At 43.9% G+C, this 546,461-nt stretch overlaps 8 protein-coding genes, 3 long non-coding RNA genes and 3 other non-coding genes across 35 annotated transcripts; 10 read left to right on the top strand and 4 right to left on the bottom strand.

Moving 5' to 3' along the window:
* Nucleotides 1-72,615: 72,615 nt before the first annotated feature.
* On the top strand, nt 72,616-171,536 carry MAP4 (microtubule associated protein 4). 8 transcript variants are annotated; one of them, XM_043443300.1, is made up of 20 exons: nt 72,616-72,768; nt 78,211-78,452; nt 94,614-94,682; nt 123,573-123,695; nt 126,190-126,303; nt 128,720-128,854; nt 129,458-130,480; nt 131,211-131,330; nt 133,266-136,580; nt 153,228-153,334; nt 154,111-154,326; nt 157,351-157,534; nt 158,066-158,125; nt 158,245-158,534; nt 159,909-160,022; nt 161,870-161,962; nt 165,325-165,406; nt 166,923-167,035; nt 168,887-169,076; nt 169,201-171,536. In XM_043443300.1, the coding sequence occupies exons 2-20, from the start codon at nt 78,230-78,232 to the stop codon at nt 169,206-169,208; spliced, it is 6,579 nt and encodes a 2,192-aa protein (XP_043299235.1). In that variant the 5' UTR covers nt 72,616-72,768; nt 78,211-78,229; the 3' UTR covers nt 169,209-171,536. The 8 variants fall into 8 exon arrangements, with proteins under 8 accessions (XP_043299235.1, XP_043299236.1, XP_043299238.1 ...); XM_043443301.1 differs by having other exon boundaries at nt 169,300-169,499; XM_043443303.1 differs by lacking the exon at nt 159,909-160,022.
* On the bottom strand, nt 95,649-96,116 carry LOC122425021 (60S ribosomal protein L30). The gene has a single exon (XM_043443316.1). It carries the CDS (start codon nt 96,044-96,046, stop codon nt 95,699-95,701), a length of 348 nt encoding a protein of 115 aa, XP_043299251.1. The 5' UTR covers nt 96,047-96,116; the 3' UTR covers nt 95,649-95,698.
* Nucleotides 171,537-171,979: 443 nt separating the features above from the next.
* Nucleotides 171,980-200,530, bottom strand: DHX30 (DExH-box helicase 30). Of its 6 annotated transcripts, none has more exons than XM_043443308.1 (24): nt 200,380-200,530; nt 198,449-198,543; nt 197,671-197,777; nt 196,615-196,669; nt 191,918-192,013; nt 190,811-190,839; nt 184,852-184,982; nt 184,109-184,219; nt 179,577-179,878; nt 178,996-179,116; nt 178,126-178,275; nt 176,222-176,374; nt 175,110-175,946; nt 174,812-174,887; nt 174,621-174,725; nt 174,183-174,358; nt 173,777-173,983; nt 173,613-173,694; nt 173,349-173,542; nt 173,069-173,228; nt 172,809-172,966; nt 172,613-172,716; nt 172,396-172,535; nt 171,980-172,306 (listed from the first exon to the last, which is right to left on the bottom strand). In XM_043443308.1, exons 3-24 carry the CDS (start codon nt 197,693-197,695, stop codon nt 172,053-172,055), a joined length of 3,666 nt encoding a protein of 1,221 aa, XP_043299243.1. In that variant the 5' UTR covers nt 197,696-197,777; nt 198,449-198,543; nt 200,380-200,530; the 3' UTR covers nt 171,980-172,052. The 6 variants fall into 6 exon arrangements, with proteins under 6 accessions (XP_043299243.1, XP_043299244.1, XP_043299248.1 ...); XM_043443309.1 differs by having other exon boundaries at nt 198,449-198,630; nt 200,380-200,527; XM_043443313.1 differs by lacking the exon at nt 190,811-190,839.
* Nucleotides 200,531-200,575: 45 nt separating this feature from the next.
* LOC122425022 lies at nt 200,576-220,200 on the top strand. 2 transcript variants are annotated; one of them, XR_006264656.1, is made up of 3 exons: nt 200,576-201,504; nt 202,536-202,633; nt 220,046-220,200. It is a non-coding gene; the product is annotated as an uncharacterized LOC122425022 (long non-coding RNA). The 2 variants fall into 2 exon arrangements; XR_006264655.1 differs by lacking the exon at nt 220,046-220,200 and adding an exon at nt 218,038-218,088.
* Nucleotides 220,201-222,086: 1,886 nt separating this feature from the next.
* SMARCC1 (SWI/SNF related, matrix associated, actin dependent regulator of chromatin subfamily c member 1) lies at nt 222,087-345,287 on the top strand. Of its 2 annotated transcripts, none has more exons than XM_043443315.1 (28): nt 222,087-222,390; nt 230,317-230,436; nt 237,534-237,619; nt 241,786-241,867; nt 242,954-243,046; nt 246,631-246,700; nt 251,192-251,261; nt 254,508-254,583; nt 259,709-259,834; nt 262,753-262,874; nt 265,632-265,756; nt 266,886-266,945; nt 271,347-271,384; nt 274,072-274,193; nt 277,800-277,871; nt 278,545-278,658; nt 279,202-279,355; nt 280,247-280,360; nt 282,159-282,218; nt 288,517-288,775; nt 289,509-289,670; nt 306,972-307,027; nt 309,061-309,175; nt 309,845-309,996; nt 315,051-315,185; nt 325,557-325,818; nt 339,001-339,177; nt 341,538-345,287. In XM_043443315.1, the coding sequence occupies exons 1-28, from the start codon at nt 222,196-222,198 to the stop codon at nt 341,633-341,635; spliced, it is 3,315 nt and encodes a 1,104-aa protein (XP_043299250.1). In that variant the 5' UTR covers nt 222,087-222,195; the 3' UTR covers nt 341,636-345,287. The 2 variants fall into 2 exon arrangements, with proteins under 2 accessions (XP_043299250.1, XP_043299249.1); XM_043443314.1 differs by having other exon boundaries at nt 309,842-309,996.
* A 4,413-nt stretch (nt 345,288-349,700) lies between these two features.
* On the top strand, nt 349,701-362,260 carry CSPG5 (chondroitin sulfate proteoglycan 5). Of its 3 annotated transcripts, none has more exons than XM_043443297.1 (5): nt 349,701-349,962; nt 350,641-351,751; nt 354,559-354,747; nt 356,569-356,644; nt 361,733-362,260. In XM_043443297.1, the coding sequence occupies exons 1-5, from the start codon at nt 349,866-349,868 to the stop codon at nt 361,892-361,894; spliced, it is 1,635 nt and encodes a 544-aa protein (XP_043299232.1). In that variant the 5' UTR covers nt 349,701-349,865; the 3' UTR covers nt 361,895-362,260. The 3 variants fall into 3 exon arrangements, with proteins under 3 accessions (XP_043299232.1, XP_043299234.1, XP_043299233.1); XM_043443298.1 differs by lacking the exon at nt 361,733-362,260 and adding an exon at nt 358,529-358,910 and having other exon boundaries at nt 349,719-349,962; XM_043443299.1 differs by lacking the exon at nt 356,569-356,644.
* Nucleotides 362,261-393,575: 31,315 nt separating this feature from the next.
* On the top strand, nt 393,576-406,706 carry ELP6 (elongator acetyltransferase complex subunit 6). 4 transcript variants are annotated; one of them, XR_006264569.1, is made up of 8 exons: nt 393,850-394,017; nt 395,828-395,906; nt 396,947-397,017; nt 399,409-399,527; nt 400,534-400,735; nt 402,603-402,749; nt 403,898-404,487; nt 404,643-406,706. XR_006264569.1 is itself a non-coding variant. In XM_043443048.1 (7 exons), the coding sequence occupies exons 1-7, from the start codon at nt 393,778-393,780 to the stop codon at nt 404,024-404,026; spliced, it is 987 nt and encodes a 328-aa protein (XP_043298983.1). In that variant the 5' UTR covers nt 393,576-393,777; the 3' UTR covers nt 404,027-406,706. The 4 variants fall into 4 exon arrangements, 3 of the variants coding, with proteins under 3 accessions (XP_043298983.1, XP_043298985.1, XP_043298984.1); XM_043443048.1 differs by having other exon boundaries at nt 393,576-394,017; nt 403,898-406,706; XM_043443050.1 differs by lacking the exon at nt 395,828-395,906 and adding an exon at nt 397,713-397,845 and having other exon boundaries at nt 393,906-394,017; nt 403,898-406,706.
* Nucleotides 406,707-414,966: 8,260 nt separating this feature from the next.
* Nucleotides 414,967-514,064, top strand: LOC122424269 (SREBF chaperone). The gene is made up of 23 exons (XM_043441863.1): nt 414,967-415,133; nt 467,989-468,208; nt 487,481-487,610; nt 501,009-501,166; nt 501,912-502,132; nt 502,311-502,416; nt 502,939-503,111; nt 503,490-503,616; nt 505,136-505,248; nt 506,170-506,264; nt 507,185-507,283; nt 507,423-507,641; nt 508,351-508,727; nt 509,218-509,406; nt 509,512-509,713; nt 509,794-509,909; nt 510,001-510,520; nt 510,601-510,686; nt 512,187-512,269; nt 512,370-512,536; nt 513,120-513,200; nt 513,386-513,592; nt 513,670-514,064. The coding sequence occupies exons 2-23, from the start codon at nt 468,087-468,089 to the stop codon at nt 513,913-513,915; spliced, it is 3,837 nt and encodes a 1,278-aa protein (XP_043297798.1). The 5' UTR covers nt 414,967-415,133; nt 467,989-468,086; the 3' UTR covers nt 513,916-514,064.
* On the top strand, nt 457,435-457,541 carry LOC122425197. The gene has a single exon (XR_006264747.1). It is a non-coding gene; the product is annotated as a U6 spliceosomal RNA (small nuclear RNA).
* On the top strand, nt 461,101-461,173 carry TRNAG-CCC. Its single transcript has one exon. It is a non-coding gene; the product is annotated as a tRNA-Gly (tRNA).
* Nucleotides 488,840-488,946, bottom strand: LOC122425249. The gene has a single exon (XR_006264785.1). It is a non-coding gene; the product is annotated as a U6 spliceosomal RNA (small nuclear RNA).
* A 275-nt stretch (nt 514,065-514,339) lies between the features above and the next one.
* PTPN23 (protein tyrosine phosphatase non-receptor type 23) lies at nt 514,340-537,015 on the bottom strand. Of its 2 annotated transcripts, XM_043441861.1 has the most exons (25): nt 536,830-537,014; nt 529,836-529,910; nt 522,039-522,166; nt 521,775-521,851; nt 521,244-521,293; nt 521,021-521,152; nt 520,754-520,834; nt 520,535-520,666; nt 520,410-520,457; nt 520,092-520,148; nt 519,950-520,008; nt 519,713-519,792; nt 519,486-519,600; nt 519,337-519,402; nt 518,945-519,090; nt 518,480-518,791; nt 518,247-518,401; nt 518,004-518,155; nt 517,739-517,918; nt 515,945-517,652; nt 515,685-515,869; nt 515,498-515,602; nt 515,289-515,427; nt 515,100-515,213; nt 514,340-515,030 (listed from the first exon to the last, which is right to left on the bottom strand). In XM_043441861.1, the coding sequence occupies exons 1-25, from the start codon at nt 536,911-536,913 to the stop codon at nt 514,551-514,553; spliced, it is 4,860 nt and encodes a 1,619-aa protein (XP_043297796.1). In that variant the 5' UTR covers nt 536,914-537,014; the 3' UTR covers nt 514,340-514,550. The 2 variants fall into 2 exon arrangements, with proteins under 2 accessions (XP_043297796.1, XP_043297795.1); XM_043441860.1 differs by having other exon boundaries at nt 520,754-521,152; nt 536,830-537,015.
* On the top strand, nt 518,675-520,767 carry LOC122424271. Of its 2 annotated transcripts, XR_006264371.1 has the most exons (4): nt 518,675-518,815; nt 518,906-519,110; nt 520,234-520,294; nt 520,458-520,760. It is a non-coding gene; the product is annotated as an uncharacterized LOC122424271 (long non-coding RNA). The 2 variants fall into 2 exon arrangements; XR_006264370.1 differs by having other exon boundaries at nt 520,234-520,767.
* LOC122424270 lies at nt 536,511-540,738 on the top strand. Its single transcript, XR_006264369.1, has 2 exons — nt 536,511-536,647; nt 539,010-540,738. It is a non-coding gene; the product is annotated as an uncharacterized LOC122424270 (long non-coding RNA).
* Nucleotides 540,739-546,461: the final 5,723 nt, after the last annotated feature.

Here is a 546,461-nt window from a genome sequence, read left to right as displayed (position 1 = left end):
AGGATCTTGCATGCTGACATTAAGACCCAGATGCAGCCAAATAAATATTAAAAAAAAAAATGTTGTCTAAGTTTCTCAGAGTTCTATGAGCTGCTCTAGCAAGTTAATCAAGCCCAAAGAGGGAATCCTTGGAGCCTCTGCTCTGTAGCTGGTGGGTCAGAAGCACAGGTGACAAGCTGGACTTGGGGTCAGTGTCTGGAGAGGCTGGGGGCAGTCTTGTAGGACTGAGCCCTTAACCTGTGTGATCTGATGTTATCTTGCTCTCTCCGGTCGGTTCGTGTCAGAAATGAGTTGGACTATAAGACACCCAGCTAGTGTCAGAGAATTGGTTGATGATGTGTAGGGGGAAAATACATCAGATTTGATGTCAGAATCAAAGCACTAAAGCAGGTCGAGGTGTGTCGGTTGATGTGACTTGATTATTACTCAGCATGTGTGTGCTATAGGTCTCCTTATGACAGGACGGCGCTGAGCACAGGGTTATTACTAAGACTTTGTTTTGTTTAATTAAGGTATAATTTACATACAGTAAAATACAATGTGGTTACAGCCCAATTAATTTTACCTACATATACACCCATTTAACTACTACCCAGATCAAGAGAGTTTAGCAGCCCAGAAAATTCCCTCACACTCCTCTACCCTTGGCAATACCCTCCCCCAGAGGGAATCATTAATTCTGCCTGTTTTGAATGCTGTATAAGTGGGATCACTTATTATTACATTTATGAACTCGTTTGTGTCCAGCCTTTCATTCCACACAGTATTTTTGAGACTTTATGTTGTTGGATGTGGTAGTTCTTCTTTTGTTGTTGTTTTTTTAAATTTTTTATTGCTGTGTAGGATTCCACCTGTGAGAGTGTGCCGCAATTCATTTACCCATTCCTTTCTGGATTTTTAGGTTAGTTCTAGCTTTTGCTTGTATTTTACAAATAAAGATGCTCTGAACATTTTTGTGTAAGTGTACTTTTGCGCACAAGCATCCATTTCTCTTAAGGACCTATCTGGAGAAGAACTGCTGGATTGTAGAGGTGTTGTATGATTAATATTATTAGAATTATTCGATTATTAGTACAAGGAAGATGTTAAGTGGGCAAACTAAGGTTGAGATAAAGCTTTACAGGAATTCAGAGTTGAGAAAGCTCATTTCCAGTGGGGCAATCAGAAAAGTCTTCATGGAAGAGGCATTTGAGTTCAGGGCTGGAAGAGAAAGGTCAATGTAAAAATGTTCAGGATAAAGTTATAAGGGGTGGGTTGGGCAAGCTTTCTAGATGAGGGCAAAATGTGGGCCAAAGCAGGATCTATATATGTTTGGGGTGCATGACCTCTTAAGCTCCTGAGGACAGTGGCCACGCTGGTCTTGCCAGCTCACTGCCCTGTCTGCAGCGTCTGGGCTGGCACACAGGATACTCAGCAGAAATGTGCTGTTTTGAACACTGAGTGGTTCAGTATGGCTGGAGCAGAGGGAGCTTGTTGAGAAGCAGTGGGGAGAAGGATAATGTCTTAGTTATCCTCTGCTATGCAACAAATTATCCAAAATTCAGTGACTTAATTTGATAAGAAACATTCATCATCTCTAGCAGTTTCTGTGGATCAGGAATTTGAGGATGACTTGGCTGGCCAGGCCTGGCTTGAAGTCTCAAGTGTTGTGGTCACACATGGGCTGGAGCCTCAGTCATCTGAAGGCTTCACTAAGGCTGGGGCATCCCCTTCCACAGGGCTCACTCACTTACCTAGCAAGCTGGTGCTGGCTTTGGTGGTGAGAGATGTCCCTTCCTCCCCTTGAGGGTTCCTCTATGGGACTGCTTAAGTGTCCTAAAAACATGGTACCCAACATCCCCCAGAGTGAGCGGTCCAAGAAGGAGCCAGGAGGAAGCTATAATCTCTTTATATGTTGGCCTCCAAAATCCGAGCATCATTTCTGCCATATTCTAAACAGTAGAAGTCATTAAATCTGCCTCACATTCAGTGGGATGGGAATGAGGCTCCACCTTTGAAAGGGAAATAACCAAGAATTCTTGGAAATATATTTTTTAATATATTAAAATTAAAAAAAAAAAACTCTGAATCTTTTCTTTCTTTCTTTATTGTTCTACTGAGTCTTCATTGCTTTGTATGGGCTTTCTCTAGTTACGGCGAGCAGGGACTACTCTTCATTGCAGTGAACCGGCTCCTTATTGTGGTGGCTTCCTGAGATAGGGAGCATAGGCTTTAGGAGCAAGGGTTTCAGTAGTTGCGGTACATGGGCTCAGTTGCTCCACGGCATGTGGGGTCTTCCTGGGCCAGGAATTGAACCCATGTCCCCTGCATTGCCAGGCAAATACTTCTCCACTGAGCCACCAGGAAAGTCCTGGATGTATTTTGTGCAGGCATGCTAAGTCGTTTCAGTGGTGTCCCAATTCTTTGCAACCCCATGGACTGTAGCCCACCAGGCTCCTCCACCCATGGGATTTTCCAGGCGAGAATACTGGAGAAGATTGCCATGCCATCCTCCAGGAGATCTTCCTGACCCAGGGATTGAACCCTCTTATGTCTCCTGCATTGGCAGGTGGGTTCTTAACCACTAGTGCCAACTGGGGAGCCCAGACATATTTTACATAACCACAGGTAATGAGGGTGGGAAGGCTTGTCTGCTCAGAATTCACAGACTCTCAGAGGTGAGCAGGCTTCCAAGTGACCCAGCCTCCCTTGGGGATCCAGCCGTCCTGCCCCCGTGTCATCTATCCAGGGGACCACGAGCCCTGGCAGTGGTCAAGGCAGTGAAGTGTGCAACTCAGTGAAGACACAGCGCCACATGCTGTGGATGGAGGAATCAGAAGTGGCTTGGACCAGGGCAGGAGGTGCTCACCTGGTGAACGTGTAGCCCGAGGACATGAGCCTCCTCCCCGCGGGAGAGTCAGGGAGGGTTTGTCGGGGGTGGCGTCTGGGCTGCATTCTTCCAACACTTTTTTTTTTTTTTTGCCAGACCATTTTATTAAGTTAAGAAGGCTCATGGAGCAGGAGAGAAATACCTGCACGGTGCGGCTCCCACAGATCCATGCCCAGCACCCCCTCAGTGGAGGGGGCGGGGCTGTGGGGACAGCTACCGGCTCCCTCTGTCCATCTGCCCCTTCTTCCAACACTTTTATTGAGCCCACAAGTGCGGTGCTGGCGATATCCATGGAAGGTTGACCGCACACGGTTTGCCTGCACAGAGAACATGGAAGCTGTTCCTGGGAGCCGAGGCCTGGAGGGACCCCCCCCACCCCCCCCACCCACGGGAGTCTACTCTCCTCTCTGCCGCCCCTTCTCTGAACATGCCATGTGCCAGGCCACTTCTCAGCTTCCTAACTCTGCATCTTTGAGAGACCCTGGAAGGTCTCTTTCCCACCAATTGATTCTCAGGTGAACTTTCAGGATTTGGTCACTGAACGGATGAGTTTGAGGAACTCCTACTGCCTCTCAGGAAGCAGCAAATGCCACCTCTAGGCCTTTTCCTTTCTCCACCCAAGACTGGTGAGCAGCCCTTCCCACCCCCATCTTCCCAGTGTGCAGGCTTCCCTGGGGCAGGCTCCTCAGGGCCTGCATGGACTCTAGCTGTGGGGATTATAGTACATATTTTTAGAAGTCAGTGCTGGGCATATAGAACACTGAGTAACTGCTCCTTTTGATACTTTGTGAGTTTCTGGCATTTGGCTGTGTGACCTTGGGTAAGCCTCTCTGAGCTTCAGTTCCTTAACTGTTACAAGAGAAACATTCAAGCCTCATTGTGAGAGTTAAAGATGACCTGGGTGAAACTTTGAGCTGTTCCTTGAACTCAGGGTTGGGGGAAATGGGGCATTTCTGTCCTGCCCTCCTTGCAAGGCTGGCGTGCGGATTGAAAACAGGTGTTGTGGGTGCTGAACCAAGGAGGGCTGTGACTGTGCTGCATCCTTTTCCCTAAGTCACTGCCTGTCCTCTGTGAACTTGGGGAATGGAGGGCAGTTGTGGAGGAGAGCCAGAGGATTAGTGCCTGTGGCCCCAGGTTGTGCTTTTACATACCACTTTCTCGTTATTCACACAACCAGGGCTGTGGGGATCCTAACCCCTTTTCACACTATCAGCCCCGCCGAAGCTCAGAGCCTCCTGACCTGCCTGCAAGGGTTCTTTGAAGCCTCAGCCCAGATCAGCCAGGAGCTGGAGCTGGACAGCACAGTGACAACCCTGACTGGGGAAGAAAGAGGTAGGATGGGAAAAAGTGAGGGCTGCAATCAGGGAGATACTGCACGTCAAGGGGAAAATGAACATTTGAGACGGAGCCTAGGATACTGGTTGCAAGAAGACCAGAGTTGGGCGTTCCCTGGTGCTTCAGTGATTAAGACTCCACGCTTCCACTGCAGGGGACATGGGTTCAATCCCTGACTGGGGACCTGAGATTCTCCAAGCCACAGTCAGTCAAAAAAAAAAAAAAAAAAATCACAGTAGAGAAGTTTTGAAACTGGAAGGAACCGTGAAGGATAATGGGAGCCAACACAACTGATTTACAAGTGAGAGATCTGGGCTGCACAGAGGGTTGGCGGCAACAGCAGGGCTGGAAAGCAGGCTTCTTGGCTCCCAGTGGGTTCATTCTGGAGGGTGCCGAGGGTGAGCTGCAGCTTCTGGGCTCTGACTGAGGGCCAGAGGGGAGGTCAGTGGGCAGCTTAGGCCTTCAAAGGGAACAGGAAGTCTTTAGGGAGGTTAAAGTTGCTGAAGAGCTGGGAATTAGAACAAACTGAATAATCTCCCAGATTCACTTGCAGACTTCTCATCTCCCGGAAGGTCATGACTTGACCAATTTTTCTGTCACAAAAGTTGCCCTCCTTGTCAGCTCCCGAATCACAACAATAGAAAACTTTGACCACCACACACAGGGTCTTGCTGTTCTCCCCATTGCTGGCTCTCTCTCCTGCTGTCAGATGTCAAAGCCTTACACACACACACTCTCTCTCTCTCTCTCTCACAGTGGTTCCCCATTGTTTACTGAGTCAAAACCACATGCTCTTGTCTATCTTTTAATTCCCATACCAGTCTGAGCACAGTTCAGCTCATTGGCCTCCTCTCTTTCCACTCTGCCCCCAAAGCCTGTCTGCTCCCTTGCATCTTCCCAGAAGGACCTAGCCTTTTCACACTGCCCTATTTTATCTGCTGGGTTGCCCTTTTCCCCCTTTCCCTACTCTGCCTTTAAAATCTAATCTTCCAGGCCCCTTTCCTAGTACTCCTCCTCTCTGAGACTCTCCTTGACCCCTGCCACCCTCCTTCCCCAGCAGAAGTCATCACTTTCTCCTCTCTGCTCCCACAGCAGAAAAAGCTGGTTATTTCTCTACCACATCATTTATCAAAGTCTGACTTGCACTCCACAACACTGGCTTTCCGCCCCAACGTTTTCTTATGAAACATTTCACATGTACAGCAAAGTTGAGCAAATTTTCCAGTTAACTCCCATTTCTCTGACGTCTTGTTTCTACCATTAACAGTTTATCATCCTTGTTTGATTACATATCTGTCCATCTTTCCATGCTGCTATCCATCTAATAATCCGTATTATTTTTGATACATTTCAAAAGGAATTCTAGACATCAGTACGCGCATGTGTGCTAAGTTGCTTCAGTCATGTCCGACTCTGCGACCCCATAGACTGTAGCCGCCAGGCTGCTCTGTCCATGGGATTTTCCAGGCGAGAATACAGCAGTGAGTTGCCACAGCCTCCTCCAGGGTATCTTCCCAACCCAGGGATCAAACCCTCATCTCTTACATCTCCCGCATTGACAGGCAGTTTCTTTCCTACTAGTGCCACTTGGGAAGCCCAGAGGTAAGTAAACTTCTTGCTAAATACCTCTAGAAGTATACCATTAATCGAGTTCAATTGTTTGGTACAATTTTTTTTTTTCCTATTTTGATGTGAAATTTATATGCAATGAAACACACAAATCTTAAGTGAACAATTGCTGGATGTGAACACATGCATGCAGCTGTGCAGTCCAGCCCCTCTCATCATATAGCTCAGGGTCATCACTCAGCATATTCCCTCCTGCCCCTTCCCAGCACCCCCTGCCCTGCCTTCCTCCTAGGCAAGCACTCTCTTGATGGTTTTTCCTGCCTTTCCTGTCCTGGAACTTCATATAAATGACTTCACATAATACGTACTCTTGTGTAAAGCGTCTTCCACTCAGCATGTTTTTGAGATTCAGACAGGTTACGTAAAATCAGTTGTTTGTTCCTCTTTATTGCTGAGTAGTATTCTATCGTGTGGATGTACTATAATTTTTGTTTGTCTGCTCACCTGTTGATGGATGCCTGGGCTGTTTCCAGTTTGAGTCTATTAAGAATATATTTGCTGTAAACATTCTTGAAGAAATCTTTGTGTGAGGATGTTTGTTTTAATTTGGGGAGTGCTATGCTGTGTGCTCCGCTTTTTCATTCACTCGTGTCTGACTCTTTGTGACCCCACAGGCTGTAGCCCACCAGGCTCCTCTGTTCATGGAGATTCTCCAGACAAGAATACTGGAGTGGGTTGCCATGCCCTTCTCCAGGGGATCTTCCCAACCTAGGGATTGAACCCAGGTCTCCTGCATTGCAGGTGGATTCTTTACCGTCTGAGCCACCAGGGAAGCCCAAGAATACTGGAGTGGGTAGCCTATCCCTTCTCCAGGGAATCTTCCCGACCCAGGAATTGAACCAGGGTCTCCTGCATTGCAGGCAGATTCTTTACCAGGGAAGCCCCAATTTGGGGAGGGGAAAAGGTAAATACTAGGACTGGAATTAAGTTTGTCTTTTTCTTCCTCTGGATTGTGAGCTTTTAGAAGGCTGAAGTATTTTGTCTCTAGCTGCCAGCATAGTGCCTTTGTATACGGTATATTCTCAGCATATGTTTGTGGAAATGAAACATAATTCAAGCACAACCTAATTTTCCCATATACTATATAACATGTACCTCTAATTTAGCATACCATGGGCCCAGTGAGATGAGTATTGTTTTCTGTAATCTTCCCAGTGAGCCTCTAAGGTAAGAGTTAGGAACCAGAGGGGGAAAGAAGTTAGGTGAGCTGTTGAAGGTCACAGAGCAGATGAGAGGAAGAGACAGAATTTGAAACAGACACTGTTTGTGTGAAGCCCCTGCATAGAGGAATCTCTGTGCCACTTTACTTCTCTTAGCTCCTTCAGCTGAAGCCCTCGGAGTGGTTGTTCCAGTTCACCTTTATCTGCCCTTAGTGGTTGGGCGAGATTGGCCGTCTCCTTTCCCCCTGTTACACATGAATGACTGTTTTCTAGTGGAACTCCAGATCTCACTTACCTTGATAGAGATCAAAACAGGAGGGAGGGATCTAGTCAACCACAAAACGCTGGGTGTCAACAGGTAACTGTGGAGAGAGATATGGGATGAAAATGCATCACTGTGCAGTCATCACAGGGAAGGTTGGTTAGGCAAAAATCAACAGCGGATGACACATCTGGGGAGTAACTTTGACGAGAAGCAGCATCTGAGCATGTTGTGAAGCGTCTCTCCACAGACTGCATGTTAGTTGCAAGGGAGAAATTAGAGTACTCTGGGGAAGTCAGAATGCTCTTTGTCTCCATGATCAAAATTTACATCACTAGTGAATGGCAGATGGCCATGGGCCTCCTAGAATGATACCCTGAGGACATGCCATAGCTCATGTAGTATTCTTTTTTTTTTTTTTTTCATGTAGTATTCTTATGGGGATGTATTGATACAGGCTGATCTAACCACGAGAAAACATTGGACTCCCCAAATGAGATACATTCTAATAAAAGAAAGGAATTTTGAAGAGTTTGTATTCTTCAAAAACGTTACTATCGTAAAGAAGATCCCCATGTACACACACACAAAGGCTGTGAAAATATTCCACGTTAAAAGAAACAAAGGAGACATGACAAAGAAATGTGACATTTGATCCTGGACTGGATCCTGCTCTGGAGGAAGAAAAAACATACTTTAAGAGACATTACTGGGTCAATTGACAACATTGGAATATTCGTGGTAGATTACATAGAACTGAGTCAATTTAAATTTACTGAAGTTGAAGTCTGTATTATGGTTATAAGAAATACCTTCATTAGGAGCACACACTGAACTATTTGGGGATAAAAAAACTATGATGCATGTGATCTACACTCAGCTCCCAAAATATTTTTTATGTGGGGTGTATGTGTGTGTGTGTGTAGCACATAATCTAGCAAATGAGAAAAATATGGAAAAGAGGTGAATTTTGGTAAAGTGTACATGAGAGTGCTATGCACTGTTTTTATCCTTGCAACTTAGTATGTTTTAAATTATTGCCAAAGAAAAGTTTTAGAAAATGCTCCCTTGCAAAGTGCCCAGAATCCTAATTCAGTCAGTGTGGACTGTGCCCACAGAAATTCCATGAACATGGGCAGCTCCTTGCTAAATATAAGTCAGTTTGTCAAGCCAAATGGTTGATCCCAAGCTAAATGAAGTGCCATGGAGCTAAGATAAGCATCTTCTAAAAGAATCCCTTCTTCTTTGTCTCCTCTCATCTAGAGCATCTTTCTAGAGCACATTCTCACCAGAGGCTTGTTGAGTTGGCCAGATCTGCTTTCTGGCTTCAGAGTGATGCCTAGTGAGCTCTAAATACAGGGTCTGAAGTCTGAGTCCTGCTTCCTCTCCTGCTGATCTGGTGCATGATGCTGGCCTCTTATCTGTGGGGTGAAGGGTTTGGACCAGAGCAGAGCTTGCCAACTGGAAAGCCAGGAGGCACTGGTTCATAGAGGTGTTTGGCCTACACAGTATTCTTTTTGAAAAAAAAAACAACAAAAAACAAAATTCACATTTAGGTTGGGATAAACTATACAAAACTGATTTTAAAAAATTGATTTTCTTCACCAAAAATAACAGCAATATTTTCTGTATTATTCTTAGATAAACCACAAAACACTTATTTTTTGTAGGTTTTCTAGGTTTTGCTTGTAAATCAAGATGAGGCAGTAGATACAGTCATGGAAAAAGGCAGAAGAAAACAGACAAATCAGTTTTCAGTAACCATGGGCTCTGATCTTTTCTTGACCATGAAAGTGAAGTGTTCAACATATACTTGCCAAAAAACTTATAAAGATATGGGCTTATAAAGGAATGTAAGCAGCAACAACCAGATGTGGAGCAACAACGACATGGGCTACACAGTGTTCTGGGAAAGACTGAAGGCAGGAGGTGAAGGGGATGACAGAGGATGAGATGGTTGGATGGCACCACTGACTCCATGGACATGAATTTGAGCAAGCTCTGGGAGTTGGTGATGGACAGGGAGGCCTGGTGTGCTAGAGTCCATGGGGTTGCAAAGAGTCAGACATGACTGAGCAACTGAACACCGTATTCTTAAAAGCTTGATCAGTTGTTGACACTCAACAACCAGGGTACTGTACATAAATGGCTCCAGTGTGACCACACTGGGTCCACATTTCCAGTAACTGGCAGCAGTTAGCAATTAGCCAATTGCTGGAGGTGGGGTCTGTGCCCTCCTGCTCCTCACAGCCCCCACCCTACTCTTTTATATTGTGACTAACTAGCTTCCCCATTTACAATTTCTGCTGGCTGTTTGGACTGGAAGATCTTTAAGAGCCTTTCAGTTCACATCTTCTCTGACTGTGGCTTATCTCTTTAGGGGCTTCGGATGCTGAACAAGAGGTTGGATGAAGTGAAGAGTATGGTGAAGAAGCAATAATAGAACCAGGATGAGAGTTATCTGAAGTGTTTTGAGACAAAGGGCCAGAGTCTAGTTCAACCTGCTGATATACCCAGTGGAGCTCTAGATGGGATGTGATACTTGGTCAAAGCTGGGGAGAAACTAGGAGGTTTTATTGAGACCAAGTGTTCAGAATGGAAGATAGAAGAACTGGGGAAAAGCCACGTGTCGGCTGAGCTGGTCAAGTGCCTGGAACTGAAGCTGTGACTGTGATCAATCACAGTGATGGGGTCACAGTGGAGGGCAGTTTTGACTTGTAGCCAGGAAGTGGATCCTGGAGAGAAAAAGGAAAGAGGAAACAAAGTAATGAAGGTATAGTGGAAAGAGCACTGAGCAAGGAATCAAAGGATGGGATTTCTGGTTCCAGATCTACCACTTACTCATCGTGTGATTGTGGGCATATTACTCCACATCCCTGAACCTGTTTCCTCAACTTCGAAACAGAGATGATAATACTAGCCCTGCCTATCTCAGAGTTATAGAAAGTTTAACTGTCATACCAGAGAGCAAAGCACTTAGCAGCTGGGGAAGCACTATCCCAATGTGAGATGGAATTCAGAAGGTATAATGTAGTCTTAGAATGTCAGGGCTGAAGGGCCATGTGAATGTCTGCAACCCTCTCATTTCACATATGACGAATTTGAGGCCCCGAGGAGAAATTTCACAGCAAGTGTAGGGCAGAGGTAGGCTCAGTGCTCCATTAGTTTCAGAGTAGAACTCCCTTTGTGCTCCCTCTAGGTGTAGGTAAATGAAACTCACCAAAGGAAGAGAGAGCTAGCTAGGGGACTTTGGGTTCAAGGGATACCCACCCCAAAAGGATGTGTTTCATCCTATGTACTCAAAAGTAACAGGCCTGGACTTCCCTGGTGGTGCAGTGGGTAAGGATCCACCTGCTAATGCAGGGGCCACGGGTTCAATCCCTGGTCTGGGAAGATTCCACATGCTACAGAGCGACTAAGCCCGTGCGTCACCATTACTGAAATCCAGGTGGCTAAAGTCTGTGCTCCATAGCAAGAGAAGCCGCTGCAATTAAGAAGCCTTCACTCCACAGCTAAAAGTAGTCCCAGCTCCCAGCAACTAGAGAAAGCTCACACAAAGCAACAAAAGACCCAGTGCAGCCAAAAAAAAAAAAAAAGGACAGGCCCTTGTAATTTCTCTGGAGGTCACAGGAACAAGGAAATACTTAGTGAACCTTGAAAGAAGCAGTCTTCTTTTAAGGGAGAGGAAGTCCCACCCAGTGCATTACGCAGCACCTAAGTGAGGGAGATCACAGAGGGAGAGGTGAGACCATCTTGTTCTAGTTCCCCTGATAGAGATGAGGAACCTGAGGCCTAGGGATGGGAAATGGCTTGCCCAAGGCCATACGACTTGTTCCTGGCAGAGCTGGGACTGTAATGGGGTTTCTCAATCTGGAGCCCAGTTCTTTTACTCCATGTACTATTTGGGGTTGCATTTCACTGCAAATGGCAGAGACCGATGGTGCCTTACACCAGTGGATATTTGTTGCTAATGATGGCTTTAGGAGATAGGAGTTACTTTTCTCATTTTCTAAGAAGTCTGGAGGTGGGCAGTCAAAGATTAACATAGCTGCTGGAAGATGTTAAGGCCTTAGTCTCCTCTTATCTTCTCTTTTTGGTTTCTCTTTTTCTTTTTTTTTTCTTTTCCTCTTATCTTCTTATTTTCACCCTCAGCCCATGGCTTTTGTCCTTATTTTCTTGAGATGGCTGCTTTTCCTCTAGGCATTGTGTCCATATTCTGGACAGGTGGAAGAAATGAGGCTGAATTTGTGTTTTCATAAAGCCTTACCTGAAGGCTCCATATCATATATATATATATATATATATATATAATATTTATATAAAATACTCTATGTTATATATTAACATGTTGTATTATATTTACATGTAATACAGTAAGTCCCTTACATACAAACCTTCAAGTTGTGAACTTTCAAAGATGCGAATGTTCATTCACACACATAAGTTAGTTCACATGTCGGGAGTACATTGCCCCATGTGTTCATCCCCTACAAGTGATTTTGCTTTTGTGTACTTTACTGTTCAGTGCTGGATAGAGTACAGTAGTACAGTAATTTTATTTCAAGCCCAGGATGTCTTGAAGCAAGCATAAAAGCAGTGGTGATATAGCGGTTACTACTGTATCTTTCAAGGTACTGTACTGTGAGGTTAAAAATGTTTTCTTTATTTTTTGTGTTTTTTTAATGTATTATTTGTGTAAAAAGTATTATAAACTGATTATAGTACAGTTTGGCTATATATATGGCTGATTGTGTGAGTTGAGTACTTAGACTAATTTTGTTGGACTTATGAACAAATTGGACTTAGGAACTCATTTTCAGAACAGAACTCATTCTTATGTAGGGGACTTACTGTATAAATTAATAAGTATATGTGTATGTACAGGTATATTATATATGCATATATGTATGCATATGTGTAATATATATATCAATTCAGTTCAGTTGCTCAGTTGTGTCGGACTCTTTGAGACCCCATGGACTGCAGCTTGCCAGGCTTCCCTGTCCATCACCAGCTAGCTCCCAGAGCTTGCTCAAAATCATGTCCATCGAGTTGGTGATTCCATCCAACCATCTTATCCTCTGTTGTCCCCTTCTCCTCCCGCCTTCAATCTTTCCCAGCATCAGGGTCTTTTCTAATGAGTCAGTTCTTCACATCAGGTGGCCAAAGTATTGGAGCTTCAGTTTTAGCATCAGTCCTTCCAATGAATATTCAGGACTGATTTCCTGAATGTGGGTTGTAGGATCTTAGTTCCTTGACCAGGGATCGAACCTATACCCCCCACACTGGAAGCTCAGAGTCTTAACTACTGGACCATCAGGGAAGTCCTTCTTTCATCTCTAAAATGTGGGGTGTGCTGGTTCAATCCCTGGTCAAGGAGCTAATATCCTACAACCCACATGCTGTGTGTAGTGGCAAAATTTTTTTTTTTACCATTTCTAAAAAGGGTTTGGGCTAAATGACCCCAAAAGACCCTTCTAGGTCCTAAATTCTATGACTCTACGCTATCTGAATTTGAATCCAAGTAATTATACTTCCCTCTCCTCATGGAATTCTAATGTAAACATCATAAATTATGATAAAACCTGGTATGTAAAAATTATGTATTTATTTGACAAGTGTTCATAGCAAGAAATTTCAGCCAGGGATTCCTACCTTGAGAGCATCAAGATATCTCCTTATATTTTCTTCTAAAAGGTGTAAAGTTTTATAGCATTTTTCTACAGGGGGTCTTACAACTCTGTTATCAGGTTTATTCCTAGGTTCCATATCAATTTTGTTGTTTCATTGTGATGAATGAGATTTTTTTTTTCTATCTCATTTTGTAATCCATGACTATTGGTATTTAGGACTGCTGTTCCTTTTTGTATGTTAACTTTGTATCCAGTAACGTTGCTGAATTCTCTTATTAATTCTAATAGTTTGTAGATCTTCCCAAATTTTCTGTGCAGAAAATATATTACCTATAATTCAGGATAGGCAGAGAAAACAGCTTGAGAAAAGTCTGGACGGGGAAAGTTCAGAAAACAAAGAAGGCAGATGCTGGGTATATTGAGAAACAAAACAAACGACATGGGGAAACAGACAGCATCACTGCACAGGGTCTTGGAGGCCATTTCCAGGATTGTCATGCAAAGGAAAGCTACTGAAGTAGTTTAGGTTAAAACTGGAGGGAAGGCTCTATGGTATGCCATTGAGTTCTACCCATGTTTGTGTCTTAGTCAACGGTTTGATCAAAATTTGGATGGATTAAAACTGGATGGACAAATATAAAGTATGCTTTTCATGGATAATAAATGTATTGGACAACTTTAAAATGTCTTACTGTGAACTTCTAGAGCCTCAAGAATATATCCTTAGACACTGGACTTTAGGTACAGGATGTTTGCTAAGATCCCCTCCAGCTCTGAGATGCTGGGGATCTATGTGTTTTTTTGTGTGTTGCACTGTGTGACTTGAGTGTTCTTAGTTCCCTGACCAGGGATACATCCCGAGCACCCAGCAGTGGAACCGCAGCATCCTAATCACTGGATTGTCAGGGATTCCTGGTGATCTGTGTTTCCATACTTCGTACCCTGAAACTGAAGGGAATGTTCTTTCCCATTGAAGGTGGGCAAACAAAAAGTACCTGTATCTCAAGAAAGAATCAGGGCAGATCCATGTTTATACAAATAATTTACCACATATGTGGTTCAGTTCAGTTCACTCAGTTGTGTCCAACTCTTTGCAACCCCATGGACTGCAGCACGCCAGGCCTCCCTGTCCATCACCAACTCCCGGAGTTTACTCAAACTCACGTCCATTGAGTTGGTGATGCCATCCAACCATCTCATCCTCTGTCATCCCCATCTCCTCCCACCTGCAATATTTCCCAGCATCAGAGTCTTTTCAAATGAGTCAGTTCTTCGCATCAGGTGGCCAAAGTATTGGAGTTTCAGCTTCAGCATCAGTGCTTCCAATGAACATTCACGTCTGAGTTCCTTTAGGATAGACTGGTTGCATCTCCTTGCAGTCCAAGGAATCTCAAGGGTCTTCTCCAACACCACAGTTCAATAGTGTCAATTCTTCGGGCCTCAGCTTTCTTTATAGTCCAACTCTCACACCCATACATGACTACTGGAAAAATCATAGCTTTGACTAGACGGACCTTTGTTGGCAAAATAATATTTCTCCTTTTTCATATGCTGTCTAGGTTGGTCATAACTTTTCTTCCAAGAAGCAAGCGTCTTTTAATTTCATGGTTTCAATCACCATCTGCAGTGATTTTGGGAGCCCAAAAAGATGAAGTCTGTCACTGTTTCCACTGTTTCCCTGTCTATTTGCCATGAAGTGATGGGACCAGATGCCATAATCTTAGTTTTCTGAATGTTGGATTTTAAGCCAACTTTTTTCACTCTCCTCCTTCACTTTCATCAAGAGGCTCTTTAGTTTATATCTGGTAAGTCCTGTTAATAGGTATATAAGAGGTGCAGGAGCGGGTATATGAATTGGAGGGGGCATGCAGAAGGTCATCAAGCTTGGCAGAGGACTTGGAAGTAGCTATGGCAGTATATAGAGAAGAGAACAGGGAACAGCATCCATGTTGATAGAGATGTTTCTGAGACAGGAGTATCTGGTAGGCCTGAGAAGGGAGAAGGAAGGAGATAACTGAGATGGGTGTCTAGCTTGGGATACACAGAACGTGATGACTCTATTATCTTATGCAGTGGAGGATTCTAACACTTCTGAATCTTCCTAGCCATTTTATGTCTAAGGAGCTCAAAGCCCAAAGCCAATTCTCTTTGTGAAGCCTGGGATACATCTCAGTTCAGTTTAGATGCTCAGTTGTGTCCGACTCTTTGCGACCCCATGAATCACAGCACGCCAGGCCTCCCTGTCCATCACCAACTCCTGGAGTTTACTCAAACCCATGTCCATCGAGTCGGTGATGCCATCCAGCTATCTCATCCTCTGTTGTCCCCTTCTCCTCCTGCCCCCAATCCCTCCCAGCATCAGGGTCTTTTCCAATGAGTCAACACTTCGCATGAGGTGGCCAAAGTATTGGAGTTTCAGCTTCAGCATCAGTCCTTCCAATGAACACTCAGGACTGATCTCCTTTAGGATGGGCTGGTTGGATCTCCTTGAAGTCCAAGGGACTCTCAAGAGTCTTCTCCAACACTACAGTTCAAAAGCATCAATTTTTCGGCGCTCAGCTTTCTTCACAGTCCAACTCTCACATTCATACATGACCACTGGAAAAACCATAGCCTTGACTAGATGGACCTTTGTTGGCAAAGTAATGTTTCTGCTTTTTAATATGCTATCTATGTTGGTCATAACTTTCCTTCCAAGGAGTAAGTGTGTTTTAATTTCATGGCTGCAATCACCATCTGCAGTGATTTTGGAGCCCAAATAAAGGGACACATCTAGGGGCTGATTATTCCAGGCAGCAGGAAGAAGGAACAAAGTAACTTTTATAGCTCCCACCTGTGTGGTTTCCTACAACAGTTAAGTTCTTGCTTAGACCCACAGTGGGCTTTGGTGTGAAGTAATGCTAATTTCACCAGACAGGAAATCTATCTTATTCATCTTTGTACAGGTGCTCTTCACTGTGTGGCCCTTCCTGATATGCCAGTACTCCATCAACATCTGTTGGATGAGTGAATTCAGGCTTGGCAATGGTAGTTCTCCTACTTTGGAGTCTGGGTAAGGTGAGAGAGGGGGAAAGCCCTGGGTTTGGGCCAAGACACCTGGTTTATTAACTGATGTGTGATCTAGGCCAGTTATTTCAGTTAGCTGTGATTGTCCTAAAGTCCCTTCCAGTGCTCCAAATTCATAGTGCTATACCTTTCTCACTTATCTTTTAATTTATTTAATTTTATTAAGTATAGTTGATATGCAATATTTTAATTTTCAAGTATATAACAGTGAGTTAACATTTAAGTATATTACAAAATGATTACCATAATAAGTCTAATAACCATCAAAATTATTACAGTGTTTAGTAATTATTAACTATATCCCTTATGCTGTATACTACATTCCTGAGACTTAGCTGTAACTGGAAGTTCATACCCCTTAATCCCTTTCACCTATTTTGCCCAACTCCCCACCCTCCTCCTTCTCTAGCAGTCATCAGTTCTGTGTATCTATGAACTCGTTTGTTTTTGCTTTGTTTCATTTTTTAAAATCCTATAGATAAGTTAAATCATATGGTATTCATCTTTTTCTGTCTTAATTCATTTAACATAATGCCCTCTGGGTCTGTTCATGTTGCTGCAAATGACAAAATTTCATTTTTTCCTATGGCTGAGTAATATTCTATTGTATGTATCCCACACCTTCTTCATCCATTCATCTACTGATATGCACTTGCAATGAACGTAGGGGTGCCTGTATCTTTTCAACTTAGTGTTTTTATTTTCTTTGGGTAAATAGCCCCACCCCCTTATCCTTCTACTCCCCCCACTTTTTTTTTTTGGCAGCCTAGAAGGCATATGGGATCTTAGTTCCCCAACCAGGGATCAAACCTGCAACCCCTTGCATTGAAAGCGTGGAATCTTAACCACTGGACTGCCAGGGAAGTCCCCATCCTTCTACTCTTAATCCTTTCCTGTATGTCTAGGCTCTTAACACTCCTTTACAGTCATTATGATATTAATTGTAAACTCTGTAAGTGCTTATTGTTAGGCACCAACATAAGCACTTTGCTTATTAACACATTTGATCCACATAACACTAATAAGGTAGGCACCATTATTATGTATTTTATAGTTGAGGAAACTGAGGTACAGAGAAATTATATATCTTCCACAGGCTCCCAAACTTGTAAGTAGCAGTGCTCAGGGAGTCCAGGTCAGAGTCCAGTTTAAACTACCTAAGTATGCTATCTCCAGGTCATCTTCCCAGTAATTATGAGAGGCTGGTGATGTATTCTCTCATTTTTTATAAATAAGGCAACTGAAGCTTAACTGCTTTACTGTTACACAGCTAGAATGTATCAGGGCTGGACCTCTGGCTTTCAACCAAGTCCATGTTCTTTCTGGTAATCAGCCTGCTCTAGAGGTTGAGTATAAGGCCCCTAGTGCCTGGTTGACAGAGTCAAACCCCACTCTGTCAATTACTGGCTCGCTGACATTAGGTTAGTTCTGTGTTTGTTTTCTCATCTGTAAAATGAGAATGAGAACATGAATACCAACCGTACAGAATTGTCGTGATGATTAAATGAGTTATTAGGTGTCGAGTGCCTGGAGCATAGTGAGCATTCAGTAGGGTGTCAGCTATCACTTTTAAGTTCTGAACCAGCATTGCCCAACAGAAATACAATGTGAACCAAACAGTAATTCTAATTTTTTTCTAGTAGCCGCATTTTAAAAAGTAGTAAAAAAAATAAGATTATTTTAAACATATTTTACTTAACCAAAGATATTCCAAACTGCAATCAATTTTGTAACGACCCACATTGTAATCAATTTAAGCTTAAGAATGAGCTAAGCCTCGAAATTTCGGTGTGTATTCTATACTTTATAGCATATCTCAGCTTGGACTAGCCACGTCACTTGGGACTGGAGGCAGAGCAGCCCATGAGAGGCCCCCCCGCAGTCGCGTCCTCATCCCGCTACAGTTCTTTACCGCGACCAGCTGGCCGGCGCCCCGGGCCCCGCCCCGCGCCCCTCCCAGGTTACGTCATAGAGCCCACAGGCCCTGCCGGCGGGGAGACCCGGGCCCGGCCGCGTGTGCCGGGCCTCTCGCATCTTCCCCTCTCCCTGCACTCAGGTTCTAAAAGGAAGCGACGACCAGCACACAGAGCAGCGGGGGAGGTCGGCCGGTCCTCCCGCCGCCCAGGCAGCAGCAGCAAGCAGTAGCGGGCGGGCGGGAGACGCGCATCTGAAGCCCCCTCACGTATTTCGCCCGCCACTGCCCTCCTCCGCTTGGCCGCTACCCCGCCTAGGTCGAGGCGGCGGGGCCGGCCCCTATTGGTCCGCCGCGGCCCTCCGCCCGCCCTCTCGCCCCACTTATTGGCCGAAGCCGCCGCGCCCGCGGGATAGGCGGCGGCGGCGCCCCTCCCTCGCGCCGGCCCTCAAGAGGGCGACGAGGAAGCGGCCGCCTCCCTGCGTCCCGCCCCTCGGGCTCGCTCGCTGGCTCCCGGCTCCTCCCGGCCCTCTCCCGGCTCCCTCCGGCTCCGGCTCCGGCGCGGCGGCGGCGGCGGCGGGTAGGTGCAGCGGCAGGCGGGGCCCGATCGGAGGGGCGGCTTCCTCACTGTCCCCGGGACTGCCCGAGCCTCGCCCCGCGGTCGCCCGGGACCCCACCAGGCCCGCCCGAAGCGGGGAAGGGCGGTGGCCGCCGGCCTGCGGGACGCGGGGGCGGTCGGGCGAGGGGGGCCTGCGGGCGCGATCTTCCAAGTCTTGGAGGCACGATAAGGGGGCCCGCCGGGCGGGGCGGACCGAACCGAGAGGGTCTGGAGCGACGGGGCTAAGCCGCACTTCTCAGGCGCGGGAGTGGGGCTGAGCCGGGTGAGCGAGGGTCGGCTGCAGCCTGGGGCCCTGGGTGGGGCTCGGGGACACTGGAGAACTCAAAGGTCGTGCTGTGAGGCTTTTGAGGGTCAAGTGAAGTGGGGCGGAGGTGAGCCTCAGAGAGGGTGCTGGGTCTGGGGGTTACGGGAGGAGGTAGGGGGTAGTCAAGAGAACGTGGCCCCAGGCTGGGCTCTCCCGGCGCGCGCTGCCCTAGCACTGTTTGGGGAGTAAGCATGTGTCTGGCTGCGGGAGTGCGCATGGGTCGCTGCCCGCGGATGCGAGGACAGGACCTGGAGGGGCAGTTAGAAATGTTACCCAGAACGGAGATCGTGATTTAGCACATGGGCCAGGTTCTCCACTAGTGTGTTGCCTTAGCTGTTCTTTGGAGAAATTACTCCTTGGGTGTGGGGGGAAGTGTTAGGGTTTTGCTTTCATACAGGAATGGGTAAAGTGAATGCATTTGGTGCTTTGGGGAGGAGACAGGATTACGTTTAGCTTTGTGTTTTAGGGACCCAGACCCAGAGTGAAACGTGCTTCTCAAGATAGTGTTACCCAGCTTTCTCCCGGGAACCCCCTCTTCTCCCCTCCCTCTTCGGGTCAGTTACAGTATTGCTCCCCAGGGCCTCTCGATTCCCTTTCCGTGGCTCCCTAAGATTGCTGTGTTTCTTGCTCTGTGTGTATCCCGCCCATTTCCCTGCTGCTGCACTTTTGGCAACTGCCTGTGCTCTTTCCCAGGGATGGTTGTGGCATTGCATCAGGGGATATTTGTGCTTGTAATTTGCTCACTCAGCCCAGGAAGAGGGAGAATAGTATGCTGCAGAGATGGGGGCTGGGGGAGGGGGGAGGTCGTGCCGTTCGCTGGGCTGGGCAGACAGAGAAATGGGTGTGGTGAGGGAATACAGCTGCTCTAGGCCTATAGGGTAACACTGCCCAGTCATCAGCTCAAAGAGATTCAAAGAGCGGCAGCAGCAGCTATTTTTATAAATCAGTCCTGAATCCAAGCTGAGCACATGGATTTAGAGTGAACAGTTGTCATGCTCTAACTATTACGGTCTGGGTGTTTGGTCGACAACACTAGAGTTGCTAAGCAAGAGACTCCCTCTGTACAGTGCAGGGGGTACTTTACTTGCAACGTTTTAACTTTGCCTTTTTCAACTCTCTTGTACAGGACGTGTCTCTGCTGGGGGTGTCTTTTAAATTGTTGTGGTTTGACGGTCCATACAGCTGCTTTTTAAATGAAATGTTTTTACCTCATTTATACACTTGCTGTCAGATATGGCTTAAATAGAATAAAGCTATCACTTCTTGAGTACTTGCTGTCTTCCAGGCACTAGTTATAGGTGTTTATTTCTAGGTGAGGAAATTGAGACTGATGGAAATCAGAGGTCACACAGATTAAGTGGCATCAACACCAGGGTCCTTCTGACTCCCACACAGTAGTTCAGAAACTGTAGGTTCACACAGGGGTGAGTCAAGCTCTTGAGAATTTATTCGTGCAAAGTAATCTCACTGGAGAATGATAAGCCAGGTATCAGTTTATTTATGTCCAAAGTTTTAAGTGCCATGTGAACAACTGGCATTAATTACCTGCAGGCGCAGGACACCTCCTTTGTTTCTGGACAGGCAAATCAGTAATAAGAGTGCAGTTGATTATAGAATTGAAACTAGGAGCACTGGATGTTTTTTTTTTTTTTAATTTTTTTATTAGTTGGAGGCTAATTACTTCACAACATTTCAGTGGGTTTTGTCATACATTGATATGAATCAGCCATAGATTTACACTTATTCCCCATCCCGATCCCCCCTCCCACCGCACTGGATGTTCTTAGGGAATGTTTTAATCAAGTTGCAGAAGCCTAGTGGGTCCGCCTTCTTTCTCCATTGTGCAGACTCACATATTTACTCACATATTTATATTGGACAGTGCTGGGGAGATTCTAACACATTTCCTCACTGTCTCAGTTTTTTTTTTTTTAATAGATAATTTTATTTATTGTTGGGCAGGGACTTTTTCTAGTTGTGGCGAGAGGGGGCTACTCTGTAGTTGCAGTGCGTGAACCTCTCATTGAGTTGGCTTCTCTTGTTGCCTAACACGGTCTCTAGGTACTGGGGGTTTCGGTAGTTGTGATACTCAGGCTCTAGAGCACAGGCTTAATAGATGTGGTGCACAAGCTTAGTTGCTCCGTGGCATGTGGGATATTCCTGGATCAGGGATCAGGGATCTAACCTGTGTATCCTGCATTGACAGGTAGATTCTTGACCACTGAGCCACCAAGGAAGCCTTTTCAGTTTTTTAAGCTGTCTCTGCATATATTTGTCATCCCAGCATACATACTTGAGTTAAAATTCCCAAATTTATAAATAAGTTTATATTACATATTTAAAAAGTCATTTTCCATTGTTTGGTGACAGTAAAGGAAACACCTGGATTTTCTTAGGATTACGTGGCTTGGCTTTATTTTTTTAGAGAGTATAAAAATGTTTGTGTACTAATTGGCTTTCAAGGGAGAGAGTGACAAGTTTGTCAAACGTTTTCAGAGTGGCTTGAGAACAGGGAAAGATGCTTGCAGTTTTAATTTTGGTTGTCGAGTGGGGGTGGGTGGGGATGAGCTTTCCCTTGTGTGGCTTGAACCTCCCACCTACATCAAGATAGGTGGCTTAGTTTTAGAGATGTGGTTCCTAATCATCTTAGGGTCTTCTTCTTTTCACCGATCTTGTCTCTGAATTTGGTGATCCATCCTTTGGCTGTGTAAACTTTTGCTGTTGACACTTCAAATTTTTGGCATCACTATTCTCCTTTTCCTCTTTAAAGTATTAATCATCACTTGTTGATATGTAGGTTTTATTTTTCCTTAAAAAGCAAGGACATCTGAAAAGAACATTTTGAAGTTGTCTGGATATAGTTCGTATGATTTGCTTAATTTGAAAAGGAAACTGAGTAGATATCTCTGATTTCTTTGTCCTTCTAAATGGCATTCTTAGAACCAGCTTGTGTGTACGTGTGCTCAGTCAGTCTTGTCCAGCTTTTTCTGACTTCATGGTCTATCACCAGGCTTCTGCATTGGCAGGCAGTTTCTTTACCACTGTGCTACCTAGGAAGCCCCCAGAACCAGCTTACTGTGATAGCCTTATTGCTTGGAGTGAGTGTGTTGAGGACAATTAGGGTCAGGAAAGGGGATCAAACAAACATATTGTACCCACTACCTTCTTAGAGCATTCTACGCTAATTTCTGAGTGCAGAACTTAGGGGAACTGTTTTGTATGTCATTAAAATTTTAAGCTGGAAAGTCAACCGAGTTGACTTTTGTGATTCTTCACAGGTTAGACAGTTCATCTTGTCACCGTAAAACCTGTTTTATTAGTTTGCATTTATTTATCTTTTGACATTTATTTATAACCTTTCCTCATCCCCTTCCTAATTTTACAAGGAATATGCAGTTAAAAAAAAACTTTTACTTTGAAATAATTTTAGATTACAGAAGAGTTGTAAGGGTAGTACACAATTACGCTATGCTCTTCATCCAGCTTCCCTTAATGTTAGGGTTTTATATAACCATGATAAATGTATCAAAATTAAGAGATCAACATTAGTTTGACATTAGCAACTGACTTACAACAGATTTTCCTGTGACTTCCCCAGTTTTTCCACACTGATAACCTTTTTGTGTTACAGGATTCAGTCCATGATACCACATTGCACTTAGATGTCGTGGTCCCTGAGTTTCTTCCAGTCAGTGACAGTTTCTTGGTTTCTCCTTGCCTTTGACACTTGACACTTTTGAAGAGTAGTGATCATTTGTAGAGTGTCCCTGAATTTGAGTTTTCTGTTTTCTCTTTTTTTTGTTATTTTGTTTTGTTTTTTCTCTTGATTAGTCTGAGATGAAGCATTTTAGGGAAGAATATCAAAGAGATAGTATGCCGCTCCTGTCACACATTTTGTATCAGATGATATCTGATATCAACATGGCTTATTGCTGATGTTAACTTTAGTAACTTGGTTTTAGTAACTTGACTGCCTAGTTTTTTATAAAGTGACTCTTTTTCCGTTTCCTTGCTTCATTTGTTAGAAGCTAGAAATGAGTCACTGAGTCAGGCCCACACTCCAGGGCAAGGGAATTTAAGCTCCACCTCCTGAGTATCAAAGACTTTGTGAGCATATGTTAAAACCACCCAGAGTAATTAGTAAATATCTCAGAAGAGGCTATACAAGGATCTGATTTTTTTCTTAAAGTTTCATCCTCTAATGTCAGTGAAACTTGCCCACAGCAGCAATTACTGTGCTATTCTAGTGGTGGTTTTCTATTTCTCTCATTCCTCCTACGTTTATTATTTGGAATTCTTCTGTAAGAAAGATTTGTACTTTTCCTCCCATTTACTTACTTTAATCATTTAGTATGGATTCATGAATATTTTTCCCCCTTTGGGTTGTATTTCATTGTATAAATTCTTCTAGTTCTGACCATTTGGCACCTATGTTCTTTTGACACGTCCCCCTCCTACCCTGTCCCTTTTTTCTTTTTTGGAGCACATTTTTACTTTCTGATATCACAGATGCTCCAGTCTGATCTTGTATTTTCTCTGCCTCAGTCCTAGAATCAACCATTTCTCCTGGTTTCTTTTATTGGAGAAAAATACTTAGAAACCAAGATCTGTTTTCTAAATGAACTGAGTGTACTCATTGCTACTGGGATATTACTGCTTCTTGACACTCTTAGGGAACAGAGTTAGGAAATATATTTATGTATACTGACCCAGGTATACATCTGATTTTTGTTTTTTTGGCCACCCCTCACGGAGTATTAGTTCCCTGACCAGAGATTGAACCTGTGCCTTCAGCAGTGAAAGGACAGAGTCCTAAGCACTGGACCGCCTGGGAATTCCCTACACATACCTGTTTCTGTATCTATTTGTGTATAAATATAAACATGGGTTCATACTGGTCTCTCTGACTCTAATCCAGCATCACAGAGTTCATTGTAGTATTCCCCTCCTTGCTTATTTGTAATTTCTTTCTCTGACAGTGAGATACTTGGTTCTTTTTTTTTTTTCCTAAGTTCTGTGAGTCCTTCTAGTGAATTTTCTTTTTTTTTTTTTTCCCATTTATTTTTATTAGTTGGAGGCTAATTACTTTACAATATTGTAGTGATTTTTGCCATACATTGACATGAATCAGCCATGGATTTACATGTGTTCCCCTTCCCGATCCCCCCTCCTGGAGATATTTGGTTCTTATTATTTAGAATAGATTTACTTAATAGTTCAACCCTAATCTGTGTGTAAAGTAGCAAAGTACAGGGTTTTCTTTTAGTATTTCTTTTTTTTTTAATTTAATTTTTAACTGGAATATAGTTGATTTACAATATTGTGTTAGTTTCAGGTGGAAAGTACAGTTTTTGTTTTTTTTTTTTTTAAAGTACAGTTTTAATTGTCACCTAAGGTAAATTCCAAAGCATCTTGCTGTTAACCGATTTAAATTATATTCCTATAATATTGGTATTTTAAATTACTATTTTTCAGTTCCAGTGGAGAGATGAAATCATTTGCCCTGGCTAAACAGGGAATGAGTGACTTTAGCTGAAATTGGTGACCTATTCTCACTCCCAATGATAGGTTTAATCTTAGTCAAAGCAACCTCTTCATAGCAAGTATCTTGACTATCTTTGTCCCTTCTTGGTGGGATTGTTCCTTTAATTAACGAAGTTCCTGGATCTTAGTGTTTGGTTTTTTTTTAATTTTAAACTTGGGGAGTGTTGAGAGCAAGAACAGTTACTTTACTGGACTTCTTTCTACTTGCAGAATCATAGACTTGAAAGAGATCTTAGAGATAATCTAATGCAGCTTTCCACATGGTACAAGTGAATCCTCCAGCCCTTTCTTTTCATAAGTACTCCCCTAGATAGGGATTTCATAGCTGGTGGCTATCAATTCCAGGTTTGCAAGTTTGTCCTTTTCGGAAGACTTCCTTGATAAAGATCTCAGAGGTGCATCCCTGTAGTTTTTATTTACTGGTTCTACTTTTGCTCTCTACAGTTATTCCCTGTAGATCCAGTGTCCACTTTATAACTATTCAGTGACAGTTATTTTGTCCTACTTAAATTTTTTCTTTTCCAGACTAAACAGTTTTTTCCTTCTAGCCGTGTCTTCTGAAATTGGCTTTCTAAACTTTTTTTACCACGTTGGGCCTTATCCTGTGGACATGCTACAGTCTGTCACATGTGTTCTGTCCCCTAGAGCTTCTGAGGACAGCTCAGATGGTTCAGTTTTGGGAGACCCAGTTTCGATCCCTGGGTGGGGAAGATCCCCTGGAGAAGGGAATGGCAACTCATTCCCCATTCTTCCCTGGAGAATTCTATGGACAGAGGAGCCTTGTGTGCTAGAGTTCCTGGGGTTGCAGAGAGTCCGGACACAACTGAGCCACTAACACACACACAGATAATACTGTATTAGGCCTTGGAAGTAAAGTGGTTAAGGAATTAGAAATGATCCCTGCCCTTAGTGAGCTAAGTTTCCATCAGTGCTGCTTCAGAATAAATTAGCTTCTTTTTTCTTCCAATATCCACTTTTTTTCAGTGTTAGTTTATACTTGTCTGATAGTAAGCGCATCTCTAGGTCTTTTTTTCTCTAGAGCTGCTGTTAACCAAAGTCTTTGTCCTTGGTTGGTTTCTTGAGACTATGTATAGGACTTCTTTACACTCCTATAAGTGAAGTCGCTCAGTCATGTCCAACTCTTTGCGACCTCATGGACTGTAGGTTACCACATTCCTCTGTCCATGGGATTTTCCAGGCAAGAGTACTGGAGTGGGTTGCCATTTCCTTCTCCAGAGGATCTTCCTGACCCAGGGATCAAATCCAGGTCTCCCACATTGTAGGCAGACACTTGACCATCTGACCTACTAGTACACTCCTATATCCTTTCTATAATTCCTGATTTCTCTCCATTGTTTCAAAGGGGACCTTTTGAATCCTGATTCCATTCTCTTTGCTTTATTTATCCTTTCTATGTCTATAACTTTGATATGTTCTTTCTTTATTTTTATTTGTATAGATTAATATTCAGCTAGAGAATTCCAAGATCAGATCCTGAAGTGAAGTGAAAGTCACTCAGTTGTGTCCGACTCTTTGTGACCCCATGGACTATACAGTCCATGGAATTCTCCAGGCCAGAATACTGGAGTGGGTAGCTGCTCCCTTCTCCAGGGGATCTTCCCAACCCAGGGATTGAACCGAGGTCTCCCTCATTGCAGGTGGATTCTTTACCAACTGAGCCACAAGGGAAGCCCTCAGTTCAGTTCAGTAGCTCAGTCATGTCCAACTCTTTGCGATCCAATGAATCGCAGCACGCCAGGCCTCCCTGTCCATCACCAACTCCCGGAGTTTACTCAATCTCATGTCCATTGAGTCGGTGATGCCATCCAGCCATCTCATTCTCTGTCGTCCCCTTCTCCTCCTGCCTCCAATCCCTCCCAGCATCAGGCTCTTTTCCAGTGAGTCAACTGTTCGCATGAGGTAGCCAAAGTATTGGAGCCTCAGCTTCAGCATCAGTCCTTCCAATGAATACCCAGGACTGATCTCCTTTAGGATGGACTAGTTGGATCTCCTTGCAGTCCAAGGGACTCTCAAGAGTCTTCTCCAACACCACAGTTCAAAAGCATCAATTCTTTGGTGCTCAGCTTTCTTCACAGTCCAACTCTCACATCCATACATGACCACTGAAAAACCATAAGCTTGACTAGACAGACAGACCTTTGTTGGCAAAGGTCTGCTTTTTAATATGCTATCTAGGTTGGTCATAACTTTCCTTCCAAGGAGTAAGCATCTTTTAATTTCATGGCTGCAGTCACCAACCCCTGCTACTGCTGCTAAGTCACCTCAGTCGTGTCCGACTCTGTGCGACCCCATCCCTGGGATTCTCCAGGCAAGAACACTGGAGGGGGTTGCCATTTCCTTCTCCAATGCATAAAAGTGAAACGTGAAAGTGAAGTCGCTCAGTCGTGTCCGACTCTTCACGACCCCATGGACTGCAGCCTACCAGGCTCCTCCGTCCGTGGGATTTTCCAGGCAAGAGTACTGGAGTGGGGGCCATTGCCTTCTCCCACCAACCCCTAGTAGTGTGTAATTAGAAACAAAACTTAATGTTTATTTTCTCCTTACTTCTGACTTTATTACTTAAGTATTAAAGTATTTCCGAAAGAGATCTTGATTCTTATTTTCTGCTGTAGTTTGTGTGCAAAATTGTAATTAAAATATTTTACATCTTACGACCCTAAAGGCACAGCTAGTTTCCTTCAAACAGTAGTTATTGATTACTGATTGAAGTTAGTTTATAAGATTTTTTCATTATGCCAAAGTATAGATTCTGACTTATAAGTGATTCACATATAAAATAGTTACAGCCTCTCTCTCATCCCTCACCCCACCCCCACCCCACATATGTTGAGACTGTCATGAAAAAAATTTAAAAAGCTTTGAGAAGATTATGCTATATTCTAAAAAAGGAAAAAAAATGGAAAAATTTAGGGGAGATTGGGGATAGGTGGTGAGTAGACACCCTTAAGAAAAAGTTTGCTTCATTAGCGTTGTTGTTGTTATTAAACTGTCTGAAATTCTCAGATATCGTTCTGCTGTTGTTGAACTGTCTGAAATAATACGATATCTTTTTTTTTTTTTGCGCTGTTGTTAAACACTGTCTGAAGTTCTCAGATATCATTTAGATTATAACCCATTTTCTCTTTTAGGAATAGAAATACACAGGAAGATTCTAGAGGGCTCTCAATTGTTTTCTTATAGGTAGAACATATTGGAGAAATGTGTATTCAGATCCTTCATCCATTTTATTTTTTTTTATTTTTTATTTTTTCCTTCATCCATTTTAAATTAGGTTATTTGTTTTTAATCCATGAACTTTAAGAGTTCTTTATATAAATGACATATATATATTGTTCTTTATATTACATATATATATATGACAAATCCTTTGTCAGATATATGTGTTATAGTATGGCAGTATTAGCACTGAAGCAGATGTCAAAAAACAAGAGTTTAGGTCCAAACTATCACAAAAGAGTTCTGAAGTCTGGGGCAACTCAGTGAACCTTTTTATTTACAGAATCAGGGTGCTGATCATACCTATCTCACAGAGTTGTTGTGAGAATTAAAGAGATATGTAAATGGGTAAGGCACCCTTTAAAATGCTAGTGAGATATTGCCTAGTGGTCCAAGTAAAATTATAATCTTGGTGGATGTGGAATTGGTGGTGAATTTTGGTGTTTTCAGTGGGAATTGCATTGCCTCTAAGTTTCATTTTACCATATATATGGTAAATTGGCTATAAAATGATGAAATTCATAGACTCATGAAACTACTGTGAGGCCCAGAATAATTGTCTTCTTTGAGGTCACATACCACAAAGCTGAGTCAGGACTTGAACTGTAATTTCTAGCGTTCTTTTTACTATGTTCAGTTTAATAGCACAGATCCTTCTGAATCTTCTTTACACATAGCATTGTGATAAGTGCTGTGGGTGATTTTGGGTGTGTGTGGTGTGTTTGTGTGTAGATACATACTTTTATTTTTTGAGTGGGTAACACTGAAAGTGGATTGGCTGGTTTGGAAGGTAGGTGTATATTTAACCTTTTAAGAAATTGCCCTGCAAGTAGCTTCCTCATTGCCTTCTTTCTAGATTCCATATATATGTGTTCAGTTCAGTACAGTTCAGTTGCCCAGTCATGTCCGACTCTTTGCAACCCTATGGACCACAGTACACCAGGCATCCCTGTCCATCACCAATTCCTAGAGTTTACCCAAACTCATGTCCATTGAGTCAGTGATGCCATTCGACCATCTTATCCTCTGTTGTCCCTTTCTCCTCCCACCTTCAATCTTTCCCAGCATCAGGGTCTTTTCAAATGAGTCAGCTCTTCGCATGAGGTGGCCAAAGTATTGGAGTTTCAGCTTCAGCGTCAGTCCTTCCAATGAACACTCAGGACTGATCTCCTTTAGGATGGATTGGTTGGATCTCCTTGCAGTCCAAGGGACTCTCAAGAGTCTTCTCCAACACCACGGTTCAAAAGCATCAATTCTTCAGTGCTCAGCTTTCTTTATAGTCCAACGCTTACATCTGTACATGACTACTGGAAAAACCGTAGCCTTGACTAGATGGACCTTTGTTGGCAAAGTAATGTCTCTGCTTTTTAATATGCTGTCTAGGTTGGTCATAACTTTCCTTCCAAGGAGTAAGCGTCTTTTAATTTTATGGCTACAGTCACCATCTGGAGTGATTTTGGAGCCCAAAGTAAAGTCTCTTCTTTTTAATATGCTGTCTAGGTTGGTCGTAACTTTCCTTCCAAGGAGTAAGTGTCTTTTATTTTTATGGCTGCAGTCACCATCTGCAGTGATTTTGGAGCCCCAAAAAATAAAGTCAGCCACTGTTTCTCCATTTATTTGCCATGAAGTGATGGGACCGGATGCCATGATCTTAGTTTTCTGAATGTTGAGCTTTAAGCCAACTTTTTCACTCTCGTCTTTCACTTTCATCAAGAGATTCTTTAATTCTTCTTCACTTTCTGCCATAAGGGTGATGTCATCTTCATATCTGAGGTTATTGATATTCTCCCAGCTGTCTTGATTCCAGCTTGTGCTTCATCCAGTCCAGCATTTCTCATGATGTACTCTGCATATAAGTTAAATAAGCAGGGTGACAATATACAGCCTTGACGTACTCCTTTCCTGTTTGGAACCAATCTGTTGCTCCATGTCCAGTTCTAACTGTTGCTTCCTGACCTGCATACAGATTTCTCAAGAGGGAGGTCAGGTGATCTGGTATTCCCCTCTCTTGAAGAATTTTCCACAGTTTGTTGTGGTCCACACAGTCAAAGGCTTTGGTATAGTCAGTAAAGCAGAAATAGATGTTTTTCTGGAACTCTCTTGCTTTTTTGACGATCCAATGGATGTTGCCAATTTGATCTCTGGTTCCTCTGCCTTTTCTAAAACCAGCTTGAACATCTGGAAGTTCATATATTGCTTGGAGAATTTTGAGCATTACTTTGCTAGTGTGTGAGATGAGTGCAATTGTGCAGTAGTTTGAGCATTCTTTGGCATTGCCTTTCTTTGGGACTAGAATGAAAACTGACCTTTTTTCAGTCCTGTGGCCACTGCTGAGTTTTCCAAATTTGCTGGCATATTGAATGTAGCACTTTCACAGCATCATCTTTTAGGATTTGAAATAGCCAAACTGGAATTCCATCACCTCCACTAGCTTTGTTGGTAGCGACGCTTCCTAAGGCCCACTTGACTTCACATTCCAGGATGTCTGGCTCTAGGTGAGTGACCACACCACTGTGATATTATCTGGGTCGTGAAGATCTTTTTTGTACAGTTTTCTGTGTATTCTTGCCACCTCTTCTTGATATCTTCTGCTTCTGTTAGGTCCATACCATTTCTGTCCTTTATTGAGCCCCTCTTTACATGAAATGTTCCCTTGGTATCTCTAATTTTCTTGAGGAGATCTCTAGTCTTTCCCATTCTATTGTTTTCCTCTGTTTCTTTGCTTTGATCACCAAGGAAGGCTTTCTTATCTCTCCTTGCTACTCTTTTGAACTCTGCATTCAAATGGTTATCTTTCCTTTTCTCCTTTGCCTTTAGTGTCTCTTCTTTTGTCAGCTATTTGTAAGGCCTCCTCAGACAACCATTTTGCTTTTTTGCATTTCTTTTTCTTGGGGATGGTCTTGATCCCTGTATCCTGTACAATGTCACAAACCTCTGTCCATAGTTCATCAGGTACTCTGTCTATCAGATCTAGTCCCTTAAACTTATTTGTCACTTCCATTGTATAATCATAAGGGATTTTATTTAGGTCATACCTGAATGGTCTAGTGGTTTTCCCTACTTTCTTTAATTTAAGTCTGAATTTGGCAATAAGGAGTTCATGATCTGAGCCACAGTCAGCTCCCAGCCTTGCTTTTGCTGACTGTATAGAGCTTCTCCATCTTTGGCTACAAAGAATATAATCAATCTGATTTCAGTGTTGACCATCTGATAATGTCCACGTATAAAGTCTTCTCTTGTGTTGTTGGAAGAGGGTGTTTGCGTTCTCTTGGCAACACTCTATTAGCCTTTGTTCTGCTTCATTCTGTACGCCAAGGCCTAATTTGCCTGTTACTCCAGGTGTTTCTTGACTTCCTACTTTTGCATTCCAGTCCCCTATAATGAAAAGGACATCTTTTTCGGGTGTTAGTTCTGAAAGGTCTTGTAGGTCTTCATAGAACCATTCAACTTTAGCTTCTTCAGCATTGCTGGTCGGGGCATAGACTTAGAGTACCATGATATTGAATGGTTTGCCTTGGAAACAAACAGGGATCATTCTGTCGTTTTTGAGATTGCATCCAAGTACTGCATTTTGGACTCTTTTGTTGACTATGAGGGCTACTCCATTTTTTCTAAGGGATTCTTGCCCACAGTAGTAGATACAATGGTTATCTGAGTTAAATTCTCCCATTCCAGTCCATTTTAGTTCGCTGATTCCTAAAATGTTGATGTTCACTCTTCTCTTCTCCTGTTTGAGCACTTCCAATTTGCCTTGATTCATGGACCTAACATTCCAGGTTCCTATGCAATATTGCTCTTTACAGCATTGGAGTTTGCTTCTGTCACTGGTCACATCCACACTGGGTGTTTTGCTTTGGCTCCATCTCTTCATTCTGTCTGGAGTGTGTGTATATATATATATGTATATATATGTGTGTTAGTATATAATTTTTTTTTTCCTCTCTAACTTACTTCACTCTGTATGACATCCACATCACTATAAATGATGCACTTTCATTCCTTTTTATGGCTGAGTAATATTCCATTGTATAAATGTACAGCATAAACGAACAACATTGTAAAGCAGTTATACTCCAATAATAAAATAAAGAAATTGCCCAACTTTTTTCCATGGTGATTTTACTATTTCTGTGTCCTCACCCACAGTATAGGAGAGTCTTAGGGTGCATGGGTATTTAAAAGCTCCCTGCTGCTGCTACTGTTTTGTCATTAAGTTGTGTCTGACTCTTTCAAACCCCATGGACCGTAGCCTGCCAGGCTTCTCTGTCCATGGGATTTCGCAGGCAAGAATACTGGAGTGGGTTGCCATTTCCTTTTCTAGCCGCGGGTGATTTTTAACTTTTTAAACTTGGTTTTTTATTTTATTTCTCCATGTTTTTTTTTGGCCATGCCAGGTGGCTTGTGGTCTTTTTAGTTCCCCAGCCAGGGATTGAACCCTGGGGCCGCACCAGTGAAAGCTCTGAGTCCTAACCACTGGACTGCTGGGGAATTCCCTAATCTTCCTTAGTTTTGATGGGTTCTCTAGGACTTTGTTCTGTTGTTAAGACTTTTTAGTAGGTAAGAAATGTCAGCTTAAAGACTTGCCTTGTGTTATGTTCCAAAGGAAATGTATTAGTGATATATGAATGCCTCAGTTTATATGATTTGGGATGTTGGGTCCCTTTTGGTGATGGAACTGCTGCACAATTCTGCTGCAAACTGATGATTCCTGAACCTGTGTATATTAAAAGCTGTATGATTGGGGAGAAAAAAAAGCTATATGATTAATATTTTAAAGGCCAGAGGTATGAGAGAGATGTTCAAGAGTAGTTTAATTCTGAAATAATTAAGACTTCATGTGTCCATAGATTCAATGGATCATAAAGAATCAAAGTAAGCATAGTTGCTATTACTCTAAAGTTGATATCTTAGGTAGTTTTTTATCATTATCAACTTAGTTTATAAATAAGTTGGGCTGTAACTATGTTCTTTTACTTGAATTATTCCATCATAGAGCCTGTTAACTGACTGTTAACTCTACTTTCAGTTTCATTACTAATCATAAAGTCGGCTGATACTGCACCTAGATTTTCATATCAGGTGTTCATGCAGGGGAACTTAGTCAGAAAAGACAGTTGTTTTATTGTTTTTAAATGAAGTGACAACACAGGTCCTTGTATACATTTTTTTCCTTTAATTAATGAATGGCTTGGATATTTTTAGTAAAATTAGAGACTTTCTTGTTATTGAATGACAGTTTTGTCAGGTAAAGGGTCTTCAGTTCAGTTCAGTTCAGTTCAGTCGCGTCCAACTCTTTGCGACCCCATGAGCTGCAGCACGCCAGGCCTCCTTGTCCAACACCAACTCCCGGAGCCCACCCAAAGGGTCTTCCCTGTAGCTCAAATAGTAAAGAATCTTCCTGCAGTACAGGAGACCTGGGTTTGATCCCTGGGTCGGGAAGATCCTCTGGAGAAGGGAATGGCAATCCCCAGTATTCTTGCCAGGAGAATCCCATGGACAGAGTAGCCTCATGAGCTACAATCCATGGGATCACAGAGTCAGACATGACTGAGTGACTAACGCTACGCTTTGTCAGGTAAAAAGGGCTGTGCTCATACGTAATAGAGATGGTCACCAATTGTGACAGTTAATCTTAAAGACAGACCAATAAATTGATTGAGAGGTGAGTTGTTAGAATAAGAAATAACGACTTTAATCAGAAAGCTAGCAGACCAAAAAGATGGCAGAATAACATCTCAAAAAACTATCTTCTGGGCTTCCCTGGTGGCTCTGTCGTAAAGAATTTGCTGGCCAATGCATGAGACATGGGTTTGATCCCTGATCCGGCAAGACCCCATGTGCCCTGGAGCAACTAAGCCTGTGCGCCACAACTACTGAAGCCCAGGCTCCTTAAAGCCCGCACTCTGCAAGGAGAGAAGCCACCACAAGGAGAAGCCTGGGCACTGCAAATGGAGATTAGCCCCCACTGGCCTCAACTAGAGAAAAGCCTGCACAGCAACAAAGACCCAACACAGCCAATGATAAATAAAATTATATGTTGAAAAACCCATCTTCCCTCAGTCTGAATTTGGACTCCTTTTGTATACAGGAGAGGGAGGGGCCGTCTGGGCACTGACCAATGGCTGAGGAGAACCACTAACGGTCGCTGGTTGACAGTTGCTCACTAACGGTTGCTTGCTTGGGGGAGGTGCTCATTGTGGCACCAACCAATGGCTGAGCAGAACCACTAACGGTTGCTGGTTGACAGTTGCTCACTAACGGCAGCTCCAGCAGCTGTCAATGTGTGTGCTGGCCTTGATGCCTCTATACTCGGAGCAGAAAGATGGGACACCAGAAAGTGACCAGGACCTCCAGCCCTCAGTGGAGCTAGGCTTGCAGATGGTGGAGACCTTGGTGGCCTTGCAGAGGCCGTTGACATGCCCATTAGTGGGATCACTGAGGTGGCTGGTTCCGCCTGCGACTGGCCTCACTCATCAGCTGGTGACTGATGAGATAGCCTGGGGGCTGTTGTCCCCAGAGTGGGCAGGCCTGGTGAGCTAGTTGTGGCCACATGCGGGAGAGGTGCTTCAGAGCTGCCCGTGCCCTGCCTTAATGGAGCGGGGTCTGGCCTCAAAGATGGAGGAAGGGCCCCTCACACCTCAGGTTCCGGCTGGGGAGGCCGCTATTACTGGATACATGGTATTTATGTGCGCTGCTTGGTTTGTAAAGAATCTCTGCTATATGGTAATTTCAGATTTCATGCATAGTACTTTTTTTTTCAATTGAGGTTTATATTTTATTTTTTTATTATAGCTGATTTATAATGTGTTTGCTTTCAGTGTACAGCAAAGTAATTTAGTTATACATACATATTTTCATTTTCTTTTCCATCATGGTTTAGACAAGATATTGAATATAGTTCCCTGTGCTGTACAGCAGAATCTTGCTGTTTATCTGTTTTATATGTAGTAGTTTGTATCTGTTAATCTCAAACTCCTAATTGAATCCTCCCTCACCCTCGTTCCCTTTGGTAGCCACAAGTTTGTTTTCAATATGAGTCTGTTTCTGTTTTGTAAATAACTTCATTTGTGTCATATTTTAGATTCCACATATAAGTGATATCAGTTACTGTTCTTTTTGTGGAGAAATACCAGTATACTTTATTTTCTTGAAATCAGCTTTTTTGTTGTTGTTCTAAGATTGTTTTGTTTAAAACCAGTGAAATGGAACTGTTAGATTTTTAAGGGTCTTATTTTTGAAATGTTGATTATATTATTCAATCTAATTCAGTAAGTGATTTTTTTTTTTTTTTTGACTGCCATGCAGCTTGCAGAATCTGTCTCCTGACCTGACCTGACCTGGTGGTATAAGCCCAGAATTCTAACCACAAGGCCAAGAGGGAACTCTTGGCCTTTTGAGTCTCTTACACATTCTAGGTTCAGTTTAGGTTCTTTGGGTATAAGACTGTGTGGCTTAGATGATAAAGAATCTTCCTGCATTGTGGGACACCTGGGTTTGATCCCTGGATTGGGAAGATCCCCTAGTGAAGGGAATGGCAACCCACTCCAGTATTGTTTCTTGGGAAATCCCACGGACAGAGGAGCCTGGCAGGCAGAGTTGAACCCAACTGTGTGACTAAAACTTTGACCTTCAAGTGCTGCCTTAAGAAGTCCAAATATTTAGTGTATTTGTCAGTTTTTTGTGTGGTTTTTGAATTCTGTTTTTTAATTAAACCTGTAACTTGGAGATAATTGTTGATTCATATGAGGTTGTAAGAAAACAATACAGAGAGATCTTTTGTACCCTTTGCCCTAGTAGTACTTTGCAAAACCATATAACAAGGATATTGACATAGAAACAGTTAACAGTAAATGGTACATCCCCTCTGGAAAACAGTTTGGCAGTTTGCCTGAGTACAACTGCTGGGTCATATGGTAGTTGCCTGTTTAGTTTTTAGAGAAATGACATTTATGTTGATATAATGTGGCAGTCTGGGCTCTGCAAGTGGTCTTCACTGATACTGCACTGATGCTTGCCTACTTCAGGGATGAAGTTTGGGATCCACTCCTTGGTCCCTGACTCCATCCTAGAGAGGGTTCCACCTTTGCCATACGGTAGTGTTGGGACTACTGTGTTTTCTCTGGTGTTTGGCTGAAGTAAAGTGGTTATTGTCTAAAAGTTTTCTGTCTTGCTTAGCTGCCTCTTTCCTGGTCCTTGGGCTAAAGTGAGCAGAGTTTTGTTGGAGTTTTCCTTGTCTGCACTCTTAGGTGTTTCTGGATTGCCAGGCTCGTCATTTCCAATATTGAGATATATTAGACAAAAAGAAAACGCAGGGAACTCATAACTTTTTTGTTCCTTAGTTTTCCAAGGTCCCTTGACATTTTACCTTCTCTCCACCTTTCAAAGTCTTATGTTTGTTTTATATATGTATAATATCCAGGATTTTTAGTTGTAACTAATGGGAGGAAGAGGAAAAAGTAGATCTGTATTTTCCAAGAAACATAAGAGTTTTTGTATTGTTTTAAAAATGACATTTATTTTTCTATTTATGAGAATGTATATTTAACGTAGAAAATTTAGAACATAAAAAAATGAAAGAATAACAACACTTTGATATATAATCTTTTAGCTGTTTTCTGTGAATATACATACTTATTTTTCTTCATACATAAAGTATGAACTGTTTATACTATTCAAGGACTTTCCACTTAACTATTATAAGTATCATTCCTTGTCAGTAAATGTTTATGTATAATGACATTTTTTGGTGGTATCAGTTAAGTTGTAATGTATATACTCAGGAGGTGATCCATATGTGTTACTCTGCTAGGTTAAGTGCCTAAGAGAGAGTCCCCATACATAAAAAGGATGTACTGTTTCCCATGAATCTCAGTGTTTAGACATGGCTTTTTTACAAGAGGGAGTCTGAAGTAAACCAGATTTAGCTATTAGTTTCAGAAACTCTGGGTGTATGGGTAGATACTTAGGTTTTATAAGTATCCACATGTCTTTATGAATGCTATTTTGATTGAAATTCTTGTTCATATTTTCCATTATGTCATAAGAGGGGTCATTATAATTTTTAGGAGAAAATCAGAGATAATAATGGCTTTTTGTTTTTTCTTGGAGGAAATAGGAGATACCAGCAGTGTTTGTTTCAGTAAACCCTAGCATTAGTTTTCTGCTGGAGTTTGCAAAACATAAGCCAGAATGATTTTAATATTTTTCCATAGTGCAACTTTTTCTAATTGCTGTGCAATATATTTCCAGATGTTCAGATTTATTGGGAAGTTTAGATTATTTCATAGATTGGGATTTTTAATATTTGATGTCCAGATTCATGTAGCAGATCTAATTAAAAATTATTGTATTTCATTTTTCCACTTTGTATCTTTTTCTTCGTATCATGAATAGTTGCACTGTATGTCAAACTGAAACTAATAATGATAAAATCACTTTACAGATAAGCATACATGTAGAGGTATATAATATTTGGAGTTGTTTTAGTTTCTATTTCTTAAATATGAAGGTGTGTATGTCATAGTTTAGAAAGCTATTCTTTCAACCTAACATGGAGTCATTAATTAGACATAAAACTGTAATGTTACTGCTTAATATTTTTGAAACTTCAAAATCGTATCACTTTACTTTTGCTTTTCCAAAAGTGATAAGTAATGCTATGAAAAATTTTTTTAATTTAGAAAAAGGAAAATATTTACCAAGTTACCAGTCTTCATATTCTTTTTACAAGCAGTTAATCATTGAGGAGTGCTCAGCAAGCTGTTTCCTCTTTGCCAGTCTCTATAGCTTATGGTTTGGAATAGTCATCACTATCTGATAGTAAACCCCAAATGTCCCACACCAACCTCATTGGTCTCCTCCACGTCTGTTGTGGCAGATTGTGTTCACTCTCTTTAATCCCTCTACTGTACCAAAATCAGTGATTGAATAAAAGATTGTACATGGAGTCTGATTTTATAGTTTGTTTCTAAGAAAATACTTTAATGGAAATTCATTTAAAATGTCTCAATAGCCCTATAAATGAAATTGGAGACTGACTGTAATATGACTTACTGGCAAAGGATGTATGTGTATGTTTTAAAATCTTAGGCTTTTCAGAGGTGGTGCTGTTTAATAAGACTAAATGTGAATCAAGATCTGTTTATCATCTCTTCCCTTATCTCTTCATTTTTTTCTTCATGTTTGTCCTGTATTATGTTTGGTAATATGGAGCACTAAAGAAAGGTAAAAGTCATCATCAGTTCAGTTCAGTTCAGTAGCTCAGTCATGTCCAACTCTGTGACCCCATGAATCCCAGTACACCAGGCCTCTCTGTCCATCACCAACTCCTGGAGTTTACTCAAACCCATGTCCATCGAGTTGGTGATGCCATCCAACCATCTCATCCTCTGTCGTCCCCTTCTCCTCCTGCCCCCAATCCCTCCCAGCATCAGGGCTTTTTCCAATGAGTCAACTCTTCTCATGAGGTGGCCAAAATACTGGAGTTTCAGCTTCAGCATCAGTCATTCCAATGAACACCCAGGACTGATCTCCTTTAGGATGGACTGGTTGGATCTCCTTGCAGTCCAAGGGAGCTTGTGCAGTCCAAGAAGCTTGTGTTTCTTCCAGCCCGGTGTTTACCATAATGTACTCTGCATATAAGTTAAATAAGCAGGGTGACAATATACAGCCTTGATATACTCCTTTCCCGATTTGGAACCAGTCTGTTGTTCCATGTCCAGTTCTCACTGTTGCTTCCTGACCTGTAACAGGTTTCTCAAGAGGCAGGTCAAGTGGTCTGGTATTCCCCTCTCTTTCAGAATTTTCCAGTTTATTGTGATCCACACAGTCGAAGGCTTTGGCGTAGTCAATAAAGCAGAAATAGATGTTTTTCTGGAACTCTCTTGCTTTTTTGACGATCCAGTGGATGTTGGCAATTTGATCTCTGGTTCCTCTGCCTTTTCTAAAACCAGCTTGAACATCTGGAAGTTCACGGTTCACATATTGCTGAACCCTAGCTTGGAGAATTTTGAGCATTACTTTACTAGCGTGTGAGATGAGTGCAATTGTGTGGTAGTTTGAGCATTCTTTGGGATTGCCTTTCTTAGGGATTGGAATGAAAACTGACCTTTTCCAGTCCTGTGGCCACTGCTGAGTTTTCCAAATTTGCTGGCATATTGAATGTAGCACTTTCACAGCATCATCTTTCAGGATTTGAAATAGCTCAACTGGAATTTCATCACCTCCACTAGCTTTGTTGGTAGCGACGCTTCCTAAGGCCCACTTGACTTCACATTCCAGGATGTCTGGCTCTAGGTGAGTGATCACACCACTGTGATATTATCTGGGTCGTGAAGATCTTTTTTGTACAGTTCTGTGTATTCTTGCCACCTCTTCTTGATATCTTCTGCTTCTGTTAGGTCCATTAGCATTTCTGTCCTTTATCGAACCCATCTTTGCGTGAAATATTCCCTTGATACCTCTAATTTTCTTGAAGAGATCTCTAGTCTTTCCTGTTCTGTTGTTTTCCTCTGTTTACACTGATCGCTGAGGAGGTCTTTCTTATCTCGCCTTGCTATTCTTTGGCACTCTGCATTCAAATGGGAATTATCTTTCCTTTTCTCCTTTGCTTCTCTTCTTTTCACAGCTATTTGTAAGGCCTCCTCATCATACCTTTTCTTAAATGTATAATAGTATTGAGAAAAATCAGACATGTAATCTATGGGTGTTAAAATAACTTTTTTCTTGTAGGGAAAATGTAGTGATTAATTGAAGTAAATTTTTCAGTTAAACTCACTTTTAAAGTCTTCACAAATGGGAAGTTTTCTAAATGAAACAAAATTTTTCCAGAATGTGACACATGCTGAGTAATTAAAAAAAAAAAAAGTTTATGATGGGACTTCCCTGGTGACACAGTGGTAAAGAATCTACCTGCCAGTGTGGGAGGCAAGCATTCAATTCCTGATCCAGAGTGATCCCACATGTTGAGAGCCTGTGGCCCACAACAATTGAGCCTGTGCTCTAGGGCGAAGGAATGCAAGTACTGAGCACATGTGCCGTAACTACTGAAGCCTGTGTGCCCTGGAGTCTGTGCAACAAGAGAAGTCACCACAGTGAGAAGCCCGCATACTGGAGCAGAGTAGTCCCTGGTCATCACAACTAGAGAAGAGCCCATGCAGCAACAAAGGCCCAGCACAGCCAAAAATGAATAAATAAATATTTTACAAAATGTTTATAAGTTAAGGCAAATAATCGTAAGAAAATAAAACAGTATAGGAATATTAAATGAAAACTGAAACTTTCTTCCTGGCAAATGAAAATTGGTTTCTCATTGATTAATTTGTATTTTTTTAACATGAGATAGGCTCTTATGAGTTTATTAATCATCTAAATTTCTATGAATAGTTTTGTATCCTGGGCTTGTTTTTCTGTTGGGTTGTTGACATTTTCTTATTGTGAGAGCTATTAGTACATTATAAAAGTTAAAAAGAAAGTTAGTCCTTTATTATTTGTAATACAGCTATTTTCCTCCTTGTTTGTTAAACTTTTGCCTTTTAACTTATGTTATTTTTAAAATAAGATTTAAAAATTTTTGCATAGTCACAATTTTCAATATTTTGATTTCTGGGCTTTTGAACTTTAGTAATAAAGTATTTCTTCCATATACACAAGGATAAAAAAAATTCTGGAGAGCCTTCTTGATAGGGAAGTTTGCATTTGAGAAATTTAGTAAGATTTTAACAATTATCTTCTTTATATGGACGTGGAATTGAGGTATCAAGAGATCACCACATAGTAAATGGTCGTCATACTTTTCACCACTGCGTAATGCTTTTCAGTGGAACTTGAAAGTGAATCCATGAAAAAGTGAATCCATAAAAGCCCTTATTTTATTGTTTAACTTTTTATTTGAAATTATTTTGGACTCACAGGAAGTTAAAAATAATAGTCTTGTGTACTCATTACCTAGCTACTCCCAATAGTGACTGACGTCTTAAACAGCTATAGTATAATATCAAAACCAGGAAATTTACATTGGTACATTACTGTTAACTGCATTACAGACCTTATTCAGTTTACCCTAATGTTTTATTTATTTATTTATTTTTAACTCTAACATTTTAAACCTGCATTTGTGTATGTGTGTATAGTTCTTGTAAACCTCTTCTTTCAACCTGTCTCAATCATTTGATAACCACTAATTTGTTCTCTATCTTTATAGTTTTGTCATTTTGAGAATGACATAAAATTAGAATCATAGTATGTGATCTGTTGAGATTAGCCTTTTTTCACTAAGCATAATGCCCTTGTGCCCCATTGTATCAATAGTTTGTTCCTTTTTATAGCTAAGTAATATTACATGGTACTCCAAGGCCAAACTTCCCTGTTACTCCAGGTAGCTCTTGACTTCCTACTTTTGCATTTCAATCTCCCATGATGATAAGGACATCTTTTTTTGGTGTTAGTTCCAGAAGGTCTTGTAGGTCTTCATAGAGCTGGCCAACTTCCGCTTTGGCATTAGTATTTGGGAATTGAGTTGGATTACTGTGATGTTGAATGGTTTGCCTTGGAAACCAACAAAGATTATTCTGTCATTTTTGGAGATTTCTCTCAAGTATTGTATTTTGAATTCTTTTGCTGACTATGAAGGTTATTCCATTTCTTTTAAGAGATTCTTAGCCACAGTAGTAGATACGTTGATCATCTGAATTAAAGTCACCCATTCCTGTTCATTTTAGTTCACTGATTCCTAAGATATCAATGTTCACTCTTGCAATATAGTGCTGGACCACATCCAATTTACCATGATTCCTGGACCTAACATTCCAGGTTCCTATGCAATATTGTTCTTTACAGCATTGGACTTCACTTTCACCACCAGATACATCCACAACTGAGCGTCGTTTCTGCTTTGAGTCAGCCTCTTCTTACTTTCTGGAGCTGTCTCTGCTCTTCTCCAGTAGCATGATGGACATTTTCTGACCTGGGGGTGCTCATCTTCTGGTGTCATATCTTTTTGCCTTTTCATACTGTTCATGACGTTCTTGAGGTAAGAATACTGGAATGGTTTGCCATTCCCTCCTCCAATGATCTGTCCTTCTTGGGTGGTCCTGTGTGACAAGGCTCATAGCTTCACTGAATTAAGTAAGCCCCTTTGCCACAACAAGGCTCGTGACGGTGAAATGCCGGACTGGATGGATCACAACCTGGAATCAAGATTGCTGGGAGAAATACCAACAACCTCAAATATGCAGATGATACCACTTAAATGGCAGAAAGTGAAGATGAACTAAAGAGCCTCTTGAGGGTGAAAGAGGAGAATGACAGTTGATGTGAAACTTAATATTCAAAAAGCTAAGATCATGGTATCCGGTCCCATTATTCATGGCAAATAGAAAGGGAAAACATGGAAACAGTGACAGAAATTTTATTTTTGGGGGCTCCAAAATCACTACAGATGGTGACTGCAGCTATGAAATTAAAAGACGCTTGCTCCTTGGAAGGAAAGCTATGAGAAACCTAGACAGAGTATTTAAAAGCAGAGACGTCATTTTGCTGACAAAGGTCCATATAGTCAAAGCTGTGGTTTTTCCAGTAGTCAGATGCAAATATGCGAGTTGGACTATAAAGAAGGCTGAGTGCTGAAGAATTGATGCTTTCAGATTGCTGTGCTGGAGAAGACTCAAGAATCCCTTGGACTGCAAGGAGATCAAACCAATTAATCCTAAAGGAAATCAACCCTGAATATTCATTCATTGGAAGGACTGATGCTGAAGCTTTGGCCACCTGATGCGAAGAGCTGACTCATTGGAAAAGACTCTGATGCTGGGAAAGATGGGGGCAAGAGAAGAGGGTGACAGAGGATGAGATGGTTGGCTGGCATCACCAACTCAGTGGACATGAGTTTGAGCAAACTCTTGAGAGATAGTGAAGGACAGGGAAGGCTGGCATGCTGCAGTTCACAGGGTCGCAAAGAGTCGGACATGACTTAACAACTAAAAACCAACAAATGTTACATGGTATGGATGTCATGTGTTTAGCTTTATACTGTTGAAAGTTATTTGGGTTGATTCATATTTTGTTGTTGTGAATAAAGCTGCTATGAGCATTTGTGTATGCTCAGTTGTTGTTGAGCATTGTGGAGGTTGTTGAGTGAACATAATGTTTTCTTTGGAATAAATACCCAAGAGTTTGATTGCTGACTTGTATGGGAAGGGTGTGTTTGATTTTTGAAGAAGCTGTCCAACTATTTTTCTGGATTGGCTGTAGCATTACATTCCCACCAGCAGTGTAGGAGAGATCCAGTTTTTTTGCATCCTCACTAGCATTTGGTATAGTCACTCTTTTTATTTTAGCTGCTTTAATCTGTGTGTGTATTTTTACAGTTCCTTAAATAGCAGACAGCTCATAATAAAACAGCTTCAAATACCTTAAATTCATAGATTTTCTCTTTCAGTTAAGTTTTTTACTTTCTGTACTTGCATTTCAAGTTTCAGTGTTTCATTGCATGTTGCACACGAGCACCTTTTCGTATATGATCTTACATTTGATTATATTTAATAGCTTTAAAATTTGTTGTTTCATAACCACTATGTCCATCTCTGGATCAGATTGGTAGGGAGATGCAAAGTGACTTGGTTTCTTGAGGTGGGTAAAGCCTAAGTTAACCCCATTACCAAGTCCACATGTATTCTGGGATAATTTATCAACTTTCCCCACTTCATATGTTAGTAAAAGTTATGACCCATACTACTTTCTTTTTCACAAGAAGGTAATAATACTGACCTGTCATTGTTTACTCTATTTATTCATCTCTTCTTCCTGTATAAGTGCAGTTCCACAGCTAGCTGTCTCGACCTAAGATTGCATTACAAAAGTGACTTTTGTTGTATTATCCATTTATGTTCATTTTCGTTCCCCAGTTGCCCAGTTCCCTATTTTTACCTATCCCAGTAGGCATGACTTGGGAATTTCTTACACTTAAATTGAATCTATTTTATAACTAAAATAGAATCTATATATATTTGAACTTGACAAAAAATAAGTTCATATATAGGAAGTGATTATTATAACCTGAATATAATATTTTCCATTAACTTGTCATTATTTTGTACAGCAAATATGATGGAACATAATATAGAATCATATCCTTCACATTCACTAAATCATGTAGGTTTTACCCCTAAGCTCCTCACATGGCTATGATTTTGAGTGCTTGCTTTGTAGTACTTCTGCCTTTACACTTTGTTCTGTTGGTTGGAGGGGGAAATCTTTATTTTTCTTTTCTAGTTTTTTTCTTCTGAACTGCTGTGGTTTATATTCAAATTGAGTTTGAGGGCTTTTATGACATACTTTTGCCTGGTCTGAGGCAGGCTTGTGCTGGGTGTTTCATGTATTACTTCATTCAGTCTTTATAATATTTCTGTGTAGACATTTTCCTTATCTGTAAAGTTGGGAATAATAGATATTAGAGAAGATAAGGCCCAAGGTTGTACAGCCAATAAAAGGACAGATTCAGGTGTCAGTCTTTTTGATGATAAAGTGTATGTTCTTGCACAGTACCATGCAGCCTTGCCTGGTTAATTCCTTTCAGGCTTTTACTTGGTTCTAGATGTTCCCAGATACATGGCGCTATTTGAACTAGGTGTGGATGGAGGAACAGCATCCAAAGCAAGGGTATGAGATTGTAATACGAGGAGGGTGCTTGCTCCGATACTTGTGGCTTTCATGTGTTGGTGTAATGGGAGAGGATCAGCCCATCAAGATCAGCTTACAGCTCAGGAGCAGCTCTACAACCTATTTTAGTTTCCAAGTTGTTATTATCTACCTTGTTCTTTGTCTTGTTTTTTTTCTCCATCATCCTTTTCGCTTTTCCCTTTTTGCTTTTAAGAGGTGGAAAACTAGGAACGTGTTGTTTAAGACCTAGCATTTTTTTCAAATGCTTAATATTTATGTACCTGATGAGTAGCCTTCATCAGTTTCCTTCGTTTAACAAATTCAAGACAGACCACCATTCCAAGTGAAATTTTATTTTGAAAGAGAATGCACTGAAAATCGGAACTGAGAATAATGAGATGAATAAACATTGAAATGCCAACTTATTTCTAAGGAATTAGGGTTACTAGTTGTGTATTGTAATTGTGTCTTCTTTTGACAAGTTGTTTTCTTTTAAAATTAAGTTTAATTACGCTTCCTTGGACTATTATTTGTTTCCTCAGTTTTGAAATTCATTTGATCTTTTAAAATTGTAGCTATCTTTTGACTCCTTGTAAGTTAAATAAGTTGTGTCAGGCCACCTCACTGAGCGAATTCCTGCCGTACCTTACTAGGTTTTTGATGCCCTACTCTGGGCCACCAGGGCTCCCTCCCCACCCCAAAACAAGGACTCTAACTTTGCTGTCCCCTACCTAGTGCTTTAGGCTGAATTGTTTGGCAAGAAGAGGATCAGATTTGATTTTTCGGGGGATAATTCTGATGACTGTATACAGTCGGGTGAGGAACTATGTCGGAGAGCTCTGATAAGAGGCTGGTATAGAATCCAGGTAAGGGAGAAGATTTGAACCATGGCACATGGGGATCAATGAGGAAGCTCAAGCACTGTACAATTCATGATGGTGATATGATTAATTATAATGGCTATCATTTATTGAACACTTAATGTGTTAGAATTAGTGAGGTTAACTCTCATACAACTGTTGTAACAGCTCCATGATTGCAGGTCATAACATTTGTGTTGTACAGATAAGGAAACTGAGTCATGGAGAGATTACATAACTTGGGGCCCAAGTTTACCTAGCTCTGCACTATGCCAAAGCCTTTGACTATGTGGATCACAACAGACTGTGGAAAATTCTGAAAGAGATGGGAATACCAGACTACCTGACCTGCCTCTTGAGAAATCTGTGTGCAGGTCAGGAAGCAACAGTTAGAACTGGACATGGAACAACAACAGACTGGTTCCAAATAGGAAAAGGAGTACATCAAGATTGTATGTTGTCACCCTGCTTATTTAACTTATATGCTGCCTACTTCATGCGAAATGCTGGGCTGGATGAAGCACAAGCTGGAATCAAGATTGCCAGGAGAAATATCAATAACTTCAGATATGCAGATGACACCACCCTTAATGGCAGAAAGAACTAAAGAGCCTCTTGATGGACATGAAAGAGGAAAGTGAAAAAGTTGGCTTAAAGCTCAACATTCAGAAAACTAAGATCATGGCATCTGGTCCCATCACTTCATGGCAAATAGATGGGGAAACAGTGACAGACTTTATTTTTGGGGGCTCCAAAATCACTGCAGATGGTGACTGCAGCCATGAAATTAAAAGACACTTGCTCCTTGGAAGAAAAGTGATGATCAACCTATACAGCACATTAAAAAACAGAGACATTGCTTTGCCAACAGAGGTCCATCTAGTCAAGGCTATGATTTTTCCAGTAGTCATGTATGGATGTGAGAGTTGGACTATAAAGAAAGCTGAGCACCAAAGAATTGATGCTTTTAAACTGTGGTGTTGGAGGACTCTTGAGAGTCCCTTAGACTGCAAGGAGATCCAACCAATCCATCCTAAAGGAAATCAGTCCTGAATATGCATTGGAAGGACTGATGTTGAAGCTGAAATGCCAATAATTTGGCCACCTGCTGCGAAGAACTGACTCATTTGAAAAGACCCTGATGCTGGGAAAGACTGAAGGCAGGAGGAGAAGGGGACGACAGAGGATGAGATGGTTGTATGGTATCACTGACTCGATGGACATGAGTTTGAGTAAACTCTGGGAGTTGGTGATGGACAGGGAGGCCTGGCGTGCTGCAGTCCATGGGGTCACAAAGAGTTGGACACGACTGAGTGACTGAACTGAACTGAACTGAACAAAAGGAAAAGCAGGATGGGAAGTCAGGCCTTCTGATCTTAGAACCAGTGCTATGACTGCTGGGGGTTTGATCATTAGAGCTGTGCAGCAGTGCAGGAGTTTTGCTGTGAAGTAATGTGTGCATGATGGTCACCAGTGTCGGCATCACTGACCCAGATATACTCTGTGGTTAGGTTAGATTACCCCGAGGGGACTGCCCAGAAGTCCCGAGATTCTGTGATTTAAGTAATACCCATTACCTAATAACACAATTCAGATTTTATATTATATACTACCTGTTATTGGACAAACTACAAAATCGCTGCTAGCTCTTCTGTCTACAAATTACTATGTAAAAAACAGGTGTATATCAGTATCAGTGATTTGTTGTCTTACTCCTTTCAAAGGCTGTTGGTGACTGACTGATCACTGCACATCTGTTATTCAGTTCATGCACAGATAACAAAGCATGCAGTTCTCTTGCCTCCTTGTATGTGACATTTTACAAAAATGAACAGTTGAAAGAAGAAACTGGCCAATAAAGAAGAAAGTGCAGCAGAGAACCAGAGAGTTCACTTCCAGTGTTGGATATGAAATGCAAATTGTATGTGAATGGAATTAAAGAAGAAATAATACACTGTGGGAATGTTGACACTACTGTCATTAAAAAGACTCTGGATATGCAGCTATCGAAACTCAGTGAAGGTGAGCTCATCTCTGTAAATGAGGAAAAAAAGCTTAGTGAAAAAGATGAAGATGAAAAAAAAAAAGATGAAGGTGTCCCAGAGAAGGAAGTGACTCGGGCAGGAAATTTCACATTAAAAGCATGCTCGAAGGTACTTTTTGACATTGAAAACACAAAGGAAGCTAATGTAGACTTAGACAGGAGTGTAACAACTTGCCAAAGCATGGAAAAGATGCCCATTCCACATCACAGGTTAACTACTCTTGATAAGTTTTTTCGAATAACTTACACGTGATTTTCAATGTTTCTAATCTTTTACAGCATACTAAATAAATGTTAATTTGCCTGTTTTTTTTATTCTTATACAATTATAAATGACAGAATTTTTAATATTTCAACAAAATTTTTAAAGACAACAGTTGTAATTTTCCTCATTGATCATTACTGGCATTTTGCATGGTTTCAACTTGTATTGTTACTTTGGTCTCACGCTGCTATGGAAAATGAAGACTGCCTACACTTCACTGTTGAAAGTTTAGTTTTTCTTGTCATCAGTGGCTCCCTGTAGCCTTTTCTTGCAGAAATTTTTATATGCATCTAACATTGTGTGTAATTTTATGTGCATCTAACATTGAATATAATTTCCTCAAACAACAAAGTGTGTTTCTTTTACCAAGCTTTGCTATTAAAAAAAAAAAAATTGTGCTTATGGAAAAAGAAATAAAATGTCTTCTGATAATAAAAAGAAAATATCCAAAAAAAAAAGAAAATATCCCTGAAGCTGATATTTGGGGTAATCTCATAGGAAAGATGTTAGTTTCACATGTCTGGTGCTGTTTGTCTTTCTCTCTTTTGGGGGGATGGGTAACAGTTTGAGATATTATTCACTTACATACAATTCAGCCATTTAAAGTGTAGAAATCCCTGGTTTTTAGTATAGTCACAGGTGTGTGTGACTAATACTACAGTTTTAGAACATTTTCATCACTCCCAAAAGAAACCACATACTCTACAGGCATCTCTCTGATCTTTTTATTATCTACCTCCCACAAGCCCTTGAGAACCACTAATCTTTCTGTCCCTCTAGATTTGCTTGTTCTGGACATTTCATATAAATGAAGTGATACAGCATGTAGTCTTTTGTGACTGGCATCTTTCATTTAGCATGTTTTCAAGGTTCATCTGTCTTGTAGCTTGTATTAGTATCCTTCCTGTTTACAGACACACGAAATTCTACAGTTTGAATATATCACATTTTGTTTATTCATTCATCTGTAGATGGACATTTTTGTTTCCACTTTTTAGCTATTATGAATAATGCTGCTGTGAATGTTTGTGTTCAAGTTTTTGTGTGGACATATTTTAATTTCTCTTGGGTTTACACCTAGGAGTGGAATTACTGGATCATATGTTTAACCTGTTGAGGAGCTGCCATACTGCTTTCTAAAATACCCATACCATTTTACAATCCTCTTAGCAGTATATGCCCACTCCAGTGTTCTTGGGCTTCACTTATGGCTCAGCTGGTAAAGAATCTGCCTGCTATACGGGAGACCTGGGTACGATCCCTGGGTTGGGAAGATCCCCTGGAGAAGGGAAAGGCTACCCACTCCAGTATTCTGGCCTGGAGAATTCCATGGACTGTATAGTCCATGGGGTCACAAAGAGTTGGACACAACTGAGTTACTTTCACTAGCAGTGTATGATGGTTCCAGTTTCTGTCCTTGTAATTTTAAACATTTGTTATCTGTCCTTTCTTGGCTTATCATCATCCTAGTGTATCTGAAGTGATATCTCACTGTGGTATTGAGTTTAATTTTCCTAATGACTAATGTGCTTATTGGCTATTTATGTATCATCTTTGGAGAAATGTCTGCCTACATTATTTGCTCATTTTATTAATAAAATTAGGTAATTTTGTCTTTATTACTGCTTTGGAAGAGTATTTTTAGATATGTATTCTAGATAGAAGTTTCTTATTGTAGATATGTGATTTGTAAATATTTTCTCCTGTGTTGGATTGTGTGTGTCTTTTGTTTTTTGTATAATTTAAAAAATTTATTTTTTTCTATTTTTGGCTTTGCTAGATCTTCTCTTGCTGCCAGGGCTTTTCACTAATTGTTATGAGTGGGGCCTACTCTTTGTTGCTATATGCTGGCTTCTGATTGCAGGGGCTGGGGGGCGGTGGGAGGATATCTCTTGTTGCAGAGCATGGGCTCTAGGCACATGGGCTTCTGTAGTTGTAGTTGTGGCTCCTGGACTCTAGAGCACAGGCTCAATAGTTGTGGCCCATGAGCTCAGTTGCTCTGTGGCATGTGGATCCTCCCAGGTCAGGGAAGACTTCCTTTGTTGCTTGCACTTGGTGCTAAATTTAAGAAACTGTTGCCGAATAGAACCATGAAGATTTATCCCATGTTTTCCTGTAAGAGATTTATATTTATAGTGGTTGGATTTGGTCTTTGTTTCAGCTTGAGTTAATTTTTGTATATGGTGTGAGTAGGGGGTCCAACTTCACTTTTTGCTTGTGGATATCCAGTTGTTTCAGCACCATTTGTCAAAAAGACTGTTCTTTCCCTGTTAAATTGTATTTGCACCTTTCTTGCAAATTGACTATAAATGTGAAGATTTATTTTCAAACTTTCTATTCTGTTCCATTGATCTTTATATCTGTACTTGTACTAATGCTACATTGTCTTGATGGCTGTGACTTTGTAGTATGTTTTGAAATAAGGAAGTGTGAGTCCTCCAACTGTGCTGTTATTATTTCAAGATTGTTTTGGCTGTTTAGCTTGTCAGTTTCCGCAAAGAAGCCAACTGGGATTTTGATAGGGATTGCGTTGAGTCTGTAGATGAGTTGGGAGGCGTATTGCCTTCGTAACAATATTAAGTCTTCCCACCTATGAATTTGGGGCATGTTCTTTCTCTGTTTTTTTGTAGTCTTCATAGTACTATAAGTTGTTTTTTTTTTTTTTAATAAATTTTGTACTTTGTTAAATTTATTGTGTTCTTTTTGGTGATGTCAGTGGAATTAATCTCATTTTTGGATTGTTCATTGCAAGTGTTTGATGCTCTTTTAATATTGACTTTGTTGAATTTAAAACTTTCAGGAATCAAGGGTCTTCTTATTGGCTTGTAATTACAAGTGGAGGAGGCTTGTATTGTAGCTTTCAAGCAGTTTGTGGTCAGACGTTGAGTTATTCAGTGAGCACTTTTGAGCTATAGACCACTTGTACTTAGGAGTTCCAAACTGATGACTACATATGCCACTTGTATGGCCAGTGTGACTGGTTTTGAAAAGCCCTTTCAGTTCTAAAGCAAATGACTTGGCAACAAAAATGCCTTTCATTCATATCATTCTTTTGTTTTTCTTGGTGCAAATAGCTGTAGTTAAGAGGAACAGTTAGATTTTAGTGGTTTACCAAGATGCATTAGAGGAAGTCTATAAAAGGATTGTTGAGCCAGACAGCTTTCAGATTGAAGACCAGTCTATTAGCAAGGCAGGAACATCTTGCAGATAGTTTGGTTAACTTGTATGTTAGTGTAAGGAGAGTTGAAACTGTGTCTTTTGAGATTAAATCTGAAATTGTATGGGCATGTTTCTCATAAGTATAGTTTTATCATCTACATCAGAATGATTTGGGGTACTTCAAAAGGCAGAACATGGGCTTCTACCCAGACCTACTAAATCAGATTCTGGAGATAGGACTCTGTAATCTATTTTGAATCATCTTCTCAAGGAATGTCCACATTAAAGTTTGAAAACTGCTTTTGTGTACCTTTTTCTCTTAAGAGATTATTTTTACCAGAATAGAAAATTTTACAGGAAGACCTTAAAAAAACAGAACAGAAGATATCAGTACATTTTACATACTTCATTTATATGTTTCATTTATATGTATATGTGTGTGTAATATATAACTATATGGGTGCTAATATGGGTCATTATATGAAATGATTTTTTTCCCTGTGGGTTGTGATCAAAAGAGAAAAAAATTGAAGGTGTCAGAATTAGAAAAATATTCAAGATATTTTATATTATTTTGTATCTTTCATTTTCATGGAACTGCAATAAGTGTTAGTGCGCATCACTGAACATTGTTGTTCTTGAGCTCACAGTTTATAGCAGGTAATTGTTGTTGTCTGACTGCTAAGTCGTGTCTGACTCTTTGCAACACCATGGACTGTAGCTTGTCAGGCTCCTTTGTCTATGGGATTTCTCAGGCAAGAATATTGCAGTGGGTTGCCATTCCCTCCTCCAGGGGATCTTCCTAATCCAGGGATTGAACCTGTGTCTCTTGCATTGGCAGGCGGATTCTTTACCACTGAGCCACCAGGGAACCCCATAACAGGTAATAGACATATAAATAATAAAGTTGGTTAGTGGTGTGCTGGCAACACACATCGTATAGCTAGAGTGCTCTGAAAGCCATGGAGGCTTTCCTAGAGACTGAGTGAGTAAAGGTAGGCCTTGAAAAAAGTGGAAAAGAACAATGTCATTTTAGTTATTGAGAGAGAATTATTTTAGAATTGTAGAGGAAGAATTGATATCTATCCATATTTAAGTTATTTCTGATTCAGTGTAGTGATGTACTTATCCACTCTTACTGCCTGCATGGATTCTGGTGTGGCGCCAGAGTGCATGGGGATCACTTAGGGTGTGAGGAGGTGAAGGGAGGTTCTCGAGCTCTTGTCACAGCTGTCCTCCTCCTGGAGACACTCTTTCTTTCCTTTTCTGGGAACTTTGTTTACTGGAGTTTGCTTGTTTCTTTTTCCGATTTTATTTCATGTTAGCGCTTGTGTTACTGACCTCCTTAGGTGTGTTTTTACCCTTTAAGAGTTCAGGACGTGGTGGGAGGGGGTGGTCTGGTTGAGATGTGGAGGAAGCGTCATGCATTTCAGAAGGGTCAGCTCTGTCTACTTCTGTCTTCAGAATCCTTTTCAGGCTCTTGGCCAGTAATTTAACTTTAGCCTTTATCTCTCAGTTGACTTTATAACCATCTTTTTGTTTCATCTTAAGGTAGGCCGGCATTCACCTTTAGAATGTCCAACAGCCTGTCCACAAACCATCAGAGGTTATGCTAGCTTTTGTTCCTTATGGTTGTCTGCTGTAGAATCCTTTGTTTACATCAGCCACCTTTAGTCACCTGATTTTCACATACATACTAACACAGAGATTTAGGACGATTCACTCTAAATAGTGCTCTTGATCTGTTTTGTTTTGCCTGAGTGTTTTAGAGCAGAGGCTGATCACTGGCCACCTAAGCAGAAGAAACAGCCTGGGTACGGCCCTGTGTGGGAGCATTTGTCCATAGCTCCATCGGTGACAGTATACCGCTTGGAGCCAAGCAGAGAAAAGGCACATCCATGTACTTTGAATGCCTCCAGTCTCTCAGTCGTGACTGACTCTTTGTGACCCAAATGAACTGCAGCATTCCAGGCTTCCCTGTCCTTCACTATCTCCCGGAGGTTGTTCAAACTCATGTCCATTGAGTAGATGATGCCATCCAACCATCTCATCCTCTGTCACCCACTTCTCCTCCTGCCCTTAGTCTTTCCCAGCACTGGAGTCTTTTCCACTGAGTCGGCTGTTTGCATCAAGTGGTCAAAGTATTGGAGCTTCTGCTTCAGCATCAGTCCTTCCAATGAATATTCAGGATTGATTTAGGATTGACAGGTTTGATCTTCTTGCTGTCCAAGGGACCCTCAAGAGTCTTCTCTAGCACCACAAATCAGGCAAGTTACTTAACCTCCAAGTGCCGTGGTGTCCTCATTTTAAATGGAAATAATAATATACCTCCATACTAGAATTGTTCAACATATTCCTTGAATTGATACATGTAAAGTGATTGGAATAATACCTGGAACACAAGCATGCAGTAAATGTTGAGGTGATGCTGGAGAGGAATCCTTATTTATTCATACAAATTGACCCAAAGTAGATTCAATATTTGGACTGGAATATGAAGTTTGCTTTTTTTTTTTTTTGGCCACACTCTATGGCATGTGGGATCTTAGTTCCCCGACTACGGCTAAAACCTGTGTTGCCTGCAGTGGAAGTGCAAAGTCTTAATCACTGGACCAGCAGAGAAGTCCCTGAGGTTTGCTTTTCACTTGTCACAATAATTATTTCTGGAGCATTGAACAGTTCTAAAAGTATTTCTTTTCGTTCAGTTGTTGTCAGTTATCAAAGAAAGGGAGAAATTCTGTAGAAAAAGTGATTTTTAAAAATGGTCAGTATGTGAGCTATATTTTTTCCTTTTGATTTCTTATTTTCATTTTCCATGCCTGGACAGTAAAAATAGATCTGGTTTCCTAGGTTATCACAGCTTGTAACAAAAAGCTTTTTGATAAAGTTGGCTGTTGGGTCAGTGGGATGAGATCATTCCTTCCTAAGTAGTTTGCAATGGTTGAAGTATTTACTGAAACAAAAGCCTGCTGGGTCAGCTAACCACACAATAAGCCTGATTTTGTGGTTATGTTCAGGGCAGGAGAGTGTGATAGAATACCCTTGATATGTGGAAGAAGGTGAAAGGTACTTGGCACAGTACCTCTGGACCGTGGCTGGGCACGCGTGGAAAGAGATTAGAATGATATAGGGTCTCAGGCCACACTTAAGGGTGGAACCTGGATTGAGGCCTTCCTTGAGATGTGATGAATTAATTGAAAACAGAGTAGTCCTTCTGCATTTGGATTAGTGCATCTCTAATTAAAAATGTTTGGCATTTTCAAACTAGAGAAAAGTTGATGCTTCAGTATTGAATACTTTAAAATGCTTAAGTGTATGTTCTGTAAATTTCAATAACAAAAGAAAAAGACCTATTAAGGATAATTGGAAGGAAAATTATACACTCATTTTTCTGATTGTACCAAATTAAACTGAACACTTAGAAGCTTTAACCAGGGCTTCAACGTTCACATGATGGGTATTGAATCCAAGAATAGATAATTAAATAGGAGACAAGAATCTATGTCAGGAGGGCCATTTCAAAAAGAATAGCTGTTTGGTGCTATTTCCAGTAGGTAGCCTGGCTTATTTTGTTGACCTCTGAGAAAACTAAAGCTTCCTAACCTAGCATAGGAAGTGTTCAGAATTTTAATACCCCTTATCTTTCCCTTGTTTCCTGCTTTGGAATAGTATGGAACTGAGAGGAAATCTTGGTTCTAGTTGAGATTTAGGAATGACCTTGAACAAGTGTCTTTGTTAATTCCCTTAGCCCTTTTCTCATAAAACGAGGAATTTGGATTCAGATGCCTTTTTGTGTGTGTGTTTGTGATTTGGTTGGAAATATTAGACATACATTGCTAAGTTATTTTGTTTCTCTGAATGTGGGATTCTACATTTCAGAGCATAGGTCCTTATTAGAGTTGGTCATTCTCTGTGAATCTACAAAGTTACAGAGTTAAGAGTATCAGTGAAAAAAAAAAAAAAAAAGTATCAGTGGTAGAACTTCAGATTTGAAACTTTAATGGAGAGCCAGCTAGTTTTCAGTGATTAGAGTCTTGGATGTTAATGTATAGACTTTCTTCCATGGTAAGTTTCTCATGGAATTGTAGATTTTGTGAGAGTGCAGTTTTAGGTCATGGATCAGATTTATCCCCTTCATGGATCACAGGCTTTTCAGGTTTTTCCAGTAGTCATGTGCAGTTGTGAGAGTTGGACCATAAGGCTGAGCAGTGAATAATTGATGCTTTTGAATTGTGATGCTGGAGAAGACTCTTGAGAGTCCCTTGGACTGTAAGGAGATCAAGCCAATCAATCAATCCTAGAGGAAATCAACCCTGAATATTCATTGGAAGGACTGATACTGAAGCTCCAATACTTTGGCCACCTGATGCGAAGAGCTGATTCATTGGAAAAGACTCTGATGCTGGGAAAGATTGAAGGCAGGAGGAGTTGGGGATGACAGAGGATGAGATGGTTGGATGGCATCCCTGCCTCAATGGACATGATTTTGAGCAGGCTCCAGAAGATGGTGAAGGACAGGGAAGCCTGGCGTGCTGCAGTCGATGGGGTCACAAAGAGTTGGACACAACTTAGTGACTGAACAACAACAACAATCAAATTTAAGTTGAAAGTGAATACTGTTTGTTATTGGAATGTTGGAGTTGGATGTCACATACAGTTGTCCCTCAGTATTCACAAGGGACTGGTTCAAGGACCCACCTCAGATACCAAAATCCCCTGGAGGGCCGAGTTCCATAGCCAGCCCTCCATATCCGCATCCGTGGATTCAGCCACTGTGAATCATGTAGGGCTATACTGCTCTTTTCTTTAGATCTGTTTCTGAATACCTGTTATGGGAACAATAGGGGATATATTGTGGGCAATTTATGTTTTTCTGTATTTCAGAATTTCTGTAAATATGGCCCAAGTTCATGACTTGGATGCTTAAACAATGTAAAATACTGAAATGGCATCAGCCATTCAAGTGCTCGATTGCTTAGAGCCATAGCGCAATCTCCCTGATTACTTTGGAAGTGTACGTTTTGCCCATGTTCAGAAATAAAGACAGCTTATAATTATTACATCAATATTTTTATGTAAATAAGCCCATCTAAGTATTTTTAAACTTAATTTTGTAAACTATAGAAAATAGATTTAGATTTACAGAAAAGTTGTTAGGATCTTCCCTATTGTTAACATCTTAGATTAGTATGGTATATTTGTTATAATAATTAATTAATTTTAATACATTATTATTAATTATTGTTTGTTTGGATTTCCTAGTTTTTATCTAACAACCTTTTCTCTTCTGGGTCTCATCCAGGATACCATATTACATTTAGTTGTTAGGCTTCTCTTGGCTGGGACAGTTTCTCAGGCTTAATTTTTTATGACCTTTTTCATGACCTTGACATTTTTGCAGTGTATTGGTCTGTTATTTTGTAGATGCCTTCAGCTGGGATTTATCTGATTTTTTTCTTATGTTTTGACTGCTTATATTTTCAAGAGGAAGGTTATAGAGGTAAAATGCCCTTCTTATCATGTATCAAGGGTACATACCATCAGCATGACTCATCCCTGTTAGGTATCAGGTGATCAAGAGTAGGCTTCTCTTTTGTCTCCATTTTCATGCTGTACTTTTTTGGAAGGAGGTCACTGTGTGACCCACCACACTTAAGCAATCAGGGTTAAGTTCTACCACCTACAGGCTGAAAAGTCTAGACTAATGCTTTGGAATTCTTCGTGGTAGCTTTATTTGTTCTTCACTAATTTATTCAATAATTTATTTATATCAGTGTGGATTCATAAATGCTTGGGTTTTGAGTTACAATCATTTCAACTTTTAGTTAACCCGTGTGTTCCTTTCACATTGCCTCATTAATTAATTAATTATTTTAATAGCATTTCCTACCTTTCTGGCATTACAAGATGTCCCAGACTTTGCTTGTACAATTTCTGTCCTGATCCTAGAATCAGTCATATCTCCAAGGAGCCCGTTTTCCTGTGTAAGAGAAAATAATAGAAACCAAGGCCTGGATACTACGTGTGCTTGTTGCTTATTGGAATGCCCCTGAAGATTTTAATTAAACTTTATCTGTGTTTGAATGGAATGGAAATGTCCTATTTATGGGGGAAAGTTTAGGCTTGTTTCTTATTTATAGACCTCTTTCTCCCATTCTACTCTCTTTTCTGTCACCTCCTTTTTCAATACAGTGCTAAATTTTAAAATATGTATCATATAAAATGCCATTAAACTAGTGGTTTGTAGCTATAATATATAGAATTTAAAACTATTACTGCCTTAGGAAATATGAGTAACCATTATTGCTCTTTCCTTAAAGCAGCGGTATCTGGACACAGCTTTTCATGTCATTGACTAAAGCTCTTGAAAGAGGAGTTAGTAATTCTTACTTCCAGGAAAGTAAGACACTTAGGGCTGTGCCCTAAAGAAATTGCCACCGTTTTCATGCTATGTGTTTTTTTCGTCTCCCTCTTCCATCTTGCCTGTGTAGTAAGTAATTTAGTTAAACCCAGCTGCTAAAACACAGCAGAAATTCTATTACTATTAGGAACTGTTCAGAATTGATGATGCTTTAAATAACTCTAGAGTAGGAGTCAGACTCTTAGAGCAACCTGGCAGTTAAAGTGAGTAGAAGAGGATTCTGCTGCAACACTGTTTGAGTGGATGTCTGCTAAAGGCAGTCGCTTCTCAGCCCCTGTGTATTGTTGCTGAGTGGGAACGTTTACTAGTCTGATCTGACTTTTGAAAGAAGCTATAGATCTGTGTCTTCATTCACAGATTTCTGATTTTTGAGATGTTGGCACAGATTTTTCCAAAACACTCTGTAGGCCGCTGCACAAGGGGTCCTGTTAGACCTAGGATCACTGCTTTATGACCCCTGAACTAGGGCATCTCTTACAAATTCATTGAGTATGCACTCTGGGGAGAGAATTTCAGGCTGGGTGGCAGTTGTAAGACCTTGGTTCTGATTGTCGCTTTCCCATTAATTAGCTGGATGCCTTTGGGCAGAGGGAATCCTCTTTGGATCTCACTAGTTGTACAATATGAGAGTAAGCTGGATAATTTAAGAATGCCCCTTTATTCTTTATTATTCTATGTTTTTACGCATGTGTTTCACTTGAACTCTACAATGACCATACAGGTTTATCAGTATAAGCAGTTTAGGAATAGAGGGGTCATTAACGTTTTCTCCAAATGTAGATTCTTATAGACTACAGGTGCTTCCCAGATGGTGCCTGGAAAATCCCATGGACAGAGGAACCTGATGGGCTATAGTCCATTGGATCGAAAAGAGCTGAACAGGACTGAAGCAACTTGGCGTGCACACGGATAGACTCTAGAGGATTCTTGCCTGCTTTCCTGGCGGATCCGTCTGCCTACTTGCTGCCTCCATTCAGTATCTGGCAGTTGTGCACATGTAATGATACATGTTAATGTTTCTCTTTCTTCAGATAAATTGATTCTGACGAGAAAACCTGTATTGATAGCTGTATTGATGCGTGGGCCTTTTGGGGGCTACGATAAAACCGGCAGTGGACAGTTTTCTTAGTTATGAAGAACATAGTATCATTTCTGTAGTATGATTTGTTTCATTAGTTAAAGCTAATCAGATGGTGGCAGTTTGCAGTAATAATGTATTTGGTGTTCGCTGCTTAAAATCAACACATAAAATTGCATAATGACATCCTCATTAACAGCAAAATTGAAATCTGAAAAACTACATTCTGGAATTTAGTCTACAGAGATAAGAAAAGACTATTGTTACCTTCTCTTTTGACCTCAGACTGCTTTTTATCAAGAAGGTTTTATAGGAAGATTTAGATTCTTTTAGAAAAATATTAAAGACAGGAAATATAAATTTTTCAGGTACTTTGAGAATAATAATATTCACTTGATATACTTAGATCAGCTGTAGCATTTTTGGAACAATTTGTTCATTTGGCTCTGGAGATTGTCTTTGGAATGAAGTATCTTATTGTTAGGTAATTTGGTAACAAACATACTTCTATTCTGATGGCCAGTCTAAATTCCTATTTTGTATAGATTGCCAAAGTTTTTCGAGACACCTTTGATTTGATTGGGTGTAACATGAGCATTCATGATTTAGTCTTTCATGGGAATGGTTATTTACAGGTAATTTAATCCTCTGTGAACTTCACCAGGCAAACTTAACCCTAAATTTTAAGTAAAAGTCTAAACTAGTGGAGTAACAGACAGGTGGGATTTATGTTTATACAGGTACTGAAGCAATTTTGGCCAAAACATTTGAGTTAGTATTCGAATGCAGTATACTAATTAATGAAAATTATGTAGCTTCTTTGTAAATAGCACAAGCTATAAGAATTCAGAAGAGAATATGTAAGAGGTTTTTCTTTTCACATGTGTAGACTTTGCTCTTTAGCTCTTAATGACAGCAGTCAGGAGCCTCTAAATCAGCATAATAGTGGTTTTTTTTGCCCCTAAGCAAGTGCATTGGTGTACATGCCTAAAACAATTAGTATATTTTAAACACAGTGCATAGCACGTAGTATTAGGTCAAGCCTCACAAAAATGAAGGTTTTCTAGGTTAAAAACAAATATCAGTAATTTTATGTGGTTCCACTTAATAAATACTCAATACATTTTGTTGACTTGAATAGAATGAGATCATGGTAGGCTAAAAAAGGACTTCTGGATAATTCTTTTTATAAATAAAGTAAGGTGATTGGCCCAAGATCTTATATCCAGTTTATGGCAGAGGTAAAAAGATTGCAGATGATCTGCCAGTGGTGAATTGTTTTAAATTTGACTTGATGGAGAAGGAAATGGCAAGCCACTCCAGCATTCTTGCCTGGTAACACCCATGGACAAAGGAGCCTGGTGGGCTACAGTCCATGTGGTCACAAGAGTTAGACATGATTTAGCAGCTAAACGAACACCACTGTCTATCGGGAATTAACTCTTGACTTTAACGAAGTTGTTGGACATTTTCCCAGAATTTTCATATGAGAAATGAGCAATCTGGGAAGCTTAAAATTAAATTTGATAATGAAAATCATAAACATGGTCTACATTTAGTGCTTTTGAAAATGTCAGTAACATGTATATAATTTTATAAAACTAAAGGAGTACAATATTTAAACTTAATATCCTGTAAAGTTCTACAAACTTAAGTCATCTAGTTTTTACTCATTGTATTAAATTTTGGCATTTTGTTTTTTTAAAGAAAATTTGACTTGAGATACTGTTAAAAGCTTCAGTTATTTTGTTTTCTTGTAGAAATAAACGCATAACCTGAAACTATGTATTTGACTATGGACCTAGTGCCCATGTTAGTTACTCTTCATAGAAAAGACTATTTTCACATAGTATAATACATTAAAATTACTTCATAGACGATAAGGAGATAATAGAGTAACAAATTACGTAGTTTTATGTAATTTATTTTTCTGTTGTGGTATACAAAATTTTAGATAATTTCTGCAATATTTTTAAAGATACAGGTCAGATGTGAGAGCTAGTGTCAGTCATAGTATTTGGGATGGATACCTCTGAGATTTTTTATATCTATTAATAAAATCCCTGTATTAGGGTAATTAATGCTGTCTAGTATATCTAGCATTTCAGTACTTTCAGTTCAGTTGCTCAGTCGTGTCCAACTCTTTGCAGTCCCATGGACTGCAGCATGCCAGGCTTCCCTGTCCGTCACCAACTCCTGGAGCTTGCTCAAACTTGAGTTCATTGAGTTGATGATGCCATCCAACCATCTCATCCTCTGTCGTCCCCTTCTCCTCCTGCCTTCAGTCTTTCCCAGCATCAGGGTCTTTTCCAGTGAGTCATTTCTTTGCATCAGGTGGCCAAAGTATTGGAGTTTCACCTTCAGTATCAGTCCTTCCAATGAATATTCAGGACTGATTTCCTTTAGGATGGACTGGTTTGATCTCCTTTCAGTCCAAGGGACTCTCAAGAGTCTTCTCCCACACCACAGTTCAAAAGCATCAGTTCTTTGGTGCTCAGCTTTCTTTATGGTCCAACTCTCACATCCATGCATGACTACTGGAAAAACCATAGCTTTGACTAGACAGACCTCTGTTGGCAGAGTGATGTCTCTGCTTTTTAATATGCTCTCTATGTTGGTCATAGCTTTTCTTCCAAGGAGCAAACGGCTTTTAATTTCATGGTTACAGCCACCATCTGCAGTGATTTTGGAGCCCCCAAAATAAAATGTGTCAGTGTTTCCCCATCTATATGCCATGATGTGATGGGACCAGAGGCCATGATGTTTGTTTTTTGAATGTTGAGCTTTAAACGAGCTTTTTCACTCTCCTCTTTTCACTTTCATCAAGAGGCTCTTTAGTTCTTTGCTTTTTGCCATAAGGGTGGTGTCATCTGTGCATCTGAGGTTGTTGATATTTCTCCCGGCAATCTTTATTCCAGCTTCTGCTTCATCCAGCCTAGCATTTCGCATGAAGTACTCTGCATATTAGTTAAATAAATAGGGTGACAATATACAGCCTTGACATACTGCAACAAATAGTTTCAAGGGATTAGATCTGGTAGACAGACTGCCTGAAGAACTATGGATGGAAGTTCATGGCATTATACAGGAGGCAGTGATCAAGACCATCCCTAAGAAAAAGAAATGCAAAAAGGCAAAATGGTTGTCTGAGGAGGCCTTACAAATAGCTGAGAAGAGAAGCTAAAGGCAAAGGAGAAAAGGAAAGATACATCCATTTGAATGCAGAGTTCCAAAGAATAGCAAGGAGAGATAAGAAAGCCTTCCTTAGTGGTCAATGCAAAGAAATAAAGGAAAACATCAAGAAAATTAGAGATAGCAAGGGAACATTTCATGCAAAGAGGGGCTCAATAAAAGACAGAAATGGTATGGACCTAACAGAAGCAGAAGATATTAAGAAGAGGTGGCAAGAATACACAGAAGAACTATACAAAAAGATCTTCATGACCCAGATAACCATTATGGTGTGGTCACTGACCCAGAGCCAGACATTCTGGAATGTGAAGTCAAGTGGGCCTTAGGAAGCATCTCTACGAACAAAGCTAGTGGAGGTGATAGAATTCCAGTTGAGCTATTTCAAATCCTACAAGATGATGATGTGAAAGTGCTGCACTCAACGTTCTAGCAGATTTGGAAAACTCAGCAGTGGCCACAGGACTGGAAAAGGTCAGTTTTCATTCCAATCCCAAAGAAAGGAAATGCCAAAGAATGCTCAAACTACTGCACAATTGCACTCATCTCACACTCTAGTAAGGTAATGCTCAAAATTCTCTAAGCCAGGCTTCAACAGTACGTGAACCATGAACTTCCAGATGTTCAAGCTGGATTTAGAAAAGGCAGAGGGACCAGAGATCAAATTGCCAACATCCGTTGGATCATCAAGAAAGCAAGAGAATACCAGAAAAACATCTACTTCTGCTTTGTTGATTATGCCAGTGCCTTTGACTGTGGATCACAACAAACTGTGGATCACAACAAACTGTGGAAAATTCTTCAAGAGATGGGAATACCAGGCCACCTGACCTGCCTTCTGAGAAATCTCTATGCAGGTCAAGAATCAACAGTTAGAAGCAGACATTGAACAACTGACTTCTTCAAAATTGGGAAAGAAGTACATCAAGGCTGTATATTGTCACCTGCTTATTTAACTTACATGCAGAATACATCATGTGCAATGCTGGGCTGGATGAATCACAAACTGGAATCAAGAATTCTGGGAGAAATATCAACAACTTCAGATATGCAGATGATACCATCCTAATGGCAGAATTCGGAAAGGAACTAAAGAGCCTCTTGATGAGGGTGAAGAGGATAGTGAAAAAGCTGGCTTAAAACTCAACATTCAAAAAAACAAAGATCATGGCATCCGATCCCATCACTTCATGGCAAGTAGAAGGGAAAAAAGTGGAGACTTCATTTTCTTGGACTCCAAAATCACTGCAGACAGTGACTGCATCCATGAAATTAAAAGACACTTGCTCCTTGGAAACAGAACTATGGCAAACTTAGTGTTTTCAGAAGCAAAGACGTCACTTTGCTGACAAAGGCTCATATAATCAAAGCTATAGTTTTTCCAGTTGTATGTACGGATGTGAGAGTTGGACCATAAGGAAGACTGAGTGCCAAAGAATTGATGCTTTCAAATTGTGGTGCTGGAGATGACTCTTAAGAGTCTGTTGGACAGCAAGGAGATCAAACCGGTCAGTCCTAAAGGAAATCAACTGTGAATATTCCTTGGAAGGACTGATGCTGAAGCTGAAATTCCAAATACTTTGGCCACCAGATGCGTAGAGCAGAGTCATTGGAAAAAACCCTGATACTGGAAAAGATCCGAGGCAAAAGGAGAAGAGGATGGCAGAGGATGAGATGGTTGAATAGTATCACTGATTCAGTGGACATTAACTTGGGCAAACTCTGGGAGATAGTGAGGGACAGGGAGACCTGGCTTGTTGCAGTGTATGCGGTTACAAAGAGTCAGACAGGACTTAGCAACTGAACAACCACAAATATTACTTTAGCTGGAATCCTGTTAACTAGAACCCAGTCACGTCGTCTGTCTTGTCACTGCAGTGGAGGTGGGAGATGTTAGTTCTGAGTGCCCAGGAAGAAGAAAGCAGATTGGTTGAGCATTGAGCATCTCATACTCCCATTCAGTTTGTGCATTCTTAGATTCTGTATTTACCACAGAAATGTTTCTCTTATTGCTTGTTATTTTTTGTACCTTTGGTCATTCAGAATTTACTTCCAAATTTCTTAGAAGAAATTTAGTTTGAAAGTCTTTGTTATTTTAGTTTATAAACTCTTTGGTACTTGATATATTTAAGACATTTGTTGTTTGTTTGGTTTGTCTTTTTGGTCTTTTACCCCAGGATGGTTATATCATGTTATTTTCTTTTATAGTTTCATTATTGGTTTAAACTTTTTGAAAACTTCATTATGCCTTGTTTATTTTTGAAGGATTAAAAAATGCATCTATGGCAAACATCTCCCATTGCTTATTCAAGAAATACACTAGAATATTGAACATAGCCAGCACCAGAGCCACCAAGTCATTGTCCACTCATGTTCAGTCTGTCAGCCCACTAGCAGAAGGGAAAACAGAGAAACCTTATCCTGTTTTTTTAAAGGTCAGCACATGCAGGCTTGTAGACCAATAGAGAAGCACATTCCAGTGAGGAGGCAAAGTTCTCTTTGCCTTCTGCCCACTTGAGATTAAACTTAGAGAGTCAGCAGAAGCCTTTCAGCTTTCATTTCAGTTGCTGTTATAGTTATCCCACCCCCTTCTTTCTGTGATCCATTACATATACACTTCTGTACATTCTCGGTCACTCAGTCCTGTCCACCTCTTTGCGACCTCATGGACTATAGCTCGCCAAGCTCCTCTGTCTGTGGAATTTTCCAGGCAGTAATACTAGAGTGGGTTGCCCTTTCCAGCCCAGGGATTGAACTCTAATCTCCCGAGTCTCCTGCATTGGCACGCGGATTCTTTACTACTGAGCCACCTTGGGAAACCCCCATTCACTTTTGTACTCAAGACCAAAATGTATCGTTCCTCATAGATATGTCCTCTGTTAGTAAATCTTATGAGAATGTTTTAAGCCTAAGCATTAAATGTAATTTTCCCTTAAAACGTATAATTAGCTCAAAATAATGCCATAGTTCAGTTTGAAACAATTTGAATCAATACTTCTCTTGTATAGTTCTCCCTCTGATAAATCACACCTCTACCCCCACTGCAATTGGCCTTTTTTTCCCTTGTAGGCAGAAAAATATATGCTATCTGTACCACATAGCTAAGTCTTTTAGCTTTTAAAAATTATACTGTTTTTGGAAAGATTGATTTTAGACAGAGTTGTTTCCATATCCTAGTGCATAACCATCATCCTGGGGTTTCTTTTCATATCTCTTACAGGATAATCGTACTATTATTTGGATACTGTGGCTTTCCTTGGATGCTGTGTTCATTCGTTCGTCACTTTTCTTAGACTCTGTGCTGAAAGTTCATTTTTAGGAAGGATGTCTGGAAAATAAACTTTTAAAAAATTTATTGCATGTTTGAATTTCCTGCTCCGGTCCTGATTCCATAGATGGCTTGAGTATAAAACTCTAGGTTCAAAATAACTTCTCTCACTTTTAAAAGCATCTCCCCGTTGCTTTCTTGCACCCTAGCATTTCTAGCATTCTAGTTGCTGTTGTTTCTCATAACTTGGTAGATATTGTTTGGGGGAATTTTCTTTCTTTCTCCTTTTCCCCTCTGTCCTTGTTTCTCTAACTCTGTCCATCATCTCTGTCTTCTGCTTCCCCCTTTTATGCTGTGATACATTATATATACCTTTTGGTATATAAAATGTGCAACATTTAAAGATAATAAAAAGGTAAACATTTATGACTCTACCAGCCAGCTTACAAAATTGTACTTTACTAAACCACTTGTTGTCTCTTCCGTTTTAATTTTTTTCCCCACCAGAGTATCACTGTTCTGAATTTGTGCCTTTCTTTGTGTTTAATATTTGTGTACAGATGTAGGACTCTGTTAACACTGTGTTGAAATTCATCCATGTTGATGTGTTTTTCTCTAATTGATTCATTTTCAGTGCTGTATTGATTTTATTCTCTGTATCTGTTGATGTACCTTAGGGTTCTTATGAGGTTATTGTTATTGTGAATAATATTGCTTTGACATTCTTGAACATGGATGCAAGAGCTTATCCAGGATATATGTCTAGAATTGGAAAGCCTGGGTCTAAGGATGTATACAAATTCTTGTAAACAATGACATGCTGTTGTTTAAAATGATTGTATCAATTTATAGCAGTGCAGGGGAGGTCCAGTTGCTGCTCATTCTTCCTAATGCTTGATATTGTCTGACGTTTTCATTTTAGCAACTCTGTCAGGTATTTACTGAATCTCAGAATAGTTTTTAAGTTACCTATCCCTGTTGATTAGTGAAAGTAAGCACTTTTTTTTTTTATTGAATTTTTGGATAGGCTCCTATAATTGTTAGCTGTTCTATTTTGTTGTGCTTTTCATTTGTAGAATTTCTTTATATATCTCATATATAGGTTTTTTTCTTTTTACATACTGTGGATATCGTCAGCTCTGGTTTGCTTTCACTCTCTTAATGGTATATTTGGGTGGTTATAGATTCTTACCTTTGATGTTGTCCAGTTTATCATTTTTAGCCTTTTATGGTTAGTGATTTGTGCGACCTTCCTCACTGCCTCGCCCTCTCTTTTCTGCCTTTTGACTTTAGTTCCTCATTGCTTCTCTCTCTGGTTCAAAAAGAACCTGGCATCTAGACCCCAACAAGATGATTGTTTTGAGACATTAGTCTGCCATCTTCTTAATCAGTCGGCTTTGTGAATAAAGTCATATTCCTTGCCTTAACACCTTGTCTGTCAGATTCATTGGCCTGTTGTGCGGTAAGCAGAGTGAGCTTGGACTGGGCAACAGGCTTAGTTGCTCTGAGACATGTGAAATCTTTCCAATCCAGGGGTCGAGCCTGTGTCCTCTGCATTGGCAGGCGAATCTGAACCATTGGACCACCAGGAAGTTTGCTCTGCCTATTTTAATATAATCCCTGAGCTAGAGGCTTCTACATTTAAAAATGATTGACAGAAAGTTAAAAGGGGAAAAATATTTCATGACAAGCGAATACGTGAAATTTGAGTTTGTGTCCATAAATAAAATTTTACTTTAACAGGGACACTTTCATTTCTTTATTGTCTTCTGAAGCTTTCGTACTGTAATGGCAGTGTTGAGTACAGGCAGCTCTTGCTGTGCACAGTTAGTTGTGGAGGACCTCACTTTAGCACAGTAGTTCAAGACTGTAAAAATGGCCATGCAGGGTGAAACTGTGCAAAGTATTAATAATCAATGGGAGGGACTTCCCTGGTGGTCCAGTGGTTAGGATTCTGCACTTCCGCTAGATGGGGCATCTGGTTAGGAAACCAAGATCCCTGTGTGCCATGCGACAAGGCAAAAAAAAAAATCAGTGTGAAAAATTATTGTGAACTTCAGAAACTTCTCTTGTTTCTTGTTATAAATGCATAGGGAAATTAAAAAAAAAGGAAAATGAATATATAGTACAGTGTAATTTAAAACATTAGAATCATTGAGAATTAAAATGTTTTCTTTCTTAGTAAAATCTTACCAAGAGTTGCTCTCTTTTTGTGATACGAGGTGGAATGGGCCTCTTCTCTCTGCCTTGGCAAGTTGTCATCCCGGTTTCTAAGTTTGGATCAGCTCCCCACATTGTTTGCCTTGTGTTTTCAATGTCACAGTGTGCCTTTGAGAATTGTTTTAATGTCAAATATCTTGCCTGTGTCACTTCCTCTTGAACATCCTCATCTTTTTCACCAAAATACATAGATGAACTCACCTTTACTACGTTCCTCTGACTGCATGTACAGACTCTTTGGAGTGACTGTAGAGTCTGCATTCCCACAGTGAAGCTGTTGCTTCTGTTACTCCATTCACATTCAATTTGAATTTCACTTCCAGTGTTACTCTTCTTTAGTTCTTTGCTACACTTTCATTTTGACCAGTTCCCTCTTTTTTTTTTTTTTTTTTGACCAGTTCCCTCTTAAAGCTCCCTTTTTCTAAAATGTCACATGGGTTTATCACTGGTAGACGAGGCAACACAGGTTTGTACTTGAACTGAATAACAGATGCTCAGTCACAAGTCACTAACAGGCTTTGTGATGTGATAGGTCACTAATCTTGACGCACAAACTGTTATTCATGTAGTAATTTGTAGACTGAAGAGCTAGCAGCAAATTTGTGCTTTATGCAGTTATTCACAGTTAATATACTGGAACTTGAACCAGGTTGTTGAACTAGCTTATAATTTTTCACTACCATATTCTTGTCTGGTTTTGATATCAGGGTATATTACCAGTAATTATATAGTAATCACTAGCAAATACCTAAGGCACAGTGTTCCAGGCACTGTTCTAACATTTTATGTATCAGCAGATCCATAAGTAGTTAATTCTGTTATTCCCAACTTACATGTGAGGAAACTGAAGTAAAACAATTAAGAAACTTGCCCATGGTCACATAGATATTAAGTGATTTAGATATTAAGATTGAATGTGGGAGACTCAGGTTCGATCCCTGGGTTGGGAAGATCCCCTGGAGAAGGAGATGGCAGCCCACTCCAGTACTCTTGCCTGGAAAATCCCGTGGATGGAGGATTCTGGTAGGCTACAGTCCACGGGGTTGCAAAGACTCACGACTGAGCGACTTCACTTTCACTTTCTGGTAGTCCAGTGTGGATCCCAGCCTCTCACGTACTACAGACAGCCTCTAACCTACTACATTACACTTACATACATTATACTTTTATTAGTCTTATAAAATGAGTTGAAGAGCATTATTTTTCTAATTTCTAGAGTTTGTGTTAGATCAGTACCTTAAATATTTGGTAGAATACTATAGAACCCTTTGTGGTGTGTGTCTGTATGTGTGTATGTATTTGGAATATTTAAAAATAACTTTCAGTTTCTTTAACTGATTTCATACTGTTGAGGTTTTCTATTTATCATATTTTGTACCAGTTTTTGTTATATATACTCTTTTAAGAATTGATCTTTTTCATCTCCTCTTAAAATTTGTTGTCATAGTCTTATAATCTTTTTTTTCTCTCTTCTGCATTTATGATATTTTTCTTTTTCCTTCCTAAAATTGTTCATTTATTCCTTCTCTTCTTTTTTGAACAATCTTCCCAGAGGTTTGTTAACTTTGTTGGTTAGTTGCTATATTGTGTCTGACTCTTTGGTGACCCCATGGACTGTAGCCCATCAGGTTCCTCTGTCCATGGGACTTTTTAGGCAGGAATACTGGAGTGAGTTCCCATTTCCTTCTCCAGGGATCTTCCCATCCCAGGGATCGAACCTGTGTCTCCCACATTGGCAGGCGGGTTCTTTAGCACTGAGCCACCAGAGAAGCCCCTGTTAACTTTATTAGTCCTCAAAGAGGACTTTTACTGATTTATTCGTGTTTCCTTGTACTTTATTTTTGTTTATGAGTTTATTTTCCTTCCTTTGATTTTACTCAGATTTATTTATTTATTTATTTATTTTATTTTATTTTATTTTTTTTTAAATGGAGGCCTCCCGGTCGGTGCTGAGTAGAGACTGGGCTCTCTGGAACTCCACCACCGCCGCCGCCGCCATCTTACCGCTCTCACACCGTCAGATTTATTTTTATCTAAGATATATGTTAACCAATTAATTTTATTCTTCTTTACCTAATATAAGCACTTAAGACTAGGGACATTGCTTAAATTCTCTTTTTAGGTATATTCCACAAACCTTGCTATGTAATATTTTTGGTATTATTCAGTTCTAAGTATTTTTTTTCGTTATTATTATGGTTTAATCTATGGGTTATTTGTAGTGTTTTCAAATTTCCTAGTACAGGTTTTTATTTCTAATTTGTTCATATGTTTCATAAATGTGGAATGCATAATAATTTTTAAAATATGAGACATTTCCTAGTATACATTTATTTTAAAAAGAAAGTTTCATGAATGCTGGAAGAGAAAATGTCTTCTCCAATGTACCACGCCACTTTCCAGTGTAGTCTAGTAGTTGAAACTTGTATATTAAATTGCTCAAAGCTTGTATGTACTTACTGATTTTTTATATTCTTTTTTTTTTTAATATTCTTGATGTGTCAGTTACTAGGAGAAGGTTTACAATGACATGCCCCTGTGAAGTTGGATTCATCTATTGCTCCTCATTACTATCACTTTTATGTGTTTTTGAATATCTGTGTTGTTAGATGGGGACAAGTTTAATATTGATAAATCTTAGTGAATTAAAATTTCTGTCATTTTATTTCTACTTACGGTGTTTTTGCTTCGAGTCAGTTTTGTTGCGGAGAACGCAATGGCACTCACTCCAGGACTCTTGCCTGGAAATCCCATGGACGGAGGAGCCTGGTGGGCTGCAGTCCACGGGGTCGCGAAGAGTCTGGCACGACTGAGTGACTTCACTTTCACTTTTCCCTTTCATGCATTGGAGAAGGAAATGGCAACCCACTCCAGTGTTCTTGCCTGGAGAATCCCAGGGACAGGGGAGCCTGGTGGGCTGCCGTCTGTGGGGTCGCACAGAGTCGGACACGACTGCAGCGACTTAGCAGCAGCAGCAGCAGTCTTGTTGACAACTATATGCCTACACCAGTCTGGTACGCATTTTCTTACACGGTTGAACCTTCTGTAGTAGATGCTGCTGGTGCCCTGTCTGGATTCGGTTAACCAGCCAGCGTGTCACTCAGCTAACGACTGCTTTGCAAGGGTTACAGTAACCTGGCCCCTTACCTCTTGGCCCTGACTCGGGGCTGCAGGTGGGCTCCACAGCTTCCCCAGGGAGGAGGCAGAGGCTGGACTCAGCTAAACCCAGTTTTACCTCCCTTCCCTCTGCTGCCGCTTTCTCCTGAGGGTACTCTCTCGGTTTATAAAAAATCCATGTTTCAGGCTTTGCTTCTATTAAACTGAATCTAAAGCATCTACCATCTCAACAAGGGAGAACTTGATCTCTCTTTCTAGTGTTAAGTTGTACGAATCCTGTTTTATGTTTCATTTTGGTGAATTTCATCTTTAATGTATTGGGTAGATTTTGTTTTAATTCAGTAGCTCTCAACTGTGGGAGTCCTTCAGAATTAACTCATTTTGAAATTGCTGGACTGTCTGATCGATCCTGTGCCAGTGGCTTTTCACTTTATATCGGATGTTTTCCTCTATTTCACGTAAAATGTTAAAGGGTTTTGTTAAATAATAATTAGAAGAGTTCCTTTGACTTTTCATTTTGCTTGTTTGGTTTTCACTTTATGTTAAAGGTAAGACTTTTACCACCACTAAGGCTACTCTTCAAAATGCCTACTAAGTACTCCCATAGAGTTTATGCCGTCTTCTTTCCTGCTCAGGAGAGGGGAGCGCTGTGCTCCGGCGCTGATTCCGTGCCTAGGACCAACAGTAGAAGAGCCAGCAGGCTCCTTCAGCTGGGTAAATGTCATCCCCACCAAGAAAAGGCTGGTGTCATGACACGGAACAAGGCACAATCAGCAGAATGCCCGTGTGTTTAATGAGTGCCAAGAGGTGTCCCTTTTTTATACTAAATGCCTAGGATAAAAGGTGCTTTCTCTTCCATCTTGAAACTCGGAGTTCAGGGTGGGCTCGGGAAGAGAGACACACTGACAATGAATAATTACAGAACTATGAGCACAAATTCCTATTTCCTCTTAGTTCTGTCTTCTTTTTCCCTTCACTTTCACGGACGTTTTATACGGTAAACTATGAAATACCATGGCTCTGAACTTCAGAGAGAAACTTCACTTAATGGAAAGGTTTTTCTTAAATAAAGTAGTTCTCTAAAGCTAAGAACTGAACAGTTACGATTATTCCATTCAATTTCCCTAACCTAAGTAGCTTAAAATTCCGTAATATATTTATTACTCCCTGACAGAGACAGGTGAGCTGTTGCTATAGAGATTTGACATTTTACCGATTATAGAAGTTTTAATATTTATATATAGTGATGTTAACATGATGGTGGTAGCTGGTCTCTTGAACAGAAAACAATTTGTTTTTGCCACATTGCATCACGTTGTTGGGCTTTTCTAAAAGCAGAGCGCTATTTTTATTGCCCTGCCTAATAATGATAAGATGACCAGCCTGGAGAGCTGGCTTGTCTGGTTACTCCCTGTTCACTTTCTTTTCATGATGGCTGTGTCACAGGCCATGTTTGGAAATAGAAGAAATGAGGTGAATATTCTTCATTAGTGATGACCTTTCCACCTTGAATCTGTTCATTCCTCTTCCAGTTCTGAATTTTGTAGCTTCAGCACCTCTAATTAATTTTAAAATAGGCATGTTTTTCATTATCTTCTGTTTACCATTTTAGAGCTGTATGTTTAGTTCCCTGTGTTTTGTTGTCTTTTGTTGTTTCGGCCCATCTTCTGTGTAAAGTAAACCACTAAGAGAAGATATGCACATTACTTAGACAGGGTCTTTCCCCTTTGGGACCTAGTAGTTTACAGGAGCTCCTGGTATATACAGCTCACTCTAGTATAGATCAGACTGTACTGTTTGTTACAAGTATAGATGATGTATTAGTTCTGAATAGTACTGGAGAACAGATTCTAAAATGGAATCAGAGAAAAGGTGATAGATAGGATGTGGACCTCAATTATAAGACTAACAAAGAGGAAGTAGACAATTTGAAGTGTGGAGAGCAATATGAGCCAAGGTATGCAGGGATAACATCAGTGGTCTGCTTGTAAAATGGCAGGTGGTCTTTTGTGACTGAAATATATGTAGAGCCCCAAGTGGAAAACTGCTGATGGTTGTAGTAGGTGGTAGAACTGGGTCCCCTCAAATTGTGTGGCCTTGATATCACACTAAGAAGTTTGGTTTTATTTTTAAATAAGTGTTGGAATCCTCTTCAATCAACCAGCATATTTTCCTGACATTCAGATCTTTTCCCAACTGCTTTCATCCTTTAAGAAGGAGAGGTAGAGCAAAAAAATTGATTTTGAAGTGTAGTGATATCACTGTAAAATTTCAAGATTTCGCCAGTTTTGTCACATGCTGCGTCTGTGTCTGGTATTCTCTGGATCGCCTCTTAGCCTGATCCTCAACCCCAGTTTCATTTACAAGTGATTTGTTTTCTCTGTCTTTGTCATCTGTTAAAGTGAGAGACTTGAATCCTAGGTTATTTGAACTATTTTTCTTTTAACTAGTTTTTTTTTTTTAAAGCCTTTAGAGATCTTAAATGTTTAGAGATAATTTTTGGATAAGTGTAAGCAAACTCTGGATGTTTTTTTGCCTGCTAGACTGAGGTTAAATTAATTGGGACAAATAGTAAAGGTTTAAAAAATGCTTTCTCTTTTTCAAAATTTGGGGGCATTAGGTATTGAGAATCAGCTTAAGGTTCACTCTTCTCCTAAAACAACTGAGATAAACCTTTGCTCTTGGGGATGGTCACAGCAGATGTCAAGTGCTGCGTCACTGTCGTCTCTTGGCGCGCACAGCCAGACTTCAGCAGACAGCATGCTCTGTATCACATGGCTGACAGTGGGAGGTATCCAGTGTAGATTCTTCTTGGGGAAATAGATTCAAATTTACTTGGATAGAAATGTGGCAGGTGCTTGTTTAGAGACCCAAAATGCATTCAGTCGGGATGGACTATAAGCTGCCTGGATAGCTGCTGTGTAAGTAAGCAAGCAAGGCTTTCCGCCTCATGCTGCAGGGTCTTAGTTACGTGAATATGCGTGTGCATGTGTGTGCAGTGTTTTCATATTACAGGACAAGGCTCCCTAAAATAGCAGTGCAAAAAGGAATTCTTTGCTCTGGGGACTGCATGGGAGTAATGTGAATCAGTGTGTTCTTTCATACAGGAATGTCACTGGGTAATGGCCTCAGCTATTCTAGTAATCAAGGACTCTCTCCTGTTGCTAATCCTATGATGAACAGGACAAATGGTGGTGGTGAACAGAACCTCGCCAAGCCTGGAAATTCCATCAGTTCGTCATAGTACAGCTGTTGTCCTTAGTGCTCAGGGAGGCACCTGGGGGTGGAAAATTAATATATTCCACGGGGTGTTGAGTTTATTGCTCAGGACAGTTAAGATGTTGCTGAGCTGTCTGTTGCCATTTCCAGCCTGGTTCTGGGGAGGAGCAGGAGAAAATTCACTTTAGCCTCAGGGGTCATACGTGCCTGCAAGCTGTATAAAGACCTCTTTTGTCATTGTTGTTCAGTCACTCAGTCGTGTCTGACTGTTTGTGACCCCATGGACTGCAGCACGCCAGGCTTCCCTGTCGTCCACTGTCTCCTGGAGTCTGCACAAACCCATGTCCATAAAGATTTGGTTTTACTTCAAAAGAAATACTATCTTGATTGAAAGTATAAACGAGTTTTCAAGTTGAATAAATTAAAAGCAGAGCACAGCCACCAGACGAGGTTCGGCTTGATGTGTAATAGACCTCTGAGAGGAGTTCATCAAACAGACCTAAGGGATAGAGTCCCCGTCTAGTGACTGAAAGCGTGCTGGGCAGACCAAAATGATTTCATGTTGAATATGAAATCTTAATGATGCAGACTATACCTTTCACCTTGTCAGATTATAAGTGATCCCTGGGACTGTCTGGGATGCTGGGTTTCTTCCAAGCCTGAGGAACAAGCTCTGCATTTTGGCCACAGCACTCTCTTGGGATGGCAGCTTAGTGCTGGCTTCAGAATTCTCTGTCATCCAAGAAAAAAAAGGAAGAAGAAAATATTAGCCCACATATCTTTACAGTTCCATGTCTTGTCCATAACTCTCCCCTCCACTCCCACCCCCTACTAAACAGGACAGAATATCAATCATGGAGACAATTTAAGTGAGTATTATGAACAGTTTCCTACCTGGAAGAATTATTATTAAATGTTTCTTTATTAAATTGATTATTTGAAACTCAATGCATTTCCCTTAGTTAAACAGTATTATAAATGATGATTAATTTTGATTCTAAGTTAATCCGATTACTGAGAAGCAAGCTTCTTCCTTTTTTCTAAAACTGACAGGAGTATTTCAAAAGGTTTCTGAGCTTGCCTTTGTCGTTCCTCTCTTCCTTTTACCTCCTAGGGCCTCTGGGCCCATATACCTTCTCCCTAGTTGGTTACCTTATCCAATCTGCTTTATTCCCTGAAGTATTCCATGTTGCTACATTATATTTCTTCCTTTTTACCCTAAAACCAGAAACTCAGACACTTTCAATGGAATTTACCTCAGGGGTTGAGAGGAAAGCTAACTTGATCACTAAATTCACACAAAGCAGAATGAAGGCCCTTCAAGGGGTGTATGTCTCCTTATGCCCCTTTAAATTGTGAAATAGGGTTCTGTACTTCTTATAAGAGAATGCTAGCTGCTGCAAGTGAATCTTAGTAGAAGTTTGGCTAATGTGACCAAGTGAAATGAAAATACCGTGGTTATGAGAAGTGTTTGAGTATGTTGGTGGGCATTAGGCTTCTGTTCTTCCTTTTCATGAGTTTTCTTCCTCCAGTTTAGTTTCAGAGTTTAGCAGTTTTGGTCAGGGGCTGGGATGGGGAGAAAAGTAGGGGAGGACAGAGGCAACAACAGGCCATTTACAAACGAGAATGCTAATTTCTCAGCAGACAACCAGACAGAAAGTGCACAGGTCCTAACTGAGTGACTATAGGTAAGACTGACCTAAATCTCTGGGAGCTTGAAAAGTTACCCATACTTCTGTGCATTTAAATTATATATGAACACTATTTAATCTGTATAGACCTAGAAAATATTTTTAGTCCAGTAATTAATTCCAGAGTTTGTGATCTGAAGTAAACCATACAAAAGAGAAGGTGCTTGTGACTTCATCATATATTCTTATTTACTCTTTATGAGCACATAGCTATTAATAGTAAGGCTAGTCAAGAGACAAAAATTGTCTTCTGTGCTTCATCATCATGTCCTGTCATTTCCTCTTGCTTTTGGTTTACCTAGGTATTTTCAAAATCCTCAGTAGATAATTTCACGTCAGGCATGTAATCAGAATGAAGATCAGGTGTCAGGAGTGCTGTGTTTGTGTGTGTGTGCTCTGGTGCCTGGTTAAATAATGTGGGGCTTATTTTCTGGCAGAGTGGTGTCATATCTCCTTTGATGTTAGCCAGAACTGGGTGGGGTTTCTTAAGCTGCAGCGGGATTTGTCAGGCTAGGGCTCTGTGCACTGGGGAGTTGGTTTTTCGTCTTTCTCTTTGCCAAAAGGCTTTTGCCTTTTTTAATAAACCTGAACCCAGTTATAATTGAGAGTACTTGATGTATAAAATAATAGTCACACGGAGGGTCCAAGTGATGAAACTGAATTATAAGTAGTTTATCGAATAGTCAACCTCAGGAATTGTTTCACATACCATTCTCATTTTACAGCCTAGGGAACTCAACCCCAGGAGGTGACCCACTCAAAGCCAAACTGAGAATCAGACTGAACTAGTGAAGCACGGAAATGTCTTTAACCAGCTTTTTTTCTTATCTTCTGTCAGCAAATTCATTCAAAGTTAACAGTATAAGCAACTATATTCAGTATTTTGCAATAACCTATAAAAGAAAATAATCTGAAAAAGAATATATATATACATATATATATTTATATATAAAACTGAATCACTTTGCCGTACACCTGAAACATTGTAATCTACTATACTTCAATTAAAAAAGTCCAAACTCAGATAAGTTTCTCTTTTATCTATGCAAATAGAAGAAGAAAAGCATAAATAGTCAATGTGAGATAATTTTTTAAGTTAGATCCTTCTCATTCCCAAGAATATGTTTTTGGATTTTCTTGAGTATCCAGATTAGAGAAGGACACTGTGTGAATAAATATTGTTAAGTGACCTTAAATGTTTCTGTATGTGTTGGATGACATTCATTCATGAGCTTATTAAGATCAATTTTGGAGCATTTGCAGAACTAGCTTAACCTATTTGTAGAGCACCTAAGGAATTTATTATACATGTTTTAGAGTAGAATAATTATAATTGAATAATTTTCTCTTTATTGAAAACTAGGCCTTTTGGGCTAAAAGCCAGTATTTTCACTTCTACTGGCTAGTATTGCCTTTACAGAGTCATTTTCCATAAGTATATTGTGTGTGTTTAAATCATACTTCTATTTATATGTGATGACATGAAAAGAATAACTAAACTGTGTTGAAAAGCAGATGCTGGGTGGTTGGGTGCACAACCCTCCCACTTTCCAGCTGTCAGATTTTCTATCAATTTTACCCTGTTAAGCCGAATGTAAGCTGCTGTTCATATTCCGTAAACCACATATCAGCCGAGAAAATGGTTTGGGAGGTTGCAAGGCAGGGAGGAGAGTAAGATTACAGTGAATAAAAAGCTGCCCTTTGAGAATCTGCACTCAGATAAATGAGGTTTAAAAGGTTTTGCTGGTTTTGCTTGTGTTTTCACCAGTGTCCTAAATTAGGGAAAGTTTTGAATAGATTGCATGAAGTATTATAGAAGAATAGATCTGTTGGGCTCTTACTGTATATTTTTAAAGATGGTACAGGTGTTCTTACAAGCTCTCTTTGACTGTGAAACTGTTTATTTATAGACATCCTTTATTGTTTTTTGCTCATAACAGCTTTCAAAGGCTAACTGTAATAATAGTTACCATAAATAAAAAAGAGAAAAGCAGTTCCTTTTTATGGAACCCTTTGACATTCATCAGGCCTTTACAGAATTCTTTTTTTCGCCTGGCTGTGCTGTGCGGCATGTAGAATCTTAGTTCCCGCACCAGGGATTTAACCCACCCCTGGCAGTGAAAGTGAGAGTCCTAAACACTGGACTGCCAGGGACTTCCCGTATACATTTTTTTTTTAAACCAGTGTGTTTGTACATTATGTATATAAGATTTTTAACTTTTTAAAAAGTGCTTTTATTTATCTGTCTGTCTATGGCTATGCTGAGTCTTTGTTGCTGCGAGTGTTTTTCTGTAGTTGCAGCAAGCAGGAGAAGGGGCTACTCCCTGTCGTTGCTTCTTGCGTTGCTGCGCCCGGGCCCTAGGCTGGGCGGGTTTCAGTAGTTACGGCACGTGGGCTCAGTGGTTGTGACTCCTGGGCTCTATCAACAGTTGTGGCCCACAGCCTGCGGGATCTTCCCAGATCAGGGATTGAACCCATGTCTCCTGCACTGACACGCAGATTCTTCACTACTGAGCCACCAGGGAAACCCTCCCATATACTTTTTAGTTTCAGGTTATGTTTAAAAATTGAAAGCTTGGTTGGTGTTCTGTAAAGATAGTAATGGACATGACCACAGAGACTGCCTTCTCTAGCTAATTCAGGGAAGATGCCTGCATTTTTCATGCCAGCAGGGCCAAGTGTAGCTTGGTTGACCAAGTCCTTTGCAAGTGATTCATGAAGCAGTATTTACCCTTACAAGATAAGGCCCAGATTCCTAGTCTCTGGTAAGGAAAAGTGATTTCACTTGCCTGATAGTATTTAACCTTTTTTAAAAATAAAATGGGAATGTAACCTAACCTGACCTCCTTTTGTATGTATTTTTACCCTGGTGGCTGAGTTGGTAAAGAATCCGCCTGCAATGCCAGAGACCTGGTTTCGATCCCTGGGTTAGAAAGACCCCCTGGAGATGGAAACAGCTACCCACTCCAGTATTCTGGCCTGGAGAATTCCATGGACTACAGTCCGTGGGGTTGCAGAGAGTTGGACACGACTGAGACACTTTCACTTTCATTTTAAGAATTACTCTGCAACATGATTTGGAAATTAAGATAAATGGAATAGTTTAAAGGATTTTGAAGACTTGAAATCAAAACACCTGATTTGAATTCTTATAGCTAATAAACTTGGGTAAATATAGGGGTCTTTTTTACCCTTCACTTTTCTTATTGTTGAAAAGGACAGAATGACACTTGCTCTGTTTACCTCCTAGGATGTGAGGAAGAGAGTTTACTTTGGGTAAGACAGTCTGTTACTGAGCTTTTATTTTCCATTCTATAAAATGGTAGAGTCTCTTTTAGCATGAAAATTTTGCATTTTAATTCCTTGTTTGTTTAAAACAATGACAAGAGTTTCTAGGAATGTTTTCTCTTTGGCACTGCTCGTCACATGAACCCTTGTTTCCCTATTAACCAGGCAGTTGCAGTGGTGCAGAATGGCTGACCTCAGTCTTGCAGATGCGTTAACGGAGCCGTCTCCAGAAATTGAGGAAGAGATAAAACGGGACTTTATTGCCACGCTGGAGGCAGAGGCCTTTGATGATGTTGTGGGAGAAACTGTTGGAAAAACAGACTATATTCCTCTCCTGGATGTTGATGAAAAAACCGGGAATTCGGAGTCAAAGAAGAAACCATGCTCAGACACCAGCCAGGTTGAAGGTAAGTAATTAAATTAAACTGGATATAGGTTCAGAAAGTAGATTAGTGACTACACTTTGGGTTATAATCTTATAAACTTTTGAGGAAACTAAAGTGAGTTTTTAAGTATAAGTTAGTAACTTTCTCTTTATGTACATTTCTTAGAAACCAAGGAGGTAGGTTCATTACCTTTTAGTTGAATATGTATTCTTCAGGCTGTAGATTACTCTTAACCTTCTCTTAACCCTAAAGTTTCTTCTGTAATGTCTCAACTACTGTATAATCTGCTTATTAATTTCCTAAATTAAACTGCCTGCTATGCCTCTTTTTTGAAAGTAGCTTTGTAAAGTTAGATACTTTATATTTATAACAAGACTTAATTTGGATTGGAGTCAGATGCCACCTGTCTTTGAGAGTAATCCTAGGTCAGGATTAAAAAATGGATTAAACCCCTTTAAAAGAGATTTGCTGCCTTTATATATTGCTGGATCAAATTTGCTAACATTTGAGGATTTTTGTATTTATGTGCATGTGGGATATTGGTCTGTTTTCTTGTGAGGCCTTTGTCTGGTTTTAAAATTGAGGTCATGTTGACATCATAAAATGAGTTGGGAAGTGTTCCCTCCTATTCTGTTTTCTAGAACGGTTTGTGTTGAATTGATTTTTTCTTTAATGTTTGACAGACTTTGTCAGTGAAGCCATCTGGACCGGGAGTTTTCTTTGTCAACTTTTTGACTAAGAATTCAGTTCCTTTCAGAGGCAGAGAACTGTACATGTTTTTTCTTCTCAAGTGAGCTTTGGTGGTTTGTATCTTTCAAGAGATTGGTCTGTTTCCTCTAAGTCATTGAATTAATGGAGATGAAATTATAATACTACCTTATCCCTCTAATGTCGAGGATCTCTTGTCATGTCCTCTCTTTCATTATGAAAATTTGTTTCCTCTTTTCACTTGAGGAGTCTAGATACTAGTTTATTATTTTTTTTTTAAAGATCCAGCTTTTGGCTTCATAGGTTTTTTTTTCCCCCCAGGTATACAACAGACCCTGTCAATATTTGTATGTATAAATAGAAATGATCACCATAAGTCTAGTTAACATCCATTACCACATATAGTTATACCTTCTCTTCCCCGTGTGATGAGAATTTCTAAGGTCTGTTCTCTCAGCAACTTTCAAATATAGTACAGTGTTATTATTAACTATAAAACTATGCTGTACATTGTATCTTCAGGATTTACTTCTTTTATAACTAGAAGTTTATACCTTTTGAACTCCTTTCACCCATTTTTCTACCCACCCCCCCCACCTCTGGCAACCACATAAAATAGGCTTTTAATGTTATAAATTTCTCCCTAATCCTAGTTGTAGATGTGTCCCATAGATTTTGATGTGTTATGTTTTTTATTTTCATTCAGTTCAAACATTTTCTGTTTTGTCTTATGAATTCCTCTTCAATGTATCAGTTATTAGTATTATGTTAATTTCTCAGTATTTAGGGATTTTTTTTTTAGATGGTCAGGAGACCCTTTAAAATTTCAGTTTATTAAAATTTTTGGGGGGTTTCATCATATGGCCTGTCAAGGTCGGTGTTCTGTGAGCACTTGCAGTAAAGTGTACAATGCTGTTATTTATTGTGTGAAGTAGTCTTATTAATGTCAGTTAAGTCCAGTTGGTTGATAGTGTTATTCATGTTTTTCATATCCTTGCCTACTTTATGTTTACTTGTTCTCATGACTTGAGAAAGATATTGAAGTTTTGATGTAATTTTGTGGATTTGTTTCTCCCTTCAATTCTGTCAGTTTTTGTTGCATGTTTTTTGAAGATCTCTCATCATGTGCATATATATATATTTACATTGTTATGTCTCATCATGTGCATATATATTTACATTGTTATGTCTTCTTGATGAATTGACCTCTGATTGTCTCTTTATTCCTGGTAATTTTCTTTTTTCTGAATTCTCATTTTCATCTTGCATTAATGTAGCTACTCTAGTTTCCTTAGTTAGGGTTTGCTTGGTATGTCTATCTTCTTCCTTTCACTTTGAACGGGTTTCTTTTTTAATATTTATTAATAATGGGTTTCTTAGAATATAGATGGTTCTTGCTTTTTAAATCTAACCTGAAGACTGTCGTACATATACACCATGGAATTTTACTCAGCAGTCAAAAAGAATTCATTTGAACCAGTCCTAATGAGATGGATGAAACTGGAGCCCCTTATACAGAGTGAAGTAAGCCAGAAAGATAAAGAACATTACAGCATACTAACACATATATATGGAATTTAGAAAGATGGTAACGATAACCCTATATGCAAAACAGAAAAAGAGACACAGAAATACAGAACAGACTTTTGAACTCTGTGGGAGAAGGTGAGGGTGGGATGTTTCAAAAGAACAGCATGTATACTATCTATGGTGAAACAGATCACCAGCCCAGGTGGGATGCATGAGACAAGTGCTCCGGCCTGGTACACTGGGAAGACCCAGAGGAATCGGGTGGAGAGGGAGGTGGGAGGGGGGATCGGGATGGGGAATAAGTGTAAATCTATGGCTGATTCATATCAATGTATGACAAAACCCACTGAAATGTTGTGAAGTAATTAGCCTCCAACTAATAAAAAAATTAAAAAAAAAAAAAAAAATCTAACCTGAAGAACTCTTGTCTTTTAGTTGATGTGTTTAGACTATTTATTGAAATACTTGACGTGATTATTGATATGGTTGGATTTAATCTGTCAGTTTGTTGTTACTTTCCTGTTTCTTCCATCTGTTCTTTAGTCTAGTTTTTTCTATCTGCTTTTGGATTAAGTGAATATTTTTATGATACTGTTTTAACTCTAGTATTGTCTTGTTATGTATATTTCTTTTAAAAGTTGTTTTATATTTGACCTAGATTTTACAGTGTACATTTTAAATTTCTTCCAGTTTGCCTTCCAGTAATATTCTACCATTTCACCTAGAGTGTAAAATTCCATGCAAAACAGTAAATGTCCAAATTGTCTTTCATATTTTGTGTTAGTCATGCACATAATTTGACGTTTTTTTGTGTTAGTCATATACATAGTTTGACATGTGTTAGTTACCTACATTGTTATTATTTTTGCTTTAGATTGTCAGCTATCTTTTAGAATGAAATAAAAATATGGAGGAGAACGCTTTACTCTCATTTTTACTATTTTGGGCATTCTTCATTTTGTGTGTGTGTATGTAGACCCAAATTTCTGTCTAGCACCATAGTCTTCCTGCCTAAAAACTTCTAATACTTCTTCTCTTACAGTACAGATCTAGTTAACAGTAAATTATCTCACCTTTTTTAATTTGAAAAACAAACCTTAAGTTTTGGAAGGTATTTTTTGCTAGGTGTCATACTCTGTGTTACTCTTTTCTTTCAGTAACTTAAAGGAAAATTAGTCTTCCTACTTGCAGTTTCCGATAAGAAGTCTGTTAACAATCTTGATAGTTATTCCTTTTATTCCCTTCCTCTGCCTGCCTTCAAGGTTTTATCTTGATCTTTTAGCAGCTTGAATATGTTGTGTTTAGATGATAAATACCTTTAATAAATACCTTTAAAAAAAGGTATTTCTTTGTCTGCACCAGGTCTTAATTGTGGCATGCAGGATCTTTCAGTTGTAGCATGCGAACTCCTGGTTGTGGCATGTGAGATCTAGTTCCCTGACTGGGGATTGGACCCAAGAGCATTGGAACCTCGAAGTTTTAGCCACTGGACCACCAGGGAAGCCCTAGCTGATATTTTGCCTTCCTAGCATTCTCTGAGCTTGTTCTCTGCTTTGCCTCTTTCTTTTTCTCTCCTCCTTCTGGGATTCCAGTTACTTTTTTGTTGAATTGTTGAGTATTGTCTCACCGATCTTGGATGCTTTGGTTTTTTTCCTTCCCTCTTTTTTCCTCTTTATGTTTCATTTTGGGTATTTTCTTTTAACCTGTATTCAAGTTCCCTGATGTTTTTTGCTGGCTGCATTGAGTCTAATAATGAATTCTCAGTGACATTCTTTATCTTTAATATTTTTACTGTTTTTAACTTACAGCATTTCTATTTGACCTTTAGAGCTTCCATCTCTCTGCTGAAATTAGCTATCTATTAATGCATATGTCTGTCTTTTTCACTATAGACTTTAACACATTAATCATAATTTTTAAATATCTTTCTAGTAATTTAAATATCTGGGTCATTCCTCAGTCTGATTCTTTTGTCTCTTCACTGTTTTTTTCTGGTACTTTTTATGTGTGTGTTAATTTCTGAGTGACTTCTAGACCTCACATGTAAAACAGAGACCGAGATAAACAGATTCTTGCCTGGCAATGAGTGTATGGTTAGGCTGCTCAAGATGGCTGCTCTCTCGCTCTCTGTATGTACGTCCCCTGTCGGACCAGTGCCTGCTTCACGTATGCCCTGCTCACATGACTGACCTTCCTACACCCTTGCCCTTTCCTAGCTGGTGATTGTTTTTTATCAAAGGGGCCATGAGGGCTGTGCCCCTCCACTGGTTTTCCTGGTGCCTAATGAGCCCTCCTGACATCAAATCCTGTATAACTGATAATCACCCCTGCCATCTGGGAGCAAAGACTACCTCCATGTCCTAAGCCTGTCTTCCGCTGCATGTGGCGGGGTATCACTCCAGGACCTTGCTTCAGCTGTGTGAGGCCCCCCATCCATTTCACCGTTGATGTCTCTGTTGCTGACTGTGGGCTCTTTCTTCAGTCTTGGAACTGGGCAAGACCTTGTCGACCTGGGGGTTACAGCCCAACAGTGGCATATCTCTTCTTTTACCAGGTAGTTTGTTCAAAGTGTTGAGGCCAGGGCTGAGCTAGGGTTGGGCTTTGCTGGTACTGTGATGGTCTTCATTGCACTACTGGCTTTAAATGTGTCCATTCCTGGTTCTTAGAGTAGGGGCTGAGGGGCTGAACGGCCTGTTGTCAGTCCTTGTTCCACTCGCAGCTTTTGGCCTCTGCTGTGCACCTGTGCCTCCGGAGGTCCTCTTTCCCCTCCCTTTTCAGAAGGGGCGGGGGGTAGCCTGGGAGGGGCAGGAGTTTTGTTTATCTCTGTTTTTCGGTCTTGGTTTAGGCTCAGTCCTGTGTGCATGTATCTCATGGTTGAGTGTTTTTCTCAGTAATATTATCCCTCTTACATGGATAGGGTTTTCTAAGTATTGGTGTAGGATCCTGGGCTCAGACTTTTTCTGGCTCCTCCCTAAAGTAAGAGGGGATTTTTCTCCTTACTCCTTCCCCAGCTGCATTAGGCCTTCACCTGGCCCTGGGGTTGACAGGGTTTGATACTTCTCCCCCAGCAGCTGAAAGCTTTTGTTTGCAGAGGGGAGAAGGGCCCTAGGGGACGGGGCTTCTTGCCTTTGCTTTAGTGGCACCTTTTTCTAGTCTGCACCATGGAGGGCAGCACCCTGGTGCCCCCCCTCCCCGCCGCCAGTCTTTGTAACCTGCGAGTGGATTTTAAGTCCTTTCGTGTCTGTGGAGCCCAAGGACCCCTTACTCTCATGCTAGCCTTCACTTAGCCTTTAGCAGGGCTTCCCTGGTGGCTCAGATGATAAAGAATTCTCCTGCAATGTGGGAGACCGGGGTTCGATCCCTGGGTTGGGAAGATCCCCTGGAGGAGGGCATGGCAACTCAATCCAGTATTCTTGTCTGGAGAATCCCATGGACAGAGAAGTCTGGCGGGCATAGTCCATGGGGTCTCAAAGAGTCTGACTTGACTGAGTGACTAAGTATAGCACAACCGTTAGCATATTTTTGGTATTTTTTCCCCCATACCACCTTGTTTATAGAAGGCTTAACATAGGATAAATGGGAGGAAGAGGAGAGGTGGCTAGTTGGAGACATCAAGAGAGAAAGGAAAAGAGCTTCCTTATTTCAGTTCAGTCGCTCAGTTGTGTCCGACTCTTTGCGACCTATGGATTGCAGCATGCCAGGCCTCCCTGTCCATCACCAACTCCCGGAGTTTACTCAAACTCATGTCCTTTGAGTCACTGATGCTATCCAACCATCTCATCCTCTGTCGTCCCCTTCTCCTCCTGCCCCCAATCCCTCCCAGCATCAGGGTCTTTTCCAATGAGTCACCTCTTCGCATGAGGTGGCCAAAGTATTGGCGCCTCAGCTTCAGCATCAGTCCTTCCAATGAATACACAGGACTGATCTCCTTTAGGATGGACTGGTTGGATCTCCTTGCAGTCCAAGGGACTCTCAAGAGTCTTCTCCAACACCACAGTTCAGAAGCATCAATTCTTCGGTGCTCAGCTTTCTTTATAGTTTCTTTGTTCAAAATGCAGTTCTTAGGCAAACCTTAGATACGACTCGACAATCTGTTTTGCTTGGTCTTCCTCTAGTTTTGGTGAGCAGCAGCTACTCTCTAGTTGCGGTGTTTGGGCTTCTCATTTCGGTGCCTTCCCTTGTTGCAGAGCTGGGCTCTGGGGTGTGTGGGCTTCCTTCAGTATTTGTGACCTGTGGGCTCTAGATCTCAGGCTCAGTAGTTATGGCACCCCAGCTTAGTTGCTCTGAGGCATGTGGGATCTCTCCAGATCAGGAATCGAACCCATGTCTCCTGAGTTGGCAGGTAGATTCTTTACCACTCAGCCATCAGGGAAGCCCAGCAGTCTGTTTTTTAACAGGCTCTTGCAAGTGATTTGGATGCCCGTCCCTGACTGAGAAACACTGATCTTAGGGAAAGGGCCTAAGTCAGTCCTGGGAAGGATAACTAGATCCTCAGACATGGTCCTTCAGCTTACTGGGGCTTTCTGTTGAGGAGCTTCGCAACTAACTTCATTGGCCACCAGAGGGCGATGTTGGCACACGTCTGACTTTTGCGCGAGGAGGAGGCCTTGCATTGAGACCATGCTGAATCCCCGCCATTTTGCCCAAAGCGGACTTACTGTGGCTCTCTTCTTCACAGCACACATGCCCTCTTGACTTCTTGCTGTTTCCCTTTTCTGCCAATTGATATGCCAGCTGTGGGACTCTGAAATCTTTTGCAGGAGACAAAAAATGTAACAGTTATCTCAGAGCATGGGATTAGTTTTAAGAAAAAAACTTGGGTTGTTTTCAGTGCTATGTGTCTTTAGCTGAGAATGTTTTCATTTCCTGAAGCCGGAGTCTTGTCTCTCTGTGAAATCAGAAAGAAGACAGTATAGAGTCTTTTGAATGAAGACTTACCCAGTAGTGCACAGCTTTCCCATGATTAGAACCCATGTCTTATCTACACAGCAGTATGCAGACCTTTTTCCTGCTGTAAAACCTCATTGTTTTTCTGCAGTAATGTTTTTATTCTTCTCTCTTGAGCTTACATTTTTGAGATCATTAGTTGTTAAATGGTTAGAATCTCCATCTCCCTTTTATTTTCTTCTAAACTCATTGCGTTGCTTTTATTTTATTCTGGTAAGTGGCTTATTTCTTAGTTTTGCAATTATGATCTAGTCTGGTAATGTCATTTTAATGAGCTTTTCATAAGGCAAAAGTTAATTTCAGTGTTCTCTAACCTAAAAAGGTTAATTTATAGTTTAGTGATCAGTCTACGGAAGATCTATAGTTGTATAGGTAGATCAATATGGTTGGTCAATCTACAGTTAAATAACAATGAGAATAATAATAGTTGACGTTTACTTAACAAAATGGATTTGCCACAGTGCTGCCTCCAGTGTTCTTGCTTTAGTCCTCTTGGTGACCGTGGGAGGTAGATATTACCCCTCTTTCAGACGAGGCTGTTTTTAAGGCTCAGGAGTTCAGTTCAGTTAGTCACTTAGTCATGCCTGGCTCTTTGCGACCCCATGGACTACAGCACGCCAAGCTTCCCTGTCCATCACCAGCTCCCGGAGCTTGCTCAAACTTATGTCCATCAAGTCAGTGATGCCATCCAACCATCTTACCCTCTCTAGTCCCCTTCTCTTCCTGCCTTCAATCTTTCCCAGCATCAGGGTCTTTTCCAATGAGTCAGTTCTTTGCATCAGGTGGCCAAAGTACTGGAGCTTCAGCTTCAGCATCAGTCCTTCCAGTGAACACTCGGGACTGACTTCCTAGCAGAAGGGAATAGTATTTGACCACTTAGTTTACAGTGATAGGACCACAGCCTGAACCCAAACCTTGTGATTTAAAACGGTGTGTTCTTTCTGTGAATCCATACTGTCTTCATGAATGCTTACTTTATGATTGATTTAATGTCTCATAGATACTGTTTTTCAAAACTAAAGATTCACTTATTTAAGTCAAAAGAATTATCAGACCTGTAAACAGTATGTTCAGAGAAGTGTAAATGAGAGTCTTATTTTATTTGCATAAAGAGCATGTACTTGAGAACTCTACTACTAAGTTATATAAATTTATAAAGTCTTCTACTTTCCTAGACAACTATTTTGCATCTTCTTGTTCATTTGAGGACTTTTAGAACAGATATTCAGTAAACTCAATCAGAATAGAATTGATATACTACCCACCCCTCAGCCAATCTCCTAACCTACATTTTTCTGTGCCCTTTCCTCTGCTCTTACTCTGACTTTCAGGAGTGAACTGCTCGTGCTCTCGCTCAAGGGTACTACTGTAGTCTTCGTCTCTTCTGTCTCTTGTATCATCAGTTTCTCTGGGTCATTCATCAGCATCAAATATACCCTAGTATTTTCCTTCATAAGAAAAATTGTTCTACCTCAATCTATGCCCTTCTCATTTACTTTTCTTTTATTCTGCTCCTTCTTTGAGTTGCTTTCCCTCTTAAACCCACTTCCATCCAACTTTAACCCATACCACTTCACTCAGTTGCTCCTTTGAGGGTATAAGCCTTTACATTGGCAAGGATGAATCTAGATCATTTTGACCTGAGCAACCAAAAGGAGTGATTTATCATTTTGTGAGATGGGAAGGCTGTAGAAGGAGTAGATTTTGAGGGAAAGGTAAGAATTTCAGTTTATCTGATAGTAGAGAAGATATCTAGTCAAGAGCAATAGGCAGCTAGATGAAAGAACCTGGAATTGAGAGCGTAATTCTGGGCTGGAGAGACACATCTGGAGGTTGATGATAATTAAAGCTTTGGCTGAAGGTGGTGGTCTACAAAAATTCCTTTATGATTGATGTAATTGTCCAAGAACATTTCCTATTTCCTGACTTGCAATCCTGGCTCACGTCTACAAGTCCTTATCCGCCTCTGTCTTTTTGTCTTCTTGGTGAGTGCCTTTCGTACCTGAGCCTGCCCTTTTCAAGGCACTTGTAAAGTCATAATTAAGCTATTTGTTGTCTCACACTCAAGCTGTTCTAGAATAGGGGTAGTATTTTGTTTATTTTTATATTCTGGCAGAATGACACATTTAGCAAAAGCAAAGAGGCATAGAATAAGTTCATAGTGTACCAGCAGCTTCAGGTTGCTCAGTGATAAGAAACAAGAGGTCAAATGATAAGTGAGACAAGTGACAGAGTGGAAGCAAGGAGACACACGTCCAGCGACATTACGCGGAGTCTCACAGTCTGGGCCGAGATAGAGGCAAGTGGGAAACTTGTCAGATGTGTGTTAAAGAGGGGTCACTGCTCTTGGCACAGGGTAGCGGTACAGTCTTTGCTTGTTAAGCTGAATTGAGATCATTTGGTCTGTTACTGAACTGAAATTATCTTATTCAGGTTTGGGTTATGTTAAGGTGCAGACTAACAGGTAACTCTAAGTCTGCAGACTAAAGTGGTAGGTCTTCATTTAGGTGTAGGTGTCTGATCCTGAACCCTCTTTATAATTTTTTGCAAAGACTGTTTTCTGACTTTGATTTGAAAATATACTTTATTTCTTTCCTAAGTTTCTTTTTGGAAAAGAAAAAAAAATAGTACTAACAGTTATAGTTCATAGTAATGGTACCCTACCTGGTGTGAAAGAAAAGCAGAGATTTCTTAAGAGGTTAATTGGCCATGTTTTATCTATAGCTGAGAAACTTTTAAAAGTTGCTTAGGGCAGAGATACCAAAGAAGTAAACTATCTGAATCCAGCCATCTTTCATGTACTTAAAAAAAAAAATCCTTTCCTCAGAGATAAAATGTTTCCGGTATTCTTAGGCACAGACTCCAGGTATGTTAGGAAGAGCATTTGTTTCTTACAGTTAAATTTCTAACTCTGGAAACGATGCAGGCATCTTTATGTTAAGATCGCTTCGAGAAGCCACAGCAGTGTTCCTCCCTCCCCTGTGTAGATGGCATGTCTGGTCCTGAAAACAAGGAAATAGCACACAACTCATGGGCTCTGGTATTGCTCTCATTTGAAATCTTCTGTTAATAGCTTTAGTCCCTTGATTATAAAACTGAAACTTCACTGTAAAGAAAATTAGAAAATTAAAGTGTTTTAAAAGTACAGTCTCTGAAATTTTGTTTTTGGAACTTGAAGGTTTACTTAGGAGTTCCAGCTTTTGCCTTCTCCCTCCTTATTGTCCCCTGCTGCTGCCCCGTACACACACAGGCGGTCACGTTTATTCCAGTCGTTCATTGATTCTCTAAGCAACTTTGTTGAGAATGCTGTATTATTAAGGAGAAAAAAATGATCCTCAAAGCTGTGACCTCAAGGAGTTTACAGTTCATTAGTGAAGGTAGTCAAGTGCCAAAAGAAAGGAGCAAATAAAGAGCTGTGTGATGTGAGAGGGGTGTGATAATATCTGATTTCAAGACTAGGAGAGGAAGCTTGTCTTGAGAAGGAAGCACAGGTACGGGCAGAAGCGTTTCATTGCAGATGCTTTAGGTTTATGTGTGTGGTGGAAAAAGGGGTAGGAAATCTCTTCTGACACGGCTTCCTATTTTCTTTGAAAGAGGTGAGGTCATAATGCTGAGAAATGGAGGTGGAAGGGGATACAGTTTTGAAGAGAATAGAGGTGGTTTAGAGTAGACATTTCAGTGTGTGGTGTAGACAGGAATGTTTGGGCAAGTACAGGTTGGTAATGATGAATTTATCATCATATATCAATCTGCCTTTGCTTTGGAAACAACCCAGCTTCTTTTGGCCATCTTTTCTTATAGGGAAAACTGAGTGTAGATATATGGGAATCTCTGTTCTAGCATCACAGTTTTTCTGTAAATTTAAAAAGCTAGTCTACAGTAAAAATTTTGTTTAAAAAATTGAAATTCAAGTAAGTGAAAATCTCCCCTAACTCTGACTTATCTATTTATTTTTTAAGAAGAAGTAGATCTTTTAGGATTATTTACTATGTAAATTACAAACAGAAATTTGTAAGTTTTAAACAAATAGGTTCAACCTCTGTTTACTTTGCCACTTGGAAATTTTTCTACTAGAATGTATAAACCATTCTTTGTAACCCTGCATTGGTCTAAAGTAGTAATCTTGAAACTTTTTAGTCACATACCCATATGGGAATTCTCAAAAATTTTGTACTCTTTGTACATTTTTAAGTTGACAACTATATTTTTTAAGCAGAAGTTTACATAGTTGGAAAGTATGTAATTTTCAGGATGTTTCACTTTTACCACATAAAATAATAGTTATATCAGTCCTTTAAATGTATCCAAATGCTTCTAAATATATAGCATTTTGATTCCTATTGTCATTTACTTAAAAAAATGCATGAACAAGCTGTTCTTTATCATTTGAAATGTAAATCTTTCTTTTGATCCCTTGAGCCCTCATTTCTATTCCATTTGTCATAGAGTTTTATCCTAACAGAATATATTTTTAAACTTGAAAGGTTTTTTTCTTGGATAAGTTATCATATTTCTGTAACAAGTATGTAAACTTAAATTTTGATGTTAAAAGTTCCTGTAACCAAAGGATCCTAAGTATAACTTGGTCCAGAGGAGATTTATCATCACAATTACTAGTAGTATCCAGTTGATCACCTTTGTCACAATTTTGACAAATTATTACCAATCATAAAAGTTGAATCTGATTGGATTTTTTTGGGGGGGGGGTGGCTGCTTGGCTTGTGGGATCTTAGTTCACCAACCAGGGATTGAACCTGAGTCTTCTGCTGTGGAAGCACAGAGTCTTATTCACTGAACTGCCAGGGTATTCCCTGGAAGTGTTTTTCTAGTGAGATTATTTGCTCTATTATTTTCCTTGATTAGATTCTAAATCTGTGAGTAACAAATTTTTTTGCTGCTATGGAAAGGATTTAACAATATTTATTCCTGTTGTTTTCATAGATAATAACAGCCAAAAAGCCCTATTCACACAGCTGCTTATGTGAGAATGGAAGCTTTATTATAGCAATATATTCAGTTCTTTGAGTTCTATGCTAAGAATTCCATAACTCAGTATTATTAAAATTTATTTTTAATGTCCTATCAGAAGACAACCTCATTATGACCTCTTTCAAATTTGGAAAATCAAAGAATTGGAAACTCCCTAACCTAGAAAGGATTTGTTAATCATTTAGGGGCTTGCTTTTGTTTCATGGATGTGTGGTATTTTCTTTCATCCTTATGAGGAAAATAACATACTTCTTTTTAAAAGTCTAGTTGTGTCAGCATTGTTTCCCTGAGTGATGATTTATTCTCTTTGAGTGTGGTGTCTTTTTTTTGGTAGTGGTCTCCCTGAGTTATTTGGCCATGCTGTCTGTTTGCGAGTCCCTGGCAGGGACGTGACCGTGCTGCCAGGTGTCGTGTGGGGCTCCCCCACCGCTTCTCTGGGTATCGCCATTCACCCGGCGAGCAGGCTTCCTCTTTGCCAGAGCATTCAGGTCTTTTCCCACCTGGGGATTGGCACAAAGCTGGCTGTTGTGGGTGAGGAGGGAGAGCATGGGGGACGTAGGGCCTGGCCTGGCAGCTTTTCCTGAAGTGCCACCATCGCGGCTGTCTCCAAGCCTCGAGTCACCTCCAAGGAGTGCTGTTTCCTTGCTGTGCCTTCTTTGGGCTGGGGTTTCTTTCTTCTCAGGGTGGTCTGTTGGCTTCATTTACTTAGATATTTCTTGTAATTTCTGGTCTGCTAGGGGGTACCCTTCTTGATTTCTAGATCTTTTATTGCCTTTTTTAAAAACCAATCTTTCCTGCTACTTCTGACTGCTTGTGATAGCATGTTGAAGCTGGCCTGTGTGCTTCAGTCTGCTGTCTGTCCACTCTAAGGTGCTCAATTAAAACAGTAGTTTACATTTGTGAAAATCTTCCTTTTAATCCCCGTCTCTGGTTCCCTGCACTTCATTCCTTAGCAGTTAGCAATGATGTTTGGTATATGTTTTTCCATAGTTTTCCTGATTATTTATGTGTGTTGTTTTTCATAGTGCTATTATGTCATACTTGCTTTTACTTTATTCTTTTCTTTTTTTTTAAAGCAACATGATTATATATATATATTTTAATATTTATCTATTTGGCTGCATTGAGTCTTAGTTGCAGCACATGAGATCTTGGTTACATCACATGGGATTTTCATTGTAGCACACAGGCATGTGGGATCTAGTTCCCCAAGCAGGGATTGAACCCCTGTCACCTGTGTTACAAGGCAGATTCTTTTTATTTTTTTTACATGGCAGATTCTTAACCACTGAACCACCAAGGAAGTCCCTGATTATATTTTAATATATGTGCTTTTTTCTTTAATAGCATTTGGCATCCTGAAATCTTCCCATATTAGCTATCTCATTTCTTATAATAGCTGCATCTTATTTCACGGCTTAGTGAATCTCCCTGTAGGCATTTGTTACTTTTAAAACAATGCCACAATAAGCATCCTATTTACTTTCATTTTTGTGTACTTTTATATCTTTTTCATAAACTACCTACCTAAAATGAATTGTTATGCTGGTATTTCAAAATTTGGTAAACTGTCAGATTTTCTCACAGAAAGTTTGTTTCTCCAGTGGTGTATGAGATTACCCTTTTTCTTACACCTTTGCCGTCAAGGGCTATTATCAAATTTAAAAAAGATTTCATCATACTTATAGCCAAAAGATGCTATCATTTTGTAATATGCATTTTCCTATAGTCTACATTTTATTTTCTTTTTGCAAATTGCATTTTAAACTGAGGTAAATTTTTGAAAATAGGCACTCTTTCTTGAGCTAGGAAGAATACATTTTATAAGCTTACTGTATGAGTGTGAATTTATTTATGTGAAATATGTTCTAGCTCATGTTTGTTTTCTCTCTTGATAAATAGAACACAATATGTGAAACCCTAGCATGGTGCATGATGCACGCTGGGTATTTAAGAAAAGTCTGTTATCTTTCGTTCCTTTTATTTTCCTCCTCTTGTTCCAGTTGATTGATATTTTCTTTTCAGTCTGCCTTATTCTTTTAGGTTTTTCTCTAGTTGTTCCTCTGTTACCTAAAATAACAGAATGAATGATCTTTTCAGTGAGTTTATGTGAAAGATTTCTGCCTTGGGTTTGTGAGACCCAGAAGTTTGGGCTAGACTTTTACTTGTCTTATGAAAAATCTGTCTGTGAGGTTAAGAGGATTTGCAGGAACTTCTTGGGTTGGCAGGCTAACTGCAGAGCTAGGCAGGTTGCTGAATGTTAGATATAGTCAAAGCTTTTCAGAAAGGTTATATGTCTTCAAATTGATCTGTATAGTAAGAGCAGTCAGTATCCCATCAGAATTTTTTTTTATAAATCAACTATTTTATTTATTTAGAGATTTTATAAATCTCTAAAATTTATATGGAAAAACAAAAACACTAAACTATAACAACACAATTTTGGAAAAGACCTAATTTGGAGGACACACATGATGTCACTTTAAGATTTTATAAAATACAATTTTAATTATATTGTGGTACTGGCAAATGGAGAAGTTTATAGATTAGTGGAATAGGAGAGTCCAGAAACAGACCTACATGTAATATGGTCAATTGCACCTTTTCAACAAAGGTGCAAACCAATCAGTGGAATAAAGGAACAATCAGATGTCAGTGAACAAAAAAGTGAACCTAGACCTATATCGTAACACCACATAAAAAAGGGCTTATTGTGGAACCTAAATGAAAACCATAAAACTTCTGGAGGAAAACATCAGAGAAAATCATGTGACCTTGTGTTAGGGAGAAATTTCTTAGATACCCCACCAAAAGCATGGAAACATGAAGGAAAAACTGTAAACTAGACTTTATCAAAATGGAAGTCTTTTGCTGTTCAACAGACACAGTTAAGAAAATGAAAATATGTTTCTTGGGTGTATGTTTTTGGAAAATACTTTAATTGGAGAAAATATTTGCAGAACTCACCTGATAAGGGTTTGTATTCAGAAAAATAAAGAACCTTCAAAATTCAATAATAAGAAAATACACAACCCAATTGAAAAAAAATAGTCCCCCAAATCTGACCATTCAGTTGATCAAAGAAAATTAAAGACTGGCAAACATATGAAAGGATGCTCAGTGTCCTAAGCTATTAGGAAATGAGACACCAGGTATATTGTTGTTTTTGTTTAGTCGCTAAGTCATGTCTGACTCTTTGTTAACCTATGTACTGTAGCTCGCGAGGCTCCTCTGTCCATAGAATTTCCCAGGCAAGAATACTGGAGGGGGTTGCCATTTCCTTCTCCAGGGGATCTTCCTGACCCAGGGATCGAACCTGCATCTTCAGTTTGTCAGGCAGATACTTTACCCTTGAGCCACCTAGGAAGTCCACATGGTCTCTATTAGAATAGCTTTTTTTTTTTTTTTTTTTAAGAATAGCTTTTTTTTTTTTAAAAAAAAAAAGCCCACTGCTTCCAGAAGTGCTGCAGGTGACCTCCAGGTAATCATCATGTACAGAAGCAGTGATGGGACCCTATACTTTTTAATGTGGCAGTTGTTTTATTTCTTTTTGGTTGCATCGGTTCTTAGTTGCTGACCAGGGAATACACCTGCGTCTTCTGCATTAGAAGGTAGATTCTTAACCACTGGATCACCAGGAAAGTCTGTGTCCTTGGAGTATTTGGTTTGAATCACTGGTTCTAAACCACTGGTGCTACATGGTAATTTATTGAGTATAATGATAGTCTTTGACAATGTACAGGGCAGGAAAGACTTTGACTTGCTATAAGGAAGGCTTCTCCTGTAGTTGTGGCTCCTATTAGAGTTTGAATGCTGTAGAAATTAATGACTCAGTTCTGTTCCCTGTTTTTGGGTTTCCTTTCATTCGATCTTTAAATTTTGGACAGATTTTATCTGCTGTAAGCTAATGCTTTGAAGAGTGACAAAAATTCCAGTAGTTAGACAGTAGTGGCATCTGTTTTTCATTTTTCTGTCAGAGTGGGTAATTATTCTTTGTGGTCGTTGCAGGTACTCCATCTTCTCAAGCCACAGTGCTCGCTAACGGTGACCATGGAATAGAGCGGAATGATGTCACTGGTAAGTGGTTCCCGGAGTCCTCAAATGTGTGGGTGGAACAGTCATGGTAAACACCTAACACCTTGATCAGCTCCTTTGAGGAGGATTGTTAGTGGAAACATATGGATTATTTGTCAGGGTACTCTTATTCTTGGTTGTTGTGTTTAAATCCAGGGCATCTGCCCCATAACATTTCCAACAACGGAGAGAGTGAATTTCATTTGATATTCTGTGAGTATATTTTACAGTTGTACCACTCAAGAGCTGGGTCAATCTTAATAATACACTTTTTTTTTTTATAATACACTTTTGATGCAGAATGACCATCATCAAAATATGTAGTGTTGGGGTCCTCTGGCTGCCACAACTCTTTGAGCAGGTCTTGTCCCTGACTTCTGTCCACACTGTGCTTAGTTTGCTTTCCATGGGTCACTGCTAGGAAGCTTGTGAGCTGGAAATTGAAAGTTCTTTCCTTTCTCTTGGGCCCTCAGTCTGTTTTGTCTTTATTTTTTCCCTTAACTGTTACTTTGAAATTTATCTGTAACGCCTAGCCCATTACCAGGGCTTGCACTGAGTTAACTGTGGTTTCCCCTGTGTATTTGTAGTGAGCAAAATTTTCCAATCAGTAGCAGGGTCCACAGGGATGTATTCTGTAAATAAATTGTTTAGGTAGCTAATATGAGAGCCATACTGAATTTTTAAAAATAGTTGCACTTAATTTGCTTAATTGAGCAATCAGGCTGATGCTGTTGACCCAAATGAAAAGACTTCTGTTCAACTGGGGCATAACGTTTGCTTCACATTACTGCAGGGAGGCCGGCACTAGCCATGGCTGTCTTTCTCTTCTTGCATGCATACCTCAGCGTTTAGAAGTGCTGCCTTGAGTTATCAAAGGATTTCTCAGTTCCTCAGGCTTCTATACAGCCTTCTGTTAGCAATATCAGTTATTCTAGGATTTACTCTTTTTTTTTTTTTTTTTTTACAGTGTTTTTAAAACAAGCCCTGGCCAGTTTTATTAAAGGAAAATTGTACATGATTTACTTTTCACCAGTCTGTTCTGGCATGCTTCTAATAATATCAGAATCACCTGGATCAATGATAGCCAGTGTGCATACTCTGTAGTATTTTCCACATGCTGTGCCCAATTCAATATTATTGCCACTGTAGTGATGGACACCAGTTTTGGCCAACATGGCGTAATACTCTATTTCAGATTTCCTCAAGGCTGGGCAGTTGTTGGCGAGGATGACCAGTTTCGCTTTGCCTTGTCTGATCATTTTCAGAGTCTGTTTGTACCCCAGCACGTACTTTCCACTTTTCATAACCAGCTGGAGCCTAGAGTTGATGGACTCCAGTGACTTTTTCGTCTTCTTTGCGGCCACCATCTTCCTGCTTTAGATGCGGGACGCCCCCAACCAAGAGCAGCCGCCAAGATGGCCGGGGAGCGAGAAAGTAGGATTTACTCTTTATCCTGATTCTGTGACCTTTAGAAATGTTGTATACATCTTTATACCTTAGGTTTATTGATGACTAGGTTCTTTTTTTCCCCCTCCCTCCACCCAGGTTCTATTTTTATGAATGTTAGTTTGACCCAGTGACAGTAAATCCTTACTAGCGACTCATTAATTAGGAACTCTTTACTTTAAAAGCTGGAAACAACCAGAAGTGCAAATTTGCTTATCTGTTTTGTGAACTAAAATTTTTGTGATTTTTTTTTTTTTTTAATAATCTTAGTTCATATGTGGTCTTGACTGTTTCTGTGCCTGCTTTGAAAGCAAAGGTCTACTATATAAGCTTTAAGAAAGGCTTTAAGAAAATATTTAGAGAAATATCCCCATGACTAAAGGAGAAGACGTTTGAACGTTAACTTTTTAAAAATGAATAGGTTCCACTTTCTTTAACAAGGAGGTAGTGCCAGGGGAAAAAGGGATTGACTTGGTTAGCCATTGGGAAGAATGAATTCCATTTTCATCTAGGAAGGAAATGACTATCACCACTAGAGTAGGTTTCTTCTCTAGCAGGATGTCAGGTCTGACCAGAGGAGACTTAAACTTGATGTAGCAGTTTTTTCCCACTGCCACAGCTTAATAGTGCAGGAAAAAAACAGAAAAACAAAACAGGAAAAACACGCAGCCTGACCCTTACTGTTTGAAGACTTTAGTTCTGTGGCATCAAAAAAAGAACCCAACTGTTTATGAACTGTCCTCTGCCATTATGGAAGCAGGTCTTTCTGCTCTTGGACACCTCCCCACCCTAGTGTAGAATATAGTTTGCACACCTGGGGAGATGCTATCATCTGAATTTGACCTCTTGACTATGTTAAAGCAGGTGCTTTACTGAAAATATGCATGTTTCGTTGGGGATGGGAAGGGGTAGGAAGCGGGCCAAGAGTGCATGTTTGCGGAGCATGTTGTGACAGCATTCTAATTTGGCCCTCACTAACTGGAGCATGTAGCTCTGTGCCGTTTTGAAATTTCCCATTTCTGTTTCTTCAGAGTGTTATCTGTAGTTCTAGGAGCAGACCTGCTCTGCTGACAGTGTATGAGGATTTATGAGCATCTTGCTATGTTGAACTTGCTGTTTACTAATGACCTGTGCTTTTCCGTCCTTTCCTTCCCCTTCCTACTTCTCCCTCCCTTTCTATTTTTCTCCTCCTAGAAGCCTAGCGTGTCTCTCAACACTGGGGCTGCTGCAACACCAGACCAGTGATCTTTCCTAAGCACCGTTACACTTGTAAAACCTTCAGCATTTTGCAGAGCTTTGCTTTCCTTCCTGGACACGATATAGAAGAGCCTGAGGGTAGTTCTTCGGGGCCCGTTTCTGCTGATTCCTGAGCAAACCACCTGCTTCCTTTTGTGCTCCGCAGGGCTGTATGGAGCCTGCTTTCCCTTTGTGAGCTCAAAGTACCAGATGGATTTTTTTTTTAATCCTAGTGTTTTTATGAGGGTTGTCCAGTGTCTTTTATTTCTTGTTCTCTTTTAAAATTCATTTTATCATTTAATTCAGTCTCACATTTTCTTTTCTTTAAACATTTTTAGTTGGCCTTTTTCATTTGGTTTTCTGATCTTCAACCTGCATCAGGGTACTGTAAGAGCAAATGAGATGGCGTGCTTTCATAAAGGGATCGAGTCCACCAGCACTGCAGTGAACCTCCCTCTTCCTCTCCTTCTTCCCTCTGTAAGCTTGCTTTTAGGGTAGATTCATCCTTCAGGCTACCTGTTTCTCTCCACCTTACTAACATTTGAATAATGATAGCTGTTTTAATTTGAAGTTTTCTAATTTAGAGTAGTTCTGATTAAACTTTGAAAAATATTTGCTTAAATGAAATCATCCTTTGTTACTTGCAATTTGGGCTGAAATTGTTTCTGTTAAATGAAATTATCTATTTGTGCAGGCTTACATGCTCCTAAAAATTTGACAGCCTTGTTATTATGTATGGAATTTCATATCCAAAATTTCTTTCTTAGCTTGATCATGAGCTATCAAAAAAAAAAAAAAACTTGGTAAGTTAAGGAAAATGGAATCCTATATTGTTACTGGGATGTTGATACAGATAGAAAATAGCTTTCTGTAGCAACCTGAGAAGTTAAATGACAACACATTGAAGAACTGCAACCAGTTACCAGGTTTCTAATGAAATGATTATCTGAGTAGACTCAAGTCCTGTTCAGAGTTTGCCTCCTTTAGAACTCTGGTGGTGTCTTTGTGTAGCCTGAGGTGGAACTGAGTCACATATGAAGACTTGTGTGTTAAGTCCTTTACCGTAAACCTCACCGTTTATTTTTACACACTCTGAGGATTGTCCCAGTTGGAATTTCTTTTTTCTCATTCCTCATTTTTCCAAAATAATAGCTAAAAAAATCTGAAACCATCTGGGACATACACTGTGGAACTTTTAAAATGATAAGCTTTGATTGGATTTTTAAAAGTAGAATATAAAGCATGAGCCATGCTTTGATATTGTAGAGGAGTTCTGGTTTAAGATCTAGAATGTGAGACACTCTTTAAAATTTTCTGTCCTCTTACTGACTATGTAGGCTTTTATAATCACTAAGCTACTGATTGTTTCAGATTGAATATTTAGCACTATGTTCTGAGGAAGATTTCAAGATGTACATTTAGATCCTCTGATAAAAAGTACATTTGGGATGTGAAAGTTAGAATGTTGTGAAAGTTTAAACCAAGTCTCTGCAATGACTTCTAGACTTTAGAAAGTGTTCCCTCCTGTGGTCATAAGTGTTTATTCCTTTGCCAGGAATTCCTTCTGTGGGTTCTGGAGAGAAGACAGTTACAGGAGGCACATTTTAGAGGAAGTGCTTAGCCTTACCTTCTAAGTAGTTGATAAATATGAAAACTCTTACCATTGGAGAAAAATCTGAAAAATAGCACAGGAAAGCAGAACATCTAATAAAACATAACTCTTTCTCTTCGGTATGTGGTTGTCTCATGTGTTTTTCTGGTGCCCTTTTTTTTTTTCCTGGCAAAGGAACTTTTTAGAACTGATAGTGGTAACTTTAAAAAGTCATACTTGACATCCTTTCACAGTCTCCACAGCTTGTCTAGGTAACAGGTGGGTAGAAAAGCCTGGGTGCAAGCCCTGTGGTATGGCTGGGTTCAGAAACACACACTCATGCTTCATTATTGACATTGACTTATTCCACTTTAATTTCCTTTTTGTCATATTTATTTTTGTTTGAAATTTGTTTTTGTTTTCTAAATATGTTTTCATTTTGAATTTATGGAATTGTCGAAAATTTCTACTAATAGCCAGCTAAACTTTCATATATATTGTTAGCTGTATTTCACTTGGATGTTTCATTTTGAAGGAAATATATATAATATTTCATATATAGCTTCATATGAAGTCCTGTAATAAAATGTTGTATTGCCATGATGGTCATACCCAATGGCCCAGGATCTCACTGGTGAGTTAGCCAGACTGATAAAGGTTGCTCTATTGAAATGGTTGTTTCTTATATGCAATCTCTCCTGCTCTGTCTCTTATTCTTCTTTGGCCCAATGTAGAGCTTTGTTTTTAAATAATATTTTTATAACTTTATTTACACTCCTAAGTTTGTATTTTTTGTGATTATAGTTTTCAACGGTTTTGTACATTGGAACATTTTTATGTGATCACTGTGCTAAATAAATCACACTAATAAACATCTTACACTAACACTATATGGACTGGATTTTGGCTGGGTTCTTAATTATTGAAGTATAACGTGACCAGAACATGAGATTTGTAAATAAAGACCCTTGCGCTTTTGGTCTAACAAAGCTTCTAATTTGACCCATAATAATTCCATAATCACTTGGTTTTTTTACTTTCTGCCAGCTACCTTCACTTACATTGTCGTTTTAGACAGAATGTACTCCCTTTTATCTGCAATCTATAAGAGTTAAGAAACCGAAATAATTACTTGATATTTTATAGCATCTGATAAGAAAGATAGTTGGCAGAGTAAGCAGTTTGTGGTTTGTTGTTCAGCAGCTAGGTTGTGTTTGACTCTTCTGTGACCCGGTCTGCAGCACTCTCAGCTCCTCCGTCTTCTAGGATCTCCCTAAGGTAGCAATAAGTTATTCCAAAAATTATTCCATGGCATATCAATTACTGTTAAGATACTTTCTAAATGCTACACTTAAATTTTGTTTAGTCTAATTAAAATTTACATTTACATTCTTCCTAAAATGCCTTCTGAATTAATAAAATGTGTTACATTCACATGTGTTTTAGTGTTTTAGTTTTGTAACCACATTGTTTGATCATCTAGTAGTCTGTATTGGGGAAAAATTTAATGGAATGCCCAATTTCCTAGCCATTCTGGGTTAGTGTTTTCTTTACAGTAGATAGATTTGCAAATGCAATATGTTGACTGAATTAAGACAGTGAAAAAGATAGAATATCTAAGGTAATTTGCATGGCATAAGTAAACTTTTTTAGCTTGGCAAGCAGTTATTTTTTTTTTTTTTAAGAAAGATCAATTTTTTGTTCTTGGGTTTCCTTTCATTGAGAGCTCAGTAATTGATTCTTAGTTACTATAAAGAATAATTTTCAGTCCTGACTAACCTTATAGGTACCCTACGATTAAACTCTTCATGATGGGGCAATCCTTGTGTTTTATTAGTGTATTCACTTTGATGAAAGTGAGATGAAACCTGGACTCAGTTGGGTTCTTCCTCTTTGTTGACCTGGCAATATGGTAGAGTTGGGAGGCTGGAGAGGGTTCTGGACAAACACATAGGACTGGTGGGGCAGGCACAGAGTATTAGGTTTATTTCTAAGTCATGCGTAAAAATGGATTATCCTCCATTTTATTTTGATGCTGTTTTCATTACAGTGAAGGCTTAGTAAGATTTAACCACAAATTATTTGTAGAATAAATCTGCTGCCATGGAGGCAAATTACAGTCATTTACACTGTTTGGGGCTGGATGCAGTACACCAAGTGCTCCACAAATGGCAGTGTTGCCAGTGGTTTCCACTGTGATCAGAGTAGGTGGCTTTTTATTGTGATAACTCTTCTGAGTGTGATGTGTTACCATTCCCTCAGGTCAGCCCAGCCGTGAAACAAACAGTAAAACTGCTTTGTTAGAATGTCATGACACTGAAAATGTCCTGGGTGTATTTCATTCCTGTCACCTGTATCATTAGATGAAATGCAAAGGATTTTGTGTTAGAAAAGTTATAAGCCATCAAAAATATAAAATCTAAACAGAAAAATCGGTAATGTTAGAGTCTTTGAATAGCTATTAAAACCAACCCATAAGCTGCCGTTAGATCTTTTAATGAAGCCTGAACATAAAGCTGCACACTGTGTCCTTGGATGTAGACACAGCAAGGCAGCCGTTCCCCCGCCCCTGCGCAAATCCTGAAAACAAAGCTTTAGTTTTTAGCTTTTTCCCTTTCAGTTTTCAGATATGAGTTGCATGTTGGAAACGCACCAGTAAACTACTGTTTGGTGGTTTTGTTTTTCCCATCTAGTATTTCTTAAAAAAGTTTTTTGTTGTTGGTTATTATTTTCTGGTAAAAATAAATAACTTCTTAGAAAAATCCACATGTACCCATTAACACAACATGTTACATTTACTTCTAGGGTATTTAGGACTCCCTTGAAAGGAGCTCAGGGAATGAGCTTGAGAACCTTCATCCAAACACAGCATTTAATTATACAGTGAGCTGTTCGATTTCTATTTCTGTTGGAATTAAATGAAACCAAATAGCTTCTTCCTGAGCTTTGATTCAGTCCAGGCTTCTGATACACTTTTTAAACTTAAGTTTGTTTTTATGATTTGCTTCTCTTTGTGGAATGAAACTCTACCCGATGCCAGAAAGCATATGTTGATAATAGAATATTTTCTTTTTCATTTGTAATTTTGTAAGTAATAAAAGAATACATTCTCCTTTTTAAGAAAAATTAAAGCATTATAGATAGAGCCACACTATCAGAGACCAGAAATTTTTACTCACAGAACTAACATTCACACACAGCTACTGTAAGTTGATCTTGTATTTTTTACCTGAATCTAGACATGAACATATTTTTCTGTCTGATTCATCTTATTAATAATAAGGGCAACGTACTATTGTAAAACACATTAAAGTTTGTAGAGTGCTTTTGACTGTATAACAGTATTTATTTTTCATTTGAAGAAGTTGAAGTAGGTTAAATAAGAGAGCTCAAAATTGAACCTAATCTGGTAAGAAGGCCTATGCTCTTCCTACCACAGCGTCATGTCTCAGTAGATCTTCTAACCTTCAGAAGTCAGTTGAAAAGAATGGACGTTTGAAGTCCTGTTTAAAGCCTTTCTTAGACACTATTTTCTGGGAGAAAATCTAGACTGAGGCAAGGGTTTTTTGGCATGTAGGTAATTTATTTTGAGAAGTGATTTGGGAAACAAGCGTGGGAGACTGCAAAAAGTGAAAATGAAAAAAAGAAAAACCAATACAATCAAGTATTACTAACTTTGTCACTACTGTGGACTTTTCCTGAGGTCTTTTTCCTATTGGGTAGAATTTAAAGGGTGAGAGGTGCAGGGCACAAGTGGTGCCCAGCTGACCAGGAAGTTCACTCAAACAAAAGATCTCTCTGCCTATACTTCACCATAGAGGATGATATCCTTGAGGTCTATACAGGGAAAACTGAACTCTCATCTACCATGGAACTAATTTCAAAGCCTAATTGTTAGAAACTGTGTAACTAACCATTAGTTTTGGAATTTCCTAATGTTTTATGAATCAGTTTTAGTAGTTTCTCTCTTTCTAGGAGTTTGTCTATTTCAACTAGGTTATTTAAATTGTTGACATACTGTAGTTTTTGGTGTTCCTCTATAACCTTTTTATTTCTGTAAAATAGGTGTAATGTCTTCTGTTTTATTCTTGAATTGAGTAATTTGAGTCGTCTCTCTTTTCTTGATTAGCTGAAGATTTGTCAATTTCATTGAGCTTTTCAATGAGTCACCTTGGTTTTCTCTATTTTTCTCTTTTCTATTTCATTTATTTCCACACTCAGCTGTATTATTTCTTTCCTTCTGCTTGCTTTAGGTTTAGTTTGCTCTTCTCTTTCTAGTTCTTTAAGTAAAGGTAGAAGGTTATGTTACTGACATGATTTTTTTTTTCCTTCCCTCTTAATATAGGTATTTACAGCTGTAAATTTCCCTCTGAGCAGTACTTTAGCTGCATCTCATAAATTCTGGTTTTCATAAGTGTTGTGTTCTCATTTTCATTTATCTCAAAAGTATTTTCTAATATCCTTTGTGATTTCTTTGACCTATTGGTAATTTAGGAGTGTATTAATTTCCACATATTTGTGAATTTCATAAATTAACTTACTGTTGCCATTTCCTAATTTCATTCTGTTGTGATTGGAGAACATACTTTGAGTTATTTCAGGCCTTTTAAATATATTCAGACTTGTTTTATTGCATAACATATGGTCTGTCCTAGAGAATGTTCCATGTGTACTTGAGAAGAATGTATGTTGTTCTGTTGTTGAGTTGAGTGTTCTATAAATGTCTGGTAGGTTTACTTGATTTATAATATTGTTCAGGTCTTCTGTTTCTTACTGATAGTCTTCCTAGTTATTCTATTCATTATTAAAAGTGGTATATTGAAGTCTCCGAACAATCATTGTTGATTTGTCTATTTCTCAATTTTGTGAATTTTTGCTTCGTATATTTTAGAGCTCCCATCCTAATGCTTTAAGGAGAAATTAAAATAATAATGATTTTATATACTTTTTACATTACATTGTTCAAGAATTAATTTGTTGTGAAAGAATATGGGGTGTGGATAAGAAGATGTATACACATGATTACTCCAACTATGAGCTTACAGCAACAGTATTGAAATATCAGTCACTGATAGGAAGATTCAAAGTGCTGTTTCAAGATGCTCATCATCGCTAATTATCACAGATCAAAACTATACTACAATGAGGTACCACCTCACATAGTCAGAATGGCCATCACTGAAAAGTCAACAAATAACAAATGCTGGAGAGGGTGTGGGGAAAGGGAACCTTCCTACACTGTTGGTAGGAATGAAGTTGGTACAGCTGCGGTGGAAAACAGTATGTATGGAGGTTCCTCAGAAAACTAAAAATAGAGTTGCCATAGGATCCATCAATCCAACTTCTGGTCATATATCTGGAAAAAAATAATTTAAAAGGTATATGCACCCCTGTGTTCATAGCAGCACTATTTACAATAGCCAAGACATGAAAAAAACCTAAATGTCAAGCAACAGATGAATAGATAAAGAAGACGTGGTACATATATATGATGGAATTCTACTTCGCCATAAAAAGAATGAAATGATGCCATTTGCAGCAATGTGCATGCAACTTGAGATTACCATACTACGTGAAGTCAGAAAGAGAAAGACATATGCCATATGATACCACATATCTGTGAGGCCTAAAAATATGACTCAAATGAACTTGTCAGTGAAACAAAAAGTCTCACAGACATAGAGAACAGACTTGTGGTTGCCAAGGAGGTGGGGGAAGGGCTGAATTAGGAGTTTGGGATTAGGAGATGCAAACTATTATACACAGAATGGATAAATAGCAAAGTCCTACTATATAGAACAGGGAACTACATTCAGTATCTTATAAAATAAATCATAATAGAAAAGAAAAAAGTTTTTTCAAAGAATTTTTTTCCCTTAAAATATCAACTATTTTTTTTTTGTAGAAGTTGAAAAATCTATCCTAAAACTGTCATAGAATCTCAAAAGGATCCAAAATAGCCTACACAGTCTTGAAAAAGAATAAAGTTAGAGCTCTCAGTCTTCCAAATTCACTATAATGCTGCAGTAATTGAAACAGCGGTGCTCTTGGCATAAAAACAGACATATAGACTAAAGAATAGAATAGGGGGCCCAGAAATAAACCCTTCTATATATGGTCAAATGATTTTAGACACAGGTGCCAAGACCATCCAATGGGGAAAAGATAGTCTTGGTGTTAGGAAAACTGGAGGTCACATGCAAAAGAATGAAGGTGGATCCCTATATTACATCATATACAAAAATTACCTCATAATGGTTCAAAGACCTAAATATAAATATAAGGGCTAAAACTATAAGACTCTTGGAAGAAGACATAGGGCAAAAGCTTCATGGCATTAGATTTGGCAACGACTTGTTGGTTGTGACACCAAAAGCACAAAAGTAAAAAGTAAAAGCAACAAAAGTAAAAACAGATAAATCTGACTCCACCAAAAAAAACTTTTTGTGCATCAAAAGACTCCTATCAGTAGCATAAAAAGGCAACTCATGGAGTGGGAAAAAATATGTGCAAAAACATGCATCTGAGAAGGAGTTAATTATCCAGAATATATAAAACACTACTACAATTCAACCATGTGAAAGCAAAACTTAATAAAAAACAGCAAGGGACTTGACTGCACACTTCTCCATATATTGGCTTATATGCCAATAAGCACATGAAAAGATGCTTATCATCACCAATCATTAGGAAAATGCAAATCAAAAGTACAGTGACGTACTGCTTTACACTTGTTAGGATCTAGGCTATTGTTTTAAAACAAATAAACAAACAGAAAATAACAAGTATTAATGAGGATGTGGAAAAACTGGAACCCTTGTGCATTGCTGGTAAGAATGCAAAATGGTGGAACCGTTATAGTATGATAGACCCTTGAAATATTAAAAATAGAATTACTGTATGAACCAACAATCCCACATCTGGATATATACCCAGATAAAAGCATGTACTTTGTACACCCATTTTTATAGCAGCATTCTTCTTAATAGCCAAAAGGTGGATACAACCCAAGTGATATATACATAATGTATAATAGAGTGGTGAAAGTGAAACTTGCTCAGTCGTGTCCGATTCTTTGCAACCCCATGGACTATACAGTCCTTGGAATTCTCTAGGCCAGAAAACTGGAGTGGGTAGCCTTTCCCTTCTCCAGGGGATCTTCCCAACCCAGGGATCCAATCCAGATCTCCCACATTGCAGGTGGATTCTTTACCCGCTGAACCACAAGGGGATATACAATAGAGTATTCTTCAGCCTTAAAAAGGAAGGAAATTCCAACAGTGCTCCAACCTGGATGAGCCTTGACGAAGTTATGCTAAGTGAGAAAAGCCAGTCACAAAAGAGTAAACACTGATGCCACGTGTGTGAGGTACTGTCTGTAAGTAATCAAGTTCATAGAGACAGAGAGTAAAATGATGGTTGACAGAAATTGAGAGGAGGCAGGGAATGGGGAGCTGTTTTTCAGTGTGCACAGAGCTCTGGAGATGGATGGCAGTGATGTTTGTGCATTAGTTTGAATGTACTTAATGCCAGTGAGCTGCACATTTAAGAATGGTAAAAATAAATAAATAAACAATACTAGCTCATTAAAAAAATTTTTTTTTCAAAGTAACCATTGTGTACTTACAGACCTCTTCAGAATTGATGTGTTGATTTATGTATTAGCCATCTTGTGAGTTTGTACTAATTTTTCCAGTTGCGCAGAGAAATGCCCAAATTTATAAACATTATTTAAATGCTAACCAGAGTTTTAAGGAACATCTTGTGAGACCAGATGTAATACTGGTTAAATTCCATGAGGAGGTTGGATGAGAACTAAGAAAACTTGAAATTAGAGCTTGAAATCTCCATTTAGATGTAGAGTTGACATGTCAAATTTGAGGGGTCCTAAACTGAACTTCTGCCCTGCTCCCCAAAACAAACAGAAAACAAAACCTTCTCCAGCTCATTAAACAGAAAGAGAATATTCTTGTAGTTGCTCAAGCTAAATGTTTGACTTCCCCTATCCTCTCTTTGTCTTGCATCTCACGTCTGTTTGGTCAGAAAAATAGATCTGCAACCTGACCGCTCCTCCCCTCCCCTCCTTTCCTCTCCCTGGTTTGAGCTACCACCTTTCACTTTGACTGCTGTAACAACCTCCCAGATCAGTCTCCCTCCTTGCATTCATTTGATCCCTGTAGTATATACTCAAAAACACCCAGAGTGGCCCTGTACATAGATCATGTTATTCTTTTGCTCAGAATCCTCCAGTACTTTCCTATCTTAGAGTAAAAGCCAAAGTTCTTACTCAGATACCATAAGGCCTTATGACCACGTCTCCTTATTCTTCCCTTTAGCTTTGCTTCACTGCTGTTCTTACCAGAGTTCCTGGACAAGACAGGTGGGCCCCTGCCTTGGGGTCTGAGCACTCGTTGATTTCTCTGTCTGGATGCTTTTCCCTCAGATACACTTGTAGTTCACTCTCCACCTTCTCAGAGAGGTCTTCTCTATCTTACCTGACATTGTACCCCTTCCACTTTTCTCTCCTACTTTGCTTCAGTTTAATCCATGGCACCCATAGCTTTATCATTTGTACAATTTAATTACCTTGTTTAATGTCTGACTTTCCTCATTAGAAGATAAATGTTTCAAGAGGGACAGGGCTTTTGCTTTGGTCGCTGCTGTGGCCCAGCACCTAGACTAGTGTCTGGCATAGAGTAGGTGCACAGTAGCTATTGAATGAGCAGTCTTGTTGAATGTGGGTTTGTTTTTATTTTTAAAGATGAAGGAAAGAAATGTGGTTCTACAGAAGGAGTCTGTTTTAAATTGACAGCATTATATCTGCTAAGATGAAAGGGTAGAGGCTGGGAGGAGGCTAAGGGGCCCAGACTGGAGCCGAGGTGAGCTCTGGGGGAGCTCCTGGCAGTCATTGGAGGAGGGGATTTCTGCCTCGTTCTAAAGCATATCAAGACTTTGGCCCATGGATCCCCTGTTACATTTCTGTAGCATTTAGGAGATGTGGCAGGGAATAAAGACTTGTGCTGTGAACTTCCTGTGCTATTGAGAAAATTACAAACTTCTAGACCATAATAGCTGTTTAATGTTGAAGAGGAGTGGGCCACCTTGCTATTTTGTGTTTAAACAGATTACCTGGCTTAAATTTTTGTATATTGTGAAGTTTCATAAGGGTTTGATTATGTTTCCTTCTTTTTTTTTCACCAGCATTTTTCTCTGAGTAGGTGGTTCTTTCTGTTTGTTTCAGGACTCACACAGGCAGGGAATGTTAAGAACAGGGTCAGATGTAATTGCAGTGATTTTTGACAGGTTATTGGTACATGTCTTTCAGGAAATAAGTCCCTCTAGTGGTTTGTTTACATTTGAGAAAGCTGTGTAAAGAGCAGGCCTAGATCTACCACCTGCCAAACTTTGGTCTCTTAGGCAAGTTGTTTGCCCTTTTCAAGCCCAAAGTTCTTCCTGTATAACAGGAGAACTAGTAATAAAAGAATTGTTTGCATTAGGGGACAGAAAATACTTTCACTGCTTAGTAACCTGTTTGAGGGGTTAATAAATGTAAAATGATTCTTTAGAGGTTTAATAAATGTAATAATGATTAACATCCACATAGACAGTTCTTACAAGTCGAACCTAGTAAATAGTGCTGCTAATAAATCATTCTCTGTTAGGTCATCAGCCCCCTTTCCTATCTAAATGTGTGTATTTTTATTGGATGTAACTAGAGCACATTCGGTATCCTTTGTCTTTGGAGATTCTGTATTTCCAGAGGACAAAATTGAGGGTGAAACTTTCAAGAGACTCCAGGCAAACTGAAGGAAGAGCCTTTGTTTTGTTTCTTGTGAGGAAATTAATTTAGGACTTTGTCACTGCCAAAATCTGGGACAGTTGATTCTCCATTGGAGATTACAGCAATTTGAAATGAGCTGAGAAGATGCAAAGCTGTGTAGATTATAAATTTAAGTATTAGCGATCTTCATTGAAGTGTTATGCTTTCTGATTAATAAAAGATAGTATTTCTGATCGTTGGTTTTTCTGTGTAGAATAAAGAGCTAATCTCCTGTTGCAGCTGTCGTAGGTGTTGGTGCTGAGCAGCAGAGGTATGCTCTCGTGCACATGATAGCCATTTGACTAGAGATTAGCATGTCCCTGTAATTCGTGTTCTTTGGGATAAACATTGCTTATTCTTTTCCCCATTTTTCTCTGTAATGTGGCTTTAAACCATCTTATGGATTTTTTTTTAATTGAGGTATAATTGACATAAAACACTGTTAGTTTCAGGTGTACAACATAATGAGTTGGAATTTGTGTAGGTTGTGAAATGATGACCACAAAAGACTGTGGTTTGTATCTGTCACCACCCTTAGTTACAGAAATTTTTTTCCCCTTGTGATGAGAACTTTTCACTCTTAGCCATCTCAGTGGTTTAATTCTCAGTATCTATATCAATCAAGGCCTAGTCAAGAGTCAGAAACCACACAGTACTTTGAATGGGGAATTAATTACTGAGGGGTAAAGGATGAGATGGCTGGATGGCATCACCGACTCGATGGACATGAGTTTGAGTAAACTCCGGGAGTTGGTGATGGACAAGGAGGCCTGGCGTGCTGCGATTCATGGGATCGCAAAGAGTCGGACACTACTGAGCGACTGTACTGAACTGAACTGAAAGAGAACTTGAAAGCAGATGCCCCACCTACGCCAGGCCAGGGACTCATATCCGCTAGGAACCAGGCTGCAGCAGAAGAGGTGCAGCAGAGGAGCTAGCAAAGCTTCCTCTGTATTCCAGCCACACCCCATTGCCTGCATTCCTGCCTCAGCTCCACCTCTGGTCAGGTGAGCAGCAGCATTAGATTCTCATAGGAGTGCAAACCCTACTGTGAACTGCGCGTGTCTTCTCCTGAGACTTTAATGCCTGCTGATCTGCGGTGGAGCTGAGGTGGTGATGCTCACACTGGGGAGCCCCTGCAAATACAGATTGTCATTAGCAGAGAAATTTGCACAGAGCCCATAGTAAATAAGTTGCTTGCAGACTCACATCAAAATCCTGTCAGTGAGTGACAAGTTGTGGTGAGTTATATAATTATTTTAATACATGTCACAATGTAGTAATAATAGAAATAAAGTGCACAATAAATGTAATTCACTTGAATCATTCTGAACCCTCCACCCCACCCCCGGTCTGTGAAAACATTGTCTTCCACAAAACCTAGTGCCAGAAAGTTGGCAGCTGCTATTCTAAAGGATACGGAAATGGCAGGTATAGGGGAGCAGTTAACTACCCAAGACTGAAGCAGAGTATATAGTAAAGAAAAATTTGGAAGAATGCCCTCCTGCTCCAAAGCCAGTTTCTTTTCTTGGATGTCTTCACTGGATGTTTGCTGAGGAAATGTAGACCGAGGTTGGCAAACAGGAAGCTGTATGTGGACGTGCTGCTGAATCAGTGGGAAGGCAGCTTGGGGCACTGGCAGAACTTGCCTGAGAAGATGCTCACGAGAGTGCCCGTTAAAACATGTTCGGATGAATGCCACTGGATGTTCTGCACACCAGCAGAGCATCACAGGAGCAAGGAGATGGAAAAGCACATTGGAAGCAGGAGAAGCCCCTTCCTCATCACCCTCTACTAGCTTTAATATCATGCCAACTGGCAAAGGAGAAACATTTACAGGGTCCGGCTCCGTTATCACAAGCAAGGCAGTGAACGGAGACTGAGTGAACTGAGAGGGAATGCATTGACACCTGGCACAATCTACCCGTTTGACTCCTTAGTACCCACATGTACTTGTCTACATATATTTGAGTTTTCACATACCAACAGAACAACTCTTACGTTTGCATTTAACAAGGTATAGCTATCTCTCATATGATGGAGGTGGCTTTCATCCTTTCCCCAAAGTGAGATGCTCAGTACCTATAGTCATGGTATGCATACAATCCTCAAATCACAGTGGCAGTGGATAATATTCTTTTGTCGGGAGACTGATTGTAAAGTTAACCTTTGACAAATTATAATAATGGAAAGAAGGAAGAAAAGAAGAAAATTATTGGAGTACGCAAACAGAATATAACAAAGAGAAAATATACAAAGCCATCAGAGTTCTTCTTTTTGTAATTAGTCACAGGACCAGAATTGGTATCTCTGAATTCTTTGTTCAGCTACCCATTTTATGGTTCCCTTGCCCTCAGCCAGAACCTTAGCTGGTAGAAATTCTTTTCTTGGTGAAATGATCTAGAATTTCAAGTTGTCATTTCTTCAGTAGTATGGCCTTTTTTAAAAATTGTCATAGTTTTCCATGGACCTTTATTATTGACGTGGAAGTATTAAGAGGTACCTCACAGACTCCACTGGGTTCCATGCCTGATCCTCCTTGCTTTTATTGAGTTGCAGCAACCCAGTTTTCCCCTGATAATGAGGCTCAATCCTCCCAGCAAGTACAGTAGCCCTTTTTCCTGCCCATTGGTTCAGTGGAGTAACGAGTCCCAAATGGCCATGTAGGAGTCTCATTTTCTAGTTCAATTAAACTCTTGTATATATTGGTAGGTGTATTTCCTCCTTGGAGACTAAGACCTTCAAATTTGCAGAACTCAAATCTGTCAGGACTTGAAGTGAAAATTTGATGAGTGAGTTATTGGATACAATAGTGTTTTCCCCTTGATTCTCAAATCCACATATTATGGCTGTTGTGGAGACGGCAATCTATGTGGTTCTTTGATTCAAAGCATTACCCCCATTCTTTTAGGGCATTGTTTCCCAGTTGAAACTACAACTGAGTAAGTGATTATTCCATCTTTTAATTGGGCCAGCCATCCTGGGTGATGTGCTGTGATAATGCCAATTAATTCTATGGGCTTGAGCCTTTTTTTTTCCCCACTTTGCTGTGAAATGACTTTGTTGATTGGAAGCAGTGCTGTGTGAAATGTTACGATGGTGGCTCAGGCATTTCATGAGCACTGGCAGAAGCAAGGTAGGAAGAGAAGGCAAATCTATATCCAGAATACATGTCTAGTCCACTGAGAACAAATTTCTGCCTCTCCCTAGTTGCTCCCACAATCTCCCCATGATGTTCAAGTGTGGTGTAATCAACTTAGTCTCCCTGGGAATGGTACCCTGTGTGAGTCTGTGCTGTTGACAAGTTGGATACCCTTGGCAATAACTTAGCCAGGTCAACTTGGTTTCGGGGAAGCCCGTGTTGATCCCATACATAGCTTCTCTCCCTGCAACAATGGTCACTTTTTCATGGATCCATTGAGGAAGCACTCTGGTGCCTGAGGCAAGAGGCTGGCTGATCTCCATAGAGTCATTTTGTCAGCTTGGTTATTAAGGGCTTCCTTTATAATAAATGGGCTTTCCTGGTGACTCAGATGGTAAAGAATCCACCTGCAATGCAGGAGTCCCGGGTTCAATCCCTGCATCGGGAAGTTCCCCTGGAGAAGGGTATGGCTACCCACTCCAGTATTCTTGCCTGAAGAATTGCATGGACAGATAAGCCTGGTGGGCTACAGTTCATGGGGTCGCAAAGAGTTGGACACAACTGAGCAACTAACACTTTCACTTTTTTTCTGTTTACAGTGGATACCCTTTAATGATTAGTGTGTAGGGTACAATAGTATAATAAGTGTAAACCATGTCTCACTCCATGGAGAGTGGCAGCTAGATGCTCTGCTCAAAGGTCCAACCACTTGGAGGATTTTCTCTCACCATTGTCCTTCAGGGTTACCTTTACATGGGGCTTGGGTGCTGTGTCTGTGCAGATTCATGTATAAACCAGACTGGAGTTTTTTCTTCCCTAACTGAGCAAGCTTTTAGAGCCACTTCTAGCTGCATAAGTTAACACATTAAAGACCAAATATAGAATTATATTCTACCCTCCTTGGTCAGATGTCCTTAGAAACTATTTCTACACCCAGTCCCCAAGTTTCTGCCAATATATTATTATCAGGAGTCTTTTTTTTTTTTTCACTGTGCAGGCTGTTTCCTTCAGGATTCATAGGGTATATCTGTTATCCTAGACCTGGCTTGGCATTTATCTATAAAGGACCAGATATAAATATATAAGGCTTTGCAGGATGTATGGTGTCTGTCAGCAGATAACTCAGCTCTGCTGCTATAGCACCAAAGTAGCCCTAGACAGTACATAAACAAATGAGTGTGTCTGTGCCCATTTATTAACTGGTTACTGAAATGTGAATTTCTCAGAATTTTCTGTTTTAATTTTTTAAACCATTGAAAAATGAGGTTTGGGTGATGATGTGTCAGTATAGGTTCATTGATTATAACAAATGTACCTTGGTGGTGGGTATTTTGATGCGAGGAGAGCCTTCTGGTGGTGATACAGGAATATTTGGGAAATCTATATACTTTCTATTCAGTTTTGCTGTGAACCTAAAACTAGTCTAAAGTTTTAGGTTGTGGGCTGTTACAAAAATAGGTGGCTGAGCAAATTTTACCCATACACTGTGGCTTCCCAAACACTGCCCTAGAGCGTGCTGAGATTTGACCCTGGTTATGGGTCCAGAGAGAGTGGCTGTGGTAGGCCACAAGAAAAATGAGCATCCTCTTTCAAAGCATCTGCCCCAGGTGAAATTTTCTCAGGGATTTAGTCAGTATCTTCAGGCTCCTAAGGACAAGCTCCTTCATTCGCGAGGCCCACAGTGACTTGGGGCCTCATGATTATAAATTTCAATTATGGACCTGTGGCTACAGGAAATAAGAGATTCTCCGGGGCTGTGATTTAAACTCTTGATTTTCAAGCTAACTCTGAGTTGGTTCTTTTCTTTCTTTGAGCACTCAGCGTATTCAGTAGGCTCTGTCCACACTACAGTTATTGCAGTCATCGCTCTCGCCAAAACATTCAAGTGCAACGGTTGCTTGGGCTCCCCAGGTACTTGCTTTAGTTTACACTTCAACACAATCACATTTGACAGCTCAACTAACTGTTGCCACTGTGTGCTGTGGATTAATAGTATCTGGTAAGGTGCTTAATTAGCATTGCACTGAAATCCAAAGGCCTGACAAACCAGTCTCCACATCTCATGTTTGTAAAGCCTGTCTTCTAGAGTCACCCTACTTTTGGTAGCAATTTTGTGTTAAGGTCCAGTCAGCAAATAGAAACAGTAATTTGAACAAGAGAAAGTTAATACAAAGAATAACTAAGTAATACTGGGCTCCCCCGGTGGCTCAGCGGTAAAGAACCCACCTGCCAATGCAGGAGACAAGAGTTCCATCCCTGATCCAGGAAGATCCCCTGGAGAAGGAAATGGCAACCCACTCTAGTCTTCTTGCCTAGATAATTCCATGGACAGAGGAGCCTGGCAGGCTACCATCCATGGGGTCACAAAGAGTCAGACATGATTGAGCAGACACACATAAAAACTAATAATAAAGATATTACCCACTAAAGGATAAAGAGAACGCTGAGGAGTAAAGGAATAGCAGATAACGGACCTGAGGCACGATATATAAGAGAGGGATACATGTGAAAGAGGGCCCACCCAGGCTGAGATTCAGACCCGTCTGAAGTCTACTGGAGGGTGGAGAAGTTCCTGAGATGCCACAGACTGAGGGGTACCAACAGAGCTCTCCATGAAATTCAGTGGGGTGACAGCAGAAGTGGAGAAAGGTCGCCTGCTTGGTGCTGCTGAAACTTGTGGAAGGAAGTGAGCGCCACTCAGTATCTCACTCACCTGAAGAGCAAGAACAAAAGAAAACACCTTGGAGCCTGGCACATACTGTAGATGCTTAAACAGAAGTTGAATGAATAAATGAGTACAGCTCAAGGTAGCATTAAATTGTTGGTATCTTTGTTACGTTTGATTCATTCAACTTAGTTAAAGAAAAACCAGGATTTGACCTGGCCCAACCAATTGAAATTGATACACATGAAATTCTGAATGGTTGTGTTAAAGGATACCTTCATTTGACCTAAAGAAAATCACCCTGCTCGGGCACCAGTGAATCCTTCTGAAGATTTGGTGTGTTTGCACTGTTAACACACCTGCCCTTGTTTAGAAGACTGGGCCTCAGTTGTGACCAGAGGGCACAAGTGACTTAAGTTTTCATTCCATTTTTTCCAGAGCAGAGAGGAAGCTACCACATCAAGTGCCTACAGTGATAACCCTTTTATCAGGCAGTGAACTGAAGAAGCAGAGGTCTGTTGGGTTTTGGAGGATTTCTGGCAGGTTATTTGGCTTTGCCTCCCTTGCTGTATGGTAGTTAGGGAGAGTCAGGAAGAAATGTGCCTCTGGTTGTGTGTGGAGAGAAAGAAGAGATGGAGACCTGACCCTGCACCTAGCTCGGTGCCTCTCTTTGCTGCCTCGGGGTGAAGATCTCACTGCCTGTCGCCTCTGTGTCAGGAGGAAGAGGGGCAACAGACATCGTGGGAAACCAAACCCTTCCACAACCCCACACTGCTGACACACTTCTTCTCAGAATGTGAAGAAGTCCTTCAGACTCTGAGGGAACAGGAAGAGAATAAATAGTTTGGACATTAATTTCCTTCTTGCTTCGTGTGTGCAGTAGTGTTCCAAATCATATTCTGTAATGAGAATGTTAAATATCCATGAATAATTTGCCCTACTTGGGACAGTGGGTTTTCATTCTCAGTTTAGAGCTGGAATGTCAGTTTATCCTGGAATAAATTGGCAGAATGAACAGAAGTTGTGAAATATGGACTGTGGACCTGAATGCAATTTAACGTTCACATGGGATTTCTACCACAGTTAAATTTTGATTATGGCTACTCATAAAGTGTTTTCTGGCTTTAAAACAAAATAAGTTAAATACTTCTATTTATATAAACTGTTCATCAGAATGTGAAAATATAAATGGGGCTTATTATGAGTTATTGATATTTTGGGGGGATATTTGAATTCTTATTTTGTCTGAAGAAAGAACCTAATTTTTCTCTCTCCCTATTCTTATGACTCAGCTGGTAAAGAATCTGCCTGCAATGCAGGAGACCTGGGTTCAGTCCCTGGGTTGGGAAGATTCCCTGGAGTGGGGAATGGCAACCCACTCCAGAATTCCAAGGACTGTTTAGGCCATGGGGTCGCAAAGAGTCGGACATGACTGAGTGACTTCAGTCACTCATCACTTTCACTTAGGGTAGCTACATCTTGTCACAGATAAACGACAGTCATAACTTATGATGTCTGTTGCCCTGACACAATTATTAATTGTACTTTTTTTACCCTTAAATAGTCCTAACCAGGACTAAGTCTTTGAATAGGCTGATTTAGTTTAACATAGATTTTTATTGTTTAATAGCCCTGAACATTTAGAAAAAGTAAATTTGTATACTGATTATATTTTAATATTCAGCAAAAACATATAATGTGAATGAAATTAAATAGAACAAAGGTATTACAAAAAGTAGAATCTTTAATTTTCAGGTTGTATCTTTAAGAAAAGCCCACCAGAATTATCAGTATTTTGTATGTCCATAAAGAAGACTGAGAGCCAAAGAAGTGATGCTGGAGAAGACTCTTGAGAGTCCCTTGGACTGCAAGGGGATCAAACCAGTCAATCCTAAAAGAAATCAACCCTGAATTAGAAGGCCTGATGCTGAAGCTTAAGCTCCAGTGCTTTGGCCACCCGATGTGAAAAGCCGATGGAGATTGAAGGAAAAGGAGAAGGGGCGGCAGAGGAAGAGGTGGTTGGATGGCATCCCTGACTCAGTGGACATGAGTCTGAGCAAACTCTGCGAGGTAGTGAAGGTCAGGGAAGCCTGATGTGCTGCTGTCCATGGGGTCGCAAGGAGTCGAACATGACTTAGTGACTGAACAACCACAATGTTCAGATTAATTCTTCCCCCTCCAAACTGCAGTCATTTCTTCATTCAACAGCCATTTATTGGGCACCATCTGGGTGTCAGACACAGCATTTGTGGCTGGCAACACCGAATAGAAAGACGCACTCCTTGCTCTCAAGTGGCCCGCCATAGAGCCATTGAGCCATATCGTGTATCACATGTTTATGTGTGTGCACAGTCTTCCACACAAACACTGAGGAAAGAAGTCCCCGTGGAGTGGTACATGCATATATATCCTAGAGGAGTGAACCTGAGAGGATGAGTAAGCCTGGAGCAGGCAGACAGCATGGGGGAGCAAACTGAAGTATTACAGATGGATACAGCAGGTCACGTGAAACAGTAGGATGTGGGTAAGGAATAGTATGGTTAGCTGGGAATGATGCTGAAACATTATTTAAGACTGGCTTGTGTAGAATCTTGTGTGACTAATTTCAGTAATCTGTGAGTTTTGGAAAACACTGAAGAGTTTTATGTTTTATGCTAGGAAGAGGAGCGTCAGACTAGAGGCAGAGGCTCTAGTTGGTTGTTTGACTTTTCAAACAGATGGGCAATCTGATTTCATCTGTCCTGCACTTAACTCCCTCCACTTAACCCTAGATATTTTTTGAAGCAAATCCCAGACAATCTTATAAAGATTAATATATGGATAGGACAATATGATGTCTTGGATTTGCTTAAAAAATATGATTCCTTTTAAAAACATGCTTATCCATTCACACACACACGATCAGTCAGTTCAGTCACTTAGTCGTGTCTGACTGTTTGCAACCCCATGGACTGCAGCACACCAGGCCTTACTGTCCATCACCACTTCCTGGAGTTTACTCAAACTCATGTCCATTGAGTTGGTGATGCCATCCAACCATCTCATCCTCTGTCATCCCCTTCTCCTTCTGCCCTCAACCTTTCCCAGCATCAGGGTCTTTTCAAATGAGTCAGCTCTTCGCACCAGGTGGCCAAAGTATTGGAGTTTCAGCTTCAGCATCAGTCCTTCCAGTGAATGTTTAGGACTGATTTCCTTTAGGATGGACTGGTTGGATCTCCTTGCAGTCCCAGGGACTCTCAAGAGTCTCCTCCAACACCACAGTTCAAAAGCATCAATTCTTCAGTGCCCAGCCTTCTTTATAGTCCAACTCTCACATCCATATGTGACTACTGGAAAAGCCATGACTTTGACTAGATGGATCTTTGCTGGCAAAGTAATGTCTCTGCTTTTTATTTTTATTTATTTATTTAATGTCTCTGCTTTTTAATATGCCGTCTAGGTTGGTCATAACTTTTCTTCCAAGGAGCAAGTGTCTTTTAATTTCATGGCTGCAGCCACCATCTGGAGTGATTTTGGAGCCCCCAAAAGTAAAGTCTGTCAGTGTTTCCATTGCTTCCCCATCTATTTGCCATGAAGTCATGGGACCAGTGGAGAAGGCAGTAGCACCCCACTCTAGTACTCTTTCCTGGAAAATCCCATGGACGGAGGAGCCTGGTGGGCTGCAGTCTGTGGGGTCGCTAAGAGTCGGACACTGAGCAACTTCACTTTCACTTTTCACTTTCGTACATTGGAGAAGAAAATGGCAACCTGCTCCAGTGTTCTTGCCTGGAGAATCCCAGGGACAGGGGAGCCTGGTGGTCTGCCATCTATGGGGTCACACAGAGTCGGACATGACTGAAGTGACTTAGCAGCAGCAGCAGCAGCAGCAAGGGACCAGATGCCATGATCTTAGTTTTTTGAATGTTGAGTTTGAAGCAGAACAGACTTGGTTCCAAATTGGGAAAGGAGTACGTCAAGGCTGTATATTGTCACCCTGCTTATTTAACTTTTATGCAGAGTACATCATGAGAAATGCTGGGCTGCATGAAACACAAACTGGAATCAAGATTGCCGGGAGAAATATCAGTAACCTCAGATATGCAGATGATACCACCCTTATGGCAGAAAGCGAAGAACTAGAGAGTCTCTTAATGAAAGTGAAAGAGGAGAGTGAAAAAGTTGGCTTAAAGCTCAACACACACACATTCACACCGCATTTCATAATGTCAGATGTCCAGTTAGTATTCAGTTCACCAATATTTCCTAAATTATCTCATTTGTTTTTTTACTAACTGTTGGCTTGTTCAAAGTAGAATCTAAATTTCTTTTAATCCATAATTCTTCTATAGGAAATATTCTTTAATACAATTTGAATTTTGCTTGTGTTTTAAAGATGGTAGAGATTTATTGTGTTTATAACAGGAAGAGAGAAGGGATAAGAGACCAAGTATAGGTGGTTGGAGCAGTAGATGGTACAGGGAGAGATGATGGATGGGGTCCTTGCATGAATGGTGTCCTTGGAAAGGAGAATGATATGCATTTCTTATATTCTCTAGTTTGACAGGTTTCTGTGTTGTTGTTTTTCCAAATAAAAAAAAAAAGTGAAGGTGGAGGATCATACCTCTTTGACAAATAGGAAGGAAAGAAGTAACCATGGACTCATGTAGATAAGTTTGGAATAGAGACAAGGTCAGTGGAAGAATACTGTTTTCTATAAAGTAAGAGTTTATATGGGATAGAGGATGCTGGCGAGAAGAGTACAGAAACAACTTTTTAGAGATTGAAAAAGGAACTTGTGTAGAAACATTTTTATAGGAACGGTGTACATTCAGTATGGTAGTAAATCGAGTGTCATGGCAAGTAAAAGGAACAGCCGAAAACAATGTAGTGTTTATAGCTCAACTGTTGCTAACTTAGGGTGTGTTGTGGCCTTATGATAGCAGCCTTCACCTGTGCCTATTCTGGGAAGGGCACAGATTTCTGGTTGAAGCAAAATGAGCATACTGTGGTTTTTGTTTTTTGTTAGTAAATTTCTAAGACAAGCATGCTGGTTTGTTTTACAGCAAACCAAAAAGAAACTGTTAACTCAAAGTCAATCTCTTTTTCTTCTTGAGACCTTCAGTGCTTCAGTGTTTTCAAATAGTATTAGAACTCTAGAAGTCTTTTAAAAACATCTCCAGCAATTTAGGGATGGCCATATATCATTCAAATCAGGAAGGTTAATGAAGTCTTTGCCTGTTTAGTGCAGAGGAGAAAGACATCCTAATATAGTTGGATATGAACATTTAAAGCTATTTTATTATAAAAAGTGGAATTGGTGGAAAATCTGAGAAAAGAGTTTTCTTCTGTCACGTGTTTCTATTTTTAGAAAATAGAACTAGAAGTACTTCAATTTTTATTTTGAAATAATTACAGATACACAATGAAAGAATAAAACAAATAAAACAAAGAACTTTCACATGTTTTTCCAGATTCACCAATCAGTAGCATTTTGCCACAATTGCTTTATCATTCTATAATCAATATATGTATGAATATACACATTATTTCCCTAGCTAATCTTGTTTTATCTTTGTGGTAATAATTTAAGACATTCTCATATGTGTTACTTATAGTGTCAACAGCCATTGAAAATATATATTCCTAGATTTATTTCCCCATCTTATCTATGAAACCCTCTTGCCAGCATTAATTTTGTTATCTTTCCATGTACTTTAAACATCGTCATATAATTTAGTGCTTAATGAGATAATGAGATATTTTATTATATGTACTCCCATTCCTCAGATGGTTAAATTTCTATCACAAAAACATAGTGAAGCGTGAACTTTGTCTTGGACTTCTTGACTCTGGGGGGAGAAGGGGGGGTGCTGGGGGAGGGGCTAGAAGAATGACAGTAAATATGAGCCTACAGTGTAGTACATAGAGGTGTAAAGTATAGACTAACAGACTTTTGTAAGTGGAAGGGAGCTTAGATCCCAGGTATTGGTAGAATGCTTTGATGGTACAGGTGAGAATATTGAAGTTTGAAGGAATTAAATGAGTTAACTCTTTGGATCGAGCTAGATTAGTGCCTTCGTTTTCTGCCCCAGTCCATGCTCTTTTTGGCTTCTTTATCTTTTTTACTCGACTCTCCAGATAAATAGCAGAATTCTCCAGAGGGAGAATATATCTAAATACTCTTAAGGCATCAGCTCTCAAGCTTTTTGGCCTCAAGACCAGTTTTCATGCTTAAAAATTAGGAAACTTCCGAGTATGTTCTCTTGTGTTGATGGCATACATAGTCAAGGTTTATCAAATTATACACTTTAAATATGTGGAGCTTATTGTATGTTTGATGTACCTCAGTAAAGCTATTTACAAAATTATTAAGAACCCCAAAGAACTTTTTTTATATAATGGGTTTTATCTATCAATATTTATAAATTGGATATTAAAATGGAGACTTTAGAAACATTTTTCAAAACAGCAACAATAAATATTATTTATATTAATTATAATTTATATTAAAATATATAATGATATGTTAATGTTAACACCCTGCTCAAGGGTTAACATTTTTAATGAGTGTACTTTTTAAAAAAAAGTGTTCAGTAAGAAGGCTGGTGGTATATCTAAATTTCTGGTGAACTGTCTGGTTTAATAGAAGACAGCTGCATTCAATCTGTCACAGTATGTTGTTTGAGTTGAACTATAAGAAGAAAATCCATCTCACATATATATACATATGTAAGTTAAGATAAAGGATATTTTGATAGTTTTTTCCTCAGGTAACTAGATATTCTTTGATTTGACATCATAATTGGAGAAGTGGTCATTTCTTAAAGGTTACTTGCATTGTAGAATCTGAAACCATATCAATGAACTTTTTTTTATTAAGATCTATTGGTCTGTGTTGGAGTTTGAATGGCTCTTATCTGATACAATTATTCAGGCTTTGATATATAGAGATACAGATATTACTAGACTAATTGACACTTTAAATATCTAGCTATTTGCCTTTTCTGTAAAATGCTTCCAATTTCATAGAAATAGAAACTGGCCTTTTTTTCCCCCCATTCTACATTTATGGGAGAACCAAAGTGTCTAGGGTTTTTTCCATTGTATTAAGTAAATTACTTCTTATTTTAAATTTCATTTTTCATTCTTTGTCTGAAATAGACTCTCTAAGTAGATTGCAGTTATGCTTTAAAAAAAAAAAAAAAAAAAACAGAAAAAAACCCCACATTTATTCTGAAGGCTGTTGTTCCTGCAAGGGAGTTTTCCTGCTTATACTTTGGAGTTTTAAGAAGGAAATCTAGGTCAGTAACACTGAATGAAAATGTGGGAGAGAGCCTGTGTCAAAAATGCTCATTATTAACACTGTTGGCCAGAGGCTATTCTGAACATTGCTTCCAGGCTGGGCTGCCTCACCAGCACAGAGAGGAGATTACCGGAGGTGCTTATTCTTCTCCAGAATGTGTGGGCAAAATGTACCCACTTCACTGATTAACAACTGCTTTATTTCCCAAAGGATAAGAAATTTAAGCAGAATCACAGCCTTTTAAAGTTTATTTTAGAAATGATAGACTGTTGCTTAAATGTTTCTTGTGTTTCTTATGCTTTTCATATTAAATATAAATCGCTTTCCAAGAAGGTTGATGTATAGTATGAATTTGTTAAATCATCCAGTCTAGAATAATGACCCTTGTGGTCATTTTGATACCACCTTATTTTTTGAGCACAATTCTGTGCCATGCACTGAGCTAAGCATTATGAAGAAATAAAGTGATAAAAGCATACTTTTTACTCTTTAAAGAACACATATTAATGATTTGGAGAAATAAGATTAACACATGTTAAATAATGGATTTTTTAAATGATGAACATAGAATACTTTAAAAGTTGGTTTTTTAAAAATAAAGACTAATAAAAAAAATATGTGGTTAAGGGCTAAATTGTTTGCTAAGAACAACAACAAATGTTGAAAGAGCTAAGAAAAGGAAAATGAGCATTAAAATCTGAAGAGAGGGTCTGTGGAAGCTCTGACTTGGTCCTGGCCTTGGGTTGTTGGTACAAGAGGGAACATTTCAGACAGGTGGATCACATGAGCAAAGGCATAGGGGCTAGAAGCACAGGCTTCGGTAGGGGCCGTTAGGGTACTAACCTGCTTTCCTGTTGGAGTCACAGGAAATAAGCCTGGCATGGGTTCATTTCAGTGGATGACGAATGGTATTAGATTAGCACCCAACACTTTCATTCTTATTCTGTGGGAAGCATTTGTTAAAACCCTAAGCAGATTGACTTTATTAGCTTTGAAATAAGAGATGGTAGATGCACCTTCTCTAAGTAGGCCATAATTCAAAGATTGAAATGCTAATAATACTTTCCTGTGTAATGTAAAATTATTCTTTTATTAGTGTAATTCTGGAACTGAACAAGTATCCTTAGAGGTCATTATTGAGACGGGGAGAAATAAAAAGGCTGTCCTTTGTTTACACGGTTAGCTTTCAGCAGAGCAGAGTCTAGCGCTTAATCTATACTAGTACTCAACCCTTTGCTTGCTGGCTTGCGTGCTTGTTTACTGTCTCCCTCCCTCTATCCCTCCTATCCCTTCTGTGGTTTAAACACCTTTGCAGATTTACTAGAATATTTACTAATAGTTAAGTGGGGGAAAGAAAAACTATTCTCGAAGACAGCCAAAGAGCCAAGTTTTGAGACTATTGCTTACAGTCTGTTGAGTCAGTTACAAATGGAGTGCTATTGTCAACCTCAAGGCATCAGAAAAATCTTGTTTTCTCTTATCATCTTCTGGTTGATTTCTCCTTAATAATTCAGAATGGGGCCGTGCTATTACATTTGTTTTTTTTTATTTGAGAACTAAGCTAAATTAATTCTATAAAATCTTAACGTATGTCTACATGAAAACCTGTACTTGAATGTTCATAGCAGTTTTATTTCAAAAGACAGAAATAGAAACAATCACATGTTAACAGTGGTACCTTATAACTTTTGTTTCCTGTTTCTGTTTGAAGGGTTTCCAACTGAATTCCTTGACGAGAAGGTAGCCTACCAGGGATTTCAGAACAGCCAGAACTGGCCAGAAAATACAAACTTTTGCTTTGAACCCGAGCACGTGGTAAATCCTATCCAGACTGGTAAGTGCAAGACTTGCTTGTGACCGCTGAATGTAATAACTTAAACATGAAAAGCCTCCAATCACCACTCAGATAAAACATTTCAGCCTAAATATTGCTCGTAAAGCACAACCAAGGTATAATTATTCTCTCTGAACATTTAGTTGACCTTTTTCCTCTCTGTCCTTTCCTCTGAGGCAAGTGCCCCTTTGTTCTCTCCCCTTCAAAACCTGTTTTGACTAAATGAACTGAAATTCATCTTCATTGAGGACTAAACGATCAGTTGTACCCTAGAACTTTAATTCTTCTGTAGAGAATTATAGTAATAAGGACACCATTTGTGGAATGCCTGTTTTGTTCCAGGCACAGTGCTAGAGCCTCAATATATGTACTCTCTACATTTATTACCTAACTCTGCCAAATATATATTATCTTCATTTGACAAAAGACAAAATGAAAAGCTATACCCGTTTCTATAAAATTCAAGCTAATTTATAGAGAGAAAAAAAGCTGTAGTTGCCTAGAGCTAGAAGTGGCAGGAGGGGTGGGCTGCATAAGGACCTCAAAGCAGTGGCATTGATGCCTCCATGTCAGAGCAATCAAATTGAGAGCTCAAGGTATTTGTTTCCACTTACACTATATGGTTTCTTTTTTGTTGTCTAACTTATAAGGTGCTCATAACAGGTTCCAAATGATCTAGTACTTGATGTTCTGTACCACTCTCCAGTCATTGGTTACCCTGGATATACGTAATTTTAAAAGAAGCTTTATTGAGATATTGGAGAAGGAAATGGCAGCCCACTCCAGTATTCCTGCCTGGAAAATCCCGTGGACCGAGTGGCCTGGTAGGCTACAGTCCATGGAGTCACAAAGAATTGGACACGACTGAGTGACTTCTTTTTTATTGAGATATAATTCACATACCATACAATTCACCCATTCAAAGTATACAATTAAGTGGATTTTAGTATATTTATATATATGTATAGCCATCACAAGAATCCATTTTAGAATTATCACCCCCTAAAGAAACTCAGTACTTCTTAGATCTCACTCCCTACCTCCTTATCCACCCTAGCCCTAAGCCACCACTAACTTACTTTATGTCTCTGTATATTTACCTGTGAAGCTGTGAGTGGGAGATTCCCTTCCACTAAGGGGAGGGAATGTAGAAAAAGAAAGGTCTTCATCTCTCCTCCATCTTTAGTTCTCAGCTTAAATATTTGTCTAGTGAAGACCTTTCTTGACTTGAACTAAAGTATATCCATCTATTAAATGTTTTCAACCCTTATCTTAATACATCTTAGGATTTTTAGAGTGCTCAGGGTCTGCATATCATACCCACCCAGTAAAATATATTGGCCACCTGATGCGAAGAGCCGAGTCATTGGAGAAGACCCTGATGCCCAGAAAGATGGAGGGCAAGAGGAGAAGGGGGCAACAGGGGATGAGATAATTGGATGATATCACCAATTCAATGGACATGAGTTTGAGCAAGCTCTGAGAAATAGTGAAGGAATGGGATGGTGTGCTGCAATTCATGGGGTCGCAAAGAGTTGGACATGACTGAGCAACTGAACAGCAACAAAATAGTAATGAATAAATGACAGAATTTCATAGAAATCTTTGATTTTTACATGTGATTTGGCAGCTTCCTCTCCTAATACGCGAAGCATACAACCTTTATTTCTGGTGCTCGTTTAAGGCCTAGACTTCCAGTGCGGCCGCCTCTGGCAGTAGTAGTAGAGAATTAGCATTCACTGAGAATAGAAATGCATGTTCTCAGGTCCTGGCAATCTGTTAAGGCTTTCCAGAGTAACTCAGATGTATGTTGCATTTTGAGATGGCCTCCTTAGAGAGCAGAATTCTTGCTTGGCCTGAGTGGCTTTGCTCTTTTTTTGTAAGAAGGTAGAGTTTATCTGATGTTTTTAGTGCTTTTCCTCATGCCAGCTCCTGAGTATAGAGTTCATTCTCTTCAGATGCCAGCTGTTCACCTTGTCTCATTCAGACAGCTTTTGGTTTGTTTTTTTTTCCAGACAGCTTTTGAAATGCAGTTTTCTTCATGATGTTCACAGGAGGTGAAAATGTCCTTTTTACTTTTTTTTTTTTTAATAGCCTAAAATGAATGTCTGCTCTGTAAATACATATTGAAAATTTAGTTTTATTTGTACTGTCACCTCCTAGTATAGACTTAAGCGTGAATTTTACTTTCAGTTTTGTGTATTTGTTGCCTGTCAGATTTATATAATCAAATATTAGAGAATATGAGATTTTTGTATTTTTAACTGTGAAAATGAATTAGTGAATATTTGATTCCCTGGCACGTTCAGTCACATATTATCTTATTTAACACACTGTTGACAATACACAATATTCAATAATATTGAATATTCATTCAATAATAAATGCTAATCTTTCTAGTTATATTCTGGAAATGAGTTTTATTTATTTATATATTTATTTATTTTGTTTATTTTTTTTTGGAAATGAGTTTTAAATTCCTTCTTTATTCCAGATCCCTTTAAGATGCACCATGATGACGGCCTAGAAGATTTGCTCTTTCTCCCCAGTGGAACAACCAATACTTCAGCATTTGTAGAACAAAATGATTCCCTGAAAGACAGTTATGGTATGATTTCTCTAACTGGATTTATTTCTTAACTGCAAACAATTAATGTGGCCTTTCATTCATCACATTTGAAGTGAACCACTAGGGAACCACTCTGACTGTCGCAAGACTGTTTCTAAATTGGGCTTCCCTGATGGCTCAGTAAGTAAAGAATCTGCCTGCAGTGCGGGAGATCCAGGTCCAATCCCTGGGTCAGGAAGATCCACTAGAGAAGGAAACGGCAACCCATTCCAGTATTCTTGCCAGGAAAATTCCATGGGCAGAGTTTTAGTCATAGAGAATTCACAGTTGAGCTGCTCAGGGGCTGCTCACCTCCTCTTATGGGAGAATCTTGAATCCTGTATCCTAGGGCCAGGTTCCGTCTCCACATTTTATTAGCTCATGGCCTTATTAAGCAAGTTATGTCCTCCCTAAAGTTTGATTTCTTTATAAAATGGAGCCACCATTAGTTCTTACCTTAAAGATGTGGTGATGATTAAATAAAATTATGTAAAAGTATACCACGTAGTGTCTGGTACATAGTAAAACATTAAACAGATCTTAGTTATCAATTAGTAGTATCCTCATTCCTGGTTTTATATAGCTTAACATGAATGTGACCAAGGTCCTGTAGGGCAGGCAAAACTTTACTTCTGCTCATCTTTGGTGTTCAGTTGAGTTTAATAAAAAGATTTATCCAAAAAAAGGCAAATAATTTGTTCTTCCCTGGTGGCTCAGATGGTAAAGAATACGCCTGCAATGCGGGAGAGTTGAGTTCAATCCCTGGGTTGGGAGGATCCCCTGGAGGAGGGCATGGCAACCCACTCCAGTATTCTTGCCTGGAGAATCCCCATGGACAGACAAGCATGCAGCATACATCACTTGGGAAGAAAGCAACTCAAAGTGGTAGCTTAGAAATTCAGTTTGTGTAACATCCTCAAGAAAGAGTAATAAACTTACAGAGAAATGACAGGAAAAATGAAGCAGTTTTACACTTCCAAGAGTCATATTGTGGGAGCATAAATATGTGGGAGGGAACAAATGGAGTCAGGTTTGTTGGCAGATTCCTCTGGTGCCCTCTCTGGCCTGATAAGCATCTCTTGCCAGTGAAAGGAAAATTTATATCCTGCCTTTAGTCAGAAAGATGGTAGCTTTTTCTGGGTTTGCTGTTTGCTTGGTTGCCTTCAGCTCAAAATTTTTATGTCAAAGTGGCGTATCTGGGGGTGACATGTTCTGGTTTCCTTCAGTACCCATCATCAGTAAGTCCCACTTCAAATTATGTTGATAATTTTGTTTTTTGTAAAGATCCTGACTAGTAGTAATATGTCTCACTTGTGCTTTCCTGTGGCCTGATGATCTCGTGGAAGAAGGATGTTAAATAAATTGACTTTGATGCTGTTGTCTAATCTCCTGAGTTGATTTTGGCTTTGACTCCTGGTTTATTGTTTTTTTCCAGCTCACTAGCTAGGGAGTCACTTAGTTGCAGTGACTTCTCTCTTTACAGCATCTTTATTCTCTTCCTGTATTCTCTCTCTGCTTTATCCCAATGAATGCCCCTATCACTTCATACCTAGAGTATCTCAGTAGTCACCTGTCAGAATCCTGCTCCCTTTTAAAATTATTTCTGAATATACCTGACCACTCTGACTTCTTGTTCTTTATTCATATCTCATTTTCATGATTAATACCTTAAGACAGCACCCCCTGTCCTTTGGGGTTTTTTTGCTCTTGATTTATCTGGTTTTCCAGCTCCTCCTTCTGTTGTTTGTTCTAATCTTGTTTTACCTCTCTGGTTTACAAGACCTGTTTAAATCAGATTAATCTCATAGTCCCAGAAGCATTCATGTGCTTTTGGCATCTTCATCCTTTGCTTTGCTCAGTGCTCAATTTCCATTCCTGAAATTGACTTCTTTCTCCTCTCTTCTTACTCTTGTTTCTCCTCTGAAACCTTCTGTGACTGTTCTGGTCTTCTTCATGGTTGTTTGTAAACTCTAATAACATTTAGTCCATACAACACAGTTTTCCTTGTTTGATATATGTGTCTCTTGCCTCTCTATTGTAATCCTGATGGCAAGGACCCGGTGATATTAAATCCCATGTGGTATTATGTCTGGCAGAGGACAGCATAATAATAATACTTTAAATCTGTCTAGTTCTTAATAATTTACACATCATTTTCACAAAATTGTAAGTTTTGAATCTTTGCAAAACACTGTAGAAGGTGGCCAGTCAATGTTGATTAATGGTGTGACACCCTAACAATAGCCAAACCTGACAAACATCAGCAATTTTTACTTTTAAACTTTCTTGCTTTCTTTCTCATTGTTCCTTTTGACCTATGTCTTTATGGCAGTATATAAACTGATTTTAAATATCAAATGTATTTTTTCCTCAATGTTGACTGAGTTTCAAAAATGGATTTCTGTTTTACTATTAGGTATGTTACCCTGCGACACATTTGCTTCTGCAGCTGTTGTTCCTCAGGGGTGGTCTGCGGAAGCCCCAAACCCTGCACACTTGGAATCCTTCATTTCCCCCGAGGCCGTTTCACAGCCTCTGCAGCCCACAGCAGGTACATTATTAGACTCCTTCTTTGCACTTAATAGTTACAGTATCAGTAATCATCATATAGTTTTTAGCCTTCTGCTTGCAGTATTGATAAAATTTTCACAACTGTCACAGATGTTTTTAAACTTTTGAACTTTTTAAACTTTTAAATGTTTTTAAAGTACTGATTTCACAGCTGGAGGAATTAAGTTGTAGTTGAAATACAATTAGGGTTAGAGGACAAAGACAGTCCGTGTAATTCAGTGCAGATTTAGAACTCTGAGGTAGGGGGTTTCTTGATGTCCACATGTTCCCTTTCTGCCACTAATTGGGTACCTGTGTGTGTTTTTTGGTTTTGGGGTTTTTTTGACCTGTGTTTTTTTTTCTCCTTTGCCTTTCCTCCTCCACTATATGTTCTGCCAGTATTTTTTATTCTTCTCAATATTGAAACTGTTGAAGAGTAGCAACAAATGCATTAACTGGACAGCTTTTTAGTTATGTTTAGGACGTTATGGTCAAAAAAGCCAGATCTCTCATGCTCTAAAAAAGTAAGTTTTGAGTGAAGAGCTATGAGCAGGCAATGATGGATCCTAAGTGTCCGACTAAGTGTCCAACTTGCTTCCATTAGAACCAGCTGAGAAAACAGAAATGGCATCAGGAGAAGAGGGAGCGCCAGCAGAAGCATTGGAGATGATGATGAAACTGCAGGCTACTGACATGGCGCCATCTCGAGAAGCGGAGATGGTCCTGGCCAAAGACGTGGAGTCACCTGCCAAACCAGATGAGGCACTGCGCAAGGACATGGAGTCATCCATCGAATCAGATAGGGCCTTAGTCAAGGATGTGGTACTACCCGTACAAACAGAGGAAACTGCAGTTAAGGATGTTGTATTGCCCACAGAAGCAGATGTGTCTTTGGACGAGGACATGTTACTGTCCACAGAAACAGAGGTATCCGCAGCCCAGGACGTGCCACTGTTCAAAGAAACAGAGAGCACACCACCTATTACAATGGATTTGACCCCAGCTGAGGGCACAGTCCCACCTACAGACCAAGAGATGGCCCCAGTCAAGGGTGTAGCGTCACTCTCAGAGATAGAGGCGCCCCTGGATGAGGACATTGTGTCATCCACAGAAATACCCTCAGCCAAAGAGATAGCCCTGTCCTCAGAAACAGAGGTGGCCCTGATCAGGGAAATGAGACCACCCCCAGAAACAGAGGCAGTTCTAGACAAGGACATGGCTGCACCTCCAGAAACAGAAGTCATCATGCCAGTCAAAGACATGGCTCCACCCCCAGGAATAGAGACGACCCTGGCCAAGGACGTGGCTCCATGTCAAGAAATAGAGGTGACCCTGGGCAAGGATACAGTTTCACCTCCAGAAACAGAGATGGCCCTGGGCAGGAATGTGTCTCTGCCCCCGGAAACAGAGGTAACCCTGGCAAAGGATGTTGCTCGGCCCCCTGAAACGGAGATGAACCTGGCCAACGATGCGGCTCTGGCCAGATTCTCAGAAGCAGAGGTGGTGCCAGTTCCTGTTAAGGACATGGAAACTGCACGGACCCAGGAAGCAACAAGTGGGGATTCCCAGCTAAAACCTCTCCAGGATGAGGGGCAGTCAGCTGTACCTCCTCTCATGACTTCACCAGGTATGGGCTTATGTTTACTTGCAACATTTCTGTCCGTGCAGTCTCCAGAAGGGTAACGGACAAGCGTCATGCTAGGTAAAATGAAGACAGTCCCACTGTACTTTGCAAGTCTACACACGCTCCTGCTCCCCTAGAGAGTTTCTTCTCACCTTCACCCTCCTCCAGCTGCCAGCCCCTTCTCCATCCTTGTTCTCGCTCATCTTCCTGTTTTCCTTGTAGATAATTGAAGATTGAAGTAATTAAAGAGAACTTTCACAAAATTCCACTTGCTCATGTGTCTTACTACCTGTTTCTTTATCTTAGATTCTGCCTTCCCTCTTGTTGCCATCAGCAAATGGTCCTTGCTCCTAGTCATCAGGGCCAGCATCTTTGTCTTAAACTAAACCTCACCTTGTCTCCTTATGCACATTGCCCTGGCCATTCTCTCTCTTCCTGCCTCTCACCAATTTCCGCCACTCCCCCCGCCCACCCCACTTTACATTGAATCTTTCCCACCAACATAAAAACTGTTGTTATTTTTCCCTTGTGTAAAAAAGCAACAACAAAAAAAACCAACCATCCCAATCCCCCTCGCCCTCCCCCTTCAAACTACCACTCCAGTTCTCTTCTGCCCTCATAGGAGCATCCCTCATTCCTCAAAAACTGTTCCCATTTCCAATTTCTGCCAGGTGGAGAGGTAGCTGAATCAGTGCTTTTCTGAAATCTTTGTGGTTTTGACTTTTACCTTTAGAAGCAGTCATGGCCATGGGCCAAAAGCACAGCTTGCCAGCAGATGAGGATTCTGTGTTAGAAGAACTAGAGCAAAAGAAACCATCCAGTCAAACTTCTGAGCTTCCTTCAGAGACTTCAGGTAAGTCAGGAAACAAAGTGGCCTCTTTGAAACCACTTAAACTGGGAAAGATGGGAAGGTGTTAGAAGACATTGTTCCTGGTTATAAGGTGGTAGTCATCAGGACCACTTACGAAGCCATCTCTCTTTCTTAACCAGATTTTGTGTTGATTAGGCAGAGAGTCATCTTATTAGATATTTTAAAGTTATCATTGCATCAACCTAAGACACGTCATCCAAGACAGCCATTTCTGTTATATCCTGCGTCACCTTAGGCAGGTTATTTAGTTTCCTTATATCCAGTTAACTCAGTTCTAAGACGAATGAATTGGTCACATGTTCTGTTACTCCTTGTTAGTTACAGTTCGCTCCAGGGCCCAACAGCTTCAGCCATTACCTAGGAGCTTATTAGAAATGCAGGATTGTCGGCTCCTCCTCAGGCCTTCAGTCATAACATGCATTTTAACAAGTTTCCAGATAATTCTTAAATACATTAAAGGAGCCTAAAATACTTGCTAACTTGAAAGTTGGATTATTCAGTGAGCTTCACACGGTTTTGATGCTAAGCCAGGAGCATGTACACGTGATTATCAACTTTATCAACTTAGTGATTCTTTGTCTACTATTCTGTGACTGTGGTTAGAACATGCACTTGGGGGCAGGGTCCAAGACTTAGTTCACTTGGAATCTCTACTGCTTTGAACACTGTCTAGCACCAAGTAAATAAATATATGACTTTTAAAATGTTGTTTTAGTGATTCAGCATATCATTAAAGATTTCGCAAGTCCTTGTGTACATGTCATGCTAAGACATAAGTTCCCAGGCATGAACTCTGAAATCAAAGATTTATGTAACAATTGAATTAAATAGTATAAGAGATAGCACCAAATAGCTGCTGATTAATACCCAAGTTAAATGTTATAAATGCTGTGAGTTGCTAAAGCCTAGCAATTTTCAAGAAAAACAATAATTGGCCTGAGCTATATTTAGTAAATGGTAGGATTTGGAGGACATTGGAGGGATAAAGACAAGAATAAAAGTCGCTATTTAAGTATTTTCGTATTCTTTGAAGTCATTCATTGCATCAGACTTGGCAAGAGCAGTCCTAGTCTGCTCTCACGGAGTCTCTTTCCAGGATCTTGGATCCATACTGCATTCATTGACTAAGAGGCCAGAGGTGGTACTAGCTGACTTCCTGAAACTTTGCCAAGGATGCTCACCTTAATTGTTTTAATTCATCACCCTATTTTCCTTATGTATATATCTCTGTCTTTTGGGAAGTACCTTTAGCAACAGAACATTGAAATTTAACACATTTGTCTTTCAAAGTAGGAGGCTATGGTTCTGAAATAGTGTGGCTGTTTCTCTGGCCAAAATACTAATTCAGTATCTTTTCTTTTTCTTCTTTTTTTCCTTTTTTTTTTCTTAAAGTAGTATAGTTCTGTTCTTCTGGTCTGTTTCCCAAGTAATTGGTATAATATTGATAAGTAGTGTAATTTTGGTGACAGGCTATTAGAATTGTAAAATCATATGTATTTCATTCAGTCAATTAATGGGACCAAAAGAGGAGCTTACTGTTGTTATCTTGTGAATTATGTACCTGTTAAAAATAATTACACATAAGCATCAGTTGAGATTTATAGGTATTTAGGTGCATATTATACAGTTCAGAAGATCTCTGTTTGAATTTCTTTTCTCAAGTTTCAATTATTTTGTAAATCTGTTTTGGAAAAAAAAAAATCTTTACCTGAGATGATGATCTTGGGTCTTTGTTAAATATTTGTTAATTCCAGTTAAGAGTGAGAAATGTTTTGGAAAAAACTGTTTTCCTAAATGAATCAGTTTGTGGGTTGGTGAAAATGTCACTGTTTAAATGTCAGTAAATGGATTTTTTAAAAAAGAAACAATAACCAGGGATTTTCTGTTTGGAATTTTAGCCAGCTTCATGTATTGCAGGTACCCCTCCCACACAAGCCAAACCAGCGTGCAGACCCAGTGACCGCAGGTCCACCCGGCCCACCCGGCCCAGGCCTGCCAGGGTCCCTCCTGAGCTGCTGGGGGGCTCTTCTCCACGGAAGACTCTTGATCCTGGGCTGGGCCCCTGCCCTTTGTCAGAGCTGGGTTGGGTTTCTGGTTCGTCTTCCTGTGGTGAGCCTGGGAACCAGAGGAAAACTATTCATGGTGACTTCCTTGAACCCCAGAGAGATCTTGGCAGGGAAGCCTGGGATATAGAAAGCTCACCAATGATGATGAAGAAAAAAAAGAAGAAACCAAAGCAGAAGAGGTATTCTCAACCCCGGGCTGGGGGCCCTTGGGATGATGACAATGGAGACGAGCCTAAAGGTTATTCCTTTGCCACTGACTCACAGAAGTCAGTTGTGCCCCCCAGCCAGCCCACCACTGGGGGCACAGAACATGGACTAGTCTCCAGAGAGGACTTGAAAGGGGGATGTGAAACTGATTCCAGAGAAGCCAAACTGGTAGCTGAGAGCTTTGTCTCAGACAGTCTAAGTATTCCTTCACGTCCTTTGGAAGAAGCCCCGAAAACTACGGTAAATTCTCAGCCCAAACAGAGAGTTGAGGCACAGGTGAATGGTAACAAGTCAGCACCACAGGGCCAGGACAAGAAATTGCTGCAAGATGAGTGCAAACTGCAGGCTGCACCCCACCTCCAGACTCCTGTGGATGAAAGCCACACAGTCAGCTCCCTCAGTCTGAAAGGACCCCTGACAGAAGTTTCTTCATACAAAGTAGAAATTCCTTTGGAGGTCAGACCCAAAGAGGGTTGCTCTCCCATCATGAACCAAGAGGCTGTGGATGGAGTTTCAAAACCCAGTGCAGCCAAAGAACTGCCTACTTCCATATCTACTTTGACAGCAGGTGATCCATTAGGAAGTAGTCTAAAAGAAGGGAATGATGAAAGTAAAATGACTGAATTGCAGAATGACAAACAGAAAGAGTTTTCTGAAGGAGCTGAAGAGGTTAAAGAACTAAAAAAGGAAAGTGTTCCCAAGCAAAGACATGAGAACAGCATCTCTGCTTCTGAGCAGCTGCAGGACACAGTGTTAGCTCAGGCCCCTGGACTAGGGAATGAACCGTTTAAGAGAATGGCAGGTGATGGCAAAGGCAGGAAGGGAAGAACAAGTTCTGGGAAGGTGAGAGCAAGTTCTGGGAAGGTGAGAGCAAAGTCTGAGCCACCGTTCCCTGCAGACAGCCAGGACAACAGAGCTGTCTTTGTGCCAAGTGGGAGGATGGCTACTGGGGATAAAAGTGAGGAGCTGGGGCTGGATTTTTCAAAGCAGCCAGGGACTGTGACTCAGTTCACTGAAGCAATGGTGATGGGGGAACCTAAGGAGATGACAAACCCTAGGGTGGCAGGCACCTTGCAGGCATTGATTCCTTTGGGAAGCGGGTCAGGCATGATTCAGGCTTCCAGTGCTAGAGCAGAAAGAGGTGCTGTAGCCACAGACATGCCAGTCGGCAGCCAGAGCAAGGAGGAAAAGTGTCCTTGGATGGGTCATGAGGCAGCTCCTTGGATTTTTGAAAAGCCTAAAAAAAGAGGCAGTGAAGGCAAAACCAAAAAGTATAAAAATAATTATTCCACACAGCCTGCTAGAATGGAGAGGAAGGAAGAAATCCTTAACCCACCTTTTGTAAGGAAGGATGGGGTTACTGATAGTACTCCCCATCAAAACAAGGAAATAGAACCTACTGTCCCTTTGTTGTCACGTACATCAGATATACCCACAGTGGAAGTAGTTGACCAAAAGGGTAGAAATGTTGAGGTTAATTCCTTTGAACTTGGGGCTCTTGGCGGAAATAAAACAAACACAGGCAAGGATTCTCCTATTACTGAACTGGCAACCAAGATGACAGACGTGAGTTGCCAAGACCAAATCCACGGGGCAGGATTTGTTCCTTCAGTCCTGTCTGAGGAGAATAAGACAGATGTGGCCAAAGGGCACACTGCAGTGGCTGACGAACCAAATAAAAGGAGTAATGATGGAAAAAGCACAAAGACTAAAAATAGTTTCCCTGAGAAGCACACTCTGGAGAATAAGATAGATGCAACAAAAATACATGTTCCCATGGAAACCATAGGGGACCACAGCATTGAAGGAATGGGCTATGTGGACGAAAATAGCAATATTACATTTACCTGCCCCAGAACTCCACCAGGGTTGATGAATAAGTCAGTCCCCCTGGAGGCTCAGGAATCAGCAGCCTGTACAAAACCACCCACTTCTACTTCTCAAGTAGTAAAGGAAGGTGATTCATTTCCAGGCACCTTGACAGAAAGTAAGCAAGAGACAGCTCCAGCCCAGATTCCCAGATTATTAGATGTAGATAGTTACAGCAAAGATGGCGTCCCAAAGGAAGAAAGACCCGAGGGTCCCTCAGCTGTTATGCCCTCTATGAGCATAGGAGGAGTTGCCATAGAAACAGTTAACAATCATTCTAACTGTCTTCAGAATAAAGGTGAGCTTGCTGGTGCCATGAAAAATGAAGCAGGGAGAGATGGAGGGCATGTGATAGGAGACTCTGAGTCCACTCCCAGTGGTGCATCAAAGCACTCAGTAGAGAAAACCACAGAGCCAGCAGGGGGGCACCTTCTTTCTGGAGTGCCGATAAATGCACCCAGCCTGGCAGGTGAGGTCAGACACCTAGAAGTATGTGCAGATAGGAGTAATTTCCCAACATGTCCAGTAAACAGAGAGTCTGAGCAAGGTTCTGCTCCAGTTTCAATTCCTCACCTACTGGGAGACAAAGCACAAAAGCCCAGTTCCTATAAGGACCAAAGTACTGAAGGTAGAGATTCCAAGGGCCCAGATAATTTGAATAAGGAGGTAGATATGACTCTCTCGCCTCCAGAAAGTGAAAAGGAGAAAAAGGATAAATTGGAAGAAATCAGTCTGGATTCTGACATCAGAGAAATGGCATATGTTTCCTTGGCACCACCAGAACTCCAGTCAGATGTCTTAGATGGCAAAATCGAAGTGACTTCTTCATCGATGATAGATGAGTTGGTAATAACTGCTTCCAAAGCTCCTCAACTCCCAGAATCCAAAGGCAAGATCTTGGAGGCACCTAAGAAAATGACAGAAAAATCTGAATCAAAGGCACTGGGAGAAGGGAAGAAGGAAGATAAAAGCAGAGCGGCTGAACCCATGAAAGGCTACATGAGACCTACCAAGTCCCGAGGACTGACTCCACATTTACCAAAATCTACAATCCAGGAGCGAGAGCGATCCAAGCAACTCAAGTCCAGTGGTATGCATCTGCCGTGTGGAAATGTGTGTGCTTGTGGCTTTTGGTCAGCATCAAAAAGGCAAAGAGCTTGTGCTTTGGTTCCATCCAGACTCTAATCATCTTTGTTAACTGTTGATTTGTTGGCATGAAGACCTGTAACTGCTAATTACGTGTTTTCTGCGGCCAAGGCATGCATTGTGTCCAGCTTGGGAGGCTGGTGACCTGGTTGCATGCCTTTTTACCCAGCACTGAACCTTGACTTTCAGGGGAAGTTGAATTTCAAACGATGAATTGTTTAGCAGGATGCCTGTCACCATCTACAATATTCTCAATTAAACAACAAAAATAATGTGCCTCCTATATGTACAGCCAAATTTTAACCATTATTTTGTATAAGGATTCACAGGAGGAAAGAACATTTCGTGTCCAGCTGTGTTGGGGATTTTTTTTTTCCAGTATGCATATGTAGCTTATGCTGGTGGGATTCAATATCCAAATTGCTTTTGGAGTAAATGGAAATGGATGGCCCTTTATGGTAGCCTCCAACCAGATTGGTAGGCACAAACTTTATATATTTGTGTTTCTCATAGTGGGAAATGATCTCTCGATGATGGAGCTGTATCTGTTTTTGGTTTTTTTTTTTCCCTGAAAAGTATACATCTCATCATGGCCTTTGAGGTTGTTCACAGACTACAAACAATGCTGTTTCTTAATCACTGTTTCCCAGCTTGCATGATGTAGCTACTAACTCCAGAAGTGAAAACACGCTGGTTGGCCTTGGGATAGCCAGTTAGGTTTTTGAAGGGGCTTCATCATGGGATGGTGTTCTGCATGGTATGGACTTGTTATTTTGGGTAGAGCTTGTGCTTTGCATGAATTTGTACCCAGTAAGGAATGTGTGTTCTGTGAGTAGAGAATGCTTAAACATTGTTATTTGCCTAAGACATTCTGATCTTTTCCGTTTTTGTATCTTCTTTCTATTAGCTACCCTATTGTCAAGGCCAGAAATGAGAATGTATGTAAAGTGCTTCCAGCTTTCATTAAGATTCCCAGCCCTCTCTCTGGTTCATTAGTTGTAGCTTCTAGACCCTTTCTTTTGTTTCAGCGGTAGTTAAAACCGCTTTTAAGTTAAGTTTTCTGAAACTTAGGCATCTGTTTTAGCTCAGTGTTGCTGAAAAATGTAGAGGATTTGTTCTGATTGTTGAGGAAACAGGGCGGGTGCTACAGGACTTTTGGGCCCCTCCCTTGGTTAGCCACCCTCAGAGATGTGTGTTAGGAGTAGCTTTGCATAATGGCCGAGGAGGAAGCGATATATCTTGGACAAAATATCTTCTCTAGATTTTATCACACCTTCTCCCTAAGGACAATCTATCTTTTTTTTTTTGCTAATTAAAACTTTGGTAGGTAAAATTAAAATCCTCAAAAAATTAATTTTTGAGTAGACTAATACATTCACATGGTATAAAAGGATATGCAATAAAATGTAAGTCTCCCTCTCTCTTTTAAGCCCCATGCAAGTTTCTCTCTGCAGAGGCAACCATTGTTTACAGTGTCATACACAGCATTCCAGACAGTTTATGCATAAAGAATCAATGACATGTATTTCCTGATTTTATAAAAGTGAGATATACCATGCATAATGACATGTGCCTTACTTTGTAAACCTAATTATTTTAGAGCTCTTTCTAAATCAGCAAAGCAAGGGGCTTCAGTGTTTTTTTAATGTGTACATGTGTGCCAAGTCATGTCCCACTCTTTGCGATCCCATGGACTGTAGTCAGGCTCTTCTGTCCATGGGATCTCCAAGCAAGAATACCAGAGTGCGTTGGCATTTCCTACTCCAGGCAATCTTCCCAACCCAGGGATCGAACCCTCATCTCCTGCATTGGCATGTGGATTCTTTACCACTGGCACCATCTGGGAAGCCCCCTTTTTAATTAGCTGTATAGTATTTCATTGTATGAAAATAACCCTAATATATTTTACTACTTCTTTATTGATAGATGTATAGGTGTTTTCCTTTTTTTTTTCCTATTAGAAACCAGGTACATAAACTAATCTTGTACATACAGAATGTCATACTTAGGTATATACTTTAAAAAGTACATCTATATAATAAAAAGAGGCTTTGAATTTACCCCTCTGGCTTGAAGAATGTGTTTGTCATTTTGACCGGTGTTGCCGAAGTTCCTTATCGGGCCAGAGAGGCACCAGGGCCGTTCTCCACCCTGATCTCGGCCAGTACTTGTTCCTCTGTACTGTCTCTAATAGTGTGGTTTTTCTTTTTTGTTAGGTGTGCCAACCTAATAGGTTAAAAAATTTATTCTTGGTATAAGTTTATTTTGTGTTTTACTTCTTAAATGACTTGCTTTGTTATCTAGTTTATGAAAGCTGTATCTACTCTTGAGTTTATAAAAAATTTAAATTTTTTACATTTTTAATCTTTCTGATCAGTGTAGAATTTGCTTATTTGTTTCTGTGTGTGTGTGTGTGTGTTTTATTTATGAAATGTGAGACACAATTAGTTGGTTTTCCTACTGTGTTGGGGTACTGTATCTCCCTCTGAAATGCCACCTTTGCTGTGCTCTAAGTAACACAGTGTGGCTTAACAATATATTTTAATATCTAATCGGCCTCTCCCCACATCTTGCCCTATTTTTCACAGTTTTCCTTACTATTCTTGCTTATTATTTCATATAAACTTGACTGTTGGTTCATAGTTTTGCAGGAGGGAATCAGTCAGTCTTGTTCTTGAAATCACAGTAAATGTATAGATTACCCTAGGGAGAGTTGTTGTGTATACTGAGATTTTCTGTCCAACAACATAATACATGCCACGTTCAATAATATCACACGTTTTAAGTTTATGTGTTTTCATCCCTTGCTGGTGTTTTGATATATTTCCTTTGTGCACATCCTGTATATTTCTAGTAAGTCTTATTTGAAGGTGCTCAGAAAGCAGGTGAATGTTCCAGTGCAGAGAGTGTTGAGCAAGGCTGTGCTCTGAGGCAGGGGACTGCGTTGGAATGGGGAGTGTCTGGGTTTGTCGTGGGGAACGGGGCAGGGTGACCCCTTATGCTCAACCACCGTCGGTTCACGTGGGCTCGGATGTTTCATGCGTAACTGGTAACAGACCTGGGCTTAGTAAATTTTACTTTTGTTCCTCACTTTGAATCATCTCCTGTGGTCAGATGGTGTTACCCATGGTTTTCAGGGTTTGAACAATGTGTTATTAGAGGTATCCTTAAAAATAATAGCAGTTACCGCCTATTGAGTGAGTACTAAGTGCCTAGTTGTCTGCGGGTAGGTGGGTGGTAGTCATGTACACAAACACATGCACTCACCCTACGGGACTTGGAAGGATTCTCCCCATTTTATGTGTGAGAAGATGGTACGGCCACACAGATAGTAATGGGGCAGAATAGAATTTGAACCCAAGTCTTTCTCTCAGGCCCATGCTTTTCTCATTCTTGCCTCAGAGGAACCTTCTAGAAGCTTTAGGTTCTTAAAAGGTGAAAGTTGATGATTAGTAATTATATTTTTAAAATTCTAGTACCTAAGTTGTATTACTAAGCACTTTTCTAGTTGGAAAATGGAGACACATCATGAGGACATAAACTGAATCAGTATCTAATTTAGGATTAGAATCTAGGTCTGTCCAGCATTTTAGTCTCTAGGCAGAGACTGTGTTTGATTTATTCATGTGTTCTCCCTAATACCCAGCATAGAGCTTGACTTTATATATATGATGCCTAATGACAGTTTTTGAATTATAAATGAGTTACCTTTTGCTAGGCTTATCTTCTTTGGAAGTAGAGAAAGTAAATATACTGCTAAAGTCTCTTCCAGCTTCATGATTCCTCTCTTCTTGTTTTTTCATGCCTTAAGTTTAGGGAAACTTCAGCAGAAGGTTCCTTTGCATATTATATGCATGTTTTTCTAAGCAGGGAACATTGAGATACTTCAGGAAATCTGAGCTCAGCTTGTCAGAAAAGGACTTCTTTGGGGACTGTGTGTTTTGTGTAGGGGAGAGCTGTTTTTCTGAAAGGGAGATCCTTCCTGGATTCTGGTATATCCGATGGCTCTATAGTAGGCCCCCTAGAAGGAAGCCAGCGGGGCTGGGCGTGGGACAGTTATCACAGGTCTCCATAGACAGGCCCTTCCCTTTGCCACAGTGAGAGTCTTTTCTCCCTTTTATCTGGCTGCATTCCTTTTTCTTCAGTTTGCTTGAGCCCATCTACTGTCTTAGAACAGTTGGGAATATCAGTTTATGGTAGGAAATTCTCTTGGTGTGAAACTTGAAGTAATTTATAAACACCATTTCCTAACAGTTTCAAGGCCCTTGTACATAAACAAAATATGCTCAGCAGATGAAAAAAATGATTTGTAATCTTAGAGCTCACTACAATCTTACAACTGGAAATGTGCCCATTTGAGACTATCTTAAATGTAGTGCCATTTGTGAAGTTTCCTAATTGCCTTCTTCCCACTTTCCCTCTCATTTTCTGGCTTGTTTTCTTTTTACTAGCTGCATATTAATGAAGGTTATTGGGAAATTCTGTATGTTCCATAAATTAAATTAGTTATCATTTGTTGAAACTTCCTGCATGCTCAGTTAAACTGTTTTAACCCTTGAACAGTTCTGTGCTACTGTTCACCTTCTTTGAACATCTAAATGTTCTGGGAAATGAGTCCGGCAAATATTGGTCGTTCTGCTTTCAAAGGAGTTTCTTCCCCTCACACTCCCTCACCCCTCACTTTTCTTTTTTTTTTTTTTTTTTAACCCCTCACTTTTCTTTACCCTCTGACTGACAGTAGCATTGGAGGAGTCACACAGCAAATGAAAACCAAAAGCAACTTGCTTCTGACTTTTGGTGTTGTAGATATTTTTACTTCTTTAAAATATGCAGTGGACAGTAGAGGGGACTTCCATTCTTATTTTTACCTGTGACATTAAGTAGGTCATTCAGCCATGAGCAGACTAAAATTGCTGGTTTTTAAGCTGTTTAGCAATGATGGTTATTAGTCTAAGTTTAGACAAAAATCTGATTGTCATATAAACATTTTCTATTGCTCTGCAAACACTGGACACGCAACATGATTTGGATTTTTTAGTATTTAGTTCATTCATTGAACAAACATTTTAATGTATCATTACTCTCACATTCTAAGGGTAGATTGAGAAGACACATCCTTTACGCCTCAAGGATTGTTGAGTAAGGAGATAACACGTAAGTTTTATTCTAGTGAGAGAAGTTCTATAATAGTTTGAGCTATGGGAATACAGAGCAGAAAGTAACTTAAGTCCTCTTAGGAGAGCAAGAGAAAGCTTCCTGGAGGACACGACATTTGGTGGGTCTGGAAGTTTGAAGGGCTAGTAAGCAAGGTATTCTCTTTTCAGGGAGACTATGCCTGGCTCAGTACTCAAAGGCCTGGGATTTTTAAGTTGTACTTCTTGAAGGACTTTCATCTATAAACATTTTAATACTTTGGCCTGTTAAATGACAAAAACAATGCAATTTAGTATTGAACTTGATGTCCTTAACTTAAGGGAGAACAATCCATGGATTGGGGGAGTACAGTGGAAAGCAGTGGACCACTTTTTCTGAGAGATTCTTTGAGCAAGAGTGAGTTTTATAGAGCATTATAAGTGGCAACTGGGGGAAGTAGGGCATGACTGGTTTTTGAGGCCTAGGGTTTCCTTATATAAGGCTGGCAGGTCCTATTTTCTAGGGTAAGGTGAACTGGTTGAAGCTGAGTTGGAGGATTGTGTTTGGTGTGTTTTAGGTTTGACAGGTGCTTCCCTTTTCAGCCTGATAGATTCAGGGGCGACTGAGGTGGCATCCATTTTGTGGACCCTGGTAAATTACCTTTATCAAAGGTCATGTAAATCAGGTAACTAGCTTCAGTTTTTTCCTTCTCTGCTTCCCAACTTTTGAGAGTTAATCAGGAAGAATCATGATTTTCTTGAGTTAAACATATACTAAGAAATGGTTCTAAAATTTAGTAGAATATGAATTTGAAATATTTTTGCATACATGTATATTTATATATAAACACAAGCAGCCTTTACTTCCAGGTAAGAAACTAGATTGCAACTTCACAATCTTTAGCTTTTATTAGTGAAGAATGTCATCCATCACTGTAACCAGTAGACTTACTGACTTGATTGTAATGATAATTTATTAGAAATTGTTTCCTGGAGACAGTAACTGGGAACATTTGGTCAATCTGGGAAGTAGTCTTGTTCCCTTGGTAACTGAAAGAATGCAGAGAAACCAGTTGTGGAGCATATCAAAACCAAGGCCTTGAACGGGTTGAGTACAAGCTCAAGACAAAGGGCAAAAAACCAAAAACATCTGCCAGGGCATCTGCTGAGATCAAGTTGTGCCAGTGCCCCTGAAAGCTTGACAAGTCGTTATACAGTCTGATAAAAGGACCGTAGAGGTTACCTTCTGACCATACATGGGAGAGAGTCCGTGCACTTGCCTCAGACTCAGACATAATGGAACTTAAAAACCTTTAGCCCGAAGGGCATTTCAAATCGCCACTTGTCTAGATGAGTTTAATGATGGGAGAGATAAGGCCAAATGATAGAAGTCTGTGAAAGGAATCTGTCCATTTCTCCTTGAGCAGAACTTTTTTGCGAGCCTACTTAATATGCTCCCAACACTGCTGGGCACCTTCAGAGCAGAGGTGGACAGATCTTCTAGAAGCTTCCACGAAAGGCACATAAGGAAAGGATTATGGTGTAGTTTCCAAATCCTGAGAAGAGGTAGGTCAACTATAGTTCTATGACAACATGAAGAATTAAGTTTGGGAGTTGGAGGTCTAGGAGACCTTACAGAGGAGGTGATGTTTCTGTGGGTTCTGAATGAGTAGGATCCGAACCCAGAGGCAAGGAATTCTAGTGGCAGCTGAGTCTAGAATTTGTGTCTTCAGGTTCTTGAGCACATTTCTTTTTGCCTGGGCATGCTCATCCTTTTAAGACTTCAGGTTCCTCATTCACCAATGTGATAAACTATCAGAGTGACTGATGAGTCTTGAGTTCCTTGACACAGCTGCCTCCTGTGGGTGAATATGCATCTGTGAGTGAGAGTGCGTCTGTGATTCTGAACTGGACTAGGGTACTGACAGGGCCTTCCTCAGATTTTACCGATTATTCTGTACTAGGGTTTTCTCTTGGTTTGCCATCCAGGTAGCACCTCATTCATTCTTGTTCCATGTGGTCTCTTCCTTGCTATGTACTGCAAAGCAGTTGTGTAATGAAACTGTAAGCCACTCTGTCCCCTCCCTCTTGAAAAGCCTCTGGATCCCGTGTTTTCTTAGTGAAGCAGGAGGACCTGCTTGTGCACTCATAAGCAGCCTGAAGGGGTGCTCTCACAGTTCTGGGAGCTGTAATAGGATGCCAATGTGAATGTAAGTTCTCTTGAGAAAGCAAAATAGTAACAGAAGATTGCTAAGGAATAAGACACACTTTCCTCATTCCTTTAAAGACAAAATTTGACTATGTTTTGTCATTAAGCCTGTCTGTAACCTAGACTCGCCTTTTATTTTTTTCCCATTGGTAATTAGAATTATCACCCTGTTGGTACCACCTGCATTTTTCATTTTATTATACCTCTTGCTTGTTTTTCCTTGGTGAGAGCTTTGCTGTAGAGTAAGGTGACCCTATTTTATTGCCAGTGCACCTTTGTTGTGCTTTCACCTATAATACCCCTGAGCTGCTTAAGGTTAAGATGAAGGATCAGTGTATATGAGTTCAGATTATGTTCAGAACAGAGGTTAAATTCACATTTTTTCCAGCATTGCAGCACTGCCACTTCTGACCATGAACATCGCCCTGCAGCAGGTACTGATGTTAATGCAGGAAGCATACGAGGTATGGTTCCTGCACTCTGGTTGGGAACTTGAGAAAATTATGTGAAGGGTATGAATAGTAAGCAGAGAAGGCGAGTAGTGGGGACAGATGCCCCAGTTAAAGAAATTTTCTTGCTCTGGCCTTCGTAATCTCTCATTTTATAGATCAGCAATAGAACGATCTTAACTTGCACTTTTTTCCTAAAAGCATTATTTAAAAACTATAATCAGATCATTGCAGTAGATGGCAAATGGCTTTTAAAAAATCCATTTTAAAAAGAAAAAACAACTTTTCTTCATCTTAGAAAAAGACATCTCTTGTGCTCTTGATAGAATATTTCACAATATCCTATGTTAGTTCAATTAGGGACTTACAAGCCAGGCAACAAATCTCAGCTTTGTTCAAGGCAGAGTTTGACCTATATCCTTTCAGTGTAACCTTTTTTTTGAGACCTTTTTCTCGTAGTTCGTTCAGTCCTGGAAGTACAGTTTGTAAATTCAAAGCTCGGGATAGCAAAGAACTACTGAATTATATAGGGGCAGTGGGCTCTGGTGGGCCACAGATTGCAAGGATCCCTAAGTGCTGGAGGTCCAAGAAAGATGAGCTGCTCCAATGTGTTCCTGTTGACAACTCAGTGATCAGCAGGCCAGAAAGAGCAGCGTTGGTGCAAGAAGGAGAGACACAGCTTGTCCAGGGAACCAAGAGGGAGCAGGGGCAGGAGTAGAAGTACGAGGGACGTATTGTCACACAAGTGTCTTACAACTGGGATACGTGTCGCCAAAGCGCTGATCACAGAAACCTTTGAATGAACCCTTTGTTAGACTCTTACACAATGCAGAGCTTTGGATGGAGCGTTCATTGGGCTTTGGGGACTCAGTCAAGTGATTTTTCAAGTGAATTTGACAAGTTGTTATGACAGTGAACCTACTCTTCCCCCGAGGAATGAATGTCTCCAATTTTGATATTACATTGAGGGTTTTGTTGTGTTTTGGTTTTTTTAAGTGAAATTATGAGCAATTTTTTATAGAGTCATTGTTCTTCAGGGGTTGCGGCTGAGGATAAAGAGTCTTGTTTTTAAAACAGTTTTGTTGAGTGGGTAAGTGTGGAAGCGTGAGCATAATGTCAGATAAGCGAGTGTGTGGGTATACATGTATCTGTATTGGTGAAAGCCAGCATCGTTACTATCCTCCGTACCCAGATTAGCACCATCCCATCTTTAAAATTGCAGATCTAAACAGCATGCCAGTTAGCAGAAAATTATATTTTTACTTTTAACAGTGACATTCAGTTGTACAGAAAGGAGTAGGTTCCTTGCTTTCTCTTTCTTCTTCATTCATTCCTTCTTTCCTTTCACACTAGTAGATACATTTAGCTCCCAGCTGCTCATGGAGAGAGGAGTGTTGGGGGGCGGGAGTGGGTTTTGTCATGAATGCTGGGGACTCGGTGTGATGTCACTGCCAGCTATGTGATCGTAGGTGGTGTGAGAGCTCCGGGCGCGAGGCAGGGAGAGCAGTGGAAGAGGCGATGTCGCTCTCACACAGGCAGCCAGCCTCGCACGCCGCCGCTCCCAGCCAGCTCCGTCAGGGCCAGCCCACACAGTGCCGGGCAGACTCTCCGAAAGAAATGAGCCAAGCCGGGTTTGAGTGGCAGAGGACAGAGGGCAAGCTGAATGAGATCGGGCTGAATGTCAGCATGGACGGGCAGCTGAAAGACGGGCTTGTGAAGAATGCCAGCTTCCTGGAGCAGAATAAGCTCTGCTTCTTTGAGGGGAAGCTAGACAAAGAGCTCGGCATTGAAGCGCAGGGCAAGGAGTATCAAGCCACCTCGGGTCACCTTGCAAGCAGGTATGTGATTGCAGACACCTACCATCCCTCAGAGGGGAGCTCAATGTACCAGAAGGTGGCTGAGTTCCATCTGGGACCCAGAGAGGGGCCAGACAAAAACAATGCCACTACAGTCCTGGGGACGGTGATGGGGAAGAATGCGCCGGAGACTGAGAGCCAGCCAGATCTGCATTTCCCCGGGGCTGCTGACATGCCCACCCAGCATGTTAAGGAGCAGGAAACCAGTGTTTGGAACCCCAACTTTCATCCAGTGTCAGAGGCTCAAGTCCGTCCGCACCCAAGGGAAGGAACTCCAGGAAAGGAGAATGGCATCCCTGCCGGCCGCCGGGTGACAGGGGTGGAGAGTGACGGCCCCAGGCAGCTCGAACGTGAGTCCTCACTGCCGGCGGCGGGAGCCCACCCAGCCCCAGCTGTTGAGCACTCACCCCCTGCCATTCCACCAATCACGAGGGTCGAGTTCACCCCAGAGTGTTGGGATGCCAGCTCTCATATCCAAGTCCATGATAAGGAGGTAGAGAAATTGAGTTTTCCTGAGGAGGGGGCTTCACTTGAGCAAGCCCCCCAGCAGAGAAAGGCAGTGCGCCGGGCCCTGTCTGAATGCTCTCACCTCTCAGTGCCCCCGGCCGTCAACCTTGCAGACAAGTATCCTGAACGTCCCGCCCGAGAAGATCTTTCTTCTGGCCTGCTGCCCCTCACCAGTAGCCCAGTGCCGAGTCCCACACCCAAAAAACAGGGGGCTCCTGTCATTAGACGCTCTATGACGGTGGCTGAGGAGCAGACAACCAGGCACAAATTGAACCCTGGAGAACTGCCCATTCTGTCTACTGAAGAGACACCTCCTTTCAACTGTGAGGAACCAGTGGCCAAGAAGAGAGAATTGACCCACTTCGGCAACAACCACAGTAGCAGCAACAGCTCTGGGAAGAGGGAACTGGGCACTGCTGGGTTCTCTCTCCCTGGTAAGCTGGAGCAGATTCCTGAAGTGAGCAGCACAGAGAAAGGACAGGAAGATACTAGTGAAACAAGAGCGGATTCATGCTCCCAGGTCTGCCAGGGAGGTGAGAAACAGCCAGGACAGCCGGTTCTGGCAGGGAAAAAGGAAATCGAGGTCACTGCAACCCTGAGCACTCCATCGTTCCTGCGTGAAGAGACCCCACGTGATGGTATGTTTCTAAATTTTGCCTCCATGGGGAACAAGCAGACAGCAAGGAAGGAACCAAAGTGACAGATTACCGGCAGGAGCCTTAGGCAGCTCATTCCTGCTGGAATCTGTGACTGCTTGGGGAAAGCTGAATTCCCTTGCATCGGAAGGTTGGGGAGAGTGAGGCGAGAGAGTGCACAAAGTGACTCCAGCTGGGTCAGCCTGCATGTCTGCTGGCGTGACAGATGGTGTGGACTGAGGGTGTGGGCTGATTGGGGTCAGAGAGGGGTGGGCTTAAGACACACAGCCCCTTGTTTGACCTCATGTCACCCTGCCCAACCCACCCCCCATCCTCCCACCCCTCAGCTCTCTGTTGGTTTGAACCAGATGATTCCCAAGCCCTAAATCATCCAATCACAACTGATTGACTTCCTTGCTTGAAAATCTGTCACTGTGTGGACTCACAATGGCTTTATCAGCACTAGCGTCGTCTCATTAAGTAGCGCAGTCTGGGTGCGAGCTCTGTTTCCCGTTTTGCTTTTGAGAATGTCTTACTTTTGTTCGAGCTGAAAAAAGAGCCTTGTAAAGCTGGCTATTTAATATTCTTTTCCTGTTACTCATGTTTGACCCAGTCTTGCTTCTAGTTTTCTCTCTGTGTATGTGTGTTAGGAAGATTTGTGGGGAGAAGGGGAAGAAAGGGAAAGAGGAGAGAGGAGAGACTTGCAATTAATAAACAGCTGAAGGTTGCAGTTCTTGCGGCTGCCCCTATGTCTTTCTTCCTCGCCCTTTATTCTCTTCCCCATCCCCAGCCCCCCACTGGTCTTATTGTTGGTGGTCTACAAAAGCTTGCTTTCCTCTGAGTCCAATTTGAGCACAAAGGATCAGGATTTACAAGCTACTTAATGGAGATTGAAAATGTGTGTTTTGTTTGTTTGTTTTAAGAAAGAAAATAGCCTTTTTCTGGGAACCGTTTCCTCTAGTATTTATACCTCTCAGTACATTTTTTCAAAAAATTTTAACTTTTTTCCTTAATATTAAGTGTATTTTCTCAGGGAAGGGTAAGTGGAAAGGACCCTTGAGGACTGATAGTTTTGTGTGGTTTTTTTAATGGAGATGGCCAAATAAACATCATATTTCCTTTATGATTTATTATAGACTCAAGTGTTCTATGCTGTAGCTTCCTTCTGTGGTGGCAGAACTGTAAGGTCCTCATGGATAGGATTGTCTCATAATTTTTTCCCTTGATCACCACGTGCCCAATTCAGTGTTGTATACCTTCTAGATGGTAATAAATGAAGATATTTGTTTATTTCAGAACAACTTTGTCCTAGTTCACACTAACAGAAATTCATGCTGGTAGGAAAAGAAAATGTCAGATGACTGACAAACCTCACTGATCTGTTCACCTTATAAATGTTTGAATGCTGACTGATAAAATTTGTAGATAAAACTATATAAAGATTCATTATTCAACATACATATCATATGCCAGTCACTACCTAGGCACCATCAAGTGACTAGCTGGGCTGGGCAAGGGTCAGGGGGGTGGGGTTGTGTGAGAGGGTTTCTAAATCATGAAAACTTTTTGGAGGAGGTAGCCTTGGAAGCCTAGGATGCCTAACTATGTGGAGGGAAAGCCTTCCAGTCAAAGGTGTGATGCTCAGACAGCTCACATTAGGTAAAAGAATAGTGATGAGTGTTTATGGGGCTTCTCTTAATGATTATTTAGTATCATAGGACAGAAACACACACCCAGGAAATCCAGTTTATAGAAAGGTATTTACTGACAGGCAGTCTCAGGGAATCCAATTGCAGGAAGTGTAGCTTGGCTACAGCCATCGTGTGTCTCTCTGAGGACCTCTGCTGCTCCCTAACCATGCATTCCATTCTCTTCCCCTCTGGAAACTATTCTCTGCTGTCTCTTACTTTTTGCTTCCTTTGCGACTCTGATCTGCACAGGACATTGGTTGCCATGGTTTTGGGTTCTATGCCCTACCTTATGCCACTTCATATCTCAGGAACCCAAGGTTGCTTGACTGTAGTTTTCATATTTTCCTTCTTTTAGGGAAAGAATGAGTAAATATATCTTATTGTCTCTGCTTGGTCTGGTCACCTCTTTGCCAGGTTCCAAAGCCTTCTTCACCAGTGTTGGCTTTTTTGAGCAGCCCAACTTCATCTGGAGCTCCTCTGGAGAAGCTTGTAGGTTGACCAAACATGCCAAAGTCATCCATACATCTGAGCAAGAAATAACGGGATGACAAATCTAGAAATTTGTTTGGAACCCAAGCTTATTTGCCCCGTAAGATATTTAAACGTTTCTCCCATGTTCAAAAAGCTATCCTGCTTGCCTGCCTATGACGGTAAATACAGTGGCCCAAAGCTGGCTTTGAGGAGTTCACCTGTTCTCAATAAATAAGATAAACTGGAAGTTAGAGGTTTTGAAGGCACAAAAATTCCCTTGATGACAGTGGGATTCGTGTAGTATTAAAGGTGAGCTACTGAGATAGGGGAAGTATAACATAGGTGAAGTCAACTGGACTTGAAAACTGGGTGTGGAAGATGAGAGAGAGAGATAGATGGGGCAGTGGGGAGGGAGGAATTGAAGATGATGCTGTGATTTTGAGCCTGTGTTTTCCAGCATGTATTCGTACAAATAATGGAAACATCCATCAGAAGTGAGCAGTTTTGTGGAGCAGTTATGTGTTCCTTTTGAACATTCTTTGTGGAACTGTGGGGACTTTTGGGTGGTGGTGCAAGTTGAAATGTTGTGTGGTTGTTTCATAGCAGGGAGATTTCATGAAGTGTTTGTGCTGTTTGCTGAAAAATCCTGTGCTTATTGAAAAATGTTCGTACTGGTCTGGAGCCAGTGACAAGAAGTCACACATTTGGTGGGGATCCTCTTTCAGGTGGCTATAGAACAAAGATGTTACCAATGCCTTACATGGTGGGAGTGGTTTTCTTTTTCATATTTTTAAAAGTAAAAAAGTTCCATTTTGACTAGAAATATATACGGTTTCAAACATCAAAAAGTACAAAATGCTATCCTTGAGAAATTCTCCTACCGAGACAAAGTGACATTGATTCACTTTTTCATGCTCCCCCTTGTAAATATAGCTAAAGACTCTGGAAAGAATGTACCAGATAATCAGAAAAGGAATGTGAAAGGTAGAAGGGAGAAGGCAGGCTGGGTAGGGCTCACGGTTGGAGGAAGGAGAGCCTCCCATGTGTCCTGGTCTGGGTACTGGAGCGTATCTTCAACCTGGAATCATCAACAGGCATAGATTTAAAAAAGGAGAAAATAAAGAGGAAAAGACAAAAAGAAAGAATGCAAGACCTGCTCTCTTTTGCCAAAAGACCCAGAAAGGGGAAGCCCTGTTTCCCTACCCGTTTCCAGGAGGAGGGATGGGCTCAGCCCTCTTGCAGGTGCCGCGTCAGCAGAGGTCGTCAGGGCCTACCTTCACAACGGGCAGCACTGCAGGCCTAATCCACCCATACGTGCAGGGAACCCCTCCTCTATCCCTGCCGGGAAACAGCACCCCTAGACCTAATTAGTTTATCAAGGTCACAGGTCACAAGTTACGCTATGAACATGTAAGAAACTACACTGCATTTCTGTATAGTAACAAAGAAACTATTTTATTCAAAATCCTGTAATAAAATTCCTAAATAGCAAAGAGCCAGAAACAACCAAAATGTCCTACAGTAGACAAAGGGCTAAACTGTGGTACAGCCATACCATGGACTTATCATGTCCAACATGGATACAGCTCAGAAGCCCTGTGCAGAGTGAAAGAGGCCAGGTATGAAAAGGAGTGCGCTGTATGATTCCACTTATGTAATATTCTTGAAATAATATTTTAGAGATGGCCAGCAGATGAGTAGCTTCCAGAGATTAAGGGATTGGAAAGGGAAAGCTGGGTGGGGTGGCTATTAAAAAAATAAAAAGGGTAACATGAGGGAGCTCTGTGGTGGTGGAACAGTTAATCCGTTTTGATTCTTAGTAGTGGTTACGTAAAGCTGCACATGTGATAAAGTTGCACAGAACTGTTTACGTGCACACACACACAAACAAATGAATGCATGTAGAACTGGACAGATCTGAGCAGCTCTGTAGATTGCACCAGTATCAGCTTCCCAGTTTTGATAGTGTACTGTAGTTACAGGAAACCAGGTGAATGGTGCACAGAACCTCCCTGTGCATTTCTTTGTAACTTCCTGTGAATCTGTACTTCAAAGTAAAAAGTTTTAATATAAATATACAGCCTGTCTAGTTTTGTGCCCCAACCCCCGCCCCATCCCAGAATTGAATCACCATTGTTTTGTTTCATCATGATCCTTCCAAAGACTTTTAAAATGCATGAAAATAAATAAATAAAATGCATGTACAAGTATATTTGCAATAGAAGTGTATTGTCTCATGTTATACCTACAATTATGTGCTTTGCTTTTCTTTTTGCTTAGAAGAGATTGTTCCCTATCAATCAGATTCAGATTCTGAATCAGTTTCAGATTCAGAGGTTACATTGATATTTCTGCCATATACTTTGACCAGTTTTCAGTTAACAGAATTCTAGGTGGTTTTATTACTTTGCCTTTAGAAATAATGATCTGGGGAAAGAGCTTGCAAATTTGCTATTTGGCAGGTATGTGAATATATCTCTAAGATAAATGTCCAGAAATCGTACTTCTGAATTAGAATTTATCTACACTTGGAATTTTCAGAGGCACAGCTAGATTGCCCTGCATATGAGTTGTACGCTTCACACACTTGCCAGCGATATATGTCCTCGTATTCTCTCTAGCAGCTACATTCAAATTTTAGGACTTTTAACAAATGTTAGGTTAGAAATGACATCTCATTTCTCTTAAAGATTGGATATCTTTTCATATTTTCAAAAGTGATTTGTATTTCTTTTTCTGTAAATTGTGTTCTTATTCTTTTGGCCATTTTTTAGTAGGTTGTTGGCCTTTATAGCAGTTACTGATCTGTAAGAGTAAACATAATAAGCTCTGTGTATTTGATGCGAAGTTTAATACTTTTTTCCTGTTTATCATTTGCCTTTTGACTCTTCTTGTTGTTTGGGACATGTTGAGCCTTTTTATTTTTCTATACTCCAACCTATCTTTTGTGGCATCTAGAGTTTGTGTTAGTTAGAACGGTCTCCCCACACCCAAGTTACAAGTTTCATGGTATTTCAGTGCATTCTGGTGTAGCCTATTGAAATCTGGAGTCACCTCCCCACAGTGGTGCTGCTGGGCATAGCCTTAGGCCATACACTATTTCTGGCCCTGGATCTGATTGCATGGGTCTCCTCGGCCTTGTTGGAAATCTGGGTCACCGCTAGAACCAGATCAGGTTCATCTCACATCCTCCATAAAGTGGTGCTTTGCAGGGAAAGGAAGTAAGGGGAGAACATTGGATGATCATCTGGCTCTTATCCCATCTCTCAGCACCCTTTATTCCAAGAGATAAACTCCAGTAGAAATGGTTTTTGTCCCCTGTTGCTCTGGGAGTTAGTGGTAGGGTGACAGAACGCCTTTGCCAGTCTCCAGGGAAGGGAAACCAAACTTCAAGGGCCGTTTCCTTCCATTGATCATTTGTGCAAATCCTAGTTAGGTTGCTTCTCCACAGGGACAGGCTGGAACCTAAAACTGTCCTTCGATACAGTGAGGGAAACTGGGGAGTCTTGTCCACTTTCAGCAGCACAGCTCTGTGGATTTTCTCAGGATGAAGTGCTAGTTAGTGGTGTGTCACTGCAAAGACTTGTGTCTTCGCAATGGGTGTGAGAAACATTTGTTTAGCATCACTTTCCCCCCTTTAGGAATAGCCAAACCAGAAGAAGGACAACCTGCTGGAAGCGTGTCTGGAAATGACATCACCGCCCCTCCAAACAAGGAGCTTCCACCAAGCCCAGAGAAGAAAACAAAGGTAAGTACAAGGATGGTGGGTTGTCTTCTACTGCCGTAATTTTTTAAAAACTACCTTCTGCTATTATTGTTTGGATTATGCAAGTTGAAATTTCTTTTTTCTGAGCTAATAATGTGTTCTCCTTCTTCAAGTTCGAACATGCTTAGAAAATATTTTATATTCCCATTTTATCATGGTGGCCTAACTTAAACCCTCAAATCTCTGCTTTTGACCCTATTATCTTGAATATTCTGTAGATATTTCTGCTTCCTTTAACAACACCAATAAAGGGAATTACGGAATTATTCAGAATTCCATTCTGAAGTCTCTCTTCATGAAAAAGGAGCACAGATTTTTAAGATGGAATATAGCTCCAGACACTTATTCTAAAGTACAAATGCTTATTTTAGTGTGGTTGGTATTACATCGCAGAGTTACAGATAGTAAATAGCTTACTCACCTGCTGGTTAATTTCTTCACAGAATTATTGCAGCCTTCAAAAGTTAGTTAATTGTTTAAAGTTATTACTGAATTTAAATCTTGAGATGTTCAACTACTGGAATTTGTGACATTGTCATTAAGAAACAATTTCCAGTTTTCTTTATGCTCATCCTGGTATCTTTCCACTATTTACTGAGCTCAGAAGAAAGGAATGCTAATTTTCAGTTGCATCTTTCCTCATTGCTTATAGTTTTACTTTGAATTGTGCAATTTATACTTTTTTAAAATTTGTTTTTATTCTTGTCTGTGTGTTTGATGTTGCCCTTTAAAAAAAACAAAAACAAATCAACTTAAAGCCTTTGGCCACCACTCAACCTGCAAAGACTTCAACATCGAAAGCCAAAACACAGCCCACTTCTCTCCCTAAGCAGACAGCTCCCACCACCTTTGGTGGGTCGAATAAAAAACCCATGAGCCTTGCTTCAGGCTCAGTACCAGCTGCCCCACCCAAACGCCCTGCTGCTGCCACTGCCAGGCCTTCCACCTTACCTTCAAAAGACGCGAAGCCCAAGGTAAGTAGCCACCTGAGCACTGTGCCAGGGAAAAGTTCTCCCCTCCAACCATCGGATAGTTAGACGCTGTTGCTTCCAGACATGGAAATAGGCTGGGGGGCTAGGGAAAGGAAAGGGAAATGGGGAAAGGTTAACTCAGATCACTTTGGGTGCCCATGATGCAGCCATGACATTTGAAGGCCTTTTCTACATTTTTTTTTTTTAAACCTTTTTTGGCCACTGCACATCCTATGGGATCTTAGTTTCCTGACCAGAGGTCAAACCTGCTTGTCTTGCACTGGAAGTGCAGGGTCTTAACCATTGGACCACCAGGGAAGTCTTTTTCATTTTGTGCCTTTCTCTGCCCTGGTTGGAGGCAATATTGCCTCTGCTTCCACTCCTCCTTTCTCCCAGCTCCTCCTCACTCTTCATCTATTTCAATACTTGTTAACCAGTTTCCCCTACTCCTTATGCCAATCACATACTCATTTTTGGTATAATTCTGACATCAGATTCTCAATCAGATTCAGTTCTTTGTCTTTCTTCTTAATCATCCTGCAGAAGTGAATTTCCTCCATTAGCTGATAATGATTAGCTCTTCCAGCTTATCTCAGCAGATTCCAGCATCATGTGATAACTTACTTGTGTCTGGTATTAGGCTTCTCCCTGGGCTCTTTCTGAAGTTTTTCAGTTTTCCAGGTCACCCACACATTACTGCTTAGAAACTGGGCAGTTCAGAACAGCATTAGCTTCACAGGATTGGTATGGGAAGAGAGGGTGGGTGGAATCTGTGGCTGCCCTTTCTTAACATCTTGTTTTCTTTGAGAATGGCCTTTAGGTCAGCCTGATGTTACTCTTCAAATTCATGTTGGGGAGGAGCTTACCATATTAAAATGTTAGTGCTTTAATTTAATCTAGTACATAAAACTGGTAGAACCTAAGAATCGTAGGCTAGGTTGAAACCGCAGCCAAGAAACTGAGAAATCCTAGTATAGACTAGGAATGAGAAAATCTCGGAACACTTTCTGATCCTTATTTACCAAGTTGGATGCTTTTCCTGATGTTTAGAAAACGATTTATTTTAATAAGGGGGCAGAGGGAGGGCGGCTGGAGCCGTGGTGTCAGCTTCACCCTGACGCTTGCTGAGCAGCAAATCCTGAGGGAGGCAGAAGGCCGTGGGAAGGAAGGGGTACTGTCTGCTGAAATTCACTCTGTAACAATAACAAAAATGGAGCATGCCATACAGATTCCTTGATAGACATTAACTCCTTTAATTCTCTCAGAAACCCCTGATAATGGATATTAGCATTCTCATCTCATAACTTAAATAACCTTCCTGGGGACCAGAGCTAGTCAGCAGCGGAACCTGTGTTTGCACTTAGGTCTAACTCCAGTGCTTGTGCTCAGGGCCTCTATCAACAGTCCTGTTTATCTTTTAGATAAGATATAGATATTTAGATATTTTGAGAGATGGATAGAAACTAAAGCCGAATGAAATCTAGTTGTTTCCTTATTTTGGTAGAAAGATTTACAGAAACAAACGGGATAAAACTATTCAGATCTGTCAGTCTGACAGAGGAGAAAATAAAAGTTGAAAAATCAGGAGTAACTCCAACTATGAGAGCAGGCCCGTTCTGCAGCTCATTGAGGCCAAAAGCAACCTGAAGAATGTCATGTCTTTCAGAGATTTCTATCCCTTGTAACCTTTTTCTAAAGTATTTTATCATTGTTACTGTTACTAGCAAAATATAAGACCCTACTCAATTATTCTGACTGACTGTATTGAAAACTGAAAAGAGCTGCCAGAGAGCTCCTGGTTTAGTCCTTAACATCTTAGAGCACATAGCGCAGGAGTGCCCCTCCGCAGAACCCATGACTTTTTCTAGACAGAGCTGGTAGTTAGGCTATTTCCCTGATTCCAGCCTTAGGTTCTTTACATGATGCCTGGGCCCTTCATTTGTAGCCATGGTCATTAGGGTTAGATTTTCTCTAAATCAATGCCAACCCTTAATTTCTAAGAACCTCCTTAGCTGATTTTTCATTTAAGCTATGTCCTTGTCTCTGCCCACATCCTGCCCTCTGTATGGCCATTTCTCTTGGAGCATAAGAGACAGACCCACTATGTCTTTGGCTTGGCTTACTCTCTTGAGTAACACGGTAGGTCTGTTCATCTTCTGTTCCTGCAGACACCAGACTGTGCTGATTCCTTCCCTTTCTTGGTAGTGATAGTGTGCCCAGCCTCCGTGGAAGAGGACTGGAGTGACCCACACGCCTGTGTCTACGCCTGAGGGGCTTTTCCCTTTTGCAGTCAGTCAGAGCTCTGGCATCAGCCTCCTCTTGCCCTCTGCTTGTCAGGCCCACATCCACCTGCCCCTTCCCATTTGTCCCTATGGTCTTACAGAATTCTCATCCTCCAGTCCCTAATGGAGCTGATCCTTAGTGATCCTCTGTTCTGCCCTTCTTTGTGCAGAAGAGGGGATCAAGCCCAGAAAGGCTCAGTGATTTGCCCAAGAGCACACGTGAGTCAAGGGGCTGCCTGAGGCTGAAGCTTAGGCTTCTGACCCGATTGGTTTGGCCAGTGCCGTCTCCATCTGCTGCCCCATCCTGTTCAGAATTCACTGGGTGCGTCTCAGCCCACAGAACAGCTGGATTGGACTAAACATTTGTCATTTTTTATAATTTCATTTACTCTCTGGTCGAGTATTACTACATTAAATGCATCAGTATTTAATGCAGTGGATCGTGAGGCAGACATGGTTTGCAGTGTGGTGTATTTCTAGGGCTGCTCATCCTCACTGGTTCAGGTTGGACTGAGGTGGTTTGACTCCCTGTTTCCTGATCCCGATCACAAGGCACCCTACATGGCCATTTCCCATGTTGTCTGGAGGACTTTGATCCTAGAGCCACATATTTCCTATTAGTAGCTGCCAAGCCCACTGTTCTCTTGTTTTCTGACATCTGCTTATATGGAACCATCCCTTGGCATGACTTCCTGGGGTTGTTGCTGACCTACCGCTCTTATTCCCACTTTCCCACTTTTGACAGCCTGTTGCAGAGGCGAAGATTCCTGAGAAGCGGGTCTCTCCATCCAAGCCAGTCTCTGCCCCGGCTGTCAAACCTGGCTCCAAGAGCACCCAGGCTGTTCCCAAAGCCCCAGCAGTTGCGACTCTTGCTTCCCCTGGGTCAAGCAGTAGGAACCTCTCCACACCCTTGCCCAAGAGGCCCACTGGTGAGTACTGAATGTCCCTCCCATGGGAACCAGTGGCTTTACCCCAGACAGCTCCAGACAGCTGTGTAGATAGAAGAAGGACTTGTGACCCAGTTCTTCATGGGCCCATTGGAAAGTGGAGCCTCGATCTCCATGTGAGGTTAGCAGCTATGTGTATCCAGAAGAATCCTGAGTGAAGGGAACTCTCATGAATTCCCAGGTAGAATTTACTGTTCCTTTCTCAATAATTCCACAGTACCCAGCACTTTGTGTTCATGGTCTTTCATAATAAGAAATAGGCTGTTTAAAGAAAGGCCATGTGGAAGCATTGTCAAGACCATAGAAATGACTAAGTGCCTGGCCTTGGACGCTCCATCTAGGGGTGTCTCTACTTGACTGTCTCATTTACTAGTCTGTTCCCAGAGCCTAACACAGCCCCTGACTCAAACGATTCAGTCATTGTTGAACGAATGCATGAATCTCAGTTTAGGATGAACCATTCAGTGGATCATCTTGTTTAAACATGATATTAAAAAGTGTATATTTGTGCAGCAGTCAAGACTGAGGGGAAACCTGCAGAGATCAAGAAGATGGCTACAAAGTCTGCACCAGGTAAGACCCATCCCCCACGTTGTGGAATCCAGATTTAAACCCCACGTCTTCCTTGGCTTTAAGGCTCCCTTTTGCTTTCTCCCCTGAGCACTTGTTATCTCTTGTTCCTCCCTGAGCAGCTGACTTGAGTCGCCCAAAGAGCACCACCACCAGTTCTGTGAAGAAGAGCACCGCTGTCCCTGGGACAGCACCCCCAGCAGGGGCTCCCAGCCGAGCCAAGCCCACAGCCACGCCTCCCCGGCCCTCAGGGACTCCTCCTGCGGACAAGAAGCCCACAGCAGCCAAGCCCAGCTCCTCTGCCCCGAGGCTGGGCCGCGTGGCTACCAATGCTTCTGCCCCTGATCTGAAGAATGTCCGCTCCAAGGTCGGCTCCACCGAAAACATCAAGCACCAGCCTGGAGGAGGCCGGGTGAGTCCAGGGAGCTTGGGGTCCCCAGCATGCTGGCCCCTGCTTCATCCTCTGCCACATCTAAGCACTGTTCCCAGGCGTGTCCTTGCATCAGCCCAAGGGGCCCACCATGCAGGGGACAGTCAGGACAGTGGGTTCAGTGTCAGGGAGTTTCAGCCTGGGCTCCACCTCCCAGCAGCAGGATGCAAGTGGGCTTAGCTCTGGCTTTCTCTTCTCCTCGCCTAGTCTGCATATTGGGGTTTGGGCTTACATTTTTGTTTGGAGGCAAAGGGTTCTGCTTTATTTACAAAACAGAGGATGCCTCTGAGCCTTGCATAGGTGAGAGATATTGGGCAAGAGCCTGGTCCATTCTGTTCCTTCTCCTTGCTCAGGCTAGGCAGAAGATGGACTGCCTCTTTGTTCCCTGAGCTGTGTCTTGGCTGAAGAGTCTGTCTGGATGAGGACTAGTGTCCTCTTGTGGCCAGGGTGACTTGCTTCTATCCCTGGCTTTCCAAAACAAAAGGACTGCGGTAGAGTGTCACAGTGGAAAACCAAGCTCTTCACTTGAAGGACTTTCTGAGTGCATCCACCCCAGAATTACTTAACTATTAGCAACCATGGGGCTTCTGTGTGTGCAAAGGTGGTGGCAACAGTCCAGGCTCAGTTTCTGGAGCAGTAACCTCCTCATCTCCTGCATCATTCTCCAGCGCTTAAACCGCCGCCACCACTTCCCCCTGCTCAGAGTAGGACATTTAAATTGCTTCAGTCCAGAGCTGCTGAAAAAATTGAAGGGGGTCCAAAATGAGAGAGAATCCTGGTACTGTTGGAAGACGTTTATGGAAAACTGGGATGAGGGCCTAGGGGTTGCTTTTGCCAAGAGAGTGTCGCTCCGGCGTTGGGCAGCCCAGCCAGGTGTTCCGCTGTGTGTCGATGGCCTTTCCCCACTTCTGTGCTCTTCTTATGTGTCCATGGGAGTTGAATAACTCAGTCTGGTGACGAAAGTATTTTCTATTCTAACATACCTGAGTGTGTGACACTTCCCGTCATCAACGCTGGCTTCCTGTGACCATGGCAGCTTGCTTGGAGCGTATGAGAACATGGGGGGTGGACTGTGATTTGAAAACCCCGGTGCACACTCACATTATCCCTTCTTCCTGCCTCTTCTCCACGAATGGTGTCTTGATCTCTTCCTTGTATCTCAAGACTGGTTTGCGACCCCTCTCCCTCCAGCTTGGTCTGCCCTGGCAAACGGTTGTTTCTTTCTAGGAGCAAGGGTGACCTGCTTCTGCATGGTGGCCTGGCCTGGATTCGAGTCCCCTCAGTCTTCTTCCCTTCATGACATTTGGGCTGTTATCCTCTTGGTTTGAAATTTGCCCTCCCTTTATCTCCATCCAGGCCAAAGTAGAGAAAAAAACAGAGGCAGCTGCTCCAGCTCGAAAGCCTGAACCTAACGCAGTCACTAAAGCAGCCGGCCCAATTGGCAATGCACAGAAACCGCCTACGGGGAAAGTGAGTTTCATTTAGACTTTTACCTCTTGAAGGTAAAAGACAATCAACTGTTTCTTCCAGCCTGAGTCACTTTCCCTTCTTTTGCACCTTTTTCCTATCCCTAACTAGTTTCTACTCCTCCCCATGTTCCCTCCTCTGTTTGATGACTCAGGCATCAGAAGATTTTCTCTAACAACCTGAAAGTTAACAGAGCTGGGCGCCTGTTAGCCCTTTAGGGGGTATTTATTCAGGCGGATAAAATGGATGCAAAGACTTTCAGTCACGTCCTTCACACTGACCTTGATCTGAAACCTACCTGTTAGGCCCATGGCATCCACCTTCTTCCTCAGTAAGACATGGTACTGGTAACCTTCCAGCACCAGGAACCCCAGAGCCCTGTGCTTCAGTTTCAGCTGAAGGCCCCTCTCCACACCGGTGGGTGTAAAAATAGCTTCATTTGTCCTGGTTCCCCAAGGACCTCTGAACTGAAAGTTAGGATGCTCATTCCCATTTCCCAGTAGAAAACACACTCGGCATAGGGATTGCAGCATTATGTGGACAGCAGAGGTGAGTGGAGGTGCTAGATTCTTTCCTCTTGGCTCCACACCCTGGAGCCAGGACCCTCCTCTTGCCCTGGGAACCTTCTGCCCTTCTCTGTGGCAGATCGGTGGTCGGGGGCTGCCAGAGAAGCCTGAGCTCCAGCCCTGAGGGACCAGGATGGGAGGGTTCCGGCCAAGGACTCTGTGTGGTTGGCAGGCGGGGAAGGCCGCACCATGGCTCCTGGGGCCTTCCAGAGGTCCTGTACAGGCCTCTGGTTCAGACCTGGTTCATTAGGAAGGTGGTTTTGTCACTGATGTTGTTAAGAAGGCAAGAAATAGTTGGAGTTTCTCAGGGTAGATTTCTCTACTTTGTGGAGAACTCTTCAGTTTGGGGGCTGCATCACTTGGGATGAGCTCTAAGGAAGGAAAAGAAGGCAGTTGGCAACTGTTCCTTCTTGAGAAGCCTCAAAAAGAATTCTTTGTCCCAGACCTTGGAGCCTGGGCCTTCGTGTTACTCTGTTCAAGTGGAGCTGTTCGTGCACAGCACAGTGGGCGGGTGCCCTCTGCGTGTGCCTCACTGCAGCCCCGCCCAGAACCCGGTCTCTTTGCACGTGGAACTCACAGGACACAGGAGGTTGGGCATCTCGAGGACTGTGGAAGAGATTTTACCCTGGCATCAAAAATGACCAGAGCTTAACCGCAATTGCACCATCTTTTCTTTAGCTCCTCGTGGTAGTGTAGCAGTGGCTGTGGTGGCGCCCCCTGGTGCCCAGGGCTCTGCATCGCAGGTCAGCGGCCTCTGCTGTCCTTCCTCTCAGCATCAGATCTGATGTGAGCCAGCTGCCCCAGGCTTCGCCGTGCAGCCTTTGCTTTCCCAGAGCAGGTCTTTGTGCAGCGATTCCAGGCCCTAGATTTCAGGGAAGTGCCGCCTTGGGTGTGGATGGGTCCAGATGAGCAGGACTCTTGCAGAGAGGAGCCTCGGGGAGAGAACAGATGTGGGTGGGCTGTGGTGGATGGGGATCGAGGCCACTGCAGTCTGGACCCTGGGAACAGCAGCTGGCCCCAGGAGCGGTGAGGATGTCCGTGTAGCATCTGGTGACATCTACTGTCCTTGTGTTGTTCGTTCATGTTTTCACTCTTTCCTGCTCCTTCCCGTCCCTTGCCCTGTGCTTTTCCACAGCTGTTCTGCTGGAGGTAGGCTTTTAACAGCACCATCTGCCACTCATCATGGTCACGTGTGTACTCACTGCCTGCCCCGTGTCAGTTCTAACCAGCCCTCTCCCTTTGTGTTGTTTTTTGTTTTTTTTTTTCTGTTCTCTAACACTCCAGGTCCAGATAGTCTCCAAAAAAGTGAGCTACAGCCATATTCAGTCCAAGTGTGGTTCCAAGGACAATATTAAGCATGTCCCTGGAGGTGGTAATGTAAGTATGCGCTCGGGGCCACTGGTGTCTGAGGCCAAACCCCCCATGGGGCGCACTGGGGAGAGGGCCACCCCCACCCCCCACTGTCGGGTGAATGGATTCGGGGGACACCCTGATGCTCACATGAGTTCAGACTGGGTGTCCCTAGTGAGCCCCAGGGCAGCTGGGTGACATCCACTTGGCATCTTTTCGCCCCTGTGGGTGGGAGGCCTTGCTGTCAGAGACCTGGTCTGAGGGATGCAGTCAGCAGCTGGCCCATCGTCTGTCTCAGGTCCGCCCCAGGGATGCGGTGGTTCTGACCTGGAGACAGATGTCAGGGTTCCTCCCGAGCCCGTCCTTGAGTCCTAGCTGCTCTAGAGCACAGAGTTGGTGACCAGGCCCTCCCCATCTCCTGGGTCTTCCCTTCATTTTCATGACTCTGCTCTCTTTTTCCCTCTTGCTCTTTCTCCTCCTGTCTCTCTGCCTCCTTCTCACTCCCTTCTTTCTGCTCTCCTTCCCTCACTATTGCCCTTTTCAACCCCTTTCTCCTCCAGTTTCCTTTTATTTTTTCTCCTTCCCTGTCCCATCAGACATCCTGTCCATCATGCTGCTACTCTGTGCCACCCTTAAGATCTTTGTTGGGGACGCACATATCTAGAGCTCAGAGGGCAGTCCTGGGGGAGACCATTGTCATTAGCATGTGGAGAACGCCCTGTACGTTTTCCATTTCCCTGTGACAGACCGCAGCAGGCGGGACGCTGCCCTCACCGCCTCTCCCCTTCTTCTCTCCCACTCCCAGAGGAGAGAGCTGCCCTGTCCTGGTCTCCCTTGTTCATTCAGTTCCTTCTCCTTGCTGCCCTGACCTGAATTAAGTCCCATTCTGCTTACCCTCTTCATTTTTAGGCTCCATCCTCCGCCGTCTCAGTGGTCATGCCATCCTGCCCATGGGTTACAGAGGCCCCCACCCCACAGTTCTGTGAAGGTGCAAACACAGAGCACCTGTTTTTTCCCCACATGACTCCCCTTGCTTCATGTCCTTCCTGGGCATCTCCCCACCACTGACTCTTCCTGGCATGGTTTGGCACTCAGGTGGACAGTGCTGGGCTAACTTGGAAGTTGGCCGGACACTGGCCATCCTGATGTGGGAAGATTGAGATAGGTAAAGCATAAAGGCAGCACCTGGTTAAGGTGATAAAGATCCAGCCTGTGAGGGGCCCAGTAGGCACTGGCTCTAGCTTTTCCTCTCAGGCTTTTGGGCTAGATGCAAAAAACAGAATGTGAACAGTGCGGGGACTGGGTTGTGTGTGTGTGTGTGTGTGAAATAGAAATGTGTTTGTATATGTTGTGTGTGGTATATGTCAGAGCTCTGAAAATAGTCCTCGTTTATCTCTCACCTACTATGGTCTTCCCACACTGCCTGCACATGACTTCAAATAGGATTTTTTTTGGCCATGGAATGTACTTTTTTCAAGTATTTCATTTTAGGATGCTTCCTTAAACAGCAGAGCTTTAGGAAACTGCCTGTGGCGATGTTTCCAGGTGGGAAGATGAGAGTAAACAGCCTAGACTAAGTTACTGTTGTGCCTTCCATCAGCCCCTCCGTAAAGCCACCATGATCATACCTGCATGGTAGAAGGGTGGCCACCAGCCATATGTGTCTAACCCTGACGTGCCAAAGCCCTCTTTCTGCCCAGAAATTCTGGGGTTACCGCACAGATGAGTGGCTTGGAGCAAGATTCTGGTTGGCTCCACACACGCCCCCACGTACACGCCCCTTTTTGAGAACCAAAAGGCCATCGGGCGAGAACATCACAGCTACTTCTTTGGATGATCAGAGTGTAAATTTTGCAGCAGTTTAGTTCCCTTTCACCCTCGTGAGGAGGGGGTGTGTGTCAGTGGTTTCTGAGACTGGTTGGCAGGGCCAGTTCACTAGCAGTATTGACACCTCTGCTGCCCCAGGGGCGGATTGCGTGGGCGGGCGACAGGAGGGAGTGCACCGATGCCGGGTGGTCCTGGAGGGGCTTGTGCGGGCCACTGGGCGTCCCTGGGTGGGGCCGTGGGGCCAGCATGGGAAACAGCAGCACGTGGCTCCTCTATGTACCAGCCTCATCTCAGTGGCTTTTAAGTTAGTGAGAAGCAATGAAGCTTTTTAAAACTTTTAATTATAGACATTTTCAAACATACACAAAATTAGAAAAAAAGAAAAAATGATTAAGTGAATTGGATGTTCTTTTTCACCCAGCATTTATTATTTTTGTGGCCAGTCTTATCTATATATGCTCACCTCCATTATTCTGAAGCCAGTTCTAGTTATATCTTTTACCTGCAAATATCCCAATATATAACTATAACAGATAAGAACTCTGATATACATGTGTATAATATAAAACCCCATAACATGTTAAACAAGTTTCTTTATCAGGATGCAAGTACGGTCCATAAGCTATGGTTGGTTGATTTGCCCGCTTGTAATCTTAGGTGTCTCCCGCTGTACACGTTCCTTTTTCATGGTAACACTTTTCATGAGTAAAACTGAATGGTTTGTCCTAGAATTTGGGTTCTACTGAGGATATCCCCATGGTTTCACTTAACATATTCATTAGTCCCACATTTTTCTTCAGATTAATTCAGGCTTGGTTCTTTTTTTTTACCCCCACATTCTTGCAGGACATTCATAGGCAGTGGTGGTGTTTCTGTTAGGACGTACATGATGTCTCACTCTTCTCATCTCTCTCTTCCTGATGCTGGCGGCTGTTCTTGCCCAAAACCCTGAGTTCAGCAAAGGTGCACTGTGGTGAAACTGGAATTCCCCCATCCCTTCTTCATTTATTGGCTGGACTGCATCTATAAAGGGAAACTTCCCCTCATCAACTGAGGACTAGGCTTCTCATTTGGAACACAGTCAAGAGTTGTGTGGGCTCCGCATCCTGGCAAGAGCCTGGCCGTGGCGAGTGACCTCGGTTGCCCCCTTACAGGTCATCTCGGGTGTGGTGCAGGATGAGCCTGCCACAGTTGCTGAGGACACGAGGTGGCCTGCTTTAGCATCTGCCAGACCTGTGACTGGGAAAAGTGCACTTCCCCACACTCCTGTGGAGGCATGATTGTAGCACTGTTGGAAAGACAGAGCCGAAGCTGAGGCTGCCATTTTGATGGTAGTAGGTACTCTGTAAATGATTGAGCACATGAAGCAATTAGTGTAGAGCCGATGTCCCTGCAGGAGACAGTATGAAGAGGAGATGGAGCGAGGGGAGACACAGGGAAGTCTTTGGAAAAGGTAGCCTCTGAGCTGGACTTTGGAGACCATAAAGAGAGCTTGGGTTTGAACCTGACAGTACACCCTCTCTCTGAGTGAATCGTTTTTGTGTGTATGTTTTTCTCCTCAGGTTCAGATTCAGAACAAGAAGGTAGACATCTCTAAGGTCTCCTCCAAGTGTGGGTCCAAGGCTAACATCAAGCACAAGCCTGGTGAGTGGTGCCTCCCTCATCCCAGGTTTCACCCCTGTGCCTCTGTCCTTTTTATTAAGACTCCTAGAGCCACCCACGCCCAGGGCACAGCAGTAGAAACAACATAGGCCTCAGCCCCTGTCAGAGAGGGGCTTTCTGGGCACTAACCTCTTCATTGGAGGAGGAACAGTTTGTAAGGACTGCCATTTGCACGGGCAGAGTCTTGAGGCTCTCCTGTGTACACAGCACTGTTGACCTAGGCGTATGGTAGAGGTGCTCTACCAGCTGACACCCTTCTCGGCCTCCCTGACACATGTTCAGGAGCTGGTGCTGAAGGAGCTTTAGAAAATGCTGGCCGGGCCTTGCCTGTCAGATGCAGGAGCAGAGAATATTTCTGAGCAGTGAAGCATCAACCACCAGCTCCTGCGGGGACAGGGAGCTATTCAGCAATGCTGCCTCGGCTCACGGGCTTGGATCTTGCTGCCACAGCAGTCCAGACTTTCCTTCCAGCAGCACAGGCCTGGCGCCCCTGCACCTCTGGCAGCTGGCGTGTTGTCTGGGCAGGGCCTGTGTTCTGCCTGTACCCTAAGAGTCTTGTGTGTCCTGGCCCAGAGTCTGCAGCAGATGTGGGGCAGGGCTGTATCTGCAGTAGCAGGCACACTGGCTGACAGCTTACCTTCATTTTTCCATTCTATCTGGAAAATCCACTGAACTTCTGAGATAACTTCTTCCCTAGTGACACTAAGTGACTTGAGGTCCAGGTTTTGCAATGGGCTAGAAGTCCAGTGGGTAGGATACCTGGAGAATTGGGTGGGAAGCTAGGTGACATGAGCAGAGAGGAGATGGGAGAGTGAAGAAGCCTCAGGGAAAAGCCCAGCTGAGGGTCTGGCTGGCTGTGAGAGCTCTCTGGCCCTTGCTACCATGGCCGCACTCTGGCTGAGCTGCGAATGTTCTGTGAATGTTGCCCGTGTACAGACTGCCTTCCCTCTGCTTCCACCTCTCACCTTCCCTTCTTTTCGGGACAGATTTGGTTAAACTGTTCACCCAGACCATACGCCCATCCTGTCTTGCTGGTCACTTGTCTCCCCCAGTATCTGTGCTGGCAGCTAGAAAATCAGGATTCCAGGATCCTGACCCTGACCAGCAGGGTGTCCATGAGGCTGAAAGCGGGCTGGACTCCTGTACCACTGTCAGTTAGAGGGAGGTATCACTCCTCCAAGTGACCCCGAGGCAGGCGTGCATCTTCGCTCCTTTTGAGGCTCTCCTGGGGCTGCAGGCAGTGCACGGTGGTGATAGGGTAGCTTTCCTTCTCTCTGGCTGCGTGGCGAAATTGGCTCAGCCTGACCTGGAGAAAAGGAGCCCTGTTATGACAGAGGTGTTCACTGTGCCTCCACCCGTGTCCTCAGGACCACCAGGAGCAGATCATGTTTTCCCTGTTTCTCTCCTGGGCACAGCCCAGTCTTTGGCCAGCCTCCTGGCTCTGCTTGTAGGGGTATTTTTCTGCCACCCATAACGACCCATTTCTTTTTGATTCCAGGTGGAGGAGATGTCAAGATCGAAAGTCAGAAGCTGAACTTCAAAGAAAAGGCTCAGGCAAAGGTGGGATCCCTCGATAACGTGGGCCACCTGCCTGCAGGAGGCGCCGTGAAGGTAGTGCTTGGGTCCTGACGGGCTGCAGGTGGGGGGTGGGCTTGTGGAGCTGGAGTCTGGTCCCAGCAGATGGGTGCCTGTCACCGCCCCTCAGTCACTTCAGGAGTCATGTTTCACCCACTCCATTACTGTTCCCATCGTCAGTCATCCATCCTGAGTGAAGCAGGAGAGGTGAAGAGGCCCCAGCCCGGTCCGCTCTCACCTGTCCAGCTGGAGACAGAGCCTTCTCCTGAGAGCCACGGGCCGCCTCTCTGAGCCCATCTCGGCCGTTCTCAGAGGAACGGCTGGTGTGCAGGCCCCAGGGAGGCCAGGGCTCGGTGGAGTGCCGTTCTCGCAGCACCTCGTGAGAGGGCAGCGCGGCGCTCCCTGTCAGGCTTCCTTCCGGGCCTGCGAACGGATGGCGCGTCTTTAGCTGCCCGTGGCGGCAGGCCTGACGTCCACCACCTCAGGCCTGTGCTGCCAGGCCCTGGAGAGTGCTCGGCTTCCTGTGCTGGTTGGGCCTCTCCTGCCTTCCCTCCCTCTCTTCCCTTCCCCTCCTTCCACAGTACTGTGAGACCCTTTGTCTGCCAGAGATTCTGTCCATGTTCCATGTCATCAGGTAGGGGGCACATGGGGGCAACGTCTTGAAGGCTTCCAAGCCTGAGGGTGGCTGCAGGTGCCTCGGGAGATGGGTGAGGAAGCGGGGATATGAGTGGCGCTGTGGGCCTTCCTCCTGGGTCTGACCACCCCTCGCAAGCTCCATCCCAGCCTTGTCCCGGTCGCCCTCTGTGCTCCAGTTCAAGCCCCCACTGGCTCCCTTGACCACTAGGGGCCCTGGCTCTATCACAGACTCTCAGGTCATGCTCCACACCTCATGAGGGGCCATTCTCTGGTCAGCCTCCCTGGGACGCTAACTTCAGTGTGGTCCCAGCCACTTGACAAGCACGTACAGACCAGGGCTCACTCCTGGGCCTTTCTGACCGCCAGTCCTTTCTTTATTCGCAGCATCTCCCTTTTTTTTTTTCTTTTAACCACTTCTGGAACTATTTTTCTAGCACAGAGGCCATATCTTTCACTGTTCTAAGCAAGGACCACCCTGGAGACTTCCGTTGTCACCTCTGGGCATTTGTGGCACAGGCGTACCAGCTCACCCAGTGCCCTGGGCCCCCACTGCGCCCCCAAAACCCTCCATCTTATGCTCTTGACTCAAATTGGGTGTCCACGGTCCCCAGAGTCCTTACTCTACCCTAAAGTTCTCCTGGCCCCTGTAGTCTTCGCTCATCATACCTCTTGGACACCTTCCTGGCTCCTCTTTGTCCCAGGCCCTGAAAGGGTGCCCAGCACAGAACAGGCCTGTGTCAAGGATGAGTAAACAGTGATTAGCCAGGCAGGGAGTCTGTGGGGTCCCTCAGGTCCGAGGTGGCAGCTTGCACCCCACAGAAATGTGTCCAGCTCCCAGAGTTCCCTAGCCAAGTCCTGACCTACAACTTGAGATCATTCCTTGGGTTTTTTTTTTTTTTCCCCCTTGGGTTTTTTTGCTAACAACCTGCTGTCATAGTTGTTTTGATCTGGCATCAGCCATGTTAAGTAGTCGGGCTGTCATGTCAGGCTTCATGAGGTGCGTCCCTAGCCAGGCTGCACCCCCTTCCTGCCCCAGAGCCCAGGCCTGGGTTCTTGCCCAGCACTGGGCCATTCAAACCGATTTGGCCTGGCAGGCTGGGGTGGGGAGCACCTGGGCTTGACTCCCACATGTGACGTACGTTAGGCCGTGGAGGCAGTGTGGGTGGGGGCAGAGTGTGAAACCCACCACCATCACCATCCCACTCCCTCCCCGACTGACCCTGCACTGTCTCCCCACTGTTTCATTTGTAGACTGAGGGCGGTGGCAGCGAGGCCCCTCCGTGTCCGGGCCCCCCTGCTGGGGAGGAGCTGGCCATCCCTGAGGCAGCGCCTGAAGCTGGCGCCCCCACTTCAGCCAGTGGCCTCAGTGGCCACACCACCCTGGCAGGGGGTGGTGACCAAAGGGAGGCCCAGACCTTGGACAGCCAGATCCAGGAGACAAGTAAGTGGCTGGGCTTGGCCTGAGGGCCAGCCAGGGGCCCTGCCACTGGCTGCAAATTGAAACTCCTTTGTTTTCTGACTGGAGAGTGGCCTGAATTTTAACGAAGCAACCTTTTATTTTCCAGGCATCTAATGATGACATTCTGGTCTCGTCTTCCGTCCCCGTGTCCCCCCTCTTGTCTCCCCTGTCACCCTCTCCCTTCCTCCCTCCCGTGTCACTGCAGATTGAGACCTACAGGCTGACGTTCCGAGCAAACGCCAGGGCCCGCACCGATCACGGGGCCGACATTGTCTCCCGCCCGCCCTCGCTTCCCTGGCGGCCCCAGCTCAGGCAGCCGGGCCCCTAGCTCCCCGCCCCAGGCCACCCCCCCAGTCTGTGGCTCGGGCCCTGGGCAGCCCTCTAGGCACCCCCTTTCCTCCCTCCCTCCCTCCCTCCCTCGCTTGCCCAGGGCAGCAGCAGTTCCCCCCAACACCCACGTTCCTTTCACTTCCCGCCCCAGGCCCAGCTCCCTGCTTGGCTCGCATCCTCACCACTTCGCTCACCACTTCGCGCCACTGCTCCACGAAGAGGGTTGGGTGGAAAATGGGGTGGGGAAGAATAATTTTAGGATCTTCTGAGACCTGGGGTGTAGGGGTGAGCTGGATCCCAGCATCCTCTTCATTTGTTTGGGTTTTTTGGACCAAACCCAAGAGAAACTGACATACCCTCCCTCCTCGCTGGTCCATCTGGAGGGAAGAGTGGAAGCGGACATCCACATGATGGCTGCCGTTAACTGCACCCCCTGGAGCCTGCTAAGCCACTGCCTCTTCCTTTGACCCTACGATGGTGTCCACCATCCAGGTGGTACCAGGCGCCACTTGCTGCCCTCCCCGAGTTAGTCAGAGGCAGCATTGCCTATCTCCGCTCCTCCCCATACCTGCCTAGCTGCTGTCACACTTTATCTTTTCTTTTTTTAATAACCTAAAAACCAGTGGAGTAGTTTTGCAGGTTGAAGCCATGTCTAAATGAAAGTCCTCAGTAGGTGTTAAAGGAAACAGGGAGGGGGGATCCTGAAGCCTCCAGCCAGGAGGTCAGGCGTCGGGAGCTGCCCTGGCTGGGCAGCTCGGGGCCCCAGCCCGAGATGGTGTGGGCAGGGCAGGCGTGGTGTGGGGGCTGTGGGCTGGAGAGCAGGCAGGGACCGCTAGGGGCTGGTCAGTGTGGACTGGTGGTTCTGGCATTTTGTGTGTATGCTGCTTTTCTTTTCTAACCAAGAGGCTGGTTTTGGCATCTGTTTGTCTCATTCCCTGGGATCTGGTGGAAGACATAAGGTTGGGACTGGAGAGGGCCATGGAGGTCAAATTCCTCCAAGCCTGCAGCCTGGGACGCTGCCGGGGAGCCCGATGTGTCCGTCACTTGTGGATAGGGGGAATCAAGGCTGGAGATTTAGAAATAAGGACACGCGATGGGCCATCCAGGCTCCCTTGTAGCCTGACTGGAGAGGGGAGAGAGGAGAGGTGAGGCGAGCCCAGCCTGAGGAAGCGTGTCCCAGTTAGGCCTGGTCTTGGGATGGCTGCAATGATTAGCCCTGGGGATTATATTGACATGAAGATTCTTATTGCACTTGTATTTTTTGTATTAAAGTTTGCATGGTTTCTAATAAAGGATTAAAACGTAACAGTTTGTAGTGAAATGGCCTGGGAGTCTCCAAGCCTTCTCCTCTGAAGTGTTTTCTGCAGTGCAGACTTGGCCCCTCACCCTCCCACCTCCTCTTCAGGCGTCCCCTGGCGCTGAGAAGGTGGGGGGGGGGGGGGGCTCCCGAACTAAGCTTCATTCAGATTTGATGTCCGTGTAGTGGGAGGATGTCTGGGCTGGGAAGGTTCTCCCTGTTTCTGAGGTTAGCATTTTCTCCAGGGAGGTTTGACACCACATCCCCAGCTCCCCAAGCACTACCAGGGGTAGAAATTGTAGGATCTTGTGGAAAAAGCACTTCCGGAGCCAGAGGCCATCCAGGGTGCTTCAGCAGCACCAGGGACGTCAGGGTGTCCGTGTTTTGTCTGCAGAAAGGGGTGAGGGAGCTGGGAAGACACAGTGGGAGGTGGGGTGACAGCGCTGGGCTCCAAGGTACCTGCACCCATGTCTGCTGAAGTGGACGACAAGCTCTGGGTCTTCTTACTCCTTTGGCCAAAAGCAGGGGTGGGAGAGGTGACCCCAGTGGAGGGCCCTCGAGGGGGCGCTGGAGTGGTCAGTATTCTGAAGGGTGGTCTGGTCACACTTGCCCTGACAGATCCCACCAGCTGGAGCAGCTGAGAAGGCTGCCCCGGCAGGTGGGCCCAGGGGCCCTGCGTGCTCTGCTCTGCCACCATCGGGGCGGGGACGTTTCTGTGCTTCCCCATTGCTTATGGCTCAGCCGTTCCCCGTGTCAATCTGTGATTCTGTTGTAACGATTTCCAGAGTAAATAAATCTCTTCTGTCCCAAACATACAGGCCCTGTCTTTTGTACTTCCTGGTTTCTACCCCTCCCTGTCCTGATCCACCCCCCTCGCTGTCCCTTTGCATCAAGGGAGGGACTGGGTGCGCCATGAGTTCACCTCAGCACCTCATCTGTGAACCTGGGGCTGTGACCGGGGGTCAAGGTCTGAGTGGGCCTTGGCTGCTTATGGAAATGTCCCCTGCCCCACCCGCCTGAGCTGGGAGGAGGCAGCCAGACCGAATGAGGATGCACATGGTGGGCCCTGCCACACCTGTAAGGACAGTGCAGAGGCTAGGCTGGTCCAGGCTCCTGAGGTGTGGGTTTTAAGCCCCTTCTTCTAAGACTGTGGGCCCCTCCCTTCGAGCCTTCCTTCTTCTCTTGGTTTGGGGAGTGTGGTCCCCAGCCCAGGGCGCTGAGGTCCTCCCTGAGAGAGGAGCCCCTCGGATAGCGATGCTCACAAGGGATAAATAGAACTTTATTTTAAATAAACATTTTCATTCTGTACATGGCCCCAGCAGAGACGGGGCTCAGTCGTCAGCCGTCTTGCGCACGTCAAAGCTGCCGCACGGCCCGCGCAGCAGCTCCGCCAGCAGGGCGAGCAGCTGCCCGTGCTGCTCCTGCACGCAGGGCGGCAGTGCGGCCAGCTCGCTGCGCAGGCTCCGCTCCACCATGCGGCCCAGGGCCCGGCGCAGCTCCCGCAGCAGCCGCACCGTGCGCGAGTCGCCCTCCAGCCGCAGCAGGTCGCTGTCACTCAGGGAGATGGTGGCCCGGCGCCCGTCATCTGGGGGAAGGGAAAGGCGCGGGAGCCCAGGTGAGGCCCGGCCCACGGAGGCAGGGCAGCCAGAGGTGCGGAGGGGTGCAGGTACCCACCGCGGACGTGCACGTCCCCGTCGGTCAGCAGCAGCACGGCTAGTGGGTGCACCTGGGAGGAGTCCCGGACGAAGACGCTGCCGTTGGACTTGACAGCCATGAAATATGTCAGCCATCGGCTCCGTAGCCGGGTGGCCTCCCTGGGGAACAAACGGCTGGGTGAGGCCCCCTCCTGAGCCACCCCCGCTGCCCGGCTCCACCTGACGGGGATCCCCACCTGTTAATGGTCGACTTGTGCAGCAAGATGTTGCCGGATTTGGTCCTGTACGTGACACTGTTGGGCTTGAACTTGCCCTGCCGGGTCACCTTGCCCTGCCTCACCTGCAGGGATGAAGGGGAAAGGTGGGTGGGTTGAGCAAGGAGCCGAGATGGGAAGAGAGACCAAGGCCTGGTGCCCCGCCCCGAGACAGCACCTGGATGAGGTTGGGGTAGAGGCCCGCCATCAGCACCCCCTTCACCAGCTCCTCCTCCTCACTGTACTCGTTGCACTGGGCAGAGGCCAGGGTGCAGTCCGAGGGCTTCCCAACCAAGAAGGCCTCGTAAATGTTCTCTGAGAACTGCTTGATGAGTCCTGGGGAGGCAAAATCGGGGTGAACCTAGGGCTCTGCTCACCGCACTGGCCCAGTGCAAGTGGGAGGGGCAGAGGACTCAGGGCAGTGTGGGGCCCGCTGACCGTGGATGAAGCGCAGGCTGGGTGCGTAGAGCAAGTTTTCCTCCAAGTAGTTCTCACGGGAGCTGCGATCCTGCCAGCGCAGCACCTCCTCCCAGCCAGACACAGCCCGCACGAAGGCCAGATGGTCACTACCACTGTCGTGGCTCAACAGTGCCTTCACCTGGTGGGGGGAGGGGTGCCGGGGTCACAGGGCAGGGACCAGAGGGGAGGCCACCTCGGGACAGAAGGCAGTGGACGGCCAGAAGGGAGAGGAGGGCCGCGCGCAGGCACCGGGTCTGACCTTGTCCACCTCCGCCCGGTTCTGCAGGCTGCTGCTGAAGGGGTCTCGGGTGAGGCAGGAGACGACCACTAACAGCGGGTGCAGGCAACGGAAGATGGCAGCCAGCACGATGGCCTTGGCCAGCCGCGGGTCAGTGGAGATGTGGGCCAGGCGCTGCCCCAGGGTGGTCAGGTACTCCCGCTGGTCCAGAACCCCTGCAAGCTCAGCGGTCAGTCCCGCCCTTGAGAGCCACTCGGCAGCCTGGCCCAGCCGTGCCCCACTCACCAATCTCCTGGAGCAGGATCACGGCCTCGTCCACCGCCTTGATGTTTGGACTGTCTACAGCCTTGGAGAGGAACTCCACCGCCTACAGCGTGAACGAGGCAGAGCCTCCGTCAGCCTGCACCCCATCTGCGCGCTCCCAGGCCCCCCACCCACCCCTGCCGCACCGTCTTCTCTGGCATGTGGATCTTGGCCTGCAGCACCAAGTTCTCCAGGGGTGTACGCAGGATCTCTGGCACTTGGAAAGGGGCCATCTTCTCCAGCCGGCTCCGCGGGAAGAGGTGGTAGGCAAAGCCAGACTGGCAGCGGCCCGCCCGACCCCGGCGCTGGATCACATTGGCTCGTGACACCCACACGGTCTCCAGGCAGGAAACCTGGGGAAGGGGGCCTGTGAGCAGCCACACACACCCCAGAGGTCTTCCTCCATGCTCCCCCAGGCGTGGCCTTCATCCAACTTGACCCCTCAATGGCCCTCCCGCAAGAGGGACACAGACCCCACGAGTGCAGCCTTTCCCAGACACACACGGGCCCGGGGTGGACCGGGCCGTGGCCAGGCCATGAGAGGGGCGCCACCTTGGTCTTCAGGTCATAGCGCTCCTCCTTGTGCAGACCGCTGTCCACCACGTGCACGATGTCATTGATCGTGATAGAGGTCTCAGCAATGTTGGTGGCCAAGACGATCTTGCGTACCCCGATGGGAGGCTGCTGGAATATGGCCTTCTGGTCCATCATTGGGATGTTGGAGTGCACTGGGGTCAGCGAGAACACACTGGTCATGGGCACGCACCACCTCCGTCAAATCCTCCCCGTAAGAGGGCAGGCAAGAATTTGGACCCTATCTTGATGAAACTGAAGTCCAGATTAGTAATATACCCAGTAGAGGTCACGAACCCGGTAAAAAGTAGTGTGGCCTGGTGACAAACCCAAGACCCTGAGCCCAAGGCGAGTCAGTCCCTGGGACAGAGGGCAGACCTGGTGTCGGGGCCACCATCCTCGCCCACATGCTCTCACCTGGCAGGATGAGGTACTTGCTCTCGTGAATGCCCAAGGCCTCCTGGAGGCGTTGCTGGACTCCTTTGATCTCCTGCCACCCCGGCAGGAAGCAGAGGATCCCACCTGTAAAGAGGCCCTGCAGGCATGAGCCAGCGGCTCCTGGGAGACGGAGGGCAGGGTGGGCCTGGGGGACAGAAGCAAGCACCCACCTGGTTCCCCACGGGCATCGATGTGCAGAACCAGGTCAGTCACAAGGTCCAAATCGAGAGCGCATTCGTCCTCAGACTGCGGTGGGGAAGAGAGGCCAGTCACAGTCCCGGGGCCAGGGGTCGTGCACAGGACACGGCCACCGTGACTTGGTGAGGCCAAGGCACGTGACACCTCACCTCCAACCCTCACCACACCCTTGTCAGGCAGGCCCGGTCCTGGCCATTTCTAGCAGGGAAGGAGGGGATCCGGGAGGACAGGCCAGGCGCCTCGGCGGGGTGGGGCGGGCGCACCCCTCACCTCGTGGTGCCGGTGCCGGTGCGGGTACTGGTGCTTGCCCAGCTTGGCCAGGATGTCCTCCAGGTAGTGCTCCTTGACGGGGTACATGAAGCCGGGGACCTTGATGACAGGGCAGCCGCCAAAGTAGCGGGAGAAGCGCTCGTTGTCGCCGGTGGCGCTCATGAGCACCAGGCGCAGGGCTGGGTTGAGCCGCTGCAGGCCCTTGAGCAGGATCAGCAGGAAGTCCGTGTTCACGTCCCGCTCGTGCACCTCGTCCACAACCACGTGGCTCACGCCCTCCAGGCTGGGGTTGCTCTGCAGCTTCCGCAGCAGGATGCCCACCGTGCAGAACAGCAGGGCCCCTCCTCGGGCCGGAGGCTTGCTTTCCAACCGCACCTGGAAGCCCACGTTCCGACGCAGGGAAGGGCCCAGTTCGTGGCTGACCCGCTGGGCCACAGACACAGCCGAGATGCGGCGTGGCTGGGTGATGATCACGTTGCAGCGTGCACCGCGGCCCTCGGTCACGTAGCGCTCCAGCAGTAGCTGGGGGATGCGCGTGGTCTTCCCACAGCCCGTGTCCCCAGCAATGACCACCACTGGGTGCTGCTCAATGGCATTGAGGATGGTGTCCCGATGAGGGTCCACAGGGAGCTGGGGTGCCTCCTGCCAGACCGGCCCTCGCCGCCGCCACAGCTCCAACAGGCTCTGGCTCAGACGCAGCTCCTCTGCTTCTGACAGCGGCACGTAGGGCTTGCCTGTGATGGGGTCACTCAGGGGCCCCGAGTCCTTGCCCAAGGGCAGGATGTCCTCACCCTGCAGCCGGAGCTCTGAGGAGATCCACGAACTCTCCACGGGGTACTGGGGGACAGGAGAGGCAGATGAAATGATGAAGTGGAATACTTCCTCCTTTACCCACAGCCAGTGCCTCCACGACTCACACCTTGACCAGAGGCTGTGGTCCAAGCCGCCGAGCAGGACTCAGTCCCTGACTACCCCGGGACCATTTGTGGGCAAGACTGGATGGCTCGGGGCCAGGGTGCTCCCAGGCCACCCCAGTGGGGAAGCGGGGTCACTGTCGCCTACTTCAGGTGAAGGATATGGGTAGGTGAAGGGGAACATGGGGATTCTCTTACATGGTTCAGGAAGGTCTCGATCTTGCGGAGGATGGGCTCAGGCACCTGGATGGTACAAGGCCGGCGCTGGGTCTCACCCAGCTCTCGCAAGGAGGCCAAGTTATACATGGCGTGGGTGAGCGGCTCGTTGTTCCGGTCCACCAGTCCCAGGCTCTGTAGAGGGGACACGGATGGCTCGGTCTAGGGCCCACTCCCCAGAACTGGCTCAGACCTGCTCGGCAGCTCCAGAGAAGTCCTGCAAAGCAACCTCTTTTCTTGTCCCCTCCCAGAGCAACCTCTTTTCTAAGAGATTTTTCAGTTTGGACTGACATGGTGCAGGAGGGAGAAATTAGGAACCAGGAAAATGTTAAGTCTCCACCAAAAAAAGTTAAAAACATTCAAGGAAAGTTTAAGACCTGATGTATCTGAATATTAATCAGAGCCCCCAGCTGACCAGGTCCGTGCCCCTGAGAAACCTCTCCCTGAGCGGCAGGGGCCCCCCAACAACAGCCCAGTCTCACCTCCATGAATTCCCAACATAGACCTCTGGGCCAGGTGGGCCAGGCCCTTAACAACCCCATAACACAGCCTGCAAGCTCCTCCGCTTTCTCTGCGCACCAAAGCCACAACCCCGATCCCCCCCACCAACCTTTCAAGTTCAACTGCCACACCACCTCCTACCCCTGCATGATACCCAGTTCATCATACAAATGTACGTGGAAATTCCTGTAAGTATCTACTTACACAACTTGGTAAAATAAGCCACTGAAAGGGAAACTCTTGTTTTATTTCCACGTATACCCAAGACCACCTCCCCAGAGGTAAGACAAAGCATTTCAACACATTTGAAAGCCAGCCATTTCTCTCATACTCTGTCATGTCCAGATTCTGCACCACTTCTAAGGAAGTCTACCCCTGCAGGGACCAATCACCTTCCTCTAGCCTCCGAGTCCCAGGAACAAAAGAGGTGCCCACAGGGCCACCCTGCTGCAGGAGAGGCCCCTGTCCTTTCCCAAGACTGAGGATTTGTCTGCAGTTTCTGCCTGCAGGCATCCAGGTGCTTGCAGAACACAGCTGCCTCTGGGAAGCTTGCTCCTTCCTGAGACAGGTGTCTACCATGCTTGGGTCATCTTCTCATCACTGTTTTTGTCGCATTAAAATACAGACTTCCTCAAAGTCCTCCCAGTTAGCCCTACTTCTGTCCTCTTGAGTCAAAGGTAACAACACAGCCACTGCCTCCCACCACTGACCTGACCCCATCCCTCTTCAATTCTCCAGGATCTCGCTATCTCTCCCCATTAGTCGTATATGATGTTCAGTTCCCAGAGCCAAACGTGCACCAAAGGTTTCTGTCCATTTGGAGTAAAACACGGTGTCTTTCCTCTTAGTCCGCAAACCAGACCTCCACTGGGTTCAATGACCCCCACGACTGGGGAATCATCTAATTTCCAAAGCCGCTTCAAAACGACTGCGGGCTGGCTGTAAGCCATATTGCCTTCGCCTGATTGTTGGTCCCCTCATTCTGCATCCCACATGAAGTCACATTGTTCGTGTTGGCTACAAAGCCCAAGTTACCAAGATCTTTCTAGATACCAAGCCTGGCCCCCAACAGAGACACCATTTCTCCAGCTCCACACCATTCAGAACGATGAGCATGTCTCCTCCCGGTTTCACCCGGGTTCCAGTCCACAGCGCTGAAAAGGCTGAGCTCAGAGCAAAGCCCCTCTGGAGGAAGTGTGGAGAAGCCCTGGAAACAGCGCCCCCAGAGCCTGACAGACAAGGCTGGGACACCAGCTACTTCTGTGCCCAGGCCAAAAGCCTGGCAGAGGTGGATTTCATTTCCTGGAAAAGTGGACCTTTTGCCAAGGGTAGCAGGGAGCTCCAAGACACCTCATGCATCACACCAGGGACCCTTCCGCACTCACCTTCAGTTTCTTACAAGCCAAGGCTGCCGCTTTATTCTCTGCCTCTGCTTTGCGACGCCCCTTGGCCACGAAGGTCATGGGACAGGGCCAGAGGAGGGTGAGGGTGGCCAGCTTGGTCTTGGTGCCCACAGTATGGAACTGCATGAGGTTCTACAAAAGGGCGAGAGAGGGGGTTACAGACGGCAGGGAACGGGAACTTCTAAGTGTTCTCAGAGTGCCGAGGAACCCAGATATGGATTTAACCTGCATCTGAGCAGGTACCAAACATCAGCCACGAAAGAAGTGCCACTGAACAGGCAGAAGAGAGCCCCGTGAGGCCACAGTTCCAGGATCTTGGCATGGTTTCACAGAAGGAAATGGCATCTGGGCAACGCCCCTACCTGCCCTCCTAGCCCACTGTCCTCTCAGCACTTTCAAGGCACACAGGTGTGATGGCAGCTGTGGGTGGAGGCTGTCAACACAAGCTAAGAGCCAAGCACATCCTGGGGGAACAAAAAGGCCTTGCGCCTGGGGAGAAGCTCCGAGTAACCAAAGCCCCTTGGCCCGGCAGTGAAGATGAAAACCTTAGCAAGTCAGCCACCCACTCCCCGACCCGCCACTGGTGCCCGCACTCCTGGAACAGATCTGGGGTCTCCACTCCTACATTCCCCAGCCCCCTCCCAGGCTCCAGTGTCCTGACTTCCATTCTGCCCCTGCTGCTTCACCCTCCGAGGACCCCAAGCTCCTCCAGCTGGCCCAGGCTGGGCTAAGGGAACGGGCATCTAAGGCCTCCCACAGACCTACAGTCTCCCTCCCACCTGATCTTGGGGAAACCCAGACTTGAGCAAGCCGGCTCCGCACTCACACACGCTTTCAGGAGACCCAGCTCACCTTGGCTGTGGAGGAGGATGTTGCTATCTGAATCACCTTGGCCAGAAGGTTCTTGGGAAGTGGAAACTGGGTCAGAGCCCTGATAGCACTGTCGTCATCTGTCATTTCAAAGGAACCCCCCCTGAGAGGACCAAAAGTTCAGGTGAAAAATTGCTCTCTTCCCAAGCCAGTTTCACCTGCTCTGAAACCCAGGGGCTGACGCGGCGTCACTGCAGTGGGCAGCCAGGTGGGGGCATCATCAGTTGGCCTGTGGTCCTCTCACAGACACAGCACACGGGGCGTGCCCTCAACCCCCCCAGACACACAGGAGAGTGAGCAGCGGGCAGGCAGAGCAGGTGCTGGGCCTCTGAAGGGCTCAAGTGTGAGCTGGAGGGAAGCCCCATGCTGCTGTCTTGCAAGAGCCCAGCCAGAGCAGGCGGCCACAGCTGGCCGTCCCCCAAACAGGCAGATGTACTATGAAAGAGACTCTGACTGAGACGCAGGCAGGGGTCTCCCATCTCAGAGAAGGCTCCCAGGGAATACGCCCCCACCCCACGTCAAGGCGCAGCTGTTTCTCCGGCCGCCCCTGCCCCTGCCTGTACCTGGAATCCCTGAGTGGGGCGTGGGAGTCCTGCTGGGTCATAGACAGAAATTCAGTGACATCGATGGTCCCTTCTTCTAGCTCTTCCTCCTCATCCTCCTCCTCCTCCCGACCCAAGGAGCGGGACAGGCCCCCAGGTCCCCCTGGCCGGATGCTCTCAGGATTCAGCTGCCGCCAGGAAGTGGGTGGCATGGTGGGTTCTGGGCGCCACCAGCTGTCAGCCGGAGAGCCAAAGCGATCGGCTAGCACGCGGTATTTGGCTGCATCAAACAGCTCATTCCGGGGACCCAGCAGACCCCAGCCCTAGGGGAAAAAGAGGGGCGCTGTGAGGGCCCATAGCACCCTCACAGCGCAGGCTGTTCAGAAGCTGCCCAGTGACCCTGCAGGTCCCTCGTGTGTGGAAGCCACGCTTTTTCACCTGCCTGCTCACCTCAGGCCTGGCCCAGAACTGGACAGAGAGAGAGCACTTAACCTGTCTAGCATCAACAGATGAAAATGACAAGGTAAATTCTTATAGCTGTTAGACAAAAGACCAAGAGACTAAAGAAAAATCCCCATCAAAAACCCCATAGGGCAACAGGAAGCAGATGCATTCACAAAGTGATCTAGAAAGCTTCAGTGAGGGGGGTGACTAGGAAATATGCCGTCTATATTGTAAAACAGATATACCTCTGAAATAAGAATCCTATGCCGGGAACCTATTCTAGAACTAACACCAAACGTTTTTAAAGCCATTTATACAAAATTATTATTTTAAAACATTCTCTTCTAGAGAAAATCAAATAAGACATCTGCCGAGTCTCTAATGTGGACAAACCAACACGCCTGGCACTCTGGGCACCACCAAGAGAGAGGACACCAGGTCCCGGCCCTCAAGAAGCTCTGAATCTAAGAGGCAGAAGAGAAATGCAGAAAACCAGAGCCTAAGGAACAAAACAGTAAGCAAGAAGCTAGAACAAACAGGAGCGGCACAGGAATAGAGCACAAGGTTAAAAAATTCAAGTTGGGAGTGGTAGAGACAGCAGAGGTAAGCCGCGGATGAGCCAAGAGGCGTTCAGACGTGTGACGGTGGGCGCCAGAATCCAGGCCCCGCTCCACAGTGTGGCTTCAGCCCCACCTGACTCCTGACAAGTTGAGGAGTGACCCACTCCCTTCTTAAAACTCTCCCCTCAGGCTTCTGAAAGAACCAGCTGTAATTTAAAATGGTATCAGGTAAAGCGTACTCACAACAGCAACAGTAACCATATATATACATTTTTAAAAGGTACAGAACTTGGTAAAAGGACGCAAACTAAGGGCGTTCCTGTGATGAAACATTTTTGCCCAAGGAGAGCAAAGCCGCCTACATTAAGCCATGTAACGTAACTCCAGTCAAAGTGTAGACGGACTCTCTGGGCCCTTGACAAACTGTCAGATCTCTCTGGAGGAACACACGAGGATTCTAGGACAGTAAGATGTTGTGACAGAGGACAGGAAAAGGGCACACCACACACAGCCACACGGAGAAAAGCCACACTGCTCGGGGCGGGGCGTGTGGGCGCCTGGCCCAAGGCTCGGCTTTCGCGCCTCTGCCTCACTGTTTACATGGACTGTCTGATGATACGGAAAACACACACAACACCCTCTCCCTTGGCCTCCCCCAGGACGACAGCATGCTTTTCCTCCCTGCTGCCCACTCACCTCCCACCCTGCTCCCTCCACGGACTGCTTCCCTCCCAGGGGCTCCTTGTGACGACTCAAGCTTCCCCACCGCCCGCTCTTCCTCCTGCCTCCGCCGTCAGACCCTCCGCTGTCCTCTGAGCTCCTTAACACCCCAGAGAGAAGCTCCTGCACCGCGGCTCCTGGCTTTCGCACCGGTTCTGGGCCCCCGTCTCTGGTCTCGCCTGACCCTGCCGCGGCGGCTGGGGACTATTCCTAAAGGCAAACTCAGCGTGTCATTCCAGCAGGCACCACCAGTCAGCAGGCTGAGCATCCACACATCAGTCAAGACTCCTACCGGAGACACCTAGTAAGTGTGCTGAGGACGTGGAGACGCTGGAACACTAGTGCCCTGTTGGGAAGGCACAGCAGTACCGTCACCACGGAAACACCACGGCACTTCCTCAAAGAATGAAGAATTACCGTATCATCTAGCAACTCCAATTCTGGGCATTAAGAGCAGGGTCTCGAAGGGGTATCTATACACCCAAGTTCACTGTGGCATTATTCATGCTGGCCAAAAGGTGGACCCCAAGAGTCCATCAATGGATGAATGCATACACAAAATGTCATATATACATACAACAGAATATAGTAGCCTTTAAAATGTCAGAAATTCTGACCCTTGCTACAACATGGATGAAACTTGAGGACATTATATTAAGTGAAATAAGGCAGTTACAAATTTCACTTATATGATGAGTAGTAAAATTCAGAAACAGAAAGAACTGGGTTGGCCAAAAAGTTCGTTCAAGTTTCTCCATAAGCTGTTGCAGTGGTTGCCAGGGGCTGGGGAAGGGACTAGCACAGAGAGTTGTTTATTGGGTGCAGAGATTCAGTTTTGCAAGTGGATGAAGTTCTAGAGATTGGTTGTTCAACAATGTGGCTGTGCTTAGTATTACTGAACAGTACACTTCAAAGTGGTTAAGACAGTAAACTTTTTACCCACAATTAAACATACAAACAAGACTACAAGCAGAGACAGGAGAGAGGACAGGCTGGGGAGGACTGTGAGCACAACTTGCTGTGCATGGTCTTGGTTTAAAGTGCCTTTTACATTCAGGCAGAAAAACACCTCTTACCCTCGGCACTACTGACATTGTGCTTTGTTGCTCAGCCGTGTCTGACTCTTTGCGACCCCATGGAGTGAAGCCCGCAAGGCTCCTCTGTCCATGAGGATTCTCCAGGCAAGAATACTGGAGTGGGTTGCCATGCCCTCCTCCAGGGGATCTTCCCAACCCATGGATTGAACTCAGGTCTCCCATATTGCAGGCGGATTCTTTACCAGCTGAGCTACCAGGGAAGCCCAGTGACATTTGGGGCTAGGTAATTCCTTGTTGTAGTGGGCTGTCCTGTGCATTACAGGACATCTAGAAGTATCCCTGGCCTTATACCAGCAGCATTCCTCTTTTTGTGACTGCCAAACATGTCTCTAGACCTTACAAAGTGTCCCGTAGGGGGCAAAATAACCACAAATTGAGAATCCCTGAGATAGAGGCACTCAATGAGGGATGGCAACTTCCAAGACATTAAACAGACAAAGGATGGTTGAACTTCTGAGAGAGAAAGATATCCACAGTGGGAAGAAGTACAAAAAAAGAGATATTTACAGAGGGTGGGAGAGGAAGAGGAGCTTGGAATGAGCCAGAGAAAAGGACAGCAGGTATACCCAGCGGCTGAGAAAGATGCCCCACGGCGCCAAAGCCACAGGACATTCAAGCAGAGTGAGGACTGGAGAGAGGTTGTGAGCCTGGCAAAGCTGCCCGTCAGCCGACAGTCACCATGAAACCCTGCAAGGATGTGACGGGAACTGGGGACCATAGCAAGGGCTGCGGCGTTCGAGCGGAGAGAATGCAGACCACAAGCACAGAGAGCTGTGTGCGGGGAAGCAGGGCCTGGGGAAGGGATCGGAACACTGAAGACTTTTTTTTTTTGGTTAAGCCTCCCTACTGCTTGCAGGATCCCAGTTCCTCAACCAGGGATCGAACCTGCGCCCTCGGCAGTGAAAACAGTGTCCTAACCACTGGACTGCCAGGGAATTACCCAACACTGAAGAAGTTTTGATGCCTACAGAAAAGAATCAGATGAGGAAGGATTGGAAAATTAAATAAAAGGGTGAGAGATGGGATGGAGAAGATGCAGTGAGAGGAGAGAGAAAAGAGAAGAGTTGTATGGAGACCCAGGATAGGAGGAGGGACTTTCCTCCTCAGATCCAGGAAGGAAGCAGGACAATGAAGTCTGCAGACTGTGAGCAGGAGAGAAGCTGAAGGAATGCAGCTTTGTCCCTGGCAGAGCAAAGACCAGGGAATGTGAGGAAGATCCAAGGATGGCATAGCCATGAAGGGAGTCAGTTAGGGAGGGAAAGAAAGACTGAGAGCAACAGTGAAGAGCTAGTAACTGCTGCCTGACCAAAAACTCAAAGCAACCCATGTCCAATCAGTGGGAAGTGATAGAGAAATGACTATTATTCTTGCATTGTAAGCAAGAGGACTATGGGGCCACAAGGAAAAACCTGTATGAAATAACAGAGAGAAACAACACAAGTCAAGATAGAAGTCTATCTGTACAAAGGGAGTGCCCTCCACAAAGAGGTTCTTCGCTGTGGTTTCTGAAACCACAGAAAGTAAGTAACTACAGTGGCAAGAAAATAATATTCATCTGTTCCCTCAATGGCTGAAGCAAAAAAGGAACCACATGATGAAAAGGACTCAGGACAGGCTGAGTGGTTGAACACTCTGCCATCCTAAACCTAGGGGCACCTGGTCCCAGGAAGACCATTACTGCAAAAAGTTCGCAGGAGGGAGGTCTGCGTGGTTTTCCTGAGGGGAAGGTCACCTTGAATAGCTGGCAGGCCGCGGCTGCAGCCTGCCTCTCAGCGTCAATCTTCTTGCTGCCATAGCCTTCTACCTCCACGCTCTTGGGCCACTTTATGTGGAGGGTGACTTTCTGAGGAAGAGAAGAGAGAATTAGAACCCTTGCCTCTCTGGACTACAAAGGTATTACAAATCACACGGAGAATCCACAGGAAAGCTACAGACCTCATGGCAGCAGGGCTGAGTGCAAGACAGAACCCCGACCCCATCATTAGCTCCTTGGAAGGCTCCAATCCCCCCCCACCCCCACCAAGCCACTGTCCCACCTCAAGTTGCTTTGCTTCTTCAAAGTGCCATGTTCCAGCCAGAGGGCAAGGTGGAACCCACCCTTATTCTTAAAAATCTTCATTCAGAATGGTTTGCCTGCATGCTTCCTGGGCCCAGGACCTACAAGACTCTGGGAGCAGGAATTATCATCAACTCTAATCCTCCACAGTTCCAGGAAGTTGAGGAGGGATCAGTACCAGGGCCCACTACAGTGGCCTGTCACACAAGATGAGAGAACGTCTCACTTCACTTGCCCATGTTTCCTTTCCCTAAACTAGACTCTTCTCCAGACCTAGCTTTGTTCTGAGATTCTCTGCTGACCATTCTCAATTCAAAAAACCTACACTATGGCCTCCCTGACGAGAAATCTGGGGGAGAAAAGGGCAGGTGGTTTCCTTCCTGAGACTCAGACCAACGTGTTCTCCTGCCACCAGTTACCTTTTTCTTCGGTCCATTTGTGTGCACGTAGACCAATTTGTCTTTTGCATGTGAGATGCCAAGGGCTCTTCCAATCACACTGTTGAGAAGATTTTTGGGCTGTGGAAACTCTTTTAATAGGTCCCTAGAAGCTAAGAAAATAAGGACAAAGCATTATAGTTGTGTTGTTTTAAAAACTCTGTGGGGTATGTTTCAGGACAACCCTGGGCTGGATACTGAGGATGTTGGCTTGCGACCCCAAACCACCCAGGAGCATCTTAAAAACGAGGGGCAAATGGCTTCAGGGTTTACAGGGGACAGTGGAGCTAGACCCACTGGACAAGCATCTCCTCGTGAAAGAGAAGGGCCAATGCCCCAAACACCAGAGGGGAACCAGCCAGCATCCTCTTCCTCATCCAAGCTCCTGACTTCACACATCAGCTATAGAAGCCTACATGGCAGCAACCCCCCATAATCTGATGTCTGAAAGAAAGCACTAAACAGAAAAAACAAAACAAAACCAATCACACACACACACACACATACACACACACCCACAGGAGATCAAGACAGTGCAAGGCCCCTCCTCAAACAACAGATACACAGAAGGGAGGGAAGGCTGCAGTCTGAACACCAGGCCGCAGTTCTCAATCACCTCAGCACCCTGCCAAAGGCCTCCCCTTTCAGCCAGATTATGTGTAGGGACACTGATTAGAGACCTCCAGAGCTGAGCCACAGGCATGAGCTGGTCCTCCCAGGAGTTCACTGCAGTGAACCAAGTGGAGGCAGGATGCATCAAACATCATGAGAGATACCTTACATTTGTTTACTTGCACTCAGGATCAATCCCAGAGCACAAATGGGTGAGATGTCCACCTAGAGGCAGCTTGTGCCAAACAGAGGACTTAGAGAAACCATGAAGAATCCTGCTGAGAGTGGCTGAAAACAGAAGGAAGAGTCCCGAAGCACCACAGTGGACCTTCAAGAGATGCAGGGTCAGAGGAGATGGAAAGCTTTTTCATTCTCCACCCACAGTTTCTGGCTTATAATTCAGCTCCAGAAGATATTTTTGTAGGGCCTGTGTGTGTGTGCGTGTGTGTGTATACATATATGCACCTGTGCGCATCAATCGTAAGTCATGTGGGGAAGGTCTTCACAGCCCTTCACACTGATCCCCACAGGACACACGAGAATGGCCGTGGCGTTGGGAAAGTCTCTGTGTTCTGAAAACGCTCCTCCACAAGCTGTGCTGTAACTCTGCTGCCTGGGTTCAAACTGTTTCCCTGAAGCAGACTCCCCTGTCAACTGGCCAAGAGGGAAGATTCTGCCTGGCCCTATCTCCTTCTGAAGGATAACTCCTAAAACTACTGAGAATCAAGTAGCCAAGAAACAGTATGTAAGCAGACTCAAAGGGCTTCCATCCCACAGAAGGACCTAACTTTAAGTAGCCCACTAGACACATATAATATAGATGTGCAGTGGTACCCACTCCAGCTCTATGGAGAGGCAGAGGCTAGCGCACTCTCCGTCCATCCTTGATCGGCAGGGGTGCTCTTACTAGTTTCATTTCCTGCACTAATCAGGGGGCAAGCGCTGGGATCCACTTAGAGCAATCAGTCTCTATTTCAGATCCTAAAGTCCCAGATGTATACTGAGCCTTCCCTTTTTCTTACAACGGGAAGGGTGTGCTTACCCGTGATGCTCTAACCCTAGACCGCCGACCTGGCAGGAACTGGACGTTCACCTGTTTTCCCGGCTCCCCCGTGGTACGCACCTCTCACCTACTGTTGCCAGGTGCAGGCGCTCCAGTCCCAGACCTCTGCGCTTGGGGTCCACTTGGACCTGAGCCACGCTGTTTTACAGCAGTTGGGCTGCGGCCCGCCACTGAATGGCTGTCTCAGCCATACCGAAGAGGGCCCGACCCCGGCCCGCGCCCCTAGCTCTGCCATCCCCAGGAGTCAAGGGCATCGCAGCCTGGCTGCCCCCGCCACTGCCCTCACCGTTCACCATGCTTCCATCGCCTTCCCCAGGCTCGCCGGGGGCCGCCTCGGCCTCGGCGGCCTCCTGGGTGCGGTCGTGGCGGGAGCAGCCTGTCGAGAGGCCGCGCGGGCGTCCCAGTCGCCCGATGGCGCGGGGACCCGACGGCCGCAGGCGCGGAGAGACGCCGGCGGCCAGCGCCATGAGTCTCCTGGCGGTCGCCATCTCGCTCCCGCCCGCCCCCGCGACTCCCGAGCCGGGCAGGGACCTGGCAGAAGGGCAGGAACGGGAGGCTCGGGCACCGCGCGCCCCCTGCCGGACGGGCGGACCCGGGACCGAGCCGATTTCACACTCCAGTCGACCGGTGGGCCGACTGGATCGGTCTGGGATCCTGCCGAAATCACTCCCCTAGTAAATCCAAACCCACAAACTCGTCATCTGAAGGCCGGAAGAGAGAGTGGGGTTTTTCGGGAAACAGGACAGGCTTAATGTCCACCCAAAGAAAGGAAGTAGAAGTTCCCTCTGGGTCCCACCCAGTGCTGATAGATCGCTTCTACTGCCCTGGCAAATTGGCTTGCACTCCAGCAGGCTGACTGTAAGATAGTGATTACTGCAAAGCCACCTCATTTAATGGCTTTTACAACTACTGAAGAATCTGGAACCAGGACAGGGAAGACCTCTTGAATACTAGCAAACCAGATTGAATCTCCAGAACAGGAGTGAAAGGTGAAAAATACCCGATTCAGACCCTGCGCCCAAGAACTGAGCTGGTGCAGCAGTGAAAGTCTGAAGCTGCTGCTGTTCTGCACGTGTGTGAAAGCCAGATGGGGTTCTGCCTCCAAACCACTGCCCCAGGGTTCCTTCAGGCTCATGCCTCTTCTTGCCTCTTCCCGCACTGAGGAGCAGGGTTTCGGTCAGGTGCGAATCAGACTGAATCTGCTTTGTTGGGGCAGTGACAGCAAGGGCCTCAAGGTCCCTTGGAAGGAGGCCTTTGTAAGACGTTAGCAGTGCAGCTGGAGGTAAGCTGGGGCGGGGGTGAGGGTTGTTTGTTGTTTGTTTGTTTGTTTGTTTGTTTTATAATTACAGATAAGATTCCCAGGATCCCCTGAAGAGCTTGTTGAAACGTTACTGGGAGCCACCCTCCGCAGTTTCTTAGTCATTACCTCTGGAGCGGGGTCCAAGACCTGCATTTTTAACGAGTTTCCAGATAATACTGAGGTTGCCGGTCTGGGGTCACACTCAGAACCACTGGCCTATGACAAGAACATGGGATTTAAGTCCTAACACCTGGGCTCAGTTCCAAGTCTACCATTTGCCAGCTGTGAACCTTGGGCCATTTTATCACTGGGGAAAATGAGGACGAACCTGCTCTACTCACTTGGTATGGCTGTGGTTAAGATAAAATGGGGATGTTTGGAAGAGGGATTTACAAAGTGCTCTGACAGAGACGCCTCTGCTCTCTGAGGTCTGAGACAATGGGGGACAGGGCCCTCGGAAGCAGATCCAGGGCAGAAGGGGGCAGCTCTAACTCCTTTTCCTCCCTCCCCTCCTCAGTGTATAACCGTAAAAGCAGGAAAAAGGGAAGGCGGCCCTGGTACCAGTGGTTGACCTCACAAAGGGACATCATCATCCGTGTCAAACCCCTCTACCCCACATGATCCATCTAGGAATGGCAAGACCCTTGGAGCAGAAAATGATGCTACCAGAGCTTCGTGGCCAAGTGGCACTTTAATTTGCCAAAAGCTAAGGCAGCCACCCAGCTTCAGTAGTAGTTTTCAAGGGTTTTTAGCAGCCCAAATTCCCTCAAAAGAATCCAGAAGCTTAGCAAGTCAGGGAGTGGCAGCAGCAGGCAAGGCCAAATTCTGGAAACTATGGGATCTGAAAGCTGAAGGAGGCAACAGCCTAGACCTCACCTGGAAAGCAGGGCCGGGGCCCATCCTGTGTTTTAGGAAACCCTTAGAATAGCACTCTGCTCTGACAGTCACTTAAGCTGAGGTTGAAATGCTATGATTTCATGGATTTGCTTCCAGAGAGCACAAAGTGGAAAGGAAGATCGGCCATGAGCTTCTTCATTGTTCAAGCCAGGTACACAGGGATTCATCATACTGTTTTCTCTATTTTACAAAACATATCTCAAACAAATGTTTGAGATTTCATGTTAAAAAAAAAAGTCAGGTGATGGATGCCAACCAATTAGCTCCTTCTCTGGTAAGCTCTCTGCCCTCTTTTCCTATTTCATTTTCTCCATCTGGGTTCTAATTGCTAGTGTCACCTTGAGCAAATATTTCACCTCCACAAACCTCACTGCCTTTTCCAAAATGAGGGCAACTCTTAGACCAGGTCGTGGAACCCCTCTGGTTCTGCGATCTCTCCGTTAGTCTAGAGCAGGGGTGGTCAAACTGTAATCTGCAGACCAAACCCACTCACTCCCTGTTGGGTTGTTATAAATGAAGCTTTATTGGAACATAGCCATGCTCACTCATTTCTGTATCATCTATTACTGCTTTCGTGCTATAATGACAGAGTTAAGTAGCTGCATGAGAAGCCATATGGCCTGCAAAGACTGGAAAGTGTACTCTCTGACTTAAGGAAAGTTTGCCGACTCCTGCTTTAGAGGACCTTGAAGAAAATTAAAGGGGGTTCAGGCATGCCCCTGTTCCTTTCCACCAACATTAAGCCTTCTCTTCTACTGTCCATTCATTGGGAAGAGAAAGTTGACTCCTCTGCCTGTGAAAAAGGAGGGAAGTTCTGAAAAAAGGAAGGGTTAATTGGCTCAGAGATCTCTCCATTACTTCTGGATCAAGCACAACATCGGGTACTCAAAGTGCTAAATAGTGACATCTAGCAGCATGCACTTCAGGTTAAAAATCTGCTGAATACGCAGGAGGGGGCTTTGAGGGTTCTAAACTTTGGCGGCCCCAGGAAAAAGCAACAGGAGGAAGCCCGAGATAGTCTGTACTTCGGGCAGACCAGAGAACTTCTGGAGGGAAAGCAGAGGGGCCACTGACATCTGTAAAAACTTGGGTTACTGTTCTGTCCACCTAGTCAGAGTTTGATATTTTATGGACAGTCAAATGGCAAGAAATGGCCCATCGGTTTGGCAACAAGAAAGGTAATGGGACCTACAGGGGCTAGGGGACCACCCTGACCACCTTACCCATTCTCACAGCTTTCCCATCAATGTATGTAAAGCCGCAGGGTCCCCTGAGGCACACCACCACACCAAGAGGTCTACATCAGGGAAAGGACAGGACCAGTACTGTGGTCTCCAGGATCCTGCCAGCAGGTGAGTTATTCTATGTCACTTTCCAGTGCTCTACATCCCAGATCTGTGTGGGTGAGAAAGATTCCCAGGGGAGGGGATGGGACAAGGTTCTTAATTTATTCACCCCTGACTTTGAAACAAGGCCTTGGTAAGAGGTTGGTGGTCGAGTCAGGGGTAGATTGGGAAAGGAGGTGATATTTTTTTTCCAATTTCAAATCTGACTCTGATGGGCACTGTAACCTCCTTCAGTGGCCACCATTTTTCGAGCACTGTTCTCCCATTTGAATACCAGAGAGACTCTTTCTGCCCCGCACTTCCTTCTTCAGGACAGAGGTACCAGCAAAGCCTCTAGGGAATTAGAGAGCATGGCAGAAAGGTCCAAGAGTCACGTGGACTAAGGGGTTGTTGCTCCCGTCACAAAGGAACAGAGGCAAGCACCCTTTCTAGCTTAAAAAAAAGAGAGAAAGGGAAGGCAAAGATGCACACACCCAGATGCCTTCTGGAGACGCAGCTGTGAGAAGACAATCAGGCTCGGGGTGGGGGATGTCCGTTCCTCCGGGGCGACAGTGCAGGGCCCGCTGGGCTGCCCCACGGGGAGCAGCTGCTGCTCCCGAGAGCAGTGGCCTTCTCCTCTGCGTATGCTCCAGGAGGCACTGCCTAGTCATGCTGCCTGGTTAATCCCGACTAACCATCTGTAAGCTTAGCCAAAGCACATCTGACACTCTCAGAGCCACTCACCTGCCATGTTGGAAATGTTAACGTTCAGCCTTTTCGAGTTACAGGGCATTTTAAGAAAGAAAGAAAAAAGGGCAATCAACTCTTGTTTTGGCAACGGTAGGGGGTGGCATTTCTCTAACACCTAAGTCAAACGGTCAGAGGGGCCGGAAGGACTGATTTCTACACTGCTGTCTGTAGTCAGGGCCAGCGCAGCAGGGGGGCGGTGTGTGTAGAAACCGTGTGGGCACATAGCAGCGTGCGCTGCAGAACCGGAGGTGCTGGGTGCTCCCCACACCCTTCCTGAGCTCTTGACCTTCAAAGCACTTTACAGACAGAGCCTCAAGTGGACATGCCGTCTTCACAGAAGGCAAAGACTCTAAGAACTGTAGTAGTGTTCTTCCACTAAAAACCTGAGGGAGCGGCGTGAACAGGCAGCCAATGGAGCTGGGAAGAGAGCTGTTGGGCCAGGAGCACTGGTCTCAGCAGACCTGGAGAAGATTTTGAGTCTGAGGGAAGAGAAGAGACACTCACAGGCAGAGACGCCTCCCTGGGTCCTGTGACTGGCCCTGCCCTGGGTGCCAGTGGGCTCTGAGGTGAGCGGTCACCTGTCTGGGGGCTCTGACACTCTCCCCAATCAAAGGGAGAGCTACCTTGCCAAACAGCCCGAGAGACAGAGCTGAAGGTCAGTAAAGTGCTTTGAGGTGCCGGAGGAGGTAGATGGTGATCTGTCAGGCGTCCCCAAAACCTCCAGATGGGGGGCACTGGGTCGAGCCGGCTCTTTGCTCTGGCCCTGCTACGAGCGCCCTGCGTCTTCTGAGAGACCTGAGCCGAGACTGCCTAGAAGGTCCAAGCCCCCTGCGTCTCCGCCCTGGAGCCAGACACCCAGGCGGAGCCTGGGCTTTATCCCTGGTCACACGAGGAGGGTCTGAGCCAAGTGGCCAAGCATCCTGAAATAACCCAGACCTTTCCGAATGATGTCTCCCTGAGGGCAGCAAGAGCTCTGCTAACCCCGCTCCTCCTCGCTCCCCTTCCAGAGGCCTACGGCCCTGGCACCCAGGCTCCCTGTGCTGCCCGCCTCCCCGCAGGCCCTGGACCCAGCTGGTGCTGGAGACACGGCTCCTCCCTTACCTCGAGAGATGGTCCCTCCAGGGGCAGGGTTGACACACATGGGTGGAAGACGGGGTGGGGGAAGTTTGCACTGACGCTGCCTGTGCTGGGCCCGATCTGGGGAAAGAGAGAGGGCATCAGGGTGACGAGGTCTCACCCCTCACCGTACAGACCCCTGCAATGACTCACCCCAGAGCACCCAGGAGGCGCTCTGGGCAACAGGGCGGCACCTGGAGCCAGTCACAGGTTCTGAGAAACAGTGCCACCAATACCGCTCAGAAAGAAGGCAGTTGTTTCATAGACACAGATGGGACACATGACAGCCTCCGTTTCCCTTTGTCCCTCAAGGAAGCCCTCAAACTGCCCTAGTTCTTCCAGCTACCCTCCTTGAGTATAATGCCCATCCCATAAGCTTCTCCACAGTCTCACGGTACCAAGCAAATCGGCCGGGTTCTTCCACTTATGGAAACTATCCCTGCATCTGCTATAGGCTCTCCGCACGAGCCACCGGATCTCAAATTGCTCTCTCTCTCTCCAAATTGGGGAGAGAAGGGACTTCTTGACTGCTGGTGTCCTCCCCAAGAGCCAGTATCAGATCCGCACTTTCTAGTCTTCTCTTTCTTGAAGTTAATGATTTACCATTCCAAATATTTCCATTCACTTGGGAGACTAAATACTGCCCACCAGTGACCTATAAAGTACATTTTTAGGAAGTTCCAAAATTTTGATATACACGAACTACAATTAAAATGCTCACTGAGCATTCCACGGGAAGGTGGACATCGATGGCTAAAGAAGGTGTAAGGTCTTTAAAACCACGTATGTGGTGACAACATCAGAGAACACCGGTGTGGGGAGAAAGGTGCATGAGCTCTCTGCTCTCTGCCCCACAGGTTTTGCTATAATAAATGCGGGAGGAGAGGAGCCAGGAGAGACAGTCACACACACTCTACACACTTGAGAAACAGCCCACCGTGCAAAAATGATGCCCCTTTCTCTCATGCAAATTAGCTCATACATGATTGGCAAATGTGGGGGAATGACATCAGTGAAACCTAAGAACCTTTGGTTCAGATCTAATTCTTCTAAGGCAAAGGAACTGAAAGGTGGGAGTGAAATGATCATTTTCAACAGGAAAAGAAAAAGGCCCTTCAGCTTTATTTTTTAAAAATTAAAGTCAAGTGCCTGTAGGGGATCGAGGTGGTAGACACACGGGTGCTCACCATACAACTGCCTCAACATTTCAGTATTTCTGACATTTTTTTCATAATACAGTGTTGAGGGAACCACAGACGTGCACTCAGGGTCCCCTCCCCCACATTCCCAGCAGCACTCTCTGCTTCAGGGCAGCCCCGCAGGCTCAGGGCTCCACCTCCGCTGGTGCTGTCTCAGCAGCTGCCAGCTCTGCTCACTTAGAAGGCTCCTTGTACATTTTCTGTATCACACTAAGCCGCCTGCCTCGGTGGGCCAAAGCTCCTTCCCAGTCGCCCATGACAGTTTTTGTCATATCCTGGTCATAAAGTTGCCAGTGTATTGCCTCAACTCTATTTCTGCCATAAGCCCTCTTAGAACATTACATATAGGTGTGTGATTTTGCGGAAAACATAGATGGTGTTACAGCAGAAGTGCTGTTACTTCTGGAACCAAGTGCCTAAGATCAAGGTTTATCTTGGAATTAATTCTGGCTCTGCCTTGAAGCTAAGGTTGTAAATGACCAGCTGAATCTTTCCTTTCCTGATTGAGGAAGGTCTTCATTCATATCCAAGGGTGCTGGCTTGGGAAAAAAAAAAGAATACGTGATTTGATGATTATTTTATTCCATTAAGCGTTTCCAGTAACCGAGGGAAGGTTGTTACAGTTCCACAACAACATCACAGAGCCCTCTTCTGACCACTGGAGCTGGAGGAAAATTGCACATTCTTGAGGTTGATATGGTATTTTTCAAAGTTCTGTGTGGACTATAAAAGAAAGACTCAGCTTGCTCTTTGTGGCCTGATTCTGACGGCATTACAGCTGAGAGACAAGAAAACTGTGAAGATGCTGGCAAAGGTAATAACAGGTTAGTTACCAGGCACACAAGTTTTCTAGTTGGCAGATACATAATAGGAAAGATGGTAGCCACAAGACCCAGGGGGCCACTGTCCACAACGCTACAGAGAATTGCTAGGCCATTACCTTCAAACCCTAAAAAGGCCCACCCCATCGAGAACATAAACCCCTGAGTACCAGAAATCATCTCTGAAACACAACTATCTCCACCCTAGTGGCCTGTACACAGCAGGTGCTCAATTTTGCAGCCATACAGCACACTGCATATTGAAGCAAGGCTGTTACTCTCTAGAAAAACATGAGCTATATGGCTGTTACCCCAAATAGATCAACTTACTCATATTTATCAAATGCCTGCCAACCTATGGCTAAGGGCCGGGGACAGACTACAGCCAAGAGCTTTTCATATATCACCTCTATCTTCACTGCACCCCTAAAGGTAGGGAAACAGGTAAGTTAACACCTCGTTAGTGGTAATGGGGACCAAATTGGAACCCTAGCCAGTTTGACTCAACCTTTATACCATGTTAACATTTTCTCTCAAGATTCATAATGCCCTAGGGAGCTCATAATTGCACCACGAGGAACAAAGAAACACAGAAAAACTCCCTAGGAGATAAAGAAGTGCTATACAACAATAAGTGTCACAAGGCTGGGTGTGTGTGTGCTAAGTCGCTCAATCATGTGTGACTTTTTGCAACCCCGTGGACTGTAGCCCGCCAGGCTTCTCTGTCCATGGGATTTCCCAGGCAAGAATACTGGAGTGGGTTGCCATGCCCTTCTCTGGGGGATGTTCCCGACCCAGGAATCAAAACTGCGTCTCTTTCATCTCCTGCGTTGGCAGGTGGGCTCCTTACCACTGGTGCCAACTGGGAAGCCCGTCATGACCCACTGTCAAGGTCATGATGAAAACCAAAAACCGGAAGACAGGAGAAGCATTCAGCCTTACAGCCATGAAGAGAGAGGTGTGCCTGAAGGAAAATATTCAAATAAGTGACTCTTTCTGATTAATGGTTTTCCTGGAGACCTTCAAGCATAAGACAGCTCTTGGTAAAAATACTAAACTGTGTGGAGAGCAAGGCCCCAAATTCAGACTGTGTCTGATTATTATGTCCTCAAACTACTTAATACCATGCATTTGTGAATTTACCAGGTGTCAGGCACTGTTCTAAGCTCTTTATACATATTAACTCATCTGATCCTTAGAACAACTCTATGACCACTTAGATAGTGAAGAAGGAGGCACAGCGAGGCTTGGTCTCCACCCGAGCCTCCTCGGCCAGTGAGACACAGAAGTGCGATGTAAATTGGGCATCGGGGTCGGTAGCTTTGGCTCAGTCAGGTTCTGCTGCTTCCCACTAAGATGAGTGCTAACAGTGTCAGCCCGATGGAAAACCTCTTGAACAAATCAATTTCCAGCCTAGAAAGTGAAGTCGAAAAGGCTGGAAAGGAATTTTGCCCTGAAAGTCTCTCAGCTGGTACCATTTCCCTATCACAGTGAGGAGGATGAGGACTCTAATTTTATTGGGCTGTCCATCTCTTTAAGAAATCAGTACTGTTAATTCAGACACTCCCACCAGGAGAGAACCCATTTTCGTCCAACTGTTACAAGTGGGTGGACATCAACACCCACTGATGAGGAGATAAACACAGCGCAATTAAATGTACTTAATTTTCAGCTCAAAATGTGCTTGCTGTCCACACTCAAGTTCAGTGTTTTCCTATTAGACACAGTTAACCGACACAACAAGGAAGACAAAAATTAGTTTTTTCATGAAGTATGAAAACAGATGGAACGGCTGAAAACAAACAAGGAGACAGGAAGAGGTGGCTCTGAGACCTGGAGCATCCAGCCTCCTTTTGGCCCCATTCAGTGGGCAACAGAGGGCACCACCTGGCCAAGGTTTTCCAGGCTTCCAAGGACACAAGTTGGAGAGGAGACGCAACTGGGAGCATCTTTTTCATCAGCAGTTATGGATGGCCTGCTACGGTCCTCATTTGTCAAATATGTACAGATAGGAGGCTCATGGTCAGCGTTAATACAGGTGACAGACACTGTACTCCTTATTCCCTTAAAGGAGAAAAGTCACGCTCCTGTCTAAGATATACAATGCCTTCGCGATCCGGTGCCTTGAATCTTCACCAGCTACACCACTTTCTACAAGAAGCTCTTGAACATTGTCCTCTCGCCCTGCCATGGCTCAACTCTCCTACTGCGTATGCAAGCCTCTCACCCCAGCTGCTGGAGGGCACTGATTTCAAGTCTTGCAGCAATTTCTCTAACCACTAATATAAAACAATGACTCAATCCACTTCCACCAGCTTTTACTGAGGTCTATTACGTGCAAAACGCTACGCCAAGTACTATGGATGATCAAAGAGGCCCTGGGTGCAGGGAGCTTCTAATCTAGTGAGTCAATGAGTGGTTCAGACAGCGGATGCATGAGAAAGTACAGAGGTGGTGCTGAGGAAATCAGAAAGGAGAGAGACTGTTTTTGGTTGATAGAATTAAGAAAGGTTCACAGAGGAAATGGTATAAAACACTGGCCTAGAAAAACAGTTGGATTTCAGTAAGTGGTGAATATGCACCAGAGGGATTTTCACAGGCTTCACAGCTGCCCATCACTGGGAAGACAGGCGTGAGGCCACAAGTGCAGTCACATCCTTACCTTTTCTGAATGAGTCCAGGCTGAACATTTCTGGCCAGGAAGGAAAGCTGGAATCCTAAGAAGGAGGGCCAAAAAAAAGTGGTTAACATTTTCGGTTCAGGAACCATAGAGCAGATTTCAGTAACACAGAGAGCACAGTCCAGAAAACAAGAAAATGAAGCTCTTCACTAATGAGCCCCAACTGCTTCCAGTCTTAAGGATAGAAGGGCCACCTCCACTATTAAGTAATTACACGTCTTTGCTTCTAATTGAGAGCTTCCTTCTTTTCTCTGTCCTAAACTCCATGATCCCTCCTAAACAGAAGGGGATGATTTCATCATGAGAGACACGTCTTTCCACCTCATCACAATACTTGCAGTTATCCTGGGATGTGTGGGAAGAAAGGAAATCCTACATGACCCCTTTTCTCTGGAAATGGGACTGATGATGGCCTTATGGACAAACTGGTGTACTGGGCTTTCAGAAAACCCAGTCAAGCCCTGAGGAATGGGACTTGACTGACAGTATCAAAGAGTGCTTCAAAACAAAAAGCTTTTCAAGGCGGAATCTCTATGAAATAACAAACGTTAAGTTAAAGTTCAACTGCTGGCCAAAAACTTTGCTGCATTTTGCTCATTAGTACATTTAACTAGGAATATACCTAGAGACTTAAAAACAGGCATGCGCACAAAAGTAACACCTTTGGCTTAACAGTTTTGTTGCAAAAAAACACTCCAACTCCACACTTACAGACTTTTTTTTGGCCATGCCACATAGCATGCGGGATCTTAATTCCCTAACCAGGGATCAAAACTGTGCCCCCTGCAGTGGGAGTATGGAGTCTTAACCACTGGACCACTGGGGAAGTCCCCACAGTTTTTAATACTGTACTACTCCTGTGTCAGTGCGGTAACTGTATGTGGCATTAGTTTAAAAACATCTAAGACAACATTTTAGCAAATCACGATGAGGTGCAAATCCAACGTGACTGGGAGTCTAACGGCGCCTACCCTCCTGCTCCTGCCTGCTAGTCCCTCTCATTCTCAAATCGTGGGGGGGTTCGGGTGGAGGGCTGACCTGGGGACGAATCTTTCAGGTCCATAGCAGGTCTGCCCTGATGGCCTCCTCTCCCCCAGGGATGCCGGAAATTTCAGCCGATAGGATATGGTAGCTCAGAGAGAAAACTTCAATACAATATCAACAATGATACAATTTACTTTAATCAGTTACATTCTATAGATTCTTTCTATCCAAATTAAAAGAAAATAGGTGGAATTTGAGATTCTGATTTTACAGAAAATCTGAATATTATACAATCTAAAACATCTAAGTGATTGTTATTGAAGAATCAATACTTTCTTGCTAAGACGTTTTCAGTTAATTTGCTTGTAAATAGACTTGGTTTTGCTTTCAAAAAGCCCCTGATCCTCTCCATGCCAACCAAGGCTCATATGACACTATCTTTTCCTATATAAGTCTTAAAGAATATATATGATGAGATTCAAGATAGGATCTTTTAGAGATACTTTACAGAAAATTTCATAGAAATCTAAAAGAAAATCGCCTTTCCTGTTAAACAGTATTATGTTAGAAACCTTTGTGTTAGAGTCTCTCTTAAATAAATAATCTAGAGAAAAGTAAAGTAATATTATGTCAAGATTTCTTGCATAATGAAACACCACCTAGCTCCAGATAGAGTTACTCTGAGATGATTCAAGGATAGAGAGAGAGTATAATTAAATGATACCCTTCCTCCAAGACAGTCACAAATGGATTTAACACATGCCTTTTGCTTCACAGTGAGGCTGAGCAGGAGACCCACCACTGCTCTGTATGCGTGGCTAAATCAACTTACCTTACAAGAGCAGTGACAGTCTCTGATTTTGTATCCTTTTGAACTGGAGCTGAATTCTCTCTTTGCTATTCCTCATCACGAGGCTGGGCCTCCTCCTGGGAAGTACAATGCTGGGTCACTAAAGTGATGGCCCCCACAGGGGAAGAAAGTTGCTCCAGACCATTGAAATTCATCTACTAACTCTAATACACAAGGACAAGTTTTGTTAGTGGCATGAAACACACATCGTACACTTTGGCCTCACTTCAGGACCAGCCATGACCCACTCTATACCCATCAAGTTGTGAGCTGTCCTATACCGGAACCTGTAAGATACCAAGAAATACAATGTCACGGTAAAGAAGGACGTACAGTTCTCAAAGCATTTCCCAGAGCAAAACTTGCTTCAGTGGTTAAGACTCCCCTATGACTATAATAGAAACCTATCTAAGGTAGATAAAGAAGCTCTTTCAGGTTGTGAAAACAAGACTGTTAAGTACCATTTCTATTAGTAAAAGTACCATTTACAAAGTACTTCCACAGACTTTATCTCCCTTAATCTGTTTCCCCTGAGAAGGAAATGGAGGCAGATTTTCCCAGAGAAGTTTACACAACCTGCTCAGGATGCCGTAACTGCCTCAGGGCAGAATGCAAATCGCAGTTAAGGTACTGAGCTCCTAAGTTTTCTATGCTTATACTATACTACTTACTTCCATGATGTCATGCTGTTGCCTACAAGGTCCATGGTTCATTCTTTGAAGACTGTTTTATACTGACATCTTCAAAGGTTGAAAGAGGCAAGAAGGTCCACCTGATAAACTTTGGACCACAATTCCACAAATTAAAAGACTTTGAGAGTAAGTATCTTTTCAAGGTAAGGGGGCAATCTACAAAGCAGAAAATGCAACAAAGGATGTATTTTATGCACCTAAAACAGCTACATAGATAAAGAGCACTATGGAAATCCGAAATACTGTATCAAGGGGGGAAAAAAAATCTCCCTCCTGGAAACTCCAAGACTTAAGTGTAAATTATAAGATGTAGTCAAGACCCACAATGACAGCGGAATTATCGCCTTCAAAGAAACTGCAAGGGAAACCAGCAATGTCTCATTTCGCTCTGACCAGTTCAGTTACAACCAAAAACAGGTTGAGAATCTGCAACTGACCATTTGCAGTCCACTCGCTACAGTGTATGACAAGCCCCTGTGGATGGGGATTGCAAAGTGGACAACCTCCGCCTTGCAAAATCATAATTAAGGTGACCAGAGTTGCTACACGAGGACTAGCCAGACAGCATGCTAACGCCATACTCCTGGCTCAGGGGTTCTGAGGACTCCTGGGACTCCAGATCACTGCAAACAAAGGACCCAACATGCATTAGGTCTTCCCCTGCGAAATGGGGCAAGTCGCCACCAGCAAACAAAGAACATCTCACCCCTTGGTCTCCCCCAGTGACAAGGTCGGTGCAAAAGAGGGCAAACCAGGGGGGCCCGAATGCACCAGGCCTCCTTTTGGACGAACGGTCCAGGCGGCACGGGGGCAGACAAAGGTCCCAGGGCACTCCGGGGGCTTCCTCCAGGCCCTGCCTCGGGGAAACAGAGCATCCCCTGAGGCGGAGGCGTCGTTGCGCCAATGGAGCGGCTTCTCCCGCGGCCCCCGCGGTGCCCCAGGCTACGAGGCCCGCCCCGGCGGACCGGTCTGGCCCCCGCCCCCGCCCCGGCTCCATGGCAACGGCAGGCCGAGGCCTGGCTGCTCAAGGCTCGGCCCGGCCGGCTTCCCGGGCAGGCCTAGGATGCCCGGCCTGCTCCTCGGGCCCGCCCGCTTCTCCGCCCCACTCTCAGCCAAGCCGGCGGTCGGACCCGGACCCCCTCCTCGCGCTGACCACCCCCGGCTGCGGGAAGCTCCTCGGGGGTGGGGGCACGAAAGGGGAGAATTAAAAGCCCAATTCACCTGTTGTTACAGATGTGAAACAAGCCTCGATGCACCGCGCATGAGCCGCGGGCCCCCCCAACCACGGCTGGACTACAACTCCCACCAGCGGTGGCGCGGCCCCTTCCGGGTCCCGTGGCGGAAGTCCCGCCGGCTGCTGGCGCTCGGCGCTCGGCGCCCGGCGCCCCGCGCCACCTCTCCACCGCCACCCCCACCTTCCGCGCTCGACTCTCGCGTCTTCGCGGCTCTTGAGCAAGGTCCCCCTAGCCTGGGGCTCGCAGTGGCCCCCAGGGCTCACGCCGCCGGGCGGCCAACCCGCGGCGAGACACCCCCCCACCCCCGAAGCCGGGTCCAATGGCGGCCGGGCGAGGCGGGACTTCCGTCAGGGTAGAGCGAAGGGGGCGGGCGCGCGGGGGGCTCTGGGGGCTCCGAGGGGGGAGTGTGAGCCGCTCGGCTCTCACAGAGGCTTCGCCTCCGGGCTGTGAGAGCGGGACGACCTTCGGGTCGTCTGCTCGCCCGCCCCGCGCCTCCCGCTGCCAGTGAGGTCACAGGGCTCGAATCAGGGCTGAGTCGGGAACGAAATCCATCCCGCTCCTGGCTCCTGGCTGGAGTCCTGGGCTCCCACCCGCCTTCCTCGCAGCCGCTTGTTGCCACGCCTCTTCTATAGTTTCTCCATCTCCTCCACCCCACCCGCCTCAGGTCCTGTTTCTTCAGGGAGATGATGAGAATTTCTGCCTCACGAGATTGTTACGAGGGTGAAATCTACGTGATGGCGCGTTGGAAACGGTACTCCGCTAGGGAAAGGACCAGGGGGCCCTTGCAGGGCGGAGTGCTGCTGGGCGGCTGTGAAGGTCACGCCCCCTCCCTCTCCGCCCTCATTGCTCAGAAGTGAGAGAGGGCCTTAAGTTCTGTGCAGCCGTCCTCGAAGCGAGGCTCCGCCTGTGTGAGTTCAGTGAATTCCAGCTTCAAAAGGCGAGATCTCAGTGGGGGCTAGCTCTGAAGCTGGGTCACCATTTTCAGCTGGAAGGACCTAAAATGTGCTTTTAAGATGTGGCCGTATCGCGTTATTTTTGTCCAAACAGTTAAATTCAACAAGTATTTTCTATTATTTACTTTCTCTCTGCGTTGGACAGAAGGGTGAGGGAGGTGAGCATGGAACATCATTCATTTAAATAATTGTTACCTGTTTTGAGCAGGGCGTGGTGCTGTGAGGTGTGAGGATGATCCGTGCATGAATATTGATAGAAAGCAGTTGATAAGCAGGTATAGAGGATACAAAGATCCTGCCCCCAAGAGGCTTAGGGCCTAGTAGAGAAGATGAAAGTAGGCGTCAGGCAAAAAGAAAGTTATAAATGCTGGGGAGGAAGTATAAAGTATTCCAGGATTAGAGAGAACCACGTGAACAAAGCAGAACACAGAACAAATCCTTAGAATATTCAGTAATTTAATGTGCCCATAGGACTGGATATGTGAGTGATCTTTAGAGGAGATAGAGCAGAAAAAGTAGAGTTAGGAATGCTACACTAGGATTTTTTAAACTTTCTAAAATTTTGTATTGGAGTATGGCCAATTAATAGTGTGATAGTTTCAGGTGAACACCAAAAGGCCTCAGTCATACATATACATGTATCCATTCTCTTACACTAGGATTTTTACTTTATTTTTAATCTATTTTTTGGTAAGACATTTTTACAGTTCTAAGTAGGAGAGTAGAATAACTGTTCTATTTTAGGGACATTATTATGGAAGTGTGAGGATAGAGCCAGCTGGAAAAATATTAGCTAGGATACTAAGTAGATGAGTGTAATGAGGGACTAAACTGTGCTCAGCAGTGAAAAAGACAAGACGAGAGGGTGATTGTAGAGCACCAGACTGGTCTCTGGCCGCAGGAGTGTGGAGGGATCACTTTGAGGTTGTACCCAGTGCCTGGAGGGATTATGTTAATATGATTAAGTTGGAGGTGATAGATTCAGCCTCATTCAGATTGTGCTTGAAGTGGTGTTGAGAATGTTAAATGACAAAGACACGGTGCCTGCTCCAGAGGAAATTCTAGTCTGGAAGAGAGGATGAGAAAAGCATGCAAATAAATCTTAAATCAAAAGCTAGAGGAAGCCCTGCAAGAGGTACAAGTGGAATGTTCTAAGCACTTTTCCTTATTGCACATTTTATGTTTCTAGTTTTTTCGCTGAAGGTTTTTTCCTGTTCTTGAGCCTTGGGACTATTAATGAATGGCTGTATCTGGTGAGGCTGATAAAATGACCCATTTTATATCAAGGTGAGTGCCAGTTAGTGTCTGTCTCCCCCCACCCCATATTTCACCTCTTATGTCCTAGTCACTGCCTAGTCTTTCGCCTTTATCACTGCCTTATTTTCCTTCTCACTGTCCAGTCTCTAGATTTCATTCTTTGCTAACTTCTCTCTCTAGAAACTTCTGCACTTCTTCTGACAGTTTCCTACTTAGCCTTTGCAGCCTTGCTTTGAGCTGTTTGTTGTCCCCTGTATAGTGGCCCTGTTGAGAATAGTGTTTGCTGTGAACGTTGGTGTACAAGTATTGGAACACCTGTTTGTTTTCAGTTGTTTTGGGTGTATGAGAGAACAGAATTGCAACTTGTTTTTGTCTTTGTTTTCGGCCATGCCTCACAAGCTTAAGGGGATGCAGGGATCTCAGTTTCCCTGCTAGGGACTGAACCTGGGCCAGGGCCACGACTGTGAAAGCACCAAATCCTGACCACTAGCCCACCAGGGAACTCCCAACTTTGCTTATGTTTAAAAGACAATTAAAACCATGAAACGCTCTTACCATTCTTCCTTCAAGTATTGGTAAGATTTGTTTCCTCTTTCCATCTGGGTCTCTGCTTAGATGTTCTCAGAGACAGCTTTCCCAGGCCATCTTGTGTATTTATATGTGTATCTTTAGCATTTCCACCTAGAATACAGATCCTTGAGGTCAAGGACTTAATCCTTTGTTCACTACTATTTCCTAAACACATTGCACAGTGCCTGGTACGATTCAGAAATAGATACTGAATAAGTGTTGTTGAACAAGGGAGCGTTGTCACGTGGCAAACTGGTTCTAGTTTAGGGAAACAAGCATTCGTATTTGGGGGACGTTAAATAGTGCTTTTTTTTAAAAGGGTGGTTTGGCAGAATCAGATTTAAGATGTGTGTGCCTTTGACACATTTCAGTTCAAAGCGTGTATCTAAGCATAATCATGTATGTGTGATAAAATCATTGCTACCTTACACTTAATTTGAAAAATCCCCACATCTCTTATTAGGAAATTAAATAAAGTAGAATACATCTGCAATAGTCTGCTTGGACTGTCAGAACAAAATATCAACGACCAGGTGATTTAAACAACAGAAATTTGTTTTCTTGTAGTTCTGGAGTCTATAGGGCCAAGATAAGGTGCCGTTAGAGTTGGTTTTTGATGAGATCTCTATTCCCAGCCTGGAGACAGTGTCCTCAGGCTTCCCAGGTGGCGCAGTGGTAAAGAATCTCCTGCCAAAGTAGTAAACGTGGGGTTGATCCCTGGGCCAAGAAGATCCCCTGGAGGAGGAAATGGCAACTCACTCCAGTATTCTTGCCTGGGAAATTCCGTGGACAGAGGAGCCTGGTGGGCTACAGTCCGTGAGGCTGCAAAGAGTTGAACACAACTGAGCACCTATGCACACAGTGTCCTCACATGGCTTTTCTTCAGTTGCTTGGAGAGAGGTCTCTAGTGTGTCTTCCTCGTATAAAAACACCAGTCCTATCTTACTAGGACCCCAGCATTAGGGCCTCATTTAACCTCAGTTACCTCCCTGAGAGCCCCCAGTCTCTAAACAAAGTCACACTGGGGGTTAAGTGTTCAACTTATAAATTTCAACATATGGACATAATTCAGTCCATAATATCATTAATCAAGGAGGAAGCAGCAATTTAAAAGAATGAATTATATCTAGTGTACAGACATGGAAAATACCCAGGAAATATTGAGTAAAACAAAAAGCAAGTTCTCTACCCAGTATGTTAATGATTCCAAAGTGCATTTTTTATTTTTTATTAATTTTTATTGGAGAATAGTTGATTTATAACATTGTTTCAGTGAATCAATATACATTGAATCACTATAAATATACACATATCTACTCTTTTTTAGATTCTTTTCGCATAGAGGTCATTATAGAGTAGACTTCCCTGTGCTACACAATAGGTTCTTTTTGTATAATAATATTATTTATGTATTTCTATAATTATATATATTTATATATATATAATATAAATATTATATATATTTATATATCTGACAGGACTTAGCGGTAATTTCAAACATACAAAAGTAAAGAGATAGTGACTGTTAGGTTAGGCAATCTGCCATGGACCCTCGGCACCCCTGCAAGTTCTTGTTGGGTATATCAAGAGTGCAAAGCCCTGACTGCTCTTTACCTTGACTGTTTCCCAGGATTGTGTTTTCAGCAAGCTACCTCTACCTTGAGGCAAGAAGTATTGTCTCCCCCATGACAAAGGGCAGACTTAGTTTCCACTTGCTGTAAAAACCCAATCTACCATCCTCAGTATTCCTCTCTGGCAATGGAATCCATTATGTGAGCAGACTACAGTGGTCAACTCTTTGTACTGCACCCAGGGAACTTGGGGCAGAGGTGAGTTTGGGACCTGTTGGAATCCAGCAAGACTCTCTGGCAACTGCTTTTGCTGTGATTAATATCCTTTGTGTCTGACTAAGGAGGCTTGTGTCTTCTGCCAGCTTTGATGAAACTGGTAACAGGGTTGCTACCAGTTTAGCTTCTAAGTAGGTTAAAATTCCAGACCTGTACCTGCCCAGATCCTGACAGTACAGTGAACACCCATGGTCCCCATCTTTCCCACCTAGTTTTAACAGTTATCAACTCAAGGCCAAAACTGTTTCATCTTTAAATCCAAATCATGAAGAAGGAAGTGGCAACCCACTCCATTATTCTTGCCTGGAAAAGTCCATGGACAGAGGAGCCTGGCGGGCTGCAGTCCATGGGTTTACATGACTGAGCATGTGTGCACAAGGGTGGAGGGAGATGGGTTGGTAGCAATAAACTGGTAGAACGGAAAAAAAAAAAAAAATCCAAATCAGCCAGTGTCCACCACCCCAGATTCTTTTAATCAGATTATACCATTTCATCTGTAACAATTCCAGGGTGCATCTTTAGAAGACTAATTTTATTCAGCGTAATAACAAAACCAGTATCATACTTTAGAAAGCTAGTAAATCCTTAATATCATTTTTATCATTCTTAACTGTAGATTCTTTTGGGTAAATTTTAATCTTATCCCTCTCCTTTGTACCAATATTTTAAGTTTGGTACCACTGCAGCATCAAGACATGATTATAGTTTGTTTATAGATTTATTGATTTTCCATGGGTTAATTTTTTGAGCCTCAAAGTGCAGAAATAGGGGAATTTAGGTAATGAAGTATCACATGTTTTGGTATGCAGTAAACACAAAATCAGTTACTTCAAACAGAAGCTCTAGTTAATGTCATTGGCAAAATTGTACAAGTCAGCTATCCCCAACCTTATAAAATATTTATTGATAAAACTGGAAAGAGAATGTACAGCTACCAGGCTGCTTTTTAGCCATCACTGTTAACCATGGTACTGCCTAAGGACCAACGTTTTTTAAAAAAGTGAATGGAACTGACTTCTCGTCAAGATAGTACACACTTTGATGCTACTCCCTCTGCTCCAAACACGTGGTAAAATTAACCAGAAAAGGTTAAAATAACATATCCATATTCAAAAACAAGATAAACAATTTTGTTGACCACGAACACACTGAGGTAATCTTGCCTGGCTATGGATTCAGAAATAGAGGCAGTGTGGAGTTTGTAACTTAGAAAGTAATCAGTTGGAGGAATGTGGCTGTGTGGGGCCTAGATTGCAGCTTGCAATTAGGAATTTAGGTAGGGCTCCTTAAACCTAGTATTGGAAAAAATTTCATCCCATCTGTGCATGAAGACATAGTTTATGAAGTTGAATACTTAGGAAGCAGACACAACACTGAATCCAGACCTAAGTCCAGCTACCCTCTCACTTGGTGACTGGATCTCCTGGCTCCCAAATTTCATGGTGCAAACAGAGTCTGAAATTACTAATGTTAAGACTTGTTTCTATTTGGGGTTCCTGGAGGACTGGATAGAGGTTATCACAAAACCCTCAGGGAAGGAAAGATATTGTGAAATGGGAAACTTTTTCCATTCGTGAAGAGCTTAGAGGTTAAGCTTCCAAAGCATACAAGAAAACCTAGCCAAAAGAAAAATAACCTACAAAATCAGCATCAAGAAATGAATTCATTGTAATTGAAATGAAAATAATGGAGTGAACTGAAAACTTTTAAGTATGTTTGGAATACTCAGAGACATAAAGGAAAGATACTTTTACTGAAAGAAGAAATTATGAAATAAAAGTGATCAGAAATGAAATGGTAAATGTTTAAAGAACCAGTTAGAAATCCTAGAAATTAAAAATAGAGTTACTGAGTAAGCACATCATGAGCAAATACACCAACACTTAGGTTAATAATTACCACCCCTGATTCAGAAGAAGTAAGGTCTTACTCAGGAGGAAGATAAGACAGTGAATAATTTAGGATTTTGTTAGAAATTTTTATTTAGAGTATAAAGGAAATATAAATATAACTACTAAAGAAATAGAAATATAGTTCTCCAAGACAGTCAAAGAAAAATAAAACTATGAATTGAACAGAAGGCAGAATATAAGTAAAGAAAAAGCATGGTAAACAGAAAAATAAACATATACACCAAAACATAGCAATAATCACAATGACTGTTAAAAGATTCAAACTTTCCTGCTTTTTTGGTGTCAGTACTGGCCTTTGGGTCTTTTGAGCGGGACATGCAGTTCTTATATTGAACACTAGAGGGCAGCAGGGGTCACTATTCCTTTCCCCACCATACTCTCTATCGCCTAGTCATGTCCGACTCTTTGTGACCCTATGGACTGTATAGCCTGCCAGGTTCCTCTGTCCATGGTATTTTTTAGGCAAGAATACTGGAGTGGGTTGCCATTTCCTGTTCCAAGGGATCTTCCCGACCCAGGGATCGAACCCTCATCTCCCTGCGTTGGCAGGTGGATTCTTTACCAGTGAGCCACCCGGGAAGCTCTATTCCTTTCCCCAGAGGACTCACTGTAGTACTTTTGTCAAATTCTCACAAAGCAGGAATGTGTTTGTTTTTAGAGCTTATCTTTCATCTAAGACTCATTACCAGATTTTCTAAAAGTTATGGCGCTTAGAATTTCAGCTTACTCAATATAGTTGCCAAGGATATATTTAACTGCCTGGTAGATCTAGGAAGCCAGAGTTTTACAGATGGTACTTCTTCATTGATGGGAATTGGTTAGATATTCTGTGAATATGGCTGCGTAGCTACAGAATGAGATTCAAGCAGAGTATGTGTAGCTAGAGAGCCTTAGTAGGATCTTAGGACAAATAGATTTTTTTTTTTTCTTTTTGTTTTTTTTTGAATTCCATGGACAGAGGAGCCTGGTGGGCTACAGTCCATGGGGTCGCAAAGTCAGACACCACTGAAGCGACTTAGCATGCAGGCATATGTACTTTCCACGTGCTTGCATGTGTGCTAAGTGACTTCAGTGGTGTCTGACTCTCTGCGACCCCATGGACTGTAGCCCACCAGGCTCCTCTGTCCGTGGAATTCTCCAGGCAAGAATACTTGAACAAGACCCAATTTCCCCCACAGTCAGTCTCTCTCATCAGGAAGCTTCCATAAGCCTTTTATCCTTATCAGAGGGCAGACAGAATGAAAACCACAATCACAGAGAACTAATCAAACTGAGCACATGGACCACAGTCTTGTCTAACTCAATGAAACCATGAGCCATGGGTGTAGGGCCACCCAAGATGGAGAGGTCATAATGGAGAGTTCTGACAAAACATGGTCCACTGGAGAAGGCAATGGCAAACCACTTCAGTATTCTTGCCTTGAGAACCTCATCAACAGTATGAAAAGAATACTGGGGTGGGTTGCCATTTCCTCCTGGGGGATCTTCTCAGCCCAGGGATCAAACCCACGTCTCATGTCTCCTGCATTGGCAGGTGTGTTCTTTACCACTAGCACCACCTGGGAAACCCATACTTACCACATATTGGGATCCTTATTTAATCCTCACAACAAATCTATAAATAAGAAATTCATTCATTCAACAATTTTTTGAGTGCCTACTATGTATCAAGTTCTGAGTGTTGGGGATATATGTGAACAAAAGGAATCAAGTTCATTCATGAACAAAAAAGAAAGTCCCTGTTCTCAGGGAGTTTACATTCTGGGAATTGTTATCCCAATTTTATAAAGGAAGGAACTGGGATATAAGGAATTTAAGGCAGTGACTCAGGGTCATACATTTAAGTAGCAGAGCTTATCTGACTGACCCCTTAAACCTCATGCCTCGCTGCCTCCCAGGAAGCCAAGAATTGAAAGATGGAGTCTTTAGGGTCAAGAACTGGAGGTGGTGAGGATCCTCTACAGGGTTTCAGGTGGAGAAATGGCAGAAACAATATGGTGTGATTCCCTTCAGGCCATCTTCCCTCATTCTACTTATAAACAGAAGCCAGGCACTTCAGTCTCCCCACACCCCACCTCGACACTCCCTGGGCAGGGTCATGCCTGGTTTTAATGAATTAAATTCCACACATCCTCAGGATCCCAGCCTCATGCAACCCCTGGAAACCCAATAAACTGGCCCTTTGTCCAACCAAATCTTGTAAACTTGGGTTCCCTCCTAACTCAAATGCTAGAAGTTGAAAGTGGGTGGTAGAGAAAATGATAGTGGTACTGGGTAAGATTACTAGCTATAAACAGTCCTCAACTTTCACCTTAAACTTTTCGGAGTGGTAGTCCAGTGGTCTAGGTTCCAACCTGCAATCCTGGCGAACCAATGCCTCTTACCAGGCTGCTGGTGCCGTCTTTGAACCTAGAAATCAAGGGGACTGAAGTGGGGAGATGGTGCTGGGGAAAATGAAACGAAAGAAGAAGGGCGTGAAAAGAAGGGGGAAATAAGAAAAAGGCAAAACAGAGGAATGGGGGAAGTGAAAGAGGGGGGAGAAAAAGATCGAGCAGACGGGGCTACCCGGAGGGATCTGCTGAAAGTGAGATCGGAGAGTTGGGGGAGTCGGGACCCCGCGCGGGAGGCGGATGCAGGCGAGCGGGAGGTCGAGGGCAACCCCAGCTGTCAGCTCAGGACAAATAGATTTATACAAGACATTATCTTACTGTTGCTGAAGACTATTATGAATCTTTCTGGCTAACAGTTAACCTTGAAAAATCATATGGTTTTTTCACTCTCTGGGTGGTCTCCCAGATAGGATTCTTTTTCTCACCCTTGGCTTTATTTGCTCAAAAGTTTACATTTGCTAAGGATAAGCAGAGGACCAACAGGGATGCTTAGAAGGGAGCACCCTTCTGCTCTGGCCAATTGTCCAATTTTGCCATTTTCATCTTTACTATATTAATTCTAGTGGTAGTGGCTATTAGTCACTTTCTGCAAGTAATACTTAGTTACTCAGACTGAGTTTGAAACCAGTAATTATGTTTAGCTTGTGTTTAAGTAGGCAGTGGCTCATTTTAACTTCATTTAGCTGATGTTGTCACATGAGAACAGAGTAATTTCCTTGTGCTACTAAGACCTTAGTGTATTATTGTGGCCCATGATAGATGTCTAATAACTTCATGGAATCAGTATGGATTGGCTACTGGAGTTGTTTCTTTCCAGAGCGACTAACAAAGGGAAAGAACCTTTGAAGTTGAGCTGTGCAATTCACCTTTGTCCAATGGCTTTTCCAGAACTGAACTATGCTATTTGTTCAAGTTTTACAAGACTTAGTGAATACTCAGAATTTCTACCTTGGGTATGAGTTCTGTGTATGCAGAAAAACAAAAGGAAATTGAATTTTAAAAGTAAAACTTGTGCTGAAATCCTATGGCAGTTTAAAGTATTATTATAACTGGTAGAAGAATTTCTGGCGCAGTAAGTCAGGAGGATGACAGAGCATCTCTAGGACTGGGAAGCAGTAACAATTAGGGAAGGTGTGGAAAGAACATTCTGGTTGCCTCCAGGTCATGAGCTGAGTGGTGGTCTTACAAGGGGTTTACTTTGGTATAATCTGGTGAACCCTACGCTTATGATTTATGTGCATTTTTGTAAGTACATCACACTCCAGTGAAAAAATTTTAAATTGTTGTTTACTGAATTCCATTTTAACCCAAACTACATTCTAAAGGTCTTCAGTGAAGGAATCTTTTCCAAGTCCCTGGGCTTTACCCTGCCTTGTCAACACTTTAGTTCCTTTGGGTTCCAGGAGGCCTCCTGAGCAGTGACTCCTCCCCAGTTTCTTCCAACTAAGACTCACTGGGTGTCTAGAAGTGATGTTACCACTATCTTTCTGAATATAGTCTAGTGTATGTTTTATGTTTCAATGTCACTGTCCTCTGTGTCTTTATTAGAGAATGAGACCAGTAGTGACCTTGAAGTCATAACTCTGGTCAGCACCTTAACAAATTATTAAACCTGGTTTTAACTTTATAAAGATATTATCCTTATTGTTATATCAAAAACTTGTCATAAGGCTTGGACTATAGTGCGAAGTATATCTAAGTATATTTTTTAAATTTTTGAAATAATTTCACTAACAGAAAAATTTAAAGAATAGTGCAAAGAAGTCCTGTATGTCCTTTACGAATTTCCCTTCTTGTTTGTATTTTCTTTTTATTTTTCATGCTTATTTCTGGATATTTCTTTTGATTTTCCACTTTACCCAGCTGTATCTAGTTTGCTATTAAAACTACCCATTGGGGGTCTTCCTGGCAGTTAAGACTCCGTGCTCCCAATGTAGGGGGGGCACAGGTTTGAAGCCTGGTTGGCATGCAGCCAAAAAAACCCAAAAAAGTAAAAGTACACATCAACTTATAATTACAATTATTGTGTTTTTTGACTTTAGTATTCCTACTTGCTTCTTTTCAAATCTGTTAGGCTCTTTTTCGCTTCCCTCGTGGCTCAGATGGTTTAAAAAAAAAATCCTGGATTGAGAAGATCCCCTGGGGAAGGGAATGGCAACCCACTCCATTATTTTTGCCTGGAGAATCCCAAGGAATGAGGAGCCTGGCAGGCTACAGCCCATGGGATCCCAGAGCCGGACATGACTCAGCGACTGACACACACATGCTCTTTTTTTGTTTGATGGTATTAATATCTAGTTCTTTCCTGAAATTTAGAATCTCCTCTTTCCTCTCTTTAAGTTAGATTACTTAATTTTAGTCTGTGTTTGACCATCACATTATCGACAGCCCCCGAAGGACTAAAAAAGTGCCTCTGGTTCTTGACACCTCATGCCAGGCTGCTCTCTTCTTGGAGAGACTTTCCTCCCTTGACTCAGGCTCCAATCAAACATGCCAAGCAGCTCTCCCACGTGAAAACCCTTCTCGCTCCACCTAGGCTATGCTCTCTGCGTTCTGAGCACCCTCCTTGGCACGTGTGGGACCTCACATCCTGTGCTGGGTTGCCCCCCCTGCCCACGGACGCCCTCGTAACTCTTCTTGGACTGTAACCCCCAGAAGGCACACAGGCCCTCAATCATTTCCCGCCAGACTCAACCCACTCTGGGCTGCCATAGCCCCCTTCCCCACGCGAACAGTTGCTCACCTGGTGTGTTAGTCAAGTGTTAGTCGCTCAGTCATGTCTGACTCTTTGCGACCCCATGGACTGTAGCCCGCCAGGCTCCTCTGTCCATTCTGGAGTGGGTTGCCGTTTCCTATTCCAGGGGATCTTCCCAACCCAGGGATCAAACCTGCGTCTCCCACATTGCAGGCAGATTCTTTACCCTCTGAGCCACCAGGGAAGCCCAAAGCTTTTGGAATAAAATTTTCAGGATAGGAAGGGAATGGGAAGGAGAGAAACCTTTAGTTTTTAAAAAAATCTAATCTGAAATTTTTGCATTTAAGTGAAGCCTTTTATTTCTAGTAAGTTTAATGCAATTGCTAATAAATTTTGGGCTGGCCCTGTCATTTAGTTTTCTGTTTTTCATTTGTCCCTATACTCAATTCCAGTATTTTATTGCTTATTATTTTCTAATTCTCACTGTGGATGACATGCAAGTCTCTGCTGGTTCACTAGAAACTAAACATGTATCTTTAATTTGTCAAATATTAATGGTAATCAATATGTTTACATTCCTTCTTAGACCTCTACCATTTCTCCACTTGCAACTTGCCTACCTTTTTTGTTAAGTATTTAAATTCTATCTTTTAAAACCACACAAGACACTCTTCTTTTTAAGAGAGTTATCCAGTAAATATTGAGAGTTACCCACTATTTACAACTTCTTTGCTCTTCATTCCGTTTTTGCAAATCAGGAATCATTTTTCTTCTGTCTGATGTATATCCTTTAGGATTTCTGCAGTTTTACTACAGTGAGCATAAATGAGAATTTCTTTGTATTTACCATGCTTGGGATTTGTTAGGCTTCTTGAATCTATGAATATCTGTTGTCATTTTTACATACTTTCAGTCATTATTTAGCAATTGCCTCTACTCTCTCTCATCCTCTGAGCCTCAACTTACATGTGTATTTGAACACTGTATCTTCTTTCTTACCCTGTCTTTCCCTTGCCTCATACCTCCCATTTTTTTCATCTTTCTAAACTTCAAGACTTATTTCTTCTGACTTAGCTCCCTAGTTCATTGATTCGTTGGTTGTGTCCAGTCTAGTCTTCAACATGTCCAGTGAGCTTTTACTTTCATTTATTATATTTTCTCATTGGCTCTTTTTCAAACCTGTCACTTCTCATAGTTTTCCGATTTCCAGATGAAACTTTCAAACTTACATTTTACTTCTTAAAAATAAGCATAGTGAATCTTAAACTAATAAAGTTTATATGTTAATTGTATCTCAATAAAGCTTAGGGGGAAAAAGAGAAAAAAGTTAGTTTTATGGATTTATATGTAATAAACTTAATATTTGAAGTCACTGTCGATCTGTTCTTTTTTTCCAAATTTTTAATTGTGATAAAATACACATAAAATTTGCCATGTTAACAATTTTTGTAATTTTTAATTTTTTTAACAAGGTTGATTTTGCATCAATGCATTCTTTTTTTAAAAAAAGATTTATCTAATTTCTTTTTTTTTGACTGTGGTGGGTGTTCACTGTTGCACGCAGGCTTTCTCTAGTTGCAGCAAACAGGGGCTACTCTCCAGTTGTGGTGCTTGGGCTTCTCATTGTGGTGGCTTCTCTTGTTGCAAAGCATGGGCTCTAGGCTCATGGGCGTCAGTAGTTGCAGTGCATGGATTCAATAGTTGTGGCACATACGCTTAGTTGCTCCCTGGCCCATGGAATCTTCCGGACCAAGGATTGAACCCATGTCCCCTGCATTGCAAGGCAGATTCTGAATCACTGGACCATCAGGGAAATCCTTAATTTTTATTTTTTAAATTGAGATATAATTGACATATTAATTTCAGGTGTACATGATTCAGTATTTGTATGCATTGCAAAATGATCACAACAATTAATATTCATCATTTACACAATTATAAAATTTTTTTCTTGTTATAAGAACTTTTTAAGAAAATATTTATTTATTATTTATTTCGGCTGCACCAGGTCTTAGTTGCAGCACATAGGATCTTCAGTCTTTGTTGCAGCATGTAAACTCTTAGTTGCAGTATGCAAGATCTTTAGTTGCAGCATGTGGGATCTAGTTCCCTGATCAGAGATTGAACCCCGGCCCCCTACATAGGGAACACAAAGTCTTAGCCACTGGACCACCAAGAAAGTCCCTTGATTTGAGAACTTTTAAAGTCTACTATCACCGACTCAATGGACATGAGTTTGAGTAAACTTTGGGAGTTGGCAATGGACAGGGAAGCCTGGTGTGCTGCAGTCCATGGGGTTGCAAAGAGTTGGACACGACTGAGCAACTGGACTGAAGATCTACTATCTTAGCAACTTTCAAATATGTAATACAGTATTATTAATAGCCACAATGCTGTACATTACATCCCCATAACTTATTTATTTTAAAACTTGAAGTGTGTGCCTTTTGACCGTCTTCATCTATTTCTCCAATCCCCCACCCTCCACCTCTTGCAACTACCTGTCTCTCCTCTGTCTTTAAGCTTGTATTTATTTTTGTTTTTTAGACTCCACACATAAGGGACCATCACGTGGTATCTTTCTCTGTCAGACTTATTTCCCTTAGGCATCTTAACCATTTTTAAGTGTACAGTTCGGTGATATTAATTACATTCATTATGTTATACAGCCATTACCCCATCTGTCTCCATATACCTTTTCATCTTGTAAAATTGAAACTCTGTACTCATTAAACTGTGGAAAATTCTTAAAGAGATGGGAATACCAGACCATCTGACCTGTCTCTTGAGAAACCTGTATGCAGGTCAGGAAGCAGCAGTTAGAACTGGACGTGGACCAACAGACTGGTTCCAAATAGGAAAAGGAGTACGTCAAGGCTGTATATTGTCACCCTGCTTATTTAACTTATATGCAGAGTACATCATGAGAAACGCTGGGCTGGAAGAAGCACAAGCTGGAATCAAGATTGCTGGGAGAAATATCAATAACCTCAGATATGCAGACGACACCACCCTTATGGCAGACAGTGAAGAGGAACTAAAAAGCCTCTTGAGGAAAGTGAAGGAAGAGGGTGAAAAAGTTGGCTTAAAGCTTAACATTCAGAAAACTAAGATCATGGCATCTAGTCCCATCACTTCATGGGAAATAGATGGGGAAACAGTGCAAACAGTGTCAGACTTTATTTTTTGGGGTTCCAAAATCACTATAGACGGTGATTGCAATCATGAAATTAAAAGACGCTTACTCCTTGGAAGGAAAGTTATGACCAACCTGGATAGCATATTTAAAAAGCAGAGACATTACTTTGCCAACAATGGTCCATCTGGTCAAGGCTATGGTTTTTCCAGTAGTCATGTATGGATGTGAGAGTTGGACTGTGAAGAAAGCTGAGCGCTGATAAATTGATGCTTTTGAACTGTGGTGTTGGAGAAGACTCTTGAGAGTCCCTTGGACTGCAAGGAGATCCAACCAGTCCATCCTAAAGGAGATCAGTCCTTGGTGTACATTGGAAGGACTGATGTTGAAGCTGAAACTCCAATATTTTAGCCACCTCATGCAAAGTGTTGACTCATTGGAAAAGACCCTAATGCTGGGAGGGATTGGGGGCAGAAGGAGAAGGGGATGACAGAGGATGAGATGGTTGGATGGCATCACTGACTTGATGGACATGGGTTTGGGTAGACTCCAGGAGTTGGTGATGGACAGGGAGGCCTGGTGTGCTGCGATTCATGGGGTCGCAAAGAGTCAGACACGACTGAGCAACTGAACTGAACTCATTAAACAGTAACTCCCCATTTTCCCTCTCCCTAATCCCCAGCAATGACCATTCTCCTGTCTGTCTTTATGATTTTGACTACTCTAAGTACCTCATATAAGTAGAATCATACATATCTTTTTGTGACTGTTGTGTTTCATTTAGTGTGATATCCTCAAAGTTCATCCCTGTTGCAGCATATATCAGAATCATTTTCCTTTTAAAACTCAACAATATTCCATTGTATGTATCACATTTTTTTTTTTGGCTACTGTGAATCATGCTATTGTGTATGTGGTTGTACAAATATTTCTTTAAGACCTTGCTTTCAATTCTTGTGGGTGTATACATGGAAGTAGTATTGTTGGATCGTATGGTAATTCTGTTCTTAATTTTTTGAGGAATCATCATACTGTTTTCCTGGAGAAGGAAATGGCAACCCACTCCAGTGTTCTTGCCTGGAGAATCCCAGGGACAGGGAAGCCTGGTGGGCTGCAGTCTATGGGGTTGCACAGAGTTGGACACAACTGAAGTGACTTAGGAGCAGCAGCAGCAGCATACTGTTTTCCATAGTGAGTGTAATGCTTTACATTCTCACCAACAGTACACAAGGGTTCCAGTTTCTCCTCATCCTTGTCAATACTTATTATTTTTAATAGTGGCCATCTTAATGGATATGAGGCAATACATCGTTGTATGTTTGATTTTCATTTCTCTAATGTTTAAAGATGTTGAAAATCTTTTCATGTGCTTATTATCCATTTGTATATTTTCCTTGGAGAACTATCTGATCATTTCCTTTGTCAATTTTTGAATTTGTTGTTGAGTTTTAGGAGTCCACTATATATCCTGGATAAAAATCCTTTATCATGCATGCGTGCTAAGTCGCGTCAGTTTTGTTTGTTTCTTTGTGACCCTATGGACTGTAGCCCACCAGGCTCCTCTGTCTATGGGATTTTCCCACTCTACGGGTCACCTTTTTACTCTGTTGATATTCTTTTGATGCAGAATTTTAAAATTTTTCATTAAGTCCAATTTGTCTACTTTTTCTTTTGTTGCTTGTGCCTCTGATGTCACATTCAAGAAATCATTGCCTTTGGTGTCATAAGAAATCATTGTCAAACCCAGTCATGAAGTTTTTACCCTGTGTTTTCTCCTAATAATAGTTTTATTTCTGATACTGAGGCTTTTGATCCATTGTGAATTAATTTTTATATATAGTGTGAGGTAAGGGTCCAACTTCATTCTTTTGCATATAGTTAATCTGGTTTAACCAGTCCCAATTATTGAAAAGATTGCCCTTTCCCCATTGAAAGGTCTCGGCACGCTTATCAAAAGATCACTTGACCGTACATGCAAAGTTTGTTCCTGGGCTTTCTATTCTTTCCATTGATCTATATGTCTGTCTTAGTGCCAGTACTATAATGCTTTGATTAGTTTTGAATTCAGGAAGTTGATTTCTCCAACTTTGCTCGTTTTTTTCAACATTTTTTGGTTTTCTTTTTCTTTTTCATTTTACATTCTATTGATAAAATTGTGGTTTTTGTATTCCTTCAAAAAACATCCCTGGGATTTTAATAGAGCTTGTATTGAATCTATAGATTTCTTTGGGTAGTGCTGATATTTTAAAATTATTAGGTCTTCCATCTATGAACAAGGAATATGTTTCCATTTGTGTTTTAATTTCTCTCAGCAATATTTTATAGTTTTCATTGTATAATTATTTTACCTGCTTGGTTAATTCCTAAGTGTTTTATTGTTTTTGGTTCCATTGGAAATGAAATTGTTGTAATTTCCTTTTTAGATAGCTCGTTATTCATATACAGAAATGCCACTGATTTTTTGTGTGTTGATTTTGCATCCTGCTACCTTGATGAAATCATGTATTAGTCATACAAGATTTTTAAAAATAGAATCTTTAGGGTTTTCTATGTATACAATCATATCACCTGCAAACAGAGATATCTTATTTCTCTCTTAAATTTGGATGCTTTTTCTTTTCCTTGACTAATTGTTCTGACTAGAACTTCCAGTACTATGTTGAATACAAGTGGTAAAAGCAGGCATCTCTACCTTTCTCTTGATCTTAGAGGAAAACGTTCATGCACCATTGAGTATGATATTCACTGTAGGCTTCTCTTACATGGTTTTTATTATATTTAATACTGAGATAGTTTCCTTCTATTCCTAGTTTGTTGAGTGTGTGCATTTTTTTAATATGAAAATGTGTTAAATTATGTCAAATGATTTTTCTGCATCTATAGAGATAATCAGAGAAGGCAATGGCACCCCACTCCAGTACTCTTGCCTGGAAAATCCCATGGACAGAGGAGCCTGGTAGGCTGCAGTCCATGGGGTTGTGAAGAGTTGGACACAACTGAGCAACTTCACTTTCACTTTTCACTTTCATGCATTGAAGGAAATGGCAACCCACTCCAGTGTTCTTGCCTGGAGAATCCCAGGGACAGGGGAGCCTGGTGGGCTGCAGTCTATGGGGTCACACAGAGTCGGACACGACTGCAGCGACTTAGCGGCAGCAGCAGCATAGAGATGACCATGTGTTTTTTCCCCTTTATTTTCTTAATGTGGTGTATTACATTGATTGATTTCTGTATGCTGAACCACCTTGCATTCCAGGAATAAATCTCCCTTAGTGTTTAATCCTTGTAATATACTGCTGAATTTCATTTGCCAGTATTTAGTTTAGGATTTTTTCATCAGTGTTCATAAGTGATATTTATTGTAGTAACCTTATCTGTTTTGGGGATCAAGTTAATGCTGGACTCATAAACCATCTAATAAAATGTTACATAACCTATTCCTCAGAGCTTTTATATTATTTCTCAACTTAAATATTAACACATTTATTTGAATTGAAAAATAAAGTAAAATTTTCTCTGACAAAAACAATTTTTTTCCCAACTGAGTTGACAATAAGACTGACTTTGTTAATTAGGTAATATGACAGACATTTCCCATAAACTACATGAGCTAAATTTGTGGCTCTAAGGTCTAGATGAACATATACCTAATCTTTAGTATACCTAATATACCAATATACCTAATCCTCTAGTAAAATAAAAGCTCGATGAAGCAAGCAATACTGTAATATTCTCAAGCAGATCTGAGTAAGTTGACTTAACGGAGATGCTTCTAAGCTAAAGGTAATATGTATATTAGTCTTTGTCAGGAGTCTTTAACAAAATACAGCGCAGACTCAATCTGGCTTGCCACTGTGCTTAAAAAAATTTCTTTTTCGTGGTAAATATATAATAAAATTTACCATTTTATCCACTTTTGGGTACACAATTCAGTGACATTAAGTACAACCACAGTGTTATACAACCATCACTACCATCCATCTCCTAAAGTTTTTCATCAACCCAAACAAAAACTCTTGTCCACCACCTGTTTTTGTGAATAAATTTTGTTAGAATATAGCCATGCTCACTCATTTATGTATTGCCTATAGCGGCTTTTGTGGTACAGTGGTAGGGCTCAGTAGTTGTCACAGAGAACATATGGCCCGCAAACCTAAAATATTTGTTATCTGACCCTTTATAGAAAATATTTGCTAAACCTGAAAGGTGGCCACCCCCTCACCCATCGCACCTGACGTTCGTTTATGGGGAACCTGGTGCTAAACCATTCATAGACGACCTGCTTCTGGGTTGGGGTTTCATAAGTAGCAGAGCAGCTCCCTCACTGCAGTCTATTGAAAGTCAGCCCTCAATACAAGGGTTTGAAAAGCAAAGAAAATGGAAAAAAATTTTTTTAATTTTTTAAAATTAAAAAAAAAAGAAAATAGTTGCTAAACTGTACTCTTTGATACATCTCATAGAAGGCTTTTTGGTATCCTTCCCAGAAACTGAGAAGGCTAATGAGTCTAACAACAGGCAAACCATTATGTAATTTCCACTTCTTTTCAAAATTCTTTTTTCTTCAAAACTGAAGAAACCTAATCAACTCTTCACTTATTGAGCAATAAAAGTACTTTTTGATAGATCACTGTGTGAATTTAGTGTGTAGCTTGGAGAGCTAGGTGAAAGATCCAGTTCACCACTGAACACTTTAGCATGCATATTTTGAACAAGAGTTCAGTATTTCTTTAGTGTTCTTTTTTTCTGAGGGGAAATTTATAGTAAAATGCACAAATTTTACTCTTCCACAACTGGTGTGCATACATCTGTGTAATGCAAATCTATTTCAAATCAACTTATTATCACCCCCAGGAAATTCCCTCCTGTCCCTCCTTCCCCTGTACTTCCCCAGAGGGAACCCTACTTTGAAGTTTAGCCTCTTCTGGCTGGATGGCATCACTGACTCGATGGGCATGAGTTTGAGTAGACTCCCGGAGCTGGTGATGGACAGGGAGGCCTGGCATGCTGCTATTCATGGGGTCGCAGAGAGTCGGACACGACTGAGCGACTGAACTGAGCTGAACTGAACTGATAACTTCATATATATTGAATCATCCTGTATATATCCTTTCAGGTAAGATTTATTTAACTCTGTATAATATCTGGAGATTCATCCATAATGTTGCATGTACTAAGTTTATTCCATTTAGTTATTAGTTAATTTGTCAAATTGGATCTTGCTGTTTTTCATTATCGAGTTGGAAGGTTTTTTCCCTATTCTCTGAATATGTCTCATCAAAAAGTTTATAATTTGCAAGTGTTTTTTCGCATTCAGTTGGTTTTTTTCATTTTCCTGTCAGTATATTTTGAAGCACCGATTGTAATTTGGATGAAGTCCAATTTATTTTTTCTTTTGTTGTCCATGCATTTTTCTCCAGGCTTTCTTTCTCTATTCTATCATTCACACTACTGTAGTAGCTACTTTCTAATCTATAAATCTGATCATGTCGTTCTGTGTCTTCAAGCTGGTATTCCAGTGCTTACAAGCTATTCAAAATTCACTGCCACCCCAAGTAACATATTTGCTTCCAGTCCATGGGCTTAAGGAGTTTCACCAAGCATGCTTTCACACTTTAAAGCCTTTGTTCCAGTTTTTTTCCTCACGTGTTTGTGATCTCCCTTCCTCCCTGATCATATTCTCTTTTTTTCTTTAAAGGCTGGTCTGAAAAACTCACAAGGAGCTTGTCACTTTCTGTTCTGGGGTCAGAGAGCATTATGTTCAAAACTCCATAATGGCCAATCACACTTCATTAATAATTTAAAACTCTTCTGCCTCCCTATAGATCATTCATTCATTCATCAAATATTTATTGAACATCTGTTGGGTAACAGGCCTTCTCAGCACTGAGGGTACACCTGTGAGCAAGACTAGGCTCTGATGTAATTTATGTGGAAAGTAAGAAAATAAGAAAAATACCAAGTCATGGTGAGTCCTACCCCGACAATGTCAAGCTAGTATGATTGTTCAAGACTGCAAGGTCAGGAAGGATTACTTTTCTGAAGTACTTTTAAGCTATGATTTTGAAAGCGTCAGTTGGTAAAGAATCGCCTGCAATGCAGGAGACCTGGGTCTGATTCCTGGGTCGGGAAGATCCGCTGAAGATGGGATAGGCTACCCACTCCAGTATTCTTGGGCTTCCCTGGTGGCTCAGCTGGTAGAGAATCCACCTGCAATGCGGGAGACCTGGGTTTGATCTCTGGTTTAGGAAGATCCCCTGAAGAAGGGAAAGGCTACCCACTCCAGTATTCTGGCTGGAGAATTCCATGGACTAGGGTCGCAAAGAGTCGGGCACGACTGAGCGACTTTCACTTCACAAGTGACAATCAGAGGGGAAGGGGGGTCCAGGTCGCGGGAATAGCTGTTGCAAGCGGCCCAAGGCAGGAATGAGCTGGTGTATCTGGAGCCATGAGGGCGAGGAAGGTGTGTGAAGCCGAAGGTGGTGGGTCCCAGATGGATGTTTACAAAGGACGACAGGGTCACTACGTGCAGAAGGTCTGAGGGCAAGAGGGGACAGGCGCAGATTCCCACCCGGCGTGTGGGCTCCCCTGCTGGCACGCGACACTCGAAACGCGCTCTCCTCTCGGAACATCTCACACCAGCTCCCTTCTCCCCGGCGGTGGCAGACGGTGACACAGAACCACCGTGCAGCTGTAGACTACATAACGATTCAACGCAGGTACCGGGGAAACAGCCATACGCGCGGAAGCCCAAGCTGTCAGGTGGGGCGGATGAGTAGTTTGCGGTGCAGGCGGAAGAGGCGGGTGGAGGGGCTCGTCCTATGCCCGCCCGGCGCGAGTGCTGCGCATGCGTGTGCGCGTGCCCTCGTCGGTTAGGGCGCCGGTCCCGAGAAGAGGCGGGGCCAGGCTTCCGCGCCGGAAGGAGGTTGGCTGGGCGGGGCCGGGAGGCGGCGGTGGCGGCTGCGCGCGCGGGCGCGCGGGTGCGAACGGGGCACGCCGCGAGGGCCGGGGTGGGCCGGGCGGTGGGGACGACCGACGGCGACGATGGCCGCGGCGGCGGGCGGCGGCGGGCTGGGGACGTCGACCGGCGCTGCGGGCGCAGGAGGCGCGGCGGCGGCCGCGGGCCTTGCGGTTTATCGGCGGAAGGACGGGGGCCCGGCGAGCAAGTTTTGGGAGAGCCCGGAGACGGTGTCCCAGCTGGATTCGGTGCGGGTCTGGCTGGGCAAGCACTACAAGAAGGTGGGTCCGCGCGCCCGTAGGGGCCGGGGAGGCCACGCGACGGGGGCCGGGGGCGGCTGCTGGCCTCGCGGGCCTCGGGCCGCCCCTCCCCCCGCGCGCCACGAGGGACAACAAAGGCAGGCGCCGGGCCCGCCACGCCCCCGCCGCCAGCTCTCGGCGCCCGCGCGCCCGGGGCGCCGCTCCTGGGAGCCCGGGCGAAAGCCCCTGCCCGCGCTTGTGAGGGAGCGGGTCGGGCTCCTTGACCCGGAGGGTGTGACTCTTCCTCTTTGTTAGCCGCTTTAGGTGTGTGAACAGTGGTTATTAAAACTGTCTGAGCCGAGCTGTAAGGGCCGAGGCAAGTTTTGTTTAAGAGATTAGTCTTCAAAGTCCAGTGAGGTAACCAAGGTTTTCTTAAACCTGTAGTTGGTGTGCTAAAGAAGACCGTGGACCGCTGTATTCGGACGTCGGTAACCACAGGTTAATATAATGGATTACAGTGTTCATGGGAACTCACTAATATTAAAAAAACGACGGCTTTTACTTCACTGTTCTCTCTGCTTATGTATAGTGGGAGTGCAGGAGTTAATGTTGACTTGTAGCTAATGTGAGGCCTTCCCTGAGAACCCCGTTCGTGTTAGGTCACCCCACTTTGTATCACCTTTGTTTCCTTCATACCGTTTTTGGGGATTATTTTCATTTACCTGCTTGTCCTGCCGTTGCAGTGTTAGTTGGACTGAGTCATTGGTACTGAAAGTTGTGACTTAGTCCCATGTTTATAACAACTTTTTTAGCTTCCCCTTTATATAACTTATTTAGGAATGACTGAACCCCTTAGAAAGTGTAAGGAAGCCGACTGCCAAAAAAAAAAAGAAATTACTCTCTGTGTCCCAGAATTTCCTGAACACCTTTCACAGTTCTCTACTTCCTCCGTTGTGGACCATCGCCCTGGAGCTAGGACGTTGTTTGGCCTGTTAACTATAGTGTGTCCTGGAACATTTTTGATCCTCATTGCCTGACCCTTAGTAGTTGCTTAGTAAATATTTGTTGAATGAATGAAAAGGTAAACTAGTCTAGAAACCTACTTTAGGTTTCAGGTCTGCAGTGCAGTAAAACTCATCAGCTTTTAGACTTTGTTAGGCATGGGCAGGGGTCTTGGGTTCCTCTGATACTCCACTGTGGTACTTTCAGAAATCACCATTTCTTATCTCAAGTTTTGGGCTTCCCTGGTGGTTCAGATAGTAAAGAGTCCCCGTGCAATGTGGGAGACCTGGGTTTGATCTCTGGGTTGGGAAGATCCCCTGGAGGAGGGCTTGGTAACCAACTCCAGTATTCTTGCCTGGAGAATCCGCATGGATTCTCCATGATAGCATATGGATCCATGATAGCATATCAACTACAGAGGATCCTGGAGGGCTACAGTCCATGGGGTCACAAAGAGTCAGACACGACTGAGCGACTAAGCGCACGACACACACATCAGTTTTTAGAAAGTGAGAGGTGACATATTCTTATTTACAATATATTTTTTGTTGCTTTGACTTTATTCTCCCAGGAATTTTAGAGTCACATTTGAGATTGTAGATTTTCCTCATTTATGTGCAAGTAGACAATATTGTTTTCCCTTGTACATTGGTAAATTGGTCATTTTTTTGTGTGTAAACAATAGCTCTTATGGTGGTAGCTAAGGAAATTGAATATATTTATATTATGAAATTATTGTTTATCACGTGCCCTTCAGGCAATATTTTGGGTCTTAATATACCTTAATGTGTTTTTCCTCCCAGGCTGGATTTTTTTTGTTTTTTTTTTTTTTTAATTTTATTTAGTTAATTTTTTGGTTGCACTGGGTGTTTGTTGTTGCGCGCAGACTTTCTGTCGTTTCAAAGAGTGGGGGCTACTCTTCGTATGGGCTTCTCATTGCAGTGGCTTCTTTTGTTGTGGAGTACAGGCTCTAGGGTGCTCAGGGCTTCAGTAGTTGGCAGCATATGGACTCCAGAGCACAGGCTCAGTTGTTGTGGCATAGGGGCCTAGTTGCCCCGCAGCATGTGGGATCTTCCTGGACTAGGGATCGAACTGATGTCCCAATGTTGCAAGGTGGATTCTTAACCACTAGACCACCAGGGAATCCCAAGGCTGGATTTTTAACCCCAGTTTTATCGAGATAAAATTGACATATAATATTGTATTACTTTATCACTGTAGCTTTAACAAAGAGATACTCAGGAAGAATATTCCTTTGGATAGCAAGGAAGGGAATAGAAAAAAGGAAGTACGGTGATAGTTATTTCTGCCTTTCCAGACGGCATCTCTTTTGGCCCAGTTTTCAGAGGGCAGCTTTAGGGTTGGATAGTCTTTCAGAACTGGGTTTGGGTGGATGAGGAAGTGGCTGTGAGCCTGATTGCAAGATTTGTCCCAGAGGATTGAAGCCAGTAGGCTAATGCTGGCTCCCTGTCCCTGAGGCTTTGAAGACAGAGTTAAAGTTACATTTGACCTCTCAATGTTTCATAAAACTGGAATGTATTTCTTAGTCCTGTTCAGATTCAGAATTGCATATCCTTGGACCTGATAGTCAGAATCCTATCAGCCTCTGAGAGGTGTTGATGTGGTAAAAATATTTACAAGAATGTTCTTTACTTCTTCCATACACACTATCTCTCTCCTTGGTGTACGCATTGATGAGTTTTAACTTTTGTGTTGCATTTGATACTGTATTTTCAAATTAATAAATCTCAGCAAATAAATGAAATAGACATGACATTGATAGTAGCATTTTTATTGATGGGTTTATGTTAATAAATCTCAGCAAATAAATGAAATAGACATGACATTGATAGTAGCATTTTTATTGATGGGTTTATGCAAGCACTATGAGGACAGCTTGAGCATCCCCTTTATCCAGGCATTTAAAACATAATTCGCTTAAATCCTCACAGTGGTCCTGTATGATAGATATTATTTACTTCATTTTCCCCATGAGAGAAACCTGAGACCTCAGGTTTAAGTAACTTCTCTAAGAATTACAGTTAGATGTCACAAATTTGGGATTCAGAGAAGGTCCACCTGGCTCCAGCTCCAACCCTCCCGTTTTTTTTTCTTTTTGCTATTCATAATTCTTCTCTTTAAGAAGCTCACAGTGTTGTGGAAAAGATAGACACTGGCACCTGCCTGTAAAAGCCAGTTGATTTCAAATTAAAAGAGAGTTCCGTTGTATTGTTTTTGTCTTCTGAATGTCCATAGAAGGTGCTCAATAAATCTTTGTTCCATGAATGAACAGATTAACTAGGGTAGAAACCTCTAGAAGCCTATTTATTTTAGTTTTGTTGATACATTTGCCTTAGCATTACAGAAAGGAGAGTAAATACTTGACTGGGATGAGTTTCTACTTGCCAGAGGAGTCTAGAGGAGGTGACCAGTCTAGGGAAGTGGGAACTGCCCAAGGTTGCATTTCCAGTCCACTCCAGCAGTACAGAAGCTGGTTATCTACCTGAGCTGCCTGCCTTGTAGTGTTGGGTGTGTATCGTGTATCCTTAACACTGAGAGGTATGTTTCTGTCCATAGTTGAGGGTGGTTTTCAGATGATAACACCTTGAGGAGGTGAAGTGTATCTGTAAGCCATTCGGTTCCCAGGGAAGTTTCTTCCCAAAGTTTGGCTTACTCCTGAAATTAAAGATTTCAGGATGACTTAAATAAAGATGCTTTAGATTTAACGATGATCATGGAAACAGACTAGATTGCCCAAGGAAGATATTTCCATGCCCTTTACATAAGGTGTTTAACAGGTTAAGACAGTTGTTTTTTTCATATGGGACATCTGCTGTGATAGAATTATTTAGGGATAAGTTAAACTTTTAATATGTTATTAATGTCACAGGGAATATAAAGCAGATTTATTGATACAGCTTTCTAAGCATATATTCCTAACTTTCTTAAAACTTTGAGACTAAAAGATTTTTTGTTGTTGTCTTAAGGAAAACAAGCTGTTGAACTTTTTTTTGATTAAAAATAAAATTTTTATGATTGAAGTTGTCTATATAATCATTAAATTTTCCCCCTTTAAAACACCTTTAATAAGCACCTTTAATAAAGGTGATAAAACACCTTTAATCAGGATTTTTATTATCTTGAAAACTATTAGGATCTTTTTATGTGTAGGTGAGATTTTTGGGAGGAGTGTAACTGTCAACATGGGATAGTAGAATGAGCATTACATTGGGTTGGTAAATGTGAGTTCAGTACTTCTAGCCACTAATTGATGTCATTGAGCAGATCACTTGATTTCCATGTTTTGTTCATTTGTAACTCCTGTAGGCTGTTGTTTTGAATCAAATGAGATAGTCCTTGAAGATAGGATTATATAAATTTGAGATACTAGTGATACTTGAGATACTAGAGATAGTGATATATCTTCTGATCCCTCTGATTGATTAAATAAAATGTTACTCTTTGAAATTTTTAAAAGTTGATTTTAAAATCTTAAAATAGTCATATCCTGCCTTTTGAGAGGGTATGAGTATAGTTTACATAATACGTTAATGTCAAATTTTGAGTTAAAAATGTCATCTTTTACATGTATTTTCATGTTTGATAATTTTTGTGAGTGATTTGAGAAAGTAAACAGTTTAAAAATATTTTATAGTTTAAAAATTGGATTTTAATATACCTAAGGTAATCATTTTGATTGAGCTTTGAACCTGCTGTCTTTATTCTGAAACTGTAGGGTTGTCCACGTGAAATCTTTCTCATTTTGAATGACGGTATGTTAAATGACACATCTGTAGATAGTGGTGAAGTTTAGAATACATACAAAGCTATGTTTATAGGTCATTGACAGTTCATTTTTGCCTAGAGGGTTGATTTGGTTTTAGCTGAACAACCTTCCTCCAAATGGTGCCTTTTTCAATTTTAGGATTTGACACTGTTCAGTTGTCTGCAGGTATTAATTTTTCATGTTGCCTTACCATGTGCAAAAAACATGCAATATGTTATAAGATCCCTTGGAGAAGCTTGTACTTATTAAAGATTGTAAAGTTACCTTGTGAGTATGTACAACATACTTTGCCAGTTCTGTGGGTTACACTTGAAGAGTTTATTAAAGATTATCCTACGTTCAGTATTACTGTCATAATTGAGTATTCCTCATTAAAGATTTGCTCTGTTGAACAGTAGTCCTCAGAAAATTAAACTTGATGGTTTTTGTGGGAATTGGTATTGTAGGAAAGGGGAATTGTAAGTAGTTTTTAACATTTAAAAATTGCTTACCTAGTTTTTTAACTTTTAGATTATAATAAATGTGTTCTTTAACTGAGATACATGACATATAGACAATATTTGAAGTGGATTTTTGTTTTTGAAAGCCCAGTGGTTCTTAAAGTGTAGTGCCCATTCCCATACTGTCGCATGGGAACTTGTTACGAATGCAGATTCTTGGACCTGACTGGGAGTGGGGCTAAAACTTAAGAACCATTATTTTATACTAACAGATTTGACATCATATGTGCTTAATTGTATGAAATGGGTTTCTCGTTTTTGGCTTATCTTTGACAAACGTTTCACTTCATAGCCTTATGGAAATGTGGTTTTACAGAACACCTTTGATATAAAAGGAAGCTATTTGTAAGGATAAAAAGGTGTAGTTTAGAACAAGGATAGGCAGACTTTTTCTATAAAAGGGCAAGAGAGTAAATATTGAGGCTTTGCAGACCATGCAGTCTCAGCGGCAACTGCTCGACTCTGCTGTTGGAGGAAAGCAGCCATAGATAAAGTGCAAATGAATGAGTGTGCTGTGTTTTCATGAAACTGTTTATGGACGCTGACATTTGAATTTTATATAATATTTGTTTGTGTGTCATGAAATATTATTCTTAAAACTTTTTTCCCAAGCATTTAAAAATGTTAAGCCATTCTTAGCTTGTGGGCCACACAGAAATAGGCAGTGGGCTGGATTTTACCAACCTTTGGTCTAGAGGGTTTCATGTAAAACAAAGCATTCCAACAAAATACCAGCCTTCTGCAAAATTTAACTTATGCTGGCTGTTCCATGTAGAGAGGAAAGCTAGTATACTTGAACAAATAAAAATGTGAGAGGATACTAAGCTTTAAGAAGAATTGCCTGCCCTCTTGTTAATATATTATGCTCTCTCTTTGATTGCCAGTAAATGCAGTGGCAGCCCACTCCAGTACTCTTGCCTGGAAAATCCCATGGACGGAGGAGCCTGGTGGGCTGCAGTCCATGGGGTCACTAAAAGTTGGACACGACTGAGCGACTTCACTTTCACTTTTCACTTTCATGCATTGGAGAAGGAAATGGCAACCCACTCCAGTGTTCTTGCCTGGAGAATCCCAGGGATGGGGGAGCCTGGTGGGCTGCCGTCTATGGGGTCGCACAGAGTCGGACACGACTGAAGTGATTTAGCAGCAGGGGCACATATTGAGAACCAGTCAACTTAAGGCATTGTAGCTAACAGTAGATGATACAGCTGACATTTTGCTGTATAGGTATCAGACATTATTTCCTGCAGTAGAAACATTAATTTTGAAATGTGGGGTGGTACTGGGAAAGAGGTTTTTCCAGAAGGAGAAATAGTGTTATTGTTGGTTTTTTTTAATGGAAGTATAGATGCTCAGAATTGGTGTTTTTTTTTTTTTTTTCATTTATTTTTATTAGTTGGAGGCTAATTACTTTACAGTATTGTAGTGGTTTTTGCCATACATTGACATGAATCAGCCATGGATTTACATGTGTTCCCCATAGAATTGGCGGTTTAAAAAAAAAAATTGATGGTCTTTCGAAGTGATATTGAATGCTGAATACTAAATTAAACTCTACACTTAATTGAACTCCCTAGTTTATGCTTTTCCCGTCATGTACTCTCTCTTTGCTTGCTGTGCTGTTCACTTGCTGTCTGCCATGGGTTTGCCCTTGGTGACATGACGCACATCAACATGGATAACTTTGCATGTACATTCGTTTAAAAAGATTCTTATTTTGGCCAAAAACTTGGAAAGCTTACCATCGCAACCATTTTTAAGTGCCTGCACAGGTGTATTTTTTTTAGTGCATGAAAACAACCATTTTATTGTGCTCCAAACTCAATGGCATAAAACAACCATTTTATTGTGCTTAAGAGTTCCCATGTATCTGGAATTTGGATGGGCATGTTCGGGGTGACTGTCTCTGCTCAGTGGTGTCTGGGCCCTTGACTGGGGAGGTTTGATGATTGAAGGTGACTTAACAGCTGGGGACCAGAATCACCTGGAATCTCCTTTACTCATGTGTCTCCTGGTTATACTGTCAGTCTTCTGGGCCATCAGCTGGGGCCTCTTCATGTGACCTCTCTGGGTAGCTGGGCTTCCTGTGTGGTGGTGTTGAGGTGGTTGGACAGCTTTGTTGCTGTTCAGGGCTCTAAAGGTGGGTGTCCCAGAAGAACTGCTTGGAAGCAAAACTGTCTGATCTTTTTTGATTTATCCTCGGAAGTCACACAACATCACTTCTTTTGCATGCTGATTGGTTTTCAGTGAGTCCCTAAGGATGGTCTGATTAAATAGAAGAGGACATAGATCCCCACTTCTAGATGAGAGGAGCATCAAAGAGTTTGTGGAATAGTTTGAAAAACTTTTAACACAGTCGGTTCTCTGGCCACTTACAAAATTCAGTGGCCAATAGCTCTCATTCCCTTATAGCATCAGGCTCAAGTTTGAGATCCGGGATCTCACCATCCAGGTGGGGATGAGATGATTTGGGTTTGGTTTCTTGGACATCCTTAAGATCTGTTCCCTAAAAGGATGTTTTATTTATCCAGCCCACTGCTCCCAATGTTTGCTTATAGAAGTGTCTCAGACACTTAAAAATCTGCCACCGGGCCAGTGCTTAGGTACTAGGAAGTAAGCTAATAACATTGTCTTCTGCACAGTTGTCCCAGTTTTTGAATCTTTGTCTTTATCTTGCAGTATGTTCACACGGATGCTCCTACCAATAAAACGCTGGCTGGGCTGGTGGTACAGCTTCTTCAGTTCCAGGAAGATGCCTTTGGGAAGCATGTCACCAACCCGGCCTTCACCAAGCTCCCGGTAAGTACATCAGCTTCTCACACTGGGACAGCTTCTGTTTCTGTACTCTTTTGAGTGCAGCCTGCAGCTCTTTATTTTGCTGCTGCTATCGTATAGAATAGGGAAAAGGAGGAATCTCTACAGAATTTTTGCTGTAGAATGTTACTGCTTTTGAACTATAGGAAGCATCTCTTTCAGGAGTCATTTAACATTGGCATTAAACAGCACAATAGTTATTTCCTAGACTTACCTGTTAACATTTTACTATGTTATAATTTCTTTATTGTCTTGACTAAGTCTTTTCCTTTTTTTCCTCCTGATTCAGTTCTTATGGCTAGAATGCTGTTTTCTGAAATTTCCTTTTTTTTGTCCATTAGATTCTTCTGAGCTTATGTGAGAATATGATTCTGTTCCCCTTGAAGTTGGTATTTTGACTAGAGGTTAGACTTGGTGTAGAAATTGGTCATGTTTTCTTTCTTTTTTAAATTTGTAGGTTTTGTTCTTTCTTAAACATTTGACTTTGTACAGAAAAATCTGACACTACCTTTTGATTTCTCCCTTTTTCGTACTGATCTTTAAAATTCATAAATATTTCTAGTTCTTGTAAGTCATGATCTGAAGACTCAGTTACTTTTCTTTACCTCTGGGAACATTCGGTCTATTAGTCTTCTCTGCTTGTCTGTATTTCTTTATATTTCTGAACTCTGATTGTACAAATACGAGATTTCTGGGAACTACCTGTCATATTTTCCTGTAATTTTTGTCTTCCAATTCTCTTGTTTGGGTTTTTGTAGTTTCCAGTCTGCTATCTGTTGCCTCTACGTAGAATTTATTATTGGTAGACTTTTTTTTTAAATCTCAAAAGCTTCCGGTTTGTGTGTTCTTATTTCATCATTAACCTTTTTGTTTTAATAACTCACTGATCTCTCAGATATAAGTGGGAATAAAAAATATTATTTTACTGACCTTGGAATTAATCTGTCTGCTTTGCTTATGGTATTTTTGCCACCTAGACATTTATTTTCATTAAGTCAAATAAGTGGATGTGGTTTTATGAATCATGTTAGGATTGTTTCTCCACTCATAGGTGATAAAAGGTTTCAGCCATGCATTCTTGTATTGTTTGTATGGTGTGGGTTTTTTCATGTAACTCCTGAGCCATCTAGAATTTATCTTGGTATTCATTGTGAGCAAGGGATCCAGTTTTATCTTTTTCCATATGATCACCTGGTTAACCCAACAATATTTATTAAAGAGTACTGCCTACCCCCAGTGATTTGAGTTCAGCAAATATTAAGCATTTGAGTATGTGCCAAGTTCTGAGAATTCAAGGAGTAATGCAGTGTATTGTTTGTCCTCAAGGGGCTTACTTCCACTCTTTCTTTGAGATGTATAAGTAGAGCCTTTGGTCTCAGGAAATGTTTTCCCAGGGAAAGGACATTTGAACTGAGTCCTGAAAGTGGAGTATGAGTTCTTCAGCGACAGGCTGGAAGATGAGCTTTGCAAGCAGTGAGAGCAGTATGTAAAACCCCAAAGGCCTGAGAGAAATTTGGCACTTTAATGTGGTTTCAGATAGTTCAACAGGGTTAGAACTGAGGACAGTAGGCAGAGAGATGGGCCAGAATCAGTCATAAAAGGATAGAAGTGTGACTTTTATCTTGAAAGTGGTTGGGAGCCAGAGCACGGGGGAGAGTAGAGGTGGGTTAATCAATTTTGGGTTTTATGATAACCCTGCAGGCTTTGATATGAAGAATGAATTGGAAGCCTTCAGATTGGGGCTTTAAAGTCTCTTTCTCCATGAAGAAGCTGCTCTCATAATCCAAGTGAGCTATAGTCAGAATAGAAAGGAGTTGAAATAGTGAGAGGGGGTAGAACTTTGTGGGGTTTTTTGTTTGTTTTTGATGGGAGGATGGGTTGTGGGGCTAAAATAAGAAATTGCCTGGGATGACTGCACTGAGCCGATTCCTTTAGCACTAAGGTGAACGCGACAGTGCAAAAGCAGGTTTCTGGAGAAAGGTACTCAGCTTAGTCTGTTTGAAGCTGGCTCTCCTGTAGGGCATCTCTGATTTTGAAATCCTGTAGGTAGTTGGAAATGAGATCTGAAGTTTTAGAGAAAAGGTTGAATTAGAGGAAGACATTTGAGAGTTACTGGGTGCTGGTTGAATTCACATTTGTAGAGTAAGAGCATTCCTTCTGTTTTAATTATTTTTTAGTTACTCTTTAAAATACCTACTTTTTTACGTGTGATTTAAGTTACATAGATAGTAGATTAGCATTTTAGTAAATACATGTATATAATTTATAAATACATGTTTAGATATTGGAGGTAGTTGCTCATTTTTGACAAATGGGAGCTATTCGGCTGAATAATGAGCATATTTTATTTTCTGTACTATGGTAGATTGAGGTTTTGGGGGTAACTTTTATAAGCTTAAAATTAATTGAAACTAAACATTTGCAAGAATAGTGCAAAGTACTTTCATTTCCCTTCATTTAGAATCCTCAGTTTTTAGCATTTTGCCACGTTTGCTTTATCACTCTGTTTTTCTCTACGTGTTTATGTATATTCTGAATCATCTGAAAATTCCTTGTTCCTTTACCTCCAGATACTTGAGTGTTTATTTCCTGTTCTTTTACATTATCAACTAGATTAGAATGATCAAATCAGGAACTGGTTGAAGTTTTTATCATTTAAAACACTATAATACGTATAGTTTATATTTTATCAGGTATAAAATCATTTAGAATAAAATTTACATGTAGCATTATATGAAGTATTTTATGTAAGGTGATTTGCATTATATTGGTATTCCTAATTAGGGTTATATGAGTGTCTTGGAAAATAGTGTTTACAAGAGGGTTTATTTGGGGAATATTTAACTCCTGGGAACTAATCCATTATAATTTTTCTGAATTTTAAAGATTTTAAAGAGAATATTTTTAGGCATAAGCCATACTTAAAAATAATTCATAGTTTACTGGTAGAGGAACCAGATTTACTTCTTTTTCTTTCCAAATAGTGTTTAGCTTTTTCCCAAATGAAAGGGATTGATAAAATAAGGCGTAATGAAAAAAAAAAAAAAAAAGGCGTAATGGTGTAAAACAAAACTGAAGGAAAGAGACAATAAAGCAGACAATGTTTCAGTGAAACATGTAAATTATTTACCTTAAAAAGTTTTTTTTCCTGAATGAATAGTACTGGAGTAAGAGTTCACCATTTGGGCTGTTTTTTTTTTTTTTTTTTTCTAATCAAACTAGAACTTTTCATTTACTGACTTCCTAAGTCATATCAAGGGATTCTCTGGTGGCTCAGACGGTAAAGAATCTGCCTGCAGTGCAGGAGACCTGGGTTCAATCCCTGGGTCGGGAAGATCCCCTGGAGGAGAAAATGGCAACCCACTCCAGTATTCTTGCCTGGGTAATCCACAGGACAAAGGAGAGCATGGTGGGCCCTAGTCCATGGAGTCTCAGAGAGTTGGACATGACTGAGTGACTTCACGTCACTTCACTAAGTCATATTTCTTGGGTGTTAAACAGCTGGCTCAACGAGTTGGACATGACTGAGTGACTTTCACGTCTCTTTAGTAAGTCATATTGGATGTTAAACAGCTGGCTCAAATAGGGTATGTTCTATCTAATGCTGAGAAATTAGAAAGATTTAGGGGGAAAAAAGTGCTTTGTAAGGCTAAAAATATATTTCACAGGCAAACATGATATGAACTGAAAGTGTTTTTTTTTACCTCCACAAGTAAAATTTCTTGTTATTCCATAATTCCTTCAAGGCTTTTAGTACATATGCATACATAACACAAACGTAATTGTAACATGAAAAACTAGTTGATTTTGTATTCTGCTTTTTTATGTTTTTCATTTTTTTAAATTGTATTGAAGTATAGTTGATTTACAGTGTTGTGTTAGTCTCAGGTTTAAAGCATAATGATTTAGTTATACATATACCCATTCTTTTTTGGATTCTTTCCCCATATAGGTTATTATAGAATATTGAGTAGGGGTCCCTGTGCTATAGTAAGCCCTCTTTGGTTATCTGTTTTTAAGTTCATTTATATCATTTTAAAAATTTAGATTTGACACATTAGTGATATCATGATATTTGTTTTTCTGTGTCTGACTTGTTTTACTTAGTTTGCTAATTTCTAAGTCTATCCATGTTGCTTCAAATGGCATGATTTTATTCCTTTTTATAGCTGAGTAATATTCCACTGTATATGTACCGCATCTTTATCCATCCCTCTGTTGATTGACATTTAGCTTGCTTCCATGTCCTGGCTATTGTTAATAGTGCTGCAGTGAACATTGGGGTGATATATCTTTTCAAATTATGGTTTTCTTTGAATATATGCCCAGGAGTGGGATTGCTCAATCATATGGTAGTTTTATTTTTAGTTTTTTAAGAAACCTCCTTACCTCAATAGTGGCTACCCCAGTTTACATTCCCATCAACAGTGTAGGAGGATTCCTTTCTCTCCACATCCTCTCCAGCATTTATTTTTTGTAACCTTTTTGAGGACGGCCATTCTAACCAGCTTGAGGTGATACCTCATTGTAGTTTTGATTTGTTGTTCATTCACTAAGTTGTGTCCGACTCTTTGCGACCCCATGGACTGCAGCACACCAGGCTTCTCTGTCTTCGCTATCTCCCAGAGTTTGCTCAAACTTATGTCCATTGAATCAGTGATGTAAATCAACCGTCTCATCCTCTGTCAACCGCTTCTCCTCCTGTGCTCAATCTTTCCCAGCATCCGGGTCTTTTCTAGTGAGCCAGCTCTTCGCATCAGGTGGCCAAAGTATTGGAGCTTCAGCTTCAGCATTATTCCTTGATTTGATTTGCATTTCTTTTAATAATTATCGATCTTTTCATTTTCCTATCACCCATCTGTGTGTCTTCTTTGGAGAAATGTCTATTTAGATCTTCTGCCCATTTGTTTCTTTTATCGGATTGTTGGTTTGTTGTTTCTTAAACGCTATGTAAGCTGTTTGTCTATTTTGGAAATTAATCCCTTGTTTGAGTTGCATCATTTGTAAATATTTTCTCCCATTCTGTTGGTTGTCTTTTCATTTTGTTTATGGTTTTTTTTGCTGTGCAAAAACTTGTAAGTTTAATTAGGTCCCATTTGTTTATTTTTTTCCCATTTGTCTATTTTTGTTTCCATTACTCTAGGAGATGGATCCAAAAAAATATTGCTGTGATTTATGTCAAAGAGCGTTCTGCATATATTTTCCTCTAGGAGTTTTATAATAACTGGTGTTATATTTAAGTCTTTAATCCATTCTCAGTTTATTTTTGTATATGATGTTACAAATTAAATATGATCTAATTTTATTCTTTTACATGTTTTCCCAGCACCACTTATTAAAGAGACTATCTTTTCTCCACTGTGTATTCTTTCCTCCTTTGTCACAGATTAACTGACCATAAGTGTGTAGGTTTGTCTTTTGGGCTTTCTGTCCTGTTCTGTTGATCTATGTGTCTGTTTTGGGACCAGTGTTATACTGTTATAATTACTGTGACTTCGTAGTGTAATCTGAAGTCAGGGACTGTGATCCCTCCTGATCTGTTCTTTGTTAAGATTATTTTGGCTGTTTAGGGTCTTTTGTTTTTCCATAAAAATAAAAAATTTTTTTGTTCCAGTTCTGTGAAAAACATCATTGGTAATTTGATAGGGATTTCATTGAATCTTGATTGCCTTGGGTAGTAATGTCATTTTGACAGTACTGAGAACATGGTATATCTTTTCATCTGCTGGTATCATCTTCAGTTTCTTTCGTTAGCATCTTACAGTTTTCAGAGTACAAGTTTTTTGCCTCTTTAGGTAGGTTTATTTCTGGGTATTTTACTCTTTTGTTACGATGGTAAGTTGGGTTGTTTCCTTAATTTCTCTTTCTGATCTTTTGTTAATGTATAGAAATGCAACAGATTTCTGTATATTAATTTTGCATTCTGCACCTTTGCCAAATTCATTGACGAGCTCTAGTAGCTTTCTGGTAGCGTCTTTAGAATTTTCTATGTATAGTATTATGTCATCTGAAGATAGTTTTTATTTCTTCCTTTCCAATTTGGATTCCTTTTATTTCTTTTCCTTCTCTGACTGCTGTGTCTAGGACTTCCAAGACTATGTTGAAGAAGAGTGGTATCAGTGGGTATCCTTGTCTTGTTCCTGATCTTTAAAGGAATGCTTTCAGTTTTTTACCATTGAGTATGATATTAGCTGTAGGTTTGTCATGTATAGCCTTTATTATGTTGAGATATGTTCCCTTTGTGCCCACTTTCTGGAGAGTTTTTTTTTTTTTTTTAAATCATAAATGGATGTTGGCTTTTATCAAAAGCTTTTTCTGTATCTGTTGGGATGATAATCTGATTTCTGCAGTTTGTTATTGTGTATCATGTTGATTCATTTGTGGATATTGAAAAACCCTCACATGTTTCTGAGATAAATCCCACTTGATCATGGTGTATGATCTTCTTGATGTACTGTTGGATTTGGTTTGCTAGTCTTTTGTTGAGGACTTTTGCATCTGTGTTCATCAGTGAAGTTGGCTTGATGTTTCTTATTATACATTGTAAAATGTGAATTTTGTTTAGTTTTTTAAATTGAATTTTAAATTTGCCAGTGGAGTTAGTAGTATATCATTAATTTGTCCATTAATGTTTTATGCTGAAACAATTTGATGTATCTTTTGTAAGTCTTTTCTTTTCATAGACTGTTTACTTAAAACTAGAAACATTTTTTTGTACCTCAGTTTGTTCCAAAAAAGTAAGGAAGTTATTAAATTAGGAGTTGCTTATAACTTTGAGTTTATATAAAACTTAGACTTCCCAGGTGGCTCAGTGGTAAAGAATCCACCTGTTAATGCAGGAGACACAGGAGATGCAGGTTCAGTCCCTAGGTTGGGAAGATCCCCTTGAGGAGGAAATAGCAACCCACTCCAGTATACTTGCCTTGGAAATCCCATGAACAGAGGAGTGTGCTACTGCCCATGGGGTTGCAAGGAGTCAGACACAAATGAGCTTGCACTTACTTACAAAGCTTAGAGTTCAGACAGGAGTAACTGTCAGAAGTTTTATTTTTCTCATGTGTAACTTGTGTATCATCTTTTAGGCAAAATGTTTCATGGATTTCAAAGCTGGAGGCACCTTGTGTCACATTCTTGGGGCTGCTTACAAATACAAAAATGAACAAGGATGGTAAGTTTTTATATTTATTTGCATGTTTTGCTGTGATGTGTGTAAGTTTTCCAACATTAAACCTGTTCCTCTTTGATACGGTGTTACAGAATTCTATAAGCATATTATGATTAATATCCCAAAGTAGGTTGTCTTTTATCTAGGGCCCTAATTTACTTTTGTGCCTGCAGCCAAGAAAAATATCAAACAACTGTTAACATTTATTGTGCAGGATATTTTTCATATATGGTTGCATGTAGATAATCGATGGATGTATATTATTAGCAAATTGGAAGGTAGGGTCACTATGAAATACATAAATGTGTATTATAAACTTACAGTGTGCTGAAAGATAACAGTTTTAAGTGTTCTGTGGACCAGGCCTTCCAAGTAACAGTCATCCAGCTTGCCCCCCTCAGAACACAAAAGGAGTCTGGCTTAGAGGAGTGCAGATAGTTGTGAGGGCAGTGATGGAACTAGGATGGGAATTCCTTGTGTTTTCCCTACAGTTTTGCTTTTCCTTTTACTCTTACTTTTCTCCTTTCTCACTCTGTCTTTCTTGGTGCTTTCCTCCTTTTCTTTCTTGAACTGTGGGCTTTTCTCCATCTCAGTGTGGGAAGTTCAGCTGTTAGGACTATTGAGTGTTTAATGATGATGGTTCTATTTCAAGGATGGGGTGAGGTTAGGGGTTAGGAGGGTGCTGAAGTGTATTGAAGTTGTTTGGTGGTTTTAATTGTGTTGTGCGGTTTATAATCTTAGCATCTTTCCAGGAGAATACTCATGTAATTTGTGTCTTTTAACATAAAAAGTAAGCCAATCCAATACTTTATAACTGAGAAATGCCAGGAAGTATTTGCATCAATAATCAGGACAAGTTTGTAAGTAAATGACTTATTTATGGTAAGTGGAAAGAGATACAGACATATATCTTATTTGCTAGAACTTTATATATATGAATGGGTGTTTAATAGGTATTATTTGGTTGATTAAATGAGCACGAGAGTTTGTTCTCATCAGAGGTAGCTTTCTGTTTTTCCGTTCTCTTTCCGGCTCTGGTGTTGCGCTCTTCCCAGAGTGGTCCGTGGTTTGTTAACAGGATTGACAGCACGTCTGGGTGCTCACACTCGAGATTCGCAGTTGGAACTCTTTCCTTTGTTGGTTTCCTTGTTCAGTTTGTGTCTCCCAAGTCCAGCCTGGACCCTTGAGGGCAGAGTCTCAAAGTGAAATGACTTCCTAAGTCATTGTGAAATTTGCTTATTTAGTGTATCACTACAATGAAATATTTTCATCTGAAAAGATTTCAGGTGGTTTAGAAGGTTACATAAAATAAATCATCTATGGCTTAAATATCGGGCCAACAAAGAAGTAAAGGATAGAGTTAGAGACTTTTTAAGAGGAATGAAGAGTAATAGTTTTTCCAGATCTTCTCAGATTGTAGCAGAATTATCCTCTTTCAAGTATAATTATAAATCAGTTGCAGTACACACCTTCCCCTGTCTCCTGTGATTTACACACTTGGAGTGAGTGGATCACTTATGTTCCAACAGTGCATATCTTAATAACTGTCCACGCAGCTGGGCACTTAATAGTGGCTTGTCATCTTGATTCTGCTGCTGACTCAGATGAGATCATAAGGAATTAAGATACTCAGGTTGAAATAACAAGAAACATACACAAACAATTGGCAAATCTTCAAACAAAATTGTACTGATTTATTGTCCAACCAGAATGTATTAAGACCGTACCTTTTCCCCTTTCACTGCCCAGCAGTTGTATTTATTTGTATTACCGCCATCTTTTCATCCTAGTAATTTGTGATAGATTTGAAAAAGGTTTTATTTTATTTTATTTTTTTTGAAAAAGGTTTTATAATTTTAGTTTAATTTACATTTCCCTTTTGGGCAGGTTTGAACATCTTTGCATAATTTAAAAAGTAAAGTTTAAATACTCTTGCTAATTTAAAAATAAGTCAGATAAAATCTTCCAAGTAAAGGTTATGCTGTATTTATCTGTTTTCTTTTGTTCAGTTTTTCTTAATATTCATATATGTACTTTTGCTTACTTATCATACTGTAGATTCAGAAAAGCTTTAATGTGCCATGTTATCAAATTACTGTTTGGCAAGCCATTTCGGTTTATTATTATGGAAAATATAAATTATACATAAAAGAAGAAAGACTAATATTAATATAGTGAACTATTTCCAGTCATGCATCTTCTGCTTAATAGAATTTCTTTCTTTTTTTTTTTTTTTTTGCTTTATAGAATTTCATCTGTAAATACTTTTGTGTATTTATTTCTAAAATTAGATTTTAGAGATTTTCTTGGCAGTCCAGTGGTTAAGACTTTGCACTTCCAATGCAGGGGTTATGGTTCAATCCCTGGTTGAGGAATTAAGATCCTGCATGCTGCATGGCATGATCAAAAAAAATTAGGTTTTAAGAAAGCATGAGAACAGTCCTATTATCATAGCCAGGAAAATTATCAGTAATTTTTCAATATTGTTAAATACTATCTACTTAGTGTTTGTTTCCCTGATAATTTCACAAAGATTTTTTATATTTTGTTTTAATCAGTATCCAAACAAGATTCATACGCTACAGTTGGTTCATATGACTCTCTTAAGTCTCTTTTTTGAATAAGTTTTAAACATTTGGCTCTGCTGGGTCTCTGTTGGTCTGTGGGCTTTTCTCTAGTTGCGGCACACAGCTCAGTAGTTGTGACTCTCGGGCTCTAGAGCATGGGCTCAGTAGTTGGGATGCATGGGCTTAGTTGTTCCGCGGCATGTGGGATCTTCACAGACCAGGGATTGAACCCATGTCTCCCTCATTGGGATTGAATTCTTCACTGAGCCACCAGGGAAGCCTGACTCTTAAGCCTCTTAAAACATTTCTGATTTTCTTCCTCACTCTTTCTTCTTAAAAAAAAAAATAAGAACAGGTTGTCTTGTAGAATTGTATTATGTCCTTGTTGTTCAGCCACTCAGTCATGTCCGACTCATTGCGATCCCCTGGACTGCAGCACATCAGGCCTCCCTGTTCCTCACTATGCCCCAGAGTTTGCTCAGACTCATGTCCATTGAGTTGATGATGCCATCCAACCATCTCATCCTCTGTTGCCCCCTTTTCCTCCTGAAGAAAAGGCTTTATCCCAACCAAAGTATTTAGGAGAAAACAATGGAATGGGAAAGACTAGAGGTCTCTTCAGGAAAATTAGTGATACCAAGGGAACACTCCATGCCAAGATGGGCACAATAAAGGACAGAAACAGTATGGACCTAACAGAAGCAGAAGATTCTAAGAAGAGGTGGCAAGAATACACAAAAGAACTATACAAAAAAGATCATCACCCAGATAATCACCATGGTGTGATCACTCGCCTAGAGCCAGACATCCTGGATGTGAAGTCAAGTGGGCCTTAGGAATCATCACTGTGAACAAACCTAGTGGAGGTGATGGAATTCCGGATGCTGGCAAAGATTGAAGGTGGGAGGAGAAGGGGACAACAGAGGATGAGATGGTTGAATGGCATCACCGACTCAATGGACATGAGTTTGAGCAAGCTCCAGGAGTTGGTGATGGACAGGGAAGCCTGGCGTGCTGTAGTCCATGGGATTGCGGAGAGTTGGACGTGACTGAACTGACTGAACTGAATCTCTGGAGATGACTAAGATAGGTAAAGACAACACTAACATGTTATGCTTGGGTACTTAGATAAAGAAACATTCGGGAAAGATTTGAAGTGTAGGTAAATAGATGCATTTTACCCCATTTGGGACAGTAGTAGGCTCTAAGAGCATTACAGACACTCTTGACTTTGAACAGATGACTTTTAAGCATATATAAAGTAGACAGACTGTACACATACTTGGAGAATGGTATAGTAATTCACTGCCTTTGGATCTGTGGATTAGTTTTATATATGATGTATCTTAGATTTACAGAAAACAGGGGACGCTTCTTGAATTTGGTAGTTCATTTTGACTGGAGCAGATTGAATATCATTAAATGTAATGTTTTATGAAGGTGTTGACACTGATTTCTCATACTGCCAAGAAAATATGTTATACATTTTGTAGAGTGCTATTTTAATATCCAAGTCTTTTGAGCTCATTTGTACTGGGTACTAAAACCGAGTTTTCACTTTTGTTTAAGGTAGGAGACAAATTAATGATTTTTTGCTTACAGGCGGAGGTTTGATCTGCAGAATCCATCCCGAATGGATCGTAATGTTGAAATGTTTATGAACATTGAAAAAACATTGGTTCAGGTAACTCAGAAAATTTAATTGTTAAAACTTTTTTCCTTTAATTTGCTTTTAATTCTAAGATTGGCTTTATTCTAGCTCAAAGATCAAAGGGAGAAAAGTTTCCTGAAATCTATTATATTATTTTTATGAGTTTTGGGGATTAGAGCTGTAAGGTATGACTGTCATGACTATGTCATTTATAGAATATTTTTCTTAAACATGGTAAAATAATTCATAATAGTTTCTTTAGTAGTTTCACTAATCCATTATTTAGATCTTCCATATTTAATATGAATATTCTTTCATCCTAGTAGTCATTTGTTTACACAGTCATTTTCTTTGGATTTGTCTCATGGTTGTGCCATAAACAAAAATCTTATTTCCCCAACTAGATTATAACTTGGAGAAGAGAACACTTAATTTTCTTCTTTTCTTTCTTAGTGTTTTTACTGATAAGTAATTTTTAATAATCACTGAATTAACCTTCCTGGGGAGAGGGGACTGGCAGTTCTGCTGGGTATTATCATTAATTTGATTCCTGAAACTTTTCTCATGGGCTCTTAACCAAGAGAAATAACTGAGCAGTTTTTGTATCTTGGCTAGTTTTTGGTGATGGTTTGGGGAGTTAATATTCATGTTTTAATCACTGCTATTGATAAGATTAGAAATGGGGGGAAAGAGCTATAGTTCAGTTTTTATATTTTAAGTAACTTAAATGATGAGCCAAAATGGGCATCCCTCCCCATGTACCCCCTCTACCCCCACCCCCAGGTTAGGTGAAAATGCTACATGAGACTTAGACTCTCGAGTCCAGGTAAAATTGACTAGGATTTATTTATCAGTATAATGCCTTAATGAAAAGTATAATGAATTCCTCTAGGTCATGAGTCTTAGCAGTTTTTTGACCAGTGAAGGGCATTAAGTAGCCTGCTGAACCACCTAGGTTTTGTATTGAAATAAGGCTTTTACATGCTGCGGCAAAGTATGTCTTCCTATTTTAAGCAGTATGGCTTTGAGTGCCAACTTTTGTCATTAAGGTAAATACATAAATAATGTGACATTATTTCAAAACTAAGAGAATTTCAGAATGTTTTCTTTTTCCCTCAGAGCAACTGTCTGGCCAGACCCAACATCTACCTCATTCCAGACATTGATCTGAAGTTGGCTAACAAATTGAAAGATATAATCAAACGACATCAGGTAATATACATGTTCACTTCAGAAACATTGTGTATATAGAAGTCTTGTGAATCTCAGCAATAAATTATACCTTTTGATTTCTATATATATGCATAAAGTGAAAATTCCTCTCTTTGGGTTCTTACAGTCTCAAGTTTTCTTCTCTCTCCCCTTGCCTCCAATTCTTAGCCTAGAATAGCATTTTCCCACTAGCATTATTGAGATTTAATTGATACATAACATTATAAATTTAAGGTGTCCAATGTGATGATTTGATACATGACTGTTTCCTGGAGTAGCATTTAATAAAGTCATTGGTGTGGATTCATAACAGTCTTACTATGAAATATGTCTTTTTAGAGTTAAAGAAACCAGTGCACTGTGCATCCCTGTAATTATAAAGTCAAACTGTGAGAGCTGATGACACAGTTATTGGTAGGAGGCAAATATTACTTCAAGTAAACCTGCCTCTCCCCTATTATATGTATTGTATTTATATTTGTAGCTTTGAAAAAATGACTGGAAGATTCTGTTTTCTCCACAAACTTCCCTTCTCTTGGTTTACATGTACCAGTGCTATCTTCTCACATCTTCACTTCCTTTCTCTAACTTCATTGTGGTGAAGACCTTGGGTATTTATGCATGTATAGGTCTGTGACTACATATGTGGCTAGTGACTACATATGTGGCTAAACTGTAAGCAAATCTTTGTCATGGTAAACTAGCTGAGGACATGCAAGATAATTTTTTGAAGCACCATTACTTGAATGACAAAGGTTTACCACATGTTAGAATGGGTTGAGAAACCTCATGAAATATCTTTTTTTTTTTTCCTGCTGCAAGAGAAATTGCTGGTTGAATTATATTTTAGCATTTAGTAAAGTTATCTTCTAAGTTCTCAAAACAAATATTGCTAATACTGCTTTTTTAAAAAAATTTTTATTAGAGTATAATTGTTTTACAATGTTGTGTTAGTTTCTGCTGTATAGCAGAGTGAATCAGCTGTACATATACACGATAGTTTGTTTACTTGCTAAGTTGTGTCTGACTGTGTGACTCCATGGACTGGAGCCCACCACATTCCTCTGTCCATGGGATATCCCAGGCAAGAATACTAGAGTTGGTTGTCATTTCCTCCTCCAGGGGATCTTCCCAGTCCAGAGATTGAACCCGTGTCTACTGCATTGGCAGGTGGATTCTTTACTGCTGAGCCACTAGGAGCGCCCACATATATATGTATCCCCTCTTTTTTAGATTTCCTTACCATTTAGATCACCACAGAACTGAAAATGGCCAGCTATATTTTCATTTTTAATTTTTTGGCCGCACTGTGCAGCACGCAGAATTTAGTTCCCCAACCAAGTTGTCAAACCTGTGCCCCCTGCAGAGGAAGCACAGACTGTTAACCAGTGGACTGCCAGAGAAATCCCTCTGATATTGTACTTCTAAAAATTGGAAATTTAGTACAGTCTTTTTCTTACCTATAACATCTGTACAAAAGAGAAGAGTGATAGGATTGTGCCTTTAGATCAAGCAGTCTGAAGTGGAATTCTTTTTTTTTTTTTTAAACTAGCATTATGACTTTGAACAAGTCACTAAACCTTTTTTCTTTTAGACATCTCTTTATTGGAGTGACCATCAAGTGTAGCTTAAATACAGGTGGAATGTTAGAGGGCATAAATGGAACGAGTTAACCAGTGGGTTTCTGCTTTCAAGCTAAAATAACATACTCTTATTGCTCTGAAATCATCCTGGGAAAAGTTTATATATTTTCCTGCAATTTAGTACTGAACATTTAGGTGTCATAGTTCTTAGGAAATCTGACTCAGTGATTGTTTTCTAAGGGTAACCTCCAGAGAGATAAAAAGAGTTTCCTGGTTTCAAGATCTCTTCTGTAACATTCTATGAAAGTAATAATAAGACCAGATGATCAGGCCTTGCTCAAGCATTCAAAATGCACTAATAACGCGATTGATTGATCGCTTACAGTGTGCCTGTCACTGTTCTTAGCTCATTGTGTCTATTAACCTAGTCCTAACAGAATTCTTGTAAAAAACGTTTTTTGTCACCGCAGAAGACACTGAAGCACAGAAACATTGAGTGCTTGTCCCATGTCAGTTAAGTAGTATGTGGTAGAGCTGGGGTGCAAACCCAGGCCTGTCTGATGGACTCTCGAGGCCAGAGTCCTCAATAGTGTGCTCTTCTGACTGTTGCCTCATGCATTAGATGTTGACATTCCCTTTTTAACCTTTCCTCTGGCTGTTAGAAGTGTGCTCTAATACTCTGGTGATTGAGAATTCTTTGCCTTATTTGGTAGCTATTTCATCTTTACACGGGTCAGTGGTAAAGAGTCTGCCTGCCAACACAGGAGATGCAGGTTTGATCCGTGGGCCAGGAAGATCCCCTGGAGTAGGAAATGGCAACCCACTCCAGTATTCTTGTCTGGAAAATTCCATAGAGGAGCCCAGTGGCCTACAGTCCATGGGGTTGCAAAGAGTTGGGCATGATTGTGCATGCACAAGCAAAAGAGTCATTTTTAGATAGCCCTAAACCTGAGAAGTTTTCTTTCTGTTGAAAGTTGCATTATAGTGTTTTCTGATTGTAATATTTCGTAAATACTCATTGTCAAACACAAAATCAGGTAATATGTTAATGTGCTACTTATACCTGGTTTTAAGACTTCTTGTCATTTTTATGGTTTCTATAATGAGCATTTTTTAAAAAGCATTTCTTTATTTGGCCAAGTTGGATCTTGGTTGCAGCATGTGGGATCTTCAGTCAAGTGTATGGGATCTAGCTCCCTGACCTGGGATTGAACCCAGGCCCCCTGCACTGGGAGCACAGAGTCTTAGCCACTGGACCACCAGGGAAGTCCCAAGAATGAGCATTTTTGTGTGTAAGTGACTTCAAGTCATGGGACTTCCCTGGCGGTCCAGTGGTTAAGATTCTGTGATCCCAGTGCAGGGAGCATGGGTTCTATCCCTGGTTGGGGAACTAAGATCCTGCATCCCGTATGTTCCCCCCCAAAATAATAATAAATAAAAATAGATAACTTCGATGTCATGTTCTAGACTGTATGCAGTACTCTAGCTGTGACTTAGCCAGAACTTGACTTCGGCGTTCTATCATTGACTTAAGACAGCAGTAGCATACATACATACTGGAGTGAAGTCAGATGTCCGTCTTGTATGTATGTGGCCCAAGCTTATGGCTCATGGCCTTAAACTTGCATTGATTCACTTCAAGTAACATTGATAATTTGTGATGACTTTGGAATAGCTTGCAAAATTAGTTGAAGGTATTCAAATTACCGATAAAGTTACCCAGAGAGAGACTTCTGAAGAGAATTAGCCAAGAGTTAGCTGATAAATTTTCCTATACAAAATATAAACTGTCTATAGATAATTTGCTTTTGTTTCTTCTTGTTAATCACTATCCCTTTCGTTGACTAAAAATAATAAAAATATTATAGTCTTAAAGTAGTGCTGCTAAAATTTAAAATGTAGAATAATGCCCCTGTAATTCCCAGGCAGTTTGCATCTGGCATCTCATAGTTTGTTTGTCATATGTTTTATTTTTACATTACTTGTTCATTTGCTTTCCAGGGAACATTTACTGATGAGAAGTCAAAAGCTTCCCACCATGTTTATCCGTATCCTTCCTCACAAGAGGATGGTAAGTTAGTTTTTGGTTATAAACTAATAAACTGATGATTTACTAGATTTTTAAGTTATGTCAAGTGGTTTAAACAATATAACCAACTTTTTAAAGATAAGAGACTTTTAAGTATTAAATTTCATCAATAATTTAAGTTCATAGGGTTGGGTTTTTTTGCTGAGTTTTTTTGCAAGCTAATTCTATGACATCCAATTTTCTGATCATTAGACTTAACTTCTTTGTTGGTAATCATTATCTGGTTGTTAAGTCTAGGCCAGCCTTACGTATTAACTTTGTTAATGTTTGCTGTGCCTCTTGTGTTCTGAAAATTAAGAAAAATTGCAAGATAGAGGAATATCTCTTGGGAAGATTGGCTTACTGTCTAAACAGAGCCCCTCAGCAATATTTTAGTTTGGTGAATTTATAGTGATTCAGATTCTGATCTTTAACTCTGCTGTCATGAAAGTTAATTTTGTCATTGGTCAGAGTTCATTAGACCTATGAAAACTAATTTTGTACCTTTTACAAAGATTTGTGCTAACCATTCTTTCAAAGGTTGGAAAGTTGGGAAACAAGCTGTGTGTTAATCAACCAGGTTAACTAATTGAGATTGAGATTAGATCTCTTATAGAGATCAAGTCTCTGGTAAGCACATCATATCCCTTTAGGATATCTATATGAAAAGCCAAATTATATCAGATTTGAATGACTAATTACCCCATGCTGAGTGTTTTTTCCTGACCAGTGCAGTTATGCTAGAAGTCAATAACAAAAAGATTACCAGATAATCCCTGTATGCTTGAAAGTTAAGAAATATTTTGCCATATAATCCGTGGGTCAAAGAAAAAACTATAATGGAAATGGGAAAACTTTGGAGCTGAATAATTATGAAGTGAATAATAAAGTGTGAGAACATTAAATTTTGTAGGATGCAGCCGAAGCTATGCTCAGAGGGAAATTTTTATCTTATGCATATATTAGGAAAAAAGAAAGACTGAAAATTCAGTGGTTCACAAGAAATTTATCTGAAGAGTTTAGAAAAACAACAGCAAGTTAAACCTAAAGGAAGAAGGAAATAAATAATAAAGACAAGGGCAAAACTTAAGAACTAGAAAGTAATAATAGCAAGATGATGAGCAGTATCAGAAACGGTTCTTAGAAAAAACTAGTAAGACAAAATCGTGTGGCATATAAGCGACAGAAAGAGAAAGAATAATGTCAAGAATGGAAGGGGGACATCACTGCAGATCCGATAGATACTACAAACAGTTTTAAAAGGTTGGGTTTGTTGGTTGCTTGCTTGGTTGTGCTTTTGGTGTCAAATGTAGGAAACCATTTCCTAAATCCAGAGTCATGAAGTTTTACACTTGTCTTTCTTTTAATAGTTTTATAGTTTAGCTATGACATTTAGGTCTTTTCATTATCTGTTTTGATGCAGAAATCTTGATTTGATTTGTAACAGTCACAGTTTTAGCTCTGTGATTATGATACTTTTATAAAGCGTGAAACCTCATTCTGCCTGCCCTGTTTAATTGGTGGTTTCTCAGATTTTTATCCTTTTAGGTAATAGCAATTGGTTTCCACTAGGTGGAGGTGGTGAATTAGCTGTGTATATAGCATTCTGTTGTTGGCTAACTCTCCTCCAATGAGGCTGGTATGGAACTTTTAGGTTATGAACTTTTTGGAAAAAATTACCTTTTACAAAAGATTTGAACTGTGATTGTTATATCTAGATTTCTTATTCATGCTAGTTTTGTTTTTCTCCTTTGTTTAACACAGCCTTGATTACTGCATACTGATGGTTGTTTGGTATGTTGCTGTCAGTAGTTAGAGTAATTGTTAGGAGATAGCATTTTAATTTTAATATGTTGGAAGCTATTTTTTAATGTAAGATATGCTTCTTCACACTATAGGATTTACCTTAGAAAGCTGACAAGTTAATGTTGACTCTCAGCAAAGCTCTGTGTTGGGCTCATTATATATACCATTTGAGGTATCTGCGGATGATAACAATACAGCCACAGCACATTACAACCATGTTGTAAAACTCTTGCAAGTGCAGTATGCCTTTTATATAGATTAAGTTTAAAATAAAAGGTGATATTTAAGATGTTAGTAATATTTTGAATATGGTATGCTAAAGGGGGCACAAAATAAAACCATAGAGGAATAAATTATGAAATTTGAGGAAAATCAAGTGGCAAAGTTTGACTGTGTATCAGGATAGTGGGAAATAAGAGTGAGTCTTATTTAAAGAGTTTTGTTTTTATTTGGTGAGTGAAGCAGGGGGTAAACAAATTGTGATGATGGTTTGGTGAAGAAAAACATCTGGCTATTGGCTGTAGTAGGAGAATTTTCCTGGGAGCCGATTCCTGGGATACTTGATACAAGGAAACTGGTTAGAGAACAGGGTCCATTGGGAGGGTCTCAATTAAATTGCTGGATGAGGGGATGCGTTACCACTGGATGGGGTAAATCCACCTATCAGGAGAGCAGAGGAGATAAGTCAGGTGGCAAACCAGGATGGTCCGTATCTTTACCAGTCAGGGGAAGATAAGGAAAGCATTTCCAAATACAAGCTGTGGGCAGTGGAGTTTTTCTCCAAGAAAGTAAAGCCTGATACAAGGCATTTGGTCAGTCAGGAAATAATTGATAACCTTTGAGAATGAAATTTCAGTAACTTGCAAATGAGAGCAAATTGTAGAGTTGGTGGAAGATCACCATTGACCCAGAATGTATGGCAGGGAAAAGAAAGTGGAGATGGTTTGGGGTGTGTCTTTCATTGATGGCTTTACAGTATATTTCTGGGCAGAGCACATAGTTGAGTTAAGACCTGGTAGGGATAAAGGGATTGGTTTAAGAACATGGGTTGAATTACTGCTTTTAGCAGAAAGAATGTGTACTTCCTCAGAGAAGAAAAGAGAATTTTTAAAAATTGAGATACTGTTTAGAAGAGGAAAACAGACTAAATCTTGTTCAATATAAATTATTTAGATAGACAAAAAAGCCCCTTAGATTTTCTTATCTGTTTTTAATTCCTTTTGTTCTCTGACTTTGATAATTTTAAATGACTAGCTTTTAAAAACTTGTTAAATTTTATATTGGAGCATAGTTGATTAGCAATGTTGTGTTAGTTTCAAGTGTAGAGCTAAGGGATTCCATTATACATACACATGTATCCTCAGGTATTCCATAGAGGTTTGTTTCTTTACGATTGACTTTGACGATTCATTTCATTCCTTTGATTGGGCCTTTTTCCCTTTCACTTCCTGTGTTTATTTTTTTTTTTTTTTTCTGCTGTGTTTTGTGCATTTGGACAAAGAGCTGCATCTCTCAGTCTTTATGGCCTGGCTTGGTATAGGCAAATACTTGCACAGATCAGCTCAGCTTGAGACCTGGCATCCATCAGACAGTTTCTGGGCTTGAGTATATGATTTCTCAGAGAGCTTTTCTAGTTTCTCTTTCAGGAAATTATACTCTCTTGCTCTCTCTAGTGTCTCTCTGCTGTACCACAAGTTTGCTGTCGCTGCAACAAGCCAGTTAGTGAACTCTTTGATTTGTGGGTGCCCAGGCTTTCAGAGTATGCTGGTCCCATCAACACTGAGTTAGTTGAGACAGAAACCTGTCCTATAGGCTTGTGGACTTCATGGCATTAGTCAGTGAAGCTGGGGCTATTTCTTGTTGATGTTGGCAATGAGAAGCCAATTTTACTTAGCTGACTTCACTTCGTTTTTCTGTTCTGCTGTTATGCGAGATTCAAGGGGCTTATCACCTCATTAGTTCCTTTTTAGTACTGGAAACAAGTTTTTTAAGCTGCCAGAATTTTCTAAGCTACCAAAGGAATCATAACAAGTACTGAAATGCAGATAAGTTTCAGCTATGATTAAATCAACAAGAATCATCTGATATATACATGTGCACCTCTTTTTGTTCAGGAAACTTGAAAGTATGTACACTATGTCATATTGTTTACACTGTTGTTGGGCGGGCTAAATTAACAGGAAGTCATTCACATATAATCAAGTATTATTGATTAAACGTCTGATACAGCACTATGAAGTGCCGTAGGATACCGTAGAGAAAGTGAATCTGGAGGGAAAAGAGCAATTGGTAAAACTTTTATCAAGGAGCTGAAGCATGGCTTACACATTGAACGATGTGTCACAATTGCAAAGCTTACCAGAAAAAGGAAGGAGAGGTTCTTTGTGGGAAAGGAAGCTGTAAAGAACATAGTGGTCTTGATTTGGGTGGATCTGGTGACAAATAGGCAGGTGGGTGGGAGGGGGAGAGTATTTTACTGAAGTAGACAGTTGGTTTTATCAAGAGTGATGGATAATAGACTTAAAATCTAGTAAGTCTGAATAACCACTGAAAAACCTCCCCTTAGTAAGGAAGTTTTGGAGGAGCTTCTAGCAAATCAAAAACTCTAGGTAGAAATTAAGTCCAAGAAATAGTTGATTCACCTCTTCTGTAAGCTTGACTGAAGTTTTTTCTTTTTTTCCCTTTCAGAAGAGTGGTTGAGACCTGTGATGAGAAAAGACAAGCAGGTGTTAGTGCACTGGGGGTTTTACCCCGACAGGTAATGTTGAAATGTCCTTAGACCTGGTATATAAACGGTTTCATCAGAGTCATTTATATATAGTTTTGCTTTCTGAATAGTAACAATTTTGTTGATTTGTTTTAGTCAGTGAACTCACTTCTTTTGAGTATTCTCTTACTGACTTTCATATTTATTAACTTCTTGCAGTGGAGTTCACAGGCTTTATTTATCTTAAACTGGTAAGTTTGCTGCGTTTGTCAAGACAGTCCTTCATTAAGGTATTAGACTGCTAATTTGGATTTGTTTCCTTTAGGAAATGAATTTTTCTTCTGGATATTTTAGTGACTTGTTAGTTTTATTTATTTTTAAAAAATAGGCCATTTTATTTTTCAGTTTATGGATTCTTTATTAAGGATGAAATTATGTGTAAAATGAAGCATATACCATAACTCATACTGTATTTCAGTATCTAAATGTGAATTAATGTTATAAACAAGAACTAATGTCAGTGAAAATAGTGGCTCTTGTTTAATATTATGGCTGCGTAGAGGGCATGTAAGAAAAGGATAACCTTTCACATCCTTTATCTTAAGCCTGTGGTAGAGCTGTTGAAGTTTTCATTTCACTTTTGTCAAGTGAACAGACTCTCCGGTGTGGGTTTTTCATGTCACACCAGTCTTCTTTCACCTGTATCCACATCCACTTTTAGCCTTTGCTACCACGTTTTTGTTAGCAAATCCAAGACATCATTTCAGTATTTCAGTTATAAATATTTCAGTATGCATTTCTGAAAGATAATTTTTTTTAAATTTTTTTAAGAAATAAGCACACAGCCACTGTCAAACCTAAAAAATTTCAGGGAATTCCTTAATGTCAAATATCAAGTCATTGACACATGATACATTTGATTAATTGATAAGATTGATGTTTGTTAGAATTTAAACACATCTTGTGTTGATTTATTTCTTAAGTATTTTTCAGTTCTCCCTGTGGGTTCTCCCTGTGTCTTCACCCCTCCTTACAGTGTATTACTCAAGAAATTGGTTGGTTTGTCATACAGATTTTACCACACTGGGATTTTTTATGGCGTCACTGTGATATGAACGTTTCTTCATTCTCTGGGTCTAGAGTTGATCAGAATCTATTTCAGTTTAGGAAAGGAGCAAAACTTGCATAGCTGTATGTTCTTCATCAGGAGACATATAATGTCTTGGTTATGTGGTGTTTTTAAGTTGATCTGTTTGAGTGGCTTTATTTTACTTGTAAATATATTTTTTTGAGAAAGAAATACATTTTTGGGTTTCTTCATAATTTAAAGAACAGTTTTTATATAAGTTGAGTTAATTAGAACCAAGATCAGGTTAGCTTGCTTGTCAACCTTTTCTAAACTATAATTGACCACTTTACATGAACTGACATTTTTTTAAAATAATAATATTTAGGTAAATTCTTTCTAGAGAACATTTCTTATCTCAAGGCTCTAGGTATTCACGGCACTACTGAAGTTTTCAGCATTATAAGAACTATTACAGGAACTATTGCAGTTTGAAACACTTAGGTGGAAATTCAAATTTATGACAAGCTACATAAAGCATACGATTGAAACGAATTTTATAGTTAACACTTTATAAGACATGTTAGCCTTTTTGCTAGCCTTTTGTTTATGTTTCAAATAAATTGTAATGGCTAGCTCATGTCTTATCTTCTTAAGGGACCTTGTTAGTTCACTTTCTTTAGTAACTTAGTTTGTGCCCTCACTTCTTCTGTAACATTTTCTCATTAAGACTTAAAGAATGTAAGACTTAATCACCATCATAATCTTTACCTGTTATAGTTAATTATTTGGCAAAGGAACTTTTTTCCACCAGTTCATTTTTAAATGTTCCTAGAAAACTTACCACAGTGCCGTTTATAGATATGTTGAGCTATACTTGTGCCAAATACTTTGGAACTAATTTTTGAGAAGTGGCTAAAGCCAGCCAGTGCTTGTTACCATATTTGTATTTCATTTACTTATGACTTAGTTTTATAATAATTTACTGGCCAGTAGAGGAGCATTGATAAAGTAGGTAACTTGGTAGGTAATTTTATACTAATTTCAAAATTGTAGCAGTGGGGGGGGAGTAATTTATATCAGTGAGTTGGATTTCACTGATAAGAGAACCATTGAGCAGAGACATGTGAAGACAGGAGGGGGTGAGCTAGATGGATATCTGGGTAGCGAGGAGCATATATAAAGGGTATGAAGGGGCCCCCACCTGGTGTATTTAAAGCACGTTACTAAAGCCCATGTGGGTTGAGTATAACATGAGTGAGGGAGTACTAGGAGATGGGGTCACAGGACCAGATCATGTAGCCTTGACAAACCAATGTAAGGATTTTGACTTTAGCTCTTGAGTTCAGTGCAAGTTGGAAGGTTTTAAAGAGCGAGTGGCGTGGACTGACAGTTTTTAAAAGAAACTGCTCTGGTTGGTCTGTGAAAAATGGAATTCCAGGGGCTTTGGGCCAGAATGGAAGTGTGAGAAGTTAGATATTCCAGACATAATTTGAAGGTGGAAGCGGTAGAAGTTGTTGATAATTTGATTATAGGATGTAACTGAGAGTGAAGTCAAGGATATCGTCCAAAGATTTTGGCCATAACAACAAGAAGAGTGGAATTGGGATTGTGGCTAGGTCATGTTGTTGGGGTTGGGATGGCATTATATGTTGACTTCTGAGTGTATTAGGTTTGGAAGATTTATTTGACATATAATGAGAGATGTGGAATTGACAGTTGAATTTATGAGTCCAGAGTTCAGAGGAGAGGGCAGATAGGCAGATATAAGATTTCAAGTCATCAGTGTGTATTTGAAGCCATAGAACTGAATGAGATGATCATCAAGGGATTGAATAGGTAAGAGGATTGTTCCAAAAACTGAAACTTGGGGCTTCGGTGTTAAAGAGGTTTGGGAGGAGAGGAGAAACTAGCAATAGAGATGGAGGAGAGGCTAGTGTCCAGAAGGAATGCCAGATAATAGCTCTGTCTTAGAGGACAAGTAAGGGACATCCTTTGAGGAGTGGTTAACATGTTAAAATTCTGTGCACAGAGGCTTAACCTTTGGGCTTCACAATGTGAAGATTACTGTAGACCTCTGCAGGAGAGTTTTCTTGTTAGAGTGTTAGAGACAAAAGAATGTGATAATTTGCTGTTACTGGATCCTAACAGTATTTCTAAAATGTGTTTGTACCTCTAGATCAAAGTGAATGAATTTGGGTTCTAATTTCTTTTTCCATTTTTTTTTATAGCTATGATACTTGGGTCCATAGTAATGATGTTGATGCAGAAATTGAAGATCCACCAATTCCAGAAAAACCATGGAAGGTGAGAGATCTTTTTTAAAACAGAATTTTTAAAAAAGTAAAAACAAAATTTACTGTTTCATAAGTTAATAGCTCTTCTTAGCTATTCTCAACAACAGTGTTTTTTTAAAGAGATAAATACAGAGTGATGACCTTTCTTTCTTATAATTCTATTAGGAGATACCTATGGTCTTGAAGACCTCATTATCCAGGTCTTAGATCAGATATCTGCAGTGATGTTTGAGGAGACCTCAAAGCCATGTTAGATTGTAGTTTGAGATATTGAGAAAGGAGTGTTAGAAGTGGAGTTGAACATCGTTGATGTCATTTAGGAAGGCTAGGAGCAGTGCTTGCATGACTTTTATATAGACTCGTCTTAGTGTTCATTTCTATATAATGTTTTCAGCTTTTAATGTGGAAATAAATTTGAAAGTTGCAAGAATAGTACAAAGCAAAGCATTGTTTTATATTCTTTTTCCAGATTCCCCTCTTATTAATTATTGAAATAATTTATTACCTGATACAGGGCCCATATTCCATTTTCATGAATTGTCCCATTGATACAAGAAGCTTTATAGTATATTTAAGTTTTTACCCTGATCCAGGATCCAGTTCAGGATCACACATTACATTTAGTTGTTACATCTCTATTCTATTTTAATCTGAAACTTTCAGCTTTTTTTTTTCCTTCTGTGACATTGTCATCTTTGAAATACATGGGTTAGTTGTTGTTGTTGTAGTTCTAGAATGTCGTTGAATTTTAGTTTGTATATTCCTCATGATTATGTTCAGGCTGTGTGTTCTGGGCTGCAGTATTCCGTACCTAATGTTGTCTCCTCCTCAGTGCATCATACCGGGCACCTCATATTGTCCATTTTCCCCATTATGGTTGATAGTTGGATCATTTGTTAAGATACTGTCTGCCTGGTTTTCTCACTGTAACATTACCATTTTTCTCATCAACATTTAAGATATTTTATAGGGAAAAACTTTGAGAGTGTAGAGATATCCTTTTTTTTAATTGGATTTCTGTCTGAAGGTTTGCTCATCCATGAATAATTTCTGTTACTGATGCTGTCTGTTTGCAGGTGGCATTTCGCAGTGGGGACAGTTCTTCCATTCTCCCTTGATGTGTGTCTGTGTTCTGCATGCACTCACAGAACACTGACAGTACTACTACATTTTGATAAATTATCTGAATTTGGCCAGTGGAAACTTTCAAGCTGCCTCCTGTGATCTTTTGGCATTGTTTGATTCATTTTTGCATACCTCGTACTTTCTGGGGCAAAAGATGTTCCAAACTCTTTTTGTATTGTCCCTATCCCAGTGTTTTTACAGGTAGCTCTATTTTCCACGAGTGATTATACATGATTTTTTATTGACTTTTGTATAGGATAAGCAACACTTGAATTGGATCAAAGTGTTATATTTTAGACCTGGTTCAGCCTATTTCCAATTGTGTGACCTTTAGTGAGACAGCCTTTGAGCCTTTGAGCTTTAGATTCCATATGGAGTTAGCAAAAAATACTTTTTGTTTTAAATAAACTTCCCTGGTGGCTCAGACGGTAAAGCATCTGTCTGCAATGCAGGAGACCTGGGTTCAATCCCTGCGTCAGGAAGATTCGCTGGAGAAGGAAATGGCAGCCCACTCCAGTACTCTTGCCTGAAAAACCCCATGGATGGAGGAGCCTGGTAGGCTACAGGGGTCACGGAGAGTTAGACATGACTGAGCGAAGTCACTTTCACTTTCTTTAAATAAACTTTTAATTTGGAAATTATTTCAAGCTTACAGAAAAGTTGCAAGAAAAAGAATTGTACTTGGCATACCTGTATACCCATCATCCACGTTTGCCTGTTAACATTTTATTCCCTTTTTAAGTTACTATTTATATTTGATACTTGCATATAAATATTTTTTCCAAATCATTTGAGGTAAAGATGCATATGGAATGGGTCTTTATTCCAGTAAGTGTATATTTGCTAGGAATAGGGAATTCTCGTACATAAGCACAGTACAGTTGTCAAATTCAGTACATTTAACATTGACAGCATTTTAGTCTACTGTCCATATTTCATTGTTGCCACTTGACCTGGTCATTTTTTAAAAATAAGTTTGTATCGGAGCATAGTTGATTTTCAGGGTTGTGTTCTTCTGTACAGCAGAGTATATATCAGTTATACAGAGATCCAGTCTTTCCTCGATTCTAGTCCCATATAGGTCATTACAGAGCACTGAGCAGTTCCCTGAGTTATACAGTAGGTTCTTATTATCTGTTTTATGTAGAGTAGTGTGTTCATGTCAATCCCAGTCTCCCCCCTTTCTCCCTTGGTAACCATGTGTGTGTTTTTTACATCTGTGACACATAGCTTTGTCACCGTGTTATGAATTCTTCAACTTGTGGTGTTTCTTCTATGAAGTGCTTGTTTCTACCTCTTGCTTTTTTCCATTGCATTGTTTCTTTCTTTGTGGATGTTATTTAGATACTCTGCATAATAATATGCATGGTTATGTCACCAGTTACGTGTATTAAAAATAGATTTTCCTAGTAAGCTTAGCTTTTTGTTTTTCAGTACTGAGCTCATGTTGATATTTTCCTATATCATCTTTAAAAATTATTCTTTAGTTTTGCATTTTGTATATAGATCTTTAATCTTCTTGGAATTAATTTTTTAACATGTTATGATGTAGGAAAGATTTTTTCTTAATGTGGTGTTAGATCAGCTCCCCATTCAAGGTGGGAAAATACTGAACCTGGATTTCTCTCCCAATGATCCATGCCATTTCTGTCAAAAGTAAGCTTTTATACAAGTCGTGGTTTGTTTCTTGGCAGTTATGAAGTTTAATTAGTTGATTTGTTCTGAGTAGTACTCCCACTTTTTTCTTCAGGAGTCTGTTGGGTCTTTGCTCTTATGTATAAAGTTAAGAATCAGTTCGTTGCGGTCCAATTAAATTCATTGAAGTTTTGATTGGAATTACATTTAATCTATAGAATAACTTGGAGAGAACTGACGTCTTTACAGTATTGAGTCTCTCAATTTGTGGAAGCAATTTATCTCCCTATTTATTTAGATCTTTTATATCAGTAAAGTTGTATAATTCTCTTCAGATTTCACTAATCATCTCAGAATAATCATTTAGTAATTATACTTTTTGAAATTTTTTCCTCTACTTAAAGTCTGGTATATGGAGTATCAATTGGATAAAACTATGTTTCCCTTTGACAAAGATTGGCAAATTGTATCCTCTTGGGTAAATTAAAGCCACCTGTTTTTGCATACAAAATTTTACTAGATCACCAAACCCATTCATTTATATATATTCTGTGGCTGATTTCACACTATAGCAGCAGAGTTGAATAGATCTAGAGAACATATGGCTTGCAAGCCTAAAATGTTTACTATCTGACCCCTCAGTAAAGCATATCAATTTCCTCTATATTTGCGTTGTCCCATTATCTTCGGGGAAGATGATTTAAAAAAACAACAACAAAAACTACCTTTAAAGGTAACTTAAGAGGTTATATCCAAACCATTCTTTCATTGAAAACTTGAAAAAGAAAACGAACTGTCTTCTCTCATGTAGAATGTTGAGTTTTAAGCCAACTTTTTCAGTCTCCTCTTTCACTTTCATCAAGAGGCTCTTTAGTTCCTCTTCACCTTCTGCCATAAGGGTGGTGTCATCTGCATATCTGAGGTTATTGATATTTCTCCTGGCAACCTTGATTCCAGCTTGTGCTTCATCCAGCCCAGTATGTCCCATGATGTACTCTGCATATAAGTTTAGAACTTATAAACTAAATCACAAGTTTAGGACTGGGCTTGATAGCATTTTACCATAGTATCATTTTACAGGTAAGGAAACTGGGCTAGTTTTATGTAAGATTGTACAACCTATTATATTATTCTGATGCGAAGGTATTTTTATGAGAAAGATTAATAGAGCATAGTAGTTTAAGAGCTTAGGCAGAACTCAGTGCAAATCCAAGTTTTCTCTCTAGTAGGGTAAGTAAGTGGGCAGCTTACTGACACTCTGCCCCTTTTGCTGATTGGAAAACTGGATAGGCTAACCTGCATTGCTTTAGAGGGATTAAATGAGATCATATTGTTTGTAAGGTGTTCAGCAGAATGACTGGCACAGATGATTGTTAGTTGTTCATATTGTCCTAACATACTTTCTCAAGAGAATTCTACCAAGGTTTTCTGGATAGTAAAGAATGTACAATGTGAATCTTCTGCTCTGCTTTTAAAATATATATATTCTTTTCAGTACTTTGAAAAACTAGTACGTTTTCAAATGCTGTGACATTTAAAATTTGAAATTTATCTAAAATTTATCTTTTGTAATTACTTAGAATGTTACTGAATGTATAAATATAGAGATATCCTTTATGCATAAGGAAATGATTATCTTGGGCCTTCTGTTTTTGAATGTTTTTGTCACTGATTTTTGTGAAGATAAAGATGCCACGATTAGTGAAATGAACCACATAGTGAAATACGAATACCATATGGTATCACTTATATGTGGAATCTAAAAAAAAAATTTATTCCTAGAAACAGTGGAAAAGTGGATGCCAGGGATTGGGGAGTAAGAGAAATAGGAATACCAGTTTTCAGCTGTAAGATGAATTAGGTCTGAGGAGCTAATGTCAAATATGAAAAAAGTAGAAAGCAGTGTATTTTAGACTTGAAATTTGCTGAGTAGACTTAAATGTTCTCATATGTGCGTGCCAACACACACGTGAGATAAATATGTGAGGTGATGGATTCACTGGGGGTGAGGAATCCTTCACAAAGTGTACATACGTCAAATCACAGTGTACACCTTAAATGTCTTCACTTTTATTTTTCAGTTTTATCCTAATAAAATCAAATAAAAAGACATTATAAAATTTAGGGGTCTTGATTATCAAAACCTCAGTGCACACAAAACTTGTGATGCTTTTTTATTATTTATTCAATCAAAGATATGGAATAAAAATTAGACAATGGTTAAGTTGCCACTCATATGTCATTAATAGTCATATTTTTAAACTATATGTAATTGAAGCTTTAAGTATAATAAATCAGCTTATTTCATTTTGAGTACTTTAAAACTGTAGCAGTTTATTACTTGTGTAGCTCTTCATGCTTTGATGTGATTTTAGGTTCATGCAAAATGGATTTTGGACACTGATGTTTTCAATGAATGGATGAATGAGGAGGATTATGAGGTGGATGAGAACAGGAAGCCCGTGAGTTTTCGTCAGCGAATTTCAACAAAGAATGAAGAGGTATTTGGTTTGGCGCCATTTTTTTTCCTCTTGGTGTTTTCTTCCTTGGCCTGTATCTTATCAAATCTTATTAATAAACTAACGTACATGTGAAGTAATTAGCCTCCAACTAATAAAAAAATTAAAAAAAAAAAAACAACTAACGTACAAAGCAAGGCTCATCAGCCATCAAGTGTATAGAAAAAGTTACTAAATGACCATAACGACCATCTCAGGAGCTGGCATCTCCCAAAAAGGAGCATGATAGTCTCAGAGAGTCATTAAGGTTTAAAGTGGGTCATGCAGTATGGAAGGTGGTACAACTGATTTTGGTTTCTAGATCTTGAGTATGAATTTTGTAAACTAAATATCATTTTCCACAGGAAAACTGATTTAATTTTAGTATTTTTTAATAACTTTGTTGGGCTTCCCAGGTAGCGCTAGTGGTAAAGAACCCACTTGCCAATGCAGGAGATGTAAGAGACACAGGTTCTGTCCCTAGGTGGGGAAGATCCCTTGGAGGAGGGTGCAGCAACCCACTTCAGTATTCTTGCCTGGAGAACCCCATGAACAGAGGACCCTGGTGGGCTACAGTCTAGGATCACACAGAGCTGGAGATGACTGAAGTGAATTAGCACACACAATAAAGTGTAGGCCTTAAAGGTCTCAAAAATTATAGTTCAGTTCTCTTTGGAGGTGGGCAAACTTGACAGTTAACACTTAATCCTTAAGCCACTTAAATATTTATCCATGTTTCTTTATAAGTTGCAAGTTTAGAAGTGGGTGTGTCACTAGAGAAACATTTGAGTCTGAGAGAAGGCTGACATGTGTTCATGTTGGGTTATGACATTTTCAGATGGACACCTGTGAGTCCAGATGTCTATTTTGCTGGGGACACTTAACATTTTTGCTTTTTGTCTTGTATTTTAGTTTTCTGAAAAAAATCTGGAGACATAATACATTTAACAAATAATTTAGAACATACAGTTCTTTCGTACCTATTTTCAGCCCTGAAACTTTCTTAACCAAAACTGTTTGTCACACACTGAAGATTCTTTATTTTTAAGAAAAAATATTAAAAAAAGAAAAAAATATTTAAAAGCTGAGTCTTTTTCATATCTTTTTAATTTGTTCCTATTTTATTTGGAATTTGACTTAAATTTTTTTTTAATTTTACTCTTCCCCCCACTTACGTTGTTCATTTGCTGAGTCATGTCCAATTCTTTGCAACCCCGTGAACTGCAGCACACCATGCTTCTCTGCCTTTCACTGTCTCCCTGAGTTTGTTCAAACTCATGTCCATTGAGTCAGCATTGCCATTCAGCCATCTCACTTATATGCTTATGTATTTGTTTCTCCTTAATGTATTTCAAGCTGAGTCTTTTGTTACTCAAAGTACTCTGATTTCCACACTACATTATTGAATTGGCATATTCAGATCTACTCCTGCTCAGAATTAGGTTGTTTATTCACTTATTTTAGGGGGGATTATATAAAAACTAATTTAATATCCCCCTTTAAAACTTTAACTTCCCACTATACAATCAGAGATATGTGGCTTAGATCTTCTTTTAAACTTCTCTGATCAGGGGATTTCCCCAGTGGTCCAGTGGTTAAAACACCGTGCTTCTACTGCAGAGGGAATGGGTTCAGTCTCCTGTTGGGGAATTAAGATCCTGTATGCCATTTGGTTGTGGCCACAAACAAAAACTTCTTTGATCGGCCTGTAAGATAATCCACATTCTGAATTTGATGCTACAGAGCTTCTGAAAGGAAATGGATAGTTGTAAGGAGTGTGAGGGTACCAGAGGACATTGATGTTTAATTGATGTTTTAATCTCTGATTCTTTTTTTAACCTCAGATAAGTACTTTGGGTCATTTTAGGTGTATTTTCTTTATTATGATCCGTTCTTTTAAATTGGTAATTATCACCTACAGACTGACTTTTGTGTATTGATTTATGGGATATCTTACAACTCTGTGCTGTGCTTAGCTTCTCAGCCATGTCCGATTCTCTGTGACCTCATGGACTCTAGCCCGCCGGGCTCTTCTGTCCATGGGAGTTCTCCAGGCAACAATACTGGAGTAGGTTGCTATGCCCTCCTCCAGGGAATCTTCCCAGCCCAGGGATCGAACCCAGGTCTCCCGCATTACAGGTGGCTTTTACCGTCTGAGCCATCAGGGAAGCCCAAGAATACTGGAATGGGTAGCCTATCCCTTCTCCAAGGGAACTTCCCGAGTCAGGAATCGAAGTGGTGTCTCCTGGATTGCAAGTGGATTCTTTTCAGCTGAGCTACCAGGGAAGCCCATCTTACAACTACTGAGCTCATTTATTAGCTCTGATAGTGTTTTTGTGGATTCTTTTTCCATATGTAAGATCATGTCATCTGCAAACAGGAATAGTTTTATTCCTGTGGGTTGGCTTTTAAATAAAAACTTGCAATCTTATTAAATTTTACTTCTTTTGAATCATCTATTTCTTTTAATGATGAACTAGGAGTAGTTTCTGGTACTCTTTCACATGGTTATTCAGCCAGTCTTCGTATTTCATTAATTTAATAGCATGTGTTTCATGTTTTTTCCAGTGGTTATTGTAAATGTTTCCCCTCCCTTCTCTTCTCCCCCCCTCCCCCGCCCGACACAGAATTTGAACAGAAACAGTTTTTAGTTGTACGGGGTTTGAGCATGTCTGTTCTGTAGCGTAGTTTGAATCCCTGTGGAATGGTTCTTACATATCTATCGATGGTGTGTCACCTGGAAGATAGGGAAAGTCTTCTGACTGCTAATGGTCCAGGATGCTTCATGTTGTGCCTTTCATTTACTCTGAGCTAGTAGGTTTGATATCTTCTTTGTGAAATCTTAGTTTTGGACAAGGATTTGTGGAAACTGAGGCATCAGCAAAGCTGGCTGATATTTATTTCCATTTCCTTCTTCCTAGCCAGTCAGAAGTCCAGAGAGAAGAGATAGAAAAGCATCAGCTAATGCTCGAAAGAGGAAACATTCACCTTCCCCTCCGCCCCCCACACCCACAGAATCCCGGAAGAAGAGTGGGAAGAAAGGGTAAGAGCGGCACCGTGATGCAAGAGGCCCTGAAACAGACTCTGAAGGACTTCCCAGAGTTTTCATTTACATTGGGTGTTTGGCTGTAGGGATGTCTGACTTGGTACTGTCTTTCCCTGTTTTTACCAGCTGGTTCTGTATGTGATCCAAGTGACTTACAGAGAAGGGAACCTCTGTTTTATGTTCTGCATGTTTAGTGTAGTGCCGTGTTCAGTAAGTCACATAGTGAATCTTGCTTGAGTGGAGGTTTTGGTTTCTATTGAATAGGTTCTTGTGAGGATTAAGTGAGACTTTTAAAGACCTTGTATAGTTCCTGCCCTGAAGTAGATAATAGATGGTCCATAGTACATAGTATATATTATGTGCATAATAAATGTATATTAAGTAAATACTTAATAATTTCAGGGTTGTCTAGCTCAAAATATATTTTAAACAGTTTCTTAAAGGTTACAGTTTAGTTTTAGAATATGAGAGTTTCCAAAATTTATTCTTCTCATGTGGTCGTGAATTAGTTGAATTTCTGGCTATTGTCAAGTATATCTTCACAGTGCCAATATCTTCTTTCCTTTCCTTTAGTTTCCTTTTGTGACTTTCTTTAGCCACATTTGCCTTTTGCTGCCCGGAGCATGCCTTAAGTCACATTATTTCTTGAAAGGTTACTTGAAGCATTCTTAAACATGTGTAGAAGCTTTTAGAGAATCTAAGAAACTCTTAGTCTCATAAATAATGATAATGAGTTGGTCACAGATACATAAAAGATTTTTGTTATTTTTGTGAAGTCACATGTATTTGTTGTTAAAATAGATTATTTGGGGGTTGAGGAGGGTAACCTTATTTCCAAAACTTACAAATTTAGGAAATAAGTTTCATAAATTCTGAAATATACTGTTGATGTTCAGCGATTTCAGAGCTACCTGTAATATAACAACTTTTCCAAGTGTTTTGGGGCCTGAAATTGATACGTTGCTTTTCCCTTTATGACCTAAGATGGGCTACTAGGATAGGAGTGGCCACAGAACTAAAATGTTATGTCCAGGAAACTCACAGTGGTGGCATTTAGCTTCTACTATAAGTATTGTTGTTTATAGTCGCTAAGTCATGTCCAACTCTTTTGTAATCTTATGGACTGTAGCCTGCCTAGCTCCTCTGTTCATGGGATTTCCCAGCAAGACTATTGGATTAGACTGCCATTTCCTTCTCCAGGAATCTTGCCAACCCAGGGATTGAACCCACATCTCCTGCTTTGGCAGGTGGGTTTTTTACCATTGAGCCACCAGGGAAGCGTCACTCTTTTGAGTATAAAACCCACCACATTGACGTTCCCAAAATAAATGTATGTATGTCCTTTAATATATGCATCTGCCTTCTAATGAGCAGGACTTTGCTCATTTAAATTCCCCCTTAGAATACTCTTATCTAATCAAAACATCTTGAAACCTGTTTTCCTAACATTTGTTATGTTCATCTTCCTCGCATCTTTTCTTGCTTTTAAAGTATTTGCTCTGTCTGCTCCCTTTAATTTCATAGGCTTAAAAATCTGTCCTATGATTTTTATTTTAAAAATCATCTTTACACTGTATACCTTAGTCTCAGCTGTGCCACCATGTTGTCCCTGGAGAAGGAGAGCTGTGTGCATTCTCAGCAGTGTGAGGAGTCTGCACTCTATTTCTCCGTTCTCATTTTCTTGTCAGTATATTCTAAATTACTAGCCCAAAACAGAATTTTTTTTCCTTATGCTTTTACTCATCATCCTGAAACACTGCCAACTTTTTAGTGAATTGTTTTAGTTCCCAAGGTTTAGCTTAACTGTCACTTGACTCTCTCTCTGAAGGTGGTATTTTTTTTTTTTTTTTGGTCCTTTTTGGTTCTTGTATTCCTTTTTTTGTGTCAGTACACATCACATTGAATGAGGAAGTTCATGATTTTCATCCTGTAATTCTTCAAGATAAGGAATCAGTCCATTCTTGTGTGAACTTTAAATAGGCTTTCTTGTGTGTGTTAGTTTTAAAAATAGATGTTGATTTGCTTGAATTGATGAAAGAGCAATGGGAATTTTTACAAATTTAAATATTAAGTCTGCCTTTAGTTGACTCATTGGAAAAGACCCTGATGCTGGGAGGGATTGGGGGCAGGAGGAGAAGGGGACGACAGAGGATGAGATGGCTGGATGGCATCACTGACTCGGTGGACATGAGTTTGAGTAAACTCCGGGAGTTGGTGATGGACAGGGATGCCTGGCGTGCTGTGATTCCTGGGGTCACAAAGAGTCAGACACAACTGAGTGACTGAACTGAACTGAACTGCCTTTAGTGATTTTACTTTGCAGTTCCTGGTGTTTGGATGATACAGAGCCAGGAAGAATACAAAAAACAAACAAACCAAAAGAAAAACCCAAACCACCCAGTTAGTTGTATATATCTTCGAGAAAATTTCTTGTGTGATTCCTTATGATCTTTAAAATACTTGTTGTATTTCCATAGCAGAGGGTTTTTTGCTACACTGATGTAATTGCCTTTTAGGATACTGTCTGCAGTTTGAAATGTAGGATTTCTGTGGCCATCTCTTATGCCCTGTAATTTTTATTTTCCTTTTGACAGGTTAGATGTAATTTGGGGAATGTATCTAATTTGTTTGGATTTATGTTTGTCTCTTAAAGTGATTCTGAGCATAGATTCCAACAATGTAGTTAAAATCTCTGAAATTGTTTGCTATAAGTAGCTGTAGTCTTGTTGTGTTCACATATTTTTTGTGTCTTAGCCAAGCTAGTCTTTATGGGAAGCGGAGAACTCAGAAAGAGGAAGATGAGCAAGAAGATCTTACCAAGGACATGGAAGACCCAACACCTGTACCCAACATAGAGGAAGTGGTTCTTCCAAAGAATGGTTTGTATCCTTTTGGGTAGACATGAGAATGTTAGATGTGATTTAATCACTCTCAGGAGTGCCATGGGATGATCCTTTCCTTGCTCTATGTCCCTAGTTCTCAGTGAAAGTATAAATTGATGAAGCCACTTAACATGATTTGGCTATCTCTTAAATTTTAAAATGGGTACATCCAGGGACTTTCCTGGCAGTCCACTGATTAAGACTTTGTGCTTCTAATGCAGGGGACATGGACAGGTTCAATCCCTAGTCAGGGAACTGAGATTCCACATGCTTGCTGCGTGGTGTAGCCAAAAAAAAAGTATACATCCAGTAGCAGTCTTAATTTCAGAATCCCTATTAAATAATTGCATGTATATGTAAAAATAAGTATAAAAGAATGTTGATTACAGAGTAATGAAAAATTGAAGATAAATAAACTAAGTTTCCATTGACATAGGGCTAGTTATGATCCACTCATGGACACAGAGGCTCTTAAAAATAAAAGAGGACTTCCCTGGCGTCCAGTGGTTAACACTCTGTGCTTCCATTGCAGGGGTGCAGGGTTTGATCCCTGGTTGAGGAACTAAGATCCTGCACGCCTTGTGGTGAAGCCAAAAGAACAAAAAAAGGAGATGTAACTAAAAATACATGGAAAGATACATAGGTGCATTATAACATGAGATAAAAACAACACTAAGGATTAAGCACAGTATGATAACTTTACACCTGTAAGATTTAAAACCCTCAGGATGTTTTCAAGTCTCCATAGATGTGAAAGGTATCAGTGCTCCCTCAATTTGTCTGTCTTAGTGAATGGCACACAAATGGGGATACACAAGTATACAAAAAAATAATAAAACATGCTTTTGATAAAGGGGTTAAAAGGTTCTTTTCAGGGTTTTCTGTATATTTCTGTACTGTTTACTTTTATGATGACAGAAGAGTTCTGCTTGTTTAATTAATACAAAATATAGTCGTTACTTTGTGTTAATATTTCTTAGCTGAGCTTAAGATAGTTACTTGAAGGTGAGTACTGAATGACAGTAGAGTTGCCCTGAGATTCATGTGTTTTTTAATCTTCTATTCTGTTTTCTTAAAAACAAGTAGAACTTTCCCCTTAAAACATGATTTTTTTTTTTCTTTCTAGTAAACCCAAAGAAAGATAGTGAAAATACACCTGTTAAAGGAGGAACTGTGGCAGATCTAGGTAAAAATCAAAATCTGTAGTTTCATGTTGTTTTGTCTCAGATACGTCAGCTCCTTTGCGAATCCTTTCTTCACTGAGAGGTGTCACTTTAGTTGCTGTGCTTTCCAGCACAGATACTTACTGTGGCTGTGTTAGTGCCACTGCTGTTTAGTTTTCTCCTGTATTAGGAAATTTAATTTCTTATGGTCCATTCTTTGCATTCTTAGGAATTTCTTTTTCTCAGCATAATGTTTTCCTGCAAACCAGCAAAAGTGGTAGTATGATACCTAAATCATAATATCTGAGTTTTAAAGAAACGGTTGTAGTTAAAGCACTTTTTTTTTTAAAGCACTTTTTATAATCTGCCTTGAAATACTTGTTTCATGATACGTGCAAATTGATTATGTCTTCAGAACAAAAATCTGTTGACTGTTAATACTTGTAACCCAACAGAAAGTTTCCTTAACAGTTAGGATAAAGTGAGAGTCACATTATCCGTCTACTGTATTTTCAGGTTATCGAGTACATTTTCACAAGTAACGTCTAACTCTTAGATGTGCTGTGAGGGTAGAAAAGAGTGTAGTCATTTGTTCCAGTTTTTAAAAATAGTTTGAAACATCTTTTTCGTGAAAGTTATGTATGAAGTAATGATCTTGATTACTTTGTTCATTTGTGAAAGTCAAAGGGGATCCTGGTATTTTCAGTATATATTAAATTTGTGAATTGATGGAATTTTAGACCTAATGGGGATATTCAAGATCTCCTTATGTGGGAAAAGAGTTTTGGCTTTCCTGTCTCCTAGGCAGGTGAATTGTGTATTTCAGATTAACTGCTGTGATTCTTGATGGCAGATATGAGTGGGTGTTGGGGAGCGTTTTTCTACTTCATTTCACTAAATACATCCTGCTTTTTCTGGCTTCAAGCCTGTCATTGGACATCAATGGATGATTCTGGCTTTGATTATGTTGAAAGTAAAGCAGAAAATTGTCCTGATGACAGTTTATGGAGAGGTGCTATCAGGTCAACAAAATAAAGTTACTATCAAAATGCTTCTTTCATAACTTTTTAACATTAGTAACAGAATATAGATTTTAAATAGCTAGTAATAATTTTCATTGTCCATAAATTTATATTGTCTGTTTTATAACCATCACTTATTCACTGACTGAAAGGCCAAGAACACAAAAGCTAATGATATACAGTATTTTGTTCTATATTCTCAGTACTGTGGCAGTGTAAAATATTCTTAAGACTTGAATAATCTTCACTGGGACAGTTTGTTAAACAGAATGCTAGTTTATATTTTAAAAGTTAAATTCCTAAAAAGAATTATTCCATAGTTTTAAGGGAGTAGAAAATTGTTGTTTTAAAAGTGAGGTGTCTGTTGAGTAGTAGTTTTGTAGTAGACTTTATAAGAGGAGTCAAATTGAAGCCATGATTAGGGAAAGATTGGGGTCCCGACTGGATAAAGAGTTTTAGTGCTAGGTATAGGAGATTTTCCCTTTGTGTTAGTGAGCAGGTTGAGGTCTCAGTCAGGAGGGCTGTGCTTGCAGATGCTGCTGACCATAACTGAAGGGTTTGATTCTTTGGAATCTGAAGTTTCTGTCCTGACTTTTCATCCACGGACCAACAGGCTTCCCAAGGATTATTTAAACATTTGACTTTCTGCATTGGCTATAACCTGACTGATCCATCAACTGGGAGTTGTTCATTGTTTTAACTGACCCATATTTTGCCTTATATGCTACCAAGCTAAGTATACCCAGTCATTTCTTTCTTGAGATCTCTGAAAGGTCAGTATCCAGGGTCTGAGGTGAGAGTGCATTTGCCCATACCTGGCAGGAGGAATCATCTAGGAATCAGTATATTGTATTATCATCTAGGAATCAGTATATTGTATTATCAGAAATGTTTTTCCATTGGGTACCAAGACTCCCTCAAGGATGAAATCTGTTAAACTAAAATGAAATAGTATAATTTGATTATTGTACTGCCAGCATCTAGTGAGAAGTTGATTATCCTTTGCTTTACTATGACCCAAAGGACAGAAGTTCATTTTTGACAGTTTTACCCAGATTTCTTTCTGTTAGTCACTTCCTCAGAAAAAAATAGTCCCTGTGCAGAGTAGGAGGACTAATGTTGGTAATACTGTAACTTACCGCATTACCTCTTTGTGGCTATTTGTTTCTGATTTAAAAATCAAGGAACAGTGTCCGTCTTTATGTTACATGAGTACATGTCAGGTGTCATTCTATATATGTTTGCATTTTTGCATAAAACCATGTTAGCCCCAATTTATTGATTAGGAAATGAAGACTTCCGGGGTTCAGGAGCATTCCTGAGCTTACAGCTCCTAAGAGAGAGAGCACAGATGCGGACCCAGGTCTGTCGGCGGTGCAGCGCTTTGTCTCGTTGCAGTCTGCTCGTTTCTTTCAGCCTCTCTCATGCTCACAGTGGTCTTTCAGTTTTGTGAAGTCATCAGGTACATCCCCACCTGAGGCCCTTTGATTTGGCTTCTTTCTCTCTGTGAAATGCTTGTTTTGTCCTTCTCTCAAGTTTTAGCTTAAATGTCACCTTTTCAGAGAGGCTTCCCTGTATATAGGCTCTGAAAGATCTACCCACTCAATTCCTCCCTGAAATACATTGTTTTTATTTTCCATATAGCAGTTGTCAGCATTCGATATCTTTTATTTTCACTTCAATCTCCTGCCAGTCATAACTGGAATGTAAGCTCCATAAATACAGGGGCTTTTTCTTGTTCATCGTTGTGTCTTTAACATTTGGACAGTGACTGGTGCAAAGTAGATAATACATAAAATTAAGTTAAATGTTGGAATGCTAGTTCCTTATTACCTGTCAAAATACTATATTTATATCGTCTAAAGGATATATTTATATCCTCTAAAGTAGGGGTTGGCAAACTTTTTTTCTAAAAAGGGCCAGATAGTAAATATTTTAGGCATTTTGGGCTATAAGGTTTCTGGTACAACTAGTCAAGTTTGCCATTATAATACAGATGCAGCCATCCATAATATATAAACAAATAATCATGGCTTATTCCAATAAAACTTTTATTTATGGACACTGAATTTGAATTTCAGTTAATTTTTTATATTTCATCATTCAGAAATGCAAAAATCACTCTTCACTTGAAGGTGAGATAGGAATCTGCAAGACCATGCCCAGGTTTGGAGATTGTCTGGAAGGACTGGTGGAACTCAGCATTTAGTTGTACCCGCAGCTGACACACATCAGAGCGACATGGGCAGCACGAGCAGGTCGTCAGGGAAGATGACGCAGGCCGAGGCTGTGTGCAGGCTTCCTCCCGCGCGCTCGCTCACCCGAGGGGTCGCACAGAGCACGCTTCCTGTGGCTGCAAGCATGCAGTGTTTCCAGCCACAGAAGCTCCTTTGAGAGGCCAAGATCAGTGTTTTTATTGGTCATGTAGGGTACTCTCTGCCTAACACCAAAATTTCGGGCTGCAGAAATTTATCACAAGCTGTGTTGTGCCACGGTCTAGGCACAGTGCACCACCCTTCCTATTGGTTAACTGTCGGTTAGGAACACACCCAGTCACTTTCCCAGATGCCCTACAGAAACAAGCAGTGGGCCAGATTTAGCCTGTGGGCTAGAGGTCCTGACCCCTAGTCTGAGCAGTTATATTTAGTGCTTTTAAAGTAGCAGATTCTTAGAAATATTTGTTGAATGAATAATGGCAAAATACTGAAAAGATGGCTTCCTTGTATTCTCCTTCAGCTTTACAGTGCTTCATCACTGCCAAGAGTCAGAATAATTATATTAAAAATATTACAGGAAGTTAGTAATGTAATTATTTGTGCCATAACCTCTCACCCTTTCCGCTGTGGAAAGTTACCTGCCTTTCTGTTGTGGAAGTCAGCTATTTAAATTATACCTGGACTTGCCTCTGTTCTTTTGCAAGGCTAGCATTTAGGTCCTGGAGTCCCTATCCTCAAGGTATATAAACATTCTTATATGGACAAACCAGAACTTTGTCCATAGGGATTGATTATCACCTCCATCTTTACTCCTCATTCTTTACTCATTTCCTCTGGGAGCCAAAATGTCATTACTTTGTTTCACTAAACCGCACGAGGCCGGAGCACTAATCAAGTCCCTTACCTGTTATTAAGTAAGATCGTGACTAAGATTGTAGGCCAAGCAGTAATTAATTATAAATTCCCTATTGTTGGAAATCTTTAATGATTTGTGCTTTGAATTTTTACTTAGCTCTATGCTCCTGTGTACAGATCTCATTTACTGAATTATTCACAGTGAATTTGCTTTATTAATGCTCTCCTTTTTGCCTTGTCTCTGTCCAGTATTGTTTCCTTAAACCTTAAAGTTTCCAAGTAATCCAAAGAGCATTTACCTGTTAAATCAGTTCCATGTTTGATTTTGCAGATGAGCAGGATGAAGAAACAGTCACGACAGGAGGAAAGGTAATGATTTATTTAGTTAAGCCTGGTGCAGCGGTAACTCTTAAGGGTCCTATGTGTTCAGCAGTAGAAATACTGAACTGCAAGTGTCCTTAGAAATATTCTGAGATCCTTTTGATTTTTTTTTTTTTTCCTTTTGATTTTTTAAATTTCTGTTTAACAACCCCTCCCCTCCAAATAGTTTGTCTTTCTTGACCGCCTACAATGTTAGCAAGAGGACATTGCCGTTCTCCCAGGTAAACGTTTCTCATGTGCTGTGTTTTCTGGTTCCATTTCTCTGCTGGTTTTGTGTGAATGACCAGCTGCACAGAGTTCCAGGTGAGCAGGGACAGCGCCTCGCTTTGACTTTCTCACTCCCTGTTCTGTTAGTGCAGCCCCAGGCCACGGCTGAGGAAGCTTTTGATCACACTCGTCCCCTCTTCTGAGTTTTACAGTTATTTCATGTTACATCGGTTCTGCTTTGGAGACAAGAATAATTAAGCTCTTGGATGATGTTGGATTTCAGGCAGGGTTTGCTTCTCTTTAAATAAATGGCCCCACTATTTATTCAGGCTGTAATCTCTTTGTTAAGATGTGTAACTAATCCTTAAGCTCCTTGAAATAACTTCCTTAATGCTGAAAATGAATAGTTCTCTTTTTTCTTTTTCAATGAGTCACAGAACTTCTCCATAGTGACATTTACTGTTTTTTATACATTCATGAAATGAAAATATTCATGACAGGATTTCAAGGAAAAGTATTTCGAGAAACTCTTGTGTAGATAGCTTTTTAACTGAATCGTTCTTATATTTTGTCTTGGAAATCAAACTTCTGTATTCAGAGAAGTATTCTGTATTCATCAACTTACTAACATTGATGAATATTATGCTTGTGAGAAGATGTGGTCATTTAGAGTATATAGTATTGTGTGGTAGTAAAAGAGAGCAAAATACAAGCCAAAGAATTTCCCAATTTTTTAACATCAAGAATGAGAGTAATTTTGAAACTGTGGACACATTTTTTGTATAACTTAAAGCTAAGACAGTTAGAGGCAGTTACTCTAGTAACTGGTCCCACAATATCATTCTGCTTTTTTCCTCGTTGAGATGATTAAACTCTATAGACTGTCAGCTTTTATTCATTTCAGTGCCAGCCTCTCCCTGCTTTTCCTCAAGAAAATTTTCTGAATTGAATCACATTGAATTTGTAAAACCTACGGCACAAAAGCAACTTAATCATAAGCATAGTTTTCACTAGCTTCCCTGGTTTGGGAAATAAAATTTCTTACCTTTGTAATCAGTATTAACACATTTGCTTTGACATTATTTAAGTGACAACCAGTTTCCTTAGTGCTTTCATACTTTTAAGTTTTTTTTTATATTCATTGATCTTAAGGAAACTATTGTCTTAAGTTTCTAGCACTAACTAGATCCTTACCAGGAAATACAGGTTGAATTAACTTAAATGTAGAAATTAAACTCTGGAACCATTATAAAAGATTGTGATTCAAAACTTGACTGCTTTCTTAAAAGAATTTCGTAAGGTTAAAACAGTAAAAACACCACAGATAAAGGGTTAATAGAAAAAACCCTATACAGTTTGAAAACACCTTAGTGTCAAAAAATTTATTTCCTATAGTATCTTGATAAAAACGTTTAATGTGAAGTTAATTATGAGGAATCATTGAGTTAAATAGCGATTGGAAGATACTCTACAAGCCATTGTAAAAGTCCTCCTCCTTGCAAAAGGAGGCGGAGGTTAAAGGAGACTAAAGAGATGTATATGGACTCCGTGATCAGGTTCTGGTTTGGGGAGAAAAATCTGTAATAGACATTTCTGGGACACTTGGATCCATTTGAATATAAACTGTGTGTTAAATGATATTATTTAAAAGTGATTATTGTAGCATAAAAATATTCTTTTGTTTTGACCTATTGTAGTGGTATTTGCAATTACTATTACCAAAGCCAGGTTTTTAGGTGAATTCATTTGTAAAACCTCCATAAATATGATAAAAGTCAGCTAATTTCCAGCAGTGAGAACGGTTAACAGTGTAGGCCCTCTAGCTGGATTTCCTGAAATTTTGTCCTGTTTATGTCATATTAGCTCTGTACACCATTTTCTCATCCACAGAAGAGATGATAAATAGTACCTGCTGTTACTGTGAGGAGTAAGTGAGGTAATGCACATATAGCTGTTGGTGGATACTTAATACTCAGTCTTTGAAAGTGGAGAAACTTTATCATTATGCCTTACTAGTGTCATTGAGCTAACCTCCTTATAAATTAAAAACTAGTCATTTAGATTTCTGATCCTAGAATTAGGGAAAACTAGACAAATAAGTTGCAGGCTACTGTGGGAAAGTTTTGGGCCTTCTTTGAGTTGATTCCCTGATCTGTTAAAAAGGAGGAATAAAATCTGCTCTCTCATCTGGACATCTTGTGATGTCCACCTTTAAAAACTGAAAAGCTGTGAAGTAATTAGCCTCCAACTAATAAAAAAATTAAAAAAAAAATAAAAAAAAAAAAAAAAAAAAAAAAAAAAACACATTCACTGCAAAAAAAAAAAAAAAAAACTGAAAAGCTGTTTTTCCTTGACATTTGTTTTCCTGGTCCTTGAAATTGGATCGGCTAGCTGCATTTTCTGTAAACTGCTATCAGAAGTTTGAAAGCTATTCCTTATCTCTCTAAACTTTGGCTTCTTTTCTGTAGGAAGATGAAGATCCTGGCAAAGGTGATCAGAGTAGATCGGTTGACCCTGGTGAAGATAATGTGACTGAGCAGACCAATCACATTATTATTCCTAGCTATGCATCGTGGTTTGATTATAACTGGTGAGTGGGTGCTCGTGTCTGTGAACATGGCACTTAGGAGTGGGGACACTTTGCTTTAAACAATACTGCGCTCTTCTGCCCAAGTCCTCTCATTGGTAATCCCTGTCACGCTAGATGATGGAGGATGGAAAGTTATTTTAACTTTGGAATGTGTTCTTTTAGTTGTTTTACTTCGGTATAGAAACTGGATTATGTTGTAACTTAGGGCTATAAAATTTTATAAACTTAAGCCTAACTCATTTGGTGTCAGTTTTAGTTCAGACAGGCAAATGCTTGAGTATTTAATTATTATAAAATACTGATGTTTATGATATGATTTTTAAAAAATAATTTTGTGTATGTAATTTTGGCTGTGTTGCTTCTCCACTGCCATGCAGGCTCTTCTCTAGTTGCAATGGGCATGGGCCGGTATCTGGTTGTGGGATGCAGGCTTCTCATTTGCAGTGGCTTCTCTTGTGGTGGAGCATGGGCTCTAGGGTGCACAGGCTTCAGTACTTGTGGCACACAATATCAGTAGTTGTTCTTCCCGGACTTTAAACAATAGAGTGCAGGCTCAGTAGTTGTGGCTCATGGGCTTAATTGCTCTGTGGCGTGTGAGGTCTTCCTGGACCAGGGATCCAGCCCCCATCTTCTGCATTGGCAGGTGGATCCTTTACCACTGAGCCACCAGGGAAGCCCTGTGATTTTTATTTTTTATTTTTTTTATTTTTAAATGTTATGTAAATACATAAAGTAAAACTCTTCTGACTACCCAGTCATGGCTTTATGTTAACAAGAAACAGGAACTCTTTGCATATAAACCCTGGCATGTAAAAGAATTCAAGAAAACACCCATCTCAGCATCCTCCTTGTCATTTACCACAACCATTGAGGCATCCTTGGAACATGGATGGAAATAAATGCAGACCTAGATATCTTACTCCTGATTACTTTTGAAGTGCAACTGTTTCATATCAGGCTGATTTTTGTTTGACAGTTTTTTATTTTTAAATAAATGTACCAGAACTCTAAATAGATGTTAGTTTCTTTAAGGTCCTTTTATTGGAAGACTGTATACTTAGTCTAGTGATGCCACCCTCACTCTGAATCTTGTGGTCCTGTTTGGATATTTTGCCTGCTTTCAATGATTTTTGTGTTATTTTTAAGGATATATGTGCCTGTATGTCCTTATATACATATATGTGTGTGTGTATGTGTATATGTATATTCATACACACACACACACACACACACACACACATACACACATAAATATCTCTAAGACCACCTTAAAAGAATAGGGTGGATGGTCCACTTGAGTCATACCTTCTTTTTTTCCCCCAAACCAGAAGGTATGGTCTCTACTGTTCAGACTTTTCAGCATACTTTTTAAAACTTAACTCTTCATGCTGTTCCTCAATGTTATGAATAAGTGGAAGCTGAAACAGAATAAGTAAATAGCTTTACTTTGAAGGTCAGTCTTCATTACTTTCATTATGATGTTAAATGAGTTTTAAATTTGGAAGTTACATTATTGGTAATTAAAAAGATTCAGAATGGCTTGAGAAACTAGCACTTTCCTCTCAAAAAAGGAGAAAGTCATAACAGTATTTAACTTGTATGTTTTTGTAGGTTCCAGAAACACTTCCATTTACACGTCACAAAGCGTGCTGTTAGATGGACAGTAGAGGTATTAGTTATATCCCTGCTTATAGATGAACTAACTGCTGTCTCAGTTGAAGTGTTTCAGTTGTAGGTTGATCATTGGAAGAACTCAGGCTTTCTGATTCTGGATACCACTCCTTCCACTACTTGACTCATTCACAGAACCTAAGGAATCGGCTGCCAGTACTTCAGACATAGATTTTGAGAAAGAAAGTGCTTGTGATAATATACTCTTATGTGTTTTGTTCTTGGTGAAATTGTTTTTTTGGCTTCTTTCTAACCTGTAACATAACATAAGAGTACATTAGAACCAGTTTGTAATTACTTACAGTTACTCTTTTTATAGTAAAACCTGGAAATTCCTTACACATAGATCTGTGGAACATATTTGATCTTAGAAATTATCTTCCTAGACATTTCCAGGTGATTTATTTATAGTATTTGGTAGTATTCATTTCAAATAATTTAAATGCTAATTTAAATGCTACCAAATAAAGAGTGAATGCTTTTATTTGTATTTACAGACTATTGATTTGCTTTTTCCCATGTAATCTCTGTACATGGAAAGCCACTGAGAAGCTAAAATGTGTCATCTGGAAAAACGTTGGTGCATGAGTAGTCTTGTCCGACTCTTTGCAGTCCTATGAACTGTAACCTACCAGGCTACTCAGTCCATGGAATTTCTCTAGGCAAGAATAATGGAGTGGGTTGCCATTTCCTCCTCCAGGGGCTCTGCCTAACCCAGGGAATAAATCTGAGTTTTGTGCATTGGCAGGCGGGTTCTTTACCACTGAGCCACCATTAATGTCTAAACTTTTGTGCTAGATGTACAGTTGGTTCATTTGTAGAATGTTTTGGGCCTGATTCATTTTACATGGTTTCTACAGTGCTTATCACCTGTAACATTTTATAAAATTATCAATGCTTTTATTTAAATGTTAAAAATTACTGCTGTGATCTTTTTAAAAGCAGTAAGTCACTATATTAAAAAATTTAAGTTCACTTCAAAGTTTCTGAGGACTGGTCAAAAAATGTGCATTAATGTTGAATCTGAGAAACTAATCATTGTCAGTTCCACTGTCTTTTGGTTATTCATTTCACCAGTTTGTTGCCATACCAGTTACTGTGATTTTTGTCCTACAATTTCCAAAGAACTTCTTGTATCTTCTGGCTCTTCATCTAGTTATGGTATGTTAGGACAGTTCCATAAAATCTAAAGCCTTCAATGTGTTGATAGAACTGTTTGAGTTTGGTTATGTGAATGGAATGGAGAAGGCAATGGCACCCACTCCAGTACTCTTGCCTGGAGAATCCCAGGGACGGAGGAGCCTGGTGGGCTGCAGTCCATGGGGTCACTAAGAGTCGGACATGACTGAGCGACTTCACTTTCACTTTTCACTTTCATGCATTGGAGAAGGCAATAGCACCCCACTCCAGTACTCTTGCCTGGAAAATCCCATGGACGGAGGAGCCTGGTGGGCTGCAGTCCATGGGGTCGCTAAGAGTCGGACACGACTGAGTGACTTCACTTTCACTTTTCACTCTCATGCGTTGGAGAAGGAAATGTCAACCCACTCCAGTGTTCTTGCCTGGAGAATCCCAGGGGCAGGGGGGCCTGGTGGGCTACCGTCTATGGGGTCGCACAGAGTCGGACACGACTGACGTGACTTAGCAGATGTGAGTAGAAAGACTGTAGTTTAAGTGTTACGAGGTTAGAAAGGGAAATCTTTTTTTAACTTTATAGTTCATGTAACTTTTTAGTATACATTATATTTTCTGTAGTTTTATTATTACATACTGTTAATATATAGGAACTTGTGCAGGCCAATTAAATTTTGCAAGTAGTGCTCAGTTTTCAGTTTCATCCGTTTTTACTTTGAAAATTAAACAGGCTTAACTCAAATTTCAGGATTTTGCTTTTCCGAGAGGGCTCTTAATTGTTTCTCTCTCTTTTCTCTTCAGTATTCATGTGATTGAACGACGCGCTCTTCCTGAGTTTTTCAATGGAAAAAACAAATCCAAGACTCCAGAGATGTGAGTGAAATGTAAAGATGTGATCCTGATACTGTCTTTAGAAAACCTATTTGGATGTGTTTGGCAGGGGCTTCTTAAAGCACTCTTCTTAGTTAATCTTTGCTAATGTCAGAGTCCCCACACTGTGCTGAATTCTGGCTCCACTTACTAGCCTTGTGGTCTGGGGACAGATTCTTTAATCCTCATCTATAATTGGAATAACAATAGATCCTACCTTATAGAGAGATTGTGAGGATTATATGTGTTACCACACAGAAGGTGCTTAGACCTAAGGCTGGCACACAATAAAATTCTAGGTATAGAATAGGGTAGTTACGGAGACAGCCCGAGTAACCAGGTGTTATTTGCAAATTTTGCAGGCAGCTAAGGATTTATCGGTTCACCTCTGTGACCAAGGTTATGCTTGTTTTACTTCATATTAACTACATCACACTACTCTATTGTACTTATTATTGTTACATGTTAGCAGACAGTTGTTCTGTGTTTTAGGGATTCTTACCCTGAGTTGCATGCATGACTGTTAATAGTCAGTACAATATCACTCTGACTTATTGGCCTATTGTCTTAATTTTTTGGTGTATTTGCTAGAGGAATGTGAAACTACTTTGCTCTGTGAGTTACTGTTTTTGAAAGGATGTGTGTTCACCTTATGAATTTGGGCATTACTTTTTAGATACTTGGCATATCGAAATTTTATGATTGACACATACCGCCTAAATCCCCAAGAATATTTAACCAGCACTGCTTGTCGGAGGAACTTAACTGGAGATGTGTGTGCTGTGATGAGGTAAAAATGTCTGGACTTTTTGTCAGCTATTTCACTGCAGATGGTTACTGGTACTTTGCTAATGTTAGGTTGATTAAACTGGATATTTTCTTGGTTAATAAAATACCTAAAGTGTTATTTTTTTTAAAAAATTCACATTTTACATCTTTTAATCATAAACTGACCATAGATAGAGAGTGGGTTAAGGGGGGGAGTGAATAAGCTCTGTGCCCTAAATCTGTCTAAAGAAGAGAAAAAGTAGATTTCCATTTGTGAGTTTGGTTTATGTGTGAATTCCTTCACCGTGGACCTACACAGGCATTTGTTCTCATTTTTGTGGTTGAAATGATGAGGCTTTCCACTTGGTTTGGGGGTGCTATATTATTAACATTTTGAGTTTGTAGACTGTCCCTCAAACCAAAACTGTCAGTTACTTTGTGAAGGTTCATAACCTGCAAAAGAACGTGTTCACTTGTTTTTTTTTTTTTAATGAAATGTGATGATGGTTATGAAGATGATGAGGTACATTCTCTAGATTTTAACTTTCAGACATTTATCCTTCAGGGTTCATGCCTTTTTAGAGCAGTGGGGGCTTGTTAATTACCAAGTGGATCCAGAAAGTCGACCCATGGCAATGGGGCCTCCTCCAACTCCTCATTTCAATGTGTTAGCTGATACCCCCTCGGGGCTTGTTCCTCTACATCTTCGATCACCTCAGGTAAATTAATACCACTTATTCTTCAGGTCTGGTGGTTCAGATGGTAAAGAATCTGCCTGCATTCCAGGAGACCAGGGTTTGATCCCTGGGTCCGGAAGATCTCCTGGAGAAGGAAATGGCAACCCACTCTAGTATTCTTGCCTGAAAAATCTCATGGACAGAGGAGCCTAGTGGGCCAAAATCCATGGGGTTGCAAAGAGTTAGACACGACTGAGTGACTAACAGTTTCAGTTTTCATTCTTCAGGTCTGTGTAATAACAGACAACCATTTCTACTACTTGTGTTCACAAGAATTACTATTATATAATTGTGCTGTCTCTTAGCTGGTAGGTTGTGTTTGTTTTTATCTGTTGTAAATGTTTGAGTCCATAAGAATTTTTTATGTTTTAAGATAATGCTCTCTCCTTAATCCCAAGAGTCTGTGCTTTATCTTATCATGTTACAGATTTACTTTCATAATTCATGACTCCTTTATCACCTCTGCCATCAAAGACAGTAATCAAGAAGCAGACTATTTAAATTGTTTAGAACTTCTTCCCTTCCCTTAACATTTGGAAAGTGGACATCCATGCACACGTTCTTGAAACGATTATGTCAATTGTATTATGTGTATCATTCTATTGTAATAACACAAAGGAAACCTATAAATTGCCCCCACTGTGAAACATTAAGGAAAATGTGTCTGTTGTCTCTATGACTTAACAGGCAAAAAAAAGTTTCTTATATGTTGAAATTTTGTTAGTTTAGCGTAAGGTTTTTTGTTTGTGTGTTTGTTTTGTAGAATCTCCACCAGGAGTCATTTAAGTGCCAGTGTTAAACAGCCTTAAAAACTTCTGTCCCCTTGACTTTGTAGAGGTTAGTACAGCCATTTATCGTTTATTTGACTCATAGATTCCTGCTGCTCAGCAAATGTTAAATTTTCCTGAGAAGAACAAGGAAAAACCAATTGATTTGCAGAACTTTGGTCTTCGTACTGACATCTACTCCAAGAAAACCTTAGCAAAGGTAAGGATTTTTTGATAGGGACATATGGACTACAATCTAGCATATCGTGTTTGTCCTTTTTACTTCTAAGAAGCAGCATTTTCTGTAAGAAACTTGATTTACTTTTCGTAGGGTAAGGAGGTGAACTTTCTTCATAAATCTGATGGCATTTTATAGAAGTCATTATATGGTGTGGTTAGAAGATAGGTATATAAAAATAACTTTGATTAATATGTTAAAATGAGGAGAAAATGGAGAATTTCAACAGAGAAGGTGAATATATAGAAAGAATCAAATACCTGTTGAACAGTTAAAAACTATACCTGAAATTAACCCACTGGATGGGTATAACAGAAGACTGGACACAGCCGAAGACAGGACAGATATATTGAAACACCAAGAGAAAAAAATATGGTTGAAGTTGAGGGGGACAGAACAAAGAGAAAAGAATGCAAGAGACACATGAGATACAGTCAGAAGAAAGACTTATTTATCATTAATAGAGACCCATAAAGGGAGAGATAATGGCGCAGAACTGATATTTGAAAGTGTAAGGGTTAAAAAATTTCCATAACTAATGAAAAAATAGCAATGCTCAGAATAAGAGAGATTGAATACAGAGAAAAGCATACTTGGGCATTTGATGTTAAAACTCTTAAAACTGATGTACTAAAGCAACCAAGGAGAGTGGGGGTGGAAGTGGGCACATTAAAGTCAATGGCACAATGATAAAACTGATGTCTGCCTTTTCAGCAGAAATGATAGGAGCCAGAGGACAACGTAAAAATATTTTTAAATGCTGAAAGGGAAACTGTCACTCTGAAATTCTGTATTCAGTAGAAATACCTTTCAAAATTGAAAGTATAGTAAAGACCTTCACAGACATTCAAAAGGTGGAACTAGTGCAAGGTGTAGGAAAGCTGAAGGAAATTCTTTTAAGTTGAAGGGTAGTGATTCCAAGTGGAAACATATGATGGCTAGGAAGGAATAAAGACCATAGGAACAGTTATATTGAATTGCACATTAATGGTTTTAATGTTTTGATTGAGCAGCAGAGATTGTCAAATTAGATGAAAAATCGAGAACATATATTGTCTGAGACACTCAAAATATAAAGACACAGACTAAATGAAAATGAATGGGAAAGACAAAAGAAAGCCAAAGTCACTATATTAATATTTGTAAATGTAGACATCAAAACAAGTTGTTTTACCAGAATTAAATAGAGGCATCTCTTAATGATAAAGGTATTAATCAAGAGGACACAGGCTCACTTGTAAGTTAACAAAGATTCTCATGAAAAAAGTGATTTGGAGTTTAGGGAGTCACTTGAAGATTTTATTAATCAAGAGATGTTAAATATGAGGTAATATGAACCTCTTGCAATTGGAGTAAAGTATCTGCCAGAGTGCCTTATGTGTAGTACAGTTTGTCCTTAAAATCTTGGATAAAGTACAGCCTTCAAGGTATACCAAACATTTGTTTTATGTTTTAATATTATAGTGCATCCATAGTATGCATTAACATGCTATGCTGTTGTAGATTAAAAAGGTGTTTTTAAATACCAAAATAGTAGAAATAAGTAGTGTAAGTGATCCATGTCTAAGTAGTCCATGAGTTCTTGGTAGACAGTAAGAAATCTTTGAAATAAAACAGTCTTTCTCTTGTGAGTTTAAGTTCCTTACATGTTTTATTCCTGTTATTCAGGGACTTATTTTGGTGGTTTGCAGAAAACAGTCCCCGGAACTTAGGAGATCTGATGAGCTCCATATTCAGCCTTTAGGAATGAGTTAAATAGTTTCTGAATTTTTTTCTTTAGAGTAAAGGTGCTAGTGCTGGAAGAGAATGGACGGAACAGGAGACCCTTCTACTCCTGGAGGTAAGCACAGTAATGGTGGAGCCCCTTTATTCTTATGAGATGAGTGCTAAGTTTCTGTGCCTAGCATTTTAAATATACCTTTGAAATTTATCCTAAAAATATTAAGTCCATGCAGTGAGTTTTACTAGAATGTTCTTGGACTGTTAAAGTTTGTGTATCACACTAGAGGTAACAGTGTGCTGGTTGTCAGTAGGGGACATCAAGCTTGGATATGTGTTATTTTGGCTCGGGTTGAGTTTTTTTACTTTAAATCTGTTACCAACAAATATTGGAACTTTGCCAAGGTAGTCTAGATTTCTAACTCTTCCTCCATAATTAGAAGATCTAGCAACTCTGGACCCTTGTTCTCACACAGCAATAATTATCTCCTTGGCCAGCAGATGTTTCTTTGAATTGGGGCATTTCTTCATATCCAGTTTTTCTTAACTTAGACCGTGTCAGTCATTGTAGATTAGTTCCCTAGTGTTTCTATGCATTTGAGCATGCAACCTCCGTATCTCCCAAAAGGATTTCAGAAAAGTGGCTGAAAATACCTGCCATTGAAAAAATTACCTTGTGAATGAAAGGTGAAGACTCTATGATGAATTTGTGATTATACACAGTATCTCTGTCCATCAGCATGTTGCTTTTTTCAGTTTCCTTATGTCGTTGGAGATTCTTGCAGATCACTTAATTGTACTCTGAAGAATAGGAAAAAGAGAAATTTTGGTTTCATATTTATCAACCATTTTCAGAGGAGAACTGTTTGTCTTCAGTTCAGTTCAGTTGCTCAGTTGTGTCTCTTTGCGACCCCGTGAACCGCAGGATGCCAGGCCTCCCTGTCCATCACCAACTCCTGGAGTTTACCCAAACTCATGTGCATTGAGTTGGTGATGCCATCCAGTCATCTCATCCTCTGTCATCCCCTTCTCCTCCTGCCCTCAATCTTTCCCAGCATCAGGGTCTTTTCAGATGAGTCAGCTCTTCGTGTCAGGTGGCCGAAGTATTGGAGTTTCAGCTTCAACATAAGTCCTTCCAATGAACACCCAGGACTGATCTCCTTTAGGATGGACTGGTTGGATCTCCTTGCTGTCCAAGGGATTCTCAAGAGTCTTCTCCAACACCATAGTTCAAAAGCATCAATTCTTCAGTGCTCAGCTTTCTTTATGGTCCAGCTCTCACATCCATACATGACCATTGGAAAAACCATAGGTTTGACTAGATGGCCCTGAATTTTCATAATTTGCTTGTCCATTAGGTATATTTAGTTTATTAGGCAAGTCTGTTACCACCTGGATATGTAGTTAGAAGCAGGAGAAATACCTTAATGACCTTTTCAGATAAATAGTTATATTCTTTGATATAGGCATCTGCCCTGCCCCCCCCGCCCCCCGCTTTTTTAAAAAAACATACTGAAGGCATTAAGCAAGTCTGTTGGTGCCATTTTTCCAACAGTATTTGTTCACCTTGTGTCTGTGTCACATTTTGGTAATTCTCAGAATGTTTTAAACTTTTTATTGTTAATTATATTTGTTTACAGTGATCTGTGATCTTAGATGTTACTATTTCAAAAAGATCATTCACTGAAGGCTCAGATGACGGTTATGGGCTTCCCTGATAGATAGCTCAGCTGGTGAAGAATCCTCCTGCAATGCAGGAGACCCAGATTTGATTCCTGGGTTGGGAAGATGCTCTGGAAAAGGGATAAGGCTACCCACTCCAGTATTCTTGGGCTTCCCCTGTGCCTCAGCTGGTAAAGAATCCGCCTGCTGGGTTTGATCCCTGGGTTGGGAAGATACCCTGGAGTGAGGATAGCTATCCACTCCACTGTTTTGGCCTGGAGAATTCCATGGACTCTATAGTTCATGGGGTCGCAAAGAGTCGGACATGACTGAGCGACTTTTACTTTCAGGTGATAGTTAGCATTTTTTAGTAGCAAAGTATTTTTAAAAATTAATTTATTTATTTATGTCTGTTCTGGGTCATTATTGCCATGGGAGCTTTTCTCTAGTCGCGGCAAGTGGGGGCTACGCTTCATCACAGTGTTTGAGCTTCTCATTCCAGTGGCTTCTCTTGTTGTGGAGCATGGTCTCTAGGTTGCTAGGGCTTCAGTAGTTGCAGCTCCTGGACTGAGTAGTTGCAGCTCTCAGGCTCTAGAGCACAGGCTTAATAGTTGCAGTGCATGCGCTCTGTTGCTACTTGGCATGTGGGACCTTCCCAGACAAGGGATCCAATCTGTGTCTCCTGCATTGGCAGGCGGATTCTTTACCACTGAGCTATGGAGGAAGCACTAGCAACAAAGTATTTTAAAATGAAGATACATGCATTTTTTTTTTAAAGACATAAAGCTATTGCATACTTAGTAGACTACAGCATAGTATGACTATAACTTTTATATGCACTGTAAAAGCCAACATACCTGTGTGACTTGCTTTATTGCAATCCTCACTTTATCACAGTGGTCCAGAATTGAAACTGCAGCATCTCTAAGGTATGCTTGTACAGTATCACATTAAACCTTGACCACTGGTAGTTTCTTACAGGTTAGTTGCTGTGTGAAATCCATTGGCCTCTCCTGTTGGACTAGTAATGGATCTTATACCCATGTATGATTACATAGCGTCTTTCATTGATAAGTTGGAAAATACTGGTTTTCTGATTTTTGCAGATCTTCCAAATGTTGATGCAGTTCATTATACAATATCAAAAAATGCAAATTGATAATATTGGTACCAGTCTCATTAGGAAGTCTTCTAGAGAGTAGAACAAGCTTTCATGGCAGATGCATGATTTTCAGAATTGTAATTTTTCATTCAATTGTTGGCAACAGACAGTATCAGTTGTTTTCCTTGGAGTGATATTTTTGAGAATCATTGTTTATTTTTGAGAAAATGTCTGCCAGACATCTGTGTCTGTAAAACTGTGGTGTGTTAGCGTTTCGTTCTAGTGACAGTGATACTTGGAGAAGAGAGTGGCTCTTGAACTTGAAACTTAATCACACAAGTGCTTTTCCTTTAGATAGTTACGCTTCGAGAGTTGGTAGTCCTCCTGTTTACCTGGCATTTCATAACACCAAATATTGAAAATACATGGGCTAAGATAATTAGATTCAATAAAAATCACTTTTACTATTTCATCCAGGAAATATTTAAGTAAGGTTGGCTTATTTGGTTTCTTCAAGTATGTGGTAATGAGGAATTAAATGACCCTTAAGACAGTGGTTCACCCCCCATTGCTTTTGTGCCATTGTGCACATGTCGACATAACAAGTAAGACAGTAATGTCCTAGTGTTATTATTTTGATCTCTCAGTTTCTGTGAAGGGGTCTGGTGCTCTGTGAGTTTCCAGATCACACTTTGCGATCCTTTGGGCCAGGTGGTGTCACACGTATCTGTTTTGCTCTAATTTGATTTTATGAATTGTTCCAACAGTCATGGTTCATGAAAAATTCTAATGGTATATTAACTCTTCCTTTTTCATTTTTACCACCCTCTTCTACTTTCCTTATTCTCTCTTCTCACTGTCTCTTTCTCTGTGTCTGTCTATAATCAAAAGATTTGTTCCTTTTGCGTTTTTTTTTTTTCTTTTTTTTTTTTTCCTTTTGCGTTTTTACCACTGTTTTCATTTGTTCTTGTCTGTCCTTTCAGTGTCATTGGTATGCAGAGAGCTTCTTTCTGAACTCCTTTTTCTTTTAACTCAGGGCTGTCTTGTCTAGTCATATGTGTTGATTTTACAGTTCTAAGTCCTTTTGGAGAAACGTATGGGAAGTGCTTTTGTATTGCTCATATAGAATCTGTAGGCTCTGGGGAGAGATGCAGTTGTGCAGTATTGCCTGAAACAGTATTCTCCTGTCAGTTCTTTTCCTTGCTGCACATTTATACTCAAGAGTTTTCTTCTTTGTGTCCCAGCTCTTTGCAATCCCATGGGTTGCAGCACACCAGACCTCCCTGTCTTTCACTATCTCCTGGAGTTTGCCCAGGTTCATATCCATTGAATCGGTAATACCATCCAGCCATCTGGTCCTCTGATGGCCTCTTCTCCTTCTGCCCACAATCTTTCCCAGTATCGGGGACGTTCGCATCAGATGACCAAAATAATGGAGTTTCAACTTCAGCATCAGTCCTTCCAACAAGTATTCAGGGTTGATTTCCCGTAAGATTGACTGGTTAAGATTAGTGGATAGTAAATAAAGAGTGAGGTCAGAATGGCAGAGCTACTGTTTACCCTGAACATATCCCAGAAAGCCACAGATCTCCACACAATAGTGTGTTTTCTCTCCTGCAGCTGGAGACTTTACAACCGGTTGATTTTCCTTTTAAACATGCTGTTGAACCAACAGATGTCTGCACTTACACAGAGGAATATAAAAGCCTTCCCAACAGTATTGTTGACCATTCACACCTTCTGTTTTTATTATTTATTTATCGATAATTAATAGCTTAAGAACATGAAGTCAGAAGAAAATTTTTTAATCGATTTATAACCAAAAACTTGGTCAATTTCACCCTGATAAATGCATTTGGAAGACTCGTTAGAGTTTATTGTTGTCCGCTCTCCCTCCCCCAAATCATACCATTTTATCAGGCAAGCATATCACATAGGCTGCTTACTAGGTATCTTCCTGTATAATTTTATATTACACTTCAGCTTCCAGTTGTCTTGAAGAAAGGCCTTTTTAAAAATCATGGGGTGGTGTTTGTTTTTGTCTACACTCCTCGGCTTTCAGGATCTTAGTTCCCCAACCAGGGATCACACCTTTGCCCCTGGCAGTAGAGTCCTAACCACTCTACTGCCAGGGAATTCCCCAGAATTTTTCTTTTTTCTTTTAATGCTTGGAGTCATGGAAAAGTAATATTCCTTTCTTAATTTAGTTTGCCTACCTGTGATTAAATTCAGCACATTTTATTTGGTACTGTGTTTCAGGCACTGTGGCAGACAGATTGAGATGACTAGCCCATAGTGTCTACAGTTCAGTAATTCATAGTCTAGTGTGTGACAGAAACTGATTGAAACATGATTAGAGGTGTGACTGGAGCATAAGACGTACAGAGGAGTGTCTCTGTAGCTGGCCTGGGTAGATAAGATATAATGGACAGCTTCCTGGAGTAGGGTGCTGGTATTGGTTCTGGTCCATGATATTTCTAGTACAGAACAAACTGTACATACACACAATACTTAGGATGTGGGATCTGGGTATTCCCAGGACATTAAAGAATATGATGGTGAGGTGGAAGAATTAGCAGATCCCTGTCGTGCTTGACCTTAATTCCGTAACATAATGGTGAGAACTGAACTAGTGTTAGGCAGGCAAGAGACAGTCTGCTGTGTCATACATCCAGCAACAGGAAGAAGGATGAATTTAAGGGTAGAGACAGGCAATTCTAAGAATCCAAGTAAGCAGTGGTGAAGACCCCAGTGATGATAGGAGGAGTGAAGGTGTTGTGTAAATGTTGTGTAAAATGTCTACTAATAACATTTTTCTGTATGTCACCCTTTTCCTTCCTGGAGGTCTGTCAGCATGTTGTTTTGAAAACATCTCTTCATTCCGCCCCTCTTATGTAATGCATCTATCGGTGCTCAGGCTCAGAACTTCACTGTTTCTCAGCCTCGTGGTTTTCTGGATGCTGACTGTGGCTTGAATTCTGCATGTCAATACCTTAGCTTTATTCTGGGAAAAAACTTCCTGATCTTTCTTACTTTTCTCTGGCTAAAGGAAAATGAACAAAGAAAAAAGCTTAAAAGTAAGCTCATCTGGAAAGGTTATGCTGGAAAGTATCAAGACAATCTCTCCTGGAGTTTGCTCAAACACGTCTGTTGAGTTGGTAATGCCACCTAACCATCTCATCCTTTGTTGTCCCCTTCTCCTGCCCTCAGTCTTTCCCAGCATCAGGATCTTTGTCGTCTCCTTCTTCTCCTGCCCTCAGTCTTTCCCAGCATCAGGATCTTTTCCAGTGAGCTGGTTGTCACATCAGGTCGCCAGAGTATTGGAGCTTCAGCTTCAGCATCTGTCCAGTGAATATTCAGGGTTCATTTCCTTTAGGATTGACTGGTTTGATCTCTCTGCAGTCCAAGGGACTCTAAGGAGTCTTCTCCAGCACCACAATTCTTTGTAATGTACATGCCTTTTATTTGTTTTTCTTCACTGAGAATTTAATATAATAAGGAAAGCAATCAGAACTACCTGCTAGGAACAGTATAACTATTTTCTTTACTGTTTTTAATTTAAAGCCCATCTAAAGAATAGTCGTAGGCTTCTGATGTCATTAAGTATTACTTCCTTGTTACCTGATATTAAAGCTCCTGTTTTTTCCCCTCACAGGCTCTGGAGATGTATAAGGATGATTGGAACAAAGTGTCAGAGCACGTTGGAAGTCGCACTCAGGATGAATGCATCCTCCACTTCTTGAGGCTTCCCATTGAGGACCCATACCTTGAGAATTCTGATGCTTCCCTGGGGCCCCTGGCCTACCAGCCTGTGCCCTTCAGTCAGTCAGGAAACCCAGTCATGAGCACTGTTGCTTTTTTGGCATCTGTGGTGGATCCTCGTGTGGCGTCTGCTGCAGCCAAAGCGGCTTTGGGTATGGACTTTCTTAAGCTGTCTCACGAGTATAACCATTTCAGATCAAGGTTTCATGCTTGCTTTCATGATAGTTTTATCTCAGATTTAGGTGTTATTGGCTGTTACACTCATTGCAGTTTTATGTATTACCCCTTAAGGATAGTAGATTATGTTTTTTAAATAAAGCAGTTAAATACAACATTTTTCGAACTATGAGCATTTTTTAAGAATTTGGAGGGATGAAACAGTGGTTTTTAATGGTATTTTGTGATTCATACAGATTTTTGGCAAATAGGAGTTATTTAACTCCTGTTTAACTCCATAATTGGCAAACGGAGTTATTTAACATTCTTGGGTTGCATGAATTCTAACTAGAACTTTTTCACACTATAGAATTCTTTCTTGACTTTCTGATTGTTTCATCCTTACTGTTTTCTTGATTAAAATCCAAACAGAGTTAGATGAAATTTGGACAGCAGTTTTGATTATTACTGATAGATATTTAAAGATCATAATCTCTTGTTTATATAGTAAAACTGTGGCACGTAAGGTAAGACATAAGAGTCATGGAATTGCATCACTGTACATGTTGACTTTGGCCTTCTTGACTTCCTTGGATAGATCAGATTGAGTCTCGAGAAAGGTTACTAGGTTACACACGACACACTAGTGTTGTGTCAGATTTCCTAGTTTACACTGAAGCAAATATTCACGCGACACCAGATCACTGTTCCATTTTTATTCTTACACAGAGGAGTTTTCTCGAGTCCGGGAGGAGGTGCCGCTGGAATTGGTGGAGGCTCATGTCAAGAAGGTTCAAGAAGCAGCCCGAGCCTCTGGGAAGGTGGATCCCACCTATGGCCTGGAGAGCAGCTGCATTGCAGGCACGGGACCAGATGAGCCGGAGAAGCTGGGTGAGTCCCTGCTGCCCCCAAGGACTACGGTTAATAGTAGTTGTGTTTTCTTGTCAGCTTGCTAGTATAACTGGGTTTGCTTGCACTTAAAAGTGACTACAATGATCAGTATAAACTTAGGTCTTAAAAATATGTATGATTTTTTAAATCTCTTTCTTCTATGATAGAAATTTTTAAAATTGTCTCCTAACTGTTAATAAATCACAGTTGTGAGGTATCTGATGCCTGTTTTTAAATGTAGGTTTTGAGCCTATAGACCTAAGAATTCCAAATGGACTTTTGTGGTGGTTTTAATTTATATGTTGCTGAGTGGATTGTTGTTTTGGGTTATTTTTAAATTGAAATAAAATTCATATGAAATTCTTCATTTTATTCACTTTAAATGTATATTATCCAGTGGCTTCTAGTAAATTTCTGTGTTGTACATTCATCACCACTATCTAATTCCAGGACATTTTCCTCACCCCAGAAGAAATCCCATATCAATTAAGCAGTGACTTCCCATTGTTTCTCTCCTCAGCTCTGGTAACCATTAATCTGCTTTCTGTCTCTCTGGTGTTGCCTATTCTGGACATTTCTTATAAATGGAATCATACTCTTGTGGCCTTTTGTGTCTGACTTCTTCCTTGTAGCATAATGCTTTCGAAGTTCATTCATGTTGTAGTTTAATTCAGTACTTCATGTCTTGTGCTCGATAATATTCTTGGGTGGATATACCACATTTTACTAATCCATTAATCAGTTCATGGCTATTTGGTTTGTTTGTGCTTTTTATTCATTTGAATAATGCTGTTATGAGCATTCATGTACATAATATTTTCTGCTTCTTGGGTACCTAGGAGTGGAATTGCTGAATCTTGTGAGAATTGTGTAATTAACTTTTTGGGACACTACTCAGTTGTTTGCACAGTGGTTTTACCTTTTTTTTTCCCCACTAGCAGTGTATAAAGTTTCTAATTTCTTCACATTCTCACATAAATACTTGTTGTAGTTTTCTGAAGACCCTCCATACTGTTTTCTGAAGTGGCTATACTTGAAATGTTTTTTGACTACTGATTCAAAATCTGTTTACTTGCTATAGGAAATTATTCTCTTTCTTTTGGGGATAGTTTTGGTAGTGTGTGTTTTTGTAGGAATTTTTAAGATTATCTAGTTTGTTCGCCATGCATGCAAAAAAAAGCATAAAACCAGAAGTAGAAACAACTCAGATGTCCCATCAACTGAATGGATAAGCAAAATGTGGTATTCAGTGGAATATTATTGGACCATAAAATGGAATGAAGTATTAACATATTCTGCATCATGGACGTAACTTGTAAACATTTTGATAGGTAAAAGAAGCCAGTGAAAAGAGACATTATATTATGTAATTGCAATTATATGAAATGTTCCAAGTAGGTAAATATGTGGAGACAGATAGGGCTTTCCTGGTGGCTCAGTGGTTAAGAAGGAGACACGGGTTTGATCCCTGGGACCAGAAGATTCCCTGGAGAAAGCAATGGCAACCCACTTCTCAAATGAGAAGTGTTCCTGTTCTCACACTAAAGAAAAATTGTTTTATATACAGTTATCAGTTGTGTATTTCCAATGTTTTTTACATTGTTCATCAATTTTTTCATTCATTGTGAAACAATTTCTGATGAATAACTCAAGCTAAATGTTTATTGCTGTCATCTTTCCTAATAGTTCTGTCATTGTCTTAGTTCCAATACTCTGAAGATGATACCGTTTGAACTCCTGGTGCTCTGTTCTAGGTGGTTTGAGTAGATGCTAGTTTCCGTGAGTTGCCATAGGACCTACCCCTATTGTTTTCTCTGCTTTCTTTAAAGTATCAGTCTAGCAGTTTTAGTTTGCAAATATGAAAACAGATTTTCAGATTCATGAAACCTCTCACTCCAGCCCTAAGAACACATTATTGACCTAACTGTTCTTAATATTGGTTACTAATCCAGAGTACCAAGGCTTTGAATTAAAAACTAATTTACAGTATCCACAGTATTTCTGAGTTTGAAAGCACACTATTTTCTTTTCTCTTAGATGGAGACAGAAATTAGCAAGCCAGGCCACGTCTCTGTTGCTTTTTGTTGATTCTACACCATGTGGCAATGCCCAGTTCAGGCCAGGAAAACCTGGGTCTATTGAATGCCTGGGAAAGGTCTTATTTTCCTCAACGTTTTTTTGTGTGTTTTTGGTTCATTTGTAGGGTCTTTTGGTTCCCTATGGTCATGGTGTTGAAAAGGGTTGGCAAAGCCTTCTTATTTGATTCAAAAAGTGTTTCTGTACTTTGCAGTAGCCGAGACATGCTTTTACATATAAATCTGTTTAAAAAATTTTGGTAGATAATACCATAAAGCATTAGTGGTTAAGAAACAGGTTGCAAAGTTGGCCATTTCTGGTTTAGTGGGATTTAAAAGAGGACTTCTTCCCCACACCTCCCCCCAAAATCAAGCAACCTCAGTCTTGTGAGGCTAGATTTTCCTGATTCATTAATGAACGTATGGTTTCTACAGTGTACAAAGCTTGAATCAGACTGCTGCAGGAAGCACTGGAGACTCCACAGGGTGACTGTTTGAATGACATGAACAGTAAGCTTCACTCATAGTACCTGGAGGTAGCCTTGCTTGCTAACCTTTTTGAAGTGCATTGTGTACTCACTAGTTGCAGCCGCAGAATTTGGGTCCTTTTACCATTTAATAAGACCGTGATGTGGGGAAAGATTGAGGGCAGGAGAAGGAGATGACAGAGGATGAGACGGTTGGATGGTATAACAGATTCAGTGGACATGAGTTTGAGCAAACTCAGGGACGTGTATAGTGAAGGACAGGGAAGCCTGGCGTGCTGCAGTTCATGCAGTCGCAAAGAGTCAGACACGACTGAGTGAGTGAACAGCAGCCCCCATTTATATAGGGTTAAGGAAAGAACAAGGATGGTGTGGAATTTCTAAATGAGTCATGAACAGAATTCTATAACTAATGCTGGCCTATTATAGTTAAAATGATTTATCTTGGGCTGTGACTAACAGAATAAATTAGGAAACAGCAAGTGGTACTTCCTGTAGAATTGACTCAGCACAGTTGTAGTGGGGAATCAGTAGTATGCCTCCTATCTTTCTGAACCACATTCCAAGTTCAGAGTTCTAAGAAAGGAAGAATCAAATGTACATTTAAGCTTACACTTTATATAACAAAATAGTGCTTTATACGTAGCACACAGATTTGAAGATAGAATGACGTAGGTTTTCCTTATCAAGATAATATCATGCTTGGGTGGTAGATTAATCATACTTTTTATTGTGATACTTAATTTACAGTTGCACTAATATGTATTGATGATGATGAAATAATATGGAGAAAAATGTTTCCTTATGAAACATAAGACTTTGGATTTCTCTCGTTAGCCTGTCTTTTGTTTGTTTGTTTGTTTTTATTTTTGACTGCCCTGGGTTTTTGTTGCTTTGCACAGGCTTTCTCTAGTTGTGGCAAGTAGGGGCTACTCTAGTTGGGGTACGCGTGCTTTTCACCACACTGACTTCTCTTGTTGTGGACGGGCTCTGAGTGCACCAGCTTCAGTAGTTATAGCACGGGGCTCAGTAGTCTCAGCTCGCAGGCTCTAGAGCACAGGCTCAAATAGTTGTGGTTCATGGACTTAGTTGCACCATAGCATGTGGAATCCCTGAGTCAGGGATTGAACCTGTGTCCCCTGAATTAGGGGGCAAATTCTTATCCACTGTGCCAACAGGGCAGTCCCTTATCTAACTTGTTATTGTGAATTGCAAGGGAGTATTTGGTGAAATAAAACTTGATACATTTTTGTTTATTATGTGAATTTCATTTATTATGATTTCTCATGAGAATTATTTAGTAAAGAAGTGTCAGGTTAGGATTTTGTTCAGTTCATCCTCTTTAACATTCTACTCGTTGATTAGTATCTACTGATTTTTTTTGGTATGGGTTTGTATGGGTTTTTGTTTGACCAGAGACCATCCTAGGAATAGAAAAAATGATAACCTAAAAATATGAGATTTTATTTGCTTGTGGGAAAGATGGGAGAAGTTACGACAAAAGAAATAGAAAGAAATTTTAAACATTGCTTGGAAGTCATTATAAACCAACATTTCTTTCTGAGCACCCATATTTTTCACACATTATATAGGGTTTTTTAAAATATTTTTGTTTTTATTTATTTCACTGCGGTGGGCAGGTCTTAGTTGTGGCGTGTGGAATCTAGTTGTGGCGTGTGTGATCTAGTTCCCCTTCCAGGAATCAAACGCAGGCCCTCTGCAGTGGGAGTGCAGAGTCCTAGCCCCTGGACCACCAGGGAGGTTCCTATATAGGGACTCTGTTTGGTCATTTGAGATTCTTTTCAGAACAGCCCTTTGGAGAAAGTGACCTTGTGTTGGCAGATTACATTGGCATGCTTGTTAAGAATGGACTAAAATTTGAACCTAAATATCTCTGACCCTTTCTTCTTTCCTCAACCTCTTTCTGTAAACTACATAGGTATGTTTGTATATTTTTCATTCATTAAACAGGGATCATTAAAGGCCTAATGGCTCCATTGTATGTTTTGCCTTATATAGTATGACAAATACAGTAGAAAAAGACCTAGGCCCTCCTGAACACCTCAGCTCTACAGGAGTCAGGCAGATGTACTGGGAAGAGTTCAGTTCAGTTCAGTCGCTCAGTCGTGTCCGACTCTTTGCAACCCCATGGACTGCAGCACGCCAGTCTTCCCCCATCCATCACCAACTCCCGGAGTTTACTCAGACTCATGTCCATTGAGTTGGTGATGACATCCAACCATCTCATCCTCTGTCGTCCTCTTCTACCGCCTTCAATCTTGCCCAGCATCAGGGTCTTTTCAAATGAATCAGCTCTTCGCATCAGATGGCCAAAGTATTGGTGTTTCAGCTTCAGCATCAGTCCTTCCAGTGAATATTCAGGGTTGATTTCCTTTAGGGTGGACTGGTTGGATCTCCATGCAGTCGCAGTTCAAAAGCATCAATTCTTTGGTGCTCAGATTTCTTTATAGTCCAATTCTCACACCCATACATGACTACTGGGAAGAGTGGCTGTGGGTGATTCATCTCTACAGGATTAAGAGTTAAGAAACACACAGGAAAATTCAATCAGTGCGATTCAGTGTATGAGCCTAAAACACAAGCATTCTTGGATGGGAGATCAGTTTTAAGCTAGACTCTAGGTGTACCCCCCCCCACCTCCCCCCACCCCTCAGAGATAAAGGAGACTGTAAATATGTTGTCTTACCATGGTGTCTCATTGTGTTCTGGGTGTCCGAGTACTGGTAAACAAATTCGTCCAAAATTCCTGCCCTTGTGGACTTTTATTTTAGCGGTGGAAGATGGAATTAGAATGTATAAATTAAATGTAAATATAGAGTGTTTTGGCCGGTACCTGGCATCATGAAAATCAGAGCAGGGACTCATCGATAAGAGTGAAGTGTGGGGAATTACAATTTTAAATGGTTAGGGGAATGAATGTCTCACCATGAAAGTGACATTCAAGCAAGGATATAAGTAGAAGATGAGGAAGGGAGCTCTGTAGACATCCAAGATCAGAGGGTTCAAGGCATGGGGCGCAGCCAACATATAGGCCTTTGGACAGGAGCTGCCTGCTATATGGAGGAATAGCAAGGAGAGTCACAGACAGGTAGCTGGGCTGCAGGGTAGAGGAGGTCAGGGGAGACAGTGAGGGGCCTTGTGGGCCATTGTAGCAGTTTAACCTTTACTTGGAGGTGGAGCCAAAGGAGGGGTTTGAGCAGAAGAGTGTCAGGCTGTAACCTGTGTTTTAATGTTTTATTCTGTTCGGTTGAGAATAGACCCCATCTAGAAATTGTTAAATTGATATATTTTTGTAATAACTATGTACTGTGTTTGAATATTAAATTTTTTTTATTTTATCAACAAGTCTTTTATTAAAGAACTTCTTTTTTTTTTTTTTTTTAATTTGACCTGGAAATGAAACAGAATTGCCTTTATGATCATCTGTTTATTTTTAGCCAAACATACTGAAAAGTTGATAGGATAGCACAGTGGAGTCTCCTATGCCTACCAGTTAGATTCAACTTTGCCATTGTAATCTATCTAGGCATCTAAATAAACAATTTCTATTTTATTATCTTTGTGGATTATTTCAAAGTAAGTCGTATACCTCATGATTCTTTTTATCCCCACTAAGTAACTCAGCATGTGTCTCCTAAGGATAAGGACGTTTTCCTAAATAAATATCATAATACAGTGACTCTTAGCCACTTAAGGTCATCAGCCCTTCCCCTTAGGGTGTTGGAATGTGCATATATATTCAGGGGCCAGTCAGGAGTCTGTTAAATACATATTATTGTATCCATTTGTATTGCCTAATCTGAAGGCAAATAGATGGGGAAACAGTGGAAACTTAGTGAATGACTTTTTTCTTCAGGGCTCCAAAATCACTGCAGATGGTGATTGCAGCCATGAGATTAAATGGCGCTTACTCCTTGGAAGGAAAGTTATGACCAACCTAGACAGCATATTGAAAAGCAGAGACATTACTTTGTCAACATAGGTCTGCCTAGTCAAGGCTATGGTTTTTCCAGTGGTCACATATGGATGTGAGAGTTGGACTATAAAGAAAGCTGAGCGGTGAAGAATTGATGCTTTTGAACTGTGGTGTTGGAGAAAACTCTTGAGAATCCCTTGGACTGCAAGGAGATCCAACCAGTCCATCCTAAAGGAGATCAGTCCTGAGTGTTCATTGGTAGGACTGAGGTTGAAGCTGAAACTGCAATACTTTGGCCACCTGATGCGAAGAGCTGATTCATTTGGAAAGACCCTGATGCTGGGAAAGATTGAGGGCAAGAGAAGAGGGGTACAACAGAGGATGAGATGGTTGGATGGCATCACCAACTCAATGGACATTGGGTTTGAGTGGACTCTGAGAGTTGGTGATGGACAGGGAAGCCTGGCATGCTGCGGTTCATGGGGTTGCAAAGAGTCGGACATGACTGAGCGACTGAACTGAATCTGGAGTATGGGTTTTACTTTATTTTATTGTTTTGCATGCTGAGTAGATTCACTGTCTGTATCTTAATTCTGGTTTAGAGAAATTTGAAAGATTAAGTTCATTGATGCTTTTTCCTTACCATTGACTATGCTTTCAGGGAAATTGAATCACAGATATTATTATTTATAGAGTGTTCAGAGAAGATTCTTTTATACCAGTGAGTGAATTGTCCCCTGAGCTCCTGAACGCCTTGTGGAATACTGGACTCGAGGAGTGTATCTTGAGCATTTGTCACAGCTCTGTGTAGAAGAATCTAACTCATTATTCCTAGTTTTTGAGAAGGTTAAGAACTAGTCTGTAGTCCATCAGGAGGTGAAGAAGAGCATCCTGATAATAATAGTGTTGAAAAGGTCACTTTCTAGGAACATAAAGCCCAGAAGTGCCTGTTAAAATTCTTGCCACAGATACTGTTTATAGCATATAAATAGCCTCATTCTTCTCACCCGGAGGATTCCCATAACATCTTTAAAATCAGGCCCTTCTAAAACACCAGTGTGTGAGACCATGCTAGGCTCGTGAACCTAAGGAAACAGGGGATCAGTATTTGATCTTCAGCCTGCGTCATGTGGAGTGGACTTCTCTGTTCTCTTTGTCACTGTTATATTTTAAGGGCTCTTTCAGATCTGTATCAAGAGGCATTGAAATAGAGATTCAGACTTCTGAGCAGCTCAGAATAGGATATTTAACCTGTAAGGACTATCCAGGATATAAGTGACTTATCTAATGACTCATTCAGTAGATGGTAGGACAAGAATTTTTAGGAAGAAATTGGCTTCATGTATATAATTGTCTGCCCTTAGGTGACTTTTAAAAATCAAATCAGATACTATGCTTACTTGATATAGCTCTCTTGCTATGGGGCAGTTATGTAAGACAGATAATACTAATAATTGGGAGTCTATTTTATGATGAGTTACATAAACATAGAAAAATAATTCATTATTGGAGGATTGGAGATAGAATGAAGTATAGTATTGTTCAAGGAGGACTACAAAGGAAGTGCTGTAAGAAGGAACACAACGGGTTGTGTAATTTTAGACTAAAGAAGATTTCACAAAGAAAGTAGGATTTGAGCTGAGTATTGAAAAAGAGGTTTAGAATGTCACTGAGCCAGCTTGGAGCAAGTATAATTTTCTATTCTGTAGAACAACATGAACAAAGGCCCAGAGGTGGAAGTGGAAGGTTGTTTAAAAGGTGAGAAGTAAACCTGGTTGGCCATAATACAAAATTCAAATAAGGATGTAGAAAGAGAACAGCGTACGGAAGCTGGAGTGAGGTTATAGAGAATGATACAGGCTCGTGAGCTTGCTTGGATGGTATTGCCAGCTTTATGGGATGTTTGGACTTTAATACAGGGAATGACCTGATTATTCTCCCAGAAATGTTCCTACTGTGAGTTCCTACCTTGGACCTCATTTTCCCCTTTCCTGGGAAGACAAAACTTATTGGAATCACATTTCTAAAATTTTTTGGTCTCAGGACTTCTTTGACTATTTAAAAATATCAAGGAACCCCAAATGCTTCCATTTATCTGGATTATATCATTGATATTTTTTACTATATTAAAAATTGAAACTGGGAAAGTTTTTAAAACAAAATTATACATAGGTGCACATTTCTGTAACTACCTTCATCATGTAGCATCTGGAAAGTCATATTCCACACTTAGAGTGAAAAGGGAAGTAACATCTTTGTGTTGCTATATAAATAGTTTTGACCTTGGGAACTCCCAGGGTACCTGGACCACATGTTGTGAATCAATCACTGAATTAAATAATTTAACTAAATAATTAAAAAAAATATTTTGTACTTGAAGAATATTCATGGTGGGAGAGGAGACATTATTATAAAAAGAAATAGTTATAAGTAGAGGCCCATGTGGAGGAAGCACAGTTACTTATACTTCGGTCAGTTAGGGAAGGCCTCACAAAAGAAATGGCCTTGTAACAAAAATGAAAAAGGAAGGAGTGAACATAGGTGGCATATTTTGAAAATTATACAAGAAGTTTGTGAGGAGCAGAGTTACTAGTCAAGTGCAGCTGTGGAGGTGTGGGGCTGGTTTTGAAAGGCTTTTACCTCATAGACTTTACCTCATAGAGAAGAGGGCCAGAGTCTCTGTAGAAGTAACATTGTTCTGTCTCTTCTAGAAAGTGACTGCTGACAGTTTACAGATGATGTGTAAGAATGTTTTCAACAAATAAACATCATTCTTTTCCAAGGAGAATCATGACTTAGTTATTTGTAACATACTTTATTAAAGGCAGGTATTTTGCAAGCATTTAATTCTTTCCTCAGAGCTAACTTTTCCGATTCCCTCAAGACTTTAGGAAATGGTTTCTTTATCTCTCCTCATTTTGGTTTTGCTAAGCATATTGTTTATGGGCTTCCCTGATGGCTCAGCAATCAGCCTGCAATGCAGGAGACCTGGGTTTGATCCCTGGGTCTGATCCCTGGGTCAGGAAGATCCCCTAGAGGAGGTCATGGCAACCCACTCCAGTTTTCTTGCCTGGAGAATAACATGGACAGAGGAGCCAGGCAGCCTACAGTCCATGGGATCGCAAAGAGTCAGACATGACTGAAGCGACTGAGCAGACATGCATTGGTGGCTCAGATGGTAAAGAATTTGCCTGCAGTGCAGGAGACCCGAGTTCTGTCTGTGGGTCTGGAAGATCCCCTGGAAGAGAAAATGGCTGCCCACTCCAGTATTCTTGCCTGGAAAATCCCATGGACAGAAGAGCCTGGTGGGCTACAGCCCATGGGGTTGCAGAAAGTCGGACACAACAGAGCGACTAACACTTTCACTTTCAAGCATATTATTACTAGACCAAAAAGTACACCTTGTGGAAGCTGGGAGAAAGGGGTGGTGACTGGGGATGAAATTATCCTGGACTAGTGGATGAGACCATTTATATGAAGATGTTCTTCTTATGGATGCTGGCTAATTTGCTTCTCACCCTTGGTTGAAGTTCATTCAGAAGTTAAGGAGGTATGTGTATGTTAGTCACTCAGTCTTGTCCAGCTCTTTTTGATCCCATGGACTGTAGCTTTTTAGGCTTCTGTGTCTGTGGAATTTTCCAGGCAAGAATGCTTAAGTGGGTTGCCATTTCCTCCTCCAGGGGATCTTCCCAACCAATCGATCTTGGGTCTCCTGCGTTGTAGGCAGATTCTTTACCGTCTGAGCCGCCAGGGAAGCTCGGTGGAGGTACAGTAGTTATCTATTGGTGCAAAACAAATTACCACAAAATTAGTGACTTAAAACACAGTACATTTATTATCTCCTAGTTGCTGTGAGTCAGAAGTCTATGCACAGCCTAACTTGTCCTCTGCTGAGGATCTCAGAAGGCAACAATCAAGTTGGTGGCAGGGCTACCTTCTCATCTGGAGGCTTGACTGTTGAAGAATCCATCCCCAGGCTCACTCTTGTTCTCAAAATTAATTTACTTGCGGTTGTAGAACTGAAAACCTTGGTTTCTTGCTGGCTGTCAGCTGGAAGCTTCCCTCGGCTCCTAGGGCCACTGAGGACTCTGCTATTGAGGCTTCCCCTGCGCGGCAGCATACTTCATCAGTCCGACAAGGAGTCTGCAGAGCGAGTCTAGGAACAGCGCAGGGTCTCGAGTCATCTAACACCCTGTCACTCTGGCTGTGTTCTGTTGTGGCTAGAGGTAAATCACAGATGCTGCTCACACTTGAGGGAAGCGGTTCATACAGGGACATGAAAATCTCAAGGCAGGGATCCGATGAGGCCACCCTTACGTCTCACCACCAGTGTCCCTCAATTCCCAACATTGAAGTTGAGACCTTGAGAGTCTGGCAGTGTCTCCAAGACTATCTTTGTTCATAAGCTGGGCTGTCATATTAGGATGAGTTTTCTATCACAGAGGTTTGCAAGCTCTTTTGGTAAAGGACTAATGGGCCTTCACAGGACCTTTCCTTTACTGCCTTGATGGCGGTCTCTGTTCAACTACTCAGTTCTGTGCTTGTGGTGCAGAAGCAGCCAGAGGCAATACTAAAACAAATGAGCGCGGCTGTGTTCTGATGAAATTCTGCTGACAAAAGCAGCCTTCGTTTGCTGACCCCTCGTCAGTTGGTTTGATCAGATATCTCTTGAGTCGTTAGTAACATAAGAGAGTGGGAGCCAGGCAGGTAATTTTATAAACTGATCTGGTCCTTTACAGAAAAGATCACATGGTGAGGGGGGAGTCACAGATGACATACCAGATTGCGAAAGATCTTTGGCAGCCAGGGAAGATTGAGAGGCCTTTCTTGTCACTGAAGCAGCACCAGAGGCCTCTGAGAAGCTCACATGCAGCCAGCTGAGCTAATTGCCATTGAACACTTACTGTGAGCCAGACAGTTATTAGCATTTTACATGAAATAATTAAATCCTTAGCTCTATCCCTGTGAAGGAAATAATAATAATACTCTTCTGTTGTGTATTAGCAAACTTAAGCCACTGTCAGCTAAGTAGCTTGCTCAGTGTTACTTGATCTGGTAAATTGTGGGGACAAGATTCGAGCCTAATTAGTGGGTATCCAGAGCTCATCCTATTTTTCTAGAGCCAGGGGCTTGCAAATCTTGGGTCTTGTGCCAAATCCAAGTTGCCACCTATGTTTATTTAGCCCACAATATATGAGAATGGTTTTTACATTTTTAAATGTTTGGATGAAACCAAAAGAATAATATTTTGTGATACATAGAAATTATATGATGTTTAAATTTCAGTGTTCATGAAGTTATATTGAAACACAGCCACACCCATTCATTTCCAAGCTGCTTTTGTAGCCGATTTCATGCTACTATCGCAGAGTTGAGTAGATGCCACTAAGACTGTAGGGCCTGCAAGCCTGAAAATAGTTACTGTTTGACCCTTTACAGAAGAAGGTTACCAACCCCTGATCTACTGCATGAGAACTAATTGTGAACTGTGATGTCGATATTTTCCCTTGGCCGATGCAGCATTAAGTACCTGGTCAGAGGATTTTTTTTTTTATTTTTTTACTTTCTCTTTCTTTCTGTCTTTGGACCGTGGCTCACTAGTTTATTTTATGTGTTTTCTTATAGGTTGGGAATTTCCTTTTATTCATTCTAGTATCTTTAATTAACTCTGCAGACATGGGTCAGGCCATATATTTGTAGGGAAAGGTTCTTAACCTTCTAGTTGATCAGCAACAGGATGACATTAAGGGATATGTGAACGGCTGCAACCTCTTCAGATTTTACACTTCTGACCAGAACTCAGACCAAAGACAAAGCACATGTGTGCACACGCTTGCTCTCTCCTTCCAGGAAGATTTCTAATAGCTGCTTTAACAAAATATTTTACAGACTAGAAACCATTACTCTTCCACATAGCATCCTGAGAAGTATACAACTCATAATTAAACTATTAATAAACATCTCCTTAAAACTCTGAACACGCATCTTCAGATAGTCCCCCTTACAGAGAGTCTGTCTCTAACCCTACCATCCTTTTATGGATAGGTATTAATATTATATTAATATATTGTTCATCTTGAAATTATGAGTTGATATCAAATTTGGCTTGCTTTAGAGTAGAAAGAGTATGTTCTCTTTTTAAAATGCAGAGCTATAGATTGTGATTATTTATTTCAAATGTAGATTACCTTTATTAAAAAAAATACTGCATTTCTCCCACATAGTACTTATTCAGTATGTAATTAAGTTGATCCAGCAAAGGTGGCTTAATGCACATTGAATTAAAAGTAACTTTTGAGGTTTAAGGGTTTAAAAAAGCTCCGCATGCATTTGCTTTTTTGTTCACATCATTTTATTATATTTTAATGTATCTTAATTCTTGTTACATATTTCATCTGAACTAGGAATTAGAACATTACCGGTAGTTTCTGTTTCCCTTGTACCTGCTGTTTTCCCTTTCCCACCCCCAGGACTGAGAATCATGGATTTTTGAACAGTGTGCAGCTGTACACGTACATACAGGGTTTTGCTTAGACATGGCGCTGCTTTAAGTGCAGTTGCCACATTGCGTTAAGGAGAATGCATCACTGGTTCAGTTGTCCCTTTTTCATAAAGTGGATTTCTTAATAAAGGAAAAGAGAAAAGAGAATTGAACGTTTTTGAACATTGAACCTTGAGCATTCTTGCTTAACTTATTTTGTTGTGAACTGCTTCTGTGAGTAGCACTGTTTTAGGAAATCCCTGGTTTCTCCCCAAAGTTGACCAGTAACACGTGATCCACTACCTTCCTAGTATTTGATTCTGCTGATGTAGCAGGTGTAAATGATGTTCCGTTATGGTTTTAAATTACATTTCTCTGATGACTAATTAGAGTATCTTAAATTTATCAGTCATATGTCATTCTGTGGAATAACTGTTCTTGTCTTATACTCACTTTTCCATAGTATTTACCTTTTTCTTTATAAATCTGAGGAACTAATCTAGTTACTGTGAGGCGTGTGTTTTATTTTGTTACTTGTTCTTTTTGGTATCTCAATGTAAAGAAGTCCTTTCTTTTCATTTTAATAGTTTTGGCTTCTATTTTATGGGCACATTTTGTGTTGTGATTAAGAGATCATTCAGGTTTTATTTTTTTTCATGTGTCTATCTGGAATTGATTTTTGTTAGCATATTGAAATGCAGTTGATTTTGTATGTTAATTCTATAGCTAACTGTCTTGTAATGCTGTTTTTATTTCTAGTAACGTTCCTGTACATCGTTTTATTTTCTGCAGATCACAACTATTTTCTTCTTTCCTTTCTACCCCATTTTTATTTCTTTTTCTTTATTGACTGCCTCGGCTGTGACCTCTGGCAATATCAAAGGAAAGTAGTTATATTGGTATTCATGTCTTGCTCTTGATAATAAATGGAATACTATAGGCATCTCTTCTTGAAGAATGAGATATATTATAGGATTATCGCTGACTGGGGGGCTCAGGAACTTTCCTTTTATTTTTAGCCCTTGTTATGAAAGCTAGCTTGTCATGAAAGACATCGAGTTTTATCAGATACTTTTATGCATATGAGCAAATAAGTTGATAGACATATTAATGTTAAAATCACTCTTCTGTTGTAGTCATATTATTTTGTCATAATATATTACCTTTTTAAATACACTGCTATTTTCTGTTTTTAGGTATTTTGCTTTGGAATTTCTCATTTGTGATTATAAATGAGATTTAGCCTAGGGGCCTGTATAATATTCCTTATCTGTTGTCTGTATTCATTTTGTGAATCAAAGGTTATTACTCGCCTTATAGAATGAGTTAGGAGGTATTCCATCTTCCATATTCTCTGGAAAAACTTATGAATATTATAATCATTTTTTTTAACCTAAAAGTTTGGTAGAATTCCCCAGTAAAAACATCTGGACCTGTGGTGTTTTTGTCTTAAGTTTTTAAGCTTTTTCAGTTATACTTCTTCCCAGATCTGTTAAGGAAAATCAGTTTTCTCATAATTTGTTAATTTGATCTAGTTCTTCTGTTTTATTTGGCATAAACTTTTTCAGAGCTTTTTGTCATTTCCTTTTTTTTTTTTTTAAAGTATAGTCGATTTGCAATATTAGTTTCAGGCGGACAGCATAGTGATTGAATATTTTTATAGCTTATAATACTTTACAATTATTATAAAATATTGGCTATGTTCTCTGTGCTGTAGAATATATTCTTTTTTGCCACTTAATGTTTTAAATTGAATGATACTTGCTTTACAGAATTTCTGGTTTTCTGTCGTACGTCAACAAGAATTAGTCATAGGAACACCCTGTCCTCGCCTTCCCAAACCTCTGTTCCTTCTCTTTCCCCTTCCCACCCTTCTGGGTTGTCACGGAGCCCCTGTGTGAGTTCCCTGAGTCACAGAGCAGATTGCCATTGACTGTCTGTTTTACATACGGTATTATAAACTTCTGTATTACTCTATCCATACACCTCACCGCTCCCTTCTCCCCTCCCACCGTGTCCTTCGGTCTGTTCTCTACGTCTGTTTCTCCACTGCTGCCCTGCAGATAAATTTGTCAATACCATCTTTATAGATTCCATATATATGTGTCGGTATACAATATTTATATTATTTTTCTGACTGACTTTACTCTGTATAAAAGGTTCTAGGTTCATCCACCTTACTGGTGATGCAAATGCATTCCTTTTTATGGCTGAGTAGTATTCCATTGTATATATGTACCACAACTTCTTTATCCATTCATCTGTTGTTGGACATCTGGGTTACTTCCATGTTCTAGCTATTGTAAATAGTGCTGCTTGTTGCTTATTTATTTTATATATAGTAGTTTGTGCTCTTAACCCCCTTCCCCATCTTACCACTCTATCCTTCCCTCTCCTCATTGGTAACCACTAATTTATTCTGTGAGTCTTTCTGTTTTGTTTTTTATATTTTTCATATAAGTGATAACACAGAATGTTTGTCTTTCTCTGCCTGATTTATTTCACTAAATGTAACACCCTCCCAGTCCATCTATGTTGTTGCACAGTGTGAAATTTCGTTCTTTTTATGGCTAAGTAATGTTTGTGTGTGTGTGTGTGTGTTCCACATCTTCTTTATCCGTTCATCCTTTGTTGGATACTTAGATTGTATCCATATCTTGGCCACTGTAAATAATACTGCTCCAAACATTAGATTGCTAATATCTTTTCGAATTAGTGTTTTCATTTCCTTAAATATTTACCCAGGAGTGGAATTGCTAGATCATGTAGTGGGTTTTTGTTGCTGTTTTTGAGGAACCTCCATACTGCACTGATTTACATTCCCACTGACTGTGTACTAGGATTCTCTCTCCTCCTCATCCTTGCCAGCATGTGTTTCTTGTGATCTTTTTGATGAGAGCCATTTTGACAAGTGTGAGATGATACCTCATTAGGATTTTGACTTTCATTTCTCTGAAGATTTGCAACTTTGAGCCTCTTTTCTTGTGCCTGTTGGCCGTCTGTTTGTTTTCTTTGGAAAAGTGTTTATTCAGGTCTAATGCTCATTTTCTCATTGAATTATTTGTGTTTTTTAAAATATTGAATTGGGGGTGGGGGGGTGGAGCAAAATAAATAAATAAATAAATAAAATATTGAATTATATGAGCTGTTTATATATTTTGAATATCAACCCTTCATCAGTCAATGTTATTTGTAAATACTTTAGCCTCTTCAGTAGGTTGTTACCACTTCCTTTTTTGACCTTTGCTTTTTTATCAATAGTTATGGCCTTTCTTCCATTTTTAATATTAATTTCTGCCTTCCCTCTCTTTTCTTGATCTGTCACAGAAGAGATATCTGGATTCTATTATATATTTTAAAACCCTGTTGTATTTTTGGGTTTTTTTATATCTTTAATCTTTTTTGCCCTTGTTATTTTCTGTCTACCTCCTCTATTCTATTATTCTTCCTTGCTTTCCTGTAAAGAATGTACAGCTTATAGACTTTGAACTGTTATTTCTTTTCTAATCTAAAAATAAAAAGGCATATTTTACCTTTTCCCATAAGTGGTATTTTTACTGAATCTCAAAATTACATTTTCAGACATAGAGACATGTGTATTTTAAGCTTCTAATTTCATTGCATTGTGGTAAGACAACTTTGTTACTGATTTGGTCATTGTCATTGACTTCTTGAAATTTGTGAAAACTAGCTTTATGGCTTAATTTCTGATCAGATTTTTTTTTTTTTTAAGAGTAGGTTACACTTTCTATTGATTTCTTTCTTTTGTGTGTGTGTGTGTGTGTGCTGGGAAATGTGATCATGCTCCTGAAGTTTAGTAACTCTCTAGCTCTTAACTGTTTCTCTAGTCCCTGACAGACTCAAATACTCAATAAGTATCTTTAAGAATAACAAATTGTTTTTATTTTTGCCTTTTTTTTTCTTTTACTTAAAAAGTGTTTTTGAACTTTTAATTTTTATGTGTACAGAAAAATGGAGACCCACAGTGGGCAGTTCAATGCATTTTCACAAATTAAACACAGTCATGTAAGCTGCCCCAAGATCGAGAAAACTGATCATTACCAGCACCCATGCCACCCTTGAACCCACCCCTTTGCTGGTAAACCACTGTCCTGATTTCTAACACCATAGATTACTTTCACCTGCTTTTGAATTTTACATTAGTAGAATCATAAAAGTATGTGTGGTTTTATGTCAACCTTCTGGTTGTGAGATCTGTCCATATTACTATATGTAGTTGTATTTCAGATACTCTCAGAACTTTGTAATAGTTTTTACTTTTTCCCCACATTGTACTATTTGTTCTTATTCCTTTGTTTGTAGAAGGAGCTGAAGAGGAAAAAATGGAAACAGATACTGATGCTCAGCAGCCTGAAAAGGTAAAATGTCAGTCTGTTTGAACTCTCCCACTATAGAAAAGCCACAGAGAGCACTGATTTTCACAGCGTAACAGTTTGGGTTTATTTTGATCTTTTGAGTCCCTCTCGGGACTGTAAGTGATTCTGTCAGCCATTTTCACTTTCCTGGTTTAAGGTGCAGTTCTCATAAGACATAATACAGGACATTTGTCATTTGTTTATTTAGTGAGGATTTATCCACTCTTCAGGTTCCCTGGTGGGTCAGCTGGTAAAGAATCTGCCTGCAACGCGAGAGACCTTGGTTCAGTCCGTGGGTTGGGACAGTCCCCTAGAGAAGGAAACAGCTACCCACTCCAGTATTCTGGCCTGGAGAATTCCATGGACTGTGTAGTCCGTGGGATCACAAAGAGTGGGACACAACTGAGTGACTTTGACTTTCATTTTAGTGAGGATTTATCTATCCACTCTTCCAGCTTCTGCTTCTGTAATTCTTTCAGACAGAGTTGGGGAATATAAATACAAAAGACTATTGAAGACTTAAAACTATTGAATTGTAGGGTTTGGGTTCTGTACTTATGCCAGAGGAGAATTAGAGAGTATTGAGGAATTTTCTGGGAGACTTAGCTGTCAGCAGAAAAATATTTGAAAAACTCAACAAGAAGGTGACATTTGAAGTATGTTTTAAAGAGCAGGTTATTATAAGGTTTGAAATGAAGAATGGGGAGTCAGGTATTCCAGCTGTCAGTGGAGGGGGAGACACTGCAACCAGCGTGCAGAGGGCGTCCAGGTGCCCAGTATGTTTGTGTCCTGATGCCTGTCTCATGAAGGCTGTCAATGTGAGGTAAGCCAAGATTGGGGTACAGGATAATCAGTCAGTCACTGTTTAAATGAAGCAAGGATTTAAGCTCTTGATTCCTTCTGGTGCTTTATCATTGTATATAGATAAGGAGAGGAAGGGAATCATAGTAAAATTAATGATTGTTCTTACAGCGTCTCAAATACTGTACTTTATACTTTACATTTATGAATTTATCAAGTTCCTAAAATAGCCTTATCAAGTCAATGATAGTCTCTTCATTTTATAGATAATGTTACATAATTTGTTCAAGGATTTCAAAATTGATAAATGATGCCAGCTCCTGACCATAGAGCAATTGAAGTTTTCAGTCTCCAGAACATGATCATTGATTGCTCTGTTTTGGCTCTTCTAAGAGCCATTGCAAATGGCTGTGTTGAAGAACTTTCTCAACTTTTTAAATTTGGCAGCATTTCATTTTGCTTCTTGGTTAATACTGTACATCTTATGTATTTTTGTTCATTTTATATATTGAAGTATAGTTTATTTGCAATACTGTGTTAATTTCTGTATAGCAAAATTATTATTATGCATATATATACATTTTTTATATTATTTTCCAATATGGTTTATTATAGCATACTGCATATGGTTCTCTGCTGTACAATAGGACCTTCTTGTACTGTGCATTTTAAGTAACTTTTAGTACTTTCCCTGGTGGCTCAGATGGTAAAGAGTCCGCCTGCAATGTGGAAGACCTGGGTTCGATCCCTGGGTTGGGAAGATCCCCTGGAGAAGGGAAATACTACCCACTCCAGTATTCTTGCCTGGAGAGTCCCCAAGGACAGAGGAGCCTGGCGAGCTGCATGCAGTCCACAGGGTCGCAGAGAGTCAGACACGACTAAGCAGCTAAGCATACAGACGACTAACCATGTGTTTGTTTAACCAGTAAATAATGTAAATAAGTCACAGTGACACTCTTCTGGACACTGTGTCCCCAGCATTTTAGCAAAGGGGGTGGGACTGTGCTTAAGAAACATGAAGTCTCATGACCATTCAGGAGCTGTGGATAGTGAGAGGTATTTTTCGAAATTTATTGACTTTTTTCCAGCTTTTCTCTGTAAGACTTTTCGGAACCTAGTCCACCTGTTGCCAAAAATAGTGGAACCTTTTGTTACTCTAAGATAACATCACTTGTAAAAGGACCTTTTATTTCATTTTTCTCACTCTCTATCCTTTTCTTTTGTACCCCTTCCAGGCAGAAAACAAAGGGGAAAATGAAACGGATGAAGGTGATAAAGCACAAGACGGAGAAAATGAAAAAAACAGTGAAAAGGAACAGGATAGTGAAGTTAGCGAGGATACTAAATCAGGTACTTTGAGGAAACTCTTTGGACTTTATTATGTAAAACACTAAAAGCACTGGAGAAATGTAAGCAGTTAAATTGTATAGAAATAGTCCTAAAAAAAAAATAGTCCTTCATTTGCTACATGTTTCTTAACATAACAGTAAATATGGATTTGAGTTTTATTTTGCACTGAGGCACCATCACCATGCTGGTGACTACATTGTTTTCAGCGATTCAGAGACAAACAAATTGTTCGGCTGTGACTGAAGTCAGTACTTTTTTCTTTCCAGTTCGTTGCTGTTATGTCCCATCCTGCCTAACTTGAAAGGCTTCCAGAGGTGCCTGTTCTCGGCTTCTGATTTCCTACAGACCCTAGGATTTCCCAGAGCATCTCATTGACTGATGAACAAACATTTTGGTCTTAGGACTTAGCTCCCCTGAATTTTCCTTTATATCCAAGGGAAACTACATAGAGAGCTCAGAGAAGACAGAGTGTACTATTTAGAAAATCCATCTCAAATAGAAGCCGACTTACATGCATGGAGTGGATCAACAGAAATCTTAAGGGAAAGGCACTGAGATCTCTTTATAACATCAGTCCTAGTTCGTTATGTGGCAGAGGTGAGAAGTAAGATGGCTTATTCAAACTGGGCACACTGGTAATAAAGCTTTCTGATTTTTTCCCCCCAGAAGAAAAGGAGACTGAAGAGAACAAGGAACTCACTGATTCTTGTAAAGAAAGAGAAAGTGATGTTGGGAAGAAGAAAGTAGAACATGAAATTTCTGAAGGCAATGTAGCCACAGCCGCAGCAGCTGCTCTTGCCTCAGCTGCAACGAAAGCCAAGGTTTGCCCCTGACAGCTCTTTTCCTAGTGCTCTCTTAAGCCATGAATGGCTGTATTGTTTTGACGTTACTGGGAATATTTGGTATAGAGAGCCTCGCATCTCATAGGAGATGATTGTTTGTTTGAATGACATTTCTAGGTTAAGAATTCCATGGGCAGGAGGATGGTGAAAATAGCCGACCTGGGCCTAAATGGTGGCTGCTTTCGATTCATTCATTGTGTCATTCATTCAGTCTTCTGAAGACTGCAGTGATTGAAGGCAGAATTTAAAGTCTCTCAAATGTGCCTGCAGAACTTGTCTTGGACTATAGTTTCAATAATTTCTACCAGATTGAAATATTTGTAATTTTTAAGACAAAAATCTGTTTCCTTGTATAAATACTTCACCCTGCTCTTAGAGACTGGAAGGAACAAGAAGGAACCTAAAATAGCTCTTTTTCTTCTTGAATTTGCCAGCTTTTCTGGGGGTGGTTTTCTCTATTTATAACATGGTATTGGCTTCCCAGCATATTTAAGAAGAAAAGAGAATGTTATTTTCCCTGCTTTGTGTTAAGTTAGCACTTTAAAGCTTTCCAGGCATGAATATGTCAAGTTTAAAAAACCTATTTACCCCCTTTCTATTTTACCCTCAAAAGTAGTCTCCTTTCATTATAGGTCACCACAGTTTAAGCAGTGGTTACTAGGACATGGCTAATCATTTTATCTGGACCTGTTCTTGATCCATTGGTAAAGATGTTTTTCATGGTGTTTAGTTACCCAGACTGTTTAGCTGTTGTAAACTGTTTCTCCAAGTGTTTAATCTGTGTGGCATGGCTTATAACATGCCACACAGATCCATTGATGACCCAGTTCAAACCATAAGAGCACTGTTTTGAGTGCCTGCCCATCTGATGTAGGTCAGACGGTGTTGGGGAGGGTTGCTCATGGGTCACAGAATTGTTCAGTCAGATACCCCAGCTGAATGTTACTTCACAGTAGATTGAGGTCTTGCATATGCATACTAGCCAGTCTCTTCCAAAGATGTGTCCTGATCTTCATGGTTCTTAAGTATAATTTTAGGTATTCGCTCTTGTCTGCCACCCCCGATGTCTAGGAATTTGTGAGAGGTACTCTTGTTTAAGTGAATATTGATGGGGACAGCAATTTGACTGTTGTTTCATATTTATTTGGTTTTGTTCTTCCTTCATCGGAAACATTTTTTGAGTCTGTCTTCTGCCAGGTTCGACTCCTGGCTATCTCAGTGTCTCTAAGCTGTCCAAGTTATTTCTGTTCATGCTGTCATCAATTGGGCATGTTTTCTCAAAAAATGAGCCAAGCCAGGAGGGCTTCCCTCATTTGTGCCTTTGCAGCGAAAGACACAGCCGTCCACCCAGTCTTCACTCAGGTCACCTTTGCATTGAAGTGTAAGTTAGACACAAATAAATAGATACATATGTCTACAACTAGTAAATTTTTTCACAGGCTGAACCCACCTATTGACTCCTAAATAGCACCCATGTCAAGCTGTATATATAATCTTACCTGCTCAGCATTAGCCTCTTCATATCCCTTCCAGTGACTGCTTCCCTTCAGAAGTAGATGCTGCGTGCCTCCTAACAAGTTACTTCTTATGAAAGAAATCATATGCAGAAAAACCTTTAAAAATTCCAATATGAACATAGTACTTTCTTAAGTAACCTCTCTGTCTCTTCAGGCTCGAACTCCTTAGGGAATTTGGGGCTCTTCCCTGATCGGGACCCTTCTCAGTTCTCAAGGGTCATTTCTCACCCGTCTGTCCTGAACTCCCACCGTCCTTTCCCATTATTTCTCCTCCCCGTGCTACTCTGTGTGCGTCACTGTAAGTTTCCAGAGAAGGAGTTCAAGTGGCAGATGACCATAAACAGTCTCAGAAGTCTTTTTCTGCTTTGGGCACAAATGTTTGTACCATTGACCACCTTGCCACTGCTGTTTGACTCCTTCATTACAGAGGAACTGCTCTTATGGATCAATTACCGTGGCCCTTGGTTAGTCCGGACAAGGTTTAGAAGAGTGTCCAAAGAACCTTTTCTGTCCAGGTCACTGAATTTCCACTCCCTCATCAATCATTCACTCCTTATTTCTAATAGACTAGGAACTTGGGTCTTCATTCTTGGAACACCTATGTCTTCCACTGACTTGTGAAAGTGTTACAGATGCTCACACTACATGACTTGGCACATGAATTGTTCCCTGCTACTTACAGCTTGATCTGATACATTTCACAGCACACATAATCATTTTTGTGCTACATGGTAATTAAGGAGTAAGGAATTTACTTAAATTACTGTGATTAGTACAACTTATCTAGGCTATCCAAGTTTTCTGTTATTCTTGTTTTTGTTCTTCTGCGTCTATAAACAGCTTTGTTATTAAGAGTTTTCCTTGATACATTTTAATTGTTTGTCACACTCTGACATGGAGTAGTAATTAGAGGTTCTAGATCTAGCTCCAAAACATATAGAGTGGGCATGCTTTCTGGCTTTCCCCATCCTTGCCAGATGAGGGGTTTTTGGGTAGAAAGATCCGCTTTTTCATTCCACCTGCTGACAAGCTGTGGGCTAACTCACCTGAAGAGCAGTGTGTGGGTGTGAGAAAGCGCTGCTGGCTTAGTGCTCCCCCTGCTTTCCATCTGGGTTTAGGTGGAAGAAACCGTCCAGAACTACTGCTGAATAAACTTAGAAACTCCAGAAAAGAGAATATGTCCTCCTTTATCAGTAGCAGTAGGATTCAGTTCTCATAAGATAGCAGAAATCACATAGACATTTACTTCAGGTTTTTTTTTCTGCTACCATGCCATCTCCACCTACTTTAAAAAGGATATTTGTCTTCATGGTAACTGGGTGTTTTGTTTTAGGACATCAGGAAGATTTTTTTTCTTATCCCTCAAAAATATATCATAACTTGCTCCCTTATGCCTGAAATTCTCTCTCAAGATAGAAAAATTGTATCTTTTTCTCACTTTACATGAAGTTAACCGGAACACATTTTTCAATAGCACGTGTAGGATTTTGAGTCCTTGATTTTGGAAATTCGTCTTTATTTTGCACCTCATTAGGTTGTACTTGAAATTCTAGACAGAAGTTTATTATCCATCAAAATTTGGAAGGCATTTTTACCTTTGTTTTCAAAAACCTAGTTTTCCTTTTGAGAAGTCTGTCATAGTCTGAATTTTTGTTTGTAACCTTTTTCTTTTTTTGGTCTGTTTGAAAATTTTTAGGATTTTCAGTCTTGTGTTCTTAAATCTCCAAAGTTCATTGCTGTGGATCTTTTTTTTTTTTTAATGTTTATTTTCTTACATGGTAATAATCCCTTTGTGTTTAATAACTTGTGATCTTCAGTTTTGAGAGGAAGTATTTTGCTGTATTTATTTGCTAATGAGTGGGGATGTCCCTAAGTTCCTTGGCTTCCCTTGCATCTCAGCTGGTAAAGAATCTGTCTGCAATGCAGGAGACCTGGGTTGGGAAGATCCCCTGGAGAAGGGAAAGGCTACCCACTCCAGTATTCTGGCCTGGAGAATTCTATGGACCATAGTCCATGGGGTCGCAAAGAGTCGGATACAACTGAGCGACTTTCACTTTCATTTTCCCTAAGTTTCTGTATTTCTCTCAAGAAAGTAGAACATTTTCTGCCAAATCCAGCAGAGTTCTAGAGTTCCCATTCTCATTTCAAAAAGCAAAACAAAACTAGAAACTGGTAACATTAGTCTCTTGTGAAGGAAGAGACACAAGTGAGAAGGAAACTTACTTTTTATTTTACACCTCCTTGCATATTGAATTTTATATCACATCAGAAGTACAGAATTACAACACTGTCAATGAGAGAAGGCTTAGAATCATGTAATCTTTATTTTAACTTTTGGTATTATTGATGCAGCTTAATGTAGTTTAAGGAGGCAACATGACCATTAATAGCTATAGATTCTTTCATAAAATCTTTCGCCTACACTTCTGAATCTTCCTGCAGATAAGTCTCCAAAAATATAAAACTGTTTTTCTTTATCAACTATAAAAGAGTGAAAAATAAGGCTGTTATTTAATAAGTGTTCTCTTTAGTTCCCCAAAACCTATATTAAACTCCTTGTGCATGTTCACTCCTTCTAGATTTTATAAGAAATACAGATTAGTAAGACAGCCACCCTGTGTTAATTCTCAAAACCTTGTGTAGAAGCAAGATAAGCACACAAACTCAGCTGATAAAATAGTGGAAAATAGTGTTGGGGGCGTGTTGCTGTAAGCTCTTGGGTGGTGTCTGGAGAAGGTGGGATTGATCTTTTGCACATAGTCAGGACTTTGGCCAAGTATGGGATCCTTGTATTCTCTGGGTGGTCTTCAGTCTTCTCTGAGTGATGTGACATCTTCCTCTGGGTGCTGCTGAGTTGACAGAAAATGAGAATAGGACTCATCAGTCCTGTTGCAGAGAGTGAGTGGTACATTCTTCCAGAATGTCTTCCTGTATCTCTTCAAACTGGAGGTGAAGTATTGTTCACTTCCTTTCCTCCCTGTTCCCAGTAGTCCCTCACTACGCGCTTTGCATCTGTGTGTTGGGTGCTGAGAGAGACCACTGCTGGCCTGCCCCTGGACAGTTGCTAAGGAGAGAAAGGCAGACTTACAGAGTGAGGGTTGGAGACAGGCTCGGTGGTAGATGGGGAAGTGCCCTGCAGGCCATTCTGTCCTTCTCTGTGCCCATCAAGGCCTGGATTCATTCTCTCCTCCCTGGTGGGCTCTTTGAGGAGAGTAGACTTTCATGGTAGAAGTTGCCTTTTAATCCTTAAAAAGGGTTGGTTTATATCTGTTAAGTACTAGAAATTGAGGTATGGATAGTTGTCAAATTGAAATAAATGGTAGAAACTTAGAAACAGGGCATCTAGGGCACCATTCTTTTTTTTTTTTTTTTTTTTTAGGGCACCATTCTTAATTACATAATTCCCACTTTCAGTAGCAAATTCAGCATTGTCTTACTGTTTTGTTTTGTTTTTTTGTCTCACTGGTTCTAAGCAAATGTTTACCTGAATACTTCAAATGTTTTTTTTGCCCTTAGCACCTGGCTGCTGTGGAAGAGAGAAAGATCAAGTCTCTGGTAGCTCTCCTGGTTGAGACACAAATGAAGAAACTGGAGATTAAACTTCGACATTTTGAAGAACTAGAAACTATCATGGACAGAGAGAAAGAAGCTGTAAGTAATGGGAATTTTATAGTGGCTTTTTGACAGTTAACTTAGATCACTTTTCATAAAATAGAAAACTAAAGAAAATGTGGTGACCTAATTTATTGGTCTCCATCGCTATCATTTAACTTTTTCTGTATTTGCTTTGCCCTTTCAAAAGGATTATCAGTCAGTAATGGTAAATTAAAGGAAGTCTGAAAATAACTATCTAAACCTCAGTTTCTTACACTTCTTGGCTTTGCAGATACTTGAAGGTGTCAGATTCTCCCTTTTTCAGTAGTCAGATCTTAGACTTACTGTGTTACTTATGTGTTATGTTCCCTCTCTTCTATGGAAAACCAGGTCTAGAGGAGTAATTGTAAGCAGCATTTTGGGGGGTGTACATTTTTGATATGCCCCAAACAGGACCAAAAGAATTACGGCAAACGCCAAGAATAAGAATGAGAAACCACAAGAAATAAAAAACATAGAAGCAGGGAAACATTTGATTATCTGAAGGAACTATTTTTTTTTTTTTTTTGAGAAACAGAGATGAAGTTCTCTGGAGAAGTTTTTTTTTTTTGATGAGTTGACCAGGAAAGTCATGAGTTGATGACTTTTCTAAATAATGGCTGAATTTGAGGATTTAGCACTTAGGAATTTTTCGGATTGTTTTGACTTCTTTCTCAGCATGTCGTATGCTGGTATCTCTAAATGAGACAACCTTAAACCATTCCAGAAGAGTTTTAAGGATCCATTTGCATCTGTTGAACTCTTTCTTTGTTGTCAGTCCAGGCAAGTCCTCTCTCAGATTCATGTTGACTAGCTCAGGAACTATCACAGTAGCCCATTTTCATTTTATCCTAAGACCTGTTCTGCCTCTTACATTCTGGCCCTGTGAAGAATACGCTGCTTCCGTAACTATCCTGCCCACACCCTGTGCCCTCTTATCCCCAGTCCCGTAGCCCTGTAAGTATCTCTAATATCCCCTGCCCTCTCCTGTCCCAGGAGCTTCTGGCCACCCTGTCCCATCTCTGAGCACCAGCCATGCCGCCGCACACCAGATGCAGGCTTCCGTCATGGCTGTGTGCACCTGCTCTTTCACCAGCAAGGTGTTTTTCCTGCTCTTTGCCAGCCTCCTGCACCTGTGAGTGACTTGTCCTCTGTGTCTGCTGCTGAGGCAGCCTAACAGAGCACTTACTGTATTGTAAATGCTAGTTCATGCACACGCCTCCCTTACCAGAGTGTATACTTTCTTGAATGTCTTGTTCACACACAACTGGCACATCATGGGTGCTTGTGTAAATGTCTGTCGAATGAATACATCAGTGTCAGAAGCTGGGAAAATGGAAAAGAAAGTTTAACTTTGGGGACTTGACTTTAGTTTAACAGTGAAGACAGAGAACAGGTGACAGTATTGTGTGTTCAGTTCCTGTGGGAACATCCCTGGAAGACGTGGAGAGGATGTTAGAGAAAACATCAAGAGGTGAGCTGGAACTTTGAAGAATGAGTGCATGTGTTTATCTTAGCCTAAGAAGCTGCCCTTGTGTCATTTGATAGCCTCTTACAGGGTATTTGGAATAACAGGGAGCAAATAGCTATGAAAAGAAGCGAAAAGCAAAGGAGAAAAGTAAAGATAAACCCATTTGAATGCAGAGTTCCAAAGAATAGCCAGGAGAGATAAGAAAGCCTTCCTGAGCGATCACTGCAAAGAAGTAGAGGAAAACAACAGAATGGGAAAGACTAGAGATCTCTTCAAGAAAATCAGAGATACCAAGGGAATATTTCATGCAAAGATGGGTTCGATAAAGGACAGAAATGGTATGGACCTAACAGAAGTGGAAGATATTAAGAAGAGGTGGCAAGAATATGCAGAAGAACTGTACAAAAAAGATCTTCATGACCCAGATGATCACAATGGTGTGATCACTCACCTAGAGCCAGACATCCTGGAATGTGAAGTCAAGTGGGCATCTCTACGAACAAAGCTAGTGGAGGTGATGAATTCCAGTTGAGCTATTTCAAATCCTGAAAGATGATGCCGTGAAAGTGCTGTGCTCAATATCCAGCAAATTTGGAAAACTCAGCAGTGGCCCCAGGACGAGAAAAGGTCAATTTTCATTCCAATCCCAAAGAAAGACAATGCCAAAGACTGCTCCCTAAGAAGGCAGTTAGGGAATATACAGAGTTTGTCTGGGAACCGACAAGATGAAAACTACTGACCCCGTTAAGGTGAGGATGCTGAGCTGGCCCTGGGTTCGAAACTCAAGAGAGTCTGCCCGATTGTGCAGCCTTCCATGCCAAATGGATGGCACACGTCATTCAAGGGAACAGGTGACAGACATGGGCTGTGTTGCAGGTTGGAGAGAACTGAGGGCCTGGGCCCTACCTACAGCATTCTTACTTGAATTCAAGGGGAGGAAATACTTGGAGGCCCATGAGGATCTGTGTCTTGATTTCATTTATAGCTTCTGGACTTGATCGCTCTCATTTGGCTAAGTACAGAAATCGTATACCTTTTGAAAGAGAGACACTGTAGGAAACTCAAACCTGTGAGAAACCTTCTGGAAGTGAGAGTAGATGAGAAACTGACACAGAGATAGCACATGAGGTAAGGAGGCCAAGGGAGTTCAGAGGAGGCTGTGATGTAAAAATTCATGTTGGTAACACAGATTTTCAGATCAGAGTTGTTTCAGTCATGGCTTTCTCAGGCAAACATATCTGCTTATTTCTATGAGATTTAGAAATTCTGCCATTTGAGGAAGTCAGGTCAACTGACGTTAGTAACAGTGAGAATATTCTCAGGCTTCCAAGGGTCTTCCTGTTATTATTTCACCTGAGCTCTGCACGCCTCGGCCAGAGAGTCTGCATCCCACTCTAGAAAGTACAGACTTTGGCCCTGGAGGCACCTGACACATTACCATAAAGTACCTATAAAAATCTTATAGGAAGACTGTTACTAGAGCAGTATAATACACCACACAGCCACATATATTACCTTCCAGGAAGGGAAGGAATATGGGGAGAGACGATGCAATTAAAGGTACATTTTATGTTTTAATGATGTCAGCAGTTTGAAAGAATTGTGAGCTCAACTTTCAAGGAAGTGAAAATGCAGGTTGCCAACTTGAAAGGTCATCCATGAGCTAAAAGATGGGACAAATTCAGGATTGCCTCCAATTGTCAAGGAGATCTTTCTGGTAGAGGAAGGACTGATCTGAGCTGGTTATTTTTTTAAAAAATGGTCCAAATCCAAAACTGTGAAGAGGAAGGTATGGTTGCTAAGGAGACCAGGAGTCTCCTTAGACTACTTAGGTGTCCTGCCTAGATCTGGCAGTATTCATGGCATAGACGTGGATTAAGTTCATTAGTTCATTTAGTGAATGTTTATTGAACACCTACTTTGTTCTAGGCATGTTAGGTGCTGGGGATACACTGGTGAATAAAACTGTTTGCCTTACTTAGTAGACCTTAAATATTAGTGAAGGATGATAGATGTTGTGGGCTGTACATCTGTATGCATGTGTGTTACTGTGTATATATACATACCATTTGCTGGCATATTGAGTGCAGCACTTTTACAGCATCATCTTTCAGGATTTGAAATAGCTCAACTGGAATTCCATCACCTCCACTAGCTTTGTTCATACTGATGCTTTCTAAGGTCCACCTGACTTCACATTCCAGGATGTCTGGCTCTAGGTGAGTGATCACACCATCGTGATTATCTGAGACTGGAAAAGGTCAGTTTTCATTCCAGTCCCAAAGAAAGGCAATCCCAAAGAATGCTCAAACTACCGCACAACAGCCCTCATCTCACACACTAGTAAAGTAATGCTCAAAATTCTCCAAGCCAGGCTTCAGCAATACATGAACCGTGAACTTCCAGATGTTCAAGCTGCTTTTGGAAAAGGCAGAGGAACCAGAGATCAAATTGCCTGCATCCACTGGATCATCAAAATAGCAAGAGAGTTCCAGAAAAACATCTATTTCTGCTTTATTGACTATGCCAAAGTGTTTGACTGTGTGGATAACAATAAACTGTGGAAAGTTCTGAAAGAGATGGGATTACCAGACCACCTGACCCACCTCTTGAGAAACCTATATTCAGGCCAGGAAGCAGCAGTTAGAACTGGACATGGACCAACAGACTGGTTCCAAATAAGGAAAAGAAGTACATCAAGGCTGTAGATTGTCACCCTGCTTATTTAACTTATATGCAGAATACATCATGAGAAACACTGGGCTGGAAGAAGCACAAGCTGGAATCAAGATTGCCAGGAGAAATATCAATAACCCCAGATATGCAGATGACACCACCGTTAACGGCAGAAAGTGAAGAGGAACTAAAAAGCCTCTTGATGAAAGTGAAAGAGGAGAGTGAAAAAGTTGGCTTAAAGCTCACCATTCAGAAAACTAAGATCATGGCATCTGGTCCCATCACTTCATGGCAAATAGATTGGGAAACAGTGGTAACAGTGTCAGACTTTATTTTTTTCTCCAAAATCACTGCAGATGGTGATTGCAGCCATGAAATTAAAGACGCTTACTCCTTGGAAGGAAAGTTATGACCAAATTAGATAGCATTAAAAAGCAGAGACCTTACTTTGCCAACAGAGGTCCATCTAGTCAAGGCTGTGGTTTTTCCAGTGGTCATGTATGGATGTGAGAGTTGGACTGTGAAGAAAGCTGAGTGCCGAAAAATTGATGCTTTTGAACTGTGGTGTTGGAGAAGACTCTTGAGAGTCCCTTGGACTGCGAGGAGATCCAACCAGTCCATCCTAAAGGAGATCAGTCCTGGGTGTTCATTGGAAGGACTGATGCTGAAGCTGAAACTCCAGTACTTTGGCCACCTCATGCGAAGAGTTGACTCATTGGAAAAGACCCTGATGCTGGGAGGGATTGGAGGCAGGAAGAGAAGGGGATGACAGAGGATGAGATGGCTGGATGGCATCACTGACTCGATGGACATGAGTTTGAGTAAACTCCGGGAGTTGGTGATGGACAGGGAGGCCTGGCGTGCTGCGATTCATGGGGTTGCAAAGAGTCAGACATGACTGACTGAGCAACTGAACTGAACTGATACATACCATTATGTTTCAGGATGGGTAGGTGAGACTGGGAGAGGCAAGGGAAGGGTTTGAGTATTAACTGATGTCATCTGAGTAGGCCTTGGCAAACTGACAGTTGGGTGAATGTCTTTAAGGCCTCGAAACAGCCAGTGTCAGAGACTCGAGGCTGGAGCATGACTGGCCCGTTTGGAACTAAGGAGTAGGGGGGTGGGTGGGAGTTAGGGGGGGACAGCATGAAGTCAGGGACAGGGGTGCTCTAATTACAGAAGTCCCTTATGACAAGTGAAGGACAAAAGAGCAAAAAGTTAACTTTATACTGCCCCGGAAGAATAGTTTCCTGTGTATTTGTATTGACAGTAGTTTGTCTCTGTGCGTGTGTGTGTGTGTGCGTGCGTGCTAAGTCACTTCAGTCACGTCCAACTCTGTGACCCTAGAGTCGGACGTGGGACTGCAGTCTGCCAGGCTCCTCTGTCCATGGGGTTCTCCAGGCAAGAATAATGGAGTGGGTTGTCATGCCCTTCTCCAGGATATCTTCCTGGCCCAGGGATCAAACCCAGATCTCCTGCTGCTACTGCATTGCAGGCAGTTTCTTCATACCTCTGGGCCACTGGGGTAGCCCCCTTTCATGTTTGTACTGCCTGTCATGTAATTGAATCTATTGCTAGACAGGCACGATGACGTTATGAATAGTTTTATCTGAGATTAAGAAAGCTGTATTTAGAAGTGAGTTTACTTGAAAAGACATAGGGCTTCAGGCAGCAGGCACTTTACTAGGACTTTACAGGTGACCGGTCACAAAAATGATGTCGGCTCCACTTTGGGATTTCCACCTCCAAAAGCAGGTGTGGAAGCAGAAAGATGCAGTTGTGCTGTTTTGTTTTTCCAGAGGTGTACAAAGGAATGATGATACCCACTTTTTTCTTAAGTGGATTTCTGTTCATTGATATCAAACTTTTCAAAGGAAGGTGTGTTTATTTACTTCAGTTCTGAGGCCAAGTAGTCAGAGTCTTCAAGGCTCTGCCACTACCCTTGGCAGTATAGATGGGTTTTTGAGGCCCCCACCTCCTTTTACTGTTTTCCACCCCTCCTCCCTGTTCTATGCAAATGAAGTTGGGAGAGAAGCTCTGTGTGAACTTCAGCTGCAGTTGCAGCTGTGTGTGCGTTTGGGGTCTTGGTGTAGAAAAGTGCTCTGTTGTGTTCCGGTTCCGCTTGGATTTGCTGCTTTATACATACACAGTGTCTGAATGAAGAGGGAGAGAAAGGCAGAGTTTGAATGCCGTGGGGGTCGGGGGTGTCTTCAGATCAGAGCCACAGGCAGCTTTGTATGATACTGGGTTCCCTAAACCCAGATTGGAGCCGTGAAAGAAAGTGAACGGCTTCATTAACTCCCTGTTTATAGGAGTAATCTACACTATTTGGCTTAGCTGTGGGAACTTATCTATAGTCTTTGATCATAGAAAAGGGAGAAAAGAAAGTCACTTTATCTGAAGCATGTAACTTGGTCAGTTTTAGTGTTTTGTTTTGTGATTACACAAACAATATGAATACATTAAAAAGTGACTTCAAATTTATTCCTAGGAATAATCACTGTTAATAATTTAGTGTCTTCCAGCACATTTTCAATGAGTAGATAATGTTTGTATGTGACCACAAAGTTTTTATATATATATATATAATTGTTATAAATATTATTATTGCAACTTGCTTTTTTTCTACTCTGTATCTCAGACATAAATGTACATCAAAAATAATACATTAATGACTATCCTTATACAAACATACATCAGTTTTCTAGCATAGATTTCCACATGTAGAATCACTGGTTTATTGGTTTTGTGAATTTGAAATTTTCTCAGAACTGTCGTACTCTCCTCAGAAATACACAGTTCACATTCACATTTGATTGCCACAAAAGTGGCAGTGAGATTGAGTAACAGTGGTGGTGCTAGTGGTAAAGAACCCACCTGCCAATGCAGGTTAGACGTAAGAGATGAGAGCTTGGTCCCTGGGATGGGAAAATCACCTGGAGGAGGGCACGACAACCCACTTCAGTGTTCTTGCCTGGAGAATCCCATGAACAGAGGAGCCTGGTGGGCTACAGTTCCTAGAGGCACACGGAGTCGTACACGGCTGAAGCAACTTTAGCATGCAGGCAGCAGTGGTCGGTTACTTGTAACAAAGAGAGATGCCTTTTGTGTGGTGGGGCCAGTACGTGTCCCTCAACTCTGCTGCATGCTCCCCAGAAGAGAGGTGGTCCTCCTGGAGCCAGCTGGTAACCTGCCGTGGACATTGCTCTCACTTTACAGGACCTGTTCGTTGGACGTTTAATCTAAAGCTTAAATTGGGTTCTTTTTTTTTTTTTTTTCTGTTTTAAAACTATTTTTCTTTTAGTTTTATTGCGAGACAACAGATGTAGAATATCATAAGTTAAGGTATACAACCTAATGATTGACAAAATTAGTTAACATTCTTCATCTCACACAAATACAAAAAACTTTATCATGTGATGAGAACTGTTATTTTAAAAAGCTAATGTTGCTTAGTCACTCAGTCATATCTGACTCTTTGCGACCCCATGGGCTGCAGCCCTCCAGGCTTCTCTGTCCATGTGATTTTCCAGGCAAGAACACTGGAGTGGGTTGCCATTTCCTTCCCCATTAAATTGGGTTCTTTCCAGGTGTGTGTGTATGTGCGTATCTATATTTAATCACATCCTTTTTAATTCTTCTAATTATCTTTTAATTACTTTGTATGTTTTGAAGTGATAATTGAAGCTCATGAGAAAATAGTATAATTGAGTTTAGTTCATTTTAGACCAAGATTGGACTTCCCTGGTGGCTCAGATGGTAAAGCATCTGCCTACTATGCGGGAGACCCGGGTTCAATCCCTGGGTCAGGAAGATCTGGAGAAGGAAATGGCAACCCACTCCAGTATTCTTACCTGGAAAATCCCATGGATGGAGGAACCTAGCAGGCTACAGTCCATGGGGTTGCAAAGAATCAGATGACTTCACTAGACAAGGAAGGTGGGGTAAATTTTTCTCTCCAAGATTAATACTTTGATACTAAGGTCAGCTCCTAAAGAAAGGCTGGTTTGGTTTTAAAATAAACAAACACTGAGATGGGTAAAATTTCCTTTCAGAGACACAAAATCTCCCTCCAGTAACAGTTCAGCTTCTTATAAAGCAGATCTTGACCTATATTCTAGAGTTCTTACGTAACTGCAGGACTTCAGCAAAGCTGTCCAGAGCAATAGTGGCTCAACAGGAATGGAGGTTGAGGTCCTTTTCTGGCAACCTTTTAAGTCTAACTTCAGGGTAGTGCTAAATTTCCTGGAAAGAATGGTTAGAAGAATGCAACACCTAGGACTTATGGTCAGAGTCTTTAGATTTCTTTCTTTCTTTTTTTTTTTATTTACCTTTTATCTCCATTATCTCACTGATTAGTCATCTTGCGGAGCTGGACTTCTTGCAGAGGATTCTCTGGCTGTTGACATCTTACAGCTCCCTTCCAATTCTGAAAAAAAGGGTATGTTAAACTGACCAGGCTGTAGCCTCTTGTGGTCACTGTTAGGAAGAGCTCCCACCAACCTGTTAGACCATGGTAGCAGTGGCGCCCTGTCTTCTCTCTCCTGATCACCCTCAGCCACTCACAGAATCGTTCGTTTCGGATCTCCATCTCCCAAGGGAGACTCTACAAGCCAGCTAAACAACACACGGGGTATAAGTGTTGCCATCTGTTCTCTTCCTTTCTTCTCCTCCTCACCTGGCCATGCTAGTTGTCTTCATGCTGTGTCCACGGCCTGTCTTCCCTCACCCAGTCCATCTGTGGATGTTCCCTCCTAGCTAACTCCTGACAGCCAGTGAAGCTTCTCACTAGGCTCCTCAGGGACGTCTCCCCAAGCTGCTCTCTGCTAAAAGCCCAGATTTGCAAGCAAATACTCATGCATCTTCTACCTAGATTTTGCAAATGATAGTATGTAGTACTTATCTTTAAAACTGACTGCTCCTGAAAGCCAAAATGTTACATTTCCTTAACTTATCAAATGCTTGGAGTAGTGCTCTCCAACAGAAATATAGTGAGCCATATATGTAATTTAAAATTTTCCAGTAGCCACAGTAAAAAGCAACAATAAAATCATAGAGATGTTTTATTTAATGCAATATATGTATGTTATTCTTAACATGTAATCAGTATGAAAAATTAATTTTTTTCAGATTTCAAAATCCAGTGCAGATGTTACATTGATAGTACATCTCCTTTCAGATTAGCCACATCTCAAGTGCCCAAGAGCCATTGTGGCTGCTATAGAAATGCCTCCCAGTGAATAAGCTCTTGCTCTCGAAAATGGTGGGGTAGAACATTATAGAGTAGAAATAGATCAAACCCTCCTTATGATCTTTATAATGCTTACTTCTAGAAACCTGGATTTTTTAATTTTGTTCATGTTAAAGATGATTTTTCTCTGTCAGCTCTGGGTTTAAATTAATTTTGATGGCTTTTAAGGTGACCACCCATTCTGAGCTACTGTTTGGCATATGGTTTCTCAATTTTCTAGCACATATAATAACTTACTTCTCATGTATTTATAATAACTTATGTATTATTTATTTATAATAACTTCTCTTATTTCTCTGTATTTTAATTTGGGTCCCAGAAAGATTATCTTGAATACTGAAATGCTTATATTCTTCAGACCACGAGTCATGTAAATTTTTGTTTAGACTTTGAAAATACGCTGTGAATGTGTCAGCCAGTATAATTTTGGCTACTTGGAAGCTAAGATTTACAGTGGCAGTTACAAAGTTCCATCTAGAAGCTGTGTATCTTTTCAGCTAAGGCCTTGTCCACTTGTGCAGAGGATTTAACTGTGATGTCACATTCTAAAATAGTAGCCAAAAGGATCACTTTCAGAAGAGAGCACCTAAAATGGTTGGACTTGAAATACTAGTATCTTAAGGAGCTATCAAGAGGACAAGAGATGCTTGTGTCACCTGAGGAAGAGTAAGGTGGTCGTGGAAGCTATTTTTTAAATATCTGAAGGCCTGCCAAACAGAGGGATTACCTGTGTCCTGAGTACAATTGCCCCACATGGGGTGAAGGTTCCAAGGAAAGGCAGATCTTATACTTAACATAGAGAAAAACTTGACTTCATGCTACTCAAGAAGCAGTGCGTTTTCTCTGACTGTGGTGGTTGCAGGAGAGGAGGTGACGATGTAACGGTGATGAGGTTTGGGGAACTTCAACACCATGTAGATGTCCTGTGTTGGCATCCAATCCTGAAAGCCTCTCCTGTTGTCATTTCTCTTCCCCTTTCTTTTCTTAACAGTTAGAACAACAGAGGCAGCAGTTGCTTACGGAGCGCCAGAACTTCCACATGGAGCAGCTGAAATACGCTGAGTTGCGAGCCCGACAGCAAATGGAACAGCAGCAGCACGGGCCGAACCCTCAGCAGGCACACCAGCACTCGGGAGGACCCGGCCTGGCGCCGCTGGGCGCAGCAGGACATCCCGGCATGATGCCTCATCAGCAGCCCCCTCCCTACCCTCTGATGCACCACCAGATGCCACCGCCTCACCCGCCCCAGCCAGGTGAGAGGAATCTGCTCACAGATGCGCTGGGCTCATCCTTGTGCCCGAAGCATCAGAGGGTCAGACCTTGCCGTTGGGGACTTCTGACTGAGACTGTGCAGAATGTCCATCGTCTTCCAGGACGTGGTAGACAAGTGAATCTGGCTTTACAGCCATCAGCGCGTGAAGCCTGCTGGGTTCTCTTTCCAGGGTCCTGTTGGCATGATGCCTTTTTCTTGGATAGGTCAGCAGTATATCCCAGAGTTCCTTAAAAATTCATCCTTGGGTTGTCTACACTATTTTTTTAATTGACATTTCAAAGATAGACATGAAAAGAAAAGTACAGTGATCTCTTACGATGCATTTTCAGTGATCATCACCTTTCTGCCATTCTTAGCTTTTTGTTGTAGAAATCTTCTGTAGATGAAAATAGAATAGCGTAACAAGCCCCCAAATACCTGTTGCACAGCTTCCCTTCGTGTGTTGAAGAAGTCTAGGTCTCGCGCCTGTGGCTGTGCCCGATCGTGCGCTCCAGGTGCATGGTGTCTTTTCACATGGCCTTCTCCCCTCTTTCCCCCTCCCACACATCGCCCATAAATAAACCACAGGATGGCGCTGGATATTTTTGCAGGTTCAGGGTCACTTTGGGGGTGCAGGCATTTTTCTTGTGATGTCCATTCTCTCTTGGTGACATTCAGGTTTGCCAGTGGTTTTGGTGCTCCTAAGTTCCCCATTAAATGACTCACTTAAGATTTCACCTGCCAATGAGAATTGCTTCCTAGATCAGTTATTTCATCAGGTGTTGCAAAATGGTAAGATTTCTGAATTTATTGTCCTTTCTGCCTTTATTTATTTATATTCTACATTTGCTAGCAGTGATTCTTTTATTACAAAAGCTTGTCTTCACCAGTCATTTTGTTACCCTGAAAATCAATCCTTGCAAGAAAGCCTGGATAAATATTTCATTCTTTCCCTTTATTTATTAGTAACCTGAATAACAAGTCCTCCCTCCTCCCCCAAGCCACCCTTCCACTCCCCGCCCCCGCAAAGAGTCTCCAAAGGTGACCAATAAGGATTTTTCTGTTGTGTGTGTATGCTTTTAGTATTGTGAATTTGTATGTCCTTATTTATTTATGTGTTTCAGTGTTATGGACCTTACTCATTTTCATTCTGAAATTGTCCCATCTTTTAGTTCATGGGTGCCTTTCAAGTTGGCAGCTTTTTACCACATTTTAACTACCTTGAAAGTTGAGCTCACAGTTCTTTCAAACTTAACTACTGACATCATTAAAACTTAAAATGTACCTTTAATTGCATCGTCTCTCCCCATATTCCTTCCCTTCCTGGAAGGTTATATACGTGGCTGTGTGGTGTACTATACTGCTCTAGTAACAGTCTTCCTGTAAGATTTTTTTTTTTTTTTTTTTCCTGTAAGATTTTTATAGGTACTTTATGGTAATGTGTCAGGTGCCTCCAGGGCCAAAGTCTGTACTTTCTAGAGTGGGATGCAGGCTCTCTGGCCGAGGCGTGCAGAGCTCAGGTGAAATAAAAATAGGAAGACCCTTGGAAGCCTGAGAATATTCCCACTGTTACTAATGTCAGTTAACCTGACTTCCTCAAATGGCAGAATTTCTAAATCTCATAGAAATAAGCAGATATGTTTGCCTGAGAAAGCCATGACTGAAACAGCTATGATCTGACAATTTATGTTACCAATATGAATTTTTACTTTACAGCCCCAAACATGTTTAGGCATTAGTTTTTATTGGCTTGACCCAAAAATTGGGCTTTCTCTCTCTCTCTCTTTCTCTCTCTTTCACACAACACACACAGATCGCAGTTGTGGAATTTACTAGCATCATTAGACTTGCTGCTTGATCTATATGACATTTGTGAAGATAGTTTAAGAAGTCTGCCAGGCTCATGACACAGGATTACTTTACTTCTCAGTCCTTCTGTCTGCTTGAGTGGGTCTTAAAATCTAATTTTCTAACACGTTAAAAGCTATGAATGCTTAACAGAATGATGATCCCAAAGTGATTTTTTTCAAAAACAGATATTCCTTAAATTCTTGGGATAAATGTTTAAGAGGAGGTTTGCTGTGGCATTTGTTCTTAATGGTATTGAAGCATCACCATCCGCAGTAACTATTCACAGAATTTCTCAGGAAGTTCTCTACCATCTGCGTTTAGAGAAAGTATCCTCCTGCCTTTTTTTCTAAATCACATCCTGGTGAGAACAGGTGTTTGTGTGCCAGGCCCTTCACCCACAGTATTTTTACTTACTTCTCACTGTCCTCCCTTTAGAAGTGAAGAACTAATGCATGTCAAGGCTATGTTGCCTTGCCGCATGGTGGAGCCAGGCTTCCTGCCGGACTCCCTCTTATTCCAAAGTGATATCACGATGCCCCTTCCTGTGATGGAGGACCAAGGGGATTGATAGCAGACTCAGATATAGCTATATTCTTTCATGGAGACAGTGGCGAAAAACTAGAGTTTGTAAAATAAGCCTATAGAATACAAATAGGTTATGTTTCTCTTTTTACTTAGAGAAATAGGCTTTTCTTAAGTGAATTTTGAAGAAAAGGATCGTTATGTGTATAATGAGACTGTTTTTGTGCCAAGCTATTCTCTTTTTGCCATGCGGTATGTGAGAGCTTAGTTCCCCAACCAGGGATCACACCCACACCCCCTGCAGTGGAAGTGCGAAGTCTTAATCACTGAACTGCCAAGAAAGTCTCTGTTCTCTTGAAAAATTTTTTATTGAAATGTAACATACATATGAAAAAAATACACTAGCCCTAGTAAATACTTGATGATTTTTAACAAAGAGAACATACCTGTGTAACCAATACTCAGAAGAACCCTCATGGCTTTTTGCGATCTCCTCCCTCCCCCAGGGTAGCAACTGTCCCAAAGTCCAACACCATAGATTCTTTGGGCTGGCTTTGAATGATATCTGGATGGGATCTCCTGCTGATTTTTGTCCTCTTGGCTTCTTTCAGTGGATACTGCATATGTGGGATGCATCTGCATTGTCGTGACTGGTCATAGATTTGCCCTTTCTTCTTACTACGTGTGTTCCACTGTGTGGCTCTGCCATGATTTGTTATATACCATGATCCATTCTCCTGTTGATGGATGTTCGATTCTTTTCCATTTTAGTTACTAGAAATAGTCATTGCTGCTGTGATCATGGATGTGTGCCTGTCTTATGGAGGCGTTGGTGTGCATTTCTGTTGTGTGTGCCCTTAAGCAGTGAAGTTGGTCACGTGCCTAGAATGAGTCTAAGGAAATCCATGTATTCACATTAGTTGATGCTGCCAAAATTTTGTCAAAATGGTAATGCCAGTTTATATTCTCTTGCGTAGGGTACAGGAGTTCCAACAGCTCAAGGTGATCATTTTCCATAGTTTCCCCTTTTGTGGGGTTGCTTTGGAGTTTGAATATAAAAATCAGATGTGTTGGAAAGTAAAATTATGAATAATAAATTGAACCCACTAATTAAAATCTAACTTAATATTAGAAATTCAGAAAAGACTGGTTTTAACAGCTAAGCCTGGTACACCAGATTCTAGAAATTGGCTAAAGGGGCTTTTTATATTAAGGCAAGCGAGGGAGTCTGTAATATTTTAGGTGGAGAACAACTTTATAGTCTCTTATTTGCCACAGGTGTAAGTTCATAACTGTGAATGTAGTCCTTCCAACTAATATTTTCTAGGTTTAGAAAAGTTAGCAGGCCACAGCATTTATGTTACAAGCTGGGGGTAATTATCCAGGTCAGTAGACTAGCTTTGGTATTTGGCCAGAATTTATAGTGTGTGAACGAAGGAGAAAAATCAGCCTCTAAAAGCCAGCCAGGTTGGGAAAGTGGTGAAAGAAGGTCAAGTGGTGAATTTGTCCAGCTCTCTGACTTCATAGAATTTATATTATTTTGTAGATAAAACACATGTAATCTTTCTCCACATAATTGGCCATCAGTTCATGGTAGAACTCATTAAAATATGGCTCCATGTTGTGAGACTGTCGAGCCCTTTTGGGCCCAAGCACCAGAGGGGCTAGTATAAATCAACACCTGTAAATATTCCGTTTAGTTTGTACCTCTGCAGTCCTTCCATCCACCCCTTTAATTCATTCACATGCTTAGAATTTTTGTATACAGAGTACATCTGTTTGCTGCTATCTGTCTTCTTGGGCTCTTACTATTTGGTCCTACTCCTAATTCACCTGCGAACTCTAGCTTTTTGTAGGTTTTGTTCTTATCCCTGATGAAGTGTCCAAAGGTGATTTGTTTTTATCAAACAAAAAGTCAAAGGAAGAATCTCCAGTGTACAGTTGGCAGATGGAAACTGGAGGTGCCCATAGCCGTCCTTATACCACCCTTAGGTTTTGTTGATCTTCATAAAATACACAGCACTGCATTTTGTCTTTTCATTTAAATTGAAACACAGTGTGATCTCATGGAACTGATTCGTAAATTAAAGCCATAACTATTTCTTCCTGCACGACTGCCTTTCCAGATTGGCACAGATGAAAGAGTCATGGCAGCCACCAGTTCTTGAGCACATGCTTGCCCGCAGCCTGGCCCATTGTATTCATGACAGCACATGGGGGGCCAAGGAGCATGGCAGGGCAGTGGCTGCTCTTCCCTGAGGGGTTCTTGAGTGTGAACAAGGAGGACACCTGTGACTGCAGGTTGTCTCCCCCAGGGGCCTTGGCACCTACAGTCGTCCCTCAGTTTCCACCAGGGATTGGTTCAGGACCCCCAGTTGGGGGTGCATGAGTATCCATAGATGCCCACGTCTCTTAACTGAAATGATACTGAACAGTGAATACAGTCGGCCCTCCATACCCACAGATGCAGATCCCATGGATACGGAGGAACAGAGGGCCAAGTGTATTTTAGGGAGATTGTCTAAAAATCTAGGATGTGAGTGCAGTGTAAGCGCTGCCTTCCCCTTGGGCTTTTAATAGTAAATGAGGCGCTCTTGGGTATTCATGCCTCACGGATCTGGAGTGAGCCGCCTGCATTGGGGAAGCCTTTTTATGTCTCTGTGAGTGAAAAACGGAGAGAAATGGATATGTTGGTTTAAATAACCTGTATCATTTCCTTATTAATAGTGTAAGAATTTTTAGAAGTGCCCCCCAAAAATCAGAGTAGGAATTGATCTAATCTGATGAGAGCTCAGGGATGGTAGATATGTTTTAATAATAAAACTAGAATATTTTGCATCAGTGAATAAAATACTGGTTGTTCAGTGAAATTTCCAAGCAAGGCATTAAGCGCTTGACTTTCAGGCCCCCACATTAGATCCACTTACACAACGCTCCCCATGGGAAGTAGTGCTCAGGAAAGGATTACAGCCACTCACTACTTCCTAGTCTCTTCTCCCCCCAACTCAGAGCCCCACACTGAAAAGGGAACTGGACCAGCTCATCACGGCAGCCGAGTTTTTATTATCTGCGGTGCCTTTGGTCCTGCTCGCATCATGTGATAACAAGGCTGCCGTGCTGCTTTCCGGAGTGGCAGGTTATCCCCACAAAGAGAACAGTGAGGGCACAGTCTTCAACAAAGAGCGTTTGTGGGCCTCCCCCCTCCTGGAAGCTGCCACCGGAGGAGCAATCTCCGGGAAGCCCCGGCTTCCCCTCGCTTGGCCCTCATGGTTATTTCCGTTCTCTGGGAGACTCGGCCAGAGGGTGTGTTGTGGGTGGTTAGAAATGGCAAGGAAATGTGCTTAAGGTTGGAAATGCACGGGTTCCCTTTGGTCGTTTTGTGTTCTTTTACCCACCTGCCTCTCCCATCCCAGAGAATAACTATGAAGTCCTCAGATGGTAGTCTGTTGAGTGTGATGGCTGTGACACTTTAGTATAAGACCTAATAAGCCTGAGAGTGAGAGGGGTTTTTCCACTAGGCAAAGCCTAATTTTAGCAAATCTTTCCATTTTTTCAGGCTTCAGATGCCTGCTGCTTTAAAAAAAAAAAAAAAAAAGCTCGTATGTAGGTCAGACTCCCACCAGTTTATGCTTTGATGCTGCTGTTCTGAAGCCACATCTCTCTCTCACCTCCCTCTCTACTGGAAAAGGAAGCACCTGAGATTTTTTTTTTTTCCCATAATAAAAAAACATGCCCACACCCTTTATTTTGTTTGGTAAGGCCTGCTCCTATTCATTTTGGGTATCTGTGAGCCAGACTTCTTAATGTTTTGTAAAATTAAATGAAATGCATTCACATCTTGTCATCCATTTAAAAGTGATGAGACCTATATCAAAAACCAGAAAACCCAAGGACATTTAGGTCTCAAAAGCACAGCGGCTGACTTACAAGAAGTTGGTTTTTGGCTTCTCAGTCCTCTTAAACTCTACCCCTCTTCAAATTTTGTCCTTAGAAATCAGCTTTTCCAAGGAAAGGAATACCCTTCTAAGGCAGGATGATGTACAGGAAAGGACAATGAGCCTTGGAGTCAGACAGCTCAGTCCCTTGTTCCTTGTGACTTGGGACCAAATGCCATTGCCTCTCTGAGACTTCATTTCCTTAATTATAGTCTGGGCCCTCTCTTTCAGTCTTTCTAACAACCTGAAAGATTCCATAAGGTCAGTGTCATTGCCTGCAAGTGACAGAGGCCCTGACTCAGAGCAGTGTTCTGTCTCCTGGCTATCTGTTCTCTAAATCCACTGCCCTGGGCACACCAGCGCCTCCGGACGGCACGGAGACATTGCCTCAGTCATAGTGTTCCTGCTTTCCTGAGAAGTGTCTGTCTGTGCAAAGTCCCACAAGCAGAAATAAACTTGTTCCTCTAGTCGTTCCTTTCTGTTGTCACCTCTTCCCAAGGAGTCATTGTCTTCTCATACCTTAAATACCAGTACTCCAGTGGCTTTATGGCTCCGTTTATGACAGGAGGATAGAAGAACTTTGTTTTACAGAAGCTTCAGAATTTATTGCAAAAGAAAGGGTTTGTTGTTTTGTTTTCCAGCTGTTGGGTTTATAGTTTGGGCTTAAAAGCCTAGAGCTCCCCTGGCCCAGCTTGTTGTTATACAGATACAAGGTAATAGGGGAATCAACCACTGCCCCTGAGCAGGTGGCTTTGGAAGCAGTGCTGATGGACCTGACAGCAGAGCTTGCAGCTTATCCCAATGTTGTTTTAGTAGATATCACCTCGTGAAAGTTGAAAATGTTAGTTGCTCAGTCATGTCCAACTTTTTGCAACCCCATGGACTGCAGCCCACCAGGCTCCTCTCTCCATGGGATTCTCCAGGCAAGAATGCTAGAGTGGGTAACCATTGCTTTCTCCAGGGGATCTTCTCAACCCAGGGATCAAACCCGTGTCTCCTGCATTCCAGGCAGATCTTTACCATTTGAGCCACCAGGGAAGCCTGTGCGTCTGTGTTAATGTGCCACTGATTCCCCTCTCTGCCAGACTGTTTCTGGAGCTAAGTGTTTAGTGCAGCAGGGTTTCCATCATACAGTCTGCTGGAAGACGGATGCTCCATACTTTGATCTTCAGAGTGCTCTGTGTTACGGGCACCATCTCTGGAGCCAGAGCCCCTAGGTCAGAGCCAGGCTCCCTTTCTTATACACTTCCTGGCATTGGATGAGCTGCTCAGTCTTGGTCTCCCCTTTTGTAAACACGGTAACTCATAGCAGTAGGAATGTAGGGGTTTCACAGTTCTGGGCGCTGCTGGAGCAGGGCCAGGCTTCCCTCCGGGAGCTCTCAGGGAGATCTGTTCCTTGCCTCTTCCAGCTTCTGGTGGCTGGTGGCTTTCCTTGGCTTGTGGCCACACCTCTCTTTACTCCATCTTTATCTTCCTTCTTCTCCCTGTGTCTTTTCCTCCATGTGTCCTTTATAAGGACACTCAGCATTGGATGTAGGGCCCACCGAGATAATCTAGGATGATCACAAGATCTCAGCTAAAATCTGCAAAGATGCTTTTTCCAAATACAGTTACATTTACAGGTTCCAGGCATTAGAGTGTGTGTGTGTGTTTGGAGGCCACCGTCCCACCCACTGCAAGGTGCCAGCAAGTTTATTTGTTAGAATTAGATATTGCCGGAAGCAGAGCAGTCTCCATACTGCTGATACAGGGAAGAAGAAAACATGGTGCTTGGAATTAAAGTTTACATCGTAGTTTTTTTTTTAGTGCTGACTGGTACATGAAGTCCTTTCACGTGACCTGTTGCATTTGAGCATGGAATAGTATGGTAAAGAGTTAGATTTAGAATCAAAAGACTTGGATCTGATTCCTCTTAAAGGTTTGAAGACCATAAAGAAACCTCTTAACTTTTTCTGAGCTTCTGTCTACTCTAACTTGAGAATGTTTGTTCTTCCTCTCATAAGGCAGAGCCAGAGACATAGTAAGGCATCATAACAAACCGTTTCCCTGATCGTACAGAGAACTGGATGTTAGAGTACAGCGTATATTTAGCATTGCTCTTGATAATAATCTCAGGAAACTGAGGCTTGGGTCATCGTAAACAACTTGTCCAGAACCGCTCATCTAGGTCAGCGTGAAGTGGAGATCGCACTCTTCAGTTTGCAGTCTCGTTCATCTGTGCTTTCCCTGTTGAGAATGATATTGTAGGGGCCTCCCTGACAGCTCAGTTGGTAAAGCATCCACCTGCAATGCAGGAGACCCCAGTTTGATTCCTGGGTTGGGAAGATCCGCTGGAGAAGGGATAGGCTACCCACTCCAGTATTCTTGGGCTTCCCTTGTGGCTCAACTGGTAAAGAATCCGCCTGCAATGTGGGAGACTTGAGTTCGATCCCTGGGTTGGGACGATCACCTGGAGAAGGGAAAGGCTACACATTCCAATATACTGGCCTGGAGAATTCCATGGTCTGTATAGTACATGGGGTCACAAAGAGTCAGACATAACTGAACAACTTTCACTTTCACCAGTGCTTTCCCTGTTGAGAGTGGAATTGGGTGGCTTACTGACAGGTGTGCTCACTGGTCAGCCAGGAGTTTGGGCAGCCCATACCTTGCTCAAGATATTACAGTAGAAAACTCTGTTGTGCTGCTGTAGATAAGAATGGTTAGGACTGAGCAGGTGTGTGTCTGTTCACTTAGCATACACCTGGTCTGCGCTCTTACTTCTTTCTTTCTCCCTTATTCAGTACTCATTCTGACCTTTTTGTAAAGGCATTCTTCAGTGCTCTAATGTCAGTTTTCCACAGAGAGAGAGATCTGAGAAGGGCTGGCAAAATGTTCTTCCTAACTTGCTCAAAGGCCTCTTGTCCAGGTTGAACTGGGTAGAAGGGGGCAATCTGTACCCATTGACAACCATGAGCTGTATTATCTGCTCTAGTGAACAGCTTCCATTCATCACAGCAAATCCATTAAAAGGGTTCTTTCATCTCCAGGTTGGGATTTTGTAGGTCTGGACCCAAACTCGGCCTCCTATCCCCAACAACAGCAAAAATCTCTCTTCTCTCCCTGCTCACCACCTGGAATACCATTAGAGAATCAGTAGAGGCTGAGAGAGGTTCCTAGGTGGCTCAGCAGTCAAGAATCCGCCTGCCAAGCAGGAGACAAAAGTTCAGTCTCTCGGTCTGAAAGATCCCCTGGAGAAGAAGATGGCAACCCACTTCAGTATTGTTGCCTCAGAAATCCCATGGACAGAGGAACCTGGCGGGCTACAGTCCATGGTGTTGCAGAGTCAGACACGACTGAGCAACTATACAACAACAACATTAACAAGATTCAGAGAGTGGGAAACAAAGCCTTGTGTTTAGTAATGACCTCGCACGTGTGTGGTAAGAAGGAAACTGGGAGAGTTCCAGAGGACTGACCCTAATTCTCAGAATAACAAGGCTCTGTGTGCTACTTACTGCCCATTGGAAACTTTGAGGGTTCTGTCCCTTCCCTTCACCCCATCTCAGCGTTCCACTGGAATGGCAGCCAGTCACGCACCTCCTGATCCCAGAGCCAGAGTCCTTCCCCATTCTCTGCAGATGCCAGGCTCCCATTTTTTCTCCTTCTCAACTTCACACTTGCCCCTCTTCCTCTTCCTTGTTCTCTCATCCATCCCCAGGATGCCTGTAGGGTGCTATTCCCAGCTCTTATCTACTCAGCCTGCCCTCATTCAGCCCCTACTTCTCTGCAAAAGCTCTTGTCCTCAGTTCTAGACTCAGACTCCTCTGCATTCCTTCTTAAAAAAAAAAAAAGATTTATTTATTTCAGGCTGTGCTGGGTCTTCATTGCTGCACATGGCCTTTCTCTAGTTGCGGCTAGTGGGAGTTACTCTGTAGTTGTGGTACATGGGCTTCTCATTGGGTTGGCTTTTCTGTTGCTGAGCACGGGCTCTAGGGTGCGAGAGCTTCAGCAGTTGTGGCTCCCAGGCTCTAGAGCACAGGCTCAGTAGTTGGGGCTCACAGGCTTAGTTGCTCCAGGGCATGTGGGGTCTTCCTGGACCAGGGATCAAACCTGTGGCTTCTTCATTGGGGCAGATTCTTTACCACTGAGCCACCAAGGGCACCTCTCTCCGTCCCTCCTTATCGCTTTCCATCACACAGAAAATCAGGCCCATATTCCTCACGTCTCCAGAACCCTTCAGCCAGGCCCCTGTAGCCTTACTGGCCATGTCTTTCACCTCGTTCTGCGTGCATGACTCATCAGATCCCTTGTGCCTTGATTCATGTAGACAGACCAAGCATGGACAGCTCAGCTCTAACCTGGGCGTCTTTTTTTAAATAATCTTTTGAGCTTATTACTCCTACATGTAATGCAGGTGGTAGATAGTAAGGTGAATTAGTTATCTCAGAGGGGATGGTGAGTATGAAGAGGCTGCATATAAATGAAACAACGTTCATATTATCTTCTGACTTCGTAACTCAGGCTAGGCCTTGTGCTTAGGTTAGTCTGCTGTTACCCTGTTCCTAATTCTCCTCCTTCACTTTGTATACACATCATCCAAATTCCTAAGTTGTCCACAGATTGGTCTTAACTAGCCACAGGGTATCAAGTTTGTTCACTTGCTTCTTCCGTAGTTTTCCCTTGGTTTGCCTGCCAACCCTGCATGTGTCCTCATCCTTTGTATGGCTCATAGGGTACTTGGCCTTTGTGTCTTTTCATCTGTGTCATCCCCTCCATGGATAGACTTCAGCACTGCCTAAATCTGTGGCCCAGGCCCCCAGCAGCTTTAATGACTGATGCTCAGTGGTGTGAGGGTGGCGGTCATGCCAGCCCAGCAGCTGCTGTTGCTTTCCCTGAGGGGATTTGATCAACTCGTTCTCCAGCAGGTGGAGAAGGCCTCAGGGGCTCTTCTGCACTTCCGCAGGATTGCATTACAGAGCAGGGGGACCCCGGGGCCCCAGACTTGCTCTCCTGTTTATTCTGAGGCATAAGGCTGATGTATTTTGTTTTTTAAAAAGTAATCTTGGGATTTTCCTGGTGGATCAGTGATTAAGACTCCATGCTCCTAGTGCAGGGGGCCCAGGTTGAATCCCTGGTCAGGTTACTAGATCCCACATGCTGCCATCTCATCCTCTGCTGCCCCCTCCTTTTTTTTTGCCTTCAGTCTTTCCCAGCATCAGGGTCTTTGCCAGTGAGTTGGCTCTTCCTATCAGGCAGCCAAAGTATTGGAGCTTCAGCATCAGTCCTTCAAATGAACCTTCGGGGTTGATTTCCTTTAGGATTTTGACTGGTTTGATCTTTTTGCACTCCAAGGAGCTCTCAAGAGTGTCCTCCAGGACCACAGTTGGAAAGCATCAATTCTTTTGTTGCTCAACCTTCTTTTGGTCCAACTCTTACATCCATTCATGACTGCTGGAAAAATCATAGCTCTTTCTATACAGACCATTGTTGACAGTGATACCTCTGCTTTTTAATATACTGTCTCTCTTTGTCATAGCTTTCTTTCCAAGGAGCAAGTGTTGTTTAATTTCATTTGTTTGTAGTTTAGCCAGTCCTGGCTTTTCTTTTTGAAATTGAAATTAAAAGGCAGGATTGGCTAATTACAACCAAATCTGGTCAATCTCCTGTGTTTGTAGGGTCCATAATATAAGAATAGTTTTTACAGTTTAACTGGTTGGAGAAAATGTTTATGTCATATGAAAATTATGTGAAATTCACATTTCAGAGTCCATAAGGATGTATTATAAATACATGTCACCTATTTGTTATGGCTTCCCTGGTGGCTCAGTGGTTAAAAAAAAAACAAACAAAAAAACTCCACCTGCCAATGCAGGAGACGTGAGTTTGGGAAGATCCTGTGTTGGGAAGATCCCTTGGAGGAGGAAATGGCAACCCACTCCAGTATTCTTGCCTGTAGAGTCCCATGGACAGAGGAGCCTGGTGGGCTACAATCCATGGGTCACAAATAAGTTGGACAGTGACTAAACAACAGCAAAACTGATTTGTTACATATCTCTGTCTTCGTACTACAATAGCCAAGTTGAAAAGTTGTGACAGTGGCCATATGGCCTGTGAAGTCCAAATAGTGACTCCCTGGTTCTTTTCAGGAAGAGTGTGCTGAAAGTTCCAAAGGCTCAGTGTGAGACTGAACGCAGGAGGGGCTTCACTGTTCTTGGGTCCAGTGTCCCCCATCTATCATATCAAAGCAGTAGGAAGAGATGAAGGAGTTGTCTGTCTCTCGTGTGTCTCCCCCACCATGGTTCTCCAGGGCCAGTGCTGCATGGCTGGGGGCAGAGGGAGAGATTTTGTGTGTGTGTGTGTGTGTGAAAAGGACTTGAGACTTCCAATTAGAATACCTTTTTAGTGGTGATTTCATGGTAGTGACCAATCCCCTTTCAGGCATAGCTTCCCAGATAGCCTGTGCATGAAGCTCAGTCTGGACTGAGCTTCAGTCCTTGGACTGTGCACTGACTTGCTGGTAAGACCTTCTCTCCATTCTCTGTGGTCCGTGCTTGGTATTTCGTGTCCTCAGGAAGATATCTGACAATCTATTGTTCACCCAAACTCACCAGAGTGAATGCTTTCTTTTAGGATTTTTTTTGGTAATAACGTCTCACAGCTACCTGCCTATACCAGGGTTTAGGGTAGTCATCGACTCCACAGACCTGCCCTATCATCTCTCCATGCCCCCGACCCCACCCTGAATTAAAAGCTAGACAGATTATTCCAGATTATTGTTCTGTCGATCTTTCAAATCCTTTTGGAGGGTTAGATATTTGTCTGTATTTAGCAGTCTCGGGCAGTGAGTTGATTCCTGTCTTCCTTACCTTAGTACTCTGAACCTCCTTCCACAGGTCAGATACCAGGCCCAGGTTCCATGATGCCTGGGCAGCCCATGCCAGGCCGCATGATGCCCACTGTTGCAGCCAGCATCCACCCCCCTGGGAGTGGCCCCACCCCTCCTGGTATGCCTCCAATCCCAGGAAACATCTTAGGACCCCGGGTACCCCTGACGGCACCTAACGGCATGTGTAAGTACCCAGGCTGGGCGGGGGGGGAGGGGGGGGGGGGCGCTGCCCTCGGGACTTTTGGGGAGAGCTGCACACAGGGAGGCAGGCACCGTCTGTTCCCTCTGGGCTGTGACAGATCCTGGACAGCAGTGCACTTCTGCATCCCCGGTGGGCAGGTGCCCAGGTGGTGAGCGCAGTTAATCGGGCTCCTGTGCCACAGCCTGCTTGGATTTATTCGTGACACCAAGGGCTGTGGTGAGGCCAAGGGCATGCCTCACCCATGCCTGTTTGAGCCTATCTAATTTGAATCTGAGTAGATACACAGAACTACTGTGTAGTTATTTTCTCTACAGGAGCCTTTTGTGAATTCAGGATTTCAAAGAGGTAGGTGTGAAAAAAAAGAATAGGGTCTGGTTCAGGGCAGGGATAGTAAGAAGTTTTTCTCCAATATGTTGGTAGTGGCTACTTAGACTTAGAAAGGAGTATTCAGGGCTGTGTTGAGAAGGAGTTTGAAGTCTTAGCAGGCTCCATGGAGCAGGCACATATGCTGCCGAACAGTGTCTGTGGCAGTGTGTGCAAAGCCAGCTCAGTTTCGCCATGGAGCCCTTGTTCTGCTCCAACCCTGACCTCCAAAGGGGTGCATCAGAGCCTGGCCTGCCCTGTAGACCAGGGTAATGATTCCAAAATGCAGCTGATAGTGGCCTTGTACCCCGCCACATCTGTGACCCCATGTCCTTTTAGAGGAGGACCTGGGATCCTCATGAGGGTGTGGAGTCAGCCCCTGTTTGTTTATAATAGTACAGCTTATAATAATGTGTTTATAATACAAAAACTTAAAGTGATAATAATGTATTTATAACACAATACAGAGAGGATGCAGAGGAATTCCTGACCTCCGGGAGCTTTAGTTGGGAAAATAAAACATGAACAAGTGGATAGTAGTGTGGGATTTACCATCAGTTATACAAGGCTATGAAGTGACTGAGCTCACTTTAGTTCTGTGGGAGGCTTCCTGCAGCCGGGAGACAAGTGCCATCAACACAGGTGCATCTCCTTTCTCATTGGACCCCCAGGGATGAGGACAGAGTTAGGTGCACAGAAGAAAGACAGCAGTTGAGCCAGGTCGGTACAGGGTCACAGCTGAGAAACGAGGGACTTCCTTGGTGGTCCAGAGGCTAATATTACACTCCCAATGCAGGGGGCCCGGGTTTAATCCCTGGTCAGGGAACTAGATCCCACATGCTACAACTAATGATCCTGCGTGCTGCAACTAACACCCAGTACAGCCAAATAAATAAAAATATTTTTTTTAAAAAAGCGATCTTTGTTGAGTCAAGGATCAGAGATCAGTCTAGTGCGTACCTGTTTTCTTAGCCTTGCTGCCCCACAGGCAATGGAAAAATGTGCTGGCTGACTGGGAGGGTTGACCACTCTTCCATCCCTGTTGCAGACATAATGTCATTGGTCGTTACCACTGTCCCGTCCTGCTGATAACACCTGATTTGTGTACACGATTCCATCCTGAAGGGCCCTCAGTGCCGTGCCTTGAGAGTGTGGAAGGTTCAGGGTGCTCCCCATCGCTTCCTGTCCCAGATGAATTTCAGGGATCCTGAGCTGCTGATTTGGCTTCAGGGCATTGGGCAGGCCTCATCAGTCAAGTTGCTTCCCTCTTCAGGCCTTGCTTTGCTCCCCTGAAAGATGACACCAGGGAGTAAATGGGTAGGCTTCAAAATGCTTTGAAGAGCCTTAGCAATTGGGTGGAAACCTCCTGAGGGGAAGGTTGGGTGAATTAGCTGGTAAGCAAGGAGAGGTGATTTAATTGTTTGTTTCATTCGTTTTCATCCCTGGCAAAATCTAGAAGTTTTTAAAACCCTGGATTGAATTATCTCTGTGGTTGCTTTGTACACTAAAGCAGCCGAAGTAGAAATAGGAAAGAGCTCCTTTCCTAATTGTTCCCTTCAGGACCTGACCTAGTTTTGGCCAAAAATCCAAAGACTACAGTTCAGGAGTTGCGGGGCCTCCCCAGACTGTCCAGCTTGTCGGCCGCTGCCTCAGGTCAATCTCTGTGACCCTGGTGGAGACAGTTCATAAGAGCCAGCAGTTTCTGATAGGCAGTTTTAAGTTCTGCAAAGGTCTGGAGGGATTCTTGGAAGCAGCAGGCCTTGAAGGAGAGTGGGGCGGACTCAGGCACCTCCCCACCCCTGAGCCGCGCGGGTCAGGGGATCCACACGAGCGGTGACGTGGAGGTTCAGGTGGACCGCCCCATGTAGCCCGCAGCGGCAGCTGTGCCTCACAGGCCATAAAGAACCTTCCTTTGTAAGTCCTGTTTCTCTGCATGGGCTCTTGCCCAGGTGACAAGTTCCTTTTGGATGTGTTTGCAGATCCCCCTCCGCCGCAGCAGCAGCCACCACCTCCAGCACCTGCGGATGGAGGCCCTCCACCTCCTGCTCCTGGCCCACCAGCCTCGGCTGCGCCCTAGCCTGGAAGACACAGGGAACATCCGCGCCCAGCGCCCCCAGCTGGAGTGGGGATGACAAGACTTGTGTTCTCCGCTTCCTTGGGTTTCTTTCAGGATTTTTCTTCTCACAGCCCCAAGCACGCACCCTGAATTTTCCCCATTCCTCTTGCCACCCCCTTCCGTACTCTGACACCTGGTGTGTTAGGTCCTCCTCCAACACTCAAGGGGGACCCCTGTGGTGCCAGTGTGCCCTGGTCACCCTAAAATACCTGGCGTCTCCCTGACCTGCTGTGGGGTATGCTGACAGTGTATCTGCAGGTCCTGTCAACGCTAGTGGTCTATGTCTTTATCATTTTTTGCTCTCCTGCAGTTTTGTTCTATTTTTGCTTTGTCTTATGCTTATATGGATAATGCTTTATAATCATTATCACTTTTCTTTTTTTTTTCCCCTTTTGGTCATTATTGCTTTAAAGGAGAGCATCCTAAGTTAATAGGAACCAAAAAATAGTGATGGGCAGAGGGGATAGCCAGAGGGGACAAACCTTAAGGCATTGTAAGTGACCTTATTTCTGCTTATCTGAGCTAAGAATGGTGCTGATGGTGAAGTTTCATGAGACTTTTGCCACACATGGACGCACCAAAATTAAAAGAGATGGGGAAAAGGGACCCCCCTGATGTTATCCTTAGTGAGGACCGTGAGAGCCTCCAGCCTGCCTGGCAGAACACCCCCTTTCATCCCTGGTAGGGGAGAGCACAAGCTTTAGAAGAGATCCACTCCTTGCCCAGGCCCACTGGTTCTGGTTTTCTATGCAGACGGTTTGTTTGATTGCTAGGGCGGGTAGGCATTTTTGTTTTTCTCAAAAGTGTAAGCAGTGTAAGCTTTGAGGGCTGCGATTTGGGAGGCATTCCTGAGTTCCCTAGACTAACCAGGAAAGTTTTGGGGGTCTTGGACAATGGTCATCCAATGAATCTAGCCCACTGTCCACTGCTTTGTGTGCATTCTTTTTTCTCTCTCTATACAACAAAGAAAAAACTTAAAAAAAAAAAAAGTAGATAGCGCTGAGTTTAGCTCATGGACTTGGTTAGGTTGGCTGGGGGTACAGGTCCCCAAACTACCTCTTGTAGTAGTCAGGGTGAGTGGGATTTAGTGAAGCGGTACTTTAGGTTTGGGGTGGAATTGGAGAAGTGGGGCAAGACCAACAGCCTGTCATACCTTCTCCCTTCCCGGTCTGAGATCTCACATTCCATCTGTCACATGGTTGTCAAGGAGATGCTCTGCGTACCAGGGAACTCACTTGGCAATCAAAGCATCATGGTTTGAGGGTGGGGTGCTTGGGCTGGGAGAGAGGAGTGCCATTCCAGAGGAAGAGCCACAAAAATGCCTTAATATGAGCCCATTTCTACCCCTGCTGATGAGTGACTTGAGAGTTCTTGGTTTTCTCTTCTTGTCTTTCTTCCCTCTCCTCTGTCCTTCCATGGGTGGGGAAACGGTGTTTTGGGTCGAGCTTGGTTTCCAAAGCACCTGGCCTCTTCACATTCTCAAGTGGCAGTTTCCTTTAGAATGCAAAGTGGAACATCTTTTCAATATCTTTTCTATATATTCTATAAAGCTTTACATGTGTGAGGGTGTGGGATGTTGTTTATAAAACACCTTAGAACCTTTTTCCTTAATATCAGAAAGAAAAAAAAAAAAAAATTAAACCACAATTGAGATTTGCCTTTCAAACCCTCAGGTGTTACCTCTAACCAGGTGGCCCTGGTCACCATCAGAGTACTGGAACCAAGGAGACCTTGTTCCTTTTGTGAGTTTATTCCAGACTGTTGGAGTGGAAATGAGCTTGTTCCTACTGGAGTTTAATCCCATTGTTTTTGACTCCAGAAAGACCCCAGTGCCTTTCAACAATGGCCAGGGTTTTCTGTATTTTCCCGCCAGTCTTTCCCAAAGGAAACTCATTCCAAATACCTTTTCCACTGAGGTCTTTTAAAGGAAAATGGAATTCTGGTTCATACTGTGGTCTCTTGCAACCTCAGGTCTTTAATGCGATCACTTTCAAATTTAAAAGATCCGGTGGAAATATTTTAACTATGCTGGTAATAATTCTACAGAATACCTGAATTCTTAACACTGTTGTGTTTCAGTATAAGTGGTGACTTTTTCTTTTTATGTCTTTGATCTGATTTCGTTCCTGTAATACAGCCACCCGATTTTGTGAGGGGGGGGAATAATAATGTGGTTTTTGTACAAAAATGTTTCTCAGTGTGTTATTTTGGAAAAGTGAAGGGAGGGAGTTTGGGGAGACTGGAAGAAATTGATCGAGGAGGCCTAATCTCCCTCTTTTTCAGTGAATAAATGGAACATCATTTCTGGATTCTAGTCCCATTCTCTGCGTTCGTATACCAGTTTCTTCATGTGTCATAGGAGGAATCTAAATATTCAGCCTCACCTCGTCTTGGTCATCAGTTAAAGTTCAGTGGCTCGAGTTTCCTGACTGACTGACCACCTTCTCACCTTCATGAGGCTTAAGGAACGTACGGTTGAATGTGCCTGGCGCACTGTTGATTTCCGTGGTCAAACTGAAAAGAGATGAGTGGACGTTCTTCAGGAAGGGTGGCCAGCATCCTGGCACCTCCAGCAGAGAAGTGGTTCTGCTTGGTGCACAAGAGAATGTTGGTCAGGTCACAGTTTAGACATCCCCGACTCAGAGGCAGGCACTGGGGGCTGATGATTCTGTGAACTCTGGCACGTTCTCATGGCCAGCCCTTGAACACCCACACGTGCACACCCTGCACAAAAAAACAGAAACAGCGCTTTCAAGATGCTTGTGCACCCAGCGAAGCAAAGAAGCGGATTCTTTGTCTCCCAGGAAGTGGACACTTGGTCCTTCTTGAAAGTATGTTAGCTGACTCTGCTGTGCTTTCTGACCTATTCGACCCTTCCCTCCAGTGAAGAGTGCTGGAACCAGCTGGGTCTCACAGGACTCGTCCACTCCTCTCAAGGGGTGATGAGGGACGTTAATCCTTGATTCAGATGAAAGACTGGTCTATCAACCTGAGTGAATTCTTTTTAGAACACAGCAAGACTTGTATAGTTAACCAAGTTTCCACAGGTTCCTCAAGTCCTTTCTGTGGAAACTCCCCCCAGTGCAATTGAGAACAGCAGTTTTCCAACTTTGGTGAAGATCAGGAACATCTACAACTTTGTTAACATACAAGCTTCTGGGCCCCATCCTCAAAGCTTCTGATTCAGCAGGTCTGTCTGGGGTCTGTTCTGAAATTCTGTCCTTTTTAACAGATTCCCAGGGAACCCTGATGGGTCTTGGGACCACCCTTTGAGGATTGCTGGTTAAGAAAGTTGTGATAGAGCAAGCTCTCTGCAGTTTCTGACAGTCACTGTGAGTCCATTAGTCTCATAAACATTTGAGAGCCCATTGTGTGGCAGGCACTAGAACCTGCATACAGTCATAATTATGAATAAGGTAAGGCAAGACCGCTGCACTCCAGGCCACTTATGTTTTTGTAGGAAAAAATGGGGGATACTGTATATGGTCTGGGGGATACCAGACCATAAAGAGTTTCTATAGTGCCAGGTGTCCACAAAACAAAAAGAAACAGTATAATCAGTTGTATCCTGGGGGATAATGTACATAGTCTGTGAATTAAATGTTCTTCATGATTTCTGTCCTTCAAGGTTTGGTAAACAGAGTCGACCTTCAATTCCCAGAGGGTGACTAAAACGGTTGAAAAAGAGATTCTTTGGCGAAGAATCAGCCAAAACAAAGTTTACTGAATTAATTACAGCTACCTCTCTTGGGCCACCCTTCCCTACTCCAGCTCTCGGGGGACACCAGCGGCAGAGAAACTTGCGTGGCCCCCCATCTTGCTCCTGACTTGCCCTGCAGAACTGGAGCCATCTTTACTCCTTTCTGCCTCCAGATGCCTTATCCAGGCCCTTACATACCCATGTGGATCAGTCAGGTGCCCGATTGCTGGCAGCCACTGTATACTACCACGTACTCTTAGGGTACAGCCTTTGTGGGTCTGAGCAGAATCGCCATGCCTAATACAGACAGTGACACCACTGTCGCGTGGTCCCCAAGGGCTTAGACAGTGGGCAGGGCTCCTGATTTCTTTGGTTTGTTGACAGTGATGGGTCTCCCATGACCATCCAAGTTGACTGGCATTCCTTGTTCCAGTTACCCTGCGGGAGCTGTGGGGTTCTCTAGCAGCACTTAGGTTGTCTGCTGAGGCAGCAGGACTTCTCAGACAAGCCTGGCTGCTCCACGTCAGAGGCTGTGTTGGCATGTGCAGTGTGCCTTTCTCCCAGCTGATTTGGCTTTGAGGTAATGAAGTTCAAGGGCCTTTCCAATTTGATGGCAGCCCCACTTCCCAAACAAGATGACCACCTCCAAGTTGTAATGTCTTTTTCTAAGACGAGAGCACTTGTGCAAATTGAGAATGCAGAGCTTCCGGTAGTGAGGAGGTAGTGGTCAGCACAAAGAACTCAAACCTCTGCCTCTTGGCTCTTTACATCTTCCTGGTAATGGTGCAAGAAGGATCATTCCCAGCAGCTCATCACCAAAAATGTCACAGAGCTGACTACCTTGTAGCCCAGAACCAGGTGTGTCTACTCCACACGCTGGAGAGTATAGGAGAGAGGCCATGCTCGATGTCCCTTTCTGGCTGATCCAGGGCATGAGTCTGGACGACGGTGTTATACCCTGTTAAGAGAACATAGCATCGACTCTTTAAAAAAAAAAAAAAAAAAATCAGCTTTTTGTTTGTTTCCTTTAAGTTTTGGCCATGCAGTGCAGCTTGTGGGATTTTATTTCCCTGACCAGGGGTTGAACCTGCGACCCCTGGATTGGAAGCACAGAGTGTTAACCACTGGACCCCCATAGCATTAACTCTTAAACACCCAGGGAGGCAGGGGGAGAGGCTGGGTTCCATTCTGCCAAGTGAGGCCCTACCTCTGCATCCTGATTACTCTTCTGAAATTAAGAAGCAAGAATGAAAAGCCTCCATAATAAAATGGAAAGATTTGAAATCAAAACGTTGGTACAAATCCTGGCCTTAGCAGTTCGTTAGCATGATCTCTGTCCATTTGCAAGCATATAAAGTGACCAGTAGAACAATAGTATGGTTGCGAAGAGGAAGACAAATTAGAGCACTTGGAAAACTAAAACTTCAGGAAAATGTTAATGGTTACTACTGAGGACTTAAAGCCAGGAACTGTGCTGCTTCCTGTTGAGAGTGAAATATGCCCTAGCCACAGCAACAGGCTCAGCTCTGCCCTGGAGAGCAGCCCCCTGGCTGCCGGGGGCCTTCTATGCACAGAGCAGCAGGCTGTGTCCGTGGCAGTGGGACTCGTGCCTGCCTTGGTTCTGCCAAACCCAGTGGGAACTTCAGAGGCATGCAGAAGCCATAGCCTCAAACATCCCTGATGCCCAAATCCGGGAGACTTTAATGTGGGGACATGAAGTGTAAGCTCTGGATAGTAGTCCATTTACCTTTCTTTCACTCTCCAATTTCTGCATATTCTCGCTTCTCTTTTTTTAGCCTACCCTTGCACTGTGCCTGGAAAAAAAATAACCACATTCATTTGACACGCTACGGTTACTGCTTTCACATACATGAGACAGGATACTGACTCTCCCAAGGTCACTGCCTTGATGTGCTTCTGGCCTGTGGAGCTGTCACCTAGCCTGTGTGCTGTGCTTCGTTCTGCAATTGCTGGCGAGATCTGGGGAGGATCAGGATGAAACTGGATGACAATAGTTGATTTAAAATCCCCAAATGAAGAAAGTAGTAATAGAACCTTGTCTCCAGGGAAGGGAGGGAGGTCACTGAGGAAGGAGATATTTCATATTTTATTTTATACCATATGCTTGTTTTACATAAGTCAAAAATTTAAAAGGATATATTTAAGTGTTAACTGGAGTAGGTAGTGCTTTAACAGAGGGGTGTGAAAAGAGCCCCCACCCAGACCTTTCTTGTGAAAAACACAGGAGTGATTATCATGCTCTAGGCACCAAAGGACCCATCTGTGAGGCCTCCTTCCCACTAAGACTGGCCTCAGGAAGGAGGAGGTGGGCATGTCCACCAAGGTCCTCCACCTTGACAAGCCTACTCAAGGCTCAAGGAGACACACAGAAAGCAACACACAAGACCTTGTAAGATCAAAAAAAAAAAAAAAGATGCAGAGAAAAGCTACAGGAAAGAAGAGGTGGTGTTGGCAGGTCCATCAGTACCTCTCTGGCTACAGGCAAGTGCAAACCTCTGCCTGGCCCTCTCTCTGCTCAGAGAAAGTTGTATTTCAAACTGGTATACACTGTCCCCAGAGGCAATATGAAGCCTTGGAAAGAGCTTTAGCACATCAGCCCCTTGTAGACCCACAGTTCTGTGGGGGGACTAAGACGGTTGCCATTCATTCATTTATGCCTCCTACCCACCTTAAGCAGCTGCACCTGTCACTGCCTGCACAAGTGTCTTGCAGTCTAGTAGGGAATTATTGTAGACAGACAATGACATCAGGGCAAAAGTGTCTTAACTACTCCGGTCAGACAGAAGGCTTCCTGGATGGGAAGGTTATGGGAACTGAGCTTTCTGGGTTAAAGGATTTGCCAGGTAGATGGGGAGAGGAGGGACCAACCAGGACGAGCAGGTAGATCTAGTTCCATTGAAGAAACAGGCTTTGAATCAAGGCAACCCCATCCAGAGACATGTACTAGTGACAGTTCTTGGTCAGTTCAGTCCCACAGAAATGGGAGTGTCTCAAATACCAGAGTTTCCACATCTCTGGCAGTGACCTTGAATATCACCATTAGGGTTAATAGATCAAAAGGCAGACAGTCGGTTTGGTGGACAAAGTAGGTCACTAGGCTGCGATTCCCACCACCAAGCAGGGATCTGGAGATGAGTGGTTCCGTACCGCAGAGTGAGCTTAGGACAGAACCCATAGACTGTAACACCTGAGCTGGCATAGACTGTTGTCCCTTAGTCCCCTAGGGGTAGGTAGCTCAGCTGGTAAAGAATCTGCCTGTGATGCAAGGGACCCTGGTTTGATTTCCGAGTTTGGAAAATCCCCTGGAGAAGGGATAGGCTACCCACTCCAGTCTTCTTGGGCTTCCCTGGTGGCTCAGATAGTAAAGAATCTGCCTGCAATGCGGGATCGATCCCTGGGTTGGGAAGATCCCCTAGAGAAGGACATGGCAAACCCACTCCAGTATTCCTGCCCAGAGAATCCCCTTGGAGAGGAGCCTGGCGGGCTACAGTCCATGGGGTCGCAAAGAGTCGGACGCGACTGAGCGACCAAGCGCCGTATCTACCCAACCAACCTGAGCTTTGGCGGCCCGGGAAGAATGGGGGGCGATGTATCTTGGAGAGGGACCAAGGAACCGGGATTACAGGCCACACCCTAGGCTGCCTTAAGGAGGGAAATTCTTGCCCCCTGCCCCCAGGATGCGTTCCGGCGGGCCTGGCTGTGCGAGGTCTGGGGCTTTGGCTGCAGACGGATTAGGTCTGATCCGATTAGAGCCTGGGAGGTCCACTTCGCCCCCTTGCCTGGCACTGTCAGCGCCCGCCCCGCCCTCGTGGGGTCTCGGGGACCTCCCGGAGACCCTTCGCCCTGAACACTGGGTTGGTGCAGAAATCCCGAGAAGCTCCGTGTGCCCTGCGTTCGGCTCACTGGCACAGCGCGGGCTGGGGCTGCCGCCCCCTGCGGCCTTTCCGAGCCCCGCCCCGAGCCTGCGGGTGTCTGGGCGCCCCCCTCCGTGCTCGCCGCGTGGCGGGTGGGTTCCTCGCGGTTGGGGGGCCCGTGCCAGCCCCTCCACTGGGAGGGCGGGACTACGGCCCCGCCCCGCAGGTCTCCCGCCAGTGCACCTGGAGGCTAATGCCACGCGCGGCGCTGTGCGCCTGCCCGCGCGCTACCCCGTGTCCGTTTGTCTCCGCGTGCAGAGCCGGGGGTCTGTCTGTCCCCACCGCAGGAGGACTGAGCAGGGCCGGCGTCAGAGCTACGTGCGGCGGGGCGGGCGCGGCGGGCGGGGTGGGGGCGGCGCTGAGCGCGGCAGCGGCGGCGCGGGAGGCGGGGAGGCGCGGCGCGCCGGGGACAGCGGCGGACGGCGGCGGCATGCGGCTTCTCCCTTTGCCCATCGTGGGCTGAGACGGCCGCAGCACGGGCGGGAGGCGCGGCGGCCGGTGAGCCGAGGGCGCAGCCAGCCGGGCAGACCGCGGACAGCGGTCGGGGCGCCGCGCCATGGGCCGAGCCGAGGGCGGGGGCCCGGGCCGGGGGCCACCGCCGCTGCTGCTGCTTCTGGGGGTTACGCTGGTCCTTGCCTCCGGGGCCGCGCCGGGTAGGTACAGACCGCGACCGGGACCCCAGCGTCTCTCGCGCCCAGCCTTGGACCAGGGTCCCGTTGGCTTCGGGTACAAGAGGTGTCCGCGAGCTGTGCCAAGGGGGCGGGGCAGCGTCTTGCCTGCAGCCCGAGCGGGGGAAGGGGCGCACGAGGAGATGGGGGGACTTGGTGCAGGCGACTCGGCGGCCGCCACCCGAGTGTGGGGACCGAGGTGTTGGCTGGGGGTGGGCCTGTTGGGGCGGGGCCTGAGGGTGAGATTTCGGGGCGGGACCTGGAGGTGATGGCGGGGCATGAGAACGCGAGTTCGGGGCGGAGCCCTAAGGGTGCGACTTTGGGGCGGGGCCTGGTGGTGGAATAGAGCCAGGAAGGTAAGACTTTTTGCCAGGAGCCAGAAATGAGGGCCGCTCGGGTTAGAGCGCGGGTGATGTCGGGGGCGGGGCCTTTCACTTGGGGCGGGGCCTAAGCGAGGATAATGTTTGGTCGGGTGTGTTCTCGGGCTTGTGGGACGGGCTCTGGGCGGGGCTTAAGGATGGGGCGTGGCCTTGGGAAAGCTTGAAGCTGAGGCTTAAGGTTGGCGGGGGTCTGAGAGAGCAGCCGCGGCAGGGGCGGGGCGCTGCCCCAGCTCTAAAGCGCGCGCGGTCCGTGACGCCCCGCCCCTGTCCCTCCCGCCCACAGTGCGTGAGGCGGGCAGCGCCGTCGAGGCAGACATGCCCGTGAAGAGCGTCCCGGCGTGGGAGCCGCGTGCTAATGACACGCGGGAGAAGGCCGGCCCACCAGCCCCTGGGAAAGATGAGACTTCTCGGACTGCGCCCGGCGGCGAGCAGGCCTTGGTGGGCCCTGGAGTCGGGGCTGAAGAGGCGCTGGAGGCGTCGGCGGCGGTGACAGGCACAGCCTGGATGGAGGCCGACAGCCCAGGCCTGGGCGGAGTGACCGCAGAGGCGGGCAGCGGCGACACCCAGGCCCTTCCAGCCACGCGCCCGACACCCGACGAGGCCCTCGGGCCGTCCTCGACATCCCCAGCCACCCTCGAGGCTACGGAGGCCAACGAACCACCCTCCCCCACCCCTGGCGACAAGCCGAGCCCAGGCCCTGAACTCCCCAAGGAGAGCCCCATGGAGGTTTGGCTGAACCTGGGAGGCAGCACACCTGACCCTCACGGGCCAGAGCCCACGTACCCCTTTCAGGGCACATTAGAGCCCCATCCAGAGTCAGATATAATTGACATCGACTACTTCGAAGGATTGGATGGTGAGGGCCGTGGCGCCGACCTGGGGAGCTTCCCTGGGTCGCCAGGTACCTCAGAGCACCACCCTGATCCCGGGGGAGAGACCCCTTCCTGGAGCCTGCTTGACTTGTACGATGACTTCACCCCCTTTGATGAGTCTGATTTCTACCCTACCACATCCTTCTATGATGACTTGGATGAAGAGGAGGAAGAAGAGGAGGACAAGGATGCAGTGGGAGGCGGAGACCTGGAAGATGAAAATGACCTTCTAGTGCCCACTGAGAAGCCTGGTCTGGGGCCCGGGACAGGCCAGCCCACCAGTCGGTGGCACGCTGTCCCTCCGCAGCATACTCTGGGGATGGTCCCTGGCAGCAGCATTGCCCTCAGGCCCCGCCCAGGAGAGCCAGGCAGGGACCTGGCCCCAAGCGAGAATGGCACCGTGTGCCGCAGTGGCTTTGTGAGACATAACGGCTCCTGCCGGTCGGTGTGCGACCTCTTCCCAAGTTACTGTCACAATGGCGGCCAGTGCTACCTGGTGGAGAACATTGGGGCCTTCTGCAGGTAAGGATGTGGCAGGCAGGTGCCAGGGGTTTGTCAGAGAACTCCTCCTGAAGGGGGCATGGGAGGCTGCCTCAGCAGAGAGGGGAATGTGGCAGGTTCCCAGAGATTGTGTGTTTACGGGTCAAGAGATGGTCCCAATAAATATTCTACAGATTGACAGCTTAAATGTACTTCCTGTGAGCCCATCACTAGGAGAGTTTCCTCAGAAGTGAGACTGTGCATTTCCTCTAAGTGTCGTGACCTTTACCAAACCAGTAAACTATAAAGGCGAAACGAAAGGACTTAGCCAAGGATTTTGGAAAAGGGCTTTGCTGACTTGAGGGCAAGTTCTTGTTGGCAAGTTCTAGCTAAACTTGCAGAAGGAGAAGGTCCATAGACACCCTGGGAGAAGAGAGAACTGCTGACCACTCCCTCTGAGCCATGTGTGAGGCAGAAGGGTCCCGTGACCCTGTGGGGCATGTGCTTCAGGTGGCACGAATGAGGACCTTCTCATTGGAAAAAGACCCAGAGAGCAGCCATTCAAACCGGTCAAGTCAGAGTGTCCTTCCTCACACAGCAGACGTTTGGCGTTTCTTAGTTCTGGATAGTGACTTTGCTCCTTCTACCTTGGTTGTTGTCTTCCTGGAGATACTCGGTCTGACATGTTTTAAAGACCCAGAGAGTTTAGTGTCAGAGTAAGGATATTGTGTGCAGCCACCAGCCCATGCCTCATTAGTAATTAACCCGATACACCTGCCCTCACGGCAAGGTAGTTAACCTGCTGGAGAGCTCATGGGCTTGTCCTCATTCTGGATGAAGCACGTGTCCGGGCCTGAGTGCTTTGCTTCTCTCCATCCTTTACAGGCCCTAGAAGTGGCACGGAGACCTCAGATCCTTCTGGGACTTGTTTACACCGGTCCTAAGAGTGAAACATTTCTATAATCTGGGTATCTCTATTTTTTAAGTGCCATTCCCTATATTTCTTTTTCTGGGTCTTTTTGGAGGTATATAAAGAATTCAGATTCTATAGGTCTTAATGTTCTGATAGAAGAATAATATAATGCATGCATGCTGTGCCTTTGTCATTAAAGCTTGAGCTTCCTTCCTGTGAAGTTCTTTCCTATAAATGATCATGTTATTAGGTCACTAATATAGGATGTGTCCACACAGCTCTGATTGGAGCTGTCCAGCCATTGGCAAAAAGAAGAACTGTGATCAAGAAATTATGGCAACAAGACCTTGCTGGTTGCTTAAGGGCTACCAGAAATACAAGGAAACCCTGATTTTGCTCCTCAGACTCTAGTTGTGGAGGGAGGACTATAGTAATGATTTTAACCTGGGAGCTATGGAATCTTTGTGCAAAATTAGTATCTTTCATCCTATTGGAGGCCTGGGTTTTCGCCTTCGAAGTTAGCTCCCCATCAGAGTATGAAATTTGGAGCCCTCATTACCTCTGGAGCACTTAGAACAGTTCCCAGAGCCTCCGAAGCTATCAAGGGACCCCCAGTAGTAAGCATGACCTCACTGAGTGGCATGCCTATACTGCCCGTGGGTCCTCCAGTGGATCCTGCCTTAGGAGGACTTCTCACTAGTCCACTCCAGCCCAACTCGCACAGCTTCCATCCCAAGATCACCCACCCTGGGCCTTCCTACCAGAAATTCCTCCTCTGACGGGTACACCCAGGCCCAGCCCCAGCTTGGAAACTGTTTTACATTCCACTCACAGGAGGCTGCCGAGCCCTTGGTTGCAGACTGCAGCATGCTTTTGTCTGTGTCACCCAACCACTGCAGGGAAACGAGCAGAGCTATGGCAGAACTTCCCCAGAGCACTCTGTTAGAGGGACCTTCTTTCCCTGCTGCCCTCCAACAGCCTCCCACGACTGCAGAGGGGCAGCTGGATAAGAGAATTCACTGCTTGCCACAGAGCCCCACCCTCTTCTAGGTGTGGAGTGGCTAATTCTCCCGTGTTTGATTTCCCCATTTCTGGACTCCTTTCTCCTGTCTGTCAGTCACCCTGAGGTTCATGTCCACCCTCCTTTGCCTGCCACTGTATCCTTCCACATTTTTTCCTCTTTGAAGCAGCCTGGTTCCCATGGAAACAGCAATGTCATTGGAAGAGTTGGAGCCTGGGAATGTCCCCAAGGGCAGGAGAAAGTCACTCAACAAAAGGACTGAAACCCACCCAGAGGGTTGCTTCTCACTCTGCTTTCCTGACAGTTCTCATGGTGACAGGACAGGAAGCTGTAGGGGCGGCACTTGGGGGGCTGCTGAGATGGGGGAGAATGTACATCTATCTTTGTGCTTGTCCTTGTCTGTCGCTTCCTTATTTTCAGTGTCTGGTTAGCCACGTGAACTAGATGGGACTGCAATGCCCCAAGATAGGGCGGGTCCTACTACTTTGTGGTGGTTGCTCCTATTGATCTTGTTTTTCATCTTTTTTTTTTTCCCCCCACCAGAGCCCAGGGCAGGGGCTAGGAGGGTTCTGAGGGAATCTTGTGATTGTTGTCACTGAAGTAGAAAACGGGGTTCCCTTCCCTCAGTCACTTCAAGGCCTATGAATGATCAGTGTGCTCAGATTCTCAGCACCCCGTTTACCTCATTTGTGTCAACCACCCTTGATGCATTTGTGCCACACATTCTTCACGGTGTGGTTGTAAAGATGAGGCAAGAATAGCAACCCTAAAGTCTGCACAGATGAGGACACCACACTTCCTCTAGCTACTCATAGGAGCAGGGTGTTGAAGTAAGCCCCGGGGTCAGGGGTCAGATGCTCGCTGCGGCCATGGAGGCCTGCCCGTCGCCTCAGCCTCACCCTGTCACCGCTGCAGGTGCAACACACAGGACTACATCTGGCACAAGGGGATGCGCTGCGAGTCCATCATCACCGACTTCCAGGTGATGTGCGTGGCCGTCGGCTCGGCCGCCCTTGTGCTGCTCCTGCTCTTCATGATGACGGTGTTCTTCGCCAAGAAGCTCTACCTGCTCAAGACAGAGAACAGCAAGCTGCGCAGGACCAAGTGAGTCTGACTGCCAGCCCCGCCCTGTGGGACCCAGGGGTGTGGTCGTGAGGGTTTCTGGCATCCGCTGTCCGTCCCTGCTTCCATTTTTCATACCTGAGATTCACCCAAGCTTACCCGTTCCTACACAGAATGTGCTGGAATTGCAGCAGAGCTTAGGCCCCTGTGGCAGACTGCAGCTGTCCAGCACCATTCCACACACACACACTGGCCATCTTTTCTTAGGATGCTTAGAAAAGGCAACAGAGTATAGCAGCTTCCGACTGTGGTCAAGCAAGTTACTGCGCTCAGCCCCCCACCCCCATCTGATTGCACCTGCTTCCCAGGTCTTTTACAGCCAGAGGCCGGTGTGAGGATTTTGTTCCCAAATCAGCATGAAGTGACTCCTCCAGCTTCCTCAGATGTGCTGTCCTCTTCAATGAAAGGATTTAACAGCTCATTGCTTTTCAAACTGGTCCACCCTGGTCCAGGCAGAAGAACAGAGGGCTCAAGGAAGTCCCCGTTCCCTCTCAGTAGAATGTGAGGAGTGCTAGGACCTCGGCCTCACTTCCTCCACTGTGGATTTGAAGGGCCACATGGGCATGTGGAGTCTCACTTCAGCTCTCCTCTGAGCAGAGGAGTCACAGCTCTGCACCTCTGAGAATCAACATGCGTTTACCCTTGAAGCCCACACCTTGAACACTAGGATGTGACCTTACCCACCGTGAGACAGTCACTGTTATCACTTAGCAAAGTAAAGAACCTTCTGAAATGTCACAGGAGTCAGAAAAGGAGGAGACTGGAGTTCAGCTTCCTCAGGACCCAAGAGGCAATTTATGCAGCACCACCCCCACCCCCCTTTCCCCTTGTTGTTTCCCCCCAGTTAATTCCCTCCCCCTGACCTGAGACTCCCTCCAGAGAATGGGACTGAAGGACTTGCCCTGGGTCCTGGGAAAGGGACAAAACGCCATCTGTTGCTCCTTTGCTGGGTAAACTCGTGGGACGTGCAGATGCCAGCGGCTCTCTGCCGCCTTTCAGCTAACCGTCCTGGGGCTGCGAGGGCCTCTCCATTGTGCCTGTGCATTGAGGCAGGGCTGTATCTGTGCATGTGATCACAAGCCAAGGCCCTTGGCTCCTCACACCGCCACTGAGGTGGGGGGAGGGTCAGGGTGGGAATGGGACCACCTACCAGGGCTGCTGCTGATGACTGGGGACAGAAGGAGGGCTGCCAGGGCAGTAGAGAAGCAGGAGCTGAAGCCCAGGGAAGGGTCCCCTTCTAGGTCTTCCTCCTGGAACCAGTTTGCGTTTGGCACAGAGCATGGCTCCCCCAGCCCTTCAGCTCCAATGCCACCTTCCTTATTTCCTCTGCACACCTCCTTTCTTTCCCAAGCCTGGTTACCACTCTGAAAATGCTATTAATACATGTACCCAGTGCACTACAGATACTGCTGTAGCGTACTGATTCTAAGATACCCATTTCCCCCCACATATTAGCATCTCTGAAATTGGATTGTGTCTTACAGTTGCTGGCATCTTATAATCACTGTTGGCCAGATGGCAGTCATGATGTAGTTGTAATTGTCTGGCAGGCTCAAATGTGGTCATAGCTGTTCATATCATTGTCAGCTCTTTATCTAAAGTCTAAATGAGCGCCTTAAAGTGTGTAATGAAAACTCTAGGTGATAAGAAAGGATTGGATCATGGTTTAAATGGCAGGTTTTTCTTAGTGGTACAGCAAATAAGGGCACACCCGTGACACAGCGCTTGCCCCGTGAAGCTTCTATCAGATGTCGCTGTGATTGTTTCACTTACATTTTCCCTTCTCTCTTCTGTCCTAACCAGCAAATTCCGGACCCCTTCTGAGCTCCACAACGATAACTTCTCCCTGTCCACCATTGCTGAGGGCTCTCACCCAAACGTAAGGAAACATTGCGACCCTCCGCGTCCCCCTCCCCCTCACTGCCTGTGCCTTGGCTCGCTAGGATAACGCTGTCTGTCAGGTGACTTGTCTTCTTTGCATCTGTCCTTGTGCCTGCTCCTGCCCCTGCCCGTGTCTCTGGCTCACTTCACCACATAGAGCCACTCCTCAGAGCTCTGAGGGTCTGGATAGGGTGGCCTGTCCAGGGCACGAAAGTGAGAAGAAGGGCGTGATGGCGTGTCACTTCCTGGATAGGCAAAGTAGGAGATGTTTCTGGGATGGTGCAGGATTTTTAGCTTCATCTCAGCTTTAGAAGTCTGATTTTTGTCTTCTTTTCTACACTGAGAAGAAAGCCTCTGCTTTTCTTGCTGGGGACTTTCTCGCTAGTCTTTGAAGCAGATGGTGCTTATTCTTTGGGGTGAGTGGGAAAACCTCTGGGATTGCCGGAAAAACAGTCTCTTTGACACTGTTTTGAGAGCCCTAAAAATGAGCAGGCTTATCTACAATGGTTATATACACTGAAAAGAGGCCAATCTAGGATAGTTTTTTAAAGTTTTTGATATAAAGGGAAGCACAGAACACTGGCAGAACCATAAGTGTAGGGATAAATCTGTCCTTACGAGGATGGGTTTATAAATGTAAGTTGAAACCCAATAAGAGGTCCCGATAGACCATTTCCTTTTTTTTATAACTGGGGAAAGTGCAGCCCCAGAAGGCAAAGGAGAAAATAATAGTATATGAGGCTTTGTTCACCAAACCCCAGAAAAGAACAAGTTGACCTGCAGAAGGAGGAGAAAAGGGAGTCAATTCAAATAAGAAATAAAAAAGGCCAATTTAAGCTAATTTTTTAAAGACTTTGCTATAAAGGATAGAGAAACAACAGATATATTTTACATGGTATGTACCAAGACACTAATAAGTTTAAGATGAGCATAACTGTCAAGGCAGCAAGATGTCCTGTCACGTCTGAGATTGGTGACCACTCCAGTCAACCCACAAGGATGTAGGATGTGCCTTGTCTTGGAACACCTCATCCCAACGTACCCAGCCTCTGGCAGTGATGTGCATGTCGTTGTCAGTTTTGAATTACTGGTGATCAGTGGCTTGCCATGGGGTCTCTCAGACCCGCTGTCTGATGTGCCATCTCATACATGAGGGACAGCAGGCCTGACCTGTACAGGAGTGCCTGCAGTCAGGGTGTTTATTATCCACAGAGTGCAAGGGTCCTTAGCAAAGCTGCTGACTCATGCATTTCTGGCAGCCTTGGTGTGTCCACCTTTCCTCCTCACAAAGATAGAGGGGAAGGAAATAGTGTCTCTTGGAGGCCTTGGTTGCAGGAGCCAACACGAAGTTTTCCAGTTCTTTTTTTTTTCAGTTCTACCAGTTTATTGCTACCAACCCATCTCCCTCCACCCTCGTGCACACACGCTCAGTCATGTAACCCCATGGACTGCAGCCCGCCAGGCTCCTCTGTCCATGGACTTTTCCAGGCAAGAATACTGGAGTGGGTTGCCATTTCCTTCTCCAGGTTTCCAGTTCTTATGGGCCCAACTTTGGGAAAAAAAGGCATTTATCCAGGAAAAACTGCCACTGACCTTGAGTTCAGCATATGGCAGAACAAAAGCAGAGTGGAGCAGGGTGGTCAGCCATAGTGGACTCTGCCCAAGAAGGGCCCTGGGGTTGTCTGGGTGGCACTCAGGGCGGCACTCAGCTCTCTGGCTCCTCTGGGATCCTGGGGGCCATTTCCATGGGCATCGTTCCCTCAGCTCGTGCCCCAGGGTACATCCTGTCACCTCTGCCAAAGCCCTGAGCCTGTGGGGGGTGGCTCTCCTGTCCAGCAGCTGGGTTTTCCACTTCACCTCTCATTCCTTCTGCCTCACCCAGAAGTCAGACTTGGTCATAGTCAAGATCTTGTGCATTGACAGTGAAGACAGTTACCACCTTATGATGAAGTGGAGCCCTGGCCGTTGCTTCAGCCACCGTAGTGACTGCTGACAAGCGCTGCTGGCAGCAGGATGAAAGTGAACCTCCAGATGAGCTGGGAGTCGAAACAGGGGCAGCTAGTCTCCCCATCCCTCTCCCTTCACCCCTCCAAAAAAAAAAAAAGCCTTGTTGATTTTGGCATCTCCTAAAATTTTGTAGAGTTTTCTTTATCTTAGTAGAGGGGTTATTTCTTTTACATAAGTCAAGGAGATGGAATGGGTCCTTTTCCTACTCCGTTCCAGTAATCTCTAAAAACCACTATCTGAAAAGATTTCAAACAACAAAGTACCGCTTTGGGTCTGGTCGGGGAAGGGTCCACGGCTGGTGTCTGTGTCGGGGCGCGTCCCTCTCCCCTGCTATGCTCGTCACTCTGTGCTGCTCCTGGACTGGGCCCCCTGCAGTGACGTGGGACCCTGTGGCCGGGGAGCCAGCAGCTGAGCGTGTGTGGGTCTGTGTCACTGAGCAGCCAGCCTCGGAAAGAAACTTCAGAAGGAGAAGGAAAAGCCCGCAGCTTTTCAGCCCCAGCTATGAAGGTTTGCCCCTTTCTGGGAGGAATGGCAAGTGTGTAGAAGGCTGGGCACCTCCCGCTGCATGGCATCAGCGAAGTCAACCTTAACAACGTGGGCGAACTGCCTGAGCGCCGGAAGCCGCCCTGTCCATCTCCCAGCCGTGCTGTCAGAGCAGTGCCATGGCGGGGACTTGGTCCTGCTGAGACTGGACGGATCTTCCAGGAGGCCCCTTAGTGTTTCCCATCCCCACCCCACCCTGCCAATTTAAATCTTTCCTACTTCCCAGTCTCTGTTTCCTCCATATATTTGGTAAAACACTGGCTGCCCGCCCCCTTCTGATGGAGGCTTGTGTCTGAACAAGAAGACATCCAGGCCTGAACCCCTGGTGGAAGGATGCCCATATGGCTGGGACAGAAAGCTGGAAATAGTTCCCAGGACTTAGGCCAGGGGGAGGTCCAGTTTCCTTGCGATGAGGGACTTCCACAAAATCAAAGGCAGAGGGGCCTTCAGCTGAGGGACTCAGCCACCCTAGGCTTAAGAGGATGGAGTTCTGGAGCAAACACGTGGACGAGAATTGCTCCATCCTGGTCTAGACACGCCCTCACCTGTTCTACCTGCTGAAGTTACTTAGCTTGCCTCATAGCATTGTCGGATACCTGTGTTCCTGATTTGTAGGATTGACTTCTCCCACCCATTGGCCCAGAAGGCAGCTTTCTCCTCTGTCCAAGTCTTCAAGAGGCCAGGTTTAATTAGGTTCCCCACCTTCATGGCGTCACAGTTTTGATGCCCAGGTCTATACAACTCACTGAATTCACTTTTTCACGTTATGAGAATATCCCTGTGCCTCTGTATGCCCCCAAGGAGAGTGTGATGGGGCCAGGGTAGGGGTGGTTATCTTGAAAAACGTGAAAGTGAGTTCCATTCTTGTCAGAGGATGAGTGTAGGCCATCCTGTCTTGCTCCACATTTTGCTGTGATCCCCAGTCCCTTCTGCTCAGAGTCTCAGGTGTTTCTGTCCAGTGTCTCCCCCACACCTCACACAAGTTCTACCTCATCCTGCTTCCCTCTCCATAAAAAAACCTGTGTGTGTGTGTGTACATAATACACTTAATATATCAGGGCGATCTTTCCATCTCAGCACATATACAGTTAAGCCACTGAACAGTTTTTTCTCAGCCTGTCCAAGCAGGGGTAGAAAATACCCACTGCCTGTAGACGCTGTGTGCAGCAGCCTTGCCTGAAATCTGCCTCAACACAGAATGAAGTTCGTTTTGGCCTTGTGCTTGTCTCATACACGCTGGAATTGGGGAGCGTGTGTTCCGCTGTTGTCTGTAAATCACTCCTGAAGTCTTCGAAACTACCTCAGGTTGCTCTGTGCACGCCAGTCTTCTGGGACAGTGCTCAGTGAGGCTGGAGTCGGGGGCAGGTCACAGTGAGTTCTACACGCACAGTACATTGAACACCTGTAGCTCCTGTAAGCCTAGCACCTTTCTCTACTCTCCAGCTAGTCCCTCCCTTGACCTAGTGCCATTAGAGGTCATACTCAGGAGCAGGCAGCATGGGACTCCGGCTCTCTGTTCTGTCGAGAATGTCCTGGTCCTTAATCTCCATGAGTATCTTGAATTTCAGACGTGATTAAAGCAAGAAAGGGCTGAGCTGGCTGGTCAGATAGGCACCTTACCCTTCTTGCCCTCCATGAACCTGCCTGGGTGGCTACACAGCCTCTTTGATCTGCAAGAATTCCGAGCACTTAACAATAGCTATTTGGGGCTCCTGAGAAGGAACCGAGGCCCCCCTGGGTAAAATCTGCTCACGGAATCTTCAAGGAAGAGCAGCGGGACGACAGGTGTCGCTGTTAAGTGTTCTCTGACCGCAGAGCTGGAGGACTGTGTACCGATGAGGGTCTCCTGGTAACCGTTCACACGTTCAACCAGGTTCAGGAGCTTGTCCTTCGGCTGCAGGCAACACGGAGAGAGAGGGTGCGGGCCCCGTCAGAGAAGGGTTGCGGACCAGCAGCACAGGCCTTAGACTGAGGGAGCACCTTGTAAGTCGGCGTCTGTGTGGTAGAGAAATTCTGATAGGCTCGCACATCTCTGGCCTCTAGTCAGAGAACGTGAATTTGCTGTGGGGAGAGGGGCCCTGACTCTGCTGGAATCAGCTCTGCGCCTGACCACAGCCCTGTTGGCACACCAAGTCATGTTCCTGATCAAGACCTTTTTGCGAGAGCAGAACTCCTCAGGATGGAGGGCCGTGTGAAGAGGGGCCGGGCAGAGCTCACCAGCAGGTGAGGCTTTAGAGGGACCAGGCTGAATATTAAAAGAGACTGTTTCTCCCCAGTCTGGCTTCTGTTAAAGGTATTTGTAATGCAGTTACCTGTCGGGTTTTCATCCGAACATGGCCAGGGGGTTTTTGAGGATGATGTTCCGAAATAGTAGCTGCTAATGAGTCACTTTGGTTCATCCAAGCCTCAACGCTTTCTTCCTTTTCTGTTTTATTTTCTTTTTTTAGTAAAATAGAAAAATCTGAGATGTTACTTGATTCCTCCACCCATTGTCTCCTTCCCAATCTGGCCTCAGCTTTTTATTTTTCTCTTCCAGGATGATTCTAGTGCTCCCCACAAAATCCAGGAAGCTCTCAAGTCCTGCCTGAAAGAGGAGGAGCCATTTAACATCCAGAACTCCATGTCGCCCAAACTCGAGGGTGGCAAGGGTGACCAGGCCGACCTGGAGGTGAACTGTCTTCAGAACAACTTAACCTGAAGCCGAGCAAGGGAGGAAGTGGGGGGCGGGGGGCGGGGGAGGAAGCATTATCTCCTCTTGTACAGATTCTATTTCTTGTAACCACTTGTTGAACCCCTTTCTTTTTCTGGTCTCATGGCATGCCTTGGTGTATTTTGTACAGGAGGGAATAAACATATCATAAGCAAAGAGCCCGAAGAGAATTACAGTCCGCTGGAGTGTTCTGTCTGTGCTGTCTGTACATTGCTTCTGCTGCTGTGATTTCTAAACCTATGCTGTTATTCAACTGACTTTTTTTTTTTGTACTTTGACCCACCTTTTTTTGAAATACCGGTAAAAAAAAGAAAAAACAACAAAGTTCTTGAAATAAAACTTTTTAAAAAGCCATTTTTCCTGGTGTGCCTGTGTCTACTCCCTACCCTTTCTTGTCACTTTGAGTTGAATTCTTACCTTTATTGAGGATGTGTGTCATACACGTTTCATATCTGAGAAATGGTCTATGTATTAGTCTGCTTGAGCTGCCATAACAATACTACAGCCTGGGAGGCTTAACCAACAGACATTTATTTTCTGAACTTTCTGGAGGCTAGAAGTCCAAGATCACATTGACAACCGAGTTGATTTCTGGTGAGGCCTCTCTTTCTGGCTTGCAAACAGCTACCTTCTTGCTGTGTCCACAATGGCCTTTTCTATGTGTGCATATGGAGGGAGAGAGTTCTCTGGTGTCCCTTCATCTTTTTATAAGGACACCAGTCCTATTGAAATAAGGCCCTGCTCTGATGACCTCATTTAGCCTTAATTACCTTATCTCCAAACACAGTCACATCAGGGGCTTCAACGTATGATATTTGGGGAGGACACAATTCAGTCCCTAACAATCCATAGCACCTATTATACAAAATACTCTTTCCTTCTTTCTTAAAACATTTATTCAGCACATTCTCAGCCAGATGCTATGCTAGATTCCAGGAGCTCTAGATGAATAAGATAAACTGTAACCTCAAAAAGTTAACAGTGTATGTGAGAAATAGTCTTTTAAACATTTTTAATACATTGTGTCAACAGAGTATAGGATATGCAAAGCTGTGAGAGTTGGATTTATGAATTCAGAAAGGCTTCAGGGAGAGAGGTTTACACTGGACGTTGAAGGGTGGGAGGCATTTTTCAGGTTGATGGAGAAGAAAAGGACACTCACAGGAGAGTTCTGCTGTGTGACTAGAAGATTGTGAGGGGAGACATCTTAGGAGATGGGTTTGGAAAGGGCATTTAGGACAGATTGCCAAGGTGGTGGTTGTTGCGTCACTAAGTCGTGTCCGACTCTGCAACCCTATGCACTGTAACCTGTCAGCCGCCTCTGCCCGCAGGCTTTTCCAGGCAAGAATACTGGAGCGGGTTGCCATTTCCTTTTCCAGGAGATCTTCCCGACCCAGGGATTGAACCCACATCTCCTGTTTTGGCAGACGGGTTCTTTACCACTGAGCCACAAGGAAGCTAACTACCAAGGTAGGTGATGGTAAAGGCAGATAGAATGATGACTGTAGCAATCCAGGCAATAAGTGAGAATGGATTAGAGACTTAACAGTTCAGATAGTCAGAACTTTACTGGCGAGGAGAATTTTCTAGAACTTTGCCTGTGTTCCATCTGTGATAATTCCATAACTGGAATCCCTGTGAGTGTTTCTTTTGCCTAATTTCTGTTGCTCCCTGATTTGTCTTCCCTGGTGCCTCATTATTTTTTAGTTTGTGCTGGACACTGTATCTGAAAAATTGTTTATTGCAGTTTCCAGATCTAGGATGGGTTGAGGGGCTTTTCATTCGCTGCTGTCACATGCCCAGGGGCAATGGAATTCTGAGATCATGTTATTGCAGATTCCAGGTTGACATTTCCTGGCCACTGAAGGCAGACCGCAGACTTAGCAGATTGTGCAAGGCTGGTTTACTTTGGTTCATCCTGACCCCTTAGGGCACAGTCTGGAGTCTTAGCCCAAAGCAGGCAGTGGTATATCAGTGTCCAACACCTCCCCCACGCCCAATCCTTGAAGACTTTCAGAAACACAATTCATTCTCTTAGTCACCTCTCCTAAATGGGCAAGCACCTCCAGGGAAAAGTGGCCCTGAAATCTGGGCTCCCCTGTCTAGATTCCTGTCCTCTCTGGGATGTCAGCCTAGCAATTCTTTAGAATCTCATTAGCTCTTGGATGCTTTTAAGATGTTCGTACAGCCTTTTGATTGTCTTTAGTGGAAGAGTTGGTCCAATTCACCTAGTCTCCTATTTACTGACAACATAAGTCCTCTGTTTTCATCTCAGGACTCTTGCCCAGATGGCATTCCTGTGGTGCCTGTGAGCTCAGTCTGCTCTTTGCTATTGGACAAGGCTGCGTACTGGGGTGTTGGTCTGTGTGTGTGTTATGGTTTCCTTACCTGACCCCTGTCCACTTTGGGGGAGTTGGCGTGGTTCTGCTTAGGACTTCTGTAATCTCTGATTTAGGGGACAGAACTGTCTTTCATGGATAAGCACCTCTTTTCACAAGGAGGCCCAGTCAAGATGGATTGTATGTGAAAGCACTTTGTAAATTCTAAATCCCATCCAGACACAAGGGTTTGTTAGTTTTGTGTTTGTTTTTCCCGCAAGAATATTATGAAATGGAGATCTAAGCCCTTGGCTCTCTCCTACCTCCATAGCACATGCAGGAGATGGGGGAACCCAGATGGGAAGGGAACAGGAGACAGCGCAAGCCTAACGAATGGACTTACCTAGTGCTGCCAAGGGTCTTTGACCCCACGGAGGGGCTGATGAGCTGGAATAGGATATATTGGTGTGTGCCGGTCCTCTTTCCTGCCTTCTGCCTGTGCTTCTGCTCCATGTGATTCTGTGATTCTGCTCCATGGGGCCGGCCAGCATCCTGTCTCTCTCTGAGAGCCTCCATCTCTGCCGTTCCCTTCCCTCTCTCACCCACCCCTGCCCACCAGTGATTGCCTCACACTGAGTCCTGCTTCATTTTCCCCCTTGGTGCTTTTTTTTTCAAGAGGATGATTCTCGGAGACCACCCCACACCACAGTTTGTCCTGTGTCCTCCTCCCTAAAGAAAGGACAGACTGAAAATGTGGGTAACTGAGGCAGCATGGAAGGAAAATCATCAGGAAGCCTTTCGGCACCGATGGGTCGTTTCACTTGGGAGAAGCCTCTGTGCAGTGGTGAACATTGTATCTGTGGATACAAGGCATATCCTTTACACACATAACACACCCATGTTAGTTTTCTGGGGCTGCCATAACACATGACTACAAATGAACCGCTTCAAACAGTAGAAACTTATTCTCCCACAGTTCTGAAGGCCGGAAGTCTGAAATCCAGGGGTCAGCAGGCTCTGCTCCCTCTCACAACTCTGGGGAAGTATCCTTCCTTGTCTTTTCCTAGCTTTTGCGGGCTGCCAGCCATCCCTGGTGTTCTTTGACCTGTAGTTACATCACTGCAGTTTCTGTCTCTGCCTTCCCTCTGTGTGTGTGTGTCTGTCCACTCACAGGCCTCCTTTTCTCTTTAATTTGTTTGTGTATTTATTTTTGGCTTTGTCGGGTCCTCACTGCTGCACAGGCTTTTCTCTAGTTGTGGCAAGCAGGGGTTTCTCTCTAGTTGCAGTGCGCAGGCTTCTCCTTGCGGTGGCTTCTCTTGCTGCGGAGCACGGGCTGCAGGGCACACTCTGTAGCTGTAGCACGTGGGCTTAGTTGCCCCATGGCATGTGGAATCTTAGTTCCCTGACCAGGGATCGAACCTGCATCCCCTGCATTGGAAGGCAGAGTCTTACCCACTGGATGACCAGGGAAGTCCCTCATATGATTTCTAGACATAAAAAAGTTATCCTGTGCCCCAAAAGCAGCAGGAAACCCGGGACTCAGGGCTGGAAGGCCTCTCCATGTAGGAGTCAGGTGACCTCTCTGAGCCTCAGCATCTTCACCTGTATCATCCCTGTCTTTTCACAGGACTGTCTGGGCATGGGATAGAGCAATGACCAAAATGGACCAAAGCCCTGCCTGGTGGAGCTTACTCCCCACAACATGAGGTCACACGAGGTAAAGTCCGTGGAGGGATTCTGAGACGCAGGAGGGGCTGTGCACACCCACCTCCAGGCCCAGGGAAAGGGTGAGTCCCTGCAGAGGGATGAAGGGGCTTTCCTGAGGTGTGTGAGCATGGCCACTGCCGAGAACTATGGCAGCGGCCCCTCCCTCAGCCCAGGAACTCAGCACAGGTACCGGAGTAGCTTGGGGAAAGTGTGGGGCTCCACTGAAGGGAACTTGGAATGATACTGTCTCCTGAGCATGTTACAATGAGATTCCGCCATGCACGTGGCAGCCAAGATATGCAAAGTTATCAGAAGGGATCAGATGGCCAGTCAGACTCCACAGTACTCTGGGCAAAGGTTCATCACAGCCCAGGAGGAATGTGTCCATCAGAGGGGTTAGCCTCCAGAGACTCGTGTCCCAAGTGTACACCTTGGGGCGAAACTGCTGGGATGGAATTTAGCCAGTCTTTACAAGATAGTGTTGAAAGTGCTTATTATCAGTTAAAAACTCCCACCAACAGTGGAGGCGAACTGCTTTACTCCACATTCTTCCCAACTCTTGATATTGTCATACGTTTTCAATTTTAGTCATTCTTACAGGCTTCCTCATGGTATGCAATTGTGATTCTAACTTGCATTCCCTAATTATTAATGAGGTTGCACACTTTTTTCATATGTTTATTTCAAATATCATCTATATTTCTACTTTTGTGAAGCACCCGTTTAATAACTCTTTAGCCAATTGTTCTATTATTATCTTTTCCTTAGTCATTCACGGGCATTCTTTTTGTTTTCAGTATTATGGAAGTATAGTTGATTTACAGTGTGTTCATTTCTTCTGTACAGCAAAGTGACTTGAATATACATATATATTCTTTTTCAGATTCTTTTCCATTATGGTTTTTCACAGGATATTGAACACATTTCCCTATGCTATACAGTAGGACCTTATAGAGAATAGATGAGTGGTTGCCAGGGGCTGAGGATGGACAGAGAACTGACTGCAAGGATGCATAAGGAAGCTTGTAGTGATGGAAATGTTCTGTAACTTGCTTGTGATGGTGGCTACACAAATATGTACATTTGTCAAAATTCATGAAACTGTACACTTTAAAAAGATGAATTTCATACCTTGTGTCAGGGCTGCCCAAGATTATTCCCAGCTTTAATGACTTTATTTTTTTTTTTTTACTAGTAGGATTTATACAGCTGGGCATGAGGTCAGACTCACAGCTAAGATGTATTACAGTGAAAGGATTCAAAGCAAAATCAGCAAATTTAAAAGCTATACACAGAGAGGTCCAGAGAAAACCAGGAGCTTCCAGCAGATTCAACACAGGACATGCTTAATTCCTTCAGCAATGAATTGTGACAGCACCTTTGAGGCAGTGTCTATAGGGGTAGCTCATAACAGACCCAGAGTTTTTAGTGGAGAGTGGTAATGTAGGCATCCACTGCTTAGCGCATACCAAAATTCCAGTCTCCCAGAAAAAAAACGTCTATTTAGCATAAACTACATTGTTTACACAGCTGTTTAGGCACAGTGCATAGTCTCTAAACTCTTTGTACTTAGGGAACAGTGAGAACCCTTCCAAAAACTAAGTTCCTGGATACTAGCTAAGGGCCAATCTTGTAAGCAAGTCTTTCTAAGGACAGAATGCTCAGACATGCTAGGTTAACACTTTTCTGCACACACCTCAACAAGCCTACCCCCAAAAAAGGAAGAGAAGTGGTTCCCTATCTTGAGATCATGAAAGTGTTTTACTAAATAATCTTTTCTTTTTATAATAAACTTCTAAAGATTGAAGAATAATTCCACATTAAATAAAAAACTGTGCCTTTCACATTCAGGTCTAAAAGCAGTGGTACATTAGAGGTGGCTCACACTGGCTCATGAGAAAGTTGTTCAATTTTCTTGTATTTTGTGAACCAGTTGTTAAATACAGCAATTATTAAAAATTAACCTATATAAACTTACAATAAATAAAAATATTAAAAACAAAGGTAAGGGAATTCCCTGGAGGTCCAGTGGTTAGGATTCTGAGCTTCCACTGCCAGAGGCAAGGGTTCGATCCCTGGTCTGGGAAGTAGGATCCTGCATGCCTCGAGGTATGGCCAAAAAGCAAAACAAAACAAACAAAACAATAAGTAATAAATAGAATTCATCACATTATTTATGTCAACTGAATCTCTATGTTGAAAATACCATCTATGTAGTCCTTCTGTGCATTTTTTCCCCCTACTCGGCATTCAACGACCTCACACTGGTTACTTGGAATAAGCCGTGGTAGGAGTATTTATAGCATAAGACTCAATAAACACTGAAAGTCAGGTATTGTTCCTTTTGGGGAGCTAGTTGTTAAATCATCCAGCAGCACATCGTCTCTGTAATACACCGGAATTGATTTTTGTAAGTGAAATTAGGTAGGGATCCAATTTCTCTCTCTTTTTTTGGCAGGTGGATATCCAGTTGGCCCAGCATCACTTACCGAAGGGCTGCTATTTCTCATTTTCCCACTTCTCTGAAGTGTCACTTGAGCATTATTCAAATGTCTGTATGTGAATATGTCTGCCTCTGAGTTCTTTACTTTATTCCTTTGGTCTGTTTGTCTGCCTCTGTACTGCAATCACACTGCATTTCTAGGTTCAAAGTAAGCCTTGATATCCAGTGATCCAAGTCGCCTCACTTTGTTTTTCAAAGTGTCTTGGTGGTGTTGAGTCTTTTGCATTTCTACACACATTTTAGTGCCAGCTTGTCAGTTTCCACCAAAACAAAAACATCTTTAAAAATCTTTGAGATTTAATTGCAACTGGATAGAATCTATAGGACAATCTAGAAAGAGCTGATCTTTACAGTATTGAGTTGTCCAGTCAATGAACATGGTCTATCTCTCCATTTATTTGGGTCTTCTAGAATTTCTCTAAATACTTTTCTGTGGTCTTTTGCATCAAACATGTTTTTTGGACTTCTTTCTATGTACTTGGTTTTTTTAAATAGTATTATAAGTGATATCTTTTCAGAGTTTTTCATTTTCTGGTTTCTAATATATTTTACATAGAAACAATCATTGTTAATGGAGCTTCCCTGAAAACTCAGTTGGTAAAGAATCCGCTTGCATTGCAGGAGACCTGGGTTCAATCTCTGGGTTGGGAAGATCCCTTGGAGAAGGGAAAGGCTACCCACTCCAGTATTCTGGCCTGGAGAATTCCATGGACTGTATATTCCATGGGGTTGCAAAGAGTCGGACACGATTGAGCGACTTTCATTCACTTTCAATCATTGTTAACACTGATTTGATATGCGGCAACCTTGATAAATACTCATAAGAATTTGTGTGTAGATTCTGTTGGATTTTCTATGAGTGTATATAATTATATAATCTGCAAAGAAAAATAGTTTTATTTCGTCCTTAACAATTCTTATACATTTTTACTCTCTTTCTTGGTTTATTGCACCAGCCAGGATGTTTCATTAGGAACAGATACGGAGAGAACAGGTATACTTGTATCATTGCCAGTCTCAGAAGGAAAGCTTCCAACCTTTCATCGTTAAAAATAATGTTTGCTGTAGGGTTTTTTTGCAGATATCATTTATCAAATTAAAGAAATTTCCTTCTATTCATAGTTTGCTAAATGTTTTTACTTTGAATAGATCTTAAATTTTATCAAAAGCTTTCCTGCATCTACTGAGATAATCATGTAATTTCTTCTTTGATCCTCTTAATACATAAAATTACATTGAGTTTTCAAATGTTAAACCAATCGTGCAATTTGGGAATAAATATAACTTGGTTGGATGCATTAACCTTTTACTTTATTACTATGCTAAATTGGATAGCATGTATTTTTAGAAATTTTGCATATACATTCCTGAGTTAGGTTGGCTTGTAACTTTCCTTTCTTGTTAGATATTTGCTATCAAGGTTATGATAACCTCATGAGGTGTATTGAGTGGTGTACCCTTTTTTATACTCTCTGAGTAGTATCTAATATTGGCATCGTTTCTTCCGGTGAGACCATCAGGGCCTGGGGTTTTCTTTGTGGAATATTTTCTTAGTTGTGGATTTAGCTTCCTTAACTATTTTCTATTTTTGTGTCACTTTTGATGACATATTTTTCTGAAAACTTGTCCATTTCACGGAGAAGGTCAAAAAATTTTAGCCTAATATTGTTTTCAACATCCTCCTGCAATTTTAATGCCTGCAGGATCTATAGTTGTCTCTCATCTTTCTTCTGGATATTGGTTATTTGTGCCTTCTCTTTTTTTCTTGATTAGTCACATAGGAGGCTCATCGGTTGTATCAGTCCTTTCAAAAACCAAATTTCTTGGCTTTGTGTTCATCATCTCTGTTGTATATTTGTTTTCTATTTCCTTATTTTATTTTTATTATTGCCATTCTTTAACTTTCTTTGATTTTTTAAAATATTTATTATTTATTTATCTGTCTGTGCCAGATTTTAGTTTTGGCATGTGGGAGCGCAGAGACTTGGCCACTGGGCCAGCAGGGAATTCCCTCTTTGAGTTTATTTTGCTGTTCTTTTTCTACCCTCTTTATAGAGGCTTGGCTCAGTCCTTCTTCTAGTATACCTATATTAATACAAATACTTACAGATATTTTCTGTATGTCAGACACAGTTTGAAGTACTTTACAAATATTAACTAATTTTTTCTTTATAACTACCCTGTGCAATGGATACTTTTATTATCTCCACTTTGCAGAGAAGGCTTCCCAGGTAGCTTAGTGGTACAGGATCTGCCTGCAATGCAAGAGACCTGGGTTCAATCCCTGGGTCGGGAAGATGCCCTGGAGAAGGAAATGGCAACCCACTCCAGTATTCTTGCCTGGAAAAGTCCATGGACACAGGAGGCTGGTGGGCTACAGTTTATGGAGTCTCAAAGAGTTGGACACGACTGAGCAAATAATACTTGCAAAGAAGGAAGCTCAGGCGCAGAGGTTAAATAGCTTCCTCCTAGTCAGAAGCCAGAGTTGGAGCTGAGATTTGAACCTCAGCTTCCTGACTCAAGTCAGTGCACAAAACCACACTGTTGCCTCTCTGATTTTTCATTATTGGGTTACTTGCTTTCTGTGTGACTTCCGTGTAGTGTGTGTGTGTGTGTATAACTTATTTATATTTGGCCATGCTGGTCTTCCTTGCTATGTGGCTTTTCTCTAGCAGGGGCTCCTCTTCATCGTGGTGCACAGGCCTCTCATTACAGTGACTTCTCTTGTTGCAGAATGTTGACTCTAGGGCACGGGGGCTTCAGAAGCTGTGGTGCGTGGCCTCAGTAGTTGTGGTTTCCAGGCTCTAGAGTACAGTCTCAGTAGTTGTGACACACAGGCTTAGCTGCTCCTCAGCATGTGGGATCCTCCCAGACCAGAGAGCGAACCCATGTCTCCTGCATTGGCAGGTGGATTCTTGACCACTGAGCCACCAGGAAAGCCCCTCTGAGAGCAGAGATCCTGATTATGTTTTTCACAGCCGTGGCTCCAGGGCTCGGTAGGTAGGCAGCAGTTCTACTCAATGGATGGATGAATGAATGAATGAACAGTAGACTCTGGTGCATTGAGAACAGGGCGGTCTCCTGTTTGTGTCCATGGTCCCCAAGGCTGGGATAGGGCCGAACCTTCTTCCAGGTGTTCTAATTGGGACCTATGGAATGAACCATCTCTGGATCCCCAAGCTCCCCATCTTTGGGGCCCCCAGGGGAGGCTGTGCAGAGGTCCCAGGAACCTCAAAAGCATGGCCTCTCATCTGGCTTTGCCCTCTCGTAGCTGGGTGCTCACAGGCTGGCTCCCTCTCGCCCCTCCCCTGCAGAAGGAAGGGAGCTGGCCTGCATCCCCCTTGGCACTAATGCGCACACTTGAAGTTCCTGAGGCCAGCCCAGTGGGCGGCCCGAGCTGCCGCTGTGAATCACGCAGCCTGCTGCCGCCTGCCCACGCGGCCGGCTTTGAGGGTTGGCCAGAGCCTCTGGTGGGAACTGCCCGCTGCCCTAATTGGGCCTCCCCTGGGAGGCGGCTGGCCCTGCTTCCCACTTGTCTTCACTCTGGCTGCCGCTTCGCCCTCTCAAGGAGGACGGCGTGCTTCCTGATCCGGCCGGCTCTGTGGCCAGCCAGGGCCGGAGTTCACCCTTGTCTTACAGACGGAGAAACAGAAACCCCGGGGCTAAGACTGGGTCCCTGCCCAAAAGCACAAGGCCAGGCAAGGTTGCCAGGAGTAAGCCCCAGAAGGCCCAGCGACACGGCTCTGATCCTCACTCTGCTGGCAACTGGAATGAGTTCCCACAGGAAAAAAAAAAAAAGACCTCCTTTTGGCTCCTGTGACCACCTGGCTGCTGCCAAGTGCCAGGCACAGGACTCTGGCTGCTGGCATTCATGAAAATGTGTCCATGTGAGAATTGCCACCCCCCAAAAAAAATGCCGCCAAACCCGCAAAAAGGCAGATGGGAACATGGTCAACAGAAGCAGAGGGTGGGTCCCCTCCGAAGCGTCACAGGGAAAGCTGGGCAGCCAGGACTCCCGACTCCTCCACTCTGTGCCTCAGTTTACACTCCCTGGAAAATGGAAAGAGTTTTCAGATGCGTCACAGCGAGACTAGGGCAGACCTTGTCTGTGAAAGGCTTGCCGCATGCCTTACACCGGTCACACTCAGACACCCTCTCAGGTAGGGAAGAGCTTAATTACCAGCTGGGCCTTCTTCTCTGGGGGTGGTTGGTGGTTTAGTTGCTAAGTCACGTCCATGACTTGGACGTGACCCCATGGACTGTAGCCCACAAAGTTCCTCTGTCCATGGGATTCTCCAGGCAAGAACACTGGAATAGGTTGCCGTTTCCTTCTCCAGAGGATCTTCCTGACCAGTGATCGAACCCAGGTCTTCTATGTTGCAGGCTGATTCTTTACCAGTGAGTCATGGGGGAAGCCCCTTCCTGTTTTTCTGAAAGAAAGAGAAGTCTCTCAGTTGTTTTTGACTCTTTGCGACCCCATGGACACCAGGCTCCTCCGTACATGGGATTTTCTAGGCAAGAGTACTGGAGTCAGTTGCCATTTCCTTCTCCAGGGAATCTTCCCGACCCAGGGATCGAACCCAGGTCTCCCACACTGTAGACAGATGCTTTACCATCTGAGCCATAAATCTCGTCTAGGAAATCCCCAAAGAACCTGGGCCAGCATCGCTGGCCTTCCTTCAGCAAGAAGGCACTCCCACCATGATCCATTCTTTTTTTTGTTCTTCTCCCACCTTCCAGGCCTTCTTGTTATTTTTGAAAAATATTCATTTATTTGGCTGCACTGGGTCTTAGTTGCAGAGTAAAGGATCTTCCGTCTTCCTTGTGGCATGTAGGATCTAGCTCCCTGACCAGGGATGGAACCCATGCCCCCTGCATTGGGAATGTGGAGTCTTAGCCAGTGGACCACCAGGGAAGTTCCCCCGCTTCTTGTTAAATGGGTCATTTTTCTTCCATAAGCCTCCTCTTGGTCCTAGTTCTACGCTGTGTGCACTTAGAATGAATCTTTTTTCCTTCGGTGATCTTTTCAGGACCAAAAGACAACCAAAATGCAGTTCCTGACCCTTCTCTTCTCCTGGTGAAGGTCTTCAAGTCCCTTCAGCCATCATCATATGACAGCTCTCTTGGGTGATGCCTGGGTGCTCTTCTCAGATCAGGCTGGTGGCCCAAAAGGGCTCTCTGTAGCCCAGGTGTGAACCCAGAGGGGCCACTTAGGTCCACAGAGCCGGCAGATCCACGTCTTAAAGTTCACAAGTTATGGTTCAGGCTAACGGTTCAAGGAGCAGACCTCTGCTTTGACCTTCACACCTTCCCAATGACTCGGAAGGCTAAACTTGGACCTAGAATTCTTGGATCCAGAGTTCTGTCCCAGGATGTGGGGGGCCGGAAGAGTAGCCTTGTGGCCCCCAGCCTGGTCCCCTTCCCTATAACTCCTGGCTCCACCTTCAACATGAGCTGGTCCAGAAACACGCACAGGGACACCTCAGTTAATGTGTCCCAGCTTTGCTCACCCACCTTGGCCTCTCAGACACCATCTTAGGGAAGAAAGCCAGGCAAGCAGGCTTGGGGCCTTTGGGGCAAGAGAGTCTGGGGTCCCAGGCAGCAAGTGTGGTCTGGAGGAGAGCAGGCGTGTCCCATGGCCCTGAGGACCCCTTGCCCCATGAGGGCAATAAAGACCCCCCTTACCTGGATTTGAGGGGCTCACTGAGTGGCCTTGTTCCCGCGACCAGCATCACACATCCTTCTGTTGAGTCATCCTGGAGCTGAGACCCATACGGTCCCTGAGGTCATTTTCCGAGGGATGTGATGACTCTGTTCAGCTGGGTTTGGGGGCCCATGTGCTGGATGGGGCCTTGTGTTTCATATTTCTCTCTTTTTTTTAAGTAAGTAATTTGGCCGTGCTGGGTCCTCATTGCTGCTCGTGGGCTTTCTCTACTTGGAGTGAGCGGAGGCTACTCTTCATGGCGATGCACGGGTTTCTCATTGTGGCAGCTTCTTCTGTTGCAGAGCACAGGCCGTGGGTGCACAGGCTTCAGTGTGCAGCTCACGGGCTCTAGAACTCAGCTCAGTAGCTGTGGCGCACGGGCTTAGTTGCTCTGCAGCACGTGGGATCTTCCCAGGCCAGGGATCGAACCTGTGTCCTCTGCATTGACAGGTGGATTCTTACCCACTGAGCCACCAGGGAAGCCCCTGAGTTTCCTATTAATATTTCTAACCTGTCAGGATTGTGTCAAGCCCCAGTTCTGTCCTCCAGGAGCCACGTGGGAGCAAACTACTTGTGTCTCCGCCATCTGTACATTTGCTGAGTGTTCCATTCGCACCCCAGCCAAGCCCCTCAGAAGTCATTTCTCAGCCCCGAGCCTGGCTCTTTCCCCTGGCGTCCCTTCTTCCTTTCTGGCTATGTTGGTCCCAGGATGCAGGCTTAGTGATGCTGAAAGCCAGCTCATGACGCAGGGGAGGCTGAGCAGTGCTTTGTAAACTGCGAAGCTCCTGCATCCGGGGTGGCTAGTTGAATTCCCGGGCCCATCAGCTTGGGCCTTTAGGTGGCAGATGGCTCAGCCTGGCACTTCAGGCTGTGACAGCTCACAGGCCTCACCTCGCCAGCACTGCTCCAGCTTTGGCAGTCCAGGGTCCAGCCCCAGGCCAGGCTCCCCCCACTGCCCCGTTCCTGTCGTCTCCACCTTCCCCTCCTCATGGCCTGCTTCTGCCCTCCAGCCCACTTCCTCCAAGTCCCACCCAGATCCCCCCAGAGTGTGGTCAGCAAGCCAGCCCCTCGGGCACTGCCCCAGCTGCGCGGAGCCACCTGGCCCGAGGTCACCCCCTCCCCAGCGTGGCCCACATCCAGTGACTGATCCAGGCAGGGGTCAAAAGCTGGCCACCCTGACCCAATGCCAGACAACCCTGATGGCCCATCTTGGCTCCCTGTGGGGTCAGCCGAGGTTGGCACTGGCCTGCATCATACCTTGACTTCTCTGGCGTGTTTGTAGACGGGAGAGTGATAGCAGCTTGATGAGGAAACTTGAAAGGCTTCTGCTTAACCCGTGGATGATCAGCTTATTCCTTCACAGAAACCCTCTATTCTTCAAGCTTTATTGAACTGTGACTGGTAAACGTTACCATTTTTGTTGTTGTTCAGTTGCTTGGTCATGTCCAACTCTTTTGCAACCCCGTGGACGGTAACCCTCCAAGCTCCTCTGTCCATGAGGTTTCCCAGGCAAGAATACCGGAGTGGGTTGCCATCTCCTTCTCCAGGGTATCTTCCTGACCCAGGGGTCAAACCACATCTCCTGCATTGGCGGCAGATTCTTTTCTAATAGTTACCAGATATTATGTAACATACTCAACAGCAGAATTTCATTTCATTCTCATGACAACCCTCAGAGGTATGAAGGCTTTGCCTTTTCTGTTTTTTAGTTGATATACAGTATTATGTTTCAGGTGTACAACCTACTGATTTGATGTTCAAATACCTTATGAAATTCATCACTATGATAAGTCTAGTAACCATCCATTGCCATACAAAGCTATTACAGTATTATTGACTATATTCCTTACACTGTATATTACATCTCTGACTGAGACTCACTTCTGTTGTAACTGGAAGCTTGACCTCTTCATCTCCTCACCGATTTCCCCACCCCTCTCTCCTCTGACAACCAACAGTTTGTTCTCTGTGTCTATGAGTCTGTTTTGCTTGTTTTTCTAGATTCTACATATAAGTAAGATCACATGGTATTTTAGGATTTTGGTATTTATTTGTCACTTTTTGGCTACGCTGCTTCTTCCTTGCAGCTTCTGGGCCCTTCTTCGTGGCACTCAGGCCTTCTCTAGTTGCAGCACGCAAGCTTCTCTTGCTGTGGAGCACGGGCTCTAGAGCCCACGGGCTCAGTAGTTGTGGTGGGCGGGCTTAAATGCCGCACAGCACGTGGGAGGGATCTTAGTTCCCTGACCAGGGATCGAACCCGTGTCCCCTGCATTGGCTGGCTGATTCTTATCCACGGGGCCGCCAGGGAAGTCCTGGTCACGTGGTATTTGTCTTTCTCTCTATGACTTACTTCACTTTAGCATAATACCCTCTAGGTCCATGTTGTCACAAATGGCAGAATGGCAGGATTGCCGCCTTCTTTTTTTTAATGGTGTGGCATGAAGGATCCTTCCCTGACCAGGGATTGAACCTGTGTCCCTTGCAGTGGAAGTGCAGAGTAAAGAGCATCCACTGGGCCACCAGGAAAGTCCCAGGATTTCCTTCTTTTTTATGCTGAGTGGGAACCTGAAGGTTCATGGATGAAATTAATCACAGGTGCACTGCTGGGAAGTGATTTTATCTCACAGTCACTCTCTCAATACATCACACTTCAGACCAGTATTTCTTATTTTCTGTTGCTTTTATTTTTTATTAGGTTTATACAAACTGTACATTTTTTTCCTAAGAAAAAGAATGAACTTAGTCACATTATTCCCAAGTACACAATTATAATAATGCCACATATCCATATATGATTTTCTTTTTATTTATTTTACTTTTTTTTTTTTAAGCAAAGTATATGGGGTTTCCCAGGTAGCTCAGTGGTAAAGAATCTGCCTGCCAACTCAGGAGACACAAGACATGTGGGTTTGATCCCTGGGTCAAGAAGATCCCCTGGAAGAGGGCATGGCAACCTATTCCAATTTTCTTGCCTGGAAAATTCCATGGACAGAGGAACCTGGCAGGCTATAATCCATGGGGTTGCAAAGAGTTGGACACGACTGACCACATATGCACACACACACACACACAACGTGTACAGAGAGAGGGATATGTTATATTTAATAGGCTATTTCTATAGGTTTTTTTTTCTCAGGCTGGTGTTTCTATCTCTTAATGTTCCTATCTCTTTGTTCAAATATCTTCACCCAGGCAGAATCTTTATGCCCTTATTAATCCTTTAGGAGAAATATTTTGAAATATTTCTAAATACTTTAAAAAATATTTCCATTTTTTTTTTAAATCTATCCTTTGGGCACAGTACTTACTTTCTGGTTTCTCCGTGAAGCCTTCCTTGTTGTGTTTCCCAGGAGTCTAGGAAAAGCAAATGCGTGGGGGTTGAATGAGCAACGACGAATGAATGAATGAATGAATGAATGGCTGGATCAGCAAGGGTGTGAAATGCTGTGACAGTGCGTGATGAGTGTCAAGTACAGTGAGAAATCTTTGGAGAACTGTCCTCACCTTTCTGCCGTAAGCCACACAGTACTCACACCACGGGTACCGTGCGAGGCCCAGGCACACAGCTATGTTAGGAGCACAGGGTGGGGGCTGAGCGGGGTCCCAGCAGCGCATCAGGGCTGCGAGGTAGGAGGAACAAGGGTGCTGTTCTTTTCCTGAGGCCCAGCAGAGAGCCCTCCACACTGGCTGTGATTATTTGAAAAGCAGAAGCCACCAGGGGGTTCAAGCCTATGCCCTGGATTCCACCACAGTGTGGCGGTCTGGGGGACGAGGAGGAACCCGCAGAGGGTTTGGAGAATAAGCAGTTGGGGAGGCAGGAGGACCACCAGGCGACTGAGCCAAAGAGGCTGGTCTTTGTGACCTGCTGCTGCTGAACTGAGATGACGGCAGTGGGGCCTGCTGGAGGGTTAGCAACGTGGAGGTCGCTGGCGACCTTGAATGAGCAGGTCCAGGGGGCGGTGGGATGGAAGTGAGATTCCAGCAGGCTCAGGAGTGGGCGGAGAGGCAGCCACCGTGTGCCAAAGGCCGCCTGCCTGGGGCTCTTTGCGTGGAGGCCGCGGGGCCCTGTGTTTTAGGTCTGTGGGCTTCCAGCACAGTTTACATTTTGCAGTGCCTTGTGCGGCCATGGCCAGCTGTTCTCCCCGGACCCCTTCCTCCTGAGAGAGGCTGTCTCCTCCTCTCCTCCCAGCCCGATCCCAGCCACCTCGTGCTTCGTGTCTGACTCTTGGCAGCCCCACCAGCTGCAGCCCACCAGGCTCCTCTATCCGTGGCATTTACCAGGCAAGAGTACTGGAATGGGCAACCATTTCCTCCTCCAGGGGATCCTCCCGACCCAGGGATCAAACCTGCATCTCCTGTAGCTCCTGCCTTGCAGGCGGATTTTTTTATCTGCTGAGCCATCAGGGAAGCCCAGCCACCTACCCATCTCCATTCACCCACCAAAGTCCACACAGCCCTGCCCAGCCTCCCTGGGAAGAAGGGGGTTGACCAGGTTGGATTCATCCTCCTGTGGCCACACTGGTGCTATGGTGCATCTGGCCTCCTTGGAAACATCTGTCTGTCCACTCCTTGGATGGGGAGACCCTGGGTGGAAGTCCCATTGTCCATCTCTTCTGGGCGCTGTCAGCCTTAGCTGAGCTGGGCTCAGTCTATGCTTCCTGAAGGGATGGGTGAGCCCAGGAGACCCAGCATGACTACCCAATGAAGACCCCCCTAATTGCTTGAGGAACAGTCTGGGCTCCTGGAGGAGGGAGGCAGACCCTTGGGCCAGGGCACACTGGAGCAGGTGCTCAGACTTGACTGGGTTTTCCGTCCCCCACCAGAGCTCACAGTCTGACTGCTTCATCTGTCATCAGAGGTTCATGGGGTTATCTTCAGCTGTGTGGTTGGTTGGTGGGGGCACCAGCCCTTTGTGATGGGGCTGGGCTGGCACAGGAGCGTGAGACGAGGGCCGGCTGGCAGGGAAATCAGAACAGCCCTTCTGCCAGAGGCTCCTCTGGCTTTCACGTAAGAGGATTAGGGCTCGGGATGCCGGACAAGGGGCTTTTATTCTCAGCTCCGTTTTCATTGCAGAGCCTTTAGAGAGAGGAGGCTCAGAAGTTGAGGAGGGACCTCCAGGTCTCTCACCTGCCAAGCCCTGCAGTTTAGGGGAGCACAGGGAGCCCCAGCCCCACAAGTGGGATGGCTGACACCCAGCCTGGTCTGGAGGCCTGAGCTCCATGGGAACCCCAGGATCCTGAGGTGTCAGGATGGAAGGAAGCATATGCACCAGTTCCAGCCTCCATTGAAATTTTCATGGGGGAAACTGAGGCCCAGAGAGAGGTTGTGACTCGCCCAGGGTCACTGCCCTGGGTGGAGGAGCAGGAGGCACAGCGGCTCCTGGGCCGGCCTAGGAGTTGGGCCTGATGATGGCACTCAGGCTAATTCCTTTTCTCCATTGATTGGTTTTGCCTGCCCTCGAATCTCTTATAAACAGAATCATACAGTATGTATTCCTTCGGGTAAGGCTTCTTTCTCTCAGCATCATGACTCTGGGAGTCCAGTGGATCCGAACTTTGTTCCTTTTTATCTCTGCGTGTATTCCATAGTGGGCTTCCCTGGTGGCTCAGCGGAAAAGAACTCACCTGCCGATGCAGGAGACGTGGGTTCCATCCCTGGGTCGGGAAGATCCCCTGGAGGAGGGCATGGCCACCCACTCCAGTCTTCTTGCCTGAAGAATCCCAAGGACAGAGGAGTCTAGCGGGCTACAGTCCATAGGGTCACAAAGAATCGGACATAACTGAGCACACACACACGGTTTCTGTGGGTCTGGAATTTGAGAGCATCTCAGCTGGATGGTTCTGACGTAGGGTGTCTCTCTAGGTTGCAGTTAGAGGCTGCATGGACTGGGATCACCACGTGGAAGCCTCCTTGGCTCACATGTCTGGTGTCTGGCCTGATTTGAGACCAACAGCTGGAGACTGACCCCACTGGGACTCCTGAGTGTCTCCCTCTGTCTCCCTGTGGCCTTCCCACTTGGACTCTCCAGTAGAGAAACCCCGAGGCAGCCAGACGTTTATGTAGCTCCCAGGGCTCCAAAGGTGGATGTCTGGCAGACAGCCTGGTGGGAACTATTTGCCTTCTTAAACCCAGCTTTGGAATCACATAATGTCACTTCTGCCATCCTCTTGGCAAAGGCAATTTCAGAACCCTGCCTAGGTTCAAGGGCAGGAATCATAGATACCCACACCCCCACCCCACTGCCCAGTATAGCATCAGCGTCATGTTGTAAGAAGAAGATGTGGAATGCGATACATACTGGTGTGTGCTGGATACCATCTGCCCCAGGAGATAGCATCTGGATGAAGGTCAGGAGGACGGGAAGGGGCAACCTAGTGCAGATCATATTCACGAGGGAAGAGCACTCAGGCAGAGGGAACCAGTTGGAGGTAACCACCTGGCATTCTCAAGAACCAGCAAGAAGGCCAAGGAGGTGGGGAGGATTGAGTGATGGGGAGACTGGTAGAAGGCATGAGGTCAGAGATGTAACCTGGGAGGCCTGGGGGGCTGGGGCAAGGAGAGGAGCGGGCAGCCCTGGGAGGCCAGGGGAGGACTCTGGCCTTTATTAGGAGGGAGCCTTGGGGTGGTGAGGTGTCAGGGCGGTGGGGACACTACTGAGGAGCAAGAGAGCCTATGAACTGTCCACTGCTGCGCTTCCAGAGCCAGGAGGTAAGGATGCCGATGAGCCAGGCCTCTGGCCAAGGGCCTATAAATAGAGTGTGTAACCTGCAGGGCTGGTTGTTGATGTTCAGTCAATCAGTCATGTCTGACTCTTTGCGATCCCATGGACTGCAACATGCCAGGCTTCCCTGTCCTTCACTCTCTTCTGGAGTTTGCTCAGACTCATGTCCATTGAGTTGGTGATGCCATACAACCATCTCATCCTCTATCATCCCCTTCTCCTGCCCTCAGTCTTTTCCAACATCAGGGTGTTTCCAGTGAGTTGGTTCTTCACATCAGGTGGCCAAAGCATTGGAGCTTCAGTCCTTCCAATGAATATTCAGGGTTGATCTCCTTTAGGATGGACTGGTTGGATCTCCTTGCCATCCAAGGGACTCTCAAGAGTCTTCTCCAGCACCACAGTTCGAAAGCATCAGATCTTTGGCACTCAGCCTTCTTTATGGTCCAACTCTCACATCCATACATAACTACTGGAAAAACCATAGCTTTGACTAGATGGACATTTGTTAGCAAAGTGATGTCTCTGCCTTTTAGTAGGCTGTCTAGGTTTGTCATAGCTTTTCTTTCAATGAGAAAACCTCTCTTAATTTTATGGCTATAGTCACTGTCTGCAGTGATTTTGGAGCCCAAGAAAATAGTCTGTCACTGTTTCCATTTTCTCCCCATTTATTTGCCATGAAGTGATGGGACTAGATGCCATGATCTTACTTTTTTGAATGCTGAGTTTTAAGCCAGCAGCTTTCTCACTCTCCTCTTTTGCCTTCATCAAGAGGCTCTTTAATTCCTCTTTGCTTTCTGCCATAATGGTAGTGTCATTGCAAATTTGAGGTTATTGATATTTCTCCTGGCAATCTTGATTCCAGCCTGTGCTTCATCCAGGTTGGCATTTTGCATGATGTACTCTTCATATAAGTTAAATAAGCAGGGTGACAATATTCAGCTTTGACATATTTCTTTCCCAATTTGGAACCAGTCCGTTGTTCCATGTCTGGTTCTAACTGTTGCTTTTTGCAGGGCTAGTTAGCTGGCAGCTTTAGCCAGTGTCTGCTGTCCTCTGGTGGACGTGCAGGAGATCACCTCAGCCTGCTTTCAGCTTTTGCCTGCAGGCTATGGACTTGGCAGGTTCATCTACAACTTGGGGCTATAAAAACTCTTGTTACAGAAGGTGGAGGTGTCAGGCACTTGGAGGAAGCAGCTGATTAACTTTGAGACAGGACGGCAGGGGTTAACGATGGTATAGATAGAAGAGTGTTTGGAGCAGAGCTGGGGCAGGTCTGTGTGTTGTCTTCTAGCAGCCCTGGTTGGCAGCATCCAGGAGGGAGGTGGGGCTGCAGGATGCACCAGGGTGAGGTGCTGTGGAGCAGGGGCTGCAGAGAGGGGGACAAGGTGAGGACACAGGGTGCTTGCCAGTGGTGAGTGACAGGGCCCTGGCCCTTCGGGTTTGCAGAAAAGAATTTCCACAAAGACAGAAAGTAGTGAAGCAAGTGAAATGTTTCTTAGGAGGAAAAAGAGTACAGTACATGTGGATTGACACATGGGCAGACTCAGAGGGAGAGTCCCTGAGTCGCGCCCTGGTGACAGTTTGAGTTATTTTTATGTGGTATTTCCTCCGGGTTTCCTTTGGCCAATCATTCTGACTTGCCTGGCTCACAGTCCATGTTTGATGTACCTCAGGAGCCTCCCAGGTGTGCGTACGCATCTCTTGGCCAAGAAGGATTCTACTGCAAAGGCCTATGGGTATAACATCCCTTTGGATGACTCCTCTTTGGCCTCCAAGGAGCCTCCTCTGTGCATGTGCAGTCAGGGAGGTCTCCTGACTTTGGAAACGAGAAATATGTGGTCTGTACAGGCTCCAGCCTCCTCCCTGCTATTCTTATCTTGGAGTTTAGGTGGTCAATAGAGAATGAGTCTCCAGTTGCTTGCGGGTGGGGGGCACATTTGCTCCTGCCTCAGCTGGGAGCATTGCTGTTGTAGAAACCTAGGAGCCTGCACCCTGGCAGCTGCTGCAACTCCCTCCCTCCGCCACAGCCCAAGGTCACCCACCGCTGCTGCTGACGCTGCCGCTGCCAGGAGAGTCACCGGCAGCAGGGGGAAAAAAAGGCTTCTCGCAGCTGGCAAAGCAGTCTGGAGGGTGTAGCTTTCAGGCTTCCAGCCCCTTCCATACAGAAGGGAGCACTGCAGTCCAGGGGCAGTACCAGCCTCTCAACTGCTGTGTGACCCTCCCGCCTTCTCTCTTTTGTTCCTCCAGTGCCTTCCAACACCCTCTCACTCAATTTTCTGCATCAAATCCTTCTTCTGTTAGAATTTTCTGTATTTGTGTTGGTCTGTCCAGCCCATGCATAAGCTATGGCTTATGGGGAAAATCCAGGTTTTTGGGGACGTGAGGCTTATTCAAAAGGGGAGAGTAATTCTCTTTAACAAAAGGAATGCAACATTATGAATAAAAAATGAGCTTTCTTAGCTTTATGGTAAAATCACCCTACATGCCCTATGTAGACACTTGCACATGTGTATCAAAGAGACATGGTTGAGTAAAGGAAATGTTCACACTGTAATAGGAAAAAAACTGTAACCAACCCATGAGTATTGATAGGAAGATGGAGAAACACAGGAAGAGCCAATATTTTATATTAAAATGATACAGCTTCTCCTCTAACTCTATCTAAAGTTTCAATACAGTATTGATCAAGTTACAGCAAGGTTAAATAAAACATAGTAATGTTAGTTGCTCAATCATGTCCAACTCTTTGCGACCCCATGGACTGTAGTCTGCCAGGCTCCTCTGTACATGGGATATAGGATATAGGAGGAGGAGCTAAGGTGTAGTGATCTTGGAGTGGAAAAGATGGAGCTGAGAGTCTGGGGAGACCAAGGCTGCCAGAGTTCATAGATGCTGGACCCAGTACCAGAGAGGAGAGAGTTGCAAAGAGACAGAACCCAGAGACCTGCAGAGGGTCACCGTCCAGTACTCAACATGTGAGGGAACTACCCAGGGCTGGGGGAAGAAGCAGCAAAAGGAGTAAGAGAACTAAGTAAACTAGAAATGGGAGGGAACTTCCTCAGCCTGCCAGGGCATCAGTGAAGAACCCACCATTGGCATCAAACGCAATAGTGAAAGATTGGATGCTTCTCTGATAAGAGGAGGCACAAAACAAGGATAACTGCCCTTGCCACTCCTATTCTACATTGCATCGGAGGCTCTGGTTGGGCCAAGTAGGCAAGAAAATAAATATGAGAAATCCAGATTGTAAAGAAAGAAGTAAAACTACCTTTACTTGCAGATGACAAGATCTGATATATAAAAAATCCCGAGAAATCCACTAAAAATCTTTTGGAACAAATACATTCAGTAGGGTTGCAGGATACATGATGAATACACAAAATTATATTTTTATACACTTGCAGTGAACAACCTGAAAAATAAAATTTAGAATTTCTATTTGCAATTGCATAAAAAAGAATAAAACATACAGGAATAAACATAACAGAAGTATAAGCCTTATACTCTGAAAGTTGTAAAACATTGAAGGAAATTAAAGGAGATCTAAATGAATGTAAAAGTATCCAAGGTTCATGAATCAAAAAAACTTAACATCATTAACATAGCAATGTGCTTCAGATTCATCTACAGATTCAACACAATCCCTATCAGAATTCTAGATGACAGAGATTCTTACTTCACATCATATACAAAAATTAACTCAAGATGGATCGATGACTTAACTGTAAGAGTTCAAACTACAGAATTCTTAAAAGACAGCACAAGTGTAAATCTTCATGATCTTGGATTTGGAAATGGATTCTTAGATATGACACCAAAAGCGCAAGCAAACAAAGAAAAAACAGTAAATACATTCAGTTCCCTTCAGTTCAGTTGCTCAGTTGTGTCTGACTCTTTGCAGCCCCACGGACTGCAGCACACCAGGCTTCTTCCCTTTTCTTCATCAACTCCCGGAGCTTGCTCAAACTCATGTCCATTGAGTCAGTGATGCCATCCAACCATATCATCCTCTCTTGTCCCCTTTTCCTCCTGCCTTCAATCTTTCCCAGCATCAGGGTCTTTTCAAATGAGTCAGGTCTTCACATCAGGTGGCCAAAGAATTGGAATTTCAGCTTCAACATCAGTCCTTCCAATGAATATTCAGGACTGATCTCCTTTAGGATGGACTGGTTGGATTTCCTTGCACTCCAAGGGACTCCCAAGAGTCTTCTCAAACACCACAGTTCAAAAGCATCAATTCTTCAACGCTCAGCTTTCTTTATAGTCCAACTCTAACATCCATACATGACTACTGGAAAAACCATAGCTTTGACAAGATGGACCTTTGTTGGCAAAGTAATGTCTCTGCTTTTTAATATGCTGTCTAGGTTGGTCATAGCATTTCTTCCAAGGAGCAGGCATCTTTTAATTTCATGGCTGCAGTCACCATCTGCAGTGATTTTGGAGCCCAAGAAAATACAGCCTGTAACTGTTTGCATTGTTTCCCCATCTATTTGCCATAAGTGATGGGACCGGATGCCATAATCTTAGTTTTCTGAATTTTGAGTTTTAAGCCAACTTTTTCACTCTCCCCTTTCACTTTCATCAAGAGGCTCTTTAGTTCCTCTTCCGCATTCTGCTATAAGGGTGGTGTCATCTACATATCTGAGGTTATTGACATTTCTCCTGGCAATCTTGATTCCAGCTTGTGCTTCATCCAGTCTGGCATTTCTCATGATGTACTCTGCATATAAGTTAGATAAGCAGGGTGACAATATACAGCCTTGATGTACTCCTTTCCTGATTTGGAACCAGTCTGTTGTTCCATGTCTGGTTCTAACTGTTTCTTCTTGACCTGCATACAGATTTCTCAAGAGGCAGGTCAGGTGGTCTGGTATTCCCATCTCTTTCAGAATTTTCCACAGTTTGTTGTGATCCACACAGTCAAAGGCTTTAGCATAGTCAATAAAGCAGAAGTAAATGTTTTTCTGGAACTCTCTTGCTTTTTTGATGATCCAATGGATCTTGGCAATTTGATCTCTGGTTCCTCTGGCTTTTCTAAATCCAGCTTGAACATCTGGAAGTTCACGGATGGGTCATGGTGGAGAGTTCTGACAAAATGTGGCCCATTGGAAAAGGGAATGGCAAACCATTTCAGTATTCTTGCCTTCAGAACCCCATGAACAATATGAAAAGGCAAAAAGATAGGACACTGAAACATGAATTCCCCAGGTCGGTAGGTGCCCAATATGCTACTGAAGAAGAGGGGAGAAATAACTCCAGAAAGAATGAAGAGACGGAGGCAAAGCAAAAACAATATCCAGTTGTGGATGTGACTGGTGATGGAAGTAAAGTCCAGAGAACAATACTGCATAGAAACCTGGAATTTTGGGTCCATGAATCAAGCAAGGTAAATTGGAAGTGGTCAAACAGGAGATGGCAAGAGTGAACATCGACATGTTAGTAATCAGTGAACTAAAATGGACTGGAATTGGTGAATTTAAGTCAAATGACCATTGTATCTACTACTGTGGGCAAGATTCCCTTAGAAGAAATGGAGTAGCCCTCATAGTCAACAAAAGAGTCCAAAATGCAGTCATTGTGTGCGTCTCAAAAACAACAGAATGATCTCTGTTTGTTTCCAAGGCAAACCATTCAATATCACAGTAATCCAAGTCTATACCCCAACCAGTAATGCTGAAGAAGCTGAAGTTGAGCGGTTCTATGAAGACCTACAAGACCTTCTAGAACTAACACCCAAAAATGATGTCCTCTTCATTATAGGGTACTGGAATGCAAAAGTAGGAAGTCAAAAGATACCTGGAGTAACAGACAAATTTGACCTTGGAGTACAAAATGAAGCAGGGCAAAGGCTAATAAGAGTTTTGCCAAGAGAACGCACTGGTCATAGCAAACACCCTTTCCCAACAACATAAGAGACGACTCTACACATGGACATCACCAGATGGTCAATACCAAAATCAGATTGATTATATTCTTTGCAGCCAAAGATGGTGAAGCTCTATACAGTCAGCAAAAACAAGACCAGGAGCTGACTGTGGCTCAGATCATGAACTCCTTATTCCCAAATTCAGACTTAAATTGAAGAAAATAGGGAAAACCACTAGACCATTCGGGTAAATCTCTAAATCAAATCCCTTACGATTATACAGTGGAAGTGACAAATAGATTCCAGGGATTAGATCTGACAGAGTGCCTGAAGAACTATGGACAGAGGTTCGTGACATTGTACAGAAGGCAGTGATCAAGACCATCCCCAAGAAAAAGAAATGCAAAAAGGCAAAATGGCTGTCTGAGGAGGTCTTACAAATAGCTGAGAAAAGAAGAGATGCTAAAGGCAAAGGAGAAAAGGAAAGATATACCCATTTGAATGCAGAGTTCCAAAGACTAGCAAGGAGAGATAAGAAAGGTTTCCTCAGTGATCAATGCAAAGAAATAGAGGAAAACAATAGAATGGGAAAGACTAGAGATCTCTTCAGGAAAATTAGAGATACCGAGGGAACATTTCATGCAAAGATGGGCACAATAAAGGACAGAAATGGTAGGGACCTAACAGAAGCAGAAAATATTAAGAAGAGGTGGCAAGGATACACAGAAGAACTACGCAAAAAAGATCTTCCTGACCTAGATAACCACGATGGTGTGATCACTCAACTAGAGCCAGATATCCTGGAATATGAAGTCAAGTTGACCTTAGGAAGCTTCACTACAAACAAAGCTAGTGGAGGTGATGGAATTCCAGTTGAGCTATTTCAAATCCTAAAAGATGATGCTGTTAAGGTGTTTCACTCAATATGCCAGCAAATTTGGAAAACTCATCAGTGGCCACAGGACTGGAAAAGGTCAGTTTTCATTCTAATCCCAAACAAAGGCAATGCCAAAGAATGTAAATACATTGGACTTTATCAAAACTGTAACATTTTTTGCTTCAAAGAACATCATCAAGAAAGTAGGGGAAAAGTGAAAAGATGACTCATGGTTGCAGAAAAATGCATAAATTTATTCCTTCCGAATGAGTATACTCATACTTCAGAGAGATTGTGGGTTCAGTTCTAGACCAACACAATGAAGTGAATATCACAATAAAGTGAGTCACATGAACTTATTGGTTTTCCAGTGCATACAAAAGTTTAGTTTACATTATACTATTGATGCTGAAATTGAAGCTCCAATACTTTGGCCACCTGATGCAAAGAGTCAACTCATTGGAAAAGACCCTGATGCTGGGAAAGATTGAAAACGGGAGGAAAAGGGAAGAGCAGAGGATGAGATGGTTGGATGGCATCACCGACTCGATGGACATGAGTTTGAGCAAGCTCTGGGTGTTGATGAAGGACAGGGAAGCCTGGTGTGCTGCAGTTCATGGGGTTGCAAAGAGTCAGACACAACTGAGCGACTGGAAAAACACTAATCTCTTAGGTGTGCAATAGCTTTTTGTCGAAAAAGCCAGTGACTTGGCAAACCAGAGAAACTAAAGGACATATTATTAAAAGAACAGAAGAACAGAATTATTTATTAGAAATTGTTCCATGATTTGGAGGAGGGTTTGTATGGAATTGAATGTGGTCACACAGTGGGTAAATTTTGTTTATTGAAGTATGTTGAATTGACATGCTTTCAGTTGTATAGAAGTTATTCATCTATCTACATATAACTAAAAATAGATAAAGGTAACTAGATAGATAGCGTTTTCCATTATACGTTATCACCAGATATTGAATATACTGACCTGGGCTACAAGGTAGGTCCTTGTTGGTTATCTAAATTATACATAGAATAGTGTCTATGTTAGGGTGTGGCAGTTACATCACAGTACTTTGGGTTGCATTTCCTTAATTGTTAGAGATAGTGAGCACGTTTGGTTGCACTAAGCTTGGTTCAGCTCTTGCAGGGCCCCCACCCCCACCCCCTATCTCGAGACTGTAGTTTCTTCTAGAGGGGACCAGGGAACACAGGTCCCCAGGGGAGAGATTTGCAGCAGCAAGAAGGGAACTAGACATGATTGTAATATCTTTAAAATAGATAGATAGGTGTATATATATATATACACAGACACACACACACACACATATGTATATGTACCTGTGAATGCCAGCCTTCTAATTTATTCCTCCTCCCTCACCTTTCCACTTGGTGATCTTAAGTTTGTTTTCTAAGTCTGTGAGTCTGTTCCTGTTTTGCAAATGATTTCAATTTATATCAGTTTTTCAATTCCAACTTTAAGTAGTAACATATGATATTTGTCTTTCTTTAAGTTCCCTTGGTATAATCATGTCCAGGGGTTATCTAGTTGTCAGTTTCATTTGCATTTCTTTAATAATTAGTCATGTGGATGGAGCATGGTATTCTGTGCTGTTTTTTAAAGGGTGTGAGTACAGTTTCCCCTCTAGAAACTGAATTCTTAAAAATCGGCCCTGATTTTATTTTTTTAATGTTTCTTTATTCATGTATTTGGCTGTGTGGGGTCTTAGCGTGGCCTTGGGAGCCGCTGGGTCTTAGTTCCTGGACCAGGGATGGAACCAGATTCCTGTGCACTGGAAGGAGGATTCCTAACCACTGGACCACAAGGAAAGTCCCAAGTCTGTCCTCTTTTGAATTCTTTTTCGATTGCCTGCCATTTGACATTTCTTGAGGGCTGCTGTCCATTACAGCCCCACAGGCTTTGTGAATATGAAGGATTGGTGGTTGTAAAGTTGTTATTAGGAGAAATGTCTACAAGGCAGCAGCACTTCCTCATGCCCCACTTGGAGAACTCAAGCAAGCGGAACTTTTGAAGTCCTGTTCCTTGGTTGAATATGAGACTGGAATGTGCCAGCATAAACACCCAATAATGTATTCCATTATTTCTTTACCCTCACCTTTCTCCCAGCTTTGAGGAATCCCAACCCCCTGCAAGGAATCCCAAACCACTTTATACTTCGACTGCTGGTTTAAATAGCAGCAGCAACTTTAAGGAAGAAGGCTGACCATGGGAACGTCAGGTCCAGGAGATGTGGAGACCAGGTGACTTTTCAGACCTCTTCCAGACCAGAGGGTCCAGCACCCTTTGGATGCACTTAGCTTGGCTTTACCTTTAGGGGTTCCCCTATCTTGAGATAGTGGTTTCCTCCAGAGGGGATGAGGTACTGCCGGGGTTTGGAAGGTGTTGCTCATTTGTGGCACGTTCTCCACCACTCCCGGTGCCCCAGGGCGCTCCAGGCTTGAAACCCAAACCCACTCAGGCTTTCTGGAGGTGACCCAGCACAGGACACTGAGGCCTGAGCGGAATAGAGTAGGTATTTCTTTCTTGTTTCCCTTTCTGTTTACAAATTTGGGCTTTATATTGGAGTGTAATTGATTTACAATGTTTTGCTTGTTTTTAAATGTACAGCAAGGTGACACATTTTTGTATTTACAGAGAGCTGTTCTTTTATGGATTCTTTTCCCATTGAGGTTATTGGCCAATGTTGTGTAGACTTCCCTGTGCTCACAGTAGATCCCAGGTGACCGTCTATTTTCTATGTGAATATATATATAAATTCAGTTCAGCTGCTCAGTCATGTCTGCCTCTTTGCAACTCCATGGACTGCAGCACTGCTCGGCTTCCCTGTCGATATATGTATATGTGTGTGTGTGTACATATATATATACACATATATAAGTGTGTATCTGTGAATGCCAACCTTCTAACTTACTGCTCCTCACTCCCCTTGCCCCTGGGTAATCATAAGTTTGTTTTCTAGGACTGTCAGTCTGTTCCTACTTGTAAATGAGTTAAATTTTTATCAGATTTTCAAATCCACACATAAATGGTAACATATGATTTTTTTTTTCTCTCTGACTTAGTTAACTTTGTATACTCATGTCTAGGTCCATCGTTGTTGCTGCAAATGGCATCATTTCACCCTTTTCTATGACTGAGTAATATTGCATTGTAAATATGGGCTCTATCTCCTTTCTCCATTCCTGTGTCGTTGGGCATTTTGGTGACTTCCCTGTCCTGATATTGTAAATAGTGCTGCAGTGCTCCTTGGAGTACATGTGACTTTTTGAATGATGGTTTCTTTTTTTCTTTTTTAAGGATCTTGCATTTCTTTTTTTTTGTCTTTGTTTTTATTTTTATTTTTTTATTTTTTATTTTATTAGTTGGAGGCTAATTACTTCACAACATTTCAGTGGGTTTTGTCATACATTGATATGAATCATCCATAGAGTTATTGAATGATGGTTTCATCCAAATAGGCCCAGAAGTGGAACTGCAGGATCTCAATCTAACTCCAGTTTTCCTTTCCTATAGTGCTTCCATAGCGCCTGTCCAGCTATTTACATTCCCACACAGGCACAGGAGGAAAGGTTTCCTTTTCTCCATGCCCCTCTCATATTGATTTTTGTAGATTTTTGCAGGTGGCCATTTCTGTCTGGTTGGAGAAGACACCCAGTTGTCAGTTTCACTTACATTTCTTAAATAATTAGCAATGCGGACCATGTTATCCTGTGCTTTTGTATTAAACAATGTGAGTGTAGTCTCCCTCTCGCAATTGGATTCTTGAAAGTCAGCTCTGTTTTTTAAAACATTTATTCATTTGTTTGGCTAGGTCAGGTCTTAGAGTGGGCTTAGTAGCCCCATGGCATGTGGGATCTTAGTTCCTGGACCAAGGATCGACCAGGTGTCCAGTGCATTGGAAGGCGAATTCCTAACCTCTGGACCACAAGAGAAGTCCCAAGTCTGCCCTCTTTTGAATTCTTTATCAATTCCCTGCCTTTTGACATTTCTTGAGGGCAGGTGTCCTTTATAGCCCCGCAGGCTTTGTGAATATGAAGTGCCCTTCAACTGCAGCGGGCTTTCCTGGTGGCTCAGTGGTAAAGAATCCGCCTGCAATGCTGGAAATGCGGGAGACATGTGGGAGACGCGGGTTCTATCCCTGGGGTCAGGAAAATCCTCTGGAGGAGGAAATGGCAACCTTCTCCAGTATTGCTGCCTGGAAAATTCTAAAGAGAGAGGCCTGGCGGGCTATAGTCCATGGGGATCACAAAGAGGTGGATACGCCTGAGCACGCCCGCCTTGTTGCAGATTAAGCTGCAGTGGTTGTCAAGTTGTTCTGTGACGTGTCCACAAGGGGGCAGCACTTCCTCGCGCCTCACTCGGATAACTCGGCTTGTTCAGTCCTTCAGTCTGCAGCACACCAGGTTCCCTGTCCTTCATTAGATCTAGATATAAATGATAAGGAGAAAAATAAGAGGGGGGGGCGGGGAAGGACAAGAATTGCTGGGGAAGGGACAATTAAGAACTTAAATAGGATGCTTAGAGAAATTCAGTTCAGTTCAATTGCTCAGTTGTGCCTGACTATTTGCGACCCCATGGACTGCAGCCCACCAGGCCTCACTGTCCATCATCAACTCCTGGAGTTTACCCAAACTCATGCCCATTGAGTCGGTGATGCCTTCCAACCATCTCATCCTATATCGTCCCCTTCTCCTCCCACCTTCAATCTTTCCCAGCATCTGGGTCTTTTCAAATGAGTCAGCTTGTCACATCAGGTGGCCAAAGTATTGGGGTTTCAGCTTCAACATCAGTCCTTCCAATGAACACTCAGGACTGATCTCCTTTAGGATGGACTGGTTGGATCTCCTTGCAATCCAAGGGACTCTCAAGAGTCTTCTCAAACACCACAGTTCAAAAGCATCAATTCTTCAGCGCTCAGCTTTCTTTATAGTCCATCCATATGACTACTGGAAAAGCCAGAGCTTTGACTAGACGGACCTTTGTTGGCAAAGTAGTGTCTCTGCTTTTTAATATGCTGTCTAGGTTGGTCATAACTTTCCTTCCAAGGAGTAAGTGTCTTTTAATTTCATGGCTGCAGTCACCATCTGCAGTGATTTTGGAGCCCCCCAAATTAAGTCTGCCACTGTTTCCGCATCTATTTGCTATGAGGTGATGGGACCGGATGCCATGATCTTAGTTTTCTGAGTGTTGAGGTCTGAGCCAACTTTTTCACTCTCCTCTTTCACTTTCATCAAGAGGCTCTTTAGTTCTTCACTTTCTGCCATAAGGGTGGTGTCATCTGCATATCTGAGGCTATTGCTATTTCTCCTGGCCATCTTAATTCTAGCTTGTGCTTCATCCAACCCAGCGTTTCTCATGATGTACTCTACATATAAGTTGAATAAGCAGGGTGACAATATACAGCCTTGATGTACTCCTTTTCCTATTTGGAACCATGTCCAGTTCTATCTGTTCCTTCCTGACCTGCTTACAGATTTCTCAAGAGGCAGGTCAGGTGGTCTGGTATTCCCATCTCTTTCAGAATTTTCCACAGTTTGTTGTGATCCACACAGTCAAAGGCTTTGGTGTAGTCAATAAAGCAGAAGTAGATGTTTTTCTGGAACTCTCTTGCATTTTTGATGATCCAGCGGGTGTTGATAAACTGACATGTAAACAAAGACCTGAAAGAAGTGGCGTTTTTTTTAACAGCTGCAGTCCAGGGAGGGGAAACAGTGCAAAAATCTCAAGGAGAAGCATGCAGGGCGTGTTCCAACCCTACTTGGTCAGTGACCCTACCTGATAACCTGTTTTATTCCAAAACCTACCCCCATCCCATCGTTATTCCTTTATCCAGTTTCATCTCCCCCCCGACACACACATAGAATTTTTCAATTTATTATTCCATGTTTATTACGTCTGTTCTCTGTTTTGTGCGAGAGCGGGCGTCTTCGCCTGTCTGGTTCGCCCATTGCAGCCAGAGCCTTTAGTAGTGTGGGGCACACCGCAGGAGCTTGAAAGGAGGCTCTGGGATGGGAAGAACGCACGGTCGAGGGAAGGAAGAAGAGACCCGACCTCCTGATGCCTTGGTCGGGGGAAACCCTCTGCGAGTGCAATGCAGGTAAGAAACCCGCACTGCTCAGTGCCCAGGGTCCCGGGCCTGGTGCGCGTCTCTGCGCATGCGCCGAGAGCGTCCCGCTCCGACCCGCGCGTTTCATTGGCTGCGGCCGGCGCCTGACCAGGGGAATTGCGCGTGCGCACTCCTCCCGCGTGGTCCTGTGTGGTGGGTTTTGCTCTCCAGCCTCCGCTGTATCCGCGGCAGCTCATCTTCCCATCCGGGACCCCCGTGTGTTCTGGAGATCGGAATGTTCCCAGAACTCAATAACCTTCTCAACACCACCCCTGAAGGGGCGGAGCAGGTAAGAGGTCGTAAGGTCGGGGAGGAGGTTGGATTCTGGGAGCGCGGCGGAAGACCGCACACCCGGATAAAGCGCACGTGGACCTGTGGAAAATCACGTGACGTCCGTGGCCCGGGGGCTCTTGGGAGTTGTAGTCCGCAGAGGGCCCGCCCCCGAGGTTGGGCTGGACACTTAGGCCTGCGCAAGGTGGGCATCCTGAGCGTTTTCGAAGGTCTCGTGCGCCGTTGAAAGACCACAGGAAGCACGTTGTGCCTTTGGGTTGGACTTAAGTGTACAGGCGACCCTTGTGCGTATTCAGCGTGGTGGGAGTCCCAGCGCCCAAACAGAGGTTGGTGGTGGTAGTTTAGTCGCTCTGTCGTGTCCGACTCTTTGCGACCCCATAGACCGTAGCCCGCCAATCTCCTCTGTCCGTGGGATTCTCCAGGGAAGAATACTGGAGTGGATTACCATTCCCTTCTCCAGGGTATCTTCCTGACGCAGGGATGGAACTGCGTCTCCCGCGTCTCCTGCCTTAACGGGCGGATTCTTGACCACTGAGCCACCTGGAAACCAACCCTCCACCCCCCGCCCCCCATCACAAGGGAGCAACTTCTTAACGACCTTAAGCCCCCTTTGTCCTGGGAGCACTCGGCAGATTTCAGCGAACGCTTCTGCTCGTCTTCCTCCTCATGTTTTTGAACAGTGCTCTCTGAAGCTGCTCGCAGCCAACGTTTGATTGCGCAAGCCCGCCTTTGGCCTCCCTACTCTGTTTTCTTCGCTCTCTCCTTCCCACGGTCTAGAGCATCTCAAAAATGTTCTTGCGTTAGGCCGAGGGTTGCCTCTCCTAGGAACATAGGTGATTTATTTCATAACTCCTGTCTTTCTGATGAAATGGTAAGCTCGTCCAGGCGGCCAAGACACTTAGTGTGTAAAGCCTTTTTGTTACTCAGTTACTTAGTTTTAAGTAAATCCTTGTGCATTTTAGCTGCCCCGCAGTTTTTCTCTGCCCAAGCCTCCAGATGGCGCTGCTTACCTTGCCAGTTACTACTAGTACATCCAAAGTCCAAACCCAGGGCCCCAGTGAGGGATAGAAGTGGGCACCCGGAAATGACAGCGCCAGGGGTAACCCTCAGAGTCTGCTAGTGTAATCTTTCATATTTTATGAGCGGAAAAAATATCACGACAGCATAAAGAGAGATGACCTTCCCTGTCATTGACAAGGAACAAAGGGTGACTGAAGCAGGACAGCCAGACCCTGCAAAGGCCATCTTCAAAGGTTTTTCCAGGGCTCTACACAATGAGAGCCCTGCCTGACGCAGTTTCCAAGGCCACTGGGAAGAGGACTTTGATCCTGGCTGTCTCTTGGAACAACTGCTTTCTCCTTCTCCCCTGCCTATGGGACAGAATTGGCATGAGGATTAGAGTTAGGGAGAAGGTTGGATCAGTTGACTTTTTAGAAGACTCCTTGCAATCTGGAAAGTCAGTGATTTTTGTTGGGTTCTGATGGTAAAATCTTACTTTGTTCAGGATTTAATTCTTTCCAAGACTGGAGAGAAGTGAAGAAAAGAAGAGATTTTATTCTCCATTGCCTGGGAAAGATGATAGCTTGAGATATGCTTGCCCAAAATAAGTGCATTTAATACAGATCACCTTCATTGTTGGTTTTTCTATAATTTTTACCTATTTTCTTTTTCTGGTTAAATACACAAACACACACATATGAGTCTCCAGGTATAGAAATTTAAGAGTAGACACAATCCACTAGATTTTGACACTCAATTGACCTCTTTCCAGGGAGTCTAATACATCTTTTTGTGCTCTTAACTTTTAGGGGAAGCTGACTCTACTCTGTGATGCCAAGACTGATGGCAGTTTCCTTGTGCACCACTTTCTCTCCTTCTACCTCAAAGGTATAAGACTGTAGAAAAAGAAAATCCAAGGCCAGGGGGTAAAAAAAAAGAGGCCTGTTTCAGGTAGCCCTAGAAATAGTATTAACTAGCCAGGCCTTTGGTGTTTGGGTAACCAGATGGCTATTTGTTAGGTAATGGGATTACTGGACCATCTTGTTCCCACCCCTTCTATGCCAGAGACTGCCATGTATTCACTATATCCAGTATTGCCTTCCACTTCACCCCATGTGCAGGCACTGACTCCCTCAGGGCCTTGTGTGGCCTCTTCATTTAGTTGATCCTTGGTTCTTGGGTAGTTTGAAGTTTCTAGGCACTCAACCCATTACCACTTTGCCCTGGCAGTAGATGCTTTCAAAGGAACAGAGAGGGAAAAAAAAAAAAACAGCTCTGCAGTTCACACATGGAAATCGATTAGAAGAAAACAGCCAAATTAAAAAAAAAAAAAAGACTTACTGATTCTCCTTGAGTCCCCACTGAGCCAGGCCAGGATATAAGGTTGACCTTTGGCACTCTGAGTTGTAATAATTTACAGCTTTGAAAGTGATTTTCCTTTCTAGATGATGTTATTGTCAGCTTATACAGAGTAAGAGCATCTACAGATAAGTTATTAGAATTAATTAAGTTCATAAGGTAGCTAGAGTTTCTTTGTGTTCTTATATCCTCTTGGGTGTTAGACTAGTTTAAAAATTCAGTTGCAAAAAAAAAAAAAAAATTCAGTTGCATCTCTGTAACCAAAGAGTAGTTAGAAAAATACAGCTTTTTTAAAACTATAGTGATTTTCAGGGGAACAAACTAAGGTTCCAAGTGATACATCTCACAGGTAACGTACATCTCAGAATCAATGAAATAAGATAAAATTATCAATATAAGGTATAATTATTAATATGAAAAGTACATCTTCAAATCAAGTTGAGTATGTCAGGTTGCAAGGCGTGGGTTCTCTAGATCTGCCTCAGTTCTTTTGTTTCCAGAGGCAAGAAGTATCTGAGACTGGTTGTAAATAGAGACTTGGTTAAAAATCAGTTTATTTTGTTTTCCAGCTAATTGTAAAGTCTGCTTTGTGGCCCTCGTCCAGTCCTTCAGTCACTATAATATCGTGGGGCAGAAGCTGGTAAGTATTTTAGACCTCTGTGATGAGATCCCTGAGTGAGTGTGTGTGCCAGGCATATGTATGCTGTCAGGCTGGGCTTCCCTGTTTGGGTTGCAGAGAACTTAGAAAGGGAGGGTCTAAGGAAATCATGGGATCCTAAACCCTTTATCTGAAGGGCGAGGGCAGCCTCTCTGCTCGTTCATTTGTCAAGTGTTTAGAACCAGACCTGTTATGGATTAAATCAAACCCTTCTCTACCGAGCCTGGACGGTTAAGGTTTCTTCCTTCTCAGTGTGATCGTTAGTCTTGTCCCCAGCGGGTTAGCGATCACAGCTTGGTCCGCTGCCCAGCTGAGCGCCTCCCACTGCCTCTCCCTTAGCCGAGGGCTTTTGTCACGTGCCCCAAACCTCATCTTGGTTTGCCCCTCGTCTTACTAAATGCAGCCAAGCGAGAGTAAGATGGCTGAGAGGCTGGTGACCCTCCTGGCGCCTCACCTGGCACATTACTTGTAACCTGTGACCAGGTGAATTTCTGGGGCTCTTGTTGTTACGTGTTTTTGGATTTTGGTTTAAGTCAGACTCAGAGCGGGAGAAACCCAGGCTACCCATCAGCAGTGATCTTTGAAATGACAGCCTTACTGTCAGTCCTCTTCTCTGATGGGGGGAAACCAGTGAGAGGGCAAGAGGGGGAAGGCCCTTTCTTTCCCATCCTTTGCAGGGAAGGGAGGAGTTCCCGTGCTGGAGGTCAGAGCACCGCCTCAGGGAGCACAGTCGTGCCAGGAGCACAGGTTGCATTCCAGGTCGGTGAGGCATGCATGTGGCCCTGGCACCTGTGAGCTCGGATGAGAAAGGTGTGTGTTCTCACATCCGGTTTGGCTGCTTTTCCTGTTACCTCTGACTCACCAGCATGGCAGGAATGACTGCGCAGCTCTGGGTGTGCCAGGCACTGGAGCGTGAGATTCCGTCCTCTTGCTGTAGTATTGTCCTTATATCAGTACGATAGTAGTGAGTGAGAGCAGAGGGGACGGCCAGGAGGCCTTCTGTCTGCCCGGCCTGCAGTTGGTGCTGTTGGTGCCCAGTGAACACCAGCGTGTGACTGAGCGGTCAAGGCCTGGTCTGGGGACACGAGGAGTCTAAGGAGTTCTGTGTCACCTGCTAATTCTGCGGAACCGCGGGTTGCATGTCTGGACAGTGTCACCATCATGGGGTGTTTGTTGAAATGCAGATTCCCAGACCCTGCCCCTAAGGCTTCTAGTTCTGGAGCTCTGGAGTGGGACCCAGAGATCTGCATTTTAATCAAGTATCTCAGGAGATTCTTTTTTTTTTTCTATTTTTTAATTTTTGGTTATGTTGGATCTTCATTGCTGCGGGTGCTTTTCTTACTGCGGTGCATGAGCTTCTCATTGCGGTGGGTTCACTTGTTGGGAAGCACAGGCTCTAGGGCGTGTGGGCTTCAGTAGTTCCAGTTCCCAGGCTCTAGGGCACGGGCTCCACAGTTGTGGTGCATGGGCTTAATTGCTCTTGACCCATGTGGGATCCTCCCAGATCAGGGATCGAACCCGTATCTCCTGCGTTAGCAGACGGATCTTTACCACTCAGCCACCAGGGAAACCCTCAGGAGATTCTTAATTGTGTGGTTCATGAAGACCCATGTTTACGGAGCGCTGGTTGAGAACAGGGGTTGACCAGCTGCAGTCTGCACCCCATGTTTTCTGTACGTGAAGTTTTACTGGAGCACCGCCACCCCCATCTGTGTCTGAGTGGTCTGTGGCTGCTAGGAGAGCAGAGTTGAGCTGTTGCAACAGAGACTGTCACCCCACCACCAGCTTACTATTTACTTTCTGTTTTTAAATGTATTTTATTTTGTAACTACATGTCCTTAAAAAGGCAACTTTATATTACTATGGTAAAGTAAAAAGCAGTACTAGGTAAAAAATAAGTATATAAGCAAAAGGAAGTAAGTTTTTAAAAAAATGTGACAAGTAGAGACTTCCCTGGTGGTCCAGTGGCTAAGACTTTGTGTCCCCAATGAAAGGGGCCCAGGTTCAATCCCTGGTTAGGGAACTAGACCCCACATGCCGCAGCGAAAGAGCCTGCGTGCCACAACTAAGACCCAGTGCAGCAAAATAAGAAAAGAAAAAGTAAAAAAAAATTTTTTTTTAAAGAAAATGTGAGAAGTACATGTAAATGCACATCTGACAATAGAACAGGGGCTGTGTGTGGGGAACACCCAGGGGAGACAAGACCTGGGCTCCCATGTTGGCCAGCCAGACGCACGTCTGCGGGGCTCTAAAGGGGCCCGGAGCCCTCCCAGGAGCTGGAGTCCTGGAGTCATGAGCCCCTTGGCGCCAAGTTCACTCCGATGCGGCCCCCGCCAGCCCTGAACTCACTCTCCTCTCTGTGGTCGCGTGCAGGGTGTCAGCCTGACCGCAGCGCGGGAACGCGGGCAGCTGGTGGTCCTCGAGGGTCTCAAGTCCGCGGTGGACGTCTTCTTCCGGCCTCGGGAGGAGCCGCACCCCCTGCAGTTCCTCAGGTCAGTCAGCCCTCCGCCCAGCCCAGAGCACACCCGGCAGGTGGGCCCCGCCCCGGGTCTCCGTGTGACCCCCCTTCTCTCTCTCTGGCGAGTGGGAGAGCAGAACCGGCTGCACAAGGCAGGCGCTCCCCGGGTGTCGCAGCATCACTCAAGGTCCTCGCCTCTGCCAGAGGCTGTGTGCCTGTCCTGGAAGCTGTAGAAAGCTAAGGAGCCCACGAAGATGGGAGATCCTGCATGCTGCAACTAAGACCCAGCGTAGCCAAATCAATAAATAATGTTAAAAAAAAAAAAGAGAAAAAAAAGGCCAAGTGTGTGGCCTGTGTGTGTGGCCTTGCGCACAGCCTGTCCCGTCTCTAAAGCCGGCTGTCTTTGAACGGGTGGGCCTGGTCTCCCCCTGAGCCCAGATTGTATAGAGAGCATCATTCTACCTGCTGTTGACGGGGTTCGGCCCTGGAGTGGGGGGCCGTGAGGCCGGGACCTGTGCCCCAGGTCCTGATTTCTGAGCCCACCTCCGCACCCCCTCATTGCTGGGAGACTGCTGCTGCCGTCGCTGGGGAGGCGGACGTAGCGGGGCCAGCCGTACCCGCTGGCGCAGCAGTAGGTCGGGCCTGGTGCCGCTCGGCACCCGGACGCGTGAACTGCTGCTGAGCTTTCATCCTCAGTTATGACCTCCCAGGAAGGCGTCTCCCTTTAAAGCAGAGGCCTTAGGCCCTTGGACTGAGAGGCTGTGTGGGCCTTGGGGAGGGTTTATTTCTGTGTCCCCGAGTTTCTAGCACAGTGCTCTGTACCCAGCGGGCCTCAGGGAATAGTTGTACTGAAGTAAACATGCCCGGGGGAGCGTGCCTTTTCTTCCCAGGCAGCTCATGTGCCCCTTGGTGCCAAGCGCTGGACCCACCTCCTTCCCTCCCCCATCCCCCCCCACCCCCCATCCCCCCGTGGTGCTGCGTTGTCTCTTGAGCATCTGGAGAGCACGTGAGCTATCTGGTGACTTCTGCCCTGTGCCCAGGGAGGCCAGCACCGGGGATCTGCAGCCGCTGTACACGTTTGTGCGGGACGCCCTGGAGCCCGTGGACGGTGGGGAGGCCGCCTGGAGGTGCCCGGTGCTGCTGGTGGACGACCTCAGCGTGCTGCTGAGCCTGGGCGCGGGGCCGGTGGCGGTGCTGGACTTCGTCCACTACTGCAGGGCCACTGTGTGCCGGGAATGGAAGGTAATCAGGGGCTGCACCCAAAGCTCTTGCCGTGAACCCCACAGGCCCGCTTGCTGGCAGTTAGCTCTTCTGTCTGATGGCTGAGGGCTTTTTCTTTACTCTGGCAGCCCCAGAAATCTTCACTCCATGCAGCCTGCACTCTGCTACCTGCCATTGCTAAAAAGTAAGAGCCTGAAATCTGGAGGGTGCCTGGCCCTCTCTGTAGTGGGGTTGGCCACGTGGGGTACTGCGTCTGTCCCTGCTCTGCCACACGGCAGTATCACTCTGAGTGTGTTTTGAAGGTCAGTTAAGATAATCGATATAAAACTGCTTTAAGGATTTTGAGGTGAAGGGACTTCCCTGACAGTCCAGTGGTTAAGATTCTGTGATTCCACTGTAGGGGACACAGGGTCAATCCCTGGTCAGAGAACTGTGATCCCACATGCCACATAGCATGTCCAAAAACAAAAACAACAATAAATGAGGTGCAATGCAGGGATAAGGTATAACCTTTGTTGTTAAGTTACGAGGCAAAAATAGACTTTGCCGTAATAGAGATTTTAACAAAACAGTAACGCCTGTGGTACCCACCTCCCAGGAACCAGACTGCAAGAGTTAAGTGAGGGGGAGCTTGTGGACATCAGCTGAGCATGTGTCCCACAGGGCCAGGCTGGGCACAGAGCAGTGGGAAGCGGGGGAAGTGGGTTAGTCAGGGAGTGTGGATCCAGCGGTGCATGCCACACACCTCCTGCATGGAAGGTCCTGCCTGGAAGCTGGATTTAGGGGACCTTCTCAGGCCGTCCTGGCTACAGTTGCAGGGCCAGGCGGCAGGGTGATGGGGAGAGAGCGGGAGGAGGGGGACATGTAAGGGGCCTGGAGGACACAGTTCAGCGGGGCTGGGGGAGGAGTGAAGCAGGCAGTGAGCCCGTGCCGCTGAGCCTGCTGTGTGGCCCGCTGCGCTGTGTTCAGTCACTCAATCGTGTCCGACTCTGTGTGACCCCACGGAGTGTTCATGGGATTCTCCAGGCAAGAATACTGGAGTGGGTAGCTCTTCCCTTGTCCAGGGGAATCCTCCCAATCCAGGGATCGAACCCAGGTCTCCCACATCGCGGGTGGATTCTTTACCACCTGAACCACCAGGGAAGCCCAAGAATACTGGAGTGGGTAGCATATCCCTTCTCCAGGGGATCTTCCCGACCCAGGAATTGAACCGGGGTCTCCGGCATTGCAGGTGGATTCTTTACCAGCTGAGCTACCAGGGAAGCCCCATGTGGCCCACTACCAACTTCTTTTTGTAAAAACACTTATTTTAATTGAGAAAGTAAAACTTGGTAATAGTTTAATATTAAAATTTTAATATTTTTATATTATAAAGTTTTTAAATATTTTAATTAAAGTTTTAACATTAAAATAGCTTATTAAAGTAAAAAAGAAGATATAAACAGTATAAAGTCTACTTTAGCAAAAAGTCAGTCTCTCCTTGTCTCCCTTATATGTCCTTCCGGAGCATCTGAGCAGTCATAAACACATTTGTATGTATGCTTGTCTCCCTGCCTTTTTTTTCATGTTCCGACTTAACCCACCATCCACACAGTTTGGTACTTCTTTTCATTTACTAACACACACTGTGTGTTTTGCTGTCCACCGCCCCCAAAACAGAACGCACTGATCTGCTTTATTCTTTTTCACGACTGGATGCTCTTCCTTGCTTGCAGACGAACCGAGCTGGACATCCAGGCCGGACGTGCTGGTGCAGCTGTTCCAGCAGACGGTTGCAGGCCCGGGCCCCGAGCCCAGGCCCGTGAGAGGGCGTGCGGGGCAGTGGAGGGTCCCAGAGACCCGTGTGTCTGAGCCTGGCGTCCCTCCATCAGCCTCCATCTTGTTGCAGGGAAACATCGTGGCCCTCGTACACGACCGTGGAGATGCCGAGGACGAGGAGAGTGACGTCCTGCTGAACGGCCTTAGTCACCAGAGCCACCTGATCCTGCGGGCTGAGGGCCTGGCCACCGGCTTCTGCAAGGACGTGCACGGGCAGGTGCGTGGGGCCCTGGCTCACCGGGAGCTGCTCGCCTCCTCTGCACGCCCCACTGCCCACGGGACAGTGTCGGGCCTTGGGGTAGTCAACTGGGATATGCCCTCGAGTGGGAGGGAGGCCTCGGAAGTTGTGTGAATGCAGATCAGAGTCCGCTCCAGGGGTTCTCGGCCCCGTGCACCAGGGCAGGTTTTGCACAGTGGTCATTTGCAGCCATAGGGGAGCTCCTGGAGAGGAGACAACTGTCCGGCTATTTCCTGGGGAAGGCAGTAAAGAGTGGAATTCCACCACAGGATCACAGCAGGCTCTGTGTATTCAGGCCAACGCCATTCCTTTTCAAATGGAGACTTGGGAGGCTGTTCTCCTGGCTGGCATTATTGCCATCCCCCAACCCCTCCGCAGGGATGTTTGGAGTACTTGGGGGAAGCGCGGAGTCCTGCCTGTGCCTGGAAGGGAGGTCAGGTTCTCCCCATGCCCGGGGGCTGCCATGGTTCTCTGCCTTCCGAAACTTCTCTTTCGGGATCACCCCAAAGCCTTTACCACCTCTTCCAGTTAACTTCGTGTTGCCCACTTTTGATCCATTAAGGGTGGGTGGGGGTTTTGGCCCAGAGTCATTCAGAGTCAGGTATGGAAAACAGCATCCGAGCAAGCTCCGAGAGGCTGTGCTGGTGGTACGCCAGGCACACCCCAAGGAGACCCTTCCCCTGGCAGCGCGTGGCTCTGAAGCCACTCAGCCCCGCAGAGGGTTGTAGTCACTCAGGACAAATGTCCAGTCTTCTGAGCCTCGGAATTGAGTGTGCGCATTCTAGTGCGTTGGCCTTCCAAGTTCATCTAGCCCAAAAGTACAAAACCATGCCCACAGAAAAGACCAAAGGGGAATACACAAAAGTACTTTCATGGTGTTTCTCTGGATGAGTGTTTTCTACTTTTCTTTGTCTTTCATGTTTTCCATGATGAGCAAATATTACTATTGAAATGGAGGGGAAACCTCTCTTTTTAGGTGATGGGTAGTAAGCTGCCTTTCAGAAGTCGGTCCCATTACTGCATCGCACTTGACCTCAGCTGAAGGTCACCGAGGAAGCAGACAGGGTTCACACTGGAGCAGGTACTTGGGGGGCCTCTCCTCTTTCATTCTTCTCTTTGTCACGTAGCTGAAGATCCTGTGGAGAAGACCACTGCAGCCCACCGCCCACCGGGATCGGAGCCTCACGTACCAGTACAAGATCCAGGACAAGAGTGTGTCCTTTTTCGCCAAAGGAATGTCTCCTGCTGTTCTGTGACCTGATTTAGGGGTGGCTGAAGCTTCCTGGGTGGGACTGTTTTTTGGTGGTGAAAGATAAAGCAACCGAGCAGAAATGGGGTCCTTTGGAGCCTTCTCGTACATAATGCTTTAGCCCCAACTCCCCATTTTTGGTTGTGGTGACTTTCAAAGCCAGAGTGGGTGTGAACGTGTCAGCCAGGAGGCAGTCCTGGATGGCAGGTGTCCGGGGTGACATCTAGGATAAGCGTGGCTGGTACACAGTGAGCTCCCGCCTCGTGGCTTCCCATGGATGGTCACGTTTACTTTTCACCTTCATCCTGCAGGGATATTTTTTTCTTCTTCAGTCCAGTGAGGAAGCAGGCTTCGAGGTGTTTGGAAGCACGCTCAGCACCATAGAGCAGGCTACAGATTAGGAGATTAGGCTACAGATTGCCAGTTGACCCTCATTTAAACCAGAGGCAGGCTCTGCCCAGTTCAAAGGTTAGCTCCTCCTATTTCTGTGGTCGCTGGGTACCTGGCCCTGCATGCCATTGAGGCCAAGCCATCAAGGCCCTGGGCTTGGCCACACGGGGCCCCCATGGGGCACAGGTTTGCTTGGCCTTGGTGAGGCTGGGAACGAATGTTCTTGCTGCCAGGCAGGCGAGGACCTTGGGGAGGAGCCAGTCGTGAAGACTGGAGGCGGGGCGCTCCCTCCCAGCATCCTGTGATCCACTTGCCGCGCTCAGCCGCTCAGTCAAGGTCGCCTCAGCCTGTTCTCTTAAAATGGGTACATTCTATTGTGTGTACGTTATGCTACGAAGAATTCAACCTTAAAAAATAAATGGAAAAGATAACAATGCTTTGCAGGGACTAAGGAAATTTTCATTACCAGTGTTTATTTTTAACTTACTGTTAACATTTTTGAGCTTTGTAAAGGGGAACAGATTATCGCCCTGCTCCTCAAGTCATGCTGACTATTGTGTAGGTTTTTCCATTGACACAGTGGCTGCTTTTCTTCTCAAAATACGGCATTTGCTAGAATATTTTAAAATTACGAGTGTAAGTCGCTTAAAGTAGTTATTAAAGAGATTCTTTTATTAATATGTCAGTATTTATACACGCTTCATATGAGCTACAGTTCTGAGTGGGTAAGGCACTCCAGGACACTTTTTACATGATATGCTATTTCTTCACTTGGTTTATACATATTTTCAGTAAACTTTTGATGTTTAATGGCTACTTAACATTTTATGGTGTCATTAATTTCTATTTTGCATAGCTATTCTCTGGGCATGTGGGTTCTGATTTTTGTAATTATAAATTATGCTGTTGTGAATTTTATATACTATGCCTGTTTGGGGATTGGGGCAGGTACTTGTTTCCTTAGAACATTCATCCATTCAGCATATATTGAGCACCTCCTGAGGGCGTGGGGCTTCCCTGGTGACTCAGATGACAAAGAATCTGCCTGCAATGTAGGAGACCCGGGTTTGATCCCTGGGTCGGGAAGATCCTCTGGAGAAGGGAATGGCAACCCACTCCAGTATTCTTGCCTGGGAAATCCCATGGACAGAGGAGCCTGGCAGGCTACAGTCCATGGGGTCGAAAAGAGTCGGATATGACTGAGCGACCAACCCTTTCTGAGGGTGTAACAATGACAATAGGTCTCTGCCCTCCTGGAACTGACATCCCAGGGGAGGAAACAGACAGTCAACAGAACTGAGGATTAAGGGAGGTGGAGTTAGACCATGAGCAGTGCTCTAAATAAGGCAGAGAGGAGGCCTACCAGGGTAAGGGAATGATGACATTTGAGAGCCTTCTCCCTGAAGTGGAATTTATGATTGAAAGCATGGGCCGGCCCTCACCTGTCATCAAGTCGTTCCATTCTGGATGATGGCACCAGTTAACAGTGACCTGTTGGGTTCCTCCACCAGCATCAGGTTAAAGACAAGATATAATTTTCTGAGTTTTCCCATGTGTATAGGATCTATTTCTCACCCTTAATCATTTACCATTTAAAAGCTGGTGTCAACCTTATTTTTTATTCTTTGTAATATTGGGGGAAGTAAGATTTTATCATTGTCTTTGTGTATGTTTTTCTACTTTCTGGTTTGTAGAAAATAATATTCAGAAACATTTTTTTAATATTCAGATACACATCAAGAAATATTTTTCAAACACCTATTTTATATAAGGGTTTAATACCTTATAGGTATTAAGGTATTAATAGGTAATACCTTACAGGTATTAAGGTATATAGGTATTAAGGGTTTAGTACCTGCTGTACTTGAATGGGCATAGAAAATAGGAACTAAATGTGATGCAGTGGAGAAGGTAATAAGGCCCATCAAGGCAGTTCAAGTAATGTGAGGCTTATAGGCTGATGGTCACAGGAACGAGCAATTATTTACCCTCACTTTTTTTTTAAATTGAGGGGGCAGAGAATCAGGGAGGAATTTATGGAACCAGTACTATTTGAACAGGACCTTGGAATGTTCTATTTTTTTATGATGGTATGTTAATTCTTCAGAATTCAGAAATGTATATTTCTTGTTGCTGGAATGAAGGTGCTATTCTTTGTTTTTTTTTTACTACTTTAAAATATCAATAGTTTTTAAAATATGCTTAAAATTTAGACTTGTTTAGAACTTCTTACAGTGTTGTTATTTGTATTCATGCTCATAGCTATTAATAAATAACCCAACAGTATTTACTAAGAAGTAATGTTCTTTTCTCTTTATGTAGTTCTGGTTTATTTAAGTGTGAAGTTCATAAATGAACCTCTCTGAAATTTGTCTTTAGTAACTATTGAAAGGTTAGCGTATGTCAGTATCAAGATTCTTCATTATTGGGAATTCCCTGGTGATCCAGTCATTAAGACTTGGGGTTTCCCTGCTGTGGACCCAGGTTCAGTTCCTGGTCAGAGAACTAAAATCCCACAAGCTGTTTGATGAGGCAAAAAAAGAAATAGTCTTCACTTAAAGGATATTATGCCCACTTCCTGGGTTGGCCAGAAAGTTCATTCATGTTTTTTGGCAACATCTTATGGATAAATATTGGTCCAACCCAGTATTTAGCCAGATGAAATTTATCAGATCTAACCAAGGTCTAAAATATTCTTCGGGGACTTGTTCCTCTCATGTAAAAAATTGTAGTTGTTTGAGCATAGAGCAGTATGTGTCTCATACCATGTTGAAGAACTTGCTGCTTTTTATATGTTTTGAAATTCTTAGTGCTTTTTATTCTAATTTAGGACTTGGAGTTGGGTTGGTCAAGGTCAAGTAACTTTTTGGAGGTAATTTAAAACTTTTTCTTTGTTATTGGTCTTTATTTATGGCTACTTTTCTTTGTTGTATCAGTTCTAGTACTATTTATTTCTGAAATAGTTACCCATCCTATTTGTTTTTCTGAAAAAAAGCACTTGCAAACCAGATATACAATAAGAAACTTGTATCCAGAATATATAAAGAACTCTTACAATTCAATAAGAAGACAAATATCCCAGTTAAAAACTGGGTAAAAGATTTGAACAGACACCTCACCAAAGCAGGCATAGGAATAATCAACATACACATAAAAAGATGATCAGCATCTCTAGCCATTAGGGGAATATAGATTAAAACCACCATGAGATACCACCATATTACCACTGAAACAGCTATATAAAAAAAAATGTGACAATTAGGAGTGTTAGCAAGGATAAGGAGAAATTGGAACCCTTACATATGCAGGCAGGAACGTAAAATAGTGTGGCCACTTTGGAAAACAGTTGGGCAGTTTCTTAAAAATGTTAAACGCAGATTTACTGTATGACCCAGCCATTCAGTTCCTAGGTACTTACCCAAGGGAAGTGAAAACATACATCCACATGAACACTCATGTGAATGTTCACAGCAGTATTATTTATAATGGCCAGGAAGTGGAAACAACCCAAATGTGCATCAACAGATGAATGGACAAAGTCTGATATTTCCATACAATGGAGTGCTGTTTGGCATAAATAGAAGTGGAGTACTGATACATGCTGCAACATGGATGAACTTCCATAACTCTGTGCCAAACACAAAGATTACACATAATACAATCCTGAGGGATGGGGGTTGGGGGGGTGTTGGAGGTGGTGAGAATGAGAAACAGCTCCACCGGGCTTCTTTTTGGGATGATGATAACGTTCTAAAGTTACATTATGGTGATAGTTGCACTTTACTAAAAATCTTGATGCTTAAAACAGGTGAATTTTATGGCATTTAAATGACGGGTACTGAGGTTACCATCCTGACTGCTCTCCACTGAGAGGTCTGTGTTAGTAACAGACATCCCCCAAATCCTAGGTACTTCCATTAACAAACATAGTCTTCACTCACATGACATGTCCAGGGGCGCAGCTCATTGCTACGGTTCTGCTCCAGGACCTCTCAGTCTGGGACCCAAGTGGAAGGAGCAGTCCCAAAGCAGGACTTGCTCTTTTGTCCAAGGGAAAGAACAAGAGGCTGATCCACACAGACCTGTGGAGGTCAGTTCACTCACACTCCACTGACCAAAGCAAGACATGTGGTCAGGGCTGACACTGAAGTCGCTTACCCTACAGGGAGGGACCATGCTCACTTAACAGTGGGCAGGGCTGTGTGTAGGATCTGCTCACAGAGAAGGGAACAATGAGGTCATTGACTATAGTCTCAAGTGACTTAACCTCGCCAGCCCTGTTTCATCATCTACAAAATGGGGAGACAAGAAGCCTGTTTCATGGGGTTTGAAACATTGTCAGGATCAAATAAGTGATGAATGTAACATAGCCCTGGCACATGGGTTAAGCAGTAGCTGTTTTGCTGCAAACTCTTACCTTACAAGGCCCTGCTCAGACAGCATCCCCTTGGTGGTCCCTTCTCTCTGGCAGCCTGCCCACCAACTCCCACCCACAGCACTTGAAAGCGCAGTGGCAAAAGTTCAGCTTCTGGGTTGTGCAGATTGCCATTTGATGCTGCCTCTCTGTGACCTCAAACAGGTTGTTATGGCTCTAGGTGTTTTCATTTTTGTATCCTTAAAATGAGGCGTATGTACCTGACCTGCCTCTAAAGGCCATGGTGAGGATTTTATGAGGTATTAATAATATTGTAAAGCCTATCTCTGGATTTTACAATCAATAGTTGTCACTATTATTGGCAGCTGTTATGACCTCGTAATATTGCCTGTAAGGTTTTGTTTGAAGGCGCGCACTAAGACAGCTTCTCCAGTGCAGAGAATTAACTTGGATCCCTGTCTCTGACACGTTGTAGGAACTTGATAGTTAAAGGCATTGATTGAATATTAATACAACTTGGAGATTTTGAGTATTTTTAATGACTGTTATCACGGTTATTCAGATAACTGCTGGCTCTCAGAATCTAAGAATTTTACGTGTGTTCATAGTGATGTAAGTTTTTTGGAAACCACAGAGGTCAGTTTTCTTGGTTGCATCTTGGAACCTGACTCTGAAGTCCAGGTTCCCTGAGGTTAAGCTCATTTTCCTGACTGTAGAGCAGCTGCATGTCAGACCCTTAACTCAAATCCAAGGATTCTGGTCCTAAATCGGGCCTTTGCGCTCTTACCACATTGCCAGCTGCTATCACTAATGCTTAATTCAGCGTGAGCATGATCAGTAGTGCAAGCGATTGCGAAGAGAGCGCCGTTTCATCATGAACACTCTTCTCTGTGTCCATGACAGGCTGAGGTGGCCAGGCAGTGGTCTGGAACCCAGCCAGAGTCCTGTGGCTGTTATGTGCTTGATCAGTTACCAGAGTGACCCTGGGCAAATGTCCTCCCCTCTCAAGGAAGTTGTCTTCGTTTGTGAAATAAACCTAGCCCTTATTTTTCAAGGTTGTTGTGAGATTTGGCTCCGCATGGAATCTCAAGAACTGGGAATTGTTCTTACTTCTGGATGAACTCTTAAGCTCCATTTTTTTTTTTTTTAAATTTACTGTGGGGAGCAATCCAAAATAAGGTTGAGCTTTGGGTAGTAAGGGCAAAGTGGAGCTTGTAGACCATTTCGATAAAAATTGTTGCCTGCCATTGAGCCATCAGCCACTGCAGCTGCCCACCTCCCACCAGTGGTGCACCCCGAGGGGCATTCAGGATGAAGAAAACCAGGGCACTAGCCCTCATGGTTAAGATGCATATCAATGGAGTGATTTCAGTGAGCCCAGACTCTTATGTCTTCCCATATTTCAGAGGTCTGTTTTTGTGGTTAGCAGTAGACTTTTGGTGTTTGACTACATGTTTTTTGTTTGTTTGCTGTGTATCCTGGCTCAGCTCTTACCTCTTTGAAGCAGTTCCTCAGAGCTATCTGAGAGGCTGTTTTCAGGCTGTAGTTAGTTGGCTGTCATGTCCCCAAAGAAAACACCATTCTCGCATCTAGGTTGTGTGTTCTTTTTCAGTTGACAAGCTGTTCCACCCGAATTGTATTTAAAAACTAAAATCAGCCATCTGCAACTTACCTGGAAATGCATAAGAAATAAGATCGATAGGTGGATAAAGGGATGGTAGTTTTGGTTGTTTCTAGAAAAACATGTGATACTGTTTGTGTGTGCTCAATTGTGCCTGACTCTTTGCAGTTTCATGGACTGTAGCCTACCAGACTCCTCTGTCTATGGACTTTTCTAGGCAAGAATATTGGAGTCGGCTGCCATGCCCTTCTCCAGGTGATCTTTGCGACCCAGGGATCAAACCCATGTCTCTTGTGTGTATTGCACTGGCAGGTGGATTCTTTACCACTAGAAAATATCAATAGTTGTAGAATCTACACTACATAGTTGTTAACTATATGTTTCTTTCAACTTTTCCCCATGTTTTCCTAATAATTTGTTGGAGAAGCCCTAAGATCATGGCTACTTTACGTTCAGCTCCTTGGGGACATTCAAGAGTGGATTCACCCTGGACCCATGAGTCTTAGGGTCCCCAGAGGGACCCCAGTGGTTCTTGTGCAGTGGGGGATTTGGGGCAGTGCTGCGGGGCACAGAAGCACTTAACCCAGTGTCAGTTCTGGAGGCCCGATCTTGTTGAGGGTCAGTCACCTGTAAACTAAGGTTGGGTGAAATGGTTGGGTGGGGAAGGGATGGGGAGTAAGCAGGGTGACAGGTGTACCCAAAAGACAGTCTAGTCACATACATCTCTGTGGTGGGGGTTGTGAGAAGTTTCCGTTGCTCCCTGCAGAGAAGACTTTGGTCCCGGGGGTCTGGGGTGGGGCTCAGGAAGACTCCGACTTAACATTCCCCCAAGAGGTTCTGCTGTAAGCCAAGTTCAGACCCATATTCTTTGTAGGAATTTGACGGTGAAAAGGAAGAAATCGGGACTTGGTCACGCAGAGGGATATCACTCAGAAGACGAAAAACATTGGATAGACTTCATGTTTATCAAAAGGAATGAGGCAGTGGAGAGTGAAGGAAGACTGGTGACAGAGAACTGAGGTGTCTTTTGCCCAAGGCTTCCGAGGGGCCCGGTGATGGATTACAAAGGATCAGACGTGAAGCTTTGCCTAGAAAAGGATCAGAGTGATGCAAGCTGGGTCCTGGGTGTAGGTCAGTGTCCCCTGTACCGCTCTCTGTTGTTGCCCCCCTAAAAATAACAAAAAAAATTCTTCCTTTATAGAATAAACATTCTCTTCTAGAGCCAAAAGCCAAGTCTGAATACAGGGCAAAATGTTAAAAGGTCACTCTGGGCCGAGGTCAACTGTCCCCATTTGTATGGTCAGGCCACTCAAGATGGTTGTTCTCTTGCTCTGGTACATTCTCCTGCCCGAGACATGCCTGCTTCACCTGTATGCTGCTCACCTGCCTGACCTTCCCAGTACTTGCCCCACCCCAGCTGGTGATTGTTCTGATCAAAGGGCCCATCTGGGGCATGCTCCTCCCGCTGGTTTCCCTGGTAACTAATGAGCCCACCTGACATCAATTCCCCTACAGCTGATAATCAGTTTCCCTTTCTTCTGCTTCCCACTTGTCACTGGTGGGGTGTTGCTCCAGGACCTTGCTTTAGACTAGGTAAGTTCCCCCATCTTTTATAGCAGGGGTCCCAAACCTCTGGGATCTAATGCCTGATGATCCGAGGTGCAGCTGATGTCATAATAATAGAAATAAAGTGCACAATAAATGTAATGCTGTTGAATCATCCCCAAACCACCCCTGACCCCAACTCCCCAGTCCATGGAAAAATTGTCTTCCACAAAACCAGTCCCTGGTGCCAAAGAGGTTGGGGACCACCTCTTCACACTGTTGATGTCTCTGTTGCTGACTCCAGGTTCGTTCTTCCGTCTTGAAGCGGGCAAGCACAGGGCTTGTAAGCCTGTGAGGGTGCAGCCCAATATCATTATTGTCTAATTTTGCCATGATGGTGGTGTGGGCGAGGAGGAAGGCAAGGTTTTGGAGATGTTGGTACAGGGTTGATGGGAGGGGGCATGACTGGCTTGTGAGGAGTAATGGGGGCTGGAGCTGCCCGAAGGGCCGCCACTGATTTTAGCCTTGGTGTGGTTACATCTGCCCTTTATGCAACCTCAGCGATGCCACCCTCAAGGGCAGGACAGGGTTCGTCTGCATGTCTAGATAGCTGCGGGGTGGATGTGGGTAAACTGAGGGGTGTGTGCCCAGGGTAGCATGATGGGGTGACCCCTGACACTTGAGACCTGTGCATGGCGTGATCAGGCCAAGTTCCCCTCAGACGCGCAGACGATCACTACCCATCCCGGGAATGGACCAGCACTGGGTCCACTGGGACCTGTACCCTCGTCTCGGGCATAGCCTCTTCTTGTGAGACCTGGTAACAAGACCTAGCTTGGGGTTTTTTGGAAGGTCAGATGCAAGGAATGTGCAAATTGCTCAGCTCAGCCATGTTGTCCAACCCAAATTCACATGGTGGGTGCACAATGAGGCCCAACAGACAGAAATGTAGGCCTTTGGAGTGGAGGAAGATATATTCCAAGGGTCACTTGAGGGGAATGGGTGACTCGTGCTTGAAAGACCTGAATGTCCACCATGGTTTTCATGGTTTTCTAGGCAAAATTTGGGGTGAGGGCTGCAGTGTGTTTGACTTTTTTCTCATTGGCTGGTGATGAACAGGGTGGTGGTCTAGGAAGCTTGTACTCAGCCTGAAGTTACTATCATCCACCTGGCTGGGGGCCTTCCTTCAAGTAGAAGAACTCAAAGGGCTTTGTTGTTATATAAATCCCTGGCGGAGGAACCAGGACTGCTTTCCTCTGTTTCTGCATTCCCTCACTTCCTGGATTAGTAACTGTTTGAATGTGCCCTTTGGAACTCAGGGAAGGTCAAGCCTTTTTCATACAAACAAGAAACAGGGACACCACAGAGAGGCTTTTTTTACTGAGGAGTGTTACCTGAAAACCGGGTTCGCCTCTTGGTGGGTAATGAGGCAGCAGATACAACCAAGTCAAAGTTTGTGAGAAGGAACCTTTGCTGATTACTTGCAGCAAGTAAGGGGAACACCAGGCATCTTTCCCAAAGCAGCGTCTCCCCAAACAGCAAAACTGGGAAAGGTTTAAGCTAAGGGTGTGTGCATGTATGCTCGGTTGTGTCTGACTCTTTTTGACCCCTGGACTGTAGCCCACCAGGCTTCTCTGTCCATGGGATTTCCAGGCAAAATACTGGAGTGGGTTGCCATTTCCTACTCCAGGGAGTTTTCCCGGTCCAGGGATTGAACCTGCAGTCCAAGCTTTAGTTGACTGAAGTCAGGAGGGTCAACACCATTGTTCCATCCTCCATTGGGTGCAGGCCTGGTTCCTGCAGAACTCAAAGATGTATGGTGGTGTATATCCCTTGAGGGGGAACTAGGTCTCTGCTTTATCCCTACACTATTGATTGATGGCCTGTTTTCTGTTCCCGCATTTCTCTCTTCCCTTAAGATCATTAATTACTGACACCTGTTCAAGGGCAAGCATCGTGGTGGCCCTTACAGGGCCGTTAAATCATAGGAATGGAGTGCAGAATGTCAAGAAAGCCACATCTGGTGGCTGTCTCCGGGCACCCGGTAACTTACCTGCTTATTGGACGGCACCACACTGCTGGGTTTCAATCCCCTCTTTACCCTAATACTCCTCAGTCTGGAGGGAAACAGGCGGCCCATAAGAAAGGGAGTAACATTTGGCTAGAGAGGTTAATCATAAACTCCACAGAGGAACTTGGTTTTAGGGTGACTTGGTTTCAAGCACCTGGCAAGAGTAAACAGTGGACATAGCTATTGCTATTACAACAAACGTGTTCCATGCAGAAAAATGGTTGTGTGCCCGTGAGCAAATGGAAGAATCTCAACACCCTGATCCTTCACTCAGAGGTGTCCACTGAGCACACATCAGCATCACTCTACAATCTTTTCCTTGGATTTTTTTTTAAATTGAGCTCAGTTTGAACCTTCTCTTAAGAACATCTTTCCACATTAGTTAAGTATTCATAAAACTTATCCTTTTAAAGATAAAGATGAAATGGTAGGATAGCATCACCAACCCAATGGACATGAACTTGAGCAAATTCCGGGGGATCGTGAAGGACGGAAGCCTGGCCTACTGCAGCCCATGCGGTCGCAAAAAGTCGGACACGACTTAGCGACTGAACAGCAACATTGTTTTCAAAAGGCCTTAGAGAAAGTCACTTTTATGGACATAATTTGACCCAACCGCATTTGTTGCATACTTCGGCTGCTTTTACTTTTTAGCTGTTATAAAGCAGGGAACACGGGCGCCCTGTGCGTGTTCTTGCTAATATACCCTGGAACGTGCCGTTAAAAAGCTCCGGTGCGGTGCTCCGGGCTCTGTCCCAGCGTGACGCTCTGGCTCGCCGGCCCCGCCCGGACATCTTCCCCACCAGGGAGTCGTTCGGCCCGGCGTCCGCCAGGGGGCGAGCGGGAGTCGCGGGCGGCGGCGCTCGACCACGCATGCGCGCGCCGCTGGGAGCACGTGTGAAGGGTGGTGGGGGCGGGAGCGGGAGGGGAAAGGTAGGAGGTGAGAGGTGAAGGGGCGGAGAGCTGCGCGGGCGCCGGGCGGCGGGGAGAGTGAGGGACGGAGGGAGGGCGGGCTCCTCGCACCGACCGCGCGGGCCGGGAGCGCGCACGCCGCGCCCCGCCCCCGTCCTCCCGCCGCGGCCGCCGCCGCCGAGAAGCTCTTGCCGCCACAGGTACCTCCGCGCGCGTCCCCTCAGCGTCCGCCGGCCGGCCCGGGCCTCACGCTGCGCGGTCCGCGGGGTTCCGGGATGGGAGCCGTGAGGGCCGCGGGCGCGCCGGCGTGGGCGCTGTCCAGCAGCCGTGAGGGCCGCGCCGGGAGACCGCGGCCGGAGAGGGGGCCGGGTTGGCGCGACCCCACCCTCACCGCGGCCGCGCCCCGGCCGGGCCCACCGCGCGCGCCCGCCGCCCTCCTCCTCGGCCCCCGGCGACCGCTGGCCTGACAGGGGGTCGCGCTGTTGCGCCCCCGGGGCCCCGCCGTGCCCCGGGAAGCTGCCGGTTCTAGAACCTGCTTTTGGACTGTCTGGGTGTTGCGGGGAGGGGAGAGCACGCTGTCCGCACCTGTCTCTTCTGCGAGATCTGATTGAGAGGCAACACGTAGCTGGCTGCTTTCCTGGGTTCTGCCTGGTTCCTAGTTTTCTGTTTCCCTCACAAATCAACGTTGCCCACTACTGTTGCCTCTGTTTATATTCTGGTGGACTCATTACCCCAGTGTACCGTGCAGGAGCCTGAAGTCAGGATGGTTGTGCAGGTGAACGTGCTCTTGGCCGTGGTGACTTCCCCCGGTTCCGTCTCCCTCACTGCCCGCACCTTCTGTGGTGATAGAGCTGGGCGACTAACTTCTGGGGATTTTGCAATACATTTTGCGAAGCGGACTTAGTAAAGGTTTCTTTCACGATGCTAGCCTTGAGTGTGCTTCTGACCCAGCGTTTGTGGAGTTGGGTTATGCAGTGGCCTTATGGGGATACTGCCATCTTAAGGTATCCAGCTAAAAACTGAAGCTTTTGTAAGGGAGTCAGGGGCAAGGGTGTCCGGTTGGGTGTATTTTTAAGTGTTCCTCTAATTGACGACTTGTGTCTATAATTTTATGTTGATGAGAATTTTAGGTGTCTCACACATTTGCAGCATTTCCTGTGGGGGACACGCGATGTTAAAAAAAACCAAACGCCCAGAATGTGTATTAGTATATCTCTACAGTCATTCTTTCGGTGGTTTATTGAAACTGAAATAATTCTCATTGATTATGAACAACTCTGGTGTTTGAGAGACCTCGCTTTTCTTTTGCTCTTGTGGCAAAAAGAGCACCTCTCCCATGGTCTCCGTGTGCCCTGTATTTACTGGTTTAGGTCTCTCTCACCCTCCCCCGCCCCGCCCCCTCATCTAGATTGGTTTACTGTCAGGAGGTGGGTATAGAAAAGAAACTCTGCTACTCCTGGTTTATAACAATGGAAGCATGAAGATTGTGAGTTGCTTGAGGTAGTTTATGAAGAAGTCACCTGTCCAGTTGGGAAATGAGCCACACCTGGGGGGTTTGGTTCATAGGCATTTCTTAACATTTGATGGTAGACTTTAGAGGATGCTTACTCTTAGTGTGTACTTGAATGTGTCCCAAGGACTGTGGAATAACACAGGTTTCTGTGTTACTTGCTTACCCTCACCCTCGGTGGCCATTTGGTTCCCACTAGTGTTAGTTGGAGAAGGAAATGGCAACCCACTCGAGTCTTCTTGCCTGGAGAATCCCATGGACAGAAGAGCCTGGCAGGCTACAGCCCGTGGGGTCGCAAGAGTCGGACACTACTTAGCGACTAAAGAGAGAGAGAGTGTGTTAGTTTTACTGGCTCTGACAGGCACTTCATGAAGAGTTTGTATCAACACTCGCACTGAATGGATAAGAAGACTCCCCACTCATAGAGAAATTGAGTTGCCAGGGTTACCCAGCTTGTACTGGGGATCAGGCCTTCAAAGCACATCTGCCCGACTCCACTACCTACTACTTCCACAGTAGAAGTGTAGAAGTGAAAGCCACTCAATCGTGCCCGACTCTTTGCGACCCCATGCACTATCCAGTCTGTGGAATTCTCCAGGCCAGAATACTGCAGTGGGTAGCCGTTCCCTTCTCCAGGGGATCTTCCCAACCCAGGAGTCGAACCCAGGTCTCCCACATTGCAGGCGGATTCTTTACCAGTTGAGCCCCAAGGGAGGTCTTCCACAGTAACATATTCCCTTACGTTGGCTGCTGAAACTAAGTCCAGGTGACTTCTTTTGCCTCCTGAAGTAATAATTCTGGGTAAAATATTTTATTGAGCACTTGGGCTATCTAGATTCTCTGCCGAGTGCTCTCATAGCAGCCTATCTCTCTCAACCATCATAATAACCAGGAGGGATGACCCTGTTATCACCCTCTTCACTCATTACTTTTAGAGACGTTATCTGACTGGCCCTGGGTCACCCGGTGAGTTAGAAGCCAAGCCCAGTTGCAAACCCAGGTTTGTCTGAAAACAGTGTCCATGCTTTTATGCTGTTCTTGCGTCTGCTGGCTTCACAGTCTTCTCTACTACCCACCAAGTGAGAGGTAGCAGAAGAAGATGTTGGGGTGAAGGGAGGAGCCCAGAGTCACAGACTTGAGTCAGGGATGGTGGAACTCAACAGGAAGGAGATATTCATTTGACCTCTGTATTCCGTAGCTCCCCCTGAGTGGTCCAGGACACAGCTTGCAGGGCTGCTGGGCTGTGCAGCTTTGCAGTAGAGTCCAAAGGGGGTGTGTGTATGCATCACGGGGGCACATGGGTCTCAGGAACAAAAAATAAAGCCAGTCTTTTTATTTCAGCCTTATTTAATTTTTGTATTTTACAAGTATAGTTGTATTATCACAGTAGTACATATATATAATTTTTACACAAAAATTGGGGATATGTACACACATATTGGGGATATGTACTTGAATTTTTGTTATTGGGAGTTCATAAAAACATTAAGAAACCACTGGTTTATCTAATACTCAGCATTTTCTGAATTCATAAAATATGTAAAGTGTCATGTAACCATTTGTTCCTAAGTTGAAAGTCTAGTAAAGTTCAGTATAATTCTACATAATCAGAGAGGGTATTTTATATTAATAACCAATTATAAATTATTTTAGAAATTGCATTCTGAGTGTGAAAGATTTGGTTTTTCAGCAACCTTTATGTTGCAAATATAGTAGTACTCTTTATGTTTGAAGCTATAGTGACTGACATAGTTCTTTAAAAGTTAAAGTTTTGGGAATTCCCTGGCTGTCCAGAGGTTAGGGCTCTGTGCTTTCATTGCTGAGGGCCTGGGTTCAATTCCTGGTCAGAGAACTAAGGTCCCACAAGCTTTGTGGTGTGGCAAAAAAAAAAAGGAAGTTAAAATTTTGTTGAACCTCTTCTGTTTTTTTTTCAGAGTTTAAATTTTTTATTTTATATTGGATTATAGCCAAGTAACAATATTGTGGTAGTTTCAGGTGAGCAGCAGAGGGACTCTGCCATCCATATACATGTATCCATTCTCTCCCAAACCCCCCTCCCATTCAGGCTGTCACACGTGGTAACTTGGAGCAGAGTTCCATGTGCTGCGTAGTAGGTCCCTGTTGGTTGTCTCTTTTAAATAGTGGTGTGTACATGGCCTTCCCAAAGTCCCTAACTTCTCCCTTCCCCCTGGCAACCATAAGTTCATGTTCTGTTTTGTAAGAAAATTCATTTGTATCATTTCTTTTTAGATTTCACATATAAGGGATGTCAGAAGATATTTCTCCTCTGCCAGACTTACTTCACTCAGTGTGACACTCTCTAGGTCCATCTGTGTTGCTGCAAATGACGTTATTTCATTCTTTTTAATGGCTGAGTAATATTCCACTGTATATATGTACCACATCTTTATCCATTTCTGTGTCGATGGACATTTAGGTTGCTCCCCTGTCTTGGCTGTTGTAAGCAGTGCTGCAGTGAACATTGGGGTGCATATATACTTTTGCATTATGTTTTTCTCTGGATATGTGCCCAGGAGTGGGATTGCAGGGTCATATGGTAGTTCTGTTTCTAGTTTTTTAAGGACCCTTCATACTCTTCCCCTTATTGGCTGTATCAATTTGCATTCCCATCGACATTGTAGCAGGTGAACTTCTTCTATTTTGAACAAGTTAATTGAGTTTGAAGCCCAAGAGACTAATCAGTGTACACAAATATGGCATTTGTAATAGTTGTAGTTGTGCTATTCTGCAACCTTAGAATATTTTCAAATCATCTAAATGTTGAAATTCTAAGCATGTTGATTCCTTATCACTTCTTGCAAACTAGATTCTTCAGTTCGTTCCACTGCAGTGGTTAGTACATTATTTCAGAATGAGTGGTTTCAGAATTCTAATTAAAAAATATCTTTGTCATCTTCCAGCTTATTTCAAAACCGAATAGAGTAGTGTTCTTTCAGGAGTTTAGGTTAAAATAACAGAATGGGTTTTGAGCAAGAAATATAGTTTCCTAATTATATAAGCTGATTTTATCCAGATGAGACAGTATTACTTCATACCTAGGTTTTCACACTTAAGTGTGAATTGAAATTACCTGGAAGAGTTGTTTTCACCTCACCTCCAGAATCTAGGTCAGAGGTAGACCCTGGAATTTGAAATTCGAACAAGTTCCTAGGTGCTGCTACTGTTGCCTTGCATGCTTAGTTGATAAGTCGTGTCTGACTCTTGTGACCCCAAGGACTGTAGCCCACCAGGCTCCTCTGTCCATGGGATTCTCCAGTCAAGAACACTGGAGTGGGTGGCCATGGCCTTCTTCAGTGGATCTTCCTGACCCAGAGATGGAGCTGGCTTCTCCTGTGTCTCCTGCATTGCGGGTGGACTCTTTACTGCTGAGCCGCTGCTGCCTGAGGGAGCCACAGTTTGTGAGCCCTGGCTATAAAACCAGAGCACAAGGTCAGTGTTTCCATGTTTCACTTGGAATCTCATCAGCATCGCCTTACCGTTTTGCCAAGCTCGGACAGTCCTCCGAATTAATGATGACTCAACTTACCGTTTTTCAGTGATATGATGGTGCCAAAGCAATCATATATTCGGCAGAAACCATGCTCCAAGTTTTGAATTTTTTAAATCTTTTCAGGGCTGTGATATGTTGACAGCAACACTCTAGTGATGCTGGACAGCGGCATTGAGCCACAGCTCCCAGTCAGACGTGTACTCATGAGGGTGACCAACCAGTACACTTAGAGCCATTCTGTATTCAGACAAGCATTTTTTCATTTTCAGTATGGTATTCAATAAGTTACATGAGATATTCAACACCTTATTTTAAAATAGGCTTTGAATTAGATGGTTTTGCCCAACTTTAATGTCAGTGATCTGAGCACATGTAAGGTAGGCTAGGCTAAGTGATGACATCCAGCAGGCTAGGTGTAGTAAATGCAATTTCAGCATTACAGTGCTTTCAGCTTAGGATGGGTTTGTCAGCCCGTACCTGGAGGAGGGCATGGCAACCCACTCCAGTGTTCTTGCCTGGAGAATTCCACGGACAGAGGAGCCTGACAGGGTACAGTCATGGAGTTGCCCAGAGTCGGACATGACTGAGCGACTAACACACAGATACACACACCAGGATGTAACTCCAGTATAAACTGAGGAAGAGCTGTACGTATCTGGCTCTTGTTTTCAGTCAATTTCCTTTTTATTTTTAGATATTGTCATAATTATATTCTCAACTGTAGTGCTATTTCTGCTTTCCCTGCAGTTTCTAAGTTGACGAATTAGTTTTTTTTTTAATTCGAATCACTCATCTTCTTAAAAATTAATAAGCTCACCCGTGTGCGAGCACACAATTTACATTGTCTGTAATCCCAGTGGTAATCACCTGCAGGGTTCTTCTCAGGCTTCTTCCTTGCTCATTTTTTTTTCTTTCTCTGTGTAATGGGTTCATACTGTTCTGTATCCATTTTCTGTGTGAACACTTTTTTCATGTATAAAACTGTTCTAGAACATTTTTGGTTTTTTTAAAAAACATGGGCTCTCATTTATTTTGATGTTTTTCAGTGGCTTTCTTTTTGAGCAGCCTCGTCCAGTCCAGCCTGCCGCCTGTGGCTGTGGGCTTCGTTTGCACCTTTCAGAAGACCGCGCTGTCACTCACGAAGTCTTCAGTCATGGTCTCTCTCTCTCAACAATCTTCAGTAGCTCCCCACTCTCATAATCTGCCCCAGGTTGGCACATCTACCCCTTCTTCCCTCTACCAGGCAGTGTTTATGCTGCCTTATCTTTTTTTTTTGTAAGATGGAAGAATTGGATGGAAGAATTTTTAAAAGAAGTTTATTTATTCATTTATTTTTGGCTGTGTCGGATCCTCTAGTTGCAGTGAGTGAGGGCTACTCTTCAGCTGCCACCTGCAGGCTCTTCACTGTGGTGGCTTCTCTTGGTGCTGAGCACAGGCTCTAGGGTACCCAGGCTTCAGAAGTTGGGACACATGGGCTCAGCACTTGAGGCTCTTGGGCTGCAGAGGACAGGCCCAACATTGCAGTGCACAGGCCCAGTTGCTCCACGGCACATGGGATCTTCCCAGACCTTGGATTGAACCCGTGTCTCCGGCATTGACAATTGGATTCTTATCCATTGAGCCCTCAGGGAAGCCCTGTGCTGTCCCAGCTTCAGGGAGCAATTAGTTCTCATCTTTCAGGCATGAGTCCTGGTTGGGTTTGACATTCATTCTCAGTTGTCCCCCCAGCAACAGTGACTGTTAGGAATATCAAAACCTGACTTCAGCAGGCAACAGAGAATGTTGCATCTCATATTCTTGTCAGGAGGATAAGCTTGAATTCTTCACCCCCTCAAAAGCTATCCTGAACTGTGGTGAAGAATGTCCGGGGGATTGTCCTGGCACGTGCTTCGGTGCACCTGTCGCAGGCAGTGTTTTGTCTTTGAATGAAACTGGATCATTAGCAGCATGTTTCTGGCCTCCTCCTGCTTCGCACGGCCCCATCAGCTCATGTTAAGAGCTGTACAAGAAGCCTCCAAGAAAATCTGTGAGTCCAATTAGAAATTTCCTTCAGGTCCAGTGCCTGGGACTGGTCATGCCTCTTCTGAACCATTGGCTTGATTTTGTTTAAACCACACTGTGAAGTGTGTCAGCATGGTTCTCTCTGCCTTGGTCCCTGGGCAGCTCATAGTCTCATTTCTATTCAGAGTCCTCTGGCTTGTGTGATCTATATTAACCTTACTTTTGGCTTATGACATTGTTTTTTTTCTTTTTAATGGCTAGACATTTTGCTCTTTCTCTCAAATTTTACCATAAAAAACACATTTCATGTCTTTTCTAAACATTACAGTGATTACATTCTTGTCTCCAAATCTGTGTTCCTATCCTATATCCTTTCATTTTTTTTTGTACACTTGAATCCCTCTGAACCCTGCTTTCGCCTGCCCCCTGCCATTTCCTTGTTGGTTTTTGTTGTTCCAGTTTTCTATTGTGGTAAATATACAAGTTTCCATATTAACTATTTTAAGTGTACAGTTCAGTGATATTAAAAAACACTTATAGATTTTTGCAACATTACCACCATTCTTTCTGTGCTGTGGATAATTGTGTCTGACTGCGACGCCATGAACTGTAGCCCACCTGGCTCCTCTGTCCTTGGGTTTCTGCAGGCAAGAGGACTGAAGTGGTTTGCCATGCCCTCCTCCAGGGGATCTTCCCAGCCCAGGGATTGAAGCCAGGACTCCCACATTGTGGGCAGATTCTTTACTGTCTGAGCCACCGGAGAAGCCCAAGAATGCTGGAGCGGGTAGCCTATCGCTTCTCCAGGGGAGCTTCCTGACTCAGGAGGCGAACCAGGACCTTCTGCATTGCAGGCGGATTCTTTATCAGCTAATCTACAGGGAAGCCCATTCTCTCTCTTCATTTTGCAAAACTGAAACTCTGTATCCGTTAAGTAGTAACTCATTTTCTCCTCTCCCAAGTACCTGGCAGTAACCATCCTAAATACTTTATATAACTATGATTTTGACTAAGTATATCATGTAAATGGGAATTATACCCTATTATTCTCTTTGTGACTGGTGTGTTTCATGTAGCATAATATTCTCATGGTTCATGTTGTAGCATGGGTCAGAATTACTTCCTTTTTAAAGCTGAATAATATTCTGTGTATATACCTCATTTTGTTTATCATCTGTTGATAGACATTTTTATTGTTTCTACTTCCTGGCTGTTGTGAGTGATGCTGCTGATAACATGGGTATACAAATATTAGTTCAAGAACTTGTTTTCAGTTCTCTTGGGCCAGCACAGAAGTGGGATTGCTGGATTATATGGTAATTCTATGATTCATTTTTTGGGAACCATCAGACTGTTTTCCCCAGAGGCTGTACCATTTTACATTCTCGCCAGCAATGCACAAGGTGTCCAGTTTGTCCACATCCTTGCTAACACTTATTGTTTTCTTGTTTTTTGATAGTAACCGTTGTAATGCCTATGAGGTGATTATTTCTCTTTGTAGTTTTTTTTTTAATATTTTTTTGGTGAACAAATTTCTTAAAAGATTTCTTAAAATCAACATAGAAAATGGTTGCATAGTACAGATCTCAACTATTCACTGAGAATACATTTAAGAATAATTTTCTTTTAATATATATAAATATTTATTTTAATAATACTCTTTGTCACTTGAACTTGCATCATTCCAGTATGAAAATATTTAATTGAAGAGAGACTATTTCTTCAAAACTCTAAATAAAGAGCTTTATCAATGAAATTTGCAGCAGTACAGTCTTTAGAAATACGTAATTGTTCATTTTACAGTAATACTTCCCCTTTAAAAATTTGTCAGTTTGTCACAGGTTTAAAGTACAAGGTACCTAATGCTATGAAAGTATATGTAGTGTAAGTGAACCAAATCTTTTCTCAGATATCAATTCTTCGTAAGTCCTACAAATTTGTGTGAACATATTTGTTGTATAAATTAAATATTTTTTCTGTTGTTAATTTGTAATATTCTACAAAACTCAAACATATTTATATATATCATGGGCAGCTTATTTCAGCATTTTACCTGTAAAAAACACTGATCTATGTACTTAAAATGATTTCTTGAAAAAACATTTTCCATGATATAGTCCAGCATTTAACAAATAATAAAATTTATCCCTTGATCAGTATTCAGATTAAGAGTAACTTTCTTGTTTGCAAGTGAAGGCTTATGACCTGAGATAGGATCCATTGACAGCATCATACATTGATTCAGAAAGATATCTTCAGTAACTAAGGCAGAAGTGAAAGTGTATTCTAGAAGATATGAGCCTAGAAGAGAGCAGCATTTCTAAATCTCATTTTACATGTGTACTTTGAAATTTATTATAGCATAAGCAGTTTAACAACTAAATATCTTGATCACAGAGTTGACCATTTTTTTAATATTCCTGAAGTTCGTGTACTCAATTTGATCTTGAAACCTTTTAAAAGTATCCATAATTTAAATGATAAATACTCACATGTACACCCATGGCTGATTCATGTCAATGTGTGGCAAAACCCACTACAATATTGTAAAGTGATTAGCCTCCAATTAAAATAGATAAATTAAAAAAGTAAATACTGCCTTAAATTTGTGCTTATACAGTTTATAAAATGGATGAAAGAGACAACAGAGGAGATGTCTAATAAATTGATGTAAGGTTGCAGCAATATGTATTTAAGTATACTGGCATCTGCTTTTATTCGTGAAGAAAGAAATTATGAGTTTGTATCCTGAACCCACAACCTAGTATTGATTGTGCATATATGTGCTAAGTCTCTCCAGTGTGTCCAATTCTTTGTGACCCTGTGGACTGTATGTAGCCCGCCAGGCTCCTCTGTCTATGGGATTCTCCAGTCAAGAATCCTGGAGTGAGTTGCCACGCCCTCCTCCAGGGGACCTTCCCCACCCAGGGATTGAACCTGTGGCTCCTGTGGCTCCTGCTTTGCAGGCGGATTCTTTACCTCTGAGCTGCCGGGGAAGCCCAGTATTGACTGTATATTGTCTCAAATTACTAGCCCCTTGCTTCACTTCACGTTGCTAAATCCTGCCTTCCTAAATGTTTATAAATGGGCAGGAGTCTGTAGTGGTGGGTTTTTGTTTCTGTTTTTTCAGTCCCAGCAGCTGTAGCTCTGGCACTGTCCTAGGTTCAGAGCAAGTTCGGTTAACATTTCTGAAGTGTTTTCCGTGGTTGCTATTGACTTATTGTAATTTGAGTTTGCATTTCCCTAGATATCAGTAATGTTGAGCATTTTTTCATGCTTTTATTAGCCATTTGTATATCTTCTTTGGTTAAATGTCTATTCAAGCCCTTTGCCCATTTTTTAATCAGATCACTTTTTAAAAATTTTTATTAAAAATTTTTTATTTGTTTTTAAACTCTTAATTTTGTATCAGATTTTTTTTTGTTGTCATTGAGTTTTAGGACTTTTCTTTATATTCTAGATATTAATCCTTTATCAGATATATGACTTGTAAATATTTTCTCCCGTTCTGTGGGTTGCCTTTTTACTCTGTTGACAGTATCTTTGTGTTTTTGGCCCATGCTGCACAACTTATGGGACATGAGTTCCCCAACCAGGGCTTGAATCTTGGGCCTTGGAAGTGAGTATGTGGAGCCACAGCCATTGGATCCCAGGAAGTTCTTTGTTGATAGTTTCTTTTGATGCACACAGTTTAAAAATTTTTATGAAGTCCAGTCTGTTTATGTTTCTTTTGTTCCCTGTGCCTTTGGTATTATACCAAGGAATTGCCAAATCTAATGTGAAGCTTTTGCCCTCTGTTTTCTTTTAAGAGTTTTTAGTCTTTAAGGTTAGGTCTTTCATCCTTGTGTATTCATTGCTGCTAAATTTTGTAAAGGGGTACATTCTGAAAAAGCCTTGTACATTTCAAAGGCCTTCTCTGTTTATTAATGTTTATTATCATTAAATTGAAATATACACAAAAGCAGAGAGTAGTGATCCATTGTGATGTATCACTTAGTTATGTCTCATCCTTACTGATACTTTTTTCTTGGCTACGCCACACAGCATTTGGGATCTCAGTTCTTCAACCAGGGATCGAACCTGCACCCCTGCATTGGAAGCGCAGTCTTAACCACTAGACCGCTAGGGAAGTCCTTTTTATTTTGTGGGGGGTACTTTAATAATTGTATATTCATATAACTCCCAGTACCAGACTGAGAAGAAATAGTGCGTTGATTATACATATACAGAACATACATATAGTGTATGTTGCATATAAAGTAATGTAGCAATTTCCCTCCAAATTCCTTAATATATTACATGTTCTCAAATAATATGTCTTAGTTTTTAGATGAATTGCAAGCACAGTCATGTGTCCCGACACTTGTTATTTTTCTTTTTTTAAGAAATAAAAGCTGACCTATTGGGTGTGAAGTGATATCTCATTATGGCTTTGATTTGTATTTCTGTAATGATTAGTGATGTTGAGCAGTTTTATGTGCTTTTTGTCCATTTGTATTCAGTGTATCTATTCAAGTCCTTTGCCCTTTTTTCTCTTTTTTTTTGGCCATGCAGCAGGCGCATGGGATCTTAGTTTCCCGACCGGAGATCGAACCCGTGCCTGTTGCAGTGGAAGCACAGAGTCCTACCGTTGGACCCCTGGGGAAGTTCCTACTTACCCATTTTTGAATTGAGTTTTTTGTTGTTGCTGAGTTGTGGCAGTTCTTTCTATATTCTGGATATTAATCTCTTCTTAGATATATGATTTGCAAATATATTCTTCCATTCTTTGGGTTGTTCTTTCATTCTGTCGGTAGTTTTCTTTGATGTACAAAAATGATTTTATCTTTTTTGTTTTTTTCTGTACTTTTGGTGTCATGTCCACAAAATCCTTTCAGAATCGGTATCATGAAGGTTTTACCCCTATGTTTTTCTTTTAAGAGTTGTGTTAGTTCTAGTTCTTTGTTTAGGTCTTTGATCAATTTTGAGTTAGTTTTTATATACGATGTAAGTGTCCACTTTAACTTTTTTGCATGGGGCTGTCATGTTTTCCCAGTACCAGTTCCTGAAAAAAACTTTTACCGGGTGTCCCTCTCACCTCTTGGCTCTCTTTGGCACTCTCTCCCTCACAAACAGGTCTTTTGCATGTTTTGTGTTTGGAATGGAACCATCTTCCATGTGGTGTTTATATTAAAAGCTCTTGAGACAGTAATAAAATCTAGACTCATCACACCTTCACTTTTGAGAAAACTCTCAAGAAGCATGGTACTTTCCAGCAGAACACACTTCTGTCAGGAAGCCACAGGCAAGAGGCTTCCATTCTGTGAGGTCTGGACACCCCTTTGTGTGGCTGAGAGCAGGAGGCTGGTCCTGGCCGTGCTTCTGAGACCAAGGCTGAGGGCACCCTACCTCTGGGCCAGCAGTCTCACGAGATGACAGGCCTCCCCACTGAACCCCTGCATTGTTTCCAGCTTTAACACAGATTCTTTGCCCATGTTCTTAGTAGTTAGTTCAATCCATTTGTTAGTCATTGCTGACCATGTCAAGAGGGAATGAAAATGTAGGTTGCTGGCGTTGTGGAAGAAAGTCTTCAATGTATCTGTTGATGCTGAATTGTGCAGAGGGGTCAGCATCCTGTAGTGGTTATTTGCGATGACCATCACAACTGTTAAATTAGGCTTCCTTCAATACGGGTATTGCTGCGCCATCCCAACAATTACCCTAATTGTGGCAATAGTCATCGTCTTGAATATTATGTTTTCAGGCTTCAAATTCTTTGAAACCAGCTTTCATTCATTAACTGAAACTCCTTTCTTTTTTCAGTACTGTTTATTTAAGTCTGCTGAAAATCCTTCCAGCTTATTTGGGTAATTTTAACGCTTAGAGAAGCAGAATTTCCTGTCCTGATCATTGATCCACTTTGCAAATCAACTTGCCCTCCAAAGATAAATTCTTTGCACCAGTGGACTAGTTTAGCACAGTGAACAGACCTACAGTGACTTTCCTCTCGGCACCAAATGAGGTGCTGGCCACTCTAGGGAACACAAAGGTGATTCAGCCGTGACCTCCCAGGAGGGACCACAGTCAGTCAGGGGAGGCTGGGAAAGTCAGAACAAACACAGAGCCAAGTGGAAATACAGTTACAGAAGCTCAGAGTAGAAGGCTGCTGCTCCTGGAAGGAGGCCTTCACTTTTTTTTTTTTTTTTAATTTTAGCTTTTCAGGGCAGTACTGTATTCACATAGCACAAAATTTAAAAGGTACAACAGGGTGTACACCAGAATGTTTCCCTTCCGTCTTGCCCCTGGACACCAGATCCTTTTCCCAGAGGCAGCCAGAGTTACAAGTTCTCGAGTGTCTGTTCAGGCCTGTTCTGTGCGTAATACAGACGAATACACAGAGAACTCCTTTCTTTTACATGGAAAGTAGCGCACTTGCTCTTTTCACTGCTTGTGACAGATCATTGTCAATACGTAAGAGCTTTTTATTGTCTTTTACAACTGGAGAATATTCCATTGTCAGGATGTGCTTTTATTTAGCCAGCGCTGTCGATGGATATGTAAGGTGTTTTACATTTTGCTGTTGCAGACACCGCTGAGGTGTTCTGTATGCATCAGTCCACGCATGGCCAAGGGCCTGTGTCCATTCACTTAGCTGAGGCAGGAGTGCTGGGAGGTGAGCATGTGCTTCTGTGTTGGTGATCACTCTCACAAGTTACACCGCCGTAGAGGTTTTGTGCACTTAAGCTCCCAGCCAGTGCGCAGTGCCTGTTTATCCACACCCTCACCAACACAGTGGTATCTCACAGTCTGGACTTGGCCAGTTTTTTTGTTTTTAAATGTATTTATTTGGCCGTGTCAAGTCTTAGTTGCAGCACGGGGGATCTTTGTTGCATCATTGGACTCTCTGGTTGTGGCACAGTGGCTCAGGAGCTGTGACTCACGGGCTTAGTTGCTCCGAGTCCTGTGGGATCTCGCTTCTGGACCAGGGATCAAACCCGTGTCCCCTGCATTGCAAGGCAGATTTTTAACTGCTGAATCACCAAGAAGTCCTGATCTTTGCCAGTTTGTTAGGTTAAAAAAAAAAAAACTAGATTCCCCCCCCCAAACTTCTTAGTTCATCCTGTAGAAAATTTAATTTAAGATTTAAGGGCCATTTCCGTTTTCTGTGAAGTCAGTTTGTATCCTTGGCCGTTTTTCTACTGGGCTTTGGTGTTTCTTAATTTTGTAAAAAAAATTATATAGGAAGAAACTTTGCACTTTGTCAGTGATAGCAGTTGCAGTTATATTTTTATAGATTTTTAAATATTTTTTATCGATACTTAGGATGGTTTTGTCATGAAAAAAATTGATTTTTAATTGACTTTTTAAGGCTTCTGGGTTCTCTGTCATACATAGAAAGATTTCCCCTGGTAGAAGTGTATGAAAAATTATCCTGTGGTTTCTTAAAGTACTTTTTATGTTTCATTTTTAACCTTTTAGTCTTTATCCATTTGGAATTTTTTTGGTGTGAAGTGTGGGTCCAACTTAATTTTTCCCAATTGGCTGCTCATTTGTTGAAATACCTTTTTTTGAACAATTCATCTTTTCCCCACTTCTTTAAATATCCTTTATCATTTACTATGTGTGATATACTTTGCCACATATCACGTATATTGGTTCTATTTCTGAACTTTGAATTGTAGATGTTAATCCATGTTTTAATGTGTTGGTATCATTATTTTAGTTACCCTAGTGTTATAGCATATGTCAGTGTTTGGGAAAGTAAATTCTAATTCATTATCTTTATTTTTCACAACTTTCCTTGCTGTTTTTTGTTTTTCTATATGAACTTTAAGACAAATTTGTTTGTTAAAAGTCCTGTTTATTTTTATTGGGACTAAATTACAGTTTTAGGTTAGTGTAAGAAAAGTGACATTTTGATGATGAATCTTCCCTACTTAGATTACATGCCTTTCTCTTTGAGTCTGGTTTTAGTTTTGATGGATTTCTTAATACACTTGGATTTCATGCCAAGTGTATTCTCAGGTCTTTCTTATTTGTTTTCAGTGCTGAAGCATTTTCCCTTCTGCCTACTTGATGATGATGTATGTGGATGTGTTGATTTGTATGTATTAATTTTCGTCATCTTACCTGGTTTTTAATTAATTATGATAGGTCTTCAGTTGTTTCTCTTGGATTTTTTAGGTATATAATATTATCCACAAATAAATTTTTCCTCTGGTTGTATACCTGTGTTTTCCTTCTATTGTCTTTTTGTGATAGGTGGTACCTCCACAATAGTAGTAAATATTGGTAGTGAGGTACATAGCTTTGTTTGGCCTCTGACTTTAATGGGAAGTCTTTTAATGTGTTCCCATTGGGCTTGACTTTAGCTTTGAGGTTGAGAAGGATGTAAATATGTAGTTGAAGTCTGTATCTTACTGTATATTTTTAAATGTTAATATGTATATAAATATTCAAGCATTTGTCAGTTTAATTAAAGTGTAATTAACAGAATTGTGTTTATTTAAAGTATACAACATGATGATTTGACATATGTGTATTTTGTGAAATAATTACCACAGTCGGGTTAATCAACACATCCATCACCTCAGTTACCTTTTTCTTTTTTTTTGTAGTGAGAATACTTGTAGTCTATTCTTTCAGCAGTTTTCAAGTACCCACAGTATTATTTACTGTGGTCACTGTGCTGTATGTTAAATTCCCCAGAGCTTATTCATCTTATCTGTGAAGGCTTCTGCCCTTTGACCAGCATCGCTGCATCTCTCCCAGGCCCTGGTGATCACCATTCCACTCTCTGTTTCTTTTTTTTTTTTTAATTTTTTTTCCATTTATTTTTATTAGTTGGAGGCTAATTACTTTACAATATTGTAGTTGTTTTTGCCATACATTGACATGAATCAGCCATGGATTTACATGTATTCCCCATCCTGATCCCCCCTCCCACCTCCCTCTCCACCCGATCCCTCTGGGTCTTCCCAGTGCACCAGCCCGGAGCACTTGTCTCATGCATCCAGCCTGGGCTGGTGATCTGTTTCACCCTAGATAGTATACATGTTTCGATGCTGTTCTCTCTAAACATCTCACCCTCGCCTTCTCCCACAGAGTCCAAAAGTCTGTTCTGTACATCTGTGTCTCTTTTTCTGTTTTGCATATAGGGTTATCGTTACCATCTTTCTAAATTCCATATCTATGCGTTAGTATACTGTATTGGTCTTTATCTTTCTGGCTTACTTCACTCTGTATATGGGCTCCAGTTTCATCCATCTCATTAGAACTGATTCAAATGAATTCTTTTTAATAGCTGAGTAAATTCCATGATGTATATGTACCACAGCTTCTTTATCCATTCATCTGCTGATGGACATCTAGGTTTACTCTCTGTTTCTATGAGTTTGACACTTTTATTTTTAGATTCCACTTATGAGGGAGATCATACAGTATTTGTCTTTCTGGCTGATTTCAGTTACCATCATGTTCTCTAGATTCTTCCATGTTGCTGCAAATGTCAGGATTTCCTTCTTTCTCGTGACTGACTGATACCTTAATACACAGAGCCCTGCCATATCTGTTTATCTGCTGATGGACAGGCAGGCTGTTTCCATGTCTTGGCTACTGTGGATAATCCTGAACTGAGCCTAGGCAGGCAGATAACCTCCTCAAGAAATGATATCTTTGGATGTATGTAAGTGGAATTGCTGGATTATATGGTAGGCTGTTTTTTTGTTTTTTTTTTTTTTTTATTGGAGTACAGTTGCTTTATAGTCTTATGTTAGTTTCAGATCCACAGGGAAGTGGATCAGTTATACATGTATCCACTCTTTTTTAGATTCATTTCCCATATTTAGGCTGTTACAGAGTTTTGAGTAGAGTTCCCTGTGCGCCACAGCAGAGCCTCATTAGTTGTCTGTTTCATGTATAGTGGTGTGTGTGTATCAGTCCCAACCCTCCAGTTTATCCCCCTGCTCCTACCCTCTGGCAGCCATAAGTTTGTTTTCTACATCTCTAGCTCTCTGTTTTGTAGATAAGTTCATTTGTATCCTTTTATTAGATTCCACATATAAGCAATATTGTATGATACTTGTCTTTTTCTGTCTGACTTCACTCGTTAGAACAATCTGTAGGTCCATTCCTGTTGCTGCAAGCGGCATTATTTCATTATTTTTTATGGCTGAGTATTATTCCATTGTGTATATATATACTACACCTTCTAAATCCATTCGTCTGTCGATGAACATTTTTAGGTTGCTTCCATGTCCTGGCTATTGTAAATAGTGCTGTAGTGAGCACTGGGAGGCATGTCTCTTTTCAAATGGTTTTTTTGTGTATATGCCTAGGAGTGGGATTGCTGGATCACATGGTAGCTCTACTTTTATGTTTTTAAAGACCCTCTGTACTGTTTTCCACAGTGGCTGTGCCCCTTTACATTCCCACCAACAGTGTGCGAAAGTTCCCTTTTCTGTGCACCTGCTCCAGCGTTTATCGTTTGTAGACTTTTTGACGATGGCCATTCTGACCCGTGTGAGGTGATACCTCATTGTAGTTTTGAATTGCATTTCTCTAATAACTAGTGATGTTAAGCATCTTTTCATGTGTTTTTTAGCCATTTGTATGTCCTCTTTGGAGAAATGTCTGTTTAGATCTTCTGCCCACTTAAAAAATTACTTATTTTTGGCTGTGCTGTTCTTGGTTGCAGTGCAGGCCTTTCTCTAGTTGCGGCTGGTGGGGGCTGCTCTCTAGTTGTGGTGCATGGGCTTCTCTCTGAAGTGGCTTCTCTTGTTGCAGAGAATGGATTCTGGGGTGTGCAGGTTTCAGTACTGGCAGCTTCTGGGCTCAGTAGCTGTGTCTCCTGGGCTCTGGAGCGCGGGCCCGGCTGCTCTGAGGCAGGTGGGGTTCTCCTGCACTGGCAGGTGGCCTCCACCACTGAACCAGGGAAGCCTGATCTTCTGCCCACTTTTTGATTGGGTTGTTTTTTGAACTTCATGAGCTGTTAATATATTTTAGAGGTTGATCCCTTCTTGGTTCCTTCACTTGAAAATATTTTTCCCATTTTGAGAGTTGTCCTTTTGTGTATGGTTTCCTTTGCGTGCAAAAGCCTTTTAGTTTAGGTTCCATTTGTTTATATTAGTTTTTATTTATTTTCCTTACCCTAGGAGGTGGATCAAAATAGATCTTGCTGCAATTTATGTCAAACAGTGTTCTGCCTATGTTTTCCTCTAAGAGTCTTATAATATCCAGCCTTACATACAGGTCTTTAATCCATTTTGAGTTTATTTTTTGTGTATAGTGTTAGGGAGTGTTCCAGTTTCATTCATTTACATGTAGCTGTCCAATTTTCCCAGCACTCCTTACTGAAGAAATGGTAGGTTTTTTTTTGTTGTTGTTGTTTTTTGGTAGTTTGGTTTTTAAATTTTGGGGGAATTTCCATAGTGTTTTCTGTAACAGCTGTACCAATTTACAGTTCTACCATCAGTGTACAAGAATCCCCTTTTCTCCACATCCTTTCCAGCATATATTGTCTTCTTTATTGAAACCATCCTAACAGTGTGAGATGATGTCTTATTGTGGTTTTGATTTGTCTATTTCTGATTAATGATGTTGAGCATCTTTTTATGTACCGTTTGTGTGTATTCTTTGGAAAAATGTCTGTTCTGGTCCTTTACCCATTTCTTAATCAAGTTATTTTATTTTTTGTTTTGCTATCGAGTGGTATGTGTTTGGATATTAATCCCTTATCAAATATATGGTTTGCAAATGTTTTCTCCCAGTCCATACATTGTTCATTTTATTGATTGTTTCCTTTGCTGTGTAGAGCCTTTTACTTTAATGTAGTATTGTTTTGGCCAAAAAGAAGTTTGTTCTGGTTTTTTCATGATACAGAAAAACCCAAATGAACTTTATGCCAATCTAATACTTTTTTTCTTTACTTTTTTTTTTTTGGCCTGTGCATAGCCAGGACCAGTATCAAGGAGCATATTCTCTATGTAACCTTCTAGGATTTTTATGATTTTAGATTTTACACTTAAGTCTTTGATCTATTTATTTACTTATTTTTGTGTGTGTGTGTGTAATAAAGTTTTATTAAAGTATAAAGGAGATAGAGAAAGCTTCTGACATAGGCATCAGAAGGGGGCAAAAGAGTACCCCCTTTGCTAGTATTAGCAATGGAGTTATATACTCTCCAATGAATCCAAAGAATGTCTGGAGGTTGCAAAGACCTCAGCAGACCCACTCCCATAATTTACATTTTAAGATAACAGAGTTGGCTAGAAGGTTTAATCCAAAGATTGTCCTCAGGCAGGATACATCCTTGTAAAGACCAGACCTACTCCCATAATTTACATTTTAATATAACAGAATTAGCCAGAGGGTTTAATCCAAAGACTGTCCTCAGGCAGGATACATTATTGTTATATAATCCTAAAGAATGTAGAGGAAGAAAAATAAAAAAGTTTGTCCTTTCTTCCTCCTTGAATATCCCAGACCTCTCTCTCCTTGGGGACCCCTAGACTTCTTATCAACCTGCCTAGGAAATGACTCTCTCATTCCCCCCTTTTCTTTCAGGAGTATTATGTTGCCTAGGGACAAGGGGCGTCGTTCTCATTCCATAACTGCTTCGAGCTGACAAGGGGCGTTGTCCCTAAATTGGTGGGGCAACATATTCTCCTAATCCTCATAGTGAGGATGTCTGATCCAGGGGCTCCAAGTAATAGTTGGAGGAGGCTGTGGCACTCAGAGGAGCTCGGACAACTATTTGTAAATTAAAAGCTTTTAGACGGTTAGAAAACCCCATTATACAGTTACAGATGTAAGGCAAAATAGTCATTAAACCAGGTTAAAATCAAAATGAAAAGTCACATTATGTCCATTGTTAAATCAGTCCATCTTAAGGTTGTTAGATGTCATCAGTTTAAGAAGAGGCATCACATGCGATTGTTGAAGGTATTTCCAGACTTGGAGAAAGTCCTTTCCTTGAAGTGGAGATGTCCACCATGGGACGCCTTTCACGGATGAAGAAGGGAGTGGTCCACAGACCCAGCAGTTAGACTGATTGTGGAATACAGCATAGGGGTGAGCCCAGGACAGGAAGGCATTGTCGTGAGGATCAAACGGCAGACTCAGGATTTCTGGAGTCAGCAGAAGTAGGCTCACATAGATTATCAGGCCCATCTTGTCCTGAAGGATCCCGGACGAGCCCCCATTATGAAAGGTTTGTTGCTGAACAATGAGATGCGGGATTCTTGGCCTCCGGAGGAGATGAATTCAATCCGGGGCCAGAGACGAGGCTGGATCGCTCAGAGCTTTTGTGTAATAAAGTTTTATTAAAGTATAAAGGAGATAGAGAAAGCTTCTGACATAGGCATCAGAAGGGGGCAAAAGAGTACCCTGATCTATTTATTTTAAGTTAACTTTTGTAAGTGGTGCATGGTATCACCACTTACATAGGGATCCAGTTTTCTTCTTTTGTATGTGGATATCCTGTTTTCCAAACACCATTTATTGAAGAGACTGTCCATTCTCCATTGTATATTCTTGGTTCCTTGTCAAAGAGTAGTTGACCCTACATGTATGGTTTATATCAGAACTTAACTGCTGTGTTCCACTGGTCTGTGTTTCTGTTTTTTCATGCTAGTACCATACTGTTGGATTATAGCATATGATGCCTATAACTTTACTGTTCTTTCTCAAGATTGTTTGGCTCTTTGGGATCTTTTATGGTTCCACATGAATTACAAGATTATTTTCTTGTTTCTGTGAAAAACACCAGTGGAATTTTGATGGAGGTTGCATTGAATCTAGATTGCTTGGGTAGTATGGATATTTTAACAATATTCTTTTTTCAATTCATGAACTTGGAATATTTTTCTCTCTGTTTCTATCTTCTTCAATTCCTTTCATCAGTGTCTTATGGTTTTCAGTGTACAGGTCTTTTATCTCCTTGGTTAAATTTGTTCTTATGTCTTTTATTCTTTTTGCTGATACTCTAAATGGGATCGTTTTCTTGTTTCTTTTTCTGACAATTTGTTGTTAACATTTATTGGGTTGACCAAAAAGTTCCTTTGGATTTTTCTTTTTTTTTTTTTTTTAATGTTCAATCATTTTATCTCTAATCAGGTTGTGTCCATGTTTAAAACACTAATCTCTACGGAATCACCCTGTTCTCCAACCCCAAGCCTCCTTTTAATATAGATTATATTCATCTGAAGCATTACCATTCAAGTACAGTCTAATGGTAAGTTAAAGTGAAGTATTCAACTCTTTGCAACCCTATGGACTGTGGCCTGCCAGGGTCCTCCATCCATGGGATTTTCCAAGCAAGAATACTGGAGTGGGTTGCCATCTTTGGATTTTTCTGTAGGGCATTACGGAAAAGCTCGAAACCTTTTGGCCAATCCAATAGAAATGCAGATGACTTTGTATATTGATATTATATCCTGCAACTATACTGAATTTATCAGTGTGAATAGTTTTTAGGACATATGATCATGTCATCTGCAAGCAGAGACAGTTTTATTTCTTCCTTTCCAATTTGAGTATTAAAAATTTATTTTCCTGCCTAATTGATTTGACTAGGATTTCCAGTCCCATGTTAAATAGAAGCAGCAATAGTGGGCACCCATGGGAATTCCCAGGGCTTCCCTGATAGCTTGGTAAAGAATCTGCCTGCAATGCAGGAGACCCCGGTTTGATTCCTGGGTTGGGAAGATCCCCTGGAGAAGGGAAAGGCTACCCACTCCAGTATTCTGGCCTGGGGAGTTCCAAGTCCATGGGGTGGCAAAGAGTCGGACATGACTGCACAACTTTCACTTTCATGGTAATTCCCTGGTGGTCCAGTGGTTAGGACTCCGTGCTCTTAATGCTGAGGGCTTGAGTTTGATCCCTGGTCAGAGAACTGAAATCCCACATGCCACATGGCACGGCCAAAAAAAAAAAAAAGTAGTGGACTCCCTTGTTTTGCTCCAGCTCTTAGAGGAAAAACTTTTAGCTTTTCACCAATGATTATGATGTTAACTGTGGGCTTGTCATATATGGCCTTTACTAGGTTGAGGTACATTCCCTTGTTCCCAATTTGTTGAGAGTTTTTTTCTTATCGTGAAGGATGCTGAGTTTTGTTATGCTTTTTCTGCATTTGTTGATGATTGTAGGATTTTTACTCTGTGACGGTGGCATACCGCCTTTATTGATTTGCAGGTTGGGCCGTCTGTACATTCCAGAGTAGACCCTCCTGGTCACAGTGTGTGGCCTTTTAAACTGATTGATTAGCCTGCGACCGTGCTGGGCCTTTGTCGCAGAGCTCAGTCTCTTTCTAGTTGCAGCGAGTAGGGGCTGCTCTTGGTCGGAGTGTGCAGGCTTCTCATTGCGGTGGCTTCTCTTGTTACGGAGCGCAGGCTGTGTAGGTGTTGAGTAGTTGCAGCACTTGGGCTCAGTACTTCCAGCACATGGGCTCAGTAGTTGTGGCTCGTGGGCTTAGTTGCTTCGTGACATGTGGGATCTTCCTGGACCAGAGATCAAACCCATGTCCCCAGCATTGGCAAGTAGATTCTTAAGCACTGGACCACCAGGGAAATTCTCTACCAGAGAAGTGTGTGATTTTTTCAGTATGCTGTTAAATTTAGTTTACTAAGATTTTGTTGAGTTTTGACTCTCTTTTTGTCAGGGATATTGTCCTATAATTTTCTTTCTTGCAGTGTCCCCTGTCTGGCTTGGCATCCAGGTAATGCTGGCCTCTTAAAATGAGTATGGAAAAGTTCCTTCCTCTTCAGTTTTTTTGGAAGAATTTGAGACAGATTGGCATTAACACCTCTTTGAATGTTTGGTAGAATTCACCAGTAAAGCCATCTAGTCCTCGGCTTTTGTTTGTTGGGAGGTTTTTGATTTCTGATTCAGCCTCCTCTGGCTTCCCTGGTTGCTTAGATGGTAAAGAATCCACCTGCAATGCAGGAGACCTGGTTTTGATCCCTGTGTTTGGGAAGATCTCCTGGAGAAGGGAATGGCTGCCCACTCCAATATTCTTCCCCCCCCCCCCCCCACCAAATGTCATAAATTTTTTAGTTAGGCAAAAATTCATAAGTTTTTAAATATATATAAAATGCATATTATTTATGTATACAAAAGCTTTTCTACTGTGCTTGATAAAGGCTTGAGAAAGAACATCAAAAACAAAAAAAGTGATGGAGAAATTGTAAAATATAAACTAAATGAAATGGGAGCATTGAATATGAAATAGAAGAGGTGAAACTAGATAAAAGATCATCATATAGTCCAGTTGTTTTTAAACATGACTGCTCATTAGAAAGATATCTGGAGCTTTGGAGAGGGAAAAAATCAATGCCTGGGCTTTTTTTTTTTTTAATTCCAAGATAATTCTGATATGCATCTGGGTTTTAAAAAGTGATTACAACTTTTTCTATTAAATGGTAGTTTTAGTGATATAGAATTCCATTATTTTTCTGTTGACCAATCATGATACAGTGGTATTAAGTGAGTAATAATTACGTAATCACAATAGTAAAAGATGTTTACCAGTTTTCACAGTCAATAGCCAGACAAAAAGGTAATTGCAGTTGCAGGCCATAATAGGAACATGATTAACCTAACAATGTAAAATAATTACCTACAACTTGGGAGTGGTCAAGCAGAATGATGTGGTAAGTGGAAGTGCATACATGAACATTTTTTCATCTACCCAGCCAGTCTATGTCTTTTGTTTGGTGTATTTAATCCACTTACATTTAAGGTAATTATCCATATGTATGGTCCTGTTACCATTTTCTTAATTATTTTGGGTTTATTTTCTTTAGGTCTTTTCCTTCTCTTCAGTTTTCTGTCTAGAGACGTTCCTTTAGTATTTGTTATAAAGCTGGTTTGATGGTGCTGAATTCTCTTAGCTTTTGGCTTGTCTTGAAAGCTTTTGATTTGTCCATCAAATCTGAATGTGAGTCTTGCTGGGTAGAGTATTCTTGGTTGCAGTTTCTTCCTTTTTATCACTTTAAATAAGTCTTGTCATTCCCTCCTGGCTTGTACAGTTTCTGTTGAGAAATCAACTGGTAGGTTGTTGTCAGTTTTCCCTCGTGGCTTTTAATATTTTATCTTTGTCCTTAATTTTTGTCAGTTTAATGACTATGTGTTTTGGTGTGTTCCTCCTTGGGTTTATCCTGCCTGGGACTCTCTCTACTTCCCGGACTTGGTTAACTATTTCCTTTCCCGTGTTAGGGAAATAAGTTTTCAGCTATTATCTCTTTAAATATTGTCTCAGGTCTTTCTTTTCTCCTTCTGGGACCCCTATAATGCAAATGTTGGTGTGTTTAATTTGTCTCAGAGGTCTTTTAGGCTGTTTCCTTTTTTTTTTAATTATCTTTTTTATTCTGTTCTTTGGCAGTGATTTCCACCATTCTGTCCCCCAGGTCATTTATCCATTCTTCTGCCTCAGTTATTCTGCTGTTGATTCCTTTTAGTGTATTATTCATCTCTGTTTGTTGTTTGTTCTTTAGTTCTGCTAAGTCTTTGGTAAACATTTCTTACATCTTCTGCATTGTTTTCCTGAGATCCTGGATCATCTTCACTATCATTATTCTGAATTCTTTTTCTGGAAGGTTGCTTATCTCCACTTCATCAAGTTGTTTTTCTGCTGTTTTATGTTGTCCCTTCCTCTGGGACATAACTGTCTGCTTTTTCATCCTGATTCACTTTCTGTAATGTGGTTTTTGTTCTAGCTGCTGTGGGATTGTGGCTTTTTTGCTTCTTCTGTCTGCCTTCTGATGGAGGAGCCTAAAGGGCTTGAATAACCTTTCAGATGGGAGGGACTGGCTGTGGGGAAAAACTGGGTTTTGCTCTGGTGGGCAAGGCTTTGCTCAGTAAAGCTTTAATCCAATTATCTGCTGATGCACTCTCTTGCTGTTAGTTGTTTGGCCTGAGGTGACCCAACTCTGGGATCTGCAGGCTCTATGGTAGGGTTAATGGTGACCTCCAAGAGGGTTTACTCCAAGGGGAATCTTCCAGGACTGCTGTTGCCAGTGCCCCCGTCCCTGTGGTGAGCCCCCGCTGACCCATGCCTCTACAGGAGACCCTCCAACACTAGCAGGTAGTTTTGATTCAGTCACCTATAGGGTCACTGCTCCTTTCCTGTGGGTCTTGGTACGTGCATGATTTTGTTTGTGCCCGCAAAGACTGGAGTCTCTGTTTCCCCCAGTCCCGTGAAAGTCCTGTAATTGAATCCCGCTGGCCTTCAAGATCAGATTCCCTGGGGACTCCCAGTTCCCTTTGTTGGATCCGCAGGCTGGGAAGCCTGATGTGGGTTTCAGAACCTTCATTACAGTGGAGAACTTCTTTGATATTATTGTTCTCCAGTTTGTGGGTCACCCACCTGGCAGTTATGGGATTTGATTTTATCATGATTGCAACCCTCTTACCATCTCACTGTGGCTTCTTCTTTGTCTTTGGATGTTGGGTATCAGGATGGTGGGTCCTGCCATCCTCCAGTCGATAGTTGTTCAACGGCTAGTTGAGATTTTGGTGCTCTGGCGGAAGATGAGTGCATGTCCTTCTACTCTGCCATTTTGAACCAGAAGCTGGAACTACCCAACTGTAGTATTTGTGCCTGGAGAATTCTGTGGACAGAGGAGCCTGGTAGACTACAGTCCACGGGGTCACAAAGAGTTGGACACAACTGAGTGACTAAAACTTTCTGTCTTCTCACTAGTAATCAGCCTGTTCAGATTTTCTATTCTTGATTTAGTCTTATTGGTTGTATGTTTCTAAGATTCTATTCATTTCTTTTTGTTTGTCAATTTTTTTTGGCATCTAATTTTTCATAGAAGTCTCTTATGATCCTCTATATAGAGGATATATAGATGATATCCTCTGTGATATCACCTCCTTTCATTTCTGATTGAATCCTCTCTTTTGATGAGTCTAGCCAAAGGTGTGTCAGTTTTGTCTTTTCAAAAAACCAGCTTTTGGTTTCATTCATCTTTTCTGTTGTCTTTTTAGACTATTTCCACTCTGATCTTTGTTATTTTCTTCCTTCTAAGTAAAAGGCTTAGTTTATTCTTCTTCTTCTGGTTCTTGAGGTGTTAAGTTACATTGTCTATTTGAGATAGTTCTTTTTTCTAAGCATAGACCTTTATTATTATAAACTTTCCTCTTAAAACTACTTTTGCTGCATTCCATAAGTTTTGGTATGTTGTGTTTCCATTTTTGTATCATGATTTTTAAAATTTTTAAAATTCTCTTTTGATTTCTTCTCTGATCTATCAATTCTTCAAGATTTTGTTCCTTAATTCCACATTTGTGAATTTTCCGTTTTTCTTCCTGTTACTGATTCCTAGTTTCATATTATTGTGGTCAGAAAGGACACTTCATTTTTTAAATATCGATTTATTTGCTTGGCTGTGTCAGGTCTTCGTTGTGTTATGCGGGATCTTCCGTTGCGGCGCCCAGACTCTACCTCGTTGTGGTGCAGGTTCAGTAGTTGCAGCACACGGGCTTAGTTGCTCCTTGGCATGTGGGATCTTAGTTCCCTGACCAGGGATCAAACCTGCATCCCCTGTATTGCAAGGCGAATTCTTAACTACTGGACTACCAGGAAAGTCCCTCCTTCATTCTTAATAAATTTTTTAAGACTTGTTTTCTGACGTAACTCAGGATCTATCCTGAAGAATGTTCCATGTGCGCTTGAGAAGAATGTGTGTTCTGGTACTGTTTGGATGAAATATTTTGTGCCATGTATGGGTCCATTTGTTCTGGAGTTTAGTTCAAATTCAAATGCTTCCTTATTGATTTTCTGTTTGAACAGTCTCTGTTTTGAAAGTGGGGTATAGAGGTCCCCTACTATTACTGTATTATCTTTTTCTCCCTTCAGATCTGTTAGTATTTGTTTAACATTTTTAGGTGCTCTGATAATGGGTGCCTGTATATTTACAAGTGTTACATACTCTTGATGAATTGACTTTGTTTTCATTATTTAATGACCTTTTTTGTCTCTTGTCCAGCTTTAAAAAGTATTTTTGTTTATTTTGTTTTCGTTTGATTTTGGCTGTGCTGGTTCTTGGTTGCTGCACACGCTTCTCTCGTGGTGAGCGGGCGCTGTTCTCTTGTCGGGGTGCGTGGTCTTCTCCCTGCGGTGGCTTCTCTTGTTGCAGAGCCCGGGCCCTGGAGCTCACTCTGAACAGTTGTGGCTCATGGGCTTAGTTGCCCTGTGACATGGGGGATCTTCCTGGATCAGGGATTGAACCCATGTCTCCTGCATTGCCAGGCAGATTCTTTACCAGTGAGCCTCCAGGGCAGCCCTCTTGTTAAGTTTTTGTCTGGTATAAGTATAGCCATTCCTGCTCTCTTTTGGTTTTCATTTGCATGAAATATCTTTTTCCATCCCTTCACTTTGAGTCTTTTTGTGTCCTTAAAGCTAAATTGAGTCTCTTTAAATGGATGATATAAAATGTCATTTGGTTACCTGTGCTGTTTCTCCTTGATGATGAAAAAAAAAAAGCTAAATTGAGTCTCTTGTGGGAAGCATATAGATGGGTCTTTTTTTTTTTTTTAAATCCATTGAGCTACTGTATGCCTTTTGAATAGATGGATGATTTAAGGAATTAAAATTTAAAGTAATTATTGATAGGTAAGGATTTGGAAATGGCAACCCACTCCAGTACTCTTGCCTGGAAAGTTCCATGGACGGAGGAGCCTGGTAGGCTACAGTCCTTGGGATCACAAAGAGTTGGACACGACTGAGCGACTTCATTCACTTCACTCACTCAAGGATTTACTAGATCTTTTCTGTTAGCTCAGCTGGTTGTATCTTATTATGTTCTGACTGTTTTGTAGTTCTTTGTTCCTTTCTTGCTCTCTTGATAATCATTTTTTTTTTTAATTCAAAAATTTTCCTTAGTGGTGTATTTTTTAAAGTATTTTTAGTGCCTTAATTGAGGTAAAATTGTCATGCAATAAACTGCACAATATTTAAAGTACAATTTGATGAATTTAACATATATATATATATATATATATATACACACACACACACATACACATCCTGAAGCTATCACTGCAGTCAAGATAATATACATATCTATCACCTCCCACAAAAAAACAAAAAATAAAACAGATCCATCTAATCATCCTCCAATGTAAAGCGAAGAGTTGTATTTTACACAGTTTTTTTGTTTGTTTTTATCAATTGGAGAGTAATTGCTTTACAATGTTGTGTTGGTTTCTGCCATAAAACAATGTGAGTCAGCCGTAAGTATACATATGCCCCCTCCGTCCTGACCTTCCCTCCCGCCGCCCACCCCATCCCATCCCTCTAGGTTGTCACGGAGCGCCGGGGTGAGCTCCCTGTGTTGTATGGCAGCTTCCCACTAGCTGTCTGTTTTACTCATGCTAATGTACATGCTTCAGTGCCACTCTCAGTCTGTCCCCCCGTCCTTCCCCGTCCGTGTCCACACGTCTCTTTGTGTGTGTGTCTGTTGTTGCCCTGTTCATAGATTCATCAGTACCATCCTTCTAGATTCTGTATATATGCATTGTTATACAATATTTGTTTTTCTCTTTCTGACTTACTTTACTCTTTTTTTTTTCCATTTATTTTTATTAGTTGGGGGCTAATTACTTTACAATATTGTAGTGGCATTTGTCATACATTGACATGAATCAGCCATGGATTTACATGTATTCCCCATCCCGATCCCCCCTCCCACCTCCCTCACTTTACTCTTTATAACAGGCCCTAGGTTCATCCACCTCACTGACACTGACTCAGATTTATTCCTTTTTGTTTATTTTTTGTTCACTTTTATGGCTGAGTAATATTCCATTATATATATGTATCACAACTTCTTTATCCATTCATTTGTCGGTGGACATCTAGGTTGCTGCACTGAGCATCGGGTCTTTTTCAGTCTTTTTCAGTTACGGTTTTCTCAGGATATATGCCCAGGAGTGGGGTTACTGGTAGTTTTATTTTTCGTATTTTTTCTTAAATAAATCTCCACACTGTTCTCCATAGTGGCTGTATCAGTTTACATTCGTACCAACTATGCAAGAGCGTTCCCTCTTCTCTACATCCTTTCCAGCATTTATTGTTTATAGATTTTTTGATATGGCCATTCTGACTACTGTGAGGTGATACCTCATTGTAGTTTTGATTTGCATTTCTCTAATAATGAGTGGTGAACATTTTTTCTTGTGTTTGATGGCCTTCTGTATGTCTTCTTTGGAGAAATGTCTGTTTAGGTCTTCTGCCCATGTTTTAATTGGGTTGTTTGTTTTTCAGATATTGAGCTGCCTGAACTGCTTGAATATTTTGGAGAATCCTTAGTGGCATGTTTTGATCTTGATCTTTTATCTGTCTGCTCTAGTTTTCTGTTTTGTGATTTTTGTGAGGGTTATAAAAAACATCTTACAGTTTTAAGAATCAATTTTAAGCTAATAACAACTTAACTTTGATAGCATATAAAAATTCTGTGCTTTTCTCTCTTCTTCCACTTTATGTTTTTGATATCACACTTTACATCTTTTTATATTGTATATTCATGTAGAAATTATTATAGCTACAGTGATTTTTAATACTTCTGTGCCTTATCCTTTATATTAGAGTTAAGAGATAACATACCAGCATAATACAGTACTAAAGTCATCCTCAGTATGTGGGAGATTGATTCCATGACACCCCTCATCCCTTGTGTATACCCAGAATCCATGGATGCCTAAGTCCCTTGGATAAAATGGAGTAGTACTTACACATAACCTTTAAGTCATCTGTAGATTACTTATAATACCTAATGCAGTGTAAATATCATGTACATAGTTGTAAATGCTATGTAAATTGTAGCTGGAGTAGTTGCATATTCAAGGTTTACTTTTTGGAACTTTCTGAGATTTTTTTCCTCAAATATTTTCAGTCAGTTTCTTTCAGTCTGTGGATGTGGAATCCTTGAATAGAGAGGGCCAGCTGTGTTTTGAATCTGATTGTATGCTTGCCTTCACCAGTGTGTTTTATATTTCCCTATGTTCTCATGTTATTGAAGTCCTCTCATTTCAGTTTGAAGAACTCCTTTTAGTATTTCTTGTAAGGCAGATCTAGTGATGATGAATGCTCTACACATTTGTTTGACTTGGAAAATCTTTTTTTTTTAAATTTATATATTTATTTTTTGCTGCACTGGACTCTTTTCTGTGAGCAGACTTTCTCTAGTTGTGGCCAGTGGGGTGCTGCACTCTAGTTGTGGTGCTTGGGCGTCTCATTGCTGTGGTTTCTCTTGTTGCAGAGCATGGGCTGTGGGACACATGGGCTTCAGTAGTTGTGGCTCGCGGGCTTAGTTGCCCTGTGGCATGTGGGATCTTAGATTCTGGACAAAGGATCAAACCTATGTCCCCTGCTTTGGCAGGTGGATTTTTAACCACAGGACCACCAGGAAGTTTCCTGTGTGGGAGAGTCTTTATCTCTCCTTCATTTCTGAAGGATAGATTTGCCAGGTAAAGTATTCTTGGTTGGCAGCTTTTTTTACTTTGTTTTGTTTTACTGAAATATGGTTGATTTATAATGTGGTGTTAGTTTCAAGTGTACAGCAAAATGATTCAATGTTTTTTATGTATCTGTTCTTTTTAATTATTTTCCCATTTAGGTTGTTTCATAATATTGAGCAGAGTTCCTTTTGCTATACAGTAGGTCCTTGTTGGTTATCCTTTTTCAGTATAACAGTGTGTACATGTCAGTCCCAAACTCTCTAACTGCCCCTCCCACAACCTGTCCTCTCTGGTAACCCTAAGTTTGTTCTCTAAGCCTATGAGTCTATTTCTGTTTTGTAAATATGTTCACTTGTATAATTTTTCAAAGATTCTGCATATAAATGGTATCATACCATATTTCTCTTTTGTTGACTACTCCATTTTGATGGCTACTCCATTTCTTCTAAGGGATTCCTGCCCACAGTAGTAGATATAATGGTCATCTGAGTTAAATTCACTCATTCCAGTCCATTTTAGTTCACTGATTCCTAGAATGTCGACATTCACTCTTGCCATCTCCTGTTTGACCACTTCCAATTTGCCTTGATTCATGGACCTAACATTCCAGGTTCCTATGCAATATTCCTCTTTACAGCATTGGACCTTGCTTCTATCACCAGTCCCATCCACAACTGGGCATTGTTTTTGTTTTGGCTCCATCCTTTCATTCTTTCCGGAGTTATTTCTCCACTGATCTCCAGTAGCATATTGGGCACCTACCGACCTGGGGAGTTTCTCTTTCAGTATCCTATCATTTTGCCTTCTCATACTGTTCATGGGGTTCTCAAGGCAAGAATACTGAAGTGGTTTGCCATTCCCTTCTCCAGTGGACCACATTCCGTCAGACCTCTCCACCATGACCCGACCATCTTGGGTGGCCCCACACGGCATGGCTTAGTTTCATTGAGTTAGACAAGACTGTGGTCCTGTGATCAAGTTGGCTAGTTTTCTGTGATTATGGTTTTAGTGTGTCTGCCCTCTGATGCCCTCTCGCAACAACTACTATCTTACTTGGGTTTCTCTTACCTTGGACGTGGGTATCTCTTCATGGCTGCTCCTTACCTTGGACGAGGGGTATCTTCTCACGGCCGCCCCTCCTGACCTTGAACGTGGGAGTAGCTCCTCTTGGCCCTCCTGCGACTGCGCAGCAGCCGCTCCTTGGAGGTGGGGTAGCTGACCTCTGGGATGGGGAAGCTCCTCTCGGCCGCCACTCCTGCACTGTCACAGCCTGGTGCTCTGGGTCGCTACCTCTGACCTTGGGTAAGGGGTAGCTCCGAAATGCAGTACTTGGATGCAATCTCAAAAACGACAGAATGATCTCTGTTCGTTTCCAAGGCAAACCATTCAACATCACGGTAATCCAAGCCTGTGCCCCAACCAGTAATGCTGAAGAAGCCGAAGTTGAACGGTTCTATGAAGACCTACAAGACCTTTTAGAGCTAACACCCAAAAAAGATGTCCTTTTCATTACAGGGGACTGGAATGCAAAAGTAGAAAGTCAAGAAACACCTGGAGTAACAGGCAAATTTGGCCTTGGAATACGGAATGAAGCAGGGCAAAGGCTAATAGAGTTTTGCCAAGAGAGTGCACTGGTCATAGCAAACACCCTCTTCCAACAACACAAGAGAAGACTCTACACATGGACATCACCAGATGGTCAACACCGAAATCAGATTGATTATATTCTTTGCAGCCAAAGATGGAGAAGCTCTATACAGTCAGCAAAAACAAGACTGGGAGCTGACTGTGGCTCAGATCATGAACTCCTTATTGCCAAATTCAGACTTAAACTGAAGAGAGTAGGGATAACCACTAGACCATTCAGGTATGACCTCAATCAAATCCCTTATGACTATACAGTGGAAGTGAGAAATAGATTTAAGGGACTAGATCTGATAGCCTGATGAACCTCCGAACTATTGACGGAGGTTCTTGACATTGTATAGGAGACAGGGATCAAGATCATCCCCATGGAAAAGAAATGCAAAAAGGCAAAATGGTTGTCTGAGGAGGCCTTACAAATAGCTGTGAAACGAAGAGAAGCTAAAAGCAAAGGAGAAAAGGAAAGATATTCCCATTTGAATGCAGAGTTCCAAAGAATAGCCAGGAGAGATAAGAAAGCCTTTCTCAGTGATCAGTGCAAAGAAATAGAGGAAAACAACAGAATGGGAAAGACTAGAGATCTCTTCAAGAAAATTAGAGATACCAAGGGAACATTTCATGCAACAATGGGCTCAATAAAGGACAGAAATGGTATGGACCTAACAGAAACCGAAGATATTAAAAAGAGGTAGTAAGAATACACAGAAGAACTGTACAAAAAAAGATCTTCACGACCCAGATAATGACAATGGTGTGATCACTCACCTAGAGCCAGACATCCTGGAATGTGAAGTCAAGTGGGCCTTAGAAAGCATCACTACAAACAAAGCTAGTGGATGTGATGGAATTCCAGTTGAGCTGTTTCAAAGCCTGAAAGATGATGCTGTGAAAGTGCTGCACTCAATATGCCAGCAAATTTGGAAAACTCAGCAGTGGCCACAGGACTGGAAAAGGTCCGTTTTCATTCCAATCCCTAAGAAAGGCAATGCCAAAGAATGCTCAAACTACCGCACAATTGCACTCATCTCACACGCTAGTAAAGTAATGCTCAAAATTCTCCAAGCCAGGCTTCAGCAATACGTGAACTGTAAACTTCCAGATGTTCAAGCTGGTTTTAGAAAAGGCAGAGGAACCAGAGATCAAATTACCAACATCCATTGGATCCTCGAAAAAGCAAGAGAGTTCCAGAAAAACATCTATTTCTGCTTTATTGACTACGCCAAAGCCTTCAACTGTGTGGATCACAATAAACTGTGGAAAATTCTGAAGGAGATGGGAATACCAGACCATCTGACCTGCCTCTTGAGAAACCTGTATGCAGGTCAGGAAGCAACAGTTAGAACTGGACATGGAACAACAGACTGGTTCCAAATAGGAGAAGAAGTACGTCAAGGCTGTAGATTGTCACCCTGCTTATTTAACTTATATGCAGAATACATCATGGGAAACGCTGGGCTGGAAGAAGCACAAGCTGGAATCAAGATTGCCAGGAGAAATATCAATAACCTCAGATATGCAGATGACACCATCCTTATGGCAGAAAGTGAAGAGGACCTAAAAAGCCTCTTGATGAAAGTGAAAGAGGAGAGTGAAAAAGTTGGCTTAAAGCTCAACATTCAGAAAACTAAGATCATGACATCTGGTCCCATCACCTCATGGGAAATAGATGGGGAGACTGGAAATAGTGTCAGACTTTATTTTTTTGTGCTCCAAAATCACTGCAGATGGTGACTGCAGCCATGAAATTAAAAGACGCTTACTCCTTGGAAGGAAAGTTATGACCAACCTAGATAGCATATTAAAAGGCAGAGACATTACTTTGCCAACAAAGGTCCATCCGGTCAAGGCTGTGGTTTTTCCAGTGGTCATGTATGGATGTGAGAGTTGGACTATGAAGAAAGCTGAGCACCACAGAATTGATACTTTTGAACTGTGGTGTTGAAGAAGACTCTTGAGAGTCCCTTGGACTGCAAGGAGATCCAACCAGTCCATCCTGAAGGAGATCAGTCCTGGGTGTTCATTGGAAGGACTGATGCTGAAGCTGAAACTCTAGTGCTTTGGTCACCTCATGCGAAGAGTTGACTCATTGGAAAAGACCCTGATGCTGGGAAGGATTGGGGGCAGAAGGAGAAGGGGACGACAGAGGATGAGATGGCTGGATGGCATCACTGACTCAATGGGCATGAGTTTGAGTAAACTCCGGGAGTTTGTGATGGACAGGGAGGCCTGGTGTGCTGCGATTCATGGGGTCGCAAAGAGTCGGACATGACTGAGCAACTGAACTGACTGACCATATTTCTCTTACTCTGACTTACTTCACTTAGTATGACAATCTCCAGGTCCATCCATGTTGCTGCAAATGGCATTATTTCATCCTTTTTAATGACTGAGTGATATTCCATCGTAAATATGTACCATATCTTCTTTATCCATTCTTCTTTTGATGATCATTTAGGTTGCTTCCATGTCTTGGCTATTGTAAACAGTGCTGAAAAGAACATTGGGAGTGCATGTATCTTTTCGGACCAGGTTTTCCCTGGATACATGCCCAGGAGTGGGATTGCAGGACCATATGGTAGTTCTATTTGTAGTTTCTTTAAGAATCTCCATACTTCTTTTTTCCATAGTTGCTTTGTATTCCCACCAACAGTGTAGGAAGGTTCCCTTCTCTCCACCCCCTCTCCATCATTTATTGTTTGTGGATTTTGATGATAGCCATTCTGACTGATGTGAAGTGATATCTGTTTTAGTTTTGATTTGCATTTATGTAATAATTAGCAATGTTGAACATCTCTTCATGTGCCTCTTGGCCCTCTGTAAGTCTTCTTTGGAGAATTGTTTGTTTAGGTCTTCTGTTTATTTTTTGATTGGGTTGTTTCTTTTGATGATACTAAGCCACATGAGCTGTTTGTAAATTTTTGGAGACTAATCCCTTGTTGGTCACATCACTGGCAAATATTTTCTCCCATTATGTGAGTTGTTTTTAATTTTGTTTATCGTTTCCTTTGCTATACAAAAGATTTGAGCTTAATTAGCTCTCATTTGTTTATATTTGTTTTTATTTCCATTACTCTGGGAGATGGATCAAAAAGATATTGCTGAGATTTATGTCGTGAGAATGTTCTGCCTGTGTTTTCCTCTGAGTTTTATAGTTTCCAGTGTCACATTTAGATCTTTTATCCATTTTGAATATTTTTTGTGTATAGTATTAAATAATGTTTTCATTTTATTTTTTTGCATGTGAGTTGTCCAGTTTTCCAAGCACCATTTAGTGATGGGACTGTCTTTCCTCCGTTGTATAGTCTTGCCTCCTTTGTTTAGATTAACTGACCTTGGGTACATGGGTTTATTTCTGGGCTTTCCATCCTCTTCCTTTGATCTGTCTTTGTTTTTGTGCCCCTACCATATTGTTTTGATAATTGTAACTTTGTAGTGTGGTCTGAAGAAAGGGGGCCTTTTCCTCCAGCTCCGTTTTTCTTTGTCAAGATTGCTTTGGCTATTGGGATATTTTGTGTCTCCATACAAATTTTAAGATATTTTGTTCTAGTTATATTAACAGTGCCATTGGTAATTTGATAGGGGATTCATTGAATCTACAGATTGCCTTTGGTAGTATGTCATTTTAACAGTATTAATTATTCCAATCCAAGAACATGATAAATCCTTCCATCTGTTTGTGTCATCTCCAGTTTCTTTCATCAGTGTCATAATTTTCAGAATACAGGTCTTTTGTCTCCTTATTCCTAGATACAGTATTTTATTCTTTTTGATAAGATGGTAAATGGAGTTGTTTCTTGAACTTCTCTTTCTGATCTTTCATTGTTAGTGTAGAGAAATTCAACAGACTTCTATGTTTTAATTTTGTAACCTGCAACTTTACCAAATTCATTAATGAGCTTTAGTAGTGTTGTTAGAATTTCCTGTGTATAGTATCATGTCATCTGAAATAGTGACACTTTAATTGGTTCTTTCCCTTTTCCAATTTGGATACCTTTTATTTCTTTTGTCTTTTCTGATTGCTGTGGCTAGGACCTCCAAAAACTCTGTTGAATAAAAGCAACGAGAGTGGGCATTCTTGTCTTGTTCCTGATCTTAGAGGAAATGCTTTCGGCTTTTCACCATTTAGTATGATGTTAGCTATAGGTTTGTCATGAGTGGACTTTATTATGTTGAGGTAGGTTCCCTCTGTGCCCATTTTCTGGGAAGTTTTTATTGTAAATGTATGTTGTATTTTGTCAAAAGTTTTCTTTACATCTATTGAGATGATCATATAGTTTTTAGTCTTCAATTTGTTGATGTGGTGTATCACACTGATCTATGGATATTGAAAAATCCTTGCATCCCTGGGATAAATTCCACTTGATCATGATGTATGATCTTTTTAATGTACTGTTGGATTTGGACTGCTAGAATTTTGTTGAGGATTTCTTGTCTGTTCTTTAGTGATCTTGGCCTGTTAATTCTGTGTGTGTGTGGTATGTTTGTCTGGTTTTGGTATCAGGGTAATGGTTGGCCTCACAGAATGAGTTTGGAAGATTTCCTTCCTCTGCAGTTTTTTGCAACAGTTTCAGAAAGATAAGGGTTAGCTCTTCTCTAAATGTTTGACAGAATTTGCCCATGTAGCCATCTGGTTCTGGACTTTTGTTTGTTGACAGTTGTCTTTTTTTTTTTTTTTAAGGTAGACACTTTTTTTTTTCTTCCTCTCTTTTTTTTTTTAACTTTTTTTTTTTTTTTAAATAGTAGTCATTATTACTTTTTTTGAGTGCACTGGGTCTTTGTTGCTGCACATGGGCTTTCTCTAGTGGCAGAGGGCGAGGGCTACTTTCTAGTCGTGGTGAATGGGCTTCTCCTTGTGTCACATTGCGGTGGCGTCTCTTGTTGCAGAGCACAGGCACTCAGGCGTGCGGGCTCAGTAGTTGTGGAGCACAGGCTTAGTTGCCCCGCAGCATGTGGAATCTTCCTGGACCAGGGATGGAACCTGTGTCCCCTGCATTGACCGGTGAATTCTTAACCACGGGACCACCAGGGAAGTCCTGTTGGGAGTGTTTTAATCACAGTTTTGAATTCAGTACTTGTGATTGGTCTGTTCATATTTTCTGGTTCTTCCTGTTTCTGTCTTAGGAAATTGTACCTAAGAATTTCTCCATTTCTTCCAAGTTGTCCTTTTCATTGGTGTACAGTTGCTATAATAGTCTTTTAAATATATATGTTATTAAAGTATAGTTGCCTTACAATGTTTTAGATACACAGCAAAGTGACTTAGTTACACATATATACATATATTATTTTTCAGATTATTTTCCATTCTAGGTTATTAAAGATATTAACTATAGTTCCCAGTGCTATATGGTAAACTTTTGTTTCTTGTTGCATATCTATTTTTTTAAATTAAGAAATCTAGCATTCTATTCATACTGGGTCAAACAAGTGGAATCAAAATGTCATAAATTCTTTAGTTAGGCAAAAATTCATTAGTTTTCTAAAATATATATTATACATGCTATTTATATCTATATGTATATGCTATGCTTCATAAAGGCTTGAGAAAGAACGTTAAAAAAAAAAGAAGGGATGGAGAAATTAGAAAACTAAAGGAAATGGAAGCCCTGAATATGAAATAGAAAAAGTGGAACAAACTAGATAAAAGTAAAAGATCATCATATAGTCCAGTTGCTTTTAAGCATGGCTGCTCACTAGAAACATTTCTGGAGCTCTGGAGAAAAAAAGCAATACCTGAACATTTATATTTTACAAAAATGTAGTAGTCTCTTATGATTCTTTGTATTTCTGTGTTGTCAGTTGTAACTTCCTTTTCATTTCTGATTTTGATTTGAGTCATTTCCCTTTTTTTCTTGAAGAGTCTGTCTAAAGGTTTATCAGTTTTGTTATCTTTTCAAAGAATCAGCTTTTAGTATCATTGACCTTTGATATTATTTTCTTCATCTATATCATTTCTTTATTTTATTAATTTTTATTGGAATATAGTTGCTTTACTCTATATCATTTATTTCTGCTCTGATCTTTATGATTTCTTTCCTTGTACTAACTTTAGGTTTTGTTTGTTCTTTCTCTAGTTGCTTTTGGTGTAAGTTTAGATTGTTTATTTAAGATTTTTTTCCCTGAAATGAGGTTGTGTTGCTATAAAATTCTCCTTTAGGCTTGCTTTGGCTGTATCCTATAGGTTTTGGATCGTTGTGCCTTTGTTTTCATCAGTCACTGGGTATTTTTTGACTTCCTCTTTGATTCCTTCGGTGATCCACTGCTGTGTAGCAGCATGTTGTCTTCCACGTGTTTGTGTGTTTTGTAGTTGTTTTTCTTGTAGTTTATTTCTACTCTCATAGTGTTGTGGTTGGAAAAGATGCTTGATATAATTTCAGCTTTCTTAAATTTACCAAGACCTGCTTTGTGATCCTGTTTTTGTAGATGATTTGTATTATTTTTTAGATTTCACATTTAAGTGGTATTATATAATACTTGTCTTTGTCTTCACTTGGTGTGATGTACTCTAGGTTCATCCATGTTGCTGCAAATGGCAATATTTTTTTCTTTTTTTAATGGCTGAGAAATATCCCATTGTATGTATGTGTGTGGGAGTATGTGTGTATCACATAAAGAACACTTGTTCTTTATCCATTCATCTTTTGAGGGGTACTTTTCTGTTGTACATAGTACTGCTGAGAACATTAGGGTGCATCTGTCTTTTCAAATTAGAGTTTTCAGCTTTTCTGGATATAGGTTGGCAGATTTCTTTTTTTTTTTTTTTTTGGCGGCACTTTGAATAAATCATTTCATTCTCTCCTGGCCTGCAATATGTGAGAAATCCACTGGTAGCCTTATGGGAGTTTCCTTGTATGTGAGGAATTTTTTTCTCTTGTCACTTTTAAAATTCTCTTTGTCTTTGATTTTAGGTGATTTCATTATGGTGTGTCTCGAGATCTTTTGGGGGACCTATTAAAAACTTGGATGTCTAAATCTCTTCACAGATTGGGAAGATCTCAGCTATTATTTCTTTAAATAAGTTTTCTGCCCCTTTCTCCTTCTCTTTTCCTTTGGGGACTCCAACAGTGCTTAGGTTATTTTTCTTCATACCCCGTAATTTGTGAAGGCTTTCTTCACTTTTTCCTATTTTCTCTTCATTCACCTTAACCTGGATAATTTCAAATGATCTGTCATTGACTTCATGGATTTTTCTCTTCTGCTTGACTAAGTCTGTTATTAATACTTTCTAGTGCATTTTCATTTCATGCATTTTAGTTTTCAGCACCATGATTTGTGTTTGGTTCTTTTTATGATTTATGTCTCTCTGTTAAATTTTTCCTTTTGTTCATGTGACTTCCTTGGTGGTTCAGATGGTAAAGAACTCATCTGCAATGCCAGAGAACTGGGTTCTGTCCCTGGGTCAAGAGGATCCCCTGGAGAAGGAAATGGCAACCCACTCCAGTATTCTTGCCTGGTAAATCCCATGGACAGAGGAGCCTGGCGGGCTGCAGTCCATTGGGTCACTAAGAGTTGGACACAACTGAGTGACCAACAATTTTGTTCATGTATTATTTTTCTGACTCCACTGAATTGTCTGTTTTCTTGTAGCTCATTAAGGATATCTTTAAAACAAATACTTTGAATCTTCTGTTGGGCAGATTGCAGATCTCCATTTCTTTGGGATCAGTAATTGAAGAATTACTGTGTTCCTTTGGTGGTGCCATGCTTCATGGAGTTTTTGTATTCCGTGAAGTCTCATGTTGCTGTCTTTGCACTTGAAGCCATCATCTCTTCCAGGCTTCAGGAGAGATACAACTTCTGTCAGCCCTGCTAGAGATTTCTCAGTAAATGAAAATTTCATTAGCAGCTACTCCAAATGCTTTTTTAATGGTTATCAAATTTTAGAATCAACCTGTAGAAAACATATGGAAGATTTTACAACATATGAGTTGTAAAAGTGAATATTACATATCTTGACAATCTATGAAGATAATAAGCATTAAAATAACTAAAATCAGAACTACCTTCTGGTACTATTTGATAGAAGTCCGTATATACCACTTTTATAATTGAGAAGTAGTTGCCATTGCAGCTCATAAAAGGTAACTTGGGGGTGATACTCTCATTCTTGATTGATAGATCAAATGGCTGTGTTTACTTTCATGGAGCTGTGTGCTTATAATCTGTGTGCTTTTCTGTCATATTTTATGCTAAACTTTGAAAGTGTACTCAATGTTGACTCAGTAGTCATTATAAAAAGGTTAAAAGTACAGAAAGTTGACTTAAACTGCCTCTGCATGTAAGAATATCACATGAAGAAAAACAACCACTGTTACCGGCATTTCCTTCCATTCTCTCATTGTGCTTTTTTTTGACCACGTGGCATGTGGAACTTCCCCAACCAGGGATAGAACCCATGCCCCCTGCATTGGAATTGCGGAGTCTTCTAACAACTGGACCACCAGGGAAGTCCTGTTGTGCGTCTTTTGCCTATATCCTTTACTTAAGTTTTTTTCTGATTGGAAAAGTACATATTCTCTTTAGAAAAGTTGCTAAACACAGTAAGGCCATGCTTCTCACAATGGGATAACGATATGATTGACAAAATCATGCCAAAGGCCATAATATGGAAGGTTTCATTAATGGCAAGGTACCCAGAAATTTAAGATTTTTATGTTAAAAATGTAAGGGTTCTGGGATTTCCCTGGCAGTTCAGTGGTTAACACTCCATGCTCCCCATGGAGGGTGCATGGGTTTGATCCCTGGTTGGGAATTAAGTCTGCATGGCATGGCCTTAAAATAAAACAAACAAGTGAAAATGTAAGGGTCCTGATTTTGGTCAGCATATAGTAAGCACACAGTCCCCTGCCTCTGGCTGCATGTGTGCTAAGTAGCTTCAGTGTGCCTGAAACCATGCGGGCCTGTGGACTGTAGCCTGCCAGCTCCTCTGTCTGTGGGATTCTCCAAGCAAGAATACTGCAGTGGGTTGCTGTGCCCTCCTGCAGGGGATCTTCCCAGCCCAGGGATCGAACCCAGGTCTCCCGCATTACAGATGATTCTTTACCATCTGAGCTACCAGGGAAGCCCAAAAATCTAGAATTGGTAGCCTGTCTCTTCTCCAGGTGAACTTCCCGACCCAGGAATTGAACAAGGGTCTCCTGCATTGCAGGTAAATTCTTTACCAGCTGAGCTACCAGGGAAGCGCATTCTCTGTATCTCTTACATCTCCTGCATTGGCAGTCAGGTTCTTTACCACTAGCATCACTTGGGAAGTCCTTCTGGCTAAATGCAATTAAATGACTAGGGCCGATTGCATGGACCACCGGTTGGAAAGGAAACTTGTTTTTGTTTTCCCTCTGCATAGAGTGTCTTCTAGCATGGACTCAAAGGTAACCCAGAACCTGGAACTGGACACTAAATATAGACGGAAGTCCAAGAGAAGCCTGTCTTTCTAGTCTGAGGAGTGAGAAAGGGACTTCTTAAGAGATTGGAGGGTAAGGATGCAGGAAGAAAATCTTGTGTCTTGTTTGTTTTTTTTCCCCTCCACTTTCTCCTGCTCTTGACCCCCGTGAAATTTTGTGGTGGTGAAGGCAATAGTGACATCGGCAGCCAGCCGGGAGAGGAATCCTTTTATTTACAGGGATTATGGTCTCAAGAACATGGAGAAATTTGCTGATTTTGTTCTCAATTCTTACTGCTTAACCTGGGAAACAGTTACAGTTGTGGGAGGTGCTCAGCAGTAGAAAGAAATGAAATTATTTCCTTTCTTGCCAGTAGACCCACAAAAGGTCCTCTGGGAGCTGGAATGTCTTGGAAAGATTGTAAAGAGGAAAGTGAAAGTTGCCTAGTTGTTTCCGACTCTTTGCGACCCCATGGACTGTACAGTCCCTGGAATTCTCCAGGCCAGAATACTGGAATGGGTAGCCTTTACCCTCTCCAGGGGATCTTCCCAACCCAGGGATCGAACCCAGGTCTCCCTCATTACAGACGGATTCTTTACCAGCTGAGCCACAAGGGAAGCCCAAGAATACTGGCGTGGGTAGCCTATCCCTTCTCCAGATCTTCCCGACCCAGGAAGCAAGCCGGGGGCTCTTGCATTGCAGGCAGTTCTTTACCAGCTGAGCTGTCAGGGAAGCCCTGTAAAGAGGAAGGAACTCAACAAAGTGAACCCGTAATACTGTGTATGAACTCCAGGTTCTCCTAAATATTATCTGTGCATTTGACCCTAAACAGCACACCAAAGGCTAGGCTGCTGTCCAAGTCATGTGCCAGAGTCTGCACAATATGCTTGAGACAAGTCAGAATGGTACTGCAGGGGCTTTAAAATGATCTGATGTTGGAACCACAGCCCAGAGAGAGTGGATAGGAATTTGTGGATTGGACCTGATCAGGGGGATTGCTGCTAAAACAAAAATGGGCACTCACTTCAGCAGCACACATACTGAAATCGGAACAATGCAGAGAAAATTAGCATGGCCCCTGTACAAGGATGACACGCAAATTCCTGAAGTGTTTCGTATTTTTTTCCTTAAAAAAACGAGGAATAGAACTACCATATGACCTGACAATCCCCCTCCTGGGCATATACCCTGAGAAAACCATAATTGAAAGAGACACATGTACCCCAGTGATTGCCGCGGCACTGTTTACAATAGCTAGGACATGGGAACACCTAGATGTCGATTGACAGGTGAGTGGACAAAGAAGCTGTGGTACATGTATACAATGAAATGTTACTCAGCCATAAAAAAAGAACACATTTGAGTCAGTCTTAATGAAGTGGAGGGACCTGAAACCTGTTACACATAGTGAGATAGGTCAGAGAGAGAAAGACAAATAGCATATGTCAATGCATGTATATGGAATCTAGAAAGATGGTACTGATGAACCTATTTGCAGGGCAGCAGTGGATGTGCAGACATGGAGAACAGACTTGTGTGGACCCAGTCGGGGAAGGAGAGGGTGATGAATTGAGAGAGCAGCATGGAAACATATACATTGCAATATGTGAAATAGATAGCTAGTGGAAATTTGCTGTATGAGGTAGGGAGCTCAAATCAGGGACTCTGTGACAACCTGGAGGGGTGGACTGGGGTAGGAAGTGGGAGGAGGTTCGGGGGTGGGGGGGGGGAGCATATGTATACCTTTGGCTGATTCATGTTGATAATGGCAGAAACCAACACAATATTGTAAAGCAAATATCGTCCAATTACAAACGATAAAAAAAAAAACAACAACCATTTTCTATTGCACTTGAACAAGATCCAGAATAACATAGCATAGTAATCCAGACATTCAAAGTTACTCCACATGTAAACAATCAGGAAAATCTTACCATCTCCTAAGGGGAAAAGACAGTCAACAGATGGCCACCATGACATAACAGAGATGTTGGAATCAGGAAAGAATTTAAAATTATTAGTTAAAACCTGGCTCTAATAATTCAGGGTGCACATTTTTTTTTTACGTTTGTTTATATTTGGCCATGCTTTACAGGTCCGTCCAGTCAAGGCTATGGTTTTTCCAGTGGTCATGTATGGATGAGAGAGTTGGACTGTAAAGAAAGCTGAGCACCAAAGAATTGATGCTTTTGAACTGTGGTGTTGGAGATGACTCTTGAGAGTCCCTTGGACTGCAAGGAGATCCAACCAGTCCATCCTAGAGGAGATCAGTCCTGGGTGTTCATTGGAAGGACTGATGTTGAAACTGAAACTCCAGTACTTTGTCCACCTGATGTGAAGAGCTGACTCATTGGAAAAGACCATGATGCTGGGAAAGATTGAAGGCAGGAGGAGAACGGGACGACAGAGGATGAGATGGTTGGATGGCATCACCAACTCGATGGACATGGGTTTGGGTGGACTCTGGGAGTTGGCGATGGACAGGGAGGCCTGGCGTGCTGCGGTTCATGGGGTCGCAGAGTCGGACGTGACTGAGCGACTGGACTGAACTGAGCTGTCTTTGTTGCTGCATGGGTTCTTCTCTAGCTGCGGCAGGTGGAGGCTGCGCGCTGGCTGTGGTGCCCAGGGTTCTCATCGCAGTGGCTTCTCTTGTAGCGGAGCACGGATCTGTAGTGTGCAGGTTTCAGGCACTGCGGCTCCCACGCTCTGGAGCACAGACTCCGTAGTTGTGGCACATGGGCTTAGGTGCGCCGCAGCTTTTGGGATCTTACTTGACCAGGGGTCGAACCCGTGCCTCCTGCATTTGCAGGCGGATTCTTTACCCCTGGACTACCACGTTATTCCTTGAGGGTGAACATTTCTGAAACAAATGGAAAGATAGACATTTAAATTGGAAGTTTTATAACTGAAACTATATTTAAAATTCATTGAGTGGACTCAGTGACAGAATAGAGATATATTAAGAAGTCAGTTAACTTGAAGGTAGAAGGGTAAAACCTATGTATTTGAACAACAGGTTTTTAAAATAAACTGAAGAAAAATGAAGAGATCTTCAGGGGCCCATGGGACAGTAAGAAAACGTTTATCTTTCATGTTATCAAAGTCTCAGAAGGAGTGGAGATGGAGTGCAGTAAAAGTGTGTGTGGACATTATAGGAAGAAAGAAAGATGTTTCTTACACAGTTGACATGATATTCTACTTAGAAAATCCCAAGGAATGTACAAAAAAGACTGTGGAACTAATTATTGAGTTCAGCACAAGTGCAGGATACAAGAGCAACATGGTGACGTCAGTGATGTCTCTGTACTGGCGATTAACACGGGAAAGCTGGGGTGAAAACAGAGCCAGTCAAAGAAATTGGGTGTAAATCTAACAAAACATGTACAGCACTTATATGCTAAAAGCAGTAATGATTAAAGTAGTACAGTGATGATTAAAGAGGGAGTTCCTGTGAGTGGTTAGGACTCTATGCTTCCGTTGCAGGGGACGTGAGTTCGATCTCTGGTCGGGGAACGAAGATCCCATAAGCTGCAATGCTGCCAAGGGAAAAAAAAAATTAGAGATTAAATAAATAGAGATATTTTGTTCATAGATTGGAAGACTAAACATAGTGGCAATATCAATTCTTCTCAAAATTGATAATGCAAGTTTATTGTAATTCCTATCAAAATTCTAGCAAGTTTTTTTAGATGTAGACAAGATTACTTTAATATCTATATGGAAAGGCAAAGAAATTAGAAAAGGTAAAACAATTTTGAAGAAGAATAAAATGAGAGGAATCTCTTTACCCATTTCAAGACTTTAGAGCTACAGTCATCAAGACCATGTGGTATTGAGGGAGGGATAGACACATAGATCAGTGGTACAGTTCAGAAAACCTAGAAACAGACTCACACAAGTACAGCCAGTTGCTTTTTGACTGAAGTTCAGTCAAGAGTTCTTATGTTGAAACCCTCAGTGTGATTATATTAGGAAGTCATAGCCTTTTGGGGGATAATTAAGTCGTGAGGGTGGAGTCCTCATGAATGGGATTACCTGCCCTGGTAAATGAGACTGCAGAGAGGTCTCACTCCCTTTTCTGCCATGTGAAGGCACGGTGAGAAGGAAATGGGCCCTCACCAGAAACGGAACCTGCCAGTGCCTTAACTTGGACTGCCTAGACTCCAGAAGTGTGAAGAGTAAATATTTATTGTTTAAGCCACCCAGTGTATGCTATTTCTGTGCTAACAGCCCAGAGGGCTAAGACAGGTGCCAGAGCAGTTCATTGGAGGAAAGGTAGTCTTTTTAACATTTAGTGTTGCAACAATTGGTTATCCACAGGGAAAAACAAAATGCAAACCTAACCTCACATCTCACACAAAAAAGTAACTCAAATGTTTCATAGATTTAAGGTGGGTTCAGACAGTAAAGAAGGGCCTGCAATGCAGGAGACCCAGGTTTGATCCCTGGTTCCAGAAGATCCCCTGGAGAAGGAAATGGCTAAAGAATTCCATGGGCAGAGAAGCCTGGTGGGCTACAGTCCATGGACTGTAGAGAGTCACAGAGAATCAAACACCACTGAGCCACTAGTACACAACAATTAAATATTTCAGGAGGAAACATCAGAGAAAAATTTCAGAAGTAAGGCTTGGTGAAGAATTCTTTTTTAAAAATTTATTTTTTATCGTAGCATTTTAGGGACTTCCCTGGTGGTTCAGTGGCTAAGACTCTGTGCTCCCAATGCAGGGGGCCCGGGTTCAAACCCTGGTCAGGGAACAAGATCCCATGTGCTGTAACTAAGACCTCATGCAGTCAAATAAATAAATAAATATATATTAAAAAAAAAAAAAAAAGAAAACCTGTTCTATCGTAGCATTTTAATTTTTTTTTTTTTTTTGGCTGTGCTGGGTCTTCATTGCTTTGCATGGACTTTCTCTAGTTGCAGCAAGCAGGAGCTACTCTTTGCACGAGCTTCTCATCGCTTCTCATTGTGGTGGCTTCTCTGGTTGCAGAGCACAGTCTCTAGAGTGAAGGCTTCAGTAGTTGTGGCATGTGGGCTCAGTAACTGCGGCTTACGAGCGCCAGAGCGCTGTCTCGGTGGTTGTGGCCCGCTGACTTAGTTGCTTCTCAGCATGTGGGATCTTTCCAGACCAGGGATTGAACCTGTGTCCCCTGCCTTGAAAGGTGGATTCCTATCCACTGCACCGCCAAGGAAGTCTGGTGAAGAATTCTTACACATGGCACCTAAAGCATGACCCATAAAGGAGGGGGGGGCGGGAAGTAGAATAAATTAGACTTCATCAAAAATTAAAAGCTTTGGCTCTATCATAGAGTCTGTGAAAAGAATTTTTAAGAAGACAGGTTACAGACTTGAAGAAAATATTTGTGAACAACATGTCTAGCAGGGACTTACATCTAGACTATCTAGAATATATTATATAAGGAAATCTCAGCAACTCCTAAATACCTAGTGGATCAAAGAAGAAAGTACATGAGGAGTTAGAAAATACTTTTGAGATGAATGCAAACAAAACAAAAAATTCACAAATACAGAAGCTGTGGGATACAACTAAAGTAGTGTTTAGAGAGAAATTTACAACTGTTAGTGCCTGTGTTAAGAGAGAGAAAACAGCTCAGATCAGTAACCTTAAGAAATTAAAGAAGAAAAAGAAGAAGCTAGAAAAGAGAAAAATAAACCCATAACAAACAGAAGGAAGAAAATAATAAAGACTAAAGTGTAAACAAATGCAGAGAGACTGGGAAAATAGTGAAGTACATAAAAGCAAGAGTTTGTTTTTTTAAAAGATCAACAGAGAATAAGAGGAAGCTCAAATAACTGGAATCGTTACAGAAAGTGGGGACAGGACAGTACCACCAACCTTCAGTAATAAAAATGACTATAATACTATGAACAGCAAATATTATGTTAATAAATTAGATAGCCTAGGTGAAATGGACAAATTCCTGGAAACACACAAACTAACAAAATTTATTCAAGAAGAAATAGAAAATCTGAATAGACTTGACAGATAAAGAGATTAAGTTAAGAGTTTAAAAACTTCCCACACAGAAGGAAAAAGCCCAAGATCAGATGGCTTCACTAGTAAATTCTGTCAAATCTTTAAAGGTGATTTAACTAGCTTTGACTGGACAGATTTTTGTTGGTAAAGTAATGTCTCTGTTTTTTAATATGCTGTCTAGGTTGGTCATAGCTTTTCTTCCAAGGAACAAGTGTCTTTTAATTTCATGGCTGGAGTTACCATCTGCAGTGATTTTGGAGCCCCCCAAAATAAAGTCTTTTCACAGTTTCCATTGTTTCCCCATCTATTTACCATGAAGTGATGGGACTGAATGCCATGATATTAGTTTTCTGAATGTTGAGTTTTAAGCCAACTTTTTCACTCTCCTCTTTCCCTTTCATCAAGAGGCTCTTTAGTTCCTCTTCACTTTCTGTCATAAGTGTGGTGTCATCTGCCCATTTGTATCTGAGGTTATTGATATTTCTTCCAGCAATCTTGATTCCAGCTTGTGCTTCATCCAGCCTGGCATTTCACATGATGTTGATGTATTCTACATATAAGTTAAATAAGCAGGGTGACAATATACAGCCTTGATATACTCCTTTCCCGATTTGGAATCAGTCTGTTGTTCCATGTCCAGTTCTAACTGTTTGTTCTTGACCTGCATACAGATTTCTCAGGAGGCAGGTCAGGTGGTCTGGTTTCCCATCTCCTGAAGAATTTTCCACAGTTCATTGTGATCCAGACAGTCAAAGGCTTTGTTGTACTCAATAAAGCAGAAATAGATGTTTTTCTGGAACTCTCTTGCTTTTTTGATGATCTAGTGAATGTTGGCAGTTTGATCTCTGGTTCCTCTGCCTTTTCTAAATCCAACTGGAACATCTGGAAGTTCACGGATAATGTACTGTTAAGCCTCACTTGGAGAATTTTGAGCATCATTTTAGTAGCATGTGAGAAGAGTGCAATTGTGCGGTAGTTTGAGCATTCTTTGGCATTGCCTTTTTTGGGGATTAGAATGAAAACGGACCTTTTCCAGTCCTGTGGCCACTACTGAGTTTTCCAAATTTGCTGCCATATTGAGTGCAGCACTTTCACAGCATCATCTTTTAGGATTTGAAAAAGTTCAACTGGAATTCCATCGCCTCCACTAGCTTTGTTCGTAGTGATGCTTCCTAATGCCCACTTGACTTCACATTCCAGGATGTCTGGCTCTAGGTGAGTGATCACACCATTGTAGTTATCTGGGTCATTAAGACCTTTTTTGTACAGTTCTGTGTATTCTTGCTGTCTCTTCTTAATATCTTCTGCTTCTGTTAGGTCCACACGATTTCTTTGCTTTATTGTGCCCTTCTTCACATGAAATGTTCCCTTGGTATCTTTAATTTTCTTGAAGAGATCTCTAGTCTTTCCCATTCTATTGTTTTCCTCTATTTCTTTGCATTGATCACTGAAGAAGGCTTTCTTTCTTTCTTTTTTTTTTTTTAAGAAGGCTTTCTTATCTCTCCTTGATATTCTTTGAAACTCTGCATTCAAATAGGTGTATCTTTCCTTTTCTCCTTTTCCTCTCAGTAGCCACGAGGGAAATGCAAATCAAGATCAAATAAAATACTTACACACTCCTATTAGTCCAGCTAAAATGAAGAATAGTAGCAATACCAAACGCTGGTGAGGATGCCAAGAAACGAAGTCTGTCTGGTGGAAGTGTAAAACGGTATGGGTACTCTGGAAAATACGTTGGCAGTCTTAGGTTGTATAGTAAGTTTTATGTTTCCTAACAGTTTCACTTCTGGGTATTTATTCCCGTGAAAGAAGATAGTCAGTAAATGTTTGTGGTAAGAATAAGCATGATGGGTCCAGTATGGCTGAAATTTAGGGGAGATGGTAAGGCTTTTCAACAAATGATCTTGGAAAGCTTTGAGACAGAGTCTGCAGTCTATGTCGTTTTTTGCATCTCTTTCCCTACTCCCTCCTTGGGGCTTTGACACATTAATTTTCTTGGTTGAGTGTTTAACTTTTGTGAGTTGGTTGAAGAGAATTTTAAATGCTGAAAGTTTGGTGAATACAGGCACAAAATAAATAGACCATCATCTCTTAAAAAAAAAATAATGTCCTGTGTTAATGTATATTATGTGTATGGATTTTTCTAAAATTGCACATTTATGATCTGGTTTGGGGCAGGTTCAGAATCATGGGTTCAGCAAGCTCGTGACAAAGTGGCACCAGTCTGCCTCCCCAGTCTGCCTTCAGGGACTCCTCCTGTTCTTTGATGCCCTTTGCCCTCTGAGCCAGTGGGTCTGTCTTGATCTGGGCTTGTCCTCTCTGTAGACTTCCTCCAGGGCTGTTCTTTGTCCTGGTTCCAATCGTTTTTTTTCTTTATACATACAGCTCTATAATTTGGGTCTATAACAGCAGAGCCCTTTGTTTTTGCTTGTAGCAGGGTGTCCTGTGAAGGCATTGGACAAGATCATTTACATTTTTGTGTAATAGGTCTGCTCAGGCCAGAGCCTCCATCCCTTCTACATATTGTGTCTATTTTTAATTTTTAAAAATTATTTTAAATTGCTATTTTTTATTTTTTAAAATTACGTTTTTAATTTTTTAAAATTATTTTTATTGTGTTAAAATATGTATAAACATAAAATTTGCCATGTGAACCATTAATTGTGCAATTCAGGGACATTAATTACATTCACAGTGCTGTGCGGCCGTCACCATTATCTGTTTCTAAAATTTTTCATCACCCCAGAAAGCTGTAATTAGTAACTTCCTATCCTCTCTGCCCCCAGGCTCCTAGTAACCTCTAATCTGTCTTCTCTCTCTACGGATTTTCCTAATCTAGATGTTTCTTATAAGTGGCATCATATAAAGTTTGTCTCGTTGCGTCTGCCCTATTTCATTTAGCATGTTGCAGGGTCTGTCCATGTCGTAGTATGTATCAGAACCTCATTCCTTTCTATGGCCAAACAACATTGTACCGTATGTGTATATATCACATAAAAACTGTGTGTCTCTTTAAATTCAGGAAGCTGAGTTCAGAGTGTAGATTTTGAGCTGAAGAAATTTATTAAGTGTGGGGCAATGTAGGAAAGAGAAAATTTCAGTTCAGGTTGGATAAATTGTGCTTTGGAGTAGCTTTGTGTCAAAGTGAACACAGTGGAGGGGGAAGATGAATAATTCTCTTGCCAGGTTCAGGTAGGTGGGCTGTGTAATAAACTAGAATTTGGACTTCTTATTTTTGTTTGTTTTATGATTTTGTTTCCTGGGTGCTATGAAAATGAGCAATTAATATAAGTAATAAAGATGAATGGGAACTGAAAATGACTAAGATCATGTCAGAAAGACTTGTACTTGCTGCAGAATGGAAGGGAAATGTTTTTGTTTTTTTTTCTCATATTAGTAATTTCATGTATAAGAGAACAGAAGAGTCCTGAGAAGGAGATTACGATTAGTAGGATCACAGTTTCCTGGTGGGCTTGGTTTGGGGACCTTTAAGGGAAGAGATGCGGGGCTTGGCAGAGGACTGAGGTTGGAAACGCTCCAGCTTGTTCCTGACAGTGTCTTTCCACAGACATGTTTCTTATTAGTGTCTGTTTCCCCCTTGGGGCAGGATGGAGAGTTGGGGGCGTAGGAGCAGAAAAGTCGCTCCCCCAGAGTCATGGGTTATGCTGGTGGGAAGTGCAGCTGCGGGGCCTGCCCCGGCCTGAGACCTTCGTGAGCTCTGAGGCTCCAGGTGAGCGGCTGGCTCTTGTCAGCACTCTGCCACTTGGGCAGGGCTGTCCCTTGCTGGCTCCCCTGCCTGCTGCCTTTTGAGTTGACCCACAGAGGGCTCTGTGTCGTCTTTCCTTAGAAGGTTCTTGGACTGGAGAATTGCACGCATGCTTGAGGCTTGTGCCTGCAGGAAGGTGGATGGAGTGGATCCCTTCTGTTGACTGGTGTGGTGTGACTGCTCTTGCTTCTCGTTTCTGCTCTCAGACTTCTGAGGCATCATCGCTTTGGCCTGGGTTTCATCAGTGAGCCAGATCATGCCAAGAAACACGTCTGGGCAGGTTCCATGCAGCAGAGACTGGAAAATAGCAACACGGAACAGGAGAAGTAGATTTTTTTTTTTTTTAAGAAATATGGTTTTATTTTTATTTATTTATTAATGGCTGTGCTGGGTCTTTATTGCTGTACGCTGGCTTTTTTTCTGGTTGCAGCGGGCAGGGGGCAGTTGTTGCTCTCTAGTTGTGCTGCGTGGTCTGTCCTCGCCATGGCTGCTGCTGTGGAGCGCGGGCTGTCGTGCGCACGGACATCAGTAGTTGCAGCTCATGGTCTTTAGTACACGCGCTCAGTGGTTGTGGCCCATGGGCTTAGTTGCTCCACAGCATGTGAAATCTTCCCGGACCAGGGATCGAACCTGTGTCCCCTTCATTGGCAGGCAGATTGTTAACCATTGGACCACCGGGGAAGTCCAGAAGTAGATTTAAACGTGAATTTCATTGGAGAGCTCAGCAGGGAAAGGAATTCTAGATCTCTGGGCCCTTCTATTAGAATTTGATATTCTGGTTTTGGGGGGTGTAAGTTTTCCGGCACAAGCTTCTGTTGGGAAGCAATGCACAGAAAAACGAGAGACTTAACTGGAAGGATATGGCATGGCCGGAAGGAAGACCTCCTGAGTCTTCAGAAAGGACTGGAGCCAGAGCAGCGCAGTGATCTGGGAGCCGGAAGCTCTCGGGGAGGATTCAGCACCACCATGTCCAGTTTTGCTTCTTTTTCTCAGAAGTCAAAGTCCAGGGAGACAGACATGACCAGCCTGGCAGGGGTCAGGGAGGGGACCTTAACTGACAGTCCATGCAGGGTGGATCTTGTGCAGAAAGCTGAGTCGCGCTGGCTGCTGTCACTCAGAGAAGGAGATGGCTTGGGCAGCAGGAGCAGAAGGAGCCCTCTGCCCCACATGTTCCCAGAACAACGTGGGACCAGAAGCAGAGACTTCCACCTTGCAGTGCAGTTTGTTTTATGTCAGGGGCCTAGGCTTTTTGGTGTTTTTACGTTGAGGGCTGATCTCACTGAATGTTCTTTATCAGTGAATCACTGTTTGTGCAAGAAATGGGTTTTTTGAGGGATCAGTCCTTGTATGAAGGTTTTTCCCAAGGATTTCTCTTGGTCTGGCCTTTGCACAGAGAACAGGGGGGAGGGTTTCCAGAATGTCCATTTGGCTGAGAGCAGCTGCAGGTGCTGTCAGTTACACAGGCATGCTCTCCTGTGCCACAGGTGAGAACAATGCCCTCTCAAGGGAGTGGCCTTTTTAAGGAAGTGCCTGATGTGGAAGACGGTTGAGAGTTTGTTACTAGAGCTAGAGGGGCAGTGTTTTGGTGTCTTTGGTTAGACCTACTTGGACCCTGCCCACAGTCACTAGGAGCGGACCAAGATTGTGCACATGTGTGTGCGTGCATGGGTTGGGGTTGATGTCTCCAGCTCTTCTTGCCTGTACACATCCTGATTCGGTCTCCACATCCCTGCCACCTCCCCTGGGTGCCCTAGTGTTCACAGCCAGGTACTCTTTGCTCATTTGCTTTTCTCTCTTCTTGCCAGGTGACTGCAAATGGTGTACATTGTCAGTGCCATCCAGCGTATGCCAGGCTGATCCATGGTCACTTTCCGGGATGGCAGCAAGGTGACTTCAGCTGAGGATGACCCTGACTGAAAGGCTGCGTGAGAAGATATCTCAGGCCTTCTACAACCATGGGCTGTTCTGTGCGTCCTACCCCATCCCCATCATTCTCTTCACGGGGCTCTGCATCTTAGCCTGCTGGTATGTTTCCAAGTTACCCTGGATATGGTGCGCCAGTACTTCCCAACCCTGACTGTTGTGTAGCCCTTGGACTGTGTCGTTTTACACAGTGGAACTTGAGGCTCATTTGGGCCCACCAGTGGGAAGCTCTAGTCCTGGGGTGGTAGCCACTGCACTAAAACAGTCCACATTTACCCTAATTTAATTTAAGTCACCAGGTTTGTTCATATTATTGAGAATTTCTCAAAATAACATTGAGATGTTTCTAAGAAACTGCAGGATGAATAAAAGCGTGATCTTTTAACTTTCCTTCTCAGCAGTGGTAGCTTCCTTTTGGCATCCAGTTAAGAACAGGAGCCTTGGAGTGTTGCAAGAACAGTCCATTTCAACAATTCTTGGGATACCATCAATGTTGCAGGCTAATCCCAGAGATGGGGTTTTCTACACATGGGATTGTCATTGCCTCACGCAGGATCTTTTGTTGCGTGGACTCTGTAGTTGTGTGTGGGCTCAGTAGTTGCAGCGTGTGGGCTCTCTGGTTGTGGCATGTGGACTTAGTTGCCTTGCAGCATGTGGGGTCTTAGGTCCTGGACCAGGGATTGAGCCGGTGTCTCCTGCATTGCAAGGTGATTCTTAACCACTGGACCACCAGGCAAGTCCCTCTCTGTCATTCTCTTATGTTCATGGGGAGCTTCCTTCTGACCTCTGGCTGACCCCTGGGGCCTGCCGTACTCACCAGCACTGTTGTGAGCGCTGTGCTGCCCTTTCTCCATGTCTGTTGTGCTGTCCCAGGGCCCTAGAGAAACCTGAAAGCTGTGGCTGAGGAAGACATTGTAGAAGGAGAGGCTTGATGTAAGGTGGTAACCAGTGGTCCCCTTTGGCTCTCAAACACTGACGAGAAAAGAGCCCACCTCATTGTCCTTGTCTCTGGGAAGAATTCTGGTTTCCAGATTCATTGCACATCTAATGTTTGTAGAAGTTTACTTTGCTGTGCTGGAAGAAGGATGGTTCAGGACTGAACTCGCTGTTCAGTTGTTAATGATCCCAAGTTCTTCCTTAATTAGGACAAGGAAGGATGAGCATGTTCATTGAGAATTTCCTGCTGGGTGCTTCAGCAGGTATATAATTAAATGTCTCATTAATCCTAATAAAAAACCTTGGGAAATGATCCAGTTATATTTTCATTTAACCAAAGGGAGGATGGAGGATTAGAGCTTGCCTGGTCTACACAACCAATGAGCAGGGAAACTGGAGTTCAGATCCAGGCCAGGGATCCTGGTGCCTGTACCTGTCCCCCCAGCTCTCCTCACTCTGGCTCAGTGTATTTGTTTAAACTTTGTTAATTTGTGTTGTACATGGTAAGATGCTTGTGGCTTTATCCTGCACCTGATGAATTAGGAGTGTTCTGAGAACCCAGCTCTTGGTTTTGCTTATATTCTTTCCTTTAAGTCAATTTACGCATCTCTGTCTTTCAGAATCATCCTTTTCTAGGCCTGGCCCGTGTGCTTGGGCAGTGGTTCTTAAAGCTGCGCTAGTATCAGAATCACCAGGAGGGCCCGTTAAACGAAACTGCCAGGCTCTACCCCAGAGTTTCTTGTTCATCAGGTCTGGGTGAAGCCAAGAATGTGCGTCTGAACAACTTCCCAGGCCAGGGGCCTACATGCTGAGAACACTAGACCGTGTGTCTGTCTTGAAAAGTTCTACCACATCTCAGCTAAAAGTAGTTTTTGTTCTGACTTCTGGAGCAGCAGTTTGTGGTGACACTCATGGTCATTATTGCTCCTATCGCCTTCTATAGGGGTGGGTGGTGTCCAGCTCCCCTGTCATCAATTCTCACTTCTGTGATGGCCTCTGTGTATGTGCCTTTGTACCTGGGAGGGTGTTAAGTGAATCCATAGTGGATGAACACCCTGAATTAAACTTGGCTTCTCAATGGGCAGTTGAAGAGGTAGTTGTGACTCCCTCTCCACAAGGACAGCTCTAGTACCAGAAAGGAAAGGGTGTTTCCTCTTGCATTCCCCTTCTGAGGGTTGGATTTGGCCAGCCAGGTCCAGATAGCTTCCCAGACAGGGAGTGTGTGATGTGGGTAGCAGCTGTGAGTGTAGCTGGGTGCAACTGGGATGTATCTTTGAATCAATAATTTGATATCACACACGTGTTTCAAAACAAATTGTCCTTGGATTTATGATAGGGGCCTCTGGTATGAAACTTGCTGACCTTTGTGGCTAAAGTCTCAAGTATGGAACATTCCTTGACTCAGGGTGAATTATAATGGGGTGGGGGATAGGGGAAGAGGCAAATGTGATAGTAACAGTATTTTGCTAATTGGCTACCAGCGTAGCCCAATTGCAGAAGAACAGCAAAAAGCAAGGGAGAGAGAGAAAGATATGCTCCCCTGAATGCAGAGTTCCAGAGGATAGCAGAAAGAGACAAGAAGGCCTTCTTCAATGAACAATGCAAAGAAATAGAAGAAAACAACAGAATGGGGAACGACTACTGATCTCTTCAAGAAAATTTGAGATAGCAAAGGAACATTTCATGCAGTGATGGACTTAGTAAAAGATAGAAGTGGTGAAGACCTAACAGAAGCAGAAGAGATCAAAAAAAGGTGGCAGGAATACACATAAGAACTGTACAGAAAAGATCTTAATGACCCGGATAACCACGATGGTGTGATCACTCACCTGGAGCCAGATACCCTGGAGTGTGAAGTCAAGTGGGCCTTAGGAAGCACTGCTGCCAGTAAAGTTAGTGGAAGTGATGAAATTCCAGCAGAGCTATTTAAAATCTTAAAAGATGATGCTTTTAAAGTGATCCACTCAGTATGTCAGCAAATTTGGAAAACACAGCAGTGGCCACAGGACTGGAAAAGGTCAGTCTTCATACCACTTCGGAAGAAGGCAGTACTAAAGAATGTTCAAACTACTGGACAGTTGCGCTTATCTCCCATGCTAGTAACGTTATGCTCAAAATCCTTCAAGGTAGGCTTCAGCAGTATTTGAATCAAGAATTTCCAGATGTACAAGCTGGGTTTAGAAAAGGCAGAGATACCAGAGATCAAATTGCCAACATTCTCTGGATCATAGAGAAAGCAAGGGAATTCCAGAAAAACATCTACTTCTGTTTCATTGAGTACGCTAAAGCCTTTGACTGTGTGGATCATAACAAACTGTGGGAAATTCTTCAAGAGATGAGAATACCAGATCATCTTACCTGTCTCCTGAGAAACCTGTATACAGGTCAAGAAGCAACAGTTAGAACCTTATTTGGAACAACTGACTGGTTCAAAATTGAGAACGGAGTATGTCAAGGCTGTACATTGTCACCCAGTTTATTTAACTCATATGCAGAGCACATCATTCGAAATGCCAGGCTGGATGAGTTACAAGTGGAATCAAGATTGCTGGGAGAAATATCAACAACCACAGGTATGCAGATGATACCACTCTAATGGCAGAAGGCAAAAGGAACTAAAGTGCCTTTTGATGAGGGTGAAATAGGAGAGTGAAAAAGCTGGCTTACAAGTCAGCATTCAAAAAATGAAGATCGTGGCATTCAGTGCTATGACATCATGGCAGATAGAAGGGGAAAAGCTGGAAGCAGTGACAGATTTCCTCTTCTTGGGTTCTAAAATCACTGTGGATGGTGACCACAGCCTTGAAATTAGAAGATGACTGCTTCTTGGGATGAAAGCTATGACAAACCTAGACAGTGTGTTAAAAAGCAAAAACATCACCTTGCCAACAAAGTTGCATATAATCATTGCTATGGTCTTTGCAGTAGTCAGGTATGGATGTGAGAGTTGGACCATAAAAGAAGACAGAGTGCTGAAGAATTGATGCTTTTGAACTGTGGTGTTGGAGAAGACTCTTGAGAGTCCATTGGACTGCAAGGAGATCAAACCAGTCAATCCTAAAGGAAATCAACCCTGAATAGTCATTGGAAGGACTGATGCTGAAGCTGAAGCTACAGGACTTTGGCCACCTGATGCAAAGAGCCTATTCATTGGAAAAGACCCTGACGCTGGGAAAGATTGAAGGTAGAAGGAGAAGAGGGTGACAGAAGATGGTTGGATGGCCTCACTGATGCAGTGGACTTGAACTTGGGCAAACTCCGGGAGATGGTGAGGAACAGGGAAGCCTGGCGTGCTGCAGTCTGTGGTATCACAAAGAGGCGGCCACAGCCTGGCGACTGGACAGCAGCAGCAGTGGCCCAGTTGCAGCCAAGCTGGGCCGACGCCTGTCTTAGATCCCACAGGTGTGTCTGGCTGAGCATCAGGCCTGAGAAGTGGGTGGGGGACCCTCAGAGTGGGATTGGGAGAGGGAGTGGAAGACTCCTCTTCACTGAGCACTGGCTTTGTGCTCAAGTGCTTCCACACATGGTATTTCATTTGGTCGCCTGATGTCCTTGGAGGAGGTGGTTATTCCCTAGTTCCTTTGCTGATGATGAAACTTGTACGGAGAGATAGTAAGTGGTATGTGCTGCAACTGGTAGGTCTGGGTGGTGGATCCACATCTGTGGTTTCTCCACTCCACTGTGGTGACGTGAACTTTATGAAGAACACTTTGGTTCTGATAACTCACTGCAGGGAGTCTGCTCCTTGATCAAGAAGCTGGAGAAAGAGAGTCTCAGTTGCAGTGGGCCAGTGGCCAGTGGGCCAGGATCAGTCTAGACAGAGAACAGAGAGGCTTTTTGAGGCAGCGGCCCTATGTAATAGGCGTTGAGGAGAGCGCATGCAGTTGAGTTTTATAGCCACCTCAATCAAGATGGCTGTAGTATATGCCAAGAACTGTGCCAGACAGTAATGCCGAACACAGACTCTCCCACGGTCTCAGCCTGAGACAGACAGTTGCAGTGCCATTGGATTTTTTTTCTTTTAAGTTTGTGCATTTATTATTATTTTAAAAAATGGTTTTTAAAAAAAATAAATAATAGTTTTTGTATATTTATCTTGGCTGAGCTGGGTCTTCTTGCTGCATGGGCTTTTCTCTGGTTGCTGCGAGCAGGGCTGCTCTCCAGTTGTGGTGTGTGGGCGTCTCATCACAGTGGCCTCTCTCGTCACAGAGCACGTGGACTTCAGTAGTGTGGTGCACAGGTTTAGTTGCCCCTTGGCATGTGGAATGTTCCTGGACCAGAGATCAAACCCGTGTGTCACGCGTTGGCAGGTGGATTTTTATCCACTGAGCCACCAGGGAAGCCCCCGCAGGGTGGATCCTTAATCACTGGACTACCAGGGAAGTTGCTGTAATTTTTTTTTTATTGAAGGATAGTTGATTTATCATGTTGTGTCAGTTTCTATTCTACAGCAAAGTGATTCAGTTATCCATGTATATGTACTATTTTTCATATTCTTTCCATTATGGTTTGTTACAGGATATTGAATATTGTTCCCTTTGCTGTAGAGTAGGACCTTGTTTTATCCATTTTTTTATATAGTAGTTTGTATTTGCTAATCCTAAACTCCTTATTTGTCCTTCCCCGTTCCCCTTTGGTAACTGGTTTTAAATTTCTATGTCTGTGAGTCTGTTTCTGTTTGTAAATAAGTTCATTTGTGTCATATTTTAGCTTCCATATATAAGTGATATAGAGTACTTGTCTTTCTCTTGCTTACTTATCATCTCTGGGTCCATCCATGTTGCTGCAAATGGCATTATTTCATTCTTTTTTTATGACTAATAATCCATTTTTTTTTTTTATGTGCCACATCTTCTTATCCATCCATCTGTCCATGGACATTTAGGTTGTCTCCATGTCGTGGCTACTGTAAGTAGTGCTGCTGTGAACCTGAAAGCGCCTGTTACTTTTTTGTATATGTGCTGCCGAAGTGAGCACACCTGTTACCTTTTTGAATTAGAGTTTGTGCCAAATATATTCCCAGGAGTGGGATTGCTGGATCATATGGTAGCTCTATTTTTAATTTTTTAAGGACCCTCTATACTGTTTTCTGTAGTGGCTGTACCAGTTTACATTCCCACCACTCCTGGTGGGAATGTAAATTTTTTCCACATCCTCTTCAGCATTTATCATTTGTTGACGTTTTTCTGATGGCCATTCTGACCAGTGTGAGGTGGTACCTCATTGTTGTGTTTTTTAAAGTTTTATTTATTTTTAATTGGAGGATAATTGCTTTACAGTATTGTGTTGGTTTCTGCCTTACAGCAACATTAATCAGCCGTAGGTATATATATGTCCCCTCCCTCTTGAACCTTCCTCCCACCCCCACATTGTAGTTTTAATTTGCATTTCTGTAATAATTAGTGCTGTCGAGCATCTTTTCATGTGGTTATTGGCCATCTGTATGTCTTCTTTGGAGAAGTGAATAGACTGCTTTTAGTGGTTTCATTAGATGCCCAGGCTCCATTTAACTGCTTACCTGTATTTTACGTGGAACGAGAGGCTTGTTCAGCTTGATGAAGGGGCTACTGCTCTCGCTCCCTCTGTCTGGCTCTAGCAGCTTCCTGAGCTGTGGGCCTGTTCATCATCACAGGATCACCCTGGGAGCCATGAATGCTCTTTCCTTTGGGAAAACCTGATGAAACTTGTAGCAAGTAGGCGCTGTGGCAACAGGTGTCTGTTTACACTTCCTAGAGCTAGTTAGGCCACCAGGGTGCCCGGTAGCGGCCCAGCAAGGCAGAGGGTGCTGTTCCTTGGGCCTGCCCTGGGAAGTGGTGGGTGCGCCGTGGCATGAAGGAACAGTGTCTGGGTGGCAGGCCAGCTGAGTTGCCCTCCCTGTGGGTCAGAGGTTTATGTGGGGGTCACTGGGTCACTTGTGATTCCATAACGTGCTGCTCGTGGTTACAGAGGGTGAATTTTTCCGTAGAGAGCAAGTTGGAATCACAATGAGACCATTCCGAACCTCCTGAAGGAGGCGAATCCTGCAGGGTGTGTGGGTATCCGAGTGCAGACATGGCCCTTTCCTCCTTCTCTTCCTCTGGAGCAAAGCAGCCCTTTCAGGCTGAGACTGGACGTCTCGGTTGTGGTGGCCTCTGCTCTCAACCTCTCTCCAGTGTCTGCCATGGCTCAGGTTTCCCCACGATCATCATGACCCTTTGCAGGTGGGCACACGGGGACTTATAGAACAGGCTCCTTCTTTCTGTACCCTTGTGACTGCTCTGAACATGATTAGATTCTTTTCATGAATAAGAAAGAAATCTGAGTAACAGAAGCCGGGTCTGCACCAGTGCTTTGGAAAGCTGAGCTGGTTGGCTGAGAAGGACGTCCCAGAGCACCATGGACCTGTGTCCCAAAGCCCAGATGCAGGAGCCAGGGGCCCAGCTACAGCAGCTGCTCCTGGGGCCTGTTCAGCACTCCGAAGCCAGAGGCTCCCTCCAAGCAGAAGTTACCCCTGGCCCTGCACACAAACCCCGGAAAAGCTCTGAAGGGCTTGGAGGAGATCAAAGGCGCCCTTATCAACCCAGACTTCCTCAAACAGAAGAGAGATCAGGAGATCTCAGCAGTTTTCCCTTTTAGACTTTCACCACCCCACCCCTAGTTCTGTACTGAGAAGGGAAGAGAGGAAGCATGTTCAACTGCTGCTGTCTTCAGAGGGGAGTCTTGTGCCACGTCTCTGCGTGCCATCTTTCTGGTTGCTCTTCCTGTGTGTCTTCAGTGTCGCCTAAGCTCCCATCATAACACCATCATTTGTGGGACCCAGTGCAGCATGCAGGTGCAGGGCTGCTTCCTCAGAAAGCAGGGGGAAAGTATCATTAAAGGTGCTGGAGTATGCTCAGATGCAAGTGGGTGAAAGGCTGCTGCTGCCAAGTTGCTCCTGCCCATCCGATGTGCTGTGGTGCAGCCAGCCTGGGATAAGCCACGGTCAACCGACACTTTACCCAGCTCCAGGACACAGCGAGGTGTGAGCTGCTGAACAGCCCTTCTGGTTTTGGTTGGGCACCTGTAGGCGGCAGCAGCACATGGATACCTGGACTGGGAGGGGGTGGGCAGGGGTGCTCGTGGTCACGCACCTGTCCCAGGGTGGAGGGACCACCTGTGAACCTGTACTCCACATCATGCGCTGTTGTGATGGACTTGGCTTATGATACACAAATCAAAAGATAGATTTGTTGAGAAATTTGTTGAGAATTTCTATATATCTAGTGCAGAACATTAAACCCCAAGCTCCAGACCCTTCTGAACGTGGGGTCTTATGCAGCCACATAGGTGCACACCATGAAGCTAGTCCTTGGTACAGCCTCAGCCTGCATGTCTTGAACATCTTCCATGTGGCTGGTATGAGGATGCGAGAGTTAGAAGGACATGTTCCCGCCTCACGTATCTTACATTAATTAAGCAGGTGAATTGAAGAGCAGTGTCTGCAGTTGTCATGGGAGTGTAGATGAGAGATGCCTGACTGCTTGGGGTGGAGAGATGAGGTGGCCTTGAAGGATACACAGGAGTTTGCTTAGCATTTAGTGGGTAGAGGGCATGTTTTAGTTTGGTCTCCCCGAGACAAGGATTTGAGTGCATGTAGCTTTGGCAACCCACTCCAGTACTCTTGCCTGGAAAATCCCATGAATGGAGGAGCCTGGTAGGCTGCAGTCTATGGGGTCTCGAAGGTCAGACACGACTGAGCAACTTCACTTTCACTTTTCCCTTTCGTGCATTGGAGAAGGAAATGGCAACCCACTCTAGTGTTCTTGCCTGGAGAATCCCAGGGACGGCAGAGCCTGATGGGCTGCCGTCTATGGGGTCGCACAGAGTTGGACACGACTGATGCGACTTAGCAGCAGCAGCAGCTTATGTGTAAGATGGAATGAACAACAACAAAAAAAGATGTAATGAACAGTGATCAGTGGGTGGAAGAGGGAGCTGGAAGGGGAGGTACATTATTCAGCAAGTTTACACCACAGGCCGCTCAAGAGTCATGTTCTTGGGGATGCTGAAGAACAGTGCAGGTTGTCCACCTCAGAGCTCCCCCTCTGATCAGGGTAGCTGCACCCTCTGCCAGGTCAGCAAACTCATTCCCTGCAGGGCCACATAGGAAGGCCACGTGGAGTCTCTATCACATATTTTTCTTTGGTTGTTTTGTTTTATATGTTGTTGTTCAGTCAATATGTTGTGTCTGACTCTTTACGACCCCATGGACTGCAGCGTGCCAGGCCTCCCTGCCCTTCACCATCTCCTGGAGTTTCCTCAGACTCATGTCCACTGAGTCAGTGATACCATCCAACTGTCTTTGTCCCCTTCTCCTCCTGCCATCAGTCTTTCCCAGCATCAGGGTCATTTCCAGTGAGTTAGCTCTTCGCATCAGGTGACCAAAGTATCAAAGCTTCAGCATCAGTCGTTCCAGTGAATATTTAGGACTGATTTCCTTTAGGATGGACTGGTTGGATCTCCTTGCAGTCCAAGGGACTCTCAAGAGTCTTCTCCAAAACCACAGTTAAAAAGCATCAATTCTGCGCTCAGCCTTCTTTATGGCCCAGCTCTTATATCCATCATGACTACTGGAAAAACCATAGCTTTGACTATACGGACCTTTGTTAGCAAAGTGATGTCTCTGCTTTTTAGTAGGCTGTCTAGGTTTGTCATGGCTTTTCTTCTAAGGAGCAAGGGTCTCTTAATTAATTAATTAATGGCTGCAGTCACCATCTGCAGTGATTTTGGAGCCTAAAAAAATAAAGTCTTTCACTGTTTCCATTTTTTCCCCGTCTATTTGCCATGAAATGATGAGACTGGATGCCATGATCTTAGTGTTTTGAATGTTGAGTTTTAAGCCAGCCTTTTCGCTCTCCTCTTTCACCTTCATCAAGAGCCTCTTTAGTTCCTCTTTACTTTCAGCCATTAGGGTGATATCATCTGCATATCTGAGGTTATTGATATTTCTCGTGGCAGTCTTGATTCCAGCTTATTCTTCATCCAGCCCAGCATTTCGCATGATGTATTCTGCATATAAGTTTAATAAGCAGGGTGACAGTATATAGTCTTGACGTACTCCTTTGCCAATTCAGAACCAGTCTGTTGTTCCATGTCCAGTTCTAACTGTTGCTTCTTGACCTGCATACAGGTTTCTCAGGAGGCAGGTAAGGTGGTCTGGTATTCCCATCTCTTTCAGAATTTTCCACAGTTTGTTGTGATCCACACAGTCAAAGGCTTTAGCGTAGTCAGTGAAGCAGAAGCAGATGTTTTTCTGGAATTCTCTTGCTTTTCCTAGATCCAGTGGATCTTGGCAATTTGATCTCTGGTTCCTCTGCCTTTTCTAAATACGGTTTTTACATCTGGAAGTTTTCAGTTCACATTCTTTTGAAGCCCAGCTTGAAGGATTTTGAACTTTACCTTCCTAGCACGTGAAATGAGCGCAATTATCCAGTGGTTTGAACATTCTGTGGCATTGCCTTTCTTTCGGATTGGAATGAAAACGGACCTTTTCCAGTCCTGTGGCCACTGCTGAGTTTTCCAGATTTGGTGGCATATTGAGTGCAGCCCTTTAACAGCATCATCTTTTAGGATTTGAAATAGCTCTGTTGAAATTCCATCAGTTCCACTAGCTATGTTTGTAATAATGCTTTCTAAGGCCCACTTGACTTCACACTCCATGATGTCTGGCTCTAGGTGAGTGATCACACCTCCATGGTTATCTGGGTCATTAAGACCTTTTTTGTACAGTTCTGTGTATTCTTGCCATCTCTTAATATCTTCTGCTTCTGTTAAACGGCAAAGGTCCTTGCCGTTTCTGTCGTTTATTGTGCCCTTCTTTGCATGAAATGTTCCTTGTTATCTCTAATTTTCTTGAAGAGATCTCTAGTCTTTCCCATTCTGTTGTTTTCTCTTTCTCTTTGCATTGTTCATTTAAAAAGGCTTTCTTATCTCTCCTTGCTGTTCTCTGAAACTGAGTCAGTTAGGTATCTTCCTTTTTTGCCTTGCCTTTCGCTTCTCCTTTTTTCAGCTATTTGTAAACCCTCCATAGACAACCATTTTTCCTTCTTGCATATCTTTTTCTTTGGGATGGTTTTGGTCACCGCCTCCTGTGACTTCCATCCATAGTTCTTGAGGCACTCTGTCTATCAGATCTAATCCCTTGATCTGTTTGTCACTTCCACTGTGTAATCATAAGAGATTTGATTAAGGCCGTACCTGAATGGCCTAGTGGTTTTTCCTGTTTTCTTCAACATAAGTTCGAATTTTGCAATAAGGAACTCATGGACTGAGCTGCACTTAGCTTCAAATACTGTTTTTGTTGACTATATAGAGTTTCTCCATCTTTGACTGTAAAGAATATAATCAGTCTGATTTTTGTGCTGACCATCTGGTGATGTCCATGTGTAGAGTTTTCTCTTTGTATTGTTGGAAGAGGATGTTTGGTATGATCAGTGCATTCTCTTGGCAGAACTCTATTAGCCTTTGCCCTGCTTCATTTTGTACTCCAAGGCTAAATTTGCCTGTTCCTCCAGGTATCTCTTTTTTTTTTTTTTCCCCTCCAGGTATCTCTCGGCTTCCAACTTTTGCATTCCAGTCCTGTATGGTGAAAAGGGCATCTTTTTGGGGGGGGTTGTGTTAGTTCTAGAAGGTCTTGTTGGTCTTAACCCTTTTAAAATGTAAAAATCACTTTGAACTTACCATATGAATACAGGACATGGACTGTAGTTTGCTGACCCCTAATCTATACAATAATAACATGAATCACTGACTGGGCTGCTTCCGGCTAGCATTAATTCTCAGTTGGCATGTGGGGCCCGTCTCTGTGAGGCAGAGAGGCCTCCAGCAGCAGTGGAATGCTCTCAGGTGAAGAGATGCAAGTGCTGGCAGTTGGAAATTGAGCCAGCATGTCCAGAGATCAGATGAGAGGGAACAAGGGTAGGGCGGCAGCAGGCCCTGGAGAGGTGTGGGGTGGCCAGCCATGGGCTCTGCAGTCACAGCAGCAGAGAGGTGTGTGGGCTGGGAGGTGGGGAGATTCAGAGTGTACTTGTACCTGATGAGGAAACAAGTGATTTCAGGAGGAGAAGCAGGAAGTCTAGCTGGGCTAGCACATTACTCCAGATAAGAGTTGATAGCTGTTGCTCAGTCTAAGGGGAAGCCCTGGAGGTGGTGAGATATGGCTGAGTCTGGATGTATTTTGAAGGTGGAGTCTTCGGGATTTTTCTGAGCACCAGGTGTAGAGTATGAGAGAGCTCAGAGTGCTTGGTCTGAGCAGCTGGATGGGTGGAGCTGAGACAGGAAATTCAGGGAGGGGTTTGGAAACTTGGTTCCTTCCTTTTGCCCCTGTAAGGTCAGAGTAAGCCATGGTAGAATCTGACCCTAGAAACGAGTTTGCGGAAGCAAAGTGGGGTGGTGGTAGAAACCTCCAGTTTCTGTCTTTAGTCTTTTTTTTCTGACCTTGATAAAGTGAGTGCTTTTACTTGTAAAATTGCCCAACACTTTTCTTCCACGCATTCCTTTTGGTCTCACATGGACGGTGATGATTACCTTGCATTTTGTATTTCGGTAGAATCTTTTTCTTGTGCTTCTATTAAAAGGAATTTATGGTTATTTAACTTACGGTCATTTTTTTGGGGGAAAAAAACAACAAAACTGTAATACCAGGTAGTATAGCGTGATGTTAAGAGCGTGGACTCTGGGCCCAGACTGCCTGTGTTCACATACTGGTTCTGTTGCTTTCTTGGAGGGGGATATAGCTTCTGTATGCCTCGTTGGGCTGTGGTGAGGCTTAAATGAGCAAAAAGATGAAAGGCAGTTGGCACATCACAGGTTCTCAGTGATAGTTAGAAGCTGTTGTCACTGTTACAGAGACAGAAACAGGCAGGCTCACGGTCAGCGGTAAGGACCGTTTGGGGGTGAGCATGGGGCACTTGGGTAGCTCCTAGGAGGAGAGGCCTTAACCTGGACTTCGGGGGGAGCGGAAGGACTTCCTGTGGAAGGAATACTGCAGCTGAGCTTGAAACTGAGTTATCTTGAAGAAGGGGCAGGAGTGTTCAGCCAGATGCACAGCCTCAGGAGCAGAAGGGGAGTTGTATGTGGCTCCAGGGCAAGGTTGGAGAATGACCGTGAGCCATTTTAAGCATTTCAAGGTCTGTGGCTGTTTCCTAATAGATTTCATCCTGAGAAAGTGGATGCTCTGGGGTGTGCTGCCCTTCTTTTTTTTCCTGCTAGAATGTTTTGTTGTTGTTTTTGTTTAGTCGCTAAGTCACATCCAAGTCTTTGTGACCCCATGGACTGCAGCATGCCAGGCTTCCTGGGTCTTTATTATCTCCTGGAGGTGGCTCAAGTTTGTGTCCATTGAGTCGGTGGATCCTGTCTAACCATATCATCCTCTGTCATCCCGTTTGCCTCTTGTCCTCAGTCTTTCCCAGCATCAGGATCTCTTCCAGTGAGTTGGTGCTTCATACCAGGTGGCCAAAATATTGAAGCTTCAGAATCAGTCCTTCCAGTGAATATTCAGGGTTGATTTCCTTTAGGATTGACTGATTTGATCTCCTTGCTGGAATGTTTAAACTCCTGGAATTCACAGATGTTTTAAATATTTCAAATTTTGAGAAACAGGCTACCTTCAGTTTAGTGAGCGTGTTTTGAGAAGCTACTGTGTAGAAAGTGAATGTAGATAAATAAAATGTATGGCTGGCCTTCATCTTCTAGTAGAGCTAGAGCTCCAGCAGCCTTAGCTCTGGGCCCTAGACTCCTATCTACACCCAGGGGTCAGCCCAGCCCTTGTGCAGAACCTTACCTAGTCCAGAGACAACCCTTGATACCTGCTTCCAAACAGGTGAACCTTAGCTTTTGGAAGCAGCAAGACAGAAGCAACTCTTCACATAAAAGGAATTTTCAATAGATTAATGGCTGATTTCCTCTCAGAAATCATCAGTTCAGTCACTCAGTTGTGTCCGACTGTTTGCAACCCCATGGACTGAAGCATGTCAGGCTTCCCTGTCCATCACCAGCTCCTGGAGTTTGCTCAGACTCATGTCCATCGAGTCGGTGATGCCATCCAACCATCTCATCCTCTGTCGTCCCTTTCTCCTCCTGCCTTCGGTCTTTCCCAGTTTTAGGATCTTTTCCAATGAGTCAGTTCTTTGCAGCTGATGGCCTAAGTATTGGAATTTCAGCTTCAGCATCAGTCCTTCCAATGAATATTCAGGACTGATTTCCTTTGGGATTGACTAGTTTAATCTCCTTGCAGTCCATGGGAATCTCAAGAATTTTCTCCAGCACCATGGTTCAAAAGCATCAATTCTTCGGCACTCAGCTTTCTTAACAGTCCAACTCTCACACCCATACATGACTACTGGAAAAACCATAGCTTTGACTAGACGGACCTTTGTTGGCAATGTAATGTCTCTGCTTTTTGATATGCTATCCAGGTTGGTCATAGCTTTTCTTCCAAGGAGCAAGCATCTTTTAATTTCATGGCTGCAGTCACCATCTGAGTGATTTTGGAGCCCCCCAAAATAAAATCTCTTACTGTTTCCATTTTTTCCCCATGTATTTGCCATGACGTAATGGAACTAGATGCCGTGATCTTAGCTTTTTGAATGTTGAGTTTTAAGTCTTTTAAGTCAGCTTTTTCACTATGGAGGCATTTAAAGTCCTGAAAGGAAAAAACTCAACCAAGAGTTCTATCTTCTGCAAAACTGTACTTCGGTAATGAAGGAGAAATTAAGGCATTTTCAGATAAACAAAAGCTGAGCAAATTTGTTAGCGCTGGACCTGCCCTACAGGTTGAACCCATAATAGGAAATAAACACTAGTAAGATGATCAGAATTGCTGTGCTTTCGGTTTGGTTTGTAATTTCTTTCTTTGTCTTTTGTGATTTAAAGGGCAAGTGTATTAAATATAACATAAAAGCTATATTAATGAGAATAAATGTATAAAGTATAATCTGTGACAGTAACAATATAAAAGGGGAAAGACCAGGATGTACTGTCAGAGTGTGTACTATGGAAGCTAGGCTCTCAGTCTGCTTAATTTCATTTGTCTTATTTTCATGATTGCTGATCCTTTCTTCCACCTGTTCAGATTTGCTTTTGAACTCCTCTGTAATAATACTATTCAGTCTAGATTGTTACAAGGTTTTGTTGTTGTTTTTTTATTTTTGGCTGTGCTGCGTCTTTGTTGTTATATGTGGGCTTCTCCCTGCACTGGGTTCTCTTGTTACAGAGCATAGGCTCCAGGGTGCCTGGCTTCAGTGGTTATGGCACGTGGGCCCAGTAGTTTCCTGCAGCATGTGGAATCTTCCTGGATGAAGGATTGAACTCGTGTCCCTTGCATTAGCAGTGGATTCTTAATAACCACTGAACCACCAGGGAAGTCCTGTAAGTTGTTAATAATAGAATTCCCAAGGTAACCACAGGCTTCCCTTGTAGCTCAACTGGTAAAGAATCCACCTGCAATGAGGGAGACCTGGGTTTGATCCCTGGGTTGGGAAGATCCCCTGGAGAAGGGAAAGGCTACCCGCTCCAATATTCTGGCCTGGAGAATTCTGTGAACTATATAGTCCATGGGGTCGCAAAGAGTCGGACACGACTTGAGTAACTTTCGCTTTCAAGGTAACCACTAAGAAAATAACTTCTAAGATATATAGAACAGGAAAGTAGAAGTCAATCAAAGTGGCACACTACAAAAAAATCAGCCTCCTCCCTGTTTTTTTATTTTTTAAAAAGCAATGAAGGAATTGATGAGCAAAAATCATTTGACAGAGAGAAAACAAATAGCTGGACGGCATAAGTAAATCCTTCCCTGTCAGTAGTCACGTTAAATGTAAGTGGATCAAACTCTCCTACTAAAAGACAATTTGATTTTTAAAAGAATCTATACTTCCCTGGTTTTTCATGGTTAAAAATATGCCTGTCCAGATCTGTGTTTCTGTGCACACCTCTTCATGTCCACACATAGGCTGGAAGCTCCTTTTTGGTTTTTTTTTTACAATCCTTACTCCATCTTAGTGTTACACACATCATGTTGGTAAAGCAAAGCATGTTTGTTTAAACTTGCATTGATTTTTAAATCAACACTGATTCTGAACAGAGCTAACCTCTCAAGCTTCAACTTAATTTATACTGATTTTTTTTTTACTTCCTGATGTACACCAACCTGTATCTTTCTTATTATAGGCTAAAAACATAAAGTGTATTCAATGTAACACTATAATTTTCTATTTAATTACAATCAATTTTTGATTTCCCAAGTTAATTCTTACCATTTACATAAAATTGTATTTTAGACAATTTAAAAATATTTAGAAATAGTTTTATTCTCTATTACAGGCACTGTTATACTCCCTTCGGAAAGGAAGCCTGACAGTCTGACATTTAAAAGGGATATATGACTAAATAGAAACCCTATGAAGTTAATGGGTTTAAATTTAAACCATTTTCAAGGATTATTTTTTGGAAAGTTTTTTTCCTTAAGGGTCTGATTAATAACTGCTAATAAAAAAAATACCATTGAAAATGTGTGAAAATACCATTAAAAATTCTGTTGCTCTCCACACATTTGAAAAATCCAGATCCAGTTATATACAAAATTCCTACTTGATTGCTTAAAGTGCCTTGGATTACCAATATAATCCCTTGGATTACCTGGGACCAAGGATCTGTTGCTAGCAAAAATAATTATTAAATTATGTTTATAACATTTTACCTAATTAATTATATATTGAAATTCCTTCTATTTGTGAGGTAAATTTTTATGAATAAATTATTTAAAATAGTTAAAAAAAAAAAAAGAATCTGCCTGCCATGCAGGGGACACAGGTCCAGGAAGATTGTAAATGCCGTGGGAAAACCCCACATGCCGAGGAGCAGCTAGGACCACAAGCCACAACTGCTGAGCCTGTGAGCTGCAACTCCTGAGACCCGCAGACCTAGAGCCGTTTTCCACAACAGCAATGAGAAGCCTGCAAATTGCAAAGAAGAGTACCCCCAGCTCGCTGGGACTAGAGAAAGCCTGTGCGTGGCAACAAAGACCCAGTGCGACAGCAAAAAAGGCAGCACAGTTTGTATGTTTAAGAAGAGTGTCTGCGTGCTGCTTTTGGCTGCGCTGGGTCTTTGTTGCGACACCTGGGCCCTGGCTTGCGGCACACAAGCTTCTCTTCTTGTTGCGTGCACGGGTTCTAGAGTGTGTGGGCTCAGTGGGCCTGCAAGCTCTGGGGAGACACTGTAGTGTAACACACCACGCTTTGGATGTTAGAACACAAAGAGGTTGCAAGTAAAAGGATGGAAAATGATATTCCATGCTAAACGGTACCCAAAGGAGAGCTGACGTGGCTATATTGTTATCAAGCAACATTAAAAAGTTCATTAGAGACAAAGAAGGAGGACACTGTATATTGATGATATATTGATTATATTGATATGTTGACACTATATATGCTTTAGTATAACAGGAGGATGTAATGATTATAAACCTCTTAACAGCAGACCCCTAAAATATATAAAGCAAAAATGGACAGAATTGAAAAGAGAAATGCACAGTTCTCCGGTGACAGTGGGTCTCCGCTTTCAGTGATGGATACAACCAGACAAGACCAACAAGGAAGGTGGAGGACTTGAGCAACAGTGAAACCAACGAGACTAGTACACATTCTTCCCAAGTGAACATCGAACATTCTCCAGGCCAGACCCTGTGTTAGATCACAAGTCTCAATAAATTTAGAAAGACTGAAACCATACAGAGGATCTTTTCCAGTGACAGTGGAATGAAACTAAAAATCAAGAAAAGAAGGAAAATTGGAAATACATGGAAATTATCCAGGTGGCCAATAAGCATATGAAAGATAAGCATACAGTGTTTGCTGTATATTGAAACCACAGAGCTATACCAGTACCTTCTCCTCTAAATGGTTCCAATTAATTGGACTGACAAGGTCAAGAGGTGGAGCAGTTGAAACTCCCATCATGCTGCCAGCGGGAGCATAAATTCAAATAAGTACTTTGGAAAACTGGTGTTACCCACAAAGCTAAACATGTATGCTCCACAACCCAGCCATTTCGTTCAAGGGATATGCCTTACAGAAATGAGTGCTTACATAAGAATGAGTGTATACATAAAAATTTCCAAAATTTCTCTTCTTAATAGTTACAGCTGGAAACAGCTAAATGTTCCTTCTCAACACTAGAATAGATAAATGCACTGTAGTATGTTCATTTGGTGGACTAGTGTATATGCATGAAGCAGTGCGTATAAATGAAACTACATGCACCAGCGTGGATGAATCCGGTAGATGTAAGTTGAAACAGCCAGTCACAGAGGAGTACACAGCGGAATGGGTGATTTCAGTTATATGCCAGAAGAAACAAGCAGAGCTAATTTGTGATTATAGGAATTCTGATAGTAGTTTATGGTAGATGATGCCCTTCACTAGCGCACAAGGCCACCTTCTGAGGTTCTGAAAATATTTTGTAGCTTGATCTACATAGTGGCTACACAGGTGGATGCATCTGTAAATATTCATTGCATTCACTGTATGCTTAAGACTTGTGCATTGTATTACATAAAACTTAATTCTAAGTTTAAAATTTCTTTTTTTTTTGGCCACATGCGGCATGCAGAACTTCCTCGACCAGGGGGTGGAACCTGCACTTACTGCAGACTCCCGAAGCTCAGAGTCTTAATCATTGGACCACCAGGGAAGTTCTAAAAAAAAAAAGTTTTAAAGACGTAAAATCGAAATCAGAAGCACATCCATTTGCCAACTTTTTGATGTTAGTCCAAGCTTTTTCCTTCTCCAGTGGTGGATCCATTGATTTCCATTCAGCCTGGTCTAGGAACCATACTAGACCATATTCTCAATGTATTATACACAATCTTTATGGTCTGTTCTTTTAAACTGGAGCAATTTGCTCAACAGTCTGAATCAGGATGCATCAGTGGGTAGGATTTTTGGTTTCCTGGTTTTTTTTTTTTTTTTTTTTCTTTTTTGACCACACTGCCTGGCATGTGGAACTTCCCTGGCCAGGGATTGAACCCGTGCCCCCTGCAGTGGAAACATGGAGTCTTAACTACTAGGCCACTGAGGAAGTCTTCCCCAGTTTTTTCTTGTCTTTCGTGTGTCCAATATGACCAGAAGTTTGTTTAGCCTCTTGCCTTTATTACATCTCTCAAAATTTTCAGCCAGTAATCTATTTCATTAAGTAGTTTATGAATTGGGTTCCCTGTGACTAAAAAGGAGCTTGAAAATTCTAATTTAGAGGCTCCTGAGTTTCCTTGTAGCCCTGAAGTTTGATGACTAGTATTTTGTACATTTGTGCGGTTCTCCTAGCACAGGAGGTGAGTGCCGCTGCGGTGGTTCCCGCGTCACTGTTATCTCAGCATGGATTCTGCCTGCCATCATGTCCTGACTCTTCTCTCCTTTTTGTCCATCCCAGCTACCCGCTGCTGAAGCTGCCCTTGCCAGGAACAGGACCCGTGGAATTCACCACTCCTGTGAAAGATTACTCGCCCCCACCTCTGACCTCTGACCATAAGCCTGGAGAGCCCAGTGAGCAGCCAGAGTGGGTAGGTGCTCATCGTGTCCTGAGGAGCGCCCTGGGCGTTGGGTGCGGATTGGCCACGGCAAGGGTTCTGTGTGGAGGGAGGGGGGTGAGCTTCTGATGGGCGAATACTTGAACCACTTTAAAAGGCACTGAAAATATTTAGCTTGCATTTAATAGTACATCCAGTTACACATTCTTGTTTTGAAAGGAAACACTGAACGATATGGAAGGAAGGTGACTGTCCTAGAAAAGCTGGGGTTGTGGTTGCCCTAGCTGCAGCCAGCTGGGTCTGGGTCCATACTGTGGGTGCTCGGGCCAGGCAGTGCCTTGGCGAACAGGACCTCACCTCCTTTAGCCCAGGTGGTTACAGGAACCATTGAGCATCCCCAGAGAATGTTTTATCTTCCAAGTCCCATCACCATTTAATATTTGCAGTGAGCACTTAGCTTTTTCAAATCTGGCAGGTGCTGTTTTGTCCTCACAGTGCAGTCAGGTAAAGCGTGCGGTTCTGTTTGTTTACCTGTTTTGCAGTTGAGGAAGCTGGGGCCCAGAGTGACAGTGTGCCTCGGTTTCGGTTTAGTTGTCATGGGGTCAGCCCTGGCTTAGAACTCCAGATCTCCTGACCTGAAGCCCCCTGCTGCTTCTGAGTCGTGCTGTCCTCAGCCAGCTGTCTCTGAGCTGAGCACGGATGTAAACCAAGAAGACATGGGCTCTACAGGCGAGGGTCTGGGCTGCGGGACATAACTCACAGGAACTCTGGACTCATTGTTTGGAAACCTTACAGGAAATGATGAGCTCGTCCCGCCAGCTTGTACCTTCCAGTTGTGGATGATGTGTTCTTCCCTCGTGTGCAGGCCCTGGTCCCGTGGGCTGGTGCCAGGCTTGCTGAGTCTGTTGCTGAGGAGCAGAGCCCAGCTCAGGGCACAGAGCTCCTCTTCTCCCACCCTCTCTGTGCCAGTGATGGCACATTCCTTCCTGTTGCCTTTCTGGGTAATGTAGCAGCCAGGTAACTTGATGTCAGCTTTGCTCTAATGTTGCTAAAGCAGAGACATATCTGGTTAGATAGCTGTGTGTTATGACTACACATGGTCTCAGGAGGAAGTGCAGAACACAGGCTCAGTGGTACTCAGCCACGGAGGTTAGGGTGAGCTGATGAGGCGGAAACCAGTTCATAGCTTCATGTCTCAGCTTGATACTTGGCTCACTGTGGGGTCAGGCCTTTTGTCTCCTTTACTCTTTCTTTTTTTTTTTAAAAATATGGAACGCTTCACGAATTTGCGTGTCATCCTTGCGCAGGGGCCATGCTAATCTTCTCTGTATCGTTCCAATTTTAGTATATGTGCTGCCGAAGCAAGCACTCCTTTACTCTTTCTTAAAAAAAAAAAAAAAGTTTTTATTTGTGGCTCCACTGGGTCTTCATTGCAGCCTGCGGGCTTCTCTCTAGTGAGCTGCACGAGCTCAGTTGCCCAGCAGCCTGTGGGGTCTTAGTTCCTCGACCAGGGATCGAAACTGCATCCCCTTGTATTGGAAGGTGAATTCTTAACCACTGGACCACGAGGAAAGTCCCTCCGTTAACCTCCTGATGGGGTTTTACCACATAATGGAGTTGATGGTTCCTGGTCACAGTGGGGTAGTCTGTGTTTGTGTTTTGTGACTAGTAGAGTTCAGTGGGTCTGATGGTACAGTTAGGGGTCTATACAAGGTCAGGGTTTCACTTGTTTGTGAGCCCTTTCCACTTCCTTGATGTCCTCTTTTGGCCTGGGATGATGATAGTGTGGGGGTACAAAATAGCTTGGGGGTTTCTCTTTCTCATTGGGGTGCGCAGCCCCTGAAAGAGAAAGAGACGCAGGCCCTGGCTCAGTCAGCTGGTGTCAGGCCTCTCCAGGGTCAGTCACCTCACCAGGATTGACTGTTGTAACAGTAAAGGTCAGCAATGCAGGACTTGTAAGGATTGCTTTAATTATGAGGAACTGAAAACTCAACCGAAACCAGAGGAAGTGAAAAGGGCATTTTGGGGTCATAGAGCTCACCCACAGGCAGGACTTACTAACGGACAGTATGGGTTAGGCCTCAGAAGGAGTCCATTCCTCAACTATACCCGCTCTGGGTCAGCTCACTGTCCTCTCCCTAACGGGGCTACAGCAGATTCAGCCCTGTGGGCACCCACTTGGCTCTGCATGGGGTTACCTGCCTGCCCCAACCCGAGACCCTGTGAGCAGGGAGATGCTCTGCTGGTTGGCCTCATCACCGCACTGTGGTGAGAGAGGCTGTTCCCAAAGGAGATTAGGAAGTGCAGGCCCTGGGCACACAGCGCAAGTGTCCGCTGCTCACAGCAGGAAGCAGGTGTCCTGCATCCCTCATCCATTCCTTTACTATTCAGCACGTTTATTGCATGTCTTCACTGTGCCTGGCAGAATGATCGTGGGGACACATGGAGCCTCACTGCCCAGGAGGAGACGGAGGGTGCTTGGGAAGAGAAGATGGAGATGTGGTTCTTTGTCAACAGCACACAGGAGCCAGCCCCAGGAGCTCCCAGTGGCCAGTGCTGAAAAAGAAGATAACATTTTGTGACAAAATAAATACATAGCTGAGTCCATATGATTGAATAACTAAGTGGAGGAGAATAGACAAATCTGAGCAAAACATTCTGAATTTATGTAGCAGCTCTGCCCTCAGAGAGGTAGAATTTAATCCCCCTTCCTTAATTGTGGACTGTGCACAGTGACTTCCTTCCAGAAAGTGCCAAGTGGAAAGGGGAGGAGAGAGTTGCTTCTCAGTGGAGACCCTGACAGGTGGCTCTCGACACGGTGTTCGGGGTCACCATCAGGCTGACGGTGTGTACCTTGATGTGTGACAAGAAGGGTGCTTTGCCTCTATGGTCTTCCTTCGCAAACACTGTAATCCCAGTCTGATCATGAGAAGAACATCAGATAAATCTGTGAGGAGTGGTCTACACAGTCCTGACCAGCACTCCTCACAACTGTCCAGGTCATCAGAAAAAAAGAGTCCAAGAAACTGTCCCAGTCAAGAGAAGCCTCCCAAGACGGGACAGCTAGATGTAACATGGTATCCTGGATGGGATCTCGGGAGAGAGAAAGGACATGGGGACAAGCTAAGGAAATCTGGTTTCCTTACTTTGCCTTGGTGATAGTTTCTCAGACTTGCCTTGCTCTTGATCACCTTGACAGTTTCGAGGAGTGTTCCTCAAGCGGGGATTTGTTTCTATCTCTCTAGACTAGTCTCAGCTTGTGGGATTTTAGAAGGAAGACTGCAGAGGTCAGGTGTCATTCTTTTCACATCCATCAGTCTCCTGAAGTACTTTTAAAATTTCCGTAAAGTTCAGTCTTTGTGCTCTAAAGTTCTTGGTACCATCAGGGGTTTTTTTGTGTGTGGTTTTTTGTTTTAGTCTTTTTTTACAGAAGTATGGAACAATCTAGCTGTGGTTTTCTTTTTTAAGAATTTTATTTATTTTATTTTTGGTTGCGCTGGGTCTCCATTGCTGTGAGTGGGCTTTCTCTAGTTGCATTGAGTGGAGGCTGCTTTCTAGGTGCAGCGTGTGGGCTTCTCATTGTGGTGACTTCTCTTGTTGTGGAGCTCAGACCCTAGAGTGCTCGGGTCTTGGTAGTTGTGGCGGTCAGGCTCAGTAGTTGTGGTGCACAGGCGTCGTTGCCTTGCAGCATCTGGAATCTTCCTGGACCAGGGTTCGAACCCATGTCTCCTGCATTGGCAGGTGAATTCTTAACCACTGGACCACCAGGGAGGTGCTTAGTTGTGGTTTTAAATTTGTATTTTCCAGATGATTATTGTTGAGGTCTTGTTGTATTTGCACATCTTCCTTTGTAAAGTGTTTCAATAATTTGCTCATTTTGAACTGAGTTGTGTGGATTTTTTTTTAATATGCAAAGCTATTCAAAGAAGTGTATTGATAATGGAAAAAATGCAATAATCTAACTATCCTTTAAATAGAGAAATGACTAAATTATACTACACACATAACTTGAATGTACCCATTAAATAGATTTTTAAGCTCAACAAAATAGATTAAGTAAGAAAAGCCGAAGATAAAACAGTACATATATTATACCAACCATTTAAAAAATATATGCATAGGAAAAGTATTAGTCCTCTGTCCATAGAGTTCTCCAGGCAAGAATTCTGGAGTGGGTTGCCATTTCCTACTGCAGGGAATCTTCCCAACCCAGGGATCAAAACCAGGTCTCCTGCATTGCAACCAGGGAAGCCCTGGTATGTAGGAAAAACTAGTATCAAATCCATTAAAATGTAAACAACACTTATACTTTTAGGTTGCGTATTACAATAGACTTGCATTGATTTTACAAAAAGAAAAAAAAAGATAAATTTTCAAAAGGATTAAATGCTAGCACTTTCTCTAACAAACTTTCCCTGTTTCCTGTTTATTGTGTCTTAGAAAGGAATTTGTACCAAGAGAATAGTTTATTGTTCTTCTTAACTAACATGTTAAACATGGATAGGTGCAAGTTTTCAGGGATATTTAGTTTTAACTGGCATTTTTGCCTCTTAAGTGATTTCCCCCCCTTAAGAAACAAGAGTTTATATTTAGAGTTGTTGCAGGATAACTGCAATGTCCCTGTTCTTTCCGTGTGAAGCTTATAGTCTTTACTTTAAAAATGTATTTTTAATTGGAGGATAATTGCTTTACAACGTTGTATTGGTTTCTGCCATACATCAACATGAATCAGCCGTAGGTAGGCATATGTGCCCGCCCCCATGAGCTTCCCTCCCACCTCCCACCCCATCCCACCGCTCTAAGCGGTTACAGAGCGCTGATGCGCTCCCTGTGTTTCACAGCAACGTCCCAGTGGCTGTTTTACATATGGAAATGTGTATGTTTCAGTGCTCCTCTCTCAATTCCTCCCACCTTCACCTTCCCCCACTGTGTCCGTTGGTCTCTTCTCTATGTCTGTGTCTCCGTTGTTGTTCAGTTGCCAAGCTGTGTTGACCCTTTGCAACCCCATGGACTGCAGCATGCCAGGCTTCCCTGTCCCTTACCATCCCCCAGGGTTTCCCCAAGTTCATGTTTATTGAATCGGTGATGCCACCCAATCATCTCATCCTCTCAGGGTCTTTTCCACTGAGGATCAGGGTCTTTTCCACTGAGTCAGCTCTACGCATCAGGTGGCCAAAGTATTGGAGCTTCAGCTTTAGCGTCAGTCTTTCCGATGAAGGGTTGATTTCCCTTAAGATTGACTGGTTTGATTTTCTTGCTGTCCAAGGGATGCTCAAGAGTCTTTAGTACCACAGTTCAAAGGCATCAATTCTTCTGTGTTCTGTCTTCTTTATGGTCCAGCTCTCACATCCATACATGTCTACTGGAAAGACCACAGCCTTGACTAATGGACCTTTGTCGGCAAAGTGATGTCTTTCCATTTAAACACACTGTCTAGATTTGTCATAACTTTCCTGCCAAGAAGCAGTCATCTAATTTCATGGCTGCAGTCACCATCTGCAGTGATTTTGGAGCCCAAGAAGAGGAAATGTGTCCCTGCTTCCACCTTTCCCCTTCTATTTGCCATGAAGTCCTAGCACCAGATGCCATGATCTTAGTTTTTTTAATATTGAGTTTTAAGCCAACTTTTTACACTCTCTTTCACCCTTATCAAAAGGCTCTTTATAAAGTTCCTCTTTGCCTTCTGCCATTAAAGTAGTATCATCTCCAACTGGAGGTTGTTGCTATTTCTCCCAGCAATTTTGATTCCAGCTGTAACTCATTCAGCCTGGCTTTTTGAGTGATGTGCTGTGAATAGTTTAAATAAACAGGTTGACAATAAACAGCCTTGTCATACTCCTTTCTCAGTCTTGAAACAGTCAGTTGTTCCATACAAGGTTCTGACTGTAGCTTCTTGACCCGCATACAGATTTCTCAGGAGACAGGTAAGATGGTCTGGTATTCTCATCTCTTTAAGAGTTTTCCACAGTTTGTTATGATCCACGCAGTTAAAGGCTTTAGTGTAGTCAGTGAAACAGAGGTAAATGTTTTTCTGGAATTCCCTTGCTTTCTCTATGATCCAGAGAATGTTGGCAATTTGATCTCTGGTTCCTCTGCCTTTCTAAACCCAGCTTACAAATTTGGAAGTTCTCATTTCACATAATGCTGAAGCCTACCTTGAAGGATTTTGAGCAAAGCCTTACTAACATGGGAAATGAGGGCATGACTAGTAAGATACATGACTCATCTCCCATGCATCTCTATTGCTCCCCTACAAACGGGTTCATCTGTAACATTTTTCTAGATTCCATATATATGCATTGCTATATGATACTTGTTTTTCTCCTTCTGACTTCACTCTGAATAACAGGCCCTAGATTCATGCACCTCACTGGAACTGATTCAGATTTGTTCCTTTTTATGGCTGAGGAATATTCTGTTGTATATGTGGACCACAAGCTCTTTATTCGTTCACCTGTCAGTGGACATCCAGGTTGCTTCCATGCCCTGGCTGTTGTAAGTAGTGCACTGAGCACTGGGTACAGGTGTCATTTTCAGTTGTGGTTTTTTCAGAGTGTATGCCCAGTAGTGGAATTTTTGGGTCTATGGTAGTTTTATTCTTAGTTTTGAAAGAAAAGTTCCATACTGTTCTCCACAGTGGCTGTATCAATTTACTTTGCCATCCACAGTGCAAGAGGTTTCCCTTTTCTGCACATCCTCTCCAGCATTGATTGTTTGCAGATATTTTGATGAGGGCCTATAGTTTCTTCTGCTTTGCAGAAGCTTATAAGTTTAATTAGGTCCCATTTATTTTTGTTTTTATTTCCATCATTCTAGGACATGGGTCATAGAAGATCTTGCTATGATTTATGTCAAAGAGTGTTCTGCCTAAGTTTTCCCCTTAAGGGTTTTATAGTTAGTTTCTGGTGTTACATTTAGGTCTGTAATCCATTTTGAGTTTATCTTTGTGTATGGCATTAGGAAGGGTTGTAGTTTCATCCTTTTACAGGTGGCTGTCCAGTTTTCTCAGCACCACTTACGGAAGAGACTGTCTTTTCTCCTTTGTATATTCTTGCCTCTTTTGTCAAAGGTAAGGTGTATAGATGTGTGGGTGATGAATCTCTTTTACTGAGTTATAATTCTTTCTGTGTGCTGGAGGTGTCTCTCTGTGTGGCCCTCCTCTCCCCTTTTACTGACGTGTTCCTGCAGTGGGATGGAGGCTGCACCCTGAGGTTGGGCCTCTGTGTGTCCTCCAGAAAGGACTCGAATCAACTCTGCCAGCATCTTGTGCTCTGGGTTAGGCCTGACCTGTATTGGAGTCACTGATCACCCCCATGTGGGGGTGCGGGGAGGTCAGTTCCCACTGGGAGGAGGGGTGTTTTCACCAGAGCAAAACAGAAAGGTAAAGACTTTCCATTTCTCAGCTGTGTGACCTTGGGCAGGTTATGTAACAACTCTGTATCTTAATCTCCACATTCGTAAAATGGGGATAATAATTATACCTGCATTACAATTGTCACAGGATTAAGTGAAAGGATGCAAATTCAGGTCGGTGTCTGGTCCATCACTGGCGTTCTGTAAATGAGTCTGGCTCTCACCGTTGTCCTTGCTTACGTCTGGCCAGAGCGGAGGGCAGGACGGGTTCCTGTCCTCAGAGGTTCTAAGTGCGCCAGGCATGCTCTCCGTATCTGTCACCCGTTAGTTCACATGTCACCTTCTTCAGGAAGCCCTGTTTCCCCAGCTCTCACAGATGTGTGTCTGTTTCTCCTGGAACACTGTCCCGTGACCCGTGTTTCATTTCAGGTTTGTCCAACCTTTTGTACATAGTATATGCTTAAGAAAGGTTTTTTTTGAATGACTTGTTGAATAAGCACGGCTCATTTAAGAGACAGAAGTCTGAAGTGAGGCTTTCTTCTTGGAGCTTGATAGGTGATCAGGTAGTTGGGACCAAGTTAAATCCTGGGCTCTGGAGGATTAAATGAATCCTCTCGGCAGTGGGAAGCTGAGCCCTTAGAGGTAGCGAATGGTGAAAGTGGTGGTAAGACGGTGAGTCTTAGAGAAACTTGGAGATGATGGTGCCTATGAGGAGGGTGAGGGGACCAGAGAGGGGAAGAGGGGTTCATTTTAAAGGGATCGAAGTCTAGCCATAAGAGCTTTAGGGCATGATGACGCCACCAGCTGTAGCTGACGAGCGTTGGGCTGCATGCCTTACTGGCTGGTTCCTCGTGTCGTCTTGTTTGGTCCTCACAGGGATCTGCCGAGCGCTGAGGGTCTGTCCTCGCTTCCCTCAGTACGTCAGGGACTGAGGCTTGGCGAGCGTAGAGACCCTTGTCCGAGGCACACAGCTGCGGGTGGAGCTAGAATGTGAACCCCAGCGTGGCCCCTGCGCCTCCCCCCACAGCCATCCCCTGCCTGTCCAGCGCTGGGGAACAAGGAGCAGGAGCCCAGTTCTCCAGAAGAGCTGAGCGATGGGAGTGCTCCATACCTTGTTGCCAGGGGCCCCTGGGCATGTCAGCCTAAAGGCAAAGGGCCTGGAGCTCTAGGATGCTTTCTATGAAAGTGAAGGACGGATTGTGTGTGCGTGTGTGTGTGTGTTTAAACAAGCTTTTTTAAAAAAAATTTTGTTTATTTTTGGCTGTGCTGTATCTTTGTTGCTGCGCTGGCTTTTCTCCAGTTGCCGTGTGCAGGCCTCTCATTGCGGTGGCCTCTCCTGTTGCAGAGCTAGGGTGTGAGGGTTTCAGCACCCTGGGCTCCCGGGCTATAGAGCACAGGTTAAACAGACGTGGTCCACGGGCTTAGCTGCTCCACCACACGTGGGATCTTCTCAGACCAGGGATCAAACCCATGTCTCCTGCATTGACGGGCGGATTCTTTACCACTAGACCACCAGGGCAGCTCAAGGATTGTGTTTAAAGCAACAGCAAGCCTGAGATGGCCTGCTCTGGCCTGGCCCTGCTAGACTGGATCATCATGGAAACCTGGCCCTCATGCCAGGCCCTGCCCGCCGGTCCGCCTGGGTGCCTGGGCTTCCGGACCAGCCCTGCAGCGTGGTTGGTGGCGGCCTAAGCCTGAATGCGAGGTTTCCGAGGAGCCCAGGTCAGGGCTCTCTTGCTGAGACGGTGGCAGCTGAGACCCTACGGGCCCTAGGACCTCAGCTCCCCTCCGGCACCGCTGTGCTGGGCCTTCGCTTCTGTGCCGTGTTCTCCATGGGACCCGCATGGTCAGAACCCCGGCACTTAGGACTCATGGGTTGGGAGTTGGGCAGCCCCGGGCTTGAATCCTGCTTCTGCTGCCTGTCAGCTGTGTGGCCTTGGGCATACTCTTGTTATCTCGCTGAGACTTGATTTTCTTATCTGGGTCCTCTAGCTCAGGGTCTCCTGCTCACGCTGTCCGTGAAAGCTGCAGTTGTCTCAGAGCCTGCTTTCACATCAGACAGTGAGGGAAGCACGCCCCCTGCTGTGGGCTGGGCCTCTGGTCCCTCACTGGGTGTTGGCTGGAAGCCCCCTCAGTTCTGTACCTCATGGACCTTTTTGGAGCGTCTCACAATACGGCTAATGTCACCAGAGTGGTGGCTGTAAGGACCAGGCCATGGAAGAGTCAAAGCCTGTTTTTTCCTTCCATTTAAAACAAATTGTGGCAGCAAAAGTGCCAAGTCCTAAGAGAGGGAATTCCCTCTCTTAACTGTTTTTAAGCGTACAGTTCAGTGGTATTAAATACATTCACACTGTACAACCATTACCACCATCCATCTCTGTAATGCTTCATCTGATAAAACAGAAACTCTGCACCAGTTAAACAATAACTCTGTAGTCCCCCTTTTCCAACCTCTGATAACCATCCTTCTGCTTTCTGACGCTCTGAATGTGACTGCTTTAGGCACGTTGTATCCGTGGAACCATGTGGTGTTTGCCTTTTTGTGCTTGGTTTATTTCACTTAGCATAATGGCCTTAAGGGTCATAGTCTTTTGTAGCCCAATCTCAGAAATAAAGAGCTCATCATTTTGCTCTATTCTGTTTCTCAGAAGCAAGTCACCAGGTCCAGCCCACTCTCCAGGGCAGTTACGCTTGGCATGAGCATGAGCAGCTGGGGCTTACTGGGGCCACGTTAGCAGCCCCACTCTGTGAGGGCCCCTCCCTCTGTTCCCAGAGGCACCCGGACTCCACCAGCCCTTAGGCGCTCTCCCTCACCTACTTAGGATACCTTGTGTTGTCTCTTTCCACATCTGTTTCTTACTTGAGTTTCAGGCAGGGATTATGGTAAGGCTCAGCGGTGAGTGGTAGGCCCTGCCCACCTCTTCTGCTCCCATGTTCCTGCCTGCCTGCCTGCCTGCCAGCCACCAGTATCTGCATCTCATTTGTCAAAGATCTCAGGCACCGAAGCCCTGAGGTGCTGGAGAATTCACACCCGCTAGGAGCTGCCCTCAACCAGTAACTGTAGGAGGAGTTGGTGTGTAATCTCAGCCGTCATCCCTTATGTGGGGTAACTCAGCTAAACCGTTAATCCACAAGGGTCACTTGCTCAGCAACCCACCCTTGGTGGCGGCCTTCCTTGCCCTGTCCTGTCCCTGCTCCCCTCCCCGTGTTCCCACCACCTCCTGAGGACACCGTGTGTCCAGGGTCTGCTGCTGGGGAAACCCCAGCCGAGACAGTGAGTGGGACAGTGAATGAACGACAGGAGTTAGGCTCCTGCCTGTTAGATAAACCGCTGTAAGAGAGCCTTGAGCCTGGAAGAGGGGGGTTTGAGGGCCCCTCATACATACACTGCACGATGAGCTTGATACAGACATGCTAGACTAACCCAAGGTCTTGAAAGAGCTGGGTGGATGTGGGATAGCTGCTTGGAGAGTTCAGCTGGAAGTCGGGAGGGCAAGTGAGAGCCGGCCTGCAGACGGAGGGCCAGCCAGGCGAAGTGCACGGTGGTTTTGCCTGGTGAGCCTCACCTGCTGAGGGGTGAGACCAGACCAGCCGGGGGTTTACCAGAGCCGGTGGAAGGTCAAAGGAGAGAGAGGCATGCAGGGCTGAGGGGGTTCAGATTCTCTGAAATCTGAAAGCTGTGCATCCTCTCCCCTAACAGTGATGAGGTGATGATAGTAGATACACTTCTGAGAAGAGATGTGAGTTGGGCAGGGTGCTCACAGAACTCCTGGGTCCATCCCAGGAGCCCCAAACGAGAGCTCTGGTTCTGAAGTACATTCTTTGTTGCTCTGCTGAAATGGAGGCCTGGCGGGGGCTGGGTTTGGACTGGAGGGCCAGGGAGCAGTCCTGCTTGGAAACTGAAGCTTCAGTTGGGCCTCGGGGTGGAGGTGGAGGAGGTGGTCTCTGCGGTCACAGCCTTGTGCCTGCTGGGAACAGACCCAGGTCTGGCGGCTCTGTGGGGCCAGCTGTCCCTGGGTGCCACGCTGTGCCCTTCGTGAAGAGGTGCCATGCTGTGCCCTTTGTAGAGGGGCTGGAGGGTGCTCAGCCCTGGGCCGCTCTCCTTGTGGAGCTGCGAGGTGCGTCGAGTCGAGGAGCTCAGGTGACATCCGTTCTGTGCCCGTCCCTCTGCACCTCGTGACGTCGTCTGCCCGGCCTCGTCTGTGCAGATGGCTAAGCAGGTGAAGCTTCTGTCCCCAGAGCCTGTCAGAAATGCACACTTCACCGAGGCTCAGGTGGTGCCTGGGGCGCTGTGTGTGATCAGTATCTCGGCCCGCGCTCACGCTGGCGCACGGCGTCATTGCATGGTGGATGGCCGTCCTCTTCTCCTCACACCTGCCCTTCAGAGTTTTGACGGCCGCACAGGTGTCGGGACGTCCTCCCATCCCCGACCAGGCCCGGCTTCCTCCAGCCGGCACCTCACAGCACCCCTGGGCTGCGGGCTGGCTTTCCCTCTCTCTGGGTGGATGACGGCCTAACTTGAGGGGGTGTCCTGGAGCACTGCTTTGTAAGGTCGCCCTTCCCTTTGAGACAGTCGGGGCTTTTCTTTGTCACCTGGTTAAAATCCAGACAGTTCAGTCAGGCGTCATCCCGGCCCCTGCATTGCTCTGTGATTTCCATTACTTGGATCAGGACACCCTGGGCTGCCCCTGCCCCCTCCTGCCTCCCACCTCCCACCTCCTCACCACCTCGTGGCCCCCACTCAGCTCCTCCTGGCCGTAACCCTGCCACGGCCAGTCCAGTCTTGTTTTGGGGCTGCTCCCCGCCACATCCACCACTGGGAGTCATTCCTTGCCTGTTACGTGTGTGTCACTTTGTCACTTAAGTGCCTTTAAGAATATATGGCAGGTTCTAGTGAGGGAAGTGTGATGTTTCAGTGAGATCTGGGTATGAATCCTCACACCATCCTGCTCGAGTCCTGAGACCTGGAGTCGCTTTGCTTCTCACAGGAGAGTCGTGTGGGCCAGTGAGAGGACACGCCACACCTGTGCTTGCTTATGCGTCCATGTGTGAGTGTGTGTGTACACGTGCGTCCTAGTGATGCTGCAGTGTGAATGTCATTATCCCCGTGTCACACTGAGGAAACTGAAATCCAGAGACATCAAAGTCATTTCCAAGACCACACACTTTGGAGAGCAGAGATTTGAAACTGGGTCTGCTGAGCTCAAAATCCATTGACCTACCAGGGTCAGCACAATAGGCTCTACCGGTGGGGAGCTTGTGGCCTCTTGGCAGGTCCGCAGGCGTTTGGCGTCAAGGGCTGGATAACACAGGTCTTGTGAAGGCTCTCTCTGCCTATTGTGAACTCTCACCTCTCACTGTTCTCTGAAAGCAGAACAGTGTGGACATGGGGTGGCCGTGGCTCTGTTCCAGGAAAACTTGATTTAGTAAAACAGGTGCCAGACTCAATTTATGGCCTGTGGTTGCTGTTCTGTTGAGAAATATGTAGGAAAGTGCTTTCTTCAGTGGTGAGAAGGCCCTTGTGAACGTCTTCATTTAAAAAACAATTTTTTTTTTGGCCACACCATGCAGCATGTGGGATCTTAGTTCCCTGACCAGGGATGAAACCCACACCCCTTGCAGTGGAAGAACAGATTCTTTTTTATTTTTTAAATACTTGGCTGCACCAGGTCTGAATGGTGGCACGCGGAATCTTCCATCTTTGTGGGTATGCGGGATCTTTACTTTTGGCATGTGGGGTCCATTTCCTGGCCAGGGATCCAACCCGAGTCCCCAGCTGTGGAAGCTCAGAGTCTTAACCACAGGACTGCCATGGACGTCCCTGGGCTTCTTCGTGTTTGAAGGGCTGTTTGAAGGCCCCGCATGGCTTTGCCCACACCAGGTGCTCAGTCAGTCATTACCCAGAACGGACCACGTTTCTCCCTCTTGTACTGAGCTACCTTTCTGGTGGTGGTTTAGTCACTCAGTGGTGTCCGACTCTTTGCAACCCGGTGGACTGTAGCCCGCCTGGCTCCTCTGTCCATGGGATTTTCCCAGCAAGAGTACTGACCTTTCTACCATCCCCCATCTCTTCCGCAGTACGTGGGGGCCCCGGTGGCTTATATCCAGCAGATATTTGTGAAGTCTTCTGTGTCTCCCTGGCACAAGAACCTCCTGGCAGTAGATGTGTTCCGCTCGCCTCTGTCGAGGGCGTTCCAGCTGGTGGAGGAGATTCGGAACCACGTGCTGAAAGACAGGTATCCGTGCCGGGGCCGAGCCTTCCCGACCCAGCTCCGCACCAAAGGCAGGGCGCGGCCCTTGGCGTAAATCCACCGAGCCAGCCAGCTCTGCGAGATTGAGAGGGTGGGTGAGCTCGCTTCGCCTTTCTCAGCACGCAGTGGGTCCACTGCAGCTGTGTTCCCCTCTGACCTGTGCCCATAGCCCAGGGAGAGCCCTGAGCTTCGTCCCCAGGCCTCACACAGACTAGGGTCCACTCGGCCGACCCTGGGACAGGCTCTCCGAGACCCGGCTGACTGGTGGCCCTGAGGGCTCTTGCCCAGGGCTCGTGAGATGCGAGTGTGATGGTGGCCGACCTGACGAGAAGCCAGCTGTGCCCAGGGGTCCCCTCCGGGAGTCCCAGCCCACCAGTGCTGCTCTGGGGCGTGCTGCTTTGCAGGCTGCCTCAGTGCGAGTGGAGGTTAACTGAGGCCTTGGACCACACACGGCCCCTGGTTTTCACCCTGCCTCCTCTGCCTGCTGAACTGCAGGGGTTCTCGTGAGGGGGCTATGCTTGCTCCCGAGCACGCCTCTCCTCGGAGGGGCTGGGCTTTGGGGCTCCACATGCACTTGGAAGGTCAGGCTGCCTCCCGGTGTGGTGGCTGAGCCCCTGGAAGAACTTCCCTTGCCCTCGGCCGTTTGAGACACCAGGCGCCTGGGAGCTTCATGTGCGGGGCTGCGGGGGGCTGGCAGACTCAGCAGCGCCTCGTCCTGTCCCCCACACAGCTCCGGGACAAGGAGCCTGGAGGACGTGTGCCTGCAAGTGACTGACCTGCTGCCAGGCCTCAGGAAGCTCCGCAACCTCCTGCCCGAGCATGGATGCCTGCTGCTGTCCCCCGGAAACTTCTGGCAGAATGACAGGGAGCGCTTCCACGCGGACCCCGACATCATCAGGACCATCCACCAGCACGAGCCCAAAACCCTGCAGACCTCGGCCACACTCAAAGGTGCCAGGACAGTCCCCTGAGAGCCATCGGGGGCCTGTCAGTCACCACGTCCTCTTCAGAGGCTGCTCTGGCAGATCTGGGGTTACCCTCAGTTTCTCAGGGTGGGGTGGAGAGGGGTCCTTGGTGTGTCTACGTAGTTGCTGTTCCTTCGTCAGCACCTGTTGCCCTCTCTCTGCAGACCTGCTGTTTGGCGTCCCTGGGAAGTACAGTGGGGTGAGCCTGTACACCAGGAAGCGGCTGGTCTCATACACCATCACCCTGGTCTTCCAGCACTACCACGCCAAGTAAGGCCGGGCTGCGGCACGGCAGGCGGCTTCTCTGTTTGGAGTGTCCACAGTGCCCCCAGGAGCTCGGAGTTCTCAGGCCTTCTGCTGAAATGTTCATGTCCCTCAGGGTGCTGTCTGCTCACGCTTGAGGGGGGCCACCTGATGGCTGGTTAAGAACAGGGGGGACGGCAGGCATGGCGAGCTCGGGGTCCTGGTGCCTCCATGGTCTCTCTGGAGCCTCTGGTGGGAGTCCCCAGCTGATGACTGCCGAGCCCCATGTGACTTGGGAGAGCGCTGCAGACAGTTCCCCAAGGGGCGAGGGCATGCAGGGGCCCCCGATGGGCTGTTCGGGCCTGTGGCAATCAGAGCGCAGTGATAGGTTGGGAGTGGGGTGCTCCGGGGCGCTCTGAGACAGCTGGGCCAACTTTTTAGTTCTTCCATCCCCCTCAGGACTGGAGGGCATCCCCTGCGGACCTTGCGTCAGGGATTGCCTTTGTCCCCCGGACAGAGAGGGACGGTCCGTCTCCTGCCCCCAACCAGGTTCCTGGGCAGCCTGCGGGCCCGCCTGATGTTGCTGCACCCCAGCCCCAACTGCAGCCTCAGGGCAGAGAGCCTGGTCCATGTGCACTTCAAGGAGGAGATTGGCATCGCCGAGCTCATCCCCCTGGTCACCACCTACATCATCCTGTTCGCCTACATCTACTTCTCCACACGTAGGTCCACGCTCGGAGGCCGGGGCTTTCTCCCAGCTAATAGGGGCATTTCCAGATCACCCCTTCCCTGCCTCTTCAGGGGCCCAGGCGGAGATGTAGAATGTGCCTGATGGTCACTGAAGCTGGGGCTTCATCCCCAGCAGGGCCTGAGGGGCTTGGGTGGGTCCAGGGCTCCTCCCACTACTCAGGAAAAGTCCCTTCCTGGGAAGGGTTTCCAAGGACACTGTGCCCTGAGACGGAAGGGTACACGTTCTCTGCGCAAACCAGGGCCTTCCCTTCCGTGACCGGCCTGCGCACTCCCCTCCCAGCTCTCAGGTTACAGGCCTGGTGAGCCAGGCTCTGGGGAGAGGCTGCCCTGATGCGTTCTCTGCCCTCCAGGCAAGATCGACATGGTCAAGTCCAAGTGGGGCCTGGCTCTGGCTGCCGTGGTCACGGTGCTCAGCTCGCTGCTCATGTCTGTGGGGCTCTGCACACTCTTCGGCCTGACGCCCACCCTCAATGGCGGGTAGGTCCCAGCAGGCTCCCCTGGGTGGCAGGGTGGGCCCGCAGGCCAGAGCATCCTGCACCTCTGGGTGTTCGGCCAGCCCTGCGCTGGACGCTTGCTGTTACCCCATATTTTCACATGGTAATTTTGACACTTAAGAGGTATGTGTTTTTTCTTTTGAGTTACGTGGCTTAACATATGTGTATACAAACCATATGTATATTTACACATAATACATCCATAGCTGTATGTATGTATGTGTATATTCATGTGTATGTTTCTGTGTGTGTATAAGGGGTATTTATATGTATATATGTGTTTATGCATATATATGGGTATGTGTTGTGTGTGACTGTGTGTCTGAGGGTATACAGATGTGTAAGTTGTATTTGTTCAGTTGCTGAGTTGTGTCTGACTCTTTGCGACCCCATGGACTGCAGCACACCAGGTTTCCCTGTCCTTCACCATCTCCCAGAATTTGCTCAAACTCGTGTCCACTGAGTCAGTGATGCCATCCAACCATGTATTTATGTATTTTAAATACATGTGCATGTTGCCTCTCGACGGCTTAAGCCGTAGATAAGTGTGACATAGAGACAGTATGTTTCTTCCTTTCTTAATATTAAAACATTTAAATTGCCTGGTAGGTCACTTTGGAGTAAGCTTTTGATTTGTTTTTTTTTTTTGGAGTAAGCTTTTTAAAAGATACAGGCCATAAGCACGCTCTGATTTGTCACCTTCCCACCGTTTGCTTCCCTTCCATTTCTCTCAGAAACATGGTCCTACCCTGGGCCATGCGGGCCTGTTAGTGATCACGGCTGACTGGCCTGTGCCCTGCCTCTGCTTGTCCGGCTGCTCCCAGGAACAGCGATCTTGTGTTTCCTCTTCCTTCCCTTGCTTGTAGAACACTCGCTTCCTTTCCTAGACCTGATGATGCTAATCATCCCTCAGCTATAGCTGTCTTCTCTGCCTCCTCAAGGCACCCCCCAGCGGGGGTCCCAGTGCCGTCCTGCTTGGCGGGGGTTCCCTGTGCCTGCGTTCCTCGTAGTCAGGGAGCGGGAGCCTGTGGTCTGAGAGAGCTAGGCGAGTTTTCTCTAGAAACGATCGCCCTTCTCCACACACAGCTTCTCTCCAGAGGCGAGTAGGGCTTCAGGCTGGTGTCCCCTTCCATTTAGTCCTGATGGCCTGGCCTGGCATGCTGCGGTGGGGGCTTCTCTGACTGGTGGTGTGGTGTGGGAAGGGCCGGGGAGCTGTGTTCTGGCAGCTGGGCAGGGGGGCCTCTTCCCACGGTGCTGGACAGATGGAGAGCCAGGATGGTGGCTGGCTCCTCCGCACGACTTGGAAGCCAGCCTGAAAGCTGTGAGCCATGTAGACAGAGGCCTCCAGGAGGGTGGGGTTCCAGTCCTGTGATGTGGGAGTTGCTTGGCAGCCCCCACTGTGGGCCAGACCCCACAGGCCCCCAGGACCCAGGCCTGCTGAGGAGCAGCCATGTGTTGGGGGCCCCCCTCAGCATGTTCCTCTCCCCCTGCCCTGTCCACAGGGAGATCTTCCCCTACCTGGTGGTGGTCATCGGGCTGGAGAACGTGCTGGTGCTCACCAAGTCCGTCGTCTCCACCCCGGTGGACCTCGAGGTGAAGCTGCGCATCGCCCAAGGTAACGGGAGGGTGGGGGGCATGGCAGCACCTCCTCCTGCCAAGGGAACGGGGAGCCCAGGGGCCTCCCTCGCCCTGGCCTCCACTAAGACGCCCGCTTGTTAGCGTGAGCCCTGTTCAGCCATGGAGCCCAGGGCCCTATTTTGTCCAGGTCCACATGTTAAGACCACAAACCGCCTCTGCTGCGGCCTCACGTGTTTGACCCTTTGTCCAGCTGGCAGCTGGTCTTTTCTCTCCCTGCCCCACTCCATCATGTGAGGCCCAGGCTCCTGGAGCTGGTCAGCTCAGAGACGCTGCCTCCACGGCTGCCAGGAAAGACCCGTGTGGCCTTAGTGGCGGGAGCTGGGGAGCTGGGTTCTGGGGAAAGTGAGGAAAGAGCCTGGGCCCAGAGGTCTGAACTCTCAGGTCTCCTCTTCCTCCTCCACCTCGGCCCGTGTCTGTGGGAACAGGGCTGGGGGCAGGCTGTTCCTCACTCAGCAAAGCTTTGTGAGCCTGTGTGAGAGGCCAGGCCCTGCCCTAGACGTGGGGTTCCAAGGAGACCAGGGAAAATGGCCGCTGCCCACTAGGCGCTCAGAGGTTTAAATGTGCGACTATGGGGCCCGGGAGGGGCTGAGGTAGGACACAGCTGGTTCTCCTGTCCCTCGACCCCTCAGCCACGTGCGAGGCTGGACGTGCCGATCTGGGCACGTGTGGCTCTCCTGGATTTGCTCAGCTCAGCACCCCACTTCTCCAAGCTTCCTCAGATGGTCGGAGCTCTCCTCTGGACCTCCAGGCCCCCCTTCCCTGTAGAGCTGTACCCGGAGCAGGGTCCTTAGGGGCACTTTGGTGGGCGGCTGTCTCATGTGGGCCATGCGGTCATGGGCCCACATGCAGCGGACAAAGGTTACATGCTGCCCTGTGGCCCTGTTGTTGTCCCCCCCAGGCCTGAGCAGCGAGAGCTGGTCCATCATGAAGAACATGGCCACAGAGCTGGGCATCGTCCTCATTGGCTACTTCACCCTTGTGCCTGCCATCCAGGTGAGGCCTCTGGGTCTGCAGCTTGGGCTGCGTGGAGCCCATTGCTGAGCCGTGGGGCTGTGAGCAGAGGTGAGGGTGGACCTCCACTGACAGGAAGCCCACCTTTGCTGCCGGTTCTGGGAGGAGTTTTGTGAAGGGAGCAAGGAGACGTCACTTCCTGTCCTTTCCCCACGACTGGCAGGCCTGCTGAGGTTTGAGAAGGAGCCCAGGGCCCCCAGGCTCCCCACTCTACCCCCAGAGGGCGTCTACAGGATGCGGATGGTCTTGGGACATGAGGGCTGATGTGCCGCCGTGCGGTCCACCCTTCATTTATCCACATTTGAGTAGAAGCCATGGTGATGCACCAGAGGTCTCACCAAGGGCAGGGGAGGAAAACCGGTGAGAACACTCTGTCTATCCACAGAGCCTGGGGAGAAAAGAGATTCCCCTTTTCAGTTTCTAGGTAGGATTAATTTTCCCCTGTGCTCTTCCTCTCCTTTCATTGGTCCAGCGTAGTCATTGGCCAGGAATAAGAAATTTCTGAGAGCCCCCAAACCAGGCCAGGTCTGGGCTCTCGGTAGGTGTTGGTCCCTGGCACTTGAGCAAGGCCGGGGCCTCAGGGAGGGCTTTTGGGGTACTGCAGGCTGCTGGGGCTCAGTGCGTGGGGTCTCTGCTGCCCCCTCGTGGGGAGGGAGGGAGCTGCTGCTGCATCCTCCTTGGCAGCTCCCAGATGTCAAAGTGCCAGCATCTCTCCTCCCCGCTGTGCCTGGCAGGAAACTGCCCTGCAGCACCCAGGGTGCCGGCTGTTGGGGTGCAGTGGTCAGGGCCCATGGCTGTGGTCCAGGGGCTCCCACGTGGGGCTGTGGCCGCGGCAGGCAGGGAACTGGCTCTCCAGCGCTGGGCCCTGAGGTCGCAGTGTCCTCTCACTTGCTTTTTTCCAGGAGTTCTGTCTTTTTGCTGTCGTGGGGCTGGTGTCTGACTTCTTCCTTCAGATGCTGTTTTTCACCACTGTCCTGTCCATTGACATTCGCCGGATGGAGGTAGGAGGGAGCTGAGCCCCGCCCTGCCACCTCCTCCTCCTCAGTCCTGGCAGCACTCAGGGGCCTGGGGCAGGGCCGCAGCCCCCGGTGGGAGCTTCTGGGCCGCGGCTGCGGGCCCTGACCATTGCGCCCCCAACAGCTGGCGGACCTGAACAAGCGGCTGCCCCCTGAGGCCTGCCTGCCCCCAGCCAAGCCAGTGGGGCGGCCAACGCGCTTTGAGCGGCAGCCGACTGTGCGGCCATCCACGCCCCACACCATCACACTGCAGCCGTCCTCCTTCCGCAACCTGCGTCTCCCCAAGCGGCTGCGTGTCATCTACTTCCTGGCCCGAACCCGCCTGGCACAGCGCCTCATCATGGTACCTGCCACCCCCACCCGCAGGCCTGCACTCAACGGCCCTCTTGCCATTTGCCTTTGTCTTGGGGGAGGGGGGTGGTCCCCAGGCCCTCATGGCCCCTGGAAGCCTCCCCTCCTGCCCAGACCTTGTGGTTTTGGGGATGGGAAGCCTGTCTCTGGAGAAGCAGCTGGTGTCATCAGGGAGAGGAGTCTGCCCAGAGTGACCTGGGTGCTCTGGGACGGAACCAAGTGGTTCCCCAAGTCAGAGTTCACTGTGCAGGCAGTGGGAAATGCTGGCTGGGCAGCGGGGAGGAGGAGCAAGGTTGGCTGAAGTGAGAGGGGGGCGGGGCTGAGGCCCTCTGAGGACTGAGACCCGTGGTGTCCCTGGAGCAGGTCAGGCAGCTGGTCCCTGTGGCTCTGCTGACCGTGGGGGCCCAAGCTGAGGGGGCGGTTAGGGGGGAAAGTTCTGTATCAGACCCGGGGTGCTTCTCTCTATTTGGCCAGGACTCAGACCCGAGCCTGGAAAGGGAGCTGGGTCCGTCCGGGGGTGCATTTGGTCCCAGTCCTAGAGGACTTGAGGCAGAGGGGAGGGACGGGTGGCCTGTGTCCTCTCTCCACCCCCAGGCCTGAGGCCGGTCCTGCCACTTTGCCAGTGTGAGGGCCAAGCGTGCAGCGGGTGAGGGCTGCCCCTTCATCCCTGGGGTTCTGCTGAGCCCCCACTCCCTCTGCAGGCCGGCACAGTGGTCTGGATCGGCATCCTCGTGTACACGGACCCAGCCGGGCTGCGCACGTGCCTGGCCGCCCAGGTGACGGAGCAGAGCCCACTGGGCGAGGGCGGCCTGGCCCCTCTGCCGGTGCCTGGTGGCGTGCTGCCCGCCAGCCGCCCAGACCCTGCCTTTTCCATCTTCCCGCCGGACGCCTCCAAGTTACCCGAGAACCACACGTTGCCGGGGGAGCCGCCTGAGCCCGGGGGTCCAGCCGAGGGCATCCATGACAGCCCGGCCCCAGAGGTCACCTGGGGGCCTGAGGATGAGGAGCTCTGGAGGAAATTGTCCTTCCGCCACTGGCCCACGCTTTTCAGCTATTACAACATCACACTGGCCAAGAGGTGGGTGGCTGAGCCAGGTCCCCCCTCCCACCTGGTTGTGTCAGCTCACTGCCCCCAGAGCACCCCTTCCCTCAGGAGGGAGACCCATGGGTTTGAATTCTGAATATTCTTCCAAATAACCACCCATCAGGTTGTGGAGTAGGAAGCAGTGCTCCCAGTAGCCACAGCCTGAGTCCCTGGGCCCCGCTCTGGGAGGTCATAGGTCGCTGTTGGCTACTTAGCCAAAATGAGATCCACGCCTCACCTCCACTCTGCCAGAATGGGTGACAGGTGGCAGTGATGGCTAGGGTGCTGGCGTCTGTGACAGAGCAAGGTTGGGGTGCCAGAGCTGAAGGGGGGAGGGGAGCCTACTGCTGGGAAGACTGTCCTGGGAGGATGGTTTTGGAGCTTGGCAGGTCAGGCCAAGTCCCATGGGGAGAGTAGACAGGGCACTGGGCAGCAACAGGCCCTCAGAGGGTGTCTCCGCTGAGGCTGAGCGTTGCTGGCCCAGGTACGTCAGCCTGCTGCCTGTCATCCCGGTCACGCTCCGCCTGAACCCGCGGGAGGCTCTGGAGGGCCGGCACCCTCAGGACGGCCGCAGCGCCTGGCCCCCACCCCAGCCCGGGCAGGGTGGGCTCTGGGAGGCCAGCCCCAAGGGGCCAGGCACGGCGCAGGCGCACAGAGACCTCACCCTCTACAAGTAAGGCCCACGAGTCGGGGGGGGGGGGGGGGGGCGGGGAGTAGGGCTGCCGCAGGGGTGGGGGGAGGGGCCGGGGCGGGTCTCACCAGGCTCTGCCGGATGCAGGGTGGCGGCGCTCGGCCTGGCCTCGGGCATTGTCCTTGTGCTGCTCCTGCTCTGCCTGTACCGAGTGCTCTGCCCGCGCAACTACGGGCAGCCCGGCGCGGGGCCCGGCCGGCGGCGGCGGGGGGAGCTGCCCTGCGACGACTATGGCTACGCGCCCCCCGAGACGGAGATTGTTCCCCTGGTGCTGCGCGGGCACCTCATGGTGAGTGTGGGCGGGGCCGGGGGCGCCGGGGGCCGACCCGTGCCGCCGCCAGTGCCCATGTCCATGCCACGCTCCCACAGGACATCGAGTGTCTGGCCAGCGATGGGATGCTGCTGGTGAGCTGTTGCCTGGCAGGCCACGTGTGCGTATGGGACGCGCAGACCGGAGACTGCCTCACCCGCATCCCGCACCCGGGGTAGGTGCCCCGCCCCGCCCCGGCTCCGCCCTCACCCTGGCCCCACCCTCACCCTGGCCCCACCCTCACCCAGTCGCCCCGCCCCTGGCAGGCAGCGGCGGGACAGCGGTGTTGGCAGCGGGCTGGAGACTCAGGAGACCTGGGAACGGCTGTCGGACGGCGGGAAGGGTGGCCCGGAGGAGCCTGGGGACAGCCCTCCGCTGCGGCACCGGCCCCGGGGCCCTCCACCACCTGCCCTCTTTGGGGACCAGCCGGACCTCACCTGCTTGATTGACACCAACTTCTCAGCGCGGTCGCAGCTCCCCGAGCCGGCTCAGCCTGAGCCCCGGTACCGGGCGGGCCGCCGTGCTCAAGACTCCGCAGGCTACGATTTCAGCCGCCTGGTGCAGCGCGTGTACCAGGAGGAGGGCATGGCTCCCGTGCACACGCCAGCCCTTCGCCCACCCTCTCCCGGGCCTACGTTCCCCCTGGCCCCTGAGGAGGAGGCTGGCTTTCCTACAGAGAAGAGCTGCCCATCCCTCGCCTGGGCCCCCAGCGCAGACGGCTCCATCTGGAGTCTGGAGTTGCAGGGCAGCCTCATCGTGGTGGGGCGGAGCAGTGGCCGGCTGGAGGTGGGCAGCGGCGGCTGGAGGGAGGCAGGGGGGGTCTGGGTGTTCCCAGTTACAGGTGCTCACAGCCTCTGGACCCCCAGGTGTGGGACGCCATCGAGGGCACCCTGCGCTGCAGCAGTGAGGAAGTGTCGTCAGGCATCACGGCCCTCGTCTTCCTGGACAAAAGGTGGGAGCGCTAGGACCCCTGCCTCACCCCTAGATGCCCAGCTCCGCACACACTGAGGTCGAGCTCTGCTTCCCCTTCCCTGGTGTGACCTGACTTTCTTCTCGGTAACACGCCTCACACCTGTGAGCTGCAGGAAGTCTGCCTTGATGGGAGGTGACAACTCAAGAGGGTAAAGGTAGGGAGTGAAAAGAGGGCCCTTCACCACTGACAGTGTGAAGTGCAATCTTCCGCTCACCTTCTGAGGTCAGACTTGTCTAGGTAGCCCATCATTACTGACCCTTCTGGGTTTTCAGTTCCAGAAAAACGGATCTTTAGAACTACCGCCTTGTAAAAACTTGCCTTCCCCTTTGATGCTGCACACCCTTCTCGCCTCCCTCCTCACCATGCCTTTTGGCTAGGTGTTCCCAGGGCGCCATCACATCATCGCCTCCGTGGTGGTGGGGGGTCCCAGCTACTCAGACTGGGACCCCCACCTCTGGCTGATAGACGGAGGGCTCGCCCACCCAGGTGCCTCTGGTGACCGCCTCAGCTGCCCATCACGCTGGCTGGCTCTTCTTCCCGGCCCCTGAGCGCGCGGCCCAGCGTCTGAGCTGAGCTGAGCCTTGTCTTCTGCGGTGGGGACGCCCCTCGCCCTGAGCTGTCAGTTTCTGTGGCTGCTGCCGTCTTTCCCGCCACGGCCAGGCTTTCTGCTCAAGCCTCAGCTGACATCCTTCCGTGCAGCCTGGCCAGGTTCACTGGCTTCCCCCGAACTTGAAATTCTCCCCCACTGGTGGTTTTTTGCCTTTTTAGGGAAAGCCCACATGCCTCAGCCTAGCTCTCAAGAGTGCATGGCTCCGTCCTCTCCTTCCTCTGCCCCAGCTCTGCTGTGGACCATTCAGCTTCCTGGGCTGAAAACTTGTGAACCCCACTCACTTCACAGCTTTGGGGCCACAGAGCACACACGTCTTCATCTCTGCCATCAGCCTGTGCCTAGGACTCCCAGGCAGTGGGCAGAATCCTTATTTCTGTGTGGAAAGAGGAGACGGAGCAGGCAGCACTCGTGTCGGAGCTGCCCTTCTGTCGTAGGACAGCAGTGCCTTTGTGGCTCCTCACAGCCCCGCCTCAGCTGCTCTCTCCACTGAAGCCTCTCCTGTGGCTCCGGGCTGTGGAGGGGAGACTCCCCTCCCCCAGACTCTGAATTTCCAGTCATACTCATGATGTTCCCCAGGTACCACTTCATTCGTGTCATCAGCTCATTTACTCCTTGTGCCCCCACAAGGCACACATTTGTTCCCATTTCACAGATGAAGCATCTGAGGCCCAGAGGGTGACGCCGGCGTTGCGGCCAGGGCCCTCCTGCTCTGCACCTGGTCCCTGCACCTGTGCTTCCGTCTTGGCTGAGTCCCTCACGGCCCCACGGCTCCCCGGCCGGTGGGATGGGCCTGTCGAGGCCCATGGCGCTCAGCCCCACGGCCAGGGGCTCTGAGGGCGAGCCCCCTGGCAGCTGCTCTTGTCTTTCAGGATCGTGGCCGCCCGGCTCAACGGCTCCCTTGATTTCTTCTCCTTGGAGACCCACACTGCCCTCAGCCCCCTGCAGTTCCGAGGTGAGGAACCTGGGCAGGCCGGGGCCTCACCTAGGGGTGGAGCGCGGGGGCCGCTGCAGGTGTCTCCTCAGAGGCCCCTCACCTGGCCTGTTGTCCGCAGGGGCCCCGGGGCGGGGCAGCTCCCCCGCCTCCCCCGTGTACAGCAGCAGTGACAAGGTGGCTTGTCACCTGACCCACACCGTGCCCTGTGCACACCAGAAGCCCATCACAGCCCTGAAGGCAGCTGCCGGGCGCCTTGTGACTGGGAGCCAGGACCACACGCTGAGAGTACGTGTTGGCACGATCTCTTGGGCACGGGGTGGCCCAGCACAGGGGTGGGGGGCATCTGGGGTCAGTCAGGCAGGGAGAGGCTGGAGGTGTCTTGGATGAACTGTGGAAGGGAATTCCTGACCAAAGTGTGATTTGGAAAAACCCAGAGAAATCAGAGGAAAATGAGTATCACATAATCACACATATATGTGGAATCCAGAAAAATAGTACTGATAAATCTATTTTCAGGGAAGGAAGGAATAGAGACGCAGACATAAGAGAACGGACCTGTGGACAGATCGGGGGAAGGAGGAGGGATGAGCTGAGAGAGGAGCACTGCCACGCGCACCTACCGTGTGGGAAGTAGCTAGTTAGTGGGGAGCTGTTGTGTAACACAGCGTGCTCAGCCCGTGCTCTGTGGAGACCTCGGGGGGTGGGGTGGGACAAGAGGGTGTGAGGGGACAGAAAGGAGGGGAGACGTGTATACTCACAGCTGACTAACACTTACAAGCAGAGACTAACGCAGTATTATGAAGCAGTTATCCTCTAATTAAAAGAAAACCCCAAGGAGCCCAGCACCTGAGGCCTCTCTCTGCCACAGGTGTTCCGTCTGGAGGATTCCTGCTGCCTCTTCACCCTGCAGGGCCACTCAGGGGCCATCACGACCGTGTATATTGACCAGGTGAGGGCCATGGGTGGGTGTGGGGGCATTGAGCCAGACCCACCACGGTCTTGCTTCTGACTCCTGGGCGCTGGTCCCCAGGGCCTCAGAGGCAGGCAAAGGTTCCCTCCCGCCCGGGCACTGGGACTCCTTGGGCACAGAGGTGGTTCTCCACAGTGACCAGGCCCCCACACCTGCTCCCGCAGACCATGGTGCTGGCCAGTGGGGGCCAGGACGGGGCCATCTGCCTGTGGGACGTGCTGACTGGCAGCCGAGTCAGCCACATGTTCGCTCACCGTGGGGACGTCACCTCCCTCACCTGCACCACCTCATGCGTCATCAGCAGTGGCCTGGACGACCTCATCAGCATCTGGGACCGCAGCACGGGCATCAAGCTCTACTCCATCCAGCAGGTAGGCGAGGGCGCCACGGGACCTCGGGCTGTCAGCAAGGGCCCCAGACGCCGAGCCTGTCCTGTCTTTGTCTCCAGGACCTGGGCTGTGGCGCAAGCTTGGGTGTTATCTCAGACAACCTGCTGGTGACCGGCGGCCAGGGCTGTGTTTCCTTTTGGGACCTAAACTACGGGGACCTGTTACAGACAGTCTACCTGGGCAAGAACAGCGAGGCCCAGCCGGCCCGCCAGATCCTGGTGCTGGACAACGCTGCCATCGTCTGCAACTTTGGCAGCGAGCTCAGCCTGGTGTACGTGCCCTCCGTGCTGGAGAAGCTGGACTGAGGGTGGGCCTCCCCGCCCCTCTGCCTGGGGAGCTTGGTGGGCAACGCACTGGACCTGGACTGGGGGGAATGCTGAGTCTTGGGGAAGCTGCTTCTGACTGTCCTTTCCTGCCTCATGACTGTAATATTAAACCTTTTTTTTTTAAATGACATCAGCCAGGGGCCTTTTGAGCCCCTTGTGTCTTCCCTTGGATGACCTCTGCCATCACTCACACCCTCCTGGTGCCTGAAGTGCAGGACTGGGTTAGACCTTGCTCAGCTCAGAGCGGCTCCTGCCAGGAACCACGTGAAGTCACAGGACAGTTACAAGGTGGGGGCGGGGGGCGGTGGGGACTTGGCGCCAGCTCTAGACGCTCCTTGCATAAGCAGGTCGGAGTGTGGAAACCAGGGTGGCCTCCCAGGAGCAGCAATGGGCAGACACCGGCCACAGAACAGGTTTGTTTATTCCATAGCAAAGAGCTGAAAAACAGGTCCCACAGAGAAGTGGCGCCTGACCCAAGACCTGCTACCCACAGAAGTGCAGGCCGGGCCAGGCAGGGCTGAAGGCAGCCGGAATGAGAGAGACGGGCCCAGGAGACGATGTAGTGAGACGACCAGGCGGGCGCGCCCGGTCAGGGCCCGTCGAGTGTCCACCTGTCAGGTCTTGTTGAGCGTCCAGAGCGGGTCCAGGAGGCTGAGGGGGTCGTCGGGGGGCCGTGCGGCCCGCAGCCCCTGCCCGTCATGGGCCTGCAGGAAGTCCTGCTTGCTCATGCGCTGCTTCCCCCGCAGGGAGCCGTCCAGGGAGAAGGCCTCGGGTGTGAGGGAGGCCAGCAGCTCCAAGGAGGAGGAGGGTGGCCCCACGCTGGGGGCCTCAGGGACCGGCTGCTCCTCCTCAGGCTGCGGGGCCTCGGGCAGAGGAGAAGAAAGCGGGGGTGGGGAGGAGGAGGGGAGTTGGGTGGACTCTGGGAGGCTAGGGGGCGGCGGGCCGGGGGTCTCCACGGGGTCTGGCAGACTGGCCACCGGGGAGTCCATGCCCCCAGGAGGCCGGATGCTGAGCTTGGCGATCGTGGCCTGGATGGAGCTGATGGGCACATCCCCGCCAAGGACCAGGTCCTGGGAGTCCTGAGGAAGGTGATTCTGGGGAGACACGAGCGTGTGAAGAGGGTGCGTGCAGTGCCCAGAGCCCCTGGGAGGGGCCCCCCTCACCTTCTGGGCGATAGCGGTGCCGGTCGTGGGCTTGCTGGGAGGGGGCACGCCATGGCGCTGTAGCACCTGCTCCACGTGTCTCACCACGGCCTCGTGGCAGAACTTGAGGTGTAGCTGCGGGGGCACACGGGCTGGTGAGCTGGGGGCTGTCCCCGGGCGGAGGGCGCATGCCTGCCCGCTGAGCCTCACCTTCTCCTGGAGCATGTGCTTCCTCTGCTGCCGCATGCGCCGCACCAGCTGGGGCAGCTGGGGGATCCCGCGTCCAGCCTCCACCTCCTGCACGGCCGCGTAGAGCAGCGCGAAGGCCCCTGTGCGGCCCACTCCCGAGCTGAGGCCGGAAGACGGGGTCAGGCCGGCCCCCGGGCCCCCGAGGAGCCCCAGGAGCTGCCCACACCTACCTGCAGTGGACGACAACGGGCGTGTGCAGCGGGCGCTGATGCAGGTAGTGGGCGTGCACCTCCTGGATGAAGCGCAGCAGGTGGCCGGGGCTGTCAGGCAGGCCTCTGCAGGGGGGATGGGGGTCTCTGAGCCAGAGCCGCTCGGAGCCCGCAGCGCCCCTCCCGCCACCCCGGGCAGCAGACGCACAGCTCGGGCCACGCCGGGAAGTGCAGGTGCACGAGAGAGCGCTTGAGGCTCTGGTCGCGGAACTGCAGGCTGAGCACCCGCTCCACGTGCGTCTCGGCGGCGCGGACGCTGCTCAGGGCCAGGCTCAGGGCCCCGTGCACCATGGGCTGGCCCCGCTCGGTGGGGAAGTAGCGCGCCACCTTTTGCTGAGGCACAAACAGGTAGTTAGGGCTGGCGATCCAGGGCCCCTGCCCAGCGCCCGCCCAGCCCCTCCCTCTCACCTTCTCCATCTCAGCCTCCGACACCAGCATGACAATGACCGACACCTTCTGCTCATGCACCATGAGCCAGAAGTCGGCCGCTGTGCCAGGCAGGGGGGCCTGGGTGGCCACCAAGGGGGGGCAGTAGGGTGAGAGCCCCTCCACGCGGCTGGCGTTGATGTAGTCGTCCTTGCCAGAGCGCAGCACCACGCGGTTGCTGTCGTAGGGCATGACATCCTGGTGCCGGTTCTTGAGCGAGTAGCAGCGGGCGATGGCGATGGAGCGGCCCCGGGCGTCGAGCTCCTGTGCATCTTGCAGCTCCCGCCACACCGTGTCCAGGGCCCCCGCGGCTCCCAGCTGGCCCCGGAAGGCCTCCAGCTCCTGCTGCAACTGCTGCAGCCTCTCAGGACGCTCATAGGGATCCCTCTCGATCAGCCGCAGGGCCTGTGGCCGCCGGCCCTCAGCCGCGTCCACCTTCGTGGGCTGCAGCAGGGGCTGCCCACCCCCAGGAGGCTGAGGGCCTCCATGCTGGCTCTCGGGGCTGGAGGACAGCAGGTCAGCAGCGGCGGTGCCTCGGCGCAGACAGGGGGGCGGCTCTGCTGCAGGGGGCCGTGGAGGCACAGGGCCCGGTCCCGGGGAAGGGGCGGGTGAAGGCACCAGGTGGGGAGTGGGGGCCGACTGGATGGCAGGCGGGGGGGCTCGAATGGAGAGAGGGGCCGCCTGTGGGCCCAGGGGTCTGGGGGCAGGGGCAGGGGCAGGACCATAGGCCAGGGTGGGATGGGGAGGCTGAGGGGGCCCGGCGCTGGGGAAAGGCAGAGCCCCGGAGTGTGGGGGCGGAGGGTCCTGGGAGGGGCCAGAGTACAGCTGGGTGTGCAGGGCAGGTGATGGCTGCCCCAGGACCCCAGGCTGAGGGGCGAAGGGGTAGGGGGCCTGGGTAGGCACCAAGCCTGGAGCCTGGGGCGGGAAGATGTGCGGGTGCTGGAGTGGAAGGGGCTGAGGGGGAGGCTGGGGTGCCATCCTCGGGGCTGGAAAGCCCGCAGGCACCCCGGGAGGGAAGTGGTGCTGGGCCGGGGGCGCTGTGAGGGGCTGCTTGGGCCCCATCGGGTAGGTGTAGGGCAGGGGCAGCGGCTGTGGCGGGGGGCCCGGGAAGCAGGCCTGGGGAGGGGCGGGGGTGGGGTTTGGCCGTGGGGCTGTGTGGCTGGAGATGGGGGCCTGGACACTATCCACGGTGGTGGTGGCTGGCCGAATCCCCATGGCCAACTCGTGGCCTGAGAAGTGGGGAGGGGGCGCTGAGGGGAGGCCAGCGAGCGGAGGGGGTAGCCCCACCCCCCCATAGGGGCTGCTCACCATGCCGTGCTGGGGTGAAGACCGGGGCACGAGGCCCAGCTCCGGGGCGTAGGCGGGGGCTGTGTAGAGAGCAGGTCCAGGGGCCACCGCCACCCCTGGGTGTCCCGGGGGCTGGGGGGCCCTGGGCTGCAGCATCTGGGTGGGGCCTGCATAGGTACCAGGCGGTAAGGCGCTGGAGAGGTAGTGGGGTCCTGGGCCTGCCGAGCTGGGGAAGGGGCCAGGATGGAAGTGGAGGGGGGCGGCGGCCCCCAGGAAGGGCTCGGGGGGCAGACTGCGCAGCTCCTCAGGCAGGTCTCCGGCCTCCATCGCCTCACCCTCCTCCCTGCGGGGCAGCAGCGGCTTTGGCGCTGTGGGCCGTGGAGGCGGCTTCTTCTTGAGCTCTCTGTGGGGTGAGCGACGGAGACGGGGCGTCAGCCCCCTCAGCCTGGCCTGGCTCTGCAGCTGCGCCCAGGGTGTCCCCAAACTCACCTGTCCAGGAGCTGCTGGCGTGTCGCCTCGCGAGCCTGGCAGGTGGACTGCGTGCGCTCCAGCAGAGCAGCCACCTTGCTCTCCAAGTCTGCGTAGAAGTCCTTCCCCTCCTGGGACTTCTTCATCAGGTCCTCGTAGGCCTCATAGGAGGCCACCAGGCTCTGCAGCGTGGAGTTCCACCTGGTGGGCAGAGGGCAGGGGGGAGGTGAGCCGCTGCAGGCCGGCTCCGGGAGGCGGGCCCTGGGGCCCAGGGCCGGACACTGACTTCTGGTCCAGGTCGCTGAGCACGCGCCGCACGGCCGCGTACTGCACGTTGGCCTCAGTCAGGGCCCGGAGGACGTTGTCCTGGGCGGCCAGGTTCTGCTCCAGGTACACCCGCAGCTGGTCGTACTTCTTCAGCTGCTCCTCAAACAGCTTCTGTGGGGGCAGTGGGGGAGGACAGATGCTCAGGGCCTTGCTGCCTGAGGCGGGGTGCCAAGAGCCAGCCCGCCGCCCGCGCCCGACCCACCTTCATCTCCGAGTGGTCGGCAGTCACCAGCGCTGCCGTGATGTCGTCCTTCTGGATGAGCTCGCGTAGCTGCTGCTCCAGGGACACACGCTGGTCCCGCATCTCCTGCACCTTGGCCAGGATGCGCTTCAGGTTCTGCAGCACTGCCTTGTCCTCTGCGAGCAGCGACAGGCAGTGAGGCCAGAGCCACCCCACCCCACCCCAGACCTCCCCGTGGGGAGAGGAGGGCTCACCTGGGCTGAGGGCCGGCGAGGGCAGGGCAGCCCGCACCTGGTCCAGGGGGCCGCTGAGCAGCCGCAGGTTGCCGACGTGCAGGTTCATGGCGCGGTGCAGCTCGCTGTTGGTGAAGGAGGCCTTCTCATGGACCTCCATGTACTTGGCCCACTCTCGCCTCACCTCTGCCAGCTCGGCCTTAGACACGGCCGTGCTGGCCCCCGCCGGGCCCGCCGCCTCCTGCAGCTTCTGTTCCAGCACCTCGTCCTCCTCCAGGAGGTCCCTGATGTCCTTCAGGGAGGCCTCCACGTCCGTGAACACCCCCGACAGCACTGCAGGCGGACACAGAGGAGGGGGTCAGCTCCTGGGGCACGGGGGGCGCTGGTTCACAGCCAGGGGGTGGGTGCTATGCCAGGAGAGGTGAAACCTCCGTCCCTGCCCAACAGGGGACAGCAGCAGGTGGCCTCCACCTGCTCCATACTCACCCTGCATGGACTGGACGAGGTTCCTGACGGTGTCGGGACGGACGCTGAGAGCCGCGCACTTCTCCATGAGCTGGGGTGGGATGTGGTTGTAGGTGTCGAGGTTGTCCACTGTCTCAGGATCCAGCTGCAGTGAATCCATGAACTGGCTGTGGGGCAACAGGACCAGGTGGGTGTGGACTCAAACCCTCACACATAAAAGGAGCCCCCCCACCCCCCAATTAAGCAACGTCCAAGGTCCTAGCCGAGCGCACAACCGTGTCCCAGCCACCAGCACAAAACCTGCCCTGGGCGCTGCTGGAAATGCACATGAGGCCCAGGGCAGGGAGGGTGAGCCAGGAGCCTACCGTTCACTGGCCATTCACCACCCCCTCCCCCCACAGCTCTGCACTCACTCCAGGACCTCGTTCTTGTCCTCAATCTTGGCCATCATCTCCCGGAGCAGCTTGGCCTTCTCCTCACTGCAGGAAGACAGCAATTTGTTGGCAGCCCTTGTGTCTCGAGACATCCCAGCCTGGGCTAACAGGGTTGTCTGTCCACTCACCTGTATAGCGATGAGGCTTCGTGTGCTGCCATTGGTACAAGTTTGGCGAAGATATCAGGGCCCGTAACAGCAGGGTCTGTGGGGTTCACCGGCAAGGGCTTCACCAAGGGGGCACCTGGGAGGGAGAGGCAGAGAGTCATGGAGACCAGGCCCACCCAGCCTTGACTGCCTCTGTTCTGCCGCACCTTCGTCCCCTATCCCATCCCAGGCTCCCCTCAGCTTCAGACCTTTCACAGGCTGAAGGGTGTCCAGTGCCGGAACGGCCTCATGGTAGATGAAATCATTATCCTTCTTGGCAGAATTGTACCTGGCGTAGGGGGCGGGGGGCGAGTCTTGAGTGGTCAGCAGGGACCCAGGACCTTGCCCCCACCCCCATGTGGACCCCTGCTCTCTGGCCCTGGTGGCTTCCTCCCAATGATGCAGGCAGAGAAAAAACCAGAGCCCCTCGAGCCCCAGAGACTCACTTTCCCCCAATGACGTCCATAGCGAAGCGCAGGGCATCCTGCACGGTGTCAGGCTGGCCCTGTGGGGGAGGAGCGGAGCTCAGTACAACCACGGCCCACCCCAGGACCCCCTTGGCCCGGCCAGGCTCTCCCCCATCATTACCTTGGCCAGCTTGATGGCTTCATTGAGCTTGTCCAGGGCACTCTGGAAGTATGCAACCTGCAGGGGCCAGCAGAGCCTAGTCCAGCTTTCTGCGTGGACCCTGCTCCTCCTGCCTCCCCGATCCAGCCTGTCTGACCCGTAGGTGGCCCAGAGGAGACAGGAGGCCGAGCAGCCGCCACATTCCAGCCAGCCAACAGCTAAAGGTTAGTGTCCGCTTGCAGCTCTGCCCACAGCCCACACCTCCAGGGGACCACCCCCCACCAGCGGTCTAATGGGGCTGGAACAGTCTTAGTGCCCTCCTGGCCCCGGCTCGCTCACCTGCTCCCCAAACTTCTGCTGCTCCTCCGCCTGCTTCCCCATGTGCAGCTGGACGGAAGAAACAGTCCTGCTTACTTAGGGGTGACACCTCAGCGCCGCGCCCCCCGTGCCCACAGCGCACTCACATGAGCCACAGCCGCAAAGTAGTAGATCTTCATCTGGACCAGCTTCTTCCAGTCCTTCTGGATCCGACCCAGCAGCGAGGCGGTGTCAGGGTTCTCCAGGGCGCGGCAGGCCTCTTTGTAGTAATCCACCACCTGGGGGCCAGGACGGGCTCCGGTCGGGGGCTGGGGGAAGCCAGGGCTGGCCCCAGTCTCCAGGAGGCCCTCGCCCCCCCAGCCTACCTGTGCACTGATGCGCGCCACCAGGAAGCTCTTCCTGTTGTCCAGCATGGACTTCTCCAGGAGGCACTCCTGCGCCTGGCCCTGGGGCGGGGGGTGCAGAGGCCCTCCTTCCTCACCCGGACAGGCCGCACACACCCCGCCCCGCCCAGCCTCCCCTCCGAGCAGCTCCTGCCCCACCTGGGGCTCAGCGGGTCGCAGCCCAGGCCCCAGCCTGTCCCTCCCTGAGCTGTGCGCCACCGTCCGGCCCCAGCGAGGGCGGCTCCTCACCAGCATGAGGTTGACATTTAGAGTGAGGATCTGCCGGCTCATGTCCACGCTGTAGGCCTGGGGGAAGTGCTCCCTCAGGTAGGAGAAGGCGCCGGCCGCGCACTGGAAGTGGGTGCAGGAGACCTTCATGCCCTGGGGGAGAGCGGGTGTCAGGCAGAGCCAATCCAGGGGTGGGGTTCACTCTGGAACTGAGAACACTCAGCACCCCGCCCCGCTTCCTCACCTCCTCAGACACCCGCTTGTCCATGGCCCCCAGCATGGAGTGCAGTGCCCCTGGGAAGGCAGAGAACATGGGTCAGGGCTCAGCTGGGGCTGCTGCCCACACGGGTGCCCAGGGTGAGACGGGGGGGTGGTGGGGGAGCCAGTGATCTGGGGCTCCAGCTCTGCACCAAGCAGGGACGAGTCCCTCACAGGCCTCGGCTCCCCAGGCTGAGGCCGTACCAGCAGGGTTGATGGCAAGGCCAGCCTAGGCCTCCTCCCGCCAGAAGCAAAGCTGAGCCACAAGGGGAGTGGCGGGGGAGATGGGGAATCCAGACAAAGAGGAGAGGCCGCCTCTGTGCCCAGAGCACACAGCAGCACTCCAAGAGCAGGCAGCCTCGCAGCGCCTCCCCCACCAGGGGGCTCCCTGCGGCCCAGGAGGCGGGCAGAGCTGAGGGAAGGCGGGGCGGGGGGGCGGTCAGGATCCAGGTGTCTTCTGCTGAGATGGGCAGGGCTGGGAGCAAGGGGGCCCCAGGGAAGGGGCGAGGCAGCTCACCAAGGTTGTAGAGAATGCAGGCCTGCTCGTACTTGATGTCCTCGTGGGCCACCGACTTCCCGGAGAAGATCTCAGTCCTGGGGACAGGCCACCACAGTTGTGAGGGGGCAGCTGGTGAAGCGAGCCCCCTCCCAGTGCAGGGTGGGAGGGAAGGGGGCTGGGGAAAACCACCCCAAGCAGCTCCCCATCCTCTATAGCAAGGAGATGGGGAGGGGAAAGAGGGGCACCCTCCAGGCTCCCCCAGCTCTGCCCGCCCGCCCTCACCAGGTGACAGAAACGGCGGCCTCCTGACCCGAGCCCATGGGGACCCGACTCTGCAGGTAGTGGAGCTGGCCCAGGTACTTGCGGAGGACACTGCAGCCCTCGAAATCACGTGGGACACGGACGGCATTCTGCAGGAGGGTGAGAGGAGGCCGACCGTCATTTGGAGCAGGAGACAGGCCTGTGTGCCCACAAATGCCCGGACGGACACGTCGGAGCTGGGGGACTGTGCAGCGTAAGAAATCCAAAGGAAGTCACTGAACAACCGTCCCACCAGCCAGGATGCTTCCACCAAATCAGTTCCACTTTTCCAGGAAGTAGTTTAAAACATGCATTAAAATTTTCAATGTATTTAATGTTTGACCTGTATTTCTGTATCTAAAAATATGAGATACAATAGCCATGAAAACTGAAGACAAGGCTCTCTACTGACATGTCAACATGTCCATAACACATTTACCGTTGGAGAGGAAAAAGCATCTAACAGATAAGCAACATAATTTCACTGCTGAAAATAATACAGAAATAGATCCAACTAGTTATACAAAGTAAAAAAAATCTAGATAGTTACATACCAAAGAGGTAAGTGATCCCTGGATAGTCAGGCTTAACTAGTATATCTTACTCTGTACATATATATACAGGGACATCTTTGATTATATTATACTGGTTATGTATTCTACATTAACAATTTTTCATTTTTATAGTCATCAATGAAGCTAGTCCCACTTGAGGGGAAACAGTAAATTCTCTCCTCAAATGTCAGAACAGGAAATATAAAGAATCAGGTCGCTGTACACCTAGAACACCACCACAATCAATCCCCTACACGTATATATGAAATTTTTAAACAAAGAAATAGAGGAAGAAAGGCCTGCAGTATTCCCCTTGGGCCTCGGTGACCTGGGCTGCTGTCACATCCTCACAGCCTGAGCCGGCTTGGGTCCCAGGGCTGAGGGAGCTGGGGAGTCTGGGCAGCCAAGGAGCCTTCCTTGGATCTGTAGTGACTAGGCCCCTCCACGGGACCCCAAACTCCAGATCCAGGCCGGCCCTCCCATAGCTACTGCAAGTCTACAGCACCCCAAAACTGGTGGACATTCTGGGGTTCAAGAGCTGTGAAAAGTCACCCTTTCTTTATGTCCCCTGGCGGGGTTCCCACTTCTAGCCTCCTTCCTTAAAGTTCATCCACAGACGTTTGGCAGCACCCCCAGCAAAGCGCCTCTCTGGGGTTAAGTTGTGACTGGTGGGTGAAGGGTGAGGAGGCAGTGATGAGACACAGGCCCTTGCGTGTTTCTTTGTGCACTTTGCACTCTTAATTACAACCCATGAACCCAACTCTCCTGAGGCTCTGGTTGCTCCAGTGACTAAAGCTGGGTCTGAAGAAATGCTGCCATCTTATGGCCATTTCTGGTAACAACTGGAAAACCTGTGCTTAAGAACGCATAATATTCACAAGGCCTGGGAGGCTCAAAAAGGCACCTATGCTCTAGAAATAGCAGTAGGTAAGAATTCGTTAGCAATGGCTTTCAAAAGCAAATTTCCAAAGTAAATCTTACTCATCTTTAGAAAGTAAAAACGCACATAAAAATACCTTTACCACTCCTAATTCTTAAGAGAAGTGCAAATCAAAATGATGATGAGGTATCATCTTTCAGCACTCAGCACAGAGTCTACAAACAGTAAGTGCTGGAGAGCCATGGAGAAAAGGGAACCATCCTACACTGCCATGGGAATGAAAACTGCTAAGAGCCACCATGGAGAATGCGACAGATGTGGGTTCACAAACAGAAACAAGCGACCAACCATGCGGCAATTCATTCCTAGGAATAATGCAGAGACACCATCCTTCAAAAGACACGTGCACCCCAATATTCACTGGGACACTGTTTACAACAGGAAAGGATGCAAGCGTCCAAAAACTACAGCCACACAGAAGCTGATACAGAAGGTCAGCTACATACACACAATGGACTATTAGCCTTAAAAAAGAATGCAAAAGTGTCACTGGCAGCAACCTGGATGGATCCGGAGATGATAACACTAAGATATGGAAAGAAAAATTTTCTGTAATATCACTTACAGATAAAAAACTGGATGCAAATGAACTTGCCAAACACCTACTATTGACTTACTAAACAAATTTAACCACTCTGTGATAATGTATATGAAAACAGAATGAGAAAAAGAATTGATATATGTATATGCATGTGTGGATCATGTTTATCTCAAGCACATACACAATTGTAAATGAACTCAGAATAAAATTGCATTAAAACAAACAAACCTGAAACAACTGCCTGCTCTATTCCCACGAGGCCTCGGTAAAACCTATACTGGGTCACACATCACCACAACCTGAGCAGGTGAGGGTTCCCAAGTGGGAGAGCACTGGGCGTGAGGCAGCTGGGAAGTATATGCCAGAAAGACAGCAACCCCTGTAGATGGAGAACCTGGTCCACTCTGGACAGCCCAGTAACTCCAGATCAGCACGGGGGAACCGACTCCAGAATTTGTAATAATAGCGTGCGAAAAAAATAATCCAGGGGAAGAAAAAACATATATGTATGGCACTCCATCAGTCAGCCAGAGCTCAGGAAAAATAAACACTAAAAATATCCTCTATGCACTGATAAGTTTGAAATGAAATTTAAAATAAAAGAACAAAATGACAAAAAGAGTGTAAAAATACTGGACAAAAAAAAAATGCAGCACAACTTTACAATGTAATAATATCAGACCCTGCCCACCTGCAAAAAAAAAAAAAAAAAGAATTTGGGCCACTGGTATCACCATACAGAGACCACACACGACGTTACAAAGTGAACGAAGAAAGAAACAGGGACCCATCACAGGATAACCACAAGATGTGATAGCTCAAAACTGATAACAGGAACTACGTGACAAAATGCAGGCAGATTCTCACACACAGGCGGAGGGATAGGAAACGAGGGGTAAACTCAAAGGATAAGACACAGGTACAACCCTCGAGTAGGGAAAATAGATTATCCGAAAAAAGACGCGTGCTACAGCAAGGGGCAACCTATTCCACACTGCGGAATCACAACGTACAAAGGCAATAGACAGGTGGAAAGTAGAAAACAGCTGCACGTATCCGGCTACCTCATTTAGGTACACTTAACCAATAAAAAATATAATTTTAAAAATATTCTATGCATTGATCAGCTCCAAATGAAATATCAAATAAAAAAAGAACTAAATGACAAAAAGAGTCTACTACAAGGATTTCAGGCCTGGGTGACGAGCTGTGGCTGTCACATGCCTGGGTCTGGGCGGGACTGCATGGCTGGCTGGGGGACCTAGGGAGGACAAGTCAGCCAATGAGCCCCAGTCGCCCCTGGAGGGCCTGAACCCTCTGGATGGGACCACCATCTGCAGATCCAGCCGGGCCCTCAAGCACTTAGACCAAGCAGGCGCTCCCAAAGGATGGTGGCGCCTCTGAGCTGAAAGAGGACCTCCAGGTTACCTCCTTGTGCTGGACACCCCGCCTCCAGCCTCCATCCCGAGACTCGGCCCACCCAGGAATGACAGTGCTTAAAGCCACCAACTCCCGGAGTCCACCCAAACCCATGTCCATCGAGTCGGTGATGCCTCCAGTCGTCCCCTTCCCCTCCTGCCTCCAATCCCTCCCAGCATCAGGGTCTTTTCCAATGAGTCAGCTCTTCGCATCAGGTGGCCAAAGTACTGGAGTTTCAGCTTCAGCATCAGTCCTTCCAATGAACACCCAGGACTGATCTCCTTTAGGATGGACTGGTTGGATCTCCTTGCAGTCCAAGGGACTCTCAAGAGTCTTCTCCAACACCACAGTTCAAACGCATCAATTCTTTGGTGCTCAGCTTTCTCTACAGTCCAACTCTCACATCCATACATGACCACTGGAAAAACCATAGCCTTGACTAGATGGACCTTTGTTGGCAAAGTAATGGACATGGGTTTGGGTGGACTCCGGGAGTTGGTGATGGAGAGGGAGGCCTGGTGTGCCTGGCTGTGATTCATGGGGTCGCAAAGAGTCGGACACGACTGAGTGACTGAACTGAACTGAAAGGCACCTTGATTCCACGGGGTGGGATGTGTCTTGAGGGTGAAAGGTGAGGGGAAAGAGGCAAGGGACTACAGCCCTTCGGTGTTTTTCTGGGACATTCCCCTCTATTTGACAGCCCAGGAGCAGGACTTTCCCTAGGGCTTTCTGCCGGAGTAACCAGTTGGGCAGGAAAAGTGCTGCCGTCTTGTGGCCGTTCCCTGTAATAGCAGCTTGAAGACCTGTGCTTGTGTCTGCTGGGATTGTCAATGACAAGTGCCCTCCAGAAATGTCCGGGGGTAGCTAATCGAAACAGAATTCAAAAGGGGCCCACTTTCCAGAGCTCCTGTTCACCAGGTACAAATTGTGCTGGGACTCTTAAATGACACCCTAGGAACACTGCCTCTGCATCGCTAATCAGCAGGAAAACTCACATGAAAACTACAACAGGGTACTACCTCTCCCGCTCAGAATGGACATCAACAAAAAGACTACTGACAGAAAAACCGGGAGAGAGCAGGGAGAAAGCGAAAGACCCCAAAGATGTGGGGAGAAATGGAAACTGGCAGCAGGCACTATGAAGACGCAGAAGGAGGGTCCTTAAGGGCGGAAACGAATAGCTGTTAACTCCGGCAGGCCCACACGTGGCTGGATATCAAGGAGACAACCATCGATGAGAAACACCCTTGGATGGTGTCCTTTCCTGAAGCAATAGTAAGAATAATGGGACATGGGAGAAAGCAAAATTTCCAAGCACAAGGGCCTGGAAAAAAAAAATTAGTACAGCTTTACAGTGCAATAATATCAGCCCCCAACACCCCTTCCCCCCAATGATGAAACTGGGCCGTTGGTAACATCATACGCAGATCAAGACATAATGTTACAAAGCGCACTAAGACAGCCAGAGAGCGGAACCCATCACAGAACAACCGCAAGAGGTGACGTCCGAAAACTGATGCACAGGAACTATGCGACAAAAGGCACGCAGATTTTCTCACATAAAAAACAAACTGATTTTACCAGAGGCAAAGAGGAAACGAGGAATAAATTCAAAGGGTAAGACACAGTTACACATACTCAACTAGGGAAAATAGATCATCGGGAAAAAGTCTCATGCTACAGCAATGGGCAACCTATTCCGCACTCTGGAATCATAACACACAAAGGCAATGAACGAGTAGAAAGTAAAAAACAGGTGCATGTATCTGGCTACCTCATTTAGATACACTTAACCAATAATAAGCGACTGAACTGAACCAATAATAAATATAACGTCAGAAATACTCTATGCATTGATCAGCTCCAAATGAAATATCAAATAAAAAAGAATTAAATGACAAAAAGAGTTATTTACTACAAGGCCTTTGAGCCTAGGTGACAAGGTGTGGCTGGGCAGCCTTGCGATCAAGGCGGGACTGCGTGGCTGGCTGGGGGAGCTGGGTAGGACACGCCAGATGACGAGCCCGCGGTCTGCCCCGGAGGGCCTGAACCCTCAGGACAGGACCACCATCTGCAGATCCAGCTGGGCCCTCAAGCACTCAAACCAAGCCAGACGCTCCCAAAGGACGGTGGAGCCTCTGGGCTCAAAGAACACCTCCAGGTCGCCTCCTTGTGCAGGACTTCCCGCCTCCGGCCTCCATCCTGAGACTCAGCCCACCCATGACCACCACCACCTAAGAGCACCTTGATTCCAGGGGATGGGACGTGTCTGGAGGGTTAAAGGTGAGGGGGAAGAAGCAAGGGACCCCAGCCCTTCAGGGTTTTTTGGGACACTCCCCTCTATTTAACAGCCCAGGAGCAGGTCTTTCTCTAAGGCCCCCGTTGCCAGAGTCACCAGTTGGGCAGGAAAAGTGCTGCCGTCTTGTGGCCATTTCCTGTAACAGCAGCTTGAAAATCAGTGATTCGGAACACACTCAGGATTCATTTTCAAGGCTTGCCGGGTTCTCAATGACACATGCCCTACAGAAATGTCCTGGGGTGGATAAATCGAAACAGAATTCAGAAAGGGGCCCACTTTCCAGAGCTCCTGTTCACCAGATACAAATTGTATTGGGACTTTTTTAAACGACAGCTTAGGAACACTGCCTCAGCATTGCTAATCAGCAGGAAAATTCACATGAAAACTACAACGGGGACCACCTCGCCCATTCAGAATGGACATCAACAAAAAGACTACTGGCAGTAAAACCGGGAGACAGCAGGGAGAAAATGACGGCCCCAAAGATGTGGGGAGAAATGGAAACTGGCAGCAGGCACTATGAAGACCTGGAAGGAGGGTCCCTAAGGGCGGAAATTGACAGCCATTTACATGATCTGGCAGGCCCACATGTGGGGACAACCACTGATCAAAAACACCCACGGATGGTGTCCTTTCCTGAAGCAATAGAATAACTGAGACAGGGGCAGAAGCAAAATTTTCAAGCACAGGGGCCTGCAGGAAAAAACAAGCAGTCGAGCTTTACAATGTAACAATATCAGCCCCCCCCACCCAAAATGAAACGGGTGCCACTGGTAACATGCACAGACTAAGACACAACCTTACAGAGTGAGCTAAGACAGAGAAAGGGGCCCATCACCCGGCAACCACAAGAGGGGGTGTCTGAGAATTGATACACAGGAACTATGTGGCAAAAGGAGCGCCAATTGTCACTCATAGAAAACAAGCTTATTTCACCAGAGGTAGACCTGGAGGACCGAGAGGGCAACGGCACCCCACTCCAGTGCTCTTGCCTGGAGAACCCCAGGGACGGGGGAGCCCGACGGGCTGTCGTCTAGGGGGTCGCACAGAGTCGGACACGACTGAAGTGACTTAGCAGCAGCAGCAGACCTAGAGGAAACGAGGGATATATTCAAAGGGTAAGACACAGCTGCTGCTGCTGCTGCTGCTAAGTCGCTTCAGTCGTGTCCGACTCTGTGCGACCCCCTAGACGACAGCCCGTCGGGCTCCCCCGTCCCTGGGGTTCTCCAGGCAAGAGCACTGGAGTGGGGTGCCGTTTCCTTCTCCAATGCATGAAAGTGAAAAGTGACAGTGAAGTCTCGCAGTCGTGTCTGACTCTCAGCGACCCCGTGGACCGCAGCCTACCAGGCTCCTCCATCCATGGCATTTTCCAGGCAAGAGTACTGGAGTGGGGTGCCATTGCCTTCTCCAAAGACACAGGTACACACACTCAAGTAAGGAAAATAGATCACTGGAAAATATCTATGCTACACCACAGTACAACCTACTGTGCACTCTGTAATCATAACTTACTAGGCAAACTGTGGGTCGGGAAAAAGGTACATTTATTGAATTAAGTCAGTCCCATACAGCTAGTCAAAATAAACGTCAACCCAGGAGATCAAACTAGTGAACCCTATTGGAAAGCAACCCTGAATATTCACTGGAAATACTGTTGCTGACATTGAATCTAAAATTTGGCCACCTGATGCAAAGAGCCAACTCACTGCAAATACTCTGACCCTGGGAAAGACTGAAGGTAGAAAAAAGAAGGACGCAGACAGCATGAGATGGCTGAATGGTATTATCGACTCAAAGGACATGAGTTTGAGCATCCCTCAGGAGACAGTGAAGGACACAGAAGCCTGGCATGATGCAATCCATGTGGTCCCAAAGACTTGGATGTGACTGAGCAACAACAACAATTTATATATTTTCCGTCATTAGTTTTGCTTTTACAGAGGAAAAATTATTGAATTTAAATGTGAACAGTTTTCTCTCCCAAACCAATTTTGTTCACACCTGTGTAAAAATACTGTCCTCCTACCTGTCTGAGCAACTCCAGTTTCTTCAGTTCCTCATTGTAGGCTTCTGGATTCTCTCCATAATTCTTCAGGACAAACTAGAGAGAGAGACGGAGAGGACGCTGTAAATCAGGGAGAGAGCATCTTTCCTGCTCCCGCTTCTGCCCTCGGAGTCCTCGGCAAGCACCAGCCACGGCTCAGGATGGAGTCCAGACCCACTACCACCATCTCATCTCCTGCCCCGCTGGGAACTCGACCTCCGTAGCAAGGCAGTGCCAAGACACGTCCTGGAGCAGCCTCCTTTTTTGAGCAAAATGGAAAACACGCCTGCACAACCTGGCTGGGATCCCCTGGCTGGCCCCATCATGCTGCCGTCCTCCCTACCAAACCCAGCACTGGGCCAGCTCAGAAAGCCGGGGAATTCAGTCAGCTGAAGTGGGATCCTACCAAGCATTTGTAAATGGGCCCCAGTTCAAGCCTCCCTTGTGTCTCCGGCCCTGCTGAGGCCCGGAATCACCATCGTAATCCCGACCCAGCAGCAAATGTAGGAAAGAGAATCACGGGAGCGGGGGAGCGCGAAGCCTCCCCCGCCAGCCCGCCCTTCCGGGGAAAGCGCGCCCCGGAAATAAGCATCCTCCCCGGTGAGGAAAGGCCTGTGAGGTGTGAGGGGGATGACCCAGGGGAGGGAGGAGGGGAGGTCACTCCCACATCAGAGGCGCCACGACGGGGACGACACTCGCCAGCCTGGACCACCAAGATCTACACATCGTGGCAGCTCCCCCACTCCTGCTGGCGGACCTGGCGTCCGGGTCAGCAGTCTGGGGGCCCAGATCCGTCACTCCGCACCCGCGCAGGGCACCGATCCCCATCTCCCAGGGCTCCTTAAGGCCCCAGCCAAGGTCTGTGAGGCGGAGAAGGGAGGCGGCGGCCGGCTCTCCAGCGGCACACTCACACCGCGCCCGTGGCCCACCCGTCTCCCTGGCCCCTTCCCAGGAACTGTGACACGTGGCCGCGGAGTGAGCCCACGGGAACCTGGAAGCCGCGTGACCGCGTTAGCCGCCTGGCAGGGAAGCGAGAGAAGGGACAGGCAGAGGGAAGCGACTCCTGAGCTTCCTTCAGCTCCATCTGGCCACAGTTCCAAATCTCTGACCCCAACCCTCTTCCACTGGGTTTACCTCCGGCCAGTTCGCTATCCCCCATCCACCTCTGGCCCGGACACCCCACCCCTTCAAATCCACCCCTCATCCGGAGGATCTAACATGACTCCAGTGTGACTCCTGACTTTCTATCCTTCTGAAACACATGCGCTCCTGGGGAAAAAAAAAAATAAAGCCCAGCTTGCTTTTCTCAGGACAGGGAGATTATGGAGAAAGCTGTAATCTAAAGGGAAAAAAAAAAATGTAATCTGAGAAGAATGTGTACTACAGTGCTTCCCCAAACCTCCGGGACCAAATCTAATCTCAGAGCAGAGTTCACGGTCCTCAGTCTGCTCCCAATAGCCTTCAGCTCCCAGGGACACCCAGCCAGCAGCACTCTGAAATGCCCGCTCTCAGGTCTCAATGCTTGTCCACATGTTGCCCCCCACACTGTCTCTGCTAAGACTCAGCTACAATGTCACTACCTTTAGCATCAGCTGCTGCTCTCCCCACATTCGGAAAGTGCCTCCATCAGACTGTGTGCCTCCCAGCAGGGTCATGTCAGTGACCACCCTCACCCCAATGAGTCTATCGGGGTTGCCTTTACAGGAAATGCACAGGATGGATGAACAGACTGAATAATACCAAAGGAGACACTCAGAAAAATTGAGACGATGTGACAATTTACCCAACAATTATCCAGTCTCTTTGAAAGACAAGTATCATTAAGGGGGCTAGAGGGGAGGAGACTATTGTAGATTAAAAGAGATTAAAAAAAAAAAAGGAACAACTAAATACTCTATGAGAACCGTGATTGGATCTGAGTTTAGAAGAAAACAGTTATAAAAGATGTCTGAAGATAACAGGTGAAATTTAAATATAAAAAATAGTAGACAATTTTTGTGGATTTTCTAAGGTGTGATGATAACAGTATAGTTATACAGAAGAAAATCCTCTTAGGATGTGCTGAGATGTGTACAACTTACTTTCAAAGGTTCATGGGATATATGTGTGTGTGTACAGAGAGAAAGAACACAAATATGGTGTAATGTAACTATTACCATTGTTGTTGTTTAGTCGCTAAGTCATGTCTAACTCTTTTTTGCATGACCCCATGGACGGTAGCCCACCAGGCTCCTCTGTCCATGGGATTTTTCAGGCAAGAATACTGAGGTGGGTTGCCACTTCCTTCTCCAGGGGGGTCTTCCTGACCCAGGGATCAAACTCACATCTCCTGCATTGGCAGGCGGATTCTTGACCACTGAGCCACCGGGGAAGCCCAGCTATCAAAATTAATAGAACTTGGGCGAGCACTGCATTATTCTTTTGACTTTTCTGTATGTCTGAAATCTGGAAAACGAATGTTTTAAGAGTTGCTGAGGGAACTCCTGGGTGGTCTAGGGGTTAGGACTTGGCACTCTCACTGCTGTGGCCCAGGTTCAGGCCCTGATCAGGGAGCTGAGGTCTCGCAGGCCAAGCGATGCGGCCCGAAAAAAGAAAAATGAGTTGCTGAGCTAAATGATACCTAAAACAACACTTTCCTCACATTATCATTTCTTAGCCTCTTGTTGGATCCTTTGAGAACATGATAAAAGCCATGAAACAATCTCCCTACAAATATTCATCTATGCATAAACACAAGGATTTGCCAACATGTTCAGGGGGTTCACGTTGAAGCCCATTTATTGGGCTCTTGGTTTATAATCCTCGCTGTGATTTAGCCAATCCTTCACCCCGCCCGTCCCCCAATTCACAGACATAAAATGTGGCCTCGGCTATAGGGTAAAACTTGACTATCTAAATGGGAACATGTTCTTTCTCCGATTAGCTCCCTTTTCACAGGAGGCTTCTGTTTGCTTACCCCGAGGCGACAGAACAAGTGGAGCCCAGAGGCCCTGAGGGACAGAGGCAGAAGGGACCTGAGCGACACCTGAGAGTCCTAGAACCAAGGTTTCAGCTGCCATCGCTGGGAACACCTGTCCCAGCGGTCACGCAGTGGTGAAGGGGCGAGGGATGACGCCTCTGATGGCAGCAGACTGTCCCTGAAGGAGACCATTGACCTGTCTCATTCCTCCTCCAGGATCTGCAGCTAACACTGAGCTCCTACCCACAGGCCAGACACTTGCCAAGCGCCTAGTAAGTCACTCAGCCCTAAGAACCACCCAAAGGTAGACGGCATTGTCGCCAGCATTCTACAGCTGAGGAAACGGAGGCAAGGAAGGTGAGACGCTTGCCAAGGTCACAGCACTGATCACCGACGGAGCACTGACCAAAAGCCCGGCGTCTGGGCTCCAGAGCCCATATTCTTGACCACACATCAGACCAATCCATTTCTATGTTGTAAACACAGTTCTCATAAAACACCAAAAAATGGGAAGTGAAAACAAATCTCCGGCCACGAGGTGAGTCAATGGAGCAGAGAGGTGATTTTTTTAAACTCTGACAAAATCCTCTATGGCTAGATCACTCACTCCCCCTACTACACAGAGGTACGAGGCGGCTGAAGGTTAGAGTCAAGGACAGAGACCATCTCTCAGACAGGCTCTCTACAGCACAGACTTCTGCAGAGCAAGAAGCAAGGTCTGCTCGGGATGTGAGGGTCGCCAAAGAGCCTGAGAAGGCAGGCCCAGCAGCTGGCAGAGCCCGGACATCGGCAACACGGATTAGGAGTAAGATACTAGAAGGCACCGCCAGGACGCCAGCACACCTACACAGATGCCAGCCAGTTGGGGCTGAGAGGACCAGAGGCCCTCCAGAGCCCAGCCAGGCTTTGGAGAAGCTGGGCTTCTTTTTTCCTGAGCGAACAATGAGACCTGTGAACAGTATCGTGTTGCAATCATGTCCAGGGTTCAGAGCCACTGGGAGGAAAAAGCAGGGAAAGAAGAAGTTATAAGTTAAAAATACACAGGCTGGAAAGACTTTTTCCAAAGAGAAATACCAAAACAGAGTTAAGTCCTGGCAATGCCCCTAGGTTGCTATGAGACCTGGGCCTGGTTTTTCACCTGTAATATGGTGTTCATATTGGCTGCTTTTGAACTGTGGTGAAGACTCTTGCGAGTCCCCTGGACTGCAAGGAAATCAAACCAGTCAATCCTAAAGGAAATGAATCCTGAATATTTGTTGGAAGGACTGATGCTGAAGCTCCAATACTTTGGCCACCCGATGTGAAGAGTCAACTCACTGGAAAAGACCCTGATGCTGGGAAAGATTGAGGGCAGGAGGAGAAGGGGCAACAGAGGATGCGATGGTTGGATGGCATCACTGACTCAATGGACATGAGTTTGAGCAAGCTCTGGGAGATAGTGAAGGATGGGGAAGCCTGGCGTGCTGCCGTCCACGGGGTCGCAAAGAGTTGGACATGACTTACCGACTGAACCACAATTACCTGCTATGTCTAACTCACAGAGCTGTCATAGGACTTGAGCTATTTCCTAAACAGAGAAAGAGGGTGCTAAGCTGAAAGTATTGTTTACAATATGCCAAGGCCTGTACTAGGGACTCAAATGCGTTAACTCATTTTTTTAAAGTATATCTTGTTTTTCTCTTTTTATTTATTTTAGTTTTGGCTGCACTAGGTCTTTGCTGCTGTGCTCCGGCTTTTTGCAGTCGCTCGGAGCGGAGGCTACTCTGCTGTAATGCGTAGGCTTCTCACTGTGGCGGCGTCTCTTGTTGCAGAGCACAGGCTCTAGGCCCAGGGCTTCAGTAGTTGCGCCATGTGGGCCCTAGAGCGCAGGCTCAGTAGCTGTGGCACACAGGCTTGGTTGTCCCAAAGCATGTGGATCTTCCTGCACCATGGATCAGACCTGTGTCCCCTGCATTGGCAGGCAGATTCTTAACCACTGGACCACCGTTAAAGTCCCTGCGTTAACTCTTGATGCCCATAAGCTTATAAGGTATAGTATTAGTTCTGTTACAGGTGAGAAAAATGAGGCCCAGATTAGTGAAGTGATCATTTGTAACAGCTGAAGTCACTCAGCTATTAAGTCAAAAAGGTGGTACCTAAACCAAAGTCTGCCTGATTCCAGTGTCTATACTATTTCTGTGACATTACTCTGCCCTTTTACCAAGAAACCAATGGCCCAGAATTCTGTAGGCAGATGAAAGTGAAAGTTGCTCAGTCATGTCAGACTCTTTGTGACCCCATGGACTATACAGTCCCTGGAATTCTCCAGCCCAGAATACTGGAGTGGGCAGCTTTTCCCCTCTCCAGGGGATCTTCCCAACCCAGGGATCGAACCCAGATCTCCCGCATTGCAGGCAGATTCTTTACCAGCTGAGCCACCAGGGGTAGATGAGATCACCGGATCCTGCCATTCTTTGCAGATTAGAAAAATGGGAACCAGAGATCAGCAATGGCAGATCTAGAACTCTGGGCCAAACTTCCTAATTCTTGACCCAGGGTCAAGATTTTGTTTCACTTTCTCTGATACTAATATGATCTCATTCATCTGTGTATGCTTTTGTCATCCCATGGACGATGGGGGTTGTTTAGCGTCTGTTCTTAATTTGATATACATCTTGGAATTAAAACAGTAGATGGAAAGAAGACCAAACTTTGGGAAAGAAGTAAAAATTTGGAATTTTAGATCAATTAACCTAATTTCTGGGAAGTCTCCAGTGGTTCACTGGGGCCTGGGGTTTGATCCTTGGTCAGGGAACTAAGATCCCATAAGCTGGGGGACTCGGCCAAAGTTTGTTTTTTTTTTTTAATCTAATTTTCTGGTTTTACAAATGAGGAAAAAGATGCCCAAAGAGATTAAATGATGGACTCAAAGGAATACAAACTGTTAGTGTCTGAAGGAAGGCAGTGGCAGCGTGAACAGAGAAAGGGAGAGCTTCTTGGAAAACTTCTTCCCCAACCCGTTTTCTTTCTTCTATTTTTTTTTCTCAACCACCTTACTCAGTGGGGCACCATCCAGATTCTGGCAGCAGCTATACTAAAACCACAAGGATGTCAACCTGCAACAGCCTCCTGGTTATTCCTTTTCACTTCTGCTCTGTCCTTCAGTGGTACCAGACGGTCCTTCCCAAGGCAGATGTCTCAGAGGGTACCTGATGCCCAATCGACACACCTGGCCCTGCTTTGTACCAGCCGCACCTGATCTCCCCACAGCGGTCCCTTGCCTTCCTCAACGCCAAAACTGTCTGTTCTCTTCCATCCAACTGAAGAGTCAGCAAACGACTGCTAGGGTCGCTCTGGAAGCTACAATACTATTTATCCCCTCTGCGCAGTCGCGAACGCAGTAACGCTCCCCTAAACGACAGAGTTGTATCTTTTGGTCCAAAAGAGTTCCAGATAAGGTTTTTCTTCTGAGACCAGACAGAATTGCACCAAGTGTTACAGCCACTCCAATCACAGAGGTCAGGCTGGCCGGGGCCTTAAAACACATCCTGAGCCATCCTCGGCGTCCGTCCCAGTCCGGTCGTAGACGGACAGCACAACGACGGCCAAGAACAGCCTTTCCACCCAGACGGTTAAGGAGGGCCACCCACCGATCCCCGCAGGGCGGTGCTGGCGCGGATGAGGGGTGGAGCAGAACTAGGTCCAGAGCGTCACGCCGAGGAAGTGAGGCGCCTCGGCGGGGATCGCGGATGGCCGGGAGAAGAAATCGGAAAACAGGTTCCGATCAGACAGCGGGTGCTACTCGGGGCTGGCGGGGTCGGCGGGTGGTGGGGAGACGCTCTACGAGCGCGCAGAGGTGAGACAGGGTGCGATGGGGGTGCGCCAGGCGAAGGAAAGCCAGCGGAGGCCCCTCCTGGCCTCACCCGACCCTGCGACAGGGCCTGGGGAGATGATGGACGCGCAGGGGGCGTCACGCGCCGGCGGACTGAGAGACGCGGGAGAAAAGGGGAGGGGGCGGGGAGGAGGAGCTGCCCTCACCTTCTTTACGGCTGGCTGAAAGTGGAAGTCACCGGCCTCTTTCAGGTCCAGCCAGATCATGGGCATGCGGGGCACGGCCTCCATGGCCGCAGGCACCCGCCGGCCCCCCGGCCGCTCCCCAAGCTTTCACAGCTGCAGGCTCAGCCGCGCGCCCCGCCCCTCCACGCCGGAAGTCACTTGTCACGCGGGGATGGAAAAAAATGCCCCTATTGCCTGCTGGGAGAGGCTGTCCCCTCCCGTGCAGCCTTTTGCGCAGGCGCATTTTCCAGTGCGCATGCTCAGTCTCTTGCACGCCGGCACGTGTAGAGGGCAAACCTCCAGCCCGAGGCGAAAGGGTTTCTGGGAGTCGTAGTCTCTCTGCATCTAATTGCTAAGCAGGGAGGTCCTGGTTTCTTCTTCCTGGGCAAAGTAGACCGCAGGGACCTGGCTCGGGCTCCAGGCGCTCCCCACTCAGGGGAAGGACATTAGAGAACGTAGCCATAGACTTGTAGACGCTAAGTAGTGTCGAGGGCCTTGGTAGATGGGGTCAGATGCTGTGGTAGAGATAACGTGGTGGAGGGCCACCCCCAGAAGAAGTAACTTAAAAACAGCCTTGGAGTAAGGGCTGCCTGGCCTAGGAGACAGGGCTAAGAAGCAAGCAATGCGTTTCACCCCAGGTGTCGAGCTTTGGAACAGAGGAGTGACTTGTTGGAGACTGGCACACTCGGCTGAGCCTGTAAGAAGGGGCACTGCCTAAGAGATGGCCAAGTCCGTTTTTGATGATGGGGAGAGAACTGGTAAATGAAGTGTAAAGCGGAAGGGGGAAAAGAGAGAGAGACTTAGAGCGATGGGGGTGGGGATGACTATATACAGCCACGCGAATACCTTTCAGTCTGGAAGGGGACCAGGGAGCAGACAACAGTTATCAGCTCTGAAGAGATGACCTGTAGAGCAAGGATTTTTAAATCATGTGTATATTACCTAGCTTTAAAAACACATAAAATGGAGAATGGCTTGTTAAGGCAAAAGTAGAAGCAAGGAAATTAGCGAGGAACCTTTGGTAGTCTTTCAGGAGACAAATGTCGAGCTGGGGCAAAGGAAAATGAAACACGGGCAGGTTTGAGAAATGTTTTAGGGGGAAAATGTGGCAGAACCTGAGATGAATGGATGTAGGAGATTGAGAATATAAAAGATTATTTCCAAGTTTCTAGCTGGTATATACCTGGGTGGCTCCACAACTGTTTTTTGACATGGTAAAACAGGGAGGAAGAGGTTTGGAAGAGAAGGACAAGGGTTCAGGGCTGTCTGTGTTAAGCTGGATATAGATTCCCTTAAGTTGTTCAAGAGAAGATGTGGAGGAGACCATGGCTCAAGAGAGAGGGTTCACCCACAACCAAGGGCCCAGGTCCCCTTTGCAATCTAGGATCTACCTTCATGCCAGCTGGAGTTAGAAGCAAAAGAAAATCCAAGTACACAAATGTTCACAGCAGCATTATTTATAATATCCAGGAGGTAAAAATAAATCAGATATCCGTCAACAGATGAATGGGTAAGGGAGATGTGGGACAGCATGCACTGGACTGTCCTTCAGCCTCAGAAAGGAAGGACATTCTGATACATGCTCAACAGAAATGAACCGTGAAGACACGACGCCAGTGACATACGCCAGACACCGAAGAACAAATACTGTATTAGATTCTGTGTTAGTTGCTCAGTCATGTCCAAATCTGCCACCCCATGGACTGTAACCCACCAGGTTCCTCTGTCCATGGGGATTCTCCAGGCAAGAACACTGAAGTGGTTGCCATTCCCATCGCCAGGGGAATCTTCCCAACCCAGGGATTGAACCTTGCTCTCCTCTGTTGCAGGAGGATTCTTTAACATCTGAGCTGATTCCACCTAAATCAGTTAACTTAAGAGTAATCAAATTTGTAAAAAAAAAAAAAAAGAGTAATCAAATTTGTAAGAATGAAAAGTAGAATGGTGACTTCTCAGGGACTGGAAGGAGAAAGGAAGGGGAGTTAGTATTCAGTGGGCACAGAGTTACAGGGTGGGATGTTGAGAAAATTCTGGAGACGGATGATTGCACAACCATGTGAATGTATTAATACCTAATGCCACTGACCTGTGCACTTAAAAATGGTTAAAATGGAAGTTTTTTTTTTTAATGTAAGATCTTGCAGGTAATTTTTTTTTTTAAGGAAAAAGAAAATTTTACCAGCATCTGAAAAAGCTTGTTTCTGGAGGACCATCTTGAGGCCACCTGCTCAGAGGTGGAAGAACAGATTACGGTGTCAGCACGGCTGGCTTATCCTGAATCCTTGCTTCTTGGTTTGTAGGTGGATGTCTTCTGCCTGTGTCTTCACGTGGTCTTCCTTCTGTGCGTGTCTCTGTCGTAATGTCCTCTTATAAGGACCCCAGTCATCTTGGATTAGGGTCCACCCTCCTGACCTCAGGTTAACTTAGTTATCTCTTTAAAGATTGCATCTCCAAATACAGTCAACCTCTGAGGTACTGGGGATTAGTACTTCAGCATATGAATTTTGAGGGACACAGTTCAACCCATAACTCATGGCCTCGGTGACATGAAGAGCAGTTAGCATGAGAGGCATCAAAGAGGCACCAAGAGGAGAAGGGGTATGGACTGCCGAGGCACTGGGGTGAGGAGGGGTCGCTGGAAGCCAGACAGCAGAGAAGATGGCTCTGGGGTAAGCGGGGCCCTCCTGCTGCTGCCAAGTCACTTCAGTCATGTCCGACTCTGCGCAACCCCACAGACGGCAGCCCACCAGGCTCCTCCGTCCCTGGGATTCTCCAGGCAAGAACACTGGAGTGGGTTGCTATTGCCTCCTCCATGGCCATTGCCCTGCTAGCGCACCTATCCTCACAGAGATGGGCAGAATTAGGAGTTTAAGGAAATCAAAGACTCACTTGTACTGCTGAAGGGTAGGTCCTGTCACAAGGGGGCAGCAAAGACCCCATTCAGCCAAGGTAAACGGGCCTGTTCACCCCTTTCTTAAGACAACTGTCAAAAAAAAAAAAAAGACAACTGTCTTGTCAGAATTGGAATGACCTCAAAGACAGACATCCTCCCCCATTTTATTAATGTGGATCCATTTTAATGATGCAGAAACTGAGGCCTGGATTGGGGAGTGGACCACTCAAGCCTGCCAATAAGTGGATGAAGAGTCCAGGTTGGGCCTGGGTCTCCTCCCTTCAGTTCATTTATTCAGCTAGTGTCTGTTCAATACCCACTGCGCCCTAGGCACTGTTCTGGGCACTGCTGAATAAAACAAGCAAAGATCTCTGCCCTCATGAGAATACAATCTAATGAGGGGAGTTAGATATTAACACAATGAAAAATATACAGTATATGAGATGGCAGTTAAAAGCAGGACACCATAAAGACAATGGAAAGATTAGACCAAATTGAGATATCTGTGAGACATAAGCAAGAAAGAGAACCATCTACAATATATAAATCTCAAAAGTTCTCAGCCAAAAACTTATGGAAAGATGTCAGACCTCATCAGTAACCACGAAGATGCAGACCCAAACCACAGTGAAAGTTCGCTTTGTACTCATGGGACAAATGAGTATAATGAATGAGTATACATCAGTGTTGGTGAGGATATGGAGCAACGGGAACGCTTACCCGCTGCAAATGAGGCTGGAAATTGGTGCCACCACTACAGAAAACTGCATGATTTAGTCGTGTTGACGCTGTGAACAAAGACTGTCACCTGCCATTTCAGTAAATGGAGAATGTTGTGGCCACAAAGCCTTCAGCCACCACGGCCCCCTGTGTGCCCTGGGAGAGATTTAGGATGGAGAACAAGATACTGGTACTACAAAATTAGCATGCTTATCAAAGGAATGATTTCAACAAGCCCACCCTCCTGCATCTTCTCATATAGAAAAGCTCTCCAATCACTGACTTGAGATGTCTGTTTTTGTGATTAGCAGTAATCTTTGGATGGCGTGCATGCGTGTGTGTATTTGTCATGTCCATCTCTTTGCAACCATGGACTGTAGCCCACCAGGCTCCTCTGCCCCTGAAATTTTCCAGGCAAGAATACTGGAGTGAGTTGCCATTTCCTACTCCAGGGGAATCTTCCCAACCCAGGGATCGAACCCATGTCTCTTGCATCTCCTGCATTGGCAGGTGGATTCTTTAATACTGCACCATCTGGGAAGCCCTTGCACTACCTACTGCACACTTTTTCCTCAGCAAAAAAAAAAAAAAATCAAAACACTCCTACATCCTGGCTTCTCCCTTACATCTTTAGAACAGTCCCTACGAGCTGAGGGACTACATCACAGGCTTAAGTCTTCAGTAAGCCTTCTGAATAAAACATAATCCTCAACTTAGGTGGTTCTTTTTTTTTTCAGTTGACAACTCTCTATGTCTCCTGTGCCCCAGAAGTGGAATTGCTGGGTGTGTGAATATAGGGTATTCAGGACATCTAAACCACTCCTGCCCAGGGAACACCAGAAGGTGTGTCCAGAAAGAAGGCTCATAGCCACCCAAACAGGAAACATGGAGTCCTCCCCCCGTGCCACCTTTCTTAGATGTGAATCCAGAATCACTGCATTATGGGTGGGGAAACTGAGGCAAGGAGAGGGGGAAAGAGGCTGCCCCAAACACCATGGAGCCTCTGAGGGAAGGTCAGAAGAGAGGTCTGGTGTGGTGAGGGAGGGGAGAGGAGAAGAAGGGTAAAGGGAAGATGGGAGGTCACCTGGTCTCAGACCTGGCAGGCTAGAGGCCAGAGGCAGAAGGATCCCATTGTGTCTCTTCTGTCTCAGCCAACATCCATGTTCCCGGAGCTTGGGGAGGGAACACCATGGTGGCTCCCCGCTCCCCTGGTTCAGAAAGAGCAGCGAAGACGTAGCTGCTCCTCCCTCCAGAGTGTGCAGAGCCCTCCAGGAACCCTCGAGGCATTGTTTACTTTCTCCCTATAGAAAAGGTTCCAACAAGACAGGTTTGCAAATATGAAGGTTGGAGATCTGAGGCCCAGTCACGAACCAAACCTCTCCCAAGTGCCCAAGTTACTTGGCCAGCAGATGGCAGCAAGGCCACGGGGTTGTAACGACGCAGCTGCAATCCTGGGAGTCACTGACTGCACCAAAGCCCCATAGATTGGAAATTAGGGATTTGTTTTGTTTTGCTCAGAACCAGGTTTACTTCTTGGGGTGTCTGTGAGTGGAAGGAGGGCAACGGGGGGGATTCGTTCCTCCCCTGCCGAGGACAGATGTCCTCATTCAGGCGTTGCCAGGGAGAGCCTCAGGGTTGATAAGGCTTTCAGGATGCCCCAGACACACCCTCCTGACTGCATGGTGCCCGGCTGTGAGCGGCGGCACCACCACACAGGACCGAACTTTGAGACATTCTGGCCTTGGCAGTGAGAGCCTGGAGGCTGGGTGGCACCCCCTGGTAGGGGGTGGAGCGGGGCATGTGGTGGGGGCACAAACCTGCTGGCTCAGGGCTGAGGTCACCCCGTGGGACTGAGGCCACAGTCTTCCTGGGTCTCTGTGTCCCTGGGGCAGCTCGTATCCAGATTGCTGGTTCTAGAACATCAGATGTGTGTCCCCGGGGGACCAATATGACCACAGCCGCTTTCTCCACACCCTACTGGACTTGCACAGGTCACTTGGGCAAGGGCTAAGAGTTTCTCAAATCTGTGCCCCCTCCCTGACCACCCTGTTACAGCAAGGAGAAAGGTGAGGCCCATGAAGGGCAGAGCTTGCCCAATCTCCCACCAGGCTTCTTTCTTCATTATTTCAGACCTTGTGAAAGCTTTTTGCTCCAACCATCTTTTCAAGGAGGCACGGAAGCCATGGGGTCATTCAGGAGGAGTTGGGGGTCTCAGCTGCCTGTGGTTCTGGCCAGGAGAGTGTGCAGTGGAAATGGTCACTCGAATGGGATCTCATACCTCTGGCAGGTGGAAGACATTTCCCTAGAGTGTCCACTTCCTGCTCCCTGAACCCACAACTGCCCTCCAGAGCCTCACCCATGCCCTGGTCCAACCTCAGGCCCCAGGGTCCAGTCACAGGCTGGGTGGGTCTTGGAGAAACCTCCTGCTGGACATGTGGAATCCTGCCCTCACCCTCTGCAGTTCAGCTCCCAGCATCCAGGGAATAAGACATGCAGCTCCCAGGCTGAAGGCAGAGTGGCGTGGCGGAGGACACAACCCTGGGACTTGGGGTTGGAATCCTGGCACTTTCACTGACCAGCCTTGTAATCAGGGTCTCTCTGCAAAATTGAGTCCTTCTGTCAAGAGACTGGAGGGTTAAGAGCTGCGTGCTTACTAATGGTCTCAGCTGCTTCTGACTTATCACGGCCTTAAATAAAAACCACCACACCTGAGCTGCCTCCACTCACATTAGCCTTAATCCTCTCACCGTGCTTACGAGGTAAGAGTTGTTACCTCTGCTGCAAGGATGAGACACAGTGAATACCAGCAGTGGTAAAGAACCCACCTGCCAGTGAAGGAGAAGCGGGTTCAATCCCTGGCGCAGGAAGATCCTCTGGAGAAGGACATGGCAACCCACTCCAGTATTCTCGCTTGGGAAATCCCATGGACAGAGGAGCCTGGAGGGTTACAGTCCATGGGGTTGCAAAAGAGTCGGACACAACTGAGCAATTGACAACAACACTGAATCCCAGAGAGACTGGCCAAGACCCAGTGGAGACATGGCAGCAGTGGGAGTTGAACCCAGGTCGATGGAATCCTGAAGCTGAAGCAGGGCTCAGACAGCTGTATTCTGCATTGCTCTAGGTCAGTTATTGAGCACAAATTATTGAAGGATTTTTATGTGGCTATTACAGAGTGTGACTCTGTACTCATACTCTGTAAAGTCTACCCGTCAAAAAAAAAAAAATCCCAATTATTTTTCCACTGAAGAGCCCCCAACCTGAGTTCCCAGCCCTGACTATGCCATTCAACCTCAAACCTCTGGACATGTCAGAGTCTTAGGATTTGAGGGGATTATAAAGGCTACATAGTCTGTCCCTATGCCTCTCTATTGGATGTTTAAGCCCTAAATTTGTTGCAACAACATGTTGCAAGTAACATAAAAGCCCATTCAAAGTAGCTTAAATGGTAACATCCAGAGGCCCTCCATCTTCAGGCGAGGTGTGACCCAGCAGCTCAGTGATGTCATAAGGAGCTGTTTATCTCTCTTTCCTCTCTGTCTTCTGTGGTGCTGACCTCATCCTTAGGGGCCTACCTCACATCCCAAGATGTTTTCTTTGTCACAGCTAGTCACTCTTCCTTGTTTATTTCCAAGAGGAGGGAAAGTGCCTAGTATTCCCACTGGAAGTTCCGAGATGAATTCTGAGTGGAGCAGCTTAATCACATGCACAGCCTGAGTCAAGCACCGATAGTGGTGGAGAGATGACAGGTTCTCTCCACGTAGACCAAGCCGAGTTTTCCTCTCCCAGAACCATGCAGCTCCTCTAAGGGGAACTGGGCCTGACGGGTAGGGAGAAGGGGCAGGGGAAATGGATGCTGGAGAAGCCAGGCGTCAGATGGCCTTTTGAGTCTCCTACAGTTTCCCTGCCGAGTGGTCTTCCAGACTCAGTTCAACGTCTCCCAGGCCTCCTCCACCAGGCTGGACTCCAGCTTTTGTCAAGGGGACCTTTCTTGGATTTGAGACCTTTCTTGTTGACATGTCTCCTCCTGGGAATCCAACCTTTGGTTCTGTCTCCATCCTCTGAGTCCACAAGAACAGTCTGGTCCTCTCGTTCATGGCAGCCTTTCAGAGACAGAGCAGGGAATCAAAGTCACCCTGTCAGCCCTCTCCTCAAGGTAAAACTTTCGACTTTCCTGTCGTCCTACACTGGACTCAACCAGTGTCACTTGGGCATGTTTACTAACTTCTCCAGGCCTCATCAGCCTCACTGATCAAGGCTGGGGCAACTGTAGCTTCTCAGACTGATGGGGAGCCATGTGATGGGGGCCTGCAAAGTCCCTGAAAAAGTATTCTACACATCTAAAGCCTTGGTTTTACTGGAGGTTTTCTTTTCCCTCCAATGGAAATCTAAAACCTTTTAATTTTAAAAACATTATGTGAACAACTCAACAATATAAGGACAAATAACCCAATTAAAAATTGTACAAAGGATTTGCAGAGACATTTCTCCAAAGAAGATATACAAACAGACATGAAGAGATACTCAACATCATTAGCTCTTAGGGAAATACAAATCAAAACCACAATGAAATATCACTTCACACCCACTAGGATGGCTATAAGAAGAGAGACAATAATAATTGTTGGCAAGATGTGGAATACCACAGACTTGCTGGTGAGAATGTAAAACAGTACAGGCTCTTTGGAAAACACTTTGATAAATCCTTACAAAATTAAACACAGAGTTACCATATGACCCAGAAATTCCATTCCTAAGTATAGGCCCAAGGTAACTGAAAACATATGTCCACATCAAAAACTAGTATGTGAATATTCATAGTAGCATGATTCATAAAAGCAAAAATGTGGAAACAACCCAAATGTCTTTCAACTGATGAATGGATCAACAAATGTGGCTTATTCATATGGTGAAATCTTATTCAGTCATAAAAAGGAATTAATCTACAACATGGATGAACCTTGGAACTATGATGCTAAGTGAACAAAGCCAGACACAAAAGACCACATATTTTATGATTTCAATTACATGAAATGTCCAGTAAAGGAAACCCATAAAGACAGAAAGAAGATTATTGGCTGCCAGGGGCAAAGGGGAAGGGAAAATGGGGAGTGACTACTAATTGGCACATGATTTATTTTTAGGAAGATGAAAATGTTATGAGTTGTACACTTTGAAAGGGCAAATTGTATGATATGTGAATGTCATCTCAAATAAAAAGAGCTCCATTCATCTTTAAAAAATAACAGTTGCAGATATGGAATAAAACATAGACTCCATATGAGTATTTTAAAAATATTTTTGCTGTTTTTCCCACTACAATATTGTAATGTAATTAGCCTCAATTAAAATTAATAATTTAAAATATATATTTTTGTTATTTTTGTAAAACAAAGATGTTTATTGTAAAAAACTTTTTCAAATAATAAAATTGAAAAAAAAAAAAACACCTCAGAATCCTTTGCCAGCTCCATACAGAGAAAAACACAGTGGTAATCATTACTAACATGTTAGCAAACATCCTTCCAGGCACCTTGCTAGTGATGCTGTCGTGGATACTGACCAGTGTACACTTTTCTGTACAAGGAACTGAAACTTACAGTGGAGGCTGTACTGGTCTGTGCAAGCCCCCTCTCTGCCTTTTTTCCCTCCCATCCCATTTCCTGCCCTCTCAACCATCATTCATTTTTACCTGTGCCTTGGAGGTGTTATAAAATGTTATCAGTTTGAAGGATGTATTCTGATGTATTTTCCACACATATACATGGCTAGAGAGAAGTGGGCGGGGGGAGTTGTTACGTATCTCATTCTATTTCTTTCCTCTGGTGCCAAGCACCATGTGTTTAAGATGGATCTGTCCAGTTGCTATATGTTCATCTGATGTGTTGCTCTATCTCGGGATTTCCCAACCTCGGCACTGACGTTTGGGGCAGGACCGTTCTTCCTTGTGGGGGCTGCCCTATGCCCTGTGGGGTGATTAGCAGTATCCAGTAGGTGCTGG

The sequence above is a fragment of the Cervus canadensis genome, chromosome 22 (genome assembly GCF_019320065.1).
Source record: "Cervus canadensis isolate Bull #8, Minnesota chromosome 22, ASM1932006v1, whole genome shotgun sequence".
Lineage (NCBI taxonomy): Eukaryota > Metazoa > Chordata > Mammalia > Artiodactyla > Cervidae > Cervus > Cervus canadensis.
The sequence above is the reverse complement of the archived record's forward strand: the minus strand, read 5'-3'. Positions and strand labels throughout refer to the sequence as shown.

What these genes read in the sequence shown, in the direction of transcription:
- LOC122424269 (XM_043441863.1), top strand. Translation starts at nt 468,087, where the DNA reads ATGACCCTGACTGAAAGGCTGCGTGAGAAGATATCTCAGGCCTTCTAC. An exon ending in TTCCAGCACTACCACGCCAA is followed by an intron (nt 502,417 to 502,938) that starts GTAAGGCCGGGC and finishes GCCCCCAACCAG; the next exon opens with GTTCCTGGGCAGCCTGCGGG. An exon ending in ACCCGCATCCCGCACCCGGG is followed by an intron (nt 509,910 to 510,000) that starts GTAGGTGCCCCG and finishes CGCCCCTGGCAG; the next exon opens with GCAGCGGCGGGACAGCGGTG.
- LOC122425021 (XM_043443316.1), bottom strand. Translation starts at nt 96,046, where the DNA reads ATGGTGGCCGCAAAGAAGACGAAAAAGTCACTGGAGTCCATCAACTCT.
- DHX30 (XM_043443308.1), bottom strand. Translation starts at nt 197,695, where the DNA reads ATGGACCTGAAAGATTCGTCCCCAG. An exon ending in CCTGGACTCATTCAGAAAAG is followed by an intron (nt 192,014 to 196,614) that starts GTAAGGATGTGA and finishes CTCTTTCCCCAG; the next exon opens with ATCGGGCCCAGCACAGGCAG. An exon ending in CATCCTCCTCCACAGCCAAG is followed by an intron (nt 178,276 to 178,995) that starts GTGAGCTGGGTC and finishes GCCCTTTTGTAG; the next exon opens with AACCTCATGCAGTTCCATAC.
- ELP6 (XM_043443048.1), top strand. Translation starts at nt 393,778, where the DNA reads ATGCGCCGAGAGCGTCCCGCTCCGACCCGCGCGTTTCATTGGCTGCGG. An exon ending in CCCCTGAAGGGGCGGAGCAG is followed by an intron (nt 394,018 to 395,827) that starts GTAAGAGGTCGT and finishes CTTAACTTTTAG; the next exon opens with GGGAAGCTGACTCTACTCTG. An exon ending in CTGTGTGCCGGGAATGGAAG is followed by an intron (nt 400,736 to 402,602) that starts GTAATCAGGGGC and finishes ATCTTGTTGCAG; the next exon opens with GGAAACATCGTGGCCCTCGT.
- MAP4 (XM_043443300.1), top strand. Translation starts at nt 78,230, where the DNA reads ATGGCTGACCTCAGTCTTGCAGATGCGTTAACGGAGCCGTCTCCAGAA. An exon ending in AGACACCAGCCAGGTTGAAG is followed by an intron (nt 78,453 to 94,613) that starts GTAAGTAATTAA and finishes TGGTCGTTGCAG; the next exon opens with GTACTCCATCTTCTCAAGCC. An exon ending in GGTAAATCCTATCCAGACTG is followed by an intron (nt 123,696 to 126,189) that starts GTAAGTGCAAGA and finishes TCTTTATTCCAG; the next exon opens with ATCCCTTTAAGATGCACCAT.
- PTPN23 (XM_043441860.1), bottom strand. Translation starts at nt 536,913, where the DNA reads ATGGAGGCCGTGCCCCGCATGCCCATGATCTGGCTGGACCTGAAAGAG. An exon ending in CTCGCCGGCCCTCAGCCCAG is followed by an intron (nt 518,402 to 518,479) that starts GTGAGCCCTCCT and finishes CGCTGCTCGCAG; the next exon opens with AGGACAAGGCAGTGCTGCAG. An exon ending in GCACCGCTATCGCCCAGAAG is followed by an intron (nt 515,031 to 515,099) that starts GTGAGGGGGGCC and finishes GTGTCTCCCCAG; the next exon opens with AATCACCTTCCTCAGGACTC.
- CSPG5 (XM_043443297.1), top strand. Translation starts at nt 349,866, where the DNA reads ATGGGCCGAGCCGAGGGCGGGGGCCCGGGCCGGGGGCCACCGCCGCTG. An exon ending in AACATTGGGGCCTTCTGCAG is followed by an intron (nt 351,752 to 354,558) that starts GTAAGGATGTGG and finishes TCACCGCTGCAG; the next exon opens with GTGCAACACACAGGACTACA. An exon ending in CTGAGGGCTCTCACCCAAAC is followed by an intron (nt 356,645 to 361,732) that starts GTAAGGAAACAT and finishes TTTCTCTTCCAG; the next exon opens with GATGATTCTAGTGCTCCCCA.
- SMARCC1 (XM_043443314.1), top strand. Translation starts at nt 222,196, where the DNA reads ATGGCCGCGGCGGCGGGCGGCGGCGGGCTGGGGACGTCGACCGGCGCT. An exon ending in TTTCAACAAAGAATGAAGAG is followed by an intron (nt 259,835 to 262,752) that starts GTATTTGGTTTG and finishes CCTTCTTCCTAG; the next exon opens with CCAGTCAGAAGTCCAGAGAG. An exon ending in TGCAGCCAAAGCGGCTTTGG is followed by an intron (nt 288,776 to 289,508) that starts GTATGGACTTTC and finishes ATTCTTACACAG; the next exon opens with AGGAGTTTTCTCGAGTCCGG.